Below are 576716 nucleotides of genomic sequence, written 5' to 3' on the forward strand. Positions count from 1 at the left end.
TCCATGTTGGTCAGGCTGGTCTCGAACTCCTGACCTCAGGTGGATCCGCCCGCCTTGGCCTCCCAAAGTGCTGGGATTATAGGCGTGAGCCACGGTGCCCAGCCTGTATCTTCTTTATAGATGTTCACACTAACGAGAGCCATATAACTCAGTGAGGTGTCTGTTTGTCAAAGGAAACTTAAGAGGAGAAATAAATATTTAACAGACACAATTCTGTTTATCACCGAGTTATAATTGGTGAGTTCCAGCTTTGAGACTCTAGGGTTGCCACCAGCCACATGTGGTGATTAAGCAATTAAAATGTGTCCAGTGTGAATGAAAAATGAAATTTTATTTTAAAAAACACTTCATTACTTTACATTTAAATCTAGAGCCAAGCACAGTGGCTCACACCTGTAATCCCAGCACTTTGGGAGGCTGAGGTGGGCAGATCACCTGAGGTCAGGAATTCGAGACCAGCCTAGCCAACATGGTGAAACCCAATCTCTACTAAAAATACAAAAATCATCCGGGTGTGGTTGCGTGTACCTGTAATCCCAGCTATTCAGGAGGCTGAGGTACGAGAATCGCTTGGACCCGGGAGGCAGAGGCTGCAGTGAGCCAAGATGGTGCCATTGTACTCCAGCCTGGGTGACAGAGCAAGACTCCGTTCTCAAAAAAATAAAAATAAAAATAATAGATAAATAAAAACATTTAAATTTAAATAGCCACACATGGCTAGTGGCGACCATATTGGACAGCAGAGCTCTAGAGTCTCACAGAAATTTTCCTTTTTTTCATTTCATAGCATTTTCTGTAACATGAGGGGAATTAAACATTTGAGCTTGCTTTCACTGAAGCTATGCACTCATGTGTCATCTTAGTCCACTAGTGTTGCTATAAAGAAATACTTGAGGCAGGGTAGACTGAGTGCAGTGGCTCACACCTGTAATCCCAGCACTTTGGGAGGCCAAGGCAGGCGGATCACCTGAGCTCAGGAGTTCAAAACCAGCCTGGGCAACATGGCGAAATCCCATCTCTACTAAAAATACAGAAAATTAGCTGGGTGTGGTGGCGGGCACCTGTAATCCCAGCTACTCGGGAGGCTGAGGCAGGAGAATCGCTTGAACCTGGGAGGTGGAGGTTGCAGCGAGCTGAGATCATGCCACCGCACTCCAGCCTGGACGACAGAGCGAGACTCTGTCTCAAAAAAACAAAGAAAAAAGAAAAAAAGAAAAGAAATACTTGAGGCAGGGTAATTTATAAGGCAAAGAGGTTTATTTGGCTCACAGTTCTGCAGGCTGTACAGGAAGCACAGCACCAGCATCCGCTTCTGGTGAGGCCTCAGGAAGCTTCCACTCATGGCAGAAGGCAAAGAGGGAGCTGGCGTGTCACATGGTGAAGGGGAAAGAGAGAGAGGAGGAAGTGCCAGCTCTTTTTTACAATCAGATCTTGTGGGAACTACTAGAGTAAGAATTCACTCATTACCATGAGGACAGCACCAAGGCATTCATGAGGGATCTGCCTTCATGACCCAAACACCTCCCACTTGGCCCCACCTCCAACACTAGGGATCATATTGTTACTGAGAAATCAATAGGCTCACTGCCCAATATGCATTGAGGCCAATACCATGGCACTAGCTTCTGAGAAAAGAAAAGCTCTGGCTGGGTGCAATGGCTCATGCCTGTAATCCCAGCACTTTGGGAGGCTGAGGTGTATGGATTGCCTGAGTTCAGGAGTTTGAGACCAGCCTGAACAACATGGTGAAACACCATTTCTACTAAAAATATGAAAAAAATCAGCAGGGCATGGTGGCACACGCCTGTAATCCCAGCAACTTGGGAGGCTGAGGCAGGAGAATTGCTTGAACCAGGGAGGTGGACGTTGCAGTGAGCTGAGATTGTGCCACTGCACTCCAGTCTGGGCGACAGAATGAGACTCTGTATGGGGAAAAAAAAAAAAAAACTTTATTGCAATTCAACTGGCAAGGAAACAGGAGAAATGCTCAAATCTGTCTTGCCAAGCGGGGGTTTGGGTTGAGTTTTATTTTTATTATTTATTTATTTTGAGATAGAGTCTTGCTCTATCACCCAGGCTGGAATGCAGTGGCGCCATCTCAGCTCACTGCAACCTCTGCCTCCCATATTCAAGTGATTCTCCTGCTTCAGCCTCCTGAGTAGCTGGGATTACAGGGGCACACTACCACGCTCAGCTCATTTTTGTATTTTTAGTAGAGATGGGGGTTTCACCATGTTGGTCAGGCTGGTCTCGAACTCCTGACCTTGTGATCCGCCCGCCTCGGCCTCCCAAAGTGCTGGGATTACAGGTGTGAGCCACCGCGCCTGGCCTGGGTTGGGTCTTATAAGTATAGGGTAATGAAGTGTGATCTGATTAGATCTTGCAATGAGATGATGCCGGGAGGCATGATCTAACTGGATCCTGCCATGGGGTGATGCCAGAGCTCAATCTGATTGGATCCTGGATTCTGCCAGGCAGCATGGCTTCTTAATTTAGTCCCTGTTCCTTTGAGCATTTAGGTTCCCCCTGGGGTTGCAAAGCTTGGTTCCTTTGAGCGTGCTCAGGTTACCTGACCTTTAACCTGGGCGTCCATGGCAACCAATAAACAACTCACAACTTTATTACATGATAATTGAACCAGATTGCTCGGATGTGGTTACAAAATTTCAACCTGAGATTTGGAGGAGAACAGTATCCCAACTATATCATGTCCATAGACTACATATGTTATAACATAATTGGGACATGAATAGTTTTACACAGATTTCGGTAATTAGGGGGTAGATTAAATAATACGGTAATCAACACATACTTAAAATCTAGAAGAAAAAATATGTTAACATCAATAGGTGTGATGAAGTGAAAGAGGAAAGGACGCAGTATAGTCTGGTGAATAACAATCGGAAATCAGACAGGATAAGAGGATGCCCTGCTCTTACTGGTTCAGTGATGGCTGAACATGCAAAGAAAACATTTTTAGGTCAAATCCTGGGTTCTCAGAATGAACAGTGTAATTTGTACCTTGGGAAGATTCCAGTTTATGAAGGTCCTTTTAATCGATCAAAATTCTTTTCTTTCTGCTTAGGAGCTTATGATTGAAATAGAATGCAGATTCTGTATCAGCTGAAGATTAGTAATCTTTCAGAGCTAATTAGAGAACATTGCAAGGTTTTGTCCTTTGATTTAATACTATTATGGTGTAGGGGTTCTTAATATAGGTTCTCTGACTTATTAACAAATGAAACAAACTGGTTGTAAAATCGGGAAAGAATCTGGAATAGGACAGGGCCATTTGTACATTCCCTACTGTAATTTTCCTTGGCACATGTGCAGACTCACAATCATTGCCATTTGTTATGATTCTTCTATTCTAATGTGTGTGTGTGTGTGTGTGTTTTGAGATGCAAAAAGAGCTAAAAAGGAAACCTAAGATTTGCTTTTCCCTGCCTAGTTCTGCTCCCTCATCTCTTTTGGCCTCTCCTTGTCCTTGTTTCTCCAGAGAGGAGTGCCTGGCCTGGGTGCAGGCTGGAAAGTCTTGGGAGGGTACTCTGAGGAGCTGGATGCTAGCTAGACTTTTGTTGGAGCCTTTCAAATATGTTGACATAATATAAGTACAGAGATAGGGAAATGCAAGCAGAGGTTGGGTGAACTGCCCTAGATGACAGATGGATGAGTGCACTGTCCCTATGAAAGGGGATGCCAGGGGACCCTTCTCCTCACCAACCCCTGAAGCAAGTGCTTTCTAAGGCTGACTTGGGTAGGGAAGAGGGCGGTGGTTGTGTTGGCTGTAATTTGCTTTAAAATATGTTAGCACAGGCCATCAAATGACATATATGTGCATGCTCACTGGTTTCAATCCACATGCCAGAGACAGCAGCATATACCCTCATCCCAATAACAAATGCACACTCCAGGAGCGGTAGAGCACCTGTAATTAAATGCCTACACTTTTAGCCGGGGGGTGGTGGTGGTGTGTGCCTGTAATCCCAACTACTCAGGAGGCTGAGGCAGGAAAATCACTTGAACCCTGGAGGCAGAGGTTGCAGTGACCCAAGATCCCGCCACTGCACTCCAGCCTGGGCGACAGAGCAGACCCTATTTCAAAAAAAGCAAAAATGCCTGCACTCCAGCTGTCTTTCTCTCCAATCAACGGCAAGGATTTTGTTAATTATCCCAAGGGATGTTAGAAGAGTAATTTTATTGGTGAAATTCATTGCATTCAAGAAGGTAGGTTGGCTAAAATTGGTTTGTAGGCCGGGCTTGGTGGCTCACGCCTGCAATCCCAGCACTTTGGGAGGCTGAGGTGGGTGGATCACCTGAGGTCAGGAGTTTGAGATCAGCCTGGCCAACGTGTAATCTCTACTAAAAATACAAAAATGAGCTGGGTGTGGTGGCAGACTCCTGTAATCCCAGCTACTTGGGAGGCTGAGGCAGGAGAATCACTTGAACCTAGGAGGTGGAGGTTGTAGTGAGCTGAGATCCCACCACTGTACTCCATCCTGGGCAACAGAGCAAGACTCTGTCTCAGAAAAAAACAAACAAACAAACAAACAAACAAAACAAAACAGACCAGGTACAGTGGGTCACGCCTGTAATCCCAGCACTTTGGGAGGCAGAGGTGGGTGGATCATGAGGTCAGGAGTTCAAGACCAGCCTGACCAAGATGGTGAAACCCCGTCTCTACTAAAAATACAAAAATCAGCCAGGCATGGTGGTGGGCACCTATAATTCCAGCTACTCGGGAGGCTGAGGCAGAGAATTGCTTGAACTCGGGAGGCAGAGTTTGCAGTGAGCCGAGATCATGCCACTGCACTCCAGGCTGGGTGACAGAGCGAGACTCCGTCTCATTTAAAACAAACAAACAAACAAACAAAACAAAACAAAAACCCAAAACATTGGTTGGTAGCAAGGCGTTTGTCCCTCCCCCTCCTAGAATGGCATTTGAGGCTTGACCTAAATGGGCCCATGTCCAGCTTCTGACTCAAAGCATTCTGGTTGCCTGGTGCCAACTATGAAGTTACTTCTAGGATATAGTCACATTTTTACTTTGAGTAAACATTTAATGCAAGTTGTGGTCAAAGACTTGAGACTTCAGGAGCTTACAGAACAGGATATAGGGTGATCTTGGGCTCTCTAATAAATGAGTTTTAATTTTTTTTAATTTTTATAGGTACATAGTAGGTGTATATATTATGGGGTACATTTTTTTGGGACAGGGACTTGCTCTGTCACCCTGGCTAGAATACAGTGGCATGAACATGTATCACTGAAGCCTTGACTTCCTATGCTCAAATGACCCTCTGGCCTCAGTCTCCTGAGTAGCTGGGACTACAGGTACATGCCACCATGCCAAGCTAATTAAAAAAAAATTTTTTTTTTAAGAGAAAGGGTCTTGCCATGTTGCCCAGGCTGGCCTCAAACTCTTGGGCTCACATAATCCTCCTGCCTCGACTTCCCAAAGTGCTGGGATTACAGGTGTGAGCCACTGTTCCCGGTCTCTAATAAATGTTTAATACATGCTTGAGTGTGCTGCAAAATTTAAGAGACTTGCTTCCATTTTAACAAATTAACTCTTTTGAGTACACGGTGGTGATGAAAGGCATATCTACACCCTCGCTTATTTCAAACCACTAGTAGCTACTGACATTTAGCAAAAAGAATCTAGTGGTTACACATAACCAAACTAACTAATGTTTGTTTGCAATAGAGATTCAATGTGGAGAGGTCATTATTTCTGAGTTGCTATCATCTTTTCCTGGGGTGCTTGCCTCTCACTGTGCTTGGAAGAATGCTGGGGAAGGTCCTTCAGTCTGCAGGATACAAAAGCAATTTCAGAATTGCAGACAGAGGTGAGATATGTCACAGTTATACCCAGGGCCAGGGTTAGAATAACCCAGAGGTGATTATAACAGTTGCTATTTAGAAGACATGCCCAGGACAAGCCTGAGGTAGGTGTATGACTTAGGTCACTTCACTTAAGCCTTATAATATCTTAGAGAGACATAGGTATCCCTGTGAAGAAACTGAAATTGTAAGAGATTAAGGAACTTGCCTGTGGTTGCAAAGCTAGGAGCTAGGGAAAGATTTCTGAATCCATATCTGCCTCCTTCGAAGCGCATGTTATTTGGATGATGGCTCTAATCTTTATTGAAAGTAATGCTAAGGAAAAAAATAGATGCCACTCTCCTTCCATTAATAAGACTGAAACCAACTTAAACTGTTCATTAATGGAAAGAGCATTGGGCTGAGATTCAGAAAAGCCTGGGAGCAAATCCTGGTTCTGCCATGTAGCAGGTATGTGACATTGGCAAGTTTCTAAACTTTTCTGTGGGCTGAGTTTTCTCATCTGTAAAATGGGACTAATTTTAATTTTCTTTTAGATTTATTGTGAGAAATAAGTGAGATACCTGTTGAAAGTACAAGCACAGAGCTTAGTATATAGTAGTCCTCCAACAGTGTTCTTTTCCCTTGGAGGAAACTCCTCCTACCATGATATAAAGCCAGGAACCAGCATTTATTTATTTATTTTGAGACAGTCTCGTTCTGTTGCCCAGGCTGGAGAGCAATGGTGTGATCTCAGCTCACTGCAACCTCCACCTCCTGAGTTCAAGCAATTCTCATGCCTCAGCCTCTCGAGTAGCTGGGATTACAGGCGCCTGCCACCATGCCCGGCTAATTTTTGTATTTTCAGTAGAGACAGGGTTTCACTGTGTTGGCCAGGCTGGTCTCAAATTCATGACCTCAGGTGATCCGCCCCATTCGGCCTTCTAAAGTGCTGGGTTTACAGGCATGAGCAACTGCACCGGGCCTACAATTTTTTTTGAATCCCAGGAATTTCTCACAGTGCTAGTCTGTTGAACATATTCAATGGCTGTTTCTTGACTTTGCAAATCCCTTGAAACTTGTTAGCTTATTTCTGGGCTTCTTGTGACTGATTTTGAGCGTGCTTTGCGCCCATTGGGTGGAAGGCACTGTGGCAAAAGGTGTGAGCACACACAGAGGGCTCCTTCATTGCCTGTTACCTTACAACTGAGCTGTCAGAAGTGGGAGAGAAACTGCAGCCTGGGCCAATGATCTGTCCTTCACAGCATTCATGTTATAAGAGGAAATACAAAATCATGCTTCAGACAAGGAATCGAGCTAGAAATGTGAGCCAAAAGTCAACGAGGAAAATGTGATAGCAGTTTTCAAAAGGAAATCAATAATATCAAAAGCATACATTTTAAAAATTATTTTAAAGATTAAAAAAACTAAATCAATGAAAAACCAAAAAACAACTACATTTAGTAGGTATCTGGACACTAACAGAAGCTTGTAGGTAACATAAGTGACAATTCTATTAAGAACTAAAGAGTATTATGAGCCGGGTGTGGTGGCTCACGCCTGTAATCTCAGCACTTTGGAAGGTCGAGGCAGGAGATCACCTGAGGTCAGGAGTTTTGAGACCAGCCTGGCCAACATGGTGAAACCCTATCTCTACTAAAAATACAAAAATTAGCTGGGTGTGGTGGTGCATGCCTGTGGTCCCAGCTACTTGGGAGGCTGAGTGGGGAGAATCACTTGAACCCGGGAGGCAGAGGTTGCAGTGAGCTGACATGGTGCCACTGTACTACAGCCTGGGCAACAGAGCAACAGAGTCTCAAGAAAATAAAAATAAAATAAAATAAAAAGTATTAATTATGAAGGAAAACCAGAAATGCCTTACCGTTGCTTTTTTATATTGGGTCTAACATCTCAGAATATTTAGTTTTTCTTCCCCATTTCTCTCTCCTTTTCCTTCTTCCTCCTCTGCATGTATGAAGGGAAGGGCAAGGGGCTGGTGATTGCTGTCTGGAACGGCTGACATGGGCAGGCTGGGCTGCTAGGACAGAGACATAGGAGCCAGGTCCTGGATCCAGGAAAAGAGGTCCCGGCCCGGCACCACCTCTCACCCCCAAGTGGAAGTCATCGTCACATGGATAGGCTTTGTGTGTGCAGTTTCCTTCACCTGTACAACAAGGGATTTTTGGTACTTCTCGCCAAACCAATGATGAGTTGGGCCAGTCACCTGCCAGCTGAGTTCAGATTAACTACAAGCAAATGCTGGCAGTGAAGTGTTGAATGAGTGGTGTGCTTTCATCTCTGAATGCTTGCCATCCCACGGCAGGACATGCGGTGTGCTCGTCTTTCTATGACCTTTCTCAGACTGCCAGTCAGCACGTGAGGGGGACCACATCAGGGAGATGTCACTGCGGTTTGGGTGCTCTCAGAGGAGAGAGGTGTCCTAGAGGTTGGGTCTACTTCTCAAGGTTTTGCCAAGGTCTAAGAGCCTAGTATCTTTTCTTGGGGCCAGAGAGTATGTTTAGTGGGGTATTTGTATCCGGGATAGGAGAGCAAAAGTATCTTTGAAGGTCATTTTCTCTTTATTTTATTTATTTATTTTTTGAGATGGAGTCTCACTCTGTTGCCTGGGCTGGAGTGCAGTGGCGTGATCTCGGCTCACTGCAAGCTCCGCCTCCCCAGGTTTAAGCGATTCTCCCGCTTCAGCCTCCCTAGTAGCTGGGACTACAGACGTGCGCCACCATGCCCAGCTTATTTTTGTATTTTTGTAGAGACGAGGTATCACTATGTTGGCCAGGCTTGTCTCGAACTCCTGACTTCATGATCTGCCTGCTGTCCTCCCAAAGTGCTGGAATTACAGGCGTGAGTCACCACACCCCGCCTTGAGGGTCCTTTTCTCTTATCTCTCCTTTTTTTTTTTTTGGTTTGGTAGAGATGGGGTCTCACTATGTTGCCCAGGCTGGTCTCAAACTCCTGGCCTCAAGTGATCCTCCTGTCTCAGCCTCCCAAAGTGCTGGGGTTGCAGGTGTGAGCCACTGTCCCTGGCTTCTCTTTTTTCCATCTTTCAACTACAACAAAATATTTATTTTATTTTTATTTTTTTGAGATGGAGTCTTGCTCCATCGCCCAGGCTGGAGTGCAGTGGCGCGAACTCGGCTCACTGCAAGCTCCGCCTCCCGGGTTCACGCCATTCTCCTGTCTCAGCCTCCCGTGTAGCTGGGACTACAGGCGTCTACCACCACGCACGGCTAATTTTTGTATTTTTAGTAGAGACAGGGTTTCACTGTGTTAGCCAGGATGGTCTTGATCTCCTGACCTCGTGATCTGCCTGCCTTGGCCTCCCAAAGTGCTGGGATTACAGGCGTGAGCCACCGTGCCTGGCTAACAAAATATTTTCAACACCCTACCAGTCCTGTTCCCTGTCTTCTACTGCTAAAGAATAATTTCCAAAAAGTTAAAAGCATGATTCTCATTGTAAATATAAAATGAACATGGATCAAAGATTTTATTCGACTCATTCATTAATGAGGGAATCAGTAAGACGTTAAGATTAGTTCAAAGGAGAATTCAAAGAACAGATATATAGGTATAGACATGGATATTAGTGAGGAATGCCCAGTAAATTTGCTAGTGGATGCAAAACTAATTAATATTCTATAGGATGTCTTTATGGACCAAAGTTTATCTGCATTGCTTTGGACAAGAGTCATGTGCATTATGATCCGTTTTCCACAAATTACCTTTTAAACTATTCAGCGTGGGGCGGGTGCGGTGGCTCAAGCCTGTAATCCCAGCGCTTTGGGAGGCCAAGGTGGGCAGATCACCTGAGGTCAGGAGTTCAAGACCAGCCTGGTCAACATCGCAAAACCCCATCTCTACTAAAAATACAAAAATTAGCCGGGCATGGTGGCATATGCCTGTAATCCCAGCTACTCAGGAGGCTGAGACAGGAGAATCACTTGAACCCGGGAGGTGGAGGTTGCAGTGAGCTGAGATCGCGCCACTGCACTCCAGCCTGGGCGACAAGAGCGAGACTCCGTCTCACAAAAAATAAATAAATAAAAAATAAAGTATTCAGCGTTTTCTGTATATTCATAGTATATTAAGAAACATCGCTGGGTGCAGTGGCTCACACCTGTAATCCCAGAACTTTGGGAGGCGGAGGCAGGTGGATCACCTGAGGTTAGGAGTTTGAGACCATTCTCACCAACATGGCAAAACTCCATCTCTACTAAAAATACAAAAAAATTAGCCGGGCGTGGTGCAGTGCGCCTGTAGTCTCAGCTACTCAGGAGGCTGAGGCACGAGAACCTGGGAGGTGGAAGTTGCAGTGAGCAGAGATCATGCCACTGCACTCCAGCCTGGGCAACAGAACGAGACTCCATTGCAATTAAAAAAAAAAAAGAAAAGAAACATCACCACGTTGTCTAAAACATTTTAATCACTCCAATATATAACACACTAAATCATAAATCCCAGGGGAATGTATGCATATTCATAAATTTTGCTGAATCTTACTTTATATTTTATTCGAGACAGGGTCTTGCTCTGTCACCAGGCTGAAGCGCAATGGTGCCATTATAGGTCTCTGCAGCCTTGACCTCCTAGGTTCAAATGATCCTCCCACCTCAGCCTTTGAGCAGCTGGGACCAGAGGCACGCGTGCACCATCACACGTGGCTAATTTTTACATTTTTTGTAGAGATGGTGTCTCACCGTGTTGCCGAGGCTGGTCCTGAACTCCTGGCCTCAAGCTATCCTCCTGTCTCTGCCTTCCAAAGTGCTGGGAATATAGGTGTGAGCCACCATGCCTGGCCTAACCTAGTATTTCAACCTCCTTAGTCTTAACACTTTAGAATCCATTCCCATACACAGTTCTCAGCTTCTCTGCAACACATATTGGCAAGATTTTCCAGCTTTCGTGGTATATAATCTATTTCCATCCTCCTCTTCTCTGGCTGACCTTGCATTTCTCCTTCTGGGCTCTGTAGAGAGTTTATTCTTGTTATGCTCCTGGAGTCAATGAGGTGCATCAGGGGCAAGTTTGGAGAACAGGCATCCATGTGGGAGGCAGAGGCCCCAGTGAAGTCTTGAAAGCTCTTAGTGTATGTGAAGGCTAATTTCCTTGCACAGGGGAGGCGGGGCTGCTTCTGTATACAAGGGAGCCTTGAGATTTGGGAATTCGGCTTTGTCTGTGTCTGTCCAAATGTTCCTATCACAAGTCTGTGGTCCTACTCCTTCCCAATCAGTGTCCTAATCTTAGCAAGAGAACTTGCTGAGGTTGAGCACTTAACCTTTGCCACAATTCTGTAATCTGTACAATTATATTTAGTATCTGAAGATGAACTTAGTCTGTCCTGTGCCTATCCCAGATAAATGGTTCTTTGGATTTCAGCATATCTGTACCTTAAAATAAGAATTTAATACTTCATGCTTATCTTTTCCATTGTTTAAAAACTCTCCAGGGCAGTCAGAAACACCCATTTCACTCTACAATCTTTATAATTATTACTGTTGCCATAGCAATCAAGTGCAACAGCAGCAAAAGCCCCCAAAGCTTTGTGGTCCATCTGCCCCTCACACTATTCCCAGTGCTAACTGGAGTAATCCTGCTGCCCCTCCATGCCACGGGTTACTAGCATCCCTTTTGTTCGCTATGCACGCACGAATCTGTGGGTAACCCAGCCAGAATCCCACAATTGAGGAACTGTGTTTCCTGGGGTCACTCTGCTATCAGCCAGGGTCTTGGTAGGAAATGCAGTCCATCTCCGAAAGGTTGAAGAGACTTGCTGCTCAACAGCTGTGGGCAGGATTACAGAGGCAACTGGATTAATTTGCTAGGACAGCAGTAACAAAGTACGAGAAGCGAGGTAGCTTAAACAACAGAAATGTATTATCTCCCAGTTCTGGGAGCTAGACATCTGAGATCAAGGTTGTCGGCAGGGAAGGATCTGTTTCAGGCCCCTCTCCCGGCTTCTGGCAGTTCTTTGGCTTGTAGCAGCACAACTCTAATCTTCTCATGGTGTTCTCCCTGTGGATTTGTCTTCCCAAATTTCCTCTTTTTATAAGGACACCAGTCATTATGGATTAGGGGCCACCCTAATAACCTGATCTTAACTAATTACATCTGTAATCATCCTTTTTTCAGATAAGGTCACATTCTGAGTTGCTGGGAGTTAGGACCTCAACATATGAATTTGGGGAGACATAAGTCAACCTGTAACACCATCAAGGGCGATGAGAACGTAGAGATGAGCAACAGCGGGAAGTGGCTAGGGCTCTGCCGGATTTTCTCCACCCGCTCCTCCAGATCCCCTCTTCACCCTCCTCCACCTTGTTGTGTGTCTGGGAGGCTGACTGCCGCAGACTGCAGCCTGTGCCCCCTTGCCTCCTACTGGCTTCTGTTTGACTTGGGTAATGGCACAGGCAGGAGCTTCGGAGGTGGGAGAGAGATAATAGAAACACAGTACCTCATAGTACCCTCCCATGCCTTCCCAATGACTTTCATATCCCTCTCTGTGCTTCTTTCATATTTAATATTTGGCAGATCAGAGCTGAATAATGTTTAAAACATGGGTGAGCGTGTGTGAACCCTTTCAGAAGTTTTTGAACATTTAATAATAATGGCTGATGTTCACTGAGTACTTACTTTGTGTTCTAAGTACTTACTACAGTATGCTCTTGATAGTTCCTACAAGGGAGGCACTACGATTATCCTAATTTTATAGTTGAGTAAACTGAGGCTCATTGAGATTGGTATCTTGCCCAAGGTCAAGATCACACAGCTAATTAGCAGCAGTTGCAGGATTCGATTTGGGGCTGTCAGCCACCAGAGGCTGCTCTAAACCACAAGGTCATCTGTGCTGATCCATTTACCAGACATGACCTCCCTTACTTGACCTCCTGTCAAACTCATATTCAAGTACTGATCTAGCAACAGCTGTTCTGTGGGACTTTCTCAATTCCCTCCCCCCAAGAACTGACCACGCGGTCTGCGCATTGCTCTCTGCTCACTGCCCCCCTGCGTGGGCTCCTGTTAGGAAGCCTACGGCTCTTTTCTGCCTCATTTTCCTACCTGTGAGTTCTCCAGGGCAGACAAGTCTCCCAGTTCATCTCTGCCATTCCCGGGCCTGGCAGTGTGTCTGCGCGGGAGGTGCCAGTGAATGTCTCTGGAAGGAATGTTTTCTTACCGTCCCTGACTGTTCTATATGCCCTGGTGCACCCTAATGGTCCCGATTACCATTGACTTCCTTCCTCAGTTTCATTCAGAGGCTGTTAGTGGCTGCCAGTCCTGGACCATGCTCTCCCGGCCTCTGGGTGGGCGTTCCTGTCCCCCGCCCACACGGTTCTTGTCCGCCAGGTCTGGTCAGGGTTTCTGAGCTGTTCCCTTCTGGGGGCGCTTCCCTCAGTTCCCAGGCGTCCTGGGGGGGTCGGGATTGACTTTACTTCCACTTTTCAGTTCTGTCCTAGTTATCAGTCACGTTTTGTCAGGGATTCCTTTGTTAAAACCCCAGGGATGTTTTGATGGGGTTGTTCTTTTCTTCTTTTGCTAGGTAGGGTGTTGAATGTAACTGCCTCCCTGTGGAGATCCTTGGAGGTCCTCCAGCCTGCTCCAGGCCAGCCACCTTGTCTCTGCTTCCACAACATCCTTGAGGAAATACGCATTTAAAACCCGACCTCTACATTCCCTGTAGTTTCTCTTCACATCGCCTACTCCATATTTTCCAGCTTTTCAATTTCTCTCAGAACAAAGGTTTTATTTCTGGGCAGGGCACTGACGGCGGCGACACTAATATCGGTACCTCCGTGCCACTTGAGGGACATCCAGACCTGAGTCTGGTCTGATGCTTTCTTTAGGATCCCAAACATCGCTGCCGCCTCCGCAGCGCCGTCGGATCCCTGGGGAGAGCATCCAAAATGTGAACCAAGTATTAAAAACATTGGAATATAACTGTTTTTAATTCTTATGCTGTTTTTTGGTTATTTGTAATTTTTGTTGTTGTTGCTATTTTAAACCCAGCGCACTTAGGTTTTCTGGCGTGCATTCTGCCCCCGGCCCCCTCGGTGCGGAAAAATGCCCTCGGTGGGGCAACCTGCAGCTGCGAGAAGAAGGCTTTTTCCCTGTCCCTCCTCCACGTCTCAGGTCGAGATCAGGGACGGCGGCTCTCCCGAGTTCCCCCTGGGAGCGCGGAGGGGCGGGAGGGAGGGAGCCTGGCGCAGGATTGGACTTCCTCCCTCCACTCCGGAACTGCGCGCCGGAGCGCCTGGGACGCGGAAACCCGGGAGGCGCCGCGGGAGCCGCGGGGTAGGGGCGGTCGGGGGCGGGGCCGGCGGCTGGGGCGGGGCCGGGGGCGGGTGCGGGGCGGGGCCACGTGAGGGCTGCGCTGGGTGCGCGGGGCGAGCTGCGCCTGCTGCGCTCCGCGGGCTCTCAGAGCGCTGGGCACCGGCCGGGCTGTGGTCCCCGCGCGCCGCCGTCGCCTCTCGAGCGGGCTCGGCTCACAGCGACCGGCGGCCGGGGAAATGTGAGCTGGGGCCGGCGGGCGCGGCCGGACCGCCGCGATGTGGCTCAAGCCCGAGGAGGTGCTGCTGAAGAACGCGCTGAAGCTCTGGGTGACCCAGAAGAGCAGCTGCTACTTCATCCTGCAGCGGCGCCGCGGGCACGGCGAGGGGGGCGGCCGCCTCACCGGTAAGGGGCGCGCCGGGGCGGGCGCGGCGGCCGGGCCCGGGGTCTCGCACCCCGCCGGGCCCGCGGCCCCCAGTCCCGGGCTGCGTCGCCAGAGGCGATTTCTTGGGAGACGCGGGGCCCGGACGGCCCTGCCGCGGGCTTGTTTTCCTTTTTTCTGCGTTTCTCCCGCGGGCTCCCGTCGAGGTGGTGGTAGAGGGGGCTCCCGGGCGCGTGCGTTTTCCGGGCGAGGCAGGTGTTTTCGCCGCCTGGCCCGGTGAGCTGGAGGCCGGACTCGGCTTGGGAATCGAAGGAGAAACGCCGGGTGGAGCGGGGCCGGAGGGAGCGGGGCCGCCCTGGAGCAGCGAGGCTGCTGTGCGGGGCCAGGTGACAGCGGGGTGCGCCGGGCCAGCCCGGACTCGGCCATCTGGAGGCGCCGGAGGCTCCAGGTGGTGTCGTGGCTGGGGGCGCGCGGCGATGCGCGCGGGGCGCAGCTCTTGGAGGCCGCGGTGAGCGGAAACTGTCTCCACGCCCGGAGGGGAAACTGAGGGTGGGCGAATCCCAAGCTCGTGATCTCAGTAGAGAAATTGAACAGATCAGTTTTTTCCTCTCTTTCAGTGTCTTACAAGGAATGATAGGAAAAAAAACCCAGGCTCGTAAAGTTGATGAAAAAACAAAGCATTTTTTTTTTCTAAAAGTTTTGTTCTAAAGCTCTTTGAAATTGACGCCAACTTGCAGTAGCTAGGACACCTGTTTAAAGGTCAGTGAAGGAACAATTAGACTTTTTCATTTGTATCTAGGGGACCTATACTTTTCTTTCCAATTTTGGAATCGGAATAAAAGAGAGCTTAGATCTCCTGTCTCGTTCCTGTTCTACTGAGGAGAAGACAGAGGCCAGAGAGAGGTCAAAGGACCTAGGTTAGGTCCCCGGGTTAGTGGTTGGCGGCTCTTTCTGCTCTCAGACCAGTCTAGGGAAGGCCTTTTTGAGGTTGAGTCTGGTAGGAGATGTACTAACAAGCCTGGAAACCGCAGAACCAAGTGCAAAGGAACTGGATTTTGCTGGACTTTTGCTTCTGAGAAAGCTGGCGGTTGGGTTTGTTAGAGGAGTGCAGACTTACACTGAGACCGGGTGAGTGGGTGGGAGTTGGCAGGTTGCTGCATGGAGGGAGCTGTAGGCAGCTGAGGGTTCCCCATGGAAGGGGCAGAGGGTAGTTAGGATTCTGGATGGAGGCGGTGCTTTGGTAACCAGTGGTCCTGTTGAGTGGCAACAAGGACTCAACTTGGGCAACTTGGGCAGCACGTGGGCCTGCTCCAGGAGCTGTTTTGAGCTTTGGGGGAGGGAGTTGTGCAGGAGGCAGGGGCCACAGTGGCCTTGTTGGGCCCCGTGACGCACCCTGGTGCTTAGTGCCCAGGCTCTCAGGAAATGGAGGTGGGTGGTGCCCTGGGAAGAGGCGAAGAGGCAGGAATTTGTCGTCCCTCCCTTTCTTTGAGGGCAGTGTATCTTTATTTATGGTGCATTTAGCAGGGTTCCTGGTCTATAAATGTTTCATTTAGTAGAGAGTGAGGACAAGGCCTGAAGATCTGTGAAGTGAGAAACATAAGGACAGTTTGTCCCGTAAACGCTCATTCATTCACTGAGTTCCGTGCACATATGTAGGATACTCTCTGCTCGCTGCTCTGGAAAGAGGCCCGAGAGCAGGCGGTGAGGGCCGGCTACCTTCAGCCGATTCACCATCTAGTTAGTGGGTGAGATGGTTCCAGACACGGAGGGCAGAGCTGGCCATAGGATGCCTGGTCGGGCTTCAAGCCCGCTTCCTGTCCAGAGGGTTTCTGACTCTGTTGTCCAGAGTCTCTCTGTGATGAACTCAGTGAATTCCCTCCCTGTTTCATTCCAAAATCAAGCAGGTCCCATATTATTATTATACCTGTGGCTCTGGCATTCCTTGATATTTACTTCGGTTTGGACTTACTGTGAATGTGCAGAATTTTCTTATGCTTAAAGGCAACAAGATCGACCATAAAGAGGGAAAAGTCTACAAAAAGAGGACACTTGATGTATTTCTTGGAGACCCTGTTGATTGTGAAAAGGATGACATGTGCAGCCAGACACTTTACCTTTGAGCATTTAGCTGGGAAGCCAATGCCGATGAAGCAGCGCCGAACTGCCACGTGTGCTGTTGGGGGCTGGTCTTCATGGGGCCACTTAGGATTGTGGTAAAGTCAAGACCCATGGGACACAGGGCAGCTCTGTGGTGGTGGCGGTTTTTGAAAAATGTGCAATTCTAATGTGGCAGATTGTTAGCAATTTAAGAGTTTAAAACCTAGATTGAGTTTATGAAAAGAATGAGGGCTACAGTGATACACATTCTGGCAGGTTGTAGACTTCTGTTTGGAGGGAAGCAAGCAGTGGTGGCCTAAGGGGGATTGGAAGTAAAATGTAAGAGAGCAGTAATCAATAAACATCTCTTTTCCTTTATTGTGATGCTGAATTTGTATTAGTAGGAGTTTAAACAGAGGAGATCTCGTGGTTGAAGTAATCTTAATTGCCTAACTTCAGAAATACTATCAGCTTTTGTTTCCTTGAGGATTAAAATCGGCCCTCCTGCTTACATACGTGCATATACATGCTCTCTCTTCTCTCCCTCTCTTCACATCTCCAGGTTTATTTTTCTCCATAGTTCCTTCTCACTTTCTCTTACAATGTACCAATTTATTTTTTTCATTGCTAAATTGCCTGTTCTATGAGGGCAGGTATTTACCTGTGATAGTACCCAGCATATTTGTTCAGGAAACATTTGTAGGATGAATGGATGGGTGACTGTATGCATGGATGATGGATCCCACTTTTTTCTTAAAAGTTGGGTGGGAGTAGAGGCCCAGCGTTTGGGACTGATTGCCTGGAACAGGAACAACCCCTGTCTCTTCTCAGCTTCCTGTTTACCTGGCAGTCTGACCATTATGGAAAGCTGGAGGGGTGTGGGTGGGAAACACAATTGTTTCCTCCAGTCTTTTTTTGTAGCTCCCTCTTTTGAGGGGGATGGATCATCACACTAACTTCTCTGGTGGCCAGAAAGGGCGGGCACAGATGTGGCTGCCATTGTTACCTCCTGGGCTCTGAGCACTACTAGGGAGGTGCCCATCTTTTCCTCAGGTTAGAGCATAGCATGGCAGAATTCAGGATTATGAGATGTTTCCAAACTTCTGCTTGCGGAAGTGATATTGCTACTCTGGAAAGGAAATAAAGTTATACAGTGTTCACTTTGATACAGTCTCCAACCTCTTGCAACAAGTTCAGCCAGCTCTGGGAGAACAAAGAGCCCGGAGATGTTAGCATGTGGGAAAGAGACAGTGCAGAGAAAGAACACACAACATTGCTGCCCTCTCTCCCAGGGTCTCTGAAGCACTTCAAGTGAGTGGGATAATAAGGAACTTAAATAGCTCAAGAGCAAAAAAATCTAATAACTGGATTGAAAAATGAGCAAAAGATGTTAATAGGCATTTTTCAGAAGAAGACATACAGATGGCTAACAGGTACATCAAACATGCCCAGCATCACTAATCATCAGGGAAAGGCACATCTAAACCACAAGGAAATATCGCACTCCAGTTAGAATGGCTATTACTTGTTTATTTAATTAATGTTTTTCTTAGAATGGCTATTATTGAAAAGACAAAGGAAAAACGTGTTGGTGAGGATATGCAGAAAAGGGAACACTCACACACTTGGTAGGATTGTAAGTTAATATTGCCACTATGGAGGACAGTATGGAAGGTTTTCAAAAAACTGAAAATGTAGCTGCTGCATGATCCTGCCGTCCCGCTACTGGGTATATATTCGAAGGAAATGAAATCAGTATGTTGAAGAGATACCTGCGTTCCTGTATTTATTGCATCACTATTTACAATAGCCAAGATACGGAATCGACCTAAGTGTCCAACAAGAGATAAATAAAGAAAATGTGAGATATATACAACAGAACACTATTCAACTATACGAAAGAATGAAATCCTATCATTTGCGACAACATGGTCTTGAACTCTTGACCTCAGGCCATCCTCCTGCCTCGGCCTCGGCCTCTCAAAGCACTGGGATTACAGGTGTGAGCCACCGTGCCTGGCGCATTTGCAACAACATGGATGAACCTGGAAGAGGACATCGTGTTAAGTGAAATAAGCCAGGCACAGAAAGACAAATACTGCATGATCCCACTTATATGTGTAATCTTAAAAAGTTGGTATTATCAAAGCAGAGAGTAGAACAGTGGTTACCAGGATGGGAGAAGATGGATAGGGAGAGGTTGGTCAACAGGTACAGAGTTACAGTTAGATAGGAGAAGTAAGTTCTGCTGTTTTCTTGCACAGTAGGGTGACTGTGGTGGTACCGTATATTACAGAATAGCTATGAGAATGAGAAGCTTTTGAATGTTCTCACCACAAAGAAATGATAATTGCATGAGGTGATGGATATGCTAACTACCCGAATTGGATAATTATGTAACATATATGAGTATTGAAACATCAAATTGTATCCCATAAATATGTACAATTACAGTGTGATAATTAAAAAATAGTGAGTGGAATAAACATTACTCTAAATAACAGATATCACCACCCAGCTGTGTCCTCTGAAGGATTTGATTTTTCAGGGTTTTATTGCGTGTATTCCTGTATAATCTTGCAATTCTTCTCTTAAATTGGCTGACAATTTAAAAGTTGTAATTTGAAAAAATATTGATGTTTTCTGCTTTGCAACATGGTTACCTTAAGTCCCTGTTCCTGTCATTGCATTTGTAGTAGTGATGGGCTGATTAGCTAAACAGTTAGGGTGAAGGGAGGGAAGTATGGTATAGTGAAAAATAGTGTAAAATACAACCTTTGGAGTCAAGGTAAGTAAGTCTGTTCATTAAGAATCTGGACTGAGAGGCTTTGAGTTAGTTTATCCAGTTTCTTTGAGCCTTAGTTATAACTCAGCCTTAAGAAAGGGACAATAATGAATCTTACTTCGGAGGGTTAGAAACTGTTTTCTACAGCAGCGGTACCATTTTTCATTCCCATCAGCAATGCATAATGGTTATGATTAAAATAAGGCTTAGAATTAAAATAAACAGTATACATCAAGGGCTTAATTGTGCTTGGCACCTGGTAGGTTTGACAGAAGAAAAGCAAAGTACAATTTAAAAAAACTGAATAATGGCTTCTGAGAATAAAGGTGTAAAAACATTTGCATTGTAGTGAAGGACATAAGACACATTCACTTATCTATTAGTGCAGTATTTAATATGTGTCATTAAAAGATGAAATATTTAAACAACAGCTTGGGTTAAGAATTGCTCAGGAGAAAGGTGTTTTTATAGGATTTGGGCACACGGCTCCTCTCACCACATTAAATCGTAGTGAGTAAAGGGAGCTTCACCTTGTTTCAAATGTTGAGTGTGAGTGCTCATGCTGTGCCTCCAGTGAATCACCTACTGCCTTTGGAAGAGTGTCCTAATGACTGGGGGAGGTGAAACTGACAGGCTAAGGATTCATGTGGGGTTACAAGGCTTGCTCAGAAGGACTCTTATCAGAAGGTTGGAAACTGATGAAGTCCAGCATGGATGTTGCATTTCTTGGCTAGTCTGTCTGAGGTTGGCTGGAGTCCTGCTCATATAGCTGAGTTTGTTGGTGAATTTTGTCTCCTCCAACAGTGAAAGTCTTTGACTCAACAGGGCAGCCTGTTGCATTCTATAGAAGTCCCAGATGTTGGCTCCAGAGTCTTACATGCTTTGGTATTTTTTCTTAAAAGCATAATAGGGAAGAAACCACAAGTAAAGGAAGTAGTTTGATTTTAGGATCATACATCTGAAAAATTAAGTTAAATAACTGATATATCTTTAGGGGCTGATAATCTATTAATAAAAGCCTTGAGGTTTCCAAGAATTGCATTTAGTGAGAGCATAATAAGGGCAATGTATTTGTAATGAGATAATCAAACAAGGCACGGACTGTGTCACTCCAGGAGATAATATAAGGTACAAATTGTGCAGGCGGTGGGATACTGGAGGGTGGCCTTTTCCACCTAATTGGAACTCCTTAGGAAGAGCTGACAATTATTGAGAGGCTGGTAGCTTGTAAAGAATTTATTTACTAGAAGTGAAGGCAGAAGGATTTTATGATCTTGACTCCACATTCTAGGTGGCACTGGATAAAGGAGGAATTTATTTATTTTTATTTTTATTTTTGGAGACAGAGTCTCGCTCTGTTGCCCAGGCTGGAGTGCAGTGGCGTGATCTTGGCTCACTGCAACCTCCACCTCCTGGGTTCAAGCGATTCTTCTGCCTCAGCCTCCTGAGTAGCTGGGACTACAGGCACGCACCACCACGCCCGGCTAATTTTTTGTATTTTAGTAGAGACAGGGTTTCACCATTGTTGCCCAGGCTTGTCTCGAACTCCTGAGCTCAGGCAATCTGCCTGCCTAGGCCTTCCAAAGTGCTAGGATTACAGGCGTGAGCCATCGCGCCCGGCCAAGAGGAATTTATTTAAAATGAAAGTAAATCTGGTAATTCTTTCAGCATGGATTTTTTCCCCCTATTTTAAAAACTTACATCAATGGTATTAAAAAGCAGCCGTGAGCCTATTTTAATCACTGCTGGGGGTTGCAGGCGCTGCCCCTGAACCACCTCTTGGGTTGCCTCTCTTCCCCCTTCTGCTCTTAAGCACAGACCCTGCAGCATGTTGGCACTTTTCTCTCCCAGGCCCCTCATGGCTGTCTCCTCCCCCACCCCCAAGCATCTGGCTAATTCTTGTGAACCTTTGGGGCTCCGCCTGAGCTCCACTTCCTGGAGATGTACCTGACCCTTCCCCTACTCCCACCACTGTAGTCATGAAGAGGCTCTTTGAGGGTTTGTCTGTTTAGGGTGAACCAGATCCTGAGCTCCAGGAGGGAGGTCATAGGTCTGTGCCCCTCTCTCCTGTGCCTTTAGTGCTGATGGTTCTTGTCACCAGAGCACTCTTGATAAATATTTGTGAAATACATGGATGTAGACATCAAGTAGTACAATCTTGAGGGGATCAAGTACAAACTTCATGTAGATGTCATGTAGGAGATATCAAGTTGTACATATCAAGTAAAATGGATAGATGTGAGCCTGTGCAGTTGAGAAGTGTTTTGTGTGTATCATCCTGCAAATGGAAATTATGTAGAATGCAGGAATAAATAATAGAGTGGTGTTCTTAACTGTCTTATACCAGCACTGTGTGCTGTAAGGACTAGCAGTAGTTTGTGGCTGAACCAGCCCAGCTGTTAGGACTACCTATTGATGCCGGGCAAGGGGGCTCACGCCTGTAGTCCTAGCACTTTGGGAGCCAAGGTGGGTGGATTGCTTGAGCCCAGGAGTTTAAGACCAGCCTGGGCAACATAGGAAAATCCTGACTCTACAAAAAAATACAGAAAATTAGCCGAGCATGGTGGCATGTGCCTGTAGTCCTAGCTACTTGGGAGGCTGAGGTGAAAGAATCACCTGAGCCCTGGAGGTTGAGGCTGCAGTGAACTGTGATCGTACCACTGCACTCCCGCCTGGACATTGGAGTGAGACCCTCTCAAGGGGTAGGGGCGGCAGGGGAAGAACTACTTATTGGTAACCTTGTTGTAAATGATTCCGTACAGAACCAGACTTATTCCTCTAGTGTATCACCAGCCAACAAACATATGTGTATGAATTTGAGTCATCCATATTCTTTAACATTTGGTGAGTCTTTCATTCTACTGGATTTTATTATTTTCCTGCTTCCTGCTTTTTACTTTTAAAAAAAGGAAAGGTGTCTGTGCGTGGTGGCTCATGTCTGTAATCCCAGCACTTTCGGAGGCCGAGGTGGGCAGATCACGAGGTCAGCAGTTCGAGACCAGCCTGGCCATCATGGTGAAACCCCATCTCTACTAAAAATACAAAACTAAGCTGGGTGTGGTGGCGGGCACCTGTAATCCCAGCCACTTGGGAGGCTGAGGCAGGGGAACCGTTTGAACCCGGGAGGCGGAGGTTGCAGTGAGCCGAGATCTCGCCATTGCACTCCACTCTGGGTGACAGGGTAAGACTCCGTCTCAAGGAAAAAAAAAAAAAGGAAAGGAAAGAAAAATCAACAATAAAATAAACAGTGCCTTAGTAAGATATCCTTATGAAAAGGTACTGCATTTTATGGTTTGTTTTTTAGTTAGGAACTTTTCGGTGTGCATAAGAGTATTTAAGGTAAGTTGTAGTTAATGGAGCAAACACTATATATCTACCACCTGTAAGTAAAAAAATAAGAGTATATCCTATGCCTGAGAGACCCCTTCTGTGTTTTCCTGATTACATTTCCCTCCCTTCCTTGCAGGCACCACTACCCTGGATTATGTGTTAATACTGACTTGCTTTTCTTTATAGTTTTAACACATTTATATGTATTCGTAATCAATACATAGTTTAGTTTTGTGTGTTTTTGTAACTTTATTACAAAATATACTTTTATTCATACTTTATGTATTTTTCTGTCACTTGATCACCCCACCCCCTGCATTATGTTTTTCTCACTTTGACCCATGGTAGCTGCCATGGTTCATTAATCATTTTCATGGATGTGTAGTAATCCATTGAGTGAATGTATTATTATTTATTCATTCTCCTGTCCTTGGATATTTGGGTTGTAGTTGTTTTAGTAGATAAAGCTGCTGTGAACATTTTCCTATAGTGTTCACACAGGTATACATTTCTCTAGAGAATATTTCTATGAGTGACCTTGTTGGGTGTATCCATCAGGATGAGTTAGGTTATGCTGCAGTAACAAACACCCCGACACATAAATTTATTTCTCTGTCATGCTGTATATTCAATGTGGGTCAGCAAGGGTCTCTTCTGACGGAGAACTGGGACTTTTGTGAACAGCCCTAATACTGGGTCATAGCTATGTGTATTTTCAACCTTTCTAGATAATTCCAAATTGTTTCCAAGCAGAGCATGGTGGTGCATGCCTATAATCCCCTCTACTTGGGAGGCTGAGGCAAGTGGATTGCTTGAACCTAGGAGTTTAAGTCCAGCCTGGGCAACATAGTGACACCCCTGTCTCTAAGAAAAAACTTCCCACAGCGGTACATCCTTGCTAATGCTTGATATTGTCAGAGATGTTACTTTTTGCCAATCTGGTAGGTATTTACATAGTATCTTAGAACCACTAAGATACTATTTCTCATTGTTACTAATAGGGATGAGAATATTTTTATGTGTTCATTAAGTATTTGTTTTTCCTTCTGAGAAATACTTGAGTCTTTTGCTCATTTTTTTTGTTGGCTTATCTTTTTTTTAGTTTTTTTTATGAGCCGTGTGTGTGTGTGTGTGTGCGCGTGCCTTCATGTGTGGTTTTTCTGTATTCTTTTTCAATTGTATGTATTTTTTTTAAAGTCAGGCTTTTTATTTTCATTGTAGGTTTTTTGAAGAACTCACATTGTTAATTTTCATGCAGTCAGATGTATCAGTCTTTTCCCTTTTGTTTTAATTAATTAATTTACCTAGACCTCTTCTGGCAAGATCTTTTTCCTTCAGAGTTTGTTCTTTTTGTTACTTGTTTAAGAAGAGCTGCTTGGAGGGGAATCTCTAAGATGATGGTGAAGGGAAATCCTGAGATGTCAGTGAGAACCTCTCTTCTTCCCTCCCCCAACCCAGCGTTCGGTCTAGATTGGAGCCTGGCAGGAGGCTGCAGGACAACTTCTAGGAGAAGAGAAAATGATAGACTGTAAAGTGTGTTTGCACATATTGAATGAAGATCTGCACATCAGGGGAGAATTTGTGGATAGATTATCCATAGATGGAAAGCTGAGTAAGTCAGAAATTCTGGGATAGTTGTTAATTCCGGGGGAAATAAAAAGTTGTATAGGGTGGAAAAAGTACTGTAGTTTTGCTGCAAAACTCAGCTCTTGTTAATGGTTTTGTAGTTATAATAATGTAAATATTGACTCACGATCTAACTGAAATTATTGCATAACTGGGGTGGGAGTGTTGGGTCGCGGGTGGTAGTCAGTGAAAGGGAGCTAAAGCCTCCACTTCTGAAAGTTGACAGCTAATGCCTACACTAAATATCCAAGAAGTAGGCTGGGCACGGTGGCTCACGCCTGTAATCCTAGCACTTCAGGAGGCTGAGGTGGGTGGATCACCGGAGGTCAGAGGTTTGAGACCAGCCTGGCCAATGTGGTGAAACCCCGTCTTTACTAAAAATACAAAAATTAGCCAGGCATGGTGGCGCATCCCTGTAATCCCAGCTACTCTGGAGGCTGAGACAGGAGAATGGCTTGAACCCGGAGACGGAGGTTGCAGTGAGCTGAGATTGTGCCATTGCACTCCAGCCCGAGCGACAAGAGTGAAACTCTGTCTCAAAAAAAAAAAAAAAAAAAGTAGTAATATAGATGTGTTATTTGGAGATGCAAAGGTGGATACAAAAATAATCCATTAAGAGTTGGAAGAGGTTGCCTTTGGGGAGTTGGTAAGTGGGAGCAGCAAGGAATAAGGGGACTGTTTGTGTTTCTCATGAGCCTTGCAGAATTATATGCTGATTGACACGTACCTGTAACATTGATATAATGCAGACAGCATCTAAACTCAGGGAGAGCTTGGCATTTTTTCTGGTGGGCAGCTCTGTTTGGGTAGTGGCGATCAGGAAGACATTGAAGCTGTGTCCCCTCATTGCCCAGGGGCCGTGATTTTCCCTGGACGCCTTTGTGTCAGCTATTTGTCCTCTCAGTGTGCTATGTTTAGCCTTCAAAATGTCTAGCATGCGTGGGGTGTGTCATTTTACAGAAGCTTTTAAAACTATTTTCAGAAATGTTTTAAATTTCAGAAATCTAATTTAGTCAGGTACTTTTATTTGAAATTAAAGATATCTATTCTGGATTTTATTCCCTCTCTCAATAGAGGAAATAGGTTTAGAGTTGCAAGCTCATGATCTTTGTCTTCTTTCTCAACTTTAAAGAGGGGTTCTGTGACCATAACCCACTCTTTGTAGGGTCTCAGTTTATTAACCTGCAAAACAGTAGCAACGATTGCATAAAAATAATGAAAGTTTTTGCTGTGGGGGAGGTTTTATGCTTCAAACTGTAATGTTTTCTAGATATGTTGGTTAAATCAATGAAATTACTTGTAGATAAAGCAGCAGAAAGAAACCCAAAGAGCATTTTATTCAGCAGTGCCAGGCCCTGTGCTGTTGTGCAGCTTATAGTCTGGAGAGGTGGACTTTGTAGTTGTGATTGTGGGGTGATACTAAGCCATGAAACACTGAGTTATCAATGGTGGTGAGTGCCAGGGGATGCGAGAGAGAATAAGAAGGAAATGAATTTGGGTTGGAACATCAGGGAGCTGTCTCTGAGGAGCTGTGATCTCCACTGAGACCTGCATGGTGTGCAGGAGGGTGGTAGCTGGTGAGAAGTTGGGAAAAGAGCCGTCTGAGCAGAGGAAATGGCATGTGCAAAGGTCCTGAGGCCTCCGAGAGTCTGTTTTGGACAAGTTAAGTGTGGGATACCTGGGAGTTGTCTAGAAAGGCCTGTAGAGGAGGAAAGGGCAGAGGGGACTGAGGCATGGGCAAGGGGCAGGAGGACCTCAGCAGTGTATTTTCCCTGAAGCCAGGAGGAAGTGTATGTGAGAAGGAGGGAGGGGTCTGCTCTGCATTGCAGTGTGGAAAAGGCTAGGAAGACCTTGGAGACCTCAGCCACAGCAGCTTGGATGCAGGCAGATGTGGCGTGGGAGCGGGCTGGAGACTGGAGGGTGGCGAGGAAGTAGGGATGGCGGATGAAGGCAGCTCTCTCAAGGTGGGATGTGGTGGTGTTTTTTTTTGTTTGTTTTTTGTTTTTGGATACATATTTATTATTTGTCAATGAATGGAGTCTCTGTTGAATGCTGGATCCACAAGTGTTGTAGATTTGGGGCCGAGCTGTTGGGTCTTGAGACGGGCTGGGGAAAGATTTGAATAGGTCGAGGGAGTAGTTCACCTCATCCAGGTGAGGGAACCTCAGGAGCCAGTTCCGGAGGAATGTTGTTTTAGAAATGGGGTTAGTACTCACTACTGAAAAAAAAAAATGTGTGGAAGAATTTGTCTCTGACTACCTGTGACATATTAAGAAATGTATTTCTTGTTTGGCCTCTGCTTCTTGTTCCTGGCACAGAGCTCCTAATCCTTTGGAATTTCCTGGGTGATGGGAGCATCTTTTGTTCTAATGAGGTGACTCTTGGTGGGCTCCTGGGTGGAGACTGGTCACCAGCAAGAACAGATTTGAAGCTTGGGGATTTCAGCCCCACCTCCATTCTCTGGGAAGGAGCAGGGGCTGGAGATTAATGATCAGTCATGCTCAGGTGGTGGTGGTGAAGCCACCTTAAGAATCCCTGGACTCTAGGGTTTGGGGAGCTCCAGGGCTGTTGAACACATGGAGGGTAGCCCACCCAGAGAGGGCACAGAAGTGCCACGTCCCCTCCAATACACCCCGCCCTGTGTATCTCTTCATCTGGCTGTCTTCTGTATCCTTGATCATATTCTTTATTACATAATAAGCTGGGAAATGTGTTTCTGTGAGCCATCCCAGCAAATTATCAAACCTGAGGATGGGGTTATGGGAACCCCTGACTTGTAGCTGGTTGGTCGGAAGTGCAGGTGACAGCCTTGGGCTTGTGACTGGCGTCTGAAATGGGGCCAGTCTCGTGGGACCGAGCCTTTAACCCGCACTAATTCCAGGTAGTTAGTGTCAGAATTGAATGGAATTGTAGAACACCCAGGTGGCGTCTGGAGAGTTGGAGAATTGGTTGGTATGGGAAAGCTCCCCATACATTTAGTGTCACAGATGTGAATAGTAAAGGATAATGTTTTTTTCTTTTACCACCAAAACAATTAACTAATTTAAATGGAACCTGATATGGTTTGGATCTGTGTCCCCACCCAATTTTCATGTCAAATTGTAATCCCCAGTGTTGGAGGTGGGGCCTGGTGGGAGGTGATTGGATCATGAGGGTGGATTTCCCCTTTGGTGCTGTTCTTGTGATAGAGATCTCCCAAGGTCTGGTTCTTTAAAAGTGTGTAGCACCTTCCCCCTCTCCCTCTTCCTCCTGCTCCGGTCATATGAAGATGCCTGCTCTCACTTTGCCTTCTGCCATGAGTGAAAACTCCCTGAGGCCTCTCCAGCCATGCTTCCTGTACAGCCTGTGGAACTGTGAGCCAATTAAACCTCTTTTCTTTAGAAATTACCCAGTCGCGGGTATTTCTTTATAGCAGTAAGAGAATGAACTCATACAGAACCCAAGTCTGTTGGCGTAGCACTATACAGTGATGTTTTCAGCTGGCAAAAAGAGTTCTTTGAGGAGACTGTGGCAGCTTAAAAATGTAATGTTACTGGTTTGGCATTTCACGTCACATGGAGCCTGCATGTAGGACGCCCCTGTACTGTCTTGTCTGGGGTAAATGCTGGTAGGAAACTGACTCCACTCAGTATGTTTCTCAGCTTAGATGTATTTAGTATTTTGTTAGAAATAATACGGTCAGGATTCAAAAAATATCTATTTCCAGAAGGACTATACAGATTAAAAGTCATTTCAAATCCCAGCACTTTGGGAGGCCAAGGTGGGCGGATCACATGGTCAGGAGATCGAGACCATCCTGGCTAACACGGTGAAACCCCGTCTCTGCTAAAAATACAAAAAATTTGCGGGGTGTGGTGGTGGGCGCCTGTAGTCCCAGCTACTCGAGAGGCTGAGGCAGGAGAATGGCGTGAACCCGGGAGGCGGAGCTTGCAGTGAGCCGAGATCACGCCACTGCAGTCCAGCCTGGGCGAGAGTGCGAGACTCCGTCTCAAAAACGTGGTGGCTCACGCCTGTAATCCCAGCACTTTGGGAGGCTGGGGTGGGCGGATCACTGGAGGTCAGGAGTTGGACTCCGGCCTGACCAACATGGTGAAACTCCGTCTCTACTAAAAATACAAAAATTAGCTGGGCGTGGTGGCACACGCCTGTAATGCCAGCTACTTGGGAGGCTGAGGCAGTAGAATCACTTGAACCTGGGAGGCGGAGGTTGTGATGAGCCGAGATCGCGCCATTGCACTCCAGCCTGGGCGACAAAAGCCAAACTGTCTCAAAAAAAAAAAAAAAAAAAAAAAAAGAATTAGCCTAGTGATGAATGGTTTAGAAAGCTTCTGGGCTTTCTCGCTTGAAAAACAGTGTTTGCTTGACAGAAACACTTTAAAAAGGCGTAAAGAGCATTGCGCAGCCTCATATGGAGATGTAGGTATTTTACCCACCATGGGAGCATAGAGAGTTAAATGGGTTCTGAGTATCTGTTATATTGCTGTTTTGTTATTATAATTAAAAATAAATGTGAAACGTAAGCAAGGCATTAAGATTGCTTACAGAATGTATAGCTCGTGATCATTCATCATCAAGGATTCAGCCATGGCAAGGGTTTGGCTGGAGTGAAGGGTCAGACTAGATCTTCGTAAATCCAGTGTCCCAAAATTGTATGTATGCACAAGTGTGCATACTCTTGTGTTTTTATTTTAACCTGTAGCTTCCTTTAGATTTTTGAGGTAAAGGAAGGCTTTGATGCTCACTTAGGCTCCAAATTGGACCATGTTTAATCCCAGTATTATGTAGCTGTCTGTTAATGTGGGGATTCGGTTATCTTTCAGTCCTTTAGAATACCTGAGGCTGGGAATTTATAAAGAAAAGAATTTTATTTGGCTTGCAGGTCTGCAGGCTGTACAAGAATCATGGTCCTGGCGTCTGCTTCTGGTGAGGCCTCAGGAAGCTTCCACTCATGATGGAAGGTGAAGGGGAGCCCCTGTGTACACAGATCACATGGTGAGGGTAGGGGTAGGTGCCAGGTTCGTTTTAACAATCAGTTCTTATAGGCACTAATAGAGTGAAAACTCACTCATTGCCACCAAGACAGCATCAAGCCTTTTATGAAGGATCCACCCCCATGGCCCAAACACCTCCCACCAGGCTCCACCTCCAATACTGGAGATCAAATTTCAACGTGAGGCCAGGCCAGTGGCTCATGCTGTAATCCCAGCACTTTGGGAGGCAGAGGCTGCCGGATCACTTGAGTCTAGGAGACCAGCCTAGGCAACATGGTGAAACCCTTTCTCTACAAAAAAATACCAAAATTAGCCAGGCGTGGTGGTGCCTGCCTGTAGTCCCAGCTACTTGGGAGGCTGAGGTTGGAGGATCACTTGAGCCCTGAGGCAGAGGTTGCAGTGAACCAAGCCAGGGTGACAGTAAGACCCTTCCCAAAAACACAAAAACCAAAAAACCAAATTTCAACATGAGACCTGTATGAGACAAACATCCAAACAAAATCAGGTTCCAAAATCACCATGAAGAACAAACATCGCTTGAGGGAAAAACGACTGCAGAAATCAGCAAGCTACCTGTCTTTTTGCAATCTGCTCATGTTATCAGGAGGGCCTGGGAAGTGAGGACCCCTAGAGACCTGAGGAATTCCAGCCCTTCCACGAACTCAGGCCAGGGCCTGTGCTCCCTGATGGTGGGCAGTTGGTTTGAATTGTTGTTCCCTGCTCTGTGTTTGGACAGTGCATATCGCTGAATGTGATGAATTCACGTGACCTGCTCCATAACGCCAACTGCGCCTCCACGTAGAACATCTGAGGTGGCTTCACAGTCAGGTGAGGCCAGCAGTGATCACGCCTACATTTGGTATATTACATGGGGGATTGCTGTTAGGTGAGGTTGGTGGTGGCATTTTTTTTTTTTTTTTGATTAGTTGAGCTACAATTCTGTTTTCTGCTGTTCAGATGGCTTATAACAAAAAGGTCTGTACTAAGAAGATGTTGTTTCGTCTTTCAGCCTTTTGGTTGTCTTCATTTAGCCAAATAAAACATTTAGATTTGAGGAGAAAAGGGGTTGGAGAGCCTCTTGTAGAACTGGAAGGTTCTCTTTGACAAGACGTGTATCTCACTGTAAAAACGGCTTTTTCTTTTTTCTTGTTTCTTTTTTCTTTTTTTGAGACGGAGTCTCGCTCTGTCGCCCAGGCTGGAGTGCAGTGGCGCGATCTCGGCTCACTGCAAGCTCTGCCTCCCGGGTTCATGCCATTCTCCTGCCTCAGCCTCCAGAATAGCTGGGACTACAGGCGCCCGCCACCACGCCCGGCTAATTATTGTATTTTTAGTAGAGACGGGGTTTCACTATGTTGGCCAGGCCAGTCTTGAACTCCTGACCTTGTGATCCACCTGCCTCGGCCTCCCAAAGTGCTGAGATTACAGGCGTGAGCCACCGTGCCCGGCCAAAAATGGCTTTTTCTGTTTGGTTTTAACTTCATGTGCAACCTGGAAAGCCAGATTTCAACATTCTGTATTAATACCAAAAGTTAAGTTATGTTGTGGATTGAATGTGTCCCCCTGCCCCCTAAATTACTGTGTTGAAGCTGTGACCTCCAGTGTGACTGTATTTGAAGATAGTGCCTGCAGGGAGGTAACTAAGGTTAACTGAAGCCATAAGGGCAGGGCCCTGATCCTATAGGGCTGTTCCCTTTATAAGAAGAGGGACAGTCACCAGAGAGCTTACCCTCTCTGCCATGTGAGGACACTATGAGAAGGTGGCTGTCTGCAAGCCAAGAAGAGAGCCCTCACTAGACATCACATTTGCTAGCCCCTTGATTTTGGACTTCCAGCCTCCAGAGCCATGAGAAAATAAACTTCTGCAGTTTAAGCCACTCAGTCTGTGGTATTTTGTTATAGCAGCCTGAGCTAAGACAAGTTAGAATCATATAATGTAATGTAAATTGGTTTACTTTCTTTGAATTAAAATTTATAAAGACTCTAACTTAGGCAAAGCCAGAGATCTGATTAGTATTGATGGTGCCTGAACATACTAAGACCCAAGACGAGACAGAGGCCCCAGAGGTTAGCATCCATTTATACCAGAAAGATCATTAGAAAGTCTGTGTGTGTGTGTGTGTGTGTGTGTGTGTGAGAGAGAGAGAGAGAGAGAGAGAGAGAAAGAGAAGAGAGGGAGTGCTAAAGTGTGAATATTTATGTCCCCCCTCCAAATTCATTGTTGAAATTCTAACCCTGATAGGGTTTGGCTCTGTGTCCCCACACAAATCTCATCTCAAATTGTAATCCCCACATGTCGAGGGAGGGAGGTGATTGGATCATGGGGGTGGTTTTCCTCCATGCTGTTCTCACGATAGTGAGTGAGTTCTCACAAGATCTGATGGTTTTATAAGTGTTAGATAGTTCCACTTTCACACACTCTCTCTGTCCTGCTGACTTGTGAAGACGGTGCCTGCTTCCCCTTAGCCTTCCACCGTGATTGTAAGTTTCCTGCAGCCTCCCCAGCCATGCAGAGCTGTGAGTCAGTTAAACCTCTATCCTTTATTAATTGCCCAGTCTCAGGGAAGTTCTTTATATTAATAGCAGAGTGAAAATGGACTAATACAACCCCCTAAGGTCATAGTACTGGAGGTAGATTCCTTGGAGGTGATCAGGTTATGAGGGTGGAGCCTTCCTGATTGTGATTAGTGCTCTTAGAAAGAGACCCCAGAGAGCTCCCTCTCCCTACCCACCTTGTGAAGACACAGCATGAAGCCACCATCTGTGAACCCCCCTCACCAGACACCAAATCTGCTGGTGCCTTGATCTTGGATTTCCCAGCTTCCAGAACCATGGGAAGTAAATTTGTGTTATTTATAAGCTATTCAGGTAGTGGAGATTTTGTTATAGCATCCCAAATGGACTAAGACAGGGAGAGAGGGAAGATGGAAAGAGAGGAGAGAGGGAGAGGGGAAGGGAGCGAATATCTCAGAGAGAGACTTGAATGGCAAATGGACTCACACAAAAAGAGATCATGATCCCAGAAGCATTTGGCAGTGCTCATTCTAATATGCTATGTGATTAATATTTCTATATGCATTTCTGAAAAGTTTTATTTAGAATCAGAATTGTCTAAGTTAGGTAATTTTCTTATTGCTTACATGTTCAGAGAGATATACTTTTTTTTTTTTTTTTGAGATGGAGTCTCGCACTGTTACCCTGGCTGGAGTGCAGTGGCTCGATCTCAGCTCACTGCAACCTCTGCCTCCCGGGTTCAAGCAATTCTCCTGCCTCAGCCTCCCGAGTAGCTGGGATTACAGGCGCCCGCCACCACGCCCAGCTAATTTGAGATGTACATTTTAAGTAAAACCAAACTTAAAAATTTATAGAAACATCTATAAATTTGAATAAGATAATCGTATTGCAGATATAAGAATATTTTTATTGCAAAGTAAAAACAGAAACAGTGGCTCATGCCTGTAATCCCAGTACTTTGGGAGGCTGAGGCAGGAGGATCACTTGGGCCCAGGAGTTCAAGACCAGCCTGGGCAACATAGGGAGACTCCATCTCTACAAAAAATTGAAAAACAAAAAATAAATTAGCCGGGCATGGTGGCATATCCCTGTAGTCCTAGTTACTTGTGAGGCCAAGGCGGGAAGATTGCTTGAGCCAAAGAGGTCGAGGCTGCAGTGAACTGTGTTTATGCCACTGCACTCCAGCCTGGGCTGCGGAGTGAGATCCTATCTCAAACAAAACAACTTGATCAAAATTGTCAAACACAAAACAGGGATGTGATGTGGATTTATGTCTTCAAAAATGTCAGTCATAGAAAGACAGGCTGTGTTTGGAAAAGTTCTTTATGAAAGGAGACTAAAAAGACATGGTAGCTCAATGTAATACGAACCACAGAATACATACTGTACTGGAGGGAGCAGGTGCTATAAAAGACATCATGGGGTCACCTGGCAGCTTGGGGATATGAAGGGTAGATACAGATATACACGTGTAAAATTCACTGGAGGTGATGACTGCTCTTTTGTGTAGGACAGTGTCCCCATTCATAGGAATAGGCTTCCCCTCAAATGATTTAGAAAAGGTGTGTGTGTGTGTGTGTGTGTGTAATTATATCATATATCATATTGTATCATTATATTTAGAGGAAGAAATAGAAAAAGAAAAATAGCAAATGATATAGTGAATGGGATAAGCTGCTCACAGTAGATGAATCTGAGTCTTGGCAGAGAGGGGATGAGTGTTCTCTGTCTTATTTTAGTTCTAGTTTTCCTTTAAGTTTGACTTTATTTCCAAATAAAAAGTGAAATGAACATGCAAATCCAGTTTATGTGTGAATCTGGAAGCACCCGTCTACTTTGATTGAAGTATTTTTAGTCTGTGTTAACAAGATGTAAAATATACCTATAACAATTTTTAAAAAACCTTTTATTTAGGAAATTTCTGCAGAAAAATAACTTTATTGTAAGTCTGAAACTAACCACTCCCAGCTTTTCTTGTTGAACAACTATATTTGGAACCTTGCTTTTTTTCTTTTTTTTTGAGACAGAGACTCGCTCTGTCGCCCAGGCTGGAGTGTCGTGTCACGATCTTGGCTCGCCGCAAGCTCCTCCTCCTGGGTTCACGCCATTCTCCTGCCTTAGCCTCCCGAGTAGCTGGGACTACAGGCGCCCACCACCACGCCCAGCTAATTTTTTCGTATTTTTAGTAGAGACAGGGTTTCACCATATTAGCCAGGATGGTCTCAATCTCCTGACCTCGTGATCCAACTGCCTCAGCCTCCCAAAGTGCTGGGATTATAGGTGTGAGCCACTGTACCCGGCCAGAACCTTGTTTTTTTTTTGAAACGGAGTTTCGCTCTTGTTGCCCAGGCTGAACTGCAATAGCGCACTGGGCTCACTGCAACCTCTGCCTCCCGGGTTCAAGCGATTCTCCTGCCTCAGCCTCCCGAGTAGCTGGGATTACAGGCATGCACCACCATGCCCGGCTAATGTTGTATTTTTAGTAGAGATGGGGTTTCTCCCTGTTGGTCAGGCTGGTCACAAACTCCCGGCCTCAGGTGATCCACCCACCTTTGCCTCCCAAAGTGCTGGGATTACAGGCGTGAGCCACCGTGCCCAGCCTGCAACCTTGTTTTTAAAGAGGTAAGGGAGCCGGGCTCAGTGACTTGTGCCCATAGTCTCAGCTACTTGGGAGGCTGAGGTGGGAGGATGACTTAAGCCAAGGAGTTCAAGACCAGCCTGGACAACATAGCAAGACCCCATCTTTCTAAAAATAAATAAATAAAATAAAGAGGTGAGGTTTCCCAGGGGTCCTGGGTGCCACACCCAGCAGGGCAGGTTGTGTATTATTTGATGTGTATGAGGGTATCTTATCTAATCCCTTCCTAAAATTAAATGACTTCAACACAGAAGTTTTTGATATAGTGTATATGCATTATTGCAGTGTTAGGTTGGGGCTTGATTGTGGTCAATAACAGTTAGATATTAAGAGAATGAAGACCTTGGAAAAGAAGGCCATTCAACAGGTATTTACTGTGTGCTGCTAGGAGCCTGGCTCTTTCCCAGGCACCTGGATGTAGCAGTGAACAAAACTAGATCCTATCCTCATAGAGCTTGAAGATTACTCTAGTGATTAATCTGGGGTTGGAATTCTCAAATATGCACTGCCAATCCTTCTAAATATGTCAGCCCAGGCATCATTTTAAACTTATTTCATTAAAACAGTTAGTGCTGTTTTCACTGAACCACAAAAAATTGACTTTTTGTAGCTCTTGCCCTTGAAAATGGAAATATCTAGTCAAGGGGGTTAGGGCCTTTGAGCCCTGTCTTTTAGGTTCCTGCCTGTGTTGGCTGTGTCATCTGCAAGCTCTGTGACAGGATTAAAAGCACTGGGGCGAGGAACTTCTGCCCCTGGAAGTCTTTCTGGCCCCTTCTCACTAGGGTCCGACTTGGTGAGGGGAAGCACAGCTTAGCTTAGCCCTCTGCGACCCTGCAGTGGGCCTCAGGGCGCGGGCACCTGTCTTGCAGGCCAGCCCTGCTAAGCCACTGAAGTGTCAGCACAGCTGGCCCGTTCGACGCTTCCAGGCCTCCCCGGCTCTCACTCCCTTTTGGGAGGCAGCTCAGCAGCCTTCCGGAGGTGACTTGAATGAAGTGGACTCATTTTCTTAGTTAAAAATAACCCCAGCAGCTGTGGGTTCAAGTACCCCAATGGCAAGACTGGCCCTCGACTCATTGTTGCGACTCCTGGTCATTGTGGCTCTGAGGGTCATGGCTGGATGAACGTCGTTGCTGGGATCTTGGAGCCCACCAGCTCGTACCCCTTTTTACAGATGAACAAGCTGGGGCCCAGGAAAAGGTCCAGTGACTGATCTGAGGGAGGATGCTGTTACTTGATTTGACTCGGGCTAGCCCTTTCTTTTTCTTTCTTTTTTTTTTTTTTTTTTGAGACAGAGTCTCGCCCTGTTGCCCAGGCTGGAGTGCAGTGGCACTATCCCGGCTCACTGCTAGCTCCGCCTCCTGGGTTCACACCATTCTCCTGCCTCAGTCTCCTGAGTAGCTGGGACTACAGGCGCCTGCTGCCACGCTCAGCTAATTGTTTGTATTTTTAGTAGAGATGGGGTTTCACCGTGTTAGCCAGGATGGTCTCGATCTCCTGACCTCGTGATCTGCCTGCCTCGGCCTCCCAAAGTGCTGGGATTACAGGCGTGAGCCACCACGGACTTGGGCCAGCCCTTTCTAGCAAAACTAGAAACCCCTGAAATGTGGGTGCTCCTGGCTGCCTTCTTCCAGCCCACCTTGGCTCCTCCAGATCTCTCCAGCTACTTTTGTTCTGGGCTGGCGACTGTTGAGATGCTTGTTTGTTTGTTTAATGGTTTAAGTAACAGATATTTTAAAAAACTGTGGTCAGGGCCAGATGCCATGGCTCATGCCCGTAATCCCAACACTGGGAGGCCGAGGCAGGCAGATTACCCGAGGTCAGGAGTTCGAGAACAGCCTGGCCAACATGGCGAAACCCCGTCTCTACTAAAAATACAAAAACATTAGCCAGGTGTGGTGGTGTGTGCCTGGAGTCCCAGCTACTCGGGAGGCTGAGGCATGAGAATTTCCTGAATCTGGGCAGCAGAGGTTGGCAGTGAGCCAAAATCGTGCCACTGTACTCCAACCTGGGCGACAGAACAAGACTCTATCTCAATTTAAAAAAAACAAAACAAAATAAAAAACACACACAAAAACTGTGGTAAATATACATAACATAAAATTTACCATCTTAACCATTTTTAAGTGGCATTACATACATTCGCAGTGTTGTGCACCCATCACTACCATCTAATTTCCAGAACTTTTTCATCTTCTCTAAATGAAAGTCAGAGCCCATTAAATAAATAACTCCCCCTGCTCCCTCCCTCTATGGTAACCACTGCTCCCTCCCTCTATGGTAACCATCATTCTACTTTCTGTCTCTGAATTTGACTATCCCAAGTTCCTCATATAATTAGAATCACACGGTATTTGTCTTTCTGTGTCTGGCTTATTTCACTTAGCATAATGTTATCAAGGTTCTCAAGATTCTCAGGGAATATTATTTGAGGCTAATGATATTCTATTGTATGTATATGCCACATTTAAAGAATTCATTCATTTATTCATTGAGGGACCCCTGGGTTACTTCCGCCTTTTGGCTATTGCAAATAATGCTGCCGTGAAAACAGGTGTACAAATATTTGTTTGAGATCCTGCTCTCACTTTTGGGTATAGACCCAGAAGTGGAATTGCTGGATCACATGGTGATCCTGTGCTTAAGTTTTTTGAGACAATCCTAGACTTTTGCACCTGATTCTTTGTCTCTCCTGGCCTCTGAGGACTTGACTGCCCAGCTAGCATTGTACTGAATTTGCTGGGGCTGAGGCCCCAGTCATGGGCCCCTGGCTTCCTGAGTATCCTAAGCCTGGCCCTGAGACCCTCATTACTCTTCCCAGGAAGCTTGAGTGGAGAATTGAAAGAGAGCTGAAGCTTGTTTAGAGGTGCATTGCAATTGACTTAAAAACAAAGAATGAGAATTAGAATTTGATTTGGGGCATTTTCAGGTTTACTGTTCAGTCATTTGTTTTGGATTTCATGTAGTTTTGTTTTTCATAACTAAGATATGGAGTGGAATGCTTAATCTGTATTTGGTAGTTTTTCTAACATGTTCTCAGTTACATCTATACCTAAGGTTATTGGGGGGAAAGAATAGGACTATTAGGAGGGGGAAAAGAAAAGAAATCTTGTCCTTATTAACCTGAATGACCTTGGACCTTGGTTTCTTATTTTGTAAAAGGGAGTTAATAATGTAACTAATAAGAATGTTATGAGTAATTGGGGAAAAAATGGATCTGAAGTATCTGGGACAGGCTTAACAGCCATTGTGCTTAGTTAACATCAGCCTATCCTTACCTGTTTGTGGTTCTGGATTCATTAAGTAAGCTGTGTGTGTGGTCCTAGGCTCCCGAAGGGTAGAGCAGCAACAATGGGAAGAGCTCCGAGCAGGACTCAGGAGCTGCGACCCTCACATCCTCCACCAACTTCCTCCAGGCTCAGGTTCCTCACCTATCCAATGAGGAGGTTGGACTCATCTCTCTGATTTCTCATGGCGCTAAAAGGTCAACAAGGCTGGGTGTGGTTGCTAAGTTTGTAATCCCAGCACTTTGGGAGGCTGAGGTGGGAGGATTGCTTGAGCCCAAGAGTTTGAGTCTGTAGTGAGCTGTGATTGTGCTGCTGCACTCCAGCCTGGGCAACAGAGTGATACCCTGTCTCAAAAAAAGTGTTAGGTTTGTGGGTAGCCTTCTTGTGATTGCAGAGTGCTTTCTTTTCTCCATACTGACGTCTGTTCTCTACACGTGGTAGACCCATCTCCTCAGCGGTGTATGAAGTGAGTTGAGAGATTGAAAAGCCCAGACTGGAGTTTTTGTCATTCTAAGATCTTTAGGGCCATATGGGACCTGAATTTCCTTCTTTCTCTTTTTTTTTTTTTTTTTTTGAGATGGAGTCTTGCACTGTTGCCCGGGCTGGAGTGCAGTGGTGGGATCTTGGCTCACTGCAAACTCTGCCTCACAGGTTCAAGCCATTCTCCTGCCTCAGCCTCCCGAGTAGCTGGGATTACAGGCGCCTGCCACCACGCCCAGCTAATTTTTTGAATTTTTAGTAGAGTTGGGGTTTCACTGTGTTGGCCAGGCTGGTCTCGAACGCCTGACCTCATGATCCACCTGCCTCGGCCTCCCAGAGTGCTGGAATTACAGGTATCAACCACTGTGCCCGGCCAGGGGCCTCAATTTCTTAACAGCTTGTTCTCTGGCTCTAGCCCAGAATTCCAATACCTATGAGGAGTCAACCCCCAAGCCCTTGTGACCTGGGGCCATCCACATCTGCGAAGGAGATGAGAAGGTGGAAGAGGCATTGGATGTGATTTTTGATTGCTCAGAAATAGAATTAAACTGTCTTCAAAGAATTGGACAGAGAAACTCTCTTGCTCCACTGACTTCAAGACTTGGCCGTTTTCTACAATTGACCTTGTCTGTCTTTATTACTTAGTTACCAATCTTCATTTTCTCCAAGGAAGAACAGCCAGCTTAGCTTGTAATGCTTCCTTCTTCCAGTCTTCCTATTTTTGAGAAACATTTATTGCTTATTAGCATTGTAGTAATAATACCATACATTTTCATATTGCATTACATTTTTCATAGGGCTTTCACTACTTTACCTCTCTCTGTATATCTATCAAGATTTATCTAGGCCACCTGGTTACCCCCATTTTGTAAATTGAGATCCAGTGTGGTCATCTATTTGCCAGGCTGTTGGTAACAGGGCCCTGGTATCTGTCTTTTCTTTCTGTGATGCTGGTTAGTCACCAGTGCTCGCTCAAGATTTGCTTATGGGCAGGACATATGTACCCAGCAGAGAAGCTTGTGGTAGAGACTTCTTACCCTCAAGACATTTGCTATGGTTCGGATATGGTTTGTGTGGCCCCACCAAGTTTCATGTTGGAATTTGATGCCCACCTAGTATTGGAGGTAGGGCCTGGTGGGAGCTGTTTGGGTTGTGGGAGTGGATCGTTTATGAATGTCTTGGTGCCATACTCATGAGAGTGAATTCTTGCAAGAACTGGTTGCTGAAAAGAGCCTGGCACCATCTCCTCTCTCTCTTGCCTTTCTCTCCTACCATGTGCTCTCTGTATATGCCAGCTCCCTTCACCTTCCACCACGAGTGGAAGCTTCCTGAGGCTTCATCAGACACAGATACTGGTGCCATGCTTCTTGTACAGCCTGCAGACCTGTGAGCCAAATAAAGCTCTTTTCCTTATAAGTGACTCAGCCTCAGGTATTCCTTTATAGCAACACAAATGGACTAAGACAGCATTATAACCTAATAGGGACTCAAGGGGAAGGAGAATGGAGTTCAAGTGTGTTACTCTCTGGTAATGCTAATAATTAAAATGTCTGGTGGATGGAGGAAGAGCTAAGAACTCAAATGAAGTTTGGGAATGTTTCTGAATTTAATGCGTGGATATTGGTTACCCTGCCTCACTCTGGCATTAAGGAAAGGTAATGGTTTTTAAACAATACATTTAGATATCCTTAAGTCTCTGGGCTCTACATTGTATTGCTGCACCATAAAGGTGCGTCTATACCTCATCTCTGCAAGCTATTTCACACTATTGTTAAGTGTAAAAAGACAGGAAACATTGCCTAACATGCGTTATTTCTGATCTTGAATGCTTGTGGTTTGTGGCTTAGTTTTTCAGAGGATCATTGATAGTAAGGGCACGGGGCTGACCCAGGACTTTCTTTGGAACAGAAATAAGGATTTTTAAAATAAGTGACATTCTAATAGATTACACTATACTGTGCTTTGTGGAAATAAAATTTCTGGAAGGAGGCCTGTGTGTGTCTGTGTGTGAGTGAATGTCTGTGTGTATAATTTTCTCAGATTCCTGACTTTGCAAGTGTTTCATAAATCTGTAAGTATTTTATTCATATCTGCCTGCACCAGACCTGGAAAATGTGATTTTTTTTAAAACTATTTTTCTTGTGTACTCTTAGAAGGGAGTGGTTGTGAATAGCAGGTTCAGGAATGTGGGATTGTGTTGTCAGAATCTGAACCCTGGCCCCGGGTGCCCCCTGGGCTCTGTAGGTGCTGCTTTGCCAGATTGCTCTTGTTGGCTGGAAGTGATGTTGGCCGGAGGAGTGGCCGGAGGCTGCTTGATTGTTTGGATGATGAATGCATTTGTCATGGGAGGCTGCTTGTTTTTCAAACAGGCATAAAAATATCATTTGCTCAGAGGAAATGGATTCACACACAAATGTCACGAACCTTGGTGATCTTAGATTGTTTATCCGTGGGATAGTTTGGTTATTGAAGAGCTTGTTTCTAAGGCACATGGGAAGGTAAGGGCTCTGACTCACTTGGTGGGTACTTGGCCTTCTGTCCTGTTGTTGTAGGAAGCCCTATCACGTCTCCAGATGCTTCGAAAGAGGATTCCTGGCCACCCAGCCTCTTCATCACTCTCTGATTGTAGTATTTTTTCCACAGCTTCCTAAGTAATGAACTGCAAGTACTTCTGGCAGCTGATAGACCTGGGCTGTGTACCAACCCAGGGACCATGTCCCTAAGCAAGCTGGGGAAAAAGTCACATTTGATCTGGTCCCTGAGTTCAGGGTTGGCTTATGGTGGGCTCTGCTGCCATGTGCAGAAGTTCTCTTCTCTTGGGAGATAACCCTAACTGACCTCATCATTTCAGCCGGGGGTTTACTTAGATTCCTTGCCACATCTCCTCAGCCAGCGGAGCGTACTGTATTAACAGCAGGTTTTTTTCCTTAAATTGGAAGAGTTGTTTTTTAGTGTTAGTATTTTTGGATTTGGAGACTAGAAATGTGGTAGTTTTCATCTTGGTTAGCCTGCAAGCAACCCTTATAGCGCTCTCCAGAAATTATTTTTAGGAAATTTGAAGCATTTATTATAGAGCCTTGAGATAGGAAATGAGCTTGTCTTAGTCACCCACTGCTTAGATGCCCTATGTAATGATAACAATTCTTTTATACATGTGTGTACAGAAAGAGAGAAGGTTTAAATTCTTTTTCTGTTGGAGATTGTAATGCATCCTCTACCTCCTCTCTCCTGCTGTTTCTGGTGGCCTCTGATCTTGTGTTTGTGTGGTGTCGGAGATCCAGTGGCAGTGGGAGGGAAGTGCTCACTGGTTGACAGAGGGTTTATGGCTTCAGTTCTTACTCCAGGAGCCTCTTGCCGAATCTAAACAACCAGCTGTCTATCGAAGTAATGAATCCAGGGACAGGACAACAGGGGCTGGAGATTGAGTCCAAGCACCAAGTCCATGGCCGATGTTTTAATCACTCCTGCCTACATAATAAAACTCTGGTGAGTTTCATTACTCTAAACACAGAGGTTTGGTGTAGCTTCCTGGTTGGTGAGTATGCTGATGTGCCAGGAGGGGGATGCCCCCTGACCCACAGGGAGAGGCCATGGAAGCTCCCTGTCGGGGACTCTGCAGGACCTTCCTTTATGTGTTTTCTCCATGTGACTGTTCCTTTATCATAAGACTGTAGCTGTAAGTATAGCCCCAACAAAACAAAGCGAACAACTGACTCCTCTCTTTTTGTAAGGTAGACCTATATCTGTGACAGTATACTGGTCCTTAAGGTGATTTGTTCCAGTGTGTGGGAAGCATGTTCTGTCTTTGGAGTAGTGGTGAGACTCAATCACAGGGTAAAGCAGCCCAAGAACACAGCTTCCACAGATTGTCACGGGGGCAGGTGAGATCAGGTACATGACTTAGCCGTGTACACTGGTTTGGAGCGTGCTTGAGAAGTTGCATCTTGGGGCAGTGGCTCCACAATATTTTTGTGGTTGTGGCCTACTCTGAATGCTGCTAGAACTGTCGCCAAGCAAATTAGCCACAGTGCTAATTTGCACTATGTACAACGGCTGAATACTGCTGGAAGTCCTAGCCAGAGCAATCGGGCAAGAGAAAGAAATAAAAGGCATCCGCATTGGGAAGGAGCAAGTCCAATTATCCCTGTTGGCTGACAATATGATCTTCTATCTAGGAAAGCCTAAAGACTCCCCCAGGCTGGTCACGATGACTGTTGCCCAGGCTGGAGTGCAGTGGTGACCATAGCTCACTGTGGACTGGAATTCCTGGGCTCAAGTGATCTTCCTGCTTCAGCCTCCTGAGTGGCTTGGACTACAGGTGCGCACCACTATGCCCAGTTTCCTGCTCTGTTTTAGGTACATATTCCTAAGACTTTTACCTGTGTGTTTTGGTAGACACAGGTGCTGGCTTGACACTGTGCTGTGCCTTTTGCCTTTGATTGGCAGCTGCTTACACACCCACATCACATCGCTGTACCACATGCTGGGCCTGATGTTTTTCTCCAACAAGTACCACCATACAAGTCTATATTCCTGGCTGTGGCAAAGCACATTTTACACCTTGATCAGTGTTTGACACCAATGTGAAGGGCTCGCGGTGGTGCTGCTCTGAACTGCACACTGTTGAAAAACGCAAGCGGATCTGTCTTCAAAATTTGGGGGGACTGTTTTGTTTAAAAATTTATTTTAAATCCTTTAATTGAAAACTCAAATAGTCTAAGAGTTTTCAATTCATTTGGGTTTCATGTACAGTATTATATTTATGCAACCAAGCTATCAGAAGGACTGGCTGTCCTTGGGAATGAAACGTAACAAAATCGTCAGTAGAGTATTACTTGAAAAGATTGTTTTCAGTCATGAACTAGCTATTTAAATGAGAAAACAAATGTAATGACGCTTTCTGTCATGATTTTATAAATAAATGTCAATTGTAGGAAATTGGAAAAATAAATGAAAAACTCATAATCCCATAGTTAACCTTTTTGTATTGATTTCCTGGCATTATCCATGCTTTTTTTTTTTTTTTTTGAAATGGAGTCTTGGCCGGGCGTGGTGGCTCACGCCTGTAATCCTAGCACTTTGGGAGGCCAGGGCAGGTGGATCATGAGGTCAGGAGTGCGAGACCAGCCTGGCCAATATGGTGAAACCCCGTTTCTACTAAAAAATACAAAAATTAGCTGGGCATGGTGGCGCACACCTGTAGTCCCAGCTGCTTGGGAGGCTGAGGCAGGAGAATCACTTGAACCCAGGAGGCAGAGGTTGTAGTGAGCTGAGATTGTGCCACTGCACTCCAGCCTCGCGGCAGAGCAAGACTCCATCTCAGAAAAAAAAAAAAAAAGAAAAAGAAATGGAGTCTCACTGCGATGCCCAGGCTGGAGTGCAGTGGCGTGATCTCAGCTCACTGCAACCTCTGCCTACCAGGTTCAAGCAGTTCTCTTGCCCCAGCCTTCCAAGTAGCTGGGACTATAAGCGCCTGCCACCATGCCTGGCTGATTTTTGTATTTTTAGTAGAGACAGGGTTTCACCATATTGGCCAGGCTGGTCTCGAACTCTTGACCTCAGGTGATCCGCCTGCCTTGGCCTCCCAAAGTGCTGGGATTACAGGCGTGAGCCACTGTGCCTGGCCGCATTTCGTTTATATAATTGAACTCTGTATATCAGTCCTGTGTCTTTTCACTTACTGGAATAATAGCATTGTGCTATGGTCTAAATGTTTGTGTCCCTCCCAAATCCATATGTTGAAACAGAAACACCAGCAGGATGGTATTAGCAGCTGGGGCCTTTTCTTGAAGGTGGAGCACTTAAGATGGGAGTAGTGCCCTTACAAATGAGACCTCAGAGAGCTCTCTCACTCCTTTCACCGTCCTGGGACCCAGCTCTAGAAGGCACCATCTTTAAATCAGGAAATGGGCCGTCACCAGACACTGAATCTGGGATGCGAGTGCCAGTCCCTCTCCCACTCTTTGCTGTGTGACCTTGTAGCAGCCACAGAGCCTCCCTGAGCCCCGGGGATAGGACTGTGTCCGCCTCTAGTGTGGCAAGGCTTAAACAGAGGTGATGAGTGGGTGGAGCTTGTCGCAGTCCCTGGCACGTGTCATATGTCTGATATGTGTTAGTTAATGATGGGAGGGACCGGAATGACACGTTCAAACAGGCACAGCTGATAACAACCTTATAAAGGATGGAATAGAATATTACTTTATATTTTTGTCAACAAAGTCCTTTGGAATTCTTTTTCTCTTATTTTTTTCTTTTCCTCAAAAGAGCGCCTTAGTGATATGAGATACTTTAATATATTTTCTTAGAAAAGAGGGAGGTTTGCCCGTTCATAGGATCTGTTAGGTTAGGCTCTTCAACGTTATCATGCTACTTGTGAGTTCAATATTTCTAGGCAGCTGAATTTAATAGGGCTAAGGAGTTTTTAAAAAAAGGAACATAAAGACACCCTGTAATGATTGCTACACATCCAGCTGTAGTGTAGGGATCAGCTTTCAGCTTTCAGGTGTCATTGTCCCACTCAGGCTTGCTTCTGGGCGTGGGAGTGTGCATGTGTACATGTGCTGTGCCCTCTGAGTACTTTCTAATGGCCTTATGTCCCTAGCCCGTGGTTGTGAGCCAGCTCTTGTTAAGGTCAGACATGAGTCACTGCCCATGGGGCCCTTGGCTCTGTTCAGAGCTTCCTGGGACTTTGTGTCCTACCCAGTGTTTCTGCCACGAGGTTGAACCTGAGATCAACATCTTTGCATGGGCCTTGTATCCTTTTGCATTTAGCTTTTTGATGAATGACACTGACAGGTAGTTTCTTCCTAAACGTAGGCTGGCTTTTTCCTGCCTGTACTTTATGTTCTCCTAGGCAGATTTTAGCTGGCAGATGCATCAGATAACAAAGGTCCCTGCTTCGTTGTGCAAATAATAGGATAGACACAGTGGTTCATACCCTTGGCCACACAGGTGAGAGCCTGGAGAAATGTCAGTAGCCCAGGCCGGACCACAGACCACTAGCATCTCTAACATTGGGATTTCAAAAGCTCCCCAGGGGATTCCAGAGCTCAGGCAGGATTGAGAACCAGTGGAGCAACCCACAGCTCAGCCTAAGATGTTTTGGGCACCAGGAAGGGTGGGCACCGGGAAGGCCGGGCACATGAGAGATGGTTTGAGTTGGGAGCAGCGGCCAAAGAGGCAGAAGGATCAGGATGACTCTCCAGTGTGTTGTGGGCAAGATGTGAAGGGGGTCTTCATGCTGCTCTCTGTCCTGGTCTGAGGAGCTGGCTTTTGGATGATGGAGCGTCCTTGTTGCCACCCCCACCTCGGTGTTGGTGGTGGTGGAGTCAGGGACCCTCTCTGCACTGTGGGGATGGACATGGAGTGAAGGCATGAGGGAGATCTAGCTCTCTTGGGCTCCTGGCTCACTTGGGTTATTTTGCCTGTTCTGTGGAGGGAGCATCTTCAAATTCATCACCTTCATCAGCAGGAGAGACTATTATCTTCATGTTGCAGATAAGAGAGCTAAGGCTGGAATATTTGATTGGTGTCATTTCAAGGACCTGCTGTAGAAGAACTGTCTGGATGGAGGCTAGATGCAATGGATAAAGAAGAAAGGGGCAGCAGGTGCCTTCTGCTTCTCTGTAATTTTCAAGGTGAAAGTAACTACAGAAGTGAAATTGCAGCTTAAGGGCAGACATAGTGGCAGAGTCAAGAGCCTTAGGGAAGAGGGAACAAGAGAAGATCCTAGAACAGTGGTCCTGGTCTTGGCTGCACAGTGAGTCATGGAGGATCCTGTGACAATGCCCGCGCCCAGGCAGCACCCCAAACCAATGACATTAGACTCTGGAGTGGGGCCCAGGCCGGCTCTGCACTGCAGCCAAAGGTTGAGAACCCCTGCTCTAGAAGGAAATCCAGGGAGTTAATGCAACCACATCTAGAAGGAAAGGAGTCAGAGGGGTTCTCATTTCTTCTGAACCTGGTGGGAGGGGAAGCAAAGGAGTAGAGATGGGACACTTAGGGTGGAAGAGGAGGCACAGGCTCCTGAGTCAGCAGGGAGGTGGGTACCAGGTAAAGTGTGGAGCCATCCGTAAGTAGGGTGGTTTGTATCTCACTGATACTGTTCCCCTGTTGGCTGGAGGGGGCTTCATGTTGGGGAGACATGGAGGGCCAGGGGGACTTAGTTGAAGGTTTATGTGGAATAGCTACTGGCAAACATGCATTGCCCATGGTTATCCATATGGGAACTGCTTGAGGAGCCTTAAAAATTCTGAGGCCTTCTTGATTTCATTCTCAGCTAGATTGTTATTGGTGTGTAGAAATGCTATGATTTTTGTATGATGACTTTGTAGCCTGAAACTTTACTGAATTCATTTATCAAATCTGAGAGTCTTTTGGTGGAGTCTTTTTTTTGGGGGGGCAGAGACAGGGTCTCAGTCTGTCATCCAGGCTGGAGTGTAGTGGTGTCGTCACAGCTCTGTGCAACCTCTGCCTCCCAGGCTTAAGTGACCCTCCCACCTCAGCCTCCCAGGTAGCTGGGACCATAGGCTGTGTGCCACCACACCCAGCTAATTTTTGTATTTTCTTCATAGAGATGGGGTTTCAACATGTTGCCCGGGCTGGTCTCGAACTCGTGGGGACTCAAGCCAATCTGATGGCCTTGGCCTCCCAGAGTGCTGCGATTACAGGCGTGAGCCACTGTGCCCAGCCTGATGGAGTTTTTTGTTTTGTTTTTTTTTTTTTTTGAGATGGAGTTTCACTCTGTCGCCCAGACTGGAGTGCAGTGGTGCCATCTCGGCTCACTGCAAGCTCCGCCTCCTGGGTTCACACCATTCTCCTGCCTCAACCTCCCTAGTAGTTGGGACTACAGGTGCCTGCCACCATGCCTGGCTAATTTTTTTGTATTTTTAGTAGAGACAGGGTTTCACCGTGTTAGCCAGGATGGTCTCGATCTCCTGACCTCGTGATCTGCCCGCCTTGGCCTCCCAAAGTGCTGGGATTACAGGCATGAGCCACTGTGCCCGGCTACCTGGTGGAGTCTTTAGGCTTTTCTAGATAGAAGATCATATTGTCAGCCAACAGGGATAATTGGAGTTGCTCTTTTCCAATGTGGATGCCTTTTATTCCTTTCTGTTGCCCAGTGGCTCCGGCTAGGACTTCCAGCACTATGTACAATTGCATTTGGACCCCCAAAATTTATACAAATGAAAAAAAAAAGTACTGAAAGCCAGGCCCCAACCTGGCCCATTAGAACCCAGGGCTCTGGAGGTAGGACCTAGGGTACATGGCGGTCTGGGTGTGTTGCCAAGCAGTCCCCTCCCCATGTTGAAGGGAGCTCAGTCCTCACTCATTCGTGACTTTATGGTTGATGATGAGTGTGATAAGAGTGACATTTGCTATTTCAGGAACTTCAGCAAAGCAGCATTGTGTTCATGTCAAGGAGGAGGAAGTTACTGAGAGATGACTTTCCAGTGTCCCTGCAAGACGCCATCCTCCCACCCCCTTCTGTATGGAGAAATTAGAAGGAGGTCACTCTTCTTAAAGGTTAAAAAAAAAAAAAAAAAAAAGGCCGGGTGCGGTGGCTCACGCCTGTAATCCCAGCACTTTGGGAGGCCGAGGCGGGCGGATCACAAGATCAGGAGATCGAGACCATCCTGCCTGACACAGTGAAACCCCGTCTCTACTAAAAATACAAAAAAAATTAGCCGGGCATGGTGGCGGGCGCCTGCAGTCCCAGCTACTCGGGAGGCTGAGGCAGGAGAATGGCGTGAACCCGGGAGGCGGAGCTTGCAGTGAACCGAGATGGCGCCACTGCACTCCGGCCTGGGTGACAGAGCGAGACTCCGTCTCAAAAAAAAAAAAAAAAAAAAAAAGTTCTGCCTCCTAACCAACTGTCATAGGCCTTGAACATGTGGGCGCCTCCCCGCTGAATCTGCCCTTTACTGGACTTAGATTATTGACAGGTCAGGGGAATAGGTAAAGTAAATAGCAACGTTAATGACTAGTAAATAGAAATTGGTTATGAAATCCACTTTGGGTCCAGAAAGATTGGCTGGGTGAGATGGTCAGTCTATTGTGGGAGGCTTTGGAGAGCCATCTCTTTGTATATTTAAAGCTCTCTCACTCTGTGTGTGGAAAAGAGCCAGGGCCTGAGTTGGGCGTTGTCTCAGTTTCTAAGGGCTGATCCCCAACTAGGTGGCTGAAAACAAAACCACAGTTCTGGTGTCCAGAAGTCCAAAGTCAGCTTGTCCACCATGCTCCCTCTGAAACCTATAGGGGAGTTCTTCCTTGCCTTGCCTGGGGTTCTGGGGGTTGGCTGGCATGCTTTGGGGCTCCTCACAGCTGCATGGCTCAGTCCCTGCCTCGGTCATCACACAGTGCTCTCCCTGTGTGTCTGTGTCTTCAGTGGCCGTCTGCTCGTGATGACACCAATCACATTGGATTAAGGGCCTACCACATCCAGTATGACCTCATCTTAAATAACATTAAATTTCACTTCTTGGCTGGGCGTGGTGGTGCACACCTGTAATCTCAGCACTTTGGGAGGCTGAGGCGGCAGATCACTTGAGACCAGGAGTTCGAGACCAGCCTAGCCAACGTGGCAAAACTCCATCTCTACTAAAAATACAAAAATTAGTTGGGCATGGTGGTGTGCGCCTGTAATCTCAGCCCCTGGGGAGGCTGAAGCAGGGGGAATTGCTTGAGCCCAGGAGGCAGAAGCTGCAGTGAGCTGAGATTGCACCACTGCACTCTAGCCTGGGGGACAGAGGGAGACTCTGTCTCAAAAAAAAAAAAAAAAAATTCACTACTTTTAATTAATATTAACTGACATCACACCTGCACTGTGGCCCTGTTTTAAAATAAGGTAACATTCTGAGGTATGGGGGACTAGGATTTCAATGTATCTTCTTTGGAAGGGGTGAGTTGGCCCCTTCCAAAATTCAGCCTGTAAGAGGCAAGTGGGCCAGGGACTTTGCACCTGCTTGTTTAATCTCCACGCAGACCAGTGTGGTGGGGATGATCCCCGTTGGACACATGAGGAAGCTGAGCCTGAGAGAGGTGAGGCTACTTACCCAAGCCACACAGCTGATACAGAGCAGAGTGAGGATCGTGACTCTAGAGCAGTGTACAACTTGCGTAGGTTAGACCAAACATAGGTTCTTTTTTTTTTTTTTTCCCGGGTTCACGCCATTCTCCTGCCTCAGCCTCCCGAGTAGCTGGGACTACAGGCGCCCGCTACCACGCCCAGCTAATTTTTTGTATTTTTAGTAGAGACGGGGTTTCACCGTGTTAGCCAGGATGGTCTCGATCTCCTGACCTCGTGATCCGCCCGCCTCGGCCTCCCAAAGTGCTGGGATTACAGGCGTGAGCCACCGCGCCCGGCCACATAGGTTCTTTTGTGACTTCCTTGGACTGGAGTCCATATGTCTTTTGGGCATTCTCAGGGCCCTTGTGGACATTATGCATCTGTGGGCAACCAGTCAAATACTAAGATAGTACTTCCCTGCCTCCTCACCCATTACCAGAAGGAAACTTGGAAACATGAAGTTGGTTTGATTTGTTGAGGGGGTAAGATTGGTGGAGATTTTTCTTATATTTATTTTTGTTTCCGTTCTTATAGCTATAACAACTTAAGCATATTTTAAATGGAATTAAGAGGAGGTTTTTAGAGCTTTGGTAATAATCAGCACCCTGCTGAATGCTGCTGGTCTCCTGGAATCCTTTTATGTTGTCAGCCTTACCTGATGAAGACTTGCCCCATTTCTCCTGGTGGCTGGCCTTGCTGGCATGTGCATTAACAGATCCAGGTCATGGGATGTCTGGGGCCCTGGTGCTGATGGCCGGGTTCCATCACTACCACTGCCAGAGCATTTTTGCAAACAAGTACTGTGTACTAGTTTGTCTCAAGGATCCAGAATCTCTTTTTTTTTTTTTTTTTTTTTTTTGAATCAAGGTCTTGCTTTGTCACCCAGGCTGGGGTGCAGTGGTACAATCTCGGCTCATTGCACCCTCTGCCTCCTGGGTTCAAGCAGTTCTTGTGCCTCGGCCTCCCAAGTAGCTGGAATTATAGGCATGGACCACCAACCCCAGCTAATTTCTACATTTTTAGTAGAGATGGGGTTTCACTGTGTTGGCCAGGCTGGTCTTGAACTCCTGGCCTCAAGTGATCCACCTGCCTTGGCCTCCCAAAGTGCTGGGATTACAGGCATGAGCCACTGCTCCTGGCCGAGATTCAGAATCTTGAAGCCTGCAACTTCCCCTAAATGGAAGGCATTGAACAATCAGATTTCAAGATCAGAATTCCCAGTAGAAAACTCCTGCTAATAAAGAGACGTCCATCAGTCTGAGGAAGTAAATTGCTCCTGCTAAGTCTCCTCCACTCCATCTTATTAAATTTTAATTTCATTTGATTTTTTTTCTAATTACTGGCTCCACGTCTGTTCTTCCCACAGGTTGTCTGTTTGTGGATGTTGGTGGAGATGCATCTTGGGTCAAAAGGACAGATTTTCTAAAGATAGATTGGGTGACCGCTGTCTGTCATAATGTGTGATAGCCTTAGAGAGAGAATGAGCTGTCATTTTATCCTTACTCCCTTTCTTCCTTGTCTCTATCTTGGACACTGTTGGGATCCACACGTGACTGAGTCCCGATCCAAAGCTTTCTTGGTAGCTGGAGAAAGCGACAGGTTCTGTGAAACACACCAGTTGGCAGTGTTTTACAGACTAGCTCTATGTATTGTCACTTTATGGGGAAGTCAGACCAGGGACCATGGGGCCAACTGCACTTCCTTATTTCCGTGGGGTGGCACCCCTGTTCTGGGTGTTTGCCTTCCTTACCTCTAGCTTGCCCTACTCTCCTACTTTCTCTGCTTTTTAGAATTAATGGTTAAATTCCCATGTGAATGACCCTACAGAAGAGAAGACAGTGTCTGAGAGTACACTTTTAGTGCCTGCTGAAATGTCTGCACTGTGTGCTTCTTTCTAAAACCAGAACAAAGTAAAAACAAAAAGAAACTCTGTTTAGTCTGTGATATAAATTTAATTACTGACACAGTATCTTCTGCCCAGTCCAGGATGAGATTAGTAGGGTACTGTAACAGAACCATGTAACTGTTGTGTTGCAAATTACTGAAGGACATATGGCAGGCTTTGAGTAATCGGATTTCAAGATCAGAATCCACAGTGAACAAAACTCCAGGTACTTGGAGCATACGGAAAAAGTTTCCTGTAAGTGAGTTTAAACAACTGGGTTCTTTGAATTTATTTTACTGAAAGGGCTAATTAAACAAATATTTATTGAGGGCACAGCAGGAACCAGGTATTTATGCCAGGTGTTGCGAACTGATAAAGGATCCCAGCCCTTACCCTTGCACCCCCTTATATGTGCACTTAAGAAAGCTTCTGTAGTTTGTAAACATCTGACATTTAGTTTTAGCAAACTGGATATAATTTTATGCCTCTGTTATCAAAGATAGAAATGTTGACATAAAAATCAAGTAAATATGAGCTTTACAGCAAAGGTTGTAAAGGGTGTTGGAAACACTTGTGTGCTAAGCCTGACTGTTTTTAATATACCTGCACATTTTCAAGATGAATGGAACCCACTGTGGCCTCACTGGCTGCAGTTTGCAAATGATTCATCCTTCCCCTAGGGGAAGATTAATCAACTAGAGTGTCCTGAGCACATAGTGGGTGTTCAATAGATAGTTGTTTGTTTTAGGAATTGCACAAGAGTTGCTGTCTTGAAATGCATGTAGCTTGGAGAGCCTGATGAAACAGGCAGACTCATTCCTTTTCAAGATTTGTTTGCAGTTTTACAGGCTCCCTGGGGAGCTCTTCCCGCGTGAGGAGCCGGAATCCACCGCAGAGCAACCGTTTTTTTATTTTGAACTTGAGCCTATGGAGTTGTCTTCCTTCACTGACCCCTTTGCCTCTCATATTGATTTCCATTTTGCAAAGGAGGCACTCTTGCCTTGTCTTATTTATATGTTTTTCTCTGATCCAGGAGTGCCTCCAAACTCCATTTCCTGCCTTTTATTATGTACAGGGCCATTAAACAAGAGTGTGGTTTGCAAGGTGGAGGTAGAATTGTGTCTGTAACAGTAGCATACAGGGCTGTCAGGCTGCAGGCGGTATTTGTGATTAAATCTGGCTGGGAAACTGATTTGTGCATCATGGGCTGTGAGTCTCGCTGAACAAGTTTAACAGCCTTTCTGCAGCTGTCTCTGATCATGAAACAAGAAATCTTAGTATTTCATGTTCAGTCTTGTTTTTGTTTTGTTGATTTTTTTTTTTTTTAACTTCCAATTCTCAGTATCCTGTGTGGGAACTGAATTGTCTAAATCTATGGCCAGTAAGCAAAGAGGCTAGAAGGACATATACCAATTAGTTATTGCTGAGTGGCAAGATGAGTGATTAAGCTTAGTTTTCTTCTTTGTGGTTTTATATGTTTTCCAAAATTCTATAATAAAAATGGATTAATTTTGGAATCAACAGGAAAAATTGCTTTTAAGAGGACAAATTGAGATTAGACCTTATTAGGGAAGGTTTTTGGAAAAGATATTCTTTATAACTGGTTCTCTTGATGTGATTTTGGGAGTACAGGTAATACCTGTTGGGCTTGTTAAAATGGGATGTCAAAAGTGATACGTTATTCAGACTCAGATGGGAAGTCTTGTGTTACAGCCTGCACGGGTATCAGAGTGCACTGGGCTGTTAAAGTACTTGACCCAAGGCAGATACTGTCTCAATGAAATGGAGAAGTAGTCAGAAATGTTTCAGCAAGGGTTCTTTTGACGTAGCAGAAACTGGCAAAAGAGTGCTGCCTGTGCCGTTACGTTTGATTACAACATAGTGTCATATTGTTCTAGTCTTCATGAGTTAGGGGCTACTGGTCTCTAAGGGAGGAAGGTTTGGGATTAAAATGGGCATGTCTGGAAAGAGCCCAAAAGAAAGGTAAGGGCGGGTTACACAAACTTGGAACCATCAGGACCGTGAATGGCCAATACCCTGAGCAGTCAGGCCTCCATTCATGGCCTTTGGGAGACTGAGAATGGCACCTCAACGTCCAGGGAAGAGCTGTGGATAGTCCTGGATTGTCCTGCGTTTGGCAGCGGAGGTGGAACAGGCTGTTCCAGTCTAACCCTGATGTCTCTGGCACCTGGCATTTCATTTGAAGACTGTATCAGATCTTAAAGCCAAGCTTTTTGTGACATCTTGGTTTTCCTTCTCCCATTATGGCCCTGGCCTTTCATTTTATAGACTTGAGTCATCTGTTCACGACGAGAAATGAAATCTAATTGCTCTTCATAACCATCATGGCAGGAGACCACCTTAGATCAATGGATGGCCAAGTGGATAGATTCGCTGGGGAGTTTCCACAGAACTGTATTCTTTAAAGCCACAGCAACAAGTGTGAGAAAGACACAGCAGTGACTGGGTTTGGAACTGGCTGCTGTGATGCTAAGGGTTCTTGCTGTCATGTGTTTGAGCATGATATCACCCTGCTTGGAGGCTCAATACAACAGGACCCCTACGTTTGGTCTGAGGCAAAGCAGATTACTTGGTCCCCATCCAGGGGTTATTTATGGAGCAGCTAGAGGACTGTGTCAGGGGTGAGCAATGTGGACCCAGAGCACATCTATGTTCAGATGGATTTATGATTCGTTGCTTGGGGGATGAGGTTAGGAAAAGTTGTTTTTCTATTTACATTAGGAGCCCAACTGCAGAAATCTCTGACCACTAGAATTTCACAGGTTTTTTTTTTTTTTTTTTAAACTATGGTCAAGTACACAACATTTGACCATTGTAACCACTGTTAAATGTACAGTTTGGTGGCATTATGTACATTTGCATTGCTGTGCCAGCATCACCACCAGACATCTTCAGGATTCTTTTCATCCTGCAAAACTGAATCTCTGCACCCAATAAAGAATTTTCAGGTTTTGAGTGAAGACTCAAACCAATTTCTCCCTCCTGTAATTCAGTGTGAATCAGACAGTCAGTCCAGGTAGCGTAACTCGCTCCAGACACCTGAGGCTAGCAGCCACACCCATTGTCCTCTCTTGGTTTCCTGAGAAAGCAAAGGACCATTGTGTGGATGTCATCATTCCCATGTATCTGGGGCACCACGTGCAGGTGACTGCTCATTCTGTTCTTGAGAATGAGGGCCAGCATCCCTCCCTTGCAATGCCCTTGAAATGCTCCTCCGGACCTGCCCTCGCGCACACACTCAGGCATTCGTGTTGTGGATTCGGCAGGCTCGTTCCACCAGCCATGATGGGCACAGGACCGCCCATGTTGTCTGCTTAGTTAAAACGGTGAGCTTGTCAGGTTGCTGCCGCCGGAGCATCCTGCGTGATATGGTCGCCCTGCAGCTTTGTCCGCTGCTCTGCTGCACGCCCTGAAAAATAGCAGTCATCTCTTGGTTTAGTGGGAATTCGTGGGGATCATAAGAGTTCTCATTAAGAGTGATATTGAATTATGAAATGCTTTGTAAAAACAATATTCAAAAGTTGGATAATTTGGATTATGAATTTTACTTTGAATAGGTAGATTTCTCATGTTGCCAATGCAAATTTCCCCAACATTTTCTTTTCTTTTTACTAGTCATTAGAAAGGACTTCATGTGGTCTTTTTCGGTTATTTGTGACTTTTCGTGAATAAAAGTTTTTCTCTTTGTTCTGGTTCTTTTTTTTTTTTTTTTTTTTTTTTGCGATGGAGTTTTGCCTTTGTTGCCCAGGCTTGTGTGCAGTGGCGCAATCTCAGCTCACTGTAACTTCCACCTCCCGGGTTCAAGTTCAAGTGATTCTCCAGCCTCAGCTTCCCAAGTAGCCAGGATTACAGGTGTGTGCCACCATGCCTGGCTAATTTTTTTGGTATTTTTAGTAGAGATGGGGTTTCACCATATTGGCCAGGCTGGTCTTGAATTTCTGACCTCGGGTGATCCACCCGCCTCCGAAAGTGCTGGGATTACAGATGTGAGCCACCGCGCCTGGCCTGTTCTGGTTCTTTATTTGCTTTTCTCTCTAACCCTCAAAAACAGTGACAGCAGCCAAAGCAAACAGCCCTAGCATGAAGACAGCTATCTAGTGCAGCTGGTTTCCCCACAGTGGCTTGTGGTGCACCGTGAAGGTGCCATCACTGTTTAATGGCTTGTGTATAGTGAGAAGTCCTTCTATTACTCCAGTAATAACGTTTTCCATCATTGAGCTGCTCAGATGTACTTCTGGGCCCAAAGCTGTTAGGGAAGGCATACTTTCTTTAATGTGGGTGGGAGTGGGGCGGGGAAGAGGGATGGGTGTTACTGTTTCTTAAAAACGGGTTTTACTATGCTATGGTGCTATTATTGGTAAGAGCAGAGCACTCTGCCACCACGGCCTGTGGTTAGCACAAGGCCCAATACAGTGGTTATAAAAACCATTAAGCCATGGGAAGGCTTCTCTGAGTACCCCTGTTTGCCCTGAATCAGTAGCTGTCGTTTTGTCTCAGACTTAGTACCATCACTGTGCATCAGATCCAGCCAGAATGAAAGAATTGCCGTACTATTGCTTAGAAGCAAATTATTAGTAGGCCTCTATTTGGGCCCTAATTATAAAACTTGTCACTCGACATCTATCTCAGCCAGAGTTGTTATTCTAAGAGCCTAAAAATAGGAGTGTTGTGCTCGCTGAGACGCCAGGAGGATTTTCCTGTAGCGCCAGACAAGCCATATGGAACTGCTGCGGAAGGGAAAGCAGGATGCACGAGGTGGCGGCCCTGCAGCCCTTGAGTGGGGCCTCATTCCTGGAGATGCCCCAAAGAGTTTGCCGGTTTGGGCTTGTGGAGGGAAAGTCAGTCTGAATGTAGATGGAACTGTAGGTTTGTAAATGATGTAGTATTTTTAAAAATAAGTGTTTGCCTGTCTCTAACCAGTCCTCACCCAGTGGAAGAGAACGTGGGCTCTAGAGCCAGGGCTGGGGAGGCCCAGCATCATCTCTCAGTGCTCAGGGCCTCAGCTGCTTCATCCCATCTGCGGAAAGGTGGTGGGAGGATCAGATGAGAAAACATGCACGTGGGTAGGAAGAACAGCAGTATTTTTTTTTTTTATGACCCTGCTCATAAGTATTGCCCAAAGGCCTCCTTGTGAGTTATCTTCAGCTTCCTTATAAAAGGACAGACTAAGTAGGGCTGCACCGTGTTGTGGGAGCATGCATGAACATTTTGCCGTATAGTTGCTTTCTCTATGTGTATATATGTATATATTTTTGTCTTTGACCCGTTTGAAATTTGCAGACATGTTATCCAATTTTCTGATAATGTTGAAGGCATTCTTTGCCATGTTAAATTTTTTGTTTGCCCATTCAACAAAAACTGATGGGTAGTTCTTTCTTCCTGAGTTTTCTTTTCTCACCCGTATCTTCCCCTTGTCTGCAGAGTTGTGCCAGGGACACTCACTGCCCTGCCTGCCAGCTTTGCATCTCCTCTGCGGTGCTGGTCCTTTGTACCGTGGGTGGTTCCACCCTGAATGCTCTAGTTTACCCTCTGGTTTCATGCGACTCCCCCACCCCAACCTTGGGTTCCTATGGGGGCAGTTTGCATTTGCACAGATGTGTCACTCTCCCCTGCTTCTCTGCAGGTGGGCACTGATTGGCTTGATTTTCCTTGACACTTCTTAAAAAAATAAACTTTATTTTTTAGAACAGTTTTAGATTTACAGAAAAATTGTGAGGATGGTACAGAGGGTTCTGGTATACCCCATACCTGGTTTTGGTTTCTTGTGCTACTGACAACTTGTACTGGTATGGCGTATTTGTTACAATTAATGAACTGATATTGTTACATTATTGTGGTAGGCTGAATAAAGGCTCCATCCTGTGAATGTTAGGTCCCCGTGACAAAGGAGCATTAAGGTAGTAGATGGAAGTAAGGTTGCTAATCAGCTGACCTTAAAATAGGGAGATTATCCTGGAGTAATGGTGGGTGGGGAGGGTGGGGTGCCAATGTGATCACAAGGGTTCTTATAACTGGACAAGGGGATCTGAAGAGAGGACCAGAGAGTTGGTAGTGTGGGAAGAACTTGGCCTGATGTTGCTGGTCTTGGAGATGGAGCAAGGGGCCCCGAGCCAAGTAAAGTTGTTGGTCTCAGAAGCTGGAAAGGGCAAGCAGACCTCGGAGACGCGCACCTGTCACCACCTCGATCCTAGTGCAGTGCGTTCTGTATCAGACTCATACGTTTGTTTTGTTTTAAGCTATTATGGTTGTGGTAGCTTGTTATGGCAGCAGTAACAAATGAATACAATTATTATTAACCAGAGTCCAGGTCTTATTCAGATTTCCCTAGTCTTGTGTTCCAGGATTCCATTCAGGACAACACATTACATTTAGTTGTCAATGTGGCTGGGACAGTTTCTCAGACTTTCCCTGTTTTGGATGACCTTCACAGTTTTGAGAAAATGCTGGTCCTGTATTTTATAGAATGTCACTCAGTTGGGATTTATCTGATGTTTTTCTTATGATAGATTAGGGTGATTGGCTTTGGGAGAGGAAGACCACAGGGATAAAGTGCCATTCTCATCAGTTCATATCAAGGGTACATTCTCCCCTTCCCTCCCCTCCCTCCCCCACTCCCCTCTTTTTCTTTCTCTTATTTTTTGAGACAGAACCTTGCTCTCTTGCCCAGGCTCGAATGCAGTGGTGATCATAGCTCACTGCAACCTCAAACTCTTGGCTCAGGTGATCCTCCTACCTCAGCCTCCTGAGTAGCTGGGACTACAGGCACCTGCTACCATGCCTGGCTCAAGGGTACCTTCTGTCAACATGACTTACCTTTATTGATGCTGTCCTCAATCACCTGGCTGAGGTAGTATTTGTCAGTTTCTTCAATGTAAAGTTACTTCCCCCCACCTTTCATACTGTGGGTTGTGTATGGTTAGCATTCCTTACTTTTTGACACTGTAAATGGTTCCAGGCTCATCTTGTATATTTCCTGTTCCGGTTCCAGAAGCAGCCATTTCTCCAAGGAGCCCTGGTTCCTTTCATTGGAGCATGGTAGTAGAAACCAAATCTGCGCTCTATGTGTGCTCATTGCTTCTAGGCCCTCTCAGAGGGCAAGGAATTTTTTCCTAATAGAGCAAGGAAATACATCTGTGTGAATTTACTCTTGTGTATATGCATGTCTATAAATATTTCTTCATGCAACTGTATTAGGATTCTCCAGGGAGACAGAACCTCTAGGATATATATCCTCATCTGCCTTTTTTTTTTTCTGTCTGGGCCCTCAGCCAATTGGATAGTGCCTGCCCACAGAGAGATTGGATCTTCCATACTTAGTCCACTGATTCAAATGCTTATCTCTTTTGGAAACACCCTCACAGATATCACCAGAAATAATGCTTTACCAGCGATTGGGGTATCTCTTAGCCCAGTCAAGTTGACACCTACAATTAACCATTGCAGTAACCCTTTGTATCTATAGTAAGCTGAACCTGAGTTCACACCTGTCTCTGACTCTAGTTCATTACCATCTGGATCATTCTTGCCTCTTTCCCTTGCCTGTCTATAAGCTCCTACTGCAGAAGTGAGAAACCTGGCTCTCACGCTCTGCCATCCTTTTTCTTAATGGTTCATTTACAATATACTGATGCTCCTTAGCTTACGATGGGGTTACATCCCAATAAACTCATCCTAAGTTGAAAATATCATCGTCAAAAATGCATTGAATACTACCTGACCCTCTAAACATTATAGCTTAGCCTCACCCACCTTAAACGTTCTCAGAACACTTACATTAGCCTACAGTTAGGCAAAGTCTTCTAACACAAAGCATATTTTATAACAAAGTGTGAATATCTCATGTAATGTATTGAATACGGTGCACTGTAGGGCACAGTACCGGTTGTTTATCTTTGTGATCACGTGGCTGACTGGGACCTGCAGCTCACAGCTGCTGCCCAGCATCACGAGAGAGTGCTGTGCCTTGCACCACTAGCCTGGGAAAAGGTGAAAGTTCAAAATTCAAAGGATGGTTTCTACCGAATGTGTGTTGCTTTCATACCACTGTAAAGCCAAAAAACCGTTAAGTGGAACCATTGTTAGTCGAGGACCATCTGTGCATGTGTAGTAGTTTCAGAGTTGTTAACCTGTGGCTCATGGAGTCCTGTACTTGTGTATGGTTCTTTGCCGTCCTTTCCACAGACTCCACTTATTTCCAAAATTACTTAGGGCTGTCCCCTATTTCCCTCACTCCTCGCACTGAGGCTGTTTCAAACATGTGTAGTACAGTCAGGTTGCTGGGTCACATCCTGCATTAAATCCAGGGGTCCCTGATCTCCTAAAGGATTTATTTTTAAAACTTGCAAACATTAAGGTTTACTCTTTGTCCTGTAAAGTTCTGTGGGTTTTGACAAACACACAGTGTCATGCATCCACAATCACAATATTATACAGAATAGTTTTCACTGCCCTAAAATTCCCCTATGTTTGACTAATTTAACCTTTTCCCTCTAGCAGCCACCTGTCTTTCTACCCTTGCTATAGTTTTCCCTTTTCCTTTTTCTGGAATAATTGGAATCATACAGTATGTAGCTTTCTTAGGAGGGTTTCTTTTCCTTAGCAATATGCTTTTAAGTTTCCTGTTTGTGAAAAGTCATGGCTCGATAGATTTTTTTTTTTAAATCACAGAATAATACTCTACTGAATGGATCTAACCACAGTTTGGTTATCCATTCACCTATTGAAGGACATCTTGGCTGCATCCAGTTTTAGATAATTATGAATAAAGCTGCCATAAACATTCATTTGCAGGTTTTTCTGTAGACATATGTTTTTATGTCAGTTGGGTAAATACCTAGGTGTGCGATTGCAGGGATCATACGATAAGGCTGTGTTTAGTTTTGTACAGAACTATCAAGTTATCTTCTAGGTGGCTGTGCATTTTGTATTACCATCGGCAATGAATGAGTCCCTGCTGCTACACATCCTCACAATTGGTATCGTCAGTTTTTTGGATTTTAGCCATTCTATTAAGTATATAATGGTATCTTTTTTTAATTTACAATTTCCTAGTGACAAAAGATGTTGGACAACTATATATATATATATATTTTTTTTTTTTTAAATTTGAGACAGAGTCTGGTCTGTCACCCAGGCTGGAGTGTAGTGGCATGATCTTGGCTCACTGCAACCTCCGCCTCCCGGGTTCAAGTGATTCTCCTGCTTCAGCCTCCGGAGTAACTGGGATTACAGGCACGCGCCACCATGCCAAGCTGATTTTTGTATTTTTAGTAGAGACAGGGTTTCGCCATGTTGACCAGGGTGGTTGCAAAACATTTCATATGTTATTTGTCATCTGTATATCTTCTGTGGTGAGATATCTATTCAGATTTTTTGCCTATTTTTGATTGGGTCATTTGTTTTCTTATTGTTGAGTTTTAAGAATTCTTTGTATATTTTGGATATAAGTCCTTTATCAGACGTGTTTTGCAAGTACTTTCTCTCAGTCAGTGGCTTGTCTTTTGGTACTCAAGTGTCCTTTGCAGAGCAAAAATTTTAAAATAAAGTCTAACATCAATTTTTTCCCCATGGATCATGCTTCTGGTGTTATCTCTACAGAGTCATCACCACACTTAGTCATCTAGGCCTTCTCCTATGTTACGTTGTAGAAGTTTTTTTTTTTTTTTTTGAGATAGAGTTTTGCTCTTGTTGCCCAGGCTGGAGTGCAATGGTGTGATCTCGGCTCACTGCAACCTCCACCTCCCGGGTTCAAGCGATTCTCCTCCTGAGCCTCCTATTCAGCCTCCTGAATAGCTGGGATTACAGGCGCATGCCACCATGCCCGGCTAATTTTTGTATTTTTAGTAGAGACGGTTTCATCATATTGGTCAGGCAGGTCTTGAATGCCTCACTTCAGGTTATCTGCCCGCCTCGGCCTTCCAAAGTGCTGGGATTACAGGCATGAGCCACTGCGCCTGGCCTATGTTGTAGAAGTTTTATAGTTTTCTGTTTTACACGTAGGTTTATGAGCCATTTTGAATTACTTTTTGTGAAAGATGTAAGGTCTGTGTCTGGGTTCATTTCTTTGCATACGGATGTCTAGTGATTTAGCACCATTTGTTGAAAAGACTATCCTTCTCCACTGAACTACCTTTGCTTTTTAGTCAACGATAAGTATTTACTAAGTATTGACTTACATATCTAATCTATTACCAGTACCACCACACTGTCTTGATTACTGTAACTTTGTAGCAAGTCTTGAAATTGCGTAGTGTGAGTCCTCCATCTTTGTTGTTCTTCTCCAGTATTGTGTTGGCTTCTCTATATCTTGACATTTTTATATCAACTTTAGAATCAGTTGTCAATATTTACAAAATAGTGTGTGGGATTTTTATTGGGATTGTGTTGAATCTGTAGATAAAATTGGGAGGAATTACATCTTAACAGTATTAAATCTTCTAAACCATGAACGTGGAATATCTATCTATTTAGATCTTCTTTGATTTCTTTCATCAGAGTTTTGTAGTTTGATACAAATAAACCCTATGCATATTTATTTAGGCTTATGCCTAACAAAAATACCTTTTACTGTTGTCAATGGTAATTTTTTTTTCTTCAAATTCTAGTTGTTCAAATTCCAGTTGTTCCAGTTCCAGTTGTTCCAATTGCTGGTATGTAGGAGAGATGTTGTCATGTTAACCTTGAATCCTGCAGCCTTGTTCTACTTGCTTATTAGTTCCTGGAGATTTTCTTGCTGATTCTCTGAGATATTTCTACAAAGACAAGCATATCATCTGTGAACAAAGTTTTGTTTTTTTCTTCTCTCTCTCTCTCTATATATATCTTTTATTTTCACTTTTTATCTTACTGCATTAACTCTGATGTTGAATAGGAGTGATGTAAGAAGACATTCTTGTCTTGTTCCTGATTTTAGTGGGAAAATGTCCAGTTTCTCATCATTAAGTATGATGTTAACTGTGGGGAGTTTTTCTGGAGATGTTCTTTATCAAGTTAAAGAGTTCTGGCCATGCGTGGTGGCTCATGCCTGTAATCCCAGCACTTTGGGAGGCCGAGGCGGGCGGATCATGAGGTCAGGAGATCGAGACCATCCTGGCTAACACGGTGAAACCCTGTCTCTACTAAAAATACAAAAAAATTAGCCGGGCGTGGTGGCGGTTGCCTGTAATCCCAGCTACTCGGGAGGCTGAAGCAGGAGAATGGCATGAACCTGGGAGGCGGAGCTTGCAGTGAGCCGAGATAGTGCCACTGCATTCCAGCCTGGGCAGCAGAGTGAGACTCTGTCTCAAAAAAAGAAAAAAAAAAAAAGAAGTTCTTGATCCTTAGTTTTTTTTTTTTGTTTCCTGCTTCCCCCTTCCAAGTTTTTTTTTTTTTTTTTTTTTTAAATCATGAATGGATGTTGGATTTTGTCAACATTTTTTGTGTATCAATTGATGTGATCATATGGTTTTTTCTTCTTTAGCCTGTGGATGTCATGTATTATATTGATCGATATTTCCAATGTTGAACCATCCTTGCATACCTGGAGTAAGTCCCATTTGATCATGGTATCATTCATTTTATGCATTGTTGGTTTCTATTTGCTCATATTTTGTTGAAAAATTTTGCGTGAGAGCTATTAGTCTGTAGTTTCCTTTATTTTAATATCTTTATTTGATTTTACTATATTACAGGAACGTTGGCCTCCTTACTGTAATAGAATGAATTTGCGTGTTCCCTCTGCTCTGTTTTCTGGAATAGATTGTGGAAACTTGTTATCATTTCTTTCTTAAGGTTTAGTAGTATTCACCAGTGAAACTATCTCAGCTTGGTATTTTTTTATTTATTTTTATTTTTTTTTGCTATGTTGCCCAGGCTGGTCTGGAACTCCTGGCCTCAAGCAGTCTTCCCACCTTGGCCTCCCAAAGTGCTGGGATTACAGGTGTGAGCCATTGTGCCTGGCCTGTAATACCCCTCTTTATTCCTGATAATATTTCCTGTTTTGAAGTCTATTTGTCTAAAATTAATACAGCTACTCCTGCTTTCTTTTGACTAATGTTAACGTAGTATACTTTTTCCATATCCCTTTACTTTTTTTCATTCCTTTACTTTTAACCTATGTGAGTCTTAAATGAGTTTCTTCCGGACAACATACAGTTGAGCCATGTTTTTTGTTTTTTTTTTTTGGTTTTTAATCCACTCTGAAAATCTCGTTTAGTTGGTGTACTTAGACCTTTCATACTTGAAGAGATTTTTTTTTTTTTTAACTTTTTATGGAATCTCGCTCTGTCACCTAAGCTGGAGTGCAGCAGCGTGGTTTCAGCTCACTGCTATGTCTGCCTCCCAGGTTCAAGCAATTCTTCTGCCTCCTGAGTAACTGGGATTACAGGCACCCGCCACAACGCCTTGCTAATTTTTGTATTCTTAGTAGAGATGGGGTTTCACCATGTTGGCCAGGCTGGTCTTGAACTCCTGACCTCAGGTCATCTGCCTGCCTCAGCCTCCCAAAGTACTGGGATTACAGGCGTGAGCCACTGCACCCGGCCCTTGAAGGGATTATTGATGTAGTTGGATTAATATCTACTATGTTTGTAAGTGTTTTCTATTCATTGCATCTTTCTTTTTCTCTTTCTGTCTCTCCCCTCCCCTCCTCTTCCCTCCCCTCCCCTCCCCTTCCCTCCCCTCCTCTCCACTCCCCTCCTCTTTCTCTTCTAAAAAAAAAAACCAACAAAACAGGATACATGTGCAGAATGTGCAGGTTTGTTACATAGGTATATGTGTGCCATGGTGGTTTGCTGTACCTATTGACCCATCCTCTAAATTCCTTCCCCTCACCCCCTACCCCCCAACAGGCTCTGGTGTGTGTTGTTCCCCTCTCTGTGTCCATGTGTTCTCATTGTTCAACTCCGACTTATGAGTGAGAACATGAGGTGTTTGGTTTTCTGTTCCTGCATTAGTTTGCTGAGGATCATGGCTTCCAGCTTCATCTATCCCTGCAAAGGACATGATCTCATTCCTTTTTATGGCTGCATAGTATTCTGTAGTGTATATGTACCACATTTTCTTTATGCAGTCTATCATTGATGGGCATTTGGGTTGTTTCCATGTCTTTGCTGTTGTAAATAGTGCTGCAATAAACATACATGTGTATGTATCTTTATAGTAGAATGATTGATACTCCTTTGGGTATATACCCAGTAATAGGATTTCTGGGTCAAATGGTATTTCTGATTCTAGATCCTTGAGGAATTGCCATACTGTCTTCCACAATGGTTGAAGTAATTTACATTCCCACCAACAGTGTAAAAGCATTCCTATTTCTCCACGGCCTCGCCAGCATCTATTGTTTCCTGACTTTTTAATAATTGCCATTCTGACTGGCGTGAGATGGTATCTCATTGTGATTTTGATTTGCATTTCTCTGATGATCAGTGATGTTGAGCTTTTTTTCATACGTTTGTTGGCTGCGTAAATATCTTCTTTTGAGAAGTATCTGTTTATATCCTTTACCCAGTTTTTGATGGAGTTATTTAGCTTTTTCTTGTAAATATGTTTAAGTTCCTTGTAACTTCTGGATATTAGATCTTTGTCAGATGAGTAGATTGCAAAAATTTTCTCCCATTCTGTAGGTTGCCTCTTCACTCTGATACTAATTTCTTTTGCTGTGCAGAAGATCTTTAGTTTAATTAGATCACATCTGTCAATTTTGGCTTTTGTTGCAGTTGCTTTTGGTGTTTTAGTCATGAAGTCTGTGCTCATGTCTATGTCCTGGATGGTATTGCCTAGGTTTTCTTCTAGGGTTTTTATGGTTTTGGGTTTTACATTTTAGTCTTTAATCCACCTTGAGTTAATAGTTAATTTTTGTATAAGGTGTAAGGAAGGGGTCCAGTTTCAGTTTTCTGCATGTGGCTAGCCAGTTTTCCCAGTACCATTTACTGAGTAGGAGATCCTTTCCCGATTGCTTGTTTTTGTCAGGTTTGTTGAAGATCAGATGGTTGTAGACGTGTGGTGTTATTTCTGAGGTCTCTGTTCTGCTGCATTGGTCTGTGTGCCTGTTTTGGTACCAGTACCATGCTGTTTTGGTTACTGTAGCCTTGTAGTATAGTTTGAGATCAGGTAGTGTGTACTAAAAATAAATAAATTTTTAGTAGTATTTTCAGCTTTGTTCTTTTTGTTTAGGATTGTCTTGGCTATATGGGGTCTTCTTTGATTCCATATGAAATTTAAAATAGTTTTTTCTAATTCTGTGAAGAATGTCAATGGTAGTTTGATGGGAATAGCATTGAATCTATGAATTTCTTGGAGCAGTATGGCCATTTTCACAATATTGATTCTTCCTATCCATGAGGATGGAATGTTTTTCCATTTGTTTGTGTCCTCTCTTGTTTCCTTGAGCAGTGGTTTGTAGTTCTCTTTGAAGAGACCCTTCACATCGCTTGTTAGCTGTATTCCTAGGTATTTTATTCTGTTTGTAGTGATAGTGAGTGGGAGTTCATTGATGATTTGGCTCTCTGCTTGTCTGTTGTTGGTGTATAGGAATGCTTGTCATTTTTGCACATTGATTTTTGTATCCTGAGACTTTGCTGATGTTACCTCTCAGTTCAATAAGGTTTTGGGCTGAGATGATGGGGTTTTCTAAATATAAAATTGTGTCATCTGTAAACAGAGACAACTTGATTTCCTCTCTTCTATTTGAATACCCTTTATTTCTTTCTCTTGTCTGATTGCCCTGGCCAGAACTTCCAATACTATGTTGAATAGGAGTGGTGAGAGAGGGCATCCTTGTCTTATACTGGTTTTCAATGGAAATGCTTCCAGCTTTTGCCCATTCAGTGCAATATTGGCTGTGGGTTTGTCATAAATAGCTCTTATTATTTTGAGTTATGTTCCATCAATACCTAGTTTATTGAGAGTTTTTAACATGAAGGGATGTTGAATTTTATCAAAGGCCTTTTCTGCATCCATTGAGATAATCATGTGGTTTTTGTCTTTAGTTCTGTTCATGTGATAGATTATGTTTATTGATTTGCATATGTTGAACCAGCCTTGGATCCCAGGGATGAACCTGACTTGATCATGGTGGATATGTTTTTTGCTGTGCTGCTGGATTTGATTTGCCAGTATGTTATTGAGGATTTTCACATCGATGCTCATCAGGGATATTGGTCTGAAGTTTTCTTTCTTTTGTTGTGTCTCTTCCTGGTTTTGGTATCAGGATGATGCTGGCTTCGTAAAATGAGTTAGGGAGGAGTCCCTCCTTTTCAATTGTTTGGAATAGTTTCAGAAGGAATGGTACAAGCTCCTCTTTGTATTTCTGATAGAATTCAGCTGTGAATCCATCTGGTCCTGGGCTTTTTTTGGTTGGTGGGCTATTAATTACTGCCTCAATTTCAGAGCTTGTTATTGGTCTATTCAGGGATTTGACTTCTTCCTGGTTTAGTCTTGGTAGATGGTATGTGTCCAGAAATTTATCCATTTTGTCTAGATTTTCTAGTTTATTTGTGTAGAACTATTTATAGTATTCTCTGATGGCAGTTTGTATTTTTGTGGGATCAGTGGTGATATCCCCTTTATCATTTTTTATTGTGTCTATTTGATTCTTCTCTCTCTTCTTTATTAGTCTAGCTAGTGGTCTTGTTAATTTTTTCAAAAAACCATCTTCTGGATTCATAGATTTTTTTTTTTGGATGGTTTTTCGTGTCTCTATCTCCTCCACTTCTTCTCTGATCTTAGTTATTTCTTGTCTTCTGCTAGCTTTTGGAACAGTTTTCCCTTGCTTCTCTAGCTCTTTTAATTGTGATGTTAGGGTATTGATTTGAGATCTTTCTAGCTTTCTGATGTGAGGATTAAGTGCTATAAATTTCCCTCTTAACACTGCTTTAGCTGTGTCTCAGAGATTCTGGTACGTTGTCTTTTTGTTCTCATTGGTTTCAAAGAACTTGATTTCTGCTGTAATTTCGTAATTTACCCAGGAGTCTTTCAGGAACAGATTGTTCAATTTCCATGAAATTGTGTGGTTTTGGTTGAGTTTCTTAATCCTGAGTTCTGGTTTGATTGCACTGTGGCCTGAGAGACTGTGTGTTATGATTTTAGTTCTTTTGTATTTGCTGAGGAGTGTTTTACTTCCAATTATGTGGTCAATTTTAGAATAAGTGCCGTGTGGCACTGAGAAGAATGTATACACTGTTGATTTGGGGTAGAGAGTTCTGTAGATGTCTAGTAGGTCCACTTGGTTCAGACCTGAGTTCAAGTCCTGAATATCCTTGTTAATTTTCTGTCTTGTTGATCTAATACTGACAGTGGGGTGTTATAATCTCCCACTATTGTTTGGCAGTCTAAGTCTCTCTTTTTTTTTTTGAGATGGAGTTTTGCTCTTGTTGCCCAGGCTGGAAAGCAATGGTGTGATCTCAGCTCACTGCAACATCCACCCTATGGTTTCAAGCGATTCTCCTGCCTCAGCCTCCTGAGTAGCCCCCGCCACCACACCTGGCTAATTTTGTATTTTTAGTAGAAACGGGGTTTCACCATGTTGGTCAAGCTGGTCTTGAACTCCTGACCTCAGGTACTCCGCCCGCTTCAGCCTCCCAAAGTGTTGGGATTACAGGTGCGAGCAACCATCTCTTTTTTATTCATCGCTTTGTTCTTTCTTTTTTTAAAACCTTTCTTTTTCTGCCTTCTCTGGTTTTAATTGATTTAATTAAGTAAATGATTCTATTTGCTGTCTTTAGCATGTCAACTATACTTCCTTAAAAAAATCTGTAGTAGTTGTCTTAAGGTTTACAATATAAATTCTAAATTAATCTACATCAACCTTCAAACAATACTATACTGTTTCACATTGAATGCAGGCTTTATTTATTTTTTTGAGACAAGGTCTCACTGTGTCATCCAGGCTGGAGTACAGCAGTGTGATCAGTCATAGCTCACTGTGGCCTCAAACTCTTGGGCTAATGCAGTCTTTTCACCTCAACCTTTTAAGTAGCTGGGACTGCAGGTGCATGCAATTATGCCTGGCTAATTTTTACATTTTTTGTGAAAAATGTAAAAAGTGAGATGGGATTTCACTTTGTTGCCCAGGGTGGTCTCAAATTCTTGGCCTCAAGTGATATTCCCAAAGTGCTGGGATTACAGGTTTGTGCCACTGGGCCCAGTCTAAATGCAGGTGTATTTTTTTTTTTTTTTAATAACAGAGTATTTCCAAGTCTTCTCTGCCATTTTTATGACTTTACTATTATTCATGTCACTTATCCATGTGCTGTAATCACCCAGTACATTCTTACTATTATTACTTTAGACGATTATCTTTTTGATCTATGGAGAATAAGAAAAATAAAATATTTTATTTTACCTTTATTCTCAGACACATTTCCTTTATATAAATTTCAGTTGCTGACCTATGTCATTTTCTTTCTCTCTGAATAATTTCATTTAACATTTTTTGCTAATTAGGTCTGCTGGAAATTATTTTCTCAGTTTTTGTTTAAGGAAGCCGTTATTTCTTCAATTTTGAAGGATAATTTCACTGGATATAGAATTCTAGGTTTTTTTTTCCTTTAAACATTTGAAATATTTTACCCCACTCTCTTGTTCGCATGCTTTTTAAAATGAGAAGTCTGCAGTAATTCTTATCTTTGTTCCTCAAGCTGTTTTTTCCCCCTATGGCTTCTTTTAGAACATTCTCTTCATCTTTCATTTCTGCAATTTGAATATGATTTACCAATTTTTTTTGACATTTATTTTGCTTAGTGTTCTCTGTTCTTTTTCGATCTGTGGTTTGGTGTCTGTCATTAATTTTGGAAAATCCCTGACCATTATCTCTTCAAATGATTACTATCTCTTCTCCTATTATTCCAATTACATACATCTTGTACCTTTTGGAATTGTTCCACAGTTGCTGGATGTTCTATTCCTTGTGCTCTCTCTCTCTCTCTCCCTCCCTCCCTCCCTCCCTCTCTCTCCCTCTCTCTCCCTCTCTCTCACTTTGCTTTTCAGTTTGGGAAGTTTCTATTGACTTATCTTCTAGCTCACTGATTTTTTTCCTTGACTGTGTCCAGGCTGCTGATGAGCCCATCAAAGGCAGTCTTCATTTTTCCTTGATTTTCTTTTCACGTCTAGGATTTCTTATTAATTCTTCCTCAGAGTTTCCATCTCTCTGTTTACCCATCTGTTCTTGCATATTGTTTACCTTCTTCATTAGAGCCTTTATTTATTGCAGTTATTTTAAATTCTGTCTGATAATTCCAAGGTTGTGTCATATGAGTTTCATTCCAATGCTTACTTTACCTCGTCAGACTTTGTTTTAGCGTGCATTATAGTTGTTTTTTTTTTTTTTTGTCAAAAGCCAGACATAATATTTTGGGTAATAGGAACTGCGAAAATAGTCCTGAAGTATGAGTTTTGTGTTATTCTGGCTCAGACTTGGGCTGTGTTTCATCTTCACTGTAGTTGTAGGTGACAGAGCGTTCAGATTCCTCAGGTGTCCTTGTTATGGTCTCTCCATTTGTCTTTGGGCTTCTTTAAGAACTCCTTGGCTGAGCACTGTGGCTCACGCCTGTGATCTCAGCACTATGAGATGTCAAGGTGGGAGAATTGTCTGAGCCTAGGAGTTCGAGACTAGCCTGGGCAACATAGAGGGATCCCCATCTCTACAAAAAACTAAAAACATAAAAAAATTTAAAACAACAAAAAAAGAACTCTTTCTCAAATAGAGTCTGAGTCTTGCCATACTTCCAGCTGTCATTACTGTCATTATACTGGAGCCTGTTGGTGTGGTGGTCAGGTATGGGGGAGGGGAAGAGTTCTATAATAGTAGCATAAATCTCAGTCTTCCATGGGCCTGTGTCCCTCGGTGTGACCTTCACAAGTGATTTCTGTTCCTCCTACCCTTACATCCCTAATGAGACAAGAAAGCTAGATGGAGTTAGCTTTCTTACTGACTAGAGAAGACTTTCTCTAGTTAATGAGAAATGCCCTTTTTGCATGGGCCAGGGAGGGTGGAAAAGGCTCTAGAAAATACTTCTCTGGCTGGGTCAAATGGTATTTCTAGTTCTAGATCCCTGAGGAATCACCACACTGCCTTCCACAACCCCAATGTCCAACAATGATAGACTGGATTAAGAAAATGTGGCACATATACACCATGGAATACCATGCAGCCATAAAAAATGATGAGTTCATGTCCTTTGTAGGGACATGGATGAAACTGGAAACCATCATTCTCAGCAAACTATCGCAAGGACAAAAAACCAAACACCGCATGTTTTCACTCATAGGTGGGAATTGAACAATGAGAACACATGGACACAGGAAGGAGAACATCACACACCGGGGACTGTTGTGGGGTGGGGGGAGGGGGGGGAGATAGAATTAGGAGATATACCTAATGCTAAATGACGAGTTAATGGGTGCAGCACACCAGCATGGCACATGTATACATATGTAACAAACCTGCACATTGTGCACATGTACCCTAAAACTTAAAGTATAATAATAATAATAATAATAATAATAATAATAATAATAAAGAAAATACTTCTCTGGTGCGTTGGCCTTTATTAATGGAGAACGGCCTGAGGATATTGAACAATGATTACTTTTCCCTTTGCCCTGAAAGGGCCAAAGAGGATCTTCCCTGGCTCTTCACGGTGAGAACCTGGTGGGGTTCCTGGTGTTAAAACCTATGCAAGTTGTGGGGTACCCTAGAGACTGTGGCTTTCAAGAGTTTCTTACTCTTCTTACACACTCAGCCTCCAGTAAGTTGCCAAAAATCACCATTTAAATATTCCTACGATTTATGGCTCCAGCAGAAGCTATAAACTGCTCCAGGGAAGCTGATCTTGGCTGTCTCTGGATTCTTCCATCTCTCTCTACATTTCGAGGTTGTGGTTTAACCTATGCCCTTCGTTCTCTGAATAGTCTGAGAAAAATCATGGCTTTTCCATTTGTTCACCTTGTCCTTGTCATATATATGGGAGTGATAACTTCCAAGCTCTTTGCATGTTGGAGCTGAAACCGGAAGCACCCCTGTGGCTTTCTGATGGCTGCTCTGTCCACTTTCCCACCAGTTGAAGGGGCTGGGTTGGTCTTGACATAAAATGTCTTGACCTTTGCAAAAGCACCTGAGTCTTGTAGAGAAAAATTTCTACTCTTTCCAGTTAAAAAGTCACTACTTCCATATTGTGGCTGCACACCCTCCCTGCTGCTTTCATTTGATGTTGTCCAAAGTCCCTCCGGTTTTTATCAAACTAGATATGAGTTCTACAGCAGATCTCTTAATGTAGTTGAAAGTGCCAAGCATGTGGGGGTGTGGGATGAGTGGGGTCTTTAGCCCCTTTCTGATCTTCATCAGCTTCCTTATCACCACCTGCTGTCCCAGTCCTTGACAGGCAAAGGTTGTTTTATCAATCCCCTGCAACTGCAGCTTTAACCCTGTCCCCAACCTGATGTTCCTAATCACTGAGCTCCCCTGAGGTATGGCTAAGATTCTGTATTAAAGTGGCAGCCCCTTTATCCAGCAGACAGGTTTCCAGCCTCCTTTGTCATCTGGAACTTAGGAGCAAACTAGGAAGGGGGCAGGAATTCTGAGCAGCCTAAGGAGTATTTGCTAGAAAAGCTCAGTGCTCTTCCTTCTTTTCTGAGGGTTATTAAGTGGGCAGATTAAGGAGATTGCAGGGGTGGGGTGTGTTATAGCCTGGATGGGGTGAAGAGGGCCTCTGCTGGGGAGGGGATATTGGTAGCAACAGGAGGACTGATCAGATAAGTAAGTATTTTGAGAATCAGCCAGGCATGGTGGCTCACGCCTGTAATCCCAGCACTTTGGGAGGCCACATAGGCGAATTGCCTGAGGTCAAGAGTTCAAGACCAGCGTGACTAACATGGTGTACTAAAATACAAAAATTAGCTAGGCGTGGTGGCAGGTGCCTGTAATCTCAGCTACTTGGGTTGCTGAGGCAGGAGGATCGCTTGAACCTGGGAGGCGGAGGTTGCAGTGAGCCGAAATTGTGCCACCGCACTCCAACCTGGGCGATAGAGTGACCCTCCGTCTCTTTTTTTTTTTCCCTGAGATGGAGTCTTGCTCTGTTGCCCAGGCTGAAGTGCAGTGGTGTGATCTTGGCTCACTGCAACCTCTGCCACCTGGGTTCAAGTGATTCTCCTGCCTCAGCCTCCTAGTAGCTAGGATTACAGGCGTGTACCACCACACCTGGCTAAAATTTTTTTTTTGAGAATAATGGAAGCCAGTTTACTTGGTGTTGGAAAAGGAGTTATAAATATGGAAAGAAATGAGAACTCTGTGGTATTGGATTGCAGTTGGAGGTTTTGGTGTGAACTCGTTTTTCTCTGTGTAGATATATATGAAAATGCAAATACATGTAAATGTGCCAACAAATACGTGTATGTGTGTGTGTATGTAAGTATGTATGTAAGTGTGTAAATGCGTATGCAGTTGGCCTTGGAACAGTGCTGGGGCTAGGGTTGCCAACCCCCGTGCAGTCAAAAGTCCTCACATATAACTTTTGATCCCTAAAAATGTAACTACTAATAACCTACTGTTAACTAGAAGCCTTACTGATAAAACAGTTGGTTAACACATTTTTGTGTGCTATGTGTATTGTATACTGTGTTCTTACAATAAAGAAAATAGAGAAAAAGTTAAGAAAATTATAATGAAGAGAAAATATATTTACTATTCATTAAGTGGAAGGGATCATCATAAAGGTCTTCATCCTCATCATCATCTTCATGTTGAGTAGTCTGAAGAGGAGGAGGGGTTGACCTTGCTGTCTTGGGGTGCAGAGGCAGAAGAGACTCCACATGTTAGTGGATCCATGCAGTTCAAACCCGTATTGTTCAAGGGTCAGCTGTACACACATACACATGTACAGACATATATTTCCTGGCTCTGTACACTGAGGGGACCTGGAGGCACCCCATTAGCAATGAGCACACCTGGCTTCCCCGTACTGGCTTTTAAATACCATTAGTCACTAAAGAAACCAGAGTTTCTTGAAGAAATGGTGGCTGGTTCCAGGGCCAGAGTAGTGAAAGTACAAGATGAAGTTGGAATATTTTGTTGTCCCAGAAAATATGAAGAATGATGGGGACACATCCGAAGGACACAAAAGCCTGCTTGAAGGGGTTCCCACTGGCCAAACCTGGGACAATCAGGGCATCAAAATATATGATAGTAATAGATTGTAACCCTTTGAAAAAAGGAGAAAAACATGAGGCCATACTGATATAAGTAAGAGAATAATGAAATATTTGGTGAGGAACAGGAAATTTGCATGGCTTCAGAATACTTCTCCACAGAATACTTGTTAATTACAAAGAACAAGGAATAATTTTATAGTGCAGGAGCCTGGCAGCCCCAATTTGAGTCAAGTGATGAAAGCGAACGTTAGCAAGAATGGGACAAGTAGAGGTCATCTGCCACCTGATAAGATGTGGTGAAAAGAACACAGCATCACTTCTGTGATTCTTGCCGAAAATATATAACCTGAATCTAATCATGACCAGGCCTCAGACAAACCCAGACTTTGGGACATGCTACAAGAAAAACTGGCCTATAAAGCTTCAAAAGTGTCAAGGTCATGAAAGTCAGTGAAAGACTTCTCCAGACCCACGTAGTCCAAAGAGACTTGACAACTGAATGTGATTCTGAACTGGATCCATTGTAGCAAAAGGACAGTATTGGGACATTTGGCAATATTTGAATGGGTCTTATGATTAGATGGCAGGGCCATATCAGTATTAATGTTCTGAATTTGATGGTTGTACTGTGGTTATATAGGAGGATACTGTGTTCGTACTAAATATATGACGGGGTGTTATGTAAATAACTTGCCCCCAGTGATTCAGTTTTTCTTTACACTTGAGGTGGTTAAACTGTATAAAAATAGACATAGTAATTGCTCAGGCAGCTGTGGCCCTTATTCAGGGCCTATTAGTTAAGGGTAATATGTGAAGTAAATTGAAGACCTAACCTTCTCAGCCATCTTAGCCATCTAGATTCCCAGGCAATCAAGGATCAGGATGCCTTTTTTTTTTGAAACTGAGGTCCTGCTCTGTCTCCCAGGGTAGGGCACAGTGGCATCATCACTGCTCACTGCAGCTTCGAACTGCTAAACTGAAGCCATCCTCCCGCCTCAGCCTCCTGAGTAGCTGGGAATACAGGCACTCGCCACCATGCCCAGCTAATTCTTTAATTTTCTGTAGAGATGAGATCTCACTGTATTGCCCAGCCTGGTCTCAAACTCCTAGGCTGAAGCGATCATCTGCCTCGGACTCTCAAAGTGCTGGGATTACAGGCATGAGCCACCACACCCAGCTTGGGATGCCTTTTTTGTTTGTTTTATTGTTGTTGTTTTGCCTGCCATTGATTTCTGATGCCACTCATTACAGGAAAATGCTAATCCTGCACTCACATTTCGTGCTTTATGGTCTGTAAAAGACTTTGATAGGTTTTCTTTTCTTTTCTTTTTCTTTTTTTGAGATGGAGTTTCGCTCTTGTTGCCCAGGCTGGAGTGCAATGGTGCGATCTCAGCTTGCTGCAACCTCCACCTGCTGGAATCAAGCGATTCTCTTGCCTCGGCCTCCCGAGTAGCTGGGATTACAGGTGCCTGCCACCACGCCCAGCTAATTTTTTTGTAATTTTAGTAGAGATGGGGTTTCACCATGTTGGCCAGGCTGGTCTCGAACTCCTGACCTCAAGTGATCCTCCCGCTGTGGCCTCCCAAAGTGCTGGGATTACAGGCATGAGCCACCACTCCTGGCCGGTTTTCTTATTTACATCTCACAGTACCCTGGAGCAGGCAGGGATTATTCTACCATATTGGAGAGGAGGATAATGATGACAAAATAATAATAATGGGTGACATAGAGTACTTTTTATGGGCTTGCAATAGTTTAAGCACTTTGAATATTGGATACTTTAACTCATTTAATTATCCCAATTACCCTATGAAGTAGGTAGACTGTGCTTATTTTATTTCACCAACAAGGAATCCAGGGCACAGACAAGTTAAGTGATTTGCCTAAGGCCCCACAGATTGAAAGTGGTGGAGCCAGGGTTTGTATCAGGCAGTCTTGAGTCCAGAGCCCCTGCTTATTTATGTACTGGGACTTAGTGCCTTAGCTAGGCTGGGTGACTGGTTCAGCACCCTTTGTTCACCTCTTCATTGATTGAGCAAATGAGTACTGAGTGCCTGTCAGGGGCAGGTCCTGCTGCAGATGCAGACAGAGCCCTTGACTCCATGGAGCTCAGGCTTTGTGAGGTGAGTTGAAGAACTGGATGTAAAACTGTCTCTGCTACCCCAGCATGGAGTCCAGACAGCGACCACATGCCTCACACGCATGAGGAGCTGGCCAGCCCCATGCTCACAGGTGCACTTTCTTCTCTTTTCTTTTGAAGGTCGCCTGGTCGGCGCTCTGGATGCAGTGTTGGATTCCAATGCACGGGTCACTCCATTTCGAATTCTGCTTCAAGTTCCCGGCTCCCAGGTTTATTCTCCCATAGCATGTGGTGAGTTACTGAATGGATCAGACGTTTACTGGGCCATAGCCACTGGTGAGTTTTGTTCCAGTTGGAATGTTCCAAACCTTAAGGTGTAAGCATGCTGAGTATCTGCATGTTGGTGAAGCTTGAAGGTAACCCCTTTGGATAACTCCCTCATCTGCTTTCAGGAACTTAACTCCCCTCCCCTCCACTCCCCTTCCCTCCCCTTCCCTCTCCTTCCCTCCTCTCCCCTGCCCTCCTCTTCCTTCCTCTCCCCTTGTTCTCCTCTCCTCTCCTTTCTGCCCCTCCCTCTCAACCCTTGCTTTCCCCTCCCATCTTTTTTTTTTTTTTTTAAACCATCGAAAGCACATAAAGGCTGTAATCTTGGGCAGCATAGCTTGGGCATGCCAGGCTTTCATTGGTGTGTTTCATGGTGCTCGTATATTGTCGATAACGAATCGAGCCATTTTCTTCTTAATCTTGTTTCTGACTTACCAAATGTGCTCCTGGATGCATACACATAATGGTGTGGGCAGATTCTGAGGGCTGTGTCTGACTCAGGGCAGTCTTCTCCTATTGTGATGATGTGGGCAGATTCTGAGAGCTGTGTCTGACCTAGGGCAGTCTTGACCCCATGTTCCACCTTTGCACTGAGAGAATGAGTCACTGGACAGCTGGGGGCTGAGAGAAGGTGGAAACCACCTGCTCATCTTCTCCTTCTGGGGTTTCTGTTCCTATCACAGGCATTACCTGGTGCTCTGTCTAACCACTCAGGTTCCTCTTGGGCCAGGAGTCACCACTTCTTGAGAAGACCCTTTTATTAAAAAACAAAACCAAAACATCTTTTTTTTTTTAAACACAAGTAATAAATGCTCGTCTTCCAGAAATGAAAAAGTGGATAAGAAAGAAGGAAAAAATAATCACCTGCAACCCTTTATCCACAGCTAATCTTCTTTCTGCATATATACGTGGTGGTTTTTTAGTTTTCTATCTTCTCATAGCACCTTATTAGTTAACTTAAACTTTCAAAATCACCTCTACATGTTCTCTAGCAACATTTAAATAAAAAAAAATTAAATTTTATTTTATTGAGATGGAGTTTCACTATGTTGGCCAGGGTGGTGGTCTTGAACTCCTGGCCTTCAGTGATCAGCCTGCCTTGGCCTTCCAGAGTTGCTGGGATTACAGGCATGAGCCACCACGCCTGGCCAACATTGGAATTCTTTTTCCTCAAAAATACAAGAAGTGTGAAGAGAATTCACATTCATATCCCATGGATCCAATACTAATCACTGTTAACATCTTGGCATTTTTTTTTCAGTTTGTTTTGTTTTTTAATTAAGACAGATCATTCTGTATTTGCATAAAATGACAAAGATGATGCATGCTCGGTAGAAAGAAATCAGGCTGGGAATGGTGGCTCATGCCTGTAATCACAGCACTTTGGGAGGCTGAGGAGGGAGGATCACTGGAAGCCAGGAGTTCAAGGCCAGCCTGGGTGACAAAGTGAGACACGCATCTCTGCAAAAAATTTTAAAATTAGCTGGGCGTGGTGGTGTGTACCTGTAGTCTCAATTACTAGGAAGGCTGAGGATCACTTGAACCCGAGTTCGAGGCTGCAGTGAGGTATGATGGTGCCACTGCCCTCCAGCCTGAGTGATAGAGGGAGAGCCCATTTCTTAAAAAAGAGAGGCTGGGTGTGGTGGCTCACGCCTGTAATCCCAACACTTTGAGAGGCCCAGGCGGGTGGATCACGAGGTCAGGAGTTCAAGACCAGCCTGGCCAAGATGGTGAAACCCCGTCTCTACTAAAAATACAAAAATTAGCTGGGCATGTTGGTGGGTGCCTATAATCCCAGCTACTCGGGAGGCTGAGGCAGAATTGCGGTGAGGAGGAGGTTGTAGTGAGCTGAGATTATGCCACTGCACTCCAGCCTGGGCGACAGAGTGAGATTCCGTCTCAAAAGAAAAAAAAAGAAAAGAGAGAGAGAGTGTGTGTCAAATGAATCAGCTAACTGAAAAATACAAAGAAGGTATCTATCTCCCCAAATCCCAGCCACCCAAAGTAACCTCTAGTTTCATGAGGTGAGCATCAGCCCAGATAACTTTCTAAGACATTTAGACACACAGGGATAGTTGAGAAGATGGACAGAAGGACTTTTATAAAAATGCAACTTGTGTGTCAGTGGTTTTATAACAAAAGTATTACACTTACTTGATTTCAATAAAAGGAAATAAACTGAAATGAAACCAAAGAAATGTTAAACTTCAAATAAATGTTTCTTTAGTACAAGAGAGATTATTTTCTAAAAGGTTCAAGTAAGGTTAAGGGAAGAGATTTTTGAAAGCATTAAAAGGTTAGAATTGTGGCTTTTGAAAAACAATGTTTGAAGTCTGATAGTGTTCACTGGCTCTCCACCCTCTGAGTCAAGGGTGCCAGCATTCTTATTCTCCTCCCTGCTTTCCAATCTCTCATTTAAAAAAGTTTTATTATTAGTTTTACATTGTACTTTCCATTCTGTCATGTAACCTTACTTTATTGTTTAGCTCAGTTCTCACTTATACATTGATTTAATGCTTTTACTCAGGTATAGATTTCCCAATCTGGAATTCTTTTTTTTTTTTTTTGACACAGTCTTGCTTTTGTTGCCCAGGCTGGAGTGCAGTGCTATAATCTCAGCTCACTGCAACCTCCACCTCTTGGGTTCAAGTGATTCTCCTGCCTCAGCCTCCCAAGTAGCTGGGATTGCAAGCATGCGCCACCACGCTCGGCTAATATTTTGTATTTTTAGTAGAGACAGGGTTTTTTTTTTACCTATTGGTCAGGCTGGTCTGAAACTCCTGACCTCAGGTGATCTGCCTGCCTTGGCCTCCCAGAGTGCTGGGATTACAGGTGTGAGCCACTGCATCCGGCCCCAATCCAGAGTATTTTATCTCTTATTTGGCTGGACTCCTGTTTTCTTCCCTCAATAATGTCAGTGTCCTATTTTCTGAATGTTTTTTCCCATTTGCCAGTGTTTGCCCTTGTTTCTGGACTTGAGTGACACTTTGGCTGGGTGATAGTTTGAGGCTATGCTCTAGAGCAAGCTTGTCCAACCTGCGGCCTGCTGGTTGCATGCGGCCCAGGAGGGCTTTGAATGCAGCCCAATACAAATTAGTAAACTTTCTTAAAACATGATGAAATTCAGCCGGGCGCGGTGGCTCACTCCTGTAATCCCAGCACTTTGGGAGGCTGAGGTGGGCGGATCACCTGAGGTCAGGAGTTCAAGACCAACTTGGCCAACATGGGGAAACCCCGTCTCTACTAAAAGTACAGAAATTAGCCAGGAGTGGTTGTGGGTGCCTGTAATCTCAGCTACTCAGGAAGCTGAGGCAGGAGAATCGCTTGAGCCCAGGAGGGAGGTTGTAGTGAGCCGAGATCATGCCATTACACTCCAGCCTGGACAACAGAGTCAGACTCCTTGTCAAGAAAAAAGAAAAAAAGAAGTTTTTTTGCGATTTTTTTTAAGCTTATCAGCTATTGTTAATGTTAGTGTATTTTATGTGTGGCCCAAAATAACTCTTCTTCTTCCAATGTGGCCTAGGGAAGCCAAAAGATTGGACATCCTTGTCTAGAGGTTGGTGGCTGTTGTTCTAGGGCCTTCCTGTATTTGATAGGCCAATAGGAGAAATCTCAGCCAGCACCGATTGTTTTTTTTTTGCTTTGCATATGATGAGTTTTTTTTGTGCACACAGCTCTGTCTTTATCATTGAAGTTTAGTAACTTGATTAGCATCTGTAACTACTGTGAGCATAGTGTGTTACATTTTTTGGAACATAGTATAATGTTGCAGTCTGCAGATTGGTTTCTTTAATCACTTTAGGAAATTTTCTTGCATCATTCTGTGTATGTATTATATTTTTTGATGCATTTTACATTTCATTTAACTTTTCCACTTCAAGGATACTTTATGTTGAATAGCCGTTATCTGCTTTTCATTTCTGTTTTTTGTTATCTTTTTCATCTGTGTTCTCCATTCAGCTCATAACTCTTTTGAGTTAATAATTTGGTTTGCAGCAGTATATTCTATACCTTGCTGCTTTTAACTTATCTACTAATTTTGTTGTCAAGTTTTTTTTTTTTTTGAGACAGAGTCTCGCTCTGTTGCACAGGCTAGAGTGCAGTGGTACAATCCCAGCTCACTGAAACCTCTGCCTCCCAGGTTCATGCCATTCTCCTGCCTCAGCCTCCCAAGTAGCTGGGACTACAGGCACCCGCCACCATGCCCAACTAATTTTTTTGTATTTTTAGTAGAGACGAGGTTTCACCCTGTTAGCCAGGATGGTCTCGATCTCCTGACCTCGTGATCAACCTGCCTCAGCCTCCCAAAGTGCTGGGGTTACAGGGTTGAGCCGCCGCGCCTGGCCTGTTGTCAAGTTGTTTTGATCCTCCTTTCATTTTGTTAGATTTCCAACATCCTTTTAATCTGTTATCCATTAGCTCATCTGTGAGCGCTTGTTTTATTGAACCCGTGTTCTTCAGTTGTTTGGGAGCATGAAACATTCGTGAGAATTTTCTTTTCTTCCTTGAGTGTTCCATTCTCTTCTGGCACAGAATCTCTTCTTTGGAACCTTGTGTTCTCATCCATTCATTTTCTTTAGCAGTCGAGTGTTTGCTTGTTTGCAGTGCTGTTTCTCCTTGTCTTGCTCACGCTTGGGCATCGTTATCCCGGACGTTATATTGGCGCTAACGTAGTGTGACTTTAATCGTGTTATGGAAACAGGGCAAGGAGGACTGGCATCTCGCTGGACGAGATGTGGTGGCTGAGAGAGTAGGATCCTCTTTTTCACATTTCTTGCAGATTTGGAGCTTTTGATATGAGTATTTTTTTTCTCCCCCCTAGGTTGGCTTCTGGGGAGTTGTCAGGGTGGGGAGTTGCCCACATTTCTGTTCTGTTCCTGAATCCATGCCCTTTGTAACCACAGCCATACCACGTTCTTAATGGCCACACAGCATTCAACTCTGTGGCCGTAGCTCAATTTACTCATCCAATCCTTTATTGGATACTTAATTGGCCTGGATTTTTTAATAGTTTAAAAGTGTTTAAACTGTTATAGTTTAATAGTGAATACCCTGGCTGGGCGCGGTGGCTCACACCTGTAATCCCAGCACTTTGGGAGGCTGAGGTGGGCAGATCACGAGGTCAGGAGATCGCGACCATCCTGGCTAACACGGTGAAACCCCGACTCTACTAAAAAAATACAAAAAAATTAGCTGGGCCTGGTGGCAGGTGCCTGTAGTCCCAGCTACTCAGGTGGCTGAGGCAGGAATGGCGTGAACCCAGGAGGCGGAGCTTGCAGTGAGCGGAGATCGAGCCACTGCACTCCAGCCTGGGTGACTGAGCGAGACTCTGTCTCAAAAAGAAAAAAAAAAAAAATAGCAAATACCCATTAATATCAACTTTTCAGGACACTTCACAATCCCTTAAGTCCATTTATTTGAAATGTTTGTTGCCTGCCATGTACCAGACACATGCTTGATGTCGGGGATTCTGCGCTGTGTGTGTGAGGGGCAGTCTCCCTGCACCTAGCTTTTCAGGACCTGGGGGAAGGTAGATAGCAACATGAATAACAGGTGCAGGTGGGCAGAGGGCTAGGGAGGCCCTAGAGAAAAGCACCCTTGCAGAGCACATCCTGAGGAATGGCTGCATGGAAGGGATGTGTGTTTCTTTTTTTTGAGACAGAGTCTCACTTTGTTGCCCAGGCTAGGGTGCGGTCATGCGATCTCGGCTTACTGCAACCTCCACCTCCCGGGTTCAAGCAGTTCTTCTGCCTCAGCCTCCTGAATAGCTGGGATTACACGTGCACGCACCACTGTGCCTGGCAAATTTTTTGATTTTTAGTGGAGACGGGTTTTCGCCATGTTGGCCAGGCTGGCCTTGAACTTCTGACCTCAGGTGATCCTCCCACCTTTGCCTCCCAAAGTGCTGGGATTACAGGCGTGAGCCACTGCACCCGGCGGGATGTGTGTTCCTAATGCATTTTGTGTTTATTGCCAAATTGCCTACCATGACGTTTGTGCCAGCTTCCCTGGGTCCTCCCCTTCCAGCAGTGCAGGAGTCCTGAGCAGGTTAACTCCTAGACCCTCTTTCTGTTGAGCTGAGATCAGCTTCCTTTAGTTCCCACTGGGCGCAATTTCTGCCTCAGGCCTGACCCGAGCCAGGTCTGTAGATGCATCACTTTCTGCTGCCTTCTTGCCCACAGAACATCCCTTGAGTAAGAATTTGTTCTTTCAGTGCACTTTTCTTGGGTTAAGGAAGAGAGAATTGTTGAGTGTATTTCTGTCATGGACCCAGGGTATCAATTTAGATCCTTAGGCCTCTTCTGGGAGTGCCTTGGGCATCTTGCACTGTGTTATTGACTCACCGTAGTTAATATTTTATTGTGTCTTAAGCATTGAGCAAAGGCCCCTGCCCAGGGTTTCAAGTCTCAGATAAAGCCCAAACAAGAAGTGTAGGAAGGGCCTGGGAAGCCCCAGGACAAGGTGGGAACAGGAAGAGTGGCCTGCACGAATGATTTATATCTTCACTTGAGTTTGGCTGCTTGCACAGCAGGATGGGGAGACATAGGAGGGCCTTTGAGGTTAAGTTTTTTTCCTTTTTTTCTAAGTAGAGATAGGTAGATAACTTCATGGGTGAACTACATTATTATTTGGCAGAAGATATCTATGGCTGACTGTGTTTGGAAGGAGAAATGAATTGCTATTATTTTTAACTTAACATGGACCAGAGAATCCCAAGGCTTTATAAAGATTACTGGCTTCAGTGGGTGGAGACATCCTAGGAGAGAGTGGTTGTGAGTTGTTTGGGAAGTTGTGGGTGGTGTGATTTGGGTGAGAGCTGAGATGTCACCTCCCCTGACTCCCTGTCACCCGCGTCCTCCATCCCGGCACTCACTTGTCACCAACTCTCCTTTGACTTGATTTTTGTCTGCCTTTTACTTCATGGAATTAAAAGTTCTCTGAGAGTCATACTTGTGACCTTCTGATGCCTAGGACAGAGCTTGACGTGTCATCAATGCTCAGTAAACCATGAGTGGGTGAATAAGTGGGGAAGTATGGGAGAGAAGGAGAGGAGTCTCAGCAGTTAAGACTTCTGTATATAAAGAGAGTGAAGGTAAGGCACGCAGTTACAGATGAAACTCCTTGGGCGCTTTCTGCCGAGCCAGGCCAGGGATATTCCAGGCAAGGCATGGGCCTGCTCACCACCAACATGCAACAGAAGAACTTGAAAAACAGGGATGTTTCTTAATTTCTTTAAAAAAACAAATGTTTGTATTGTTGTAAAATATATATAACATAAAATTGACCGTCTTAACCATTTTTAAGTGTACAGGTTGGTGGCATGAAGTACATTCGCAGAATGGTACAACCATCACCACCATCCATCTCCAGAACTTTTTTCATCTTCCCAAACTGAAACTCTACCTGTTAAAAACTCACTCCTCACTCTCCTCTCCCCAAGTCCCAGGCAACCCAGATGGGATCCACGTTCTGTCTGTAGGAATTTGCCTACTCGGGCACCTTGTGTTAGTGGGCTCGATCAGTGTTGGTCTTTTGGTGACCGCTTATTACAGTCAGCATCCTATTTTCAAGTGTCCCGCATGTTGCAGTGGGTGTCAGAAAGTCCTTCGTTTTTACAGCTGAATGATATTCCATTGTAAGTCAGCTTTCTTTTTGAAATCATATCTCTGAATGATTGGGCATAAGTCGAAACAAGGATGTGGTGTGTGGAACCAGGAGAGCAAAATCCTAGGAGCTAATTCCTAGTCAGGTCATGGGGAGCAGGAATGCTGGGAGGGCCAGGGTGCCCAGCCTGCAGGAGGGCCGGTTTTTGGCTGAATTGATGCCTATCTCTTGCAGAGCCCTCTGGGTCTCTGGATGAACAAGGAGACTTCATTGCCATTTCTATGTATCTGATGGTCTTAGTCATGACTCTGTCCTGTGCTTGGAAAGTCCAGGCTGTTGTAGGCTGAGAGTTACCTATCATGTTCCTATGTGAGATGTCGATGTCTCATGTTCTTTTTGGTAGGTAATTCCCAAGGTTACCAACTGCATTATTCACACATATATTTTATTCTTTTTCGTTTTCTGAGACAGAGTCTCACTCTGTTGCCCAGGCTAGAGTGCAATGGTGTGATACTGGTTCACTGCAACCTCCGCCTCCCAGGCTCGAGCGATTCTCTTGCCTCAGCCTCCTGAGTAGCTGGGATTACCGGCGCCTGCCACCACGCCTGGCTAATTTTTGTATTTTTAGTAGAGACAGAGTTTTATCATGTTGGTCAGGCTGGTCTTGAACTTCTGACCTCAAATGATCCACCTGCCCCGGCCTCCCAAAGTGCTGGGATTGCAGGCATGAGCCACCACACCTGGGTACACATTTTATTTTTTACCGTGGCCCTGTGCATTGAGTGCATTGTTCTTGCCCAGTTTTCAGGAAGCAGAAAGAAAATACAGGCAAGAACTGCAGGACTTTGAATTATCTGCCTAGATCATTCTAAGAATTGAATTGATTATGCAATAATTGGACTCCTTTTCCTGTAGATTAATTGAGGCATGAGGTGGACTGTCTCCTCTGGTTACTGGAAGAGGACTTCCTGATTGCCTTACTTTGAGGCAGCCAGGGTGGGGGTCCTCCCAAGAGCATGGGGAGGGTCCCGGGGGCCCACTTCAGGGTTGCCTTTCATGAAAAACTTGTCAAACCTTTGTACAGATGGCTTTTTAATAACACTCACTGCTTTGCAGATCCAAGTTTGGACTCTGGGCTGCTCCAGTAGTTTGTTGGCTCTGTTTATGGTAGCTTAAGTGCAAGGTTTTTATGTAGCCAGTAAGGTCTGTCCCATGGTCTTGAGTGAAACGGGGAGCAGGAAAACAGAAAGAAAGGAAAGTGCCACGTTGTAGCAGGGGAGGGTCAGGAGACCACCTTACCTGGGCATTGTGGGGTGCAGGGGTGCCAGCAGAGCAGGAGCTTACCTGGTGGGCAGGGGCACTGCCACATCTTGGGAGGGAGTATGTGTGTAGTTTGAAAAAGCTTACTTAATAGTTTAGATTTGGAAAATGGAAAAAAACATCCTTTTGAAATGTTAAAGATCGTTAAAGAAGTTTGTGATATTTTCATAAATCAAAATGTGGCATATGTTTTAAAAAATTGAGAATAGCTAGACACAGTGGCTTGCTCCCATAATCCCAGTACTTTGGGAGGCTAAGGTGGGAGGGTTGCTTCAGGCTGGGAATTCAAGACCAGCCTGGGCAACATAGCGAGACCCCATCTGTACAACAAAATTTTAAAAATTAGCTGGGCCTGGTAGTGCTCCTGTGGTGCCAGCTGCTCAGGAGGCTGAGGTGGGACGGGACCTGGAAAGTTGAGACTGCAGTGAACTGGGATCGTGCTACTGTACTCCTGCCTGGGCAACAGAGCAAGACCCTGTCTCCAAAAAAAAAAAAAAAAAAAAAAAAATTGAGAGTACAAGAGTTGGGCTTTCCAGTTTAAACAATCCTTCCCTTTCCCATACTTTCTTTATTTGTTCCTCTCAATATTATATTGGGAAGTGTGATGCTTTGGCTCTGGAGAGGGAAGGAGCAAGCCACAGGGAGCTCAGGGACTTGCCAGGGCTGCTTCAGGCATCGGTAACACTGCGGGTGTGTCAGGTGCTATCCCTGACAGAATGTTCTTTCAGAGCGTTCTTTCTGACGCACATTCTCTTATCCCTGCCCTTGACCACGAGTGGCATCTTGGTTTTCTTGCAGTCTGCATCACTGTTTGCTTTGTCTTTGGAGAGAGAATTTTGTTGAGGGAGGAAATGTTCCAGGGTGGATCAGATTAGCATCTCTGTGAACTTTGTACCAGGGTAGCGAAGGAAGTGCCAACCCCATCTTTTTTTCAAGAACAGAACACCCTGGGTGCTTCAAGGAAAGTCTGGGAAGCAACCCAGTGGGAGGGAAGACAGTGCTTTTCTCTGGGTCCCCATGCTGAGGTCAGGCGATGCGAGTTGTTACACTTGTTTTCGGTCATGCTCGGGGTGCTGCGGTTCATGTTTCTTTTCTATTATGGAGTTACTGTCACCAGGCTCTTACTGTTTTAAATAAAGTCATTTTGCTTACGCTCAAATAATTACACTCATCCAAGGCATTCTTCCCTTAGGGTTGTTGTTTATAGTTATTTAAAAAGCAGGGACATACTGAGTCTAACTTGTAGATCTAGTAAATGCTGATATCAAAAGTGATGTTAAAAACTATTCTTAAGACTGGACCTGGTTGGGGCTGGGCACGGTGGCTCACACCTGTAATCCCAGCACTTTGGGAGGCCTAGGCAGGCGGATCATGAGGTCAGGAGATCGAGACCATCCTAGCTAACACGGTGAAACCCCGTCTCTACTAAAAATACAAAAAAATTAGCCAGGCGTGGTGGCGGGCGCCTGTAGTCCCAGCTACTCAGGAGGCTGAGGCAGGAGAATGGCGTGAACCCGGGAGGCGGAGCTTGTAGTGAGCCGAGATCGCGCCACTGCACTCCAGCCTGGGCGACAGAGCAAGACTCCGTCACAAAAAAAAAAAAAAAACCAGACTGGACCCAGTGACTCAAAGGCCTTTAATTCCAGCACTTCGAGAGCCTGAGGTGGAAGGGTCACTTGAGGCCAAGAGTTTCAGACCAACTTGGGTGGCATAGCAAGACCCTGTTTCTACAGAAAAAAAAAAAAAAAATTAGCCGGGCGTGGTGGAGCGCACCTGTAGTCCTAACTACTCAAGAGGCTAAGGCGGGAGGATTGCTCGAGCCTGGGAGTTCAAGGCTGCGGTGAGCTATGATGGCACTCCAGCCTGAGTGACAGATGAAACCGTGTCTTTAAATAAATACATGAATAAAACCCTCCAAAACAAAAAACCAATTTTTAAGCCTGGAATCAGACTTTTCTCTAGTGTCTTATAGGTTACAGAACCAGTTGGTAACTTCTGCATAGAGCAGGACTTGATTAACAAGGAAACCGTCTGGAGAGGATCTTAGCAGGCATCTAGTTTAATCCCTTTCATTTTTAGTAGATGAAGAGACATTGACTGGGGCTGTGGGTTTCAAAAGGAGATGACTGGCAAATGACTTTTTATTAAATGATTCCTTAATGATAAAAAAATAACATTGGGAATGAGCATGGAGGCACCATGACTTTGTGCTGCCTGGAGCTCTCCTTCTTGGCCAGTTTTGCTGGTCTGACCCCAGTGGGTGTGTCTGCCTGCCTACTCTGGTCTCTCCCATTCCGTGAGGTCCCCGGGGGCCCACTTCAGGGTTGCCTTTCACTGACTTCTGTGACATATGCTAGAGCCTTGTATATCTGAATTACCTGGGGCTGGTAGTGATCCTGATCAAAAAAATAATAAGGACATTCAGGGAGTAAGCACTTCTGCCCATTTTCTTGCCCCACATTTTCACTTCTGATTATATTTTCCTCATAGGTAGGAGTTAGTTATCCATATTTGTTCCTTTTTTTTTTTTTTTTTGCTAAGAAAGGTTTTTCTTTTCTTTCCTTTTTTTTTTGTTATGAAGATTTTCAAACATGTCCCAAAGTAGGGAGGAGAGTGTAAGGAAACCTGCAGAAACCTCATTGTGTACATGCGTGAGGACTGAAGTTTTGCCCTTCTTGAGTTATTTCTTCCTCTCTAAGCCTTTCCCCTACCCCAAAGCATTTTAAAGCAAATTCTAGAAATTATAATATTTCACTTCTACATATTTTAGGAAACATCTCTGAAAAATATGGCCAGTCTTATCACTGTAATGCCCTCACTAAACCGATAAAGTTAACTTTGATTCCTTGTTGTCCCTGGACTCAGTCCATTCTTAGGCTTCCTGCTTGCTTCAGGAATCTTCATAGATCTGGGTTTTAATCCATAGCTAACTAGAACTGCACACCCATTTGGTTGTGTTTCTAAAGTCTCTTTGAGTCAAGAAAACTGTGACTGTCCAATGTGTTCATTTTGCCCACTGCCCATTTAGAACCAATTTCTCAAGATGGGAATTGCAATAAAGAGTTTAATATGTACAGAGCTGTCTGAACGAAGACTGGAGTTGTGTTACTCAAATCAGTCTCCCTGAAAATTCGGAGGCTAGGGTTTTTCAAGGATAGTGTGGTGGGCCAGGGAATGGAAGCTGCTCGTTGGTTGGGGATACAATCTTAGCAGTGTGGGAAATGGTCTTTGTGTGTGCTGAGCCCACTTCTGCGGGGGATGACTGGGCCAGTTGGTGGGTCCGGGTGGAGCCATCTGTGATCAGAAATGCAAAAATCTGAACAGACATCTCAAAAGGCCAATTTTAGGTTCGGTAAGAGTGTTATCTGCAGGAGTAATTGGGGAAGTTGCCAATCTTGTGACCTCCTGGAATAAAGGCTGGTAATTGTTTAAGTCTACACCTTAGCATAATTCAAGCTCCCCTCATCCTCCTAACCTGGTGGTCTTTCATTAGCTTTCCAAGGGTGCTTTAGTTTTGGGGAAGGGCTATTATCATTTGATATGGTTTGGATCTGTGTTCCTAACCAAATCTCATATTGAAATGTAATGTCCAGTGTTGGAGATGGGGCCTGGTGGGAGGTGATTGGATCATGGGGGTAGATTTCTCTTGAATGGCTTAGCACCATCCCCTTGATACTGTCCTCAGGATAGATAGTGAGTGAATTCTTACGAGATCTAGTTGTTTAAAAGGATGTAGCACCGGCCGGACACGGTGGCTCACGCCTGTGATCCCAGCATTTTGGGAGGCCGAGGCGGGTGGATCACGAGGTGAGGAGATCAAGACCATCCTGGCTAACACAGTGAAACCCCGTCTCTACTAAAAATGCAAAAAATTAGCTGGGTGTGGTGGTGGGCACCTGTAGTCCCAGCTACCCGGGAGGCTGAGGCAGGAGAATGGCGTGAACCTGGGAGGCGGAGGTTGCAGTGAGCCGAGATCATGCCACTGCACTCCAGCCTGGCACTTTGGGAGGCCGAGGTGGGTCGATCACGAGGTCAGGAGATCAAGACCATCCTGGCTAACACAGTGAAACCCCGTCTCTACTAAAAATGCAAAAAATTAGCTGGGCGTGGTGGTGGGCACCTGTAGTCCCATCTACCCGGGAGGCTGAGGCAGGAGAATGGCGTGAACCCGGGAGGCGGAGGTTGCAGTGAGCCGAGATCATGCCACTGCACTCCAGTCTGGACGACAGAGCGAGACTCCGTCTCAAAAAAATAAAAATAAAAATAAAAAGTATGTAGCACCTACCCCCTCTCTCTCTTGCTCCTGCTCCCACCATGTGAAATGTCCCCCTTTGCCTTCCAGCATGATTGGAAGCTTCCTGAGGCTCCCCAGAAGCAGAAGTTGCCATGCTTCTGCAGCACCGTGAGTCTCGGGTATTTCTTTATAGCAATGTGGGAACAGACTAATACATCATTTATACTATCACCTAAATGTCTTCCAAAGTTAGGTTGGCCCAAGCCCAGGAATGACTAAGGGCAGTTTGAAGGTTAAAGGCAAGATAAGGATTGGTTAGAGCAGATCTCTTTCATAATTTCTCAGTTATAATTTTTGCAAAGGCAGTTTCACAGTTTCAGCCCTCTTCCTCCCCATCCCTCTTTTCATGCCACTGACCTGTTGAAGAAGTTGGGCCAATTTTTATGTGGAATATCCTGCTGGCTGCACAGTCTGTTTTCTCCCTCAGGGCATCATTTAACTTAGTGCACTTTTCTTCATGTTTCCTGGAAACTGGAAGTTACTAATAAAGGTTTAATTGAATGTAGGTTCAGCTGTTTTTAGGAAGAATACTCTATAGGCTGCGCCATGTATTTTATTTTGCTTTCTCTCAGGAGGCACGTATCATCTGGATGTCTCACTCCTATTGATGCTAAGATTAGTTCATGAGTTCAGGTGACAGCTTCCATTGCATTCTCCCCCATCAAGCTTTCGTCAAAGGTTTTTTTCCATTATGATCATTGCCTGAATTCACTTTTTCTCTATGGATCATGAAATGGTGGTTTTCTAATTTGATCATTCCTTTTACAACTGTCAGCTTGAGTTATCTGTAAAGAAGAACTTTGTCTCTTCAACTAGTGCTATTTGGTCACCCTGAGACATAATATATTTAGAAAACATGGGGTAAAATGCCTCCTTTTGCTCTGTAGTTGCCTACTGTTAATGTAAGGAGTTGGTGCCCTGGTCATCTGCAGTGATGACAAGTGAATTATTATTTTTCTATTTTAGCTTCCTTTTCTTTTTCTCTCTCCCTTCTCCCCTTTTTAGTATCATTTTAAAGTTAAGAATCCCTGCTCCTAGCATTTCATTATGAAAATTTTCAAACATACAGAAACGTTGAAAGAATTATACAGTGAACACTACAAGCCAGGAGTTTAAAAATATATTCACTGTGTTTCAATTAATTGCTGGATTTTTTTGGTATGTAGATTGAACCATCTTCTGCCCATTAGAGCCCATTTGTAGTCCGTTTTATACTGCTATAAAGAACTGCCTGAGACCGGACAATTTATAAAGGAAAGAGGATTAATTGACTCACAGCTCAGCATGGCTGGGGAGGCCTCAGGAAACTTACAATCATGGTAGAAGGTGCAAAGGAGAAGCAAGGCACTTTCTTCACAAGGCAGCAGGAAGGAGAAGTGCTGAGCAAAGAGGGAAGAGCCCCTTATAAGACCATTTTGTGAGAACTCACCATCATGAGAACAGCATGTGGGAAGCTGCCCTCCTGATTCAATTACCTCCACCTGGTCTCTCCCTTGACACGTGGGAATTATGGGAATTACAATTCAAGATGAGATTTGAGTGGGGACACAAAGTCTAACTATATCACCCTTCCTGTGACTTCTATGACTTTTTTTTTTTTTTTTTTTTTGAGATGGAGTCTCACTCTGTCGCCTAGGCTGGAGTGCAGTGGCGCAGTCTTGGCTCACTGAACTCCCAGGTTCAAGCAATTCTTGTGCCTCAGCCTCCCCAGTAGCTAGGACTACAGGTGCGTGCCACCACGCCTGGCTAATTTTTTGTATTTTTAGTAGAGATGGGATTTCTCCCTGTTGGCCAGGCTGGTCTCAAACTCCTGACCTCAGGTGATCTGCCCGCCTTGGCCTCCCAAAGTGCTGGGATTACAGGTGTAGCCACTGAGCCCGGCCGACTTCTATGACTAAACTGTAACATTTGTCTCAAGTGCTTCCTGGCTTTCTGGCCAACAAGCTGTGAAATGCTCATCTTGTACCTTTCCTACCTTTTATTTGGAATCAGTCATTCCTCAAGTAGCTATGGCTCCTTTTTTAATGAGTATTTAACTGATATATGATGCGTATTTAATGGTATTTAGGGACCACAGTTTAGGCTGTAGGGGTGCTCATTGTTACTGGGTTGTCATTGCCTCTAATGCTTTTCAAGTAAGTGTGAACCTAAAAAGTGTGTGTGATGATAAAGAAAAAATAAATAATGAGTTCATACTGACTTTTCCAATTCAACTGTAAAACTACATAGTTATAACTTAACTTTGATTTTATATTTCTTCTCTTATACTGAAAATCTTGATTTCTAACAATGTTCCCATAATTGTTTGTCTGTTTATCTAGTATGTGTACACGCACACCATTTCTAAATAATGTCAATATTGCTGTTAAGAATAGTTGAATGAGATTTTAAGGTTTTGAAGCTCTATATGGTGTTAGAATACATTTAACTACAGGTGTACCTCCTTTTATTGTGTTTCACTTTATTGTACTTTGAAGATACTGCATGTTTTACAAATTGAAGGTTTATAGTAACCCAGAACTGAGCAAATCTGTTAGCACTATTTTTCCAACCGCGTTGGAATGTGTTCACTTTGTGTCTCTGTCATATTTTGGTAATATTTTCAGTAGTTCAGACTTTTTCATTATTATTATGTCTGTTGATGGTGATCTGTTATCAGTGATCTTAGTTGTTACTGTTGTAATTGTTTTGGGGTGCTATGAACCATGTAAGACGATGAACTTAATTGATAAATGTTGTATGTATTCTGACTGCTCCACCCACTGGGCCACCTTCTTCTTGGGCATCCCTATTTCCTGAGACACAAAAATACTGAAATTAGGCTAATTAATAACTCTACAATGGCCTCTAGAGCTGAAGTAAAAGAAAATGTCATATGTCTTTCACTTTATATCAAAAGCTAAAAATGATTAAGCTTAATGAGAAAGGCATATCAAAAATTGAGATAGGCTGAAAGCTAGGCCTCTTGGGCCAAACAGTTAAAGTTGTGAATGCAAAGGTAAAGTTCTTGAAAGAAATTAAAATTGCTACTCCAGTGAGCACATGAATGATAAGAAAGCAAAACAGACTTATTGCTTCTATGGAGAAAGTTTTTGTGGTCTGTATAGAAGACCAAATAAGCCACAACATCTTTTTTAGCCAAAGCCTAATCCATGCAAGACTCTCACTTTCTTAAATTCTGTGAAGGTTGAGAGATATGAGGAAGCTGCAGAAGAAAAGTTTGAAGCTAGCAGATGTTGGTTAATCAGGTTTACGGAAAGCAGCCATCTCCATAACATAAAAGTACAAGGTGAAGCAGCAAGTACTGATGGAGAAGCTGCAGTGAGTTATAATATCCAGAAGGTCCAGCAGAGCTCGTTGATGAAGGTTGCCACACTACACAACTGACTTTAAAACAATGTAGATGGCCGGGTGTGGTGGCTCACGCCTGTAAATCCCAGCACTTTGGGAGGCCGAGGCGGGCGGATCACGAGGTCAGGAGATCGAGACCATCCTGGCTAACACGGTGAAACCCCATCTGTATTAAAAATACAAAAAATTAGCTGGGCGTGGTGGTGGGTGCCTGTATTCCGAGCTACTAGGGAGGCTGAACCAGGAGAATGGCATGAACCCGGGAGGCGGAGGTTGCAGTGAGCTGAGATCGTGGCACTGCACTCCAGCCTGGGCGACAGAGCAAGACTCCGTCTCCAAAAAATAAAAATAAAAAAATAAATAAAACAATGTAGATGAAAGAGCCTTCTGTTGGAAGAAGATGCTATCTAGAAATTGTATAGCTGGAGAGGAAAAGTTAGTGCCTGTCTTCAAAGCTCCTCTTGATAGGGGCTAACATGCCTGGTGACTTCAAGTTGAAGCCAGTACTCATTGACCGTTCTGAAAATCCTAGGGCCCTTAAGAACTATGGTAAATGTATTCTGCCTGTGTTTTATAAATGGAACAACAAAGCCTGCATGACAGCACATCTGTTTATAGCATAGTTTACTGAATATCTGAAGCCCACTGATATGATTTGGGTGTTTTGTCCCCTTCGAATCTCATATTGAAATGTGACCTCCAACGTTGGAGAGGTGGGCCTAGTGGGAAGTGTTTGGGTCAGGGGGGCAGATCCCTCTTGAATGGCTTAGTGCATAGGTCCCCAACCCACGGGCCGCAGATTAGTACCAATTTGGTACCAATTTGTGGCCTGTTAGGAACTGGACCACACAGGGCAAGGTGAGCGGCAGGCAAGCGCACATTACTGCCTGAGCTTGGCCTCCTGTCAGATCAGTGGTGGCATTAGACTCTCATAGGAGTGTGACCCCCTATTGTGAACTGTGCATGCGAGGCATCTGGGTCAAGTACTCCTTATGGGAATCTAACCAATGCCTGATGATGATCTGAGGTGGAACAGTTTCATCCCAAAACCATCCCCCATGGTCCATGGAAAAACTGTCTCCCACAAAATTGGTCTCTGGTGCCAAAAGGTTTGGGGACTGCTGGCTTAGTGCCATCCCCTTGGTGATGAGTGAGTTCTTGCTCAGTTCACACGAGATTTGGTTGGTTAAGAGAGCCTGGGGCCTCTCCCTTCTCTCTTTTGTGTTCTCTTTTTCTCTCTCTCTCCTTCTCTCTCTCTCCTGCCCCCCTCCTTTTGACACACCTGCTCCCTTGCCTTCTGCCATGATTGTAAGCTTCCCGAGGCCTCACGAGGAGCAGATGCTGGTGCAGTGTTTTCCATATAGCCTGCAGAACTGTGAGCCAATTAAACCTCTTTCCTTTATAAATTACCCAGCCTCAGGTATTCCTTTATAGCAGTGCAAACAGATTAACATACCTATTGTTGAGACCTAATGCTCAGAAAAAAAGATTCCTTTCAAAGTATTACTGCTTATTGACAATGCACCTGGTTGCCCAAGAGCTTGATGAAGATGTACAAGGAGATTAATGTTGCTTTCATGCCTGCTAATACAACATCCATTCTGCAGCCCATGGGTCAAGGAGTAATTTTGACTTTCAAGTCTTATTATTTAAGAAATACATTTCATAAGGCTATAGTTGCATAGATGAATTGTGATTCCTCTGATTCATCTGGGCAAAGTAAATTGAAAACGTTCTGGAAAGCACCATTTTATTTTTTGATTTTTTAAATTTGTAGTACCTTTATTTTAGATCTTTAAAAACACTTTTAAATTTCACACAGCAAATTTTAAATCATATAAGGATGCATATTTGAACTTAGTGAATTTAATTTGTGTTCCTTGAAAACTTTTTTTTTCCCTGCAAACTTTTAAAATGAGAGTACAATAGTAAATTATTTAAAATTAAACTGGGGAAAAACACAGGCACACTTTTCTCCATTGTTTACTACTCTGATCTAGACCTGAGTTAAATTTCTAAAATATATAAAACCTTTCATCATTCTTAAGTTCTATTATCAAATAATGGTTAGTGTTATAGAAAGTTATTCTCCAAATACCCAAAGCTTTACATTTACTTAATATCTGAGAAAATATCACCTACCAATCAATAACAATTAACTAAAGAATGATCACATTTCTAGCCTCCCCACAGGGCCTAATAACCAGGCCTTAAGGCCGATGCTTATTTATTTATATTTATTTATTTGTTTTTGAGACGGAGTCTCGCTGTGTCGCCCAGGCTGGAGTGCAGTGGCGTGATCTCGGCTCACTGCAAGCTCCACCTCCCGGGTTCATGCCATTCTCCTGCCTCAGCCTCCCGAGTAGCTGGGACTACAGGCGCCCGCCACCACACCCGGCTAATTTTTAAAAATATTTTTAGTAGAGACGGGGTTTCACCGTGTTAGCCAGGTTGGTCTCCATCTCCTGACCTCGTGATCCGCCCGCCTCAGCCTCCCAAAGTGCTGGGATTACAGGCCTGAGCCATCGCGCCTGGCCTGGCCGATGCTAATTTAAATTGCCCATTATTGACTGAGACAAACCCCCAAGAATTATATTCAGAATTTACAAAGATACTCTTAGCAATGTATCTGTTAGAGGCTTAGGTACAATGTTTTAGAATTAAAAATCCAAGTTTAATATGTATATTGACCTCCTGGGGTCTTTCAAGTCCATATTATTTAGGCTTATGTAGATAATTACAGTAACCATTTTTAGGTTTGTAATTGTTTGATACGTGGATGATAAAGGCAGAAATGTAATTCTCAAGTCCTTGAAATTAATGTAATTAGAAGCTTAGCTGACTACAGAATAGGTGAGGGTTTCTTAAAAATCAGATTTGTTGGCTGGGCGCGATGGCTCATGCCTGTAATCCCAGCACTTTGGGAGGCTGATGCAGGCAGATCACCTGAGGTCAGGAGTTTGAGACTAGCCTGGCCAACATGGTGAAACCCCGTCTGTACTAAAAATACAAAAATTAGCAGGGCATGGTGGTGGGCACCTGTAATCCTAGCTCCTAGGGAGGCTGAGGCAGGAGAATTGCTTGAACCTGAGAGGCGGAGGTTGCAGTGAGCTGATATTGTGCCACTGCACTCCAGCCTGGGCAACAGAGTGAGACTCTATCTCAAAAAACAAAAAATCAGATTTGTTTTAAGACACAGTTTTGTCTTTACTGGTAGGATCGGTTGGTCACACAAGATATTTAATAGTATTTAACATAACATGGCACAGAAAATTGGTTAAAAAAGGTTTTTTCTAATTAGGTAATGTAAAAACCCAACATGAACTTTATGTAAGATTGGAATGTATCTTCAAATTCAGGTTTTTAATAAAAATGTAGGCCGGGAGCAGTGGCTTACGTGTGTAATCCCAGCACTTTGGGAGGTCGAGGCGGGTAGATCACCTGAGGTCAGGAGTTCAAGACCAGCCTGACCAGTGTGATGAAACCACGTCTCTACTGAAAATACTAAAAATTAGCTGGGCGTGGTCGTGGGTGCCTGTAATCCCAGCTACTCGGGAGACTGAGGCAGGAGAATCGCCTCAACCCAGGAGGCGGAGGTTGCAGTGAGCCGAGATCATGCTATTGCACTCCAGCCTGGGCAACAAGAGCAAAACTCCGTGTAAAAAAAAAAAAAAGTAAACATGCTCTGTATATAAATGTTGTATTTAGTTCCTTGTGTCCAAGAATGTTATCTATAAAACTGAAAGCGATAAGAATAGTGAATAATTTAATTTGCAATTCTAAAAACATGACTTGAGAAAAAAAATCCCATAAAATTTGGTTCAAAGTTTAACTGCTATGTTTAATACAAACCAGAGTGTTTAAATTCACAATACAAGTTCTATCAATCTTGGGCATTTTTATATTATTTATATGAATATTATCAATTTTATTATTATTAACAAATACTTTCATTGCACCTTATTTTCTAGTTATTGGTTTGTTTTGTTTTGTTTTGTTTTGTTTTTGAGATGGAGTTTCACTCTTGTTGCCCAGGCCGGAGTGCAATGGCACGATCTCGGCTCACTGCAACCTCCGCCTCCCAGGTTCAAGCAATTCTCCTGCTTCAGCCTCCAGAGTAGCTGGGATTACAGGCAAGCACCACCACGCCCGGCAAATTTTGTATTTTTAGTAGAGACGGGGTTTCTCCATGTTGGTCAGGCTGGTCTCAAACTCCCAACCTTAGGTGATCCGCCCCCCTCAGCCTCCCAAAGTGCTGGGATTACAGGCGTAAGCCACTGTGCCCGGCCTTTTTTTTTTTTGAGACGTAATCTCACTCTGTTGCCCAGGCTGGAGTGCAGTGGCATGATCTTGGGTCACTGCAAGCTCCGCCTTCCGGATTCAAGGGATTCTTCTGCCTCAGCCTCCCAAGTAGACTACAGGTGCCTGCCACCACGCCCAGCTAATTTTTGTATTTTTAGTAGAGATGGGGTTTCACCATATTGGCCAGGCTGGTTCCGAACTCCTGCTCTCGTGATCCACCCGCCTCGGCCTCCCAAAGTGCTGGGATTACAGGTGTGAGCCACCGTGCCTGGCCTTTTTTTTTTTTTTTCTTGAAACGGAGTCTTGCTCTTGTCGCCCAGGCTGGAGTGCAGTGGGGCGATCTCTGCTGACTGCGGCCTCCGCCTCTGAGGTTCAAGCGATTCTTGAGCCTCAGCCTCCTGAGTATCTGGGATTACAGGCGCCCCACCACCACGCTCAGCTAATTTTTGTATTTTTAGTTGAGACAGGGTTTCACCATGTTGGCCAGGCTGGTCTCGAACTCCTGACCTCAGGTGATCTGCCTGCGTTGGCCTCCCAAAGTGCTGGGATTACAGGCATGAGCCACCACATACAGCCAAGTTATTGTTAAATAGTAGATAAGGCAGATTGTTCCCTAAAGTGCTAAGGTATCATCCAGTGGGTTATTTGCCATTTTTCCTTTTCTGCCATTTCTTGTTGGCGAATTGTATCCTGTGCTGCTTAGTGCATTTTCTCTAATTTTACCAGAGTCAGAGATTTTAAGGGTCAAAGTTTGGGTTTACATACCACCACTGTGGTTCCATCTTCCAGAGACAACTACCTTTGTTTTGGAAGAACTTCCTGGAACACTGACTTCACTCTCGCCGTATCTGAATTGCTGGATACAGTAAGTTTTTTCCTGAACGTTCTGGTCTTTTTTCTGCAACTTTTGACATCCAACCCGGTATTACCAAGAAGACTGAGAGTTCTTGACTCAAGCCTACAGAAGAAAAGATGCATCCCTTCGCAGGTGTCTCAGCTGCTGCCGCAGGTCATAGTCAGGATTTGCCATCTTAGATGCCTGAGGCACATTTGTGATTCTTGGAAGGAGGTCAAAATACCAACATTAATAGGAGTTTGGAAGAAGTTGATTCTAATCCTCGTGGATGACTTTGAGGGCTTCGGGGGTTCAAGGCTTCAGTGGAGGGAGTCACTGCAGATGTGGTGGAAACAGCAGGAGAACTAGAATTAGAAGTGGAGCCTGAAGATGGGACTGAATTGCTGCAATCTCATTAAACTTGAACAAATGAGGAGTTGCTTCTTATTGATGAGCAAAGAAAGTGGCTTCTTGAGAGGGCATCTACTCCTGGTGAAGAGGCTGTTGAAACATTGTTGAACGCTTCACACATTGTTAAAATGACAACAAAGGATTTAGAGTATTTCATAAACCTTAGTTCATAAAGCAGCAGTTTGAGAGAATTGACTCCAAATTTGAAAAGTTTTACTGTGGGCAAAATGCTCCCAACAGCATCTTCGTGAAAGAGAGAGTCAATCATGCCAGAAACTTCATTGTCATTTTATGTTGAGAAATTGTCACAGCCATCCCAACTTTCAGCAGCCAGCACACTGACAGTCAGCAGCCATCAACATTAAGGCAAGACCCTCCAGCAGCAAAAAGATTATGACTTGCTGAAGGCTCAGATAATCATGAATGTTTTTTTAAGCCATAAAGTATTCTCTAGGTAAGACATGTACTTTTTAGAAGACGTAATGCTTTCGCACACTTAATAGACTAACAGCATACTGTGAACGTAATTTTTATATGCATTGGGAAATTTAAAAACCTGTGAGTGACTCACTTAATTGTGATACTTGCTTTATCGTGGTGGTCTAGAACCAAACCCACACTATCTCCAAGGTATGCCTGTCCCTAATCTCAACGTCCCCCACGACAGTCTGTGAAAACTGTGTTCTTCAAGCTTGGTCATCTGTGATTGTCACCACTGCTCTTGAAGAGAGAACATTTTACTCTTCCCATGCAGTATTTGGAACAAAATGCCTTAAAGGCCAGTATAGTACCTTGTCATGGCTGTAAGTCTACCTTATAAGAGAGGAGGATTCATTATTTTAATAGACAGCTGGTTGTTTTAGATTTAGCAAGGCGCATTTGGTGTAAGAACTGAAGTCGTAAACACTCTGCCAGCCAGAAAGCACCTTCCTCCCATAGCCACTGGCTGTATCTCCAACACCATACAAATACATGGTCAGAGGCCACCAGAAACAGCAGGAGAGAGGAGATGGGAGGATTCGTAATAATGCAATCGCACACTTAATAGACTACAGTATAGTGTCAGTATAACTTTGATTTTTTTTTTTTTTTTTTTTTGGGGTACTCTTGCTCTGTCGCCCAGGCTGGAGTGTAGTGGCACTCGATCTCCGCTCACTGCAACTTCTGCCTCCCGAATTCAAGAAATTCTCCTGCCTCAGCCTCTCGAGTAGCTGAGATTACAAGTGCATGCCACCACATCTGGCTAATTTTTGTATTTTTAATAGAGACGGGGTTTCGCCACGTTGGCCAGGCTGGTCTCAAACTCCTGACCTTGTGATCCGCCCGCCTCAGCCTCCCAGTGTGCTGGGATTACAGGCATGAGCCACTGTGCCAGGCCAGTATATGCACTGGGAAGGCAAAACATTTGTGTGACTTACTTTATTGTGATATTTCCTTAATTTCATGGGTCTGGAACTGAACCCATAATATTTTTGAGGTATGTCTGTACATATGTGTAATCAAAACACTATTTAATTAGTTATTTTTTCTGTGTAATTATTTTAATAACCCAATAGTTAACTTTATCCATTTTTTAAGAATTGATTTTTCCCCCATATTGATTTAATCTTATGTAAATACCATATTTTTCATTCCTAAAGGTTTGAGTTGGGTCTTTTTAAATGTCTTCCATTTGGCTTCTTAACAGGCCTGTGCCTTCTTCTACCATTTGAACATATGGAGTATATTTATATTTATTTTATTTTATTTTATTTTTTTGAGATGTACTCTTGCTCTTTCGCCCAGGCTGGAGTGCAGTGGCATGATCTCGGCTCACTGCAACCTCCATCTCCCGGGTTCAAGCAATTCTTTTGCCTCAGCCTCCTGAGTAGCTGGGACTACCAGCACCCGCCACCACACCCAACTAATTTTTGTATTTTTAGTAAAAACCGGGTTTCACCATGTTGGCCAGGCTGGTCTCAAACTCCTGATCAGGTGATCTGCCTGCCTTGGCCTCCCAAAGTGTTGAGATTACAGGCATGAGCCACTGTGCCTGCCTTAGAGTATATTTATAATAGCTGTTTTATGTCTTGGTCTACTGATTCTATTTTTTGTGTCATTTCTGACTCTGTTTCTACTTACTGATTTTTCATTTGATCACAGATCATGTTTTTCCTGTGTCTTCTATTCCTGCTTTTATTTCTGAAAAGTGTGTCTAATGGTACTAATACAAGGACATTTTAATGACCACTTCAATTATAAATTAAAAGGCTATTTTAATTTTACTGTTGAAGAGATTAAGTTTGTCTGTTTTTCACTTTTAGGACTCTTTAATTTCACTTGAAGGCAAAAAAAGCCAAGGAAATTCTGTAAAAAGAAACATTTAAAGCTTATTTTCTTAAACTCTATAGTGAGAAATATACCCGACTGAAAATCTTGTAAATCATGATGATGGGATGATCATTGAACTTTTTCATGTTCTTGTAAAGATACTGCTTTCGACTTACAGATTAGATGTTACAGTATCCACTTGAAGAATGTCAGCTCTCTGAAAATCAAAGGCTTTTTGTTCCAACGCTTTCCCTCCTTCATTTGTAATTTTTGCTTGAATTCTTTGATCCTGAGTTACCCTGCACAGGGTGAGTGTTGAGTGAGATTTGGGAATGACATTGCCATGACAGTTAACTTTTAACTAGCTCCTTTGTAGTCTATATGGCTTTTAGCCCAGGCATTTAGACAGTAGATGGTTAGTGTTTGGCCTGTAGAGAAATGTCTTGTCATTTCAGAGGAACAGATCTGAACTATACACACAGAATGCCCGTTTCATTGTTGATTAGGACTTAGGTGGCTGGAGAAGGCAGTTAATTCAGTTGGATATTTACTGTGCAGAGAGAAGCAGCTGCTTTTGAAAACAAACTTGGATCAAGTTCTTTGTGGCAGTGTCCATGCAGGAGCTGTGGGCATAGACAATGAGATGCTTGTTTTATTTCCTGAAAACACCTCTGGGAAAAACCTAAGAGAATAAATATTGTGTGTGCATTTCAGTGTGACTCAGCCACTGGGAGCTTCCATCCATGACGATGTCATGGGCAGAGCCAGACCCGAGTCAGATGAATTGGCTTTCGGGTTGGTTATTTTTTTCACTTTGCTCTTCCCACCTAGAAAATTAAAATACTGGCAGTTACCTTGTTTTTTATGTATTTTATGGAGATAAGTGATATTATGTGTATGGTATATGGAACAAAATTCCTGACACATGTCAGGCATCCAGAAGATGTCCTCTGTTGACCACCTCTGGTTGTTCTCAGAACATGGATTTGGTTACTCCTAAGTCATCAGTGTTGTTCGTTTTGTGGTCTTACCTGAGGTTTCTAATACTGAATTTTAGTTTTGCAAGGCATTTATAACTCTGACTTTTGACTTCTTATGTGGGTGAAGTTTAAGATTCACTGGACTTTCATTTTCTTAGAAAATGAAAAAGTCTTTTTTTGAAAAATTGGATGTCTTAATAAGACAGGCGTAGTTTCGCTAATTGTACTTCCATGATGGTCCACAATATTGCTATACATGTTGGTTTTAGACAGCTGCATTAGTTTGCTAGTGCTGCTCCCCACCTCTACCTCACCTCCATCCCCCTCCACACACTGAGTAGCTTAAATAACAAGCATTGATTTCTCACAGTTCTGGAGACTGGGAAGTCCAGGATCAAGGTGCCAGCAGGGTTGGTTTCTGGTGAGGTCTCCTCTCTCCTTGGATTGCAGACAGCAGCCTTCTCTCTGTGTCCTCACATGGCCTTTTCTCCATGGGTGCACTTCCCTGGTGTCTCTTCTTATAAGGACACCAGTCATGCCAAACTAGAGCCCTGCTTTAATGACCTTATTTAACCGTATACCTCCTTAAAAGTGCTATCTCCAAACACACTCCCACTGGGAGCAGGGGCTTCAACATGAATTTTGGGGAGACAAAATTCAGGCCATAATAGCAGCTCTCCTCTGTCTTGGCTTTGGAAAGTCAGCAGAAGCAGCAGTGAGAACATTGCTGTGGTACTGAGTTAATTTGTAGGCTTTTTATCATCCTGCGTCTTCAATGGATGACACATTCTCACTTTCTTGTTTTCTCTTCTCTACCCTTCCCACTGCTGGTATGTCTATAATGCAGTGGCTTTCAGTTTTTTTTTTGGCCATGACCTACAGACAGAAATATATTCACGTGTGTGTGCATAACTCTAACAAATATTTTACAAATCAGTAGCTATCCTTAGGAGTTTGCATGTATTCTGTTTTCTATTTTTTTTTTTTTGAAAAAAGGTATTTTCAGATGTGCTACTTTATGTAATTTGAAAAACTGCTGTAGTGTAGTTTGAGAACTGTGATATGTGACATATATTAAAGGACTTTCCCTTTTAATCTTTTGCAGTCACGGACATGCAGTTGGCTTGCATTGATTTGTGGAATTTGTGGAACCCATCATAAGACTTTTCTGCAGAGGAAATTACAGTCTGGAAAATTTCCCTGCCATTTGGCAACTTGTGTAGGAAATAGAAGCCAGTAGGGTGGAAAAGTTTCATCATATTGATTGTCTTTGCTGGGAGAAGCATACAATTATGTCTTATATTCAGGAGCAGGGTAGATTGGAACAAAAGCTTACTATAGCTCAGTGATAGTTTTTTTTATGTGTGGTTTATTTTCTCTTTTAAGGTGTGGGTTTGTTTTTGTTTTAGAATTATCTTTCTCTATGATAAGCTGCTTCCTAATAGGTTAGAATGAATTTTTTAAAGAATAAAAGTCTAGTTTTTTGATGACTTTGTCTCAAATCTTAATTCCATAGGGATATATTGTGTTGGGGCTTGATGATAATTTATTCACGTTATCTAAAGTTATCAGTTGAGGAAGACGCATGCGGTTAGCTGGTATCAGTTAACGGTGTTAGCCCCTGTGAGCTTAATAGCAGGATAAATGAAAACCTGTATCAGGTCGTCCGAAAGTATGCATTTGGGAGGATGGGAGTGGAGGGAGAGAGCTTGCTGTAAGTGGAAGCACAAAGTATCTTTTTTAATGCCCAGCCATAGCAAGAACTGGGCCTGAGGATGATGTAAATGATACTTAAAAATTCAAATTAGCAGGGCTGGGCGCGGTGGCTCACTCCTGTAATCCCAGCACTTTGGGAGGCCAAGGCGAGCGGATCACGAGGTCAGGAGTTCGATACCAGCCTGACAAACATGGTGAAACCCCGTCTCTACTAACAATACAAAAGTTAGCCAGGCGTGGTGGTGTGCGCCTGTGGTCCCAGCTATTTGGGAGGCTGAGGTGGGAGAATCACTTGAACCCAGGAGGCAGAGTTACAGTGAGCCAAGATCATACCATTGAACTTCAGCCTGGGTGACAGAGACTCCATCTCCAAAAAAATAATAAATAATAATAATTCAAATATAGCTTTTTATGGAAGGACCCTAGAGTACTTCGAAGTTGTAGAGAGTCATTTCATGCCCTGGTTTGCCCTTCATTTGATATGATTTTGGACAAATACTTGAGCCTCCATTTCCTCATTCAGTCTTCATCACAGATCTGTGAGATAGCATCTGGAACAGACTAGCACCACAAAGGTGAGTCTTCTCCCTGCTTTAGTTCTTCTTCATTCCTGCAACTCTTAGTTCTCTCTTCTTCTGGATCAATGAGTCCATGAAAACAAATAGCAAAAGATCGAGGTCCCATAAAATGCTCCCTTTTTAGCTTATTCTTCACTTGTTTTTTTTTTCTTTATTCTGAGTGACAGGTTTTATTGTAATGGATAATAAAGGATAAAGACCTAGAAAGAAAAGGTCTTAAAGTACCCAGGAAAAGCAGAGCCCTGGGCTACCCCAGGTGCTTGTGCAAGATTATCAGCTTGGGTGGAACCCGACTTAGTGATGTGATAGAGAGACACCATTGCTGACCCACTGGATTTAGACGAGGGTGTTCTTGTGGCTGACACCTACACACCTGCCACCTGGGAGCACTGAACAGGGCAGGGAGACTTAAGCCAGAGGCAGGTAAACCAGATGTACCCCTAAGTCGGGCCAGCATGGCGTGTGTTATGACCAGCTGAGGAACCAAGCAGACGCTCTGGGCCTCAGTGCAGGTAGGGAAAGGTCGGAAGCTTCAAGAGAGTCATGCTGGGGAGCCTAGAGTAGCTGGGTTTGATTTTGTTTTAAAATAAGCTTTCCTGATTGTAAGAGGGATGGGGAGCCTGAAGGGCCAGGGGCTTTGTGACACCGCAGGAGTCCTCCCAGACGGCAGGAAGTGGAGAGCAAGAGGACCGGGACCCCTCACCTCAGAGGAAGCTTCTGCTACACCTGAGTGGGCTGCTGCTTGGGCTTCTGTGATCCATGGAGAGCATGACACGGGAGGTGGGACCGAGGGGCAGCAGGGCAGGGTCACTGACTAAGTGCTCTTGGTGTAGGGACCGGGGAAGTCATGGCCTGTGAATAGAGACCTCAGGCAGAGAGAAGCCTGGGCTGGCCCTCCCAGCTCTGATGAGAACACTGGCTTTAGTGATGACTGAAGGATACTGCTTTGGCCAATGCCTTGCCCAAGAAATACAAAATAGGCACCACTGTTTTAAACTTTCATTATTCCTTATGAAATATTCTATTAGATACTTCTTTTTATTCCTTCCCTAAGTGTCCGCTCAGAACGACAGTCCTACTACAGATAGATGTTTTTCATTCTCATGGACTCCAAAGCAGCCACAAGTCCAGAGCCGGTCCCCTGGCACCTTCTTGTGTGGGGTGTTTATATTTACATTCCAGGCAGAGGAAGGCTGCACATAACATGCGGAGAGAAAGATGACTGAGCAAAATGCATGCCTGGCTTTTTTTTTTTTTTTTTTTTTTTTTGAGACAGAGTCTTGCTCTGTCACCCAGGCTGGATTGCAATGGCGTGATCTCGGCTCACTGCAATCTCCGCCTCCCAGGTTCGACAGATTCTCCTGACCCAGCCTCCCAAGAAGCTGGGATTAGGGGGGCCCACCACCGTGACTGGCTAATTTTTGTATGTTTAGTAGAGATGGAGTTTTATCATGTAGGCCAGGCTGGTCTCAAACTCCTGACCTCAAGTGATCCATTCACCTCGGCCTCCCAAAGTGCTGCGATTACAGGCGTGAGCCACTGCACCCGGTCCATATCTGGCTTTTGAGTAAGTGGTGTGTGGCTCTGGGCACCATATCCCTCTCACACTGGCTGGATGATTCAGCTCTGTTGTTGTCTAATTTCTTTGAGGTTAGAATATCTCCTGCTTCCCATTTTGGAAACCTGCCTACAGTAGAAACACCTGATGCCCACGTGCCTTTTGTTGTCCAGGACCGTGTGTGCTTCTAGTCGTGTGCTTACTGAGCATCTGCTGTGTGCCAGGCCCTTCATGAGGAGCTGGAAGTAGTCCCTGTGTTAAAGTGCCCATTGTCCAGTAGAGATGATGAGAATAGAGAGGAAATACAGACAACTAAAATGACTAAGCTTTTTGCTTAATGCTTTAATAATGTGGTGATTTAAAAAAATTGTCATTGAAAGAAATGAATTTACGCCTTTGATTTAATGCTTTTGTGTTTCTATTTTAACATGTACCGTGAGACCTCTTTTTATGTATGTTTTTAACGGCCATTGCTATAAATGATAGGAAGTACGCATTTGTAAGCTGTAAATTTCCTAGGCCCTTGCTTGTTGTGTTGCAGCAATGTTGGGTGCAAGTGGCAGTCCCTGGCCCTGGCAAGAGGCTCATTCCTCCGTGGACCTGGGCTTTAGTACTTCTTGAAGGCACCCTTGTTTTCATGGGAGAACTTTGCAAGGCTGCTCAGGATTGGTCTGCTACTCAGGGCTTGTTCCGTGCCGGAGTAGCTGAATCATTAGAAATGTTTCTGTCATTTGAGTGGAGATGGTCAGAGTTCTTTGCGTTAGTAGGGTGGGTGGGATGGTCATAGAACAGTCCCAGCGGTAACTCACTTGGCCACCTGGCCCATCTTTGTGGCAGTAGGAGTGACGCTTGCACATCCCAGTGCTGCAGGGAGGAGCACCACGGCCCCTATGGGGGTGCCTTCCTTTTCATCTGGCAAACTGTGGCCCAGGGTATGAGAGGCAAGATTTTTTTTTTTTTTTGAGACGGAGTCTCGCTCTGTCGCCCAGGCTGGAATGCAGTGATGCCATCTCGGCTCACTGCAAGCTCCGCCTCCTGGGTTCACGCCATTCTCCTGCCTCAGCCTCCCGAGTAGCTGGGACTACAGGTGCCCATCACCACGCCCGGCTAATTTTTTGCATTTTTAGTAGAGACAGCGTTTCACCGTGTTAGCCAGGATGGCTCAATCTCCTGACCTTGTGATCCGCCTGCCTTGGTCTCCCAAAGTCCTGGGATTACAGGCGTGAGCCACCGCACCTGGCCAAGGCCAGATGTTTTAACATCAACATGGGGATACACAATATTTGGAAAATGAGTTAATGTTCTAGGAATTACTTCTATTGCATTTTTAAATCTCTGTATCTTTTTCTGTTTGAATCCAGGTGCAACATTAGAGGAAATCAATCAGCACTGGGACTGGCTGGAACAAAATCTCCTCCACACCTTGTCCGTCTTTGATAATAAAGATGACATTGCCAGTTTTGTCAAAGGGAAGGTAAAGGTAGGTCCCCTGAGTTTAATGTTTCTCCCCATCTTTCCATCTTTCTTCCTTAAGACATTCCGAACACTGTAGCATACTAACAGTTTTTCCTACTAACTGAACTTTTTGGCTCAATACGTAATGCCAAATAAGTTTCATTTATCACCTGTCTTAACTTTGTAGTCAGTCTAGCAAAATACACCTGACATGTTAAAAAAAAAAGACTTGGCTGGGCACAGTGGCTCACGCCTGTAATCCCAGCACTTTGGGAGGCCGAGGCAGGCAGATCACGAGGTCAGGAGGTCGAGACCATCCTGGCTAACACGGTAAAACCCCATCTGTACTAAAAAATACAAAAAAATTAGCTGGGCATGGTGGCGGGCACCTGTAGTCCAGCTACTCGGGAGGCTGAGGCAAGAGAATGGCGTGAACCCGGGAGGTGGTGCTTGCAGTGAGCCGAGACAGAGCCACTGCACTCCCGCCTGGGCGACAAAGCGAGACTCTGTCTCAAAAAAAAAATAAAAAATAAAAAAGACTTTATTCTCAGACTTAGTTTTTGTTATCCTTTACAGGAGTGAAGGCCTTTTTTTATCCCAGGAAAAAAAAATAATGTTAAGATTTATGTTTCCGCAGAGCAACACATTATTTGACTTCTTAAATCACCTTTTTTTTTTTTTTTTTTTGCAGTTGTGACATCTTGTCACACTGTTCTGTTGGATCTACCACTTTCCTCCTGCTAGAAGTGGATGTTTATTCTTAAAATATGTAAATTAAATGTAATGAAAGCCAATTAAGTTTTGAGTTGGCAAGAGAGGAATATTTTGGGAGGTATCTGTGATACCTCCTGTGAGTTACAGTCTTATATAACTGGCCTCACTGCAATAACATGATGGGTAATCAGTGCTTTAAAAGCCCCATCGGGTTGGGAGAGATGGTTTCTCATTCTAAATTTAACTCTGTCATTAAATACTTTAACACATTAGCGTATGATACAGTTTTCCTTCCTTAGGGTAAAACCTCCTAGCCCTTCGATTTTGTTTGTTTTCTGCAAAAAGCTTGGCTTTCTAATACGTCAAGTGCTATGGCTTTTAGTAAAGGGTGTCAAAGCAGATTTTTGATTTTGGAGGAACAAAATTTTTTCCTTTGGGGACTGGGGGTTACTTGTGGGATTTGGTGAAAGGGAAGGCATCCCAAGTCCAGCCAGCTTGACAATGTCTTCTTGGAGTTATACCTGGCCTGTGGGGTTAGGGGGTGGGCTAGGCGTTGGTGGGCTCGGGTCAGCCCTCATCCTGGCCCAGCCAACTGTGGCTCTCACTTCCCTGGGTCAGATCATACTGGGGTAGCTACAGAAAGGCCCCATTCAGCACTATTTTTCACACTTACCCTGCATTTCTTGGTCTAATGCAAGTTGTAGTGGTTATTTGATTTAGGTGTTGCTCTTCTTAATTTGGAGGAAGAAAATTAACTTTCGCTACAGTGATTTTAAAACGGCTTCTGTAGAATAAGAAAACTTGTCCTTGACTCTCCTAGATTTCATGGCTGGGGCCCTGGAAATTACACTGACAAAAGATTAACAAGAGAAAAACAGAGTTTATTTTTGTTGGTTGTTTTTTTGAGACAGGGTCTTGCTCTGTCACTCAGGCTGGAGTGCAGTGGTGCAATCGTGGCTCACATCAGCCTTGACCTCCCAGGCTCAAGTGATCCTCCTGCCTCAGCCTCCCATGTAGCTGGGGCTGCAAGCACACACCACCACACCTGGCTAATGTTTTATTTTTTGTAGAGACGAGGTCTCATTACGTTGCCCAAGCTGATCGAACTCCTGGGCTCAAGGAATCCTCCTGCCTTGGCTTCCCAAAGTGCTGGGATTATAGATGTGAGCCACCACGCCCAGCCAAACAGACTTTATTTGAACACAAAAGCATGCATATATGTAACAGAAACTCAGTGATGAGTAACTCACAGGGGTGGTTAGCACTTGGGCTTACATAGCATCTCAGCAAAGAACAGTGCATTTGTAGAAAGGTGACAAGACTAGGGAAAAGGCCTTTAGGTTTTTGGGGGCAGTGTACTGTGTGGGAAACTCATAGAAGCTAAGGATTATTTTAGCGAGGTTTGTTATGTAGATTCCTCTCAGGGCTGTTTCTGGACTTGGGAGGGTCAAGAGCTGTTTCTGGTGATTGAGAGTCAAAGTCCTCTTTCTGGTACAGGAGCAGGACACACCTCGACAAATGGACCTTTAAAAACAGGTCCTGTTTTTAGGCAAATGCCAGGGGAAGACAGAGAGCCTTTTTGGTGTTTGTGGTTTCTCAGTTTTCTTCAGCTCAAAATAATCCTTATGCCAAAGTGGCATATTTTGGGGTGACATATTCTAGTCCCTGACACTTTGAAGCTAAAATGCTTTGAAAAATAATTCCTGAGGAGGCAGGGCTGGGGAGTGAGGGGCCTGCCTGGCCTGAGCCTGGGAGCACAGCGTGACATTTGATCTCCCTTTCCTCTGGCCAAATCCTAAGGATCTGGGAATAGAGGCTTTCCTACTCATATCCTGAACCTTTGATGACTCTACAAAACTTTAAAAAAATCCCTGTTTCAAGCTGTGCCTATAACCAGAAACCACACTTCAAGGAAAGCAGGGGTCAGCACGGCCACCTCATGCCTGCATCAGGAGCCACTGGGTACCACCCTGCAGCCGTGCCTGCTGCCTGTCTGCTCCGGAGCCTTCATAAAGACCCCTCCACGCCTCACTTCCAGGGCAAGGGGAGAGCTCAGCACTCATTATATATTAGATATGCTTTTCAAAAATACTCATCTCTCTTAACTAGAACTTCATTAATGTATAATGTCTTGTTAAATGAAATGTGGGAAATAGAGAAAAACATAATGAAGAAAATAAAAATCACTTGAAATTTCATCAGCCTCCAGATTTCTTTTAAAAATAATTTTAGGCCGGGCGCGGTGGCTCACGCCTATAATCCCAGCACTTTGGGAGGCGGGTGGATCATGAGGTCAGGAAATCGAGACCATCCTGGCTAACACGGTGAAACCCCGTCTCTACTAAAAATACAAGAAATTAGCCAGGCATGGTGGCAGGCACCTGTAGTCCCAGCTACTCGGGAGTTGAGGCAGGAGAATGGCATGAACCCGGGAGGCAGAGCTTGCGGTGAGCCGAGATCACGCCACTGCACTCCAGCCTGGGCGACAGAGCGAGACTCTGTCTCAAAAAAAAAGAAAATAATAATAATAATAATTTTACATTACATTGTTATTTTAATGTCAGTGCTCAGGTTTAATTTTGAAAATAGCTTATAAAGTAGTGCAGGGTTTCATAACAATACCCAAAAAGTAGTCTTGAGGGACATAGCTTTTCATGAGACATACCTACAAAAAAAAAAAAAGGGAAATGTTAATAAAAATAAATGATAGAAGTATTTATATGTATGTGTGTATTTTTAGAGATGGGGTCTTGCTGTGTTGCCCAGGCTGGAGTGCAGTGGCTGTTCACAGTTGCCATCATAGTGCACTGTAACCTCAAACTTTTGGGCTTACATGATTCTCCTGCCTCAGCCTCCTGAGTAGCTGGGATTTGAATTATAAATGTATTTTTATAATCAGGTAGCACATGTGAGGCTTGGGGCCCAGGAGTTCCTAAACAGCTGCTCACATGAAGGTACCAAGAAGATATTCTCAGGGAAGGATTTTGTGGTGAGCTCCCAGGGATGGGAAATCAGATTTCTGATGTAAGCAATGAGTTGTCAATTAGGAACAAATAGGCCACAAGCTTGAATTCTAGGCCCTTCTACCACCACCCCAGATTATGAAGGACACTACTTGTTACTCAGTTTTGGCAAAAAATTATAGATTTAGATGTTTTGTTTTCCCATAGACCTGAGTGCTTTGGAGGTTATTTATGACCTTGGGAACCTTGGCCAATATCCATTTAAGGCTACAAAGTGAGCCACACAGGCAGGTGGTAGCCTTAAATACCAACATTTTTTAACCTAATGAGGAAGATCTTCATGAGTTTTTCTCAAAAGACTTTTTTTTTTTTGTGAGGACTCTGTCATCCAGGTTGGAGTGCAGTGGCACAATCTTGGCTCACTGCAACCTCTGCCTCCGGGGTTCAAGGGATTCTTGTGCCTCAGCCTCCCAAGTAGCTGGGATTGCAGGTGCACCACCACACCTGGCTAATTTTTGTATTTTTAGTAGAGATGGGGTTTCACCATGTTGGCCAGGCTGGTCTCGAACTCCTGGCCTAAAGTGATCTGCCCACCTCCGTCTCCCAAAGTGCTGGGATTACAGGTGTGAGCCACCACACCTGGACGCTCAAAGGACTAACTTTTATCTTAAAGTTGGGTAGTTCTTTGGGATTGATGCTGAGTTCACAGGCCTGACCCAGTCCTTTTACCCTCATATGCCTATCGGGAAGATTTAGAAAATGATCATTTGTGGCCGGGCGTGGTGGCTCATGCCTGTAATCCCAGCACTTTGGGAGGCTGAGGCAGGTGGATCACCTGAGGTTGGGAGTTCGAGACCAGCCTGACCAACATGGAGAAACCCGGTCTCTACTAAAAATACAAAATTAGCCCAGCGTGGTGGTGCGTGCCTGTGATCCCAGCTATTTGGGAGGCTGAGGCAGGAGAATCACTTGAACCCAGGAGGTGGAGGTTGCGGTGAGTTGAGATCGTGCCACTGCACTCCAGCCTGGGCAACAAGAACAAAACTCCGTCTCCAAAAAAAAGAAAAAAGAAAAAAGAAAAGAAAATGATTGTTTGTTTGAGAACCGGGCTTAGAAGTCAAATGATTTGCCCAGAGCCTCATGATCGGTAAGTGGCCGAGTGAGAGACTGGTTCTTGGGTTTTCTGACCCCGACTGCCATTCCTTTTTTTTCTGCAGCAGCCGTGTGTCTGGGTGGCTGACGGATGACACGGCTGAGCCATTCTCCTCGTCAGGTGTGTCTGTCGTTGAAGCAGCGCACACTTCTCGGGGACCTGTGCGCCTCAGTCCCTCCTGCTTCCTGTCCCTTGCACCCCCTGCCTTCCCATTGCTGGCTCACTGAGCAAGGACTGTCATCTCTGTGTGTCAGGCTCTGATAGCCGAGGAGACCAGCAGCAGGCTCGCCGAGCAGGAGGAGGAACCCGAGAAATTCCGAGAAGCCCTGGTGAAGTTCGAGGCCAGGTTCAACTTCCCCGAGGCGGAGAAGCTGGTCACCTACTACTCCTGCTGCTGTTGGAAGGGCAGGGTGCCCCGCCAGGGCTGGCTGTACCTCAGCATCAACCACCTCTGCTTCTACTCCTTCTTCCTGGGCAAGGAACGTAAGTGAGGCCTGGCAGGCTCTTCCAAGATAAAGTTGGCCCCAGGGACTCAGCGCTGCTCCCAGGAAGGGCCGTTAACAGGAAGAGTTGGACAGATTTAAATAAATGGTGGAGATGACACCAGGTGACACTTGATTACTTATATATGCTACTGCTAGCAGGGGATTAGATCTGGAGAATTCACTTTTTCTACTGCTTCAAGAAACATCCTGTATAGTTCACTTTATATAGCCACTAAAGGGTTTTTACTACTGCAAGTTGTTTAGAAAACATAGTGTTATCACTGATGGCTTAATATTTCTCAAAGTGGAGAACATGTTCCTGCTTCTTAACAAAGCAGGCCATTAAAAAAATTCCTGGCGCTGAAGGTCAGGACTGCCCCTTGGAAGACTGGCTGGATATGCAGTCGCTTCCAGAAGGGGAATTCTTCACTATTTCCTTGAGATTCATGCACTGATTCACTGCTCACCTATTTATCCAGTGGCAGGAATTGTCCTAGGCAATGGGATTCCAAGGTGAAAAAGAGAAGCCACAAGTGTCAATTGTGTATTGAGTGTTTAAAAAGTCATTCCCACGGACACTTCTTCCAGAACCAAATATTGTTTCAAGTGCTCATGTTGGGTAGTATGGATGCTGCATATGTGAGTGTGTGATTTTGTTTTCTTTCTTCATTTATATTTCAAGTTGAACCAGTGAGAGGAGCTTCTCTTGAGTGTCTGCTGTGGCTGGCTTCTGGCACGTGGTGTTCCTTTTCCAGCTCGCCAGCCTTGGTTCTGATGCTCTAGGATATACACCCTATCTGCACAGCCCTTCCACACCCTCGGAGTGTGCCCTGACCTAACCTTGGCCACCTTCCTTCTTTTTGAAATGCTTTTCAAAGTACACCTGGCCTTCTTTCCTTTCTCTGTACTTAGCCTATTGGAAACTCCTATTCATCCGTCATCCTTCAAAATTCAGTTCAGATTTTGTCACATCCAAAAGCCTTCCCTGATCCCTGTATTATTTGTACTGTATTTGCATTTTTATGCTGGGTCCCAGCAAGTCAGTGGTCACTTACTAACATGCATGTCTGTTTTCTCTGTGTGAACAAGCTCCTTCAATGCAGGGCAGGCGCTTCGCAAAGGAGATACTTAATGAATGAAAGTTGGTGGTGTAGGTGGAGCATATACCTGTGTATAAAAGAGTTTTTATGAAAGCAGCTAGAAGTAGCTGGAGAAGTTTATTGTTGAGCCTGATGCAGAAATTTGGCCTTTAAAATTATTAAAGCACTGAAAGTGGTATTGCAAGATAAGTGGAAAGAAATGGTAAAAATAAAAGCAGTCATTCTCTATTTGAAAAGGCAAATGAATTGTTTTCTGACACTTATTAGTGATTATCACTAAACCTTATTGTGTTAGGAGGATAAGATTTGGAAAAAATAGGTCAGGCACAGTGGAAACCCCGCCTCTACTAAAAATACAAAAATTAGCCAGGCACGGTGGTGCACGCCTATGGTCCCAGTTACTCGGGAGGCTGAAGCACGAGAATCGCTTGAACCCTGGAGGCGGAGGTTGCAGTGAGCCGAGATTGCACCAGTGCACTCCAGCCTGGGTGACAAAGCAAGACTCCGCCTCAAAAAAAAAAAAAAAAAAGATTTAGGAAAAATAAATGATTCCTAATATGTAGTGACATTTCTGATTTTCAGGTGTTCTGCATGCCTCTCTGATGACAGCAAGCCGTCAGATGTTTAGACTTTCTGTTCTCCTTGCTGGCTCTGTATTGCCAGCCCTGGCTACTGCTGTTAGAAACCTTTCTGAGACTAGACCAGGTGTTTCTAAAATGTACTGTTTGTACTATGTTACTTTTTAAAAGTTTCATAAAAACTGCTTATACTCTATCTTCTAAGACTCTAACAACTGTTATTGACACAGGCTAAATGTTAAGTCCATTTCTCTGAACGAGATCATGAATGATCCTCATTTACACACCTCTTTTTCCCATAGCTTACACCGTGAATGCTGTTTTTGAAACCAGAATTTATGTAGATTCAGAAACTTTTGCATAACTGTTGAAGTTTAAATATTCTTGAGAAAGGTATATGTTGTTAACTTGGTATTTCAGAATAGTGTTCCTTTGCAACATGCAGTAGCCAGCAGCTTGGGAAGTTTTACTGAGATCTTTAAGAAAACCATTAGAACATGAGTTGGGTTTTGACCAACAGCTGGCAAGTGGTCTGTGCTCTTCTTTCCTGCTCTGGTTTAAAGGTATTTATACCAGCAGCATATAAATGTTTCCTTTTCTCCACAACCTCGCCAGCATCTGTTATTTTTTGACTTTTTAGTAATAGCCATTCTGACTGGTATGAGGTAGCATCTCATTATGGGTTTAATTTGCATTTCTCTAATGATCAGTGATGTTGAGCTTTTTTTTTCCATATGCTTGTTGGCCGCATGTATGTCTTCTTTTGAAAAGTGTCTGTTCGTGTCCTTTGGCCACTTTTTAACAGGGTGGTTTGTTTTTCTCTTGTAAATGTGTTTAAGTTCCTTATAGATGCTGGATATTAGACCTTTGTGAGATATCTAGTTTGCAAAAAACTTCCCCTATTCTGTAGGCTTCTGTTTACTCTGTTGATAGTTTCTTTCGCTGTGCAGAAGCTCTTTCACTTAATTAGATCCCATTTGTCAGTTTTTGCTTCTGTTGCAATTGCTTTTTGGCATCTTCATCATAAAATCTTTGCCTGTTCCCATGTCCAGAATGGTATTGCTGGTGTAAATTAGCTCAATCATTGTGGAAAACAGTGTGGCAATTCTTCAAAGAACTAAAAGTAGAACTACCATTCAATTCAGCGATACCATTACTAGGCGTATATCCAAAGGAATATAAATCGTCTACCATAAAGACACATACGTGCGTATGTTCATTGCAGCACTATTCACAATAGCAAAGACATGGAATCAACCTAAATGCCCATCATTGGTAGACTGGATAAAGAAAATGTGGCACATGTACACCATGGAATACTATGCAGCCATAAAAAAGAATGAGCTCATGTCCTTTGCAGGAACATGGATGGAGCTGGAGGCCATTATGCTTTGCAAATTAACACGCAAGAAAACCAAATACCGCATGTTTCCACTTAGAAGTGGGAGCTAAATGATGAGAACCCATGGACACATACAGGGGAAGAACTGACATAGGCACCCATTTGAGGGTGGAGGGTGGGAGGAGGGAGAAGATCAGAAAAAATTACTAATGGGTACCAGGCTTAACACCTGGGTGATGAAATAATCTGTACAGCAAACCCGCATGACATGAGTTTACCTATATTGCAAACCTGCACGTGTATCCCTGTATCCCTGAACTTAAGAGATTTTTTAAAAAGGCATTTACACATTGGCCTAAGGAGAGCTTTGGATAGTTGCTTGCTGACACACTCAAGTTTGGCTCAAATTTCATGGCATAATATGTATTTCACCCTTTTCTCTTACAGTTAAACTTGTAGTTCCGTGGGTTGATATCCAGAAATTAGAAAGAACGTCTAATGTCTTTCTGACGGATACCATCCGAATCACCACGCAGAATAAGGAGCGTGACTTCTCCATGTTCCTGAACCTGGATGAGGTGTTTAAGGTCATGGAGCAGCTGGCCGACGTGACGCTGCGAAGGCTGCTGGATAATGAGGTCTTTGACCTCGACCCCGATCTGCAGGAGCCGAGCCAGATCACCAAGAGGTGAGAGCGACTGTTCTAGAGTGTCTCCCACCCGCACGGGGGACCCATAAGCTGTGCCCATCCCTTATGTACAAGTGCTTTTGTTAGCCTTGGTTATGTTAGATTTAAATTTCCCTTGTGGCATAATCCAGATTTTCGTATGTCGTTAATCTCGACAGAGATATGACAGAAATGATGATTACTCATTTCATTTATGCAGTGGACTTCAAGTTTTCAGATATTATTTCAAAATTGATTTTCATAAAGAATGCTTTTAGAAATGTAGTAAGGGTAGGGCCGGGTGCGGTGGCTCACGCCTGTAATCCCAGCACTTTGGGAGGCTGAGGCGGGTGGATCACGAGGTCAGGAGATCAAGACCATCCTGCCTAACATGGTGAAACCCCGTCTCTACTAAAAATACAAAAAAATTGGCTGGGTGTGGTGGCGGGCGCCTGCAGTCCCAGCTACTCAGGAGGCTGAGGCAGGAGAATGGCGTGAACCCGGGAGGTGGAGCTTGCAGTGAGCTGAGATGCCGTCACTGCACTCCAGCCTGGGCGACAGAACAAGACTCCGTCTCAAAAAAAAAAAGAAATGTAGCATGGGCAGCTGCATAATAGAAATCTGTGGAGCACTGTGCTTTGCTAGTGAACATTAAGACATTTTGTCTTTTCTTTTTCTTTTTTTATTGTTTTTTGAGATGGAGAATCTCTCTGTCCCCCAGGCTGGAGTACAATGGTGCTATCTCGGCTCACTGCAACCTCTGCCTCTCAGGTTCAAACGATTCTCCTGCCTCAGCCTCCCGAGTAGCTGGGACTACAGGTGCCCACCACCACGCCCAGCTAATTTTTGTATTTTTAGTAGAGACGGGGTTTCAACCATGTTGGCCAGGCTGGTCTTGAACTCCTGACCGCATGTTCCACCCGCCTCAGCCTCCCAAAGTGCTGGGATTACAGATGTGAGCCACTGTGCCTGGCTGACATTTTGTCTTTTCACAGGAAATTAGTTTGTAGAAAACATTTTCAGGACAGCTGGACCTATTTTTGGTACCACTTTGTCATCAGAAATATGCCTCACTAACAGTGTAAGTCAGTATGCTACGTGGTTTGTTTGCCACAAATTGATACTAATCCTAGAGACTTGTGAGATAGTTGTTTGAATTGTTTGTTGCTTTAAGGAAGTTCAACTTTATTATCCAAAGTTTTTATTTTTAATTTTTAAAGAACCACTAGTTATTTTTTATTATCTTGGTGCAAAAGTAATTAAAAGCAGAATTATCCTAGTGTCCAGCAATTCCATTTCTGGGTATATACACTAAAGAATTGAAAGCAGGGGCTCGGAGCTATTTGTATGCCCGTGTTTGCAGCAGCATTATTCATAGTCACCAAAAGGTAGAAGCAATCTGAGTGTCCAGCAAGAGATGAAGTCATCAGCAAAATGTGAGCTGCACAATGGAATATTACTCAGCCTTGAAAAGGAAGGAAATTCTGACCCACGCTACCACATGGATGAACCTTGAGGACATTATGTTGAGTGAAATAAGTTGTGAAAAGACAAATACTGATATTCAAATGTGATTTTTCTGAGATTTAGTCTGCCATACTTGGGCTGGATGACATGCCAAGTTCCTTCAAAGCTCTAAAGTTAGTGTTCAGTAATAATATAGTGGTTTTTTTTTTAAAAAAAAAAAAGACTTATTATTCTTGAAATCCGTGCACTGTCCTCTGTCTTTTCTCAATGTGTTGGGGAGAGAGTGTCCCTTCATTCATGGCCTGTGAACGGCAGCATGCTGAGGTTTTGATGTGTTCAGAAAGAATTCAAAGCCCCTTCCTACTGTGTCCATTTGTTTTAAAATGGATCATGTGTAGTCATGAGTTAGGTGAAATCAAACACAAATGCTCTTGATTTTTTTGGTTAAGATTCCAAGGAATTTCACATGGTCTTGTGCCACCTCTGATAATCTGAGATGGAGGGTGAGGGGGTGCTCGTTGCCCCCTGTGAAAGGACACGCTTGGGGCAGTGTCCTTTGGGATTTGGACCTGCACCTCTCAGCCCCAGGCTCCCCATCATGGTCTCTCAGCCTCCATCTTAGGAGCACCTGTTTTAAAAGCAAGACAGTCCAGTACAGTGGGTGCCATGCCCTCCTGTATTTCTTCAAATGCCTCTACAGTAGTTGGTATCTGAGTCCTTTTAGTGCAGCTTACAAAGATATCTTAAAAATGGGAAAGTCGCAGGAAGCCCCGAAGCAACAAGCCTGGCTTGTGTGAGTTGCTAGAGGGCTCACAGGAGCACCATTTGAAGCTTCTCCCCCTCTCCCTGTGTGTGTGGGGCGCATGGGCGTGTGAGTGCAACCGTGTAGTTGCAGGAGTCGGAGGCCTGCTAGCAGCTGTTCTGGCCAGCCCCACAGCGCTGGGATTTCCGGTGATTCCTCACAAATCTACTGATATCCCGGCACAGCTTCACTTCCAGATGTGGTGTTTTTTGGTTTTGGGTGGAAGGGAGGAAAGAATACATTGAAGGTCTGTAGCACCAAATCCCTTGTGGTAAGAGAACTGGTTTTGGAGAAAAGCCATCAGTTGGCAGCCTTCATTTACATTCCAGAATTCAAGGAGATTCTACAAGACATTCCCCCTCTGTCTTCTACCCTGGGAATTATCAGAAAGAAGAGGGGAGAGGAAAGGCTAAAAAGGGCCTGGTGTTGACCAGGGCTGAGCTGCCAGGGTGCCTGCAGGTGCGTGGGCCTGGCCCTGTGATGGGGCTGCAGGCCTCTGGGCCAAGCTGTTGACTGCAGGTTCAGCAGCTTTCTCAGAAAGTGAAAGGCATGTACCTTGCCTCCCAATTCCTGGCCAGTTCTCATTTGTAGCATTTGTCTTGGAGACGTGGGCCTGTGGGTATAAACAGGTAATGACTCAGTCTTCTTGAAGCCTTGCCAGGAGAGCCCAGGTTTGAAAGCTGAGGAAAACAGTCTCTTCATGCTCGCTCCCTGGCTCTCTTTGGTTGGTCCCTTTTCCCTTCCCTTCCCAGATAATGGCTGCAGAAAGGTGCCCTTGGGGTCACGAGCCGGGTGAGCCTCAGATTGCCAATTAGTCATGATTGCCATGTGTGGCCACTCCAGCAGGACTTATGGCCACAGTGCGAAGCCGCTCGCAGCTCCCCTGGGAGCAGGGAGGGTAGGGGGTGCATTGTCACCCTCGGTTGATTGGGCTGGTTGGAGTTGCCAGGCGTGGGAGTCACCTGGCTCAGCCCTCACAGGGCGCAGGGGAGGCCCTGGGCCAGGGATCCCTGCATCATAGCCACAGAGTCCAAGAGGGCAGAGTGACTGAGGAGCTTCCCACAGAGGGAACAGAGGGAGGGAAGCGGAAAGGAAAAAAGACCATCCTGAAATCTCAAAACAGAAAAGATATATCCCAAAGTTGGGAATGGTGGGGTGAAAAAAAGTGTATTCGGCTATTTTTTGGGGGGAGGGTAGTTGGAGAGTGATGGGCTTCATTAAATCAAATTACAATCTGTTTTGACTGGCTGAAGATGCTGGAGGAGAGCTGAATTAAAGCGGTGCAGTAAATGGAAACTCTGTTTCCCACGAGGCAGGCTCTTTCTGCCGGTTTATAAAGATGAATAGCGGCTGCCCAGAGGCAGGTGTCCTCAGCAGGGAAACCTGGTCCCTCATGGCCTGGCAGATTCTGAACTCTCGGGTCTGGCTGGCTTTGCAGACCCTCTTTGGCCTTCCCCTTTCCTCCCCTCCCCCCACTCTCCCTTTTCCTGCTCTTCTTTCTCGGCTCCCACTAGGACCGCTTTTGTGTAATTTATTTGACTTTTCATCCCTCTAATTCTCGCTCGAGTCCTCCTCTGCCTCAGAGTCCTCTTGGCCCACTTAAGACATCTCCCAGGGGCTCCTGCAGCCTGACAGGCCCCACCTGGCAAGAGAAGGCCCATGTCTCACCCTCCACAACCCCAGTCCCCAAGCTGCTCGGTGATTGTCAGCAGGTTGGCTTAGGTGGTTCTCTCTAGGACAGGACAGGAGGAAGAGGATGGAGGGATGAGCCTTTTTCTGAGTGTCAGAGAGCCTTACGGATGCCCTGTGTTGTCAGGGTCCTGGTCTCTTAGGTGCTCAGTGCAGACGGATTTCCAAAGGAATGAGGGGCCCTTCGTGCCGACCGCCTGTGCTGGCGCGGGACAGCCAGGTGAGCCTAGTGGCCGTGGGCTGCAGTGTGTCTTACTTAGCAGCTGCATGGCAGCTTCATCCACATTTCCTTAGGACTCCTCGGGGGGGTCACAGAAGAAAGGTATTCTGAGTAAACACACATTTGAGAAATGAAATATTTTATATACAGACTTGGGCTTTGAGGAAAAGCACGTGGATCTGGCCTTGTTTTTAGATTCAGAAAGCTTGATATTTCCCTGATTTTATTTGATTTAGTTAATTAATTAATTAGAGGCAGAATGTTGCTCTGTTGCCTAGACTGGAGTGCGGTGGCGTGATCTCAGCTCACTGTAGTCTCCACATCCTGGGTTCAAGTGATTCTCCTGCCTCAGCCTCCTTTGTAGCTGGGATTATAGGTGTGCACCACCATGCTGGCTAATTTTTGTATTTTTAGTAGAGATGGGGTTTTGCCATGTTGGCCAGGCTGGTCTTGAACTCCTGGTCTCAAGTGATCCTCTCGCCTCGGCCTCCCAAAGCACTGGGATGACAGGCGGGAGCCACCTCCTGGCCATGGGTCTCTCGGAGGGGGGCACATCACGTAGAGCCACTGGAAATCCTTGTGTGCTCCTTTATGAGGCAAACTCACCGCAGAGGACTGCGTTTGCCCTCCCTTATCCAAGAGGGCAGGAGCCATGGCTCCAGGCTTTCTGTCTAGTGCACACATGGGAAGTCCCTGCATGCTGAGCATGGGAGAGCCAAGCTGCCCTGGCCTGTCACGCAGCCTGAGTTTGGGGACGCATTAAGCCTGGAAGCAACGTTAAGCCTGCCGACACACAGTAGGCTCTTGGATGCGGGCCGAATGACCAGAGGGAGCGAGAGTTGGCGTGTAGCTCAGACAGGGTTCTTCCCAAAGCATTCTAGTGGGTGGATGGGGAGAGAGAGAGAGAAAGGGAAACCTGTTTTGATACATCTTTACCGAAAGTAGGAGAGACAAATATAACTCTGGATTTGCAGAGAAATAAAAGAAATACATACCTTCTTGGGTCCTCTTGGGATTAAGCTGAATTTTTTAAAGAATGTGTAACTTTTCTAGAATCTTCTGCATAGTTGTCATGGATTATCGCACATATTAATTTCAGCTTCAGCAACAAATCTGATGTTTGTTGTTCCAGAGTCGGGTTGACCCACATTTATTCCCTCCTTACTTACAGTCTCATCAATGGCATGTGTTAAGATAGGGTGGTTGGGCTGGGCGCGGTAATCCCAGCACTTTGGGAGGCCGAGGTGGGCGGATCATGAGGTCAGGAGTTTGAGACCAGCCTGGCCAACATGGCGAAACCCCATCTCTACTAAAAATACAAAAATTAGCTGGGCATGGTGGTGGGCACCTGTAATCCCAGCTACTCAGGAGGCTGAGACAAGAGAATCCCATGAACCCAGGATGCGGAACTTTCAGTGAGCCGAGATTGCACCACAGCACTCCAGCCTGGGCAACAGAGTGCAACTGTGTCTCAAAAACAAAAACAAAAAGGTGATTGGTGGCGCTTTCTCCCACTAGTCTTAGCTGTAGCTCTCTCTTAGAGTGATTGCTTTGGCCTGTGTGTGCAGCACTGGAGGGTAGGTGTAGCTGGGGTAGCTGGGATGGTCTCCATCCTCATAGGGGTGCTTCTGCGGTGACCTACAGGCTTGTGTGGCCACGTTCTGAATGTCAGGTCATCACCAATGTCTGTTCTTCTCTACGGAGGAAAAGTGAAGGCACTTAGGAAGTACTGGAAAGTCTGAGAAGTGGGCTGTGAGCAGTGGCTTTGTTGTTGATGGTGTTCAGTAAAAGGAGTTGATATACTTAGCATCAAAACTAACATCTGCTTTGAAACAGACCTAAAGGATAGGATGGTCATAAACTTCATAAAGAGCTGATTTCTCGAGGATTTCTCATCTTTTCAAAGTCACGATATCTTCATCTCAGTTATGCTGGAAATTTAACTATCTTGTATATAATACATATTTAATGAATGGTGAAATTGGAAGACAACTTTCTAGTAGGGAGGAAGGAAACTAACTCAGATCTTAGGAAAGTCCCCCCTGTTGCTTATTTGTTTATAACTTGAGGTTTCTGGTCTCTGGCTACCCAAACGTGCAAAAGACAGATGTCTACAGGGAAAGCGAGGACAGCCCTGAAAGGGGAATGGAGACTGTGTGCAGCTTGCCCAGGCTGCTCTGAAGCCACTGAGAGAGAAGCCGATTGAACTCAGGCAGCAGGTGCACTGGGTAGAACAAAATGGTTTAGTTGCCTCAGATACGGGAACACCTTATTCTTTTTTTTTTTTTTTTTTTTTTTTTTTGAGACAGACTTTTGCTCTTGTTGCCCAGGCTGGAGTGCAATGGCGCGATCTCAGCTCACTGCAACCTCTGCCTCCCGGGTTCAAGCGATTCTCCTGCCTCAGCCTCCTGAGCAGCTGGGTTTACAGGCACCCGTCACCATGCCCAGTTAATTTTTGTATTTTTAGTAGAGGCAGGGTTTCACCATGTTGGCCAGGCTGGTCTCAAACTCCTGGCCTCGTGATCTGCCCAGCTCGGCCTCCCAAAGTGCTGGGATTACAGGTGTGAGCCACCATGCTCAGCCTGGAACACCTTATTCTTAATTTGAGGGATTCGGTGCAAAATAAATGTAAATACAAGTACTCCCATCCTTCTGGTGGCTCAGTGCAAGCTTCTGTGATTTGAATACTCACCATGTATTCACTTTGGCTTCAGCCATGTCCTAAGGGGAAAGAGATGCCCAGCTAGGAAGGAAGGCTGACATGACAGGTGAACTCACTGGCGACTAGAACCACGTTTGTGAGATACGTGCAGGGAGTAAGGGTTGATTTTACTTTCGTCAAAGCTAACATAGCCAGCACGCTCTGCGGACAAGGATGGAAGTTTTCCAATTTAAATGCACCAGACATAGTCAGCTTGGGGAACTTGGGGTCCTCTTGAGGGGCCTTGCCTTCCATTCTTGCGGTGTATGAACTGGTAGAGCGTTTATGGTGCTTTTCCTGTGTTCTCCCAGCTCCTCTCTGGAGGCAGCTCAGGTGCCCATGGAAACAGTAGTCCACGTTGTATCAGGCATTTAAGGAACTGCAGCTTTGGCCCCCAGGAACTGGACCCATTGTGATCTGTAGAATTTAATTTCTGTATGTGTCCAGAGGACTTTCTCTGTGTTTTCTCTTTTTGAGGGCTTGATAGCAAATTCCACGGATTGTGCCATCTCTGTATGATGGCTGCTGCTTGTAAGTCAGTTGTGTGATGGTGGACATGAGACCAGAAGGGGCTGCAGAAAAGGCGTGTGTCTGGGAGCCCAGCCTGGCATGGTTGAGGTGAGGTCTTATCTCCGGGGCCTCACAACCAGATCGTGCCTGAAAAGCTCACTTGAGCTGTGTGCAGCCGATTCCAGAGTTGAGAGTTTACTATCTTGCATTTATGGCATTTATGTAACATTTCAAAAAGTTGTACTTTTCCCTAAAGAAAATAGCTAAGGTTTTTTTTTTTTTTTAAAGCTAATATGTAGTCATGTAGAAAATGTAAGCAAAATAAAATTGGAAAGTGGAAGTCCCACTATGCAAAGACAATCACTGTTAACACTTAAGATAAAGCCCTTGTACACATCTCTGTCTGGAAATTTTAAGGAATTTATGTAAAGGGATCATACTGTAGGTACTATGCCTAATTTCTGTTTTACCATATTGTGGGGATCATTTTAGATTCACAGGGATCCCTTGAAGCAGAGCATTCAGACATTATTCCCATTTTGTAGCAATCAAAATGAGATACAGAGAGTCTCATTCGGGGTTACAGTGTACATAAGCAAGCCAAGAATTCATATTCCTGACTTTAAGCAAGTGCTAATTTCATCCTTATATTTATAAGGAACTTTATAAAGTGCAAGAGAAAAATCTTTCCCTCTGTATGTTGGAATTTCCCCCTTACTAGAATTTTGGAATATGACATAAATTGATCAGTATTTTCAAACACTGTGATTTGGCTGCTTTCTTTACTGGTTTTAGAGCCAAAAATCAGGATATGTAGGGTTGCCTGGGGGTTAGGATCCTTCTTTCCTCCTCATCAACATTCTCTCTTGTCATTACTGATGTGATGCATGAGCCACTGCACCCGACCTGGATTCTTAAAATATATATTTTTAAAAAGATAATAATAATAACTAATGTTTATTGATTACTTACTGTGTGTCAGATATGCATCTCAACTTTTTTTTTTTTGAGTCAGGGTCTCACTGTGTCGCCCAGGCTAGAGTGCAGTGGCACGATCTCGACTCACTGCAACCTCTATCTCCTGGGCTCAAGTGATCCTTTTATCTCAGCCGGTGGAGTAGCTGGGACTACAGGTGTGAACCAACACACCCAGCTGATGTTTGTATTTTTTTGTAGAGATGGGGTTTTGCCATGTTGTCCAGGCTGGTCTCAAACTCCTGAGCTCAAGTGATCCACCTGCACGGCCTCCCAAAGTGCTGAGATTACAGGCATGAGCCACCGTGCCTGGCCGCATTAAATTTTTTAATTTTTTTTTTGAGATTTAATTTACATACCATGTAATTATTATACATCCTTTAAAAGTGTACCATTCAGTGGTTTTTACCATATTCACAGAGTTGTGCAACCATCACCACGATCAATTTTAGAACATTTCATCACCCCAAAAAGAAAAAGAAACCATGTACCCATGAGCAGTCACTTCCCATTTCTCTCTCTTCCCCCAAGCCCTGAGCAATCAGTAATCTATTTTCTGTCTCTAGAGATTTGCTTATTCTGGATATTTCATATTAATGGAATCAGGCAGTATGTCGTCTTTTTGTGTCTGGTTTACTTCACTCAGTATAATATTTTCAAGGTTCATCTCTGTTGTGGCACTCATCAGTACTTCATTCCTTTTTTATGGCTGAACAATATTTGATTGTATGGATACACTACATTTTGTTTATCCACTTATCAGTTAATGGACACTTGGGTTATTTCTGCCTTTAGGTTATCATAAATAATGCTGCTAAGAACATTGGTGTGCAAGACACACGTTTTCAATTCTCTTGGGTATATCTACCTAGGAGTGGAATTTCTTGGTCAAGTGTTAAGTCTGTTTTTAGCCTTTTGTGGAGCTTCCAGACTGTTTACCAACATGACCACACCATGTTAATTCCCATCAGCAGTGTGGTAGGGTTCCAGTTTCCCCACATCCTCCTCACCACTTGTTATCAAACTTTTTGAAACTTGGATTCTTAAGCAATTGTTTTTCTGGTAATTCTCAGTGTTACTCAAACCAGGAAGGAATGCTTATTTGGCCTGTGAGTTTATTAAATTACTTCTGTGCAGAGGCAGCGCGTCTGCTCTGCGTCCTTGTTCTGAAGGTTGGCCATGCAGTTAGAACGTGGGATGCCCACGTGCACCAGCACAGGACATGCATGGTGCCTTTTTGTACTCACTTAAATACAAATTGTGCCAGTGGCTTTAAAAGTATTTTCTTGGCTGGGCGCGGTGGCTCACGCCTGTAATCCCAGCATTTTGGGAGGCCGAGGTGGGTGGATCACCTGAGGTCAGGAGTTTGAGACAAAACCCCATCTCTAATATAAATACAAAAATTAGCCGGGCGCGGTGGCGCGTCCCTGTAATCCCAGCTACTTGGGAGGCTGAGGCAGGACAGTCACTTGAACCTGGGAGGTGGAGGTTGCAGTGAGCTGAGCTCGCACCACTGCACTCCATCCTGGGCGACAGAGCGAGACTCTGTCTCAAAAATAAAATGAAACAAAAAAGGAAAAGTATTTTCCTTTGTAATCTTGGCTGTCCATTCACCTTTCCTATCTCTTCTTCTTCTCTCCCTGTCCTTCCCCAGGGACCTGGAAGCCAGAGCACAGAATGAGTTCTTCCGGGCTTTCTTCAGGTTGCCGAGGAAGGAGAAGCTGCACGCAGTTGTGGACTGTTCGCTCTGGACGCCGTTCAGTCGCTGTCACACCGCGGGGCGGATGTTCGCCTCTGACAGCTACATCTGCTTTGCCAGCAGAGAAGATGGCTGCTGTAAGATCATCCTGCCACTCAGAGAGGTAGACTGGCCCTACTGTCTGCTTCCCGCAGCAGCCTTTTGTTGTTTGAACACAAGGTTGCTGGCTGTGAGATGGAGTGTGGGAGGGGAAGTTCAGACGGCTGGTTTTGCCATCTAGAGATGGATGACTCCAAGGCTGGGCTTCTTGAGGGAGGCATGGCCTGAATTGGACCATTACCCATTCGGCCATTGCTTTTCCTGCTGTTGCTATGGCATCCTGAAATTTGCCAACAAGTGACTGCTGAAAACAGGGGACTCTAACCTCCACATTATTGATAAAGCTGTTATTAAAAACTACATACCTAGCAATGAAAGATTTTTCCAGCAGCTCCTAGGAATGAATCCTCCCCTTTCACTCACCAAAAAAAAGAAAGGAAAAAAAAAGCAACCTACAAAAAGCATCACCTTTTAAAAATAAATGGTAAATTGCCTGGCTTTTGTATGCTCTTGGAACTTCAGTTAAAAATTTTAAAATGCTTCCTTTGACAGGGATCAGGTCCCTTCTTCCTATAAAATTCTGCAATTCTCTTCTTGGAAATGGGGGCTCGGATTACTTCCAGATCTGAGCAGCTCAGTCCTTTGGCTTCAGGGCAGCAATTCTGGTGAGATGGTGCCCACAACTCTGTGTACATGTCAGGACCTCCAGATTCTTCTTTCTGATAACAAACGTACTGAGCATTCTTCTTTGGAAAAACTCAAAACTCTTATTTTTTTCTTCTTTTTAGAGAGGAGGGTTTCACTGTGTTGCCCAGGCTGGTCTCGAACTCCTGGGCTCAATCGATCCTCCCACTTGGCCTCTGACAATGCTGAGATTACTCCTTGTGGTCTCCTAACTCCATGTTATTATTCTGTAGTAGATGTCTTCATTTTACAAATATTTTTACTTATTAGTGGAGCAAGAAATCTAGGAGCCAACTTACATGCTTTAAAAATTTTTTTTGGTAATGTGTACCTAACCAGAAATGACATTTTAACCATTTTAAGTGTGTGGCTCAGTAGCATTAAGTACATTCACATTGCTGTGCAACCATCAGCACCATCCATCTCCAGAACTCTTTCATCACTGACAATGGAAACACGGTCCCCATAAATCAACTTCCCTCTTCCCCTTCCCCCAGCCCCTAGCAACCATCCTTCTACTTCCTGTATCTATGAATTTCACTCCTCCAGGTACCTCATATGAGTGGATTCATGCAATATTTGTGACTGGCCTTGTTCACTTAGCATAATGCCCTCGGGGCTCATCCATGCCGGAGCCTCTGTCCAAATTCCCCTCCTCTTCAAGGCTGGGTCATACGCCAATGTATGGATAGACCACACTTTGCTATCCAGTCGCCCCTTGATGCAGCCTTGCACAGCCTCCCCTTGTGGTGGTGGTGAGCAGTGCCACTTTCTCTCCGTTGCATCATCTCCTTTCTGCAGTGATTGTGCCTTGCCCTCTGTTTCGGGACATCTTCTGCATATGTAATAACATGCCTACCTTCCTCCCGCCCTTCTGTCCCTGCATGTTGCCTCTCGCGCAGGTGGTGAGCATCGAGAAGATGGAGGACACGAGCCTGCTGCCGCATCCCATCATTGTCAGTATCAGAAGCAAGGTGGCCTTCCAGTTCATTGAGCTCCGGGACCGAGACAGCCTGGTGGAGGCGCTGCTTGCGAGGTTGAAGCAGGTCCACGCCAACCACCCCGTGCACTACGACACCTCTGCGGATGATGACATGGTATGGTCCCTCCAGACCCTGATGATCCCCTTCTTCATGTCTCAGGCCGTGGTCTCCAAAGGGGAGTACACATGAGGAGAGCCATGTGGGGCCTGTGTGTGGTCTGCTGTCATTTCTGATGTGCCGGCTGTGCTGAGAGGGTGTGGGGAATTGCCCCACAGCTTGGAGGGGGTGACGGGGTCACCCCTCACAGGTGAGAAGGGTTGCTATCCCTGCTCCTGAGGTTTGAGGATGGCCTGATTGGAGGCACGTGTAACCTGCTAAAAGAGGAGCTTTGTCGGCCCTGAGGTTGGGCAGCTGCAGAGGTGGCCCCGGGGTGGCTGGGGCCTGGTCTCCTTTTTTCATGTCTCTTCTCTTTCTCAACCTCTTTTCACCCAAAATAGTGATGGGGAGAAAAGGAGGTGCAGCCTCTCTCAGCCCCAGGGCTGCTTTCTCAGGGTGGCCATCCTCCTGTCCATAAGCTGAGAGGAGGCTGGGGCTGCCCATGAGGAACTGCATATGGACCCAGATACGGACCCAGGTTCTGGGGACCGGGACAGCTTCACCCGGAGCATGCAGTGGGACTGTGTCTTCCTAGGAGCCCTGTCTGGTCTGGCGTCAGTCTGTCTTCCCCCTGAGTCATTGAAGTCTGCTATGCCCGTGCATCCAAAGGCAAAACAAAGACTGTCCCCTCGACTAAAGCCATGATTTTCTCCTCTCCTCTCTCTCTCTGTCTCTCTGTCTCTCTTGCTGTGCAGGCTTCACTCGTGTTTCATTCAACAAGCATGTGCAGTGACCACAGATTTGGGGATCTTGAAATGATGTCTTCTCAAAATAGTGAGGAGAGTGAGAAAGAGAAGAGCCCGCTGATGCACCCCGATGCCCTGGTCACCGCCTTCCAGCAGTCAGGCAGCCAGAGCCCTGACTCCCGAATGGTGGGTGACACCTGGTGCCCAAGCTGGACCACAAAGCTGAGCCGTGGGCTTGGGGGGGTTGCCCAGCTGTCTGAGTCACCATGGAACGTGGCACCTGACTTTGGGAAGCTAACGCTCCTCCTCCCTCTTGTTCTCATGGGTGAAAAGTGACCACTGAGGTGGTCAGAGGACTGAGGGGCTGCTCTCCCACCCACCCTTCGGTAACCCTCGCGCAGCTCTCAGCTGTGGGGCCTGCGGAGCTGGCCGCGCTGCCCCTTGGGGGTCTCCAGGCACAGAATGGTTTCCTCTCCTTCCAGCCAGTGCTGTCTGTGTGCCCCTCGTTATAGCTTTCCTTTTTCCTTTTTTTTTGTCTTCTGGGAGAAGGGGTCACCAGTCTTCTAGTTTTACTAAACTGGAAATATTTTTGCTATATTTACTTACAGATTTCCTCTTTGTAGGGAGAACTTGAGGGAAATGTCACGTATAGTCTGGTAAAGATACTGGAAGTTGTGCTTTGAAATGGGGCCATGGCAGGCAGGGTGCTGCGTTGGACCATGAGCACTGGGCAGTGGCCGTGAACCTGTTAACCCGAGCTTATTTTTGGTCACTTTAATGGCTCCTGTAAAATCTATTGTTGGTTTTATTTATCCAAAACTGAGCCTTCTCATAGGCTTTACACCCGGATCCTTAATTAACTTTTGTTGACAAAATGTATGAGAATGTTAAGTATATGTATTTATTTCTGCCATTACTGGAGAATACAGATAATTAAAAGCAAATGTAAATACCTAGTTTAAAAGGCACTAAACATTCCTGCCACCTAGGGGTAATTTCAAGTATTTTCAGTTGCCTAGAGAAATGGTATCTTTCTCATTTCTGGTAATGAGAACAATGCATTTTTTTTCAGGTTTCAGTTTTCCCTCTGGCTGTCAGGAAGCTCAGGGGAAATTGTGATGCCCCTGTACTCCCCTTTGCCCTCTGAGCTGACCAGTGTCTTTTTGGCAGATGCAACATCCAGAGAAAGCTTCCCCCAGCGTCCCCCTTACCCACCCCTCCCTCCCATCTGATTTGGGCTACTTTAATACTTGGATTCACATATCCTTGTTATCAGCCTTGCTAAGGAAATCGTATTTTATTTGTATAAATGCTCCCACTGGGCTCTGAGCTCCTGCAGGGCCTTACTCTGTGTTATTCATCTTTGCATCCTCTGTGCCCCCGGTAAAGGTTCAGAAATATTTGCGGCTTGCATACAGGTGTCCTTGCCCGTTGCTGTTGGCCCCTCGGAGAGCAGGGGCAGTACTTCCTCCATTACCAGTGGTGCATCGGTGGGTGGGGGGTGGTGAGGACAGACTTCTTTGTACATTAAGAATATTCCCATTTCCAGTCCAGAGAACAGATAAAAATAAGCCTGTGGAATGACCACTTTGTGGAATATGGCAGAACCGTGTGTATGTTTCGCACAGAGAAGATTCGGAAGCTCGTAGCCATGGGCATCCCTGAATCTTTGCGAGGGAGACTCTGGCTTCTCTTCTCAGGTAAGCGCTCTTGGTGTCTCGAAGCTAATTGTTCTTTTTGTCATGGACACAGGAACAGCCCGGACCCGAGCAGCGCGTGTGTTTATGTGCAGATGAAATGGTTCTGTCTTTGAGTCATTCCTGTGATTTCCCAGCTGAGGACTTCCACTCCCTGTTGTGTCAGCTGTGGGACCAGGGTCAGGCTGCCTGGGCCTCTGGGCTGTGGCTTCCAACTGGGTAAATGCGAGGTCTGGGCACAGTGACGGCCACTCTTTTAAAAATGCCTTCACGAGGCTCTACATAGTGCTGAGAATTCTATTCAGAACCCCCTGGAAGTGAAGTGTCTATAGTGTGTGAGCTCTGAAGTAGATGAAACAAAAAGTCCTCATCCATTGTCAACTGGCTGGGCTGCTGAAACACATCCCTCAGAGTGTGGCTGCCATGGGTCCCTCCTCCAGTGAAGACACATGGTGGGCACCAGAGGCAAAAGTGCAGATTTCTTTTCTGTTCCGTTTCCTCTTTTCTGCTGGACCCATTCAGGGATGGCCTCTTTTAGCTTCAGAGCCCTGTGGCCTCTCCCTGCACCCATTGGGGAATGCCTGGGAACCCTCATCAGGACATTTAATGATGGATGGGCTGAGCCTGGGACCAAACTTCCCCAGGGACATACTGGGTAGGCATTTGTCTGTCCCTCCATATCAACTGTGAGTGACTTGCTCCTTGGAGCAAAGGAGCTTGGGCCCGAGGGTAGGAAGGGAAGGCCCTGCCATTGGAGTGTGCCTTTGCTGCTCCTCAGGGTGCTGTGGGAGGCCAGGTGAGAGGGTCCCTTCCCCAGATGACCCCATGGCGCTTTTGTCAGCAGGGAGGCGCCTGGAGGCTGGGCTGGGTACCTGTGCCCTGCTCCGTTACTCTTCCTGGGACTGGAAGCATCTCTTGTCCTACTTCACTATCAGCCTCTTTCTGGTTCCTTGTCTATCCCCCAACTTTGTCCCTCACTTTCCTCTTCCCTGTCTCCCCCCCAGCCCCCAACCTCCTGCCCAAGATGCCCAGACACAGCCCTCATGCTTCCTGGCACACTCACTGTGTTGGGTGTGGTCAGTGGTCACTGATGCTGCCTGCACCACTGCGCCCCTCATCTCCTTCCTGCCTCCTGGCTTCTGCAGCTAACTTCCAGAGGCGCAGTGTTGAAACACCTCCTTTTAAAAGTGAAAAATGTCTTCTGTATTTTTGTATATAAAAATGACAACATAAATTCATAGTTGAAAAATAAAGGCATGGAGGAGTGAGCAAAGACAGTGACCTTCCTCAGAATCCCACCACCTGATGGTGAGGCGTGTCACTGCCCAAGGTCTGCATTCCTCTAGGTCTCTCTAACGCATATGCACACACACGTGCACACACACATGCCTGCACAGACATGTGCACACACTTGCACACACTTTTCATAAGGGACGCATTCATCCCTTCATCTTGCCCGCCCGCTGAGGCCTGGGCTGTAGCTCTGGCTGTGGGTGGCTGGCACAGGAGTTTTCTGGGCTGGGCACTTCTGCTGCAGTTTGTGCATCTCAGACCTGACTTCAGAGTTGCATGTGGGCGCCGTGCTGCTGGCCCCTTCGCTTTGTCATAGCTGCGCCCCCTTGATGTGCCTCATGCATCAGTGCTTGGTGTCATTTCTTGTTGAATTAATGCATGAAATATGCGTGTGTGTATGTGCATGCTTGCACATTGCTGCTACTAGGGAATACAGTGTGTTAAAAGCATATTAATACAGTTATTTCTATTATGAGTTTTCTCCCCTTCGCTCTATAAGGTTATTCTTAGAAAAGCCATACTATTTCTTTTATTTCTGTTTTTTTGACTAGGCTACATGGCAGAAATGAAGTCCTTACTCTGTCGCCCAGGCTGGAGTGCAGTGGTGTGATCTCAGCTCACTGCAACCTCTGCCTCCTGGGCTCAAGGGATTCTTGTGCCTCAGCCTCCTGAGTAGCTAGGTTTACAGGCACCCGCCACCATGCCTGGCTAATTTTTGTATTTTTAGTAGAGACAGGGTTTCACCATTTTGGCCAGGCTGGTCTCGAACTCCTGACCTCAAGTGATCCACCCACCTCGGCCTCCCCAAATGCTGGGATTACAGGCGTGAGCCACCGCACCCGGCCAATATTTTGTCCCTCAGTAAGTAACGAGACCCCACTGGGGTCCCCTGATGGGACCAGCGTCTTCTTCATCATGACACTATCCTAGTAATCATTCCCCCTTGAAACATTGCTTTTAAAACTCAGATGCGGTGACGGATCTTGCCTCACACCCTGGTTACTACGGGAATCTGGTGGAGGAGTCCCTGGGGAAATGCTGCCTGGTAACCGAGGAGATAGAACGAGACCTGCACCGCTCCCTGCCAGAGCACCCCGCCTTCCAGAACGAAACGGGAATTGCTGCTTTGAGGAGAGTCTTGACGGCCTATGCCCACCGGAACCCCAAGATTGGATACTGCCAGGTGAAAGGGGTGTGCTCTGGGGCGCAGAGAGTCTTTAGTTGGTGTCTCATGTTGTCCTTCCCAGGGTTTCATTTGCATTCCCAGTCATCTGGTCCTGAGTGTTGTCGTGTGAAGGCGCTGTACTCGGTCCCTTTCCGGAAAGAAAGTATCAAATGAGGGCCAAAGGGACTCATCTTCTTATAATCAGCGGATCATGAGGTCAGGAGATCGAGACCATCCTGGCCAACATGGTGAAACCCCATCTACTAAAAATACAAAAATTAGCTGGGCATGGTGGCGCGTGCCTGTAATCCCAGCTACTCAGGAGGCTGAGGCAGGAGAATCACTTGAACCAGGGAGTCGCAGGTTGCGGTGAGCCGAGATCATGCCACTGCATTCCAGCCTGGCAACAGAGCGAGACTCTGTCTCAAAAAAAAAAAAATTTACGAGTGCCTGAAAAGAGAAACGTGCATGTGTAGTGGTTGTTGGTGGCAGGGCAGATTCAGTCTTCAACACCCCTCTTGAGCTCAGACGTAGGAGGGCATTAATAGAATTTCTAGACCTCTACAGAAATTACAGGAATTATTTAAAATGGCAGCGCTATTTGGGGAGGAAGATGATGATCAGGGCCAATCCCCTTCCTTTAGGACACATGAGTGGAGGTGAGATGTCTGCTGAGCTTTCCCGAGCTGAGGGTGTGGTCAGCAGGCACAAAAGGAAAATTAGTCCATTAAAGCAGCAGCCAAACCCAGCACAAGCCGGGATTAGTGAAGCTCCTGACATTTAAAAATTTAAGATTTCAAACTTTGTTTCCTGTGAATAAGCAAAGTCAGTGAGCGAATTAAGTTTGTGTGTGCACGTGTGTGCATGTGTGTGTCTGCTTGAACAAACAGCGAATAGCTGGATTTAAACCAACCTTAAGACTTGCACCACAGCTAAATTCCACATTGCTAGATGGGGACCGGAGCTGAGTGGTGGCCGATCGCTCAGCTGGGCGTGTCCTGTGAGGACTGTGTTGCTGTCACGGTCATTCCACTGTACAGTGTCAGTGTGGTTGGTGTATGCTGGATCTCTCACCTATGAAATCTTTGCTTTTGTGGGTTGTTTGGGCTTGGATGCTTGTAACATCTCTGTGGCATCACATGGGCCGGCCAGTAACTGCCCTCCTTGACCCCCGAGCAGTCCATGAACATCCTGACCTCCGTGCTGCTGCTGTACGCCAAGGAGGAGGAAGCCTTCTGGCTGTTGGTTGCTGTGTGTGAGCGGATGCTGCCCGATTACTTCAACCACCGAGTGATCGGTAAACAGACCCCCTTCCTCCTCCTGTGTATCTGGGGAAGAGTGACAGAGCCTGGGCAGGATGTTTCTCATCAGTCCTGTTTATAAAATCTCTCAGTGCCACTCAGCTAGTCTGTTTGCAAACACAGTTTGACTCCTGAATTTGCAAAACTAACTCGGGACATTCTCTGCACAGTTCTGACAATGTAGTGGAATAAAGAAACTCAAACACATTCCTGCTATAAAGACCTACAGAGTCGGGATTAAAACAAACACATAATTTTAGATGGATAGCTGAGCTTACAAGAAGGGAAGAAAGATCCAAGGCCCAAGAAACAAGTCAGAAAGTGAAAACCAGGGTGGTTTTATATGGATGCCATGGCCTGGAAAGGGAGGGTGGGGGCCTGGGAGGATGCCTCTCGGTAGCTCAGGGAGCTTGTTCAGACAGGAGGCCCTCGGTTGCCCTAGAGAGAGGAGGTAGGTGGGATGGAATTAGAGACCCTCAAGGCCCATGTGGTCAGTTAAAGGGCAGACTTGGAAAAGTCCTCCACTTCCATAAGGACATCTTAAGAAAGCTCGTTGGCTGCTGTCTGGACTCTGGGTAACCTGTGGCCTTGCAACGCTCCTGCACTGGGTACCTGACTTTCATGTGGTTCAGATTTAAATGTGTGCTGTCTCTGTAGTCCAGCAACCTCCTAGTAAACAATACAAAAATGGTTCTGGGCTGGTGATGCTCTTAAGAACTCTTCTTAGTAATTCAGATGAGAGATGGAGCTGGCCTAAAATTAGGGTGGCAGCCCTGGGAACAGAACCAACTTCAGACAGAATTTAGCAACCGAGTGGATATAGGAGCAAGGCGGGAAGAAGGTGCCCTTGAAGACTGTGTCCTAAGGACTGAAGGGTGGCCTCTAGGAATAAGGAGGGGCAGGTGGGTGGTGTGGTCAGCTGGGAAGGCAGTGATGGCTCTGTGCCTGCTGGCCCAGGTGTACCCTTCCCTGAGCCTTCAGCCCTGCACACCGGCTCCTTCGTGTGCCTGAGTGGCCAGCTGGCTTGCTTCCCTTTTTACTTTGTGTTGTGGGAAGTGGTGTAAGGAACAGAGTAGCAAGGAGTAATTAAAACCTCGGCGTCATTGAGGGACATGCTGTCAAAGCCACTGTTGATGATTGTTGCTATGTGACAGCTCATATGCAACAGTGCCAGCTAGACCCTCTGTGAGAGTGCCCGTGCCTGTGTGGACACTGCCCCAAGACAGGAGGGGACCATTGGAACACATGCATCACCCCAGCAAGTTCTCTTCTGCCCCCTTCCTGCCATAGGCAACACCTGGTACTGAGTTCTATCACCATGGGTTAATTTGGCCTACTCTTGAACCTTGTATAAATGTAATCATGGAGGACAGGGTCTTTTGTGTCTGGCTTCCATCACACAGCAGAGCATCTGTAAGAGGCAGCCACATTGTTGGTGCATTTGTAGAGCTTGCTCCTCTTTGTTGCTGAGTAGGATTTCACTGGTGTGCTTGTCCAGTCACCTGCTGATGCGCATTTGAGTTGTTTCCAGTCTTGGAATATGATAAAGTAGCAATGAGCAGTCATATAAGTCTTTTTATGAATATATACTGTCATTTTTCTTGGGTATTTACCTAGGAGAATTGTGGGGTCATAGGTTAGATGTATGACTTAATAAGAAACTCACAGTGTTCCAGAGTGGATGTAACGTGTTCATTTGTCTCATACCAGCATTGTAGGAGAATTCAGCTTGCTCCACATCCTTGCTAAAACTTGGTAATGTTCATCTTTTTAATTTTAGGCATCTAGTGGGTAAGAAGTGGTATAATTATGGTGGTTTTAATTTGCATTTCTCTGATGATTAATGATGTCTTTTTGCTTACTGACCATTTGTTTATTGGCTCTTCTGAGTGTTTAAATCTTTAGCCTCTTTAAAAAAGGTTGGTTGTTACCTTCTTACTAAGTTGCAAGAGTTCTTTCTTTTGAATATAAGACCTCTGTCAGGCATACGGATTGCAAATATTTTCTCCAAGTTTAAAGCTTGCATTTTCATTTTATTAATGGTGTATTTTAGAGAACGGCAGTTTTAATTTTGATGAAGTCCAGTTTACAATTTTTTCTATGGTTAGTACTTTTTATGTCATAAGAAATGTTGTATTTTTCTTAAATCTCTTCTAAAAATTTTACAGTATTAACTTTTATATGTAGGTCTATGGTCTATTTCAGATATATTTTTCTGTATGGTGTGAGGTAGGGGCTAGTGTTCCTTTTTTATTTCCCCCATGCCACTTTCCAGCTGATCAAGCAGTATTTTTTTTTAAAAGGCTATCTTTTACCCATTGAATTACCTTGGTCTAAAAGTCAGAATCAATGAACTAAGCATGGACGCTTTTCTGGACTCAAATTCCATCTCTTTGTTCTGGTTACCTCAGAGTGATTTTAATTTCAGACTGACCTTAGAGAGTGAGTCCTACCCCAGCCAGAGCCCTGTGGCCTTTCTTTTCCAGGGGCACAAGTTGACCAGTCTGTCTTCGAGGAGCTCATCAAGGGTCATCTCCCAGAGCTAGCAGAGCACATGAACGACCTCTCAGCCCTGGCGTCCGTCTCTCTCTCGTGGTTCCTGACCCTGTTCCTCAGCATCATGCCTCTAGAGAGTGCGGTGAATGTGGTAGACTGCTTCTTCTACGATGGCATCAAAGCCATCTTCCAGCTGGGACTGGCTGTGCTTGAGGCCAATGCTGAAGACCTGTGCAGCAGCAAGGATGATGGCCAGGCCTTGATGATCCTCAGCAGGTGGGCCCCGCTGCACCTCTGTGGCCAACCAGAGATGGAGGAGGCAGCAGCACGTGCCCAGCAGGGCTATCGGTGGGGAAGTTTTTTTTTTTTAATTGAGACAGAGTCTCACTCTGTTGCCCAGGCTGGAGTGCAGTGGCACCCCACAATCTGCTCACTACAACCTCCGCCTCCCAGCTTCAAATGATTCTCCTGCCTCAGTCTCCCGAGTAGCTGGGACTACAGGAACCCACCACCATGCTCGGCTAATTTTTGTATTTTTAGTAGAGACAGGGTTTCACCATGTTGGCTAGGTTGGTCTCGAACTCCTGGCCTCAAGTGATCCACCCTCCTCGGCCTCCCAGAGTGCTGGGATTACAAGTGTGAGCCACTGCCTGGCCCCTGTGGAAGTTTTCTGTTCGACTCAGCCTCTTGACATTCTGTGGCCTCCCAAGCCAGTTCGCCATGTGGCACTGTCCCAGGCATGGGGTGAAGGGTGCCATTGTCCCTCACTCCTTTCCACAGTGAGAAACTCCAGGAAGAGCAGGGCCATAAATGCTTCTCTTTAAGAAGATTAAATGTCTTGCATTTAGATGGACTCACAGTGGCCTTGAACAGGGCTCGGGGGACACCAGACGTCATGGGCATCAGGCAGCCAGCTAGAGGTTGCAGACATTTTCTGCATAAGGCTAGTGAGCAGCAGTGAGGGAAAAGGCCCACTAGGTTGAGCGCCAGAGCTGGGCTTTCTAGGAGCTGAGGGCAAGTCAGATGACACTGAAAGAGGGGGTTCTCTTTCAGAGCATGATGGAAGCTTAACCTTGCATGTATGCGCAGAATGTTAGGCTTACTTCACTGGAGAGTTTCAGGCCTGGAAAGCCACCTGTGGAGCCCAATCCACAAGCCGGGCTTCATGACTGCCTCTCGCTTCTCTAAAATAAGCCGAGCAGCTGCAGCCTTGCCCTCCTCCCAGGTGTTGGTGTTTGGAAGTGCCCTGGCATGTCTGACACTGTGAAGGCAGCCCGTGTTGTGGTACCCGAATGAGGATGGACTTGGGTGTTGACGGGGCGGTGTGTTCAGGTTTCTAGATCACATTAAGAATGAGGACAGCCCAGGGCCCCCAGTTGGCAGCCACCATGCCTTTTTCTCCGACGACCAGGAGCCCTACCCTGTGACTGATATTTCGGACCTGATCCGGGATTCCTATGAGGTAACGGGAACCCCCGCCCCATGCCCCGTTGCAGCCCCTAACCCCCCGGGAATTGTGACTGGGGGATGGATGTGGAAGGAGGTTCCTGGGCCACTTCCTGTTTCCACACTTTTGATGAGCAGGGGACTGAGCAAGTGGTCCCTTTTTTCCCTGCAGAAATTTGGAGACCAGTCTGTGGAGCAGATCGAGCACCTACGTTACAAGCACAGGATCAGGGTCCTCCAAGGCCACGAGGACACCACAAAGCAGAACGTGGTGGGTAGCAGACGCCTCACCCCCGGTGATCACGGTATTGGGGAGCCAACCTGGGAGTGCGCGTCCTTTTTGGTCATAAGAATGCCAGCTTTGAAAAATGTATATATATATTTTGGATTACATTAACAACTTAAGGGTGAAGTAGTGTAGAAACAATGTGAGCTTTGGAGCCAGGTGATGAGTGTACTCAACACTGGAGCCTGTTTCCCCCGTGTAAAATGGGGATAACAGTGCCTGCTGCGCAGTTAAATGAGGTTGGGGTCTATGATGCCTAGCACAGGGGGCCCGCAGGGGCATTAGCTGGCGCTCAGAAGGCTCCTCCTGCTCATGCTGTTTCTCTGCTAGCTTCCTGGCTTCCATTAGAGCTCGGTAGGTTTGTCCTTAGGCACTGATGTGTGAACTGGAAAGAGGCTAAGGATGAAACACCTGGGAAAGATACCTGGAAGTGATCTTTATGTCAGAAAAGAGCCTTTGTGGGAGAGAAGCTGGTGCATGGGCTCCTTGTGTCCCCTTCAGGAGGAAGAGTCCCCTCCTGCCCTGACCCCTGGGGGTGCAGGCCTAGATTTCATGACATTGCTGTTTATTCTTTCCTCAAGCTTCGAGTCGTTATCCCGGAAGTCTCAATTCTTCCTGAAGACCTAGAGGAGCTCTACGACTTATTCAAGGTACGCAGCTCTGGGAAGATGAGGGGTTCCAGGCCCTGAGCTGGCCTGAGCCGCGGTGCCCAGCCTGCCCAGGGGACAGCATGCAGCTGCCTGCAGGGCTCCGTGGAGCAGAGGCTGGAGCTGCCCCCCTTGAAGCTGTCTTAGCCTGCCTACCTGCTTCTACCCAGAAACCTCTCTCCCCACCCTCCACCCTAGAACATGGGAGGAGGGAGCTGGGGTGCTCTTTGGGCAGCCCAGCAGGCCTGGCCTCGCGCTGAAGCTGCTGCACTCTGCTGGGAGGGCTTCGGTGCTGTAATCTACTCTGCTCACCACTGCTCTAGTGAGTGCGGGCTCTGGGTCCTGCGGTGACCCTTTTTGAAATCATCACCTGATAATACTTTTTAATTACTTGTGATCCCACACCACAGTACATGCATGAATATTTTCCTATTTGTGTGGCAGATATGCATTCAAGTTCATATTCTATTTTTCCTTAACATTCTTCCATGTTGCCGTATAGTCTTAATCATTTTTAATAACTCTGTGATCTATCATATAGCTAAAACTTAATATAGTTAATGAGATTTTTAATATTTGGATATTTACCTGGAATCATCCTGCAAAGAACATCTTCAGGCACATTACTAGAGTTTTCTTGCTCAAAACAGTAAATGGAAATTAGGAACAGAGGCAGGCACGTTGTGGACTCCTGCTACCCTGGCAGAGACGGGGAGGAAGCGCAGTTGCAGAAAGCAAGCCTGGCAGGGAAGGGAGTGTGGCTGCCCCAGCTCGTCTTGGTGGGGGCTCCAAGCCCCTTTCCCTCCTGAGCCCAGGTTCCCAGCATGATTGAAATGATAGTCAGCACAGTCCAGGGCTTTGGAAGCCATGGAGCAGGCCTTTCCCCGCAGTCAGTGACTGCAGGGTTGTTGGGTTAGTTAGTAGGTTCCTCACTCCTCATTCCTAATGAGCAGGATGTATGGTGAGAATTAGCAGGCCGCTTTCTCCCGTACACATCATGTTTGCAAGTTTTATTGTTTCCTTTGTTGTGTGAAGGCAAACTATGAAGTCAAAGGTTACTTGGTATCCCAACCCCTGCCTCATTTTGGCTTTCAAGGAAGGAAAACAGGGAATACCAGGAACATAAAAGTAGGCAAACAAATTATGTGAGTTTTGGTTTGTGTTTTTTACCTTAAAAAGACTTTGATTTATTTAGGGCTAATTGTTCTCAGGTTGAGAGAATAGGAACTATCGCATGTCGGAATTTATGTAATTTAAAGGATGGCTTTAAATTCACAATAAAAACAAATTTTGTTAAGTACCAGCCACATCGTTCATGTTTCATAGGAAAGATTAAAAAAGGCCTTCAAAGCCAACCATGTTTGTTTCCTGTTTTTATCCTTCCTATGAAGGACCAACAGTGTTGGTTGGTACTTGAGGAAATTTATTTTTATTGTTAGTTTAAAGCCATTCTTTAAATCACATAAATTCAGGTCTGTGATATCTCCTTTTCTGTCAAATTGAGAACAGCTTCATTACTTTATCTCTGCAAGAAGGATGTGAACAGTATAAATACAGACTTGGTGCGTAAGCTACTCCTGGAGGCATCGGGGCCTGAAACGGCGCCTTGTGTATTCCACAAACGCGTTCCTACTGCTAAGCAGTGAAATTCACCCAGTGTTGCTGGGTTATTGTGCTCTAGAGAGCATTTGGTCTCTTCAGTGTTATTTTGCTTCCTTTCATGTTCTGCGTAAGACTTATTTTCAAAGTTTAATTGAAAGACACAAAGCTAAATAAAATTATACCTTACCATTAAAAAAAGAAAAAACCATTTTTTTCTCTTACCATTGAAAAAAGAAAAACAAAGCTTCTAAGCAAGAAAGGAAAGTAGCTGGGTGCAGTGGCTCACGCCTGTAATCCCAGCACTTTGGGAGGCCGAATCACTTGAGGTCAGCAGTTCAAGACCAGCTTGGCCAACATCATGAAAACCTGTCTCTACTAAAAATACAAAAATTAGCTGGGCGTGGTGACGCACTCCTGTAATCCCAGCTACGCGGGTGGCTGAGGCGGGAGAATTGTTTGAACTTGGGAGATGGAGGTTGCAATGAGCCAAGATCATAGCCACTGCACTCCAGCCCTGGCAACACAGTGAAACTCCGTCTCAAAATAAATAAATAAAAAATTTTTTAAAAAAGGGCCTATCGTGCCCGTATTACCCTCCCTGTACAGATAATTGCGGTTAACAATGTGCGTATCTTTCCGGAATTTTCCCTCTTGTATCTATCTATAAATACACACATGCCTACAATACATACACACACACTTACTTTTCTTTCCCACATAGAAGTGAGATTATGGTATATATAATACCTGCAGGTTTTTTTGTTTGTTTGTTTCAGTTGACCACGTATGATGAACTTTGTTCTAGATGAGAATCTATAGATCTTTTCTCATACTTTTTTAGTGATTGCAGTTTCCTTGTAGGGCCGAACTCTGATATACTTAATTATTCATCTCTTGAGTGACATTTGTGTTGCTTCCGGTTGTTGCTGCTTGACACTGAGCACCTGTGCATTTCCTGGACCCCAGTGCTGCTGATTCTGTAGAATGGGTTCCTTGAGGTGGAACTGTTGGGTCATGGGTGACGTATATATTCAACTTTAGTCAATACTGCTAAAGCTTTTTTAATTTTTTCAAATTACAGTTCTGGCCGGGCACGGTGGCTTATGTCTGTAATCCCAGCACTGTGGGAGGCCAGTGCGGGTGGATCACTTGAGGTCCAGAGTTTGAGACCAGCCTGACCAACATGGTGAAATCCCGTCTCTACTAAAAATACAAAAATTAGCCGGGTGTGGTGGCATGCACCTGTAATCCCAGCTACTTGGGAGGCTGAGGCAGGAGAATTGCTTGAACCTGGGAGGCAGAGGTTGCAGTGAGCCAAGATCGTGCCACTGCACTCCAGCCTGGGCAACAAGAGTGAGACTCTGTCTCAAAAAAAAAAAAAAAAAATTACAGTCCCACTGATGGTGTCTAAGAGGACTCATTTCCCCACACTCCACACCCACCCAGCATTTAATATCATGGATCTTTTAAAATTTTGCTAGTCCAGTGGAAAATTGCATTTCATTTTAATTTAAACTTGTTTTCTCATTAATGAGGTTGAGTGCCAGTTCATGTTTATTGGCTAGTTCTCTACTCTTTTGAATCACCTGTTCATGTCCTTTGCCTATTTTTATAGTGGTTTGTTTTCCTGTGGCATTCTATGTAAACTAATATTTGTCCTTGGCATATGCATTACAACCATTTTCTTCTGCATTTTATGGGATGTTGATGTGACAGTCTACATGAATATACATAGAAATTCATGGTGTGCCTTGGGTTTTAAGGAACAGAAATTTATGAGACCTTTATTTCACACTTAAAAGTTCTTGTGGTTATTTTCATGATTCTGTAATGACTATTTAAATAACATGGCTGCAGTGAATATGACAGTAAAATTATAAATGGCATTTTGGTCTCTTTGAGGATATGAGCTTGCAGACTACAGCATCTGCCCTTGTTTTTGTCCCATCCTGTGGACAGAGGACATTGAAATGGTCAAGAACCCTGCAGTTACTGGGAACTACTTCAGACTTTTGTGAATTGGGATGTCCAAAGAGATGACGTAGTCATTTAGTATGGGTGGAAATGATGCATTCTGAAGAGGCTCACCTGGTCCTCAGCGATGGGGCCAGTTTTGTTAGTTTTCAGTCTATTCCCAAGACTTCAACTCACCTTAAAAAAAAAACTTGGCCGGGCGCGGTGGCTTACGCCTGTAATCCCAGCACTTTGGGAGGCCGAGGCGGGCGGATCACGAGGTCAGGAGATCGAGACCATCCTGGCTAACACGGTGAAACCCCGTCTCTACTAAAAATACAAAAAATTAGCCGGGCGTGGTAGCGGGCGCCTGTAGTCCCAGCTACTCGGGAGGCTGAGGCAGGAGAATGGCGTGAACCCGGGAGGCGGAGTTTGCAGTGAGCCGAGATCGCGCCACTGCACTCCAGCCTGGGCGACAGAGCGAGACTCCGTCTCAAAAAAAAAAAAAAAAAAAAAAAAACTTAAAAAAAATTGTTAATGTATTCATGTGGTTCAGAATTGAGAAAGTATTAAAAATATGCAATAAAAAGTCTCACTTCCGCCTCTGGGGCCCTCCCCACAGGTAGCCAGGGTTATTAGTTCCTTCTGTATCCTACAGATCTGGCTAGTCCTTTTTGATTTTTAAATAATATGATTTTGGGCCAGTCGCAGTGGCTCATGCCTATAATCCCAGCACTTTGGGAGGCCAAGGCGAGTGGATCACCCGAGGTCAAGAGTTCGAGACCAGCCTGGCTGACACGGTGAAACCCCATCTCTACTAAAAATACAAAAAGTTAGCTGGGTGTGGTGGCGGGCACCTGTAATCCCAGCTACTCGGGAGGCTGAGGCATGAGACTGGTTTGAACCTTGGAGGCGGAGGTTGCAGTGAGCTGAGATCGCGCCACTGCACTCCAGCCTGGGTGACCGAGCGAGACTCCGTCTCGAAAAAAGGAAAACAAACAAAAAAAACGCTCTGTTGCCCAGGTTGGAGTGCAGTGGCGCGATCTCGGCTCACTGCAACCTCCGCCTCCGGAGTTCAAGCGATTCTCCTGTCTCAGCCTCCTGAGTAGCTGGGATCACAGGTGCACACCACTACACCCAGCTAATGTTTTGTATTTTTTAGTAGAGACGGGGTTTCACTGTGTTGCCCAGGCTGGTCACGAAATCTTGAGCGCAGACGATCCACCCACCTCGGTCTCCCAAAGTGATAGGATTACAGGCGTGAGCCACCACGCCCGGCCAAAAAAGTAGGATTTTAAGTGAAAATATCAGAATAAAAATTGTGTGTCTTCTATAATGAAAACTATGTTAGCTGAACTGTACATTTAAAAATAGTTAGTGGTACATTTTACGTTATGTATATTTTACCACAATGAGAAAGAAAAAAAACCTTAATAAAAAAACCAACGTGAAAATTACATGTTCATGTGGGTAAGGATGTCAGGGTAACAAGGGAACACTTTTACGTATCCAGTTAGAGTGGTGAGATTGTGAGTAATTTATTATTGTATTTGTTTGTGTTAATAACGTGGCTTGTTCAATAAGTGGTAAGAGCTCCCTTTCCCCCTCTTATTTGAAGAGAGAACATATGATGAGCTGTTACTGGGAGCAGCCCAGGCCCATGGCCTCACGCCACGACCCCAGCCGGCCCTATGCCGAGCAGTACCGCATAGACGCCCGGCAGTTTGCACACCTGTTTCAGCTAGTCTCACCCTGGACCTGCGGGGCCCACACGGAGATCCTCGCCGAAAGGACGTTCAGGCTCTTGGATGACAACATGGACCAGCTCATCGAGTTCAAAGCGTTTGTGAGCTGCCTCGGTATGCCTCTGTGGGATTTCGCAGTGAGGTGCTTTGGGGTGTGGGTCTGTGAACAGAACACAAAGTGGATCTTCGGAGCAGGCAGATGCACATGGTGTAACACTTTTGTGACTGGCCTGACATGAACTTATGATTTTGAAATATCACTCTGCAGGCCCCTCTCAGGATCTACTTTCTGAAGGGGGATGGGAGAGGGGCCCACGCTCTCAACATACGAGGCTGTTCACCTTGCTTTCCTTGGCATCCACGATGTGGTGGTGGCTTGTTGGAAGCTATGTTCCTAACTTTTGTCCATAAAATTAAAATGTTTTGGAAGGTATGAGGCCAGACAACATTCACAAAGTTCCGTGGAGCTCACATAGTCAGCCCAGTCTTTAACACTTTCATTGCTACCATGGTGTGTGTCTGGGGCAGGAGAGTTGGGGGTGGCAGGTATTGACCTTCCCCAGTGTTCTCTCCACAGTGAGTTTGTGTCCTGACAAGTGGACTTTCAGCATTGGCATCAACTCACTCTTTTTAAACTTTTTGCAGATATTATGTATAATGGAGAAATGAATGAGAAGATTAAACTATTATACAGGCTTCATATCCCTCCAGGTAAGAAAGTCCAAGTAGCAAAATCAGACTGTGCTCTGCTTCAACACAGTATCAGCTTTGTGCATGACTCTGAAGCTCTTCTCTTTTTAAAGTTCACTTATGCTTGAGGCAACAGGTGTTTCTGGCTTGGGGTTTCAGGTCACAGGTTTGAAGTTCTGTGCTGCACAGCTCTGGCAGGACCTCCCAAACTGGAGTGTGCACCAGAATTGCCTGGAGGGCCTGTTAAACCAAGTTCCTGGGCCCCCACCCTGGTTTCCAACACCCTGGGTCTGAGGACACCTTCAGAACCTCTGGCCTGTGGAATGTGTGTGAGAGCCATATCCTCATTACCTTAAGAGTTATTTTAGGCTACTGAATCTGAAGAACCATGTCATGTTTCTAGTGCATCAGACCATGTTTTCTCCAAATTTCAGCACTAGTAACCAGGAAAAGGAAGCCATTTGGGTATCTATGAGATCAGACTTGACGTTGACGGGAACAAGACCAAGGAAACCTAAAAGGTGTTCCTTGGGTCTTAAAAACTAATAGAGATGAATCAGAAATCCCAGAGGGCTCTGTCCCCCCAGTGCTGTGGTTGTGGTTCTGGTGTTGGATGGTGCCTGGGGAGGCTGGTAGGCACTGAGGGGGCTTCTAGAGCCATGATGTCCTGGTGGCTTTTACAACTATTGGTGCACTTACACATTCTCCTTTATCCACTGGGCATATGTCCCAAGAACCCCCCCAACTCCCCGTGGATGCCTGCAACTGTGGATAGTACCAAACCCTATATACACTCGATTTTTTCAATCTGATCACCAAGATGGCTAATGAGGGACTAACAGGCAGGTAGTGTAGACCTTGTGCAGATACTGGACAAAGGGAGGATTCACGTCTGGCCTGGGATGGAGTGGAACGGTGCAAGATTTCAAAATGTTACTCACAGCAGCATGCAGTTTAACACTTCGGATGAGGGGGACTACTGTACAAACATTGAAGATGCACCTGGACATTACTTGTGGGCTTTCTGGGTCTACTTCCCAGATGCAGCCATTACTGAACTGGCATCTTATACGTTAGGCATGCTCTCCCCAGTGAGCATTCTGTGCTGGCCACACAGTCCCGCCTTGACCTTCTCATTGACAATGTGCACTATTATGACTTGAGTGCAAATTGTTTATTATTTATTTATTTTTGGTTTCCCTTTCTCTGTCAACTGATCATAAATGCAAATTGTTTAGCATCACTGAAGTTTTCTGCTCTTTATGCCAATATAAATTGAGTTTTAATTTATCCTTATTTTTCACAAATGTTTTTCTATTAACATAGAAGGCATGCATAATTGTTTATCTTCATCATATCATCATCATCATCATCATCTTTCCATAGTTGTCATTATCTATATCTGGCATTCTTAAATAGAACATGATTGTTTTTATTTTACTCTATTATTTTATCTTGGTTTTAAAACAAACATTATTTTGGAATAATTTTAGATTTATAGAAAAGTTGCGTAGATTAGTACAGATGGAATTTCACCATGGTATATTTTTAAATTTATAATTGGCTTTTGAATTATCATCTAAGATTGATTTTTGATTCTTCATCTGTCTTTTTTTTTTTTTTTTTGAGACGGAGTTTCACTCTGTGGCCCAGGCTGGAATGCAGTGGCGCAATCTCAGCTCACTGCAGGCTCCGCCTCCCGGGTTCCACGCCATTCTCCTGCCTCAGCCTCCCGAGTAGCTGGGACTACAGGTGCCCGCCACCACGCCCGGCTAATTTTTTGTATTTTTTTTTTTTTAGCAGAGATAGGGTTTCACTGTGTTAGCCAGGATGGTCTCGATCTCCTGACCTCGTGATCCACCTGCCTCAGCCCCCCAAAGTGCTGGGATTATAGGCATGAGCCACCGCGCCCAGCCTCTTCATCTAACTTTCTAATGAATTACTACTTGTTTCCAAATAAGTTTATTTCTAAAAGACATTTTAATTACATTGATTTATTAGAAGCATTTGTAGTCCTTCATGGTTTCAGAAAATCAATTGTTCAGACCTTTTTGAACATATCTGATTGTGATATTCATACTGTGTAACTCTGAATTTAAATCAAGTTCAGTGGAAATTAAGATATGATGTATTATTTTTTAGTGTATGTTTCGTATCTGAATTTTTGATGCAGTTAAAAAAGCCTTAAGAAAACGACAAAAAAGCTAGAGTGCAGACAACCTAAAATCTCTATTTTAAAACATCATTTTCCTGAGGCCATGCAGACTCATATCTAAGTTTTTTTCATTTAAATAGACTTAATTCTAACAAATACTTACTTTCATAATGAAAAACTTTTTAAAGGTGGGACAGACATACTAGTTACGAAATGAAAGTTTTCAATCACAGATCAGGAAGTATAATGAGATTACATCAAATGTGAATTTGTGTGCCTAAAGAATTCTCTTCACTTAAGTCTTATTACTTGCCTGTCGAAGAGGCAAGGGCAGAAAACATCAGTACCTTGCTGAAACCCCGGCCGTGTAGAACAGGCCTGGCCCTCTGCCAGGGTAATATGGGAGACAGACGTCCTCGGTGAGCTTGGTTGTAAAGGCATCTGCTGCAGCTCAGGAAGCAATGAAGAGCCGAGACCCAAGGCCTCATCCACTTCCAGGAGGGCTCCCTTTATGGGCTCTTGGTGACTGTAACACTGTTTAGCACAGGAACTAGCACAGAAATATTACAGATGATTTGGTACCATGTCAGGTAACACACAGATGAAGAGCATTCCAGAAGATTAGGACATCAGCAGTTTTCACTGCAGATTGATAAACCTACGGATATTGGCCATTTTGCTTAGTTAATTATACTAATTGGACTTTCAGAGGAGAACTTCCTGGGAGAACTTTATTTTCCTTGGAAAGAAACATAACAAACTGCTGAGAAAGTTATACTGAAAATGGACACACACAAATGAGACAATTTGGAGGTTTTTCTGTAAGTTTGTATACTGAGCAAACCTATGAGGACCCCTCACATCATGAGTTCCTTCTGCGAACTCTGAGATTCAGGGAATATGCTATTTTATTCACAGATAGGCTCTCTGAAATGTTTGCCTGCCAGCCTGAATCCACATTAAAGGATGTCCTTAAAATGTTGATTAATAAAATTGGAGCTGCTCCAGTCTTTGTGTTCAGCTTTCTGTGAAGGAATAGAAGTTTCCTTCTGAGGTCTTATACATAACCAAGTACATCTGCTGTCTAAAGGATGAGTTCTGTCAAGAAGTTGAGTTAAAAGGAGAAACCTTTTGAATAATTCCAATTTGCAGTTGGTTAAGGGTAATTATTGGCTTTAAAAAAAAAGCACTTAAAACGTTGAAAACCTGAATGAACTTAATTGATAACTGAAAGAGCACATGACATTATATTAACACATACTGACAAAATATGAATTCAAAGCAAAAATTCAACTTCGGAAAAAAGGAGGTCACAAATGTTTCATTAGTGATGTTTAGTCAGTGTTATAATTTGAATTCTAAAACATAATTATAGATTAGTACAGCAATATCTGTATGAATGAGGGAAAGCTTTGTTATTCTGAAAACTTTATATGAAAAAGTGTTGATTGGATTCAAAATCTAGTCCCATTAGCCAAAAAATTGTCAACATTACATTTGTCAGTGAAAAAGGGGTTGATATGTAGAATGAGCACATGCTTGAAGTAGAATTGCGAGCATTGGAACTGTTCAAATCCTCTATAATGACTTTTCACCAAGTAGAGAAGAAAATGCCATTTGCTTTCCCCTTCTTGTTCGGTTTCTCACTGATGGTGACAATCTGTTTTGAAGAGATCATCGTTTTGAAGACCTAATTGGGAATTGCATGTAGCTGCTTCACTGTTAGTATTAGTATGAAAACTAATATTAAAAAGTCCTGAGCGTGCCAAGATTTTGGTAACATCTTATCCTTTTTGTCACTTGACCCTATCTTGCCTGTGATAAAGTGATGTACCATGGATATCTGTTAGAATGATCTGCTTTCCAAACCTGTGTAGTACAATTGGAAATACACAAGATCTTTGCACAGCATGGTCTGCTTTGCCAAGGGTATCTGCAGATTAGATGGTAGGTACTGATAAATATATACTGTTGTGTGCCACATAGGGACGTTCTGGGCAAGGATAGACAGCATGTATGATGGTGGTCCCATAGGATTACGAGACTGAAAAATGCCTATCTTAGCCATTGTAAACACCATAGCAAAACACATTACTCATGTTTTTGTGATGATGCTGGTGTAAACAACTCTATTGCCGTTGTATAAAAGTCTAGCATATAAAATTACATGTAACACCTAATACTGCGTAATGATAATGAATGTTATTGGTTTATGTAATTACTATACTATTTATCATTATTTTAGCATGCGTTCCTTCTACTTATTAAAAAAAATAAACTGTAAAACAGCCTCAGGCAGGTCCTTCAAGCGCTATTCCAGAAGGCACAGGAGAGGACAGCTTTGTGTGTGTTATTGCCCATGAAGATCTTCAGTTGGGACAAGATGTGGATGTGGAAGACACTGATATTGACGATCCTGACCCTGTGTAGGCCTAGGCTAATGTGCGTGTTTGTCTTGTGTTTTTTTTTTTTTTAATACTTTTAAGTTTTAGGGTACATGTGCACAATGTGCAGGTTAGTTACATATGTATACATGTGCCATGCTGGCGTGCTGCACCCATTAACTCGTCATTTAGCATTAAGTATATCTCCTAATGCTATCCCTCCCCCCTCCCCCCACCCCACAACAGTCCCCAGAGTGTGATGTTCCCCTTCCTGTGTCCATGTGTTCTCATTGTTCAATTCCCATCTATGAGTGAGAACATGTGGTGTTTGGTTTTTTGTCCTTGCGATAGTTTACTGAGAATGATGATTTCCAATTTCATCCATGTCCCTACAAAGGACATGAACTCATCATTTTTTATGGCTGCATAGTATTCCATGGTGTATATGTGTCACATTTTCTTAATCCAGGCTATCCTTGTTGGACATTTGGGTTGGTTCCAAGTCTTTGCTATTGTGAATAGTGCCGCAATAAACATACGTGTGCATGTGTCTTTATAGCAGCATGATTTATAGTCCTTTGGGTATATACCCAGTAATGGGATGGCTGGGTCAAATGGTATTTCTAGTTCTAGATCCCTGAGGAATCGCCACACTGACTTCCACAAGGGTTGAACTAGTTTACAGTCCCACCAACAGTGTAAAAGTGTTCCTTTTTCTCCACATCCTCTCCAGCATCTGTTGTTTCCTGACTTTTTAATGATTGCCATTCTAATTAGTGTGAGATGGTATCTCATTGTGGTTTTGATTTGCATTTCTCTGATGGCCAGTGATGATGAGCATTTTTTCATGTGTCTTTTGGCTGCATAAATGTCTTCTTTTGAGAAGTGTCTGTTCATATCCTTTGCCCACTTTTTGATGGGGTTGTTTTGTTTTTTTTCTTGTGATAGTTCACTGTAGATTCTGGATATTAGCCCTTTGTCAGATGAGTAGGTTGCGAAAATTTTCTCCCATTTTGAAGATTGCCTGTTCACTCTGATGGTAGTTTCTTTTGCTGTGCAGAAGCTCTTTAGTTTAATTAGATCCCATTTGTCAATTTTGGCTTTTGTTGCCATTGCTTTTGGTGTTTTAGACATGAAGTCCTTGCCCATGCCTATGTCCTGAATGGTAATGCCTAGGTTTTCTTCTAGGGTTTTTACGGTTTTAGGTCTAACGTTTAAGTCTTTAATCCATCTTGAATTAATTTTTGTATAAGGTGTAAGGAAGGGATCCAGTTTCAGCTTTCTACACATGGCTAGCCAGTTTTCCCAACACCATTTATTAAGTAGGGAATCCTTTCCCCATTGCTTGTTTTTCTCAGGTTTGTCAAAGATCACATAGTTGTAGATATGCGGCGTTATTTCTGAGGGCTCTGTTCTGTTCCATTGATCTATATCTCTGTTTTGGTACCAGTACCATGCTGTTTTGGTTACTGTAGCCTTGTAGTATAGTTTGAAGTCAGGTAGCGTGATGCCTCTGGCTTTGTTCTTTTGGCTTAGGTGTCTTGGTTTTTAACAGAAAAGTTAAAAAGATTTTTTTGATAGAGAAATGTTTATAGAATAAGAATATAAAGAAAATATTTTTCACAGCTGTACAATGTGTTTGTGTTTTAAGGCAAGTGTTATTACAAAAGAGTCAAAAAGTTTATAAAGTAAAAAGTTACAGTAAGCTGAGGTTAATTTATTATTGAAGATCAAGAATATTTTAAAAATGAACTCAGTACAGTTAAGTGTTTATAAAGTCTATGCCAGTGTGCAGTAATGTCCTAGGCCTTCATATTCACTCACTACTCACTGATTTGCCCAGAACAGCTTCCACAGCCCTGCAACCTCCATTCATAGTAAGTGGTCTATACAGGTATACCATTTTTTTTCTTTTATACCATATTTTTATAGCACCTTTTCTACATTTAGATAGTTTAGATACACAGCTACCATTGTGTTCCAGCTGCCTACAGTATTCAGGACAGTAACATGCTGTACAGGTTTGTAGCCTAGGAACAACGGACTTTATAGGCGAGGTGTGTAGTAGGCTACACCATCTAGGTTCGTGTAAGTCCACTGTATGATGTTTGCACAATGACAAAATCACCTAATGATGCATTTCTCAGAATGTATTCCTCTCATTAAGTGACACATGACTCTATAAAATAATAGATTTCACAGAATATTTGCTGTGGAGAAAAACCTTACAAGCATTATGGAATGGGAGGTGTTTAAAATTAACATCAGTAGGACCAAAGATAGAGAGCATGTGACTACTGGTTGTCTAAGAGAGAAGTTTGGCACTCAAGTTATACCCACTATCTTGATTCTTCACTTTTTGGTTAGGCTTTTCTTATGGCTATGGTAAGAAACAATACTGAAGATAACTCTGTACGCTCCTGCTTTTAAGAACGTGCCAATATGTCAAGGTATCTGCTGGAACCCAAGAAACTGAGGGATGCTTACACTGCTCTAAGGACCAAAATAATAATGGGAATGGCACAAATGGCATAGAGGAAGAAGGCTCACCAGGTGAAATGGAAGCAGATTGGCTAAATGATGAATCCAGCCAGGATTAAGAGCCTCCCTCAGAGAAAAAACAGTCATTCTAAAGATTTAGCTGGAGGAAACAATGACTTTGAAAAGGGATGATGTGTTGATGAAATTTGCAAAGGTCAGCATCTCACAGGGCACAAAAAATGGTAGTTTAGATTCCAGTTTAACACGCAGTCCTGATATCAGCTCCAGTTTAACAGTTAAGCAGTCCTGATACCAGCTACATCAGAAATGATACCAGACATGTTTGATTCGATGATGGGCAGCTTGGGCTAGATGAAAGATCTATTCTGGCCTTAGATTGGGATCCTGAGTTAAAATGCCACAGAAGATTTTGAAAAATATGGAAACATAGAATATAAACTTCCTTGAAAAAAAAAAACTTTTGCGAAATTATAAGACTGCCTCAGACCCTTTTCAACAAAAGAAAACTAAGTGATAAAGATTCCTGGTATCCAAATCGTCAAGAAGCCACCACTAAGAAATTGGATGTATGATCCCTGCCTCCAGTAGCTGTTGCATCTCAAGTGATTTTTCTTACAGTAGATCCTTGAGAAACAAGTTAGATAACTTAGTTGATTTTCCTATCAATGACTTGGCTGTATTGGAATTTCTGATTAATCCAAGTGCAGGGCCTCGCTGCTATAATTTGATTGCTGTTTCCAACCACTATGGAGGGATGAGAGGAAGGCCCTATACTGCTTTTGCAAAATAAGCATGGTGGAGATGGGATTATTTTGATGATTACTGTAATGTCTCAACTGCATCTGAAGGCCAGATTGTGTTCAAAGCCATATGTGAATTCTACTACAGAGAAGACACTTATGGTGGAACTGGCTTGTCGCCTCCACAGGCATCCCATTTAGAAAGTGAGGAAGATGGCAGTGGCAATGACAATGATATAGAAAATAGAAACCATGTACAGTGTGTAATGAAGGTCCCTAAGGCTATAAAGGAGAGACCTTCCTGCTGGTGGTATCTGTTGGAGCAATGAAGTTACCTACTACCTTTAAACAGAAGTCTGAGATGAGGGTTTCAGATGACCAAATGTAAACCCTTTATCTTATTTTAACTTGGGTAGTACTTGAAGTGAGACACAATGAACACTTTAATAGAAATTGTCTGTCAATCCATTTAGACGCTTGAATTACAGGCTACATATAGATAGGAATGAAAAATAAGATCATGTTTAAACAGCCCAAATATCTCATGTAAAAAGATTGAAAGGATTTTTAAAGACTGTATGCATTCTTAGTAGTTACTATTTCCCATAATGCATAATATCCTATCCTTCTGATCATCAATAGATCGTGGAATGAGTATTTTCAGTGAGTTCCATGTCCAGGTGACGTTCTCTTCATATGCTGTGACGGCAGAGGTTGGGAGGCTCTGCTCTGAGAGTTGTTTGGCCCCTCAGCTCCTTGTCACTGTTAATACTTTACCTGCCTCCTTTCTGGACACTTGCCCACCCCCTGGATTAATTGCTGCCTTTCTATGGCTCCCATCACATTTTGTTGGTGACTTGTATACACATTTCTACTTTGTGGTACACCAAGTTCTTTGGCATCCCAGCACTATTCTGGGAAATCCGTTTCCATCCTGACTGCCCCAGGTACCATTCACGGTTTGCAGTTTTCCTCCTGTTCAGTTTGAGTGGATTCTTACATGTGCCAATGCACAAAATTCGTTTTGGGCAAAGTTGGAAAAAGTAAGGGTAGCTTTCCAAAGCTTTGCTGCCATCTTGTGGAAGCTTGTTGAATCACAGCTGAATTTTGCCTTTGATTTATTTTCAGTGAAATGGTTTACGAATAAGTTCCAAACTTTTTAAAATATGGGGAACCTTCCCTGTCATCCCCGATAATTGTTATTTTATAGCAGCTTTATTGAGATATATTTCACGCACCATGCAAGTCACCCGTTTAAAGCGTACAATTCAATGGGGTTTTTTTTTGTATATTCAGAGTTGTGCAGCGATCACCACAATCAATTTTAGACCATTTCATCACCCTGAAAATAAATGTCATATCTTTAGCTCTCACTCCCAGTGTATCCATTTTCCCCAGCCGTAGGCAGCTTTCTGTTTCTGTAGATTTGCCTGTCCTGGACATTTGATATAAATGGAGTTGCTGTATCATGTTCGACTTCTCTCACCTAGCATGATGTTTTCAAGACACATCCATGCTGTAGCATGCGCCAGTGCTTCATTCCTTTTAATGGCCAAATATTCCATTGCATGGGTATGCCATGATTTGTTTATTCAGCAATTTATTCAACATTTGGGTGTTTTTTTGGCTACTATGAACAATACTACTGTGAACAATCTGTGTACAAGTTTGCATGTGAACACTTTCAGTTCTCTTGGGTGTATATGTAGAAGTGAGATTTCTGAGTCAAATGGTAACTTTAACTTTTTAAAAAACTGCCAGACTGTTTACTAAAGTGGCTGAGCCAGTTTATATTCCCATCGTCAATATATGAGGGTTCTGACAGTTTTATTTTTAACATCCTTAAGAACACTCCTAATACTAAGATGCTGCTTTGAATTCACTAAGGCTTTTCTTCAACTTTTAAAAGAAATTGTGTAAGTACAGCAGTATGTGCTCATTGTAGAGAAATACTATCCTGAAAAGTTTAAAATCATTACCAATTATTCCACCACCCAGAGATTTAGTGTATTTATTTCTAGAGTACTTTATGTGTGCATGGATATATTTTAGTTTTACAAAATGGGATTTCACTACATACATTTTTTCCAAATCAGTATTAGCAGTGTCCTTCTATGAATGTGTATGTTGTTAATTACAACAGTCTCCGCATACCTCTGGGAAAAGGCACACTTGGTGTGGGGGACATTTTATTTTCTCTGGGTATCCAGATAGTGCTTGGTGTGCATTTGGGTTCGTGGACCCTGCAAAAACTACAGTCCACAGGCTGGGAGCTGCTGGCTTAGCCTTTAGTTGCCTAGAAAGCTACATTACTGTCAGTTTTGGTAAGGCAGAAAATTTGTTTAATTTAAACCTCTCATCTTTTTTAAAGCACTCACTGAAAATGACCGAGACAGCCAGTCGCCGTTGAAGAATCCTCTGTTGTCAACATCGAGACCCCTGGTTTTCGGGAAACCCAATGGCACGTACCTCTTTTCATTGTTGCTTTCCCCTGGGCATACCACTGCAGTGGCGGGAGGCACCCGGGTTGCCCTCATCCCTCTTCTTGTAGCAGCCTTGTCTTTTCCCTTCGTCCAATGAATTATCACCGAACTCATTGCCTTTAGAGGACAGAAGTGCTCCTAGTGGGGGTGTTGCTGGGTGGCTGCCCCTTGCCCCCACCACCAAGTTCCTTCCTCCTGTTTGCTGTTTCTCAGGTCCTCCTAGAGCAGAAGTCCCCCAGTTACCACCCACTGGCTCTCCAGGGGAATCTCTTGCTTTCCAGTTTTGTATGGAATTTGCTTAGTGGAATTCCTCACCCCCTTGCTCCTCTCTCCTACATAGTTTCCTTTTTGCTGTCACTGAATTTATTTAAATTAAACCACATATTGTTTTCCTTTGTTTCAAGGTGATGCAGTTGATTATCAGAAACAGCTGAAGCAGATGATTAAGGATTTAGCCAAAGAAAAAGATAAAACTGAGAAAGAATTGCCCAAAATGAGCCAGGTATGGACTTTCTTCAGTGCAGAGAATTAACTTTTTTTTTTTGAGATGGAGTCTCGCTCTGTCGCCCAGGCTGCAGTACAGTGGCGTGATCTCAGCCCACTGCAACCTCCACCTCCCAGGTTCAAGCAGTTCTCCTGCCTCAGCCTCCTGAGTAGCTGGGACTACCGGCGTGTGCCACCACGTCTGGCTAATTTTTGTATTTTTAGTAGAGGTGGGGTTTCACCATGTTGGTCAGGCTGGTCTTGAACTTCTCACCTTGTGATCCGCCTGCCTCAGCCTCCTAAAGTGCTGGGATTACAGGTGTGAGCCACCGCGCCCAACCGAGAATTAACTGTTTTTTCAGATGATTAATCTGAGAATCAAGCTTGGGCCCCTTACCTGCAGAGTCCAGGTAGTGGAACATCATAGTGATTAAAACAGGAGGCTGCCACACACTTCACATCTTTGAGGAGTTTTTGTATAAAATTCATTTATCCAGGTTGTGATACAGATTTATTCCTCTGGGAGGTAGAAGTATTTGGGGCCACTGTGGATACAGCATTCTTCCCTTCAAATACTGTGTTTGCTCCATTTCCTGGGAAATCACTGGCTGCATGATACACAGTACTGATAGAGGAGTCTCTAAAACTTCTGAGCATCTTCCAGAAAAGGGTTGTGCCATATTCAGGTTCCATATGGTTTGTTTCATTTTGAAAATGGTTCCTCCCAATGTTTAGGAAATGTAGGCTTAAAGTTAAAAATGCTCCTTTTTGGCCAGGCGCGGTGGCTCACGTCTGTAATCCCAGCACTTTGGGAGGCCGAGGCGGGCGGATTACGAAGTCAGGAGATTGAGACCATCCTGGCTAACATGGTGAAACCCCGTCTCTACTAAAAATACAAAAAAAAAAAAAATTAGCTGGACGTGGTGGCGGGCGCCTGTAGTCCCAGCTACTCGGGAGGCTGAGGCAGGAGAATGGCGTGAACCCGGGAGGCGGAGCTTGCAGTGAGCCGAGATCGCGCCACTGCACTCCAGCCTGGGCGACAGAGCGAGACTCCATCTCAAAAAAAAAAAAAAAAAAAAAGCTCCTTTTTTATAGGACTTAAGTCATTTTGGTGCTGTGGACTACGACCCTTCAAGAGTAGAATTTAGCATGCAGTTTCTCAGTCTTTTTTTTCTTTTGACCACAAAACATCTTGTGGGATTAGTGTTTCATAGCATGTTTGAGAAATGCTGCTTGTCTGCTGTGCTGGGAATTGCTCTCAGATGCTCATTCTACTCTCTGGATATATGATCAAAATGAGTTAAACTTCATCACTCAGAGCTATCAGTATTAACATTCTGATACACATAACCTTTTTTTTTCTATAGGTGATGTTTCAAACAAAACGGGCCATGTTCATATTCAGGTTTCCTTTCAGAATAACCATGGATCTTTTCCCCCAAATAAATATTTGTTATATTAGTACCCAAGCATTTTTCATTTTTGTTTTTTGTTTTTTTTTTTGAGACAGAGTCTCACTCTGTCGCCCAGGCTAGAGTGCAGTGGCACGATCTCGGCTCACTGCAAGCTCCGCCTCCCAAGTTCATGCCATTCTCCTGCCTCAGCTTCCCGAGTAGCTGGGACTACAGGCGCCCACCACCAAGCCCGGCTAATTTTTTTGTATTTTTAATAGAGACGGGGTCTCACCATGTTAGCCAGGTGTTAGCCAGGATGGTCTCGATCTCCTGACCTCGTGATCCGCCCGCCTCGGCCTCCCAAAGTGCTGGGATTACAGGCATGAGCCACCGCACCCGGCCATACCCAACCGTTTTTCTATTCTTGGAGTAATTGTGTAGCTAGATTCCACCTAAAGCACCTGTCCTCACATTACGTATTCTCAATTTCAGCAGCAGTGTCTCAGATTACACTGAGAAAACAACAGGCATCACTCTTCCATTTCATTTTACATTTAGGTCCTGCATGGCCTTCCCACCACAGGAACATGCCCTAACTTTATAGCGTTTCAGCTGTTTCCAGCATTTTCCTATTATAAACTCTAGCTTAAAGATCCCTACAGATAAATCTGTACATTGCTGTGGTTTCATTTTTTTTTTTTTAAAGACAAAGTTTCACTCTTGTTGCCCAGGATGGAGCGCAATGGTGTGATCTTGACTACCACAACCTTTGCCTCCTGGGTTTAAGCGATTCTCCTGCCTCAGCCTCCCAAGTAGCTGGGATTGCAGGCATGGGCCACCACGCCTGGCTAATTTTGTATTTTTAGTAGAGATGGGGTTTCTCCATGTTGATTGGGCTGGTCTGACTCCCAGCCTCAGGTGATCCGCCTGCCTCGGCCTCCCACAGTGCTGGGATTACAGGCGGGAGCCACTGTGCCCAGCCTGCTGTGGTTTCTTGAATTGCTTTGTTAAAGGGTGTGCACATCCTCTAGGAAGGTCTACCCATTTCCAAGTCTGTGCTGAAATTCCCAGGAATCACCACTGTTAATAGTTTAGAGTGGAAAGGCAGAGACTACCTTTTCTTATATTCTGTGTCTTCAAAAATACTGTGTCGTTTTCTCAAAGCTCACAGGTATGTTTAAAAAAAAAAATGACACTTCCACCCTGGTTCTGCTGCTACCTAAGACTTATTTCAATTTCAGAGAGAATTTATCCAGTTCTGTAAAACTCTGTACAGTATGTTCCATGAAGATCCAGAAGAAAATGATTTGTATCAAGCCATCGCCACAGTCACCACACTGCTGCTGCAGATCGGGGAGGTGGGGCAGCGAAGCAGCAGCTCTGGAAGCTGCTCCCAGGAGTGTGGGGAGGAGCTGCGGGCTTCAGCTCCTTCTCCTGAGGACTCGGTTTTTGCAGACACTGGGAAGACGCCCCAGGACTCCCAGGCATTTCCAGAGGCGGCAGAAGGGGACTGGACTGTCTCCCTTGAACATATTTTAGCTTCACTTCTGACTGAACAGTCATTAGTCAACTTTTTTGAAAAGCCACTGGACATGAAATCCAAACTTGAAAATGCCAAGATCAATCAGTACAATCTCAAAACTTTTGAAATGAGCCACCAATCACAATCTGAACTTAAGCTGAGTAACTTGTAGCAAGATAGCAGCTGCTATGCACACTGGAGTCCACCATACCAAAGCACGAACCAGACTGTTTCTTGGGATCAGCCCTAAACCGAGATTTCAGTCTACCTTACCAATGGGGCATCTGGCTAAACAACCTGACAAACTGTGGCCAGGGGAACCGACACAACCCTCAAGCATTTCTATGTATTGAGAATTGTCTGTCAGTGCCCTAAGGTATCCATTGGTTCCCTTGATGCCGACTTACAATTTTTACCGGATTCGCTGAAATGGGCACTTCTGCTGTGATGCTAGTGTTGATTTTGCTCTCAGATGAACACACTGTGCCATACTAACCAAGAAGCAAGAAAAGCCCCATGCTTTCATTTTTCACTTGGAGTGACAATGGGAGAGGTCAGGAATCAAGTTCACTTTCAAGATCTAAGGGAGTCCACTATCTGTGCAATTGTATTTGGCTTTTTTTTGCACTGTTTCAATGCTGGTAATTGAAACCATTTTAATATATTTGGTTGTATTCACTTTATATGTCCTTCCAAAAATGTTGTGTACAAACCATGCTTTCAATGTTGGCTTCCAAGTTTTTTAATAAGAAACTTTTTGTATTTACTTGGTCCTTTTCTTTTACCTTGTAGTTAAGTGTCTTAAGCTGTAGACTGTGGCAGTGAATGGGTAAGCTGGAGATGCTGCTGCCCATCCATGGTTTCTGGGTGGTGCAACACTACTAGGTACTTCTCAGCCCTGCCTTGGGTGTGCCCTATGGCTTCAGAGACCTCTTTATGGCAGCATTTAACATACAGCTTGTAAATGCTGGTGAAACATAATCTCAGCAACACTGCTTTAGGACTGAACTATTAATACAAATTTTTGTTATTGATACCTTAAGGAACTTTTTACTTCTGAACCTTGACTCCAGGTACCACGGGGCCATTACAAAAGGCTTAAAATATGAATCTGATTATCTCACCAAAAATCAATTATTTTAGAAGACAACAACTATACTCAATATGGATGTAGGCAGAAGCTTAAAAGACCTACTGCCACATTAATTTCATTACCTTTAAGATGCTACAGATAGATAGATAGCTAGTATATCATTTTAAAGTTGTTTCCTAAAATGTTAAGATGTCAATGGCAACTGGATTCTACATCCTGGTTTCTGGAAAAATGCTTATCTTAGAATTAGCAAAACATACAAGTAGAATAATTAACAATATGCCTTCAGTATCCCAACTACCCAGAACAGTGGTTCTAAAACTAGGTTGCAGTTTGAAATCACTTTAAAAACCTGCCTAGACCCTGTCCACAAATTCAACCCCAGGGGATGGGGAGAAGGCAGCACAGGCCATCAATTTGGGAAAAGCTCTTCAAATGATCCCATAATTAGGATAGGGATATACAAGTACATTATGTTGCAACTAAAAAGAACAAAAACAAGGCAATTTTATAACTTTATTTGATCTGACGATCAGCAATTAGTTCTCATCCACATTGACTGTCTGTAGATCTGTAAAGGAAATAACAGTCAATTTCCATACCCACATCACATTTCATATTTCAACTCTAAAAACCTTTTGTAGACGGGTCTGGGCATTCTATTTTCCACAACCTTTTTACATCCCAGATATGGATCAGTTTTGCATTCTTTAGCATCTTCCCACACCAACAATTAAAAAAGGGTACAATGACGTGTGTCACCCCTAGCTTAACAGATGAATTCACATTTTAAGAGGTAAGGACATTTTTCTAATGAATTTAAATGGCTTTATGGGATGGAGAACTTACTTTTGAAAGTGGTAACAGGTACATAGGTAACCAAAGTATATAGCTTATTTGGTGAATCTTCATCCTCATTACGTTTTCTGGACAGCCGCACACGGATTCGGTATGGCACATTCCTAATAAAAACATAATTGTGTTGCTAAAGTCAATGCCTCCTTTCAACCAAGCAGCCACTAGCTGTATTCACATATCTCATATGCCTGCTTCTAATGCTGTCCTTTGCTCTACTCTGACCAACCTAGAACTTACAGTTCCCTGGAAAATGAAACATAACCCCCAGGTGAACATTAAATGCTGTTACCACAGGAGGGATGCTTGTTTGAAGACATGTTAAGGTAGCCACCATTGATACCCAACCGGTTAATCCTAAGCAGATATCTGGGTCCAAATGGTCCAAATGTGTTAGTCTTTTGTCTATCACCAGAAACTTGTTACGTGATTTTTCTGTTACATTAAAATATGAAGAAACGGCATGGTGGCTCGCCCCTGTAACCCCAGCACTTTGGGAGGCTGAGGTGGGTGCATCATCTGAGGTCAGGAGTTCGAGATCACCCTGGCCAACATGGTAAAACCCCTCTCTACTAAAAATGCAAAAACTAAGAGCCAGGCGTGGTGGCGGCTGCCTGTAATCCCAGCTACTTGGGAGGCTGAGGCAGGAAAATAGCTTGAACCCAGGAGGTGGAGGTTGCAGTGAGCTGAGACTACGCCATTGCGCTCCAGCCTGGGCAACATTAACTCCATCTCAAAACGGACAAAAAACAGTGTTAAAAACTCTGCCACAGGCGCATACTCTTTTCTCTGTCTTCCACATGCAATCCCCTTGTCCTGTCTTACCCTCTCCGTAGCATCACAGCTGATTCTCTTTCCTCTATCGATGCTGGGTATTGTTCTAGGCCCCGGATTCCTGTAAACTCAGGACTTCTCTTGGCTCCTGTAATCCCATTCCTCTTATCCCAAGGCAGGCATCGGAGGACACTTCTCCTGCTGCACCCTTAAATGTCCACCCACAGAAGAGCTAGGTCTCAGGTCCCTGTCTTGTTCATCTCACTTAATCCTAAGGTTTAAATACGACACAGATGCCGACAGTCCTCCCCCAACCCGTTTCCAGAATCAACTAGTCCACACTGCCATCATTCCTCTAGCTGCCCCTCACTCCACTTCTGTTCTGGCACCTCATGACGTCCTTTACAGCACAAGCCTCCCCTGCTTTCTGGTTCCACTTTACAGCAGGGTCCCCCAACATCAGAACTAACATCTGAGCTAGGCAATTTTTTGTTGAGGGAGCAGCCCCATGAGTTGTAGGATGTTTAGTAGTCCCTGGCCCACAGTATCCCTCAGTAGTGACAAAAAACACTGCCCCCCACCCCTGCCACAACCCCGGGAAGGACAGGTAAAACTGCCGCAGGCCAAGAACCACTTCTCTCATGGTGGACTTGCCATGATGTCTAGAGCGACCCTACAGGGTCGGCCCTCACCCCTCCCTCCCTCCTCCACTGGGCTCGCAGTGATTTATTCCACTTTACCTGCGTTCACCACCCCGCTCCCAGATCCTGCCAAGCTTCCTCTCTCTGCAGTGCTCTTTCCCACCCTACACTGCTGGCTCCTTCCCTTGGGTCTCAGTTCAGAAGCCACTAAATTAAGGGGCTTCCCTGCAGATACTACGCACCCTAAGTCACGGTCACAGTATTTTTTTTTTATACTTCCACATGCATTAACCAAATTACTGAACTGATACGGGCTCTTGCAGGGTTAAGTGAAGCTGGTATCATTGCAAAAGTTCACCTTCGAATACAGATAACTTTAGCACCTTATTCCTTTGGCCCAGACAGCTTTGTTGAGCCTGGTGTCAATGCGCACATCTGGAGTTCCCATCTCCTTCATGGCAAATTTCCGAATCTCTTTGAGTGCCCGAGGTGCACGCTTCTTGAAGCCCCTACGATTCAAACATAAGTGAACAAATTAAAGGAGCACAAAACTAAATTAGGTACATGTGAGAAATCCTCAATGTCGTTGATAGGCTCCTGGAAACTGACTTTAAGCAACGTCTTATGTAACAAAACCAAGTTTTTACAGCATGCAGTAGGCCAGTGTGCTTAAAGCTCAGTGAAGACTTACTGTAGATGGTATGTCCTCCTAAAACCAGCCTAAACCAAACCTTAAACTAGGCAGTAACAATCCTTTTTTCCCACCAGTGTGCAATGCCCAGCAATTAGCATAATACTTAGGACAAGAAAATGCATAATCCACTTTCTGAAGTCCTCAATCAAAATACTAAATTTGATTAAATGTCATGTCTTAAGACAGGACATGTTTTTGGAACAGATCATTCAATGCTATTGACTTCATCTATGCTTAAAGAGCAGGGGCCTGAAATGTGCAGACATGTTGCTTCTTGAGTATGATGAATGGCAGTAGTTAACGCTATGAACCCATCAAGCAAGCTCACTTCACTTAAATACTTAAAACATCCAGAAGTAAACGGTACTAGAAATAACAGCAGCTGGCAATCCCTTGTTCTTCACACAGCTTATGTAAGCAACCTATTGAGTACATCAGATGGTATCTAGTACTACAGAGAAAGACAAACCAGGGAAAATAAAGCATTAGGGAAGGGGACTGCAAGTTTCTATAAGACGGCCAAGGTGGGCCAGGTGTGGTGGCGGGGTCCTGTAATCCCAGCTACTCGGGAGGCTAAGGCACGGAGGCGGAGGTTGCAGTGAGCCGAGATCGCGCCACTGCATTCCAGGCTGGAGACAGAGCAAGACTCCGTCTCAAACAAAACAGAACAAAACAGATGGCCAGGGTGATATTGGACTCAAAGTCTGAAGGCAACGAAGCATTTATTTGTGGAAAAAACATTCAGGCATAGGGAAAAAAAGAGTAAAAATTCAACAAAGTAGCTACTTTGAAACAGAAGCATGCCCGGTATGATTAAGCGGGTCAGCCAATGTGGGATCATGGCAAGAACTCTTGATTTCTAACCTAAGATAGAAGGCCGATGGAGGATCTGAGAATAGACCACGCATGTTTGGGTAGGGAAGGGAACAGGGGTAGGGAGCTGCTGCTGTCCGCATTCGGGTAAGAAAGAATAATGGGGGCGGTCAGAAAGACCAATGCAGCTGGTCAGACTGTGAATGTATTCGGAGGGTAGAGCCCACAGGATTTGTTAAATTGCCAATGAATGAAACAGGGAAGGCCACAAAAGGAAAAGATTGGGGTGGAGGTGATTCGGCACATCTCTCAGTGACAACCAGACGCGTGAGTTCGAGACCCAGGGCAGCTACAGGGATACTCACACTCCATGGATGCGCTTGTGAATGTTGATGGTGTATTCTCGGGTTACCACTTCGTTGATGGCAGAACGGCCCTTTTTCTTCTCGCCACCCTTCTTTGCGGGAGCCATCTAAATGCAGGCGACAAGGAGGCTCAGAGCAGAGTTTAACAAGCTCAAGCCAAGTCCTCCCTCCCAGCCTCACGCTGTCACTCTAGGGGCGCTTCCAGGTGCTGAGAGTCTGGCCAGGCTAAGTCGGTCACCCAGTGGCCCACGCACCCGCGCCCCTGCGCCCCTCAGATGCCTCCGACCCGGAAATCCCTGCCGCTCCGGCTCCCCTAAGCCTGGTCACTTTCCTCCTCAGGCCCTGGGAGCCTTTAAAAGCAGGGTGTATTCCCATCTCCCCACAACCGGAGCCCCGGGCTGGCTCGGGAGAGATTTTGCGGTCCCAGTTAGCACAATCCCAAAGGAGGATGGCGCTGGATTCCAGGAGCCCAGACTCCGCCACCCATACTCACTCTGCAGCGTCCAAGTTGGAAAGGAAGAGCGCGAAGGATTGTGGGAGAAGGAAAGCCGCAGTTGCAAGTACAACTTCCGGGTCGCCAGGCAAGGGGGTGTGGCTAGGGAAGGGGAGAGGCGAGCTATGATGTAAGCGGCGCGCGCCGAAGTGGGGCCAGCTAGCAGGCGTCGTGGCGGGGCCGCGCTTTTGGGCCGCGAGCTTGAGGTCCCGCTTCTCGACGGATTCCTTCTGGCTCCGGGAAGGAACTTGCGTCCCTTCTCTAAGTCTTCGGATAAAACCAAGACCTAGGCCTACAGATGTATGGGAGCAGGGCCAGGGAGAGAGACTTCGTTTTTCCCATTCATTCATGCATCCGACCAACACTGACTGAGCCTGCGTCGGGCGCGGTGCCTGGCTGGCGGCCCCAGGGTCACTAAGACGCAACCCGGCGCTGGAGGTGCTTGCGTCGAGCAGGGCCGGCACAGGATTGCCAGTCGTGGCTGTCCTGTGCGGTGGAGCCACAGGGCTGTCGCGTCGTCCCTGTGCGTGGGTGGCCCAGTGTGTTGGATATGACCCGAGAGATGACAGATGTGAGATGACACGACAGGGAGATCTGAGGAGGTCCCCAGAGAACTGGGAACTGCGTGTCACCAGTCTAGAGATTCGGAGACAGTTGAATCTATGGACCCATGTCTTCCTTTTTCTTGTCAAACTCCCTTCTTTCACAGGAGCACACCATTTTTAGTGGTTTCTTAAGATGAGTACACTAGCTAAAAAGTTTATGAGCCCTCAAATACCTGAGTATTTATTCAACCCTCAAATTTAAATTCTGGCTTGTATGGAATTCTAGATTGAAAATAATTTCTCCCCAGCATTTTGAAGGCAGGCTTCATTGTCTTCCGTTTTTCAGTGTGGTGAGAAGTGATGGGTCATTTTTTCCTCTCTGTAAGATTTTAGGATCTTCTCTTTAAAGTTCAGAAATTTCATGACGATGGTACCTTGAATTTAAGGAAATTTCCCAGAACGAAGGAGCTTGATGTTCCAAGTTGAAAGGGCCCACTTAATGCCTGGCACTTTGGTGAATGGGAAAATGCCCGGACCAAGTCACCCCTAACCTACTAACAGGGTTTTCAGCAATGGACATGTTTCAAGACCTCACAGACAAGACTGGAGGCAGGCAATTTCAGGGCTGGAACAGGGACTCTGATCTCATGAGGAATCTTTGCATCCTGTATCAGGGTAGATGTTGCACTTCTAGGTATCCCAGCAGTCCTCAAAGGCAAGAGATGGTGGTGGACAAGCAAGCCTCCCCCCATGTCTCTTATCAGACTCCAAAGGCCTTTCCAGAAACCTCCAGTAGATTTCTGCCTGTCATTGGTTAGGACTAGGGACTCCAGTTAGGCTGGGAGAGCACATGCCTGCCAAAAGCAAATGGGATTGTCATGATTACCTTGGCCTAATGATGGGTTGTGTATTTTGTGGCCTGGGCTAAACACATTGCTTTTGTTGTTGTTGTTGTTGTTTGAGACGGAGTCTGGCTCTGTCGCCCAGGCTGGAGTGCAGTGGCGCGATCTCGGCTCACTGCAAGCTCCGCCTGCCGAGTTCACGCCATTCTTCTGCCTCAGCCTCCTGAGTAACTGGGACTTCAGGCGCCCGCCACTACACCCGGCTAATTTTTTGTATTTTTAGTAGAGACAGGGTTTCACCGCGTTAGCCAGGATAGTCTTGATCTCCTGACCTCGTGATCCGCCCGCCTCGGCCTCCCAAAGTGCTAGGATTACAAGATAGACACATTGCTTTTAATGCACAGAAGTGGGGTTCTGTTAACAAAGAAGAAGAGGGGCTGGCACAATTTGTTTCAACCAAATGATGCTTGCTCTCATCTCCTTTCTGCCTCCTCTGCCTCATGCTCAGGCACCCTAAAGCCTGCCTCAGGCCTTTCATACCCCATGGCCCTTTCCTGACTCCCTGCAATCACACTCTGAAGATGTGATCTTGCCCCTTCTATCTGGCTCCCAGCACCTAGAGAGGGATTAAGGGACAGCTTTCTAGGGTACCATCCATTAGAGGTAGTAAAAGTGTTACTGTAATAAATCAGAAAGAAGTCTGGTGCCAGCTGACTCAAGTTTCCGTATAACTGACGAAATGTGAGTAGATCCTACCACTTGTTGAAATAAATAGATCCTTCCAGTGGGAATCTACAAAACATCCCCCTAAGATGTCAACTCTCCTGCCTTACATAAAGGTTGAACAGACATATAATAAAGACTGTTAGGTTTGAGGACTGAAAATCATTTGCCTGCCTGGGGCTCTGCAGACTCTTCCAGCTTCTGTTTCCCTCCCAAGCCCCAGGGACCAGGCCAGTGACTACTGGGCCTGGAAGAGACCAGAACCATATAATAGGAACTTTGTAACTCTCCGGTGTTTGTTAGCTGGGCTAATCACTCACGTCTTTTTACTTTTACTGATGAGCAGAGAATCCTTAAAATGAAACAAGATCTGAATGTTTCCCTGTCGGGGCAGCAAGAAAGTAGACAGGTTGCATTCCCGTCCACCAGCTTTAGGGGCGACAAACCTAAGGGGCTAAAGGAGTCCTCCTTGGCAGTTTCATCCTGGACTGAGCTCCAGGAAGGTCCAATGGGACTTCCCAAGAAGCGCCACCGAAAGATTTTTACAAGGAAAGAGGCGTGGTGCTGAAGAGGTGCTAAAGAGGTAGTGTGGGGAGACCAGGCCTGGGAGGTCAGCATGGAGGCTGTTTCTGTGACCCAGCCTAAATGGGGCCCAAATGAGGCAGCAACTAATGTGACAGAAAGGAGAGGAATGGCACAAGAAGTATTTGAAATTAAAATCAACAGTTCATAACTGACTTCATATGGAATGTCAGTTTAGGAGAAAGTGCTGAACAAAATCACATTAGAAAAGTAGACTACGGTATAATATATATTACATTGCAGAAATCAATGTGATTTCATGACTGAAAATGTTTTCAGCTCCATCACAACAGGATGACCCAGTAACAGCAACAGAGGCAGCGCTTGACCCAATACCAGCTCTTAGTCTTACTCTAGGTGTCCAGATTTTAATCTCTTTTTTTTAATTAAAAGGAATCAGGACTCCTTGGAGGGTAGTCGCCTGCATGCTTTGAGAGAGGAAAAATAAAATAAATAAATAAATCAGTATGGGCCTCGATTGTGTTGTTCCCAGAAGGAAATCTGGAATCTGATTTCTGATGGGCAATGCTAAAAAGAGAAAAGAGCCAAACACAGGAGCTGGCTCTCACTGGCCGGGTTGTACCAATTTGAGCATGAAATAAATAACAATGGTCAATTAGAAAAGTTGAGTCCATAAAAGGCCATGAGTTCCTAACTTCATGCTTAAAATAAAACACGAAATATAAAAAAGATAATTGTAATTTAAAAAAGGAATCAATATCATAGATGTGCCTAAGTGTGGTTAGGCAAAAATCCTACGAGAGTTGTTTTGTGTTTCCAGTGAGCTTTTTTTGCCAGAAAAATAAAGCTGTTTGTATGCATAGTGTGAAATTAATGCATGTCTGCCCAAAAAGCTGCTAACAGGTATCTCTAGAGGATCCAAATTAGTTATTTATCTGGGACATTAATGGCAGACTTGGAGACCTTCAGGCTGTGCCTACACTAAGTAAAGAGAGAAACCAAAGCAGTCTTGTACCAAAACAAATTTTACCAGATAATTTAGACAAGAGTGTAAAATGTCATGGCTTAGAACAGTTGGCTAGTTCCCCATGTCGCATGCACAAACAACATTTTAAAATTAATGTAATGAATTTTAGTTGAATTAGAGACAGTAAACTGAGTTAGTTGAAAAGATCATAAACTTAGTGTACTTGAGTTCGCGTTTCAGTCATTTCACGAGCCAAGACTTTATAGTTTTACAAATAGAAAGGTCATGGTTTTTCTGGAAATAGGACAGGGTTGCAAAATAGCCTTTTAATGAGCAAACTTTAATGAATCAAAAGTTTAGGGATTAAACTTCCCATGATGCATGTGGGTTTAAAGAAATATTACACGAGTTTTCCGAGTTTATCCAAATTCTGAACAAGTGTAAGATTTAAGCAAAGCTAAATCAAATTAGTAGCAAGGCACACTCTGCCCTTTTTTAATGACTTCCAGCTAGAAAATCCTAGGACAATAAATATGCTGTCCATTAAAAATCTTGTTCTGCTTAAAAAAATGCTGACAGCAAATTAAATTACAAATTCTATTACAAGCAAATCAGATCTAGAAACCTTTGAATTTATAAAACATTTAAAAATAGTTAATCCAGTTTCACAAAGCATTTTTAAGAAGGGGGTTCATTTCTGGTTCCTTTAAAGAGTTAGTGTTTTAGTACGTGCAAAATATTTTCACTTACCTTTTTCTCAGGAATAGAACAATTGTGTGAGTAATGAAACTTTTTGGATGTATTTATACGGCACCCTCTCACGCCATCCAAAACTGATCCTAGTCATAGAACTGGGAAGAGCCATCCCCATTCTACATGGGAGGAGTAGGAGCAGAGAGCCATAGCAATGCAGCAGGGAAAGGAACTTTGCTCTCTTGGGCCAATGCTTTTGGAAGGGGCATTGCCATTGCAGTGGTTCTCAACCACAGTACTCCAGGGTACCCTCCTTCAGCCCATGAAACCTCATGATGGGGTGGCTGTCTGTAGTTGGCAGAAATCTTCTAGATGCTGCGGCTATGCCCCCACCCTCAACGTGGCATATGTGCACACATGTTATATGGAGAAACACATACGCTGCCCACATCACTGATATCTAAGTGTTGGTGGCGAAACCCCATGTAATTCCAGGCTGAGTTTAATGATGGGCTATAAATGAATGCTTTGGTGGAGAATGTCTTGGTCACCTCCATGGATTTTACCTGTGTCAAGACTGAGATGTTGGCTGGGTGTGGTGGCTCACACCTGTAATCCTAGCACTTTGGTAGGCCGAGGTGGGCTGATCACTTGAGGTCAGGAGTTCGAGACCAGCCTGGCCAATATGGCGAAACTCCGTCTCTACTAAAAACACAAAAATTAGTGGGGTATGGTGGTGGGTGCCTGTAATCCCAGTTACTCGGGAGGCTGAGGCAGGAGAATCACTTGAACCAGGAGGCACAGTTTACATTGAGCCGAGATTGTGCCACTGCACTCCAGGCTGGGCAAGAGAGAGAGAGACGCTGTCTCGAAACAAACAAAAAAAAGATTGAGATGTTTCCAGAAACTTTTTCTGTTTTGCTGTCACTTCTACAGTAAACCATTTGTTTTTCGGGCACAAACTTTAACACAAAGATCAGAACCTGATAGGCCGATGCACATATTGCAGCTCAAAAAGCTGATGGCTTGCTTTCATCTTTTCCGTATCTTTGATTATCCTTCAAACATCTTGAAATTAGAAAAAAAGAATTACTGGTGAAAACATGTATGCAGGGATGTATAACAAGGGACAGAGGAAATTGTACAAATTTGTTAATTTATTACAAAATTTTCACTCACAGAAAAACACAAGAAAACTTTTATACTTTTATATTTGGGAAAAGGAACTGGTATCTCAGATACAAAATAATTTACACATAAGCCATACAATTTTATTTTATATAGAAATAGGTCATTATTACAACAGCTGTACAATTCACTACGCTTCATCTTATAATTACATAAAATCTTTTCTTTAGAAACATCTCAACATAACAAAACATACAAAAAAAGCAAAGTGCATTTTGAAAAGGAAAATCCAATTCTCAGTATTCTCATGAAGATATGTAGAAAGATGCAGCATTCTCACTCAAAGGGCCAGCACGTGGCAGGGTCTCCTTGGGGACTGCAGTCCCCCAGGCCTGTCTGGCTTGTGAAACCTCTCCCCTCACAGACTTGGAGTTCTCAGCAGAATTCTGGAATGTTGGCTGGCATGATTGTGCTTTGCTTTGAGTCCACCTTTGTAGTTGCAATCAATGAAGTAAACAGGAAATAGTCCAGTGTTTTATTTAGGGGCTAAAAAATCACCACCAGCATGGCCTGGGGTGAAAAGCCTCATCCCATTAGGGTTTAGGCCAGAAAGTGTGAATCTGTAGCTTGGTTAATAACAACCAGCTTCTCTGATTGGTGGGCTGCTGTTGTTACTGTGGTCTCTGAATGAAGCCATGAGACCTTATTATTTTTTTAAAAAAAACAGAAAGTGCCTAAGTTATTTCCTCTGTGTAGCTGTGCAAATTAAAACAAAAACAACCATTTAAAAATAATGAAAAATAATCTCTTTATTCTCTCTCTCCAACAGATCTCTGACCCAGTCCTTCTCCAATACAAAGGAAAGACGATCAAGAGCGTGAAGGCCAGCTAGCGCAGATGGGCGAGCCGCAGGTGGCTAGAGCAACCGGTGTACTCTCGGGGGATGCAGCGAGATGCGCCATCTCTGACGGCAAACCGACCGACGATGCCTACACGGGGCACCTGGTTCCTGTCCAGTATGGCTATAGAGTGTGCCCAAGAACCTCGGAGGCAAGAGAAACACGGTCAGTATTCCTGATCATTTCCACTGCAGCAAGCGCTGCACTCCAGAGATGGTTACCATCCAGGAGTTCTGAAACGTATGCAGTGTGCACAAAAGCCAGGGGTTTAGTTCAGACTCCTCTCCCCATCTCCTGTGGCCACCCCCCTCATCCATTGGTTAAAGCTGATTGTGTCCCGACTTCAGTGCCGGGGCATTATCGGGGCGGCTGCTGGAGGCCTGACGACTCAGACAGACTGCTGACCCTTCGGGGAGGACGTAGGGGCTGGGGCTGTGCTGGGGGTGGTTGGGGGTAGCCCAGGGTCCCTGGCTGTTGTGAGTAGGTGGAGAGAAGTAGCGAGTCCTGCTGCTCACTGTGCAAAGAGGTTGGTGCCTGTACCTAGAAAAAAAAAGAACAAAGGGCTTCAGAGGTGGTTCTGATGTCCGCTCCTCAACTGTCTTACAAGGCAGTGCGGGGCATGCTGCAGGTTGAGTTAGACTATAGGGCTGTCTTTCTTGGGGGGTCATGTGGGGAGAGGTGGCTCTGGCAAGACCTGGGGGTGTGGTGGGGATGGGGACTAAGGGAACCTTAGGGTGAATTCTGAGGCTAAGTTCTCCGCCAATAGTGGGGGCACCTTCTGGCCCAATCGACCTAGGCCTGTGGCTATGGCTATGGCGAACGGTTTCGTAAACACGTGCACATGATCTACATGTAGCCACAATGTTTTTGGATGATGGAACCTGAGGCCACATGCAGGTAGTTGACAGGGCAGAATCCAAACACACATACAGTTTGCACACTTTTCACTGCTGGTCCCTGATCCCGTAGCTACCTCCAGATTCACCAGCACCTACTAGGAGCATCTTGATTGGAAGTTTAGAAGCTTTGACTGACCAAAGCCTGACTTTGGAGACTTCAGTCTTATCACCCACTATTTCCTTCCATGAAATCTCCTCCTGCAAGTAACCCAGCACCCCCCTGCTCTCAAAGCTGCCCAGGCACAGCTGCCCTGAACTTTTGCTCAGGCTGTCTGGCTGGAACACTGTCCCTTTATCTTCACCCTCACCCACATTTCGGGCATTTCCTGGACATCAGACTCTGCAGTGGGTGCCTTCTGAGCCCTCCCTCTTCTCAAGTCCCTTCCTCCACAAAGGCTTCCCCACCACAGCACTCCCACTGTTCCCAAATCCGAGCCTGACTGCATTCTGTGCTAACCCACCTCTCTGCACCCCACCCCAAGCCCCTAAGGGCAGTGAGTGGGCCGAAGCGCTCTCTGTATTCATAGCCTACATCTTGTCTGCAACAGGTGCATGCAAACTTGTCTGTTGCTCATTTCCCATCCAAAATCACTTCTGGGTCTCGAGAACTGACAAGATCTGCAAAGCCAAAGTCTGAGTTGACTCCCACTATGTGTGGGGTCAGGGAGATCTGAAAATTATAGCACAGATGGCTTAGCAGCACTGGAATTAAATTACATTCTAGAACTGCAAGGACAGCTATCTTCATCACTATCTACAGTACTCAAGAGGTCTCAGCTACTGCTCATTCTCCATGGCTTTGCAGGTGCAGGTGGGGCTGCAGGCCAGGGAGGAAGCCCCCCCAGGACAGGGAAGGGCTGGGGTGAAGAGGGGCACCCTGCACATGGGTGAGGGAAGGCCAGGCCCTTCTGGAGCTGGGGAGACGCAGACGTGTGGCTCCCACGTGAACCTGCGGACCAGTGGCTCTCACCCTCCCTGCTTTTGACATACTTGGCACTTGCTTGAAGTAATTTTTGCCTTCGAAGTAGTGACCACATGTAAATGAGCTCCAAATTTTCCTGGCAAGCCCAATTTCACACATCACTGTATTTATGAAGGCAGGTTAATGGATCTTTAACTAAATGTGATTTAACTTTATGTTTATATAGGACTTTATAAACACACTGAAAAGTCCAACATAGTCATCAATGTTTTTTGACTTTTACTCTAAAAACTATGAACATATCAAGATGCAAATCCTTGAGTAAAAACTACTTTTTTAAAAAAGAACCTTTTTAGCACATAACCACATAAGGCATAATAGCCGACTCGTAATTTCACGTACTCTGTAGACATAGACTTCATAAACTTTAAGCATGAAAAACAATCAAATAACAATCTTTCTGGGGCTTACTTCTATACTAGGGATAGAACAACCTTGAAAGCAAGGGAATAAAATATCTCTGAGACTTGGGGTGTGGAGCGTGGCCCGGCTCCCAGGCCTGCACGGGGGCCCCCTGGGCCGTGGCACCCACCTGCAGGTAGTGCTGCGGTGGCTGCTGCCGGGCCTGTGCAGGCTGCAGGGGCGATGGTTGGGAGGCGGGGAAGCTGGGGTGGAGCACCGCCTGCCCCATCAGCAGGACGGGCATCGGGGCGCTGCTGCTGTTGGCGGGGTGTGCGTCTGGATTTTGAAACACGGTCTGGCTCTGTGCGTACCTGTTTCACGTGGGAAGGAGAAAACAGGTCCTTTAAGAAAGCAGTATTGATACGACACCAAAAGCACGAGCAACAAAGAAAAAACAAATAAGTTGGACTTCATAAGAAACTTTTGGCCAGGCGCGGTGGCTCATGCCTGTAATCCCAGCACTTTGGGAGGCCGAGGCAAGCGGATCACAAGGTCAGGAGATCGAGATCAGCCTGGCCAATATGGTGAAACCCCTGTCTCTACTAAAAATATAAAAATTAGCCAGGTGTCATGTTGGGCACCTGTAGTCCCAGCTACTTGGGAGGCTGAGGCAGGAGAATAGCTTGAACCCGGGAGGTGGAGACTGTAGTGAGCCGAGATCACACCACTGCACTCCAGCCTGGGCGACAGAGTGAGACTCCGTCTCAAAGAAAAAAAAAAAAGAAACTTTTGTCCATCAAAAGACACTATCAACACTATCAACAGAGGGAAAAGGCAGCCCACAGAGTAGGGGAAGATATTTGCACGTCACATATCTAATAAGAGACCGATACCAGAATATATAAAGAATGCCTACAACTCCACAACAAGACACCCACACAACCCAATCAAAAAATGGGCATTGGGGCTGACATTTCTCCAAAGAGAAGCTAGAAATGGCCAACACACACATGAAAACATACTCAGCATCACGAGCCATTCCATTAGGGCAAAGCAGATCAAAACCAAAATGAGATGTCCCTTCACACTCATTACAATGGTGATTATCAAAAAACCAGGAAGTAACTTCACATGGCCGGGAGGAGAGCGAGAACGAGGGGGAGGGGCTACACACTTTTAAACAAACAGATCTAGGGAGAACTCTATCACAAGAACAGCAAGGGGGAAGTCCCCACCCATGATCAATCACCTCCCACCAGGCCACACCTCCAACACTAGGGATTACAATTCAACAAGAGATTTTGGTGGGGACACAGAGCCGACATTTAACACAGTGGCTGCAGCACTGGACAGTTCCCACCAACAGAGCACTGAAGTTCAAGTGATTCTCCTGCCTCAGCCTCCTGAGTAGCTGGGATTACAGGCACGTGCCACCACACCCGGCTAATTTTTGTATTTTTAGTAGAGATGGGGGTTTCACCATGTTGGCCAGACTGGTCTTGAACTTCTGACCTCAGGTGATCTGCCCGCCTTGGCCTCCCAAAGTGTTGGGATTACAGGCATGAGCCACTGCGCCCAGCCTATTTCCACTTATTTGGATCATTTAGGAAGAATAGGTAAAATCCAGAAGCAAAACCAGCCCACTTCCTCCCACCTAATGATAGACATGAATGGAACTTTACAGATGGCTCCCCACAACCTGCAGGTCCCTCCTTACCCTCCTGTGACCAAAGGGAGGGCCAGAAAGTCTCAGGGGCAGAGGCTGCCTAGAAAGTTATCCTGAGGCATAGGGAGACCCCAGACAGGGCCAACAAGGTGGACTTTGAAGATTCAGGGAGCCCAAGGGGCCTGTGGCCTGGAGTTAGCTGGCCTCCAGCCCTACCATCTGCACTGTGTGGCCTTCAAGAATGTAATCTAACCCCTTTAAAGCCCAGCCTCTTCACTGGTTTAAAAAACAAACAAAAAACAAAACAAACAAACAAACAAACAAAACCGAGCATGTGCCTACACCCTAGGGTTTTTATCAGGATAAAATTAAATAATGAACATACAGACCCTGACCCTCAGAAAGGCAGTAACCATCTGCTGTTACTCTCTGTCCTGGCTGAAGGAGGGCACAGAAGAAGGACTTCTAGGGAGAGGGGCCTGGGGGTGCCTGCGAGGCTTCTACATGAGGGCATCCCAGGCCTGATCGGCTAGCACTGCCCTGGTTAGCTCTGGACACAAAGTCAACCAGTGTTAATATGAAGGAGATGTCTGTGTGATAGCTCTATTTCTGCCTCATTCCCAAGGGCTAGAAACTGTTTTCCAGCAGCTTTTAAACTATTTCCCCTGTGTCTCCAGTAACCGTTGTCCCTAGTAATTAAGTAGCTGAGTAAAGCTGCTTCTGGTCCTACAGGTGCTAGTGGAGAGGAGGCTGGGGAAGGCAGAGAGGGGGCTGCTTGTCTGGGAGAGAAGGGCCCGAGCACAGTGCCAGAAGCACGGAGCACCAAGTGTGCCTGCGGCATGTCAGCTGGAGCCTGGGGGAGGGTCCTTGGGAAGGGGGATGTCTCCAGGGGTGAGGGCTTTAGAGGGCTTTACAGGTGTAAAGAAGTCGGAAGATGATGGCAAACGGTGGGGTGTGAATTGTTTCATTCAGTGCTGCTCTAAGCATGGAGCGCTGAGTTTTTTCTGCTTAATTGGGACACGGTAGAAGAAAAGCTGAGGGGCAGCGTCCCCTTCACAGCTGTGGGCACACTCAGACCCTGCCTTTAGCGCAAGGCTCATGTGAGTGCTGCTGGCCCAGGCGGGTGAGTCTGGCCAGCCTGGAACCATTCCACCAGCGCTTGCCTCCTGCCTCCCGCCAGGGTCCACGTACTTGACTTGCCGTCCCGTCCTGCTGACTTCCGAGGGCTGCCTTGCGTCACAGGACCCGGGCATCATGGGCTGGATGGGCTGGCTCAGCAACAGCCTTTAAGCAGAGGTGGGGAAATAGGAAACTGATCAGCACCTGAACCACAGACCCACTGGTCGTGGCAGCACTTGCTCAGCCTGGCTGGACCCTTTATGGTTGACTCTAATCTCCACTCTCCTGGCTTCATTCTCTGAGGATGATGGACGCAGCGGGTAACCTCCCCTGGACCTCAGGATCCCAAGCCCTGTCCTCTGCTTCCTTAGCTGAGATCAACTGTGGACACTTTAGAATCTGTCTGAACTTTGCCTCCGTCTAAAGCAGAAAGTAGAGCTGAAATGAATGGGGTAAAATGATGCCTGGGTTATCCTTTAAACAAGGGCAGTCTCGTACCTCAGCTGCCGATCATGGCTGAAGTCTGGGCTGGGCTGGCACTGGCTGGCATCCTGGGAGGTGGAAGCAGGTGTGGTCAGATTCAGACTTGGCGGGAGCACAGCTGTGGCGCTGCTGAACGGGGACACTAGGCTGCTTCCAGAGCGGCCGCTGCTCTGCATTAGCTGTGAGCTTCTCATTGGCTTTGGACCCTGGAGCATCATTTCAATGAGAAAGGTAAGACTTGGACTCAACCCTGGGCCATCTCTCCAGGAAACCTCCCAGTGTCTCCTCCTTCTACCTACCCTTGCCTTTCCTCTAAATCAGAACCTCCCAACTACTGAATTACTTTGATCTTGTGACTGTCTTCCCCATTGGATTGTATTTGAATCCCTTGGGCCTAGGACAGTGCCGGACTCCAGGCAGGCAAGTAGCAAATGTGCCTTGAACTGAACTACTTTCTGCTTCAAATTCTACTGCAGACACATGGCCCTCCTGGCTGTTTCTCCAACTCACCAGGCCTACTCCTGCCCTAGGGCCTTTGCATGAGCTGACTGCTCTGTAGAATGCTCTTCCCCTGACATTGACATGGCTCATTCTTTCACCCCCTCAGGTCTTGACTCAAATATTATCTTCTTCAAAAGGCCTTACCTGGCTACCTCTTTACACCTCCAGCCATTCCTGGCCCTCACCAGCATTCCTGTACCATTGCACATACTATAATTTTCACATGTTCGTCTCTCTCCTCACTTGGAACAGAAATTCTTTTTTCTTTTTTGTTCACTGCTTTCCCTCAGTGCTCAGAATTTAGTGCCTGGCACGCAGTGAGCTGAGTGAAATAATAAATGAGTGAGGAAGTGGGCTTGCACCTGCTTTGGGTTTTCTGTCTATTTCACTGATTGTCCATTCATCCGATAACACAGTGCTCTCATTCTTAGTTTTTACAAAATTTTCCAATATCAGATAGTATAAATCCTTCCTCAGTTTTCTCTTTTCCAAAATTTTCTTAGCTCTTCTCACCTATTTTTCTGATGACCTTTTAAATCAAAAGGCTGTATTTTCAAGCAAAACCCTTACATTTGAAGAAAGATGGCCTAAACACTTCCATATGTGTTTATCTGTATTGTACTGCAGGTTATCTAAGTTCCCAGATTCTCTACTGGACTACAAGCTCCTCGAGGCCCAGGACAACTCTTGCTCATCATTGTTCCCCTGGGTCTTGGTGAATTCAGGAGCTCAGCTGACTTTACCAAAGCCACGAGGGCCTGGGAATGTGAGGCTGGAGGAAAGGCTGCCTTCCCATCTGTTATCCTCCAGAAGCCCTGCTCCAGACTTCTGAATTCCATTCCATTTGAGTGCCATTTATCTGCTGGCGATTTTGTCCAATTGCAAGGTCACTGGTGGCTTGGAATAGGTGGAAATGGCTACAAGGGTTTGGCAAAGAGTCTGGGGGGCCTGGAGGAGCAGGGGGGCCTGGAGGAGCAGGGGGCACCTGGAGGGGCAGGGAGGCCTGGAGGAGCAGGGGGGCCTGGAGGAGCAGGGGGCGCCTGGAGGAGCAGGGGGACCTGGAGGAACAGTGGGGGCCTGAAGGGGCAGGGGGCACCTGGAGGAGCAGAGAGGCCTGGAGGAGCAGTGGGGGCCTGGAGGAGCAGGGGGACCTGGAGGAGCAGTGGGGGCCTGGAGGAGCAGGGAGACCTGGAGGAGCAGTGGGGGCCTGGAGGAGCAGGGGGTGCCTGGAGGAGCAGGGAGGCCTGGAGGAGCAGTGGGAGCCTGGAGGAGCAGGGGGCGCCTGGAGGAGCAGGGGGCACCTGGGGCAAGGGACAGTGAACAGCAGTGGCTGCTCATGTGGGTAATGGTTAAAACCAGAGTAGATGACAGGGACCGTGGATTTTGAGTATTGGGACATTCAGCTGCCAGTGGGTCTCTGGGATGGCCATACCTGCCTCTAACCCTAAGTCAGCATCAAAGGTGAACATTTCAGCTGAGTGGTATCTTTTAAGCACGAGAGCAAGGGACTGAGGTGGACATTTATAAAACACAGAAGGAAGCCAATACAACTTGGGGTTTCAAAGTGACTTTAACAGAAGAAGGAAAAGAAGGCTCACTCCCAAATCTACCCCCAGTCCATAACGGAACAGGGCAGTAGGCCTCAGTTCACGTAGGCTGCAGGAATCAAGTATGTCCCAAACTGCAAGAGGGTGTCTGCTCTAGAGGCAAGGAGTGAAGCTGGCAAGGAGCACATTTACCTGGGTTGATATCACACTTGATTCTCTGAGCAGGTGCTGGCTTGTGACCTGGGCAGAGGAGATCTGCCCTGGAAGTTGGGGGCCCGCCCCGAGCTGGGGCTGAGTCACTGCAGCTGACCTTTGCTGTAGCTGCTGCTGAGCCTCAGGTCGCTGGGTGCTGCTGAAGCTCAGGGATACAGCTGGCTGCTGCAGGAACATCTGGGAGCAGAACAGAAATGCCTGTGAAGTTGGGGTCATGGGTACCTCACCAGTGTGCACCTCCTTTGCATTCCCTGTGCCAGTAAGAACTTTCTTGCTCTGAGCTGCCTAGAAATAGTTCATTTACTCCACTGGTGGACATGGAGCACCTGTGATGCCCCAAGCTCAGTGTAAGGCACTGGCCACAGAGCCATGGGCTGGAGAGACACTCTCTCTGCCTTCATGAAGGTTACAGGCAAGTGACTGAGGCCTAACAATGTGAAAGCTGTTTAGACCCAGATGTTCTGTAAATAATGTGATGTACTTGTTTAGAGTCGAGGTTGGCTTACCAGCTTCTTCCTAGAAGGGAGAAATACCTGGTGAGTGGAATGCATGATGCAGTCATGATAATATTGCCTAATGATATAGGGGCAGAGGGATGGCTCACCTGTGGCATGGGCCACATTGCCCTCGCAGTAGGACCAGACTCTGTGTTTGCCCTTGAATCTCTGACCAGTGACTCGTGTCTGTACCCACATTACTGTTGAGAATCTTCAATCCAGTGCTCTCAGGTGAGATGGCAGATCTCTCATTAATTAAGGAACCACATACCCAGGCAGGCCAATAAAATGGATATGATCGCATAACATTAAGTCCATGCACTTTAAAATTATGTTCAAGTTTTGTAATCATCATGATCATCTCTGTGTTTTGTTACCTAAGGTGTCTCAGAGACATTTAAAAGGCCACGGGATATTAGCTTGGTGGTTTTAATTTGAAAGATTTAAGAGAATTTGAGGTATTCTTGAGAATCCTGATTTAGTTCAAATAAGTTTGGTGTATTTGATTTAAAACAGTTGTTTACGCTGGGCGCTGTGGCTAATACCTGTATTACAGCACTTTGGGAGGCCAAGGCAGGCAGATCGCTTGAGGCCAGGAGCTTGAGACCAGTCTAACCAATATGGTGAAACCCTGTCTCTACTAAAAATACAAAAATTAGCTGGGCATGGTGGCGCACGCCTGTAATCCCAGTTATTTGGGAGGCTGAGGCAGGGGAATTGCTTGAACCTGGGAGGCGGCGGTTGCAGTGAGCCAAGATCGTGCCACTGCGCTCCAGCCTGGGCAACAGGGTGAGACTCTGTCTCAAAAATGAATAAATAAACAGTTGTTTAGGTGCTTAGAAAGATTTTACTTCTTAGCTTTGTAAGTCTGCCTTGTTAGGTACATAAAATGCTTGAAAGATTCAGATAAATTAAATGTGTAAATGAATAGTTTTGGTAGATAATGTTGATTATTCACAATCAACCTATCAACTAATTGAACATAAATAAAAATCTAGTTAGAGCATTGCTCTTTTTAGACCAAATTAGTAGATTCATAAATAAAACGGAATCTGTCAGTTGACTCTAAAGTTTTAAGAAAGACAACTTTTGTAATTTTAATAATAATTTAATGACAGACCTGAAACTGGCTTTTTAAACAAAAGTACCTCTTGGGTATTAAAAACATCAGATGGCACTGTGTCTATCATGATTCTCAACATACACTGTTCCAGTCCATCAGGCCCTTAGCTTGGAGTTCTTTAGGGGGAAGGCTCTCTGGCTCCCAGCATCTGACGTTTTTCACCCCATTCCTGTACTCAGTGCAGTCCCACCTCATATGCAGTACAGGACCGACAGGCTGACATCTGTTGAGTGTCAGCGCAGGTTTGGAGAGGCAGGCGCGCTGGGGAGACTTACGGATCGGTTCGCTCAAGCATCTGTTTCATGGGTGGGGTCAAGCCACTTACCAGAGGCCCGAGATGGGCAGGTGGCTGAGCTGGGGCTGGGTTCTGATCTTTCTACCATCCCACGGGACCTCCCCAAACTCCTCTCATGCCCCACCCACCACAGAGAAGCCTGCAGTTTTGAAATGAGGACTCCTTGTCACTTTAGAAATTAAGAAGAATTTTCTGGGTATCCATCATTTTACACATTTTGAGGATTCATGTTTCATGCAATCCCAGCTCCCTATTAAAATACGACTCATTTATAGCACATAGGGCAACCTATACTTCATCACTTCAGCAAAAACCTAGTTAGTCAAACCCAATTACCATGCGTTTTTCTGGTAGGACACAATTTACCTTTTGATTAGAGTTCGAATAAATCCAACCTTTATTGATGAGAGGCAGTATAATTTACCTTAAAGCAGACCTATCTTAGCTCAAATTCCCACCCTACCATTTACTAGCAGTATGGCCTTCGGCAATTTTAATAACTTTTCAAAGCCTTAGTTTCCTCATTAGTAAAAAGTAGTGACATTAAAAAAAATAGTGACATTAAGAGCATATATCTTATTAAGGACTAAATGAAGTTAATGCATATAAATGACCTGAAACATAGTAAGTACTGAATGAATGTCAGATAATAACATTCAAAATGAAAAAAGGAGCTTTTTCCTCCTTCGCCTCTTTGGGCATATAAAAACTGTTTGATAAATGAATGAATGGAATAAATGCATGTATGAATGAATAAACATATGAATGGTGCTTTCACTCAGAGAAGGGCAAACTATGTCTGCTGGTGTTATTTATGTAACAGACTGTAACAGCAAGGTGTGCTACTCTGTCCCATCGATGTATATCCTCTGACAGTAGAAACCCTGTCCTGTTTATCTTTCTGTATCCTCACAGTGCTTAACCACGTACCTGGTAAATAAAGGGTGTCTGTCGGATGGATGGACTAAAGGATGGATGGAAGGAAGAAAGGACGGGCAGAAGGATGTATAGAAGGGAGGGTGGCTAGAAGAAAGGATGGACAGATGGCGGCTGGATGGAAGGAAGGATGGATGGAAGGATGGATAGATGGTGGCTGGATGGAAGGACGGATGGAAGGATGGACAGATGATGGCTGGATGGAAGGATGGATAGATGATGGCTGGATGGAAGGAAGGATGGATAGATGGATGGATGAACCAGTTGAGGAACACGTCATTTGCCATTGCTACAGGTGTCCTTCTAGGCATTCCTTTGAGCAGCCAGCAGAGGGCGCGCATGCTCTCAAAAAGAGCAAGAGGCAGCCTTGGAGGGGGCGATGATGGGCCTTTCAGCACAACAGCTCTTGTCCAGGTAGCCCCATTTTCATGACCCCATCCAGGTGCAAACACCAACAGCCCTTCAGGACTTCTTCCTCATAACCCAACGTTTTTTTGAAAAAAAAAAAAAAAAATAGTAAGCATCACAGGCACATATAGCCTCGACGAAAGTTTTGAAGCAATGAAGTAAAGCATCACAAGTCCACTGAGGTTGGGATAAAGGCCACGGGGTGGGGGACTGGTTCCTGGTTTGCTGCTGGGCACAGCCGTACTTCTGTTTATCAACAATAAAGTAGAATTTTGTGGCTTAAGGAGATGGTGACTTAAAAGGGCTCTGAGGTCAACTTTATAGAAAACATAAAAAAAAAAAAAGTTCTCCAAGTGGGAAAAGTTATCAGAGAAAACAAACCAACAACTTCTAATTTTCAAGAACAAACCAATCCTACACTCACAGATGATTTTTCATTAGTGTTATCTGCTTATTTCTACAAATACTTGTCATTACAGGACATTTTAGAAGTATACAAAATAGACAAGTAATATAATGAAACCTTGGCATCACCATTAGGCTTCAACAATCATCAGTGTTTTGTCATTCTTATTTTATCTATCCCTCTACTTTTGGGGGTGGGCTGGAGTCATTTCTACTTGCTTATTCTTCACACTTGAATCACACAGTTTAGTTTAAAAAAAACAAATATCACATTTTGGAACATATTTCTTTAAGTCTTACAAAAAAACAAGGCAGGCTCCTTGAGGAAATATCCTCTGTCTTGACTATCTGTGGATTTCCATGATCTCTGGAAAATTCCACTGCAAAGATAAAGCCTCAGGAATGAACACAGGGCAGGAAGGCACCGGAGGGTGCAATTCCCATGCCGGCCAGCTCAGAACGTCCCTCAGTGCACTGTGGCATAGGTACTTTGGGGTTAACCAAAGGCATGGGTCACAAGGAGGAAAAATACTTTGTTATAACAGGAGTGAAAGCGATAACCTTGCTGCCTGTTATTTTAAAATTCAGAAAAGGCAGGAAGTAGAAAAACTCCAGGCACTGAGGGGGATGTTCATACGCCTACCTCAATTTTAGCAGTTTCTGGCTCGATTTCCCCCTTCCTGTTAGTGTAAAAATTCCATTAAAGTAATTGGAGTCAGGCAAGCATTGGGCTCCCAGTCAGGCCCTGGATCAGTGAGAAAAATATTCCAGCTGGGAAGGCGTAAGTCAAAAGCCACTTTTTACCTATTCTAGTAAAAGGTGGAATGGCAGCTCGGTGACTCCATTTCTTTTCACGAGAAGGCCGAGCCTTTTTCTGGTCAATTTAAGGGTGCACTGAGGAGGTGGGGAGAGCAGCAGGGCTCTGGCATGGCCCAGGCTGTCTGAGTGAAGCCTGCTCAAGGCGCACACGCCGTGTCTTGAGGGGAGCAGGTGGGGAGGTGGCCTGTCCAGGGCGGGGCTCTTCTCTTTAAGGTGAGCAGCCACCTCTGAGAGGCCTGTGCAGGGGCAGGAAGGGGAGGGACAGTGAGCATCTAGAAAGCTACCACCAGGAGTGCCCCTGAGGGCCAGGCGGAGCTGCTGGGACCTCAGCGAGGCAGGATGGCCAAACGAGCAACTCCCTAAGCCCCCAGACACCTGCACCACTGTGTATTAATCTCAGCGTGCACCGGCTCACGGCGCTGTGCCCCGACAGAACCCGCCTGTCGCCTATGGTAGGTGTGGGTGCACTTCAGAAGCTGTGTGGCCAGGGGAGGGTCTGCGTAGATGGTGATGGGGGAAGCAGCAGGGACAGTGCTCTGGCAGAGATGTTATTTCTGCTTCTTTCTGTCCCTTCTAAGGGTCTCCAAATGCTTAGCGCTCCCAGGGCAGATGCCAAGGTTAGCTAGAGTTACATTTACAATCAAAGGCTGGGTCAGAATCAGGCACTTCTGAAGATACACAGTCCTGGACTAATATAAGTAAAACATCATGTATTATTAAGAGAGATCCAATACGTAAAGGTTTTCCTCCAAAACAAAACAAAAAACAAAACAAAACAACACCTCTCCAAACAATTCTAATATCTGGGGGTCACAGTGAGAGCTGCTGCTGCTAGGCCTTGCAGAGCTTCCCTGCTGGCACACCACAAATGGGGTGCCACCCAGCTCCCTCTGCAGTCCCCAGTAGGCTGTGATATGGATATCATCATTTCCCACATCTCCCTGGATGCCTGCGTTGGATGAGAAACAACAGAGCTGCTTCCATCTCCTCCTGATGGCAGCCTGGGCTGGGAGCTAGGAAAGCAAAGTTATAGAGGTGCAGGGAGGTACTACCCAGGACCGAGGCAGGCATCCATGCAGGGCAATCCAACGCCAAGTGCACAAGTGCAAACGGAGGTGGAGGCAGCGAGCAGATGTGTCTGCCAGAGTGAGGGGCGAGGGAAGAGGACATCAGGGGTGTGGCCTGGAGGCAGGGATGGGGGCCGGGATTTGTTCCTTGTCCTTTGCAGAGACTGCAATATGCTTTCATAAGCAAATGGGGCTTGGCAGGGCAGTGCACAGGGCTTGGGAGGAAGTCCTGGCTGCCCGGAAATGGCGGCAGGACCCCTTCCCACACAGCAGCAGGGACAGAGGCCAGCCCGGGAAGGGGATCACCTGGACATTGGAGTCCTGGACCAGGCAGAGCTGCTCCTGGATCTTGTGGAGCTCTTCCTGTTGCCACCGGATATTGGCCTGCAGGATCCGCGTCCGCTGCTCTAGCTGGTCTTTGATGGTCTGGAACATGCTGAACTGTGCCGAAAACTTCAAGGTGGAGCCGAAAAACATAACCAGATGAAAGAGTTATTTCAGCCTTGCAGGCAGATCTTCCTGCTGCTCGGTCTGTACACTTCATTTCCGTCCCTTAGCCGTCTTTCCCAGCGTCCCTAAGGAGCCCACGGCTGGGTCCTGGGCAGTGAACAGGGGCTGCAGATGAGGTCTGGGCATCCTGGGGGCCCCTGTGCCAGTCTTTCTCAAGCTGGCTATGACAGCAGGCCCGCCTGAATCTGCAGACCTGACTTACTGCCCTGCAGTCCGGGAGGGCCACAGAATTGGGACAGGATTTTGTAAGCAATGTTCACAAACTGATATTCCAAATTTAGAGAGATGAACAAATCGTTCTGGAGATGAATGTCAAAAGCAGGGCATCAGAGAGTCCCTTTTCCCCCTCATTTAGGGCATAGCAGTTTGTATGTGACAGCTTCACAGGCATTTTTGGGTCCGGTCATTATCCTAAATCTGATCCTGGCTCTCTCCAAAACAGCCTGGGATCACCAAGAACTTATCATTCCCCCTCACCCTCCCCTCTCCAGCCTTACTTGCTACTATGCACTTCTTGGAAATCTGTGCAAAAAACACACAAAACAATCACCCAGTCTTTGCCCGAGGGCCCCCTCTCCAGTGTGACTGACCTCGGGGTAAAGACACGGTGATTGTTTTGGGTCTCCCCTTCCTTTGGACCCTTAATCCTTTCTGGGGAAGGAGGCTGGCCTTAGGAAACTTGCAGGTAGTCTCTGCCTCCTGTCCCGTCTCCCTCAACACAGGCTCCTCCGCTTCCAGGAAACACTGTTTGGGAGGGATGGCAGGAGGGGCCTGCAGCCCCTGCTCTGGGCTCTTCGGGGCTATGACTCCCATATCTTGAGGCAAATGAGTTTGCTAGATTCATTCTGTTTTTCTCTTTCTCCCTTTTTACCATGACTTAACCCCCATTCCCTCAATCTCTAGCCCAACAATCTCCCTAGTCTGTTTCCTGCCCGCTGTCTTTTGCAAATGCCCCCAGGGCCTCTCTCTTTTCCTCTGCCCTTTGACCTCCCAGACACAGGGAGGCAAGGAGAGCAGGAGAGTTGAGAAACAGGATGAAATAACTGAAAGCATAGCTTTTGAAGCAGCAAAATAATAATAAAAAGAACCAGTAAGAGTAAGAATAGCAGGTGCTGACATGTGCAGAGACCCTCAGGTGCCAGCTGCTGCCCCAGGCAAGTAGAGGTACGTGTGTTGTGCTTCTTCACGACGAGCCCATGCCACCCCAAGAGGCTGCACCCTGCTGGAAGTCACACAGCGAGATGGTGGCAGCACCAACATGTAAATCCCAAGTCTTAGGAGCTGAGCAAGGCCAAGAAGTTTTGCCCACAAGACACTCCCATCTTGACCAGAGTGGCTTTGACCTCAGACTTCCTTTAAAAGGAAGGTTCTGTTGCTACCCATGCATTTAAAAATACCTGTGCTGGGCCTGGGGTGGTGACTCATGCCTGTAATCCCAGCACTTTGAGAGGCCGAGGTGGGCGAATCACCTGAGATCAAGAGTTTGAGACCAGCCTGGCCAACATGGCAAAACCCCATCTCCACTAAAAAATACAAAAATTAGCCAGGCGTGGTGGTAGGCACCCGTAATCCCAGCTACTCGGGAGGCTGAGGCAGGAGAATTGCTTGAATCCGGGAGGCAGAGGTTGCAGTGAGCCGAGATTGCACAACTGCACTCCAGCCTGGGCAACAGAGTGAGACTCCGTCTCAAAAAATATATATATAAACAAAAATAACAAAAATTAAAAAAAAACCTGCGCTATCCCAGACTCACAAAAATCCCAGTCAGATTGTGACTAATCAGACCACTCTGTGAGGATTTTGAAAGAGAATTCAACGGAGAAAGCAAACGAGCTATTCCAAGTATTTAACGAAACACAAAAGCTTCTCTGGCAGGTTCTACAAAGTCGGGAAACTCAGCGTTGCCCCTTCCACCTGCAGTGGAGGCGGCTCATGGGTGCCGAGTTGGCTTGGAAAGGGAGTGGCGATGGGCTGGGTTAGGAGGTGGTGGCTGCCTCTCACGTTATTCGGATTTTTTCAAGGCCTCCCAGACACCCCATCATTAGGCCCTCCTTACCTTCTTGATGGTGATGTTTTTGATAAAGAGAGCTACTCTAATTTAAAGACATTTTAGAACCATAGTATGAAGAAAGAGGCTTTTTGGAAAACCACCAGTTACCCAGATAACCGCTCCTCAGATTTTGGATTTCATTTTTCCCTTCTTTCCCTGAAGGGTGAGGGGAGTGAGAGAAAAATCCCAGAATCTCATTGTTTCACATGAAGTGGGTATTTCACATGAAGTGGGAAGAACTGTGTGACTTGGAAAGTCAGTATTATGCAGGGATGTCTTAAAGAATATAGTTATTGGCTGGGCGCGGTGGCTCACGCCTGTAATCCCAGCACTTTGGGAGGCTGAGGTGGGCGGATCACCTGAGGTCAGGAATTCAAGACCAGCCTGGCCAACACAGCGAAACCCCGTCTCTACAAAAAATACAAAATTAGCTGGGTGTAGTGGTGCATTCCTGTAATCCCAGCTACTTGGGAGGCTGAGGCAGAAGAATCGCTGGAACCCAGGAGGTGGAGGTTGCCATGAGCCAAGATGCTGCCATTGCACTCCAGCCTGGGCAAAAAGAGTGAAACTCCGTCTTGAAAAAAAAAAATATATATATATATATATATAATTAAATATAGTACACATGACAGACTAAGAAGTTCAATAAATGAAAAATCAGAATTCCAAAAGAGACTGCATCACACTGTTGTGTCTTATAAACACAGACATTCTTTATAATGCAAGACCCAGAAGTTAAAGACATTTTCATTTTATGCCCCTTTGGATTAAAAGGTTACTAATTTCTTACCAAATAGGCCTTGGAAATTTAAAGAGAAAAACAGTATTCAGGTTTTTTTTCTTTTGGCCTAATGAGGGTGAATATAGGCAGTTTTAATGAGTAGATTCCAGAAGGGTAGCTTTTTTACACCAATCTTCAAGCCTGACTCTGGCAAGCAGCACGCGTTAGCATGTGTCTTACTCCAGGAATGCATGAGAGACCCCCACTAAGAGGGCATATGTTCCGAAATAGTTTTCATCAGTGGTGACAGATGTGTGCCAAGACAGAGAGGGGCACCTGCTGCTGAACCGCCGTCTGGGACGCAGCTCTAGCTTGTGGCCATGGTCTGGGCAGAGCTAAGTCTCCTATGAGGGAACTGAAGTCAGAGCTCAGGCCTGGGCAGGGTTTGTCACTCCCCGTGTTCAGAACTCCCTGCTGAAGCACATCCCTGCTGTCCCCCTGCCGCACCATCTGGCAACCTCCTACCCACCTTTCCGGGGCCAACTCAAGCGTCACCTCCTCCAGGAAGCCACGTCAGACTTCCCTGGGCAGAATATTTCCTTCATGGTTCTATAAAAACGCATGCCCTGCCACGGCGGCGTCTCTGTTTACATGCCTGTCTCTCCCTTTAGTTCTGAGAACTAAAAGCAAGGGCTGACTTACATCTTTACATCCCTAACACCTCGCTCACTGACTGACCCAAATAGTAACTCACCGAATGTTGTTGAAACAAGGATGGAATTACTCAGCAAAGCCGTAATCCTTTTCTTTTCTTTCTTTCTTTCTTTTTTTTTAAACAAATGTGATATTTATAGTGCTGGACTCACGGCTTTTAGATCCTTTCAGTCTTTCTATGACATGCAGCCCAATTCAGACCTTTTCTAAAATACCATGGCCAATTTGGAGTCGTAAAGAACAAGAGGAATGTGGAAAAGTGGCAAAGAGGTGAACAGAGACTGTTAAAAGAATTAAAAAAACAGACTCTGGACTTTTGCAGCAACTTGGATGGAGCTGGAGGTCATTATTCTAAATGAAGTAACTCAGAAATGGAAAACCAAATATCGTATGTTTTCACTTCTAAGTGGGAGCTAAACTATGAGGTCACAAAGGCATAAGAATGAAATGATGGACTTTGGGACTGGTGGGGCAAGGGTGGGGGGTGGTGTGAGGCATTAAGGACTACATATTGGGTACAGTGTACACTGCTTGGGTGACAGGTACACAAAATCTCAGAAATCACCCCTAAAGAACTTATCCATACAACCAAACACCACCTGTTCCCTCAAAACTATTGAAATTTAAAAAAAGAAAACCCCAGACACTGGAAAAAAGAACTTGGAGATGAGAGGGTGGGTGTGGGGGGAACCTCATGGCTCGACACAGGCCACACACACATTGGGAGGGACATTCCCCCACGTCAGGGCCTTGGTTGGGACCTAAGTGTACAAGACCATCAGCGCAGCACACTGCGGGCTTCTGGCTTGAGAGGGGCTGCCCTTTCCTGGGTCCCAGACTCACCTGTGCCATGGGAGCGGGTGTGCTCTGCAGAACGGTCTGAGGCAGGAGCTGCTGTGTGAGGTCGCAGGACGATGGGGAAGGCAGAGGGGCCTGCGGGAGAGAAAGGGGCTTTGTTACCACTGCTTCTGCCATTCCAGGGGACAGGGATGTGGTCTCTTGGTCCGGTGGGTTCTCTGCGTTCTGCACTGGGGTGAACAGCTGCAAGTCAAGAGTTCTAGAAAGTATAGGTGTCTGTTCCCTGGCTGCACTGCTTCCTACGCAGGGCACACGGGCAGAGCCCCTGCACAACCGGTGCAGGCTTCCGCCCCACCACAGTGTGCTCTGCCAGGCTGCTGCTACCTGCCCAAGCCTGGTAGCTCAGCTCTACTTCCCTTCCCTTGCCTGCTGTCCTGGACTCCGCCCTGGGTGGATTTGGTTGCTCTCCTCCCAAACGGATTAATTCTTAGCGGTGTCATCAAGCAGGACGACGTGCGTGGACTGCTACCATGAGCTGCTGTGCGTCCGTATCTTTTCTGCTCAGCGCTAATGCAGATGGACAGACACGCCATGCATGTTTGTCCATGAACTCATCTAGGCAGTGAGGACTGGGGCAATTTCACCAGCCTCTGCCCAGAACCTTTTAAGAGACTCCTGGGAAGTGAGCTGAGTCACATCTGTGTTCCCTGATCACTCGGGTGGGTGGGGGAGACAATGTATAGTAACAAGAAATGAAACACTCTGCTTCACGGGCTAGTGGTTTTTTTTTTTTAAAGAACAGTGAAAGGACTCATCTGAAGTTATTCTGACACGGCCCCTAGTTGCTAGGGCCTATATAAAAAAGCAGCTCAAATGGAAAGTGTCACCCAGGACAGCACTGGGAGGAAATGACACCAGGAGACCTTGTTTCAGTGAGAAGTCTCAGGCACAGGGCTGATCCAGAAGCTGGTCTGGGTTCTGTTTCCCTGTGCAGCTGGGAGGAGACAGAAGCACTCTGGGCCTCCGTTGTTGGCAAAGTGAGTCACACTGGACAGGAGAGTCTGGAAGAATGGCAGGCACAGCTTGCAAGCGCATCTGGAGGTGGCTGGAGAGAAAGTAAGTGGTCTTTGCCACATTCTACTTGAAAATAAAACGCATCGCCCAAGCTTCTCAAGCAGGGTGCGCACAGCCTTTATGGAGACAGCAAGCAGGAAGGTGGCACGTTCACTCCATCTCCAAAGTGACAGTGAAGTGTGGGTGGGAGGGGTTTGGCAACTATCTGGAGGTGGCCCCTAAAATTCCTGGGTACTTCTCCCATCTAGAAGTGGAGGTCTATATCCCTCTTCATGGGTGAGCTCGGGGCTGCTTTGACCAAGAGGTATGGCAGTGGTGATACTATATGACTTCCGTGGCTAGGTCACAGAGGTCTGCATGGTTCCTGCCTGCGTCTCCAGGTGTCTCCTCTTGGAACCTGGAGTCCACCACCATGCCAGGAGAAGCCTAAGGCTTGAGAGGCCCATGCAAGTCAATGACGGATGGCCTCAGCTGAGCCCAGCCCTCAGCCACCCAGCCCGGCTGCTGGACATTCATGTGCAGACACCATCTGGTGGGTGCATTCCATAGCCTAGGCCCACGAGATCCCCGACACCAAGGAGCAGAGAAGTGCCATCCCCATGATGCCCTTTCTGAATTCCTGACCCAGACTCCATGAACTTCATACATGTGGTTGCTTTAGGCCACTAAGTTAGGTGTAGTTTGCTACCTGGCAATAGATGACCAGAGTGGTGCATGCCAGTGACTTTACATATAGCCAGGGCCATACATCCCGATGTTCTGGAAGGATCTGGCACATGTTGGGGACGCTACCTGATATGTGCAGAGGTACATTTTTGTTGACACTGAGCTGCTCAAATATTTTCACCAGCATGAAAGGGGATTCAAAACAGAAGAATCCTAATTGTGTAGCCCCAGGGGCTCTGGGGGTATGAGGGTATGACCCCGGGTTTGCAGTTTTGCCTTTAATCCTTAAAATTCACTTGGATTTTGTATTCTATGGATATGCATCCATGTTAATTTTGTCATGCAAATGTTTAAAATTAGTTGCCAATTAAATTACTTAACTTCCCACCCCCATCTGCCACCCTACACTCTCAATCCCTAAGTAAAACGGATTCTCTGGAGAGACGCAGCACATCGCCTGTGGCTCTGCAGCCCCCACCACATTGTAGCGTACCCCCGTGGAGGAGTTTGGGGTCACACACTTACCGGCATGGTGGCTGCCTGGCTGAGCCCGGGGACAGGTAACTCTTGGGGCAGGGTGGCTGATCTTGGCAAAGCCGGGGTGCTGGCCTCTGCCATCAGCTTGGTGGGAGTGGCTGTAAGAAAGCAACGAATGACCTTCTAACTTCCATGTACTTAGCATGTACTCATCTGAAGAGGGGACCCATGACCGTGGTGTGCCCAGCACAAGAGCTCGCTTGGGATCTCTGATAAAGGAAGTCCACCATGCAGGGTTGAGCTGAACCACAGAAGCCCAGCCTGGGAGCAGGTAGGAGACACCACAAACACTCCCTAAACTTCATTTCGGCTGCTTGGTCCAATGAGCTGCCTGATCAGACGCCTCCCCAAAATTACTAAAAGCAGTCAAGGGATCAGATCTGTGCACAACCCACTCAATGTCTTTGCTTGGCAATGAATGGATACCAGAGTGTGGAGAGGTGATCAGGAGGCGGGAAGTCTAGGAAAGGAAAGGGAGTATAAACTGCACGGCAACCTCTGTCAGAGGCACAGACTGCCCTGATTCCACTTGGGCCCGGGACCCTCTGTGGGGCTGTCCCTCTGGTCTGATGGGGACATCCCGCTCCCCATCCATGGACTCGCACTCACAGGTGGGTTCTGACATGGCTGTGTGCGAGGATTTGTGGGAACTTCTTGAGGACGCCGATGGCGAATGACTGGTATTAAGGCCCGAGGCACCCACGTCGAGTGCATTAAAGTGCTGCCGAGGTTCCAGGCTTGAGCCCTTGTCCTGAAACACACACATCAAACAGTCCTCATGTCAGCATCAAGAGGAAAGAATCAGTGGGCGTGACTTTAGTTCTAAATACGTCGACAACCTCAGAAGCTGCTGAGACAAATACCATAGTTGTTTGGGGACGATTCCAAAGATGCTTGGGTAGAGTATATACATATACGTAACCTAAAGCCTCAGAGAGGCTTGCAGCCGAAAAGCAGCGTTTATTACCCTTTCTCACCTTTTGTTTTTATTGTTTACATTTTCGTAACTGACTTTCCATTTTATTATTTCCTCAACATTGTCACCTCACCACCTAGCATCTTGACTTTCCAAGAAGGGGGAAAGAGGTTCTAGAAATAAGGTTGCTGCTGGCAGTGGACTGTAAACTCATCCACTGGGACAGGTGCCTTTGGACCTTCCTGGGTCCTTCCCAGGCTTTCTCCTGTTACTCAGTCTCTGCAGCCTCAGTGTCCCCTGGAGTGGAGAACCGGGGAGGGCAAGGGGTCTCCTGTCTTTCGACCTCTCGCTCCTGACTGACCCTGGCTCCCAGGATGTCTCTGCTTCAAATACAGTGTGACGAGAAAGCAGCTGTGACAGTCTGACTCCGAGGGACCGTTTTTCCATCCTCTGTGGCTTAGCTGTTATAGGCACATGAAAACAGGGGTTGGGTTGGGGCTGGGTGCGGTGGCTCACGCCTGTAATCCCAGCTCTTTGGGAGGCTGAGGCAGGCGGATCATTTGAGGTCAGGAGCTTGAGACCAGCCTGGCCAACATGGTGAAACATCGTCTTTACTAAAAATACAAAAATTAGCTGGACGTGGTGGCAGGCGCCTGTAATCACAGCTACTTGGGAGGCTGAGGCGGGAGAATGGTTTGAACTTCGGAGGCAGAGGTTGCAGTGAGCTGAGATCATGCCATTGCACTCCAGCCTGGGCAACATAGTGAGACTCCGTCTAAAAAAATAATAATAAACCAAACAAAGGTTGGGATAATTTTTAAGCTAAAGAAGAAAACAAAACAGTGATTACCCTCCTGAGCCGCATTCCTACCTAGTGTTAGAAGAATGGAAACTGCCAGCATCTCTGGGCTATGTCAATGGGCTGGTCTGTGTCCCATGGCCTTGGGTATGAAATCCCATGCGTGCGTCTGCGTGGCCGTTTTGTCTTTTGTGTCACGGCTGCAGTGGGGGGTGGATATTGTACACAGCAGGAATGAAGTGACTGACATGTGACCTACGGGCCTTTGTGCAAAACAGAAATACCAGATGTGGCTGGATGTGCTGAGGTAAATGGCAATTTGGGGACCTTGCTGCTTGGTTACAGTTTGCCTTTGACCAGGCTCCTTAGAGCGGGGTCCCTGGACCATGGCTGTTTGTGAATTATGTGTTCCTAGTCAGCAGAGAAGTCGGTCCAGGAAGTGAGAATAAGCCCAGAGGAACCTTGATGCCCATTTGACATCTCTGCACATCACATCCACACACGGGAATCTGCATTTTACAAATGCACTGCACAGTGACAGACAGCGAAGCTATAAAAACCAAACTGGTTCAATACCACGGATAGTTTGGGAGCTTTTACTTTAAAGGGATTTCTTAACCCAGTGCCCAAGATTGTGTTTGTATTTTTTTTTTTTTTTTGAGACGGAGTCTCGCTCTGTTGCCCAGGCTGGAGTGCAATGGCGCAATCTCGGCTCACTGCAACCTCTGCCTCCTGGGTTGAAGCGATTCTCCTGCCTCAGCCTCCTGAGTAGCTGGGATTACAGGTGCACGCCACCATGCCCGGCTAATTTTTGTATTTTTAGTGGAGACGGGGTTTCTCCATGTTGGTCAGGCTGGGCTGGAACTCCTGACCTTGTGATCTGCCTGCCTCAGCCTCCCAAAGTGCTGGGATTATAGGCGTGAGCCACCGTGCCCGGCGATTGCGTTTGTATTTATACATATATGCATTTTGATGAGAAGACATTCTTTCGCAGGGCTCCAGGACTCCCCAAGGATCAGAAACCTCAATGATAAATTTCCGACTGGATGATACACACTACATCTGTTCTTCAGCGATGATGTATGGTGTGTCTAACATCTGCCTATTAGCAGCTGAATTCCCTTCTATGACGTGATACATAATGTATGGTGTGACACAGCTGGGTAATAAACAATGTCAGCTGCGTCCTATCAGTGTGCTGGTGATGAATTGCCATGGAACACACCACCACATGGCACAGCAGCCGGGGAGGCTCTGCGAAGGCACCCACTGCTCTCTGATCTTGAAAGGTGATTTCTCCTTCCTCCCAACTTGGCCCTTCAGGGGTGAGAGATGCTTCTGTTGGACCACAGACAGCCTGAAAGACTGGACCATTGCTGTGGCACCAGCCTCTGGCCCAAGGCTCTGGATTCGCAGTCACTGGGCACCCTGGAAGTTGAGCTTCACCAGTTCTAAGAGGTACTCCCCTCTCCAGCACTCACATTTGAACACTTCTGAAATTAAGACGTGTCCTTCCGTTGATGAAAAGAAACACTTGTTTCAGAGATTGGTTGGCAGCAATTTTTCTCTTAGTGGGAGAAAAAATCATGTGGAGGCCAGGCACGGTGGCTCACACCCGTAATCCCAGCACTTTGAGAAGCTGAGGTGGGAGGATCACTTGAGGTCAGGAGTTCGAGACCAGCCTGGCTAACATGGTGAAACCCTGTCTCTCTGAAAGACACAAAAATTAGCTGGGTGTGGTGGCGGGCACCTGTAATCCCAGCTACTTGGGAGACTAAGGCAGGAAAATCGCTTGATCCTGGGAGGTGGAGTTTGCAGTGAGCCGAGATCGAGATTGCACCACTGCACTCCAGCTGGGGCAACAAAGCGAGACTTTGTCTCAAAAAAAAAAAAAAAAAAGAAAAATTCATATGGATCTTCCAGTTGACACCTTCCTTAACTTTGATGAAATACAACACGCCCTCCCTTTCTTGCTTTTTTTTTTCTCCCAACATTTGTGTCTGCTTTAAGAATGGACTCCGAGGAACAGGGCTCTGGTCTACTTGCAGATGGTCCCCAAGGTTCCCTGAAGCTGTGTGATGGACCAGGACCAGGGACAAAGAGACGTCTGGCTAGGCAGAGGTAAGCAGAGGGCTCAGTGTGTGGAAGGAAAGATGGAAGGGACTCTGTGGAGGGAAGGCCTTTCTACAGCAGGGCTCGCTGACCCAGAGCTGGCTCCAGCATGATGTTCACTAACACCCCTGGACACAGAAATAGAAAGCACAGGTGACAGGGAGAGTGGCGTGAGGGCAGTCTCCCCATAGGGTGCCTGGGTCCCGGAGGCAGTGCCATGGCCCTCAAGCAAAGGAAGACCAGGGACTCTGGAATTCCTCCACAACCCAGCCGGGGAGGGAGGAACTCCCCCAGTGTCTTATCTGTGGAGGAAATGCCGAGTGGACTCACTGGAGTCATGCTTGTAAGGCTGGAAAGTCGCCGAGCCGTGCTTTGAGTCCAGGGGCTGTGTCTAGCCCAGCTCTGCAGGCTCTTTTTTTTCTTTTTTTTTCTTTTTGAGATAGAGTCTTACTCTGTCATCCGGGCTGGAGTATGGTGGCACAATCATAGCTCACCACAGCCTCAATGTGACGGTCTCAAGGGATCCTCCCACCTCAGCCTCCTGAATAGCTTGGAGGTACCCTTCCATTGATGAAAAGAAACCCTTGTTTCAGAGACTGGTTGGCCGCATTTTCTTCCTAGCCAACCTTTGCCGTATCCATCTGGCAGGGATGGGCGTACCTTTAGTGCTGAGGAGTGGAGGGCCTCGGATGGCGGGTCTTCCAGAGCCAGCTCCTGCCTCCTTTCCACCCGGACATCTGCGTAACTGCACAGGAAATTAAGAGACCACAGTGGAGATGGGGCATTCCAGGAAGGGAGGACACCACCTGAACAGACAGCAAGGTACATCGAGGTTCTCTACATAACCCCTGCCCCCCACAACAGTCAACACAGAGGAGCCTAGCCTGTGACTTGTTGGAAGGAATGAGCGTCGTTCTCTGCCTTAAATTCTACCTGAGTGACTTATAATATTACATTCAAAATCTTTTTATTTCCAGGATGTCTTTATTCCCCTCTCATTTACTATTCTTTTTGCTTCCCTGAAATCTCCAATTGTAATTGTCTTTAAAAAACACATTTTCGTCTATGGGATAAGCTTCTGCCTTTAAATAATTAGAAGCCTTTCTTAAAACCTGCTCAGTCTGGACCGTGCATATGGAAGAGTGACACAAAACTTTTTTAGTAGTTACATTTCTCAGAAAGTTTCCTCTCAAACCAACCCGGACTAGCCAAATCCAGACTGTAGATGAGCCCACGGGCCCACTTTTCAGCAGTGTGGGTAAATCAACTCAACACAGGGAGGCCCAACTGACCCTGCAGTGCCTCTGCCCCGAGTGTGGAGACCCTGGGGCAAGAGGCCTTGGAAAGCAACGTGGCTCCTGGGCCTCCGGAACGCCTGCCACCTGATTCATTCACTCTGTTCTCTTCCTCCTTTCTCTGAGAGTTTCTTCCAAGGATTTGGGAGGTGGAGGATGGAGAAGAAGAGCTGGTAGAGGGCACAGCCTGAAGGGCGAGGGGTGAGTGCTGCCCAGCCTTCCCTGGGGGTAGGGGGCCCTCGGGCAGAGGACCAGGCTGGGTGGCAACAGGCGGCTGCCATGGAGTCAGAGACCACTGCTGCTGCACGCCCAGTGGCGGGCTGGGAATCCAAGATCAAGTCCCTGAGCGAAGGCATGAAGTGTGGTCAAGTAGAATCAGGGTCATTTGCTGCTGAAAACTAGTGTTTCTCCCCTCTTCTGCATGTTAAGGAAGAATGGCTGATTTGGTGACCTGATACATGTATGGTGTGCATGTATGTAGTGTCTGTCTGTCTACATCTGTCTGTTACATATATATAGTCATGTGCTTATGGGACATATTGGTGGTTCCCTAAGATTGGAACACTGTATTTTTACCGTACCTTTTCTGTGTTCAGATACGTTTAGGTGCACACTTACACCTGTGCTATGACTACCTGTAGTGTTCAGTGCAATAGCATGCTGTACAGGTGTGTAGCCTAGGAACAATACACTATACGGTATAGCCAAGGTGTATGGTAGGCCACACCATCTAGGTGTGTCCAGTACACTCTATGGTGTTTGCATGATGACAACATCACCTAATGACACATTTCTCGAAACATATCCATCATCAAGCAGCAAGTGGCTGTATATAAGAAATGCATATGAAATTTCAAGTAGGTTTTTCTAATTTTATGGAATACTATGCAGCCATAAAACAGAATAAGTTCATTTCCTTTGCGGGAACATAGATGAAGCTGGAAGCCATCATCCTCAGCAAACTAACACAGGAACAGAAAACCAAACACCGCATGTTCTCACTCATAAATGGGAGTTGAACAATGAGAACACATGGACACAGGGAGGGGAACATCACACACCAGGGCCTGACAGGGGTGGTGGTAGGGGACAAGTGGAGGGAGAGCATTAGGACAAATACCTAATGCATGTAGGGCTTAAAACCTAAATGATGGGTTGATAGGTGCATGGCACCATGCACCATGGCACATATATACCTATGTAACAAACCTGCACATTCTGTACACGAGTCCCAGAACTTAAAGTTTAAAAAAAAAAAAAAGAAAGGCATGCTGTCCTTCCAACTTTTCTTTCTTTGCCCTTCTCCAAGGCTCTTCTGTAGGCCAGCTTAAAACTAATTTACGTTCTTAAAATTTCTGTAGTCGGGGAGAGACCATTTTCCCCTTCATCCTTGGGAGCAGTGACCCCACAAAGGCAGCATCTATGAAACCCTGGGCATGCCGCGTCTCTTTAAAGTCCTGCTCACCGGCCCTGGGTGCAGGGCTCCCTGAGGCCAGCAGGGACCTCCCAGGAACCCGCGCCCACTGGCAGCCAGGCTGTTTTCCCAACACTGCCTCAGTTGCCAGCAGGGGTTTTTAAAGCATTAAAAATAAAGGGGAATATGTGTTTGAGTTATTTAGAGGTAAAATTTAAATTTTCTACTCAAAGCAGGAACAAGGGAAGGCTGTGGGTTGGATAGAGATGGGAAAATATGTAAGTAGGTCAGTGAAGCAGTCACTTACTAAGTAATATCCTGGCAGCCTGCGAGAGTCCATGAGGCGTTCAAAGGGGCCTGACTGAGAGCTTGAAAGGAGTCTCAGCCCTGGGAGGGCAGAGCCAGTGGTGCCTGGAAGCGAGCTGAGCTCTGGGAATTGTGCTGTTAACAGCAGGGGATGGCCTGGGCTTCATCTTCGAAATGGGGAACACCTGAGTGACTGCTGATCTGACTTGGCCATCAGGGGCCACGCCACCCTGCACCCCTCCCCCAGGTGCGACAAGGACGCAGCCGCACCCCTGCCCGTGCGCGGTACCTGACCACCGAGTGTGTGCACACGATGAACTCGGGCTTGGAGTTCCACTGATGGTAGGTGATGTAGTAGTGAGTCTGCAGCCAGATCCACTGCTGACCTTTGGTCAGAAACCGGTAGCAACACGACTTCCCTTTGCCAAACTGCATCACTGTCAGTAGAAAATGGATTCCGCATATAACCAATGTTAATATGAAAATGATCTTTTCCCCAAGAGTTATTGTAAAGATAAGCTTTCAAAAAAGACAATACCAAACATGGCTTGTTTCCCTGGTTGCCCTGTATTTTAAGTGACTGTCAGGATCACGGTACACTGTCGTGAATTCTTAAACAGTGGAAGAGTGATCCATATACTTTCCCAAATGCTCAGAAGCTTAAAGAGATCCTCAGATAAGGGCAGATGCAGACGGATTTTCAAACTGCAGGTTTAATGAAAGAGAGGCCCAGGTTTGCCTGGTGCTCATCTTCCCGCTGCAGGCAGAGCTGTCTTTGGAGCTGCAGGAGCCCAGGAGAGAGCATCCAGAATTGGCCCGAAAACAGACCTGCCAGCCAGCAACCTCTGGACGGATTCTGTGGCTGCCAGTCAGCAGTTCATGCCCAGTCGACACAGTTCTCAAATAAAGAGTCGGGGACAGATGCCTCCACCCCAGGCTTCCCCCTTCCCCAGAGCTGCTTGCAGCACCCCCATAGTGATGTCTGCTGGTGGCTTTTCTAGGGGTGTCCAGAGCAGAATGGATGCTGATGGTGTATCAAGCCTGGGCAGGGCAGAAAGATGGACTACGGATCCAAGGAAGAAGAATGATTTGGGTTTTATTGCCATAGTGCCTGGAACTTAGCACCTCTTTAGGTAAATGGTTAAGAGAAATCTCAACTAGGAAACTAACGCTACAAAAGGACACTGACGGCTGGGCACAGGGGCTCATGCCTGTAATCCCAGCACTTTGGGAGGCCGAGGCAGGCGGATCATGAGGTCAGGAGATCGAGACCATCCTGGCGAATATGGTGAAACCCCATCTCTACTAAAAATACAAAAAATTAGCCGGGTGTGGTGGCGGGCGTCTGTTGTCCCAGCTACTCACGAGGCTGAGGCAGGAGAATGGCGTGAACCCGGGAGGCGGAGCTTGCAGCGAGCCGAGACTGGGTGACAGAGTGAGACTCTGTCTCAAAAAAAAAAAAAGGACACTGACTTGGAGAATGTGATTATCTGAAGAGGAGATAAGCCCAGCAGATTGAGGGTGTGGGCTCCACAGGGCAAGGAGGTCTTGCCCAAGCCATGGAGAAGCCTTTCAAATGCTGAATGTAATTCTTCACTTCGGGATCTTGTTAAAATAGACACTCTGATTGAGTAGGCCTGATTCTACAAGTGAAGCAAACTTCCCGTGATGCCTATGCAGTGTGGTCCTAGACCACGCTTTGAGGAGCAATGAGTTACAGTTTTAATGATTAGTTTTAAATTCTAACAGCCGATCCAGATGGAACTCAAGCCTATTCTTCCTTCCCTCTCCACAGAAGATAAAGTTCTAGCCAGGCACAGTGGCTTATGCCTGTAATCCAAGCATTTTGGGAGGCCGAGGTGAGCAGATCATTTGAAGTCAGGAGTTTGAGACCATCCTGGCCAACATGGTGAAACCCTGTCTGTACTAAAAATACAAAAAATTAGCTGGGCGTGGTGGCACACACGCCTGTAATCCCAACTACTCTAGAGGCTGAGGTGGGAGAATTGCTTGAACCCAGAAGGTGAAGCTTGCAGTGAGCCGAGATTGCGCCACTGCACTCCAGCCTGGGTGACAGAGCGAGAATCTGTCTGTCTCAAAAAAAAAAAAAAAAAAAAAAAAAAAAAAAAAAAAGTTCTAATGGGTACTACAGGTGAGACATCTTTTAAAGCACAATATTAGTGGTCGATTCATGCATCAGGATCAATAGGTCAGTGTTCCTGTTTAAAGTTAAGAGTTGGCACTGAAAATACAGCTGTAAGTGGTTAATTCTTGAAGCCACTTGCTAAGTGAGAACTTGGACAAGCTTGTAATTCTCACTCCCCCACATCATAAGTCCCATCCCCCATACATTTGCTAATGTGTTCGCCTCGTATGTGGCAAAGAGCCTTCCCCGAACCCCAGCTGTGAGGGTCCTCTTGAGTCCCCCAGTATGCTGTGTACATCCCCTTCAATGCACCGACCACATCCCACAAAGTCACCCATTTCTGGCTTTCCCAGAAGACCTGCCCTGCGGGACAGCAAGTAGGTACTGATCATCCCCATATGCCAGCCTACTCAGTATCTGGCCTATGGTTAGTGACCAATACATATCTGCTGATGAAAGAACAGTTATGAGAATTCGGTATTTTATCTCTGAAATGTATTGCATAACTTAAAAAAAAAATCCCTGCATCACCTTAATTTCTTAATTAGGTTTAAACAGGGCACCTATCTGGATGACAGTGGGAAGGTGCTAGGGTTTGGGGCCAAGTGAATTCCAGTGACATGGGGGTAGACGCAGATAAGGGGCCTCCACCATGCCCCCAGATCATCTCAGAGAAAACCAAGTTCCTCACCTTAAAAAGAAACCAGGTAACGAGCAGAGGCTTCTGGAGTCCCAGAGCCCTGCTGCTGGGCCCCAGTGGAGTGAACGCAAGGCCCCCATGCCTGGGCTGGGCAGTGGTACTCACGGTGCTGGTGACACCTGGCCAGGAGCTCCAGGTCATCAATGTGGTAGTAGTCATAGCCTGAGGTTCCCAGCACTTCAAAAGGCAGGTATCCTATGATTGGAGGTGCTCTGCACAAGGACAAGGAGGACTTGTCATCAGGGAGGAGACACACTGCAGGGCTCACCCTGGTGGCCATGCCTTTCCATAATGATCAACATGGAGGCCTCATTTCTCAAGAACGAGGGGAGAAAAATAACTTCGCAATGGTCAAAACCAGAGAGGCTGTGTTTTCCAAAGGGCTCAACTTTTTTTTTTGGCATATAGATACTCCTTTCCCTTGGTATAACTTGGCCCAAATAACAATAAGCTTTATCACTACTGCGTAATTAAAAACAGCTACAAATTGGATCAGCCCAACACCAAAGTGTAATATAAATTAAAGGGTGGGGAAGGGAGATTTGGAGTTCTTCAACTGCAAATAATGTTACAAAAGAAACAGTAAAGATTGGGCTAAAGGATCAAAGGATGTTGAAAAAAATGAGATGAGAGATTTCTCTCACACTTGCTGCTGCCTTACTGGGAGCCGGGAAGGGCCTCAAGTGAGGATCATCCCAAAGATGGCCCGGGGCTGAGCCATCAGACCCAAACACAGAACATATTCACGATGGGGCAGATGAAGTTGGAGGGAAACCACCCACCCTTGGCAGGGACGACTTTTCCTAGCGCCAGAGAGTCCTTCTCCTTCAATGGACCAGGGCCGACTCTTCTCTCCCAAGGAGAGCCTGGCTCACGCAAACAAGACTTGAGAAGGGCCCAACCCAAATATGTTTTTCTTTTCTCAAACCTGTGATCCAGAAATAAAAATTTCCATTCCAAGCTATGCCTTGAAGTGAATTCCTCTAAAGGTTCGTCAACTATGCACATTTCCTGTATTGGAAGCAGAAAAAAAAAAAAAAGTTGCTTGGGTGCCAGATGCTCACCCTAGGTTTGTTCAAGAGGAACGCATGGTGGGTAACAGAAGTTAAAATCATTTCGAGCAAGTCTCCAAGTCGTGTTGGACTGAAACTCATCATCTGTAGCTAATTTCGGTATTAGCTGATACTAAATTTATTTCACAAGCTGGGGAAAGATACCTAGGAGCCAGAATGTCACACCATCCCTTCCCATTATCGAGAAGTGGCAAACATGTGGAAAATGGCTTTTCATCGGAATCTGAATTACTCATTTAACTCAACATTCATGCCATCGATGTTGAAGCAATCACAGATGAGAGAAGGCAGACAAACCCCCAGCGCTCCAACACTCGGTTCTCACCCAGGCCTGCCCTGCATGGTATTAACGCCGGTGTGAAAGGTGGGAAGATTTACAGTTATCAAACAGCACTTCTGCGGGCTGAACAGCAAGTGATGCTGCCTTCAAACAGAACCACTTGCAGGAAACGGGACAGGGGAAAGGGCGTGTGTGCAGGCACAGAAGCCAGACACTTCGATTTTCAAAGCCAGTGACAACTTCACTGCAATTTATTCCCTCCCAAAAGACCATTAATTACATATAACAAAATGTGAGTCAATCATAACAGCTCCGCACAATGAACTGCCTCTCAGGTACTTGCCTTTAAGAATTGTGGTGTTGCCAGACGAACGGTGGCAATGAAGCAAACCTCCTTTCCTAGTGGCACCCGGCAAGGTCTTGAAAGGGTGTTGTCAAAACCATTACAGGAGGGGCTAGGCACTGGGGGGTTGGGAAGAAGAGGACACATAGGTTAGCCCTGTCTGGTGACAGCAGCCAATCCCTAGTTGGCACTTAACTGTAAGCCAAGCGCTGCCCCCAGGGTTTATGTAGAGTATATTAACTCATTTCATTCTTACAACAACTGGATGAGGTAGGTCAACTATTATTCCCATTGCAAAAAGAGGAAACCGAGGCACAGAGGGAAGTAACTTGTGCAAGACCAAAAAGCTTGCTAGAGCTGGGATTTGAGCCCATGCTGGTCACCAGCATTCAGCACTGCCTCTCACTTCCACTAGCCCTATGGCTTATAATGCTGGGAAAAATAGTCTACAAAATGAGAACACAGGCCGGGCACAGTGGCTCATGCCTGTAATCCCAGCACTTTGGGAGGCTGAGGCGGGAAGATCACTTGAGGCCAGAAGTTCGAGACCACCATGGCCAACACTGTGAAACCCCATCTCTACTAAAAAACAAACAAACAAAAAAACAAAAATTAGCTGGGCATGGTGGTGTGTGCCTGTAATCCCAACTGCTTGGGAGGCTGAGAATCACTTGAACCTGGGAGGCGGAGGTTGCAATGAGCCAAGATGGCACCACTGCACTCCAGCCTGGGTGACAGAGTAAGACTCTGTCTCCAAACAAAACAAAACAAAACAAAACAAAACAAAACAAAACAAACAAAAAAACAAAATGAGAAGACAGCCTCATTCTACAGTAACGGTTTGAATACTCCAGCCAGTGTTTTAAGGTGAATTCTATAATCAGTGTTCCTGATACTGATGGTCCCAGGGAAAGTAGGGGTGTCTCGGCATCATTGACACCCCCTTCCCTGCCCCTGTCTTGGCTGGCATACATGGGGTTCACGGGCCTCTGTCCTGAAACTCCCCCTTGGGAGCCCAGGCTGATGCAGGGGTTGGGTCTGGGCCATTGAGGAGACAGAGCTCAGGATTTAGGGTCATCCCCAGAGGAACACAACACCTACAACAAAACTTGCTAGTTCCCTAGCGTGGCCCAGGTGACAAAATCTGCTCTCACGCATCTTATGTCTTCTCAAACATCTAGGAGGGCATTACTGTCCTAGGCCCAGAATGGTTCTATAATTAACCACGGTCACTCAGAAATAACAGCAGGGATGCCATCAAGTTTTTGGGCTCTAGGCCCAGGGTTCTAACAGGGCAGAGGGGGGACTGTCCTAGGCCCACAGCCATGGGCCCACATCATGATGCCGTCTCACACCTCCAGTAGCCTCGGCAGAGTCTTCTCTGTGTGACTTGGTCCCTGCCTCCAGGGCAACTGTGGAGAACGGACTGACCTTCTGGGCCAGAGAAAAAGTTAGTTACTTTTAGATGGAGTTTTCTAGGTGGGATAAAGAACCCTGTTAAATAGGAGAAAAGCCAATTTACTATGTACGTGGAACTCTCAAAGTCGTCCACGGGTGGGGTTCCCTTGGGACCCTGGGCACCGCTGCCTGGGCCCTAAACAGATCAGCTAATTCACAAACTCTGGGGTGAAGCCCAGGCACTGGCCTTCTCAAAGGCTCTGCAGGTTCACCAGTGTGCAGCCAGGCTGAGGATCCCAGGGCTGATAATCTGTGCTGCGTTTTTCACAATTATATCCTGCACATTCTGAACTGGAATATCATGATGTTCTCCAAGTTAATGAGGAACATATCGAGCATCAGAAAGCTAAATCATTATAAAATGAAATCTGCAAGATTTTCTTTGGATTTTAGCTTTCCAATCATTTTTTAAAATATATATATTTATAGGTTTCTAAAAGATTCTATAATGTGGTCTTCTCTCCACTAACATGAATAAATTCATTTTACCAAACATATTCTCTGAATTCATTCGCATAAATACTAATGTTTCCAAACATGAATATAAAGTGGGCAAAATAAAAAACAGTGGTCTCTGGAGAGCTTACATCTGTCACAAGTTGGCTTAGGCTATTGCGAATGAATTTGTAAGATGAGCCAAGAAACTTATCAAAGGGAAGGAAAACAATTCCACATAAGGGACGGTTCTACAGATGTGAACATCCGCATAATTAAAAAAAAGAGACATTTGAAAACTTCCCAGATGTGAAATACTCTCTCTGCTAGAATCTAAGACATATTACCCAGCCAGATAATGACTAATACAATTCTGACTCTTTCAGAATACCAAGACCTTCCAAACAAACTTCTGAGGGCCTCCCAGGAATTTAAGAGGAGGCCTCCCCCTTAATCTATCTCTAAACGATGCAACATCTTTGAACGATCTTTCAGCTGTTACATTCCTGTGCTCTGTCAGAAATGCCTTCCCCTGATTCACTGTGACGAGGAGAAGGGGACAGAAAAAGATTGTGAAGTGGGAGGCCCTGGTTGCTTCTTCGAGGGCAGCAGCGACCTGGACCATGGACATTAGGTGGATGTTTTGCAGAGCTTACTGTTGGCCTGGCTGCCCCCACAGTGCAGTTTTATCTGCCCTTTTATAGCATCTAAGTCTTTAAAGATAAAAATGCACCCCCCAAAAGGAAGTTTCATTATTGTTTGTAGCCTGCATTTGATGAGCTAGATATTTTACAGATGTCCAGAACGGGGCAACTTCTCTCTTCAATATGCCTTTCCCACCAAAAAACTTAAAAACACTGAGGGCATGATCAAGGGTGATAATAAATCAAGGATGAATGCTTTAATAGAGTCCAAGGAGAAAACCTTGGGGAAAACTAAGGCAAAGAAGATACTTTGAACATTTTGCCAGTTGCATTTGAAATAACTTTTTCCTGCAGCACGAGTCTTCTTGCATATTCTAGAGGCAACACAGGTGCAAACTGCTCCCTGGGACTTCCTAGTCATATTTAGCACTTAGAATAACTTCTCTGGCACTTTGTATCTCAAGGTAGTTTAAAGACATTAATTAAGGATTCAATTAGTTGTTTCAATTTAAGTAATAGAAAGAATATATCTAATTACAACTGGCTTCCTGAGACTCTCAGGATTACCCACTAACTGCAGGAGCAGCCCTGTTTGCTCAGATCTCTGACCACTCACAATATAGAGAAAAGCAACTCATTCTTGCTACATTTTCCCTCCTAGGGTCATCTTACTCAAAATTGACCTTACTCTTGCCGAAAGCTAAATATATAGCCTTCCCCATGGCAGGAACTGGGGCTCATTCTCTGTCTCCACCTCTGAGCAGGTGTCCTGCACACAACAAGTGCTCAACATGTGTTTATCAGATGACTCTCCCATGAGATGGCCTGGCTCATCTCCAAATCCCAGCTTAAGGTCCAGTTCGGGAAGACACCATCTCATCCTTGCCAGCAACTAGCACACAGACCTTGGGACCCCAAGGTGGCTTCCCCTCTGCAGTGTGACCCACCTTGGTGCTGCTGGTGGCCCGTTCACTCTGCCAGCTGTGGGAGGTGCCCATAGCACATGGCCTGGGTTCCACTGGCAGGCAGGTGAGCTCACTGCCCGACTGATACATTAACGCTGATCAGCAGGAGGCCTGGTCAGGGCAACTGCTGCAAATCAGCATACGGCAATCACCACTCTGTGATGGAAAACAGAGCAGGTGCGTGGCGTGGACTTCTGCTTGCGGAGATGCAGGGCTAGCTTGCTTTTTGAGACAGAGTCTTGCTCTGTGCCCCAGGCATGTGCCACAATGCAGGGCTAATTTTTGTATTTTTAGTAGAGACGGGGTTTCACCATGTTGGCCAGGCTGGTCTCGAACTCCTGACCTCAGGTGATCCACCTGCCTCAGCCTCCCAAAGTGCTGGGATTACAGGCGTGAGCCACCGCGCCCGGCCTCGTGCTTTCATGATCGTCTTTCTATTAAAACAGTCCACAGGTTATCACGTCCTGAAACTGTCATTACACTGTAACTTCAGAGACCTTGAGAAAGTTTTGTCTTGGGCTGGTATTCTTGGGATTCCAAAACCAGGAGAGGCCCTGGGACTCAGAATGAATCATGTCTGCCTCATTTGGAAGCACCCAAGGTTGGCTTCCAAGTCTGTCTGATGGCAAAGGTGAGCTCCCAAATCAGCCATGATGAGGAGAAAAAGATGACTATGAGGGCAGGAAGATCTCAGGTGGTAGAGAACTTTTTTCAAAAGGGCTCAGGAAGGAGCAAGGAAGATGCAGAAATGGTAATAGCATTAGTTAACAGCAAAAGAATACAAAGAGCTAGAGAAAGATGTCTGGCTCTGTTCCACTGAATTACCAGCTCAGTCATCAGAACAATTAAGTATTCTCATCAGAGATGACCTGCTTATGATAAATTAGTTGCAATGGCTGGAGGAAAACATACTAATAGTCCACAAGGAAGTGACAAATAGCTTTCTCGGCACTTCTCGAAACAAATGAAAAACAAGTCTGACAGGTGTCTGAGAAGATATGAAACTATCAGTGATGAGGTTTCGCTCCAGGAAGAATAAAGTTGTTAAGTCCCAATCGTGATAAACATCCAAAACATTCAGGCTATGGCTTTGGAATGTTGAGGGGAAAATAACTTTCTGCACATTCATGAGGAATCATCTCCCACTAATTAAGCACTATTTTCAGACTCTTATTTTTCTCTCTTCACAATGTGCTTGACCCAATGTGTTCTGAATAGCCCGGTGGCCGGGTTCCTAGGAGAGCACCGTGATAATCCTGCCCACTTCTTGGCAGGGGCACTGCCTACCTTACCCAGGGCATATTTGATCCTTTCCTTTCTGTTTCCTTTCTTTCAGCTGTGTTTTGCATAGAGAAGAGCAATGCTGGAGAAAAGGCAGGAGCCACAAGAGAGAGCTGGGGCTTTGCAAATTTTTTTTTTTTTTTTGAGACAGGGTCTCCCTCTTTGCCCAGGCTGGAACGCAGTGGTGCGATCTTGGCTCACTGCAGCCTGGACCTCCTGGGCCCAACTGATCCTCCCACCTCAGCCTCCTAAGCAGCTGGGACCACAGGAGTAAGCCACCATGCCTGGCTAATTTCAGTTTTTTTTTTTTTTTTTTTTTGAAGAGACGGGGTTTCACCATGTTGCCCAGGCTGGTCTCAAACTCCTGAGCTCAAATTATCTAACTTCTCAAAGTGCTGGGATTACAGGTGTCAGCCACCGTGCCTGGCCTGGCTTTGCAATTTGCTGGATTAAAAAATGACTCTAAAGGGAAACGACATGTCTTACTCAAATATTTCTTCTTTCCTCTGGCAATTATTAATTAAAATGAGTATTTTTAGGGGCCAGAAGAGTGTAATGGCGTTGAGAAGATATCCACGAGACGGTTGGTGTGGATGGGCCAAATTATTTGTATGTTCAGGAAAGTGAACTTCCCTCGCCCCTGTCTTCAAAGTGGATATCTCACACACATTTTTATCACGATTATGGGACAACTTGTATGAAAGGTCCCCCCACTCCCAGACTGAAACGAGCAGAAAGATGAGGTTGCTTAAAAGCCTGACCATTCCTCATTGTTCCATTTTAATATGAACCCCAGGTGTCTGTGCAGGATGACGCTCCTGGGGCACGATTTTTTTACAGTGATTTTAACTCCCCTGCGGTCTCTCTGGCAGCACTGACCCCTACAGGGGAAGGACGGCCTGATTCTTTGCTGGGTGGAGGGGACACTCTGCTTCCCACTCTTAGGGTCCTGAGTAGATGAGACACTCCTTCCACGAAGCCGTCCACACTCGCGTCTCCATTCCCAGTGAGGTCTGGCGTGCATGCGCTTTGTTCCCTTTTACTGAGGCATCTCAATTAAGCTCAGCAAGGAAAAAATTCAAACCACCCCAAAGCCATAAAATGAGGCAACCTCCAGAAATCCCACGGAACATACAAAATCGAGTGTTGTAAGCTGAAAAGCCTCCACTTCTGCCAGTATTTCAAATCTGGTTGTGCGGTTAGAGGCGAGTAGGTAAAACGAGGGCAGGGAAACTTTTATACTCTGGTGTGTGGTTTCTGGAAAGCCCAGGGTGGAATGTTTGCCGAGGGTGACCTATTTGGAACCACACCAGCAACTTTTGAAATACTGCTTTCTGGATTTGTCAGACACACATCTACATCCAAGTCTGGAGGAGGAGCAAAAAGGCTCAGAGAAAGGATTGCCTTCTTGCATGAAGTTATCTTTCAGGATCTGGAAGCCTGCATATTAGGACCCCGTAAAGCAAAGACCTTTTTTTTTTTTTTTTGAGACGGAGTCTAGCTCTGTCGCCCAGGCTGGAGTGCAGTGGCGCGATCTCAGCTCACTGCAAGCTCCGCCTCCCGGGTTCACGCCATTCTCCTGCCTCAGTCTCCCAAGTAGCTGGGACTACAGGCACCTGCCATCATGCCCGGCTAATTTTTTCTGTATTTTTAGCAGAGACGGGGTTTCACTGTGTTAGCCAGGATGGTCTCGATCTCCTGACCTCGTGATCCGCCCGCCTCGGCCTCCCAAAGTGCTGGGATTACAGGCGTGAGCCACCGCACCCGGCAGGACCTTTCCCCATGCCTCTGAAAATCACCCGGCCAGTTTCTTTCCACTAAGAGTGGTCAGGTGGGGCTACAGGACTTGGGCACCTGGGGTTTGAGAAAGGAGGCACTATTTCGCTGGAGAAGCAAGAGATGGAAATTGTGTATTTGTCTGAAAGCATCTCTCTTTTGTTGTTGTAGTTGTTTAAAGTATCTGTTACAAGCAAACATAGCCCTAAATAAAATCATCTTGTTAAGCTCTATTCTGGAAACAGTCGATTAGAGGAAGAAAAGGGCTGCTCCTACCAGTGGTCCATGCCAGTGCTGCTGGCTGGCCAGGTCCAGCGTGGGCTTTTCAGGGGAAGAGAATAGGACACGGGGTTACATATCCCAGCTCAGAGCCCTCCAAGAGGCTTTGCACAGACTGGGTTAGAAACTGTCCTCAAGTGAAACTCTTCTAAAAAAGACTACTTTCTTGTCCCATTTCCTGACACATATTTCTTCACATTTATTAAAAATCTAGGTTAAAGATGTGAAGTCCCGTCTTCCCTCCCCTGCCCCCAGAACATCTGTGGCAAATGATGAAGTCCTAAGGAGTGACCAAAATGTGCAAACATTGAAGTAGGGGAAAATTCCACTTGGCTGAAGGACCTGAGCAATGGCTGGTGTGTTCACACTGCCAAAGTGAATGGGGGCAGAGGAGAGGGGGGCATCCTCCACTGGGGAACCTGGACATGTCCAGTTGGAGAGAGTAATGTCACCTAGTTCACCAGAGCAAAGGGGCTTTGTTCCTCCCTTCCCCTCAAATTCCTACGAACTCAGCCCCATCACGTTGCGTACAGAGCCTGACAAATCCCGGGTAGCCATGTGGGCGAGCAGACAACAAGATGGGATCCTCGTCTGTGTGCTTCAAGGCTCACACAGAGCCCTCTCCAGCTCAGCCTCACCCTCTCTCCTCTGCCCTGGAACCTACACATCTCTCTTTGGTTTGGGGCCTGAGGCTTCCTGTTGATGTGATTTTTGAGTGGTGGCCCAGGGACTCTCTCAGTCTTGGGCCAACTCAGTTGATCAGAGGAGCAAGAAGAGAGCGCGTTAGCCGTGGAATACTATACAGCTATGAAAAGAATGAAAACATGTCCTTTGTGGCAACATGGATACAGCTAGAGGCCATTATCCTAAGTGAATTAACACAGCAACAGAAAACAAAATACCACATGCACTCACTGGTAAGTGGGAGCTAAATATTGAGTACACATGGACATAAAGATGGGAGCAGTGGACACCGGGGGCTGCTGGAGGCTGGAGGGAGGAAGGAAGGAGGGGGTGAAGGCTGAGGGGCTGCCTGTCAGGTGCTGTGCTCACTGCTTGGGTGACAGGATTATTGGTACTGCAAACCTCAGCGTCAGGCAGGGTTCCCATGTGACAGACCTGCACATGTACCCCCTGAATCTGAAATAAAAGTTAAGCCGGGTGCGTGGCTTGTGCCTGTAATCCCAGCACTTTGGGAGGCCAAGGCGGGAGGATTGCTTAGGCTCAGAAGTTTCAGACCAGCCTGAAAAACACAGTGAGACCTCATCTCTACAAAACATAAAAGAATTAGCCAGGTTGTTATAGCATGCGCCTGTAGTCCCAGCTACCCGGGAGGCTGAGGTGGGAGGCTCTCTCGAGCCCAGGAGGTGGTGGCTACAGCGAACCATGATGGTGCTACTGCACTCCAGTCTGTGTGACAGAGTGAGATCCTGTCTCAAACAAACAAACAAACAAACAAAAAACTGAAAATATTTTCAAAAGAGAGAGAGGGTGTCAGGAGCATGGGGTGGGGAGTCCTGGGTAGGGACATCAGGTAATGGGGCTACTGGCCTCCAAACACCCAAGCAGCTGAGGTGAGGAGGCGGCTTGATGTGGTGGGAGGCACAGAGTGGGTGGGGAGTGCACAGAGCCCACAGACGAACTTCCCCAGCCACTCACTGCTGCTTCAGAGGCCCTCAGTGTGGACAAATCACAAGGCACCAGGAGTGACACAATCCAGTTTACCCAGTGCGTACCCACCTGTGTTCAATCTCCACTTTGGATTTAAGGCCAAAGAAGTGACTGCAGCTCTTCTGCATATAAGTGCACTCATTCCCCAGAGTGTATTGTGGAGCTGGTCGAGGAGAGAGCTCTGTTAGCTCCTAGGGAAGCTCTCTAAGCCTCAAGTCTGGTCTGAACCCTGCTCTGCCCTCCACCAGCTGTGTCCCGGGGCCAAGATCAAGCCTCACTTTAGGTCAACCTATTTTTATCCGCTGCTTATTTATGTGCTGGGTAAGGACCATGCTAGGCCCAGGAAGCGGGTACAGTAAGGGTCGCTGTCCTTCCCATTCCATTATTTATACATATATATAAAAAGGACAGGCATCAAATAAGAATGTACCATGTAACACTCCACCAACTAAACTGCCCAGCAGAAATGCTAAGACTTTTCACAGTAATGGACCAAGGTGAGTTTCCTAAATAGTTCATTAAGGTGTGAGCAAGTGTCCTATAAAAATACAACAGATAGGCCAAGGTGGGATCACCTGAGGTCAGGAGTTTGAGACCACCCTGGCAAACATGACGAAACCCCGTCTCTACTAAAAATACAAAAATTAGCCAGGCATCGTGGCACATGCCTGTGATACCAGCTACTTGGGATGCTGAGGCAGGAGAATCGCTTGAACCCTGGAGGCAGAGGTTCCAGTGAGCCAAGATCACGCCACTACACTCCAACCTGGGTGACAGAGCGAGACTCCGTCTCAAAAAAAACTAAAAAAAAAAAAAACCAACAAAAAAATGATGTTAGTGGTCATTTTTCTTCTACACATATTACATATTATTACTAATATTACATCTTATTTTTTCAACTGTCACCACACCTGGGAACTTGGAGTTGGAGAAGTCGTATGGGGAGCCTTGTGTAATAGCTATGTTTTCTAGTTTCTTTCTTTTTTCTTTTCTTTTTTTTTTTTTTTGAGACACACTTTTACTATGTCACCCAGGCTGGAGTGCAGTGGACAATCTCCACTCACTGCAACCTCCGCCTCCCAGACTCAAGCAATTCATATGCCTCAGCCTCCCGAGTAGCTGGGATTACAGGCATGTGCCAACACACCCAGCTAATTTTTGTATTATTAGTAGAGACACAGTTTTGCCATGTTGGCCAGGCTGGTCTCAAACTCCTGACCTCAGGCAATCTGCCCGCCTCTGCCTCCCAAATTGCTGAGATTACAGGTGTGAGCCACCGTGCCTGGCCCACATTTTCTGGTTTCTGTTTTCGATGCTTTGACATCTGGGGCCTTGCTGGTGCTGGAGGGACTGCCTCTCCCAGGGTTAGCCAGTTCCTAGGGAGGACAAACAACTCATCTTCCAGGTAGCTTTCATATGCAAAGCAACCCACCTAAAGCCCACACCCCAACCAGGTCCTTCAGGCTCTCATGTCCTGGGCCCTGTCCCCTGACTTAACCAATCCCCGGGCAGGCACCAGATAATTAGGGACAGCTCCTCCCTCCCAGATCCCACTACACTTATTCATACTACTCTCTCTCACCCATTCTTTCTCTTGGAATCTACAATAAAGGTTCCCTCGGACTCCTGACCAACCCCGATGCTTCTCCGTGTGGCCCTGCATGGTGGGCCATGTGTGCCTCCTGTTCCCAGGGACCTGAGAGCATGAACCTTTCCCTTCATGACAGTCCATGACTGTGTGTCTTTGTGTTTGATTAAAACACATCTTGGGTGCCCTTCACACAGCCTGGCGTGTGGGTGCAGGGCATCTGACATGCACAGGCATTGTAGGCATCATGGATCAGCAGAATGCCAGGAGGCCGGAGCGGGCCTGTGTCTGTGTGTTTCATTCCGACACTGATGTGTGAAAGGCAGCGGGCACTGGGGTGAAGAGTGTGGGCTCCGGGTTAGAGGGTCTGGCTGTGAATGTGGGCCCCTGACTTCCCACTCACACATCATAGATGCAACCCTTCTACGTGTCCATTTCCTCCTCTGTGAAGATGGGATGATGCCATAAACCACCTCAAAAGGCTGTGGCGAGGATTACATGATCAATGCAAAGCCTGAACTCTGGGCCGGGTGCTTAGAAAGCACTCCTAGGGTGAGCTTTTTGTTACCTCATTGTTCAATGTTTATTCAGAAGTAAACCTATGAAGTCAAATTTGAGTTCTTATATTAAAGCATATCTCATAGGTCACGGTGGTTAAATGTTGGCAATTTTATAGGGTGTTTTTTTTTTTTTTTTTTGAGATGGAGTTTCACTCTGTCACCCAGGCTGGAGTGCTGTGGCGTGATCTCGACTCACTGTAACCTCCGCCTCCCGGGTTCAAGCCATTCTCCTGCCTCACCCTCCTGATAGCTGGGATTACAGGCTAATGCCACCACACTCGGCTAATTCTTGTATTTTTAGTAGAGATGGGGTTTCGCCATGTTGGCCAGGCTGGTCTCAAACTCCTGACCTCAGGTGATCTCCCGCCTTGGCCTCCCAAAGGGCTGGGATTACAGGTGTGAGCTACTGCATCTGGCTTTATAGGGTTTAATCTGAGAAATTCATTTGTCTCTGACAATTTTTGCTATTTTAATCCCAGTTAGAATGATATTTCATGTACTCCACAGTTACACGGGAACTCTTGTCTCAAGAAAGCCTCTTTAATGCTGGTTTGTAGAACAGACCCTGAAAAGACACTCCGCACTCTTTCTTTTAAATTTGCCACATTCAGTGCTGTGTGTTTACAGCAGTAATAGTTTCAAAAAAAAAAAAAAAAACCTCACACATAATTTCCACACATTCTTTCAGGCAAACAAACACTATCTCAACCCACAGTGAAAGTAGAGCCCTGCTAGTTAAAAAAAAAAAGTCCCAGGTATTCAGAATGAAGCCTGCCTATTTCCTTGAAATCCTCCAAGATGTGGTAAATGACAGGATGCTTCAAAGGGATATTCAGCAGCATCTTAATGAGATCGTGGAAATGTAAATTCACAAAGGATACAACTGCTGCTCGCCAGCCAATCACAGGCTGGTTTTTTGTTGTTTTGTTTTCTTTTTTGAGACAGAGTTTTGCTCTTGTTGCCCAGGCGGAGTGCAAATGGTGCAATCTCGGCTTACTGCAACTTCCACCTCCCAGGTTCAAGTAATTCTCCTGCCTCAGCCTCCCGAGTAGCTGGGATTACAGGCACCCGCCATCATGCCCGGCTAATTTTGTATTTTTAGTAGAGACGGGGTTTCTCCATGTTGGTCAGGCTGGTCTCGAATTCCCGACCTCAGGTGATCTGCCCGAAGTGTGTGCACTGTTGTCATGGGGCAAGAGGGAGCAGCATCCTATGATTCCCACAGTCTTGGTGCCCTGAGGGCCAGGGTGCCTTTGCCCTTTGCCCTCTGTGCACGTGGCCACTGGGGTATGTTGCTATCACAGTAGCTGCCATTATGGCCAATGCACATCTTTTTTTTTTTTTTTTTTTTTTTGAGACAGAGTCTTGCTCTGTCGACCAGGCTGGAGTGCAGTGGCACGATCTCGGCTCACTGCAAGCTCAGCCTCCCGGGTTCACGCCATTCTTCTGCCTCAGCCTCCCTAGTAGCCGGGACTACAGGCGCCCGCCACCACCACGCCCAGCTAATTTTTTGTATTTTTAGTAGAGATGGGGTTTCACCATGTTAGCCAGGATGGTCTCGATCTCCTGACCTCGTGATCCGCCCGCCTCGGCCTCCCAAAGTGCTGGGATTACAGGTGTGAGCCACCGCGCCTGGCCATCATTTTTTAAAAATTGTGGTAAAACACATATAACAAAGTTTGCCATCGTAACCATTTTGAAGTGCACAGTTCAGTAGGGCTGAGTATATTCACACTGCTGTGCAACCATCCCACCATCCACCTCAAGGACTCCTTTCATCCTGCAAAACTGAAACTCTGTCCCCATTTAGCAACTCCCATTTCCCCCTCCCTCCAGCCCCTGGCACTCACCATTCTACTTTCTGTTTCTATGAATTTGGCTATGGTACCTCATATAAGTAAAATCATACAATATTTGTCCTTTGCTGGTTGGCTTATTTCACTCAGCATAATGTCATCAAAGTTCTTCCATGTTGTAGAATGTCAGAATTTCCTTTCTTTTTAAGGCTGAATAATATTCCAGGGCATGTATATACCACACTTTCTTTATCCATTCATCCACTGATGGACACGTGGGTTGCTTCCACCTTTTGGCTATTGTGAATAATGCTGCTATGAACACAGGTGTGCAAATATCTCTCAAGTCCCTGTCTTCCCTTCTTTTGCGTGCATACCCATAAGCAGAATTGCTGGATCATATGCTAGTTCTATGTTTAATCTTTTGAGGAACGAGTGCACACGTAAAGCAAATTCCAAATCACTGTTTACATTAACTCAATGATAAAGTTGTCTGGGAGGAAGGCCATTGCATTCTCCACAGAATGGCACTGGTATCACACTAGGACAGTGCTTTTCAAAGTCCATGGCCCCTGGAACCAGAACCCCACAGTACTCCCCAACGGCACATTCCTGGGTCCTACCCTCCCATCTCCTGAGCTAGACTCTTTAGGGCAAAGGCTGAGAGTCTGCATTTTAACAAGTTGCCTCACCCAAAGAACCACTGCGCTAGGGTTAGTACGATGCTGGGTTCTCTACAAGGTGCCTCTTAGGTCAGTTTCTTTAACTGAGCAGCCCAACGAGAGCTTCCATTTACCTCTTTGTGTGGTTCATTAAACATTCATTTCATGAAGTTTAGACAAGCCTTTCAGATGAGTAGGATGAGGCATGGTTAGGCCTTGGCCTCATCTGACTTTGCCCAGATGTAGGGGCCCACCTGGGAGGATGGACTTCCCACCACTTCCGACCATCTTAAGCCCTGGATGGGTCTGTTCCCAGAAAGGCCTCCCAGTCGGCCAAGGAGCCCACCATCCAGGCATAAGCCCTGCACCCTGGACCTGAAAATCATGCTGGCAGGATCACACTAAAGGTTTAGCATCTAGTTGGAGCCTTTTAAACAAAGCATGTATATTTATGCAAATAACATACAACAAAGGACCATCTGAGGTAGAAGGAAAAATCCTGGTTAGATGTGAGGACTTGGTGCCATTACTTTGGCTGTTTCTAATAGAAACCCTGGGACAAATTTGACTGAGGGAATAGACCCACCACGTCCAGAGTGAAACAGCGGTCAAGAACGCAGCAGAAGTTAATGCTGTCATCATCTGCTCTCTGCATCTCCCCCTCATTTCTGCAGCTCATCTTTCTGTTTTTGTTTCCTTTGGTATTTTTCTCATTTCCTCTTTTTTCCCCCATTCCCTGTCAACGCTTTATTTTATTTTTTTTCCGTCTTTGCTGCTTTATGAAATGTTAGCTGTTTCAAAGTTATTTGTTTTGTGTTGAGTTTGGAGGAGCCCAGAAAACAAAATGCAGGCCATGCTGAGCTCAGCCCATAACCAAGTTGGCTTAGGACTTGGTTTCTGAATTCCTGGCCTCAGGCCTGCATTTCCATTTTGCATGGTTCAAAAGTAAAAATAAGTGTTTTAGTCTAGTTCAGAGTTGTTGTCTCTGTAGCCAGAGTTTGGTTAATCAGGTAACCGGGTAATTTCAGAAAATAAGACTTTGCTACTTGGCTTATCCTGCTTGATAATTCATCCAATGCAGATTCCTGGCTCATTGTAAAATGACCCCCTTGCTGTGCATGAGGGCCACAGTGAGCAGAAGAGCTACGGACCAGGTCTACTAAAACACGCTCACAACAGTACTGCAGGGGGAGGGAAACAGTGTGGAAGGCAAGGTTATGGATCATCAAGTCACCACGAAGGCCTGTTCGGCAGAGCCTGTTCTTTATTCCCCGTACGTTGTTTCTCACAGTACAGAATTATTTCATCAGCCCGAAGATAAATAAACGAATAATGTGTGTTTCAGTGGGACTGTGTGCACTGGCACAAACAGGTGTGGGAGTGTGTTCCTCTTGAATGGGAGAGAACATCGATAAGCACAAAAACACATCCTGGGAACTCGAAAATTCAAATGCAAATGTGAAAAGCACGCGTTCTCCCTCCTCCTCCCTGGGCGATTCTTAATGCCCCCATGTGCACGTTTGCATGAGAAAAGACACTGTCACAATTACATGACAATTAAAGCTTACCATTGTTGTAAGAGCGAAAATTTCCTACAAATTTTATGTATTCATAAGTTGGAAATTCCTTTGGGTTCAAGCTGCCTCTGAGAAGATGGCAATAAAACTCTAAATCGCTGTCAGCTGGGCCGTTAAAGGAAGAAGAGGAGAGAAAGGGGTCGTGAGCATTGCACAGACTCTAAACAAGTAGCGTCTCTGTGAAAACTCTTATGGGATTTAGTCTACACATGGCCAGGCTAGTTCTCTCACTACGACTGACTTCTGGACCTGGTTTGTAATGCTGCTGCACAGGGGTTTCCTTCCATAGTGCACAGATATTTTGCATTCCATACATGGACCCAATTAGTCTTAATTTGCTCCCAGATGTCTGTGGTTGGTAATGTCGGCATTGATTAGTTCCGGCTGTTTTCATATGGTATGTTAAAATAAAGCGGCTCATATAGAGCTGCTCCCTTTAATTTAATCTTTTTGCTTTGCTTTGAAGTAAAATCAGATGTACGACAGGACAGATTATTCATGGAAAATGGACTCAGGCTTGCACTGATGCAAGCAGCTTTGCTACCTCATGCAATTGTGTATGCTTCATTAAGTGACACGCGGTTCACGAGGCATCAAGGTTAGCCTTCTACCTAGGTTGCCAAATATTTTGATAAAAACTTCTGAATTCCACAGAACACAAAAATGTATATAAATAACCAGGTGAGAACCTCAGGAGGACAGAATTTGGATTTTTGACCTAATTATTCCGTTTTCAGTTGGTTTCTTGATATTATATGAATTTAGTATCTTAGTATCCTCCACGATGAGCTGATTGTTCACTGATGTTTGCACTGTTTCTTACTAAAAGACTCTCATGCAAAAAAAGAGAGAAATCTTATCATATACACAAAATAAATTATTATTCTTGAGTTCTCTGCTTTCAAATTTTCCACATAAAAGCCAAATGTCTTACATATTCCAAATTCCAGTTTTAGCTTTAAACCTAAAATATACCTCTAAGGATCTTGGAAATGTTCTGAGTCATGAGGAAAATTATTCTTAAAATTAGTTCTCCCTTCTTAATTCATTCTAACCTCCTTTCAAAAGCAAAATTCTTATCTTTCTAGCTTGTAAAACCAGAAAAATTAAACTTACATTTTAAGTATTCTGGGGAGGGGGAATCCGTCACAAGCATATGGGAAGAAAGGATTTTATAAACTTCTGAATGTTCTTGTTCTGGGAGGAAATTTAACAAATTCTGATCCATGACATCCGACTGAAAAAGAAAATAAAGGACAAAGGTACACCCTCAACGAAGATGAAAAACAGAAGCAAAAACAAAAACTGAACATTCACAGCAACGCAGAACTGGTTTCTGAAATGGAAAGTTCAATATCTGATTTTCTGTGGACACTCTCAGTTTATCACTCCACTGTTTTAAATAGTAACCTAAAGGGCTGTATTTGTTCAAATGCATATGTGCTGTTGTCTGTGGGCCAAGGAGGGAACTAAGAGTGAAGTCAGACAAATGTAGGAAGGACTGAGTCCTCCTGTTGCTTGAGAAGTGCTGTTTGCTGACACTCCTGCGTTTTGGCTGGGGTAGCAAGGCCCCTGTGCACGCCCAGTGCGAGGCCAATCATTGATTTAAATGGCTCCAAAGAGCCCACAGGGTTCCTTTCCTGACCCTTAGGGCAGCAAAGGGCTGCCAGTCTACTTCGTAAAGGTCTTTAAGTTATGGAACTGCACGTTTTCTTCTGAGTGCCTTGGCACTGTGGTTACAAAATAAATACAAGGTAGAGTTCAGATTGAGTGCTGTCCAATAGAACTGTCTGTGATGATGGAAATGGTCTGTAATCTGTGCTGCCCGTAACAGGAGCCACTAGCCACATGGTTACTGAGCACTTGAAACGTGGCTAGTGTGAACAAGGAACTGAATTTTAAATTTCTTTTTTTTTTTTTTTTTTTGAGACAGCGTGTTGCTCTTGATGCCCAGGCTGGAGTGCAATGGTGTGATCTCGGCTCACTGCCAGCCTCCACCTTCCGGGTTCAAGCGATTCTCCTGCCTCAGCCTCCCAAGTAGCTGAAACTACAGGTGTTTGCCACCATGGCCAGCTAATTTTTTGTATTTTTAGTAGAGATGGGTTTCACCGTGTTGGCCAGGCTGGTCTTGAACTCCTGACCTCAGGTGATCCGCCCACCTCGGCCTCCCAAAGTGCTGGGATTACAGGCATGAGCCATCAAGCCTGGCCCATTTAATTTGAATTGAAATTTAAACAGCCACATGTAGCTAGTGGCTACCATATTGGATATGCAGGTAGGAGCTCACAGTGGACCGAGGAGACAGGCACCTCTCTCTTCCTCAGTTTCCCTCAATAAACCCATCCACTCTCACAGCTTCAAACACAATCTGTATACACTTTCAGGTTTGAATATCCAGCCAACTCTCTCATGTTCCAGCCTCAGCCTTCCAACTGCCACTCAGATGCTCCCTGGGGACCACAGATGAACACATGTCCTGAACATCGGCATTCTTTCCCACCCATATCATCTCCAACCCTTGTGTTTGCATCTCCATCAACAGTATCATCAGTTGGTCACCTGCCTCTCCCAGACCCTCTGGTGGCGCCTTTGTCTTCTCTCCTTCTCGTCCTTACCCTCAAACCAAACAGTGTCCATAGTACTGCCCATTTTTCTCCCTCAAATTCTCTGCTCCATTCACTTCTATTTCTCCAGCTTCCACCCTAGTCCAGACCCCCATCCTCTCTTGCCTGGGAATGATTTGGCCAAACTGGTCTTCCCACAATCCACTTTAATGCCTGTGCAATTTGTTCTCCATCAGCAGTCAGAGGAGCCTCATATCAGATCAAGTCACAACTGTCCCTTGGCTTCCGACTGCTCCAGGAACAAAGCCTCAACTGCTCAACACAATTTCACGGCTCTTCACAGCTCAGCCTCTGCCTCTCCCAGCTCCCAGCATTTCTCTAATCCTTCTGAGCCTTTTTTCCTCCAGTTTGCCTTCTGTTCTCCCCGAGCCTCACCTGGGCTGTTCCCTCAGGCAGGAACATGCTGCACCCTCCCCTTGTGTTTAACGAAGCCCTGTGCAACCTTCAAGCCCCTGCTTTGAAGTCACTTCCTCTGAGAAAGCCCCAGGTGACACCCTCCACCCCCACTGATGATTTAAGGGGCTCTGAGGGGACAATGACCCCCTTGATGGGACATCAGGTGACATGGCAAGGCGTGAGAGCTCAGAGCCCAGGCTTGAAAGCAGGTTCTACCCCTCCATGCTGCATTTTCCTCAGTTGCAAGGTGAGGAAACCATGAAGGTTCCATGAGCTCACCTGCCTCCACTGCTGATAAAACAGCACGTGGCAGACATTCAATAAATGCCAAGTGCGATTAGGCACTGAATGACCAGTTAAGAATGACTGCAAGGGCACCTGCACCACAGTAACGTTTTCCTGTACAGCTATGTGCTGACTTGAGCATTCCGCCTCCCTCTCTCCAACAGGAGCTTCAGGAGAGCAGGGCCCAGTGCCTTGTTCACCACCACATCCCTGATGTCCAGGATGGTGACTGAACTGACCAGCTGAAAGAATGGCGTGGCCAGCACTATGACAGGCATTAAAACAAGGTGCCCGGAGAACACTGTGGATGGTGTGCCGCCTCCACAATGAAAGGGTAGAGGAGACTCCTGGGGAACAATTTCCAGAGGAAGGAGTCTTGAGTGGGAACCAGGGGACAAGACAGTGTCTGCCAGACAGGGTGGGAAGGTGCTCCAGCATGCACAGAGGCATAAGGTGGGTACCCTGACAGCACTGCAGGAAGGTGGGAACAACAGGGAGGGCGAGAAGCCATGAGAGAGGAGGTTGCACAGGGAAGCAGGGCCCAGATGAGAGAGGCCTCGGAGGAGTCAGGGCTCGACCCTGTGCCAGGAGGAGCCATGAAGAACCTGAAGGAAGGGGGTGGCAGAACTGCTCGTGCATTTTAAAGAGATCCTGCTTGTAGTCTGGAAGGAGAGAGCACTGGAAGTCAGGCTGGCAATGGCCAGGGTCCCAACAGAGACAGGGGAAGGAGTGGAGAGGAGCAGACAGAGTCCCAGGCAACTCATCAATATCATAGTCCAAACAATACTTGCTGAGGGCCGCCATGTGCCAGCCACTGTTGGGCATGGGGAAGACACGTTGGGAAGCAGGCAGAGCCCCTCCCTGCCTGCAGTCAGTGTTCCGGTGGGTGTGAGGACAGTGGACACAGCTTGGTGGCTGATCGGAGGACAGGAGGAGGGAAAGGAAGGACTCAGCATGGCTTCCAGGCTCTGGCTCGGACGCACCGGTCTTTATCTTTATGGACGAAACTCTACCAGGATCCTCTCTCGTCTATGCTACCATTTCTCATTCTGGCTTTCTCCAAGTTTCTTCGGATGTTCCTGGTTTTATTTTAAGCCCATTCTCTCTAGTTTTTTTAGAAGATGACTCATGTTCACAGATGACAGTAGTCTTTCTTCATAAAGATATTTCAAATACTTGAAAATGAAAACTAAGTGACTCCATGGCCTCTTCTTGGAGGGCTCCATCTGAACCCACTTCCCCTGACGGTGGGTGTGGCAGAGAGCAAGGCTGAGTGGCTGCCTGGCCGGGTCACCTGTGTGAGAGAACTTTACTGATACAGGTCCGAGGGCCAATATCAGGACACGGGTTCTGCACAGAATAAAGACGAACGCTGGATGCAAGTAGGGGCAGGTATGATATGTGGGAGGTTGCGAGGATGGTGAATTAACACACAGAAAGGGCCCCAGACTGTGCTTGGCTCTTGCATGTATTTGCTAGTACATTGCTATTATGCTACTTCCACATGCTGAAAACCAACACAAACAATGATAACTTGAAATTTTTAACCCTAGTGCTTACAGGGGAGAAAATTACATCTGCAGTTGAACGGTCCCTTGAATGAGCTGAGTTCTGTTTATTAAAATAATAGCAATTATGGAGACAAGGGAGGGAATGTGCCATCCACAGCCGTCTTCACAGCCGAGTCCCACGATTGGGAAGGTCACCTGCCTGTGGAGGTGGGCGGTCCTCTCTCCCAACTGCCTGACGGGCCTTGAACCAGCAGCACCAGTGCAGGGACACCCAGCTACGTTAAATGAGCCTGTACTAAAAGCACACTGAGGCTGAGCTGGAAGTGGGCTGGATGGACACTTCCTCCCAGAGTGTCCCTGAGGCGCTCTGGCAGTTTTGGCTTAAGATCTGTGCTGGCTGCAGTGAGAAGAGGCAATGGTGAGCAGCCCTGGAGAAACTTCACCTTGAGAAAAGAACGGCTTAAGAGAAGTCACTGGGGCCTTGGTCTCCCTGAAGGTCCAGGAAGTTGGAGGCATATTTGATCCACTTAGATTCAGTTTAGATTCAAAGTCAAACTAACGGCCATATGGTTAAGCTTTCAGAAGGTAGTGTAGAGAACGGCTTTGACTTTGTAATAGTAAGAATTCATTGAGATATAAAAGGTACCAATTATACAGAAAGAATCTCTGTTCATCAAAATGCCCTAAAAAAGGGGGAAAGGTAAGCCACAAAGTGAGAGAGGATATTTGCAACACATACGTCTGTGGTATGGCCCAAAATTAAGGTTCTAAATTATATGCTGCCTCGGCATCTGGTAAAATCGGAAGGGCCTCAAATGGCCTAACTGCAGGTTCCCTCCCCACAAAGACCCATGGATGAGGTCCCCCAGCCAAGCCCCCTGCTCTTATCACGGGGACAGGTACAGTTTCTGCTCATCCCTGAGTAGCAGGTTGTGGAATTATTCAAACATGTCAATCATGTCCTCCTGTGGGGACCAGGGGCCACCTCACCCTCTTCTTACTGCATAGCCTGCTTCCCATAGCCCCTGCTGGTTCACTCTTTTCCCACGTGCAGCCCCCTGTGGCCCTGTGTGGTCCTCATCTGGGCTGTGAGTATCTGTGACTAATTAACTGCTGTTGGCCTCATCCAGTGTCAGCTGTGGAGTGTTCAGACATCCGCATTACCCCAGGGTGGGGTGAATGAGAGGCAATTAAAACAATACCTGCCCACAACTTGTGTCCAGATCGTGGAAAGAAAGCCTACTCACAATTGCAAGAAAAAACCCAATCAAAGAGGATGTCCAAACACCTGAGCAAGTAATTCGGAAAAGATGAAATCTAAATGGTTGACAAACATATAAAGAGACACTCAATCTCATTGGTAATCGAGAGAAAAGCAAAGTACAACTCCATGAGACACCTTCATGTACCAGACTGACAAAAACAAGAAGTCTGACAATGCCAAGTTCTGATGCCACAGCACTGCGACGTCTCCACCTTGCTGGTGCAGGGCAAACTGGTGCCACCGCTATGGCATCATTCTGGTGTTACTTAGTAAAGGTGGAGGCAGAACTTCCCTCAACCCAGCCATTCTACATCTAGTCAGTTCTCCAGGGATGCTTGCAAACGTTCATCAGGAAACACTACAGGATGTTCATGGAAGCACCTTCCAAGAATCCCTAACTAGGATGAATGCAGGAATTGCAGCACATTCCTACGATGGAACACACCCAGCAATAAGAAGAGCCCACAGCAGCTACATCTGCCAGTGTGAGGCAGATGCGAAGCACAAACGATGTTGAGCAAAAGGAGAAGTCACAAGAGTCCATTTTCAATGATTCCATTTACACACAGTGAAACAAAAGGCGATACTAAAGAGTTTAGCAGTGAAGTCAAAGTTGGTGAAACTACAAAGGAAAACAAGCAAACAATGACCTTAAAAGTCAGGAAAATGGTTGCCTCCAAGTGGAAGGTGGGGGTGTGATGAAAAAGGGGCAGACAGGAGCTTCTGTGGTCCCAGCCGTGTTCTATTTGCTCACCTCAGTGACAGCTGCATGTATGTTCACTTGGTCAATTTAATACTGAACATATGTTTTATACACACATCTGTATTTATGGTATATAAAAATCAAAAGGCATTAAAAAAATCTAACTAGAGGCCTGGAATCTTTTAATCCATGATCAACTCTAAGCTGCAGCTGCACCTGTCAGGGCTCTGCTCCGACCCGGAGACACCTCTGACAAAATGATGTGGATCAATCAGGTGGGAGCTTCCAGCAGGTGAGGGCAGGGTGGGGTGGGAAGGGCAGAGGGATGCTTCCTGAAAAGGTGTCTCATGGCCTTGGCCTTGCTGCTGTGTTTTGTGTTAACACAGGCCAGGGGCTTTGGCTTTCCTTTCCTGGGATCTCCTCCTGCTGTGCCCCTGCCACAGGAACTTGGCTCCATATCCCATTCTGGTCTTGTATTTTCTTCTCGCTGGGGCTTGTACCTGGCGAGCCAGCATGATACAGAAGTATTTTCTGGCCTGCAGATTTCTCCAGTTTTATGAACACTTGTGCCTTGTTTTCTTTGGGGAAGGTAGGGTTATCCATGCACATAGTTCTCACATCCAAGGCACTCCCCACCCGTGCCAAGCTGCTTGCAGTTGCTCATAACCCCAGTTATGAATTCAGTCCCTCGTTCAATGAACACTTAGGCACATGGCAAATGTTCAGGGCTGGGGATATGATGTCTGCCTTAAGAGCTTAGCACGATCCAGCTCATTAGGCAACACTGCATCTAGGAACAAATCAGAAAGTAACCCAGGAAGCTAACTTTCAAAACGTCAAATAAAAGCCCAAACAGGAAACACAGATTATGCCTACTTTTGGTCTCTCATTTGGTTCTGCCTCAGCCGTACTCTTTCCCCATTCTGTCCAAGGCACGTGACTCATGCCCCTTGGATCTCTCCCGCAAGGTTTTCATTCCAGAGGCTCCCGTGAGCCCTTGGCCTCCATTGTATGCACGTCTGTCTTGCTCATGTTCCTTGCCTGTGTCAATTCTAGACACCAAAATGTGCTGGTGCTGCCACTGCTGAACAATTCTCATTATTATTGTTATTTTTTTTTGAGCCAGGTCTCACTCTGTCACCCTGGCTGAGGTGCAGTGGCGTGATCTTGGCTCACTGCAACCTCCTCCTCCCAGGCTCAAGCGATTCTCCCACCTCAGCCTCTCAAGTAGCTAAGACTACAGGCATGCGCCACCACACCTGACCAATTTTTGGATTTTTTGTAGAGACGGGTGTTGCTGAGTTACCTAGGCTAGTCTTGGACTCCTGACCTCAAGTGATCCACCCAGCTCAGTCTCCCAAAGTGCAGAGATTACAGGCGTGAGCCACCGCGCCTGCCAGTTCTCATCTTAAAATCACTTTCACTTTCAGCTATTTTATTCTCTTTTTTCTCTGCCAATTTGGTAAAGAAAGTTCTAGGCTATTTCATCAGAAATTGCTGTACGAAAATCTATCACATGAGCTTCTGTTACATCTGAGATGTTGGCAGTGTGAAGGAAACAGAGAGAGACTTGAAGCCCCACAGCCTGAGAAGTGGGAAGGAATTCTGGCTGCTCTCATCCCCCTTACAATGGCTCTCCAATCCCCAGTCACACAGGGGGCATGGGAGGGGACCCCAGCAGGCCAGCCTGTGCTTGGCCTGACACCAAGAGGGGCGTTGCTGCTGGGGCCCACAGCCTCCTGCCCCCTGGCTACCCTGTGTCCCGACCTCCACCTCAAGAGCCGCCTCTTCCTCGAGGACCGACCACCACCTCTCAGCTCCTCATTCTCCCTTTCTGAGCCCCACACCCTGAGAACATTCAGCTTTACTGTGTCCCGTATAGGATTCTGAGGAGTGGTTAAGCACCAAGCTCTGGAGCCAAAGTGCCTGAGTTCAAATCCCAGCTCTTCACTGTCTGGCTGTGGAACCTTGGGTAAATTATTCAATCTCTCTGTGCCTCAGTTTCATCATCTGTGAACTGGGTAACTATGTACTTCATAGGATCCATAAGGATAAGGAGAGCAAATACAAAACAGCCTCGCTCTGGGCCAGGCACGGTTCTATGCGCCTACACATATTAACGCATGTGAGTGACTCTCAACGGTGCCTGCTACATTGTAAGTGCTCAGTGTTAGTCACCCAAGGTTTAATGGGTAAAATCTCTCAACAAAATTGCAAAAGGAAAGACAACCTCACAAGTTTTGAAATGTTGCATCATCTGTGGAAAGGACCTGGGCTCACAAGGAGTGATATTTAATAGTTAAGTATGCATCTAAGTAAACCAAACCAAAATCAGAATTCCTAAATTATGACCCAAATCCTGGGCATCAGAAAGACACCAGAGCAGACTGGTGACCAGCCTGGGTTCTGCAGTCAGCTACCCCTGGGGTAAGCCCCGCTGTGCCTCTCACTGCCTGGGCCACTGGGGCTTCTTCCCCATAGTGGAAGTCATAGAGGTCTGACTCCCAGATCCGCTCCTCTGCCCAACCAGCTGTATGCTGATTGCACCAGGGAAGTTTCCATCCTCAGCAGCCTTTGCCTACCCACTTGCAAAGGAAGATCCTGGTGAAAACTGGATAATGAAAGCTGAAAGTAAATTGCAGTTAAATTTGGGGACTGCCTGGCCCAGGCTCACCTGCACCAGGGAGTTGAGGGCTGACTCACTGTATGTGTCTGGGCATGGGTATATATACAGAGTCTTAGTTTGCATTCAAGTGGGTCCAACATTGATAAATTAGAGTCGGGTCATTTCTGGCCCTTGTAGAGTTAGAAAATAATTTATGAAAGTGGTCCTAAATTGCTCCATAATTTCAAGTCAGATGAATTTCCCTCTTACTTTCTAAGTCCCGTCTGCCACGTACAGCAACTGGGTCATCAGATAATTACAAGAGCATAAAGCAGAACAGTGCAAATCCTGTTTACCCAAACAGTTCTGGCTCCTGTCTCTCATTCCCAGGTCAATAAGCAGGCCACGTGTGGTTGCTTTCGGTCAGTGCCTACCACTGCCGAGCCCTTGCCATTCAATACAAAACACAAGCACCCTCCAAAGAATACCCCAGCTCCTCTTCTGTCCTCAGACACCCTCAGATCAGCCCAGCTTCTCTGGGGTGATGATGGGGATCACTTCTGTATTCATGGTGTCAGCCCCATCACTAGCTTCCTGGCCAGAGATGAAAATCAAGGTGCAGCTGCACCCTCAGCTTCCTCCTTCAGGCCGAGTGAGGATGAGCCACTTCTGATGGCTATCAAGAGGAGAGAGCCCCCCAGCTCCCCACCACCAGCCTGATGCACCCTCGTTTTAGGAAATGGGCTGGAACACAAAGGGGAGACAGATTAGGTTAGTTTAGGGCCTATTGGGAAGGCATCCGCTTAGCAACATAAAAAATGCTTTTGTGGGCCACGGCTCAGTGAATGCAAAGAAAAATGTAGGCAGCGGCTTCGATCTGCACACAGCATCATTTGCACTAATGGTGGGATAAGGGAGTGGCTTCCAGGGAAAGGTATGACCCAGGATGATGTGGAGCCCTGGGCCGTCAGCAGAGCTGGGCTCATCACCCCAAGGCAGATGGAAGCTGCCCATGGAACAAGGCCACGGTGTTCCCTGGGCAGGGGCAGCTAAGGAGAGGGAACCGCGGTCCTCCAGCATCATCCTGGCCCAAGCTTTCCTATGTGTGAACCCAGGGCAAGCCTTCCTCTTTCGTCACATAAACTGGCCGCCCATCCATGGATAAGCAGGGGTGGGGGGTGGTGGGGAAGGTTTTGGCTGGGCTCATCGGGAGAAGAGCGGAGAGAGGACATTTTTTTCTTGTCCATCACACGTGCTGCTCCTGGTACAGCTGTCATTCACAATGATGCTGTGTGCAGATCGAAGCTGCCGCCTAGGAACAGGAACAGGCAATGGTGTGGCAGGAGATGGAAGCCTGGCCAGATGCCCATGAGGGAGCCTCAACGGTGGGTCCTCCACCAGCCAGGTGCAGACCCGTGAGTCACTTCATCCTGTGTTGGGGGTTACCAGAGAGCCAGCAAGGCTTATGCAGAGAGGAGGGAGGGAGGGAGGGAGGGAGGAAGGAAATGGGGGAGGGAGGGAAGGAGGGAGGGAGGGAGGAGGGAATAAGAAGGGAAGGAAAGGAGGGAAAGAGTGGGGAGGGACATCTGTCAGGGCCTGTGACCATACCACAGCCCCTTCTGCCACCTTGGAGCTTCCATCGTGCACTTCTGGAATGCAAAGCCGACCCTCTCCTGGTCCACCCAGATACTCCTCACTCCCCAAGGTCTTCCAAGACATCAGTCTTCCCAGAGCAGTTCAACCCCCAGGAACCGGCCCTGCTGCCAAACCCTTACCACCACTAAGTGTTGCTACCCACTTGCAACCTCAGACATGTCCCAAGTAAGCCCCAAACCATGTTTCAACCCAAGCCATCTGTTGTCCTCTCCCTTGATCAGCTGTCAGGTGACCCTGGATGTCTGTCAGCCTCCATGATGGCTCTGAGCTCCACTAACAGTGCTGTGACTCTCTCATCAGTCCCCATTTCTGACCCAGAAAAAGAATCTGTAGCCACAGCTCCCGCTCCAGGCCTTGCCTGTTCCAGGATAGCACACGCCTGCATCTGCCCTTTTCCTGGAAGGCTCCTGGGACCTTGACCTCGGCCTGTCCCCAAAACTCAGCAGTCCTTTACTCTCCACCCCCTTCTCACCTGCAGCCCCCTGACACCTGCACCACCTTCCATCTGAGATCTAATGATTCTCAACAGAAACATGATAACGTGAACCGGTAAAGGCCATTGGAGTGGAAACTCACCGGTAAATGCCCAAGGAGAGGCGTGATACTGTCAGAGACATAGATGATGCTGCCGTCTGTTGTCACTGCGATAATGAAGCCATCTAATGCCTGTGGAAAATGCAACATTTGAAAGCTCCTTAGCAATGAGTTTATGGAGGAGCATGTCACTGAAGCAGAGGACACTATTTTAGGACACTGGCTTTGTTTTATAATCCTCAGAATATTTCCTTGAATAACCTCACGGCACTTCTTGGCCTTCCACAGAGGACAGCTTCTTACAGAGAATGTGTCTGGCCCAGAAAAAGCGTTTGCAAAAGCACTACAGGATCGGTGAAAAATGTGACCTAGTGGCATAATCAAATAACATTTAGCCATGGAAATTCCCTAAGTAGGTTTAATGATAAGCATATTATTAGCCTGATTCAGAAATACCACCCTTGCCATTAGAAAACATCAGCCATAGTTTATGGTTCCCATCTCCCTACCCCTGCCATCACTTTGAGTTCAATGGTAAACATTTGCCCTGATAAAGATATCAGACCTGACAGATGCATTAAAAACAGAAAGTGTGCCTGTTGGCCAAGGCAGGCCTCTGCTCACATTCATTGCCACAAGAGAAATGCCCACTGAAGGGACTGTTTGTAAAGAACATTCACATTACTCTACAGGGCTGGGTGGGTGTGGGGGTTGCGTAACTCAACTGGATCCATAAGCATTTCAGAATGTCTGAAAAATCCATGCATTTGACAGTCTCTACTGAGTGCCTACTCTATGCTGGGCACACTGTCCTGGGTGCTTGTGATATAACAGGTTGAAGGTGGGCAATGCTTTCTCATAAAGCAGACACTTTTGCTCATGGTTTTTTTGTTTTTTTGTTTTTTTTTTTGAGATGGATTATCACTGTCACCCAGGCTGGAGTGCAGTGGCATGATCTCGGCTCACTGCCACCTCTGCTTCCCAGGTTCAAGCGATTCTCCTGCCTCAGTGTCCCGAGTAGCTGGGATTACAGGCACATGCCACCAGGCCCAGCTAATTTTTGTATTTTTAGTAGAGACAGGGTTTCACCATATTGGCCAGGCTGGTCTTGAACTCCTGTCCTCAAGTGATCCATCTGCCTCAGCCTCCCAATGTGCTGGGATTACAGGTGTGAGCCACTGCACCCGGCCACTTTTGCTGGTTTTAGATTGTTTATTGGGATTTATTTTTGTGTGGATGCTTGCAATGCTTTCACAATATGTATCTGATAGTTGATTTCTAAAATAAAGACAACATAATTCAGCAGAGAATAGGATCACAGTGGCAACTGGCTGTCTAGGGTGTGCCAGTGAGGGGGAGGAGACTAGAAATGAAGCCTACCTCTCCAGAAAGCAAGTCTTTAAGGGAATAATAGCTCAGGGAGACTTTTACTGGAAACCTGTCACTGTCGGTTCACTGACTTTTTCTTTGACTATCTTCCCCGAATCTGGACATTTTTCTGCTTAGGAAAAAAAGTGAAATATGTGCTTAGAAAGCTCTGGAAACATGTTGCATGCTCGCAACTAGATAGTCACGTGATGTCTGAGAATCTGTGTGGACAATTCATTCCTTCACGTTAGGAGGGTGTGGCTGACGTGCATGGCAGCGGGAACCCGGAAGAGGCCACGAGCAGTGCATGAAGGGCACCTTTATACCATGCCGAAAGGGGAAGGAGTTCTTTTCACCAGGAAAATTAACACTAGACTCATTTATTATTTTACACTGACAGCTGGTAGGATTTAGACTGAAAAACAGATTCAAGTACGTTTCTTAAATGGGCCTCAACCTCTTGGATGACATCAGTGGTTCTCAACTGGGGGCAATTTTGGTAATGTCTGGAGGCATTTTTGATTGTCACCACTGGAGTGGGTGACTTTGGCATCTAGTGCTGCCAAACATCCTGTAATATGCAGGAGAGTCCCCACGACGAAGAACTACCAGGTCCAAAATGACCACAGTGCAAGATTGAGAAATGCTGGGTTAGATTTGAGTTACAGTAAACGAAGAGGTACATCCCAGTAACTTTTCCTTCCCAGGTATTTTTCTAAAAATGTTTTAAAGTCATCTATGAAGCCCTCTAGGAGGTGAACTTTTTTAAGGGGTAAGGGCACTGTTGATGACATCAGTGAGACTTTTCTGGAAAAAGCAGATTGGAAAGCTGGGAAAAGCAAGGGCAGTGCAAATCGTCTTGCACAGTGAGCCCATGTCCCTCCTGAATGTCTAAAGCAAGCGGGTGTTAAAAAGCTGAAGGTATTTATAGACGGGAGATAACTTTCATCAGCTCATTGGCATTTCCATCAACTCTATGAGAACTGCACTGAGTCATTGCTTTAAGAAAGCTCGCTGTGGTTCTGGAAGTCCCATCAGTAGCATCCGAAAGGGATTCAACAGCAAGTGATTGCAAAGTGCTGTGCCCCTATCCATGGAAGAGTGATTTTGACTGGGGTGTTTCCAAAGGTGCCATAATGGCCCAGAATTTTCTAACCGCCACACATTAGAGGGAAATGAAACCTTCCCTTTCTGCGAATTCCTGAATCAGATGGAACATTTCTTGTGTTCTTTGGGACAACCTCTGGGCTAAGAGAAGAGATTGCTTTTCTGATTAAAATTCAGAAATTCCACAAGCTCCCTATTCCGCAGGCCACAGGCACTTTGGCTCCTTTTGAGTGCAACTGCTCCAATGCTGGTAGCCACAGTCTTTGCCAGCTGATACTTTACCAGCTTGGCTGGTCTGCAGCCAGGTCAATTTTGTTTTTTCAAACTTCACAGCTATGTGAGTCCTCCTGGAGTCTGGTTTTGTGCCTCTTAGAGAGAAGAGGGAAGAAGACGGGAGTCACATCTGGAGGGCATTAGCAGTTCCCTAGGGACATGATGGGTTATCTCCTGGGCTCTGTCCTCATTTTAGAAAGGGAACATCCTGGCCACTAAGACATGGCACCTGGATTCTTCACAGTCTCTGAAATGGCTCTGAAAAAAACAGAGAGATGGGCAGCTGGAGAGAGACCCATGCTATGGGAAGGTTGCACTGGACAATGGTGACATCACCGTGGGAGCTCCCCATCTCCCCCAACCACAGCTGGGGCTCAGGCCACCAGGGAGGAGATGCTAGAAGGCTCCAGTCACTCAGCACTAGGTCTGTGTCTACTGAAGAGCAACAGGTTGGAAGAGAAGCCTGACACAGTCAGGGTCAACAGTACTAGTTGGTGGACTTTCCAGACCACTCACAGCTGCCATTCACCCAGAAGGCCTGCTGGTTGTGCAGGCTTAATTTCAGATCCAATTCATTCATCTAGCATGATTTCCTTTCCACCGGCTTCTAGGAGTCTACACCGGGAGCAAGGGAAAGTGCATGAAGACTATACAAATATCAATCTTCCTTGTCTAGAAATTCCAGTCTCCTGAATCTCAGTCCCGTCTTCTAGCCCCGAAATTTATTCATTTTTAACTTTACAAAAGCCCTATTTCCTCAAATACTTTTGATAGTTTGAAACTCACTGGGAAAAAAAAAAAGGTTGTGCTACAGGCTCTTAAAAAAAGGCTGCTGCTATAGGGTTATGTGTTTTAACTACTTTTCCATAAGAATTAAAAGATAAATCGATTTATGTAAATTAGCATAATGATACATTAATTCAACATTTCACAAGCTGCTTTAAATTTAACATACTTAAAAATGCATTGCTTCTGCAGAAAGTTCTGTATTTTCTTTAAATATAGTTCACATGTAGATTTAAGTATCTTTCATCTTATGCAAATGTTCATTAATGCGTTTACATTTCATAATATTTGGACATCTTCATTCTGGCATTTTCTTACTCCAGTACTTTCTGTTTTCTGCAAGTTAATCTATGTAAATTGAAGTTTACATCAGTCTTATATAGGCACATAAGATATGAGAGAGAAAGATTTATCCCCAGAAACCACTCTCCAAACACCCTGCCAGGAACCACTGGTCACAGCCAGCGTCTAACTTCCTTTTGCTGAGCTCATCTGTCCCAGTTTGCCTCCTCTTGGTTGTGGGCGTGGATATGTCATGCCTGGCGCTTTCTCTGACCCACTGCCATATCCATATACTCCAAAACTTATCCCCAGGTGAGAAGCCACAGCACGTTGGCAGTTGTTTCTGTAGAGGCTTATGCTTATCTGCATTGAGGAGTTTCACCCATATACAAATACATGATGTTGAGGAAGGGGACTCATTCAGATCAGCCAGGTTTTCACAAATACGGCCCTATAGATGAGTATGGGGCCTCTGACCCAGAGGGAGGAACATGAGCATCTCACTCAGCACAGAAAGGGCATGAGCTGGATGGGGAGGCACGGGATCCCTGGGTCTGATATCCGTATGCCATGTGGATGTAACATGAGTTCAAGTTCAAAGCATATCTTAAAAAGACAACTTTTAATTTCAAAACGTGTTTCTACTAAGGCAAAAAATGTATAATCATAGCAGTCTAAAGAGAAGACTCTCTGAGTCAAATGACAGTGCAAGCTGATTCATCTTCCCTCTGTCCTTCTCCTCTCTCTACCTACCTCGAACCCACCCTTCCTGGCTCCCCAGCAAGGTGTCCTCTGGTTGTGACACCATCAAGGGGCTCATCCTGTGGTCACTGTAGTGAAAACACGTGACCACATTCAATTTTGGGATTCTTGTTGACACGGCCCATAGGCAACAGCAGGCAGAGAGCCTCAGGGAGGTATCTGTTTCAAAGTCAAGTCTTCCCAGGATCAAGAACAGTAGTTTCCTTTGGGTACAGGGACTTATCTGCAACAAGTAGCGACATTTTAACTGGCAACTGTTTAAGCTATTTTGAAAGTGCATTTCACCTCCAACATCAGCTGGGTGAATTCTTCATTACTGAGGAATGAAGGCTTCCAGTCTTGCTGAATGTCACAGATTTCCGTTTGCGCTGAGACTTCTAGAAAAGAGACACAAATAAGCCTTTATATTCAATGGCACCTAGAAATTGGAATTAACAAATGAAGCACATGTTACTTCTATGTAATTTTGTGTAAACTTCTGTGTAGTTTAATTTAAGAAGCCAGCAGAAGGAAATATGTTACCCTGATTTCCAAGGACTGGGAGCTTCGGATGTTCTCACCTCCCTTAATGAGGCTTTAGGGAGGTGCATCCCCCACCTTCTCTATGGCTGTGGTGCCTGCCCTTGCAGGTGGTACCATGGCCCTGAATGTCTACATGACGAACTCCATCGTCAACAGTTGGAATTAGGTAGTTACCACCTATGAAGGCAACAGGAACAAACACTGGGATGGTGTGACACCTTCATAAGTGGCTTCTTCATGGCCCAGGTGAAGCAAAACACTTCACAGACGTGGGATTTTAAAAATTCCAGAAACACCTTAGGCGTGTGGAAAATAACCCACTGTGTTATACAGAATGTACCATATTTTTCAGCATTTCCATTACTGAAATACAGCGTGCTATATACATACACAGAATGTACTCTTCTCAAAACTTTTTGGGGTTAATCTATAGTTTATCCATTTCACAGAACTGCCTTGTACTGAAGACATTATGCGGATTTGTAAATTCAAATAGTCATTGGCCTACAAGGGGCTCCTTAAATATTTTAGTTCTTCTGCATTTTTAAAGAATGTTTTGTTCTATTATTGAATTATTTCTGATAAGATAATTATAGGTGGCTCAAATGTAATATCAAATATGTTTGTTTTTCCTTCAGTTTATCCTCCATCTTAAGCCAACATTTTGCTCCATTTCACGTAGTAAGAGGTTTCTTCAGAGATTATTTCCTTGGTGCTAGGAAAAATGTAAGAACATAAGACTCATAGCTCAGAGAATAAAACTAACCTGTTTAACAACTTCCTGGAGAATGCATATGGTCCAGGCAGATAATCCATCAACTTTAAGCCAGGAGAAAGATTTCAAGGCTCTCTCCTTTGTGCCTGTGTTTTTGATAATCTCTCTTACGTGGCGCATGAGGAATGCATTCTGCCATTTGAATGAATGAATCTGAGTGAATGCAGCAGCTACTCATGAACAAAAGATGTAAAGAGCTGAGTTATGGCCGGGCGCGGTGGCTCACGCCTGTAATCCCAGCACTTTGGGAGGCCGAGATGGGCAGATCACGAGGTCAGGAGATCGAGACCATCCTGGCTAATGGTGAAACCCCGTCTCTATAAAAATACAAAATATTAGCTGGGAGTGGTGGCGGGCTCCTGTAGTCCCAGCTCCTCGGGAGGCTGAGGCAGGAGAATGGCATGAATCCAGGAGGCAGAGCTTGCAGCGAGCCAAGATCGCGCCACCACACTCCAGCCTGGGTGACAGAGCAAGACTCCGTGTCAAAAAAAAAAAAAAAAAAAAAGAGCTGAGTTATGCGCGTCACCCTGTAAACCTCCACTTGTTCCAAAACCCAATGTTCCCAGCAGTGCTCGTCTCCACCAGGAAGATTCCTTCCTTCGAGATGTCAGAAAGAACGAGTTGCTGCTGCTGTTATACAGAATTGGATTTTTGTCTTTGTGAGTTTAAAGGGGCAGAAAAGAGCTGCTATGAGCCTTTGGTAATAGAACACTGAAGAAACCCAGGAGAAGAAACCCAGGAGAGGAAACCGTGCTGGTGGTCAGGCAGCCAACGACACTGAGAGGGCCCCTGGAGGGAGGGCCGCGCTGTGGGGAAACGTCCAGTGTCGGGCCTCATATGCACATGGTGGAATGCAGCATGGGAAGCAGAGGCAGGTGCTACATGCACATCGTGGGTCAGAATCCATTCTGTGGTGCTGGCTGAGGCAAGGAAGAGAGGGTGCAACTCCCAGTTCTTCAAACAGATGGTTGCCACAGTTCGACCACTTAGAAAAGAGAGGGACTGAAGATGTGCTATAATATTTAACCCCATAAATGCCTTTCCTCTTCTCCCCAATATGCACACTCATCTGTGAGACTCTTTTGACCACTAGGATCAAACTATAGACTAACTGTTTTTCTAGCAGAAGAGTCTTTATGGCAGCCCAAATTTCATTTAAATAGAGATCCATTCAACTTAATGGTGAAGGAAAATGAAATACCCATTTCTTTAACTTAAGTAAATTTTTAGATCATTCTGTATGACTGGGTATTTTGTCAACGCTAGCATAATAACACTGAAAGCAGCCATCTCATTCACTTTGTATTTCAACAACTGAATTAGACTCCTCGGAAGTTAAGGTTCATTTCATAGCATATTAAAAAAATATGTTAGATACGATGTCTCGAATCGAAAAAATGTTACACTGGGAAGTAAAATTCAGTGTTATGGTCAAAGTGGTTTCCAAATTTCAAGGGAAACAAAACCACCTGAGAGCCATTTTTGTAGGAAAACATTGTGATTAAGAGCCAACCCCCAAAATTCTATTCTGATATCACTTGTACCCATTTCCTAGAGTGCTCAACTCCCGACTGCTCCTGGTATATCTGAATAATAAGCAGTATATGTTTGGGATGTATGTGGTCAAATAAAAGCCTGGAAAATGGAGCAGAAATTCCACAGCTGTCCTGGGTAAATATTACCCTGTTCAATAGGGAAATTTCTCCTTGTTCTACAGCTCTCCCCACCTCACCTTCCATCCATGAAGACAGACACATTAAAGAAGTGTGAATGAGGAATGGGATTTAATGTTAGGAGAAAATTTCATTAAGTCAGCTTGAGACTCATTCAGGAAGAGGATAATGTGTAGGCCAGCCTGACCCACTAGAACATCTAGATGGATGTAGATAAGGATGTCCAATATGTCCTGCTATTTACAGACTTCAGGGATTTCTCTCTTATAATAGCTACTGTTACAAAATTTTGCTACAAAGAATCATGATCAGATTCTCATTTTGATTTGGATTACTTCAGAAAGAATAAGTGTACAGTTCAGGATTAAAATTCATTGCCGAAGCTGAGAAAATAGCAATGCTGAAAGATTATTAGGGAAAGAGCTAAATAATAACTACTTGGACCTAATCATCTTTCCTTACTTATCATGTGGTCTCCCTTTAGCATGACGGCAGGAAGCATGTTGAAATTCATAGTTCTTAACCCTCACTGCACACCGGAATCACCTGGGGGCCTTAATGATGCCTGGGCCTTACCTAGCCATCTGCTGGTGAAAGGCTCTCCACCCTCTACAACAAACAGCCCTGATTTGCAGTGTTTGCCCCTTTCTGTGGTGTAAATACGCCTACCATGGCTGATTTCAAGCTACCAACTTGATGTCAACTGGCTTGCAAAACTCCTGAAAAGTGAACAATCTTCTCTTGCAAGCTGGTATCCCATTGTGGTCCCACCCCTAGAGATCATGACATACTGGTCTGTGGGGGGTTACCTGGTAATATGTATTTTTCAAAAGCTCTTCAGGTGATTCAAATGTGCACACAAGGTTGAGAACCAGCAGTCTAAATGGACACACTCATGAACAGCTGGAGTGCAGCTGTGATATAAATAGCCACAAGAAGCCCTGTAGATCACCCCTTGTGGAGCAGCCATAGAGTGTAGTGCTAAAAGGTTGGGCTCTGGAGACAGGCTGCTGGGCTTAGATTCCACATTTTCCTGGCTGTCTGACTTGGATGAGTGACTTGACCTTGTGTGTCTCATCTGTGCAATGGAACTAACTCAAAGTGCTGCCATGGGCCGGGTGCAGTGGCTCACGTCTGTGATCCCAGCACTTTGGGAGGCCAAGGTGGGCAGATCACTTGAGGCCAGGAGTTCGAGACCAGGCTGGCCAAAGTGGCAAAACCCCGTCTTCACTAAAAATACAAAACATTAGCCAGGTGTGGTGGCACGTGTCTGTAATCCCAGCTACTTGGGAAGCTAAGGCAGGAGAATCGCTTGAACCTGGGAGGTGGAGGCTGCAGTAAGCTGAAATTGCACCACTGCACTCTAGCCTGGGTGACAGACCAAGACTCTGTCTCCCAAAAGAAAGTGCTGCCATGAAGAGGAGCTGTATGTAGAGGAGTTCCTGTAGGTAGAGCTCTTAGAATATTGCCCAGCTCATAGCAAGCCCTGAATAGATGCTTACGGTCAGTATTCTCTACTCTGTTGCAGGTGCCTGCAGAGTTCATGTCCATTTGGACTGCAAGTAAAGGAAAGTGATTGCTTTGTTTTTTGCTTTAATCCAAGTTTTGCTCCAACAACTCTACTTCCCCAAAAAACGTACCATGAATTTTTTGCTTTATTTTGAATATGAAATCACAGAGATGAGTGAGATCCTGGCATGATCCTCATTGTGTTTAAGCGGGTTGTGCGGAGTAGGCCTTCATCTTATGAAAAAGGCGAGCTGAAGCAGGCTCTCCCGGTATTTGGAGGCTGCATTTCTGCTGACTTATCCTTTCCAGGGCCCAGATTTGACAATTCTGTAATTCCACAGTGGACAGAGCCCGGCATAAATGTCAGGCTGATGAACTTGATCCCAGCTGTCCTATTTAACAGCTGTCCTGCTTCTCGGTGGCAATGACCTAGTTTGAGTAATTTGCACAAAATATCTTGGCAATCAAACCAACCTGCTATTTCACTTGGCTAAATCATTATTTAGGAAATATAACCATTTGATTAAATTATCAGGGCAATCAAATACTGCTGTAACACCTCGTTCCAATCCTGCTTGATTGGTCTTTCCTGACTTTAAACAAAAGCAATTAACATGTTCTTTACTCTCTCCTGGGCAGCTTTGGAAAAAAGAATATGAGGATATATCATCACTGTCACATTTTTAATAGGTATATATGATCATCAAAGAAATAATAAAAGAATAAGAAGTATAATGAAACTTTCTGATGTCCCAGCCGCACCCTCTTTTATGAAATCATCTTGTCTAGGAAAATGTTCAGTGGAAGAGACACATCACTGCCTGCATGGAAGAACTGTAATTATTTCCTCACTAATTCTGACATTTCTGACTTATTATGTTTGGTGTCATGATTAAAGAAAAATGAATTCTGCTCTTCCTGCTTGCTAATAGGTTCTGAGCCCTCTTAACTATTCTGTGACTTTTTGTAACATCCTGGGTGACTGGCAGGGTAGGTGTGACCACACACTAACAGGTAAAAGTGTTTGAAGGAGAGGAAAAGGGAGAGAGAATGATTTGAGAAAGATGTGAGCTCAAGGATGAGTTCAAGTGGCATATGCAGGTGATCGTGTGATGGAATACTATACACTAATGAAAGGGAACTAGCAATAGCATGGGAAGGATGGGAGGAATCTCATAAACATCATGTGTATAATTCATGGTTCCATCTGAATAAGGTTCCAACAGGCAAAAGCAACCTATGGGGTTAGAAGTCAGCACAGAGGTTCCTTCTTTTGGGAAAGCAGAGGAAGACAGGAAGGAGCTTCTATTTCTTGACCTGGGTCGTTGGTTCCCTGGCTGTGTCTGCTTTGTGATAATTAATTCAACTGTACAGTTATGATTTGTATATTCTCTGTATGTGTTACTTTTATAAAGTATTACAAAGTTAGAAAAAGAATGGAGTGCCAGGATAACTGGAAATCCACATGCAAAAGGATGAATTTTCATAGCCTACCTTACGACATCTACAAAAACGAACACAAAATGGATCAAATATCTACGCTTAACCTACAGTTTAAAATTATAAACCTTTTAGGCTGGGCGTGGTGGCTCACATCTGCAATCCCAGCACTTTGGGAGGCCGGGGCGGGTGAATCACGAGGTCAGGAGATTGAGACTATCCTGGCTAACATGGTGAAACCCCTTCTCTACTAAAAATACAAAAAATTAGCCGGGTGTGGTGGCGGGCGCCTCTAGTCCCAGCTACTCAGGAGGCTGAGGCAGGAGAATGGTGTGAACCCTGGAGGCGGGGCTTGCAGTGAGCCGAGATCACGCCGCTGCACTCCAGTCTTGGTGAAAGAGCAAGACTCTGTCTCAAAAAAAAAAAAAAAAAAAGAAAAGAAAAAAAGAAAAAAGGTTATAAACCTTTTAGAAGAAAACATAGATATAAATCTTCATTACCTTAGATTAGGCAATGATTTCTTAGATAGAATGCCTCAAGCACAAGTAATCAAAAGAAAAAAATAAATTTGACATTAACTGATTAAAATTTAAAACCTTCGTGTGTCAAAGAGTATCACTTGAAAAGTAAAAAGACAATCCACAGAATGGGGGAAGATATTTTCAAATTCTATACCAGATAAGGGTCTAGTATCTAGAATACATGGAGAACTCTTACCACTCCAGCATAAAAAAGAAAAATCAATGATTTTAAAAGGGGCCATGGATTTGGACATCTCTCCAAAGAAGATACACAAATAGCCAATAAGTACATGAAAAGATCATGAAAAGGAAAACATGATCAGTTATTGGGAAATTCAAATCAAAGTCACATAAGATATCACTTCATACCCATTAGGGAGATTATATTAATAATAGTCATAATAAAAGAAGACAGTAATAAGTGTTGACAAGGATGTGGAGAAATTGGAACCCTCATACATTGCTGCTGGGAATATAAATAGGTACAAGCCACCTTGGAAAACAGTTTGGCAGTTCCTCAAAAAGCTAAACACTACCATTGAATGCAGCAATTCCCCTCCTAGGAATACAAACAAAAGAAGTGAAAACATATATCAACTGAAAAATTTGTACATGAATGTTCACAGCAGCATCATTCATAATTTCCAAAAATTGTAAACAACCCAAATATCCATCAACTGATGAATGGTTAATCAAAATATGATATTAATATATCCATACAATGGAATATTGTTGGTCCATGAAACGGAATGAAGTACTCACACATGCTAAAACACAGATGCTATGTGAAAGAAGCCAGATACAAAAGACCACATACCGTATGATTCTACTTGTATAAAATGTCTAGAATAGGGGAATTGATGGAGACAGAAAACAGATTCGTGGTTGCCAGCATCTGGAGGGAGGGGGAAGAATGGGAAATGATGGCTAATGGATACAGGGTTTCTTTTTTGGCGTGATGAAATTAGATAGTGGTGATGGTTACACCACCTTGTGAATATACTGAAGACCACTGCACTCTACACTTTAAAATGGTGAATTTTATGGTATGAACATTATATCTCAATAAAAACAGAATGAATGTGACATTAAGAAAATAAATTCTTTTCAATGTATCTTTTCATGATGTAGCTCAAAAGACCAAAGAGTTCGAGGGCAGTGGCAGAGAGGGATGAAAAGGCCCACATAGTCTGATCCCACAGGAAGTGAGTATTCAGCCACTGCATCTGTTCAGCATTGAATAAAAGACACTTGGTTCCAGGGATTTTTGATCAAGATGTTGTCACTGTGAATGCCACGCTGCTTCGGCTGGGTGCTACCTGTGAGGTTGTTTTGGATTCTCTCGTCTGGCTTATAATGCAATTGGGAGGTGTGTGCCCTCTCCCCACCCAGCCAGAGACGGGCTGATAGAGGGTGGAGTGCCTTTAAAATGAGAAGCCCTCGACCGGTAAGGCTGGGCCTGGCTGGGGAGACAAAACCAACCAGGCAGCCCAGATTGGTGAAGTCATCACCACATGGACAGGGCAGGGTGGAAGAAAAACAGAGAGAAGGGTGACCTTTACCATTGTGTTTCTGCAAAAATCCGATGACCTTTTCCAACACGGTGGTTTTGTCCATTTTCCGCGTGTTGCCAGGGAGCATGGAACTGAGCTCTTTGATGAGAACATTGAACTGGTCCCGACGCTTCTTCTCAGACTTGTTTCGAGAAGCTCTGTAAACACAAAACGAGCAGGTTACTGGAACATTCCACGTCACAAAGGCTTTGTGATGAAACAAAAGCACTTTCTATTAGAGCACATTCTATTGTGATCATCTATCTTATCAAAAAACTCTTTCAGGAAGGTCACGCTGGCCACATTTCCAAGGCAGGAGGATAGAAAATGTTTTGCTAGACTCTTGGCCACAAAGACAGACAGCATTAATAACCAGTAAGTTCTGACTCAGACGCAAAATCTTACAGATTAGCTCTGAGGCCGGATGCTGCTCATTCGGATTTCATAGAGCTTTCACTTTCAGAGAGCAAAGGACACATTGCTGACTGAGATGGCTGTGCTCGGAGAGCCCTTCCTAAGACTCAAACCAAGTCCCCTTCAATCCAGAACACCCAGCCTGGTTCCAGGGCCCACGGGGTGGCCAGGTATCCCGTGTGCCACCAGTGCATATGTCCTGGCCCCTGCTCCAAAGAGCTCATCGCCCTGTTGGGGGAGGCAAGACACACCCTGCCTACAACAGCCAGGGCTGTACAGACCCAGGGCAGACGTATGACAGGTACTGCACCATGGCTGTCAAGCTGCTAAGAGCAGACGAACACTTTTTAAAATGATATGGAGGAAAGTTAAACACATATTACTAAGTTGGAGAAGCCAGTCTGAAAAAGCTACACACTGTATGATAGCAAGTATATGACATTCTGGAAAATGCAAAACTACAGAGACAGCACAAAGATCAGTGGTTGCTAGGGGTTAGGAGGGATGAACAGAGGATTTTTAGGGCAGTGAATCCACTCTATATGACACCATACTGGTGGATGTGTGTCAACACATTTGTCTAGACTTGGAGAATGTACAACACAAGAGTGTGCCTTGATGTTAACTCTGAATGGTAACAATGTATCAGTGTAAGCTTATCAGCTATAACTAATGCACCACTCTGGTGGGGGATGCTGATAATGGGGGAGGCTGAGTGTGTCTAGGGAGGGCTCAGGGGGATATGGGAATGCTCTGTGTCTTTCACTCAGTTTGTCTGTAAGCCTAAAAATGCTTCAAAAAATAAAGTCTATTTTAAATAAGTGACACCCTGTGCTGCACACTTATAGGAGAGATCAAAGGGAAGCTGCTTGGTTAGAGAGGAAGGGCCTCCCCCAAGCCACCCAAGCACCTCTGAGGACCCTGAGATCCTCAGGAACTTGAGTAGGGAATCGTGGCTCTCAGGGATGCTCTAATTAACAACGAACAAGGAACACGTGATGCAAAAAGCCCTCCTGAAAAGTCCGGAAGCAGTGCTACTCGAGGGGCCTCCATCTTCAATGACACGCCACAGGCCCTTCATCAACAATCCACGTATTTGAAGGTGATCCAGGGCTGAGAAAGCTGGCTCACTCCTCCCCAGTTCACTGAAGACAGACTTGTTCCAGAAGTCAACTCTCTGAGAGAGAACAGGGGCCCCAGAGGCCAGGCCCATAAAACATTGCTGCTTTTCCAGGCACCTTGGGCCCGGGGTCATGGTTCTCAGGGGAGCAAATCCTTCACCAGGAGGCTCCTGGCCAATGTGTGGTCAGGACAGAGTGTGCACCTGGATTCTGATTCACCTCCCTTGGAGCAGGTGTAAGTATCTATAGGTAACAGTATCAATAAACAGCCCTTGGACACAAAAGGACGTATTTCCAAAACCCTTTCCCTAGACACCACGAGGACCATAACCACTCAGTTTGCCCCTGCCTAATTGCACACAACCTGCCTTTATTTCAACACACATGTTCACAACCCATCTTTTACCGGTCCTATCTCAGTTTAGGCTGTTTCCTGATAACATTTGGGCAATTCTTCAAAGCTCAGCTAACGTGCGTGGTCACTACCCTTTACTTAGGGGTCTTTTCCTGCCTCTCCCCTCCTCCCTGTCTGTTCTTGGCCTTCTACAAAGGCCCTGTCCCTCGCCGAGCCACTCTCTTTACCTGCGCTCTCTCACATCACACACTAACTGCAGGCGTGGCAGCAAGATGTTGCGGAGTCTTGTTGCTAGTCCAGGCTAAAAGACCATGTTCAAACACATGGGAGAGAAGAAAGGAATCCTTTAACTTTCAGAGTGAGTGTCTATGCATTATAAATAATTTTTTGGCCTAGATTTTAAAGAGTGACATGCAACCTCCTTAGCCAAAAAAAGCTCTGTTCCTGTCCTAGTTTGCCCATTATAAATTATTTGTGAGCTGATAACACCCAGCTCATTACTGCTCTGTTCTCGTCTTCAATGGGTGTAATGACGACCAACATGGCCTGGTAGCAACTCCGACGAAGGCTCCTATCGTTAGTGACAGAGACACAAGCTTGTTTCCATCCGCCTCCGGCTGGGACACACTGTGGTGTCCACTGGAAACTGGTCGCTGTCAGCTGGTTCCACTGCTATCAGGCAAGAGAAAGAAAATGAGCCTGGAATGACCTTATTTCCAAAAAGAAGGTCCTCTTGGCAGGCCCCGAGACCACCACACACAGACACTGGGACGAAGGTTTTGAAAGACACTCCAACAACCCCAACAACCAGGCTTTGGGTTTTTGTTTTTGAGACGGAGTCTCACTCTTGTTGCCCAGGCTGGAGTGCAGTGACGCGATCTCAGCTCACTACAACCTCCACCTCCCGGGTTCAAGAGATTCTCCTGCCTCAGCGTCCCGAGTAGCTGGGATTACAGGCATGCACCACCACACCCGGCTAATTTTTGTATTTTTTAGGAGAGACAGGGTTTCACCATGTTGACCAGGCTGGTCTCGAACTCCTGACCTCAGGTGATCCACCAGCCTCGGCCTCCAAATGTGCTGGGATTACAGGCATGAGCCACCATGCCTGGCCAGGCTTTGGAGTTTTAAGGCATTTTTTAAATTCAATAAAATTCATCCATTTTAGTGCATAGTTTGGTGTATTAGTTGGGTAACTACCACCAAAATCAAGATAAACAACAGTTCCTTCATCCTAAAGAGGTTTCTCCTGTGTCTTTGTGATTGATCCGCCCACCCCCAGCCATAGCCACAGGCAACCAACCACTGATCTGCTGTTCGTGTGGTTTCACCTGGTCTAGAATTTAACAGACCTGGAATCAGAGTACACAGTCTTTTTGATTTAGCATGACATTTTTGAGTTGCATCATGTTGCTGCACATATTAACACCCCATTCCTTTTTCCTGATGACTAGCATTCCTGTGTATGAATATGCCACAACATCTGGTTCATTTCTAGTTCAGGGGTAATAAGAATAATGCCGTTCTGAATACTCATGTACAAATCTGTGTGTAGATAGAGGCATTCATTTCTCTTGGGTGAATACAGAGGCATGGAATTGCTGGGTCATCTGCTAAGCGTATGTTTAACCTGATAAGACACGGCTGCACTGACATACGGTGCACTGAAATGTTTAGCCATTGAAATGTTACCTTACTGTGGCTTGGATTTGCATTTTTCTAGTGACTAGTAATGTCGAACATCTTTTTACATGCTTAATAGCCATTTATGTATCTTATTTTGTGAAGCATTTGTTCAAATCTTCTGCCTATTTTCCAGTTGGGCTGTTTGTCATCATCTTATTGAGTTTAAGAAAGAGAGAGTAAGAGAGAGACCAAGGGAGGGAGGAAGGGAAGGTATGTGTGTGTTTTAAATATACAAGGATATTGATTTTTGAATGTGGGGCTCAAAAAGCCCCAAGTTATCTGTTCTGAAGCGTCCATCATCGGGCATCTTGGGGAGTTTGGGTCTGGTTACACAAGGAATATTTGCTGGGCACTTACTATGTATGTAACGGGCACCATGTTAAGAGCTTTACATCCATTCATTCCTTCAATTCTCATGGCAACCCTTTAAGGCAGGTACTATTGCATTTCCATTCCAAGGGGAAGGAGCGAGGCACTGAGAGACTGTGTAACTCACCACCATCACAGGTCTGGGAAGCGGTGCCACAGGCTGGCTCCAGTGCCCACACTGTGAGGCCGTGCACCCTTCTGCCACTTCCTACAGCTCCCTCCAAATCACTGTGGTGGGATCTGTTATGGACCTACGGACCCAGTGTTCTGGGAACACAGAACTGAGAGTGACTAATTCTGGCTGCTTGAGTTTATAGCACAAAAACTAAGCACACCGTGCAGAGAAACAGTGCCACACACTAACAGGAGGCTGGTGTTTGCGTTCCCTGTTGGGGAAGGGTACTGCAGGAAATCAAGGGAAGACTGCGACCTTCGCTTCAGTTCCTAGGAGGAGTGGCCTTTCCCACTGTCGTGGTCACCTGTGGTGTTAGGATTGGTGTTCACCAAATACTTCCAGTTTGTCTTCTGGAGAGAGCAGGATTGTGCTTCCCTGCCCCTTCGCTTGGCCAAGAACACGTACGCACAAGTGCCATGTGTCAGTTCCCAGGGAGAAGCATGAAGAGTCAGTGCAAAATCTGGTTCATTCCTTTTTCCATTCACCTCCCTTGGCAATGGGAGGTGAAGCCTCTGTCAGCCTGGGTCTTTGGGTGAGGACACTTTATAGTAAGGGGCCAGCAGCTCTGTGATGAGCACGTCAGCTTTACTGAGATATGGGAATTGTGTGCCACATAGCCCAACTAGCCTATCTGGATACACATAGTAGGGGATTGAGCAGAAAGGCACTCATGGGTGGAACTCAAACATCCAGTTATTAAATGCAATACAGACAGACCTCCAGGGAAGTGGGGCACAGGTTACCTTCCAGTACCCTTAAAAACTGTACATGTTTATGGGGTACAATGTGATGTTTTGATATATATATATACAACATGGAATGATTAAATTAAGCTAATTACCATATCAGTCACTTCACTTATTTGTGGTGAGACATTTGACATTTACTCTCCTTGCAATTTTGAAATATACAACACTGTACGTTATTATTAACTACAGTCACCCTGCTGTGCGATAGATCTCAAAACCTGATTCCTCCTGTCTAACTGAAGCTTTCTACCCTTTGACTAACATCTCCCCACTCCCTCCCCCTTTGACAGGAGGACCCTCTTCCACTTCTGACTTGAGGGTTCTCTGGACAAGGGCAATTAGAGACAGGAAGAGTATTTGTTCTACATTCTCTGATTAGCACTTTCTGTGCACAAGGCGCTCCATCAAGCGATATGGAGGAGGCGGCAATGAAGAGGTCTCGGCCCTCAACTGAAAGCAGCTCAGTGTCTAGAGGAAGAGATGGAACTCATTCCTCAGAAGCTGGTACAGGGGGTGCAATACAATAGTGCCCGGTGAGAAGTTCCAACGAATCGCCAAGGGTGCGCGCCAAGGAGGGAGCCCAGCCACGGAGCCCCTAGAGGCAAGAACATGAGGTGGCTTTGAGGGGTGCATAGTCAGGGGTGGAGAGGACAGCCCAGGGGAAAGCTGGGTGGTCAAGTTTGGCAGCAGAGTTGGGCTCAATTGGAGAAGGAAAGGATAGGGTGGGGAGGCAGGGGGAGACCGACGGCACAGTCGTGAATGGTAGGCCAACCAACCTGGTCTGAGCTTTTGGATGAGTGGGGACAGGGAAAGGAAATGAAATGGGTCCTTAGAAAAGGATGAGGAACCCAACTTAAAGGGGAAGTGAGTAGAGACAGGAAGGGTCCGTGAGGCTCCTCCACCCCAAAGCACAGCACGGCGCTGCTGCTCCCTACCGCCCCCAGCGGGGGATGTAGGGAAAGAGCCAAGCAAGGCTCAGTCAAACTTCATTAGCCTCGAAAGAGTGACGCTGATGGTGGATGCTTTAAAACGTTTGTTTTTGTTTTTGTTTTTTTTCCCCTTAAAATTAACACACAGTGAGCCTGACTTTTTCTTCGGGGACACGGTTCTATACGTTTTAGCACATGTATAAAGGTATGCAACTGTCATCACCATCAAGACAAGAGACAGCTCTCTACAAAACTCTCATGCCCTCCACTCCCCCAAAACTCTGGCCAGCTCGGTTCTGTTCTCCATCCCTATGCTCTTTTCAAGAATGTCGTAAAAGTATAATCCTATAGCATGTAACCTTTTGAGGATGGCTGCTTCTACCCAGCATAATGCCTTTGAGATTTATTCAACTTGTGTCTGTCAATAGCGTGTGCCTTCTCATTGGTGAGTAGTTTTCTACTGTATGGGTGTTCCACAGCCGGTTTATGCATTCACTCATTGAGGAAATGTGGGTTGTTTCCAGTTTGGGTAATTATGAATAGAGCTACTATGCCCATTGGTGTACAGGTTTTTCAGTGAACGTGTTTGTATTTTTCTGAAGTAAAGAACCCAGGACTAGAACGTCTGGGTCATATGGAAACTATATGTTTATAAGAAACTACCAAACTGTTTTCCAGAGTGGCCATGCCATTTTACCTCCCTACCAGCAATGTATGAGTGATCCAGTGTTCTACAACCTTAAAGGGAATTAATATTGTCAGTACTTTAAATTTTAGCTAATCTAAGAAAGTTGCGGTGGTACATTATTAGAGGTTTAATTTGCATGTATCTAATGGCTAATGGCAGTGGACATCTTTTCACTTTTTTTGACATCTGTAGACCCTCTTTGAGGAAGCATCTGTTCATATCTTTTGCCCATTTTAAAATTGGGTTGTCTATTTCCTTACTATTGAGTTTTGACAGTTGCTTGTATTTTCTGGATACAAGTCTTTTGTCAGAAATGTGATTTGTCAGTATTTTCTACCCGACTATAGCTTGCCTTTTCAATCTCTTAATAGCAACTTACAGAGTGAGTTTTTAATTTTGATGAGGTCCAGGTTTAACAATTTTTTCTCTTACGAGTTGTACTTTTGGTGTTAGGTCTAGGAACTCTTTGCCTAACCTTATAGACTACAAAGACTTTCTATTTTTTCTTCTTATGGTTTTACAGTTTTACGTATTTTACATTTAGATTTACAATCTCAGTATTGATTTTTATTTCATGAATAGATGTTGCATTTTGCCAAAGTCTTTTTCTGCATCAATTGATATAATCATGTGGTTTTTCTTTTGTAACTTCATAACATAACGGATTACATTGATTTTTGAATTCTGAATAGCCTTGCATTCCCTGGATAAGCTCCACTTGATTGTAATTTAAAAAAAAATATAAATATATATAGTTGGATATAATTTGCTAATGCTTTGTTGAGAAATTTTGTATCTACATTTATGAAAAATGCTGTTCTGTAGATTTCCTTTCTCACACTGTCTTTGGGTAATGCTGGTCTCATAAAATAAACTGGAAAGTACTTCCTTATCTTCAACTTTCTGGAAGAGTGTGAACAGAATTGGTGATATTTCTTCTTTTAATGTTTGGCAGAATTCACCAGTGAAATCATCTGGGTCTGGAGATTTCCTGTTCAGGTTTTCAAATACAAATTCAATTTCTTAGTTATAGGACTCTAGGTTTTCTCGTTCATCTTTTGCGAGTTTGGTAGTCGTGCTTTTTTAAGTAATTGGCCCATTTCATCTAAGTGGTTGGATTTTATGCGGATCTAATTGTTCATAGTATTTCCTTATGGCCCTTTGAATTTCTCAGGAATATCTAATGATAGGCCTTCTTATTCCTGCTATTGATAAATCGTGTCTTTTTCAGTCCCTTGATAGACTTATCAATTTTATTGATCTTTTATTATTTTTATTATTTTTTTAGATGGAGTTTCGCTCTTGTCACCCAGGCTGAAGTGCAATGGCACGATCTCGGCTCACTGCAACCTCCACCTCCCAGGTTCAAGTGATTCTCCTGCCTCAGCCTCCCAAGTAGCTGGAATTACAGGTGCCCGCCACCATGCCTGGCTAATTTTTGTATTTTTAGTAGAGACGGGGGTTTCACTATGTTGATCACGCTGGTCTTGAACTCCTGACCTCAAATGATCCCCTCACCTTGGCCTCTCAACCTGCTGGGATTACAGGCATGAGCCACCATGCCTTGCCAATCTTTTAAAAAATCACCTTTTAGTTTAGTTGATTTTTCTATATTGTTTTTCTGTTTCTAATTTTATTACTTTCTGTGTTTATATCTAATTTCCATCTTTCTTGCTGTGAGTTTATTTTGCTTTTCTGTTTCTAGTTTCTTAAGGTAGAGGTTAGTTGTTGATTTGAGACCTTTCCTTTTTTTCTAATAAGAGCATTTAATGTTGCAAGTTTCCCTCTAAGCATTGCTGTAGCGGCAACCCACTAATTTTGAAATGTATGTTCATTTTTATTTAGCTAAAATATTTTCTAATATCCTTGAGACTTTCTCTTTGACCCATGGATTACTACACAGTTTGTGGTTTAATTTCCAAGATGTGGAGATATTTTTCCCGCTATCTTTCTGTTTCTAATTTTTTCATTTGAATTTATTTACATTTGTTTTATGAAGCAGGGTTTGGTCTAGCTTGGTAAATATTCAATATGTACTTGAAAATATGTGTATTCTGTTATTGCTGAGTGGAATGTTGTATAAATACCAATCAGATTCTGTTGGTTGATGGCATTTTTCAGTTCTTCTATATCCTTGCTGAAGTTTACTAGTTCTATTACTAAGAGGAGCATGTTAAAGACTCATCTAACTTCTTCAGGTTGTGCCTCCTGTACTTTGAAGCTTTGTTTTTAGGTGTATACATATTAGAACTATTATCTGTTCTTGGTGAATTGATCCTGTATCATACGTAATGTCACTCTTTATTCCTAGTAAATTTCTTTGCTCTGAAATCTATTTCATTTGATATTAATAGAACCATTTTGGCTTTCTTTTAATTAGTGTTTGTGTGGTATATCATTTTCCATAGTTTTACTTTTACCCTCTACCTATAGCATCATATTTGAGTTGAATGTCTTGTAGACAGCATATATTTAGGTATTTAGGTTACCGAAAAAAAATCATTGCAACAAAATCTGTTTTTTAGTTGGCATATTTAGACAATTTACATTTAATGTAATCACTTATATGTTTGGATTTACATTTTCTATTTTAACATGTTTTCTGTTTGTACATTCTTTGTTTTGGGTTATTGTTTATTTCCCCTTTCCTGCTTTCTTTTGTATTATTTAAACATTTTTTAGTATTCCATTTTAATTTATCTATTGTTTTCCCCTCCATATTTCTTTGTATGACTTTTAGTAATAATTCTAGGGACTGTAATATACAAACTTGTCTTTTCAAAGTCCACTTAGAATATTTTATCATTTCAAATGGAATCTTTTCTCTATATAGCCCCCTCTACCTTCTCCCCTCTTTTATGCTGCAATTGTCTTATGTACTGTCTATACATACACTAAATATACCCTATCAGATTATGCTGTTTTTGTCAAATATTTACCATTTCTGTTATTCTTCCTTTATTCTTCCTATTCCAAGTTTCTATCTAGTGTCATTTCCTTTCTGCTGAAAAAACTTCCTCTAGTAATTCTCTCAGAGCAGGTCTCTTGACAGGAAGTTTTCGTTCATTTGAGAGTAATCTTCATTTTACCTTCATTCCTGAAGGATATTTTCACTGCATGTCGAATTCTGGGTTAATAGCTCTTTTCTTTTAACATTTAAAAAATATTTTACCCCTATCGGAAGGCTTCCCTGGTTTCTGATGAGAAATCCATAGTGCTACTAAAATATGTTCCACATGGCCAGTCTTAGACCTTGGGTGGTGGTCTATTCTGAAGTGCAGACCTGAGGGTCTATGGTATGCTGCTCAAGATGAGATCCATGCAGATTCAGCTCAGGGGTGAGCTCAGAAACTCACAACCAGCTTTACAGAGTCACTTTCCTGAGCACCTCCCTCTCTGAAATCTGCCCAGTACCTTCTGGTTCCCAGGCTCCCTTTCTGTTCCGTTGGCCAGAAAGCTGGCTCTATTTATCCTGCCCTTCCTCATACTACCTACATCTGCGCTTTCATCTGGGGCCAAGCAGTAGGAAGATAGAGAGCAAGGGGGAAGAAAGCAGCAGGGTTTCATCCCACCCTCTTGGAAGTGTAGCTGCTCTGTCTGGAGAGAGGTTCCCCTTCCTCTGCATAAAAGGTTTCATGTGGATTCTGATGGCCACTGTTGCTCCTGCTATGCTGCTGTTGGAGGATTGCTTCCGGGATGCAAGGAAATAAAGAAAAAACAAAAAAGGGCAGATTTAACCTTGCACAATCTGAGCATTAGGAGACCTAGTTCCTGCTCCTTAAGCCAGTGCTAGAGCTCCTGGTCCTCTCTCTGTCAGCAGAGGCCCACTTCTGGGTGTGGGGCTGCATTGAGTCTAGGCTAGGAGATATTACAGGGGAAAAAATGGTGAACTCGCTGCTGGTTTGGTAGTGCTTCCCCAATCTGCACCCTACTATTTACTCTTCAGGGTCCTCAAATGGCTGTTTCATGCATTCTGCTCACGCTTTACAGCTGCATTCAGTGTGATGGACAGGACGGAGTAGGCTAACTCCATCTTACCAAGATCCAAAACTCTCATATATCTTTTCATATATTTTTTAATGAGTTTGTAAAAAACCCATAGAAATCAAAGGGTGGGAACAGAGAATATAAAAGCCTGGTGGCAGGGGCTGTTAATAAGATCCTTTTGCAGAAAAGCGTATGGGGTGAGCTGGACTGTAATTATAAGAGACTCTTGAAGAAACATATTTCTGGGTAGCTCTTGCAGAACAAAGAGAATGACAGACGAACTGGGCAGGCCCTTCTTCCCTTGGTATTAGCGTATCACTCTGGAATGAGCTAACATTAAAAAAGCATCAAAAGGAATCCGCCATTGCACATCAACATGGAGTTTTACTAACCCAATAAAACTACTGTCCTATGCTTCCCTCCCCTCTGAGAGTAGATGTGCACCTCAGGCGTAGCTCTCTAGAACTCTGGAATCCAGAGGAGGGTTGTACTTGCAGCTCAGGATCCAAGCGAGTCCTAGCACAGTAGCCCCATACTCTTACGAAGGGGCTGTGTCTGTGGTATTTCAGGAGGGCTGGAGGAAGGAGAGTCACCACATAATGCAAGGCAGGAGAGGGCCACGGTTCCAAGGCAAAGTGTCACACACACACCCACACCCAAACCCCTTGGGTTTCTCCCACAGGTGGAATCTTGGAGGCCCTTCTCTGAGAGGATTTCATAAGACAGATGCATATTATTTACACCATACTCAACGCTTCTCTCCCCTCCTTCTTGGTGAAGAGATGACACAGGTGTGCACACTTAGTGTGCAAGACTGGACTTCACACCCAGCTGCCCAAGATGCATGGCTGTGGCTGGGATGGGGATCAGGTCCTTCTGAGGGGCCTGTGGCACAGAGGAGGAAGGAAGATGCTCATTTCCCATCCTGCTGGGAGAGACCCTGTGCCAAGAATACTTTGAGCATGCAGGTGAATGACATCGAGCACCCCCAAGTTTGTGTCCTTGGCCCTCTGTCTTCCTTAAATTCACAAGAACGCATGCATAGTGGTGCAGGTGCATTTTATACATCACCAAAAGTCCTATGTTTCCCTTGGGAAAAAATTAAAAACCATTGAATCGGAACTCCTCATCTGTGAGCTGGATCAGGAATGAGGATAAAAAGCAGTAAAAAGAGAAAAGAGGGGGGGAAAACTATCATTCCTAGGAGGCTCTTCCTTTTAATCCATTTCATATGTGGACTGCTCTGGCTGGCAATGTCTTCAGCTTATGCATCTCTGGTATCCATTGGGAAACTATCCATAACGTCTATCAGGCTTCCCTGCTATTAAGATGCTTTTCCTGGTGCCTCTTCCCAAGGGTGCCATCTTTTAAACTGGCTCCACTAAGTCTAGTTCTGTTAACTGAGTAAATAGGGCATCCTGATGGGGGAATATAGAAGATGCTCTCTGAATCAAAGAGAGTTGATCAAATGGAGTGAAAGCTCATAAATTAAATGCTTTCCAATCAAGTTGGAAAGCTATGTTCGGAACTGGTGAAGGGAGCACTAGCAGGCTCCCTTGCTGCCAAGAAGAGCTGGTATTTGAACAAGAGGTACAAATAGGTATGCAGATAGATGTGCAGCTCTCTGAAGAGTGACTTCTTGCCCTTGGAGGGTCTCTATGGTGAGGAGCTAAAGGCATTCTATGAGGCATCCTATTTTCATGTTCCCAATTCCCACCGGGAGCTGAAGAGAGGTGGAGGGAAGAAGAGAATCCAGACAATTTGGCTTGGCTGAGATGAGCACTAGACAGACTTCAGAAGATGTGAGTTCTCATCCTCGTTCTGCACCTAAGCCAGGAGAGAGTAAGCAAGGCACTCCCAACCACACATTCCTCAGTTTCCTCTTAAAAAACAGTGAGGACATTGATATGGTGATTCTGACACACAGCATTTAAATTCTCTGAAGCTCTCCCATCAAAAGATGGGTTCTAATTCTCCTTCCCTTGAATAAAGGCTGGCCTTGGAGGCTGGCTCCTGGTGAATAGATAGCAGCAGCAATGACAATGTTTGGCTTCCAAAGCCAGGTACTAAGAGGAGATAGAGCTTCCCCATGACATTCGCCCTTGAATGCAACCACGTGTTGTGAGGAAGCCATATCTCCATAGGGAAAGCTACTTCCAGTGGACATGCTGGTTGAAAGCCAACATCAACCAAAGGTGTGGGAGTGAGCGTGTCTTCAGGGGGTTCTACCCACAGTCTTTGAGCTACTCTGGCTGATACCACCTGGAACGAAACAGGCACTCCCTGCCAAGCCCTACCCTAGTCAAAGATCCATGAGCAAAATGAATGCCATTGGTTAATCCCTCACATTTTGGGGTGGTTTGTTACATAGCAACAGAAACCCAAAATAGTTAATGCCTAAACCAAAGACACACTGATACCCAAGTTCCTTCCAGATGGGGAATTCTGGCATATCTTACCTGGGGTCACTAGTTCTGCATTATAGGATGGGACAGGAACCGAAAAGGGTGCAGCACTAGGCTTCTCAAATCTGAGTTTTATAAACTGAGCAAAATAATAATAAATAAATAAATAAATAAATAAAGCAAACTGAACCTTTCTAGAAGGCATATCAGGACTAGGCCTTATTCTTCTTTTGTAGTCTCCACAGTGCCTACGACTGAGGTTGTAGAAGGAACACACATTTCTGGTAGAACTGAAATATACCAAATAGGTGCTCACAGTTTTAAGAGGCAACTGCAGCACGCGATGCTCAGTGAAGACAGTGCTGTCCATAAAAGGTGAACTTTCCTAAAGAATACGTTAGAGCTGGTCATCCACATTAACAAAGAGCATCTATGAGCATTCCTATTAAAACTGACTGGAAGCCGGGCACCATTGCTCACACCTGTAATCCCAGCACTTTGGGAGGCCAAGGCTGGCGGATCACTTGAGGCCAGGAGTTTGAGACCAGCCTGGCTAACACGGTGAAACCCCGTCTCCACTAAAAATACAAAAATTAGCCTGGCGTGGTGGTACATGCATGTAATCCCAGCTACTCAGAAGGCTGAGACAGGAGGATGGCTTGAACCCGGGAGGTGGAGGTTGCAGTGAGCCGACATTGTGCCGCTGCACTCCAGCCTGGGCAACAGAGCTAGACTCTGTCTCAAAAAAAAAAAATTGAATGGAAATGTATAAAAAAGGCTGACAGGGAATATGCTATAATATTAACAGTGGCTATCTCCAGGTGGTATGATTATAAATGATCTTTGTGGCCGGGCAGGAGAATTGCTTGAACCTGGGAAGCGGAGGTTGCAGTGAGCCATGATTGCGCCACTGCACTCTAGTCTGGGCAATAAGAGCAAAACTCCATCTCAATAAATAAATAAATAATCTTTGCTCACATCTTCAAACATTTCAGAATTTTTCAAATGCTGTTTTGGAATTTTTTACACATAAGAAAATGTATAATTATAATGGGAATACAGATGGCATATCTATTGCCTAAGATAGTGTTGGTCAATGGGTCTTCTGTGGAAAATCATGAAGAATTACTTGAAGAAAGGGGAATGACCATGGCCAGAGGAGGTTATTTTCTTGCTACTATGTTTTTATTTTTCAGGATAATTTTTTAAATGCAGGATTGTATGATTTTTGTTTATTTGCTAATTGCAGTCTTAGCATCTTTAATGTGCTGAGAAGCCCTAAAATTCTCCACAAGGGAGAAACAGTAAACATACAGTCCACAATTATTTTGGGGGCATTTCCTGGGATTAATATTCTCCATAATACATTTTGGGTAACTTCAGCATAAATCAAGGTCCATATAAGGTCAGTGCAGTCCCCTCCTGTGCCCAGGCTTAGAGCCTGGAGACAGGTGCACAACCCCTCACTTCCGTAGCCCAGGCAGCATCCCTGCATGCTGAGGCCATGGGGTTTGGGGGCATCGCTGGGCTCAGAGTCTCAAGAAGTTTGGTGTAAGAAGAAGACATCAGGCTGGGCATGGTGGCTCATGCCTGTAATCCCAACATTTTGGGAGGCTGAGACAGGTGGATCACTTGTGGTCAGGAGTTCAAGACCAGCCTGGCCAACATGGTGAAACCCCAACTCTACTAAAAATACAAAATTAGCCAGACATGGTGGTGGACGCCTGTAATCCCAGCTACTTGGGAGGCTGTGGCAGGAGAATCACTTGAACCCAGGAGGCAGAGGTTGCAGTGAGCCAAGATCACGCCATTGCACTCCAGCCTGGGTAGCAGAGTGAGACAGAGTCTCTGTCTTAAAAAAAAAAAAAAAAGATGTCATCTGGCTGTGTGGGGAGAAAAGTTGCCCCAGCAGGGCAGGCTGATGCCATCCTCACCTCATGGAGAACTTAGGGAACTATTGCAGAGACTTAGCAAAGCGTCTGGTGGTGACTGAGAGCAGCTGAGGCTGTCTATTCTCCCGAGAAGCAACAGAACAGCTTTACTCTTAACCACAGTTAGCAGAAAGTGTCTGGGCCCAAATGGGAAGCTGGCCTAATTTCATAGTGACTCTTAGTTAACAGTAACACAGGCACCATTTAATTGGAACATGATAGTTAGGAACTTGTCACCAAAATTCTAAAAAGAAACGTTTAGCCTTTTCTAAAGAAAGGCAGCATTTTCAAGTGGTGCATTCCTGATCATCTCTTTTCAATTTAAAATTTACTGAAATTATTGAAAAGGCTTTAGTAAACTGCCTTTTGCCTCAGATGCCCCCAGAGAGGTTCTGAATCTCCTTGAACGAAGACATTCCCAAGTTTCTAAGGCTGCCAGACACCACGCTTCTCTGACAACTCCTCTGAGCCAATCAAAGAATGCTAGCAGGGTAAAAGCCAAAAGCCCCCCCAGCAGAGGGAGGCCCCTTTTCCATTCCATCGTTTACTGGGCTACAGGAAGAATTAGCATTCTGCCTGCAAGTACAGTTCTACTTTCCCCTTTGTTTTGAGAACAGAATCACTCATCTGGAAATTACAAGGTAATATACACGAATCGCATGTCCTATTACCTCCTGCGTTCTCGCGATGCCTGCTGCTGCCTTAACCATAAAAAAAAAAAAAAAAAACAAAGAGGAAGCCTCAGAGATGTTTTACTGCCATTTTTTTTTTTCCCCGTGTGGGAGCTTATGATGATGTAAGTAAAACCCAATCCAAAGCCTATGAAAGGAAATCACAGCAAAATTAGCACGACAGGCTCCAGCTGGGAGCATCAGCCCACTGTCCAATGCTGAGGGCCCGGGGTTCTCACTGCACTGTGCCTGCACGCAGGGGCACTCTGCAAGTGTGCATGGGGCTGGAGTCCTCCAAAAGGGCTACAGCCTTTCTGGGCAGACCTTTGCTTTCAGACCTACAGAATTTATATCCAAAGAAATGGTACGAATGAAACGAGAACAGTCTCTCTTCTTTGCCATATTACTCTCCCTGAAAGAGCAATTGGCTGAAAGGGTTGAGTTTACAAATTTCGATCTCCATCCTGTCTTGGCCTAAAACAGACTCTGCAGAAAGTGTTTTCTTTTCCTTCTTTATGCTTATTTTCATGAATGCATCTCTAACTTGCCTGAAAGCGCTCTGAGGGCAGGATAATGCTATGTATCCTCATCTGTAGCATCCACTTGCTCACCACATCACTTAGTCAACAAATACAGATGGGATGGTCTCAGCCATTCATCGGTCCATGTCATTAAACTACCCTATCCTTTTCCTCTACCCGGGGGGACCAGAAGAAATAACCAAATGGCTAAACCTTTTCCTTCTGAAATATCTGCTTCTGCAAAATGGCATGCGTAGGCTTCTTGTTTGCTTATGTTTGAACTCTTCCCTCTCATCTGAACCACTTTATTGACATTGAGACTAAGAATTAGGGTCAAAGAATCATAAAATTGTTTAGCTGATGTTTCAGAACCAGCATCCACTCCATTAAGAGCCCCAAGAATCAGCGAATCTGACCTGACACTTTTGATTCTCATGAACAAAGGCAGCAGAGCCATAAACTCACCTTCTCCTCTCCCTCTCTCAACCAAAGGTATGGGACTATGGAAACAACCTCACAGCTGACTGGAGAGAGGAGGTCATGGACTCATTTAACACTGGATTAAAGGAAGAGATGAATATGAAGCAGTTTCTTCTTAGCCAACAGGTGCTCATTTCTGTCAAGAAATGGAGTAAGCTGGATTTTGCAATACGGCAAAGTTAGATCATTGCTTTCTTTGGAAAGCAAGAATTCCTATCAGAACTTATTTTCTCTACCCCTTGGGAAGGTGGTGACTCAAAAGGAGCGGCTTCCATTTACTGAATGTCACAGACGCTGTTAGGAGCCCAGACTTCAGAAACAGATGTGTGCATTTGAATCCCTGCCTGCCGCCAACTGGCTGTGCAATCCCTGAGCCTCAGGTTTCTCAACTCTAAAATGGGGCTAAGAATAACCTGTTTTATGAGGAGGTGTTGTAAGGCTTGGAGAATTACTGCATGTAAAATGCTCCAGGCAGGCTGTGAGCGCTCTGCAAATTTTAGCTTTCCCTATCAGCACTGCATACTGCACTGTGCCAGGGGATCAGACACAGCTACGTTTAATTTCTGCAATAAGTAGCGACTATTATCACCCCACTTGACAGAAGAAGAAACTGAGGCTAAGAGAGATTTAGTGACTTGCCCAAGGACAGACAATAAACATTGGCAAGAATCAAAGCCAGGCCTGTCTGATTCTAACCCTGCGCACTTCCTGCTACCCCACACTGCTTCCTGGATGACCACAAATGCACGCGCATGCACGTGCACACACACACACCCTACAATACTGTTTCACATCAGAATTAGAAAGACGTGCTTATAACTGGAATACAGAAAAAGCTGTGAACTTCATTATCTAGGGATTACAAATATCTCTCAATCAAGCTGTTTCCTTCTTGAGTACAAGGACTATATTTTTGCATCTTCCCTAAAGAATAGAGCACTCAGTTCTGAACACACAATAGACACTCAATTAATACTCCCTGGATTTACATGGAAATTCACGGAAGAAAGTGGAACCGTGCCCTTGTTCGGAATACTTGATCAAACAACCCAAATACACCATGAATTCCCTAAAGCATCGAAAGCCTTGCCTAACACAAAGCAAGTTTTCTGGAGACAATGAGAGTTTTGATCTCAAGTTAAACATTTCTAATCTCATCAAAAATAATGGGTGTGTAAAAACAATTCATGCCAGGCCTCCAGGTGGGATTAGGGGAAGGGCCTCCCATGTTACTGCTATAAAAACTACTTTGAAAAGAATACGATCTTAGGGGAGTGTGTGTGTGTGTGTGTGTGTGTGTGTGTGTTCCCAAGTGTTAGGAGGGGTACTGCGTCCTTGCTATTTCTGGGTACCACCAAACGTTCTAAACTCCTTTTTCCATCTGAGGACAAGGGAGGAGTGTGGGCCCCAGCCTCACTACACAGGTCTCTGTGCAAAGATTTCCAAGCAGAGAAGTTTTTGGGTGGGGGAGGTATGCTTATGGCCCAAAGCAAATGGGGAGGGGAATGAATGAAAAGAAACTGCATACAAACTGATTTATTTCTAGGAACTTTTAGCCCAGATTTTTTTTGGCATGTCTATATTTGCTGATTTCTGCGTATGGTAGAGCCTAAACATGCATTTTTATCTCTTCCTGATTTAGAGGTAAGCGGTGCAGGAGAGAGGCAGGGATGGGACTAGAAGGGGTTTGGAGGGTGATATTAAAGATGACGACAGCAAAAGTAAAACTCCTATGAACTCCTTAGTCATGCCAGAATGCAGCTCTTTGTCTAGTCGGCCAGGTAGATTGAGTTTGGTCTTATATGAAGAGCCTCTTGTGGTCTGGGGATAAGAATAGAGTCTAAGATTAAAGAAGTCTGTATTGAAGTTCTCATTCTGCCACTTCCTAGAGCTTTCTGATCTCTGACAATGTACTCAACCTTGTTGAACTTTAGTCTTCTCACCTGTAAAATGGGAATAAGAATGATACACACTTCAAAGGAATGTTGAGAAGATAATATGAGATGATGTACATAAAAGGACTTAGCTCAGTACTGTGGGCACCCAGCGAATGCTGGCTACCACTGCTGTTCTTTCCATCATTTCTAATAAGAATGGCCTGCGCTTGAACCCGGGAGAGGGAGGTTGCAGTGAGCCAAGATCGCGCCACTACACTCCAGCCTGGGCAACAGGGTGAGACTCCATCACACACAAAAAAGATTGCCCTGTAAATGTATTACTGTAAAGTGTGCTGCATATTCATACACATGTAATGATGAATATTTAAAAAGCACTACTCAGTGTATTTTGTAGCTAATTTCCAAAATAACCAGTGAGGAAAGCAGGACAGACACTACAACCCTTATGTTGCAGGTGAGAAAACAGAGGCTTTGAGAGATGAGGGGTCAGTTGGAATTCATCAGCTAGCACAGGGCAGGCCAGGAATGCAGCTCACATCCGTCTCCAGCGCTCCATCCGTAGCTATGCTGGAGGAAACCAAAACATCCCAGAGGAAGGAACTCTAGTCTGGTCTAATCCAGTCTATTCATTTGTTGCTTGGGACCCAAGTGGATTTTGCAACCCTTGTAGGTTGTGACCTACAGTTTGCAAAGCACCTGGGTCCCAATGCCAAGTAAAGGGCCTGTCACTTCCGGATAAGCTGGGGAGTTCTTTGCACTGATGCCTGTTTGAATTTTTATTGCAGAAATTTGCAAACATATGCAAAAGTAAAGAGTACTAAGAGTCCCCAGTGCTGATCTCCCAGATCCTGGGATGAAGGCTGTTCTGTCTACACTTCTGGCCATTTCCTCTGCTCCCTGGTTTTTTTAAAGTAAATATTGGGGGAGTTTAAAACAACCCAGACTCCTCTTATGCCTTGCAGACTCAGGTATGGCAGGTCTGGGGGTGGCCAGGGATTTGTGGTTCTCATGGCTGCCTCTCCAGGTGACATGGAAGGACAGCTACCCTGCAGCCACAGAGCTAGGTGGTACCTGAGGGCACTACCATTTACAGGTGACAAGCAAGCAGTGGGTTCTGTGAAGGGAGGTGGGCAAACCCTTTAGCTCTGCAGGTTCACGAGGCTGTCACAGAGGACGGAGAGCCCTGCCACACACAAGCAGTGGCAGAGGCAGAAAGGGGTGAGATCACAGCGAGGAGGCTGGTCCAGTGGGGTTGCAATGAAGGGTGTCTCCAGAGAGGATGCCCCCTGCTGCCAAGGCTCTGTGGCTGGGCCTCCACCCGAATGACCTGCAGTGAGCCACTGAGGAGGTTCCTGCTCACGTTTTTTTCCCCAGAGCATGGCACAGTAACTGCCGACTGGGGTGAATCGTGTGAAACCGATGACATTCAACTGTTCCTGACCCTCTCAATGTCACTGTTATGATTCCACTGCATATCTAGTAGGCATTCAATACATGTCCAATGAAGGAATCAACATAGACAGGTTATTAGGGCTCTCACATGCCAGCTGCCAAGTTAGTATTTCTAGTTGACCCACCCACAGTGCAAGGTGTCTATGACATCTCCAATCTACAGCCGAGGAAACTGAGCTAATCTATGTATACAAAAGTGCTTAGCACAGTGCTGGGTGATGACTGCATGCTCACTGTGTGGCAATGATCATTATTATTATCCAAAGCCAGACAGAGCCCCAGCAACTGAGTTAGGACTTGAATCCAGGCCTGCTGGGCTCCAGTCAGCCTGCCTTGTCAAGCAGTGTCTGTCCTGGAAAAGCAGTAACCAGAAACCCTGAAAGATGACCAGTGTCAACAGGGGTACACAGGAGCATGACAAAAACCCAGACCACTCAGCCAGTCCTAGACAATGTGTCATTTCACAGCGAGGGGCAGGGCTGAGTGAGCTCTCTAGGTTTCTCATGGAGCACTGCAATATGTCACAGACAGTGTGTCCTACAGCTGCCTATCTTGCTGGTGGCCTCACCTGCACAGAGTGAAAGCCAGCGAGATTCTGCCAGGCAGACCCCCGGGGGCCAGAGAGCTCTGCTGAGGAGGGGGAGAGCTGCATCTTACCTCTTGGCTCTGTCTTTCTCATCTTCATCCATTAGATTTTCTATGCAGTTTTTCCTGCAAAAATAAATAAATAAATAAATAAATAAAAAGAATGGATAATTACTGTCTGCTTCTACATCTTTCTTAAAAGTCTTTCAGGTTGTTGTCATTTCGGTCTTAGCCCAGTGGTTCTCAAACTTGTTGGTCCTGGCACCCCTTTACACTCTCAAAATGGACTGAGGTCTCCAAAGCACTTCTGTGTATGTGGGTTAAGGCTGAGATATGTTTAAATGCACAGGCACTCATTTCATTGGGCATCGGAGCAACGAAGTCATCAGATGTCAAGTAACTTTTGGAAAAGTCAGAATAATTATGTCGTGTACACTCATGAGACAAGGAGACCTCTTTTAAAAGGAACAAATAACGAGTTAATTATATTTTGAAAAAATGTCTTGACCTCAAGGACCCCAAGGGTCTTCAGATCACACTTTGAGAACTGCTGTCCAGACCAGCTCAGTGAAGCAGCATCTGTTCATCTCAAGCCTTAGGTCACACGCACCTCCCAGTGCCTGCCTGGGATCCGTTAGCGACGCCACAGCGGGCCTTGTTCACTCCTGCTTGCAGGACCCCAGTGGCCTATGACATCCTAAAGGAGAGTGTTTATCTGTCCATTCAAACCACACAAGCTCCTCTGACAAGTGGCCTGGAAGAATCAGCCCCAAAGTAGTGTAATCCGCAGTTCCTCCCTTAGGGCGTTTACTCTCCTTGAGACAGCGAAGGTGCACAGATGTGAAAGATTACGTAACAATCCAGGAATGTTCTTCCTCAACACCGGAGCCTCTACTCTCCCAAGGCCACTGGCTTGATGCTTCTCAGGCCCACAGATCCAGCTTCCTCTCCTACCACACGCAGGCCTGGGTTCCCTCCACCCCTCAGAGCTGCGCAGCCCTGGTTCCTTTCTTCATTCACACATTTCCCAGAGCCCCACCTGTCTGGGGTGCGCCCCCCAAGTCAGCACATCAAGCAGAACCATTCTCAGGGCGCTCATGAGGCCAATGCCAGCTGTGGGAGTGGGAGGCTGAAGGCTGCGGTGGCTGGGAGGGCAAAGTGTGATCGAGGTAAAGGTGGGGACCATGGAGAAGCTGAATCACCACTGCCCACCCGCTTCTACGCTCAACACACAGGGTCTTCAGTCGGAACTCCCAAACCAGCACTTTGCAAATGCACCACCAATTACTCTTGAAATATGAAGTTTCAGATAAAAATTTTCAATGGAGCCAATCAATCTTTCTCTGAGCTCATTTAGTTTTGTGATTTTGGTCACCTATGTACACAAACATGGGTCTGAGCCAAAGCAAAGATGAATTCTGCAGCCATAGCCCTTGTTTACATAATGCCCATGCAGTCAACAGCAGGCATATTCCACAATGGACTAGCAAGAAATGCCGCTTAGAAGTTAAAGCCTGTATTACAACTGAGTCAGCATTAACACATCTGCAAACAGGCCTGTGCTTAATGTTTTCCAGATGGAATCTGTTCAAAGTTTTATGTCAATTCATTGAATGATGCCCTACCCCAAGCCTGTGCTTCCAAGGAGAATGGTGGCTGACCAAAGCCCCAGGGCATGAGCAAGGACCTGGCCACGCTGTGTTCTTTACCAGGGGCCCCTGGACAGAGCTTGTCCACAGGAGGGCTGGCTGCTGCTCCTCAGTCCACTCTCCTGAGCTCCTGGGATCCTGTTTGGATGACCAGAGTTGCTGAGTCATAAACTAAACATCTAAAAATGACTAATAGCTCTTCTTTATCAACCACATCTTCTGTGATTTGTATGTTTATCACGCAGACATTTCCTGAATCTATAAAACCTGGATGCTCTACACCCATTTCCTCTTCTTCAGCATCCCTCTCATTTCCCTGCCCCGTTCCTCTCACTTGACCCCTGACTAAGCTATTCAGCTGAGCTGCACCCAGTGTGAGGAGAAGGCCTCTAAGCTGAGTTCCCATTGCACCTGCCACAGAAGCTCCGTGCTGATATTTGTACTATTTTATCACCTCTGTTGTCTACCATGTTATTTTTTCACTTAAAAAATTGTGATAAAATACACTTCAGAAATTTACCATCTTAACCACTGCTGAGTGCCCAGCTCAGTGGCATTAAGCACATTCATACTGTTAGGCAACCACCACCACCATCCATTCCAGATCTCTTTGCCCTTGCAAAGCATAAACTATTCATTCAACAAGAAGTCCTCATTCCCCACTCACTCCAGGCTTCGCAACTGCCCTTCTACTTTCTGTCTCTATAAATTTGACTATTCCAGGTCTGTCATGTAAGTGCAACCAGACAGTATTTGGCTTATTTCACACAGCGTAATGTCCTCAGGGTTCATCCATGTTGCTGCATGGGTCAGAATCTCCTTCCTTTTTAAGGCCGAGTGATATCCCATTGCTTGGAAACGCAGTGTTTTGCTTGCCCATTCATCTATCCATGGACACGGGCTACTTCCACCTCGGCAGCTGTTGAGTGTGGGTGTCCATCCCCCCTTGCGTTTTAGAGTCACCCTTTTACTTAATAATAGGATCTGGAACCAGCTTGAAGGCAAACAAGGAACAGGATGGAAGGGAAGAAAAGCAGTCCTCTGAGGTCAGGTTAAAGGAATCACAGAGAAGTTTAGGGGGTGACAATGACTCTTCTCAACCGTATAAAGTTTTCAGTGAGAAGGATTTTGAGCATCTATTTTTTTTTATTTTATTTTGATCACAGAGTGCCAGAAAACAGAAAAGGAGCTTAAATGGAAGCAGAGGAGATTTTGTTTGGAGCTGAGACATAATGGTTGAGGTGATGAACCCCCCAGAGTGAACAATGGAGGGATGCCATACAGCCTTTACCCCAGATAACCATGTGTCCTACGTGGCGTAGACAGTCACGAGGTGTGTGAATCAGGGTCCCAACAGGTAAGCAGAAGGCGGGTGGGATCCTCTGAGGAGTGCTGATTTACAGGGGGGCTCTTTGTAAAGGTGTGGGTGGGGAGTAGGGAACCAAGAGGGACAGTGTGGTTACCTGAGGTGGGGAACGGCAGAGCTGTGAACACCTGTAAGGGGAAGGGACAAGAGGGAAATTACTTCCCAACCCTGGAAGGAGTGTGTCCCATAGGAGGCGGCCTTCAGTGAAGGGACAAGAAGGGAGCCAAGGGAATAAACACTCTCATTCTCCACCCACCCTCTGATCTCCTGCTGCGTCTCCTTTAGCCATGTCTGCAGGATCCTCTGCACAGGGGAGCCTCAGGGAAGAGAGAAGGGAACACGCCCGGTAACATTCATCTCTCTGGGGCTCTTCCAGTTCTGGGTTTCTTGGGTTTTCCTAGAACACAAACTCTCCGGAGTCTTTTTAAGCTTTCTAACATCCCCCCCAATTTGAAATCCAGGCATCTGCACCTAGCAACTGACCACACAACAAATCATGATCAACAGTAACCATAATTATGGGAGCCTGATGAAAAGAGAGGCTGAGAGGGGTTCCCACAACAACCTGAGCAACAAAATGAGTGACAACCGTATTGATTATAGCCTGTGCCACAAACTAAATACTCATGAGTCTTATTTATTTGTTTTATCGTTCCCCACCTCAGGTAACCACACTGTCCCTCTTGGTTCCCTACTCTCCACCCACACCTTTACCAAGAGCCCCCAAATAAATAAACAAATGGGGAGGTAGAAGGAGGGAGGGAGACAGCTTCCTCTTACAGAAGATTCCAATTAATAAATGTAGAAGGAACAACGGCAATAGAAAATCACCTTCATGCTTCATGCCTGTAATCCCAGCCCTTAGGGAGGGAGAGTGGGGAGGATAGCTTGAACCCAGGAGTTTGAGACCTGCCTGGGGAATATAGTGAGGCACTGTTCTCCACTAAAAGGAAAAAGAAGAGAAGAGAAGAGGAGAAGGGAGGGGAGGGAAGGGGAGGGGAAAAGAAAAGAAAAGAAAATCACCATCGGCATACCATAGTAATCATTGTTGCAGGCAAGATCCACCGATGGATGCTAAAATTAATGTGAAAAAGCTTGGGGAGAAACAGGGTATTTGCAGAGTTTCAAAGTATCTCTCTCAAAATATTTATTAATTACAAAAGAAAAACATTTTACAGGGAAGAAGGTTGGCAGACACCACTTTCACCTACTGGTCAACATTAACATCACCAGTGTTACGTCATATAGAAGTCTCTGTGGAAATAAGCACTCGTTCCTCTTGGGTGTATATATTTAGGAGTGTCATTCTTGGAACATGGGGTAGCTATATGCTTACTTTATTAAAAACTGCCAGGCTGTTTTCCAAAGTGAATGTACAATTTCAGATTTGCACCAGTAGTGTACAAGGAGTTCCAGTGGCTCCATTCTAACATGTAATATTTCTTAATTTTAGTAATTTACGTGGGTGTGTAATGATATCTCATTGGGATTTGCATTTCCCTGATGACTAATGATGCAGAGCACTTTTCACTGGCTATTTAGATATCTTCTTTTGTAAGATGTCTAATTCTTTTGCCTGCTTACAAAAATTGGACTGTTAGTCTTCATCATACTGATCATAGAAGTTTATCTCTTCCAGGTACAAGTACTTTGTCAGAAAATATGAATGGTGAACATTTTCTCCCAGTCTGTGGGTGGCCTTGGTGCTTTCTGGATGGTGTCTTGTGATGAGCAGTTTTAAATTTTGATAAAGTCTAATTTATCAACTTTTTATTTTATGGTTAGCGATTTTTGTATTCTAAAATGTATTTGCCACCTCAATGTTGTGAAGAATTATCTTATGTTTTCCTCTAGAAGCTTCATCACTTAGCTTTCACATTTTGATCCACAGTCCATTGCAACTTAAATTTTATGTGTAGTGTTGGATAGGGCTCAGACATTATTCACCACCACCCCCACCACGCCCCCAATATGGACATCCCTCCAGAATAGTTAGTTTAAAAGGCATTTATTTCCCTGTTGAATTGCATTAGCACTTTCATCAAATAGTGTGTGATCTTACATGCATTATTTATGGACTGTATTTAGCTTCATTTATCCTATGTGTCTCAATTCTGCAGGACAGAATCAGGATGTCTGTGGAGTGAAGACACATAAGATAAACTTATTAAAAAATAAACCGCATTTTTAAGAACAACTTTAGATTTACAGAAAATGCAAAGAGAGTAGAGAAAGTTCCCTTATCCCCACACCCAGTTTCCTGTTATTAACATTTTACATTAGTATGGTGCATTTGTCGCAACACTGATACCTTCTTATTAAGAAAAGTCCAGGCCAGGTGCCAGTGGCTCATACCTGTAATCCCAGCACTTTGGGAAGCCAAGGTAGGTGGATCAACTGAGGTCAGGAGTTCGAGACCAGCCTGGGAAACACGGTGAAACCCCATCTCTACTAAAAATACAAAAATTAGCCCATGTGATGGTGCACGCCTGTAATCCCAGCTACTTGGGAGGGTGAGGCAGGAGAATCGCTTGAGCCTGAGAGGCAGAGGTTGCAGTGAACCGTGATCACGCCACTGCACTCCAGCTTGGGCGACAGAGCCAGACTCTTGTCTCAAAAAAAAAAAAAAAAAAAGAAGTCCATAATTTTCAGACAAACTTGCTCAGATTTCCTCAGTTTTTATGTAACGTCCTTTTTCCACTCTAGCACTCTATCCAGGACACCACAGCACGCTTTGTCAGCACGTCTCCTTAGACCCCCCCTTGGCTCTGCGAATTTCTCAGGCCTTGACAATTTTGAGGAGTATCTGTAGAATGTTCTTCAGTTTGGGTTTGTCTGATGTTTTTCTCAAAGTCAGGCTCAGAATACGGGTTTTTGAGAGGAAGACCCAGGAAATAAAGTGTCCTTCTTATCACATCATGCTGTCAACGTGGCTTGTCACTGTGGATGCCAGCCTTGGCCACCCGACTGAAGTGGCGATAAACTCACTCATAAGAGGTATGTTAGTTACATTTACATGTAATATGTACAATGTGTTTTCCTTCAACTTTCAGGTTTTTTTTTTTTTAGGTGAAAGACGTCTGTCTAAATTTAAAGTGGTAGATCCAATTATTACGCTGAAAAAAATTATATGATTTTTGCCTGTACTTTTGGACTTAGATATATAATGAGTGAACCTGTATCAGATTAACAATTGGAACCATTGCTTTACATTTAGAGGCCCTTCATCTGGAAATATATTGAGCATTTCACTTGAAAATATAACTCCTCTGTTGTTTAAACAAACTCCATGTTTCCCAATTCCACCACACCCTTTGTCTATTGTTATGTCGGTACCACACTATCTTAACTCCTAAAGTTGTGCAGTAATTACTGACATAAATGTAGGGTGGGCCAAGGTACCTTGGCCATTCTAAGTCGTTGCACAGCCACATAAATTTTAGAATTAGCTTGTCAATTTCTATAGAAATGCCTGATGCAGCTGGGTGCAGTGGCTCATGCCCATAATATCATTGCTTTGGGAGGTTGGGGCATGAGGATTGCTTGAGGCCACAAGTCGTCTGGGCAACACAGCAAGATTCCGTCTCTACAAAAAAGTAAAAATTAGCTCGTCATGGTGGTGCATACCTACTGCACTTGGGTGCATACCTACTTACTGCACTTGGTGGTCCTAGCTACTTGGGAGGATGAGGCAAGAGCACTGCTTGAGCCCGGAGTTCAAGGTTACAGTGAGCACCAGCCTAAACAACAGCGTGAAACCCTGTGCCTCAAAAAAAAAAAAAAAAAAGTGATAGCTTGATGTGATTTTGATTGAGAATGAATTGAATTTGGGGATCAATTTTAGGAAAACTAACAATGTGCAGGTCTCTGATCCATGCACCGTGTGTACTATCTCCTTCTATTTGCCTCTCCTCTTGGGCTCTGTGATGAGGCAGGAGAATGTATATGCCAAAGCACAAATGTGCCAACTGCATGTGATATACGGTGATTCAACAGATACTCCCTGAGTGCCTGGGCAAGGGGGAACCCACTGTGAGCAAAGCCGCTACTCTCATGGTGCTTACATGAGGCGGGGGATGCATGTGTCAGGGGAGTTGGGGAAAACTGCAGGCAAGCAAATAAGTAAACACAGAGCCTGTTCTTTGGTTATCACTGCAGTGCAGGAAAAGGTGAATCCTGGGTGGGACGGGGTTCGGGGAGTCTTGTTCTGATGTTTTAGGGAGTCTTGGAAGACCTCCTTGATGAGATGCTATGTGAGCTGTGACCTGAAGGGAGTGTGGGAGTGAGCAGTGAGGGTGCCTCCCCCAGACAGCAAGGAAAGCGAGGAACAGCCCAGAGGCCAGCCCGGTGATTGCTTTGGTGAGGGGGAGGTGGAGCCAGGGGCAGAGGGGCATTGTGGCTTTTGCTTTATGTGAGACGGGAAGGCACTGGAGGTTTTGAACATGAGTGACAGACACCTATCTCAGAGGACAGCGGTGAAACTTAAACGAACTTAAGTTTGCAAAGTCTGGCCTGCAGCAGACACTCAAAAACAGGTTCTCTACTTTGATGGCAAGGATTAGGCAAATTGCATCTTCACCCATTTCACGATGGCTCGCCCAGCTATGATATGGTTTGGCTGTGTCCCCACCGAAATCTCATCTTGAATTTAGTTCCCATAATCCCCATGTGTCCTGGGAGGGACCAGGTGGGAGGTAATTGAATCATGGGGGCAGTTACCCTCATGCTATTCTCATGATAGGAGTGGGTGCTCATGAGATCTGATGGTTTTATAAGGGGCTTTTCCCCATTTTGCTCAGCAATTCTCCTTCCTGCCATCATGTGAAGAAGGACGTGTTTGCTTCCCCTTCCGCCATGATTGTAAGTTTCCTGCGGCCTCCTCAGCCATGCGAACTGTGGATCAATTAAACCTCTTTTTTTTATAAAGTACCCAGTCTCAGGCAGTCCTTTATAGCAGCATGAGAATGGACTAATACAAGCTCCTTACCCATATTAGGTGCTCAATAAATGCATGAGGAATGAAGAAGAAAAGGAAGGGAGGAAGGGAGGGAGGGAGGAAAGGAAGGACAAAGCCAGGGCCAAAGCCCCATCTGAATTCCTGTGCCACTACCTGACATTCACTCCCACAAACCTCCCCATGATCGTGGTGGCTCCAAGGTAATAGTGCTTACAAAGTACATTTGAAGGGACAGTTATATCCTGGTGACTAAAATTAAAACAAAAACTTCTGCATGTGCAGGAGCTACTGACTAGAGGGAAAATCCACTCAGACAGCACTGGCAGCCAGGGCTCTTCAGGAAGGCCCAATGGGTCCCTCACCAACCCCTGGCAGCTGCCAAGTTCTGAAAAAACATAATCTCATTTTGTCTCCATCAGTTCTGTGGGTGGAATGGGCTGGCTATAGTTATCCTCCACTCATAAATCAGGCAGCACCACCCCCCAGCAAGGCTAAGTGGCCTGCCCACAGACACAGGCTTGGGGACAGAGCAGACCCTGGGCTCTGCCTCCTGGCACTGACTCAGGAGGCCTTTCTCCAGCCACTGCTGCTCAGAATAGGGGGTTTCCGACTTCAGAGTCAGTCTGATTTAAATCTCCATTCCAACCTACTTGCTCTATGATCTTGAGTAGGCCCCTTAAACCTCATGAGCCCCTGTTCCCCTCATTCCTAACACAATGCAGCTAACACCCACCAGGCAGCAATTGTGCAAGGTGCAAACAGGAAGCAGGTCACAGGTATGTGTGCAATAAAGGACCCAGCATGATGCCTGGGGCACAGAAAGCTCTAGGTGAGTTCCATTCATTGCACACCTGCCTCACCTAACTGTCCTACCCCTTCTGTTCACACTGTGGCCACTGAGCCCCTGCTAAGGGAGGTGACACTAAGCTTCAGCCTTTCTTATCTACTTTGAATTTCAACGAACACATTCTCTGCACAGTAAGGAGGTCACCAGGGGTGAAACAGAAATGGACTCTGGGGTCACACAGACCTAAGGTTTCAGAGAGGGGCTCCTAAACAGAGACAGAAAAGGCCATATTGGTAGGAAGAGTGCCTTACAGCCAAGAGGCACCCGCAGGCAGGGGCTCCAGCTGAAGCCTGAGTCTGCCCCACCCCTAGGGACTACCTGTGGCTGCTGCAAACAGGACCGTGAGGACCACTGAGTGGGGGCATGGGGGTAAGGAGCTCTGCCAGGCCCAGTAAACAGACCAGCTGGGGAATCTAATCAAGCAAGGCCAGTGGAGCACTGAGTATGGAGGGGCGGGGAGGAGGGCTGGAACTCCTAAGGGAATTGGCAGACAGCCACCCCTGCTGCTGGCAGGCAGAGCTACTGGGGCACACTGGGTGTCAGAGTTCCTGGGTCTAGCATCCACATCTGTGAAGGGGAGAAAGGCAGTGGTGGCCTGGGGTCAGGCGACCCAAACTGAGACCGACCCAGGCTTTGCCCTTCAGTATCTCTGTATAACCTTGGACAAGTGTGATGCTCCCAGCCCTAGCTCCCCAACTGCAAAGTGAGAGAACAGAAGAGCTTTTCTCACTGTTTGGCTGTGAGACAGCATAAGAGAGTCCAAGGGAAGCCCCCAGCACAGTCCCCGGCACAAATAAGTCATCACAAAATTGTAGCTGCAGAATTTTAATCACACTATCACTAATGATCATGAATTAAAGGGCTCACAGTAGAAACTGGTACTTAAGCCCAACAAGTGTCTTTGGGAGAAACAGGATAATCATTCCCTTCTACCAGTGTTGAAAATGTGTATGTGTGTGTGTACGCATGATGGACAGACAGACACACATACGCTGTCTAGAATACTGGACTAGCTAGTGATAACTGTATACAGTACCCTTGACACAGTAAACTCCATCTTAGAGAAAGACTCCATCTTACATTTTAAAAGGCACCTTGCCAACAAGACTGGATGTTTTGCCTAATCAATGAAGACTGCTTCCAACAAGGACATAACCAAGTACATTCCTCCACTCAGTCCTCACCAGAGGACTCTGCGGCCATAAGAGCAGTACTTCACCAGCTAGAAATGGCTGTCCCCACAGACTCCATCTTGCTGTCGCTTGTGATCAGCACCCAGCATCCACTGCCCAATGCTCTGCCCACATCAAAGACTCTTCCTTGTGAGACCAATGGACTGCCCAGACCAGGCCAGGACATTCTTTTTTTTTTTCATGTTGCTCTCCCTGGACTGGTCCATTAACCCTTTTCTTTTGATGTTAAATGTTACTTCATTTATTGTGAAATGATTAATCATTTATTTATTGATAAGTGTACTATTATGCATGGTTTGCAACACTGACTGACCTGTGGAGTGGCTTGAGCCTGTGTGCCCGCGGCTCTGACTCCTGAGTGAACGGGAAGTAGTAAGGGGAAGTTCCTCCTTGGGAACTCAATGGAGCTTCCAGCTTTTGTGATTGAAATCACGTCAATAAAAGTCTGACCTTGTGGAGAGACACAAACATGCATGGACCTGGTTATCACTGACCCTGAGCCGCTCATAACTAAACAGGAAAGCAACCGGCCATTGTGAGGTTGTGAGGAAGGAGAGAAGGGAATGGAATGACTATCAGGTGAAATGACTGGGGTTTTCCTTCACACAGCAGACCCTCAAAAAATCTGTTGACTCTAACTGAAGCAAAGGACAAAAGTGAAGCCTGCAAATGACATTCACACACCCAGGTGAAATTTCTGCCCCAAAGGCTTTAGAACATTCTTTCTCACAGCCACCTACTACACAACTGATTAGAATTCTGGCCCCTGGCAAATGGGGACCTGGAAATGGCAGCAGGATTATTTTGTCACGGCATATCCGCCCTGGGTCCCAAGTGCGTCAGCAGTGAGACAGAAGACTAATGAGTCATACAAGTGACAGGCTCCCCCAGGGACTAGCAGCTCACCCAGGTCTCCAGAGAGGGCCTCATGCAGCACGCACGGAAAGGCGTGTTACTCCACTCATGCAGGAGGTAGCAACCCTTTTCTCCAAAGGGCCACCTGGTAACTATTTTAGGTGCAGAGCATCCAGTCTTTGTTGCAACCACTCAACTCTGCCATTATAGTGCAATGCAGCCATAGACAACATGTAAATGAGTGGGCATGGCTGTGTTTCAATAAAACTTTATTTACGAAAACAGGTTGTGGGCCAGATTTGGTCCCCAGACAGCAGTTTGCCAAACCATGTTAAAGAATCACTGGAATCATGACTCAACTTTCCTCTTCAGTGTCTTTTAATTTAGAATTTTTTGTAAAGTCTTTATAGGCCCAGTGGGTCACTTTGTATCATCATGAATTTTCCCTGAAATGACTACCCCAAGCCTGTTGTGTTGCAAGGCCTATGTTTTCACAAACATAAAATCATGATGTATTGAAATTGGCTGAGAACTGGTTTGAATTACAGGTCCCAAGTTAGCTGGAAAATCCTAACACTCTTCCCCACCATACCAACCAAGCCTGATAGAATTTAATCAAAAGAAAAAAATACAGAAAACAAGAACAAGTTGGAATCATAAAAGGCAAAACCGAGCACACACATCTCCCCAATTGATGGGGGTTTATTTATTGCTGACAGAGTGTGTACCTTCTGTCCTCCCAGCCAGTCCCTGGTGAGGGGACCTCATGTCGTTTTGGATTAACGTCTGTATCTCACACATGGGAGCTTGGTAATGATTTTTCCTCATTATGTTAAGGAATAAAAAGCCTTTGAGCAACAGTTGCTGATGAACTGCGACGCTCACTTATCTTCCTTTGTCATTTGGGGAAGCTAGGAAATAACTTCCATATTTTGATTCTTCCTCTCCAGGGAATGGCTTTTGGTGTTGCAATGATTCATTCAGTGAGAAAAGATAAATTTCTAAGGCCAAGCGCAGTGGCTCACGCCTGTAATCCCAGCACTTTGGGAGGCTGAGGTGGGAGGATCACTTGAGGTCAGGAGTTCTAGACCAGCTGGCCAACATGGCGAAACCCTGTCTCTACTGAAAATACAAAAAATTAGCCAGGTGTGTTGGTGCACGCCTGTAATCCCAGCTACTCAAGAGGCTGAGGCAGGAGAATTACTCGAACCTCAGCCAAAGGCCGCAACGAGCTGAGATCACGCCACTGCATTCCAGCCTGGGCGACAGAGCGAGACTCTGTCTCAAAAATAAATAAATAAAATAAAAAATAAATTTCTAAAGGAGATGGACAGTGAAAGCCTGAGAGCCGGCAGCTCCTGCAATCCCAATTCCCCTCCAACTAGGGAGTTCTCATCGCATTCTGGCACATTCTCTGACCTGGAAACGGCAAGGCGGACAGATCCAATCCTAACACTAGCCCTCTCCAGCCTTGTCCCAAGGAGCCGGGTCTCACGGTGCTTGCTGGAGCCTCATAGAGCCAGATGGCTAGAAGAAACCAAGACAAGACTCTCATGAGCGTCGTGACCATACGCAAACACTACCACGAGTGTCTAAAAAGCCAAGCTGAAGCTTTATCTGCCTGTTACAACCATGGTTCCTCCTTCATGATTTCCTTTTTCCAAGAATCTGATGATTCATTATTCAGAGAGACGGTGACATATGCAGTGAAGGAATGGATAAAGAAAGTTGAAAAATTTGTTATTAAGTAAATGTACCATAACATCGTTTGGTCAGCAAATAATTCTCAAGATAGAAACGGCCATGATATCTGGATGGAAGGGCCATCCTAACACAACATATTATTCTTGCAACCTTTGACATTTATGTTGCAATCACCTCAGGTTCCTTTTAGGGGGACTCTCTATCAAGAGTTCGGATGGCACAGTGTAAACCTGAGTCAACTGGAGACTCTGATGGGCGACAGTGTGTGGTCAGGGTGTGGACAATAGATGCCTAGAAAAATCAGCAAGAGGGGAAAAGGAGATTTATGAGTCATGCTTGGAGCTGAGTCAGTGAAAGCCTTTGTTGGAAACCGCTGTTCGGCTGCCACAGACAAGCCGAAATGAATCCACAAAATACTGCTCCAGCAAGCATCTCCCTCCATGGAACTGTTCCCCAAATGCTCCTTCAGGTCAGAAATGCTCATCTTCACTGCGCTCAAGTTTGCAAGGAGAGAAAAAGTAGGTGCCCTTGAAACAGGAAGTCAAATTAGTTTTGGACACCTAGACTGTGGAATCTTGGGTTTAATATCAAGAGTTTCAAATAACATTTAATCAAAACGTAGGAGGTTTGATGTGAATTGCTAATTGAGGCAGCAGAATTAGTTTGGGAACTAGCCAGATCTAGGTTGAAATGTCCTCAGTGCTCTTGCCTTCACTTGTGTGGTGGCCTTGGAGCCTGGGCATGATGACCTCATCTGTAAGCTGAAGTGGATAGACCCACTTTTCACAATCGATAGGAGAATCTATTGGGACGCCTCATCTGGTTAATTGCCTCCCCTTCCACAGCACAGCGGTCAGAAATGGTGACTTTAGAACGAGAACAGGTGGGACCTTCAGAGCCGCAGGTCACGTGGTCAAGTATGTCCAATGCTGCACACCTTGTTGGTAGGACGCACCCTCATGTTGCACCATCTTCCTTCTCCTGTTATCCTCACTTCTTTTTTTTTTTTTTTTTGAGATGGAGTCTCATTCTGTTGCCCAGGCTGGAGTGCAGTGGCGCGATCTTGGCTCACTGCAAGCTCCGCCCCCCGGGTTCACGCCATTCTCCTGCCTCAGCCTCTCGAGTAGCTGGGACTACAGGCACCCGCCACCACGCCCGGCTAATTTTTTGTATTTTTAGTAGAGACGGGGTTTCACCGTGTTAGCCAGGATGGTCTCGATCTCCTGACCTCATGATCCACCCGCCTTGGCCTCCCAACATGCTGGGATTACAGGCGTGAGCCACCGCGCCTGGACCATCCTCACTTCTTTTACTTACAGTTTAAGCAGACAGCGCACTGCTGGCCCTCCCTGTGCAGCCAGGGGTCTCCTGCCCACCACCCCTGCTGACTCAGCCAAGGCCAAGTCAAGCTCACGGGCTGCAAGGGGCCCCACAGGGAGCAGATGGGACAGCACCAGCAGCAAGGAGTGCTCTTCCTTCACATCCGGGACTCTCTCATGATGTATTAGATTTAACATATTCACTGTTAAAGTATCTGTGATGTTGGATCCTCCTCCATTCCTTCCACTGTCACTGTATCATGCGATTCAGCTGAGCCTGGAAGAGGCATGCAAGCAGAAGGAATGGTTTGCTCAAAGGCCCTGGGGCATGAGAAAATGGGGCATTTGGAGCCCCTCAAGTGGCTCTGAGTGGCTGGCTCCTCACTGTATTTGGGCCTGATGACCTGAGGGTACAGGGACACCTGTGGTACTGCCCAGAGCACCTGCACCTCTCCCTGCCCCGAGATTCCCCGTAGGCTAGGGTCCCTGGGAAGGCCTGCACAATTTTGTGTGGAGGTGCATTCAGGGGTAGAAACTATCAAGGAGATCAACGTTACTAAGTTTGCCACCCCTTCCCTGCACCCACCTGTCCCTATAGTCAGAGATGATGAGGGACCTTGGCTGGGCCCTGAGGCCAGCTGAGAGCTCGCACTACCTCTGAGCCCGGCCTGCTCCCTGGACACAGCCGGCCCACTGTAGGGGACCAACATGCCTTGCAGAGGTATTATACCAGGGCTGGGGCCTAACAACCCTCAGAGACATGACCTTGCTAGCTGTCATCCTGGTGTGTCACACTAAGATCTGGCAAAGCTACATACCTCATACAGTATGCACGCAGAAGCAGGAGGGTGCCCATTTCACTCCCAATGAACCAGGAACTCACCACTGCACGCTGCCAGGAGGAGGGTGTGCACGCAAGGAAAACCTCAATCCTTCTAGTTGTTCTACATATCCCTCCCCGCCCCCGAACATGCCCACCCCACGCTCTCAACCTCAGGGGACGTCTCCACGGCATCTACACAAATCTACACAATGATGCATTCATACGGAAAATGGCATTAATTCACCATTTTTAAAAAGTCAACTAAAAAGTAAAAAGCATTGAGATGTATCTGCTAGGTCACCAAACTGACAGGTTGCTGCTTTTCTTTTTAAAATCTGAGTTGTCTGAAAACCCTGGTTGGTTGGGTTGGATGCAGGCCCAGCTGGGAATTTGGGATCCATTGGTGATTGCTGCCTGGTGAGGCCTTTCTCCCACCACCTTGATAAAACTAGATCCTAATCCACAGAGTGAACCAACCCTAGACATGCCTCTCCCAAAACCCCAACCAGCCCAGCTTCAGGATATCCGGTGTGGTAAAAATGTGTGCATGGATCAAATACACAGGAACAAAACTAATGTCAGGAAGACCAACCAGTAGGCAGAGAAGCTGGGATGTGGGGATCATAGGTCAGTAGGGAAAAAAACTGGTCGGGACAACTGGTCTCCTCGAATGTCACACGGCGAAGGGCATGTCTCTGCCTGTGCTAGAAGAGCCACTGGATACAGGGTGAACCTCAACAAACAGAAAGCCCCGTGGCAAGCCCTTCCCAAGAGCTTACAGCTCTCCCTAGTGAGGGGCTTAGGCAATGTAGGGCCGAGTATTTCCATTTTCCCTCTTCGAACACCAAGACTCAGAGTCCCATACAGGTATTCAACAAATGTTTGCTGAATGTCTAAAGAAGAGCTACTGCCTTAATTGAGTGACACACATTACCATCACCAGTAATGGGACAGGTAGAAATGACTGACTTTTATGCCATCTCTAGGTCATCTGGGTTTTGCCTCAGCAGGACTAGAAATCTCCAGTTTCTCAATGTCCATTAGATATTCACGTTGTAAATTAAAGATGTTTTAGATCCCTCTCCTTAACATCTGTCACTCTGCCTCTGAATAATGCTGGGGAAACTGCAAGAGAAATCAGAAGTACATATTTTTCTTTTTAAAAAGAGACTGAGTTCCTCCTTCTGCAAACATCTAAAGAAGTGGCCCCAGTTAAGGCACAATTCACCCACTGGCCCGATTCCTCCTCCAAAGCTCTGGGTGGTGGTAGCTTCGGGGTGTCAAGGAGAGTCCAAGACATGTCCCCCTGAGTCAGAAGTCATGGCATCAGAATTAGAAGGCACAGGCCCAGGACCCAAGGCATGTTGCTACACACAAAATCCATGAGCTTGAGAGATAAACTACACATGAAGCTCTGGCTAGTGGTTTTCTTGTACATTAGCTTATTTAATCATGACAGTCTGGGTCTGATCTTAACTATTTTCCCCTGAACAACTCTAACAGATACTATCCTATGTTCACAGGCAGCAATATAGCAATATTTCAGCAAAGAATAAAGGTAGTAACTATGGGGTGGGGGGATAACATGTACATCTACTAGCACTTCACATGGTTCCATATCGTAGCATTCAAACCCTCAGATGACAAGCTGCCAGTCTGTGACTTTAGCCCCATCCTCATCACATTGTCCCCCTCTCCAACACTTTCTACCCTACTAGCGCATCTTCCTCCGCCCCCACGGCTCATCCCTATCCTCTTCTGTTTCTGCTTCTCCTTGGCTTTAGCTGTTCACAACCCTCCCCCACTGGATGGTAAACCCCTCAAGCACAGGCATGGGTCCCACCCTCCTGGCATCTCTGCAAGTGGCTGATGTTCTTCGGGCTTAGTATAGAATATGAAGAGCTTCCATTTAGGAATCTGTGTTTAAAGTTTGGAAAGAAGCCTGGCATTGGTTCCCGCAATAATTCATCCTAATGCAGGATCTCTTCGGGAGAGGCTGAATATGGGTTGCAGGATGCCCCTGTGCTTGGACCTGGGCTCAAGCCATCCTGGGTGCTGGGCTCTAACTCTGCAGACTAAGGGCAAAAAGGGCAAACAGATTCAACCACACTCACTCAGAAGACTGCCATCTGTATGACTCGGAAAGCAACTTGCTCTGCCCAGCCCCTCTGGACGAGGCTAAACAGGCTTAGCCTGCTGTGGGCAAACAAGAAAAGTAGGTCAGCTTGACAGCCCAGTTCTTCCATGGTGATGAACTAATGATGCGAATGCAGGGCCCGTTCGCGGAGAGGGGCGGTGCCGGCACCAGCCCAGGCCCTCGGCTGGTCCCAGACCCAGCCTGGGTGGCTCATGCCAGCCTGTGGATGGCAGACAGGGGACCCGGGTAAGAGGAAAACCCAGAGAACACTTGGGAAGATGGCTCAAAAAAAAAAAAAAAAAAAGAAAAAGAAAAAACTGCAGAAAAACAACTGTGTAAATTGACACATTGCCATTTCCCTGTTATTAAAGACACATGAATTCATGTCTGTATGGTGCTGTGATACTTGCACAGGCTGCTGGGCCTGCACGGGTGCATTATAGTGATAATTTGCACGAACACTGCTGAGAAACCGTGGTGCTACCTCCCAGCTCGCCTGCATGACGTCCTCTCCCCTCACCTCTCCGTCAGCCACTGGCAATAACTAGAGGCTCACTGGAGCTGAGGAAGGACTTGAGTCAGTGGTTCAGTGGTGCCAGGATTGGTGGGCACAAGGCCCCATGCCACGGAGGAGGCCACTGCTCTGTTCCTGCTGTTCCTGCATCCAGTCTGGGCTGTAGCTGTCCGACAGAAAGGCTTCCACTTCTGGCCTCTCTGGCTCAGAAGCTGGAACGCTTTGAGGGAATTCCCCTGAGTCTCAGGTGATCTACTTATAGGAGCTAGTGTCTGGATTGGGGTTGTCTCGGGAGGGCCCAGCACAAACCTGGAGGCTAATGCTGGGGTCCTCAGGAGGCCAGTCCTGCTTCCTAGGGCTCATAAGAGGACAGTGGCCTTGCAGCCCAGGCCAATGAGGAAGCAAAGGAATCTGTTCAAATGCAGTTATGTATAATATTTAGAGCCCTTTCTTCCTCAAAATGCTGGACATTTTTCCCCTTTATGTCACGTTTATAACAAATGTATTAGAAGGTTCCGTCAATCAACATTTTAGAAACATTCAAATCTAAAAACTCATGACTCTGGGAATGTTTACCCCACCTCTTCCAGGAAATGACCTTGTCTGAAAGTTTTGTCTTTGGCATTTTTAAGAACTGAAGGAAAGAGCTGACATCATTTCTTCCTCCTTTCTCTCTTTCTCCTGTCCCTTGGCCTTTGTTCATGAATTCATCTAGAGGATATTAAAGGAGATGGGAAATCTACCATTTATGAAGAAAGGCAAGGACTCTCGCATAACGTGGGGACAGTCCTGAAAGATCCTGGCTTCTAATCGTGACTGTTGCTTAACTAGCTTAGGCAAGTTCCTAACCCTCTCTGCCTCAGTTTCTCCCCTTCACAGGCCATCTGTGAGACCTGAGAACACAATCCCTTAAAGCAGCTAGAATGTGGGACAGCATAAAACTCAATGAATTGTTAGCTCAGGTGGTGGCTACTATCACAATGCAAAAAAACAACTCCAAAGGCATATTTAAATGCTTCTACATTTAAATAACAGATCCTAGCCATGGACATCAACTATCTTCATATTTAAATTCCCAAGATATTCACCAGCTACCAGGGAGCCTGCAGAGCAAGTCCTTTTATGTGCAGACCTCGGGATCCAAAAGGTTGCTGGATAGGAGACCTTGGCTTGTGTAACAGTGTTTTCCTGAAGAGCTGAAGACAAACAAACTTGGGTAAAGTGAATCATACTTGAAATGTGCGAGTGGCTTGGGGGCCCGCTAATTGGAGGAGTGTGGATTCCCACCCACCCTCACTAACGAGCCTTCTGCAATGCAAAACTCCAAGCTGCCAATTAGTGTGCTTAACAAAGTATCATACACCTGGTTTCCAGGCGACCACAACTCACTGCAATTTTGAAATTCTGGACAAAATAGGGAGAAGTTTGGATTTTTAAATTTTAAATAAATGATTTTACATGTCTAGCCAAATTTAACAAAATTGAAAGTGAAATGCTGTTAAAATAAATTGGCTAGCCGGGTTCGGTGGCTCATGCCTGTAATCCCAGTACTTTGAGAGGCTGAGGCAGGCAGATCACCTGAGGTCGGGAGTTTGAGGCCAGCCTGGCCAACATGGCTAGGCTGTCTCTACTAAAAATAGAAAAATTAGCCAGCTGCCTGTAATCCCAGCTACTCAGGAGGCTGAGGCAGGAGAATCACTTGAACCTGGCTGGGGGAGGTTGCAGTGAGCTAAGATCACACCATTGCATGCCAGTCTGGGTGACAGAGCAAGACTCCATCTCATAAATAAATAAATAAATAAATAGGCTATACATTAGTCCTACCTATGATTCAAAGCATTTCTTATAATGCAACAGCATTATCACAAAGAACGCTCCATTTACTTGACTTACTTAAGTAAGCAATTCAGGATATCTTTACCTAAATAAAGCACGAAGTTTTCAATTCCCAGAGTACCCTAAATTATAGAGTTCATTTAAAAACTATCAGATTCTTTGGGACAAAACTAAATAATCATTCCAAGGCCACATACACATATACTCTTGCATGTTATAAATTTAAACAGAAATTTCATTTTTGCAACCTATTTGGAAGAAAAAGAAACCAACAAGGAAATAAATAAAAAAGTATATGTCTGGTTTAAATAAAAACATTAAAAATTTTTCTGTTTTCTGGAGAAGCAGTACATATTCATTGCAATTCATTCCCTCTTTCATTAAGAATACAAAGGATCGGCTGGGCGCGGTGGCTCACGCCTGTAATCCCAGCACTTTGGGAGGCCGAGGCAGGCGGATCATGAGGTCAGGAGGCAGGCGGATCATGAGGTCAGGAGGCAGGCAGATCATGAGGTCAGGAGACAGAGACCATCCTGGCTAACAGGGTGAAACCCCATCTCTACTAAAAATACAAAAAAAATTAGCCGGGCGTGCTGGTGGGCACCTGTAGTCCCAGCTACGCGGGAGGCTGAGGCAGGAGAATGGCGTGAACCCGGAAGGTGAAGCTTGCAGTGAGCCAAGACTGTGCCACTGCACTTTTAGCCTGGGTGACAGAGTGAGACTCCGTCTCAAAAAAAAAAAATTATATATATATATATATATATGATCTTAGGCCATTTTCGTTAGGGAGAGCCAAGATGTCTCTTTATATATTAAAAAAATATATTTTAAAACAAAACGGCAGAAGTACTAAGTCCTTCTAACTCTCCTAGAAATACTAATATTTTCTCCCTTCTTTACCTATACTCTTACTAAATCACTCCTTTGAGTCTTTCCTCCTTCCCATGGTTTAAACTGTGTATTCTGCCTTGCTCTGGAGGAACTATGTTCATGTCTATGTAAGAAGGACCCCAGGCTGACTCCCTCTGAGGAATGCTCCATCTCTGACCCCAAGCTTGCAAACATTTTGAGGTCATAAATCTTATATTAACAATAACACCACCACAATCTTTCTCAGCCTTGATCACAAGGAGTGAAGTCTTAATAATGTGTGTGCGAGAGCATGTATGTCACATGGCATCACAGCAGGATGTAAACTATGATAAGACAAGGGATACTTATTCAAGGGGCAGGAAGAACTGGTCCGTATCAGAGATGGTGGGGCTAGTGAGCTGTACAAGACATACACATTCCTTTATCTACTGTCTCTTATCTTGGTTGTAGAAAAATGCAATAATTTTTTTTTAATCTTCTGAAGGTACTGTTTGCTTTCTGCTAAGTTCCTCAGTGCCCTTGAGACCTCTTATATGGTCAACGGGAGGAGATGAGGGTGTGGCTTGCATTTAGGCAAAGAGAAAGGAACTGAATTCAAGAACAGTCTCACAGAAACTTAAAATACTGACAAATATAGGGGTTTCACACAAAAGCAAGCAGCTTGCAAAATGCCCCACAGATCTCAGCCACAGTACTGAGTTTAGAAAACCCGATAATCCGGAATCAGGGTCAAGTTCTCTCGAGCACCTGCCCCCGGTTTTGGAGGGCATTTAAGGGACAGGACATGAAGACAGGAGTCTGGCTGTGCTCCCCACGGAAGCAAGAGCTGCTCCTCTTCTCTTTCCACAAACTCACAAGATGCTTCAGGGCCCTCTCCAGGGGTGAAACAGAAACACTTCTCTGTGTGGGCTGGGGCCTAACCAATAGGGAGGTGTAATGAGAAGATGGGAACTGTGGTGCTGATCCATCACTGACCAGGTAGGTGGCCTCGGGGGAGGCACCAAACTTTTCTGGACTGTGGTTTCTTCATTAGGTGGAATAAGAAGTAACTTTTGTAAACTATGAAACCTCATATAAATATGAGGTTTTATAACCACCTGAAGATGGCTGTTTAGCTCATGTACTATTCTGGGCAAGAATGACCTGCACAGGTGGCTGTACAGGTAAACATGGATGGGGAAGGGTGCTAAGAACCCATGGAGACTGGGAGCGCTGGTTATGACAGAGCATTCTCCATCTGTGACTGTGCCATGGTGACAAATCAGAGCCATTCATGCTGGTCCTCTCAGCTGCAAGCAGTGGGCACATAAATCTGCAGCATCCCATGGCGTGTGGTTACCTGAAGTTCAGGTTTATGCTGCTACCGTGTGTGGCTCTGACACACCACTCTGCAAATGAGTCAGCAGGTCGGGAACCTCATTCCCACCCTCTAGTCAGGTGCTGATGTTCTTGGTTAGGAATGACTGGGCTGTGAACCTGCCCTGACCCAGCAACCTTGCCTGCACCATCTCTGACCCAGTTCACCGATAGCCTGGCATAAACCCAGTCACTGATGACAACATCTGGCCTTGGTGGATCTCAGCCAGGCATTTGTACTTTGGACTGGGGTCAGTTCAAAGATAATCATCCTTTTATTTGGAATTTAACATGAAAGAAGTAAAATAGCTACACTTGTGGGTCATCTGCTCCTGTGGTTTCTGGATGCAAATTCTTCCTCTAGCTGTGTAGGTTCCAATCCATCATAGACGCTGCTGTGGAGCTGTTTCCAGCACGGGACACAAGTGATTTCAAGTGATTACCTGCTGGTTAGGTCAGTTTCCTTTTCTTCCAGATGAGAGCAACTTCCATCCCCAAGACTATCTGACTTTGTGTCAGTTTCTCCTCTAAAAAGAAACACAGGTAAAAGGAGTGGGCCCCTCCCCTAGCCCAGCCGAGGAGGAACAGGTCTCAGAACAGCCACCAAACACTTTGAAGTCTTCCACAGAGAAAGTGCATGGCATGTGTGTGCATGCATGTGTGTGTGTGAGAGAGAGACAGAGACAGAGAGAGAGACACTTCACCCAGGCAAGGCAGAGGTCGCTGACCATACCACTCTAGTGGGCCGCCTTGCTTTGTGATGTACAGCAGCTCTCTCTCCTGCCAGCAGGAAATCAGTCTTTATAAAGTGTGTTTTCAGGGACCCCACCGTTTTTTGTTTGTTTGTTTGTTTGTTTTGAGACGGAGTCTCGCTCTGTCTCCCAGGCTGGAGTGCAGTGGTGCGATCTCGGCTCACTGCAACCTCCGCCTCCCGGGTTTTACGCCATTCTCCTGCCTCAGCCTCCCGAGTAGCTGGGACTACAGGCATGCACCACCTACGCCCGGCTAATTTTTTTTATATTTTTAGTAGAGATGGGGTTTCACTGTGTTAGCCAGGATGGTCTCGAACTCCTGACCTTGTGATCCGCCCACCTTGGCCTCCCAAAGTGCTGGGATTACAGGCATGAGCCACTGCGCCCGGCTGTTTGTTTGTTTTTTTAAGTCAAGGAAAGAAATGGGTGGTGGTTACGCAAATCCACAAATGTGGCAAATGACACAGAATTCTACAGGCCCCTGTGGCAGTGCCGCCTTCCTGGGGGTGATATTGTGCTATAGTGACGTTAAGATGTTGCCACTGGGGGAAACCAGGTGGTGGGTACACTGAACTTGAACCTCTTGGTGACTTCCTTTGAATCTATAATTATTTCAAAACAAAGAATGAAAAAAGAAAGGGAAAAGCTAATGACAAGCTGAGCCATGCATTGAGGATTCCCATGGCATCAGGCTCCAAGCTGAGGCATGGGGTCTCCCCAGCCCCAGCAGTTTCAGCATACCCAATAATTACCCAGCCTGGGCTCCGGGCAGGGCACTGCGAGCACATGAGGGAGGTGGTGGGTGTCACAGAGAGCTGAAGCAGGCCCTGGACCTGGGGGAGAAGGCCCTGAATGGGGCACGTGGGAGACCAGCACTGTCCGTGGCATGTGGAGTGAGTGAAGCCCTCTGCGCCTGGACTTCCTCCCCTGTCAAACAGCTGAACAAACCAGCGATTGTTCAGAAGATAAAATGAGGAAAAGCACCTCGAAGTGTCTTGTAAATAAAGATCGACAGCAGCATTTTTTTTTTTTTTTTGAGATGAAGTCTCACTCTGTGGCCCAGGCTGGAGTGCAGTGCTGTGATCTCAGCTCACTGCAACCTCCGCCTCCTGGGTTCAAGTGATTCTCATGCCTCAGCCTTCCGAGTAGCTGGGATTCCAGGCACCTGCCACCACGCCTGACTAATTTCTGTATTTTTACTAGAGACGGGGTTTCGCCACGTTGGCCAGCCTGGTCTCAAACTCCTGGCCTCAAGTGATCTGCCTGCCTTGGCCTCCCAAAGTGCTGGGAGCACAGGGGTGAGCCCCCATGCCCCGGCCCAGCAGCACTTCTGAAACTCAGATGGGCACACAGGTCCCCTGGGATCTTGCTAATGTATGGATTCTGACTGGGCGGGCGTGGGGAGGGGAGACGCTGCATTCCCAGCCAGCTTCCAGGTGAGGCGGATGCTGTGGGTGCACCACTCACACTGAACAGTGATGATCCTAGGCTCGCAGGCACCACAGTCATTAAAACAGAAATCCCTGTTGGGGCCGAGGTAGGATGGGAGGGACACAAAAGGTCATCTGTTTCCACCTAAAGCTAAGACACCAGGGGCCTTTGTCCAGATGCCCAGTCCACACCTTAGGCCAACAGCGTCAGCATCCCTGGGGTGGGGCCCAAGTGTGGCTTTCTTGTGCCACCAAGTGAATCCCACGTGTCCTCGGGGTGAGAACTGCTGCTCTCGGGGTTGAGTGCAGCACCCGACAGGCACTCTACAGTCCCCTGCACTTGCTGCTTTCTTGGGCGGCCTCTTCAATTTCCTACTAGTTGTATTTATGAGTCAGTTTTTCCTGCTGAGCAAAAATACTGCTCTCCCTCCTCCCTGCTGTGCTCCTGGAGCTTCTACTCATTTCCTCTTGCCATATGTCCAGGGGTCACACAGAATGACAGCCCTCAGATTATTGTTTAAATTGAGGTAAAATTCACATAACATAGAATTAACCATTTAAAAATGTACAATTCAGTGGTGTTCACTGCATTCATAATGTTGTGCAACTACCACCTTTCTCCGGATTCAAAACCTTCTTATTTCCTCCGAGAAACAGCCCGTACCCACTGAGCTATGCTCTCACTCCCACCTCTCCCAATTCCCTGTCTCAAGGGATTTTCTTTTTCTGGATATTCACAGAGAGGGACTATACAACCTTTTGCCATGGCGTCTTTCATTTAGCATAATGCTTTCGAGGTTCCTCCACATTCGGGCATGTTTCAGAATTTGCTTCCTCTTTAAGACTGAATAATATTCCTATATATATACATATGGTACCACATTTTCTTCATTCATCCACTGATGGGTGCTTGGGTCGCTTCCATATTTTGGCTATTATGAATAACGCTGCTGTGAACATTGTTCATAAGTTAACATACGTTTCTGCAGGGACATATGTTTTCATTTCTCTTGGGTATAGACCAAGGAGTGGAACTGCTGGGTCATATGGTAATTCTATGTTTTAACGGTTTGAGGAGCCACCAAACTGTTTTCCACAGCGGCTGCACCAGTTTACATTCCTACCAGCCATGTATGAGTGTTCCAATTTCTCCATATGCTCACCAACACTTGTTATTTTCTATTTCAAAAAAATTCTTTTAAATTAAAGCCATCCGAGGGATGCAGTTGGCCTTCAGATATTGGAGCAGAGTGATCTTGCCCCCCCCCAGAGGTCCCCCATTTCAGGCCAAATATCTTCAGTTGCTCCCCACTTCTTGACTGTCAAAGACACCCTGAAATGTGGTTTTCAGAAGTGGGCCCGGTGTCCCTGTGTGGAGGGACCAGCCCTCAGCCGTGCAGGCCACTAGTGGCCAACCCCAGAGCTGACTCTCCTGGCCACTGATTCGGAGCCTCTCTCCTTGAGTGGCTGCTAGGACACATCTTGTCCCTTGTTGATGGTTGTTTTTTAACCTAAAAAAGTGAAATCCTTTTGCAAAGAACACAGCCCCATATCCAGTGTGAAGCACGATATTAAGAAAGGCCTGGCCACAGTGAGCACTCTCTCTAAAAAGGGAATCAGGAGGTCCTGCCATTTCCCACAACATGGTCGGGCCTGGAGGACATTATGCTAAGCAAAGTAAGTCAGACACAGAAAGAAAAATACTGCATGATCTCACTTACATGCGGAATAAAAAAAATAGAGATAAGAGAAGAAAATAGTGGTTACCAGGGGTTTGGGATGGATGGAAGGGAGGGAGAGAGAAAAGGAGGAAGTAGAGTTCAAAGGATACAAAGTAGCAGGTGAGGGGGGGTCAGCAAGGCTAGAGGAACATGAGGATTGTAGTTAATAACATTGTAGTGCATTAGGAACTGTTGTTAAATAAGTATATTTTTAGCTCCTCTTGTCACACAAAAAAGTAACTGTAACATGATGGATATGTTAATTTGCTTCACTATAGTAACCCGTTTCCTGTCTATACATATCCCGTAATATCTTGTAAACCCTAAATACAATAACATTTATCTTAAAATATAATTATCAATGAAGCAAATGATTCATGTTTAGCAACATGTGCCCTGGAGATCTATTGCACCTTCATGAAAATATTTAGAAGGCTTTTTTTTTTTCTTTTTTTTTGAGACAGAGTCTCGCTCTGTCGCCCAGGCTGGAACACAGTGGTGCAATCTCCGCTCACTGCAACCTCCCAGGTTCAAGTGATTCTCCTGCCTCAGCCTACCAAGTAGCTGAGATTACATTGTATGCCACCATGCCTGGCTAATTTTTGTATTTTTAGTAGAGATGGGGGTTTCACCATGTTGGCGAGGCTGGTCTTGAACTCCTGACCTTAAGTGATCCACCCGCCTCAGCCTCCCAAAGTGCTGGGATTACAGGCATGAACCACCGTGCCTGGCCAGAAGGCATTTTCTTTTAAATAATTTACAGTGCCTTTAAAAAAATTAGCGGTGAACATTTAAAACCCAGGTTATATTATTTGGACTCAGATGAATTTCAAACAAGTAAACATCTCTCCCTTATAGTTGGGTATCAGTGAGAATCTACAAAATCAATGCCACCAAAATTAGAAAACTTTTTTTGAAACAAAACCGCAAAGTTACCTTGATTCTGTTAGCAGATAGCTGAAAGTGTATATTCTTACTGAACTTAATGTACCACACACGGCCATTTCAGTTGACGGTTAAAACCAGGTGTTCCTTTAGAAGAACAAACAAAGTAGCCAGATCTCTCCATGCCTTTTCTTCTTGCTTCAATGTCACAGAGGGAGCTATTCTCCAGCTTGTTGCTGTGGGTCTTTCTCATGTCCTTGTCCAACGCTGGAAAGAGGAACTGCTGGTTTTCCAGGTCCTCAGCTGCTTCCAAAGGACATTCCGTTGTGGGTGACAGTCTCCTCCTGGCCTGCAGAGCCCTTGCTTAGGCAGAAATGTCAGGGAATGCTGCTTGCCTCACTCCTGGCTCCCTCCCGAGCTCCTCAGACAGTCCTCTATATTTTTTTGCCTTCTGCCCAGCTTTCCCTAGCATCTGGAGCCAGGGCCACTGCTCCTTGCATGGCCACACGCACTGACCTGGTCCCTGGAGGCTGTCCTCTGTCACAGGCAGCTTGTCTCAGCTGCTGCCAAACAACCTTCCGTGGACATAGGGGAATGCTGACTCGTCACCACTTTTTGCAATCACGGCAGGTCCACGGGGCCTACAAAGAACAGCACTCTGGTCTTAGCTATATCACACATAACTGATAAATTCTGCAGGCCCCAGACTGTAAGTTTCCAGCACTTTTTATGTAGTGTTTCAGCCATGTTTACTGTTTGATAATTTCATTTTACTTGGTCCCTGGTATTGTACAAGAGAAGGTCCTTGGCATTCTTACAAGGCAGTATGTGAAATGAAATAAAAAGGATGCACCGGCTGAAGACACGGCTGCACTTGAGCCAAATGATGGGGTTCCCTAAGAGGGATGCCAAGCCAAGCTGCTTGGGTGATGAGTCACGCCATATTCAATTGACCAATGAAGGTTGGAACAGTAATCACAGGGTGCAAACATATCAGAAAATGCGCATGGTGCTGTGTAAAATGGGTGCTATGACACTCACAGGATACTCTCAAGTGACAAGGTCCCCCGTGAAAACCCTTGGGGCTGTGAGCCCACCTGAGGGGAGGGGAGGCTGAAGGCTGCTTGGCCAATGCTTGCATGGCTCCAACTGTAAAGAAAAACAATCTTTAGAAGCAACTCTTCCAGAAAGCTCTCTTATTTCAACCATTTCTTTTTTTTTTTTTTTTGAGACGGAGTCTCACTCTGTTGCCCAGGCTAGAGTGCAGTGGCGCGATCTCGGCTCACTGCAAGCTCCGCCTCCCAGGTTCATGCCATTCTTCTGCCTCAGCCTCCAGAGTAGCTGGGACTACAGGCACCTGCCACCATGCCTGGCTAATTTTTTTGTATTTTTAGTAGAGGCAGGGTTTCACTGCGTTAGCCAGGATGGTCTTGATCTCCTGACCTCGTGATCTGCCTGCCTCGGCCTCCCAAGTGCTGGGATTACAGGCATAAGCCACTGCGCCCAGCCTATTTCAATCATTTCAAATACAGCAATTCCCAGGAGGAGATCACACTGCCCTGACTGCCTCAGCAGAGTCAACTGAACATAACCATCAGCTCTCTTGGGTGGCTTGGTCATCAGGAGGAACTTGATCCATGACGTTGATGGAGAGGGCCCCGAGGAGGGTGACTGTGGGCTCCAGAGTCAGGTGCCCTGTGAAATACCAAACCTCTTTGGTTCTTCTACCAGTTTTCTGTCATGTTTCTGTCCTTTTTCTGGTCCATGGGAGTCACCTGCATCTCCTGGTGGCTGCAGCTCTTGTTCTTTGCAGCATTTCTTGAACCCTGAGTGCTTAAGGGCAGACGTCCACCTCCACATGTCTTTGTTAAGAGTCGGGGAGTGCTCTCTGCCTTCCCTAGGAGCTTGGTGTGCATGGCTCTGGGACCTGTTTTCCAGACAGGCGAGATGCCCAAACAGATGGGATTAGGCCTGAGCCACCATAACATGCACGCCCCTGCCACCAACAGCAACAAGAAGGGATCTGAAAGACTCTCCTTGCCACCAACCACACAGCAGGCCCACATCTAAGCTCTTCATGAGTCACCACTGATGGGGAATCACTGATTTAAGGCTATAGTCTCCAAATACAGCTGGGCAGCAGAATTACTTGGAAAGCAACTAAAATACAGATTCCTGGGCCCCTAGGGCAGCTGGAAATTCTGACATATGGCCAAATGGAAAGGCCAGGTCCGAAAGGAAGAGACAGATACCTCGTTCTGCGTTCTCCTGAAGCCCTCTTAGGAGACGTGGGAAGCAGCACCACTGACAGTCACGAGGGTGATGGGGCCCTGAGCAGCAGGCGTGGGGACCAGGTCATCACTGAATTTCTCCACGCAATGCGTTCTGGCCCCACAAAATGATACCAGCCACATGCCTTGGTTCAGGAGTTGTGAATACCCTGTTCACCCTGGAGAAAGGTTGCTAAGCGAATCTGTGGCTCCCAGGTGTCACTACAAATACCAGATATGGGGAAGAGAGGAACAGAACCAGAGAGGCCGCAAAGGAAGTCTCTGTCTGATGTCAGCTGCCTCTGAGAAGGCCTGCTCTCATTTACTCAAACAAAAAAAAATTAGAGTGGTAAAGGTAGAGAAAAGCAAATAATTCGATCCACTGGAGTGTAATGGGATAACAGGATTTATAGCATTTTTGAGGCTAAAAATAGCTTAAGAGCCCTCACTTCAGAACTCTGAGCACTTCACACGGTTTTAACCCATCCTCCCATTTCCCTTCTGTGCTAATATCACGTGGCTTGAAGTTTGCTTTCTGCGGTATTTGATTCCATGTGGGTGTTTTTTCCTCATCCATCTCCCCTTTTGTTACTTCAAGGGAAAAATAACCCTGGGAAAGCTTTCATGCCGTCTGCCATTGTTCTGCGTTTAAGGAAAAAAGTGCATGCTGCTTAATCTGGGCCTCGGGACCAAGCAGGCTGGCAAATTCCAGAAACTTTAAATCTTTGTTAAAAATGCCAAAGTAAACGACCTTCGGTCTACAAAGCTAAGGGGAGGCAGCCCTGCCCGCGCCTTTCAAGCCTCGACAAGCTGCGCGTCCAGGAGCCGCGCTGTGTAGGAACCAGCTAAGGAAAGCGACTGTCTCATCCCTCCGAGAGGCCAACACTGGGGCATCATGCTCACATCTGTGTGATCCCTACATGCTGTGTGTGTGTGTGTGTGTGTGTGTGTGTGTGTGTGTGTGTGTCTGTAAGCTTTTAATTTTTAAAAATTTTATTTTTAAAAATTGTGGTAAAATACATATAATTAAAAATTTACCATTTTAACTGTCTTTAAATGTACAGTTCAATGGCATTAAGTCCATTTGCACTATCGTGCAACCATCAGACAGAAACTGCACCCACTAAACACTAACTCCCCATTGCCTGCTTTCCCCAGCGTTTGGCAACCACCATTCTGCTTTTTGTCTCTAGGAATCTGACAACTCTAAGTGACTCAGGTAGGTGGAATCATGCAGCATTTGTCCTTCTGTGACTGGCTTATGTCACTTAGCATAACGCCCATAAGGTTCATCCATGTTGTAGCATGTGTCAGAATTTCCTTCCTTTTTAAGGCTGAGTAATATTCCACTGTATTGTATGGATAGAGTACATGGGCTTAAGCTTTTCATCCTAAAAATGATAAAAATATCAACCTGTTGTATGTCTTGGATTCCACATTCATTTTCAATAAATAGAAACTTAATAGACAAATGATCCAGCATGAGGCCCACCACAGTCATCGGGGCCCATCTGTCTCCTTGGGTCCTTGGTGTGGGGCCTGGCATGAGAGCCCCTGGAATTCTAGGATAGGAGACAGCCTGGAGGAAACGGCCCCGGGTTCTGGGCATTCTCTGCCTTGGCCACATTTTGCAGGGCTGTGAGAACGCTTGCAGAAAACTGATGTTTACTTCATTTTTATCTTTTTTTTTGAGATGGAGTTTCACTCCTGTCCCCCAGGCTGGAGTGCAATGGTGTGATCTCAGCTCACTGCAACCTCCGCCTCCCGGGTACAAGTGGTTCTCCTGCCCCAGCCTCCTGAGTAGCTGGGATTACAGGCGTGCGCCACCACACCTGGCTAATTTTTGTATTTTTAGTAGAGACAGGGTTTCACCATGCTGGTCAGGCTGGTCTCGAACTCCTGACCTCAAGTGATCTGTCCTCCTCAGCCTCCCAAAGTGCTAGGATTACAGGCATGAGCCACCGTGCCCAGCCCATTTTTATCTTTTTAAGTGGTAGTTGCTATATGAGAATTCTCAGCTTCTTGGGTAAAGCAGAGACTATGCCTCCACCTTGTACAAGGCAATGTGGGGTGCTCCGCATATGGCAAAATCAAACATGACCAATCGTTGTTCTGCTCCATCATGTGGGTTGTACTCCATTACTTTCCTCTACTTGCTCAACAATTAAGAGTTGGTTATATATACTTTGGGAGGCCGAGGCAGGCGGATTGCTTGAGGTCATGAGTTTGAGACCAGCCTGGCCAACATGGTAAAACCCTGTCTTTACTAAAGATAAAAAAATTAGCCAGGTGTGGTGGCATGCACCTGTAGTCCCAACTACTCAGAAGGCTGAGGCAGCTACACAGAAGGCTCGAACCCAGGTGGTGAAGGCTGCAGTGAGCCGAGATCACGCCACTGCACTCCAGCCTGGGCAACAAGAGCAAGACTCCATCTCAAAAAAAAACAAAAAACAAAAAAAAGAGTTGGTTATATATAAAACTGCCAGCTGAACAAAGGCTTCTAGAAGCCCCTCTTATTTTTCAGGTTGACCAAAATGGGAAGACATTTCTGTCTTTAAGCCTTTAAAGCTACAGACAGTTATGATGGGGCGGAACAGGGCAGGTATGATGCTCAGGTATGATAGCGGTTGGGATTTTGGAGCTTACTTATGCATCCATTACACCCGTGCAGCAGCCCTGCTCAAACTGCAATCCTAATCCACTCACAAATGAATCCCCGCTCCATTACTATGAAAGTAAGCACTTTATAATATCGTAGTTACAAAATATTTTTACAGAGAGCATAAGAAAATGAAATGGTGTTTCAACAAAATGTAAACGAGAAAATACAGAGGTTTAAAGGACTATCTATGTAGCTGAGTTGGCATATACTTTGGGGGTTACTTTCTGGGCATATTTCCATTAACTGTGAAATTTGGAGACAGGTTAAAAAAAGGGATACAATATATAGTGCTCTTGTGAGATTCAGTATTGTTGTATTGAGAAAATGAATCATACTGCAAATTTCTTAAGGTAGCTTCCTTGTGTGTTTTCAAATATATATATATTTGAAAAAATATGTATATATACATATGTGTGTATGTATATATGTGTGTGTGTGTGTGTGTGTGTATATATATATATGTATTTTTTTTTTTTTTTTTTGAGATGAAGTCTCGCTCTGTCGCCCAGGCTGGAGTGCAGTGGCACAGTCTTGGCTCACTGCAACCTCCACCTCCTGGGTTCAAGCAATTTCTGGCTAATTTTTTTAATTTTAGTAGAGATGAGGTTTCACGATATTGGCCAGGCTGGTGTCAAACTTCTGACCTCAAGTGATCTGCCCACCCCAGCCTCCCAAAGTGCTAGGGTTACAGGCATGAGACACTGCGCCTGGCCAGTTTTCAAATAGATTTTAACTGGCATTCATTTATTCATTCATTGAACCAGGAAGTCTTGGGTACTTACTAGAACTTGGTCTGTTAGTCACAATAGATATGCAGATGAATGACACCAGTCTCTGCTCCAGAAGCCAAATAGGATCTCAGGATGCCACAGAAGCACCAAGGTGGTAGGGGGTTAGGGATCAGGGAGGACTTCCTGGAGGTGGATGCTGAGTCTTGGTAAACAGAGTTCGCAGACAAGAGACCAAACTTTTCTGGGCTTCTCATCCAGTGTTCAGCTCTAGAGTGAGGCAGTAAGAAGCTACCAAAGATCCACCATGCTGAGGATGGCCACTAGGTTCTAGATGTTTCTAGAAACCATTTCCTTTGAAAAAGGAATTTATAAATAGCCTCAGTAGGAAAAGGGAGATAGAGAACAAATATAAATGAAACTCCAGAAAATGGTATCTATCTACCATGTATTTGGCTCCTACAGTGTCCTCTGTTTTGGTGCTTTAAATCTGTCATGGTTACTCCTTAAAATAAAAGTTTGTTATTATGATTTCCATTTTACAGCAGGAAAGACAAAGTCAGAAAGATTAAATAATATATTATGATAATGAATTACATTTGACGGCTTCCTAGGTTGCAGGCATGGTTCTAAGTAGTTTAAAATATATTATCTCATTTTGTCATGTTTGCCTTTGTCCAGATGAGGAAACTGAGGCACAGTGAGAGTGACTTGCCAATGCCCACTGGTTAGTCAGTGCAGAGCAAGGATTCCCAACTAAGCAGTCTGATTCCAGGTTGCACACTTCTGACCACAAGGCCATCAACAGCCTGTGCTCTTGCAGCCACAGAAAGCATACTGGTGAACACTTACACAAAACACACTTGCTGGTGATGGTTTCCAGTACAAATTAATTCTTCACTGCTCAAGCTGATGACTCAAAAGGAGAACTCCTCTAGTGCCATTAAATGCTATTTAACTTGCTGTGTTACAAGTTTGTTGTTGCTGTTGCATTCCCAAGACTATCTGCTGCTTGAAATGTGTATTTGGACTGAATGTGTAAATGGATGGAGTCAAGATATCTGCCTTCCCCCAAAGGGTCTGCAACAGAAGACCCATGAAGAGTGGAATGAGGTCCCTGATGTGGAGTGGAGAGACTTTAAGCATCTAACTAAATTAAGTAAGGGTTTCCAAGGGCAAGCTACTACAATGTCTTTCAGCATGCAGAGATGAATTTCTAGTGTTTCAAAGGGCAAATCATGAGCAAGCTGAGGACAGCAGGAAAAGTTCAGTGGAGCAACGCTGGAGCTGAAGAGGTGACAAGTGTGGTTAATGAGGAGGGGAAGGCCTGGATACAGGATGCTCTAGGGAAGAGTTAAGAAGAGAGAGGTAGGCAGGCCAGGCGTGGTGGCTCACGTCCGTAATCCTAGCACTTTGGGAGGCTGAGGCGGGCAGATCACTTGAGGCCAGGAGTTCAAGACCAACCTGGCCAACACGGAGAAACCTTGTCTCTACCAAAAATACAAAAATTAGCCAGGCACAGCAGCATGTGCCTGTAATTCCAGCTACTCAGGAGGCTGGGGTGCAAGAATCGCTTGAATCTGGGAGGCAGAGGTTGCAGTGAGCAGAGATCACATCACTGCACTTCAGCCTGGGCGACAGAGTAAGACTGTCTTTAAAAAAAAAAAAAAAAAAACAAGGAAGAAGAAGAGGTGGGCAGCAAGCATCCTAGCTCAGGACCTTAAAGCCAGGCTGAAAACTCTTTGCAAAGTGAGATATGGTAAATATTTTCAGTTTGATGGGCTACCACAGTGGGAAAGTAGCCAAAGGTAATATGAACGGGTGTCGCTGTGTTCCAATAAAACTTTATTTACAAAAATAAGCTGTGGGTGAGTGGGTGAGATGTGGCCCACAGGCAGTGGTTGGCCAACCCCTGCCTTAGAGCATGGCATTGAAGAGGAGGCAACAGGTTGCCCAGGGCAGTGTGATGGGACACCCAGGCTAGCTGGCAGAAGGCTGTCAGAACAGCGTTAACAGGAAAGCACAAAAGTCATTGATCTTCTGAATGATAAAAGACTTGACTGGTCCAAAGTCCAAGGTGCCACTAGAGGGCACACAGCTGAATTCAGAGATGAGAGGAAGCACTGACTCCCCACAGGAATCTTCACCTAGATGGGACTGAAGCATCAGCGCTTGCCACAAGCATATCTGTTGGTACATGCACAGCCCCTCACACCATAGTGCTGGTTGGGGGTGTGTGCTCAACTACAGACAACATGGAAGAAGAAGGGACCTGCCTATATCACCCTTAGCTAGAGGAACTAAGCAGAGAAGGCTGGGAGTGGTGACTCACGCCTGTAATCCCAGTACTTTGGGAGGCCAAGGCAGGAGGATTGCCTGAGTTGAGTTTGAGACCAGCCTGGGCAACATGGCAAAACTCCATCTCTACAAAAACACAAAAATTCACCAGGTGTGGTGGCAGGCACCTATAGTCCCAGCTACTCGGGAGGTGGAGATAGGAGGATCACTTGAGCCTGGGAAGCAGAGGTTGCAGTGAGCCAAGATCGTGCCACTGCACTCCAGCCTGGGCAACAGAGCAAGACCCTGTCTCAAAAAAATGAGGGGTGGGGTGAGAACTAAGCAGAGAAGTTGGTCCCTGTAAGAAAAAAGATGGGGCCTCTTGGCCTTAACAATACAGAACACTTATTAACTGCATGTGGTTTCAGTGTATACCCTGGACAGCCTCCTACTGAAGTCAGCTAAAAAGAATAACAGAATAGGAAACTTCTGAATAACTGTTGAGCTAATATGAAAGTCAGGAGTCTGGGCCAGGAGCGGTGGCTCACGCCTGTAATCCCAGCACTTTGGGAGGCCAAGGCGGGCGGATCACTAGGTCAGGAGATTGAGACCATCCTGGCTAACACGGTGAAACCCCATCTCTAAAAACAAAAAATTAGCCTGGCGTGGTCGCAGACGCCTGTAGTCCCAGCTACTCAGAAGGCTGAGGCAGGAGAATGGCGTGAACCCGGGAGGCAGAGCTTGCAGTGAGCCAAGATCGTGCCACTGCACTCCAGCCTGGGCAACAGAGCGAGACTCCATCTCAAAAAAAAAAAAAAAAAAAAAAAGAAGTCAGGAGTCTGCTGGGGCCAAACACAGAGAGGAAGTGGGGTCCTGAGAGTAACAGGGTTGAACTAGCATGCTCACAGGAGGGGAGCACCGGCCCAAGCCTTTTTGATATTGTGTGGATAAGGCAGGAGGCCAGAGATGAAGCCCATCCTTGGAGGGGAGGGGTGTGCCTAAGAAGAGACCCTTGCTTGTAAAGCTCGACCTCAAAGGAAGGATGTGCTCAGTATTAATGGGCATGAGGAATAAACCCGCCCACACGGAAGGGACAGGAAGGGAACGTGCCTTTTTCAATGCCAAGGAGAAAGTTAGCCTCTCCCAAATAGTCCTAGCCCCAAACTGACCTTCACACAAGGTTCAGGCCCAAATTCCCACTGTGTGGTTTGAAAATCCTTAAGAGATCATTTCGAGTGGTTTCAGGTTGACAGCCTGCAGGTGTGTAGCAGAACAAACACAAATCCTCTGCAGAGGTAACTTTAACCCAGCCTTCAAAAAATTCTCACAGATCAAGTTCCAAGGATTAGGATCCTGGTCAAAATTCACCAAATGTACAAGGAAAAAGGTCACCCTGGATGGGATCCAGCAGAAACAACAAAGAACAAAATCAGATTCACAATGACCTCAAATACTTGAAGATCATATGTCAGTTATAAAATAAGCATGTTTAGACCAAGCATGGTGGCTCACGCCTGTAATCCCAAAACTTTAGGAGGCCAAGGCAGGTGGATCACTTGAGGTCAGGAGTTTGAGACCAGCCTGGCCAACAGGGTGAAACCCTGTCTCTGCAAAAAAAAAATACAAAAATTAGCCAGGTGTGATGGTGCATGCCTATAATCCTAGCTACTCAGGAGGCTGAGGCACGAGAATCGCTTGAACCTGGGAGAAGGTTGCAGTGAGCTGAGATTACACCACTGCACTCCAGCCTGGGTGCAGAATGAGATTCCATCTCAAAAAAATAAAATAAGTATGTTTAATATGTTTAAAGATATAAACATGAGGCTTAAAAATAAAAGCAAGGAAGAAGGGATTATTTTTAGAAAATGAAGACCAAGCAATTTGAAATTTGAGAAAAGAAGAAAAGATAATTTCTGGAATAAGAATTTATTAATTTTTTTTTAAAAACCCAATAGATTGGTTAAAAAGAAGCTGAGACACAGGTAGAGTGAGAATTACTAAAGTTTAACACAGATCTGAAGGAATTATCCAGATTGCAGAATGCAGAGACAAAAGACAGAAAATATAAAAGGGAGAGTAAAATCAACAGACAGTGACCTAACACATGCAAAACTCAAGTTCTAGCAAGAGATATTCGAGGGAATGGGGTCTAGGAAATATTCAAAAGAAAATTTTCCAAAATTTATGAAAACCACCAATTCTTAGATTCAGGAAGCCTAACAACCCCAAGCAGAATAATTTAAAATGTATCTATTCCTAGAGACAATCACCATGACACTGCAGATTACCAAAGTCAAGGGAATCATCTTAAATGCAGCCAGAGAAAACACTGATTATCTGATAAGGAACAGCAACTGGATGGGCAGCAGGACTTTCAAGAGCAACCATGGAAGCCAGACAACAGGAAAAGAATCCCTTCAATGTGCTGAGAGAACATCACCATCACCCTAGATTTGTATACCCTGCAAAACTATCTTTCAAGAATTGATAAAATAGAGATATTTTAGATTAAGAAAAAAGTTTGCTACTAACAAAATCTCACTAAAGTAAATCTAAATAATGCCCTTGAGGCAAAAGGAAATTGTCCCAGATGGGAATTTTGAGAGGCAAGACAAAAAAGTGAGGAAATATAGTGTGCTTCATAGAAAATAATACTGGATAACAGTAACATGTAAGTAATAAATCATTCTAAGGTCTTCATATTTGGGAGGAGAAAAATTAACTTAAAATTTTCATTAATTAAATTGAAATTTTAATTAATTAATTTGAACAAAAGTTCCAATTAGTAGAGGAAAAATGTAATAAAGGGAAAAAAAAGGCAGAAAAAAATGGGACAAATACCAACTATAATATAAAATAGTTAAAAATAAATAAGTACTTCAGCTGAGCACAGTGGCTCATGTCTGTAGTCCCAGCACTTTGGGAGACCTACGTGGGAGGATCACTTGAGCCCAGGAGTTTGTGAGACTGGCCTGAGCAACAAAGTGACACCTTGTCTACAAAACAAAAACAAAACAAAACAAAAAGTACTTTAGTAATCATAATAAACATATAATCTCTCCAGTTAAAAAGATTTAAGAGTCATCACACAGGATGTTTTAAAACCTAGCAAACATCGTTCTCAAGAAACACATCTGAAATCTAAAAACAGAAAACTTAAAGAGTAAAAGGAGAAAAAACAAATACCAGGTAAATACTAACAAAAGGAATCTACCATACATCTGTTAATATCAGACAGACTTTAAGGCAATAAACATAACTTAGTAGCATATAAGCATAACTTTGACATCAGAGAGGGTCACAAAACAAAGATAAAAGTTTCAACTTACTTGGAAGAGAAGATAATCCTAAACTTACATGCACCTAATAATATAGCCTCAAATTATATAAAGCAAAAAGCACCATACCTCAAAGAAAAACTGACAACTCTATCATAGTCATAAATTTCTGACATATCTCATAAGTGATATATCAGGCAACACAACAATTAGGATAAATAAAATTGAGCAGCACAGATCTAATGGACAAATATGGAATATTATACCCAATAATGGGAGAATAAACATTCTCTTCAAGCACGCAACAAACAAATATTGACCATTTAGGAGGACGCTGTTTTAGGTCACAGTAGACTATGTTTCAGTCCTCCTAACAGGGGATTTGGAGCATCCACTTCAAATTCAGCTATTTGTCAGGTGACCAAATATTACACTGGCTACAAAATAAATTAACTAACCTGTAAATGACTCTCTTTAAAATGGTGTACTTAATGTCACCCCAAAGAACAAGAATTGTTTTCCCCGCTCACACACCTCACTGGACTGAGCAAATAAACAGCAAATTAGAAAGAGTATAGAAGCTACAACTCCTAAAATGACCATTGAGAACCTAGATAAAAGATTCACTTCACCCCAAATCTTGGAGAATGTTGATTTGTTACTCGCTGGATAGAATGTCAGTAAAATGAGAGCAGGAATCTTTGTTTTGTTCACAGATGTATCATCTAGTGCATAACAGCATTTGATAAATACTTCTGAATGATTGGTTGAATAAATGAATGAAGATCCTACACTACTACTAGATGTTCTTTGCCTTTCCCTGTGGCACTGTAATAATTCTGAATATTTTGTGATGTATATGCTACTTGGCAAGTGAGTGACCTAATCATCCCACATTTAGGTTCAGACATGGTATTTTGGAAAGAAAGCACCCAACATCTGCGTTGCTTTTTTGTGCTCCTGATGCCAGGTTAACTCTGAGACTGCTGGACAAAGAAAAAGATGCCATGATGGACATATCTGGGCTTGCTCATGGCAGCAAAGCCTGCTGGGAAAAGCAGAAAGAGGGTAGATAAAACAAAAATGAACTTAGCTCTACTTCTCTAGTATTTTTCTTACAGGGAGGGGAATAAAATCACACAGTCAACAAATGACTCATGAGTCACCTGCTCTTGACAAACTGTGTCAGGAGTATCCAAGGAGAAATGCAGAAGATGAATAAGAATGCTTTGCCCTGATCAACTGTTCTCTCCCCATCACCCCCTCAACTCCTCTGCCACAGTGCTCACTCCACTTCCAATCTTTCAGGCCTCACTGATGGCACAGCTAGGGCCCTGCAGAGTGTGTGGCCAGACAGCTGCAGGGACCAGAGCAACAGAGAAACCATCCATTCATAAACAGAATTGCTGAGCATGAATATTGACTGAAGAGGGGCGGGTCACCCTGGGCTGTCAGGCTGAGGGTTGGGTCCAGGCTGGCGTCAAAATCAGTGAAGAGACAGGAATAAAGAGATATCAGGGCCAGGGTCTAGGCAAGCACTTGGGACTGGTAACAATTTTAGCGGGAGGTAGTTCAAGGTTTCCATCTATAGTACTGCCTCAGGTGTGACCTTCCAGAACTTAGAGAGTATGGTCCAAATAGGAGTCTCCTTGTTCCCAAAGTCAGCAGTTGTCCTTCCTGGACAGAGCTCCTTGAGTTTCCAAGTTAAATGGAAGCATGACTTCCTGCACGTGCATTGGAGATCCAGTCAGTAACACCAGGCACTTGGAATTGCCCCCTTTCCAAATTCTTCTCTGAAATGGGGTCAGAAGGTGGATTTTCAACAAGGGTTCTGAGTGTTTAAGAGCTTACCTTCTTATTTTAACTAGAAGTCATGGTGGTGATTGGTGTGGCCAGGTTACCCGACTTGAGCAAAGGTGTCCTACAAAGTAGACTATGTCAGCAGTCACCGGTCAGGGAACCAGGTGAATTGTGTGAGCTTCCGAAAGGTCAACAGTGCGGGCAGCAGTAGTCTAAGAACACATAGCAGGTAAGTGGGGCCTCAGCTCCACACAAGCAGACAGGAGTCCAGGCTACGTTCCCAGTATAGAGGGAAGGTTGAACATGCATCCAAAGGAGCATGCTGGCTCAGGCGGCAGCACGACCTGCTTCCTCCCACGGACTCCCAACTTCATGGACAGAGAACAGATTCGTAGTTGAGTTCAGGGTTCTTATGTTCAAGAATATTCCAGTTCAACTAATTACTCTGTATTAGCAGTTCTCAAAGTGTGGTCTGGTGACCCCTTGGGAGTTCATGACATTTTAAGGGGATCCATAAAGTCTAAACTATTTTCATAATAATGCCAAGACATTATCTGTCTTTCTCAATCTCATTTTCTCACAAATGTACAGTGGAGTTTCCCAGAGGACACTGGCACGTGATATTTGCCTTCTGTGAAGCTGGACATTGAAGAGATTTGCAAAAATTAAAACAATGCTACTCTTCTCACTAAATTATACTGTTTGGGGAAATGTAGTTATTATTTTTGTGTTAAAATGCAATGCACTTATTATTTTTAAATGAATTAATAAACATTTTTAAATGTTCTCAGTTTTCATTTATAAGGTGATAAATACTCATAGATAAACCCACATAAACAAAACCTCTTTGGGATTCTCAATAATTCTGAAGAATGTAAAAGAAGCCTGAAATCAACAAGTTTGGGAACTGCTGCTCTAAATTTTCAACATAAATCCTTGGTTACAAATGTTGACACTTACCAGAAATACTTAACAGTCACTTTAAAGACTAAGGGGGGTGTTGTGCCCCATTTTTTCTTTGTTATGTAGATGTTCAAGCAATATAAAAGACTTGTCAACCATTTTTCAATGCCATGTTCCTTGGTGCCTCAGAAATGGCTCCAGAGTTTCAAGGAAGACACTTCCCACGTGTCCCAAGGTAAGGTTCTCGTGGACTTTTTATTCCAAGGAGTTGTTGGCTAATCGTATGGAAACTTAATGCTGAACCCAGCACCATTAAATGCGGGAGAGGCTTTATTTATATCCGAATATTATTATATCACACAGTTTTGGAAGAGATCAGGGAAATTTGTGAGCAATTTAAATATACTAATATTTTATCCTGATGGACTACTCAGTCTAGAACTTAAGGTAATTTGGTAAACGACTAAAACAATAACCACAAAATGTTTTTCTGACATTCAGATGAGCACTCTTCCTCTACAAAACCAACATACAAATCAACAAGCCGAAAAGATAAAAGGTATCCCACATGGGCTCTGAATTATGAATAACTCACAAAGAAATAGGATGCTAATTCATAATCATGTAAGTCAACCAAATTCCCACCAAGCATCTAGCTACTGATAGCTCACTACACATCCCATCTTCATGACATCTCGGCATAATGCTTTCACAATTAGCCCAGTCTCGATATGATAGAAATATTTTCATTCACATTTCAGACAATTTCTAAGTGCTGAGTTGTGTTTGGCTTGGATTTGGCAGTGTGACAAATTAAGGTGTGCTTTAGGTCAAAAGCTTATACTGATGGAGGACACTGTCCATGAGAGAGAGAGAAGGAGATCTGCAGCAATCCTCACACTACAAAATGGAATGCAAGGAGGGCTATATAAATTATATACATATATACATTAGAGCTCACAGATGGAAGAAACTAAAATAAGAATGGTCAAAATGGCAAAGATATAAAATATTTGCACAAAAAAACATGTCTTCACCATTGCGTGAAAATGGTCCAACTGTATTCAAGGATGCAACTCGTTAGCATTTATTTCTCATTCCTGTGTTTAGACTAGCAGGAAGAAAGAAAGAAAAGCTATTTAGAGTCATTCTCCTGCCATTCTGACCCATTAGATATAATTCCCCATGAGAAGCTCAAGCTGGGCTTCACATCCCTCTAGGATGCTGAAAAAAGAAACCACTCCTCCAAACATGGGGCACAGATCTGTGGGCCCACGGACTGTGTGGCCACTGATATGGACATCTTTCTATCTGCCAGGATCTCTTTCTCTAACACACAAATAGCAACTCAGGAAAGGGCTCATAGGTAACTGCATGGGGTTCCCATCAAACCAACCAACCAACTAATCAACCAAGCAACCCACCATCAAAGCGGGGAAGAGGAAGCAGAGTCTGGCAGCCATGGCCCTCTTTTGCTTGAATGGAACCAGTGTGGCTGAGCATCCAACTCCTACACCTGCGTGAGATGCTCCAGCACTTGGGTCATTGTGCTAAGTGCTACTAGCGGTAGACTAGCCCCTTCTGCTCTCGCTCTTATTTTAGACAGTGAGAAGGTCGGGCTGTTGTTTCAAAGTAGGCTTTCAGAGGCATCAGATCAACCAAGAGGATAGGTGACTGCCTTGGTGGCACTGCTGTGCACGGGCTAAGGCTCTTGACACGGAAGTGAAGATACATCCTTCCTCATTAGAGAGAACACGACCTTATAGCAAGGCAGAGCTTACTCCTTCCTGACCCGACAACACCATTTCACTAACAGCTCCATACACAGCTGTTATTAATGCTGCCAAAAGGCAGGGTAAGAAGAGGGTCACTCACATACGTCCCCCTCACTGCCATGTCTAGTCTGGGGAGGACACAAAATGGGAGGCGTACAAGAGCAACTCCCGTAAAAGGAAGAGCTCATCAACAGGAAGTGGAGCACTGTCTGCCCCTTTCCACATAGAATCTAAAGCCAAACTATATGCAAAAGCCAGGCCCAATGCGTGTTTCAGGTGTGAAAAAGGAACGGCAGTGTGCTGACTTGCTGGAGAAACTATGCCATGGTACGTGTGGATAACCTGGGCAAACCTGAAAACCTTTTCTAGTCTACTGAGGAAGGTTATGGTAAGGGAAGCTCTGGGCAGTGACTGTCAGGCAGCCGCTGGATCACCATGCCCTGACCTCCAGACCTGACCACAGCCTTCTGCACTGCCAAGCTATGGTTAACACCAGCCCTTGATTTGAAATAAAAATTAAGCTACGAGGCAATGAAACCCTCCAACTTTGCTTTTCAGACAAAAGCAGAAGTTAAATACAGCCCGATGAATATCAGCTGTTTCTGATTTAGAGGCAAAAAAAACCCCAACCAACCCTCAAGTAAACATTACCAAAAATGCCAAAACAAACAACATCTATATCTACAGAAATGACTGAACCTACTACATAGAAGCCAGATCCCTTTCCGAGGTCTGATCAGACAACAAAACCACTGTGTTTGTGAACTACGCATCTACTTAGCAGCAGCTCTGACTACAGCTTTGAGATGTATTCTTTTTTTTCCTTTTACCCATCCAATAGGTTGTGAGAATGCTATGATTATAGTTTCCTCATCATAAATTCTTTATCCACAATCTATTTTTAATTACCCCTTATCAATTTTAATTTTGACATAATGTATTTTTTGACAGCAAAGATTTTAAATACTACATATAGACATACATATGTATACATACATATACACACATTCTTTTCTTAACACAGATCCCTTAATACAAAAAAAGTGACAATTCCTGTTGACATCTTCCCCAGTCCACCGGGTTGGTAGTCATAGGATGGTGCAGAGAGGTAATCTGTTTACATTTCTTTTTCTTGATACACATACCAACAGTCAGACCCAGAAAACATGCCCAAAGGCTTTCATATCTGTTGTGAAAATGCCAAGCATCTGCCAAGCATTGCGAAGTGAAAACAAGGCAGAATATGAGTTGAAGGACACACTCTTCTACCCAGGACAGCCTGATTCAATACCCGTAGAAGAGGCCCCCAGGTGTGTGGTCAAATCTCACCCTTCTCAGATATGCATCTCCAGCCCAGGCCTCCTTCCTGTGTCCCAGACCCCTGAGCCCACCTGCCCCTCACATGACTGCCTGGCTGACAAACAACTCTCAAGCTGCACAGGCCCGAATCAGAACCTTCCATCTTCCCTGTCCAAGGCGGCTCCCCTCCTCCCCTTGTGTTTCTTTTGTCAGAAAAGGACACCTCTGTTCTCCCCGATATCCCACCCATCACAATTCTGTCGGTTCCAGCTTCAAAATCTACCTTAAATCCATCCCATTCTCTGTCTGCACTATGAATATCAAGCCCAAGCCAGCAGACTGAACTACACCCTAAAGTTTTCCAAGTGTTCTCCCCGGTTTGTCTCCTGCTTCTCTTCAATGTGCTCCTCAAGGGTAGACACAGTAATATGTTAGAAATGCCAATCAGATCAGGCCACTGAGCAGCTCGGAACCCTTCAGTGCCTCACTCTTCTCGAAAAGAGCCAGGCTGGGCCAGGCATGGTGGCTCACAGCTATAATCCCAGTGCTTTGGGAGGCTGAGATGGGAGGATCCCTTGAGGCCAGGTGTTCGAGACCAGCCTGGGCAACAAAGTGAGACCTCGTCTTCAAAAAAAAAAAAAATTAGCTGGGGGTGGTGGTGTGTACCTGTAGGGAATCTGAGGTGAGAGGATCGCTTGAGCCCTGGAGTTCCAGGCTGCAATGAGCCACTGTACTCCAGCTTGGGCAAAAGAGCAAGACCCTGTCTCAAAACACAAAACAAAACAAACAAACAAACAACAACAACAAACAATAAAAAAACCATGCTAAGTCCAGTGGGGAGGAAGGAAAGTACAGAATGAGCCTGGAAAGTCAGAAGAGCTCAAAGAATGATGGGGACACGTCAGAAGCCAGCTGGAAAGAGCTCTCCCCAGCCAAATCTGGGACAATCTGAGAACCCAAACTGTAATTATAATCCACCAAATAAAAGAAATCTACAAACCCATACTGATATAGAGAATAAACAAAGAATGAATGGATGGAGAAGGAAAGCTCCTCCTTCAAGTAGACTGCCAACTAACACACGTAGAAGGGAGGATTGAATTAGAAACTTACCATTTGGCAACCACCATAGTAATGTTTCAAGCAAGAAAAATCAATGGATACTAAAACTAGTGGGTGAGGCTTGATGAGAAACAATATATTTACATAGTCTCAGGATATCTCCCACAACATAATAATTAAAAGGAAAAATAGTTCAGCGGAGAAACCTGGCAGATACCGCCTTAATCAAGCGATCAAAGTTAACATCACCAGTCATGGGACTAATCAACAGCATGGTCGTCTGATACACTGCATCACTCTGATATTCCTGCCAAAAGTACAGAATCTGAATCTAATCATTAGGACACATAAGACAAACCCCAACTGAGGGTCATTCTATGAAGGAAATGACCTGTAATCTTCCAAAACGTCTAGGTCACAAAAAACAAGTGAAGACTTAGAGAACCATCCCAGATGGAAGAAACTAAACACCAGAAGACAACGAAATGCAACGTGTGATCCTGTATTGGATCCTGAATCTGTAGAGGACATTATTGGGACAATCTGTGGAATTCCAAAGGGGACCAAGCATTAGAAAGAAATACTGTATCAGTGTTAATTGCCTTCTTTTGATGACTGAATCATGGATACATACACAGGAAAGTGTCCTTAAGCCTCATATCTGCAACTTACCTTCAAATGGTTTAGTAAAAAACAGTAATATAAATACAGAACATGATAGGCAACTGTGATCAAATGTTAACATTCTTAGCAAAGGCTATAAGGAAGCTAGTTGCCCTATTCTTACAACTTTTCTCTTAAGTTTGAAATGATTCTAAATAAAAAGTTAACACCAACCAACCAACCCACCCACCCTTACCACTTTCCCACTGCACTTCTGGCAAAACTACCAGGGCCTTGGTAATCTGCACCTATACCTCTAACCATCCCTCAAGGAACATTTCCCATCCTCTCCACCCAAGTTGTCCTTCTATGCTGTTCCCTCTACCCGAAAAGCTCTGCTCGCTCCCCTGGCGTCACTGGTTCCTACTCCCTTCCCACCATTCAGGTCTAAGTTCAAATCCATCCACTTCCTCCGAAGGGCCACCCCTGTCCCCTAGACTGGACCGAACTCCCCATCACAAGGTGATATTCTACACTGATTTAGGTGATTATCCATTTAATGCCCATCTATCCCACTATTCTATGAGCTCTGGGTTTGACTTGTTTTCCTCACTTTCAATTCCCAGGGCTGAAGCATATTTTCTGGAATAAAGGACTGAACAAAAGATCTCGACCACAGAGACTTGACCTGGCTTCCACTCTTGGAGGCAGTGGCCTTTCCATCACAAATGCATGCTATTTTTTTTGAGATGGAGTCTCGCTCTGTCACCCAGGCTGGAGCGCAGTAGCATGATCTCGGCTCACTGCAACCTCCGCCTCTCGGGTTCAGGCGATTCTCATGCCTTTCAGCCACCTGAGCTAGGATCACAGGCGCATGTTACCATGCCCGGCTAATTTTGTATTTTTTGTAGACACAGGGTTTCGCCATGTTGGCCAGGCTGGTCTTGAACTCCTGACCTCAAGTGATCCACCTGCCTTGGCCTCCCAAAGTGCTGGGATTACAGGCGTGAGCCACCGTGCCCAGACAAATGCATGTGTTTTTATTATTTTACTCCAACAACTTATATTCTTGAGGCGTTGATTATGCAACCTTACTTAGTTTTACTAAATATCTTATTGAGCAGGAAAATTACACTATGGAGGGCAAGGGCTGCTATATTTAAATCCAAATAAACAGGACGGGGCGTGCACACTGACGTGTAACATGATCACCCTTAATGACTTAAACAACTGATGTCAGTAATTAGGACTATTTTCAGAGTACGGAGAAGGTGATTAAAAAAATAAAGTAGGGAGTAATTAATTTCACATAATAGTCACACTGGGACCTATTGTGAGATCTGACGTTAATGATGTATTTCTTTTCTGTAATTAATTTTTATGTGCAGTCCTGGGAACTCCCCGCCACCTTCTGAATTGCTCCTTGCTCAGCACCCCTAACTCTTCCAGCCCCACCACATCAGGCCAGCCTTCCCTATAACGAAAGGGAACACAGAGACCACTGGAAACAGAGGCCCTCACAGCAAAAACTTTAGTGTGACAATGCTTTCTCTGCTCAGCGAGGAAATTAAAGTAACTAATAGAAGTGAGAGTGCACGCTGGAAGGAGTTTGTTTTTCTCTGCAGTTTTTTAAGCATTAAAGCAGATGACAAAGGGAGAGACAAGGGCAAGAGACTCGAATTCCAGTCTAACCATTATCACCACCTACCAGCCTGGCAAATCACTTTCTTTCTCTACGTCTCGCTGGTCACGGTTTTAAAATATGGATAGCATCCTCATCCCTGAAGACAGAGGCTGAGTCAGATGGCCTGTAGCTTTCACAGTGAGAAGGAACTAGAAATTACAGCAAAGTCCCTGATATGATGCAAAAGAGAGGCAACGAGACCTCTTTTCCATGACTTAACCCCTGGCCTCTTTGTCTAGGACTATCATGCAAACAAACTGGTTAATACTGAATCATGTTTTATAAAGAGCTGCATCATTTCCTTCTCTTGAGTACTGACTTTTTCTTCCAGATTCCTAAAGGATGTTTTACAACCAGTTTTCCAACTTGCCTACAGCTGATAATGGCCAAATACACAAAATTAAGGCAATGTGCTTCTTCTTCAATGCCAGGAGGCAGCTTGAGCTCTCCGAAGCAGACATAAGAGAGACCAAGTGTTACAGATCACAAAATATACACATGTGGTTGTTTCAGTGGGACAAAGAGTCATTTGGTGAGAACTGAAGGAAAGCGAAGTTCAAGAGTAAACTGTGGCCTGCCCTGTAGCAGACGCCGGGTGCACAGAAACACTTGCTGTGGTCATGCAGCCCAGGTTAACAGGAGCGTGTTTTCACGCCACCCATTTGCGGAGACTTGGCTAGGCTCCCACTCTTGGAGGCAGTGGCCTTTCACGATTAGAACCCTCCCTGAAACACATATCTAGTGACCTATCCAATGGTTACCAAGTCACTGCAGTGGCCTGCTCTGGCCTGTTCCTAAATATGGACCCAGGAAGCCCCATGGCCACATCTGAGGGCAGCCACCACACTGACTGACAATCCACTGGGCTGCTCTCTCATTAGCCAGCTCCTTGAGAGCGAGGACTGAGCTTTTTATTTCCATGTCCCTGCCATCTACTACATGGAAGGGCTCAGCAAATGTTTTCAACAAATGAAAGCTCAGGGGCCATCTCAGGGAATGATAACATCTTTTTTTTTTTTTTTTTTTTTTGAGAAGGAGTTTCACTCTTGTCACCCAGGCTGGAGTGCAATGGCGTGATCTTGGCTCACTGCAACCTCTGCCTCCTGGATTCAAGTGATTCTCCTGCCTCAGCCTCCCAAGTAGCTGGGATTATAGGCGCCCGCCTGGCTAATTTTTGTATTTTTAGTAGAGATGGGATTTCACCATATTGACCAGGCTGGTCTCGAACTCCTGCCCTCAGGTGATCCGCCCACCTCGGCCTCCCAAAGTGCTGGGATTATAGGCGTAAGCCACTGTGCCCGGCCAGGAATGACAACATCTTAAGCTTGTGCTTGGACAGCCTGTCCTATCCATGCTGCACCAGCCACTCCCAATTCTGGCAAAAATGCACGCCCTACCACTCTCCATCACCTGCCCTACTTCCTCACCCAGGTGCTGTCTTACTACCTGCTCTGAAATTTTTAAATGACTCATAGCTCATCTGAAAAGGTCAGGGTGCAAGCAGCGTGGACACCTCTCTCTCTTTTCATGTTTGGTCCTTCCCTGGCACCACAGGTGCTTCCTTTTGATTCACAGGGGTTATGATTCTGCTAAACACATGCCCCCGCCCCCGCCCCCACCCCGCCCATACACACATTCTCTCTACATTGCTTCCGAAGTCCGAGCTGCTAAAGCAGATGCAATGCACTCGGAGTGTGCCGCATGGCTTGAATTCTGTGAGCATTATTTCCACTTCTTTTCTTTATAAACATCAAATTTTGAAAAATCAATTTCAAAGTCTGAATGAAAAATATTTTCTTTTCTTTACCCTGAGTCTTTACTAATTTACTTCCAATTAGATCTAAATGAACATTTAAATACTTATCAAAGAATACTTCTTCCACACCCAACCAGCAGGTAACACAGGTCCCCTCTAACTGGATCTGCACCAAGGACCGGGGGCTTGTGAGAAAGCAGACAGCATTGGGAGCCTGTGCCCGGGAATGTGGACAGTCATGTAACGAAACAGTTCTCAACCAGAATTAACCACACGTTTAATTCAGGAAAAGAAAGGCTAGTAATTAGCAAGCAGAATTAAACACGTGACACTTAAATCCTAATGGATGGTCTTGTCTGATTTTTACTGGGCAGTTACATGCCACAGGGAGAGTTACCTGTAATTGCCAGAGAGAGCTGGATCCATTTTTCTGTTCTAGTTTTGGATGGGTTTCTCTCAATATGTCAATTTTAGACAAAGCTCCTTAATTTTGCTTAAGTAGGGCTCTTAGCTCCAATCCCTCTAATCAAAATGTATTACTGGAAGACGTGATAAGCAGAATGTGTTTGGAGGGAGGGGGGTTATTTCGAGGGGTTATTTCTCAGAGGAGTCCTTGGGAGAAGGCAGTATGGACTCCAACCCTTACCTTAACCTTCCCCATTCAAGCTGAGTGGGCTGAGACCCTCTGTACTAGGCATTGTGCACTTTTCCTCCAAGAGTTTTTGGGAAAGTTGGTCAAGAGCCAGTGATTCATCAGACATGCAGGAAAGCTGAAGCTGGTGCTACCATCTGCTAGCCCTGTGAGTTTGGGGAATGGGCCTGGTTGCCTCACTGCTGAATTCGGCCCTATGCCTGGCACATACTAGGGGCTGTCACAACTTGATAAAAGAATGGATGGAAGGACAGACAGAAGGCTGAATGGAGGGAGATAAACATGAGAGCAACAAGAGGGCAAAGAGTTGCCATTTTGATTAGGCTCTGAAGTGCTTTCTCACATCTGGATTGTGGAATAAATGCATGATGGGTCAACAATGAGGTAAAAACAAAATGTGTAAGAACACAGACAACTCGGAATGCTAGTGCTTTTCATGGAGACATGCAAACCTTCACAAATAGGATCCAAGAATGAGATTCCAAAAGTTGTGACATCTCTCACTCTTTTCCCCCTGAATCTCAGGTGGTTCCAGCTCTACCCACAGTTGAGGCCTTCGTGAGACAGGCTAAGCAAGTTAGGAGAATTGTCTAGGAATCGCGAAGGGCAAACAATGACTCACTGAAACCCCCAACACTCAAACAGGGGTGCACATTGAAGTCTGAGGAGATAATGTCAAGGAAAACAAAATTAATGACCCAGTGGATAGTGACTTAAGGATTAATACCCCCAAGGTAGAAATATGAACACAGTCTAGAACAGCGGTGTGAAGAGAAATATAATATAGCCACATATGTAATTTCAAATGCCTACAAGCCACATTTTTACAAGTAAAGCTATATGGGTGAGTATAATTTTGAAAATACACTTTATTTCACCTAACATACACAAAATGTTATTTCAACATATAATCAATATTAAAAAATAATAGCAGAGCTTGCATTCTTTTTTCCTACTAAATCTTTTAAATCCAGTATGCACTTTACACTGACAGCACATCTCACACAGCGTTTCAGGGTCCAGCACTCAACATTTCAGCGTCTCAATAGCCACACTGTGCACAGCTGTAGAGACAGGTGAATGCATGTACCAACAATGGGTATCACCAAACGAAGCAGCAGGTTTGGAGTGTACTCCCTTTGTGGGGCTTCGGTTATTTTGGCCTGCATTTATTTCCTGTGGATTCCTGCCATACAGTTTTAACAAGGTTGTCACTCACAGTACTTGTCACCTCACTCGCAGGGTGAGCACCTGACCCTGGCCTCCTAATCATAATTCAGGCTAATGCTGGAGTCCAAGAGAAGGGCCCTGTGACCAGGCAAGGCCAATTAGAATCTTTCCCTAGGACTGATGCATAAAAGCTGGGGGGAAAATGCTTTCTCTTTCCCCTGGGGTTGGTGGGGTAGAGTCTAGGTCTCTCCCTATCATAGAGATCTAGAGTCATAGTCTGTCTCAGGATGGGGTCATGAAAAGGCAAAGAAACACCCTAGTTCCATGCCCTGAGGCCCTGGTTCAGGTCTCTCTCTCTTGCTTGGATTCAGCCACCTACTCCACTTCCTTCCCAGTAGTTGCTCTCACTTCCTTAAGCCACTTAGGCTTGGGTTTCAGCCACTCCCACAACTCCGGCCCATGTCCATGTCCTCCCACCCCATGCCTAGGAGCCCGTCTCTAAGGCTACATGCCAGGCCACAGAGAGGTCACCAGCCAGACTCAAAGGCAGGACTCCATCTTTTTTTTTTTTTTTTGAGGCAGGCTATGTCCAAAAGCCTGTTGTCGAGGCTGGAGTGCAGTGGTGCAATCTCTGCTCACTGCAGCCTTGACCTCCCAGGCTCAACTGATCTCCCAACCTCAGCCTCCCGAGTAACTGAGACTAGAGGCACATGTCACCATGCCCTGCTAATTTTTTGTGTTTTTTTTTTTTTTTTGTCATGGGCTGAAGCCATCTGCCTGCCTCGGCCTCCCAAAGTGTTGGAATTACAGACGTGAGCCACCGTGCCCGGACCAGGACTTCATCTTTTAAGTTTCATCAATGCTGCACAGCGCTTGTTCCCTCCCTAGGTCACCGCTTGGTTTTCAGATCTGCGCCCTCATACCTCCACCCAGCCAACAGATGTGTGCCAGAAGGCTGAATGGCTCCACCTGGCTGCAGACGCCCCTGGGGCTCCCCTTTGTTCTCCTCCACGTGTCCACCGTCTTACCTCACTGCCCCTGCAGCATCCTGCCTTGAGAAGCAGAAGGGTGCCATGAGTTTGCCCTTTCACTACAGGATCTAACTGGCCTCCTGGTGAACCATGTGAAAAGCCTGTTCTAAAACACTGACCTTTTAGAATCAAGTGAACACAAAAGGAGACTGTTCCAGGCCCGAGGTTACAAACATAAAGATGATCATGTCCTCTGCCCATGCATGAGATTCTCACTGGTATTCCCAGCGTGACAGCAAATATGTACCATGTTCACCCAGGAAACAGCCACTTAGGACACTGGTGAGCTACTCCTTAGGGGGTTGTGGAAATAGAGCCCAATCTGGCCTTGACTCCATCGTAGAGCACGATTTACTGAGCAAATTCTAATAAATGTCAATTGAAATTTACATACGATGCTGTTCTTTTCAGAACCAAGATTCGTTCGCTTACTGCTTATCAACTCTTCCTCCTGTTTAGGTCTAGTTCTCTCCTGTGCAAGATTGCGACAGACGCTGAGAGGAGCCTTCTGGTGTTTGATCGATACACTCCCTTGACCACAATTTATTCACTGTAGTTACAATGGATAGTCTTATGAAATCTTAAATAGCTGCTTTGAAAGTCCACAGGGGTGTAGACAGGGCTCTTCACTCTACCTCACATGATAGAAGTTTATAAGATAAGTAATTAAAATCCAGAGTTCAAATTATTCTTGCTCCTCTTAGGAAGTTCAGCATGCTAATTTAATACTTAATGATGTTTTCAGGGCTATGGGAAGATAATGAGTGAAATTCATGTCGAGCCATTAGCAGGTTTTTTTGTCTTTTATTTATTTTATTTTATTTTTTTAAAGAAAGCACTGAACGCCCCTGCAGGAACTAGTGCTAACCTACCGAGTCTGGTGCCTGTGCAGGGGGCAGGCAGAAAGGGTCCATACTTGCGATTTTGCTCATTTTCCTCCTGTAGCTCTGAACAGTGCAGGACACCAGGGCAGGGATCAGTGCCTCCCATCTCTCTTGCAATGTAGAGGCGGTGACTCCACTGTGAGTGCATGAATCCCTTCCTGCAGTGCTCCATCACAAGTGGTCTCATTGTCTCCCTTCTTTCCACTCTAGCTAGACAAGGACAGGTTTGTGGGGCCAAATGGGGTATGCTGTGCTAGCCAGGGGTCCCTGCATTGACAGATGCAAACATCTGTAAAACAAGTCCTGTTCTTACGTGGATGGGCAGAGTTCCACGGGGGAAAATTCTTGCCTCAAAATGGCCAGACACCCATTCCTGGAGGCTTTCAAAACTTTTTTTATTTTTATTTTTATTTTTATTTTTTTTGAGATGGAGTCTCGCTCTGTCGCCCAGGCTGGAGCGCAGTGGTGCGATCTCAGCTCACTGCAAGCTCTGCCTCCCGGGTTCACGCCATTCTCCTGCCTCAGCCTCCCGATTAGCTGGGACTACAGGCACCCACCACCACGCCCGGCTAATTTTCTGTATTTTTTAGGAGAGACGGGGTTTCACCGTGTTAGCCAGGATGGTCTTGATCTCCTGACCTCGTGATCCGCCCGCCTTGACCTCCCAAAGTGCTGGGATTACAGGCAGGAGCCACCGCGCCTGGCCAAAAACTTTTATTTGCTAAACCCAAGGCAAGTTATCTAACCTGCTGGAACCTCACTTTTTCCTGTTCAAAATGGGAGCACAACACCAGCTGCCTGATTTGGTTATTGCAAGAACCATGTAGCTAACGTGAGACTCCCTGAACAGCCTCCTCCACCAGGGTCTACCTGTAGCAGGCAATTGCTTTCCTTTCTTTTCCTTCACTAAAGATCATTTTTGACTGTGTTTCCATCTACCATGCACCTTCCCAATAAGACTACTCACTCATTCAAAAACCCGGAAGACCCAGACAAGTGAAAAATAAAAATGTTAAATCTTCCATGGACTCATGACCCCAGACAACCACTATTAATATTTTGTGTTTTCATTCCTGGGCATGGGAGCATTTTGCATAGTTGAGATCATGCTGTAGATATAATTTGGCATATTCTCTTTTTCACTGAACATTATATGCATTTCCGCATGTCACTTTGTAGTCTCGAGAAACAACACTTTCCATAGCTGCATGTGTTTCCGGCCAGTGGGTGCTCAGGGTTTATTTAACCACACAAAGCTTTTCAAGAGTCTTGGCTTCCAACTTTTTGCTAACATGAACAACGCTGGTTAGTAAAGCCTTTCCTTGAGTTGGGCTTACTCCCTTGGGAGGAGTCCCCGAAGCAGAATGACGGCATTCAGGGTGTGAACTTGTCAAGGACCTTGATGTATACTGCAGAAGGCTTTCCCTGTGCTCATGCCATAAGCAATGCTGCGGAAAGCCCATTGCACATCCACAGGAAGTACCTTTCAGGATTTTTGATTTTTAAAAATTGTGGTAAAAGACATATAACACAGAATTTACCATGTTAACCATTTTTAAGTGTACAGCTCAGTACTGTTCACACTGTTGTGTAAACTACGTCCAGAACTTCTCAATCTTGCAAAACTTAAACTTTATTCCTATTAAATGGTATCTCTCCATTCCTCCCTCTCTCCAGCCCCCGCAACTCCCATTCTACTTCCCGTCTTTGGATTTGACTATTCTGGGTACCTCATCTAGGTGGAATCATGCAGTGTTTGTCCTTTGGGACTGGCTTATTTCACTTAGCATAGTGTCCTCAATATTCATCCATGTGGTAGCATGGGTCAGAATGTCCTTCCTTTTTTTTTTTTTTTGAGACAGAGTTTCACTCTTGTTGCGCAGGCTAGAGTACAACGGTGCGATCTTGGCTCACTGCAACCTCCACCTCCTGGGTTCAAGTGATTCTCCTGCCTCAGCCTCCTGAGTAGCTGGGATTACAGGCACCCACCACCATGCCTGGCTAATTTTTGTATTTTTTGTAGAGACGGGGTTTCACCATGTTGGCCAGGCTGGCCTCGAATGCCTGATCTCAAGTGATCCTCCCACCTCGGCCTCCCAAAGTGCTGGGATTACAGGCGTGAGCCACCGTACCTGGCCTGTCCTTCGTTTTTAAGGCTGAAGGATATTCCACTGTACCAATAAACCATATTTTATTTATCCATTCATCCAGTGACAGACACACGGGTTGCTTACACCTTTTAGTGACTGAGAATAATGTTGGTATGAACCTTGGATGTACAGCCCTGTAACATTTTTTTGGATACCTTGATACAAAATGATCTCGTCCTTTTTCTTTGCACATTCTTGACTTCCATTTTCCTGTTAACCATATACCATTCCTTCCTCTTTTGTACCCTCACATGAATGAATGCCTTCTGCCAGAGAAGAGAAAGGATCCCAACCTTTGGAGGCTGAAGACTTGGCAGAGAGTTTGACAGAGGACAGGAATCTACACTTGAAACTAAATCTGACGCAACCTATTCTTGGGCCAGAATATGAGAACTCGATTACAGTATCAGTTTTAAAATTTGTTTATTTTCCTTATACTGAAGATGTTAATTCTTTTCTGCAAATTCCTCTAAAGGTTAATGATCTTTACATTTTGATTACCTTTAATGAAGTATATGAGTTTAACTCAAATCTGTCAGTATGTTCTTTAGTGATTTCATTGAATCTTAGAAAATTCTATACACTCTGAATTTCACAAATTTTTTTTCTATTTTCTCTTGCTTTTTTTTTTTTTTACAAAAAGAGTTACTGTTAGATCTATCTGGAGTTTAAGTTGGCTATATAGGGTAAAGTGAAGATGTAAAATTTTATATTTTGTTTGTTTTTGAAAAAGTCTAACCACTTTCCCTGACCATTACAGCATAATTTCTCCCTCCCCAGTGACTTCTGATGCCTCTTTTAGCCAACATCAAATTCTTACAGACAACAGGACCTCTGTGGGACCAGAACCACGCTGCGTCCATTCCTCTCCTCCCCAACCTCTCTCCAGTTTTCCAGGATCTCTTTGTTACAGACTCTAGCCCTGAGAAACCTGCTGGCACCTGAAACCTTCCACAACCTTGCTTTAGAGCAAAGTAAAGAATGTAACAATTCAAATGTCTTCCTACAGAGAGTGAGGAAATACATTATGGCTTTTTGTAAATATAGAAGTCATGCCTATCATTTTATAATAATGTTGTGCTTAGAATATGGTTGAGGCAGAGATTTTTCAAGCTGAAGGAAGCCCAGGAATGATCTACCTGGAGTTCTGACCCTATGAAGAACCTGGAGACCTGGGAGGTGAAACCAACTGCGCAAACACTGCAGCTAATGGTGGCAGGGCTGGAACTCACAGCCCTTGTCTTTGCTCCAAGCCATGATCCTCCCACTGTGACCTGCTGCCACTGTCCTCCCCTTTCTTGGATTTATTGGTGTCACAATTAGGCAGGGAGGTGACCGTTTAGCTAAAGACCCTATTTAGGGTATCTTAATTACTTTCATTCACCCACTCAGCTACACAGAACCAAAGCACACAACTATCACCCTAAACCAGAGAAGAGAGAGCTGACTTTAGACTGATGCACTAGTCTGGTCTGAGAGATGCTTCCAGCGGAATGGTCTAGATGAAAGGCATCTTGCTTGTGGAGCAGCCTTTGAGAAAGGCAACCGACTGCCTTCCACTTCCCCGCAGGTCTGTAAACTTGGGTTACACGTAGATTTAAGTGTGCAGGGAAACCCGTATTCCTGAGATGAATGCACAGAAAAGGTAGCTGGATGACCTGCGGCATCTGCCCCGTGTGCTGGCTGTCCTCCTGGCCCATGCATGACAGGCTGCGCCCCACGGCAGGGATTTGGGGACTCAAGGCAGAGAACATGTCAGGGCGATTTGGGACAAACAACCACAAGATTTTCCCCAAATAGAATTATTTTAACCAGTGTACAGCCTAAAATTACGTAGAGAGAGTCTTATTGGACATAAAAGTTTCTTGACTACTTCAAAGTTAAAACTAATTTCCAGCTACAGATCTATGTATTCGTTGACTAGCAGGGAATGTCCTCTTTACGCATTTCCAGCTCTGTATTGTTGAATTGTGCAAGTAATGCTCTCAAACACCCACCAATTTATGCTGAAAAGATCACTTTTTCAACCTATGATGGCACGTATGTATTCCTCTCATTCAACGGGGTGCTTCAGAAAAATAATGTGTGCTCTAGATGCGGAAGTGACCATTTCATGCCAAACTGTGTGGGTCAATTCCAGGCTTTGGGAATTCTCTTTTCACTTCCCTTTCCTCCTCCTTTAAATCCTCCCTGTTTCATGAGTTTCCTTGGATTCCAGAAAGGCAAACATTCAAGGCTTCATCCAGATCTTACCTATAAGATTTGTGTCTATAAGAACTTTACATTCACATTACCTCCCAAGTATGATACAGGAATTTCTTCTAGAATACCATATGATCCTGGAAGATCACACCCTAAGAAAAACTGGGCCAATGGGAAAAGCAGGGCTGGGCAGACCACTGAGGACCCACCGGACTTTGTAACCAGGGTCTTTGCAAAATCGAAAACAGTCCCAATAAAAACATGAGTCCAGTCAAATCTCCCAGGCCCAGCCACAGCATCACAATGGCCCACCCAATGCAAGCTCCTTCCCTGGGCCTCTGCTTCCTCCTTTAAGGGGAAAGCCCTTGAAAACATCCACTTCTAAATGATACCAGATTTGTCAACACTAAAAATAAGGTCCAGGGGTCCCCCTCTGCATCAACTCTTTTCTTTCCTCTTCTTTTAAACACAGAAAGACATATATTCACAGTGTCTTTATCTGTACTTGTAGCTTCCCCAAACACAGTAGAAACCAAAGTGGTTCTTGAGGCCACGAAATCAGCCACTTCTTGTACCAAAAGAAGGCCCTTCTACACTATTCTTGGCTTTTTCCTAAAGGTCTTCATATATGGCGAAGGCGTTCTGATTACATGTGTCATCAACACAGAACATTAACGTGCTAGGAGAAAACCTCACTACAACCTTTGAGTCCTACAGACATCACACCTTGCCGAGTTCCCCATCAGCTCACTGGCTTTATAAAAAAAGTATTTATGGCCGGGCATGGTGGCTCACACCTGTAATCCCAGCACTTTGGGAGGCCAAGGTGGGCGGATCACGAGGTCAGGAGATTGAGACCATCCTGGCTAACATGGTGAAACCCCGTCTCTACTAAAAATACAAAAAAATTAGCCAGGCGCGGTGGTGGGTGCCTGTAGTCCCAGCTACTCCGGAGGCTGAGGCAGGAGAATGGTGTGAACCCGGGAGGCGGAGCTTGCAGTGAGCCGAGATCGCGCCACTACACTCCAGCCTGGGCAAAAGAGCGAGACTCCGTCTCAAAAAAAAACAAATTTATTTTTATTGTGGTAAAGTATACATAATCTAAAGTGCACAATTTTAACCATTTTAAGTGACAGTTCAGTGGCATTAAGTATTTTACCACAACGAAGAAATGTAACTCTGCTAAAAACTAAAAAAGAATTCCAAGATAAGAAGACAGTCACGTTATTTTTACTAACATCATCCTCCCTGTTTATTTTTAACCTGTCTTTTCTCAAATTTGGCTTTATAGATAGCAAATCAGTCCCAACAATATCACCAACAGCTGAGATCAAACTCCAGAAAAGAATGGAATGATTGTTATTATTTCTCATACTCCAAAAGCTTGAAGCGTTCTGAGCTAAAAGCATCTATAGAGTAAGTGGCTCTCTTCCATTCCAGGTTTATGTTTTTGGGAGACACAAGAGAGAAACTAAGCGCCTTGACAACATGCAATGGAATCTTCTAGGGTCAATGCAGGCTTTTGGTGGATGATTGATGGCTCAGGTCCAAACTGTGGCTGTGTGACCTCAGGCAGATGGCTGAACCTTTCTGGGCCTCAGTTTACAAGGTATAAAATGAGAGTAGCATGAGTAGATGAGTTAACATATGTAAGGCATTTTCAACACTTTATGGCACAAATAAGTCCTCATTAAATGATACCTAGTATTATTGAAAGGCCAAGATCCTGCAACCAAAATATTTTAGTTGAAGGACCAACTACTATGACATTTTTATTGTGTGCAGCTAAACATCAAAATGTTTTAGAATTCATAAAAATACTTTAACTTAAAGACATGAATAATTGTTCTTTCAGTGACAAAAAGAAATATTCTTTTTTAACTTAAAAAGAAGGCTTATTGTTATTCTTGGTAGTCAATGGTACAAGAGTTGTTATTAGGAGAAAAAAATACTCTTGACAGCTTTGACTTAACTCCTACACACAGTGGATATCATTTAATTTAAACGTACAAACACACACAAAGACAAGAGAAGAAGTGCCTTTTTAAAACCATCCCCTCTTCAAAAATTACAGATGTCTTTCAAAACCCAACATCACATTTTTAGAGCTTATTTATAAAACTTTAATACTTTAAGCGCATTTTATGTAAAACTTAATGCCTTAAACTCTGGAAACTTTTTATTCATATCTTCTAGCAAAATAAAAGATTCCAGTGTCTCCCTTGACTACCAATGATGTTACCACCCTAGAATTTTCCCTAAGTGTTGGAGAAAACACACAAGAAACATATAAGCAGAAAACCATGGGGGAGGGGCATGACCTTCAGAAAACCACATGTGGGCCTGCAGGTGCTGAAATCGTGGGCACCGAGGGCTGGCCCACATGGCCAAGCCATTTGGGCACTGTCTCCATTCACCTTGGGCCTGACACCGCACCCAGGGTGGGGAAGCCACAGCATTGAACTTGCAGGGGTGGCAAGAAACTGACTGAAGGAGGGGTCGGTTCCTACAGAAATTCCAGAGTGGTTTGGAATAATCCATTCCTGACCAGAAAACCCTCTGCCATGGTGAGGAACCAGGTGAGAGCTGAGAACAGGAGCATGATGACATGCAGGAGAATCTTTTACTGTCAGGGGATCCCTAGATGACAAAGACAGCTGGTCACTACCAAAAATGGGCTAAAATCTGAGCTAGAGCTGCCCTGCCCAATAAAACAGCATGCCTCTCAGAGAAGCAGTTCTCTGATGTGAATCCCAAATTGAAGGAAGGCAGTTAGGAGCTCACAGCACAAAGACACTGCACTGTCAACAAGCCCCATGGCCAAGTATGAAACTGCCCACCAGGGCTGACATTGGATGGCTGCAGTGTGGCCCCAGCTGGCATCCACCCAGAGCAGCGTGGGTGCCTGAGTGCATGTAGTCAGCTACCTGGCTGGGTGGCTTCCATGCTAGCCTATGCCAACTGGTGTGCTGGGTCTGTTGTTTGTTCTTAGCCAGTGCTACATTGGCACTGAGAGACTGGATGTACAAATGGACAATGGGCAGACCACATGTAAAAACAGAACCTGATCCCCAGCCTGCAGCAACCTGTACAGGAAGCCAGCCCCTCATCTACAATAATCAGCATGGAGCCAGCCTGCTCCACGTCAGACTTGGAAGAAGTCAGACCTCTATCTGCAGTCACCATCCACGAAGCCAAACTATAATGATCAGCCCCAAATGGCCAGGAGTTGATTAATAAATGACAGCTGCCCTAATTCCACCCCAATCCACTGCTTCAAACTTAGAACCAACCAGAGAGAGCCAAACATGCTCCCCTAACGGATCACACAGGAGGCCCCATTTCTAGTTAGTTACCAGCAGCTCCCCCATGCCAACAGCCTCCAATCAGGGCATGCTTGCAGCCTTCCCTTCTTTCCACTGTGAGGCTTTCCCACCCGCTGCCTGCCTCTAAGTCTCTGCCAAACACAAGTGCTGGTGGCCGACACCCTCACTAGTGCAAGCTCTGGATAAATGACCTCTGCTTGTTCTCATTTGGGTGGTCTTTGTTTATTCCCACAGTACAATGTCTCTCATCCCTTCCTCACCCTTGACTCTCTATCTCCTTCTCTAACGAAAGTGGCAAAGGAAAAGTAATTAATTTCAGTGAAAAAGTCAACTGTTGCTCTGGAAAGAGGCGCAACTATACACAACCCATTTGAATGATCACAAAACACTCTCATCTCACTTTCTAGTAGTAAGTATGACTCATCCGGACAGCATCAATATGAAATACTCACTGATCTAGATTTCAAACAACCAAACGTTCCCCTATATTCATCTGGTGACATAAGAGCTAAATGAAAAAGAAAAATTAATATTAAGGGTTTGTTTCAAAATGTACTCTGCAGTCGATGCATATCAGTGTGGTACCCTACACCTTTTATACCTGCAGAGCTGGTGGGGAATCATGCAGAAAACTGTTCAGAATCATGGGCCCCTCCTCCTCGGTACCACTGGAGGCTAACTGAGCAAAGAAAGGTGAACTTTTCTGTAACATTTATGTATACTTATTTCTTCTAATTCTCTGAAAATTGGTGTTCCAAGTATAAAATATATGGTTAAGGAGATTTATCAAAATACTTGCTGATCAGAACCCCTGACTCTCCCAACATCCTGGGTAAGGGTCCCTAGGGTCCTTCTGAGCCCCGAGCCTCCTCTTGACCCCATGGAGTCCCCCTTCAGTGGTACCCCACACCCAGCACAGAGCTGGGCATGGTGGTTGCTGGGTAGATAAATCACTTCACTAACTATGGGGACGATGACACAAACCCTATATTAATTGGGTCAGCATTGAAGGAGAAATTGGGTGGCCAGGCTGTGAGCCTGCAGACAGTGAGAGCTGACACGGCCCTGGCAGTCTGTGTACTATGGGCAGCCCGGCCCTATCAGGGCGGGCATCTTCACCACCGTTTCTCTTCTCATCTCTTCTTGGAGTATCTAATCATTGGAATCTTCCATTTCTGTCTCCTTCTGAGCAAACGGAGGACATGGGTGCTGGAATTCCTTAGTTCTGGAATGGCTTATCAGGACACCATCTTCTCATTTGCCAAACCATCTGAACAACTGATTGATGGGTGAGATAAAGGACACTCTGAAAAGGAATTATTCCTTCATGCCAGAGTCCTTTCTAAACCTCATCCATTTTCCTTTATAAAGAGATCCTTTGGATCTCTTTATAAATGTCATCTACTTCCTTAAGATAAATGGAAATTTTTCTTAATCAAGAAAATGTTAAAGTGAACACCGAAGTGTGGAAAGCATTTTATGTTTCTTCTGCTTAACATAAGTGTTAAATAACAGAAAACAAGGGTCAGAGCCATTTCAACAATGAACAAATATCAGTATATAGGACAAACTATCTCAAAACATACTGAAAACTTACAGTGAAAATTTTTCTAAGCAGACTTTTACCTGAGACTATCAAAACATCTTCCCATAATGGAGGTTCTGATTCCCTGTTTATCTAAAAATGTGCTTCTTACCTGCCCCCTCAACCCCCAAAACTATATTGCTGTTTGGCTGTAATCTGATTTTAATGTGTGTGCAATGTTGGGGGCAGGGGAGGCTTTATAGCCAATGATTAAAGTTCAAGCAAAGCAGAGACTTTGGACTTTGATCAGAAAATGTATGAAATTCCCAGGTGAGGCTGACCAAAAGTGGGGACACCAGGGAACAGATGCCAGCATTTTTTTTTTGAGACAGAGTGTCACTCTGTCACCAGGCTGCAGTGCAGTGGTGCGAACTCAGCTCACTGCAACCTCCGCCTCCCGGGTTCAAGCGATCCTCCTGCCTCAGCCTCCCGAGTAGCTGGGACTACAGGCATGCACCACCACACCCAGCTACTTTTTGTATTTTTAATAGAGATGGGGTTTCTCCATGTTGGCCAGGATGGTCTCAATCTCTTGACCTCATGATCTGCCTGCCTCAGACTCCCAAAGTGCTGGGATTACAGGCATGAGCCACCACACCTGGCCGATCCCAGCATTTCCTACTCCTCTCAGGAACAGCTTAGGACAGAATCACTTCATTATGATAGAACTGTACTTTTCTGTAAAAAGAATCCAGCTACAATGTGTAAAAACTGGCTGTTTGTTGAGGCACTGAATGTCTTTGCTAAAAGAAGCAACACTGGTGGGGCCACATGGAGCCTCTTGTTGTCAACAATGCACCTGTGGGCTGTGCTGACCTGTCATCCAGTTCCTCAAACACATCCCAGAGACAAGGACACAGGTTTCTCTAGGCCAGTGAAGTGCTCAGTTATATGGACCTGCTTTGTGAAACTGTGTAGGGTCTGAGATGCTGCCCACCTTGCACGACTAAGGACTTTATATAAGTGAATACTGCAGAAAGAGGAGGCAGCTGGGTCAGGGAAAAGGGCCCTTTCTTTACTGACACTCACACCCTGACTAACAGCCAGAGTAACTGCAGCAGCAGCCCCGACACCCAGACCACAAGCAAGATGATGACAGTCGAAGGAAACTTTCTATGTGGACGCAGACTAGCTCCCATTGACAAGGGATGGCGCACGATGCATTCTGTCTACGTGCAGGAGTAGCTGCCTCCCTCCCCAAGTAGAAAGAAGGGAGAGAAACCTTTAGCTCCTTGGAGATGGGATGGAAAGGATCCTGGGTTCTCACCCTAACCTTTTAAAGTATAAATAAAATATCTCCAGGGGTCAGAAAGCCTCATGAGTCTGGGCTTTTATGACCTCGAATTGTCTCTAAGATCTAGGCTTCATCCCTTTGGACATGTAAATACCTAGGAAGACAGTGCTCCAGTCTTCCTGGCACCTGGGGGCTTGTGTGTGTGTGTGTGTGCGTGCATGCACACGCATGCATGAACATGCACGTGCACATGTATATGGTGTGCATACATGCATGTGTGTATATGTGTACTGTGTGAATGCATATGTGGATGTGAATATGCTGTGCATGCTTGTGTATATGTACATGCACTTATGTATATGGTATACATACATGTGCAGTTATATGTGTGCACCTTTACATGTATTTGTGTACATGCACATATGTGCATGTGTATATGCTGTGCATGTATTTGCATATGTATGTGTCTTTCTGTGGGTATATACATGTATTTGTGCATGTGTGTGTGTATGCATATGTGTGCATGTATATACACATATGCAGGTATGTATGCATGTGGTACGTGTATATGCATGTTTGTATATGTGTATGTGTAAATGTATTTGTGTGTGTATGTATGTGTGTGTAGATGGAATTCTGGAGGGTCAGTCTGGTTATCGAATGTTCTAACCTTTAGTCACTGGTCACATCAACTAGTCACCAGCCCCTCTGGCCACTTTACACAGGCCCACAGCAAGATCTTAGGCACACAAATAGGGATTATGCTTGTTTTAACACTTTCTCCAAATTTTTCATAGGTATATTTGGCATGGGCATACACAGTCACCGTAGAAAATTCTTTTCTTCTCTTTTGAGACGGAGTTTTGCTCTTTCATCCAGGCTGGAGTGCAGTGGCGCAATCTCGGCTCACTGCAACCTCCACCCCCCGGGTTCATCAAGCAATTCTCCTGCCTCAGTCTCCAAAGTAGCTGGGATTATAGGCGCCTGCCACCATGCCTGGCTAATTTTTTTTGTATTTTTAGTAGAGAAAGAGTTTTGCCATGTTGGCCAGGCTGTTCTTGAACTCCTGACCTCAGGTGATCCACCTGCCTCGGCCTCCCAAAGTGCTAGGATTACAGGTGTGAGCTGTCGCGCCCAGTTTAGAAAATTGAACAGTAACAAGTAATAGGCACTGTTTGCTCACTACATGCCAGGCACAACTGTAGGGCTTTGCATATGTTGTCTCCGTGAATCCTCAGAACAACATCCTGAAGCAGATCCTACAATTATCCCCACTGTACAGAGGAGGAATGGAGACCCTGGACTGAAGCCACTTTCCTAAGTTGCACAGCCAATCAGAAGTGGAGCAGAGATGCAAACCCCAGCTGCCTGACTCCAAACTTGACTGGTAAGCACCGTGTTCTAGACTTCCTCGTGCTTATTTTTAGACAGATCATTCTTTTCACTTTTCCATTTTTTTAAACAAAAATGGAATCAAACTGCTGTTTGCCCCTTGCTCTTTCCCTTCGCACATGTGACTTTCTCTGATGGATATGGTTCTCAATGTTCCCTGCCCCACCACTGTGAAACTGATGACTTCACAGGCATCTGATGTTCTCTGACAGATCGACTCTGGAATTCCAGATTCTAAACCCCAAACAAAGCCTCAGGAACATCAGGTTGCTGTGGGGGTTAAGATTAAAAAAAAAATGGGGGCTGTGGAGAGAAGATTGTCCAGGGTATAAAGCGGCTACCAGAAGGTTGCATTAGAGGGTTGTGAGGAAGCCGGGTCTGTGAACACAGCGGATTTAACAAAATGGTGCGTCTCAAGGACCTAAAAATGAATAATTTTAAAAGATGGGTCTCCATTCAAATGAACAGAGGCTTCCTGTCCTTCAGTGCAGTTCAATAAACATGGATAGAGCAAGTCTACTCTACAGCAGCTCCTAAAAGACAGGAGAAAAAACACGTGGTCCCCACTCCCGGGAACCTACAGTCTTCGCTGTAGTTAAGTGAAGGAGAGCCACACCGGTAACCTTGGAACTGTAAAATTTAGATACTGCCATGTAACAGACATGCAGGAGTCTCTGTCAGAGCCCAGAGGACAGACATTCGACCCCTGTGGGCAGGATCTTAGAAGCCAGAGCTGTCCGAAAGGGTGAACAAGAATTGGCAAGCAACGACGGAAGGAAGGGTGTTCCAGGGCAGCAGTAACAGTATGAGCAAAGGCCCCGGGGCCTGGATAGGTGAACGGAGTAATGCCACTAACATCTGCTGTTCATGTAAAGCATAAAATTCCCTGAATATAGATGAGAAAAATCTGCCTTCACGCACTCTGCATCTACTAACCATGAGCAATTTTCAAGTTAATCCTAAATTCCATCAAAAAGAAAAAAATATTATTTAAACATAGAGTAGCTGTTTACGGTTCTAAGAGTATCTATAGAAGAAGATGGACTTCGAAAGTGAAGCACAAATATTCCTAACTGATATGAAACAAAAACTCAAGACATGCCTGGCAGCAATTTTTGATAAAAATAAAATGAAAGCATAAAAAATTCAAAGGATTACAAAAATAATCTGTATAGAAATATGGCTGACTCTTGAACAATGCAGGGGTCAGGGGCACCAACTCTCATGAAGTTGAAAATATGAGTATATAACCTTTGATTCCCCCAAAACTTAACTATGAATAACCTACTGTTGACCAGAAGCCTTACTGATAACAGTCAATTAACATGTATTTCATTTATATATATCATACCCCATATTCTTAAAATAAACTAAGCTAGAGAAAAAATGTTATTAAGAAAATCATAAGAAAGAGGAGATCTATCTACTCTTCACTAAATGGAAGTGCATCAAGATAAAGGTCTTCATTCTCAGGCCAGGCGCGGTGGCTCACACCTGTAATCCCAGCACTTTGGGAGGCTCAGGCAGGTGGATCACCTGAGGTCAGGAGTTTGAGAGCAACCTGGCCAACATGCTGAAACCCTGTCTCTACTAAAAATGCAAAAATTAGCTGGGTATGGTGCTAGGTACCTGTAGTCCCTGTTACTCAGGAGGCTGAGGCAGGAGAATCCCTTGAACCCAGGAGGTGGAGGTTGCAGTGAGCCAAGATCGTGCCACTGCACTCCAGCCTGGGCAACGGAGAGAGACTGTCTCAAAAACAACAACAACAATAACAACAAAACAAGTCTTCATCCTCATCATCTTCATGTAGAGTAGGCCAAGGAGGAGGAAGAGGAGGAAAAGGAGGGGTTTGTCTTGCTGTCTCAGGGGTGGGAGAGACGGAGGAAGGGAAGGGGAGGCAGGAGAGTCAGGCACACTCACTATAACTTTTATTGAAAGTAAAGCTGCATATAAGTGATTCCACACAGTTCAAACCTCTGTTGTTCAAGGGTCAACTGTAAATATATATTTAATATATATTTCTAAAATTTAATCTCTTCTCTGTATATTAAAAAATAACTGATCCAAAGCAATGGAGCAAAGCACCCCTTAAACTTTCTAAGCAGTACTAACAATTTTCAAAGCAAATTCACCCTCATTATCTCCTCCGATTATTATGAACACCGCTTTGAGAAGGCAGGCCTTGTTATCTCAATTTCTCAGAGGATGTAAAGTCAGTCACTTCTCTGCAGCTAAAAGGGCCTAGACCAGGGGTCCTGCTCTCTCCATCTCAGCGTACTGACTATGCAAATCAATCTTCAAGAGAAAGGCCAGGCATGGTGGCTCACATCTGTAATCCCAGTACTTTGGGAGGCCGAGGCAGGCAGATCACCTGAGGTCAGGAATTCGAGACCAGCCTGGGTAACATGATGAAACCCCTTCTCTACTAAAAATACAAAAATTAGCCAGGCGTGGTGGTGGGTGCCTGTAATCCCAGCTACTCAGGAGGTGGAGGCAGAAGAATCGTGTGAACCCAGGAGGTGGAGGTTGCAGTGAGCTGAGATTGCACCACTACACTCCAGCCTGGGCAACAAGAGCAAAACTCTGTCTCAAATAAAAAAGAAATAATCTTCAGGAAAAATTAAATCAGCACACATATTCATGAAAAGCAAATCTTAAATGTTTATTATAACCCATCTGACTTAGGGGAATTATTAAAAAAAAAAAAAAAAAAAGCTAACCCAGGGATGACAATTTCAGGGCTTGAAAGATAGTCATTTTCTGATGTCACAGCTACAATCACGTTCTTGCGTCTAAAATAATTAACACTGCCACTGAAAGACAGGTAGGGCAAGAAAGAAAGGGTGCTGCAGAGAATGAGGTGGAAAGGCAGATGGTGACCTCATGACAGAAGGCTGAAGACCTGTTCCCACCCTGGGTTCTGCCACTGATGAGCCTCAGCCTCAGTTTCCCCTTCTATAAAATGATGGTGCTGGCTTCCTGACCTCTAAGGTCTCGTCCAGCTCTGTCGTTCCCTGACCCTCCTCTCTAAAGGACACTTCCTGGATTAGAATCACAGTTGAGGACAACAGTGTCTCTCTTCCATATCTCCTCCTCCCAGCATACGCCCAACTGTTCTTTACTTCAGCTTGAAAAGGGCAAAAAGACCAATCTGAGGAAAATTCCATTTATCTTCAATCAGATTAGTAGCTAACCTCAAATATTTTCCAGGTAGTTATCAAAACAGGACAGTGCAAAATTAAAAGGTAAACTGTGTGTCTAAAAATGGCAATCCAGGCCAGGTGCGGTGGCTCATGCCTGTAATCGCAGCATTTTGGGAGGCCAAGGCGGGTGGATCACCTGAGGTCAGGAGTTCGAGATCAGCCTGGCCAACATGGAAAAACCTCGTCTCTACTAAAAATACAAAACCGTCTCTACTAAAAATACAAAAAAATTAGCTGGACGTGATGGCGCATGCCTGTAATCCCAGGAGAATAGCTGGAACCCAGAAGGCAGAGGTTGCAGTGAGCCAAGATCGCACCATTGCATTCCAGCCTGGGTGACAAGAGCAAAAATTCATCTCAAAAAAACAAAATAAATAAAAATGGCAATCCCTAGTTAGGTATAAGAAAGAGAATAAGATATTAGGATCAATACGGCCTTTTACAACCTAACTTTTAGACTGTCAGATCCATTTGGGGCCTCAAGTAATCTGGATGAATTATCTATTCTGCCCGAACTCAAGTGAATTCAGGCTTCTGCTTTAGCTGAAAGAAAATCTCCTTGGGATACTAGATTTGTCCTAGAACATTAATAACTCTGGAAGGATGGGGTCCCGCTGCTGTATGGCTCTAGTGTCTGTAAGCGATGTAATTTACTGGAAATAGCAATGTGAGTGTGGCCACCAGATGAGCCACACTAAAGTGTTCAAAGGTGTTCTTGGTTTTAGTTCTTGATCCTGAAAAATCTGCCCCAGAACTAAGAGGAGCACCATGTTTCACAATTCACAGACCTCATCTCATGTTCTTTTCAAAGTTCTTTCATATTTCTGACCACACATTTCCCTATCTGGGAAAATGGAGGAAAACCCCATTCCTCCCAAACCCTGTATACCTCTTTCCCCCAACATTATACATGTGGCCCGGGGACTTGCCTTCACGACGGGGCAAAGCTGCAATGCCGTAGAACCCAGGGAGGCATTGGAACCAAGATGCAAAACAGTTCCGTGCATACGGAAGAAAGAAGAAGGGCATTCACTCGGCAGAGCCACCCCTGACCTGCATCATGGGAACTCGGAGGCAGCCCTTGAATCGTGAACTCCTGACCCTGTTATTCCATGGTTGGTCCTACCACAGGTCATCCCAACCTCACCCTCCCCTACCACCACTGTCCCCAGGCGCTGGCGTTGAGTGGCCATGTCTTCCAGCTGAAAAGCCTTCTTAAATCAGTTTCAGTGTTGTTTCCTAGAACTCTCTGAAATGATACACAGCCCAGAATAATTCAAACAGATGTTATTCAAGGATTCCAGGTGGGGAGAAGAAAACAAAACAGAAATGGCTCGGGTCAGGGTAATATGCTTATTCGGAGAAGGCGCTGGGTGGCTGATCCCAACTCTCTGGGATGGGGGTGGTACACATCGAAGTAAGGTCGCTAGGGCAAATTTGATTTTGTGTGTGTATATGTATGTCAATCAAATTACTTTATTGATGTTTATGTTCAGATTTTGCTTCTGTTTTCATAAACGGTAGCAGCAGGAAGGTAGACAAAGCGGAAGTAACCTAACTGGGCTCCTCATTGCCATCCTGCAAAGAGAGCCTGGCATCTCTGCTTACAACCAAGGCTGGTGGCGGGAGTGGGGTTAGGATGCTCTGAACTGCCCTTAATCAGTTAAGTGGATCACTACGGAGATACTCCCCAGGAGTCAAACCGAGGAACAATGACTTAGAAAACCCTGTTACTCAAAAGTCGGTAATATCTTGCTTGCATGTATTTCCTTTATATTACATTGAGCGCTGAGGTCTGTGCTCAGCTGTGGAGGGGAAGAGGGGCAGGAGGATATGTTTTGGGGTGACCCTGAGTGACTTCTAGGAGGCTTCCCCATAAATTCAGTCCATCTCGGGTTTTCCAGGCCCGGGATGATGAGACCCAGGTGAAAAGCTGTTTGACAAATGTGGTCCAGGTGACCCCTACCTTTCCATGCTGGCTTCTAGCTTAAGCTCAGCTGAAGAAAGATGTACCTGACTCCAAAATGAGGAGAGACATAATGAGTGTCCTGATTTAACAATCCTTATTACAGCCAGAGAAACAATTTTGGAAAGCTGGTTCGCTACTAAAAGACAGCAAGGAACAGAATAATGATTTTGTCCTAAAAAAGATTTTCCTGCAAGCGTTCCTCTTTTGTACCCTTTCACACACAGCCTCCTCCTCCGAAGGGTGGAGTCGAGCACGGACACCAAACTGGAGTGGTTTCCTACTCCGGCATGCACCCAGCCGCCGCACAGTGACCTCCTGCTCAAGAAAAACCTGCTGAAGCTAAAGAAGGCAGGTTCAGATGCTGGACTTGATTTACACACATCCTATTTTCTTCAAAGCAACATTTCAGAAAAAGTAAATAAAAACGAGCTGTTCTATTTCTGGTTCTTCTCTAAACAGTGAAATTCAAGTTCCTGTTCTGACTGTCCTCATGCCAGTCATTTAACTTATCTGCGCCCCGGTGGCCTGTATGGAAAATGGGAAGAGCATAGTGCTTCCCTCCAAGTGACTGCTGTCAAAGCAAATGAGCAAACTCGTGTCTGTAACGATGACTGTCGAACACAGGGTCCCCCCTCCCAAATGATCCTTGGACCTGACGATATTTTTACCTTGCCTAAATTGTTATGGAAAAATGATAAAGGGGCCAGGCGCAGTGGCTCACGCCTGTAATCCCAGCACTTTGGGAGGCCAAGGCATGCAGATCACTTGAGGTCAGGAGTTTGAGACCAGCCTGGCCAACATGGTGAAACCCGGTCTCTACTAAAAATACAAAAATTAAAATAAAAAATAAAAAATTAGCTGGGCATGGTGGCGCATGCCTGTAATCCCAGCTACTTGGGAGGCTGAGGCAGGAGAATGGCTCGAACCTGGGACGTGGAAGTTGCAATGAGCCAATATCACATCACTGCACTCCTCCAGCCTGGGCAACGGAGTGAGACTCCATCTCAAAAAAAAAAAAAAAAGAAAGAAAGAAAAGAAAAGAAAAATGATAAAGGGATGGCCAAGCATGGCAATGTTATGGGGTTAAAAAGTCCGGGTGAGAAAATCCTGCAGCTGACCGTGACCCCGCCCGGCATACATGAGAAGCACTATTAAAAGCTGGTCAAGTAAGTAGGCAGTTTAGTCTCCTTCATAGGCATGAATGAGCTCTGTGCGTTCAGTCTATCTGAAAAAAGTCAGATGTCCGCGCCTAAGAGAGTCAGCTGGTTCCCACAAGTCAAGTGGACGGTCCGTGTCCATCCTTGTCCTTGTTTCTCCCTGTACCCAGCTGCCTCTAGCACCCAGCCTTCCTTATCTTATGCTACTCACGGCAGAGAGCGGATTGTGGAGAGCACACAGAGAGATAAGGCGATTCAGGCAGAGTGGGTAGTTGGCCTGTGGCGTGGCCCTCCCAAAACCTCTGGGTGGAGAGTGCGCCGGCTGAGCCCAGAAAGCCTCATTCTTATGGACTCTCTGGAAGCAGGGCCTGAGAAACCCCTGATTCTCCAGGTGAGGAAGCCTCTTCAGGACTCATCAGAGAAAGAGAAGCACTGAGCCACCAGGAAGGGGTCGGCTGGTCTGTTTGGTGCCGGGCAAGCGCCAGGACTCAGCAAAGGCCTCTTTGCTTTCTGAGCCTCTAGTTTTTACCTGGAAAAGGTGCACCACGTTGTACCAGATGATCACTAGGGTCCTTTCCTTCCACCTCAAAACCAGCTTATTAACCAGAATTGGGAGTGTGTCTCCAATCTGAAGAATAAACTCCTGGTTCCGTTGAAAACCAGGTGATCCTTATTCTTCAGGGGATGCTGACATAGGAGACAAACAATAGGATCCTTTAAGAACTGTGGGAGCTGAGCCTCCATTCCGCAAGCCAAGCCTCTTTAGAAAAAAAAGAAAGGCCACATGAAGTAGCACATGTCACATTCATCATGGCAAAACAGCCTCACACATCCCATAAAAATTTCAGAATCCATGGGATACACAGAGGCTACTTGATTTGGACTGAAATCCCAGACACAAAAGGTTATCAGGGTACTTTGCTCTTATAAATGGCAAAAGCTTTCAAAAGCACACTGTGCAGCCCCAAGCAACTGCCAAGACATTCCGAGTGTTTGGCTTCTAGAGTTGAAGTATTTCACTTCCCCCACTTCATGTTAGCTTTCAAGAGAACACTGGGATATGTTGGGGTTTTACTTGCTAGAATGTACCTTGTTTGAAAAAACCAAGTACTTCATTCAAGAAGAAAACACCTTGAGGCTGGCATTTACCCAGCTGGGTGTGCAAGAGTTTGAGTGAACTGGTCACAGCGCAAAATAAATCAATAGCACTACTTTTCATTTTTATGAAACTCTAACAAGCATTCTCTCCTCTTGATTCTCATCCTGAGTATCAATATCTCCCTTTCACAGATGAAGAAACTGAGTCATGGGGTTTATGCAACTTGCCAAGGTCACTTGGTCACAGTGACCATATCAGGGCGTCAAAGCTTTCTGCTATGGGCCATGCGCTGTCCTCGTTACACCATTTAAAAATGCCCTGGCCCATACGGCGATGGCCACTCACACACTGTGATTTAAAATCAGGTCATAGGGTGCTGCTGGCACACCCATGGTGCAGGCTGAATGTTTTTATAGGTGTCTCATATAAACAGGCTGCAATAGATGCAAGAGCTGCCAAAGTCTGAGCTGTTAGAAAACACAGACATCGCCTCAGGGAAGCACATCCGAATGATACCACCCAAAGAAGTACAAAATGGGCAAAGAGATGCCGTTGCTTCATAGAGATATGTGCTTAGACACATGGCACGAGGAAAACATAAGGAGATTTTGTACAGAGAGGTTAGATAGCTGACCACTTTGGACACCTAACTCACACAAACACAGCACAGCTTCCCAGAAACTGGGAGCCCAAGAAGAATTAACTATTCCTTTTAAAATTTAAGCATGGTGTCTCTGGCACTAGGCACCCCCATTGTTTCCTGGGTCATTGCCAGGCAGGGGCCCATCCAGGTCTCTTAAGCAGGCTAGCAGCAACGTTCTTCTGGTGAGAATGCTACTAGACCAGGCATGGCGAGAGGAGAAAAACCTACTGCACAGTTGGAAGGCTAACCAACTCCCACCGAGGGACTGTGTATATACCAAACAGTACAAGCCCAAACAGATGTGGCGCACACTGGAGCGCACCACCTTGCTGCCCAATAAATCCCCATTTTTCACAGAGCACCGGGAACATGACTCCCTGAACTGGTACAGCAACAGCAGCAGGCCCTGGCTGAGGAGGAGCCAACAATTGCCAGGGCAGGTACAACATGGCAACCGCCAGGTAAGTGCTTGGAGCAGGTTTCTACAGAAATCAGGGGACAAGGATGATGAATGACCTGCCCAGGGTGGGAAGGGAGATACAGGTGGCTCAGGGTGCTGTGAGTTTCCTGAGACTCTCTTTGAGGGGCTCATATCTGCTGTCTGGCAGTCAGGAACCAGCACAGTTCTTCTCTCATTCTCTCCATGGAATGTGATAGAATGCCGATGTGCCTACCCTACATGAGGGGCAGGGGATTCAGCGGGGATCGCAGGCCCAGGCAGAGCCCAGCTTGGTCATGAGAATCACACACACACACATCAGGACAAGAGCAATGATGCCAGCAGCTGGAGCCTTGCCAGGAAGCATCCCAGGAATAACTGGAGAGCAAGTTAAGGACTTGGGGCCCTGGCAGCTGAGAATCAGCATGCTAGGGGGTAAATGACAGCAAACGAAGGCAAAAAGAGTATGGGTTTGCAGGTTTGAGAGAATAGAAAAGCCAGGAAGGAGATATAAAATGCAGGATAGGGGTCTATTTTCATCAAGGCCACCTTGAACTCCAAATCCAGGGGTCCCGTGCTTCCCCTGGACAGTTTCCAAAAGTGGTACCTTTTCAGATCAAATGAAAGTAAAGAAGATTTTATTTTGCTTGAGAGATCATAAAACCTCTAAAAAATTGCCATGCAAATTGGTTGTGAATGAATCTCTCTCTCCCACAATGCTATGAAGGGGAAAGGGGGGAGGCCATAAAAGGAAAATTCTCTCTGACCATTAAGAAGGCCTTGGAGAGGTCACACAAAAACTTCCATCTGCTTTTGGTCATTAGATGAGCTGAGATGACAGAGCTGCACAGCAATCGTTCTCAGCAAGGTTCCAGCTGACACATCCGCCCCCACCTTACCACACACCCCACAACTTGGGGTTTAAAGTTTTCCTCGTATTTGTTATTAGATCTTGATCTCCAGGGAATTAGGCATCTTTTGCTGTAACTTATGATACTGTATGCCATGTCTTTCGTAGACAACACAAACTGAAGTGCTGACGTGGCAAACACACAATTTATTTTTATTTTTATTTATTTATTTTTTGAGACAGAGTCTTGCTTTGTCACCCAGGCTGGAGTGCAGTGGTGCAATCTCAGCCCACCGCAACCTCCGCCTCCTGGGTTCAAGTGATTCTCCTGCCTCAGCCTCCCGAGTAGCTGGGATTACAGCCATCACCACACCCGGCTAATTTTTGTATTTTTAGTACAGAAGCGGTTTCACCATGTTGCTCAGGCTGGTCTTGAACTCCTGACCTCAGGTGATCCACCTGCCTCAGCCTCCCAAAGTGCTAGGATTACAGGCATGAGCCACTGTGCCCAGCCCAAACACAAGATTTGGTAGGTCAACGTAGCAGCCAGACTGGCTTCCCCTTGTCCTCACTCCAACCCACCTCCTCAAAAAACCTCTCTAGCTACAAGAAAATGTTTCCTCCCCTCCCTTACTGTCAACACTTTGTCAACAGGCAATGATCAGCACTGTTTGTCCCGTGACCTATGTGGACGTATGATGCTGTCTGCTTCTAAAAGGTCTTCACCCTCCATGATGGATAATGGAAAATTGAAGCCATCAAGTTCTGAGATTGAAAAAATAATGGATGGATGTTTCTATATAACACTAAAGACAGATCTGACTTCTACTGACGGGGAAGTCAGTACTATTTGTGAAAATACTCCAAAAGGACTCCAGCCCATGTCGGAGAACCATGACTAGCCGCTGGGTTGGATGAAGCTAGAAACCATCATTCTGAGCAAACTATCCAAGGACAGAAAACCAAACACCGCATGTTCTCACTCATAGGTGGGAACTGAACAATGAGAACACTTGGGACACAGGGCAGGGAACATCACACACCAGGGCCTGTTGTGGGGTCGGGGGAGGGGGAGGGGTAGCATTAGGAGAAATACCTAATGTAAATGACGAGTTAATGGGTGCAGCACACCAACATGGCACATGTATACATATGTAACAAACCTGCGCATTGTGCACATGTACCCTAGAACTTAGAGTATAAAAATAAAATAAAAAGAAATGGAGTTAACCCATCTGAATTAAGGAGAAAACAAATGTTTGAATTTGTATGCCAAAAAATATAGGCATTCATAAAAATTAATAAAAAATAGAGGCATTCTCATTTCTTCATGGTCTCAAAGTTTCTTCTACCACCTGTCATGTTATTGCATGTAGTTTGATGACTAACAATTCTATTCGCGTTAGGATACTTGGGATGCCTCAATGCATGCAACAAAGACCAAAGAGCTATGCTGGCTGCCTCATGATGTCCCCAGGAAGTCTACTGATAGGTTGTTTTTGCTTTCAAGGTATCTTTTTCTTGTGTGGTCTGTTGACTCTGAGAAGGTTTTTTCTTTTGTCATCTTGCCTTTTCCTTTCCTATTGGAGGGCAGCAGGTGGTGGGTGTTCCTGGGCTATGCACTATCACTTGGGAGTGAGGAAGTAGAAGGATGATCAGAGGTCCATGCCCAAGAGTGGTGCTTTTCAAATGTGCCCTTGCCTGAAGGGTGATTAACATTTCTTATGAGTTTTATCCATTTCATTTGCCTTCCTCTCTTCTCTAGCAGAATTGAAAATGTTTTAAGAGCATTCCCCTGGATAACTGGAACAAGATGAGGATGCCCACTCTCACCACTTCTATTCAACATAGCACTGGAAGTGCTAGTCAGAGTAATCAGGCAACAGAAAGAAAGTAAAGGCATCCAAATAGGAAACGAAGAAGTCAGACTCTCTCTCTTTGCTGCTGATATGATTCTATGGCTAGAAAACCCCGAAAAACTCCACCAAAAGGCCCCTAGAACTGACAAATGACTTCGATAAAGTTTCAGGATACAAAATCAATGTGCAAAAATTAGTAGCATTTCTACATTATTTCACACCAATAACGTCCAAACTGAGAAACAAATCAATAACACAGTTCCAAAGTGCTGGGATCAGGCGGGCAGATCACCTGAGGTCAGGAGTTCAAGACCAGCCTGGCCAACATGGCAAAACCTCATCTCTACTAAAAATACAAAAATTAGCCAGGCATGGTGGTGCGTGCCTGTAGTCCCAACTACTCAGGAGGCTGAGGTTGTAGTGAGCTGAGATTGCGCCACTGCAATCCAGCCTGGGCGACAGAATGAGACTCTGTCTCAAAAAAAAAAAAAAAAAAAAAACACACACACAGTTCCATTTGCAGCAGCCATTAAAATATAAAATACATAGGAATACAGCTAACCAAAGAGGTGAAAGATCTCTACAATGAGAACTATAAAACACTTCTAAAAGAAAACATAGATGACAGAAACAAATGGAGAAACATTCCATGCTCATGGATTGGAAGAATCAATATTATTAAAATGCCCATACTGCCCAAAGCAATCTACAGATTCAGTGCTATTCCTATCAAACAACCAATGTCATTTTTCACAGAACTAGAAAAAACTCTTCTAAAATTCATAGGGAACCAAAAAAGAGCTTGAATAGCCAAAGGAATCCTAAGCAGAAAGAACGAAGCTGGAGACATCATATTACCCAACTTCTAACTATACTATAAGGCTACAGTAACCAAAACAGCATGGTACTGGTACAAAAACAGGCACATATACCAATGGAATAGAAGAGAGGACTCAGAAATAAAGCCACACACCTACAGCCATCTGAGCATCAACAAAGTTGACAAAAATAAGCAATGGGGAAAGGACTCTCTCTTCAGTAAATGGGGCTAGGATATTTAGCTAGCCATACGCAGAAGAATGAAACTGGACCCCTACCTTTCACCATATACAAAAATTAACTGAAGATGAATTAAGGATTTAAATGTAAGACTTCAATCATAAGAATCCTAGAGAAAAGCCTAGGAAACATCAGTCTGGACACTGGCCTTGGGAAAGAAAGTCCTCAGAAGCCATTGCAACAAAAGCAAAAATTAACAAGTGGGACCTAATTAAACTAAAGAGCTTCTGCACAGAAAAAGAACCTATCAACAGAGTAAACAGACAACCTACATAAATGGGAGAACATATTTACAAACTATTCATTCAACAAAGGTCTAATATCCAGAATCTATAAGGAACTTAAACAACTGAACAAGCAAAAAAAAACAAAAACCATATTTAAAAATAGGCAAAATACATGAACAGACACTTCTCAAAAGAAGACATACAAACATGAAAAAATGCTCCATATCACTAATCATCAGATAAATGCAAATCAAAACCTCAATGAGGTACCATCTCACACCAGCCAGAATGGCTATTACTAAAAAGTCAAAAAACACATGCTGGAGAGACTGTGGAGACAAGAGAACACTAATGCACTGTTGATTGGAATGTAAATTAGTTCAGCCACTGTGGAATGCAGTTTGGAGCTTTCTCAAAGAACTTAAAACAGAGCTACTAATTTGACCCAGCCATCCCACTACTGATAGTAGTATCTATCCAAAAGAAAACAAATCATTTTACCAAAAAGATATATGCATTCACATGTTCATCACAGCACTATTCACAATAGCAATCGTGATTCCATGTCCATGTCTATTGGACATGGAATCAACCTAGATGCCCATCAACAGTGAACTGGATAAAGAAAATGTGTTACATATATACTATGGAATACTATGCAGCCATAAAAAGAATGAAGCCATGTCCTTTACAGCAACGTGGATGCAGCTGGAGGCCATTATCCTAAGTGAATTAATGCAGAAATAGAAAACCAAATACTGCATGTTCTCACTTATAAGTGGTAGCTAAACATTGGGTACTTGTGGACATAAAGATGGCAACAACAGGTACTGAAGACTACTGGAGGGAGCAGGGAGCCAGGGATAAGGACTGAAAACCTAACTATTGGGTACTACATCAGTACCTGGGTGATAGGATCATTCATACCCCACACCTCAGTATCATGCAATATACCCAGGTAACAAACCTGCACATGTATCCCCTGAATCTAACATAAAAGTCGAAAAAATTAAAAGAATACAGCAAATTTACTTTTCAGCTATGTCTCATGCAATGTACGAAGTGTTTACGTAACTACTGTACATTCAGAGAACTGAATTTAGAACCTGTCTGACTGTAAATCTGATGGATTCTAAAAGCAACAAAGCTTCTTAGAAATGCTTGGGGCAGCCTACCATCTGACTGGATTGAGAAAGGCCTGGAAGGTCATCTCCTCAGGGTTTTCTTGGAAACATATCACTGGAGGGGTGTGTGTCCCCCAACACCATTTCCAGAAAATCTTTCAGGTTTACTGCAAGGTCGATCATAGCCACTTAATTTTCATAGACAACCTCTATTTCAAATATTTCCCTTTGCGTCTTCATGTACCATTGATACACTCCCAAAACAAGTATAACTATTATGTAGCCAATAAAATTTAATTTAAATTGTTTATGTCATGGAAAAATGCTTATGTTCACGTGAAAACAATCAGAATAGAAAACTATAAATGGTACTACCTCAAACATGTGAAAATGCACAAAAAAGATTTAAAAGCTGGAAAATACCTTGTGTTAGTTAAGATATGGAGACAAGGCGGCCTTACACACTGTAGATGGGGAGGTTAACAGGCATAGCTTTTTTAGCCCCCAATTTGGCAGCATCTATCAATATTTCAAACAGGTGTGCCTTTACCCAGGAATCCTAATAATCCCTGACCTAGAAAATCTTGAAATGTACATAAAGATATACAGATAAGGAAGTTAATACAAAAACTGTAACAGTCAACTCAATAGATTATTTATTAATAGGGATGGGTTAAATAACGTCCTATTTGTACTTCTGAATAATACTCTGTAGCCTTTAAAAATAAAGAAAAAGATATGTCATTAAAAATCCATGCCATATTAAGTTGCTAAATAATATACATAAAATGAGTTCAGTTTTTGTTTTTATTTTTTAATTTAATTTTATTTTTTTGAGACAAAGTCTTGCTCTGTTGCCAGGCTGGAGTGCAGTGGCAGGATCTTGGCTCACTTCAACCTCCGACTTGCTGGTTCAAGTGATTCTCCTGCCTCAGCCTCCTGAGTAGCCAGGATTACAGACATGTGCCACCATGCCCAGCTAATTTTTATATTTTTAGTAGAGACAGGGTTTCACCATGTTGGCCAGGATTGTCTCGAACTCCTGACCTCGTGATCCGCCCGCCTCGGCCTCCCAAAGTGCTGGGATTACAGGTGTGAGTCAGTGCACCTGGCCTTAGTTTTTAAAAGTGTACATATGTGTGTGTATATGTAAATGTGCCAAAAATGACTAGCAGAACATGCCCCATGGTTATCAGTCATTACCTCCTGAGAAAGGTGGAGAGTTATGGGATGCTTTTGGCTACAACAGAAAAACTAGCTCAGTTTGCTTCATCTGGTAATGGTTTCACGATCTCACACATGTTCAAAAACAGACTCTTCTTTGTATAATTCAGAAAGTCAAGGGCACCACAGAGACCTCCCTGCCCCCTGCCCTTCTTCACCTTTGCATTCTTCCGCAGGTCAGCTGAGACCTGGCCCAGCCCCTCTGGTGGCTGATGGCTGCCCAGTTTGCAGGCATTATGGCCACATATCACAGTATCTAGTGGAAGGAAAGGACTGTTTCCTTCCTTGTCTCTTTTGAGAGCAGGGAAACTTTCCCAGAAGCCTCCCAGTGGCCCACCCTCACATTTTATTGGCTAGAACAGGGTCCACATGCTCACCCTGAGCCAGTCACTGGCAAGGGCAGCAGCCCCACCCTCACCAGGGTTGAGTGGCCAATCTGATAAACCTCCAGAGGCAGGTGTGGGTTGGCAGTCTACTGTACAAAATCCAGTTTCTGCTAGGCAAATAAAAGATAGGGCGATGATTATGGGTAGGCCACAAGGATGAAGGGAATTTTTTTTCTTTCTACTACAAATGGTTCTGTGCTATTTGAAAATTTTTACAAGATTATATCCATGTGCTTTTTAAGATAAACTAATATAAAAATATTTCAATGCATAGAAAAAACACTGAACGGAAAATATATCTTGAAATTGTGGGTTTTTTTCCTTCTTTTCTATCTTTTCCAAAAACTATGTACTTTTATAAACAAAAGCCAATAATTTTCAGATGACCTTGAGCTCTTAATATTTTATCACCAAGGGACACAAATATCATTCATAAAATTGTGCATGTCATTTTTGGCTCAGAAGAGGCTAGAAGAATCATGCCACTAGGTTCTGTCACCTCGTCACCTGTCTGTCTTTAGATGGGCCTGTGTTTTCTGGAAGCCTGGATGATTTTCAGTGGTCTGGGAACATTATCCGCCACGGCCTTCAGCAAAGCAACAAAGTCCACAAATTGGGTCCTAGGGCCCAACCTCTCAGCTTCAGCCCCCACCACTGCTCCCATTTCCGTCCTGGTACTCCCATGCCTGACGATGCCTTCCTTTCCCTCTTTCGTCTCCACCCTCACCCAGGCCTGCCTTGGCTCCAGGGGTTCCTCTGCTTTTCCTTCCCCCTAAACATCAAACTGCCATTGCCATTCTCTTAGAACTTGGTTTTCAAGATTTACTTTTAGGGAGCTGGAAGGCAAATGGTGGCAGAGAAATCGCCTTTGCAAATAATAAATGGAATCCCAAAATATATTTTAAAAAATCAGAGTGATGTTGGTTGAAGTGTTTTCAGGGCCACCCAGGTGACCCCTCCTAATATCAGGGTGAAGGACACCATTGCCTTGCAATATCCATCTCTCCTAGATGGCAGGAGGAAGCCACATCTTAGAGTGCAAAGCATAAAAGGCACCCCACCCCAGGTGAATTCCAACACGCCCGGCACTAGTTTCAAGTAACTCGTACTATGGTGGAAAGACAGATTGATGGCTTTGATCCTAGAAAGTGACCCACCACAGAATAGACCAATGCCCCTCAAAGAGGAGAGGTGTTTGTCCTCTCCACTACATTTTTAAAGAGCGCTTGATTGCCGCTAGCAGTCTTGATCAACAGAACCTACAGCTTAAGTACCAAGAAAAGCTTCAGATGAAAATATCCTAGGAAGGGCTATCAACAAAGCAAACCAGAAGCCAGGGACTGAAGGAGAGGGTGGAGATAAGCATGTTCCCAATAATTTTCCATTTTGCCTCTGATTAGCTTCCACAGCTGCCTGCCCTCCAGCCCTGGCCCGGTTCTCCACGGCCGGCCTTGGGTTTGCTGGTTAACCAAATTGAATAATTGGTGAACTACATGGAACATATTTTAGTAACCTCTTCGTCCTCCTTGCTTTCCAGCCTCCTCTCTCCTATCAACAGTAATAAAAGCAATCACTTTTGTTAGGCCTAACATGCGTCCTTTACTGGTAATTCTACAAACTTGGCAAGGTAAGCATCATTTGCACTGTTTTTCTGACAAGGACTCTGAGTCTCAGAGAGGTTAAAAGTTGCCATAGCTGAGCTGGGAGGCTACCCCAGGTCTGTCTGACTTCAAAATCTGCATTTTATTTCTTGCCAAGTCACAAGGCTCTCCATTCAAATATGACTACAGGTCAAGGTCAGCAATGTGGAAGCCCTACCAGCAACTCTCCTTTCCTGGGCCCCTTTCTGGCCACCACCCCAGAGAATGGCATCCCAGAACCTCAATTTCAGTTTACAATCCCTCTCTCTCTCCCTGACACCTCATCTTGTTAGCTCCTCAAGGGCAGGTACAACCCATCTTCTCATTTTTGTATCATCTGGGCTCTCTATGTGGTATATGCTCAGTAAACATGCTGAACTGGATTCAGTGCATCCCAAAACCTTGCCAGCGTGCAGCATCTGGTAGCTGTGAGAAATGCAGCTTGGGTCCTCTCCCAGGTGTCCTGAGTTAGAATCTGTGTTTGACAAGGGCCCCAGGTGATTCTCGGGCACTATGATATCCAGCATCCTCCATCTCCTTATACAGTTTTTTTCATACCAGTGTAGAGGATCAACACTCTCCTTTCTATTCTGAACCATCAAATGGAACCACCCATTGTTTTAAGACTTGCAAAAGTTCAAGTGGTCTCTGGGGGAACTTTACCTAAGAAATGACTTTGCTTAAAATGCCAAGGACTCCTTAATCTCAGTTAAAGAATTCAAGTGAGAAGCAGTTGTGCCTTAAAGACTGCATTAAAAATTCCCCCTTTAAACATATGCTCATATTTAATACATGTTTATTTAGTGCCCTGAGATACTATTAATCATCATCACCTTGAGATTTAAAATAGAATTACTCATAGTTAAGTACCCCATTAGCATTCAGAAATTTCTAACCTTTGGATAGTGATCACCAACAATTCAGCTCATTTCCCACACCTATTTACTGAGCATCTATTCTGAACAAGGCCCCATCGAGATGAGATGCTGTGGGGAATATGAAATGTGACAGTCCCTGACCTCCCATCTTTGCTACAAATAGAACGAGGATCAGGAACATGCTAATCAGACACTTCTGTAAGCAAATAATGCACCAAGTACCCTATCCACTATTTAAATGTGAAACTCAATTAGATGCTTGCTATGATGCAGCCAATTAAACCGTTGGCATAAAGCAGCCAAGAATACTGAGTCACTGGGCTATTTTCAACACCTCGAAATCTGACCTCTCTTGGGAAAGAGTTGCACCGTGCATGGAATCAGCATGGGACAGTGTCGTGATCACACTGGGAGAACCGACGATTCATGTAAAGAACAAAACACATGCTTGTTTTAAAAATTAAGAAAGAAGACTTAGCCCTTTGGGTTCTTAGGATTCAAAAGCAAGACTCTGAAAAAATGAACATATAAAGATGGTTAAATTAAAAAGTATACGCATGCCTTATTATTTTATTCTGAAGAAATTAACTTTCAGTTTTTAACCTAATAAGTTGCAGTGTTGAGTGAGCTATAAAGATTACCAAGAGTTAAGAAAGATTGTTCAAAAAAAATAAGGTGAATTCAACTTAAACATGGCACACATCAGGTTATATGTGTTATCTTTAACGATTTTCATCATTTGCATTATTAAACAGCCAGAAATTTTTTTAAAGGGCCCAAACTGTTTTAAGAGAACCAAATGAGCTTAAAAACAATTGTTGTTTTCTACATAAAGATCAATTCTTTAGTCATCATCTGAACACTCTCTCATCAGACCACTAATTAGTAAAGCCTCACTTGGTTCTTTTTGGCGTGGTTAACTCTTTGGGGGTAACGTTTTATTAATAACATATTTCCTCTAGAACGTATTTCCTTCTTTCACCTCCACAGGAGCCCCTCTGGGAAGCAGTGAGAATAAAACCGATTCTACATTTACGCACAGTGGGACAGATCAGCAAATAAATAGAGGCATCGATTTCCAAGAAGAAAACGGCTAAAAGCAGCGCATTTACAATTCTTCTAAGCCATACTCCACATCTCTCTGTGAGACGGAAGATAATTACTGAACGTCTTTACTTTGCACACTTTATTTTTAACTAAATATTTAAGTAGACTGCTGAGAGATACCAATACTTCTACTGGTCCTGGTTTAGCGCTGTAATGAAACACTGAATTTTTGCTTTTATAAAATAGTGGCGCAGGTCAGGATAACTCTTTTAAACATTACACTATTTATTTGGGGGTTATTTTTGGCTAACTTTTTCCTTTAAGGACATCTTAGTGGCAGGAAGATGGAGCTAGTGTGTGCGCTTGAATGTGAACAGTGCCTCCCAAGGAGGGCAGCTCTGTGTTTAATGCAAGCCATAATTAGTTGGTCAATTCACTGATGGGGACCAAGTTACAGTGAGAGAGAGATGCTGGCAGAGATGTCTTGCTGGGAACTACTTTAGAACTAATTACCTGGGAAGTTCAAACAGGAAAAACCTTTCTATTAAGGAAAATAAGGTTTGGGTTCTAAATGATCAAGACGGTTTAGCTCGTCTCTGCTGATTAAGTTAATTTAATAAGTGCTCAATGTTTTGCCTGTAGGAAAACAGGCTAACCACCTTAATGAAGTTGAGGTGGATGCCAAAGCAACGCGTAAAGACGAAACTCCTCTCCGGGACCCTCCTGAACACCTGTTGAACTCCAGGGCTTCTAACTTTCCGTACTAAAGCCTCCCGGACACAAGCTCGGGAGTGTTTAGACTTCGTGGAAGTGCGTGCGTATATTCAAGGTTTCCATCTTGCTTAATCAACAAAACTAGTTACTAATTATTTATGAATCACAGGGCTGAAACAAACTTTCTTACCTTGAGCAATTAAGGAGTGGCAAGCAGAGGAGCGGGACTGGTTCTGAATTTAGCCGGGTGGTGCCTGTCCCTTCCCTGGTTACCGACCTGCCCAGCTCTTTAGAAAGGTCAAAGGTGCGTCCCTCCTCGGCTGGGAAAGGGGCACATCTCCCAACAAAACCATACGCATACATCCAACCTGGGGAGCTCCGGAGTTGGGGTGGGGGGGCGGCAGCGACGTGAGGAGCCAGGCTGCACGCTGTCTGCGCGCACGGGGGTTGGGGGCACCGACTCCGCACCCAATCCGGCCCGGAACCAATTCCGACCCAGGGACTCCGAGAGACCGCGGGCCCAGGGCGCGCACGCCGCACTCTCCGGGGGTCCAGGACGCCCGACGTTTCGGAGGGTAGCGCGATGGGTCTCGAAGACAACCACGGGCAATCCCCAAAGCTGTTGCCCTGGGGCACGATCCTTCTCCACCCTGTCGGACACCCCGAGGACCCCCAAATTCCGAGGCTCGGATGCCCAGTCCTCTGTCTTCTGCGTCGAGACGCGCCCGGAGCCCACCGGCCCAGCGATTGCTACCTCCTGCAGGACGCGAAGCCCCCAGCGGCCTGACTGTGGAGGGGAACCCACCTCTCCGCGCCCCCGCGTCCGGGGTCCCCGGTGCCGCGCAGCCTCGCGCCTGAGCGCCCCTCCGCCCCCGCGCGTCCTCCACGCTGGCGAGCAGGTGACCGAGTCCTGCGACCCCGCGCGCACGTACTACCCACCCTGGGTCCCCCGCGCCCCTAGGCGCGGCCCCTTACCTCGGAGCGGGCCGGAGCGGCCCCGCGGGGCCGGGCGCGGACTGGGCCGGGGAGACGCGCCTCCCGCCGCCGCTGGGAGACGAGGCGGCGAGCGGGCGCGGCGAGCTCCTCCCGGGCGGCGGCGGGAGGCGCTGCTCTAGCTGCTGCCGCCGCCGCCGCCGCCGCGGCTGCGGGTCTCCGGGCTCCGCGGCCGCCGCTCCTGGGCCGCAGCCGCGCGGGTCCCTCGGCTCCTGCGAGAGGCCGGCTGCTCGCGCGGCAAACTCTTCCGCACGCAGAGCCGGCGGGGAGAGCCGCCTCCGCCTCTGCCTCCTCCCCTGCCTCCTCCCTCCACCCTCCTCCCTCTCCACCTCCCCCTCCTACCCCCACCCTCCTCCTCCTCCCCTCGCCTGCCTCCGCCTGCGGGGTCTCTCCTGGCCCCGACCCAGCCTGGGACAAGCACCCCGCGCGCGCCGCAGGCAGACGGACCCCCGGACCCCTAGACCCCCGGCTTCCCTGGGCGGCGCAGACACCCGCGAGTCCCCAGGCCGCCGCCGCCTCTGCTGGGCTGCCAGGGACGCGCGGCGGGGTCGGGCCTGGGGCGCAGGGTCGGGGTTGGGCGCCGGGGCTGGGGGAGTGGGGGTTGTGCTTCCAGGTGAGCCGGCCCAGAGGAGAGGCAAGTGGACTAGAGGCTGCCAGCCGAGGTCCCATTAAAGTTGTCACTCGGGGGGAATAAGGAATCTGCCGCCCCCGCCTAGTGTAGACCCTCGCAGTGCGGGCCGCCACCCTGCTGTCCCGCGCAGGGGGTGAAGGGGGACGAGCACGCGACTGTCACCCCCTCCACACTGTCCTCCAGGGGCAGGGTTGCGCGCAGGTCTCGACCCAGGGCACAAAGCGCGTCTCTGCGGGGACCACTGCGATTTCTCAATGAGCGGCGGGGGTGCGGCCCGGGGGCAGGTGGGAGGCGGGGGTCGGGGAAGATGCGGGCGAGCGGTGGTCGGCGGAGGACAGCAGCGACTGCTGGGGAGGAATAACCAGTGCCTGTCCTAAGGCGAACGTAGCTGGTCCGGAAAATGGGTCAAGGATGGAAAGGAACCGGCTAATTGCCCCCCTCCCCGGCAGGGGCACGTGGGGTGTGGGGCTGCGGCCAGGAGCGGGCACTTGGAGCTCCACTCTGCCTCTCCCTCCCCTCCTCCGCTGCCCTCCTCTCCTTTTGCACCAGTGCAGGAAATGTTCCACTGACCTACATATTTTTCCAAACATACGTGACCTTTTTTTTTTTTTTCCTCTGTGGGAGGAGACAGGCGAGAATCCAAGAAAAAGAAGCTGGAGAGAGAGGCGCGCGCGAGAAACAGGGAGGATTTTACCAAGGTTCCCGCAAACGCCAAGCGGAGGGAGGCAGAGGTACAGGAATAGTCCCCGGGTGCCGGGGCTGCTGTCTGATGCCCTTCGGGGCTCCAAGACAGAGCCGGGTGAAAACCGGAGACCGTGTGCCCCGCCGAGGTCCGGAAACGTGGCCGGTTTCCCCTTCACCCGGGCGGCGGCGTTCACAGCGGGGAGGCGCCTGGGTGGAAGCCCGGGAGAGGGGAAAGGTCCCCCTGCCCGCTCCCACGAGGTCTCCGCTCCCCTGGCCTAGGTGCCTGGCCTGGCGCAGCGCTCCGAGCGTGGCAGCCTTTTCCGGACGTCTCTCCGTCCCTCTTACATTCCGGCAAGTGGCCCTGGAAGGAAAGCGCCCCCGCTGGCCCTTTTCTGTCATACTCGATTTTGTGGCCAGAAGGGGTCTCCTAGGGCCTTTGCCCCGAGCGCGCCAGGCCCCCGCGGTGGACTGGGGGTCGCCCCGGACGCTGTTCCTCTCGCTGTCTCGTCCTCTCCCTCGAGTTTGAGACGTGCCCTCTCCCTCGCAGATCCGACCAGCAGCGCCTTATTTGGGCATGCAACCCCACACCGTCAATTAGATCAAAACGCTCACACAGAGCTCCTTTTTCCCCCCCTGTAAAGTAGGTCATTCTCTTTATTTCCCACTTGTATTATTTGTGTCTAATTCTCCTCCTGAAAAATAATCAGCTGCAAGGAGCTTTGAGCATCCTAAGAGCAGCTGTTATTCTCAGGCTTGCTTCTGACTTGGAGGGCTTTTCAAGAAAGAGGAGGAGGCATTTGGCCTGTCATGATTTTGAAGTCCCTCCCTTTCCAAAAGAAGAAACTTTTGTTTAATGTATTTTATTTTGCTTTGTTTTTCTACCCCGTCCTTTTCCTCCAGGCAAGTAGGTTTCACCCCGCCTTTAGAGCGTGGCCATGACTAATATTACTAAAGGATGAAATTGTGTACTTCTAACCGGTTTTAAAGCATCATTTAAAGTCACCTCCCTTCCTTTTTTGCTTTGGAAGAGATTCCAACTCCCTTTTCCTACTCCCTTTTGGGAACTTGTTGAACAATCATTAAATTTTCTTTTAGGAAACCTGGAATGTCCTGTAGTAGTAACTCATCAAATAATTCTGCAGTACAAAAAGTGTTTTTGCTGTGGTCTCTTTTTCTCTGTTGTCCAGTAGATGCCCCTACTAAATGTGGTTTCTGCCTTTTTAGTCTTGGAGATGACGTGTATGTGGTTGTCGTATTTATTCCAAACTCCATCCCGTGTCCTAATGTTAATCTCACCCAGATGGGAAGGATACCTCTAAGATAGGCCACATATCCTATCTGACCGTAAGGCAGAGTGGATTCTGCATCACAGAAGCCAGTTAGACTAGGCCCTTTCCCCCACATGGGGAAGAGAGCTACGGAGGAGAGTTGACCCCATGTTCATTCTATGCATTTGACAGTTGAGTTCCTTTTACTGACATCTGTTGAAGGCTTGCCATGAGTCAGGCTGGGCTTGGCCTGTGAGGGATCAAGGGAACATTAAGGCAGTTTCTATACACAAAGGGTTTACTATGTTGAGGCAGGCATAAACACGAGCCAAATAGGGCTAGGGCCAGAAAAGCCCTCCAAGCCAAAAGCAGATGTCCCATGGGTGCCGAGGAAGGACTCAGGATGAGCTTCTTGGAAGAGGTGACATTGGTGCTTGGATTTTTCGTTAACCAAATAACAAAGCCAAGCTACAATAGATCATCTATGCATTGTTCAAAATGTGCAGCATGGAGCAAAAGAGCCATTTCAAAACTGCATTGCCAGTTTTGGGACATTCTCACTGAGTTCCAGTCATTGGGCCTTTAAAAGAACATGGCTTTACTGATTGAATGTTGCCTTGATGTATTCAGGAACTCCAGATATTTTTCAAAGAATCCAAATGTATGGAAGGGAGGATAAAAAAATTTTTGCAGTCAATTTTATCAGTCTTTAGAGGTATCGGTGAAATAATTCAAAGTTCTCACAGTCAAATTGGATATTCTTTTCCATCATAGAAGTTGAATCTGTGGCATATCCTAATTTTAAATATGCATACATTAAATTTTCAAAATATGTATTGGGTGACTATGGGTGTTCATTTGTGGTATTACACAAGGGCAAGAATGTGTGGGCTGCTATACGAATTACAGCACTAGCCCAGGGCTTGGGACTCTTGTTGGATGTATACATTCAATGACTTCAGCATAAGCTTTGGAACAGACAATAAGAACAGGGTTCCATGCCAGATGTTAGCACAGTTTTTCTAGTTAATCACAAGGTGGGAAGGCCCTCTTTCTTCATGTGAATGTCCAGAAGCCCATTTGTGGATTCTTACCTCTGATTATCAGTTTTCACTTCAAAACTCAAAAGAAAAAACAATACCACGCATCATTGGATAGAATAACATTATGCTAGAGAAGAAAATTGTAGCAACCAAGGCAAAGGGAAGTTGGGTCAGTATAAAGGTGAAGAAGAGGCTTTAGAACCCAATAATTGGAGACTGACTCAGAGGCCAGGGCTTATGAAGAGTACCTTTGAAAGCAAGACTGAGGAACGCCTATCATGTGTTTCAAATATCAAGATTAGGCCGTGGCAGTGGCTCATGTCTAATCCCCAGCACTTTGGGAGGCTGAGGTAGGCAAATTGCTTGAGCTCAGGAGTTCGAGACCAGCCTGGGCAACATGGTGAAACTCCGTCTCTCAAAAAAAAAATTAATTAATTAATTAAAAAAAGAAACAATATCAAGGTTAGCACCTTGATGTGCTGGTTCTGCATGAGCTTCATGGAATAGAAGAGTACAGGAGGCAGCAGGCTCTCGCCCTCCCGCCTGGGCCAGAGGATGCTACCAGGAGACAATCAAGGCCTTGTACAGCCTGCCTGGTAGGGTTAAGACTTAACTTGGCTTTTGTGCCTATTAGATCATGTGGTTGGCAAACTAAAGAATGAAGTAAGATTTCCTTACAAAGACTGTGTGGAGGAGCCAGGGAGGAAAACAGGACTAGAGGAGTCTGGAGGTGACAAAGCCCTAAAGCCTTTGCACAAACATATACACAAATCTGAAAAAGAGGTGAGATTATTGCCAATGCGGGCACTTGAGAATAATATTTCCTTATGCTTAAGCCCCGCTGAGGAAGTTCTTTCATGTACATTTTCTCTAACAATAAAGTGTGATTTTAGATCCTATCTACTTCTAAGAGGATTTTCATAAATAGACATTATTGTTTTGAGCAGCTTTTGACTCTAAATAACTGAGAGGAAATACAGAAAGGTCCCATACACCCCCCCTCCCATGTACAGCCTCCCCCACTATCAGCATCCCCTCCCTCAGTGCTAAGTTTGTTATATATACTGACACATCATAATCACCTAGAGTCCATAGTTGACATGAGGGTTCACTCTTGGTGTGTTTGGTCAAATGTGTAATGACACAAATCCACCATTATAGTATAATAGTATAATACAGAATAGTTCCACTGCCCTAAAAATCCTCTATTCTGTGCCTATTCATCCCTTCCTCCCCCCAACTACTGGCAGCCAGTGATCTTTTTATTGTCTCCATAGTTTTACCTTCTCTGGAATGTCATAGAGTTGGAATCATATGGTGCGTACCTTTTCAAATTGGCTCCTTTCAGTTAGTAGTATGCATTTAAGGTTCCTTCATGTCTTTTGTGGCTTGATAGCACTTTTTTTTAAAAGCATTGAATACTATTCCATCATCTGGATAAGAGAATTTTTAAATGATATTTTATTTAATAATGTTTTCAGGAATAAAAGGTGACATTTATCTAATACTTATATGCCAAGGTATTTACATTACCTCATTTCATCTTCATAAGGTCCTGTACAAAAAAGTGTTTAATTATTTCCAGTTGGCAGATAAGGAATCTGACTTAGAGGCTCAAGGTGCCCTCAGTCCCTTGGCAAATGCAAGACAGAGCAGGACTTGAAACTGACCCTGATGACTGCCAAGCCCGGGCTTTCTCCCACCCAGCCCAGCACATCGCCACATCCAATGCCAACACAAAGATATTCACGGCATCATTCACTCCCCATGAGATCTTGCTGGGTAATGAACTGATACCAAAGCAGTGTTACACACTTCTTGTCTCTGTTTTCTCTCATCCTCCCATCAGTGCATCAGTTATTAATATCTTTACTCCATTCTTAAAGCAGCTGTCTTCCAAGTGCTTGAAATAGAATTCCAGGATAAAGGATTGGATTGGCAAAAGAGCAATACTAGGTCCTGATCATTCATATAAGGAAATGAAGTCAGTGGGTCGATACATGGGTTATTGGCCTACTGGCATCTCACCAAGGGCACTGTTTGGACTTTGGCAACAGACTGGATGGGAGTGTTCTTTTGTAAACGTATGCAATCTTCAAACCAGCTCTGGGCTTCAGGTTGGGAAAGGATGCAAGTTCCTCTCATTAAATGGAAAGTTTGGGTGCAGGTCAGGCATGCTCATCTTGGCCCAAGAATATGGGACCAGTGCAGGTCAGCCCAAGGCAGGGGCTTTGCTCAGCTGTTACCTCTGGTCATCCTGCTGGTTAAGGTAGTGGCCGGGGATGGAGCCTTTCTCACTGGAACAGGAACATTTTTCAATGGTCAGCTCAAATTCTGAGTGCTCCAGGGAGGCATTTAAATGACCCCATCCTAGCCAAACAGCCATCACGAGGGAACCTGTGGAATGCAGAAGGGACACTGATTTCAGAGCATGTGGAAAATAGAATGAAGAAAAGTCTTTTGTGTAGCAGGGTGCTGGGAGTTGTGGTGGGGAGGAAGGTGCGAGGGCAGCAAATGTGGGGGAACTGTAAATGTACCAGAAGAATGGGAGGTGTTGTTTAGCTCCTGCAATTAGCTGAGAGGATTTCAGAAGTCACTGTGGAATTGGAACTAAAGTGCATTGAATGTAGAAAAATCCATTTCAGCTCTTTCAGGTGTTTGCCCCGGCCCTCCTTCGTGGAGACTCAAACAAATTTGAGATTTGCACTTTTCTAACAAGTGCAAGGAACGCCCTTTAAGAATAGAGCCAAGAAACAGCTATATGGAGGCTCAAGCAGCCATTGTCTTTAGTTGCTCTCAGCACCTGCCTGTTTAACTCAACTATGAAGAGGTAATTTAATGTGTTTGCACACGTCTGTTTGTAAGAGCACACACACCCCAAATGGGCACTTCCAGTCAATTTCATAGTGTGGTTTCCATCTCTGTCTCATTTAAAAATTCTCTGACTTCCGTGCAATGCCGTTTGTTCAGTTTCAACATTAACAGATGCATAATCTGCCATATACTTTGCCCAGGAAGAACATCTAGTGATATGAAATTCATTACACATAGTTCACTTGAAGTGAAAGCTAATTATAGAACAATGTTCTCCAAGGAGCTATTTATAGCCCCTCCCAAGTAGACAGCAGACAACGCATTTCCTGTATGGGTAAGCATTGTTTTATTAGTATGTTTTGTTGCAAGATTTTGGTGAGAAAAAGCTTTTCTCAATGGCCCCAGTTGAGCACTTGTGTGGACAGTGAACACGATTCCATGGTAAAGATAACCTCATTTGATGTTGTTAATGCACATGTGCTATTACATGTTGCTTCAGATTTCTTCCTTTCCAGTCAAATAAAGGCTTTAAAGGACACTTTTATCGTGGCAACTAGGCTTGATTGTATTTTTTTTTTATTTTTTATTTTATTATACTTTAAGTTTTAGGGTACATGTGCACATTGTGCAGGTTAGTTACATATGTATACATGTGCCATGCTGGTGCGCTGCACCCACTAACTCGTCATCTAGCATTAGGTATATCTCCCAATGCTATCCCTCCCCCCTCCCCCCTCCCCACCACAGTCCCCAGAGTATGATATTCCCCTTCCTGTGTCCATGTGATCTCATTGTTCAATTCCCACCTATGAGTGAGAATATGCGGTGTTTGGTTTTTTGTTCTTGCGATAGTTTACTGAGAATGATGGTTTCCAATTTCATCCATGTCCCTACAAAGGATATGAACTCATCATTTTTTATGGCTGCATAGTATTCCATGGTGTATATGTGCCACATTTTCTTAATCCAGTCTATCATTGTTGGACATTTGGGTTGGTTCCAAGTCTTTGCTATTGTGAATAATGCCACAATAAACATACGTGTGCATGTGTCTTTATAGCAGCATGATTTATAGTCATTTGGGTATATACCCAGTAATGGGATGGCTGGGTCAAATGGTATTTCTAGTTCTAGATCCCTGAGGAATCGCCACACTGACTTCCACAATGGTTGAACTAGTTTACAGTCCCACCAACAGTGTAAAAGTGTTCCTATTTCTCCACATCCTCTCCAGCACCTGTTGTTTCCTGACTTTTTAATGATTGCCATTCTAACTGGTGTGAGATGATATCTCATAGTGGTTTTGATTTGCATTTCTCTGATGGCCAGTGATGATGAGTTGATTGTATTTTTACATTCCAGAAATTGGTAATTAAAGTCACCTTTCCTTTCTATTAGTGAGTTCCAGATGGTTCAGGGTGCCTATATCCGGGATCAGTTATTAGGGCTTTTATTTAAAGACTTTTCACTTGAGAATTTAAAATGCCAATAAGTGGCATTTTGTTTTCCTGACCCTTCATAATTCAGAGTAGTGGTTTTCAAAGTATGTTCTTTGGAAGAACAGCATCAGTGTCACCTGTGAACTTGTTAGAAATGCAAATTTAGAAGCACTACCCCAGACCTGCGGAAGCTGAAACCCTGGGGAGCCAGCCCAGCAATCTCTGTCAAACAACCTTTCCGGAGATTCCAATGCATGTGAAGTTCATTCGAGGTCCACTGGTTTATACAGTTGGTGATGAGGCTAGTAGGGGGTTATTCAGCTCTCCTGTGGTTTGCACTAATTGTATTGATCTTCCTGTGCCAGGCCCTGGGCTAAGAGCATTAACTTATTTAATCTTCACGCCTACCCCCTGAGGGCAATTTTCTTATTATCCGATTTGACAGATGATGGAATGGAGGCCTAGAGATGTGGAGTTACTTGCATAAGGCAACATGGCTGGCAGGGAGCAGAGCCAGGTTGGACACGTGGGCCTCTCTGCCACCCACACCTGTGCTTTGAGCAGCCTACAGTTATGCTATCTTGAGGGGATACTTAGTCAAGTGATTGATAAGAATTTTAAATAAGCCTTCCTCAATTCTTCTCCCCGTTTCTCAATTCCTTGGTCCCTTCCCTTTCTCTCAGTGTCTCCTGGTCATTTCTTCTCTCTCTTGCTCTCACTGTCTCTCCCTCCCTCCCTGCTCCATGGACATGAGTACTTTAAGGTATGATCATCCTATCGTTGATCTCTTTCTCATTAGCTCCTCATCAGAGTACAGTTTGGTGAAGTCTAAAACATAGTGTTGAGCCACAACCTTCTGACTTCAGGGTGTGTGATGAACCAGTTGGCTTGATGTGGCTGTCAGATAAGGGGAAGCCGGCAGGGTGGGACACTGAGTTACAGGCATCCTGTAACTCCCTGTAATGTAACTCCCCCTGTAATGTACAGCAGATTTATGAACTGCAGTGGCTGTGCCTGCCACAGTGCAAAGCAAGTTCTGTAGGCATTGTTTGAACTTACTGGAGCTGGTAGTCTAAGGGAAATGACACTAACTTGGGTCACCAAGTCAAGAAGTAGATGTCTGTACTGTAACATAAAAATAAAAAATTGGCATAGGACATGGATGACAAGTGTAAAACATTAAGGTAATAGAATGAGAGCACAGAAATACACCCTTACATTTATGGTCAATTGATTTTGACAAAAGTACCAAGACAATTCAATGGGGAAGGAGTAGTCTTGTCTTGTCTTGTCTTGTCTTTTTTTCTTTTCTTTTTCTTTTTTTTTTGAGACAGAGTCATGCCATGTTGTCCAGGCTGGAGTGCAATGGTGTGATCTCAGCTCGCTGCAACCTCCACTTCCTAGGTTCAAGCAATTCTCCTGCCTCAGCCTCCCTAATAGCTGGAATTACAGGCACACGCCACTATGCACGGCTAATTTTTGTAGTTTTAGTAGAGATGGGGTTTCACCTTGTTGGTCAGGCTGGTTTTGAACTCCCGACCTCAGGTGATCTGCCTGCCTCGGCCTCCCAGAGTACTGGGATTACAGGCGTGAGCCTCCACGCCCAGCCAAGAGTAGTCTTTCTAACAAACAAATAGTACTGGGACTGGATATCAAGACACAAATGAAGTTGGATCTCTACCTTGCATCATGTTCAAAAATTAACTCAAATGGATCAACTGCATAAATATAAGAGTTAAAATGATAAAATCGCCAGGAAGAAAATGTAGGTGGTAAAGCATCATGACCTTGAATTTGGCAAAGGATTCTAAAATTGGCAAAGGACTCTTGTATAACACCAAAAGCACAAGCAACCAAAGAAAAAGATACATTAGACTTCATCAGAAGTGACAACTTGTGATGATACTATCTAGAAAGTGAAAAGACAACCCATAAAGTGGGAGAAAATATTTGCAAAGCATGTATCCGATAAGGGACTTGTATCTGCAATTGTAAAACTCTTATAACTCAGTAATGAAAGACAAATAATCTAATTTTAAAATAGGCAAAAGATCTGAATAGACTTATCTATAGTGTATAGAAAGTATACACTTGGCCAAAAAGCACATGGAAAGATGCTCAACATTATGAGTCATGAAGGAAATGTGAATTAAAATCAACATGAGATACCACTTCACATTCATTAGGTTAATACATTTTAAAAAATTGAAAATGACAAGTGTTGACGAGGATGTGGAGAAATTGAAACCCTTATACACTGCTGGTAGGAGTGTAAAATGGTGCAGTCCCTTGGAAAACCAGAGGACAGCTGTTCAAAAAGTTAAACATAGTTACCATGTGATTAGGCCATTCCAGTCCTAGATATGTACCCAAAAGAAATGAAAACAAATGTCCACACAAAAACTTGGACAAGTGTTCATAACAGCATTATTTGTAATAGCCAAAAACTGGAAACAGCCCAAATGTCTGTCAGTTGATGAACAGATAAGCAAAATGTGGTATATCTATACATTAGAATATTATTTGGCCATAAAAAGGAATGAAGTACAGATAACGTGCCACCACACGAATGGGTCTTGAAAACATTAAGTGAAAGAAGGCAGTCACAAAAGAAGACAAATTCAATAACTGGGGATTCCTTTTATATGAAAGTCTAGAGTAGGCAAATCTATAAAACAGAACGTAGATTTTCGTTGCCTATTTCTGGGGACATGGGAACTTGGAATGTAATGGATAAAGGGTATGGGGCTTTAGGGGGTAATGAAAATGTCCCAAAATTGATTGCGGTGAAGTTTGCATGACCGTGAACACGCTGAAAACCATTGGGTTGTACACTTGACACGGGTTAATTGTATGGTATGTGAGTTATGTCTGAATAAAGTTATTAACAGAAAAATGGAAAATATAACCAACTCTTCCTTCTTGAAGCCTTGTTCATCCTTCCAACGTCATGCTTCCTTCACGCCCAGGCCTGACCTATCCTTCTCCTCCTCCTCATGCCGCTCCCCTTCTTCTTTTGCTTCTTCCTGCTGCCCCATAAGTGAGCACGTCTCCAAGGTTCTATCTTTAGTCTCTTGCTCTTCTCTTTCTCTCTGGGGAGAGCCCAGCCCTGTGGTTCTTTTCCAAAGTCTCTCTCATCTGTACCTCTGATCCTGACAGCTTCTCTCAGCTCTCCTCCCACACTCCCAACTGCCTGCTGATATTTCCATTTGGACGTCTCCAACTTAGCTTGTCTAACACTACATCGATTCCTTTTTCCCTCTTCTCCCTACCCCAGCTCTTTCTCCCAGCCTCGCTAGTCCTATTCATGAGGTTACTTTTCTCCCAGTTATCTGAGCTTGAAGCTGAACTCTGCCTTTAAACTCTGTCTCCCTCGTCTTCTCCCATTGTTCAGTCACTGAATCCCAGGAGATTCTTGCTTCCACCTCTTGCTTTCACTCAGCTCTTCCTTCCCATTCCCACTGTCTCTGTCGTCTGCAGTTTAGCCCTAATAAGGTATATTCACTAACCTTCTTACTGGCCATAGTAGCTACAGAACATGAATTGTAGAGAAAAAGGATGTAAATTTGCAGCTGAAGGGAGGGCTTCAAAATTCCTGCTGTGACCTCTGTGCTGGAGGTTTTGCAAGAGAGTTGCACAAAAGAAGATAAAACCCAAGGGCCTGGAGAGAAGCCTGTTCAAGAAGCAGGTTGTCTTGGGAAAATGGAAAGATACCCAAGGGAGTGGGTTCAGAGAGCCCCATTAACAGGCCTGATAACTGAGCCAGTGTACACTGGCACCGCCATACTGGTGGTTAACATGCTAAAATATTTTGTGCTGGTTGCTAAACAGCCACCATCCTGAGCCCCCAATGATCTCCCGCCTTCCTGCTGATCCTGTAGGACTCCCTGAAACTCCCCACCACATGGCGATCAGGGGCCCAGGGCCCTGTGGATGTCTGTGCTGTGGTACAGCTCTGACCCTGGAACCCCTGGCTTCTCCAGCGGCTGTCAAATCAAGTCCACTCTCCTTGGCATTCTTGGGGTCCATCTTTTTTTTTTTTGGAGATGGAGTCTCACTCTGTCGTCCAGGCTAGAGTAGTGCAGTGGTGCGATCTCGGCTCACTGCAACCTCCACCTCCCAGGTTCAGGTGATTCTCCTGCCTCAGCCTCCCTAGTAGCTGGGACTACAGGCATGCACCACTATGCCTGGCTAATATTTCTTTGTATTTTGAGTAAAGATGGGGTTTCACCATGTTGGCCAGGCTGCTCTCGAACCCCTGACCTCAAGTGATCTGCCTGCCTCAGCCTCCCAAAGTGCTGGGATTACAGGCATAAGCCACCACGCCCGGCCCTTGGGGTCCATCTTAATCTAGCCATAATCCAGCTTTCTGGTCTGTCTTCCACTCCTCCCTACAGTGAGGTCCCTGGACAGTATGGGCTTTTGCTCTCCCAGCACCACATCTTTGCATTTGCCTTTCTTCCCTTCTCGGTCTGCTGAAACTCCTTCTGTCCCTTGAGGTCTTGATCACGTGCTACCACTTCCAAGAAGTTGTCTCTGAGTCCTGTCAGAAGTAGCCTTTCTTCCTCATGGCACACATATGTACACATATATACATATGTACATATTCTTGTATGTATTTTTATGTCCATGTTTATGGTCAAGTGCATAAAAATGGTTCTATCAGTTAAGATTGTTTTTCATATAGAAAAAGAACTCTGCTTCCAGGGTGTGGGCTTCAGATGCCCTCTCTACCTACCATACTTACGAATCTGGTCAGTTCATCCAGCCTCATGGCTGGAAGTTCTGTCCAATCCATGGGCCATCGGCTCCCAGATGAGTAGCTCCAGCCTTAAATACCCCATTGCCTACTTGGCAAAGTAAACTTCCTAAGTCCTAACTTAGGCAGTGGGAGAATGGCGTCCAACATATGCAGAATTCACAGCTTTTCCCTGCTACACTTCATACTTAAATGTCTCTCTTAAATTAAACCTCATGCGCTTTGAGTTGTAAGCTCTAGTGTGTCTGTGAGCAAAATATTTTAACAGCTTCCATTTTTAATTTTTATTTTATTTATTCATTTTAAAAATTTTTATAGATTTATGGAGTACAAGTACAGATTCCTTGCAAGCGTGTATTGCGTAGTGGTGAAATCTGTTTTTCTGGTAAAAAAAAAAAAAAAGTAGTGACAGTTCTAGCTTTCCTGAACTGGTGAGCAGAAAGGACATTTCACATACAAAGTCAATGTCCAGTTGAAATAAGAGAGAATAAAATTGCAGTGCCCTATCAGGGACTTGCAAGTGGATGAGAGCTTGCATTTTATATCCTAGATCCCAGCCGAGGGCTTCAGAGTTGGTTCCGTTCCAATGACCTCTCCTGGCATTCTCAGGGTCAGAGAGTGTTCCTGGCTGCCCTTCCTCCCCTCTGTGGCACAGCCTCATGGCCTTAAGTCCTGCACACAGGGATATTTGGTTGCATGATGGAGACGTGGAGGCAGTTTTAGGAAGCTTTGAGTTCTTGCTGTGTGCCGGGTGCTGTACATGTTGACACTTAATGCTCACAACCACCTGCTCAGGCCAGTGCTTCCCTCTTTAGCTGATGAGGAAACTGCGGCTCATAGAGATTCCGTGATGTTCCAGATGCCATCCCCCAGTAAGCAGTAGGCCTGGAATGGATGGAGAGTTGTGCATGGTGATTATGCACGCAGCCTCCTGTTGAGGTCCTGTCCCTGATTCCCTTGGAGAAGCTTTCCACCCCCTGGCTCCCCACTGACCACATTCCTCTCTCCCTCCTGAGCCTCTGGGAGTGCAGGGTCTCGACGCATCCAGCCACCTGACCACCTTCTCTCCTCCTCAGCATCTATCCCCTCATTGTTCTCCAGGGAGGCCCATTTCGCTCATCGGTCTCCAAGGAACTGTGGTCCAGCTATGCCTCCTCCATGTTCAGTTCCACACCGGTCAGCACCAGAATCACCTGGGGCCATCCGGGATGTCCAGGTTCAGATACACTCATGCCAAGATTCTAGCAGAGGCAGATTGCAAATGGTTAGAATTCCTGATGAGTTCAAAGGAATGAATTGAGAAGTCCCAGAAGCAGCACTTAAATCCTGCCTTAATCACTGAGTGAAAGGACAGCAAGTTGGATGGGAATGTGGCAAAGGGGGATGAGGCCACTCAGGGCTTCCATGTCAGATCTAAAAGCAGCTGCAGATGCCTCGGAGTGTCCCATTGCTGTGCAGCAAGTCTGTGCAGATGTCCATGGTGGCACTGCTTTTTTTTTTTAATGTCACCTTATGCCTCCTCCTGGCCCTTGTCATCCAGGCTTGCCTGTCCTGTGTCCTGGGCCTTTAAGGCAGTCTTTGTTTCCTACCAGAGGAGAATGCGTTGTGGAAAGTTAACCATGGTGAAGGAATCCTGTTCACATGTTGGTGAACTTGTGTATGACCTCTGTTAAGTAACATAATGGGTTAACCAGGGCTCTAGCATTCAGCTGTGCAGGTCGTGCACTGCACAACTCAGGGGATTAGTCACATAGACTCCTGATCCATTCAAAATACCCTAGAACTCAGGAAGCCCTTAGGGTGATTGGTACCTTAGGGAGGATGGTACCTTTGCATGGGGACTCTGGAAGGGGTGATATATTTTGCAGGAGGAGACAGCATAACCTGTTGCAGGATCAAGAGCTTTAGAAATAGGCCCACCTGGTCTTGGATTTCATTGTCACCATATCACCACTGAGGGCCTGGATCACCCAGGCAGTTTACTTGACTTCTCTGAGTCTGTAAAAGGGAGGATGGGAAAGAGTTTTCAAGTTTGGGGTGGGGGTGGTGAGGGCTAAATGAGATGATATGAGTGAGGCACCCTGCAAAGAGGACACTGACACATGCAACTCTCTTTTTGAAGATGGGCCTCTGGCAGCACTCCCTATCCCATCATGCAGGCAAGCTCTTCTTTCACTCTCGGTGCTGGGGCAGCCCCTTTGGCTCTGGTCGGCAGGCCTCTGCTTCCTGCATTATTTCAGTCCTTCCTCTACTGGGAAAGGGAAAAAATTATTTCGGTCCTTCCTCTGCTGGGAAAGAGACCCATCTGAAGGATTCCTCATCACCTGAATCCAGATACAGAGAGCTTCGGGCAGTTGCGCGTGTATGTACACACCGCCCCCCCAAACACACACACACCCCTTTATTATGATAAAATAGACACAATAAAAATTTACCGTTTAAATCATTTTTTGTGTGTACAATTCAGTGGATTAAGTATATCACATTGTGCAACCATCACCCCATCCATCTCCAGAAGTCTTTTCATCTTGCAAAACTTGAATTCTGTCCTCATTAACACTAACTCCCCATTTCCCCTCAGCTCCTGGCAACCCCCATTCTACTTTCTGTCTCTATGAATCTGACTACTCTAGCGGCCTCCTGTAAGTGGAATCATACAGTGTTTGTTCTTTTGTGATTGACTGACTTCACTAGGATGTTGTCAAGGTTCATCTATGTTGTAGCATGTGTCAGAATTCCCTTCCTTTATAAGGCTGAATACTATCTCATTGAATGTATAGACCACACTCTGTTTATCCACTCATCCACTGATAGATGCTTGCGTTGCTTTCCTCTCTTGGCTGCTGTGAGTAGTGCTGCTATGTACATGAGTGTACAGAGATCGGTTCAAGTCCTTGCTTTCAAGTCTTTTGAGTATATACCCAGAAGAGGAATGGCTTGATCACATAATTCTATTTTTAAATTTTTGAGGACCTGCCATACTGTTTTTCATAGTGGCTGCACCATTTCATATTCCCACAACAGTGTATGAAAGGTCCTGTTGTTCTACATCCTCTCCAACATTTGGTATTTTTCTGTTTTTCTTAAATAGTAGCCATCCTAATGGGTATTATACATATATTTTAGAAATTAATAATGCACACCTTCTTGTAGTTTTCTTGATTTCTTCATGGCTACCTCCTTAGATTGCTGAGGGCAGAGAGGTGGAAATTCCTGCATCTTCTCAGAAGTGATGGGACAGAGGAGTCCCCAGAAGTGTGCACACCTGACTCAGTCTGTCCTGAAGACAGGGGGACAGTGGGGTGAGAGGAAGCACAAACTAGGTTCAGTTGTTCCTCCTGAGTGAGGTTTCAGGAAGAGCTCTGAGAAGGGGATAGCTCCAGAAGACAATGATTTTGTCTTGCACACGTGTCTTTAGTATCCCCATGAGGGCAATGTATGTTTGTATTTTTTTTTATTTGGGCACAATTTTGGCACTCCACTAACTCCAAGTAATAGAATTGCTCTTTCATTCAGAGCAATCATTGGCAATCTAGTGCTGGTCTTTTCTTCTTTTCTCTCTCCTCTCCCCTCCCCTTCCCACTCTCTTTTTATTTTTTTCATAAAATGGATGCTGAATTATCAGCAGAAAGAAATAAAGGGGCCAAGAGCAGCCTGTCCCCAGTTTGAAGAATCCTCATGCACTGCCATTAAGGAATTACCATCCCAAACACCAGAGGTTTGTGTGGGCCATGCGGCCTGAGGAAGTTGCCTTCTCAGATGAGTGTGGCCCAGGCTCTGCCCTGGGCTCCAAGCACAGCATCCCCTGAGATGGTGCCTGGAACTGGCTCTTGTGGCGGGACTTGGCCATCTGACAGCAATCACCTGCAATCTGTCCCGAGCTAACTGCTGAAGAACTCTGCCACTTGGAACCCCAGTGTGGCCTTTCCTGCCCCTGTTCCTGATACCATCTGGCTCTGTGTTCCCACCCAAATCTCATCTTCAATTGTAATCTGAATTGTAATTCCCATGTGTTGGGGGAGGGACCTGGTGGGAGATGATTGGATCATGGGGGTAGTTACCCCATGTTTGGTATAACCCCCCATGGTTACATAAGGGGCTCTTGCCCCTTGACTTGGCACTTCTCTCTCCTGCTGCCTTGTGAAGAAGTACGTATTTGCTTCCCTTTCTGCCATGATTGTAAGTTTCCTGAGGCTTCCCCATTCATGTGGAACTGTGAGTCAATGAAACCTCTTTCCTTTATAAATACCCAGTCTTGGGTATTTCTTTATAGCAGTGTGAAAACAGACTAATACAGTTCCCCAGACTTTCCAAGTAGCCACTCTCTCCCAGCTGCACTGGTAGCCCTCTGGAGAAAGAACAGGAGAATTCTGCACACTTCCATTTCACTAGAAATGACATGAAGAATAATGCATGAACCAAGAGGATGAGAGAAGACTGTTCACTCAGTAACCCCTGGCTTTCCTGGCCTGAATCACCCTGAAAGCCCTGGAACCCCACCCTTCCCTCTGCTGTCCATAGATGGAGGATTTGGGATGTGCACCTTCACTGCATGCCCACTCCAGTGAGCATCTCTCTTCTGGTCGCTGTGCCATTCAGCAATTATTAAGGATCACACCTTGACTTTTCACCCATGATAGTTAAAAAGATAGATCAAAGCAATTGAGAATGTGCGATAGCCATAGAGAGAAGATAACAGCAGGCAATTTTTTAAAATGAATTTTGATTTAAATCCTGACATACACCCCCACAACTGCCTGCACTTCCCACTTCCTAACAGTTGGATCCAGGAGAAGGTTACAAGGACCGCTGGGAAATAATAGTTCTCCAGCCCCTTCATGCGCAGGGCCTGAGCTACCCAGTAGGGCTTCTGTAATAAAGAAGTGGTGTTTCCATCTGAGTGCTGGAACCAATGGGAACAAGCCCCTGTGTGGGTGTGGGAGTCATAGCTGGGCTCTTGGGCTGAATTTACATCTTTGTCTGCAATTAGCCAGTCGCTCCTTCTGAGAACACGAATAGTTCACTCTGTCATAAATGGGAATGCTGTTCTCATCCCAATGGGAGGGAAGATGCCCAGAAACATGTTTAATGGGTTTTATTTGATACTTAGAAACATTGCAGTGATTTTCGGTTTCCAAAAAGGACATGTTGATAACTTTTCCATATGGTAGTTTTCTGCTATGACTGCTAGTGGCTTGGCAATTTTTAATATTAAATTCCTAATGGTAAGCAGAATTCCATCCAGTTTTAAATCCATAAGACCAGTTATATTTTTAGAGAAGTCATTACTTTTGTTTTTATTCATATTGAAAAAGTATCTCTGTCACTGCTGTGGTCCAAATGATGTGTCCCCTCTGCTTCCAAAATTCATAGTTCGAAATCTTTACCCCCAGGGTGGTGGTGTTAGGAGGTGGAGACTTTGGAAGGTGATTCAGTCATGGGAGTGGAGTCTGCATGAATGAAATTCATGCCCTTATAAAAGAGGCCTGAGAGAGATCCCTGGCCCCTTCCATCCTATAAGGACGCAGTGAGAAGGTGCCGTCTATGAGCCAGGAAGTGGGCCCTCATCAGAAAACCCTACTGGCACCCTGATCTTGGACTTCTAGCCTCCAGAACTGTGAGAAATAAACATTTCTGTTTGGGTTTTTTTATTCTAAGAGACAGGGTCTTGCTCTGTCACCCAGGCTGGTGTGCAGTAGCATGGTCATGACTCACTGCAGCCTCGACCTCCTGGGCTCAAGTGATCCTTTCACCTCAGCAACTGCGATCCCCCCACCCCTCTGTCCCCCCTCCTCAAGTAGCTGGGACTGCAGGTGCACCACCACACCCGACTAATTTTTTTGTTTTTTTGGTAGAAATGAGGTCTTGCTATGTTGCCCAGGCTGATCTCGAACTCCTAGGCTCAAGTGGTCTTCCCACGTCAGCCTCCCAAGCAGCTGGGAATACAGGTAAGTGCCACCATGCCTGGCTAATTAATTTCTGTTGTTTATAAGCCATCAGTCCATGGTATTTTGTTATAGTAGTCTGAACAGACTAAGTCCCCAATCCCACAGTTATCCCATCTTGTCAGATGTGGCTCCAGGCTCACGAAAGCCCTGGGGGATGGACTCAAAGGCACCCTCAGAGGCCTGTGGTTCTCGTGGTTCAGAGTCTCCGGCATTGCATTTCCCCGAGTTACCTTTTCCAATTCCAATAACATTCTGTGCGTCAGCGTTGCCAGGGCAGATGCAGCCAGGCCCAGGATAGAAACCTTTTTTTCCAGGCAGAGATGACTCTCATGCAAGCAGGCCGGCTTCCCTGCCCAGCAACAGGCTGTCTCACACAACTGAAAGATTCAAAATGCCTTTTCCTAAAAATATCCAAGAAGACTCTTACAAAAATTGTTTAGTATTGCTTGTTTTTCTCTCTTACGGGTGGTATTCGTAGTAGAAGAAATTACATTTATGCACTTAATAGAGATAATGAAGATGATCTTAAGAATGGTATTAGCTCTGGAAATAACCCAAGTATGGGTGATGTCTGATATGAAAGCTGATCTTCAGCCTGAGATTTCTAGAACTTTTGAATTGATTTGCAACTCTCCCATTAGAATTGTGATTTTCATTTGTAAAAGGCAGGAAATTCACACATGTCAAGCCTGAATGACTACTTAGTGTAAAAGATAAATGAAAACCAGCCTTTTCAGATGCAACTTCAGTACAACCCTTCACTTTTGTGACTTTTTTCTTTCTTACTTGCCTCTGTAAATTAAACCATTTTCAGCTCAAGGGCTGAGGCAAAGTGATGCTTTTAAAAATCTTGTTTATATTTATTTATGCCGGACACTAGGCATGCCATAACATACCAACCTGCTGATGCCAGGTTATAACTTTAAGCAAATCACTTCACAAAAACATTCCTAGAATGGTTCTCTAGGGAAGGGCTTCCCTGGTACATTTTATCTCAGGGATCTGTAAAATGTAACAGACTATATTGGTCTGGGTTCTTAGTTGTAGGTAAAAGAACCGTCTCTGTTTAAGCAGAGATTTATGAGGGATGGAGCCAGCCTTCAGAATTGCTGGCAAGGATGAAAAAAGACTCTACAATAAACTCACAGGAACAAGGTCCAAAATCACCCCACAGAGCTGGGTACCAAGGAGGCTGCTGTCACAGCAGCCCAGGACCATGCTGCCTAGGCCTGAACTGGTACTTGCAAGTTGATATGCCCTCTCTCCATGCAAATAATTTCAGAATCCAAGTTGCCTGTGCTTGCATCTGATCTGTAGTTCCTAAGTCTCACCCTGATCCCTAGTTGCCAAGAAATCTGGAAAATGTAAACTTGAGCTTTCCAGCTCCTTCTGTGCAGGAAAGTGCATTAGAGTGGGAGAGGAATGGAGGTTGAAAAAGTCAACTCACAGTAGCTACCACATGTGAAACAGAAACAGAGCGGCACGTGGTGGAGAGGGTGGCTGGGAGAGATGGGGAAGGAACAGACAACACAGCCTGGGCAAATGAAACCCATCTTTCAGCTGCATTGGACAAGGTTTAGCCCCCAGAGAATACAGTTTGAACCAGTTGGTGGAGAGGCTGGGATTGGTCAGTGATCAGAGTATCCTGGAGAAGTTTAACCAGCACAGTGCCTAACTGGCCAGCTGATGCCCCTTGAGGTCCACCTTACAAGCCATGCTGCAGGCAGGTCAGAGAATGTCATTACCAGTTGGGTCTCCTGTCCCGGGAGGGCTGATGGCCTCTTCTCTCCCTACCAGGCATCCAGAGGCCTCTGGAGTTCCCCATCCCTACCTCACCCACTCCTCCCCTGTGTCCAGGTTTTCTCCTGGGTGGCCCTGGCTCTTGGAAGGTGGCAGGTGCTTCTCCTCCAAGCTGGGGCCCAGTCTGTGCCTCCTCATCATCTGAAGTGGAATGTACAAGATCAGACATTTATTTCCATGTGTAGCTTGAGAAAGCCATCTCGTGACAGTACAGTTATTCCTTTTATGTTTGCTTGTCTCTTTTCAGTTGGCTTTCATAAAAATCACCAGATTTTAAGAGAATTGTGGATATATTTGAAAGAGGCAGTAATAGCAATGGCAATGGCCTCATTGTATTTTTACTACGCTTTTGCCTCTGCCTATACAACCATCTTGTGAGCTAGGTTCAACTATCTTCAATTTATAGGTGAGGAAACTGACCTTCAGAAACATTAAGTGACTTGTATAAAGTAACACAGCAGCTCCAGTCTGACCACTATCCTGTGACCCTCAAGTAGGAGGTTCTTTCCTCAAATACTTTACTCTCTTGATGTAAAGACATGAACAACAATAGAAGAAAATGGGAGGCGTGGTATTGGTGAGGGATGTGTGTGTGAGTGTTTGTGTGTCTGTGTGAAAGGCTCATGCAGATTTTTATGAATTTTACTTAAATGTACAGACTGTATATTAATCTAACCACAGTGCACGGCAGGTAGGATGTTGCATTTTCAATTGAGATCTTACAACGCGGCAAGTTATCTGTCATTATTCTGTTGCTCTACCTTAACAAAGCAAGGGTGGTGGCAGGAATCAGGCCAGGACTGTACACATGCTTTCTATGTGCCACATGGGGCCCATTGGCAAGATGCCTGCAGAGAGCTGATGCTCCAGAGAGCTAGAAAACACTGATCAGCGCATGATGAGGTCAGAGGCTAAGAAGCATCTGTCTGGAAGAATGAATATTGCCTGACTTTGCCTACTAACCCTCACCCTAGACTGGCATTTCCATTTGTCATCTCATGTCACTGGTGAATTAAATGATGAAGGGGACTGTGTGTCTTAACCAAGGTCCTTTAGTGAGTGAGTAGCCTGAGGGACCCAGTAGATAAGGTGGCTGTCTCTGGACGAACCCTGTGGGCACCGGGAGCATCTACCTGTGTTACTCCCTGGAGGGAAGGGCCCTTCGGCCAGGGGCAGAGGTTCCTAAGAATGGCTAATCCCCAAGGAAAAGGGCTGAGAGTCAGAAGGGAGCCTGGCAGGCATGGTGAGAAGCTGTAGAGGGGGAGTTGGGGAATCAGAGATGGTGCCAAGTTCATTCATCTATGCAGCATCCTTCCCTATGGAGTCCACATGACACAGAGGACACTGAGCTGCCCTTTACCAAAGGACCCTTGCTTTTGAGAGGCTTCTACTAATTATGATATGGACTATGACAATGATAATCAATAACACATAACACGTGGAGAGTCATATTAGTCAAGGCCTACTCTCATCCAGAAGGGCTTTATCTTATTCTACCACCTACAGAGCATATTCAACTGCGGGACCTCGTTTGGTCTGCATGACAGTTTCTGGAGGCAGAAAGATGAGGCTGCTGCTGATTTTTTAGTGAGAATCTCTAAGGCTCAGAGAAGTGAGACTCAACCTTCCTGCTCTGCCCCCCAGCACTCTTTATTTCCATAACACCAATGGTTTTGAGCCAGAGGCACATTATATTAATGCAAGGGGAAGGAAAACAGTGAAAACAGGGTGGGGGAGATATAGGGTTCCCCACCCCCCAGCCCAACCATCCAGAGCCAAGAGCTCACTCTCTCACCCTCCTGCAATCAGACACAGCATGCAGCACATCTTCCTGGCCCAACTCTCGGGAGGCTGTTGGCTCTCCCAAGTCTTCTGCCCAGCAGCAGGTGGCTTCCTGGGTTATGTCTTCCCCACCTAATCGTGCAGAGTCTCCACTGGCCTTCTGCTACCGTAGTGCCTTGTGAGGAAGCCACCTCACCGTGCCGTGGTGGGTGACAGACCACTTGCCCACAGGCTCCCAGTGCAGCTAGAAAGCAGTTCGGAAGGTCAGCCACCCGACAGCCCCACACTTTGTGCAAAACACTGTTTCCTGGCCCCTGCACATGGTCCTGATCCCCACTCCATCCTCCTGTACACACACCAAGAAAAGGTAGCTCCAAAGTTGAGATCATTGCTCTCATCCAGGCTTTAGGTATTCAGGGAATTAGGGAGATCACAAGTCCCTGATGCTCCAGGACACAAGGCAAAATGCAACAATTGTCGGAGAAAGGGCAGACACTGTGCTGAGCCTGGAAAGTCTGGTGGGATTTGGAGAGGCGTGGTGGGAAATGTCCAAGTATTTTTGAAACTCTTCATGTTATATTACAGGTTTAGAGGCTATCAGAAAACAGCATCAACTCTATTAGTTTTCTAGGGCTGCTGAAGTAATTATTAAAAACTGAGTGTCTTAAAACAACAGAAATTGATTTCCTCACAGCTCTGGGAGCTGGAAGCCTAAAGCTACACTGCAGGCAGGGCCAAGCTCCCTGTGAGGGCTCTAGGGGAGGGTCCTTCCTTGCTTGAAGTTTTGGGCTTTTCGAAGCATCTCTCCGATCTCTGCCTCTCTTGTTGCACGGCCTTCTCTATGTTTGGCTCTGTGTCCAAATCTCCCTCTCCTTTTTTTCATAAGAACACCGGCCATATTAGTCAAGTTCCACTCTCATCCAGGAGGCCTTTATCTTAATTTGGGTGTATTTGCAAAGATCCTATTTCTTTTTTTTTTTTTTTTGAGACGGAGTCTTGCTCTGTCACCCAGCCTGGAGTGCAGTGGCGCGATCTCGGCTCATTGCAAGCTCTGCCTCCTGGGTTCATGCCATTCTCCTGCCTCAGCCTCCCGAGTAGCTGGGATTACAGGTGCCCACCACCACGCCCAGCTAATTTTTTGTATTTTTCATAGAGACGGGGTTTCACCGTGTTAGCCAGGATGGTCTCGATCTCCTGACCTCATGATCCGCCCACCTCGGCCTCCCAAAGTGCTGGGATTACAAGTGTGAGCCACCGCACCCGGCCTGCAAAGACCCTATTTCTAAATAAAGTCACATTCACCGGTACCAGAGGTTACCACCTACTGGTTCAGATGATTCTCCTGCCTCAGCCTCCCTAGTAGCTGGGATTACAGGTGCCCACCACCACACCTGGCTAATTTTTGTATTTTTAGTAGAGACAGGGTTTCACCATGCTGGCCAGGCTGGTCTTGAACTCCTGACCTCAGGTGCTCAACCCTCCTTGGCATCCCAAAGTGCTGGGATTACGGCGTGAGCCACCGCACCCAGCCAGCAATAGGATTATTAATTCAGGGGTGACTGGAGGTAAACATAGTCTTGAATAAAAAACAATTTCCTCATAAGAAAGTCCTTATCATTTGACATTGAAAGGAAAAGAAAAAACAACAGAGAAAACCCTGTCATTGTTGATAGTGAACAGAGCATTTAATCTGATTTAAGGTCCTATGTTTCTACCTGCCTACTTGGCTAAACAAAGCTCTTTAATGCATTAGGTTATATATTCAGTAGCCTTAAAAGTAAGATAAAGAAACTGTACAGCACAGCATCCAAATACATAGTGCTTTTTCAGTTTAAGCGATTTCATAATTTCCCTTTAATTTAAAGTTAATTCTTTAATGGAGACTCATATTTCTGATTTCAGATTTTCTTTTTTGGAAGGAGGGAGCCTAAATTATTCTGTTTGCACAAGTGGACAACATTCCTTTTAAAAGACCAGAATTGCCAAAGACTAGAAGGCGTATTCTGAAAACAATGGCTAGATTCAGCAGGACTTGCAACAGACCAGCCATGAGGATGGGAGAGGGAACAAGGTGGGGCGATTCTTTGGGCTCATGGAATGCAGTACCCCATTGATAATTTGATGAATAAATGAACCACAGCAGACAGAAGGTAGGTGCCGTTGTCTGAAATGAAGAAGACAGAAGGCGCGGACTGGAGCAGGAGTGGGACAGAAGACATGAGCTTTATTTTGGAGATACTGATCTCGAGTCTCTAGAAAGATGACACTGGGAGGTGGAAATGCAAAACTGAGATTTAGCAGTGAGGTCGGGGGTGAGGGTACCAGTGCAGAAGGCATCTATGGGAAATAACAGTTGAAATCATGGGAGCTGATGCAATGTTTGATAGAGACTGTACACAGAAGAGAAGTTGGCTGAGCATAGATATACACTGGAAATTGTCCACCTTTAAGGGTTAGTGGGTGCGATGGTCTGAATGTATGTGTCCCCTCAAAATTCCAGTGTTGAAGCCCAGTGTGATAGGAGATAGGCCCTTTGGGAGATTACATCATAAGGGTGGAGCCCTCATGAATGGGATTTGTGCTTTTCTTTTTTTTTGAGATGGAGTCTTGCTCTGTCGTCCAGGCTGGAGTGCAGTGGCGCGATCTCGGCTCACTGCAAGCTCCACCTCCTGGGTTCACGCCATTCTCCTGCCTCAGCCTCCCAAGTAGCTGGGACTACAGGCACCCACCACCACGCCTGGCTAATTTTTTATATTTTTTTAGTAGAGACGGGGTTTCACCATGTTAGCCAGGATGGTCTCGATCTCCTGACCTCGTGATCCACCTGCCTCGGCCTCCCAAAGTGCTGGGATTACAGGAGTGAGCCACTGCACCCGGCCGGATTTGTGCATTTGAGACTGTAGAGCTAGGTAGCTCCTTCTGCCACTTGAGGACACAGCAAGAAATTGGCTGTTTGCAACCTGCAGGAGGGCCCTCACCAGACCGTGACCATGCCAACACCTTGATCTCAGATTTTCAGCCTGAGATCAGGCTAGAATAGATTTCTGTTGCTTATAAGTTGCCCAGACTATGGTAATGTATTATAGCAGCTCAAAGAGATGAGGACAGTGGGGCAAGGAGGGCCAGAGGAGACGAATGAGATGATGGATGCAGCATAAAGGTTAGTGTCTGAGCTAGACTTTAAGGGTCAGTGGTAGGATGACCTAGCTAAGGCTGTCCAAGTCCAAGACCAGACACAGCTGCAGTGAAGCACAAGGGCTTGAGGATGGATGCTGTCGGAATGGCAGGGAGGACAGGGCTGGCAGAGCAGAAGGTACTCAGTATCCTGAAGTTCTGCAAGGGTAGAGCTGGAGCTGCAGTTGGTGCCTGAGGCGTGGCTGCCCTGGGAGGCATGAATTGCATGTCTTGGGGTGATGGTGGCAGGTGGCATGCTGGAAACCAGTGAAAGAAAGGCATCTTGTCAGTCTTGAAAGAAATTTGAGCAGCACAGCTTCCTGGTTTTAAGAGCCTAAGCTCTAGAATCAGATCCGTGTTCCAATCCCAGCTCTGCTATGTTGGTGACCTTGGGCAATTTACTGAAGTTAGTTGATGTTCATTTCCCCACCTACAAAATGGTAAGAAGCTATGAACTGGCACAGATCATGCGACTTCATATAAAGTGCCTAGTCCAGTGTCCCAGGCACAGTAGCTGTCCAATGAATGTTGGTTATTCACAACAGCAATAGTAATGGAACAGTTGTGAAGGCAGGGACACAGATTTAGAAGACTGGTCAGGCTAGAACAGGACGAGTTCAGGAACCTCTTCTTTGGCTGAATGTTGTTGAGATTACATGTGTTGCCTGGAACCATGGCAGCTATCTTGGGTCCATGAGGTGACAAGCCTGAAATCCAAGTCAGTGTTCAGAGAGTGGCAGGGCCAGGAGACAGAGGGGGGCCTGCGTGTTTGAAGATGAGTTGAGCTGCCGAACCAAGCCACCTTCTGTCTGGGACCTCCTCATTAAGTGAGATAACAAACCCCTATGCGTGAGCATCCTAACCAATACAACACGTGAGAGATGCTCTTCATGGTGGTTCCCACAGCGGGCTTCTCTGAAGAAAAAAATGGCATGACATATAGACTCCTCCCTGCCTTTTATATTACTGTGCTATCATCTCTCTTAGTAGAGAGAGATGGTGAGGGTGGAATATGTTGGTTGTTCACTGGATCAGAATTATGTGGTCACCACTATGAAGCAATTAAATGCAGGTAGCAGGCTACTCTCGCTCTGTAATGAGGACATGGGGCTGGAGGTTAGGATTTGAAACATGTGGCCAGTGAGCTCCACTGCATCGAGTCCCTCTCCAGTTTCTCTTGATTTTACCACCTAAATACCCCTCTCACCTGCCTGTTTCTCTCCCACTCCGCTGTCACCACTGCAGTCTTTTACCAGGGCAACAGCGATAGCCTCCGTTGTCATTGCTAACTCGGGTCTAGCCTTGGCCTCTCTGGTTTCTTTCTCCCACCGCAGCCAGAGTGAGCTGTTAAAAACATAAACCTGATCATTGATTCCCTGCTGAAAATCCTTGCCTGTCTTCTCCCCTTCAGACTCCAAAATTGCTCAGGATACGGGTTTAACCCCTTTGTGGGGGGACTGCCCCCGGCTGCCCACCTGCCTCTCTGCTCCTCTTCCAGCACGTCCAGAACGCTCAGCCACACGGCCCTTCCCTTAGCTCATGGTGGCCGTCTGGGCTCAGACTGTTTGCACATGCTGTTCCTCCCTTCCAGAAACCTGTTCCCGCTGGTTCTGCCTGGGTAACCAGCCCTCGGAACTCAGGCCTCACTTCCGGGGAGGAGCCTTCCCCGGCCGCTCCAGCAGGCTCCTCACACTGGACACAGCTGTGACTCCTGCTGGCTCCTATTTAATCACTGTTTCTCCCACAGAACCTTAAGCTTCATGAGAGCTGGGTCTCTGTGTATTCTGTTCATGTCATCTCCTCGGAGGCAGCACGGAACAATTTTGGAATGGATGATTGACATTGCTTTTTTAGTTGTTTTCATTTTTTTCCCCTCATGGTTACCTGATCTTACTAGGTTCTCCTCTCCTCTTGAGTACAGAGAAATCAGGGAGGGTGTTGTGGTGTCAGATGGATTTGTAAGGATGGGGCTGGGGAGGTCGATAGAAAGGAGACAGCCCATGGTGGGGAGGATGGATGAGCAAAACTTCCAGTGGAGACTGTATTTACAGACGGGCCCCAGCAGTGGACAGAAACCTGCCGCAGTCACGGGGATAGTGGGTCCTTCAATTATTAGTTCAACAAACAGGTACTGTTTGTTGCATTTACTCTGGGACCGGTGTAAAGAAGACATGCAGACAGATGAGTAGGTGGCTGATGGACAGCTGTAGTCGCTGACGCTCTGGGGACTTAGGGAGGTACACCTCACCCAGGCAGGAGGCTGTGGGGAGTCCCCAGGCTCCCCTAGGAGGCATCATGTTCAAGGATGTGGGAGGGGAATGCTGGAGAAGGCACAGAGCCTGTGAGAGCCGGAGCACTCTGCACTGTCTGGGGCTTGCCAGGTTGGAGCAGAGAGCTGGTGCGGAGCCAGAGCCGGGAGACCTGGTGCGGAGGTGAGCTCTATCCTGACAGTCATCAGGAGGCCCTGGATAAGCCCAAGGCAGGGAGGGCCATGGTCCCATTTGCAGTTTATTTCTCAGTGTTGCTGCTTGAGTAGTTGTAGGGGGTTGAAGGGTGGCCTCCCCAAGCAAGGTGTCCATGCCCCAGAACCTGCGCTAGCTTATTTGGGAAAAAGGGTCTTTGCAGGTGTGATGAAATTAGGGATCTTGAGATGAGATTGTCCTGGGTTATCGTGGCCCTAAATCCAATGACAATTGTCCTAATAAGATAAGGGGAGAGGAGGCCAGGCGCAGTGGCTCACGCCTGTAATCCCAGCACTTTGGGAGGCCAAGGCAGGTGGATCACTGGAGGTCAGCAGTTCGAGTCCAGCCTGGCCAACATGGGGAAACCTCGTCTCTACTAAAAATACAAAAATTAGTCAGGCGTGGTGGCGGGTGCCTATAATCCCAGTTACTTGGGAGGCTGAGGCACGAAAATTGGTTGAACCCTGGAGGCAGAGGTTGCAGTGAGCCGAGATTGCACCACTGCACTCCAGCCTGGGTGACAGAGCAAGACTCTGTGCCCCCCACCTCCCCCCACCCAAAAAAGAAAAGAGAAGCGGAGAAGAGACATAGAGGGGCAGAGGCCATGTGAAGTTGGAGGCCAAGATGGAGCTGTGCAACCACAAGCCAAGGGACGCCTGGAGCCACCAGAAACCGGAAGCGGCAAGGAAGGATTGCTGTCCCTCTCCTGCCACCACCCTGAGCCTTCAGAGGGATTATGGCCCTGCAGACACCTTGGTTTTGGACTTTTGGCCTCCAGACCTGTTAGAGAATAAATTTCTGTTGTTTTAAAGTCACTTAGCTTGTGATACTTCGTTACTGCAGTCCTAGAAAATGAGCATGATGATCTTTCCAAAATAAAAATCTACAGGCACCACCCCTCTGCGGTCTCACAGGGCTCAGGCATTCTCCATTTGTGCAAAATCAAACCATGGGCCCAGGCCCACACGGCCCTTCCTGTCCTGCCCTCCCCTGGCCTCCTCTCATACCCATGCTCCGTGCTGTGGCTCCAGCCCTGGTGGCTCTGTCAGACTCTGCGCTGCCCCTGGGCCTTTGCCTTGGCAGTTTCATCAGTCTGGAACATTCTTCCCCACCTGGCTCCCAACCTGCCCTCCCCCAAACCTCGCTCTGCCAGAGAACTAATGATCCCTGTGATCTCAGCTTGGCTGTCACCTCCACCAGGAAATCCTCCGCCACCTCCCGAGCCAGTGAGAAGTGCCTCCCGCAGGCTGTCAGGGCAGTTGTCACAGGGTATTGAAATGTCCTCTTTCGAAGTCAGTTCTCAGAGACCGTCCTGCCTTGTTCCAGTGTAATCCTGGGGATGTAGCCCAGTATCAGCTGTGCAGTGCACTCAGTTATTATTTATTGAAAGAATGGCTCAGATGTGGGCATGACCTGAGTTAAAGATAACAGTGCTAGGGCTGGGGAAGAGGGCTGCAGCAAGAGACGTGGGGAAGGAGGATGAACGGTGCGTGGTGACCGGCTGAGAGAGGGCGTGAGTGACAGTGGAGGCCACCCTCTGTTGTCTGGCTCATAGCCACGGGAGAGTGATGTCATTGAAACAGGGAAGATAAGAATGGCAACAGATTATTGATTTGGGCATATCAACCAAAAATACACAGAACGCTCAATTTCTGCACAGTGGGGAAAATGACTTTTTTCCTTGGGGCATGAGGGGAGCCACTGCCCTCAAGTAGATCTCTTCCTGTTATAATGCCAGGACCACATGCATCTCACACTACAAGATGAGACTCAGAGGCAGCTGGTAGCACAGGTCAGGAAATGCACATGCAGAGGTACCATTCCTGGCCTGCAGGCAGTGACCACTAGCGTTCCAGGTCATAATGGGTCCATACAGATGTTCTCAAGTTTTGGCAAGCTGGGAATCTTTAAACTTTGAGTAAATGAGAGCCATCCAAGGATGGACAAAAGATGAAGATTCATAAGTGTCCTGGGTTGCAGAAAGCCCCCGGCTCATCTTAAATGTAGTCACAGCCTCACCCAGATGGCCCCAGAGTCTGCTGCAGGCTTTGGTTGACTTGTCTCCTAGTCTGGACCATGCCCTGCCTGTGCCTGGCAGGTTGGATGGATGCATGAAGAAGTAGGGAGAGATCTCTGACATGTTCTTATGCCCATATCATCTACTAATCCATTAATGTTTAATTAAAAAAAATTGAAAAATGTACATACAATGGAATATTATTCAGCTTTAAAAGGGAAGGAAATTCTGCCACAGGTTAGAACATGGGTGAACCCTGAGGACATTATGCTAAGCGAAAGAAGCCAGTCACAAAAATACAAATATCCCATGATTCCATTTGTACAAGGAGCCTAGAGTTGTCAAATTCATATACAGAGAATAGAACGGTGGTTGCCAGGGACTGGGAGGCGGGGAATGGGGAGTTAGTGTTTAATGGGCACAGAATTTCAGAGCAGGAGTGCGAGAAAGTTCTGGAAAAGGAGTATAATGATGGCTGCTTGACCTTATAGTTCACTGAATTATACACTTGAAAATGGTTAAAATGGTGAATTTCATGTTTACCACATATTTCACCACAATAACAAAATTGGAAAAAATATATGAAACTTTTTTCGAGGAGCTAGAATGTACATGCTTCTACCCAACATTTGCCAGATTTCTTTAGCAAGCTAAGGAGAGGGAAAAAAAATCACTTTGAGCATTGCAAAAAGAAAGCCTGAGAACTCCCTACACTGTGTATAGAAAACATTTCAATGTAGACAGGGAGAAATGAAAGGAGCAGTTGCATCTGGGAGCACGACAAGGGAGACATGGATGTACCCAGATGAGCACCACTCTTTGCCCCACAGCATGCTGCAGAGATGGGAAGTTAATACCAATTGACTTATCTTTATTTAGTATTCATATCTATGCTTAGTTGACATCTTTAATATTATAATTATTTATTTTTAGAGCTATTGAATAGGCTGCATATAGTTCTCATCCCATGCTGTGGGCTTGCACATTCTCAAGTATTCCCTCTGTGGATTCAACGAAGTCTGAAGCAAGGATGTCCTCTTGGTGTAGTTCTGGGCTCACCTCACAATCATAGTCTACCAGGGCCCTCCAATAAAACTGTTGGTGGTTGGCCGGGTGCAGTGGCTCACGCCTGTAATCCCAGCACTTTGGGAGGCCTAGGTGGGCGGATTACCTGAGGTCGGGAGTTCGAGACCAGCCTGACCAACATGGAGAAACCCCATCCCCACTAAAAATACAAAATTAGTTGGGCATGGTGGTGCATGCCTGTAATCCCAGCTACTAGGGAGACTGGGGCAGGAGAATCACTTGAACCCAGGCAGCGGAGGTTGCGGTGAGCCGAGATTGCGCCATCGCACTCCAGTCTGAGCAACAAGAGTGAAAAACTCCATCTCAAAAACAAAAAACAAACAAACAAACAAAAACTGTCGGTGGAGATGGAAGCTATTGAATATGGTGGCTATCAAACATTTGAGATGTGGTTAGTGAGACCAGGGAACTAAATCTGAAACTGTATTTAAATTTAAGTCTAAATAGCTATATGGCTAGTGGCTACCATTTTGAACTGCCCAGACTAGATTTTAAGTCTAGAGTGAACATGCCAGGTAGTACCCACCTTCTGGAGCGGGGCTAGAACTCTCAGATGGCTCTGGCCTGGCTGTTATCTTTTACAGGGGCCATAGTGTGTCCTGGCTCCTTCTTAGAAGTAGATGTTTGACCATGTAGGGTGGGGCCCTACATAAAACACTGGGCAGGCGCAGCAGAGTCTAGGCCAGCCTTTTAAAAAGGCTCTGCGAGAGAATTAAGCCCTGCAGAACCTAATGGGAGTGACTTTTTTTTCTCAATGTTCCAAGAGCAGTACTTAGCAAGGATCATTCCAGGAGTGCAGGGGAAAAGTGAATTGATTCTATTCCATGGATGTCTCAGGACCTCAGGGCTTATTTTCTCCTGGACCTGGGGTTGAGAAGGACTGCTGTAAAGACAGGGCTCTGTAAAGTAAAAATGATGCACTGAATCCAACCTTCTTTTTCCTTCCAAGGATATCTTTCTTGAACCTACAAAAGCGTAGCAGGGGTTAGATGTAGTAACAGTCTATGGTAGACCAAGTCCTCTGATACAGGTCTTGCTCGATGACTGTTGGTATATAAGAAAAAGCCTCTATTTCATCATCTGAGAAAGCAGTTCTAGCCAGTGTACACGCCATGACCAACTTTGTTTTCTTCACCATTACCCACATCACCATCACCCCCTCCTCATCACTGTCTCCACAACACTAGGAGGGACCTGATTTCCTGGCCAACCATGCCAGGCCCCACATGTGTGGGTTGAAACAAACAACCTTTAAGAGCCTACCAATACACACAGGTACACAGAATGTAGGTCATGCTTGGCACACAAAACCTATTCTGAGAACTGATGTGTAAATCAACTCATATTTTTAAGGCAGTACATAGCTTACATTTTTAATAGGATGCAGAAAAGTATAAGCAAGAAAAGAAATATATATGATTCAGAAAATATAGAAATAGAAATTCAATAAAGCACAGATGAAAAGTTCATCTCTTTCCCTTCTTCTACAATTTCCTCTTCAAAAGGCTATTTTGTTTTCTTGATTTCCTTCAGAACTTAAAGAAACACACCTGTATGTATGTATATATGTTCATGTTCATGCACACACACCCACACACATAATTTACAGGGGGTTCAAAATATACAGGCATGAGGACTGGCTTTTTCACATGCTTTGTAAGGAGATTTTTACTCTCAGCACACTCAACACCTCTCCCTCTTTGTCCTGGCTGTATAGTATTTCATTCTATAATGTTAAGGGTTAAATTGTGTCCTCCACAAAAAGATATGTAACTCCAGTACCTCAAAACGTAACCTTATATGTAGATTGTATTTACAGATTAATTAAGTAAAAACGAAGTCATTAAGTGGGCCCTCATCCAAAATGACTGGTGTTCCTATTGTGAACAAAAGTTCTTTGAAAAAGAATTTAGAAGAAAGAGACTTTATTCTAGTAAACAGTTTGCAAACTAGGAAAACACAGCCTTTGTTATGAAACAAAAATTTGTTCCAGAGAACGAAAGGAAGACAGGTTTTATAGCAAAAGTTCTTGCCCAGGTTCCCAATCAGGTCCATTTATGCAAATGAAGGATTGAGATTCATTTAGTTCTTACTGGTTGACACAACTGAGTTCTTATTGGTCAGTGCAGCTGAGTGCCCATTGCTAGATACAGCTGAGCCCTGATTGGCTAAGGCAGGTGAGCGCTGATTGGTTGGTTATGGTGAGCTCTGAAAGTCCCAAAGGTTAAAAAGTGTGGGTTTTTGGGAGAACATAGAGTACATGCGTGACCTCTAGGCAGCAAATGGCTGCTTGGCTCTATTTTAAATTTAGGCCCAGTTAGCCACTTAAAGGGTTGGCTTTTTCAGGTTCACATTTGTTCACATGATTAAAAGGGGAACTTTAGACACATAGAGCGGGAAGTTGATCTGAAGAGCACAGGGAGAAGATGGCTGTCTACAGGCCAAGTAGAAAGGCCTCAGGAGAAACCAACTCTGCCAACACCTTGGTCTTGGACTTCCAGCCTCCAGTACTGTGAGACAATAAATCTCTGTTTTTAAGCCACCCAGTCTGTGGTACTTCGTTAGGGTAGCCTGAACAGACTAACACATATGGTGCATCATAATTTATTTTACTAATCTCTTTGATAAACACTTTGAATTCAAAAGAATACTTTTCACGCATTAGGAAAATGCATTACGTAATTGGAAAAAAACCCATGTAGTAAGTTCTTTTTTTGTAGAACAAAAAATTCTTTAGGGGGTGTTAATACTTATCCATCATTCTTCAGGCTGGATTATTTGCATTTCAACATATCAAGCTTTCTTAAAGTAAGTCCACCTATAAACCAGATGCCTGTGCAAATAGACAAAGTACAATTACAGAGATTTCATATGTAATAGTGAGATCATGAGTGAAAGAGAGTCAGGTGACATTATTAGGAATCTTTTGGTTGCAAGTGACAGACACTGCACTTGAACCAGCCTGAGAGAACAACGAAACTAATTTTAAGGCTCAGTGTCTTGCAGGATCTAGGAATAGCTGGATGTCAGGGCAAACAGACCAGGGACTCAAACACCCTCAGAACACTCTATTGCTAAATTTAGTCCTGCCCCTCTCTGGACATTTGATCAATTGTCCTTCTCTTCTAGAGATCAGCTTCCTCCACTTTTGTGGTCTGGCTTTGAAAGGTCTCTGATGGGCTCAGCTTGGGTCAGGTGGTCACGCCAGGACATACCCTGGTTCATCTTGAGAGAAGAGTCACTATACTAATCTGACAGCAACCTTGGGCACAATTTGGATGATGGGAGTAGAGCAGCATGAGGGTGGGAGCTGGGTACTGTCAGAGTAAAGGGGGTGATGTTTGAGTGGCCATCACCTAGGGTCTCCTCATTGTTTTTGACAAAAATTTCCTGGAAGAGGTAGAATTTCAGCAGTGCCACCATTTGGAGAAAACCTAAGGCTTTGTAATACCCAACCCAAGGACTCTGGTCATGCCATCTTCATGGGCCTTAGAGAAGACCCCCTAACTGAGTAGAGTCACCCTTGACAGGTAGAGGCCACCAAATGTGCCTATCCTCTGCAGCTGTGCCATCTTTCCAGGCAGAAGCAAAAAGCAGCAGGCATGACTGCCGAAACAAGACTGGGCTCTGCTTGCAGGAAAATCCGGGCTGTGGTGGCGGCTCAGCGCCTGCCAAGCAAAATACCAGTTAGGAGATGTCGCTGGCATGCAATTTAAAGACTCACTTGACTAGTACTTGAGGTTATTTAGAAAAATACCTTTGGTCACATGCTTTCCAGAATGTTATGTACTTGAAATGAATCATCCCTACCCAGCCCAGAGCGATTTAATTACAATCCCCTCCCGTGTTACTTCTTTTAAAACTTGACCTTCTTTTCTGGTTGCAATTCAAATTCGGCAAAATATCAACTTGGTTTTCTTTTTTGGAAGCCGAGGAGGAATCTTTCTATAGCTGAACAGTTTCAGACAGGAAGAAGGGACCGAGTTCCACGGTGAGAAGCCTTGCAATACAGCAGTGACTGCAGATGACCTTTAATAACTGGGAAAATATCATTCATCTGTGAGGGTTGTTAGATAATTTGTCTCAACATCATACCCGGCTTGTAAGCAAAAACAAACATCTGAGGTAATACAAACAGACCAGGTTCCTAGTAATCTGGTGAGATTATGCCAGCCACACGTGTGTGTCTCTAGGTGGGGGTCACTGTTCATACACAATGCTGGGGAGCTTTAGGGGTGATGCACTTGATGTGAGTTTTGCTTTTCTAAATCTGAGCATCCTCACTGGCTTGTGTTATTGTATCTGGAGAACCACCCGTGCCAAGGGTGTGTCCTCTTAAGTAAGCATCCATAGCAAGGCACCTCTTGCTTGCCTGAGCGCTGATGCATTGAGTGGGTAGAAATGCCTGCTTGCTCTCAGTCCTAAGGTTGTTTCTTCTGCTGCGACCCGGATCCTGGTGGCCCGACATGGGCTGTGGAGACAGACAAGCCTGCAGCCACGTCTTTCCTCTGCCATTCACCTAAGCTCTCCGAATCTTAGCTTCCTCATTGGTTAGATGGGGATAATAATAATAGTGCCTACATCACAGAGCTGTTGTGAGGATTAAATGAGATAATCTATGTGTCTGCCACAAATCAGGAGTTCAATAAATGGCAGTCTGTTCTGTAAAAACCACAATATCAGCTCAAATTGGAATCAAGTAAGTCTCCAATAAAATAAAAAGCAAAGGTTTCCAGTCATAAATCATAAGAAATACCATTTTAGACTGATAGAATGCTTTTCATTTTGCAGTGCGATCACTTCTATTAGCTCATTTTATTTTTCTGCAACTCCCATGCGAGAGGCAGGACAAGGATCATGAGCCCCGCCTGTGGATAAAGCAACTGAGGCTCAGACAGCCTTCATTTTTCCATGCCAAGTGCCGAGGGCAGACCCGGCCTGGGATGGTGCCCTATGAGTGTGTGACTGATGGCGCACAGGCCATTGCAGCAGTATCGGCCACAGAACAGGGTGGCCATCAGGGTGCAGGGTGAAGAAAGCATCCAAAACAGCAAGATATCAGGACTAGATTTTAAGCTCCTGAGGGCAGGCATTGCAACTTGAATTTTTTCACAAACATCACAGTTTGTAGCCTGGACTCTGCATATAGTAGACAATATATACCTTTTCTGTTCGTAATACCATTTCTGCTCATAAACCATGCCTAAGTTGCTCTGGTCAGCCATTATGACTGACTAGTCACACTTTAAAAGTTATAAATCAACCAAAGGGTTATTCATCTGAAGTACGAAAACGGGCTGTGCAGATGATTTAATAGAACGGCCTTTGACCCTGAAACTGCAGATGATATACAGCCAGGAGAACAGGCTCTGGGGTCAGACTCGGGCGAGCTCATGAACCCCCTGAGCCTCAGTTTTCTCATCTGTAATGCCGTGTCAGTAATACTCACCTTGCAAGGCTTTTTGTGCAATTGAGAGAAAGTGCATATGAAGTGACTGGCACATGATAGAAGCTTAACAATGTTGATTAGTGTTATTCCTTTTTAATCTGCTTTTTGGTTTCTGGTAGTCAGATTGTTTACAACTCTGAATCTGAAGCAAACAATGCATGATTCAATAACATGTTGGACAAGGGTTTCTCTCTCATTTTCTTTATGTTCCAAATTAGTTGTTACATCCGGGAGATGCTGACCCTAAATAACCACATTCGTAGATGTCAGTCAGGTGTTGATCAAAACCTATTGTTCTCGAATCAGCTCTCATAGGGTGAGAGTGGGAAAGTGGGAGAACTCAGCCAGGAATGGGACAATGTTCAACTTGGCCATCTTTCCAGAGAGCCACTGTGGGTTCCTTGGGATCCAGAACCTTCCATCCTTTCCTGGTGTCCGTCCCAGACCCCTTCTTCCCCAGGCCTCATTCTTGCTCACTCCCTCCTTTCCAAGAGTCATGCTTGGGAGGAGACATATACTCACCTGGGAGGGCACTTTCAGCTGCAGGACTTGACACTCTTGTTTTCTTAGGTATTTGAGATAGGAATGTTATTCACAACAGCCAAGAGGGGAGTCCCCTCTCAAGTGTCCATCAGCAAAAGAGTGGTTGAACAAAATGTGGTCTATGCAATGTGGCCCATACAGTGGAATATCATCCAAGATTTGAATACCATTTTTTTTTTTTTTTTGATGGAGTCTCACTCTGTCGCCCAGGCTGGAGTGCAGTGGCACGATCTCGGCCCGCTGCAAGCTCCGCCTCCTGGGTTCACGCCATTCTCCTGCCTCAGTCTCCTGAGTAGCTGGGACTACAGGCGACTGCCACCACGCCCGGCTAATTTTTTTGTATTTTCAGTAGAGACGGGGTTTCACCGTGTTAGCCAGGATGGTCTCGATCTCCTGACCTCATGATCCTCCCGCCTCGGCCTCCCAAAGTGCTGGGATTACAGGCTTGAGCCACTGCGCCTGGCCACCATTTTAACTATTCTTTTTTTTTGGGTGGGGGACAAGAGTCTCTCTGTCGCCCAGGCTGGAGTGCAGTGGCACGATCTCGGCTCACTGCAACCTCCACCTCCCGGGTTCAAGCGATTCTCCTACCTCAGCCTCCTGAGTAGCTGGAATTACAGGCATCCACCACCACGCCGATTAATTTTTGTATTTTTAGTGGAGATGGGATTTCACCATGTTAGCCAGGCTGGTCTCAAACTACTGGCCTCAAGTGATCTGCCCACCTTGGCTTCCCAAAGTGCTGGGATTACAGGCGCGAGCCACTGTGCCCAGCTAATTTTTGTATTTTTAGTAAAGATGGGTTTCGCCACGTTGGCCAGGCTGGTCTCAAACTCCTGACCTCAAGTGATCCACCCACCTCAGCCTCCCAAAGTGCTGGGATTACAGGCGTGAGCCACTGCACCTGGCTTCAGTTCTTTTGGCTGCCTACCCAGAAGTGAGATTGCTGGGTAATATGACAATTCCATTTTAATTTCGGGGGGAACCGCCGTACTGTTTTCCATAGCGGCAGCATCATTTTACACTTCCACCAACAATACACAAGGGTTCCCATTGCTCCACGCCTTTGCCAGTGCTTGTTATTGCCTTCTTTTTTTTTTTTTTTTTTTTTTTTTACTACTAGCCATCTTAATGGGCATGTTTTAGAGGATTCTGAGCAGGAGAATGGTGAGATCTGCTTTGTGTTTTTGAAGGCCACTGTGGGGAGAATGAGGTGTGGGGTAGGAAGTCCTCATAATTTACTATCCCACCCAGGATAATTTTGAGAATGAGGCCTCTATGTGTAAGTACGCAGGGACAGTGTGCCAGTTATATTGTTCTAGTCACACCAGACGTGTGGTCAGTTATGTTTGGGAGGCAAGAGCGGAGCAGCTCTGGAGGCCTGCGAGGAGGCTGTTGCAGGGAGGGGTGAGGGCGGTGGAGAAGGGGTGAGTAGGTGCCTCTACAACAGAGGGGTCGAATGCCGGGATTGATTACTCTGGTGAGAGGGGAGCCGGCATGGCAATCAGGGTGGGGAGGCAGGAAGCCACTCCCACCCCCCAACAAGGAGAGGAAGGAGAAGGTGGTGTTGATGACTCTGAGGCCCCCATGGGTCTATCCTATGGGAGCTGGAGCCAGGGAGAGGCCTCTCTGCAGCCACTGCCCCTGACTGTGCCCAAGGCTCCCCACTCTCCCCACCCCCATCTCTTACAACCTCCCATGGCTGAGCTGGGGGCTTGCAGGGCTCAGCCTCTTGCAACGGAAAGGACAGTGGGGAGAGACTGGGGCTGGCCCCATCCGGGCTCAGCACTTGGACGGGGAGAGCCTGGGTAGACAGAATCAACAGGTCTGGATGGCTGCGGGTTTGAAGGAGAAAGCGGAACTGAGAGGAGGCCAGTGATTCTAGACACAGCACTGGGTGAATAGAGTTGCTTTTCCTGAGGTGGGAGGTGGGCGGGGAGAGCAGGGAGAGTTGGTTACAGGGGTTCACCCTACCCTAATCCATTCAGCTGCATGTTCATTTTGCGCAGTTTTCTGTTTGAGTTTTATTTGCATAATAAAGTGGTAACTTAAAACAAGAAAGGAAAGAAAGAAGGAAAGAAGGAAGGAAGGAAGGGAGGAACGGAGGGAGGGGCAGGCTGTTTGGACACTGAGGGAGTCTAACATAACACTTTTCTCTGTGCCCCTGACAGACTGAGATAGATCAACACTGTAGTTCTCCCTTCTTGGGCAAGAGAGGCCCCAGGCTTTGCCTCAGTGGTGACTGGGAGCTGGGGATTGGGGAGGGAGAAGGAGAGAGGTGCTCCCCTACCCAGGCTGTGAGACACTCAAAGAAGGGTAAAGGGGGCAAAGACAGATCCAGGCAAAGGAGAAGCCAGAATCATTCAGTCCCACAGGAGAGGGGGAGGCAGCAGCTGCTGGAACCGTGGCGGCTGGGTGGAGACAGGCAAGTAGGTGAGGGCAGCTGGCCCTGGGGAGGCTGATGCAGCATCAGGCTGGGGCGGGGCAGCCTGCAGCGTATTGCCCATGGGCCGTAGAGCCGGCGGCTGCAGGCGCTCCTCATTTGGGAAAGCTTTACTTATTATTATTGTTATTCGGTTTTTAGTAGAGACCAGGTCTCACTATGTTGCCCAAGGGGGTCTCAAAATCCTGGGTTCAAGTGAACCTCCCACCTTGGCCTCCCAAAGTGTTGGGATTACAGGCATGAGCCACCGTGCCCGGTCTGCTTATTGTTTTAGAAAACGTTTTTCTTGACTTTACATTTTAAGCAGAATTTACCACTAAGTCCTCGTGTAAAGGACATTGAGTTACACATGGCACAAGGCCTTCGTCATCAGTTTTGCAGATTTCAAGAATATTCAGTTTTACATTGTTTATCGTTTTTTTCATATATCCCCAACTAAAGCTAAACTTGTATTTTGGACAGCCTATAACCCAGTGCTGAGTACGTGGCTGGCCTGTTGATAGATTGAAGATTTATTTTTACCTATTTTTTTAAAAATGTTTTACTTGGGATGATGACATTGGCACTTGAGAAAAATGAAGCTCCCAAGATATGCTTTGCTGGGGAAGCAGGTAAGCCTTTGTGGGAAGAGCTTTTCTAATCCCCTGAAAGCAATCTATTTATATTCTAAAATCCAAGTTTTTAAGGAAGTGTATCATTATTATAGCTTGCATAACTACAATTATGTCAGAGAACTATTTCTACTGCCCTAGAATCATCTAACCATGTTCCGAGGCCTCCATCCTGACAGGTGGAGTTTGCAAACCGAATTCTCTCTGCATTAGCTGTGCACCGACTTTCCTGTAATTCCTATCAATCAGTGGCCTCTTTGTTCTAGGATTGTGCAACCGGATAACACAGGGGAGTGATTCTTGCTTATTTTCCCTCTTAATGATTGTGAATGTGGCCTTTCAAACCTTGAAACTCATTTCCTCTCCTGGCTCTCATTGCTGGTGAGACAACCACAACCTGGACATCATCAGCTCAGCTCGAGGGGAGGCGGCAGAGAGAGGTGGAGGGGAGCACCTTCTCGTAGATCCACCCTGCCAGGCTGTGTGGGCAGAGGGCGTTGTAGAGACTGGGCAATGCCAGCCTCCCAGAAGGTAGGGTTTGGAACACAGGCAGAAATGCAGGAAAGGGCAAACTGGCCCAATGAAAGCACTGTCCAAGGAGGAAGGAGTTGATTGAGACGAGGCAGTTGAGAGGGAGAGATTGCTGTAGGCTGAGGCAACCAGGAAAGGACAGGGCTGGCCTAGGGGAAAGACGGGGTGAAAAGCCAAGAGACTCTGTCCATTGGCAGGAGCAGAGGGTAGGGGAGTGGTGAGAGAGGAGACTGGAAAGGTCAAGGCAGGTGCAGGCAAAACTGTAGAGAGCCTCATGCCAGAGGAAGGAGTTTGGACTCTGCCCCCAATTAAGTGGTCACCAGACCTCTGGATTTCACAAATCACTGATTTTTTTTTTTTTTTGACACAAGGTCTTGCTCTGTTGCCCAGGCTGGAGTACAGGGCGTGATCATAGCTCACTGCAGCCTTCATCTCCTGGGCTCCAGCGATCCTCCTGCCTCAGCCTCCTGAAGAGCTGGGACTACAGGCTCATGACACCACAGTCAGCTAATTTTTAATTTTTTGTAGAAATAGGGTCTTGCTATGTTGCCCAGGGTCATCTTGAACTTCTGGCCTCAAGCAATCCTCCCACCTGGACCTTCCAGTGTGCTGGGATTATGGGCGTGAACCACTGTGCATGGCATTATTTTTTTTTAGAGAAGTAGAGCTAAGGTGGAGAGGAACGAACATGGTTGCCAACTTAATTTTTCCATGAGACACACAGCGAACCCCCATCAACTATCAGCCTGCTGTCATAAATGAGGAGAAATCTTAACACCCTTCAGAAAAAACACACGAAGAACAAAATGTCAAACTAAAGGAGAATATCTCTGCAGAAGGACAGCTGGCAACCTTATATCCCGCGGGCGCCGGAGACTGAGAACATCATCTCAGGCTGGTGTGTTACACAGACAAGCTCCACCAGGGCCGTGGGAGCTGTAGGGCTGTGTCTCTAGGTGGGAGCCATAGCTTTGGGTTCCCAGGCAGACTAGGGGTCAAATGGGCTGAGCACTGGAAGGGGGCGGGGGGCAGGAGACAACTTGGAGGCTGCTGTCTGAACCTTTTTGCCCCTCAAATCCCATCCTCTAGTGCAGCTATCACCCATGTATAGCCTTGTGTACCCCTAGATTGTGAGTGGGCTCCGACTGCTCCCTGGCTTCCGCCTCTTTCCCTGTAATCCATCTTCCACATAGCAGCTAGAATGGGCCTTGAAAAAGGTGCATGGATCATGTTCCCTACATGCAAACACCTTCTATAGCTCTCCAGTGGGAGTAGCATAAAGTTCAACTCCTGGCCCTGGCCCGAGTCCCTTGGAGCAGCATCTGTCTGCAGCTCTGACATCAAAGGACCTCCCAGCTTGCAGGGATGTCACTGGCTGGAGGTAGTTCAGCTCTCTAGTGAGCCACGTACTGGGCCATCATGTTCTTGGTCATGCTTTTCCTCTGTCGGGAGCATGTGCCTCCTGCTCTTGTTCCCGTGAACTTCTCGTTATCGTTAGGACTGGCTGACATAGAACTCCCACAGAGGATTCTTCTGGACCCCCCATGCTAACGAGGCCCCTGCTGTCTTCCTTATATCACTCGTGCTCTTCCTTCATGGCATTTACCATGGTTGGAGTGTTGAGGGTCCCCAAGACCATCCCTACATTTGAGATCTGCTGGAAGGATGCACAGGACTTGGCGTATAGTTGTGTTAACAGCTAAGATTGATGACAGTGACGTAACAAAGATCTACAGCTGGATCACAAGGGAAAAGAAGCAGAGTCTGGAGAACACATGGATGGTTTCCCGATGCTCTCCCTCCCATGGCAGGGTCCCACAATGCACGCTCCTCCCCCAGCAGTGAAAATGCAGCAGCACATGTGTGAGGATTCTGCCCAGGGGAGCCCAGTAGAGACTCAGCACCAAAAGTTTTTCTTGGGGACTATTTATCTAGGCATCCTCTGCCTAGCACATGCCAAATTTCACACCCCTAGAAGAAAGGCAGTGTTCAGCCTAGACCATATTGTTTTCATAGCTAGGCATAAGGAGTCAGCTCATCAGCTAGCTGTTGACTGGGAGTGTGCTGGGAGCCAGGTTCCCAGATGCCAGTCAGGGGCCACCTTGCAAGCAGGTATGCTTGGTTCTCTTTCCTGTGCCATTTGTAATGAGACCTTTATCTCTCTGTCTCTTTGGGTATGGCCTGTTTTCTGTACTAGGCTGTCAGCGGTGGGAGAGCAGGACCCCTGTCTGCATTATCCATGATTCCTAGTATCAGGCACATAGCAGGGCTCTGAGAGCTTAAGAGCAGAGGAATATCTGCAGGGGTCTGAATCCTTGTCCACTACTTCTGATCCATGCGACTTAAAACAAGCCCCTTAGCTTCTCTTGGCCTCAGTTTTCTTATCTGTCACAAGGGGATAATAGTAGTTCTTCCTTACAGAATTGCTGTGATCGCTGTGTTGCTATTATTTGTTCAATGGATGCAACCTGAGATATGGGCCTGGACTCAGTTGACAGATACAGAAATGGAAACCTAGAGTGAATTCTAGAGCTATTTATTAGGGAGAATTGAAAAACAAACAAACCAAAATGTGATTAGTCTTGGAGGCCCAGGAAGGAAGAGAATGAGGAGAACTGAAGTTTTAGATCTGAGTGGTTAGAGAAAAGACATCAATAGAAATGTGGTTGTTGAGTTTGGGACAAGGACAGATGTTGATAAATTTTGACCAGTCCACTATAGTCCTCATTCCTAACCATCAGCTGTCTGGTCATCAATAGACCATGTAGGTTCTCAGTCACCACTTCTGCAGGAGCAGACTGGATTTGGGAGGAGGCCCTTAGGAGAAATGCTCTGCCCTGTTGGCGTGTGCTAGAGACCCTGGTCTTTGCCTTCTCTGGCCACTCATCCCTTCTCCTTCCAGGGACATCCACCCTTCCCTGGCCCCTGTTGCTACAGTGGCTATGTTCTGCTCCATGGGACCCACCTTGGTGTTGCTCACTGGATCAGGGCACCTTAGGGCTGGTTGGCCAGAGGACTCTGAACTATGATCCTGGCCTGAAAGGATGAGCTGGGCTGCGAAGGTTCTTTTCACAGGAATTTGGAATAGGGCTTATTAGCAGTAAGCTTCCAATTATAAGGGTGCAGTGGGGCTGATGTGGGGGCCAGGGCAAGCCTTTGTGAGTCAAAGTTATAAGGAAGCAGAAATGGCTGTGTACCGGGTGAGGACGTGAGGACAGTCATCAAAAGACCAAGAGAGAGACACCCCTTAGCTCTGCTTTGGGCTTGGATGGTTTCTTGAACCAGCTCCAGTGCACATGCATTTTAGAATCTGAGACAATTTAATCAAGCCACTTAGAGTTTGGCTTCCACACTTAGACTTGGATACAAACTCTGTCCCATGCAAGCTGTGTGACCCCAGGCAAGCCCCTTTAAGCTCTTTGAACTTCCGTTTCCTTAGTTGTGTAATAGGGGGAATAATATTGCCAACTTCATGAGGTTATGGTGAGGCCTAAATGAGACCTGGCTTGTAAATGGCTTAGCACAGCTTCTGACATATTATAAGTGTTTAAAAATGTTAGAAAGCATTACGATACAGTCATGCACGGGGATACGTTCTTAGAAATGGGTTGTTAGGTGATTTACCCTTGTGTGAACATCATAGAGTGTACTTGCAGAAACCTAGATTGTATAGCCAACTACACACCTAGACTATGTGGTATGGCCTATTGCTCCTAGGCTAACTTGTACAGCATGTCACTGTAATGAATATTGTAGGCAACAGTAACACAGTGGTAAGTACAGTCATACACTACATAATGATGCTTTGGTAGATGACCATATATGAAGGTGGTCCCATAAGATTATGCTGGAGCTGAAAAATTCCTATTGCCTAGTGATTTGTGTTATAATTGGCCTATGGTATTTGGTACAGTAACATGCTGTGCAGATTTGTAGCTTAGGGGCAATAGGCCATACCACATAGCCTAGGTATGTAGTATGCTGTACCATCTAGATTGTGTAAGTACACTCTGTGATATTCCCACAACAGAATTGCCTAATGGTGCATTTCTTGGGATGTATCACCTTTGTTAAGCAACACATAACTGTATTTGCATATCTAAATATATCTATACATATCAGGTACTATGTTTAGCACCTGGGTGATGAGTAATCTATACACCAAACCCCTGTTACATGAGTTTACCTATATGACAAACCTGCATATGTACCCCTGAACATAAAAGTTAAAAAAGGCCAGGCGCGGTGGCTCATGCCTATAATCCCAGCACTTTGGGAGGCCGAGGCAGGTGGATCATGAGGTCAGGAGTTCAAGACCAGCCTGTCCAAGATGGTGAAACCCCGTCTCTACTAAAACTACAAAAATTAGCTGGGCACAGTGGCAGGTGCCTGTAATCCTAGCTACTTGGGAGGCTGAGGCAGGAGAATCACTTGAACCTGGGCAGCAGAGGTTGCAGTGAGCCGAGATTGCACCACTACATTCTAGCCTGGGCGACAGAGTGAGACTCCATATCAAAAAGAAAAAAAAAAGTTAAAAAAAAAAGAGAAAACGGGACATAATGAAAGAAAATCATAGAAACAGAAAAAGCACAGCAAAAATACTGTATAAAAGATAAAAAGTGGTACATCTGTGTAGGGCAGCTTCACTATAATCTTATGGGACCACCGTTGTAATGTGTAGTTTGTCATTGGCTCACGTATCTATATGCAAGGCAGGGCTATATTTTCATAACTCTATTTCGTGATGTCATTCAGGTGGCTCTCTGTTTCTGACCACAACAAATCAAAACACAGGCATGACGGATGATTCTTTCCTTGTTAGAAGGATTCTTATAGGGAAACTATAGTTCTTAGTGCTTCAGCTTCCAGGGTTCTTCCACCTTACCTGTACAGAATGCATACTGGCATTTAGCAGTCTTTTTCTGACAGCTGACTCCCTTTCTCTCAAAGCATTCAGAATTCTATTTGCATGTTTTAACTGCAGTTAGAATGCTTCCATCAATTTCCACACAGTCCCTTTGGTGAATTTTACAGTTTCTCTCTGAGTCTGACTATACATAAAGGATGGTAACAGTCTGCTAAAGTCTCCCTGACACGAGATTTTTTGACCAATGGAAGTGTATTAATTCTCACAATACTACTTAATGTGTGTTACAAGTGTCCATGATCTATTTAGCATTTAGAAAAATGGAGGCCTTAAGAGAGGAAACAGTGCAAAAGGAATAGCACAGAGCAGAGCCTTCCAGAGCTAGCAGGTCTGCAAAATCCATATACTCCCTCCCACTGCACTGAGCCACCCTCCCCAGGTTAGAGATAGCAAGCCTCCTTCATCCATTTGTCAAAGTATCTTCCTGCCTCTAAGATGAACCGTTCCATTAAGTTGTGATGAAAATGACATTTCTTCCCATCACAGAATTTAAACTTATTTTAATGGTAGAGCTTTTAAATGCATCCAATGAAATAAGACTCGGGGGACTTGGAGAAGTGCATTTTCTCTCTGCATATTATGTTCTTATTACAGCTTCCTCTCTCAAATCTTCTTATCAGCAGAGTGATGCACTCTAGTTAATACAATTGAATATAACCTTTTGACAAAAACATAGTATTTTAGGTTGTGGATGAATGTCTATGTTAAAAGATTGATTTTTTTCTACCACCACCTTCTGATTAAAATGGACCAGCCACTTTCTCTCTCCTGGGCTGTTGCATCTGGCTTCCTGCAAGTCTTGGTTATTCCTTTCTCTCTCCCATTCCCATTTATCATCTACTCTGATGAGCTCTCAAAAACCGAATCTGATGCTTTTGTTAAGAGCTGTTGCTGGCTTCTCCCTGATCGGGTTAAAATCTAGCTTCTTTAGCACATCTTGGGAGGCCTTCAGGGCTCCTTCTCCCTCCAGCTACTTTCTCCCTGCCTTTGGCCATGCCTCCATCCTGCCAGCCACCTTCAATATGCTTCACTCCTGGTTAACTCCAGTCCTCAGTACAACTGTTTTCTTTGTATATAAAACCCTTCCTGTGGTTCTCTGCCTCTCAGGTCAAGGCATCCTTTAAATTGTTCCAACTCTGACACCAACTACTTCTTCCCCCTTTCTACTGGGTGTGTTGTTTACTCCTCTCTCTATAGCACTCGTCTTGCTGCGACTGTAGGTCTGGGGACAGAGACATAGTTGACATAGAATCCTGGGCAGGGCTGACCCAAAGCAAAATTGTGAAGAAAGACAAATATTGTCTTCAGCTTCTCCTCACCTTTCTTTATTATCACAGTGATTGCTGTTCTTTTTTTCCCTTTATTTTACCACTTTATTGAAACATAATTTACATGCCATAAATTCATCCCTTTAAAGTGTACAATTCAATGGATTTGATTATAGTAGACAGATAGTCCCTGACTTATCATGGTTCGACTTACCATTTTTTGACTTTACAATGGTGCAAAAAGTGATACATATTCAGTAGGAACTGTACTTCCAGTACCCATACCACCATGCTGTCTTTCATTTTCAGTACAGTATTCAGTAAATTAGGTGAGAGTTTTATAATGTGGCTCTTTGGCTCTAATAATGATTGTCTTAAGGTCTATTTTGTCTGATATTAGTATTGTCACTCTAGATTTCTCATCTCCCCTTTTACTGTTTGTATGTTTTCCATCCTTTTACTTCAACCTAATTGTGTCTCTCAATCTTAAGTGTGTCTCTTATCAACTTTAGCTCAGTGGGTTAGAGCGTGGTGCTAAAAAGGTATGTCTCTCTATGTTGCTCAGACTGGTCTCAAACCCCTGGCCTCAAGTGATCCCCATGCCTCAGCCTTCCAGAGTGCTGCGATTACAAGCATGAGCCACTGCACCCAGCCCGAAGTTTATCTTTGATATGTCTCTCACTGGGGCTGCAGGAGGGATGGGGTGGATGTGGTGGTGGCAAAGGGCCTATACATCTATTGGTAATGGTAACTGTAAGTATTATGGAGTGCTGCCCAAACTTAGTTCAGGGTACTACCCTCCTGGCAGTATGTGAACTTCCCTTATGTCCATCATAGAACTTTATATAACTAATGGAATCTCAGAGATGATCTTGTGCTATGCACCCACTTTCAAATGAGAACCCAGGGTAACAGAAAATTTATGTGCTCAGAGTAACACAGTTTGACATAGAGGCTAACTTTCATACCCTGTAGTTTGTCATTCTCCCTGAATTTCCCACTGTTCTTTTTCATGATAGAAAAGGCATGGGAGACCAACATGTGGATCTCTATTTGTGGAGGAGAGCCAAGGATAGAGGTGGATAGGGCTTGGATTTAGAAAATAAGAGTTCAGGTCTGATTCTGCCACCAATAACTATGTGATTTTTTTTCAAATTTCTTCATATTTTTTGAACCTTGGTTCCTCTAGTCTAAACGTTAATGATATCACCTACCCAAGTGAGTTATTGGGAAGATTAAGTGAAATAATGTATGTGAACCCCACATGTATGCTCTTAACAGCCACAAGACTGAAAAAACTTATAAAAGGCTATGACTTCGGGGTTTCTTTTTCTTTCTTTTTTTTTTTGTAAAAGCTAAACTCATACAAGAAAATGTCTTTTAAGGCAACACGTGAAGAGAGAAAAAAAATTTCCTTAGATTAAGAAAAAAGGTAGTATGTTTTAGTTCACCCTAACTATGGACAAATGAGTCGCAGCTCATCTTCATGACTGAGGATAGAGTTAGGAGCTGAATTAGAGAATAATCCAATAGAATTTTAGCCTCCCTCCTCTTTTAGCTTTGGAAAGCCTGAGCAGATGGAGAAAGTTTGTTTGGTTTGTGCACTTAATTACCTCATTATTTTGCTTCTCTCTTTTGTTACATATTAAGCATCAAGCACTGTAGTGATATCTGAGCAGTCAAGAGTGACTGAAGACCCAGTCTCAGCTCTTAGCTGTTCTAGATCTGCAGTTGATATCACTGAAAGAATTTTCTGTCTGTATTAAACATAAACAAACTCATGGGTAGATTAGCATGACCTAACAGATCTTTGTTATGGACTTAATTGTCTCCCCTCTAAATTCATGTGGTGAAGTTCTAACCCCCTGTGCCTTAGAATGTGACTATTTTTGGAGACACATTCTTTACAGAGGTAATTAAGTTAAAATGAGGTCATGAGAATGGACCCTAATCCAATATGACTAGTGTCCTCATAAGAAGAGGAGATTAGGAGACAGACATGCACAGGGGGAAGACCATGTGAAGGCACAGCAAGAAGACAGCCATCTAAAAGCCAAGAAGATGATGCCTGTAATCCTAGCACTTTGGGAGGCTGAGGCAGGTGGATCACCTGAGGTTGGGAGTTCGAGACCAGCCTGACCAACATGGAGAAACCCCGTCTCTACTGCAAATATAAAATCAGCTGGGCGTGGTGGTGCATGCCTGTAATCCCAGCTACTCGGGAGGCTGAGTCAGGAGAATTGCTTGAACCCAGGAGGCGGAAGTTGCGGTGAGCCGAGATTACGCCATTGCACTCCAGCCTGGGCGACAAGAACAAAACTCTGTCCAAAACAAAGCCAAGAAGAAAGCCCTCAGTGGAAACCAACCCTACCAACGTCTTGATCTCAGGCTTCTAGCCTCAAGAATGGAGAGAAAATAAATTTACATTGTTTAAGCCACTTAGTCTGTGGTAATTGGCAGCCCAAGCCAATCGATACAATTCTCCCTCAGGACTGACCACTTGGGAGATTAGTTACTGCCATGGTAGGTTAATACAGCATTGAGCCTGCAGAGTTTAACTCATATTGAAATGTTAATAAATGTCTTTGTGTTAGTCAGGGTTCTCCAGAGAAACAGAGCCAGTAGGATATGTATAGATACACAGAGAGAAGACTGATTATGGTAATCAGCTCACACAATTATGGAGGCTGAGAAGTCCCATGACCTGCCGTCTGCCAGCTGGAGACCCAGGAAAGCTGGTGGGATCATTCAGTTTGAGTCTGAAGGCCCAAGAACCAGGGGGGCCAATGGTATAAATCTTGGAGTCTGCCAAAGGCCTGAGAACCAGGAGAACCAAAGCCTGAGGACAGGAGAAGATGGATACCCAACTCAAAGAAAAAGAGAATTCTCTCTTCCTCCACTTTATTGTTCTATCCATGCCTCAAAGGATTGGCTGATGCCTGCCTACTCTGGTGAGGGAGGTCTTCTTTACTCCGCTTATTGATTCAAATGCTCATCTCTTCCAGAAACACCCTCACAGACACACCCAGAAACAACACTTTACCAGCTATCTGGGCATCTCTTAGCCCTGCCAAGTTGACACGTGAAACTAACCATCCCAGTATTATGGTGCTGGGAACTGTAAAAACAACATTTTATTAATCTAGCTTTATTGTACACAAGCCTGCATGTCCCTCCCACCGCCTCGCACATGTGAAGGATGGAACAGGGCTTCCTGCTCCTCTCTAAAGGAAAGACGAAGTCTTGGTGCAGGAATAGAACAGACACTCACCATCAAACCCTGAGTTATGACACAGGGTTTGAAACCTGGCGCGTGCACACACACACACACACACACACACACACACTACTTATGCTACAAGGTTAAAGGAAAAGAGATAATTCTTATATTTAATATAATTATTGTTATATAGAAACAATAAAGGTTATAAATTCTATGTATGGAGAAAAGAGTGGAAGGAAATATAGTATTTCACACCTTTTTTTTTTTTTTTTTTTTTTTTTGAGATGGAGTCTTGCTCTATTGCCCAGGCTGGAGTGCAGTGGCACAATCTTGGCTCACCACCACCTCTGCCTCCTGGATTCAAGTGATTCTGCTGCCTTAGCCTCCCGAGTAGCTGGGATCACAGGCGCCCACCACCAAACCAGGCTAATTTTTTGTATTTTTAGTAGAGCTGGGGTTTTGTCATGTTGGCCAGGCTGGTCTCCAACTCTTGACGTCAGGTGATCCACCCACCTCGGCCTCCCAAAGTGCTGGGATTACAGGTGTGAGTCACCACGCCTGGCCCACACCATTTTTGGTAATTGTTTTGGAAGGTGGTGTTACAGCTTATCTTTTTTTTTCTTTTCTATTACCTGCTTTTCTGAATTTCGCCTATTTTCTATAGTAGGTATATTCACTGTTCTAATAGAAATAAAATCAATAAACTGTGTCTTTTTTAAAGATCTCAAGTTTGACAACAATTTCTTGGGTGTACAGCTGTCTGTTCCCACTTCAGCATCTTTTCTCAGATATAAATCAAGTAAAATAGGAACCTAAAAATTTTCCATTATTCAGATCTGGATGATTTGAATCTTATGATGATTCTTTATACTTTCTAAGAAAAGAAAGCATTTACAAAGTAAATTTGTACTCAAACCGGTTCAGTGACTAGTCTACTTTAAAATTCTAGTTGTTTCTAAATACTTAAAGAAACAACAAAGCCCCTCTACTTTAGCTGTGTCACTTCTGCATACAAAAAATGACCTCTTGGCCGGGCGCGGTGGCTCACATCTGTAATCCCAGCACTTTGAGAGGCCAAGGTGGGCAGATCACCTGAGGTCAGGAGTTCAAGACCAGCCTGGCCAACATGGCGAAACCCTGTCTCTACTAAAAGTACAAAAATTAGCCAGGTGTGGTGGCGGGTGCCTGTAATCCCAGCTACTCAGGGAGGCTGAGATAGGAGAATTGCATGAGCCCAGGAGGGGGAGGTTGCAGTGAGCCGAGATTGTGCCACTGCACTCCAGCCTGGGAGACAGAGCGAGACTCAATCTCTAAAAAACACAGAAAAACAACAAACAAAAAAACACTCTCTCTGACATGTTCGTTAAAGGGATGCTCAGAGGACTCCTTCTTAGCAAGACTTGATCTTCTGTTCTGTTACTGTATGCCTAGAATATTAGCAAACATGCATAGTACAGTTTACAGGCACTGTTCTAATAAATAGCTTCACATACATTAACTCAATGTGACCCACCCAACTCCTATGAGAGAAAAACCATTATTACCCTCATTTTTCCATGGAGGAAACTGAGGCGCAGAGAGGTGAAATAACTTAGTAAGTGATGGAGCTAGGATTTGAACCCTGCCAGTCTGGGTCCCAAGCCCTCTCTCTCAAACACTTTCCACTGAGGAGGGGGGACTTGGGATAACAAACTCTCAAAGCTTTGACAACGTGGCTTGGTGTCGATTCAGCCAGCACCTTACCTCTTCTCCTTTTCTCCTTGCCTGTGAGTTAGTGAACCTTACTCTTTGCCAGGTAGGAGTGTATGGAGGTAGAATGAGATTGCTGATTGCATGTCCCTGAAGATGGAAAAACTGCTCTGTTGGTGGCAGTATCAGCTCATGCCCCACCTCCATTGTTCTTTTATTGGTATTTCTAAAATTCTGCAGGACTCAGTTTAAAGTTTCCATCAGTTCAAGTGAACTCCGATCACATGCCTCTCTCTTCTATTCATTTTCTAACAACTTTCTCAGGTTAGAGCCGCCCAATTTAACAGAGAAAAAGTTGGTAGCCCTATAATAAATCTTGGGAAAGTGTAGAGAAAACACTCCCTTGCTGCCTTTGGCAAATCGAATAAGCAAATAAGCTCATGTTCTTAGAAGAAACTCAATTCTTAGAAACTCTTCTCCTTCACACAGCTGCGAGGACAATTGCAGATTAATTAATTGAAGTGCATTGGAAGAGATATATACTAGAAAACATTTTCCAAAGATGGCTTTCTCAGGGTTTTAATTTGAAACTGTTGATGGAAAAGCCTATTTCAGTGACTAGTCCATTGAGCAGGCTTCTTATTTGTATGCATGGGAAATCCCAGTGACCCATCCGCCGGGCTGGTCAAGAGGCTGCTGAGATGTTCATTACCACTCACTTTCTCCTCCAGTGGAGGCCTGAGACACAGAGACAAGACTAGGAGTTTCTTTGTTATTTATCTTTGATGAAGTTCTTTTCCACAGCCAGGGAAGTGTCCCAGTTTATGTGTGGGGTCAGCCAAGGTTAGTCCAGATGGCTGGCCGGGGAGCTGATTCTAGTGCCTCCAGTCTTGGGTGGCTGTGGCTGGGGTAGGGAGGGCAGGGTGTCAGGGTCCTCCCTGAGCATTGTGATGGAGGATCCTCTACCCTGTGCAAAGAAGTCAGCCAGAGATTAGATTCTGGAGCAGTGTATTCAATTTGGGTAACGTCAGAAGCCAAAGAACAGACTGCCATTTGGGAGAGAAGGACCAGGAAGCCAGGTGCAGGGTTATTGGCCTCTGCTTTGCCTGTGGCTGGCTTACTGGGGGAGCTGCCTGAATTGTCCCTTGAGTTTGTGGTCTGAGATATCAGCTGAAAGGCCGCCTGCCCATTTCTCTGCCACCAGGAAGTTCTGGGGCCCAGACTTTGGCCCCTTCTGAAGCTCTCTCCTCTAAAGGAACCCAGCTGAAGCTTTGATTGCTACTTCACTGTTTAATATTTCCTTTTCATTCTCCCCTGGCTTCTAGCACCCAGTGACTAGCAATGGAGAAGGGAGGTGCTATGGAATTATAAGGGCTCATTTTGTTTATCTTTTAAAGTATTGCTTTCAAACTTTAAAAAGAAGAGAGAAAACATCCACTGTATAGCAACCTGGCAAGCAGCTTGCGCCCAGGACAATGGTTATGGCACCTCAGCCCAATCATGAGCCCTGAGGCTCCCGGTGAATTCAGAAGGCCATGTTTACTGACACACAGGAAGGGAGTTTAGGCTCCATTGCCTCACCTACTACTCACTGTCTATTTAAACTTTCTGAGTCTTAGTTTCTTCAGCTACAAAACGAAAATCAAAACACATAGCCCACAGCTTTATCAGGTAGAATATGACATTTTAAAGTGCTATGAAACTACAAATAATCATTCAAATGCAAACAAGAGCTTGTTCTTATAACAAAGATCATAAAGCCCTTGTATTTGGCTATACAAAGATCATATAGTCCTTCTTCTTATAACAAAGATCATACAGCCCTTGTATGTGGAGATCTGATACTAAAATCCATGTGTTGAATACTGACCATCCTCTGCCAAGGCTCAGAATTCTATTGAGCCTATACTAAGGAAATTCTACAGAGCTTGTCATCCAACTGGCATTTAAAGGGTCACCTTCTTCCCTCTGTAATTGTTGGGAAGTCATATCCAGGGACCGTCATGCTACATTCATTTATTCCACAAATATTATGACTCACTTGCTCTGCAGTCCCATGGATTTGATTTTATAGGGTAAGCAGAGCTCATTAACCCCTTTGTAAAACTTCCAGGAAGGAGGTGCAGTGAGGCTCTGCAGAGTCTTATTTATTCCAGCATCTCTAGCACCCAGCACACATGTCTGACAAATAGCAGATGCCTAGGAATCTGATGGATGAAAGGATAAGTCAAAGTACTGGAATGCACTGGCTTCTTCCATTGTCTCTGTAGGATGTTTTCCAAGAGTCTACAACTGCCTTTCATTTCTTTAAAATAGGAAGACAGATTATACCCTGTCACCAGTGGAAATCAGTGAAAGTTAAACCATGGGGCATGCAGGCTTTCAAAGGACAGGGTAGCTAGTTATTATGGGAAAGGTTTAAGACAACAACAACAGCAACCATGAAAAGTCTTGGCTTGCTTTCTATTCCCAGGATCAAGTCAGTGATGAATGACCATATTCTAAACGAAGGCTGCTGCCTGTATGGTAATTCTTGCATCTGAGCAGAGGTGCTTTCCACAATATGCAGGAGTATCTGGGACTGCCCAGGGGAAGCAGAGACCTTCTGGAGGACCTGCAGCTTTGAGTCCCCAGGGAGTAGGTTGTGATGAGGAGTGAGGGGACCCAGACATTTCTATTCTAGGGACAGCAAAGGCCAGTGCCCAGTCCTACTGTGAGGATAGGATTCCCTGCAGTAATAATTATGTGGTAATGATTCACTGATGGAATCAATGTGGAGTCAGTCCAATCTCAAAACATTTTTGCACCTAACCTGTTAAGGACTTGGAAATCTATTCTTGTACTTGCAGGATATCCAAGGTCTTTCTCTCCCTTGTGTCTTCCTTTCCTTCTTTAACCAGGATTCCTTTTTCTCAGGGTTTCAATGTCGCTCATTGGTGGCCCTTATTCTGAGCCAGGTGCTGAGCAAACAGAGATGTAGGAAGCAGAGTCCTGTTCTCGATGGGCCTCCAGTGCAGTCAGGGAGGAACTCTTCATGGATAAGTACTCTCCAAGCATGAGAGGGTAGGCATCCTAAAGCTGATTTGCACAATGCGTTGGGCAGGGAGTGGTTTATGTATGCTAGACTCAAGGGAAAGAGGGTGGCCTCCCAAAGACGACAGCCCCTGAGCAGGGCTTAGCAATCCGCCATGGAGATAGAGGCTGGGCATTCCAGGTTGAGGAAGGTCATGAGCAAATGCGGAGGGGGAAAAATTGAGAAGCCCAGACTACAGCCAATGGGTGAATGCGAATAGCACAGGGAGAGGCAAGGCTTCTTGTGTCCAGAAGAGCAGATATTCCTTACCTGTTCTGCTCAGGACCTCAAATTTTATTCTGTAGGCAATGGGGACTCACCAAAGGTTTTTAAGAAGGAGAAAATTATAACCAGGTCTATATTTTGCAAGATCATGGTGGCTACCTCAAGGACGATAGATTGGGGGTAGGATGAGTAACAGGGAGCTGGGGACGTAGAAACCTGTTAGGGTGAGGTTGCAATTGTCCACGTGAGAAATAGTGAAGGGAAGAGAAACCAACACTTATTAAAGCTCTATTATGTGTCAGGCTGGGCATACTAGGTACCTTGACTGGCTACCTCATTTAATTCCCAGGAAAGCCCTGCAAAGAAGCTATTATTGTTGCTACTCTACCTATGAGGGACTGAGAGGTGCAACTGTGCCAAGGTCATGTGACAAGAAATGCCCTCCCTGCCTCTACGGGGGCCACTGGCTGGAGCATGGGCTGGCAGGGGCCGAGTGAGAGTGAGCTGCGTGAGAGCTGCTGGAAGGAGAGGGAGGCATAGGGCAGGACTAGGGATGAAAGGCAGGGGTGGAAGGGCAACAAAGACTTGTAGCTTAAGGAGGTGCTTGGCAGTGGTTCAGCCAGTAAAAGGGGCCAAGAGCAGATTACTGTCCAGACAGCAAGAGCTTATTCTGCCATACATACTTAGGCACACATCTTTATTACTACCAAACAGCATTATTTCTGATGAAGTATTTTTTTTACATAAATACTTTGAAATCTAACATCTAAAGCAAAACATAATATGCTAAGTCGATAATACAAGTGTCGATATTTGGAAAAATATTTTAAATAGGCTTTGCTATGATTTGACATTAGCAAAATAATCAATAAGTCTTTAACTTCCTCTTCTTTTTAAAAATCTGCTTGAGTTTGTGTGCTCAGCACTAACTCCTTTAGAAGCTGTTGCACTATGGTTGCTCTTAAATAATATTAAATTAGTCTTAATTTTTAAAAAAGTTCTGTTCAGGGAAAATAATGAGAATTGTTAAAAATAAATAACAATCTCACTTAAACTTACTCTTGTTTTAGAATTTTATAATAACTCTCAATGAATTCATAGATTTAAAAAATATTTTCAATTTCACTTTCTAACATTATACAAAGAAGTAATCACACCAGTAATGATTCTGCTTGGTTTTGTGAACGTTTATTTTGCGTATCCTATGTTATTGATTATGATAACGAACTTTTCATCCACTTGAATTGATTGGGTTGAGGTAAGAAATGCACCTGTCAGCAACTCAGCTTAACCCTTGGAAATTTGGGTCTAGCTGTGTATTTACTCTATTAGTTTGTCTGTGCTCCTTATACCTTGTATTCATCTGGGTTCTCCAGATAAATGGAACCAATAGGACATATGTCTATATATAATATTTACTATAAGAAATTGGCTCCCTTGGGCAAGGAGGTTGAGAAGTCCCAAGACCCCCAGTCAGCAAGCTGGAGACCCAGGAGAGCCAATGGTTTAGTTTCAGCCTGAGTCCAAAAGCTTGAGAACCAGGAGAGCTGATGGTGTAGGTTCCAGTCTGAGTTTGAGTCTGAAGGTAGGAGAAGACCTCCGCCCTAGCTTGCAGACAGCTGAACAGAGAGGAGTTCCTTGTTGTTAGCAGGAGGGTCAGGCTCTTCATTCTTTAGGCCTTCAACTGATTGGATGAGCACCACCCTCATTAGGGAGTGGTAGACTGCTTTGCTCAGCCCACCAATTCCAATGTTAATCTCATTCAAAAACACTCTTACAAACGTACACCGAATGTTTGACCAAATTTCTGGGCACCTTTGGCCCAGTCAAGCTGATGCATAAAATTAACTATCACAAAGGCATGGCCCACACGTGGGCCTAAAAAATGTTATGAATCAAAGACAAGTAATATTGATTCCTGGGTTTTGACAAGTTGAAGTTGATAAAGCAGCAATATTAAATTTCACTTAGATGATAAGACGATCATATTTTCTACTATATGTTAATGCTAATTCTGAAAAACATTTTAGACTGCTTATGACTAAAAGTACCCAGATATCAAAGGGCTAGCAACTGTTGCTCTTTGTCATTGCCAATGCTTGTAAATTTTCTGAATCCTGTTTGCTGAAATCGCTGGCAAAGTTCAAAGAACTTTTACAGGAGAATCCCAGCATTGCCAGTGAGACCTTGGAATGTCTACTTGATACTTTTGCAGAAGTTAATAGATCAAATAATTGATATTCTGCTCCAATAACCTAAGAAGTAATAAATTGAGAGGGCTACTCTTTGGGGGAAGTAGAAAGAGTCTCAATTATACAACAAACTTGACTGTGTTATTGTTTACATTTTGGTTCCTATATTTTCTTCAGTAACATATAATTCAGTCTTGCAGCTACTTACACAATTAGAAATTAGGAAGGTAGCATTTACATGTTAAATTGACAGAAGGATTGATTGCTCTTTGGGTCGATAGAGAGAACGGAGTCTCATCTTTATGAAATTTCTCCTCCTTTATTGTCATGGAGATAAGGCACCATGCTACAGTAAGTATGCCAGGGCTGTGATTTAGAGCCAGATTTTAAAGAAAAAGGAGCTGAATTCAAAAATTTGAGTGCAGATTTTTTTTATTTACTAATGTCATATTGATTTTTTAGACGTAAAGCCAGATCAATGTCCATGATTGATATCATTGAAGCTCTGAACTTGGGAGTCTATATTAGTCTGTTCTCACACTGCTGTATAACAACTGCCTGAGACTGGGTAATTTATAAAGAAAAGAGGCTTAATTGACTTATAGTTCTGCATGGCTGTGGAGGTCTCAGGAAACTTATAATCAAGGTGGAAGGGGAAGCAAACACATTCTTTTTTGCATGGCAGCAGGAGAGAGAAGTGCAAGGAGGGGAAATGCCAGATACTTATAAAACCATCAGATCTCATGAGACCCACTCATTATCACGAAAACAGCGTGGGAGAATTGCCCCCATGATTCAATTATATCCACCTGGTCCCACCCTTGACACTTGGGGATTATGGGAATTTCAATTCAAGATGAGATTTGGGTGGGGGCACAGAGCCAAACCATATGAGGGCCTTTCATAGCTCCATGGTCCTGATGTCATAAATTGACTGCAAATGTTCAGTTGTACCACAGGTAGGTCATGGATGAAGCCATTGATTGAAACAGGACAAATGAGCAGAAACAGATTTGGGGAGGAAGATAGTTTGGGACTTGGATTGGAGATGCTAGTGGAAACCCCACTGAATTGTCTAGCTGACCCTTACAATCTGGGTCTGGAATGCATGAATGAACACCAGCTAGCTAGTGGATTTGGAAATTGCTAGTTATGATTCTAAGATGGCCAGGCATGGTAGCTTACGCCTGTAATCCCAGCTACTCAGGAGGCTGAGGCGGGAGGATCGCTTGATTCCAGGAGTTCGAGACCAGCCTTGGCAACATGATGAGACTTCGTCTCTACAAAAAATTTTAAAAAGTTAGCCGGGGTAGTGGCTCATGCCTGTAGTCCCAGCTACTGAGACTGAGGTGGGTGGAGGCTGAGGTGGGAGGATTGCTTGAGCCTGGGAGGTCAAGGCTGCAGTGAGCAGTGATCACACCGCTGCACTCCAGCCTGGGCAGCAGAGTGAGACCCTGTCTCAAAAAAAAAAAAAAAAAAAGAGGGCATAGGTTGGCAAGATTTTTCTGCAAAGCGCCAGATAGTAAACATTTTAGGCTTTGTGGGCCAGAGAGTCACTACAGCAGTTCTTCCATTGTAGTGCAAAAGCAGCCACAGGTAATATGCAAATGAATTGTGTGTTACTGTGTTCCAACAAAACTTTTTATTTTAAAAACTGAGGCTGGAATAGGAATAAGGGAGAGGACAGTGAGGGTGGAATTTGGTCAGAGGTCTACTGTAGACCATGGGAATGAATGAAATTATGAAAAGAGCATGTAGGGTGGACAGTGTCCAGATGAGAACGTGAGAAATGCCTATGTCTAAGGCAAAGGCACAGAAAAAGCCAGGGGAGAGAGATGCATTTTGAGAGGAAGAAGGGAACTCAAAACCTCAAGTGCCCTAGAGACTAGAAGTTGGTGTTTTAAGAAGGAGGTGTGTGCCACGATGTTAAAATACCTCCCGGAATTTCAGTGGGACAGGCATTGAGAAGAGACTGTTGGAATTAGTGATTAGGATGGCATTTCTGATTTTGAGAATGCAGTTTTAGGGGTAGTATGGACACTTAAGCTCATGAATGCAGGTGGTTGTCAAGGTGATGGATGGCGGGGTATACACGACAGCAGTGGGGGCAAGGCAGGCTCAGGGGGAGGGTGGGAAGAGAAAGTGTTTCAGGCTTGGAAAGATTAGTAAGTTGGGAATACTGAAGGGAAGAAGCCAGCACATTAGGAGATTTTCAAGACGCCAGAGAGAACAAATTCTAAATGCAGCAGTTCCTGGAGGGGATGCAGTCAAGACCTTGTGGCAGGTGATACGCTGGGCATGGTGCCCATGAAGCCTCATTGAGTGCCATTACAACAGCATAAACAGACATTTGTATCAGACACTGCTAGAAGTGACCCAACATCCTTTCCTCCCTGCTTCCTTACTAATAACCCCTCAAGTTTGCTCAGGGTAGCAATGTGCCCAGCTAGAATACTCACCTTGTCACACTCTTGAGCTGCCAGGGGTGTCCTGTGGCCCAGATCTGACCAATGTGTTGTTCACAGATGTCTATAGGGTGGGGCTTTGGAGTCAATTGTTATTCATCCTATTTTTTTTTTAAATACAGTCAGCTGGCACTACTTTTTGTCCTTTGCTCTTCCTTCTTTCTGCCTAGAATGCAGATGCCTAGAGGTGGGGCAGCCATCTGGTGGCCTTGAGGATAAATCTCCACTTGCTACGGATAGTAGAGCAGGAAGAGTCAAGGGGCCTGAATCCTTGAACAGCAGCACCAGCCCTGACCTCTCCGTCCCTGGACCCCTTCTGAAGTGAGAAAAATGAACCTCAAACTTGTTTACCATCGTTTGTCTGGTTCCTATTACGTGGAGCCAAATGCAAACCTGAACTCCTATTCTGTACCCTCCTGTTTTTCCCCAGTGGAGGAAATGGGCTCAGACAGTTCATCATCAAGATCATCAAGATCACTTAGGCCCTTGAGACTTGCTATGCAAAGTGTGGTCCACGGACCATCAGCGTCAGCAGCACCTGGGAGCCTTTTAGAAATGCAAAGTCTCGGGCTCCACTGCAGACCTACTAAATCAAAATTGGTTTAAACAAGACCCCCAGCTGATTCATGTGAAGTCTGAGAAGTGTTGGCCTGAATAATAAATAACAGAGCTAGGATTAGATCCCAGGTCTCTAAGACTACAAGGTTCACACTCTTCTTCAGAAATAGGAGGAAATGGGCCGGGTGTGGTGGTTCACGCCTGTAATCCCAGCACTTTGGGAGGCCAAGGCAGGAGGATCACGAGGTCAGGAGATCGTAGACCATCCTGGCTAACACGGTGAAACCCCGTCTCTACTAAAAACACACACACACACACACACACACACACACACACACACACACACACACACACAATTAGCCGGGCATGGTGGCGGCTCCTGTAGTCTCAGCTAATCGGGAGGCTGGGGCAGGAGAATGGCGTGAACCAGGGAGGCGGAGCTTGCAGTGAGCCGAGATCGCACCACTGCACTCCATCCAGCAGCCCGGGCGACAGAGCGAGACTCGGTCTCAAAAAAAAAAAAAAAAAAAAAAAAGAAATAGGAGGAAATGACAAGATACTGATGTTTTCTGTACAAATATGAATGTCTGTTGAGGTAGAAAGAAAGGACGCTGAGAGAGTCTGTGGCAGAGGGCCTCAGTCTTCTCAGGATGAGGGAGTGCTAGAATGTTCATTCACCAAGCAGAACTGCTCATCTACTCTGTTCACCTGGTGCTAGGAGTAAAAGACCATCTCTGTCTTGAAGGAATTCAAAGGTAGTGGGTAACAATGTAACCCACTGGTTACAATTGGTCATTATAACAGTAGCCAATAATCATAATATTATGATAAATGCAGTAGTAGAGTCTTGAAAATGCTGGAACAATACCCTGTTTCCTAACGCCACATCTCAGCCCTTAAATTTCTTAAATTAAATGGAATTGTATTGCATCAGTGGCTGTGACCACAACGCCCCGAGTTAAAGGAAGCACAATTGTTAGCAGATTGATTTGATCAGTACTGAGACACAGCCTGGGCTGAAGTCGGCCCTGAATTGCAGAAATTACACTGAGCTTTTAAATTTACCTTTATTTTTATATGGAGCAGACACTACTCAGTACAAGTGGTTATTTCAACGTAGAGAAGAAAGGCAAGTTGCAGAGGGCTGAGAAGGGGATAGGTTAAGAGGAGCTGAACCAAAGGCTGCAGTTTCTTGTGATCAAGAAATTTTATTTTGCAATTGGCTAAGGGAACTGCAAAGAAACAAGTGCTGCCAAGGCAAAGTCTCAGAATGGTGACTACTAAGCTGATAAAGCTTATTTTATCGATGCTGCACAGAAGACAGCTTCATGCAGCTTAAACAGCATGCTACTTGATGCCTAAAGACTAGGTTTGAAGGTTGGGTTTGTGTACCAGCTCTGCCATTTATCTTGAGCCTTGTCTTAGGTTGGCTTTCCCATAAAGCAGGCACCAGTGCCAGATTTGTGCACAAAAATTCACTTGGGAAGTGAGATAGGCTAGGGAAGGAAGCAAATACAAGGTTTCTTTTTCTTTTCCAAATTTTTTATTGTGGTAAAATATGCGTAACATAAAATTTACCATTTTATCCCTTTTTGAGTGTACAATTCAGTGGCAGTAAGTAAATTCACATTGTTGTATAAGTATTATTATTATCATTTTTTTTCTCTGTCGCCCAGGCTGGAGTGCAGCAGCACGATTTTGGCTCACTGCAACCTCCGCCTCCCAGGTTCAAGCAATTCTCTACCTCAGCCTCCCGAGTAGCTGGGATTATAGGTGCCCGCCACCATGCCCGGCTAATTTTTTTATTTTTAGTAGAGATGGGGTTTCACCATCTTGGCCAGGCTGGTCTCGAACTCCTGACCTCAGGTGATCCGCCTGCCTAGGCCTCCCAAAGTGCTGGGATTACAGGCATGAGCCACCATGCCTGGCCATTGTTGTACAATTATTACCACTATCTATCTCCACAGTTTCCCATCATCCCAAACTAAAACCCTGTACTCATTAAACAACTCCCATTCTTCCTCCTCAAGCCCCTACTTTCTGTTTCTATAAACTTGACTACTCTCCCAGGTCTGGCAATAATATGTACCTCATATGAGTGGACTCATGTGGTATCTGTTTGTGTCTAATTGATTTTACTTAGCACAATATTGTCAAGGATCGTCCATCCAAGGTACACTGTGGCATGTGTCAGAATGTGCTTCTTTTTTAAGGCTGAGTAATATTCCTGTATTAGTTTGCTTGGGATACTGTAACAAAATATCATAACCTGGGTAGATTTTAAACAATAGGGATTTATTTGTCATAGTTCTAGAGGCTGGGAAGTCCAGGATCAAGGCCTTGAGTGCTGAGAAGAAGATAGCCATGGAAAGATCTGGAGGGAGAATGTCCTGAGCTTTTGAGCACAGCAACTGATAAGCACAACGCCCCTGAAATTAAAGTGCAGAGAGAAGGTCAGTGTGGCTACAGCATAGTGACTGAGGGGAAGAGTAGCTGGAAATGAGGTCAGAGCATGGTCAGGGGCCACATAAACCTTGAAGTCTATCTCAAGAGGGTTGGCTTTTTTTATGCTTACAATGGAAAGTTATTGGTTGGCACAGGGCTCTCTCTGACTGCTGGATGAAGAATTTACTACAAGGATGACAATATAAGCAGAGACCTGTTAGGAGCTTCTTGTGGTTTTCCAGGTGACAGATTGTGATGGGCTAGGTGAGTAACAATGTTGTTTCTCTTTAGTTCAAACAGTAGGTAATTTACTAGGCCAAATTCCTGCTTTTGGTCTTCCCAGCCCAACCTCCAATGTTAAGGCTGCAGAGATTAGTTTTCTGGTGTTAGTCAAAGTCTCTACTCAACCAGGTGGGTCAGGAAGAAGGCTCTTTTCCATGGAACTGAAGCAGGGTGTCTGAGGCACAAAGAGCAGTGGCATGTCATGGATGTCATCAATCTTGGCTTTAGCAAGATATTAGACACTGTTTCCCATGACTCCTTTTGAAAAAAAAAAAAAAGGTTGAAATATAGTCTGAATCCAGGACAGTGCAGTGAATTCACTGCTGGTGGGACAGCTCCACCTGAGAGTGCTGATTCTGATTCTGTGAAGTCCTAAGGAGTCTCACTGCCTGTTTGTCCTCGTCAACACTCTCATCAGGGACTTGAGAGAAACTCTGGAAGTTTGTTTATCCTCTTTGCAAATGCCGTAGGCCAGGAAAGATGAGTCATGGGTTGGAGGACAGATTCACTATTCAAAGGTCCCAGAGCTTTATATCCATGTTTGTGTCTCTCCGCTCCATCTCTTGATAGGTAGCCAACATAACATGCATAAGAATCAACCAGAATGCTGTTTTAAGTGCTTAATATGGTCTGGCTCTGCGTCCCCATCCAAATCTCATCTTGAATTGTAATCTGAATTATAATCTCCACGTGTTGGGGGAGGGACCCTGTGAGAGGTGATGAGATCATGGGGGCAGTTCCCCCATGTTATTCTCATGATAGTGAGTGAGTTCTCATGAGATCTGATGGCTTTATGAGGGGCTTTTCCCCCTTCACTAGGCACTTCTCTCTCCTGCCGCCATGTGAAGAAGGACATATTTGCTTCCCCTTCTGCCATAATTGTAAGTTTCCTGAGGCCTCCCCAGCCATGTGGAACCGTGAGCCAATTAAACCTCTTTCCTTTATAAATTACCGAGTCTCAGGTATTTCTTCATAGCAGTATGAAAATGGACTAATACAGTGCTGGTGGTTTCCACTCCTGGTGGGCTTTGGGGAGGTCAGGAACATGTGCTTTTAATGAGTGCCAATCAGATTCTCAGGTAGGTGGTCTGGAGTCCACACGTTGGTTAACCCTACTTGATGCCACAGCATCGTCACACAAGGTTTGTAACTGCTTGTCCATGTGTTCGCCACCCCACTAGTCTGTGAGCTTCTTCTTTACCTATTGTCAGTGCCTAGGACCTAGTGCCTAGTACCGATACACAACAGAGCTAATCAACGTTGTTGAAAGATCAGGCTGGAATATTGTACTAAAACCATCAAAACTACATTTTAAGAGGATACAAGTAAAGACCATTTAAGATGAAAAACTCAGTTGGATAAATACAAAATGGGGAATTCGTGGCTTGGAAACATTTCCTGTGGAAAAGAGCCAGGGCTTTTGGCTTAATACCAAAGGCTGTTAAATAATAGCATATGGTAGCATCAGGAAGTTGAGAGCCCTTCATCATTAAAGATAATCAAGCAGAGAATATAATGAACCCAGGCATCCTATGTCATATAAGAAAAATTTCCCTTTCCATTTCTGTAAAAGTGACCTCAGTTAGGTAGCCATTATTTCTTAGCTAGAATGATGCCATTTCCTTCTGGGTCATGTTTTTGCTTCAAATTCCTCCCTCATGGAACATATGTAGGCCCCATTTATTGACTCCTCAGCACCTGTTTCTTCCTTCTTCCTTATTTGCAGAATTCTACTTTTGTTGGGGAGTCCAGCCTTCCTCCCAATTTCTCAGGTGTAAATAAAAATCAGGTGAAGCCAGTTGTGGTGGTCCCATTCTCTTTATCCATGAATGGTTTAGGCCAGGACATCTGACTCAACTCTGGCCAGTGAGTTGTAAGGGGAAGTCTCCTGGAAGCTTCCGTGAATGATTCCCTCATTCCTGAGAGAGATAGCAGGAAGAGATCTTTTCTTCTTCCTCTGGATATTGTTACATATGATTACCAGATCTGGGAACTGAGGCAGCCCCTTTCTCAGAGGGAGCTACACCGAGTAGAATGCTGACATTCTGAGAATGGCAGAGCAGAAAGATGGAAGGCTACTACTGAAAGAACCAACACTGGGACACCTCAACTTCTCAACCATCTTTTGAATGAGTTAGTAAATGCCTTCGTTGGTCAAGTCATACTGAGTTGGGTTTTCCGTTCTTTGCAGCCTAAACATCACAGCAGATGCACAGAACACCCTACTACATACAGTGTTGCCAGACTAACCTTTATAAAAGCCAATTTCGATCACGCCACACCTCATCAAAAACCTCAAATTTCTCCCTCAGTTTCCAATGTGTTTAAAATCAACCGCTCAAGCCTTGCTTTCCAAGGTGATTTGTCTTCTGCACTGAAATCAAATTTAACTTCCTGATATTTCGTCCATACGGTTGTTCCTGCATGGGGTTCCCATCCTGGGATCCACTTCCCTTCCACCCTTCTTTGTTTGTTGAAATGTTACCTCTAAGGCACCTTGCCAAATCCTACCTTTTCCATGACAACCTTTTATGGTTAGCATTCCTTTTTTTCTGAACACTGCTCCCTGCCCTAGTGCTTTTGGGTACCTCTCTTAGGACTTAATATATTCTTCCATGTTGTATTATTACTTATATAGCTTTCTCATTCTGCCTACTAGTTGGTGAGCCCTGGGCATAGGGACCACATCTTGCTTGTCTTGGCAGGTTCAGCAACTTCCAATTTGGTGCTTCACAAGGTGGACGCTCAGTAACCACTTGTTTAAATGTTGTATTGGGTGAGACATCAAAGGTCCTTCCCAATTCTTAAGCTCTGTGGTTTCTGTGCCTTCAGCTTTCTAATTTTGACTTAATTATTAAAACAGAGAAGCACTGTAACCTCTAAGTAAGAATGTGAAATGGCTCCAGTCGAGTTTGAATTCATTAGGAAGACAATTCTTGAAACTTGGTCCTGTTATATTTATGTGTGGATAATCATGCAAAGGATTTAAAATTCCTAGGCTTCAGTTTCCCCTCTATCAAATGGGTATAATAGTGGTTACCTCATAAGGTTGTTGTGGGGACTAAGTGAAATGAATTATATGTAGCAATCCCTTCTGAACATTCACTCGCATCCATGTCTCTTCCTTCTGGTTTAGCTCTTCCTTCTGGTTTAGCTCTTCCTTCTGGTTTAACTCAGCTTTGTGCAGCCAGGAACATCTCCAAGGGAATTAGCTAGTCCAATTCCTTTGTCGGTGGTGAGTTGAGGTTTGGAGGGAATTGTGGCTGATATGATATGAGGAAACATCTGCTTGGGACATTCTTGGAGAGGTTTCCTCATTCATAGAAAGAGACCCAGTGGAAGAGTCAGCCTCTTCTACTGAGCATTATCATCTTGAGAATGACAGCTATATTGTGACTGCAAGCGGAGCCCCAGGATGGCAAAATGGGATGGTGGCTTTGATGGCACTGAGTCACTGAATTAGCCAACTAGGAATGATCCTACTTTGGGACTTCTGTGATGTGAGGTAGTAAACCTTCTTTATTGTTCATGCTATTATTCAGAGCTAAGTTTTCTATGACTGCAATTGAAAGCAGTGCCTTACACGTGGTATGTATTCCACAAATGTAAAGTTGTGCATCATTTAGTCCTTTCCTATCGTCTCATATGAGAACATCTGAGAAAACTGCAAAGAAAAATACTTAACTAAATTAAAATAGTCTTGAATAAAACAACTTTTATAACTTGACAGTTCTTTTTTGTTTGTTTTTGCAGAGCTTGCTGATTATGAAATAAAAAAAATCAGTCAGGGCAAAGGCTAGAATAGGTGATAAATGCAACCCATCTGGTACTATAAGAAATATTGAACATACCAGGAAAAAATACAAATAAATGTAAAGGTTAACTTCATGCCAATATTATCTACTGGAAACTGATGTCTTGTTAAAACTCTAACATGTTTTATTTTCATAAGACACAGTGAAAATAGAAAAATCATAAACCAGTGCAAGAAAAATAAATGGAGGTTACTCCTGGGACTGAAGATTTAGGATTGTTGAATGTTAACAAACTAGGTTTTGCTTTTTGTTTGTTGCTTTGTTTGTCTTAAAAATCAATGGACAGCCTTTGAGTAAAAGAATCTGCCAAAATATTTCTGGAGAGATTCCTAGGGTCAGTAGAAGAGACTTTCTTCCTCTTTCAGCTTCTTAAGGGACAAAAAATAGAAGCATATAAGATAGCATCTCTAAGCAAATCTACCCATATACCAACTATCTGAAAGAAAGGCTGACATTTCATTGCAAAGAATGTGGAAAGTTAGTTGCTTAAAAGCTAGGTGTAAGCAGGTTCTTCTCCAACTCAAGCTTCTCCCTGTTCTGGCCTTAGACGAATCTTGGAAGCTTTGTCCTTTGTGGACTGTGTAAGACTTGGACATTAAAACTCACTAGTGTGTCCAATGGACTTGAAAAATAGAAATCCATGGGCTATTGTGGCTTCATGTAGGAGGAAATGAATGCTCGTTTAGAATTCTTTACCTAAAGATTAGCAGATAATGCCTGAAGGACTGAGAAAGAGGATCCAGAAGCCTAGCAAAGACCCTCTGTGCGTAGTTGGAACAACGAATACAACTTTATTTCGAGCATCCCCCTGGTTCAAGCCTGAGATGCCTGTCACTGGTTCCTGAATTCCTGACTCCCAGCAGGCAGGACTCCCTCCTTCTGTGCTCAGTCTCAGGGCTGCTCCTCTTACCAGCAAGCCAGGCAGTTTACCCATATGCAACAAGGCCCGCCCATCAGCTCAGGATGCATCAGTGACTTGGCCTCCAGCTCTCTAAGTCTGCTTCCAGAAGCTTCCCAAGTGTCTTGCTATGAGGCCACTGAAGGTTGAGAGCCTCCACGTTTCCCTCCCTGGGTAATGAGGTGAACTTACCATCCTCTCATTTGGAATTTCAGTGAGCTGAAGGCAGATCTCTGCTGCTGGAGAGAGCTTGGTGGGAGATTAACTCTTGAGGTAGTGCCTGCCCTTCATATCCCCGCTCCCTGATAGACACACTTGGAACTGGGAGAGGAGTATGGTGGTTTCAGGTAGTCATTATAGAGTTGGGGACCACTGAGGATCCTAAAGAGCAAAACTTTTCTGTTGTACCAAGACTATTTGTAGTTGGTTTGAGAACAGAGTGTTTTGATCTAATACTCCCCAAAGAGCAGTGGGCCCTGTCTCAGTTCCTTTGGTACCATGCCCATGTTTCTGTACCATGTCATGACTGTTGAAAGGAGCTTAGGCTTTGGAGATATGCCAATCTGTGTTTGCATGCTGGTTCTGCCACTTACCACCTGGGTAACCTTAAGTTAGTTACTTAGCTTCTCTGAGCCTCAGTTCCTTCAGGTCTAATACTGAGATTATAACTCCCAATTAATAAGGCTGTGGTGGGTTGAAATGAGATAAAGTGTATAAAATGGCTTGCATAGAGTTGGTGCATGGCAAATGCTAGAGAAATGGGTGAATATTATTCCTTCCCATTTATCACATTGCCTTTGACGTGGTTTCATACCATCTGCAGTGTTTGATGACAAGCTTTTGAGAACAGGAACTATTTGTCTTCTATTTTGAGTATCTAACCCTGTACTTGACTCATAGGTATTGCACAATAAATACTTTTTGAATGAATGGAGAAAAGACATTCATGAATCTGAAATTTCCACTCTTCTAAACGTAGAATAATTGAGAAACTGTGTTTCTGTATACTTTTCTTGTTGTTGTCTTTTATGAGATGTATAGATTCATTTTCAGTTTTCTCATTCAGGCAATAGTTTGAAATGATATGCCACCTTCATACTGTATAATAATCATATAGTGAAGTGAAATAGCTACACTACTATCTTAGTCTGTCTCTATATTTGTTTTTTGTTTCCATATTGGTCAGGTCAAGCAAGATGACACTATGGTAATGACCCCCACATCTCAGCGACATGGCAGGTTGCTTTCTCACTCATGCTATATGTTCAATGTGGGGCAGCAGTGAGGGTCAGAATGATAAAGATTCTGTCAGAGCATGTAGAGGAAAGGGACGCTGGTGAAGGACGCACCAGCTCTTAAAGCTTCTCAGAAGGAGCATACATCTGGCAGGGCACGGTGGCTCATGCCTGTAATTCCAGCACTTTGGGAGGCTGAGGTGGGTGGATCATGAGGTCAGGAGTTCAAGACCAGCCTGGCCAAGATGGTGAAACCCCATCTCTACTAAAGATACAAAACTCAGCCGGGCGTGGTGGCACATGCCTGTAATCCCAGCTACTTGGGAGGCTGAAGCACAGAATTGCTTAAACCCAGGAGGCAGAGGTTGCAGTGAGCTGAGATCACACCACTGCACTCCAGCCTGGGTGACAGAGAGAGACTATGTCTCAAAAAAAAAAAAATCGTTGGGGGCATACATCCTTTGCCCTTGAATTTTAGGGGCTGACACAACTTGTATAGCCAGGCAATCCTTTCTTGAGCCCAGAAGGAAGAAAGACAGAAATACTTGGTAAATGGTCTGAGTGGCTCCGCAGTTCAGGAAAGCAGAAGTCACAGCTACAAAATGGAGAGTGGAGGTAAGAGAAGGCAGTCCCCAAAATCTCAGCCTGCAGCAGTACAGCCAGGGAAAAGGAGCTCACTTGGAAGCCCCTACAAGTCCCAAGAAACCCCAAGAAGCTTCTGAAGACCATCTAAGCCTGCAGCATCTTAAGAAGCTGCCACCCAGCCGGGTGCGATGGCTCACGCCTGTAATCCCAACTTTTTGGGGGGCTGAGGTGGGCGGATCACGAGGTCAGGAGATCGAGACCATCCTGGCTAACACGGTGAAACCCTGTCTCTACTAAAATTACAAAAAATTAGCTGGGTGTGGTGGTGGGCGCCTGTAATCCCAGCTACTTGGGAGGCTGAGGCAGGAGAATGGCATGAACCTGGGAGGCAGAGCTTGCAGTGAGCCGAGATCATGCCACTGCAGTCCAGCCTGGGCGACAGAGGGAGACTCCATCTCAAAAAAAAAAAAAAAAAAAAGAAGCTGCCACCTACTAGGTCCACTGCCTACATTTTCAGGAAGGGGATGCTTACCTGGAAGCTGCCATGAACCTCCTACCTGCTGGCTGCCCACACATCTGCCTGTAACTTCCTCCTGGAATAACTCCTTCTCCACCTCCTGCTCCTCTCAGTGGCAGACTCTACCCTGCAACTGCATAGGGAAAGTGATTCTGGGAAATGCAGTTTTGCATCTCCCCTGCCACAGAGGCCACAACATGTCAACATCAGACAATGCAGCAGTTTTAGTTGTCAGAAGGATGATTAGCTGCTTCAAGTTCCAGCCTGTCACCTAGGGACTGTCACCTCTGAAATAATCTGAGAGATTATAGGGGCAGAGTCAGGGGATGAGGGAGGGTGCACATCCAACACAGCAATATGATACTAGCAAGAAAAATTCTGCTAGACAGGAATACTCCAGGGTGATGAAAAGGAGGTACAGCCAGGTTGCTCATGTGAGATATTTCTCTATTTCAATTCTCATTAAAGGTAAAGGACCACCTCCTACATCCTCACTCCTGCTACATGCAAGGGGAAATGAACCTCCAGAGTATAGACAACGGGGACAGTACAGTGAAATGGGTTGGAGGGGGCACAGTCTGTGTTTGGGCTTGGTGTGTGGGCAGAAGAGACCCGGATCCTAGTCCATGCCCTGCTAACTGGTCATGTGACTTGAAGTGGGTCCCTTCCATTTTCAGGGCTTTCTTTCCTACATTGAATTTAAAGTGTGTTTCTTGTCAACAGCATATAGTCGGGTCATGATGTTTTAGCCTCTTTATCAATCTGTCTTCATATTGGTACATTTAGGTTATTTACATTTAAGGTAATTATTGACAAGTTAGCACTTATGTCTCCCATGTTATTATTGTTTTTAATTTGTTTCCTATGGTTCTTATTCGTCTATATCTTGCCTTCCTGTGGTTACTTGAATATTTTTAGGATTCTGTTCTGATTTATTTATAGCTTATTTTGAGTGTATCTGTAGGGTTTAGTGGTTGCTCTGGTTATTATCTTAGCCTACTGTATCAATGTTTCCACTGCAAGTGAAGTGTGGAAACCTTATTTCCTTTGAGGTCCCTTTACCTTTCCCACATTCAAATATCATTGGCCTGAGTATTAGCTGTTGTCATAATTTTTGTTTCAGTTATCAAATTATTATTTCTAAAACTCAAGAAAAGAATTATCTATAGTATGTACCCATATTTCTTCTATTTCTGTTGTCCTTTTGTTTTCCCAATGTTCCAAGCTTCCTTCTTCTATCGTTTTGTTTGAAGAGCTTTCTTTAGTCAATCTCTGAAGATAGGTCTGCTACTGACAAATTCTCTTAGTTTCCTTTGTCTGAGAATGTCTTTATCTTCCCCTTTCATTACGTAAGGACAGTTTCGCCACATATCATGGTTGTCAGTTCCTTTCTTTCAGCCCTTGAAAAATGTTGTGCCACTGCCTTCTGGCCTCCATAGTTTCTGATGAAAAATTCAAACTGATGCTCCTCTGTAGGTAATGTATCATTTTTCTCTAGTTGCTCTAAAGATTTTTTTCCTTTATCTTCAGCTTTCAGAAATCAAATTGTGATGTATCTTGGCACGGATTTCTTTGGTTTGTCCTATTTGGGGTTTTCTCAGTTTCTTGATTCTGTAGGTTAATATCTTTCACCAAATTTGGGAAGTTTTCAGCTATTATTCCTTCAAACATTCTCTTATCCCAAGTCTCTTTCTTTTCTTCTTCTGAAGATCCAATGATGCAACTAAGTTTCATTTTTTCATGAGGCTCTTTTCACTTTTTTGCCTTTGCTATTTTCTCTCTGTTATTCATTGGGTAAATTCTATTGATTTGCCATCTAGTTCACTGATTCTAACCTTTGTCTTCTCCACTCTACTACTGAGATTGTCAGGCAACTTTTTCATATCTGTTATTGTATTTTTCTGTAGTATAATTTCCATTTGGGTTTCCCCTTTCCTCCCTCCCTCCCTCCCTCCCTCCCTTCCTTCCTTCCTTCCTTCCTTCCTTCCTTCCTTCCTTCCTTCCTTCCTTCTTATATGGCAAATGAAACTTTATATATATATATGTGTGTATATATATATTTACTGTGTACAAGATGACATTTTAAAATATGTATACATTGTAGAATGGCTAACTCAAGCTAATGAACACATGCATTACCTCATATATCATCTTTTATAGTGAGAACACTTAAAATCTACTTTCATAGCAATTTTCAGGAATATAATACATTGTTATTAGCTACAGTCACAATGTTGTACAATAGATCTCTTGGACTCTTTCCTCCTATCTAGCTGAAATTTTGTATCTTTTGACCAATATTTCTCCAACCCCCTGAGTTTCTTTTTTTATAGCATCTATTTCTTTGCTGAGATTTTTATTTTTTCATTCACTTTAAGAGAGTTTGTAGTTGATTACTGAAGCATTTTTATGAAGGTGGCTTTAAATTTCTTGTCAGAAAATTCCAACATCTGATTCATCCTGGGGTTGGAATCAGTTCATTGTCTTTTCTTACTCAAGTTGAAATTTTTCTGGTTCTTGGTACAGTGGGTGACATTGATTGTGTCCTGGACCTTTTGTCTATTATGTTAGAAGACTCTGGTTATATTTAACTCTTATATTTTAGTAGGCAGTCACCCTGTTTAGATTTAGCATGGGAGTACTGACCTACTTCTAAGGGCTGTGCTTCCAATGAGAGTTAAATTTTCTGGGCATTTTAGCTTTGTTTAGCTGGTGCTGCTGAGGCTCCCCCAGGTCCCTGCTGAGGTCCAGCCTGAGGGGCTGGAGGGTCTCTTGGTTGCAGAGGGGAGTTGCAGGCTTGCAGGGACCAAGAGGCTTCCCAGGCCAGGTGCTTATTGTAGGGTCCCATCTACTGATCCCCTCTAGCTCCCCTGGTGCCTCCACAAAGAGGCTTCCTGAGCCAGACCACTTGTTATGTTGTGGTTTTCCCTTCGCGGTCCCCCTAACATCCATCTCTCAGTAGGTAAAGGGAGTGTTGGACCTGTGCAGAGAGACTATTTCCCCTTGCTGCTTAGTTATTGTGGCTCCTGACCACCCTACCTGCCAGCAGTTTGGGGCTCATCTGATATTGGAGAAACTCCCACTTGATCTGGGGGAGGAGTGATTACCTTCTGTTGTTAGGTTGGGCCGCCTCAGACATGATTTCTCTAGGAAGCCTTTCAGATCCACTTCCCCACATGACTCCTGCTTCCCCAGCACCCTCTCCTCCCCCTGCCTGGCACAGGACTGCAATCATTATTTCCTCACCTCTTCCTCCCATCATGCTGCAAATTCCCTGAATCAGAGGCTGCACCTCAGAGGCTCTGTGGCTCCAGTGCCTTGCAAAGTGGCCACCACTCAGGGGGCCAGGATAAATATGACCAGATAAGTACAGAGTAAAGTCAATCATGGAAAAAATATCTGAGTTTTAATACAGCTTCTTGCAGATAATGTCTTCCCAACGGACTGAGAGCACAGGGATTGAAGACACCTGAGAAGTTGCTAGAAGGGATATTTTTCAGAAACTAGGCCTCTTGTGGCTCCTCTAATCTCACCAAGGAGGTAATCACTACCTTCAGGACACTTAGACTAGGGTGGCCTGGCTTATTATAGGCCTTAATGTATGACTAATAGGGTTCGGAATTGGCCTTTATGAGGAAACTGGCTTCCATTTAATTTACTTCATGTAAAGATAATTTTTTTTCAGCTTACCCTCTATTCTATCTCTCTAGCAAGCATCTAACATGTCCCTACATCTGAACCACATGCTTCAGAGGCACTCAGAGCTAGAGGGAACGTAGACAGGCTTGCTTCTAGCCCATGCCTTCATTCCCCATGCGTGAGGAAAGGACATGCCTGAATTTCCACCCAGGGGGAGATGGGCACTAGTACCTAGGTCCCCTTCCTGAACCAAGTTTTCCTGCAGGTCGTCCCACCACCACCTTACCATTTTGGTATAAATGTGGCCATAAACTATTTTTAAAATTTATTTTTAAATTTTTTATTTTTATCTTTGTTTTATTTTATTTTATTTTATTTTATTTTTGTGGAGACAGGGTCTCATTATGTTGCCCAGGCTGGTCTTCATCTCCTGGTCTCAAGCAATCCTCTTGCCTCGGCCTCCCAAAGTCCTGGGATTACAGGTGAGATCCACCACACCAAGCCGCAAGAAACTATTCATCACAGGAAATAAGAACACAGAAAATTAGCAAATGAAAAGAAAAAGCCACTTGTAACTCTATTACCCAGAGGTAACCATTGTTGATTACAATACATATTCCTCTATTTCTTTTTTTTTTTTTTGAGATGGGGTCTTGCTCAATTGCCAGGCTGGAGTGCAGTGGCATGATCTCGGCTCACTGCAACCTGCGCCTCCCAGGTTCAAGCAATTCCCCTGCCTCAGCCTCCTGAGTAGCTGGGACTACAGGTGTGTGCCACCATGCCTGGCTAATTTTCGGTATTTTAGTAGAGACAGGGTTTCACCATGTTGGCCAGGCTGGTCTCGAACTCCTGACCTTATGATCCACCTGCCTCGGCCTCCCAAAGGGCTGGGATTACAGGCATGAGCCACTGCACCCAGCCCATATTCCTCTGTTTCTAAAAGCTACATTTTAGAATTTAAATTAGAGTTATGCTAATCATCCACTTTTGTATCCATTTTAGAAAAATTGATAATATATTTGTGAAAACATCTCATATCATTCACCTTCTACAATAGAACTGTTAATAGTAGGAAAATAATCCTAGTAGCTAATTCATATCGAAGGCCTCATACATATCAGCGAATTTTCTAAGGCCTGTGCTTCTCATCTTAGCCCCGCTTTGTGGATGAGGATGTAGAGGCACAGAAATGCTAAATACTTGCCCAGGGTGCACCGCTGGCAAGGCCCAGGCAGCCTGGCTTGAAAATCTGGGTTCTCAGCCTGTCCGCACCTCTTACCTAGGCATGTCATCCAACCACTATGTATAGTTAGGATGCTTATAATTCTCACTCCAATTAACAACACTGTTCCCAGTGACTTTGTATGGACATGTTTGTATAAATTTCTGACTATTTTTGTAGCACAAATTCCTAGAAGTGCAATTGCCAAATTGACCATGTTGAAGAGTTTTGTTACGCATGTGCCAAATTCTCCACTCTGAGACGTGAAGAGCTTGAGAATGTCTTTGCCACTCACCCCTCTGGGCTGGGAAAGCACAACTTGTCACTTTTGCAGTTGTCCCTAAGATTAATGAAAAGATGCTGTGATGGTTAATAATTAGGTGTCAACTTGATTGGATTGAGGGTTGCCTAGATGGCTGGTGAAGTATTGTTTCTGGGTGTGTCTGGGAGGGTTTTGTCAGAGGAGATTGACATTTGAGTGGGTGAACTGGGAGCAGAAGACCCTCCCTCAATGTGGGTTGGCACCACCCAATCGGCTGCCAGCATGGCTGGCACAAAGCAAGCAGAAGAAAGTGGCATGGTTTTGCTTGCTGAATCTTCCAGCTTCCTTCTTCTTCCAGTGCCGGACACTTGCTTCTGCTCCTCTTGCCTTTGGACATCAGATTCCAGGTTCTTTGTCCTTTGGACTCTGGGGCTTGCACCAGTGGCTTGCCAGGGGCTCCTGGGCATTTGGCCACAGACTGAAGGCTGCATTGTCAGCTTCCCTGGTTTCGAGGCTTTGGTACTCAGACTAAGCCACTATTGGCTCCTCTTTCCCCAGCTTGCAGATGGCCTATCGTGGGACTTTGCCTTGTAATCATGTGAGCCAATTCTCCCTAATAAACTCCTTCTCATATATACATATATCCTATTTGTTCTGCCCCTCTGGAGAATCCTGATTAATACAGATGTTCTCACTAACCAGTTCTACAAGAAGCTGGATCCTCATCTTTTCAGCAAACCTCCTTCATTCAATAGATAGCTCAGGCCAGGCACTAGGAACATGAAGACCAAAGCATAAACCTTGTAAACAAATGGATGCACTGGACTAGAGTGTTTCCATCAGTTGAGGGTTTTCCTGTGTCACTCTTCATGCAGGTATATCATCTTACCGTTAGGTAGATATTCTCATTTTCCAGATGAGGAAACTGAGGCTTGAAGAGTGTGACTTGCCAGGGTGCCCACTGGAAAGAAGCAATATCCAGACCCCAGGTATCTGACTCCCACACTTCCTGGGCTCTTAACTATTGCTCCTACTGCCAGGGACAGCAGACACAGGATGGAAGCAGGGACAGGGGCCGAGGCAGAGGCAGAAATGAAGTGAGTATCTGTGAGTTGCTGGTAGGACAGGCAGAGGGAACCATTTAGGCAATTGTCTGGGGCCCAGCATGAACTGGCAGGCTCTGGGCCTGAAATGTGGGGGTGAGTGTTGAGGGAGAGTAGCCACAAGTGAAGAATCTGGAGGGGAGATCAGGTCACCAGTGGTTGGGTTATAGCTGTCTCTCTGGATGTCAGTCTAGTGAAAAGCTCATTTTACTAGACTGTGGCCTCTGCAATTCCCCTCAGTCACATTTGTGTGTGAACACAGGTATGCCAGGGAAAGTGGTGGTTGTTCAAGTTGCATGGATCTATTGCAGTAGTCTGGGTGAGAAACTGCTTCTGGTTTCTCCACTTTCACTTTCCTTCCTGATGAGGTCATCTCTCACTTGGAGGTAAGGTGACCAACTCAGCCCGGGTTGCCTGGGACATTCTGCTTTTAGCACTAAATGTTCTGCATCCCGGGAGACCCCTCCGTTCAAAGCTATCTGGGGGACAATCATTTTGGGGGCCGGGAAGCAGAGCAGCCAGTTTCAGAGGGGCATGGGTCTGGGTCGGTGCAGTTGCAGCCAAGAACAAAGGGACTGGTCTCAAGTCAGTCAAATCTGGATGGAATCCGGTGACGGGGGTAGGCGTTGAATGTGAAATCCGTGCGTCAAGCTTCAAGAGGGCAGGCTTGGGTCTGCTTGTCCTCAGCTGCCTCAGCAGTGCTCCGCGAAGTGTAACACATCGGAGCTGCCTAACTCAGGGCTGAAAGGGACCAAAAGAGATTGTTGCGTTCAGATCGACTTAGATCTTCACAGCTGCTTCATGTCTGCTCACTGGGTCCACATGATTCCTAGTAAAGCCTTTCTCAGTTTTCCATGGTTGCTGTGACACCTCAAGTGACCTCCCCTTTAGCCCTGAGTTCTATGAAGGTGTAATGTATCTTGCAGCAGGTAAACACCCTCAAGTGGCAAGTGCACAGAAAAATAAATTTTGCCATGGGCCGGAAAATGGAGCCTCAGTCTACTCTTGTGTGTGTCTGGTCCCCTGCTCACAGTAGATAGGAACACACATATTTTGGTTTGAATTAAACTCTGGGAAAATTTGCAGCATTTATGAAAAATGTGGGAAATGTGAGTGGATGCAGCGTGGCTGTTTGCCTGGGCCAATTCTGCCCCAGCCAACGATCTGAGGAAGGAAGAAGGGTTACTTAGCACAGCGGCAACGCTTGTTCCATGGCCTTCACATCCTCCCTGGGTACCCCCAAAGCGGTCCCTTCCTTGGTTGTGCTCTAGAAATACAGAATAAGTAAACATCCAGGTGTCCTTGATGGAAAGATGAATAACTTTCCACTCTGAATGGGGAAGGGGCCAAGCTGGCCCTGTGGTGCTGCTGCCCAGAGAACAGTGGAGGAGACAGGGATCTCTTAACTGTTTCAAACACAGGCAGGATTGATACTCCATTTTTTTTGAAAAAAAAATTTTTTTTTTTTGAGACACAGTCCCACTCTGTTGCCCAGGCTGGAGTGCAGTGGCGCAATCTCGGCTCACTGCAACCTCTGCCTCCTGGGTTCAAGCAATTCTCATGCCTCAGCCTCCTGAGTAGCTGGAACTACAGGTGCCCGCCACCATGCCTGGCTAATTTTTGTATTTTTCGTAGAGACAGTTTCACTGTGTTGGCCAGGACGATCTCAGTCTCCTGAACTCAGGTGATCCGCCCACCTCAGCCTCCCAAAATGCTGGGATTACAGGTGTGAGCCACCGTGCCCAGCCCGATATTTAATTTTGAACTTCCATGTTGTATTGGAAATAAAGCATTAAATTGTTAATTCTTGCTTCTCTATTCACCCGTGACCTTAAGGTGTTAGGGTCTGTGGATGAATCAACCATCTGGACTCTTACATCTGCTCCTTTATGTGCAGAAACACAGGGAGAGAGTCAAGCCAAGTGCGGCTCCCCTACTTGGCCAATGTGAATAGTAAAGTGCTGTGTGAGTGGAAAAGCAGTTAGATTTCCTAACTTTACTACACTGGGATTTCCCAGGAAAGCACAGGCTGGAAGAATGATGTAATGGGTATATTTTACATATGTTTTCGATAAGCATGCCTGTGTGGGCCATTCATGGAAAAACCCTTCCCATCAAGTCACACCACGTGGGACAGAGTCTGGCGGTACCAGCAGTGCCCCAGTCCCCATAGTCTCCTGTTTCAGTTGTTAAAAGGCGATTTTGACTCTCCCTTTGTAGAAATCATACAGCTTGTGTATCTGATCAGAAGGTCAACAACACAATCATCTGATGTTAGGCTAGAGGTAAGAACAGCGGGCTCTGGGGTTCCCGGAGGAAGGAATTGCCAATCTCACCTGAAAGAACTGGTAAGAACCCTCCTCCATTCCCTGACACTGAAACATGGGAAGAAGCTCAGTCCAGCTGTTCTTGATCAAGGCTGGGACTTGTCAAGTGTCATGAGTAGCCTGCCCAGACAGAAATGAGCGGGGGAGATGGTTTTCTTAGTTTGGACCAATTCTGGCATCATAGTTTTGATCACAGTTGTCTGTTGGAGTGAACTTGGCAGAGAAATACAGTAAGTCTGTAGAAACTCAGTCAGGATGGAATGCACAGTCTTCAATGGGGAATTTTATAAAGACCACAAAATAGCTCAGTTAAGACTGACGAACCCCACACAATGGCAGAAGAACGACATAGTTTCATTTATTCCACAAATATTTGCTGAGTGTCTGCCCCAGGCCAGGCACTGTCGGCACTGAGGAGATAATAGTGTACAGTGTGGCTGCAGCCCCTGGGTTCAAAGGGCTTGTATTTTAGACGGAAAGACCCACGACTAAACAGTCCATGACACAAATGTGTAAAAAGTGTGGTGGAAAGGGAAACTCAGGGTTGCACAGCCAACACACACCTACCTGGTCTAGGTGCAGCAGAAGATAGCCCTTGAGCAAATGGCTATTGGAAGATTTATTTGTAAAAATTGTGGTGGAAAGGGAAACTCAGGGTTGCACAGCCAACACACACCTACCTGGTCTAGGTGCAGCAGAAGATAGCCCTTGAGCAAATGGCTATTGGAAGATTTATTTTTAAAAATTACTTGTGGTAAGATCATGTAACATTGGATCTACCCTCTTAATAAATTTTTGAGTGTATGCTACAGTATAGTGAACCACAGGCAGAATGCTGTACAGCAAATCTCTAGAACTTACTCATCTTGCCTAACTGAAACTTTATACCCATCAAGTCACAACTTCCTATGTCCCTCTTCCCCCAGCTCCTGGCAACCACCAATCTACTTTCTGCTTATAAGAGTTTGACTATTTTAGATACCTTTTTAAGTGACATCATGCAGTATTTGTCCTATATATGTCACTTGCTATAATGTCCTTGCTTTCATCCAAGTTGTTGCATATGGCAGGATTTCCTTCTTTTTAAGGCTTAATAATATTCCATTGTCCATATGTACCCTATTGTCTTTATCCATTCACCTGTTGATGGATATTTAGTTTGTTTCCACATGTTGGCTGTTGCGAATAGCCAACAGTAAACATGGGAGTGCAAATATCTCTTTGAGATCCTAATTTTACTTCTTTTGGATAAATACCCAGAAGTGAGATTGCTGTACCATAAACTAATTCTATTTCTAATTTTGTGAGGAATTAAGATACCGTTTTCCATAGTGGCTTCATCATTTTATATTCTCACTAACAGTGTAAAAGGGCTCTAATTTCTCCAATGCTTACCTTTTGTGTTTTTTTGGGGGGATAGGGGTGGGGGTGGGGGCGGGTAATAGCCCTCCTAACTAGTGTAATGTGACATTTCATTGTGGTTTTCATTTGCATTTTCCTGATGATTAGTGATGTTGAGCATCTTTTCATGTACTGTTTGGCCATTCGTATGCCTTCTTTAAAGAAATGACTACTCAAGTGCTTAGCCCATTTTTAAATTGGGTTATTTCACTTTTTTACTATTGAGTTATATGAGTTCCTTATAAATTTTGAATATTAACCCCTTGTCAGATATATAGTTTGCAAATATATTTTCCCGTTCCATAGGTTACCTTTTCACTCTGCCAATTGTTCCGTTGCTATGCAGAACAGCATTCCCATTTTCCCATTCCACAGGTTACTTTTTCACTCTGTTAATTGTTCCGTTGCTGTATTCTGTTTTTGTTTTTGTGTACTGTGCTTTTGGCATCATATCCAATAAATCACTGCCAATACCAATATAATGAAGGCTCCTCTGTATGTTTTCTCCTGGGAGTTTTACAGTTTAAGTCTTTAATCCACCTTGAGATCATTTAAAAAAACTTTATCAAGGAAAAATTTACATAAAATATAATTTACCAACTTTAAGTGAACAGCTCCATGAGTTTTGACAGTTGATTGTAAATACTGTCACAATCAAGATGTAGAACTTGCCCACCACCCCCAAAAGTCAGGCTTGTGAGCCTTTGCTGTCAATCCTGACCTCACACCCCCAGTTTTAGATGACCACAGATCTATTTTCTATCATCAAAGATTAGATTTGTGCTTTCTAGAGTTTAATATAAATGGACTAATATATAATATATTCTTTTATGTCTGGGGTCTTTTCCTCAACATGATGTTTTTGACATTCATCGATGTTGTTGAATGTGTTAGTGGCTCATTCCTCTTGATTGCTGAGTAGTATTTTACTGTATGACTATTCCATACTTTAGTTATTTGTCTTTGGATGGACATTTGAGTTGTTTCTACTTGTAGGCTATTATGTATAAAACTGCTATAAATATTCATGTATAAGTCTTTGTATAAACACGTTTTATTTTTCTTAGGTAAATACCTAGAGCACAATGCTGGGTGTTAGGATAAGTGTCTGTTTAATTTTATAAGAAACTGCCCAACTGTTTTCCAAAATGCTTGTGTCATTTTATGCCCCACCGTTAACTGTAGGGCAGTTCCAATTGTTCCATCTCTTGGTTATCTAAAGCTGCATAACAAATTACTACACATGTAGAGACTTGAAAGAACATGCTTGATGACCCACAGTTTCTGCGGGTCAGGAATCTTGGCATGGGTTACCTGGGCCCAAGGTTTCAGAGTCTTTCATGAGGCTGCAATTAAGGGCAAGACTTATCTGAGGCTGGAGTGGAGAAGGATTCACTCCTAAGCTCTTGGGATTGTTGTCAGGATTCACTTCCTTGTGCACTGTTGGAACTCAGCTCCTTGCCAGATGTTGCCTGGTGGTCACACTCAATTCTTTGTTTCATGGGGTGCTGCATAATGTAGCCTACTTCATCACATCCAGCGAGGGAGACAGTCATTAGAGAGAATGGGCTGGCAAGACGGAAGTTACGGTCTTCTGTGATGTAAACACGGAAGTGACGTCCAATCCCCTTCACCATATTCTATTGGTTAGAAGCAAGTCATAGGTCCCACCCATACTCAAGGGGAGGGACGCCACAAGGACAGGAGTACCAGGAAGGGGGGTCAGTGGGGACCATGCATCATCCACCTTTTTTAAATTTTAGCCTTTCTGGTGGTCGTGTGCTGCCATGCTGCACCTTTAATTTGCATTTTCCTGATTATTAATATGTTGAGCATCTTTTCACAAGCTTATTTGCCATTTGTATATCTTTTTCTGCAAAGTGTGTGTTCATATCTTTTGCTCTCATCTCTTTTATTTTTTTATTTTTTTTAGATGGAGTCTTGCTCTGTCGTCCAGGCTGGAGTGCAATGGCGTCATCTGGGCTCACTGCAACCTCCACCTCCTAGGTTCAAGCACTTCTCGTGCCTCAGCTTCCCAAGTAACTGGGATTACAGGCGCACACCACCACACCTGGCTAATTTTTTTGTATTTTTGGTAGAGATGGGGTTTCACCATGTTGGCCAGGCTGGTCTTGAACTCCTGACCTCAGGTGATCTGCACACCTCAGCCTCTCAAAGTGCTGGGATTACAGGTGTGAGCCACCACCCAGCCTCATCTCTTTTAAAATTGAGTTCTTTTTATTTTATTTCTGAGTTACAGAAGCTTTTTATTTCTTTTGGATATAAGCCCTTTGTCAGATAATGTTTTTGCTAACATTTTATCACAATCTGTAGTTTTCCTCTTCATTTTCTTAGTGGTGTCTTTTTATGGGCAGAATTTTAAATTTCGATTAAGGGTAATATATCAATTTTTCCTTTTGTGGTTATTGCTCTCTGTGTCCTGTCTATGAAATTGTCGTCTAATCCCAAATCAGTAAGATAGTCTCCTATGTTTCCTTCTAAAATATATACGATTTTAGCTTTTACATTTAGGTCTGTGATCCACTTTGAGTTTTACTCTGAGTGTTCTTTGTTTATGCTGAGACGGCACCGAGCTTCATTTTCTTCCCTCAGTATGAATACACAGTTGTTCTAGCACCATATGTTCAAAGGACTCTCTTTTTCCTGTTCAATTATCTTAGCCCCTGTGTTAAAAATCAATTAATGTGTGGATCCACATCCCTGTGTTAAAAATCAATTAATGTGTGGATCCACATTTGGCATTTTTTAATGTTCTGTTGGTCTCACATTGTCTTCATCACTGTAGGTTTCAGTGAGTCTTTAAATCAGGCAATGCGAAGACTCTAATATTTGTCTTCCTTTTCAAAGGAATATCTTGGGATATTCTAGGTTCTTTGCATTTCCATACACATTTGAGAATTATCTAATATTTATAAAAGAAGCCTGTTAAGAACTTGATTAGGATTGTATTGAGACTATAGATTCATTTGAGGAGAATTGCCATCTTAATAATATTAAGTCTTTTTTCCCATTTATGTGGTATAGTTATTTATTTAGGTGTCCTTTAATTTATATCAGCAATGTTTTATAGTGTACGGGGTATAGATCCTTAATATATTTTGTCTAAACATATTGCTATGTGTGTCATTTGGTGATATTGTAAATAGTGTTGTTTTTAAATTTCAATTTATTTTTTGAGACAGGGTCTCCCTGTGTCACCCAGGCTGGAGTGCAGTGGTATGATCATAGCTCACCACGGCCTCCAATTCCTGGGCTCAAATGACCCTCCTGCCTCAGCCTCCAGAGTAGCTGGGACTACAAATGCATGCCACCATATCCAGCCAGATTTCAATCTTCAATTGTTTGTTGCTAGTAAATGGAAATACAGTTCATTTTGTTTACTGGCCTGTGATTTTTACCCCATGACCCTGTTACACTTCAGTTTGTCAGTCCTAGCAGCTTTTTTGCAGATTCTAAAAATCTTCTTTGTATATAAATATATTGTTTCTCAATAATGACAATTATACTTCCTCCTTTCCAATCTGTATGCCTTTTATATCTTTTATTCTTTGTCTTCATACACTGACTATGACATCTAGTATGATGTTACATAAACCCCTAAAAGTAGACATACTGCCTGGTTGCTGCACTTAGGAGGGAATTCATCATTCCTCTTGCTATGATGGTGGTTGTAGGTTTTTCAGAGATGCCTTTTATCGTGTTGAGAAAGTTGTCTTCTATTCCTAGTTTCCTGAGAGTTTTTTCTTAATTGGATTTTTAATTTTGTCAAATAATTTTCTTGCATCTATTGGTTTTGCTTTATTTTTTAATATGGTGAATTTACATTGATAATTTTCCAATGTTAAACATTGAATTCCTGAGATGAAACCCAAGTATTATTATTTTCATATATTACTGGAATTAATTTTCTAAAATTCTCTTAGAATTTTTGAATCTATGTTCATGAGGGGTATTTGTCTGTAATTTCCTTTTCTTAGAATGTCTTTGTCTCGTTTTGGTATCAAAGTAAGAAGGCTGATTCCATGAATTAATTGGGACATGTTCCTTCCCCCAATTTCTGAAAGGGTTTGAGTAGGAATGGTGTTTCTTCTTTAAGTCTTTCAGAAAATCTGCCAGTAAAGTCATCTGTGCTTGTGATTTTCTTTGTGAGAATGTTGTAATTATGAATTCAATTGCTTACATAGACATAGAATTATTCGACTGTCTATTTTTTTTCTTGAGACAATTTTGGTACTTGTGTTTTTCAAGGAATTTTTCCATTTTATTTATGGTTGTTGAATTTATTGGCATAAAGTTGTTCATGTATTTTCTTATCTTTTGGCTTTATTGAGCTATAATGACACCATAAATTGTGCATATTTAAGTGTATACTGATACATTTTGACATATGTCCAGCCCTGTGAAACCATTTTAGGGCTAGTTTTTACCCACTCTATAGGCAAGACCCTTCCAAGTGTTCTCTCCATCACCTCTCTCATATGAGGTTTTCACGTCCGGCTGGTTAGAATAAACACCATTTCTGTCCTGGTGTGAGCTCTAGGTAATGTTCCCCCTCATCTTTTTGGGCGGTTCCTTCTCTAGCCTCACCCATTTCACTGACCAGTGCTCTATCAGTAGTTGATGAGGAGCCTGCAGACCTCCAGAGTCCTCTCTGCAGCTCTCTCCTCTCTGGCAGTCTGCCCTGTAATCTCTCGCCTCTGTCCTCTCCCTGGGCCATCAGCTCCATCTCTTCCACTCAGGGAATCCACTAGGTTCTAGCTGTGTGCCCCATCCCTGCACCAGGGCCTGGAGACCCTCTTCAGGCAATAAGACAGGCAATTATAGGCCTCACCTCATTGGTTTCCTGTCTCTCAGGGATTGTTGTCCTTTGTTGCCTGATCCGATGTCTCAAAAGCCATTGTTTCACGTATTTTGTCTAGTGTTTTATGTTGTTTCATGCAGGAAGGAAAATCCTGTGCAGTGTTTCATGGGTTTTGAATCTCTGCTATTGGGTACAAACATTTTTAGTGTTGTTAAGTATTCTTGCTAAATTGATCTGTTTATCGTTTTTGAAATATTCCTCTTCGTCTTTGGTTTATGCCTTGTTTGGAAGTCTGAAGAATGTCTTTGTCTGACATGAATAGAACTACTCCAGCTTTCTTATGAATAGTGTTGGCATGGTATAGCTTTTCTATATTCTTTAACTTTTGATCTCTCTCTGTGTGTGTGTGTGTGTGTTCCCTTGAATAATAGTTCTTGCTTTTTCACTCAGTCTTATAATCTTTGCTTTTAATTGGAGTGCTTAGACTAACCCTTTTCAATAGACCTTTCTGTGATAATGAAAATGTTATAAATGTTCCGTCTAATATGCTACCCACTAACCAGATGGCTACTGAGCACTTGAAATATGGCCACAGTGACTGAGGAACTAAATTGATTTTATTAAAGTTTAAGTTAATTTCTTTTCTTTCTTTTTTTTTTTTTTGACAGAGTCTCACTCTGTCACACAGGCTGCAATGCAGTGGTGCGATCTTGACTCATTGCAGCCTCACCAACCCAGGCTCAAGCGTAGCTGGGATTACAGGCGCACGCCACCGTGCCCAGCTAATATTTTAATTTTTTTTGTAGAGCCTGGGTTCCACCATTGTGCCCAGGCTGGTCTTGAACTCCTGGGCTCAAGCCATCTGTCTGCTTTGGCCTCCCAAAATGCTGGGATTACAGACATGAGCCATTGCACCCAGCCTTAACTTAATTTCAATAGCCCCACGTGGCTAGTGGTTTGTGTACTAGACAGAATAGGTTGACTATATTTAATGTAATTATTGATGTGATTTGGGATTAATTTTACCATCTTGTTATTTGTTTTTAATTTTTAAAAATATTTTTCATCTCTTCTTTATCCGTTTTTTCTCTTTCCCTCCTGATTTTGTATTGAATTAATTTCATTATTTTACCATTGGCTTATTAGCTATATCTTTCATTTTGTTTTGTGGTTGTTCTAGGATTTATCATATTCTTCTTTAATTATAAAGTCTACCTTTAATTAATATCATATCGGCCAGGCATGGTGGCTTACACCTGTAAGTGCTTTGGGAGGCCAAGGTGGGAGGATCTCTTGAGCTCCAGAGTTTGAGGCTGCAGTGAGCTGTCATTGCGCCATTGCCCTCCAGCCTGGGTGACATAGCGAGAGCCTGTCTCAAAAAAAAAAAAAAAAAAAGGAGATATCATACCTCCTCACATATAAGGACCTTATAATATACTTCCCTTCCCGACATCTTTTGTGTTATTATTATGTATTTAATTCCACTTATGTTATAAACCTCACAATATATTGTTATTTTTACTTTAAACAATTACCTTTTAAGGAATTTTTAAAAATTATAATAAGAAAAAAGTATTTTTATTTTTATTTTTTATGGAGATTGGATCTCCCTATGTTGCCCAGACTGGTCTTGAACCCCTGGGCTAGAGGAATCCTCCTTCCTTGGCCTCCCAAAGTGCTGGGATTGCAGGCATGAGCCATGGTGTCCAGTCTAGAGTATTTTTATTTATCACATATTTCAATTTTCTGTTGCTTCTCGCTTCTTTGTGTAGATCCAAGTTCCCATCTGGTATCATTTTCCTTCACCTTGAAGGACTTTATTTACCACTTCTCATGGTGCAGGGCTGCTGATGAAGAATTAGCTTTTTTTTTTTTTTGTCTGAAAGTCTCCAATTTTTTTTTTTCATTTAGAAGATATTTACCGGGTATATAATTCTAGGGTGACTCTTTTTTGTCATCTTAAAATACTTTGTTCCAGTCTCTTGTGTTCTTAATAATTTCTTACTAGGCATTTACTGTGATTCCTGTCTTTGTTTCTTTGTGTGTAGTGTCATTTTTGCCTGGTTGTCCGGAAGATAATCTTTCCAGGACTCGGTTTCAGGAATTTGATTATGACGTTCACCTGGTGTCGTGTTCTTTGTATTTATCCTCCTGGGCTTGGTGATCTTCATGGATCTCAAGATTTATAGTTTTTGCAAAATTTGGAAAAAATTATTTCTTCATGTATTTTCCCCTCTACATTTTCCCCTTTTTTTGGAATTCCAATTGTGAATATATTAGACTGCCTGATTTGTCTCACAAGTCACTGATATTTTGTTCATTTTTAAAAGTTTTTTTTCTCTTTCTATTCTACATTTTGGATAGTTTTTTGTTTTGTCTTGTTTCTTTTTTTGCTACGTCTTCACCTTTGGGTTCACACCTCTTTTCTTCTGCAGTGTCTAATCCGCTGTTGGTCCCATCCAGGGCAGGGGGAGAGACTCTGCAAAGGTACAGAGATAGGCAGCAGCCGGGGGGCTCTGGGAACTGCAGCGTCCCCTGTGATCTCACCATGCTCAGCTTCAGCTCAGCCTCAGCTCAGCGGCAGGGAAGAGAAGTTCTGTATTTTGACCTGCTGCAGGGAGTCCTTTCAGGCAACTGAGTGGAAATGCAGCCATTTCTCAACTGCGAACTCTCCCTAGAGAGTCAAATTCTCTTCCCTTTTGTAGTGCAAGGGAGTAGTCATCTTCCTATCTCTCATGAGGCAACCTCCCACTCTCGCCTAATTGGAAATATCTCCTGGTCCACACAATGCCACAGCTGGCAGCTCCCCCCGCCTCACCCCCACCCCGTTCCCTCCTTGCAACAGAGCTGCTTCTCTAACTGCTGTGAATGATGAGGAAATCTGAGCCACGTGAAAGAAGCATAGGAACCTATGCCAAGCCCTATTGTGCCACTGACCTTCGGATTTGAATGAAATTAACAATTGCCTAATTAATTGAGTTCTGATAATTTCTATCAAGGCACTTTAAAGTGATGGGCCCCAAGAATTCATCCTGGGGATGAGGTAAAGGCAGTGTCTTTTTATTCAATGTGCAAATTATTTGAAAGTCTCTTCCACGTGATTCAGTGTCTTCGATGACTCATTTATAATTTTTCTGCAAGGGAATGTTAAAGTGACGGGGCCAGTGACCTTCCAGAGAAAGTGCTTTGCTGCTCTTCTGAGACCTTTTAGCACCTATACTAAATGAATGCCAGTGCAGGAGCTTATGTGTGGAAAGACTCAATTCCATGAAGGGCCCTGTTAAAAATATGACAGTACCCAAACCCTCGTGACCCCAAACCCTCACAATCCTGTGCTTGCAGCAAAGCAACCGGGAAAGGTCAGCTCACCCTGGCTCATGTTGTTGTCAACTCTCTGAATTTAGGATTTCGAACTAAAGTTAGAAAAGTGTGCATTGCTTTGTGTAGTCAGTCTCTTTTCCAGAAAATACGTTTTGATTTTTTTTTGGTAGATAACATCATTTTCAGCTGACACTAGGTGAATAATTTATATTTAATAAATTCATTTAAATGGGTACTATAATGAACGAATTAACACGATGAGCGACAGAAGAGGCAAACAATGTGATTTTTGTGATCGAGCATTTAGAAAGGTTAAACTGACAATCTTGACGCTTATGGAAGTTAAATGGTCAGGTGCTGGGACACTTCGTAAGAGAACTGGCCAGGTTGGGGAGAAATTGAGAACACTTTGGAAAATGGAGACGTAGGTCCCAGACCTGCCAGTTATGGGCTAAGGAGGCTTTGTGAATCACTTAGTATTCTAAAGTTGTGGCCTCTCCCTTTGTAAAATAATTTTATCTGTTTAATAGGGTGCTTGGAAAGTTAAATGCCAAAATAAATGCCATGGTACTTTATAAGCTGGAAAGTCCTGTTACTATTAAGAGGGGCCAGATTTCAAAGAAAGCAGAGGCTTTGTGGGCTGCTATTGCCCCAGAAGAGGATTTGGATGTAGAGAGACTGAAGATTGGTTGAACCTTGGAGAGGCCACGGAGAGGAGGAAGAACGCTCACTAGAAAGACGGCATGACTGAGGAAGTCGGTGGGAACAAGCCTGCTTCTCCCATGGGAATGTTTCTAATCCTTTACTGTGGCCACCCTTCTCCAAACTCTGCGGAGGGAGATTGCAAGCTGACCCTACCATGGTGCAGCATTTGGACCATGACTGTCTGGGGGCATGAAGTGCTTTGTGATTTGGTTTAAGGGTGAAATCAGTGGTTCCAAACATTGAGCGCACATTTAAATCACCTTGGAACATTGCATTGCAAGAATGCCCAGTTTCCATCCCTGAGCTGCACTAATCAGACTTTCTGGGATGTGACGGTTTGGGTGATGTCATTTTCATAGATTTAAAAGTGATTCTGAAGAAAAGCAGGGATGAGAACTGCTGTTGAGTTCTTGATGTATGGATTGAGAAATTCGTTCTGAATCGAAACACCCTGTCATCCACTAGTTAAGAAAAATTAACTCTGTTTGCTACTGGTCCCCAAATGGGGCCAGTTGGGCTCTTATGGGAGGGCCCAGGAAATCTGAAACCTTGTTAGTGTACTCCAGACTTCTGCCTCATGCCTGTGTCCTTGGAAACCTAGGCTCCTCCTCTTGCCCTGTGATCCCAGGGGTCCGGCAGGTGAAGGTTTCAGCCATGTTTCACAGTGGGACACCTGCCATGGCTCACAAAGTTGTTCACTGTACGAATTCTGTGTAGTGTCCACTCATGTCCTCACTGCCCACACCAGCCCTGCCCAGCTGTCTACATGAACCCTGGCAGGACTGAGGGAGGCAACTGAATCCAACCATCCTCACACAGGACAAAGCTATTGTTATGACTAACAATAAGTCACTCTCTATCCATCTTAATTGCATCAGATCTACTGTTATTTAAACATTGTGTTTATTGTCCTCCTCCTCAAGTAGAAAGTAAGATTCATGAGAGCAAAGATCTTTATTGTGTCACTCACTGCTATGTTGCCATTGCCTAGAAAGGTGCCAGGCATATAGTAGACACTTAATTTACACATGATGCATGAATGGATGATGCAATAGCACCCATTTATGGAGTACGTATTATGTGCCAGGCTCTATATCACTTCACATGTATCATCATGTTTAATTCTCACAACAAGCTTAAGAGGGAGGTGCTACTATCTGTTCTCATTTTAGAGAAGCGGAAATTGAAATTCAGACAAGTTTACACACCTGCCCAAGGTTACACAGGTAGGAAGAAGCAAAGCTAGGACTTGAACCCATGACTTTTCAACTGCAAAGACCACGATCCTAACTATTATATTATACTCATTCCTCTTGCCGGGTATGGTGCAGGGACATGTATTTAGCAAGGACTGGCTGCTTATCTGTCAGCCAGTCAGAATCTGGTTGACTCTGGCACTGAGTAGTCATGTTAGTGGCACAATCTCCAGGGAGAGTTATTGCAATCTAAGGGCTGAAAATGAAATAGATTCCTATACCTTACTCCCCAAATCCAAGGTTCTTCAGGACATCTACTGCAATGCTAGATAAGCTTATTGACTTTTTTTTTTTTTTTGAGACAGAGTTTCACTCTTGTTGCCCAGGTTGGAGTGCAATGGCGCAATCTCGGCTCACTGCAACCTCCGCCTCTCGGGTTCAAGTGATTCTCCTGTCTCAGCCTTCCGAGTAGCTGGGATTACAGGCATGCACCACCACGCCTGGCTAATTTTTGTATTTTTGTAGAGATGGGGTTTCTCCACGTTGGTCTGGCTGGCCTCGAACTCCCAACCTCAGGTGATCCATCCGCCTCGGCCTCCCAAAGTGCTGGGATTACAGGTGTGAGCCACCGTGCCCAGCCAACTTTTTTTTTTTTTGAAGTTTACCCTAGCAGCATATTGAAAGGGCCAAGGTGAGATCAAAGTATGTCTCTCTTGGGTAGTGAGACCCTGAATGACTTTTATTTTACCCTTTATATTTTTCTGCAATGCATATGTATATTCATTATAACAAAAAGATCCCCAAGTGCATTAGCCTACGTGAGTTCAAAGATTATTTTTGCCTCAGGTAAACAGTCCAGGGCAGAAAGGTGAGCTCTGCTTCATAAGGTCATCAAGGTTTCCAACTGGCCCAGCATGTCTGCCTTCAACATGTGGCTGTTCTTTGGGTTAAGGCTCCTGCTCCAGTTGTCCTCAACCTCGTGGTTGAAAGTAGCTCGCCAGCACCACCTCCAGGAGAGGGGCTGGAGGATTAGGAGAATCTCAACAGCTTCATCTTGAAGTAATTACTTATATCCCACTGCCCAAAACCTAGTTACGTGGTTACAACTAGCTGCAGGGTTGAGGTTCATGTTTTTGTGTGTATAAATGCCAACACAATTTGTTGAAAACACTATCATTTCTTCATTGAATTTCCTTTGCACATTTGACAAACAAGATTGATTTGTGTCTATTTCCGTACTTTCTATTCTGTTCTGTTGATCTACGTGTCTCTCCCTCTGCCAATACCACACTGTCTTGATTCTTATAAGTCTTAAAATTAGATAGTGGGATTCTTCCAAAGCCAATTTTCTTTTGGCTATGCTAGTTTCATTGCCTTTTATATGAATTTCAAAATCAGCTTGTCAGATATCTGCAAAAAAATTCTGCTAGAGTTTTGATTGACATTACATCAAAAGCATAGATTGATTTGGGGAAAATTGGCCTTTTTCTTGTTGAGTCTACCAATCCATGAACATAGTATGTTTCTCCATATATTGAGGTCTTCTTTGAGTTATTTCATCAGCATTTTAGTGTTTTCAGCACATAGATTCTATGTATGTTTTGTTAAAATTATTTATACATATCTCTTTTTGGGGGGGAGCTCTTATCATTTTTTGTTTGTTTCTGATTGTTTATTACTATCTTTATAAATATACATGATTTTTTGTATTGACCTTATATTCTAGAATGTGTTTAAACTCAGTATTATGTTTTCCCCAAAAATTTACATATTGAAGCCAGTTAACTGTATTTGGAGATAGGGGTTTTAAGGATGTAATTAAGGTTAAATGAGGTCATAATGGTGGGTCTCCAATCCAATAGGACTAGTGTCCTTATAAGAAGAGGAGAAGATACCAGGAATGCAAGTGTAGAGAAAACATCATGTAAGCAAGAAGGCAGTGATCTGCAAGCAAAGGAGAGAGGACTCACCAGAAATCAACTTGCTAGCACCTTGCTCTTGGACTTCTAGCTTATAGAAGTGTGAGAAAATAAATTTCTTCGGTTTAAGCCCCTCAGTCTGCAGTATTGTGTTATGTAGCGCTAGTGGACTAATACACTCACTGATTCCTTAAAGGAGCTTTTGGTAGACTTCTTGGGTTTTCTATATAGACAATTGTGTAAACTGCAAATAGAGAAAGTTTTATGTCTTCCTTCCAATCTGTGTGTATTTTATTTATTTTTCATGCGTTATTGCAGAGTCTAGAAGTTCTAGTGTTATGAGGTATACTGTGGTGATAGTGGACATCCTTCCCTGGCTTTGTTCCTGACCTTAGGGGCAAAGTATTCAGTTTTTCCCCATTAAGTATGATATTAGATGCAGGTTTTTGTTGATGCTCTTTATCAGGTTGAAGTGATTCCCTCTATTCCTAACTTGCAGATAATTTTTATCATGAGATAGTGTTGTAGTTTGTCAAATATTTTTTCTGTGTCAATTTACATTATCATATGATATTTCTCCTTAGCTTATTGACACAGTGGATAACTTTGAATGATTTTTTGAATGATGAAGCAATCTCGTGTAACTAGAATAAATCTTACTTGGTTGTGGTGTATAAGTTCTTTTATATATTGCTGGATTCCATTTGTTAATATTTTGTTGAATATTTTGACATTTAAATTCATGAGAAACAGCCTGGGCAACATGACAAAACCTCATCTCTACCAAAAAGACAAAAATTAGCCAGGGGTGGTGCATGCCTACAGTCCCAGCTACTTGGGAGGCTAAGGTGGGAGGATCACCTGAGCCTGGGAGGTGGAGGCTGCAGTGAGCTGTGATCATGACACTACATTCCAGGCTGGGTGACAGAGCGAGGCCTTGCCAAATAAATAAATAATAAATAAGTAAATAAATTGATGAGAGATATTAGTTTGTAGATTTAATTTTTATACTGTCTTTGTCTGGTTTTGATATCAGGGTAAAAATGGGCTCATAAAATTAGGCGGGATATATTCCCTCCTCTTTTCTGGAAGAGATTGTGCATATTTAGTGTTATTTCTTATATGTGTGGTAGAAGTTGCCAGTGAAACCATCTTGGCTTGGAGATTTCGTTTGTAAAATTTTTAAACTATAAATTAGTACTATTCAGGTTATCTGTCTCATTTTGAGTGAGTTTGGGTAGTTCGTGGTTTTTAAGGAATTGATCCATTCCATCTAAGTTGTTGAACTTATGTATGTGGAGTTATTCACAGTATTTCTTTATTGTCATTTCAGTGGCTGTGGGATCTATGCTTAGTTTAATTTTTTTAATATTTCTTGTTACATTTCACAAGAAAGCATGCTGCATTGGTTTTTATGACTTCTCAACTGTGTAATAATATCATTTTATGGTCTTTGGATTTTGTATATCTTGAATTATACATGAATTTGCAACAAGCATGGCATCTTTAGCCTTAGTCTGTTCCTGCTGCTATAATGAAATACCTTAGATTGGGTGATTTAATACATAATAAAAACTTATTTCTCACAGTTCTGCAGGCTGGGAAATCCAGGATCAAAGTGTGAGCACACCCAGTGTCTGGCGAAGGCTCTCCCTCTGCTTCATATTAATAGATGGCACTTTCATGCTGTGTCCTCAAAAGGCAGAAAGCAAAAGGGCAAAAGGAATGAACTCATTCCCTCAAGACCTTTTATAAGGGCACTAATTCCATCCATGAGGGTGAAGCCCTCATGGCCTAATCACCTCCTACAGGCCCCAACTCTTAATATGATTGCAATGGGGATTAAGTTTCAACATGAATTTGGGAGGGACACCAACATTTGAATCATAGCAAGCCTACATAGCAGATATAGAATGATGGTTGATTTCTCTGGTATGTGGGCTCTTTGCTACTTTCAGGCCTCCATTCCTTAGCCTGGAAGAGCTCCCACCACAAGTCACTTCTTGGAAAAGATTGATACCAGCTCAAACACTGCTTTTATTCTTTTTTTTTTTTTTAATTTAGATTCAGGGGGTACATGTGCAGATTTGTTACATGGATATATTTTGTGATGCTGAGGTTTGGGCTCCTACTGATCACCCAAGTAGTAAGTCAACCACTGTTTTTTCAGTACTTCTTCAACCCTCTTTTCTTGAGCCTCTCCCTCTTATTACCAGAGGAAAGAGATAAAAAATATAGTATTTATCTCCTGGAAAACCTCCAACCCTGCCTTAGTATTGTTTTCAAATCCTCATTGAATATCTTGGAGGGAAGCTTGGAAGAAATTAACAACTTGGCTCTCTGCTATTTCTGAGAATTGATTATCAGAAGAGTTAAGCCTTTGGTAGTTTCCTGCGGTGAGGAAGGGCCTCAGGGATTGTCTGTCCCTTTAAGGTAGGTATCATTTACTGAATGTCTGTTTCCAATATAACTGGCGGTTAAAGTCATTGTGTCTATTACTAATAGAGACATCTGGCTGGGAATTATTGTTCTCATTCCGCAGACAAGAACTATGAAGCTAAGAGATGTTCAGTTTAAGATTATTTTTTCATGGTTCTGGCTGGCCATCTGATCCTAAGGTAACTACTTGATCAGAAATTGAGTCTCAGTTTTTCACTTGTACAATGGGGATAGTACCACAACTTAACACATAAGGCTGGTTGAGGACTAAATGTGTCTGGCACACAGTAAGCATTCAGTAAGTGTTGTCGTCATCCTCCCTGTTATTATTGTACTACATACTGTTTCTTTGAAACTTTTGTATAAGAAAGTCTGTTCTAGACGCTTCTCAAAAGAAGACATTCATGCAGCCAACCAACATATGAAAAAAAGCTCATCACTGATCATTAGAGAAATGCAAATCAAAACCACAATGAGATACCATTTCACACCAGTCAGAATGGGAATTATTAAAAAGTCAAGAAACAACAGATGCTGGCGAGGCTGTGGAGAAATAGGAATGCTTTTACATTATTGGTGGGAATGTAAATTAGTTCAACCATTGTGGAAGACGGTGTGGTGATTCCTCAAGGATCTAGAACAGAAATATCATTTGACCCAGCAATCACATTACTAGGTATATACCCAAAGGAATATAAATCATTCTATTATAAAAATACATGCATGTGTATGTTCATTGCAGCACTATTCACAATAACAAAGACGTGGAATTAACCCAAATGCTCATCAATGATAGACTGGATAAAGAAAATGTGGTACATATATACCACGGAATACTGTGCAACCATAAAAAGGAATGAGATCATGTCCTTTGCAGGGATATGAATGGAGCTGGAAGCCATCGTGCTCAGCAAACTCACACAGGAACAGAAAACTAAACACTGCATGTTCTCACTTATAAGTGGGAGGTGAACAATGAGAACACAGGTACACACTGGGGGGAACAACACACACTGGATCCTGTTGGGGGAGGGAGAGCATCAAGAAAGATAGCTAATGCATGCTGGACTTAACCCCTAGGTGATGGGCTGATAGGTGCAGCAAACAACAATGGCACATGTTTACCTGTGTAACAAACCTGCACATCCCGCACATGTATCCTAGAACTTAGAGTAAAAAAAGAAAGTCTGTTCTTAATTTGCACTAAATATTCTTTAAAATTTATAATTTTTGATTTTTTAAAATGAAAGCCTTTTGTATTCAGTCAAGAAAATCTTGACTAACCAGAACCACACAAATTAACCCCTAAGTTAATCGATATTTTGGCTGCCTTCAGAACCAGTTAATGAGAAATAAGCAGGGTGTATTGAGAGGGAGTGGCAGTCCTTTCTGCCAGCCACAGCCTGCCTTCATGGTTCTGGGCTGACTCCGGGGCAGTGAGAGCCTTCAGCATCCAGACAGCCTTACTTGGGTTCATTAGCATGAAAGTACAAGGAATCTACCTGTAGAGAGAGAAAAACAGAAATATTCTTCTTCCTTCTCATTCTTTATCCCTTCCTCCTCTCTTGTCATTCCATGTTCTTGAAGGGATGGAAAACATATTCTCAGGACTAAGCTGGGAGCCAGCAACTAATAAAATACATCAATTTAAGCTTAAGTATGAGATCCCCAGGCCAGCAGTTTTTAAGATGCTCTCCCCCACATTCCCATTATTTGAAATATTTCCACTTAACCTGTGTCTGAGTAAATTTAGACCAGTGTTTCTCAAATAAGGTTTCCAGGATCACCTGCATCATTCCTCCTGAGGTGCTTGTTATCATGTAGATTCCAGGGTCTTATCCTGGTCTTTATTGAATTAGATTGTCTGGGGCCATGAATCTGCATTTTAACGAGTGCCCCCAGGTGACTGCTAGTTTGAATGCTTTATTTTGACCTAATCATTCGTGTTTATATTATTCCACTCACTGAGATGATGAAACTCCAGTTCTAGTTCTAATAGAGCAGTGAACAATTGTCCACGCATAAGCCACCTTTTTAATTGTATTTTTATTTTACTTTAAGTTCTGGGATACATGTGCAGAATGTGCAGGTTTGTTACATAGGTATACATGTGCCATGGTGGTTTGCTGTACCTATCAACCTGTCATCTGAATTTTAAGCCCCACATGCATTAGCTGTTTGTCCTGATGCTCTCCTTCCTCTCACTCCACATCCCCTGACAGACTCCAGTGTGTGTTGTCCCCCTCCCTGTGTCCATGTGTTCTCATTGTTCAATTCGCATTTATGAGTGAGAATATGTGGTGTTTGGTTTTCTGTTCCTATGTTACTTTGCTGAGGATGATGGCTTCCAGGTTCATCCATATCCTTGCAAAGGACATGAACTCATCCTTTTTATGGCTGCATAGTATTCTGTGGTATATATGTACCACATTTTCTTTATCCAGTCTATCATTGATGGGTATTTGTGTTGGTTGCACGCCTTTGCTATTATAAATAGTGCTGCAATAAACATACATGTGCATGTGTCTTTATAGTAAAATGATTTATATTCCTTAGGGTATATATCCAGTTTATGGGATTGCTCGGTCAAAATAAGCCACCTTTTAAAAAAATTAAAATATAAATGCCTTTATTGAGTCCCGGGGAAAATTGTGTTTTAGGTCATTTACTCTTTGGAACAGAAGAATGTTGTGGTAGAGTGAATAGGAAATGTCTCAAATTTTTTCACTGTTCCATCCTTGCATCCATGTTTGCAATGTGACATTGCTGGGCCTGGCATCAGAAGGTAGTCTGTTCCTTTTCCTCTTGAATTTGATCTGCTTTGTGACCAGCTTTGGCCAATCAGATGCAGGAAAAGTGGAGGCCCACAGAGGTCCTGCAGTGCTCCACTGTCTTGGGCCCCTGGCACTGTCCTGTGAACAGGCCTGGGCTGGCCTGCTGTGGGTAAGAAGCTCCTGAGGGAGAACCCAGCTGGCCCAGTCACAAGCATTTTGGAAGTTTATAGCCATAGAGGAGCCAAACCCCCCCAAAACAAGGAAGCACAGCCCAGATCAACAGAGCCACCTGCAGCGCCACAGCTGGCGGCACAAGCCCCCACTGAGTCCAGAAGGACTTCCAGGCTGATCTGCAGACTGTGAGCGATGGGAAATGGAATTGTTTTAAGCAATTGAGCTTTGAGATGGTTGGTCATGCAGCAACAACTGATTCCTACAAATGTCAATGAGAATAATGACCATGAAAACATTGCCACTAAAATGTTAATATTATAACTGGCCATGTTTTCTCATTTTTCATCCTGAAATCAAAAGTCAGGCAGCAAGGAGAAATGGGTCAGGCTACAGTGGCCCACTGGCCATGGGGACACATCCCCTCCCCCTGCCATGTGTTCTAATATATCCATTTTGTTGCTGATTTTCCCAATTCCAGTGGTCCAGAAAGTTCTGGATGGTGCTGTCATGGCTACTTCCCCATGTTGAGCCTGGCCACCTCCCTGCCCTTGCAAGGAGATTTGCTCCCTGCAAAATGTGGAGGTGGTCTAGGCTTATTCATCTACCAACCTAACAATAAAACAGTAAGCACTTGAGCAGTGATCATCTAGCAGGTGGGGTCTACCCTTGGACTTCATCCCCAATCAGAGACACTTAAGAAGCCAAGTGTAGTGCAAACAGCATATTCAACATTATGTAGGCATTTACCATTACAAAGTTTTAAAAAAGCTATTAGTTTTTATAGTACAAACTACCCAAAGTAACATTCAACAGAAGTTTTTTTTGGGTAAAGGAAATATGCAAAATATATAGCGATTTTTAGCTGGGTGACTTTCAGAATTTGAGGGCGGGATGGGAACAGTACGAGATTTATACGTTAATAGTAAAGAAGAGGCCTCAGATACAAAAGTTTAGATGCTGTGGCTTAGAGCACTGAATTTAACATGTATCCCCCTTTTAGCAAGGCTTGAGTGGTCTCCCTATGACAGCACTGAGTGGGATTTTAATAATGGAAATAATAACTGCATCATCCATACAGTGTGGTTTCTGTAAACCATAGCTCTTGCTTTTAGTCTAATAATATCCCTGAAATGTGCTGAAATCCATTAAAAATCCCTTTTATAGATTCTGAACTAAGAACATTTTATTTTAAGGTGGTAGATTGAATGAGACTTCAAGCAAATACCAACTGGTCAACCTTCATCCAGTCCTCTGAGCATTACTGGCAGACCTCCCTGAAATGGGCACATCACAAAAAAATTGTAAATGCTTCCCACCCAGCTCCCAGACAAAACTCCAAGAATGCATTAACACCACTCCCAAGGGGTTGCACCAGCTATTGGAGTGGCTTGGGCAGGGAAAATGTTTGTCTCTGCTTTTTTTCACACCTGGATGGGAAACAACTTGTGGAGTTTCCCATTGTCTACCAAAGGTTTCAGCTGGACTCCATCCCATGGGCTGCTTCCACTCAAGTAGCAAGGAAGCAGTGAGGATGGTGTCAGGGAAGGAAGAGTAATTTGCTGGAAAAGTGCAAGTGATCCAAACTGTACTTCTAAGAGGGCAGAAGCAGGCAGGGCAGATGTCCAGTGCTCATGATTCCTGGTGGGCATTTCTACTGGCAAAAATGCAGGTACCCAAAGGAGGAAGCTGCCTTGCTCAGGGGAGTAATGTGGGAGCAGGGAGGGGGCTGCTGAGGACAGAAGCTACACAATATGTCCCTGGGTGTCCTTGGGTTAGTCAGATGGTCTCAGATTTCTTTGGGGCCTGACTGCATTGCTAAATTCAGGGGGGAAATCCAATTCCATGGCCATGCTTAGGAACAAGGAAATATGCTCTACACATATGGTCCTGGGAGCACCCCCTTCTTCCTTGCCTCTGTGTATGACAGTGCACAGTACCTCCCTTACCTGGGCTAAGTCAGTTCAGACCCTAGTTACCTACAGTGAAGCTGAAGTGGTCTATTTGGAGAAGCCATGAATGACAGTTTGGAGGTCATGAAACAAGTAACTCTATGGAAGTAAAAAACACATGGTGTGGTCCAGTCTCAATGACTTACCCCAGGGTTATGGGCAGACAACCTCCCTCCCTGGCAACTTTCTAACCAGCTCACCCTCTGAAATAAGTTCACCCTAAAAATTCCCAAATCTGCATTGCTCAGGCTGTTTCTAATACCTGCCAACATTCCTAGACTAAACTTGACACAGTTGTTTTTCTAGTAGAGGTAAAGATTTGGGGGTGTCATCCTAATGCTTCAATAAGCCCTTCCTAAGGTTGCTGGCAGCCCTCTGCTGGGCTGCATCTGTGGCTATATGGGAAATACATTAAACTATTTGGGGTCAGGTTTTCAAAGAGTCAATTACAGTTGAAATTAGGAGAGAGAGAGAAGTTAGACACATTGAGTGTCAACCATGAGCCAGGCAGTATTCTAGGTCTTCAAAATACGTAATCTAAATTTGAATTTAAAACTGGATTGAAATTTACATAAGAACGGGGTAACACAGATAATTGGTATAAGGACTGCAGATATTTCTGCAGACTTTGAAGACTCCACTGGAGTTGGGGGCAGATGTGGAGGTGGGCGGGGCGGTCCTTTACATGGATGGTGTCTTTGTTGCTAGGGGCACTGTAAGTGCCTTTATCCAGAAGAGCCCAGTGAAGACCTCTGCTCTGTTTTCAGACCACGAGGACATTTGGTAAGCTGCTCTGAGAAATTTCATCAGCTGTGGAAGCAGAGGGGCTGTTGATGGATTTCTGGAGGAGGGATGGTTGTCTGTTCTCTTCGCTTGCCCTACTCAGAAAAATGTTCAGATTTCTTTTTAAGGCGTTGCATGTAGAATCATTCTTGTTGCAAGATATGCATATGTATCTTTTTAATTTTAACTCAAGCTCTATACCAAAAGGCAAGTTCATTTACTCAGAGCCTAGACAGAAGGCTTTCCCAGTCCTGACACCTTGCTTATTTGCTACTTAAAGTCTTTTGGAAGAAAAGAACAGATTTTTGCATTTTGTTCCCTTTCCTATTTCAGGAAAAAAAAAAAGAATTTTTTTTAAATCTACACAACTGTCCTAATTGGAAGGGATTCTTGATCTGTTTCATTGCAGTCTGTTTATTTCTGGTAGGTGTCCAGACCGCTTGGCCCCCACCCCTGCCAGGCTGTTCTCCAACAACATCCCGACTCCATTCCAGAGCAGCTGGGAGCCTACAGCAGCCCAGGAATCTCCATGCAGCCCCAGGTGGCATGCAGGGCCATGTCTCCTCTTGAGGGCCTGTCTTCAGCGTCTCTTTTAGGCCCACTCTGGCTGTCCTGCCACATCAGCATCCCTCTGTCTCCTCCTTTCAGGTCACCCAGCTTGTCTTGTTCCAGGCAGGGCTGCCCTACCCTAATATCCCCACACTCTGTACTTAGGCATGGACCTGAGAAGTTACTGCGGCCAAAGTTTCACTCTGGAAGCAACTAGAGCCCCCGTAGTGTGGTGCATGAGCCCGGGCCAGCTCCCGCCTGCACAGAGCTGCTTCGGGTTAAGGGCTTGCGTGTTAAGAAGGAACCTGCCTAAGGCAAACAGCTCAGACTGGAACAGGGCCAAAGCTAGAGTTCTGGGGTTCAGGTGGAGAACAGCGTTGCTCTATAAACGCATGGTGATGCAGAGGAAATCAGCATCAAGGATAGCCTCAGGGCTGGTGGGGAGTGGAGAAGCCGCCAAGATAACATGCAGTCATGATAGGTGTTAAAAGGGCTTACTGGAGCAAAGGACAATTGACAAATCAGGCAGCACTCAGAACTAGAGGAGGTTCTGGGAGTTCTGCTGAGCAGTGTGGACACTGGGCCTTTATAGGCTGGAGCGGAAGGGATACAAAGAAAATAGATTCAATTCGCTAGAATGGAGAGTCCCTGGTTAGAGATTCATTGAGGGTTTCTGACTGGTAAAGTGCCCAGGTTCGTTTGCTGTTTACCTAGAGTTTGTGCTTGCTTATGAAGAAATTTAAAGAACAAAGCCACCATCACCTAATGGCCTCCCAATTAAGATGAAATTTTAACACGGACGGTGATGGTGGATCCTTAATACAAGATGGCAGAGAAGGACCCTAGAGATGATATAGACCAGAAGTGGTCTACCAGTGGCCTCCAGGTATGTTCTATTTGTCCTATGTAATGTGTGTGGGGGGGTGGATGGGTGTGTGTGTGTGTGTGTGTGTGTGTACATATTTTCCCCTTAGTTGATGCTGAATGCTTTTTGATGGCACATGAATTCTGTTCTTTCCTACAGCTCCTACATATGCTCACTGACCTCCTCTTCCCTCTTGTATATTACCACATTACTGTATATTACTGCATCACTACTGTGATGTGGTATATTGTATATTACCATTATTATATTGTATATTATATTATATTGTATGTGGTATATTGTATATTACCATTATTGTATATTACCACATTACCTGCTGGAGCAGCGATGCAGGGCCCAGAGAGAGGGAAGGAAAGTGGTGGAGGAAGAGTGCCTTGGCTGCACCTGGTCAAAAGCCTTGGAAAGGATGGCTTGGAACTCAGCATCAATTCCCCCGAATCATCAGACTTGGAAATGAGCATGGAAGTGGTGCTTCCTTTTCCTCATGGAAATCACATGCAGCTTCAGAGAGTTTCATTTGCATTGAAACTTAGAGACAGATATAATCTATAGACTCCAAAACATGGGTAAGGGCTGCAAAGAGCTGCAAGCTCACAGGAAGAGGAGCAGCATCTAGGGCGGCAGCGGAACTTTGAGAGCACAAGCAGAACTACACTTCCCAAGGATGAGGCACACACCGGCCCCTTGTTTGCATTTCCTGGGAAGGAGCTAGAAGTCCCTGCAGCAAAAGCCCTCAGGGACCCAGTATGATTCAGAGAAGCTGAGGAGGCAGAGCTCTATAAAGGATAATACCATATTTTCAGGAAGCAGTCTGTCTCTGTGAAAACAAAGAGAAAGAGGTCCTGTGAGATGAAGAATTCTGGAAGACTGTCCTTGCCCCACCCCTGGTTAGAACATCTTGCAAAAAGCTGATCTAGGGAAGTTCAACCAGTACACTCCATGAATAATTTAAAAGGAGATGGAATAACCTCGATACAAACATTCTATAAGACACAAAGAGCAGCAAATCACATCAACCGAAGAACATGCACCCGTAAAATGTGGGCTGGAAGAGGTGAAAATTATGATGAAACATTCCACCATGAATTAGAAACAAAGCACCTTGACAAGGCAATTTGATCTCTAACGGAAAACCACAAAGCACAAATGCAGGAACTCAAATAGAAGATGAAAAGCTGATGGGAAGTGATGAGATGGAGCTAGAAGACTCAGGAAAGACGCAGAGGATAATAAGGGGGCGAAGTCACTGCAAAAGGCTCTGTAAGAGAAGCACAGGATGGGAGTGTGGAATGCAAATCTGATGTCGTAGAGACAGGGAGTTAAGATTAGAGAGAAAGCGATCGCAATAACAGGGAGGTGAAGGAAAGCCACACGTGCAAAACTGGAGTCTCTGAAGAAGCCAAAACAATAGGATGTAAAAAACATTTTAAAATACGATTCAAAACATTTCCTAAAATAAAGCAAGACTTGAATCTGCATGTCGGATGTTCACGCTACTTCCCAGGGAAACCTGATTTAAAACAGTCTCCACCTGAGATGCAATCTAGTCAAGTTATTGGATTTAAAGAAAGTATCCTTTAGGCAGTAAAGCACAAAATACTAAGTCACATACAGGGAGAAAAAAAAGTCGGGTTGAACTCAGACTTCACCCAAACAGCATTTAACATTAGAAGAGGATAGAGAAACATTTAGAAGATATTTAAGGAAAGTGCAAACCAAGAATTTTATATCATCCAATCTGTTCAACAATTACAAAGGCTATAGCAGAATGTTTTGAACATACAAGAGCTTAGAAAGTGTAGTTCTTGTGAACCTTCTTAAGGAAATGACCAGAAAATGAACGTCAGCCAATTGAGAGTCTACTATGGAAGCTTTAAGCACAAGTCTGACTGTAAGTATTGATTATACTTAAGTTCAGATCTAAGACTAAATATAATGTGGGGATTAGTGTAACATAATGGGATGTAAATCTTATAAGCCCTGGCAATGTAGAAATAACACAACTAACACAAATTGGGATGGGAAAGGAGTAAAGATGGCAGGAAGTAAAGTAATTGCTTCTTGGATAAACTCAGGGAGACAAAAGAAATAATTTAAAGCCAAAGAAACAAACAGTATTTTTGTTAAAAATGTATTTAAGAGTCCAAAGTAAAAATTAACAAATATAATATTATTGAATTGAGTCAGGAAGTGGAGGGAGAGATAGGAGAAAGGGAAGAAAATACACACTTATTTTATTATGGCCTAATGCTGTTTATGAAGCAGATGACCAGGGTTTTATATGACAATATAATTACAAAGAAATAATGAAACAACATTAAAAATCCTTCTAAATACCAGAACTTAATTCTCTTCTCTTCTCCTGTGGCGTTTTCTCCTTTCATCGCCTCTCCTCTCTTCTCTCTTTTCTCTTTGCCCACTCCCAAAAAAGCACATTCACCTTATGTTGAAAGACTTTAAATAACTGTATTCAGAGAACAACAACAAAAACAACAACAACAGATCAAAGATCAACTCACCTGTCATATCAATAAATATAAATGACATTAACTCATTGTGATATGATGATATGTATATATCTATATACATTTTTATTAACTCACTGTGATATTATGATATCTATATAGGTTTTTATCCATGGTTCCTGGCTTATAACTCCCATAGCCCTTGTTATAATATTGGGGCCCCTGGGCCAGCCTCAGAAAACAGAATCTCTCTCTCTCTCTGGCCATCCCTTGCTCTCCTTTCACCTGCTCCTTTCTCTCCCCAAGGCAGGACTCTAATCTTCCCCTGCCTTTCTGTCTTGGAGCTGGCATAAAGCAATTCTCTGACCTACCTTATCTCATTGTAGGACATCAGATCTCCATTTCAGACATGATCCTGCCCTGCACCCTGAAGGAAGGAGTGTCACACAAAGAGGCCAAGAAAAATCTGAACAGACAGCCCTTGCCGGGTGTCCCCACTCAGTCTATTAGCATTAGATCATGCCCTTTTTGTCCTGTTACATTTCTACATGGTTATCAATCATGCTTATCCAATGAAGGCTCCATAAAAGGCCCAAGAGGACAAGGTTCAGAGAGCTTCCAGATAGCTAGATGCTTGGAGGTTCCTACAGGGTGGTACAGCATGGAAGGCAGGGAAACTCCACGCCCCTTCCCCCATACCTTGCCCTATGCATCTCTTCATCTGTATTCTTTGTGATATTCTTTATAATAAACTGGTAAACATAAGTGTTTCCCGGAGTTCTGAGAGCCGCTCTAGTAAATTAGTCAAATCCCCTATTTGTAGCCACTCAGTCAGAAGCACACGAAAAACCTGGGGCTTGCAATTGGCATTGGAAGTGGGGGTCAGTCTTGCGGACTGAGCCCTCAACCTGGGGGATCTGATGCTACCTCCAGGTAGATGGTGTTAGAATTGAATTTGAGGACACCCAGCTGGTGCCTGTGGCAGAATGGATTGCTTGCTTGGTTGTGGGGAAGCCCTCCCCTAACACATCTGGTCACAGAAGTCTTGTGTGTTGATTGTTGTAGGTGTAAGAGCAGGGGAAACACAGTTCGTGATTTTCCCCCTTGGATTCATTCATTAAGGTAAATGATTTTCACATTGTATCATAAAGCAAAATCCAATTCTATGCTGTTTAAAGGAAACATATCTAAAACAAGTGAACCATAAAAGATTGGAAATGATAAGAATGAACAAATGTGTACCAGGTGTATTAGTGTTATCTTAGAGAGACAGAACTAATAGGATATATATATATGTATGAGTTTATTAAGTATTGACTTACATGATCACAAGGTCCCACAATAAGCTGTCTGTAAGCTGAGGAGCAACAAGAGCCAGTCTGGGTCCCAAAGCTAAAGAACTTGGAGTCTGATATTTCAGGGCAGGAAGCATCCAGCACGAGGGAAAGACGTAGGCTGGAAGGCTAGGCCTGTCTCACCTCTTCATATTTTTCTGCCTGGTTTATATTCACTGGTGGCTGATTAGATGGTGTCCACCTGATTAAGAGTGGGTCTTCCTTCCCCAGCCCACTGACTTAAATGTTAATCTCCTTTAGCAACACCCTCACAGACATACCCAGGATCAATATTGCATCCTTCAATCCAATCAAGTTGACACTCAGTATTAACTATCACAAGTCCACCCCTTGTCAACTTGAACCCATACACATCTCCTGAGATCATACATAATCTTCAAATAAAGACAATAATAAGGTCATAATTATACCTAACATAATACAACTGTCCTTCATACAACTGGAAACACCAATCCCCAACCAAGTACTATTACATAAAGTTAACAATACTTAAATGCTGATATGAAGTCAATAAATCTTATGTCACATGATAAAGGAAAAGGAAATAAAACAAAGATATTTTCTTAGTACAAGTGTATACATGTACAAATATGTTTTTAATAAAAGAAGGAGGAAATACTCATGACAATTACAGTCTTTATTTCTGCAGCTGGTCACATGGTCATAGCTGGTATTGATGACTACCTCCTTCTACTACCCATTCTGTATTCCCTTTGCCTTCAGCAAGCATCTCAGCAGGACGTCTTTTTTTTCCTGGTGGAGTGACCCAAACCTTCATTCCTGAAGGATCTGAGTCATTTGTAGTCCTGCCTGGATTGGGATGTAGTAGTTTTCCATTGACCTTAATCATGGGGCATGGTAATACTAAGAGACTGCCTAATCGATCTCCTATATTCCATTTGCACTCTTCTTTACCTCCATTGTGGAGTAGTAGACTGATTTTGTCTTGATAGTCCAGGTCAATCACCCCAACCAACACTATAACTCCCTTCTTAGCCTGTTGACTTAAAGGTAGAAGGAGCCCAAAGTGGCCAGGTGTCAATCTTAACTTCCAGTTTAATGGGATTGTTGTTGTTTCTCCTGGTGGCAGCATTCCTCCCTCTGGAACTAAGACCTCTAGGCCAGTAGAATGTAATGTCGTGGGAACAAGAATGGGGGTGATAGTGAGTGGTGCCACTTCCAAGTCCACTCCTTGATTCCTGGACCCATGAATCCTGGCTATGGGAGAAACAGTACTATATTTTGGACGCTGATTCAGAGCATACGTGGCCTTCTGGAGAACTTTGCCCCAGGCCTGCAAAGTATTGTCACCTAGCTGGCGTTGTAATTGTGACTTCAGAAGGCCATTCCACCGTTCTATCAATCCAGCTGCTTCAGGATGATGGGGAACATGGTACAGTGAATTCCATGAGCATGAGCACACTGCCGCACTTCTTTAGCCATAAAGAGAGTGCTTTGGTCAGAGGCAATGCTGTGTGGAATACCATGACGGTGGATAAGGCATTCTGCGAGTCCACAGATGGTAGTCTTGGCAGAAAGATTGCGTGCAGGATAGGCAAACCCATGTCCAAGGTATATGTCTATTCCAGTAAGGACAAGCGTCTGCCCTTTCCATGATGGAATAAGTCCAGTGTAATCAACCTGCCACCAAGTAGCTGGCTGATCACCCTGAGGAATGGTGCCGTATCAAGGGCTCAGTGTTGGTCTCTGCTGCTGGCAAATTGGGCACTCAGCAGTGGCCATAGCCAGGTCAGCCTTGGTGAGTGAAAGTCCATGTTGCTGAGCCCATGCGTAACCTCCATCCCTGCCACCATGGCCACTTTGTTGATGGTCCCATTGGGTGATGACAGAAGTGGCTGGGGGAAGTGTCCACAGAACAGGTCATCCTATCCACTTGATTGTTAAAATCCCCCTCTGCTGAGGTCACCCATTGGTGAGCACTCACATGGGATACAAATATCTTCACAGTTTTTGACCTCTCAGAGAGGTCCATCCTCATACTTCTTCCCCAGATTTCTTTGTCACACATTTTCCAATCATGCTTCTTCCAAGTCCCTGACCATCCAGCCAAACCATTGGCTGCAGCCCATGAATCAGTATATAATCAGACATCTGGCCATTTCTCCTTCCATGCAAAGTGCATAACCAGGTGCACTGCTCGAAGTTCTGCCCACTGGGAAGTTCCCTCCACCGCTGTCCTTCAGGGATGTCCTAGAAAGGGCTGTAGTCCTGCAGCTGTCCACTTCCAGGTGGTGCCTGCATATCATGTAGAACCATCTCTGAACCAGGGCCTAGTCTTCCCTTCCTCTGTCAACTGATCACAGGGAACTCCCCATGAGGCCATCGGTGCAGGCTAGGGGAGAGAAGGCAGGTGGCAGGAGTAGAGACCATGGGCACTTGAGCCACTTCCTCATGTAACTTACTTGTGCCTTCAGGGCCGGCTCGAGCCCGATCACATATATACCACTTCCATTTGATGATGGAATGCTGCTGTGCATGACCCACTTTATGACCAGATGGGTCAGAAAACATCCAGTGCATGATAGACAGTTCAGGTCGCATGGTGACTTGATGACCCATAGTCAAACATTCAGTTTCCACCAAAGCCCAGTAACAGGCCAAGAGCTGTCTGTCAAAAGGAGAGTAGTTATTTTCAGAAGATGGTAGGGCCTTGCTCCAAAATCCTACAGGCCTCCACTGTGATTCACTTATGGGAGCCTGCCAAAGGCTCCAAAGGCCAAGTCAGTGGCTGCATACCAGGTACCAGATGTGTTAATTTCTTCAAGCAATGAAACCACATCTGGTACAGCAGCTGAAATTGGAGTCACCACTTGATTAAGCTTATGATAATCCACTGTCATTCTCCAAGATCTATCCCTATCTGCCACTGACATTTCAAGCACCTTTGGATCTGCTGGGTCATATGGCCCAAGTGGCAGAGCAGCTTGCACAAGAGCCTGGAACTGTTGCAGAGCCTTCTTCTGTTCTGGACCGCACTCAAAACTGGCAGGCTTTTGGGTCACTCAATAAATGCGCCAGAGTAAGGCACCAAAATGAGGAGCGTGTTGCCTCCAAAATCCAAATAGACCCACTAGGCATGTGCCTCTTTCTTGGTTGTAGGAGGGACCAAATGCAGCAACTTATCCTTTACCTTAGAAGGAATATCTCTACAGGCCCCACACCATTGGACCCCTAGAAATTTTCCTGAGGTAGAAGTTACTTTCATTTTAGTCAGATTTATTTCCCATGCTCTGTCATGCAAATGTCTCACCAATAAGTCCAGTGTATTTACTACTTCTTGCTCACTGGATCCAATCAGCATAATGTCATCAATGTAATGGACCAGTGTGATATCTCATGGAAGAGAGAAGCGACCAAAGTCTCTCAAATAAGATTATGACACAAAGCCGAAGAGTTGATATATCCCTAAAGTAGGACAGTAAAGGTATATTGCTGGTCTTGACAACTAAAGGCAAATTGCTTCTGGTGGGCCTTATGGACAGGAATGGAGAAAAAGGCATTTGCCAAGTCAATGACTGCATACCAGGTACCAGATATGTTAATTTGCTCAAGCAATGAAACCACATCTGGTACAGCAGCTGAAATAGGAGTCACCACTTGGTTAAGCTTATGATAATCCACTGTCATTCTATAAGATCCATCTGTCTTCTGCACAGGCCAAACGGGAGAGTTGAAAGGGGATGTGGTGGGAATCACCAGCCTGCATATTTCAATCCTTGATGGTGGCGCTAATCTCCGCAATCCCTCCAGGGATGTGATATTGTTTTTGATTTACTATTTTTTCTAGGTAGAGGCAGCTCTAATGGCTTCCATTTGACCTTTCACCATAATAGCCCTCATCCTACCAGTCACGGAGCCAATGTGGGGGCTCTGCCAGCTGCTAAGTATATCTATGCCAATTATGCATTCTGACACTGGGGAAATGACCACAGGATGAGTCCAGGGACCCACTGTAAGTTGGACCTGAGCTAAAATTCCGTTAATTACCTGACCTCTATAAGCCCTTCCTTTAACTGGAGGATCACAATTATGTTTTGGGTCCCCTGGAATCAACGTCAGCTCAGAGCCTGTGTCCAGTAGTCCCCCAAATGTCTGATCATTTCCCTTTCCCCAACGCAGTTACCTAGAAGCAAAAAGGGGTGTTGGGGGTGGCTCCTGATGAGAATCAACATTATTTTTCCTGGCCACTGCCTCAGGGGAGGCTGTCACTATTGCCTCAGGCAGCTCAGGGTTTATCTCCTCAGACAAAAGTGGAAAGGCTGATGGCAGCATGGGTTGGGGAGGGGATGTTGCTACTACTGGGGATAGGGAAGCTGTTCCTTCTGGCAAAAAAGGTTCATCAGAGTTTACAAACATCAGGGTCCTCCCACATGCCCCTATTTCAAGTTGCAGGGTCCCATTCTTTTCCAATCAATGCCCTCACTTTAACAGTAGACAGCTGGCGAGGCTGTGCATGAACCTTTTGTTGCAGGTCAGCCACTCGCATGATAAGAGCTTGTGTCTGTTTTTCCACAATTTCAGCTCTTTCTCTACAGGAGACAAGACTCTCACTCAGGGCAATCTTAGCAGATTTGAGGGTCAGTATCTGCTTCTGAAGCCAGGAGACAGAATCCCTGAGTTCACCATTTTCTGTCATCACTTTGTCCACTGAACTTAGGAGCAATCAACCAGCTTCATTATGTTCCTTGGGTCTCCACACATGGCCGAAGGTATTATGTGAAGTGTCACTAAACTCTCATGAGCGGTGAATCAGGAGTGTCAAATGCATTTATTTTGTGTAATTCTCTAAACAGTTTCCACCAAGGACTATCAGTGTTCTGCATACTATTAGAAGTAGAGTCCTTAGCATTTTTGCGTTTAATCATATTAAGCAGCCAACTCCAGAAACCCCAAAACCAATGAAAGAACTCCACCCTTAATATTCTGTTTCTCTAGAACCACTACCTGGTACCAAAATCTTTATTAGTCAGGGTTCTCCTGGAGGGACAGAACTAATAGGATATATATATATATTATATATATATTTTTTGTTATATATATTATATATATTTATTATGTATATATAATATATAATATATATTATATATATGTTTATTAAATATTAACTTATACAATCACAAGGCCACAATAGGCTGTCTGCAAGCTGAGGAGCAAGAGGAGCCAGTCCGAGTCCCAAAACTGAAGAACTTGGAATCCAATCTTCAAGGGCAGGAAGCATCCAGCATGGGAAAAAGATGTAGGCTGAAAGGCTAGGCCCGTCTCTCTTCTTCACGTTTTTCTGTCTGGTTTATACTCTCTAGCAGCTGATTAGATGGTGCCCACCTGATTAAGGGTGGGCCTGCCTTCCCAGCCCACTGACTCAAATGTTAATCTCCTTTGACAGCACCCTCACAGACACACCTAGGATCAATATTGCATCCTTCAATCCAGTCAAGTTGACACTATTTACCATCGCACCAGGCAAGCGCAAACCAAAAGCTAGCAAGTGTTGCCAGTTTGCCTTCAAAGAGGAAGAAATTCAGGACCAAAGAACATTAAATGAGACAAACAAGGGAGCATTCTAATGCTAAAAGACACAACGCACAGAAAAGATGAAATAGCTAATGAGCGTCTGTGTGCAAAAGCACATAGCATCAATATTCATAAGGCAGAAATTACAGAGGATATGAGGAGAAATAGAAACACACTTGTAGTAGAAAACTTTTCAAAGCTATTAATTCATGTCAGATCAAATAACAGAAATAAGTAGAAAGTAAGAACATTGATCTGGCTGATATATGTCAAAAATCTGTATCCTGAAAATGGAAAGTTTCCCTTCTTTAGGAAGGTCAGTGAAACATTCATGAACTCTGACTACATAAATGTACATAACAAAATTTCAACAAATTATCAAAAGTAGAAATAGTACAAGCAAATCCCCTGATCATAATAGGATTAAACTAGACATTGATAACAAAGAAATAGAAAAAGATGCTTCCATCTGAAATGTTTTTAAAAGAAAAAACTCTTAACTTTACGTTAACGAAGACATTTTAGAAAACAGCAATTGCAAAACTGTGTAACAGAACCTGTGGGTATAGCTGCAGCAGTGCTCAAAGGAAAAGGCATATCCTTAAATATTTATGTTAATGAGGACAGAAAGAAAAAACAAATTATTTTAAACATCTAACTCAAGTTTTTAAAGCCCTGGTTGTTTTTAAACCCAATCTTCAGGCCGGGCATGGTGGCTCACTCCTGTGATCCCAGCACTTTGGGAGGCCGAGGTGGGCGGATCACCCGAGGTCAGGCATTTGAGACCAGCCTGGCTAACATGGTGCAACCCCCGTCTCTACCAAAACAAACAAACAAACACATTAGCCAGGTGTGGTTGCTGCACCTGTAGTTCCAGCTGCTTGGGAGGCTGAGGCAGGAGGATTGTTTTTTATTTTTTGTTTTTTTTTTGAGACGAAATCTTGCACTGTCGCCCAGGCTGGAGTGCAGTGCGGTGCAGTGCAGAGGCGCGATCTTGGCTCACTGCAACCTCTGCCTCCTGAGTTCACGCCATAGGAGAATCGTTTGAACCTGGCAGGTGGAGGTTGCAGTAAGCCAAGAAATGAAGCAACCTGGGCGAAAAGGGCAAAAGTCTGTCTCAAAAAATAAAAAATAAATTAATTAATTAACCCAATCTTCAACCATAGTGTGTTATTTTAAAATAAATCCATGGTGGTATAATTGGTGTACAACTAACTGCTCGTACTTAAAATGCACGGTTTTGTGAGTTGCGACTTGTGTAGCCACCTGTGAAACCATCACCACAGTCAAGATAACGGACGTATCCATCACCCTCTCCAAAAGTTTTCTCAGGTGCTTTTGTAATCCTTTCCTCTTGCCTCTCCCAGTCCTGTCCCCAGTCATTGATCAGCTTCTTGTCAATATAGATTGGTTTGCATGTTCTATAATTCTAAACAAATAATAAAATATATATTGTTTTTGTCCAGCTTCTTTCACTCAGCGCAATGACTTTGAGATTCACTGAAATTTTTACAGTTGTAATAATATGATGTCTGGGATGTACATCGAAATTATTAGGAGGAGGGAATGCATGAGTGGAAGTCAAGATGAACTAAGGTTGGCTGTAAATTGATGAATATTGAAGCTAGACCACGGGCAGAAGAGATTCATTATACTATTCTGTCTACTTACATAAGTGTTTCGAATTTTCCATTAAGGAAATGTTTTAAAAAATACTTCTGCTACACCTTGCCACTTTTATGCTATTTTATGTCACACTGCTATATGGTTTGTCTTGAATTTTTATTTCTTGCTGTTATTCAAAATAATCGTCCTTGATTTTCCTCTTTGAGGCTTTAAAATCCACTTTTTTTTTCCTTGCAGGACCTCAGAAAAGTGGATCAATGTTACTAAAAACAAAACAAAACCAGTCCTCTATTTCAATGTCCCAAACCCTTCTGGCACCAGGGACTGGTTTCATGGAAGACAATTGTTCCATTATATATATATAAAGTTTAACCTAAGCAAAATTTCTAAAACAAGAGTTTTTTCATTTTAAAAATGAAACTGTTCCATCTCACATCATCAGGCACTGATTAGATTCTAATAAGGAGCGCACAACCTAGATTCCTTGAATGCACAGTTCACAATACAGTTTGTGCCCCTATGAGAATCTAATGCCACTGCTGATCTGACACGAGACAGAGCTCAGGAGGTAATGTGAGCTCACCCACTCGTCACCTCCTGCTGTGCGGCTCAGTTCCTAGCAGGCCATAGACCTATACTGGTCCACGGTCTGGGAATTGGGAACCCCTGCTCTATTGAAGTTTTTTAAGCACCAGGTGCTAGAAATCATGAGTACCTCTGCCCAAGGGAGGAAATGTTTCAGCAGACTGGATGTTTTCTGTCCTATAGACAATGGCATGTAAGATCTGCACCTGATGGCAAAGGCTTCTCTGAAGTGGACGTATTTGCAGGGAACTGAGGCACCTCCTTCCAAACTTGGTAGTCTTGTTTCTCAGGTGAGGGAAGCACGAGAGAAGCCTGTGGGCCAGAGGTCAGGTAAATAGTTACTGTCAATCAAATCTAGTTATTTAAAGGAGGTAAATAGTGAACTATGAGTTACTATTTACAAGTGTTATTTTTCAATTAAAATGTTATTAAGGCTGGGTATGATGGTCCACACTTGTAATCCTGGCACCTTGGGAGGCCAAGGCAGGCAGATCACCTGAGCTCAGGAGTTTGAGACCTGCCTGGTCAACATGGTGAAACCCTGTCTCTAAAAAAATACAAAAATTAGCCGGGCGTGATGGCGGGTGCCTGTAATCCCAGCTACTCAGGAGGCTGAGGGAGGAGAATCGCTTGAACCCAGGAGGCAGAGGTTGCAGTAAGCAAAGATCATGCCACTGCACTCCAGCCTGGGCAATAGAGCAAGACTCCATCTCAAAAAAATAAAAAGTTATTAAAAATAGTAAAATAAGACAACAAAAAGAAACAAACCAAAAATGTGCTCAAACTTCCTTTGGTGCTAATGAGAATTTGCCTGGTAAGGAGAGCTGGCTGGCTCTTTCTTTCACACTGAGTGGCTCTATGTGTGTTGTAGCTTCCTCCCTGAGAAAGGGAGACCTGAAATTTGCTTACAGGATTTCATGTGTGCCAGACTCGGTTATCCCTAAGTAGGCTGCATTTATGGAATGATGGGTATGGCAGACTGTAATATCTGTAGCTCTCAAGGAAGCCTTCTGGTGCTGTCCACAGTGTCTCTGAGCTTGGCCACATGACTGGCTGAGGGTATTAGCAGGAGGGATGCAAACAGAGGCTTGGTAAGTTCTCAAGCGCAATGGGGCTTATTAACCTCTTGGACTGCTTGCTCCTGGAGCCAGCCGCCCTGCTATAAGGAAACCCAAGCTAGTAGCCACATGGAAAGATCAGGTGAATTGAACAAGAGGGCCCAGCCTTCCAGCCAGCTCCAGCAAGACCCCAGTCATGGGAGGGGAGCCGTCCAGGATGTCCCAGCCATCTGACTGCAGACCCCATACAAGGGACACCCCATACAAGGTCAACAGAAGAAATTTCCAGCTGAGGCCTAGTCAACTCATTGAATCGAGAGAAATAATAAAATGGTTGTTTTAAGACATATGCAATCACATATATATCAACTCTTTTAGTTGTCTACTACCATGCTAGAAACCACTCCAATCAATGGTAGTGGACAACTAAAAGAGTTAATATATATGTGATCATATATGTCTTGAAAGTGAAAATCTGCACATGAGAGCTACAGGTTAGGAGAATTCGTCCTGAAAACAAAATTCCTACGACAACTAAGATAATTATTTTCATTCCACACAAGTCTAGATTTTAAAAATCCCTGTCATGCATAACTTTCCTGGAACACATCTATTGTGTAGTGGCGGCTACCCAAGAGATGGCGTGTGCCCAGGGATGCCCAGAGGAGAGGATGCTGGAAAGACATGTGGATGACAGGCATTGGTTCGGGTTGATATGTCTGACTGTGGCTTCTCAGGATAATAAAACGCCATGGTGGAGTTGACCGTATCCTGTTGAGCCTATTTTGCCGTGGCCTGGTGTGAGTGGTTCTGGGCCATTCGGCAGAGAGGAGGGGACTAGGTCCAGACAGGAGTGGCTGTTGGCGTCACTGGCCCTGGAGCAAGCCTATGGCAGGTCTGGGACATGTGATCTCTAGACACTGGCTTAGGGAATGAGCTAAGGAGTTGATGGGGGATGGGAGAAGCTTTACTTTAGTTGAGGTTGGAACTCCCACCTGGTGGGCTGGGTGCACGGCAGATGCCATAGTCACAGCAGTGCCCCAGCTACAAAAGGAAAAGCCAAAGCGAATGGAATAATTCCATGACAACTCTGCCTTTCTCTGCTTTGCAATCATTTCCTGTCTATATTCTTTTCCAAAGTGAGTGAAATTGTTCTAGCTCACCGCAGTGGGTGCAAACAGACCGCACCCACCATTTCCTGGGTGTGGGTGCCGTGGGCAGATGCCAGGAGGGATTTTAAAAGAAGCCGTGCTATTTCAGGCCTTAGGATTTGCCATAATGCCAAGGCAGCAACATGTCTGCCCCTGCGAAAGTCCCATCATCCTGTCGCTGAGCTTCTGCCCACATTCCTCTTAATCCGCCTTTCCAGCACATCCCTTCATGAAGTCACTCTGTGGTCTTTCCCTTACGATTCCCATCACGGTGCGGGGGCTCCTGCCTCAGTCTAGGTATGGAGCTCTGACCCCCGTCCTGCCTGGCTGATCCTGTTCAAATCTCTAGTGTTTTTGTCTCACGGGCTAATGTCAAAGGTAGGCAGGGCAGGGATGCCATCGTCACATCTGCAGGCAAGTCTGACGTTTGCCAAGAAGGTTCCAGATCTGCTCTGTCCCCAGAGATGACTGACTCACAAGTCGCAATAGAAAACCCAGGAAGAATAGTCGAGGCAGGCAGGCCAGCACCCTCCCCTGCCCAGCGCTCGGAGCTGGTGCACATCAGGAAAATGAGGTCATTCTGAAAAGAATGGAAGGCTATTTTGGGGAAAGTAAAGGCAAAACGGATGTCAGTAGACAAGCCAGGAAGACCTCCAGTTATGTATATATTTTCTCATTTTGGAGAGTTTTGCGGAGCTTGGAAGCAGGGCCCTATTTTTAGTGTCTATTGTGTGAGGCTATGGCAGGGATGTGTGAAGCTGCAGTTTTCTTCTGACAATGATTCCATTTTAAATAGGGAAAGAAGGTAATGAGGGCAAAAATAATAACCATTTTCAGGGCTCAAAATTCAGGGTGTTTGAAACAGAGTTTTCTAAAATGCCAGCCTAGTGGAAGAACCATTTTTCCTTCCTGCCTTTCATCTGAGAGCCTCCTAACAGATGCCTTGCTCTGGGGGAGGCGATGTGGCCTCCCCGCCTTTCTCCCTGTGCCCGCTTAGGGCCCAGCTGTCTGGTTTCCACTATTTAGCACGGAAGGAGAGAGAGGAAGCAGCCTCCCACCATGGAGATTCTCAAATATTGGTGTGCCTTGGATTCAGCAGGGCTGAATCAAATGCAGATTCCCTGGCCCCGGCTCCAGAGTGTCTGGTTTCATTGGTCTAAGAGAGGCCTAGGAATCTGTATCTGGCTTTTTGTTTTTCAAACCTACTCTTTCCAAGGCATTGGGTTGTGGATGGTTCCTGCACCCTGTTTTGAGAAACCTACCTTGCAGCCAGTGCCCCTATAAACTGTACTCATGAGTTAATGAGCTTGAAGGAGTCTGAGATGTTTGGAATGAAAAGGCACTGATGTTTGGGTTGGATAAGGCTAAGAGGTGACCTGTGGCAAGGCCATGGCCTCCAGAGTCAGGCTGACTTGGTGAGAAGTTGAGTCCCGCGGACCATTCGCTGGATGTCTGTGGCCGCTCTCAGAGCCCCAGCTAGTTAAAATGGCCCTAACTCAAAGAGCTCACCTGCCTCTTCCTCATCCTACACTGCATGATAGCAGAAAGGATTTTATTTCTCCTTTAAACATGAAGAAAAAGATGCAGTTGCGGAGTGCCCTCCAGGGAGAAGAGAAGTCTCACTGGGGTTTGGAGAAAGGCCTCCCTGAATGCAGAAAGGCACAGACACACCGTGGCTCCACAGGGTCGGCCCATCTGCCGGTGCTGGTCAAGGGGACAGTGCACACAAGAGCTGCCTGCACATAAGTGATATTTGTGGAGGTGGCGATGCCAGCGGAAGGAAGGAAACACTGTCAGACTCAGAGTGAACCTGAATTAAGGAATGATGGAAATGGCTTCTTAGTATTAATATGCTACGGTTGCATCTCTGGCTACATCAAATGGAAGATCGTGATTATTATCAGAAACAGGCCATTTCTTACCAAGTAAAACAAAGGTGATGATATTTTGGCCTTTCTTTGAGTGAGTGATGTGGCGTGTTCTGATTTCAGCCTGACAGCACCAAGCCTCCTTCTCCCCACAGTAACTGGGATGCCTTGGGTTTCCTGGGGGGTGCCTGGTTTCCCATCCTTTATGGACTAAAATAGAAGGATGGCCAGATGCTCTCCAGTTGTACCGAATCAGAATCTTTGGGGATAGGACCTAGACTGTCCTTTTAAGAGGCCTGCAGGTGATTTGGGTACATAGCAGGGTTGACTATCACCCATTGTCATTGGTGCACACCCTTATTCGTGGTCTCCACTCTGTGTTGAGGGATGGTATGCATTAGACAGGGCTTTCTGGAGGTCAGAGACAAAAATCTAACTTAAGGTAACTTTAGCTGAAAAGAGGACCTATTGGCTCCCATAATGAGAATGTGTCAGGGGGTGGTGCTGGCTTCTCACATAGCTGGAACCTGGGGCTCTAGGGGGCCTTCCAGATCTCTCCTTCCATCTCTCAGTTCTGACTTCCCTTCATCGACTTCATTCTTAGGCAGAATCCTTCTAGGGAGGAGACAGAGATAATCCCGCAACATCACCAGACAGAGAGTAATTCCAGAGACAGGAGCATTGCTGAAGGGGGTCACGTGCCCTCCAACCCACAGCTACACTGGGGGGGAAGGATGTGTTAATAATTGTCCAGGTTCGTCAGGTGCCCATTCCTGGGGTGGGCAAGACAGGACCACTCACGTGGAGGAACGGATCTGCAAAAGAAAAGAAGCCGAGACCAAAGAGTCGGCATCTCCGGTGGAGGCCAGAAAGCTCATGTTAATAGCCAACTTTTCCCTGAGCACTTGGTGCCTGTGTATGTATCAGGGACTTTAAAATAAGCAGTTGATACACACTGCCTTTTGAAATTCTTCTAACAATCTTACAAGATGTGCCCCTTGTCACCTTCTTTTCCTAGAGGAGTGCAGAAGGCCTGGAGAGATGCAGTGCTTACTCAGGCTTGCCAGCCAGTTGCTGGTGGAGCTGGGGATTGAACCCAGGACTCTGATGCTAGAATTGAGTGGTGCCTGCAGGACCGGTGTGAGCACGAGGCTCCCTCCTCCCCCGGCGCACCATGGGCCTCACTTTGGCTCCAGGGTGGCTGACCGCTACCCCTTTCTTATTCTTTTGACTTAGGGGAGGATACCCTTCCCCCATTTTGAACCCCCAGAAGAGCATTATTGTGCTGGGGGCACTTCCCAACAGTTTATGAACACTGGCCCCCACTCCAGCAGGTCCCCGGGTTAGCTGGCTGTGGGTCCGGCATTGGCTTTGCTCACAAAGTGGAGCATAGCACCAACAGCTGGGCCGTGGGCACCCTGACATCCACACACAAAAGAAATTCCTACGGAAGTAGCGCTACAGAGGTTTTAAAATTTGTATTTTATTTTCCATTACAAACACTATTCACAGGGTGAATTCCTCCTGGCCGCATCCTTGTTCTTCACAGTCATGAGGGTTAAGACTGTGTTCTTCACAGTCATGGAGGCAGTGGCAAGGCGTCAGGTGTCTTGTCCTGACTCTTCAGGAATCACATGCAGCAGGGTCCTCAGGAGCCTGAGCCAGCACCTCACCATCCTCTTGTCTCCTTTCTTCCCATGGACCTGCACCTCCCTTGCAGGTCCATGGGAAGACCTGCAAGGTCTTATCTTCCCTTCCTGCTGCCCTCCAGTGGTTCCCATCCCTCCTTCACTCAGAGGCAGCTCTATGATTTCTAAAGTGCAGTATGTACTTTTAAGATTTTGCCTTCCTGCAGTGGTGTCAGGACTGAACTTTAATAAGACTGTAAACACCCTTTTAAATCCTTTTTTGGGCTTTCACTTTTTATATTATACGGCATGCTTGTCTCTCTATGAATAAACAAATCTTGCACCAAGTAGGGTGAGAAAACGAATTTCCTTTGTTGTTGCAGTGGTTCTTGCTGGAGGCACCGTGACTTGTAACACAGGCATATTTCAACCTTCTTTCCTTCTCTCGCAAGAAAAAGAAAACAAGTGCAAAATCCAAACCACAACCTTACTCCACAAGGATGCAGAATGAAAATATCACCCATGCGATGGCTCACCAGTAATCTATCTGTGCCTGACATCTGCTCCATAAACTCTAAAATGAGTAACTGGGTGCTCCTGGGTGCTGTCCATAACTATGTCAGGCAGGGAGGCAATAAATATGCAGAGAGGTTTTAAATGGGAAAATTGTTGATGAATGTGGAGGAAGAGATGAGGATTGTGTAACACATGGCGGGCATGAAACCAAGACAACATTTTATCCTAGCAATGCATCATTTTTATGATTGGGAAGATATTTAATAGTAATATAAAACCTTTAGGGAAAAGAACAGAATAATATTAAAACCTGTCTCTCTGTGTCTTAATCTGTTTAGTGTTGCTATAAAGCAATACCCAAATCCGAGTAATTCATAAAGAAAAGTGGTTTATTTGGCTCATGGTTCTGCAGGCTGTACAGGAAGCATGGTGCAGCATCTGTTTCTGGGGAGGGCCTCAGGCCGCTTCCATTCCTGCTGGAAGCTGAAGAGGCACTGTGTGCAGAGATCACACGGTGAGAGAGGAAGCATGAGAGAAGGGGAAGATAGCAGGCCCTTTTTAACAACCAGGTCACCCTGGATTGAATAGAGTGAGAAGTTATTCACCCTCCCCCAAGGAGGTCATTAATGTATTCACAAGGGCTCCACCCCTCCATGACCCAAACACCTCCCACGAGGCTCCACCTCCAACAATGGGGATCAAATTTCAACATGATTTGGAGGGGACAAACATCTCGACTATAGCATCATGGGATTTTTTTTTCCCAGAAAAGTGACAATCAGAAATTTAGTTCTCTATGGGGCTGATCTGCCACTGTGGTACAACTCACCTCTGGTTAGAAACTACATTGGTGACATCATCACTAACAGCTCCCATAGCCTTAAACAGTGCAGTCATTTTGGGCCAGGAGAGAGGGATGTATGAGCTTCCTTCTACTGTATCAAAACATTTCATTGGAGGAGCGTATCAAAAAAGTTCCATTTTGAACAGATTGATTTTAAAGTACCCAAAAGTTTTGCAGCCTCCAGGAAGAAATGTCTGGTGGGCAGTTTGAAATCTGGGGTCCAGACACCACTGCATTTGAGAATCGGAAATTCTGATCATACTACAAGCTGTAAGAGAGAGGAAGCGCTTTCTTCTAGAGGCTCTAGAAAGAGGAGATGTGTGGAATTTGGGGAGGATGGTGTCATTGCAGAGCAGTTGGAGGAAGAGGAAAAAGCAGTTAGAGAAAGAGAACCACGAGAGAGTTGCCTTGCAGAATACAGGAGGCCAGAGTTGCAAAAAGAAGTGCTCAGTCAGATGCTGCTGAGGATTTGAATATAATAAAAACCAAGGAGAGAACCCTGAACCTAGGAGCTTGGAGTGATTTTGCCGAGGGTGTTTGGCAGAGGCACCATCTGGGGTCAGAATCCATACTGCACTGGCTGAAGATGAGGAGGAGACCAAGAAGTGCCAAGGGTCCTTACAAGAAATGTGTGGATGAAAAGAAGGAGTGGGATGGCTGATAGTTCACTGGAAAGAAAATACTGACAGACGATGGTGCAGGAATGGGAGTGCCCAGATTCCAAGGGTAGGGAAGGCAACACAGCCAAGGGGTGGGAGCTTCTGCGGTTGCAAGAAGAGGGTGATAATTGATGGAGGTGGAGAAGGTGTCTGTTTCTGTTCAACTGTTCCTGTTTCTTGTGAAGGTTTCAGGTTCTTAGGCCACATTTCTAAGTCTGGGTTTATGCCCAAGGCTACTTGTTCTTCCCCTCCCTGCAGCAGGTTCTGTGAAGCGGCTCTCAAGGCCATGGCCTGGAGATGGAAACTCCTGCTGGAAATGGGCATCAGAGGGTCCCTTCTTCTCTCCCACACTGATGCCTTTTGCCTGCTCAGAAGTCTCTGTCACATACAGACAAGTGGTGTTCTCATGCTCAGAAAGGCAGGTATGGAGGCATCTGCCTGTCTCCCTCTAGATGAAGAAGAGGTGAGGTGTCTCCAATGAGAGGGGTGTGGCAAGGCTGAAAACAGCAGCGAGGTGAATGGGAAAGCCAGTCCATTGAGGAAGTATGAGGAGGAAATGAGAACCTGCTGAGGAGCCCAAAGATGGGAGGAGGATGAGGAGGAGGAGGAGGAGGAGAAGGAGAAGGAGGAGGAGGTGGTCAAGAGTTTGGGGTCTGTGGGACACAGAAAAGTAGATTTTGCCTGATCCCACCCTTTAGGGGAGGCCAGTGTAGACTGACAGGAGTGAGCCAGGGCCAAGTAGGGTAGCTGGTTAATGAGTGGGGAGAGGGCGATACAGCCTGAGGGAGAAACCCAATGAAGAGAAGGATCAAGGTTGAGCCACAAGAACCTGACTCTGTGTTCTTATTCAAGGGTGAAGGGTGTCCAAGACAGAGGTCAGACACCAACCGGAATTAGAAACAGTGGTGGTTGAGAAGCCATGTCTGACTAGAGATATAGAGCCCAGATGTTGAAAGTGGACCTCAGCCTCTTAGAGATCCCTCTTCTAAAATGATGCTTTAATAGTGTGGAGGGGGAATAGCATTGAGGTGGACAGGTTCAGTGGGACTGGGGAGGCGGGAGGCTAAGAGGTCATGATAAGAGAGGAAATGTCAGATGAGGAGTAGTTCCTGCTGACAACGAGGTCCAGGAGGGAGCTGAGGTGGAGGGAACAGACCTTGGAATGGGAAACCCAGGCATGGTTAAGGCTGGGGTGTTGGAGGGACATCTGGTGTGGACATTAGTGTGAAAAGAGGAAGCCTTGGAATCAGTGACCTAAAACCTAAAGGAATGTGAATCAGAGGCTTAGAAATTGTCCAATGCTGGGAGTAAAACTGGGAAAGGATTAGATGCCACAAAGGGGTTGGTTTGGAGAAGAGGCCATTGAAAAATGGTGGTGGAGAGGAAAGAGCTTCAGCTGGGTCAGGGTCTTAGCCATCCCCTCTCCAGCAAAGTATCTGGCCATTGGTCTGGGTACCCCACACCTAGGCTTTAGAGTCTTTCAATGTGGTCAGGAACCCAGTTCATAAATCACCCTTAGTCTTCAGGAGTCTTGCCAAGGAAAGACTCTGTAAAGGCCTTGCTGAGGGTGCCAGGCACAGCCAGAGAAGATTCGGCTTTTGGGGGAATGTGCCTGGATCAGGCATTCGCTATCCTTTCAGGACTCTAGATGTAAATTGGAATCCCCTGTATTAGTTTGCTAGGGCTGCCATAATAACATACCACAAACTAGAAGGCTTAAGGAATAGAGATTTAGCCTCTCACAGCTCTGGAGGCTGGAAGTCCAAGATCAAGGTGTCGGCAGAGTTGGTTCCTTCTGATGTCTTTGAGGGAAAGATCTGTTTCAGGCTTCTCTACTTGGCTTGTAGATGGGTGTTGTCCCTGTATATGTGTTTCTGTGTCCAAATTTCCCCCTTTGATAAGAACTCCAGTATTGCTGGTTTAGGGGTCACCCTAATCACCTTGTTTTAGCTTGATTACCTCTATAAAGACCCTATCTCCAAATTAGGTCCCATTCTGAGATACTGGGTGTTAGAACTTCACCATACGAATGGAAAAGTGGCACAATTCAACCCATAACATTGCCCTCCATGGCAAGATTTCATCACATTTCATCTTCCTAGGGTTGTCTGTTTTATAAAAATGAGTTTTCACAGTTGTCTGATTTATACCCCTGCTTGTTTGGAAGGTAAAAGCAAGAGTCACTTTCCAAAAGAAATATGATCAAACTGCACACTCTTTATAGATCAGGAGAATGGAGGCTCCTGAGGCTCCCAGCTCCATTTTCAGGACCTGAGCCACCCCCAGCCATCAGAGCGACCCCAGGAGCAGATAGATGCATGAAGAGCATGAATAACTCTCTCTCGTCTGCATCCCTCCACCCCCAGGTTGTCTGAGACTCAAATATCTGAAGGGCCTGGCATATTGGAGCCAGCTCAGGCTGTCCATCTCAGGGATCAGACAAGGCCAATGAGGTTCCAGGCAGGACACTTCAGTCTCATTGGGACCATCTCATTCAGAGCATTTCAGTAACATCTGAGGAAGTCAGGAGATTGTAACTGAAAACTGACCCAGTCAAATTCCCTGGTTCTGGAGTCTGGGACGGGAGGCCCCTCGGTGCCAGGCTTGTTTCAGGACCAACAAACTGCCCAGGCCACGAACTGGGCAGCCTCCTGAGCCAGAGTAAGCTCTGAGACTCCAGCATAGCCATGTGGCAGAAGATTTATGGACAGAAAAAGGCAAATGACCTACAGAAAACAGAAGCGAGTACCGAAATGGCTGGATTGGCTACAGGTTGGCATTTGCCTTATTTGAACACAGTTTGAACAGTTGGCTACATTTGATTGGCTAAAACTCGGTGATTGGCACAAGTGTAGGCTATGGTCTGTTTACACCTCTGCTTGTTACAGTTCATGATGTACAGAGAAACCTTTAGGCCAAACTTAAACTATGTAAGGGGGCAGCTTTTGGCTAAACTTGATTTAACAGATCTTTCTTCTGTTTTAATGTAGGCATTTATAGCTATTAGTTTTACTACCTTAGTTGCAGTTCATAAATTTTGTTGTTTTGTATTTTTGTTTTCATTCATCTCAAAGTATTTTCTAATTATGCTTGTGATTTCTTCTTTGACTCATTGGTTATTTCAGCAGGGTGTTGTTTAATTTCCACATATTTAGGTATTTCTCTAATGTCTTGTGGTTAATTTCTAACTTAATTCCATTGTGGTCTGAGATCATAATTTGTATGATTTCAATTAGTTTAAGTTTATTGAGGCTGGTTTTATGGCCTAGTTCATGATCTATCTTGGAGAATGTTCCATGTGCACTTGAGAAAAATGTACATTCTGCTGTTGTTGGGTAGTGTTTTCTACAGATATCTGTTAGGTTTGCTTGGTTAATAGTGCTGTTGGAGCTTTCTAGTTCCTTATCATCCATGTACCATAGAACATCCATGGTGTTCTATCCATTACGGAAAGTGGGCTGTGGAAGTCTGCAGCTGTTGAGTTGTCTATTTCTCCCTTTAATTCTGTCTAACGTGTTTTGTGTATTTTGGGGCTCTGTTGTTAAGTACGAAATGTTACATTTTTTATTTTCCTGATAAATTGACCCTTTTATTGTTAAAAAAAGTCTTTTTTTTTTTTTTAGCCCTGGTAACATTTTTTTTTTATGTTTTAGAGTCTATTTTATCTGATATCAGCATAGCAACTCCTACTATCTTATGACTGCTATTTAGATGGTATATCTTTTTCCCCTGGTTTTATTTTCAATCTCTTTATATATATTACCTTATATATAACACCTGCCTTTTAAAGAGGCTGAGAAAAGAATGGAGAAAAAGTATATATTTAGCAACTTTCTTATTTACCACTTTTGTGTCTCTTCATGTCTTCCTGTGGATTTGAATTACCATCTTGTGTCATTTCTTTAATATAATTTTGTATCCCCCCTAACTTCCTTTGCGTTGTTATTGGTAAACATATTACATTTCTGTAAGTTATAAATTCAACAATACAATAATATATGTTGTTTTATACAATTGCTTAATCAGTATAGAGAAGAAACATGCAATTATCTTATCTTTTAGAATTACTGACGTAATTACTACATAATTACTCGATGCTACACAAACCTTCACTGGTGCACTCTGTTTCCTTGTGTGGATTAGAATTATTCTTATCCCTCACCTGTTTTCAGTCTGAGGGACCTCCTTTAGTATTTCTTGAAAGGTAGGTCTGCTAGCAATGAATTTTTTGTTTCTGTTTATCTGGGAATGCCTTTGTTTTGCCTTCAATTTTGAAAGATAGTTTGGCTGGATATAAGATACTTAGTCAACAGAATTTTTGTTTTATTTTGTTTTTCTTTCATACCCTACCTTCTGGCCTTAATGTTTCTCATGAGAATTCAGATGTTAATCTTATTGAGGGTCCCTTGTATGTGATGAATCATTTTTCTCCTGCTGCTTTCAATTCGTATCTTTGGCTTTCAATATTTTAACTGTGTGTCTGTATGTACGTTTCTTTGTGTTTATTCTACTTGGGCTTTATTGAGATTTACATACATATAAATTAATAATTTTAATCAAACTTGAGACAATTTTAGCCATTAATTTTTTGAATATATTTTCTTTCTTTCTTCCTTCTCGGTCTTCTTCTTCTTTTTTTTTTTTTCTGAGATGGAGTCTCGCTCTTTGCCCAGGCTGGAGTGCAGTGGCGTGATCTCAGCTCACTGCAACTTCCACCTCCCAGATTCAAGTGATTCTCCTGCCTCAGCCTCCCAAGTAGCTGGGATTACAAGCACGTACCACCACGCCCAGCTAATTTTCATATTTTTAGTAGAGATGGGTTTTCACCATGTTGGCCAGGCTGGTCTCGAACTCCTGACCTCAAGTGATCCACCCACCTCAGCCTCCCAAAATGCTAGGATTACTGGCATGAGCCACTGCACCTGGCCTATTTTCTGTCTCTTTTTATGTCCTCTACTTCAGAGACTCTCCTTGCACATATATGTTAACACTTAATTGCGTCCTACTTTTTCCTGAGGCTCTGTTCATGTTTCTTCACTGTTTTTTCTATCTGTTCTTCACACTGCATAATCTCAGTTGGTCTATTTCATATTTATTGAATTTTTCTTGTATCAGCACAAATATTATTGAGCCCCTCTAGTGAAATTTTCATTTTTGTCATAGTACTTTTCAACTCTAGAATTTCCTTTTCCTTTTTTTCTTAAATTGCCCCTATTAGGATGGTGACTCCTCTTCCTGCCTGTAAACTAAAAATAAAATCCTAAGCCTCCCAAATAACTGAATGAAGCTCGTCTTGGCCTAGGGGACCCCAGAAAAACCTTCAAAACTGAATTCCTAGCCATGACAGGAAGGGAGGTTGGACACACCTCATTATGCCCCACTCCCTTTTGGAGTTTAGGCAAAGATGACCTGGTATATATGTTAAAATAGAGACCATAAGACTGACAGAACAGACTCTTTGTGGCTATACGATACCAAATCATAAACAAGACCTAAGGCCATACAAGGGAAAAGTTAAGCCTACAATGAGATTTTATAATCTCATTAAATGTTGAAATTTTTTTGAGAAGGAGTCTCACTCTATTGCCCAGGCTGGAGTGCAATGTCACAATCTCAGCTCACTGCAACCTCCGCCTCCCAGGTTCAAGCGATTCTCCTGCCTCAGCCTCCTGACTAGCTGGGACTACAGGTGTGTGCCACCATGCCTGGCTAATTTTTGTATTTTTAGTAGAGAAGGGTTTTGCCATGTTGGCCAGACTGGTCTCGAACTCCTGACCTCAGATGTTCTGCTTTGGCCTCCCAAAGTGCTGGGATTACAGGTATGAGCCACTGCACCCAGTCTAAATGTTGTTTTGTTTTTTTTTTAATTAACCTGATACAATGTGGCTTACTTTCCAACCTGACTGTGGTATAGCATCACATGACCTACAGAAGACCTCCTTGTCGTAATGCAAGCATTCCTTTGTACTGACTTCAAGTCTTTAGAGAAAGCTTAACTCTTTCAACCAATTGTCAATAAGATCTAAGGCTCGCCCATGACTTATAATCCCCTGCTTTGAGATGTCCTGCTTTCTCGGGCCAAACCAATGTATATCTTCCATAAACTTACCTATGATTCCTGCCTCCCTAGAATGTGTAAAACCAAATGGTAAACCAACAGCCTCAGGACCACTTACTCAAGGCTTGTTAGGTGTATGTTTTCTCCAGGCTGTGGTCACTCATATTGACTCAGAATAAACCTCTTTAAAATATTTTACAGAGTTTGGTTTTTCCATTAACATGCCTGATGATCCCTTGGTACAAGAAGCCAATATGCCGTGGAAAGAGCCATAACTTATAATTCAATGAGCCTCTCTATGTATTCCCTTGAAAGTATTATTTTTTGGAAACCAAGACCAGTAAACACCCACAATTCAGATATGCCAGGATGGGATGCACACATTTTTCATATGAGGATGCTCCCATTGCTACCCATTTGGTTACCAATCCATGTATCTACCAACTGAGCACACGTGACACTGAATTAGAGTATCCCCTGCTTCTTGGAGGTGACACACCATCCTCACACCAGTGCCTAAGCTGTGCCTACAACAGGCCATTTAAATAGTTTGGATGTTTGTCCTGCATGTTCTCACTCATAGGTGGGAATTGAACAATGAGAACACTTGGACGCGGGATGGGGAACATCACACACCAGGGCCTGTCGTGGGGTCGGGGGAGTAGGGAGGGATAGCCTTAGGAGATATACCTAATGTAAATGACGAGTTAATGGGTGCAGCACACCAACATGGCACATGTATACATATGTAACAAACCTGCATGTTGTGCACATGTACCCTAGAACTTAAAGTATAATTAAAAAAAAAATAGTTTGGATGTTTGTCCCTTCCAGAACTCATGTTGAAATGTGATCCCCAATGTTGGAGGTGGGGCCTAGTGGGAGGTATTTGGGTCATGGGGGCTGGCCTTATGAATGGCTTGGTGACCTCCCAATGGTAGTGAGTGAGTTCTCGCCAACATGAAAGCCGGTTATTTAAAACAGCCTGGCATCTTTCTTGCTCCCTCTCCTGCCATGTGATACACTGGTTCTCCCTGCCTTCCGCAGTGAGTAAAAGCTTTCTGAGGCCTCGCCAGAAGCAGATGCTGGCACTGTGCTTCTTGTACAGTCTGCAGAACAATGAGCCAAAGAAACTTCTTTTCTTTATAAACTACCCAGTCTCGGGTATTCCTCTATAGCAATGCAAAATGGACTAACACAGAAACCACTCCATCACTTCATCAGTTGGGCAGTTTTTGGATGGAGTTTAAATATTATATAATAGAATGCCCATTGAAAATAATTTCTGTCTCTTTATTGAAATTCTCTTTTTAGTGAGGCATTGTTATTATACTCTCCTTTAATACTTTAGACAAAATGTCCTTTATTTCATTGGACATATTTATAATAGCTGATTTGAAATCTTTGTTTAGGAAGTTCAACATCTGGACCTCCTCACAGACAATTTTGTTGATTGCTTTTATTCCTGAACTGGGACCATATTATCCTGTTTGGGAAGTCCTATAACTTTCACATGCCTCATAGTTATTTTGTTGAAAACTTTATATTTTAGATAATATATTATAGTGATCTGGATACTAACTCTCTTCCCTCTCCCACTCTGCACCATTGCCACCTGAATTGATGTCATTCTTGCTTTCTTGGTCATTTATTCATTTGTTTAGTGACTTGGTTAAACTAACTCTGTGATGTCTGTTTTCTATGCATTGCGCAGCCTCTAATGTCCTTGCTCCAGTTGTTTTGCTTTATTTTATCTTTTAGCCTAGCTATTTAGGGGTTGCTCGAGGTCATGATAACATAGTTATTGGTGAGAGGTTGTGCTTAAGTCCTCTTAATCTGTTAGATTTTTAACCCTTTACTACGTGTGTGACTGGGAGGCTGCTATCAGTTTAAGGAGTGTATGCTTTGCCCCATGTTCAGCCAAGGAGTAGTAGCTTGGATGTCCCTTCTGATTACTGCTGAGAAGGCCTAATCTTGGGTATGCATACAGTCATCCAGACTGGCAGACGTGCATGTGATTTTATTTCTAATCCTAGCTTCCTAGGAGTTTCCCCTGGATAGAGAAATTTGTTCAGCCAGTGTTTGGTCAGGGTTTGTGATTAGGTTTGTTGTGAGGCTTCTGCACATTGGATGATGGGTTTCTGTGCAGCCTTGAGTGGTTTTAGTCTGCCTCACACATTGCTCTGATTACTCCTGAATGGGATAGTCCATGCCCACAGCCTTCCCAACCCCCAGGGTTGGCTGTGATCTGAGGAGGGCTCTTTTTGGTTGTTTCTTTCGTGGGTTCTCATGATTAGATTTCTGGTTGTTTTGCTGTTTTGCTTATTGCAACCAGTATCACAGATCTGGAGGGGCCTTTTAATTGTTCTCCACCAAGATCCCCATTGTTTTTGGTAAAGCTCTGGCATGGTATCCTCCATGATCTGCTCCAAATAAAGTCAGTCTTTTCAGGCAGAGCTGCAGAGCTCTTTGTCCTTAAGGCACCCCTTGAGCAGAACCTCAGCACCACTGCACAGGAGTTGGGGGGTGAGGAATGTCTAGCTCCCTATTTTTCCTAGAGAGACACCTCTGCCCTGCCAGTGGTCACTGGAGGAATGGTAGTGGCCCCTGATATTCTTGGATTGCCCCTCCAGGTGTACAACTTCCAGCCTTGGAGAAAGCTGTGGCTGCACCTGGTGTAAGAGCTTCTACCCCATGAGTAGGGGCTGGACAGAGGGGAAGGAGCCTCAGACTCTTGGCCACACCCACCAGGAGCTGGAGTTGAGCTCTTGCAACATGGGGACAGCAGTGGTGGGGAGTGGGTTAGAAATGCCAGTGGCTGCCCTTCCTGGGGTCAAAATGTAGCCCTGTTAGGTACTTGGGACAAAGGGAGCCCTCATCTTCTTGTCTGTGCTGGCTTGGACAGAGCACCTGGAGTAGAGCTTTCCTAAGAGGGAGCTTGCAGGGAGAGTGGGGAGGGAGCAGGTCATGGCTCCAATACCACAGCCTTACACTGTTCTTACTGGGATTTAGTTGATTTCTTGAAAATATATACATATTTTTTAAATTTTCTGTGTGCCTTTGTGGCAGTTTTCAGAGACTTAAATAATTGTTGTTCTTGTTGTTTTTAAATCTTCTCCTGTTCACTGGTTGTTTGGTTGGGAAGAGGGGCATTGATCTCCTTATCCTTCCCGGGAAGTTTCCAGGTTCTGCCTTTTGCATTATTTTCAGTCTATTCCCCCTCCCCCAGTTGGACATCACCCTGTTTTTATTTAAAGGGCCTTCACTAGTGTCAAGGCTGGGACAAGTCAAGGTGAAGGTCACAGTGAGTCACATCCTGGGGCTGCACCTTTCTTGTCCAGCCTCTTTAGACTTGCTTTGCAGATAAGGCAAGAGAAACACATGTGTGGCTCAGGTTTTACAGCCAAGCTTCTTGCTTGCTTTTTAATGCTTAGCATGGCGAGGTGGTTAAGAGCAGCAACTCAAGCTGGTTTGACAGGGTTCAACTCCGATTTGATCACGGGTTTGCTGTAGGGCCTTGAGCAAGCCACTTCCAACTCCCTGGGCTTCCATGTCCTTGCCACAGACAGGCGAGGAGGGCGGATATGATGGTGACTCTCCCTATTTTATTAATGGAACAGAGGCTCAAAATGTCACTTGTGCTGCCCCAGAGTCACAAAGTTATAGATGGAGTAGCAGAAATTAAATCTAGCCTTGCTGAGCCTGAGCTATTCTGGCTGGCATTCTGAAGAATGCCCCGAGAAGGTCTTGGTCTTGCATGGAAGATGAGGACCCTGAAAAGTCAAGTCGTTGGCCTGAGGTCACAATGGCAGCTGGTGGTGGAGCTAGGCCAAGCTCAGGTCCCATGGCAACCAGTGTGGTGTTCTTTATGAAAAGGACATTGTCTCCCCAAGGGGCTCTGGGTCTGGAGAGGTTGCTGGATTGTGAGTTTATTAGGGGAAAGGTTGGCATGGGGGAGAGTTGAGGATTCTAGTGAGCCCACGCCCCAGGAGGGTAGACGCCCAAGGGGTCTAGGAGGCTTCTAGTGTCATGGTCCAGCACTTGGGCTCTGGTGTCAGATAACTGAGTCCAAATCCTCCTTGCACTTCTGCTTCCCAGCTGTGTGACTTTGAACAAATTACTAGAATTTTCTGACCCTCACACTACCCACCTGTGAAGTGGATATATACAAAGTACTTAATACAGAGCTCAGCATCTGGTTAGCTCTTCTGTTTAGTTGAAGTCAATCCACAATCACGTACTGGGGACCTGCTGTGTATTAGAGCCCTTGTTAGGTAACAAAGACTCAGTGGACAGGACAGACATGGTCACTGCTCTCATGGAAAGTGGCTAGGAAGCTGGGTGGGGAACACTGGCAGTAAGTAGGTAGCTATGAGCATGGTGAGCATTACAACAGAGAAAGTGGTAGATGCTGTGGATTTTATGGGACTGGACCTTCCTCCAAGTCTGGGGGTCAGGGCAGTCTTCCCTGAGGCAGTCAGAGGGGAGAGTTGAAGGAAGAGTTACACTTGGTATTGGGAGGGGGCCTGGACCTTGAGTAGCAGCAGCAGCCCCTCCAGGCAGAACCAGGCACCAGGGGCTACATTTAGCAGAGGCCATGGAGGATGGTGGTCCCCAGCAGCAGTGATTGGTGCAGCAGTGGTTTCTGTCCTCAGTCTCCTGACAGCCCCCATCAATGAGGTGCATATTCCACTCCTGGCAAAGCTCCCAATTTGCAAGTTTTCTGTCATTGTCCACAAAGCAAAGGATTTTTCATTTATTTGAGATAAATAGCTGCTCCAAGTGACGTAACAGACCCAGTTGGCACTACCCTGAGTGGAAAATGTAGCTCAAGACTTCCCTTGTTTGTGTGTTTCTTGGAGGCAGGTTGACTGCTCTCTTGTCTTTAAAAAGACTCTTTAGAGAGCTTATTGTCTAAGAGAGGGGCATGTAGGCAACCACCCAGGAAGTTCTGTGGGGGCATTCCAGGGATATGTGTGTGTGTCTGTGTGTGTGTGTGTGTGTGTGAGAGAGAGAGAGAGAGAGAGAGACAGAGAAAGAGACAGAGAAAGAGAGAGAGAGAAACCAATGTAACATCCCTACATCCTTGCCCCCGGCCCCCATCATGCCTGGTCACAGGGATGACCTACTTTAATTATTGGAGGGTATGGAACCAAAAGGGATCCCAGAGGCAAATAGCTCTTTAATGGTAGTTGCAGCTAAAAATGAAAGCAACCCTCAGTTCTGGCAAGGACAGACACCCAGTTATTTACAAGACACTCCATTGAACCTGGTCCACCTCCCCTCTAGACCTGGCACAGAGATTGCCTGATGGCTCTAGACTGCAGTCTGATGAAAGAGAAGGAGGCCCCAAAGACCCAGGCTTTGAAGGGGATTCAAGAATTAAGAGAGGACTCCCTCTCTCTGTGCCTCAGTTTTATCATCTGTAAAAAATAGAACAGTATCTATCACAATGAGTTGGTATGAAGATGAAATGAGTCAATAAAACTAAAGTGCTTAGAAGAGTGTGTGGCACATAGTGAGCGCTTGATAAATGCTATTGTTAGTTTGTTGTTGTCATTATCATTTTGCTGTAGTCGTTATGCCAACCTTTACCCTCTCCCCTCTTTGCCATTAACACTATCAAGCTTACAGGCATAAGGAGGGGGGTCAGTGGCTTTCATCTGAGCAAGTGCAGCCCGAAAAGTCCAAACCAGGTGGAAGGATCCCACAGACTGAGCCTCCTTGGAGCCTGTAATGACAACACCTTGTAGCCTGTAACTAGCTCTAAGCCCAGAAGAGAAGCTAAGACATTTGCACCCTCAAAACACATCCTTGAGCTCAGAGCTCAGAGACCCTACTGGGTCTGGGTAGGGATGTGTGAAGCACCACAGTGGCCATCCACAGGGAAACAGAGAGAGAGTAACACTGGAGGCCGGGAGCCACAAGAGCAAGCGCCTTGCTATTGGAGGAAACAGGAGATAAACTGAGTTCACACTTGAATCTCTAAACTCCTGATAGTAAATTTTGTTTTGATTTATACCATGCAGTTCTTAGCATCAGACTTAGCTCTCCTGCCTGACTCAGAACATTTTGATTTACAAATTGGAAAATAAATGGGTTTGCACATCCTGTGCCTGTCTTGCAAACCACTCCAATAAATTCTTTATCAGTGATTTCAGCTCTTAGCCACTTCACCTGCATTTGGGCTGCTCTGTGCATTAGAGGCGAATAAATCATATTTGAAAGAGCTCCATTCTTACCGCTACATTCTGTTCCTTTGTCTCTCCTGGATGTGCGGACTGTGTATTTTGTTAAAATTACTTGGGGAGGATGTAGTCTGTTTGACAGGTCAGGCTTTCTTGCTGGAATCCACTCCTTACCCAGAATGCTGAGCCTCTTCTCACACACTACCTACTGCCTGAACTCTGGACCTTGTTCCCTCTTGAGCTCCTCTCAGCCCTGTTCTTCTTTCTTTTGCAGCTGACCACCCTCCCTGCTGTTCCAGCAGAGGCCTACTTTGTAATATTCTTGGGGAGCAAATCTCAGCTTCAACAGACTTTGCCTCCCAGCTTTTGAGATCAGCAGGCTTCATGGATGGCTGCCTGGGTATAGATCTTCTCCTAAATAACTCTCAAGACTCAAGCTTTCCAGCATTTAGTGACTTTATTTATTTTTAAATTTTTTTCTCTTTTTTTCGATGTATTCAAAATTTTATTTTACTTATTTTTTATTTTCCATAGGTTTTGGGGGGAATGGGTGGTATTTGGTTACATGAGTAAGTTCTTTAGTGGTAATTTTTGAGATTTTGATGCACCCATCACCTGAGCAGTATACACTGAACCCAATTTGTAGTCTTTTATCTCTAACCCCCTTTCCATCCTTTGCCTCTGAGTCCCCAAAGTCCATTGCCCAAATACTTTGGCATAAATTTAACAAAAGATGCACAAGAGCTCCACACTGAAAGCCTCAAAACATTACTGAGAGAAATTAAAGAATATCTAAATAAATGGAGATAATATGTTCATGGATTGGAAAGTTCAAGATTATTGAGATGTCATTTCTCCCTAACCTAGCAATTTTTTGGTTTTGTTTTTGTTTGGTAGAAATTGATGAACCAAGTCTATAATTCATATGGAAATCAAAAGGACCTAAAATAGCGAGAACAATTTTAAAAATAAGTTGGAGGGTATATATTACTTGATTTGAAGACTTACTATAAAGCTACAGAATTGAAATGGTATGATAGTAACATATAAATTGACAAATAGACAAATGAAGCAAAATATAATCCAGATATAGACAAACGCATGTATGGTCAACTGACTTTTAACAACAGAAAAGCAATGTAATAGGGAAAGGAAGTTTTTTATTAAATGGTGCTAAAACTGAACATTTATGTGGTGGGGATAAGCTGGATCCCTACCACACATCATATACAAAACCTATTAAAAGTGGATTGCAGATCTGAATATAAGTGATAAAACTATAAGACTTCTAGAATAAAGCATAGAAAAATATCACGACCTGGGGGTAGGCAAAGATATGTTGAAATTGAGCGTCATCAAAACAAAAAACTTCTGTTCCAAAAAAAGCACCATAGACTGGAAAAAATAGTCCCAATCCATATATCTGACAAAAGTACTGTTTCTAGTATATATAAAGAACTCCTATGACTCAATATTAAAAAAACAAACTCCATTTTTTCAAAAGAAGCAAAAGTCTTGAACAGATACTTTACAAAGAAAGATATACAGATGGTCAATAAACATGTGAAAACTGTTCAACATCTTTAGTCATCAGGGAAGTGCAAATTAAACCATAGTGACATACCACTACTTACCCACTATAATGGCTATAATTACCAAGTCTTACAACACTGGTGACTGGAAAGAAGGCAGAGCAACTGGGACTTTCATTCATGACTGATGGGAGTGTAAGATGATTGAACTACTTTGGGAAACTCTTTGACAGTTTCTTATAAAAGTTAAACATATATTTCTCTTATGCTCCAGCAAATGCCATTTCTAGGTATTATAACAAGAGAAATAAAAAACATATGTCCACACACAAAAAAAGACAAGCACAGAATGTTCATACCAGTTTTATCCATTATAGTCAAAAACTAGAAACAATTGAAATGTCCATCAAATGAATGAATGATATCTACAATATTCATACAAAGCAATAGTACTCAGTGATAAAAGGAATAAGCTACAAGTAGACTCAACAAAATGCATAAATCTCAAAGCATTATGGTGAACAAAAGAAGCCAGATACAAAAGAGTATATTCTATGTGATTTCATTTATATGAAGTTCTAGAACAGGCACAACCAATCTATGGTGATTGTCAATCAGTGATTGTCTTAGTCTGTTATGATTGTTATATAACAGAATGCCACACATTGGTTGGCTTACAAACAGAAACTTATTTCTCATAGTTCTAGAGGCTGGGAAGTCCAAAATCAAAGTGCTGGCAGATTCTGTGTCTGACGAGATCCTGCTTCCTGGTGCATAGCTGGCACCTTCTCCCTGTGTCCTCACATGGAGGAAGGGATGAAGGACCTCATGACTTTATCACCTCCCAAAGGCCTCACCTCCTCCATCACATTGGGAATTAGGTTTTAATACATAAATGTTGGGGAGGACATAGATATTCAGTCTACAGCCTTGATGCTTTTTGTGGGCAGAATAGATGGGAGTTTGACTGAAAGGGAGATACAAGGTTACTTTCTTGTAAACTTCTACTCCTGCTCTGAAACTTACCTTGGTCTCTTCTGTCTAATATTTTCCTTTTTTGTAGTATACTTATATGACTTTGGTATCCAGGTAAATTGAGTTAGAGAATATTTACCCTTTTATTTTCTTAAAAAACTTTGTGTAAAATCTTATTTATACATGTAAATGATGTGTTATTTCATCCTTAGATTCTTGGTATAATTGAACCATGAAGCCATGTGAGTGTGGAGTTTTCTTTGAAGGAAAGCTTTTAGTTACAAGTTCAATGTCTTTAGAAAATAAGGGGAAACTCGATTCTTCTATTTCTTTTTAGTTCAGTTTAATTGTATGTCTTTCAAGGAATTGATTAATTTTATATATTTAAAATATCAATGTATTTATATTGAATTTGTTGGTATAAATTTCCTCCATTTTTTTAATGCCTGTAGGGCTTATAGTGATGGCTCCTCTTAAATTCCTGAGATTGGCAATTTTTCTCTCTCTCTTTTAAAATGAGTCTTGTTATGGAGTTACCAATATTATTAATATTTTTTTAAAAAGCAACTTTTTATGTTATTGATTTTCCTATTGGTTTTCCTTTCATTATGTTCTTTTCCTATTTTTATTAATTTTTTCTATTTTTTTCTGTTAAATCTTTTTTTCCCCCAACTTCTTGATGTAGCATCTTATACTGTCAGTTTTAAATCCTTTTTTCTCATGTAATTATTTAATATTATATATTTCCCTCTAAGCATTCCTTTAGCTGCATGCCACAAATTTTAATATTCAAGATTTTATTATTTATTTTAAAATATTTCTAATTTCCCTTGTGACTTCTTCTTTGACATATAGAATATTTAGAAATATGTAGCTTCACTTCCAAATATTTGGAGATTTAGGACATTATTTTAATATTACTCTTCAATTTCATTCTGTTGTGGTCAAGGAAGATGATCCTTACGATTTCAACACTTTAAAACGTATCAAGACTTTTTAAAATGGCCCCATATATCATCCATCTTAGTGAATGTTTCATGTATGCCTGAAATGAATGTGTATGGAGTCAGACATTGTGTTCTATAAATGCCAATTAAATGTTGACATTGTTATTTTAATTTTTTGTCTTTTTTCTATTAATTATTCACAGATGAGTATAAACATATATAACTATGATTTTGAATTTGTCTGTTTCTCTCTTTAGTGCTGTCCATGTTTTTCTGAAGGTATTCTGATGCTCTTTTATTAAGAGTATACACAAATAGGATTTTTATGTCTCGATGAATTGACCTTTTTTTCATTTTATCTCTTTATCTCTAGCAACAGTTTTTGAAGTTTGCCTTGACATATTATATTGACTTATAAGTGACTTAAATTGAAGGGGTGGCCTGCCCCTCCACAGCTGTAGGTGTTTCTTGTCGGGTGGGACGAGAGACTGAGAAAAGAAAGAGACACAGAGACAAAGTATAGAGAAAGAAAAGTGGACCCAGGGGACTGGCGCTCAGCATACGGAGGACCCGCGCCAGCACCGGTCTCTGAGTTCCCTCAGTATTTATTGATCATTATCTCTACCATCTTGGAAAGGGGGATGTGGCAGGACGATAGGGTAATAGTGGGGAGAGGGTAAGCAGGAAAACAGGTGAACAAATGTCTCTGTGTCATAAACAAGGTTAAGAAAAAGGTGCTGTGCTTTGATGTGCACATTCATAAACATCTTGGTGCATTAAAGAGCAGTATTGCCACCAGCATGTCTCACCTTCAGCCCTAAGCCAGTTTTCTCCTATCTCAGTAGATGGAATATACAATTGGGTTTTACACCGAGACATTCCATTGCCCAGGGACAAGCAGGAGACAGATGCCTTCCTCTTATCTCAACTGCAAAGAGGCCTTCCTCTTTTACTAATCCTCCTCAGCACAGACCCTTTACGGGTGTCGGGCTGGGGGACGGTCAGGTCTTTCCCTTCCCACTAGGCCATATTTCAGACTCACATGGGGAGAAACCTTGGACAATACCTGGCTTTCCTAGGCAGAGGTCCCTGCGGCCTTCCACAGTGTTTTGTGTCCTTGGGTAATTGAGATTAGGGAGTGGTGATGACTCTTAACAAGCATGCTGCCTTCAAGCATTTGTTTAACAAAGCACATCCTGCGTAGCCCTAAATCCACTAAACCTTGAGTCGACACAGCACATGTTTCTGGGAGCACAGGGTTGGGGGTAGGGTTACAGATTAACAGCATCTCAAGGCAGAAGAATTTTTCTTAGTACAGAACAAAATGGCATCTCTTATGTCTACTTCTTTCTACACAGACACAGTAACAATCTGATCTCTCTTTTCCCCACATTATACTAATAACTACTCATGTTTTCTTATAATTGGTGATTGAAAGATATATTTTTCTCTATCTTTTACTTTTAATTCCTCTGTACCTTTGGTTTTAAAGTGTGTGTCTAGTAAATAGCATATGATCAAATCTCTTCTTTTTATCCAGTCTGACAAGCTCCACTTTTTAATTGAAACGTTTAACCAACTTTCCTACTTGTTTTCTATCTATCCCATCCATTCTTTGGTTGTTCCATCCCCTTTCCTCCCTTCTTTTGAATTAATTGAATAAATTTTAGTATTTCATTATATCTACTCTTTGGGTTGACTTTGGGTTTTATAGTGGTTTCACTAGAGATTAAAATATATATCCTTAACTTATCCCAGTCAATCTTTACTTAGTATTATACTTCCTGTAAAATGTAAAAATTCAATAATAATATTCTTCCATTTTTATCCTTCCCATCTTTGTGCTATTTTTCCTACATTTTAATTCTAAACATTCTACCAACTGCATTGTATATTTTTATTTTTTTTCATTTCTCTTAAGTCAAATGAATTTTCTTCAACATTTCTGGTAGTACAGTGTATCAACAAATTTTTTCAGCTTCTGTTTAGTTTGAAAATCTCTTTCACTTTATTTCTTAAAGTTATATTTGCTGGAAGAATTCTAGATTGCTTTTTTTTTCTTTAGCACTTTAAATACGTCTTTCCATTTTCAGTTACTCTTATTGTTCTCCTCTATACATTTTGTCTCATTTCTCTGACTGATTTAAAAATTTTCTCTGTCTTTGGTGTTCAGACATTTTACTGAGATATCCCAAGATGTAGTCTATTTTTGTTTATAATACTCAGGATTTGTTGAATCCGTTGAATCTGAACTTGTTAGTTTGACATATTCCATCAAATCTGGAAAAAATTCTGTCAGTATATTTTCAACACTTTTTGCTGTAAAATCTCTTACCTTTCCTTGTGAGACTGTAATTACATACAATGAAAATATTAACTTATCTGTTGAGAGTTCTGTTTCTTATATCCACATTTTCTTTATAAATCCTTGAATAAATATGTAACAGCCCTTTAAGATTTCTTGTCTGTTAATTCCATTATCTGTGTCATCTCAGTATCTGTTTCTATCAATTGTTTTCTCCAGTATTAGATCATATTTCCTACTTCTTTATTTTTGTAGTGAATTTCTATTGTTTGCTCTACATTGTGAATGCAATATTGTTGAGGGCCTAAATTAAATTTTCTTCCTTGAAAGAATGTTGAGTTTTATTTTGGCAGGAAGTTAATTTACTGGCAAAACAGGTTGGTTTTAGGCTTTGGTAGCTCAGGCTGCAGTAGCCCCTACTTTGGAGCATAGCTTTTCTGCAATCTTAACTGAATACCTAGAATTCTTCCATCTGTAGCAAGGTTTCTTCCCTCGGGCTGATCAGACCTCCAAAGTTTCCAAGCACTATGCCTTCTCTGGAATCTTCATGCATTTCTCAGTTCCCAGAAGTTGTTCTGTCTCAGGCCTTGTGGAATTTCATGTTTACACGTGTAGTTTAGTATTTGTCCGTAGACTCAAGAGGTCATTATACAAATTTCTGGATAACAGGTTTCTTGCATGCTTCCTCTTCTTTGGTATCGTCTCTCTCAAATTCCAGCTGCCTCATCAGCACTGAACTAATATTTTTTCTCCACTCAGGCAGAATGCTGCTGTCTAGTTCGGTTCCACTTTCATGTCACAATTTAGAATATGCTCTCAGGCAGGAATCTGGCATAAATGTGACATCAGTCCATGTGTTCTTCTTTCAAGGGCCACAGCCCCACACTATCTGTTGTACAATGGCTGAAAAGAGTTGCTTCCATATTTCTCTCAGTTTTGTAGTTGTTTATGGCGAGACTGTAAGTCTGATACCCAACATTGCATCATGGACTGACTGGAAGCCTCCAGTGGCCCCCCCATTTTACAGATGGGAATGTGGAGGCTTAGCAACCTCTTCTGTTTTGCCCAGTCAAGATCACTCAAGCGATAGGTGTCAGAATGCTGACCAGAGCCCTGATTTTTACCTCTCCTTTTAGTTCTCTCTCTGCCACATTTCGTGTTACATCAGAGCATGGGAGCCCCGGAAGTGAGAGTCTCCTGTTCTCGTCCCTGCTGTGTCCTGTGCTCATGCTTCAATATTTCGGAGACTTTTAGATAGCAAAGTGCACCAGCTGGGGTTCTGGGTCTGCCAGGCCTCGGTGGGAATCAGATCCTCCACTTAGCAGCTGATTGACCTTAGATGAGTTTCTTCATATTCTTACCCCCATTTGTTATCTTTAACAGGCGGGTAAAAACACTAACTGTTGGAGGGGTTTGCAATGATAAAATGTTCCATACTCAGAATGTGCCTGCTGTAGAGGTTTGCTCCATAGAGGTGAGCACATCACAGTGTGACTCTGGGAACTGAGGGTGGGTGACTGACAAATGCTGTGCTTTCTCTCTCCATGCACATGGTGAGCTTGAGTTATTTTGTTTATTAAAGCATTTTGTGGCAATGGCACTTGATGAGTCCCAGGTGTTATTAATATCTCTGAATCACTATGCAGTTCTATAAATACCTTTCCCTCCTCTAGCTATGTTGTTTTTTCCCCTTACCTTATGAAAATGTAAGTCAGCAACGAAATTATGAATCACTGGCTCCCTTATCCTCTGTTCTGTAATTAAGGAAGCGCTAGGTAAGAAAGCACCTGTTGAGGAAGGTGGATGGCAGGCAGAGCCCATGCTGGAGGCTGCCTGCCTGCCTGCCCACCTCCAAGGTGCCAACAAGGTAGTTAGCTGTGGAAGCTCTGCAGGAGCAGAGCCAGGTACCCAAAGGCTGAAGGTCATAATCAGTCTCTGTCCCTGAGGATTTCTCTTTTTGTGCTTTAGTCTTGTCACAAGCTAGTTTTTCCAAGCTGGCAAGCATTTTGTTTCAGTCTTGAACATTTTACCTGCATCTCTTTTTTGCTTATCCATAAACTATTACAGTCAACCAGCCACCCATTTCAGTCATCCACCATATCTATTTTTTAAGTGAGTATGTGGGCCTTCAGCAGAATTTGGCCCTTTACACAGATCTAACCATTTAGAACCAAGAGAAAGATCTTCACTGGGAAAATCTGTCTCCAATCCCATTGGTTTTTAAAAGATTCTGTATATTGGAGGGGGGAAATGCTATTAGGAAGGGAAAAACCATAGTTTCTAATAAAGAAACATGGCACTGTTTTCTTCAATCCACATAACGACTTCTGATTTAGTTACCTTGGGAGCCATCACAGGAGACTGTGAAGAGAAGTTGTAAAGCAGCCTGCTTCAGGGGCTGACTTTAAACATGGAATGTTTTAGAATTAAACAGTAGTTTAGATATAACTCTGCCTGCACTAGCTCTGAACATAAGCAAATGAATTTAGTCTTCTAATCCCCAGTTTTCTTATCTGCAAAATGGGAATAAGAACGGCTGTCTGATAGGGGCCATTAAATGACAAAGCATGGTTGATGCAGATGCCTAATAAGTGATTGTTATAATAATTATTGTTTTGTTTTTGTTTTTGTTTTTTGAGACACAGTCTCAGTCTGTTGCCCAGGCTGGAGTGCAGTGGCATGACCTCAGCTCACTGCAACCTCTGCCTCCTGGGTTCAAATGATTCTCCTGCCTCAGCCTCCTGAGTAGCTGGGATTACAGGCATGCACCACTACACCTGGCTAATTCTTGCATTTTTAGTAGAGATGGGGTTTCACCATGTTGGCCAGGCTGGTCTCAAATCCTGGCCTCAAGGGATCCACCCGCCTTGGCCTCCCAAAGTGCTGGGATTACAGGTGTGAGCCACCACATCCGACCTATGATAATGATGGTTACCATGAGGAGGCTTGACCTGCAGAGAGTCTGAGTGAAGTCTGTTTTACGTTAGGTTTGGGGAGGTTGCACTTTCACTTTTTTGGACCACTTCAAATGTTATTCCCCTCCCTGCTTGACATTTGAGGCAGTGAATAGCAGTGTTCCTTGAGACTGCTGGATAGTGCTAACAGAATCTGTCTCTCCCTGTGAATCTGTTCCTTGGAGCAAACAAGGAACCCTGACACTCAGCCGCCTGGTCACTGCCAGAGAAAGCTCTATTCTATTTTCCTTTCCTTTTTTTAGATTAGAAACCTAGGAATCCTCTGTTTGTCTTGATCATTTTCCTTTTCCCCATCTAAGCTGCCATTAGTCCTATCCCTTCTCCAAAGATTTAGAAGCTCCCTTTGCATCCCCTGTGGTCACCCTACTTTGGGCCTCAGCACATCTCACCTGGACAGCTGCAGGAGCCTCTGGTTGGCTTCCTCTGCCTCTAGTTAGGGTTGCCTCTTGCCGTCCACTGGCTTCTGGATTCTTCATGATGGAGACCTTGCAATGCCTCCTTAGTGCAGCAACTGTCACAGTGACATTGCCAGGCCACCTGCTCCAGAGTCACCTGGGTGCTACTTAAGCAGGTAGATACCCAGACCCCACTTCTTCCCTACTGAATCAGAATATTTGTGGCAAGGGCCCAAGTGTGTGCATTTTAATCAACTTTCTCAGATGATCCCTATATTCATTTTTGTTTTGTTTTGTTTTGTTTTGTTTTGTTTTTTGACAGAGTCTTGCTCCGTAGCCCAGGCTGGAGTACAGTGGTGCAATTTTGGCTCACTGCAACCTCCGCCTCCCAGGTCCTGGTTCAAGCAATTCTCCTGCCTCAGCTTCCCGAGTAGCTGGGATTACAGGAATGCACCACCATGCCCAGCTAATTTTTGTATTTTTAGTAGAGAAGGGGTTTCACCATGTCAGCCAGGCTGGTCTTGAACTCCTGACCTCGTGATCTGCCCGCCTCGGCCTCCCAAAGTGCTGGGAATACAGGCATGACTATATTCTTATATTATATACTGAGTTTGAGAGTGACTGGCCTACTGCTGAACATCTAGTCTGGCTTTCAAGGCATTGCAAGACCTGACTCCCTCTTCAAACCCTGCTTATTTCCCCCTGAACCCTCTGAGCAGATGCTCTGGTTGGCCTATCCAATAGTCTTCCCCAGCTCCAATCCTTTTCTTCCTACTGGCAGAGTGTGAATTCCCACAGTTAAGGCTAAAAATGCCAGATACACACTTTTCCAGCCTTCTTTGCAGGTAGGGGTGGGCAGGGCCCCCATTTCTGGCCAATGAGGGGAGGCCTTCTGGTAAGGGGGGGTTCTGATACCCCCCCAATCAAAAGAGAGACACCTATTCCTGTCTTAGCATCTGCCACTCCCTTGCTTCCTGCAATTGGATGTGGTTGAGCGGTTGTTTCTGGAGCTGCACTGGCCGTCCTGTGGCCTGAGGTGACAAATCTGTGGATTAGAAGCCACCATGCTGGCAGATGATGGGATGGAAGATGACTGGACCTGCGGCCCTCGAAGGGACTGCTGAGCTGTTGCACCAGCGGAGCCCAGCTGCCCCAGGCCTCCCATTACAGGCTGTCACAGGACACCAATGGGGGCAGGCCATGGCTGGCCTGGTTCACTCTTTCTCATGACTGATTCATTCATCATGGTCAGGATGGACTCCCCCCTGGCCGCCACGTATTCCAGGTTTCTGCAGACCTCAGGCTTCGGCTTCTCATATCCAGCTCCTGATCCCCATTCATTTTTCTCTGGGCTTTTCCAACTTGTGTACACTCTTTAAGGACTAGTTTGAGTATCGACTTTCCTCTTCCATGAATCTTTGCATACAGCAATAGGCTACATTAACTTCTACTTTAAGTACTGATTTGTTTTCTATTTTGTGACAATTCATCTTCCTTCCCATCTAGATTTTAAGCACCTTATACCACCTTTGTTTCATTGCATCTCCCAGGATAGTGATGGGATAAATAAGTGCTCAATAAATCACTGACAATTGATGGTGTGATTGATCGCCGATCTAGGACAACTACAACTGAAGCAACATTTTAGGTCTTCATTGATTTGCTTTGCAATTTCCTTCATAGATGACTGGAACATAAATCTTCAGTTAGGGCCAGTTCAAAGTTTTCATGACTCAAAATATTGCATTCAAGATTGGTATTTTATTAACCAGAGTTGATCAATTCTGTCCTTAGATCTGTGTAGATCTCCAGAGAGATAGAAAGGAAAATACTATCGGATGGAGAAAAATTACTGAAATAGGAACAAGAACAATAAAACAACATGAACACTAGCTGATAAAGACCCTGAATGAAAAGGACCGAAATGAAATCAGTTGAAGTAAGACCGGAGACGGGGGGTCTTCTGTCCTCCGCTCCCTTCTCCAACCATCCCCTCTGCAATCTCCCACACTGCAGGCAAAGTTCACGGAAGTCTGTTTAAAAGACTTGTGAACTTTATAGGGTAAATGCATTCTACTTATATATTTAAGTCGTGGGAGTTTCAAGATAGCTCAAAATACTTGCTAATTTTCTAACTGGGGTCTGAATTTTCTGGTTCTTACTGAGTGAACTTTTCGTGCCTACTTATATTCTGTTACCTGAGGCAAGGGTCATCTTGCTATGCTTTTATATCTTTTTCTTAATTCTCGCCACATGTTGTGTCTCTTAGATCCAGATTTCAGTTTTAAATTTGGAACCGGGGGAAGGGAGCTCACATTTATTGTGGGCCTACCATTTGCCAGCACTTTATATAAGAATCACATTTCATCCTTCCAGCAGCCGTGTGAGGTGGATAATATTGTTCTCATTTTATGGATGAGAAAACTGAGGCTCCAAGAGGTTAAATACCCAGCACGAAGCAACGCTGGGGTTAATCCCCAAGGCAGAAACTTTTCAGTTCTATGTGTCAGAAATTCAGCTCACACGGGCTCAGCAAAAGAGTGGTTTCCTGATTCCCATAACTGAGAAATGTCGGTACTTCCAACCCAGCAGGACCTAGAGGCTGAGATGCTTTCCTCAGGACTCGGCCTGGCTCTGTTTCACGCATCCTCTGTCCCCAGGTGGGCCCTTCCTTACCTCGTAGGGTCCAGAAGGCTCCCAGCACTCCCAGTTGACATCTCACATTCTCAGCTGTCCCAGCAGGAAGAGGACTTCTCTCAATGTTCCACCAAAGGTCCAGAACAGAAGCTCACTGGCCTGGCTTAGACACCATGTGCTGTGGTCTGAGTGTTTGTGCCCCCGTCCAAATGTATATGTCAAAACTTCACCCCCTGTGTGAGAGTATTTAGGGGCAGGGCCTCTTGAAAGGTGACAGTGTCATAAGGGTTGAGGGTTGAGCACTCATGAATGGGATCAGTGCCCTTATAAAAGAGGCGGCAGTGAACTCTTTTCCCTATGTGAGAACACAGTGGAAGGACAGCCGTCTATGAACCAGGAATCAGGCCCTCACCAGACACCAAATCTGCTGGCACCTTGATCCTTAGGCTTCCCAGCCTCCGGAATTGTGAGAAATCACTTTCTGTAGTTTCTAAGCTGGCCGGTGTATGGATTCTGACATAGCAGCCCAAGCAACTCAGACACCCTGCTTACCCCCAGAACGCTCACTCCCCCAGTCGGGGAGCGGGGTAGAGAGTGCTCCTGAGCCTCAGGGCCCGAATAGGGGTGGCGTCGTCTCTGAAGTCAAGTCCGAGGGGGTGTTTCTGGTAGGAGGGGAAGGGATGGTGGGAAGGCAGAATGATGCTCAGCCCTGAGCGGGGATGCACAGGACCAGCCCGGCCGTCCCTTGACCCAGGAGCAGGTTCTAACCACACAGCCCTTCTCTGTCCTAACCCTGCACCATCTCCAAGTTGTCAGGTGGGGAGAATGGAAAGCAGATCTTTATTCCCCTTGTACAGAGGCCTCATAGCTCGTGGCATATGTATGTGGATTTGTGCTAGAGAACACAGAACAGAAATCAGAGGGACTCAGAAAGTAGGTGGGGAGGAAATGCACACCATAGGATGCTTCTTCTGCGCCTCCTCCTGTGTTAGAATTGAGGCTCCAAGATGTCTCCCCATGCTAGGGCCGCTCCCAAGCCCTCATCCGGGCCCACTCTTCTCCCCTGACCCGAGCTCTGACCCAGGGACATGCTCCTCCTTCAGGAAGCGCATTGCAGGCAGACCCATCAGACCTACCGTCAGCTCTGAGGTGCCTTCTCTTAGTCCTTCGTCTACACAGATTGTTGGCCACCATATTTCACCCAGGCTGCAGTGGAAGAGCCCTCGGGCTCTGGAGCCTATGACCTGGGTGAGTGTCTCCTCTTAATACCACCTCTCAACTCTTGACCTCAGGCAAGTTACTTAACCTCTCTGTGCCTCAGTTTGCCTTATCTGTAAATAAATTGAGGTAGGTGAAGCCCTTAGCACAGTGCCAGGGGCATATGCAGTGTGAAATAAATGTTAGCTATTATTATTATTACTTCCTCTGGGCATGGTGAAAATTTAATGAGCTAATGCACAGAAAGCACTCAGAACAGTGACCAGCATGGAAGTTCAGGCTTAGTCAATGTTTGTTGCTGTTATACCTTCGAAACCAGCAGGACATACAAATTGTCACTTCCTGGCCAGGCTCACAACCTTAGCTGTCTGTTCAATCAACCTGACGAATTTTTAAAATATACCCATCAATGGGCCTCATCCTAGCTCAGTGGGTCTCAGCTTTGGCAGCTCAATGCAATCACTTGAGGAGCTTTAATAGCTATGGATAGCTAAGCTACATTCCCAGAAACTCTCACAGAAATGGCCTGTAGTGTCCTGGCCAGTGAAATGTGTCAAAGCTTCCCAGGGGTGGCCAGAGCTGAGAACCCTGTCTTAGGAGGATCTAATTGGAAGAGAGGACATCATAGATAATATAATAGTGACATCATAGGTGACAGAGGAAATGCCCGGTGGCTCTGAGACTAGCAGAGAGGTGCAGGCAACTCTCTGGGGGTCCAAGACATGGTCCCACGAGGGCCTCCCGGTGGGTATTGAGCCAAGGAGCAGCCAGTGGTGATCACAGACTCCAACCAAGGGCTGGGCCCCTCCAGGGTGAGCAGAGCCCTGCTCAGCCAGCTCCTGCAAATATCAATCCTGCAGGAAGGGTTGTGGGGAGAAGACACTGTTCCAACCAACTGACCTGCTGGATTGGAGGATCTAGAAACCTACACGTGACTCTGGCCAAGATAAAATGCTTCAAGGTTCCTGGGTACGCTCCACATGGATGAGGGCTGTGTCTTTTTATTCACTGATTTGTGCCTATAGAAAAGACTTACTACAAGGCAGAAGCAGTGCCAGGCGAGCAACATAAATGCAGCCTCTGCCTTCGTGGGCCTGACCATCTAGAGAGGCATGTGGATGTGCACACTTGGAGTCCCACAAGGGTACCTGGTTTGGGGGGTGTAGATGCTGCTCACTGAGCTGGCAGCAGGGTGGGACCACTAGGTTTGGAGCAGGGTATGGGCTTGGGGGGCAGGGACTCTAAGTAGAGTCATTCGTTTTTGCATCTCTAACACAGTAGCTGCCTTCTTGGGCCACATGTTCGAATCTCCTAGGGAGCTCTTAAAAATGACTGAAGCCCAGTCCCCCACCCCTATGCATTCTGCATTCTTTGACCTGAAGGTGAGGTCTGAGAATGTGAATTTAAACTTTCTCCTATGAGTGGACATAGCTGGGCTCTGGACAAGTGCTCTAATGCTTAGCATAGAACCTGAATGACAGAAGGACTCCACATGGCATATGGAGCCTGAACAGGGAAGTCCTAGTTATGGCAGTTGGGGGTGCAGGCTGGCCCTCCAACCCCTGTAACCTTCTGGGATGCTTCCTGGAGGGGCACCAATCTGGCATTAAGAGTTGAGGGAGGAGAGAGAATAGCTGGGGGCCGGGGCAAGAGGCAGGGCTCCCATTCTTGTAGGCTTGCCGATTTTGAACAAATTTGCCAGGCAGGCCTCGCTTGAATTCTTGGATGCAGAAGGAAAGGAAGGCTCAGAATCAGATGATGTCCTTCCCCACTGAGCTCAGCCAGGGCTGGCCTTGCTAACCAAGGACGCTGCACCCAATGGCCTTGCTCCCCTGTAATCTATCCGAAGACCCTGACAGAACCCTCAGGCTTAGAAACAGGAGGTGGGTCTTGAGGGCCACTGGAGCTCCTGGAAGAACAAATGAATGAGCTCATTCTTCAAGGGAACGCAGGGCCGGGACAGAAGCTACCGTCTGCCAGATGCGGCTCTCTGTGCAGCGCCTTTCTGAAGATTCAGACTGTTCCCATGGTAATTTGAGTCAAATCGTGGGGGAAGCAGCTCATCACTGCATGGTCAGTTAGACATAAAATGTGTTTTAAAATAATTTTCTTTGACTACATCTGTTATCAAAAATCACACCCACCTCCAGAGTATACATTGCAATTTTTAAAAGTGAAAATTGAGGAAAAGTGCATTCTTATCAAAATAGCCCCCTCTTTTTTTCTCCCCTCTCTCTCTGCCTCGAAGCCATCAAATTGATTCAGCTTAAGGCTAAATATAGGGATGACTAACAATGATTTCCACAAGAGCTTTAGAAATCGCTTGTAAGCGAGCAAACGGAAAATAGATCGTCCCGCAACCACATCAACCAATGTCTGAGACAACGGCCTAAATCCAGCTGCTGAACTGAAATGCAAAGGAATGCTCTGTCCCTTGGCTGGCCCAGCAGTTGCAAGGCCCCAGCAGAAGGGGAGACATCGATGGCGCCCAGTGCCCTCAAGGCGGGTCTGGCTGGTTGCTGTTTGGAGATGTTCCCTGGGAGGGGCTGAGGGGTTGCCGTGAGAAGCCCATTCATTCCACTGTGGGTCCCAGGGTGGGTTTTCTGGAAATCAAGTACTTTGTGAGCCCTGGCTCTATGTATCATAGCAAATGAGACCCTTTGCATGTTTTGCATCTCTTAGGAGGCCTGGAGTATTGGCAATAGCAGGTCAGAGAGGAAAGGCGAGCTGCTGGCCCAGGATGCTACAGAAGGGGCCTGGTCAAGAATCACGACCAAAATAGCTCCTGTTGACAGGAGAGGCTCCTCTTCATCAATGCCCCTTATTAACCTTTGCAGAACACCGTGACTGCTCTGGCCTGGCAGGCGGTTTTAGTACCATCCTGATGCCTGGGCAAGACGGGATCCTCCCTCAGCCCTGTGCCCCTGAGGGCCCCACTCCCCACTCCACAGGGTAAGAGGTCCAGGGCCCACTGGGATGTGTCCACCTAGAGTTTTTGCCTCACCTTCTAGACCAGGGTTTGCAAATGACTCCTGGGCCACTAGTTTCCATTCAACTCATAAGCTAAGAATGGTTTTTATATTTTTAAATGGTTGTAAAAACATCAAAGGAAGAATGATATGCGAAAATTACATGGAATTTAAATTTTGGTGTCCATAAGTAAAGTTTTCCTGGAACATTGCCATGTTCATTTGTTTGCATAGCGTCTATGCTGTTTTCACCACAAAACGGCAGACTTGTGTAGTTACGACAGAGACCGTATGGCCTGCAAAGCCTGAAATATTTATCATGTGGTCATTTGTAGAAATACTTGCCAATCCGGGCCTAGACCATTCTTAGTGCACCTGGGACCCCAGCATTCCCTGCCCACAGGACTCCAAGCCCCTTCCATCACAGGACGGGTTTTTGTCTTGAGGATGGCCAAGGGGCAACTGTTTGTAGGGGACGTAGATGGAGCTTCCACAGTACTTGCCAGTCTCCTTGGTGTGTGAGAAATGGGGGTGAGAAGAGGAATGAGGTACACCTGGGCTGGAGCCTCAGAGCTGGCCATCTCTGACTACCTCGTTCTAGCACGGAGCCCTATGGAGTCCAAGAAGTCAATGTTAAAATCTGGCCTTCTGGGTTTGTCGGGAGAGGAAGGCAGACTATATTTTGTTAGAGTTAACTTGATTTATTTTTATTTTATTTATTTATTTATTTATTTATTTTTGAGACAGAGCCTCACTCTGTCACCCAGGCTGAAGTGCAGTGGCAGGATCTTGGCTCACTGCAACCTCTGCCTCTTGAGTTCAAGTGAGTCTCCTGCCTCAGCCTCCTGAGTAGCTGGGATTACAGGCACACGCCAGGTTAATTTTTGTATTTTTAGTAGAGATGGGGTTTCACCATGTTGACCAGGCAGGTCTCGAACTCCTGACCTCAAGTGATCCACCCGCCTCAGCCTCCCAAAGCACTGGGACCACAGGCATGAGCCACCGCACCTGGCCAAGTTAGCTTGATTTGTAATTTTCAAATGTTCAGCAGCATGGCATGTGGGCCTCCATTTGTGTTCTTGCCCTGGGGTTTCATGTGTTGGGGGATTCTCTAGACCACTCCCTTCTGGCCCCACCAGTTGAGGTGCTCTTCACCCAGAGTCACAGGGATTCCTCCCAAACCCACTCTGCCAGAGATATGTGCTATCACACTTACACAATTTAACTCAGCACTTACAAATTAATGAAACATGAATGTGAAAATGACAGCTTTTTTGTTGAAAAGACCCAAGAAAGATGAGTCTCTAGAAATCAGTGGCATTGACATAGGTGTGGGCAGGACAAGTTTACATGTTTGGGAGAAAAACTGACTATTCATAGGACTCTTGCATCGTATATTCCTTTAAACCTCTGCTCTATTTTTAGAATCAAAACTGCAGAGCATAGCCTGTTTATACACTTGCAGTTTGTATAAGGAAGAAGACATAAAGTTCCTGCAGAAAGACAAGGCACAAGCCAGGGCCTTGACCCTACATCAAAAGATAGGCAAATCAGTGTGCATTTTTGCTTTTTACATGAAATAATTTTAATATCTTTATCATTGTTTATAATTCCCTACTTAATATTTTTGATTAACTCTTCAGTTAATAATTCCATAAGGACAGTTCTATAGACAATGCCATCTTATGCCATCATGGCGAACACAATTAAGCCCTATAGGGAACATTGTCCTGAAAGGTACTGAAGCTCTACAGGCATTATTTCATTTAATTCTCAGAGGTCTCATGTGATAGATGCCCCTATAGCTCTCGAGCCATAGGTAATGCAACTATAAGTCAGGTGTGGTGGTGACGCACTTGTATTCCCAGCAATTCTGGAGGCTGAAGTGGGAGGATGGCTTGAGCCCAGGAGTCCGAGGCTGCAGTGAGCCATGATAGCACCAATGCACTCCAGCCTAGGTGACAGGAGTGGAACCCTCTCTCTTAAAAAAAAAAGAAAAAAATTAAAAGATAATACAACTAAAACTCAGAGAGGGCAAGCCACTTGCCCAAAATCACACAGCTAGTAAGTGAGCAGAGACTTGAATGCAAGTTAGCCCTTACTCTGAACTCGTGAGCTTAACATCTTTGCCATCCTCCACATGGCAGGCCCAATACGTGCAGAAGAAATGAACAAATGAATGATAACCCCTAAGCAGCAGGTCTTGCTAACTGGATTCTGGTTCTCTGCGGGAGTCAGTGTGCTGGGTGGGAACAGACAAAGCTATAGGCAAGACATGGCACAAGAGCGTTGATTCTACCTGAGAGCAATCAATAGAAAACTCTTAAAATGTTTAAGTGAGGCCAGGCCCAGTGGCCCACTCCTGTAATCCCACCACTTTGGGAGGCCAAGGCAGGCGGATCACCTGAGGTCAGGAGTTCGAGACTAGCTTGGCCAAAAACGCTGTCTCTACTAAAAATACAAAAATTAGCCAGACATGGTGGGGCACACCTGTAATCCCAGCTACTCGTGAGGCTGAGGCTGGAGAATCACTTGAACCTGGGAGGCGGAGGTTGCAGTGAGCCGAGATGGTGTCACTGCACTCCAGCAGGGCCACAGAGTGAGACTCTGTCTCAAAAAAAAAAAAAAAAGTTTAAGTAAACTTGTATATATCACGGAATGAGATGCAAAACATTGCATCACTTCTAAATAGAAACCAGAAGACTTCAAAGAAACTCTGAGGTTCTGCCCTGCTTTGACCTATATCCCCATACCCTGCGGAATTTGCCGTTGTTCTTGGCTCCTCGATGGAGATTTCGAGACACACAGTCCCACAGAGTACCAAACAGGATATCCTCAGGGTCAGGGAGGAGAAGGAAGGTGCAGGCAAGAAGGCTGAGTTTGAGCCTTAGACAGCATTGCTGGGTTGTATTTGGACACCAGGCAGAGGGTTTGTGGGACAGGGTGCTAGAAAAAGCTGTTGCCAGGCCCTGACATTGCCTCATAGTGCAATGCAGGAGGAGGGTGGAGAGGTGGGGAATTCATTCTGGGTATATGGGAGGGCACATACTCTGTGTGGCCAGAGCCCGTGGGGAGCTAGAAAGGACAGAAGGCTGCTGAGGTGCAAGCCTCTATTGAGGCTGCATCATGACTGTGCTGAATGGGAAGAAAAGTGTTCTCCTGGCAAAGACTGAATAACACCTCTGCTTAGGAAAGCGACCGAAGGATAGATCATTACCTCCAGAGGCCTGGGGCAGCCCTCTTCCCTAAGCCCTGGGCAGAGGGGCCGATGTCCCTGTGCTTCCCTAGAAAGCCCTGTGGTGGCTCATTTTACAAGTCCACTTGACTGACCATGGGGTGCATGGATTAAACATTACTTCCGAGTGTGTCTGTGAGGGTGTTTCTGGGGAGACTGGCATTCGAACTGAGGGACTGAGAAAGCAGATTGCCCTCCTCAATGTCGGTGGCCATCATCCAATCTGTTGAGGGCCTGAATAGAACAAAAAAGCAGAGGAAGGAGGAATTGGCCCCTTTTCCCCCTGCCTCATTGCTTGATCTTGGACATCTCATTTCATCTTCTCTTGTTCTCAGACTGGGAATCTCACCATCGGTTCCTCTGGTTCTCAGACCCTTGGGCATGAGCTGAATTGCACCATGGCTTTCTGTTTGTCTGGGGAACGCTGACTAATACAAGGCATCTCAACTTGGGCATTACTGAGGCTGTAGGGTCACGGTAAGCCCTGAAATTGCACATGTCTGTGCACTGTTATGGGGAGAAGATCCACAAGGTCACTTAATCCTCCAAAAGGTGAAGAGCTGTTGCCTTAAGGAGCCCCAGGGAGAAAAACCGGGCTTGAGGGTTTTAGGCAAACCAGCTGCAGAGCCCTGAACCCTATCTTCACAGAGCACTGATTCCAGCCTCTCCCACCGACAGAAACTGTTGGGTTTATGATTTATGTAAGTGTCCTAATCGCCACTGAATTGATCAAGGCCAAGGGGTATTTAAGGAATGAAACCTGAACTGCTCTGCAAGGTGAGGGTTAGGAATATCTTATACTTCCCTGCAGCTGGAGCACGCATGAAGTTAATTATTGCATACAACAACATTGTAAAGTTTGGAGAAAGAGCACAGGGCTCCAAGAAGTATTGTCCTCAAAGTCACAGAACTGGTGACCTAAGACAGAAGCCACCCATTAACCACCGGACCTTGGACAAGTTGCTGTCTTCAGGATTCAGAGTCCTCATCTATAAAATGGGATTAATAGGGTTGTTGTGGACGTTCAATCATATAATGTGGACATTCAATGTGTAAAGAGTTTACAGAGTGAAAGATGAAGTCACTGCTTGATAACTGTTAGTTTTTATTACACTACTGGTAATTACTTTATTAAATGTTTCTGTCAGTGATAGTTGGGGAAAGGAGAAATAATAGAAGATACTATTAGAACTAAGCCTACAATTGATATGTAACTTGTAGCTTGCCCTGCTGAGCAAAAAGGCATAAGGATAACAATTCTGCCAAGGGCTCCTTCTGCGCCCCTCCTCACATGCACTAACTGAATTGCTCCTCTCAACAACCCATCCTGTGATTGAGGAGGCTGAGACTCAAAGAGATAACTAATTTTCCCAACTCACTCCTCAGTTTGGAAAAGTGGAGGCAGGACATTAATTGGACTCTGTCGTAAACCGCTGGTCTCTGTCTCTGGAGCAGGGGTGTGTCTGGACCACAGAGCATGGGCAGAGAGGGCCTGCTCCTTCATCAGTGATGAGTTGTGTTGGGTGAGAGTACTCTTGGATGCACAGGTCACCAGACTCAATTCCCCTCCTTTCCTCATTAGAAGCTTCCTCTGAAATCTACACCTTGGCAGGATGCAGAGCTAGGAAGTTCATAAATCAGAGAATCGCTGAGTGACAAACTGCAAAAAAGGAAGTGACACTTCCCCAGGAGATGTGGAGATGCTGTTTGTGAACAAAAAAGCGAGAGGGACTTGGCCCCATGTCTGCAAAGAGACAGGTGTGCTTCTGCAGGGGGGCCTGCGCCGACCCAGGTCTGCAACCCTTGTGTTACCTATTCATTGCTGCACAAGCTCAGCTTTGGCCCCACAGTGCACGCCTATCCTGTCCCCCAACCTCATCACTCCCAGCTGTGTCTGCTCACTGCCTCCTGTCACCCCGAGTATGCAATTCAGACTCAGTGTCCATGAGGCCCTTTTATCTGGGATTGACCATTCTCCCTCCTCTTCCCAAACTACTTGCACCGGCCACATCGGCTTCCAGAGCTCTGCTGGGAAACACAGCGTGATCCTGCCTCAAGGGTCTGCTCAGGTGTTCCCTCTGCTGCAGGGCTCCTTCCCCAGTTCTTTAAAGGGCTGATTCCATCCCATGGTTCAGATTTCAGCTCAGCTCTTAGCTCTTCAGAGAGACCTTCCCTGACCTCCCAATTTAAATTATACTCTGAAGCCAATCACCGTGACATTGACCTTTGTAATTTTCTCCATGAAAGCCTTCAAAATCTTCACCTGCAACTATTTCATTATTTCTTCCTCCTCTGCCAGAAGGTAAACTCCCAGAGACAGAGGCCAGCCTGTCCTCATCACTAGGTGGTCCAGAGTTAGAACAGCAACTGGGTCGAGTGGGCCCTCTGAATCCTCACAAGTTGGCATCTGAATCCACAAAGGAACTCAAGCTCTGGCCGCTCAGCCTGTGCGCCTTGGTGGGTGCACAAGGCGGTGACTCTGGCTTCTGGGCAGCCGTCATCTCGCTCTGGTCCACGCTCAAGGCGTCTCCTCGGGTTGCTACTGTAGGTTGTTGCTTTACCAAGACAGTGGAGGGGGATGGGCAGGAGAGGCCGTTGATGTTTCTTGAGTTTTGATTTTTTTTTTTTTTAATTATGAGGAACTAGATACAGTCTTGCATTGTTGAATGATGGGAATATGTTCTAAGAAATGCATTGCTAGGTGATTTCGTCGTTGTGTGAACATCATAGCATACACTTGCACAATCCTAGATTGGACAGCCAACAACACACCTAGGCTATGTGCATGGTCTATTGCTCCTAGGTTACAAACCTGCACAGCATATTACTGGGCTGAATACCGTAGGCAATTGTAACACTATGGTAAGTATCTGTGTATTTAAACATAGCTAAACATAGAAAAAGTACAGCAAAAATATGGTATAAAAGATAAAAAATGGCCAGGCACGGTGGCTCACACTGTAATCCCAGCACTTTGGGAGCCTGAGGCAGGCGGATCACTTGAGGTCAGGAGTTCGATACCAGCCTGGCCAACATGGTGAAACCCCGTCTCTACTAAAAATACAAAAATATTAGCTGAGCATGGTGGCACATGCTTGTAATTCCAGCTACTTGGGAGGCTGAGGCAGGAGAATCTCTTGAACCCGGGAGGCAGAGGTTGCAGTGAGGACTGAACTCCAGCCTGGGTGACAGAGCAAGACTCCATCTCAAAAAAAAAAAAGAAGATAAAAAATGGTCCACCTGTATAGGGCACTTACCATAAATGGAGCTTGCAGGACTGGAAGTTGCTCTGGGTGAGTCAGTGAGTGAGTGGTGAGTGAATATGAAGGCCTAGGACATCAGTGTGCACTACCATAGATTTTATAAATACTGTACACAGAGGCTACACTACATTTAAAAATATTTTTCTCAAATTATAAATTAAACTTAGCTTACTGTAACTTTTTTACTTTATAAAATTTTTAATTTTTTTAACTTCTTGACTCTTTTGTAGTAACATTTAGCTTAAAACACAAACATGGCCAGGTGCGGTGGCTCACGCCTGTAATCCCAGCACTTTGGGAGGCCGAGGCGGGCGGATCACAAGGTCAGGAGATAAAGACCATCCTGGCTAACACGGTGAAACCCCATCTCTACTCAAAATACAAAAAATTAGCTGGGCATGGTGGCGGGTGCCTGTAGTCCCAGCTACTCGGGAGGCTGAGGCAGGAGAATGGCATGAACCCAGGAGGTGGAGCTTTCAGTGAGTGGAGATCGTGCCACTGCACTCCAGCCTGGGCAACAGAGCGAGACTCTGTCTCAAAAAAAAAAAAAAAAAAAAAAAACAACCCACAAACACATTGTACAGCTCACCAAAAATGTTTTCTATCCTTATTCTATAAACATTTTTCTATTTTGAAAACTTTTTTCTTTATACCTTTTAAGTTACTTTGCTAAAAGCTAGGACACAAACACATCCATTAACCTAGGCCTACATGGGGTCAGGGTCCTCAGTATCACCGCCACATCTTGTCCCACTGAAACATCTTCAGGGGCACGCATGGAACTGTCATCTCCTATGATAGCAGTGCCTTCTGCAAAACCTCCTAATGGACTTTCCGAGGCTCTTTTATAGTAACTTTTTTTTTCATAAGTAGAAGTACCCTCTAAAATAATGATAAATAGTGTAATATAGCCAATACATAAATCAGTAATAGTCATTTATTATCTTTATCAAGTATTATATACTGTGTGTAAGTGTATGTGCTAGACATTTATACAACTGGCCACACAGTGGGTTTGTTTACCCAGCATCCCTGCAAACGCATATTGCACTGGCGTGTTATGGTGGCTATGATGTGACTAGCCTATAGGAATTTTCCATCTCCATTATCTTACGGGATCACTGTTGTGTATGCAGCCCATCGTTGACCAAAACCTTGTTATGTGGCACACGACTCTATCACCATCTGTAATTAACCACATCTATGCCCAACCTTGACCTATTAGTTCATGTGAGATGGGAAATGATGCAGAATGGAAGGATGACTGGCTAATGAGCCAGGTCCCAACTCCACTTTTAGGTGCTGGGTGACCCCGAGTAACCACAGAGCATCTGAGCCTTGGTCTCTTATTTGTAAGATGGTTGAGTTTGTGAATTTCAGAGTCAGACAGGCCTGATTAGCCCACTTAGTGAGCTGGGCCACTTCCCTAGTTCTCTGTCCCGGTTTCCTGATGTATGACATGGAAATCTTAAAACCATCTCAGAGGGTGGTCATCAAAATAAAATGAGACTGAACTTGTAAGAGTCACACTTGTGTGCCAGGCACAGAACTCAGTCATTGTTGGGTGTTGATTGCCATTTGGTACTGCCGTTACTGCTATGACCACTGGCTACCAGGCAGAGGATGTGGCTGTCATCTCCTGACATAACAAGTAAACCCTCGTTATCAACATAATCCTTTAGCTGAGTGGTTCTCAAAGTGTGGTCCCCAGACCAGCACTATCAGCATCACCTGGAAACGTGTCAGAAATACACATTTTCAGGCCCCACTCTGGACCTACCAACTCAGAAAGCCTGGAGGTGGGTGGGGACCAGCCATCTTTAGCAATTCACTTCCAGGTGATTCTGCATAGAATTCTGCATTAGCCCAAGCAGGTGAGAACCACAGTGTTAGCCCCAATCTTCCTAACCCTAGTTTCACATTAGAGCCACCTGATGTGCTTTACCAGCATGCTAAATACCTGGCTCTACCTATGGGGATTGTGATTTAGGTGGTCTGGAAAGGGACTCCCAGTAAAATAGGACCAGCAGGGTGTGAGTGTGTGTGTGTGTGTGTGTAAACTAGGACAGAGAGAGAGAGAGAGAGAGAAACACACAGAGGTTTTAATCTAAAGAATTGGCTTATGTGATTGTGGGGCAAATCCCACATCTGCCAGGCAGGGCAGCAGCTGGAGACTCAGGGAAGAGCTGGCATTGCAGCTCGAGTTGGAGGGCAGTCTGGAGACAGAATTTCCTCTTTCTTGGGGAACGTTAGTCTTTTTCCCAAGGCCTTCAACTGATGAGATGAGGCCCACCCACATTATGGAGCGTCATCTGCCTTACTCAACATCTACTGATTTTAATGTTAATCTCATCTAAAATATACCTTCACAGCAGTATCTCAGTGGTGGTGAACCAAATGTCTGGGTGCTGTGGCCTGGCCAAGTTGACCCACTAAAGGAACCACCCGGGCTGGGCAGCAGGGAAGCAAGGCCGTGGAGGCCTCCCTCCTGGCGCACATTCTTTCTGAATGGGGTCAACAAAACAAAGAGGCCGCCCCTTCCCCGGCCACATCTCAGGCAGCCCCCGCTCCTCTCCTCACTGTCACTGCTGACAGGTGTTGCGTGGAGGGAGACAATCTGTGCAGCACCCTTGTTTGGGGGTTTTCACCCTGAAGGTGTCTTCCTAGCTTCTCCCTGGGAGCGCTCAGCCTTGTGTGACCCTCTACCCTCAACTCTGCGTTGAGGGTACTGCCGGCCCCCTGTTGGATCGTGTGCGGATGGATAGAGAAAAAGAAACAGGGCCACCCCGCACATGGAAGATGGGAGGGGGAATGGAGAGCTCCAGGAGTAGCACAGATGGAGCGCCCTGCATGGTGCCATAGGTAGGGCGCCCTGCGTGGTGCCGTAGGTGGAGTGTGCCCTGCGTGGTGCCGTAGGTGGAGTGTGCCCTGCGTGGTGCCGTAGGTGGAGTGTGCCCTGCGTGGTGCCGTAGGTGGAGTGTGCCCTGCGTGGTGCCGTAGGTGGGGCGCCCTGCGTGGTGCCGTAGGTGGAGTGTGCCCTGCGTGGTGCCGTAGGTGACGCGCCCTGACATGGCGCCACTAATAGAGCACCCACAGCAAAGCCACCCAGCCAGGCTCCTTAGACCCCCGCAGAACCTTCTTCACCAAGCCCTGCCCTTCTGTGTCTCCTTGCTCCTTAGCATATTGTTATGTATGTCAGGTTAGCCTCTTTCCCGGCTTCGGGGTGAGGGCAGGCGGGGGAAATTGGGCTGCTATTGTAGGATGCACAGAGGCAGCCTGAAGGAGATGGAAAATCTGGGAAACATTCCCAGAGGAAAGCTCTGGGTGAAGCAGGTGCTGAAACGGGGTGGCCCTGCCCCCCTGGGGCTGAGGCATCGCTTCTAGGACATCTGAGGTCACCAGGTGATGGTGACAAGATGGACAGGGACGGACTTCCACGCTTGCCTGGGTGCTGCTCTCACAGGTCCCCACTGGAATGAGCACCGAGAAGGAGCAATGTGCTTTGTTTTTCAAAATGTACATGGATTTCATTTAAAGGGCTGCCCTTGATGAGATGATGTCCTGCTAACTTTAGGAAAGGAGATGGTCATGAGAGTAATGGTAGCTGATGGGGTTCAGGGTTTTTTTTTTTCTTTAACGCCCTTATATGACATTAAAAAAATTGTCAGCCCTTTGCTGGTTCTCCAGTTTGGAGGGAAGAGCAGTGAACGTTAGGGTCCTTAACGATCCGAAAGCCAGGCAAACCACTGATCTAGGTTCTAGAACCTTCACCTGGAGTGATTTCATTGATTGCTGTTTTTAAAGAAGGATCTTAGGGTTTAATTCCTTTGCATCTTTTCTCAACCTTGGCCACTTGAGCTAGCCAACTCCTGAAGGCCAGGGTAAATGGAGGGCCTGCCTTCCCATCATGGCACCATCATACACAGCAATAGGAAGTGATGAAGAACCCGCAGCCTGGCAGGAGCTGGGCAGAGACTGTGAATAAGGCACCATGACACGCCACCCAAAGTTACCTCTGGGTAACTCATACGGCAAAAAAAAGCACACAGTGACCACTGCCCTACTCTGTTTTTTCTGCAATCTCCTCCCAGGCTCTTTTTATACAATTTAGGAATAGAAATATACAGGTTCCTGTCCTTATGAGGAAAGCATTCATGTAGTTTGGCGTCCTCAGCCTGATCATTAGGTTATCTCTGCTTCCCCTGTCCAGTGCAATGATCGGGTCAGGATGGGCACAGACCCAAGCTGGGCCAATCAGATCACACCGTGGGGCTTCTGTTTAAGCTTTGGGAATAAACGCGCTTTCTGTTTCATGGGATGCAGTAGCCCTGAGGACAGTGTAAGCCTAGAGCCACCAGTGGCTGCCTTTGCTACCCTGTGGCGTGAGCCTGCTGGATAGTAAAGACAGTGTAGACGAAAGGGCTGAGAGGTGGAGTGAGAGCTTTGATAGCATTGTTTGAATCTCTACTTTCCATCACGCCTGAAGCTACCTGCACTCTGGGACTTCTCAGTATATTTCCTTAAAGCAGTTTGAGTTTAGTTTTGATCATTTGTACTCCAAAATATTCCTGAAAAACGCTCCCTAACATTTTATGCTCTTTCTTTCTACCAAAACTCAGAAGCTCTTTGCATGAGTGTCATTGGAAATCCACTGACCCAAATGCCATAGGCTGAACTTAAGCCATTATCCTTAACACATTCAATTCCATATAAGAAATTCTTCCCTGAAATCAATCAGGGACCAACTTTAGGACCAGCTTAGGGTCATCCTGGCTGTGAAGAGAACAGCCTGACTTTATTAATTTGTTCTGATGAGGAAATTCCTGCTGAAGTAATTTGGACCTAGATGGGCAATTTAGTTAACTCCATGAGCTTCTGTTTCTACATCTGTAAGATGAGGGATAGAAGTACCAGTATTGCAGGATTATTCAATTTTGTTCAGTTCAGTTCAATCTCTTTCCAAACAGCTCAGGTCGACACAGCTCATCCAGTTCCACTCCCATGCAGGAAGGCCTCAAGTGACTTAAACTGTACTTAGACAATGTCCTTCCTCACCTAATCATGGCTCAGGCTGGGCCAATCACGCTCCCTTTCCAAGGAACTGGGCACTGTGTTGCAGGAGCTCTACTCTAGGGAAACCAGGATGCATCCGTGTGAGAGGCCCAGTGAATGGAGCAAAGGTGTAGAGAAAAGCAGAGAGAGACGTGTAAGGACAGGGTCCCACACCTGTGAGGCCCAGGAGATCTCCCACTTTGGGACTCAGGAGGTATCTCAATATATGTCCACTAAAGAGCCCTTTCAGCCTCTAGCTAGCTGGAGAGGTTTCTTTCTTTTCTTTTCTTTTCTTTTTTTTTTTTTTTTTTTTGAGATGGAGTCTCGCTTTGTCGCCCAGGCTGGAGTGCAGTGGCACGATCTCGGCTCACTGCGAGCTCCGTCTCCCGGGTTCATGCCATTCTCCCGCCTCAGCCTCCCAAGTAGCTGGGACTGCAGGCGCCCGCCACCACGCCCGGCTAATGTTTTGTATTTTTAGTAGAGATGGGGTTTCACCGTGTTAGCCAGGATGGTCTCATCTCCTGACCTCGTGATCCGCCCGCCTCGGCCTCCCAAAGTGCTGGGATTACAGGCATGAGCCACCGCGCACGGCAGAGAGGTTTCTTTTTATTACTCCTAAAAAGCAGCAGCCAATCCTTGAGGATAGTTCTTAGCTGAAAATCACTTCCTGTTTCCATGTGATCCTGTGGAAGCCCCAGTCCACTCCTCTGTGAAAAGGGCTATCAAAGTTGCTTCACCTCAGAGGATTAGAGCTCAGTTGGGATAATGGATGTGGAAAGGAATCTTAAACTTGGAAGACAATAATTTCCCGTAGGAACAGTTGCAATTTATTGGACCCGCTTACTCTTCTTTTGAGCTTTTGTACCGACAGGCGAGCATCACACGCCTCTCCTCATGATCTCTACACAGATCTTACATCTTGAGGTTACTCACAAGGAGCCAGCTCAGGAGACTGAGCCGGGTGTAGGATAACGAACGGTTCAAAGAGGTCCTTTTCTGATGCCGAATGTCCTTGCTACTAGCCTGAAATTCCATAATTACAGGTTGATTTCCTTATGACTTGAAAACACACTTGAATTAAAATGCAGACTAGGCAAAGAGTCCTTAGATTCGACACCAAAATCATGACCCACAAAAGGAAAGATGATATATTAGCCTGCTTAGGCTGCCATAACAAAATACCATAGACTAGGTGGCTTAAGCAACAGCAACGTATTTTCTCACAGTTCTGTAGGCTGGAAGTCCAAGATCAAGGTCTGATAGGGTTCAGTTTCTGGTGAGGGCTGCCTTCCTGGCTGGTAGACAGCTGCTTTCTCACAGTGTCCTTGTGTGTGAGAGAGAGAGCTCTAGTCTGTATTTTTTTTTTCTATTGATTTTTTTCTTAAATAAAATCAATTTTAACATCCATTATAAAAACTTTAAATCTACAATAGGGTCAAAATAAAATGTATAAAACCTCCTTTGCATGCCCCTCATTTAGTTCTACTCCACGGAATTAATGATTGTTAATATTTTCTTGTTTATCCTTTCGGAACTCCATTTATTGGTGAGAATGGTGTCATATAAAATGTCTTAGCCAGGTGTGATGGCTCATGCTTGGATTCACAGCATTTCTGGAAGCCAAGGTGGGAAGATTGCTTGAGGGCAGGAGTTCGAGACCAGCCTTGGCAATACAGAGAGACCCCATCTCATATGTGTTTTCTTACGCTTTCTCTTGGACATTTATTTGTTATATTTCTTCCTCTTTTTACAAAACCTTTGACATATCTGTTTGTGTGTCATGCCAAATTCAAATGAGAGTGATAGACTCTCTTGTATTGTGGGGCACCTGTTTAACTTAAACTTTGCCCAGAGATTGTCCATCAGGTATTTGCTGACTAATCTCTTCTTGGCATACTGTTTCTGTTTCTCATTTCCATTTTCCTCTTTTTTTTCCTGTTCATCTTCCAGCTCCTTTTCATTTTCCTCTTCTTTTTCTCACTTTCTCTTTCCGCCTGGTTCTCCTCCTCCTTCTCTCCATTTCTGCTTTCCCTTTTGTTCATCTTCACTGCAATTTCCATTCGATTGTTCTGGATGTTGATCCCAAGGCATAGCTCGTTGTTTCTGTATAAAAAGATTTGAATTATCAGGGGCTTCTGAAGTATCAGGATCTCTCTCCATATTGAAAAAGTTTCTTCTCCCACTTCCTGGACACTGTCCTTTCCTGAGCTTCCTCAAAGTCAATGGCTGCTCTTTCAAAGCTTTCTTTGTTGCTCCTCTTTCCCCTGTCTCTCTTCTTCTTGTAAAAGCACCAACCCTATGGAATTAAGGCCCTACCCTTATGACCTCATTTAACCTTTATCACCTCCCCTCAGGCCGAAACAGAGTCACACTGAGTCTCATTGGGAGCTAGAGCTTCAACATAGGAATTTTTGAAGGACACAATTCAGTTCATAGCAGATTGATATATTTGACCTTACCTAAATTTAAAACTTCTGCTCTGCAAAAGACCTGTAAGGAGGATGAAAATACATGCTATAGACTGGGAGAAAATATTTGCAACCTATATATCTAACAGAGAACTTGTATCTAGAATATATGAATCTCACAAAACTCAGCAGTAAAAGAAATTCCAATTAAAATATGGGCAAAAGTTCTGAACAAAATTTTAGCCAATTGAATCTAACAATGTATAAATCCCGTGACCACATGGCATTTATTCCACATATGTACAGCTAGCTCAATACTTGCTAGTCAATGTGATTCACCATATCAACAGGCCAAAGAAGAAAAATATGATCATATCCATTGACATAGAAAAACATTTGACAACTTCAACACCCATCAATGATTAAAGGCGCTCAGTACATTAGGAATAAAGGGGAACTTGCTTGATCTCATAAAGATCATCTGCAAAAACCTAAAGCTAACATTATACTCAATGGTGAAAGATTGAATGCTCTCCTTCTAAGATGGGAACAAGATAAGGATGCCTGCTCTCACCACTCTTATTCAACAATGTACTGGAAGTTTTAGTCATTGCAATAAGGGGAAAAAAAGAAATAAAAGTCATTTAGAGTAAAAAAGGAGAAGATAGAAGTGTCTTTATTTGCAGACAATATGATTGAAATCCCAAGGAATCTGCAAAACAAAACAAAACAAAAACCTCATAGGACTAATAATTGAGTTCAGTAAGATCACAGGATATGAGATCAACACACAAACATCAGTTGCGTTTCTATATACTGACAATGAACAAGTGGAAACCAAAATTAAAAATGCAACACAATTAATAATTGCCCAAAGAAAGGGAAATAGTTATCAAACAAATCAAACAAAACATACACAGCATCCTTATGCTGAAATTACAAAGTGCTGATGAAAGAAACCAAAGAAGACCTAAATACTTAGGGAGACGCCAGCTGTAGTGGCTCATGCCTGTAATCCCTGCACTTTGGGAGGCTAAGGCAGGAGGATCGCTTGAGCTTAGCAGTTTGAAACCAGCCTGGGCAACATAGAGAGACCTTTTCTCTACTAAAAATATATTTTTAAAAAATTAGCTAGTCATGGTGGCATGTGCTTATAGTCCCAGCTACTCGGGAGGGTGAGGTGGCAGGATTGCTTGAGCCTGGGAGGTCAAAGCTGCAGTGAGTCATGATCGTGCCACTGCAGCCTGGACAACAGAATGAGACCCTGTCTCAGAAAAAGAGAAGAAATTGATAAATTGAATCTTATCAAAATTAAAAGCTTTTCTTGTGAAAGCTTACAAGAAAGACAAGCTACAGATTGGGAAAAATTATTTGAAAATCACATATTAGACAAAGGACTTGTATCTAGAATACATAACAATTCTCAAAACTCAACAATCCAATTAAAAAATGGGAAAAAGACGTGTAACAGACATTTCACTGAAGAGGATGTGCAGATGGGAAACAAGCCTGTGAAAAGATATTCAACATCATTTGCCATTAGAAAAATACCAATTAAAAGTACAACGAGATAGCATCACACACCTACCAGAATGGGTAAAATAAAATATAGTGATAACACCAAATGCTGCTGAGGATGCAGAAAAATCAGACCACTTATACACTGCTGGTGGAAATGAAAAATAGTACAGCCATTCTGAAAAATAGTTTGTCAGTTTTTTGGTTTTTGTTTCATTTTGGCTTGGTGTTTTTGAGACAGATTCTCACTCTGTCCCCCAGACTGGAGTGCAGTGCCACCATCATGGCTCACTGCAGCCTCAACCTCCTGGGCTCAAGCAATCCTCCTGCCTCAGCCCCCCACGTAGCTGGGACTACAGGTGTGTGTTACCATGCCCAGCTAATTTTTGTATTTTGTTTGGGTCAGGACAGGATTTTGCCATGTTGCCCAGGATGGTCTTGAACTCCTGGGCTCAAGTGATCTGCCCGTCTCAGCCTCCCAAAGTGCTGGGATTACAGGCATGAGCCACCATGCCTGGTTATCAGTTTCTTTTAAAACTAAAAATGGACTTATCTAGCAATTACACTCTTGGGCCTTTATCCCAGAGAAATTTTCATTTCAAAATCTTGTGTTTTTACAAAAATTTATACACAATGTTCATAGCAACTTAATTTGTTATAGCCAGAAAAGCTGGAGACAATCAAAATGCCTTTTAATAATCTATTACACTGTGCTATGTCCATACCATGAAACACCATTCATCAATAAAAGGGAGAAGCTACTGATACATGCAGCAAGTCGGATGGATCTCAGTGGAGTTATGCTGAGTGAAAAGAGCCAATCTCCAAAAGTTACCTATCATACGATTCTGTGTATACAATATTTTTGAAATAATAAAATTGCAGAGCTGGAGAACAGATTTGCGGCTGTCAGGGGTTTGGCAAGATGAGAGGGGAGGAGGAGACCATGGCTAAAACAGGATAGCATAAGGGATCCTTATATTCTATATTCTGACTGTGGTGGTGGTCATACGAACTCACATTGCATAGAACTAAGTATACACACACACACACACACACACACACACACACACACAGCTGCATGCATGTAAAAGTGGTGAAATTCGAAGGTCAATGTACTGCATCAATGCCAGTTTCCTAATTCTGCTATTATACTATAGTAATGCAAGATGTTACCACTGGGGAAACCGGGTGAAGGGTGTGTTGCTTCTTTTTTTTTTCTTTTTTCTTTTTTTTTTTGAGATAGAGTCTCGCTCGCTCACCCAGGCTGGAGTGCAGTGGCGTGATTTTGGCTCACTGAAACCTTCCCCTCCTGGGTTCAAGTGATTCTCCTGCCTCAGCCTCCTGAGTAGCTGGGATTACAGGTGCGCGCCACCACATCTGGCTAATTTTTGTATTTTTAGTAGAAACGGGGTTTCACCATGTTGGCTAGGGTGGTCTCCAGCCCCCGACCTCATGATCCACCTGCCTTGGCCTCCGAAGTGCTGGGATTACAGGCGTGAACCACGGTGCCCGTCCGTGTTGCTTCTTATCACTGCATGTGGATCCACAATCATCTCAAAAATAAAAAGTTTTTTTTTAATGTGGTTACCCCCAGAAAAAAAAATTGCATATAAGTGTACAGATTCCTTTCCACATCCATTATCCCAACTGCTTCCATTCCTGGGAGGTCAAGCAGTCTTGTTAGCCCATTTTGCAAGAGAAACCTAGGACCAAAATGGTTAATATGGCCAAGGAAAGATCATATTCTTGGTCCTGTGACTGGCTGTCTTCAATAGCTGTAGATGGAGCATATTATCTCTATTTTACCTGTGAGAAAACTGAGTCTCAGAAATAGAACATGTCCCGGTTTATATACCTAGAGTATGAAACGGAGGTCTTTTGGTTGTAAACTATAGAAACTAAACCCAAGCTGGATTAAGGCAAAAAGGTGGCATTGGCTCAGGTAATGGAAAGTTTATGGGTTTCAGGCACAGCTTGACCCAAGTACTAAAACCATGTAACTGGGATTCCACCTCTCAATTTTAGCCCTGCTTTCTTTCACATTGTTTCTATTCCTAGGCAGGCTTTCCCCAAACAATGGCAAAGATATTTTACATTCCACCAACTTAGCAAACCATAAAAAGAGTCCCTCTTCCAATACCTCCAGAAAGGTCCTAAATTGATTCTGACTTTTCTGGCTTGAGTCACATACCCAGGAATACATACAATTGTAAGTGGCCTGATCCTGGTCATGTGCCCACCCTTGACCTGAATTATCTGGACCAAGAGTAGGGAGGACTGGTTCTACAAGGGAGGCTGGGCACACAGAAAACACACCTGCATGGGCTCCCACGAGAACCCACAGGTAAATCGGAGGGCATCCCACAAAGAGCCTGGATAGACAGCAGCTCTGAATAGTAGCTCAGCTTTCCTTTGATGTTGGCCACCTGTCCTGCCAACCGCTCCCTCAACACTCAACTCTTGCCACTTTGGCAGGAGCCAACGGGCCCCCTCTAAGTTGCACAGCAATCTGAGCATGGTACCAGGGGCTGGAATTCGAAGCTGCTCTAAGAAACCAGCCAGCATTTCTTTCCTGAAGACACCATAGACCCATCTGCTTCACAGAGTAATGAGAAGACACGTGCGTTAATAAAGGCGAACATTTGCAACTTGCCTACTAGAGACAGCTGAAAGTAAACACTGAGTGGGGATGCTCCCTTATTGTTATCTACACCTTGCCAGGCCACTTAGGAGGATGCCAAGAGCCCGCAGTATTTCATCTCCAGCTCCAACTTCATCAGAGCCAAGTCCTCATCACTCTATAGTCTTGCCAGCTGAGTGGGCAGTGCCAGCCCCTGCCGTGGGAGGGGGTGTCCAGTGCATGGTGCCCCTGTTCCAAGGGGCACCCTCCAGAGCTGCTGTCCCTGCAGAGCTAGTGAGGGTAGCTCTGTTTCTGCTGAGGGCCTACTGGGGACCCCATCCCCTTTCCTCGGTGTGCTTTCGTCTGTTCCCAGAAGCACCATTCATCAGTCGTCCTCACTTTAATCTCCTTCTCCAGTTGACATATTTAGAATTAATGAGGAATTTGTTTTTATCCAACTCTCTCGTTAGGGCAGTGAGCCTATTTCTCCCTCTCAAATGAATCTTCTAGGTAAAATTATGAAAAAATATGTTTTTCTCTCCTACCCTGGCCCTACTTTTAATGTTTTTGGCAGCTCTGAACAGAGCCACTGTATAAAAAATCAGACACTTTATTGCTCAGTAATTAGCCCAAACTAGCCCAGGCAGACAGTTTGCGGGTAGAGAGAAGAAGAGATGGATGAGGAAAGGGTGCCCAGGGATGCAGTAGGTGCTTGTGTGTAATGAGCTTTTGAACAATTTCCTTTGCTGGATTTCTGTGGGCAAAAGGTGTCCCTGAGTAGGCTGTGCCAAGTTATTTCCTGAAGATGTGAGCACTAAAAAGTATTTGTTTCCTCAATCTCATGGTGTTACGGTCTGAATGTGTGTGCCCTCCCCCGCAAATTCCTGTGTGGAAATCCTGTGGGGCTTTGGGCGGCAATTAGGTCATGAGGATGGAGCCCTCATGAATGGGATTAGTGCCCTTAGCAAAGAGACTGCAGAGCACTCTCTTGCTCTCTTTGCATCATGTAAAGGCACAAAGAAGCTGTGGCTGGATGTGGTGGTTCACACCTGTAATCCCAGCACTTTGAGAGGCCGAGATGGGCAGATCACCTGAGGTCGGGAGTTCAAGACCAGCCTGGCCAACATGGTGAAACCTCATCTCTACTAAAAATACAAAAATTAGCTGGGCATGGTGGCATGTGCCTGTAATCCCAGCTACTCTGGAGGCTGAGGCAGGAGAATCGCTTGAACCCAGGAGGCAGAGGTTGCAGTGAGCTGAGCTGGTGCCACTGCACTCCAGCCTGGGTGACAGAGCAAGACTCCCTCTCAAATAAAATTAAAAAAAAAAAAAAAGGGGGCCAGGCACGGTGGCTCACCCCTGTAATCCCAGCACTTTGGGAGGCCAAGGTGGGTGGATCACCTGAGGTCGGGAGTTCGAGATCAGCCTGACCAACATGGTGAAACTCTGTCTCTACTAAAAATACAAAATTAGCCGGGCGTCGTGGCGCATCTCTGTAATCCCAGCTACTCAGGAGGCTGAGGCAGGAGAATTGCTCGAACCTGGGAGGCGAAGGTTGCGGTGAGCCGAGATCGCACCATTGCACTCCAGCCAGGGCAACAAGAGCAAAACTCCCTCTCAAAAAAAAAAAAAAAAAAAAACCAGACAGAGAGAGAGAGAAGCTGTCAGTCTGCAACCCAGAAGAGGGACCCCACCAGAACCCAACCATCTGCCACCCTGATCTTGGACACCCAGCCTCCAGAACTGTGAGGAATAAATTTCTGTTGTTTATAAGCCACTGTGGTACTCTGTTATAGCAACCCAAACTAAGATACATGATTTGAAATGACAGGTATGACTGCTTCCTGGTGTCTGTGCGAGGGGAGATCTCACCACAGGCAGGCAGGAGGGCGCTGGTGCAGGTCCCTGGACCTGCAGTCTGGGCTTGCGTGGGGCCCTGCCCGTAGCATGCTCATAGCACCCAGCTCACAGACTGAAATGTTCTCTTTGTGGATCTCCCTCCCACAAGAGAACGTGGTTTCCTTGAAGAAAGGGACTGCATCTTTCTTTGTAATGTGAGCCTTGTACTGTGCTTAGCACATAGCAGGTGCTCAGAAATATGTGTTGAACTGAGCTGATGTAGGGTGAATACAGACACAGATCACACATGAAGCCAGGTGAGCCTTGGCCCAGGCATGCCCTCTGGGAGAGGCGGGGGATAAATGAGAGGATGCTGCCCCCTCTTTTTCTATCAAGAAAGGCTTCCTGGAGCAGATGCAGCTTGCCTCCGTTTGGGAGCGCTCTGGACACTTCTGTCCTTCTGCTGGACCACCACAGGACACCAAGCAGGCTTCCCTGTCCTCTGTCCTCCCTCCCATCTTCTTTTGTGCTAAGTCCTCCAATCGTCAAGGCCTGGTGTTCTATTGGTGACCACTCTCTCTGCTGGTTAAAAAGCCCATTCTCAAAAGGACCGTTCAGCGTGGCTGACCTTCACTCAGCAGGGTCTGTGACTCCCAGGTGTGAAGCCACTGGCGGAGTATCCAGGGGCTGAGGGCTGATGCGTTTCTCCTCATCCACCTCACTCTGACCCCGGATGCCAGTTAACCCAGGAGAGGTCCCTGAACACAACCCCGATGCAAGCAAAGGTAAGTTCATAAGTTCTCAATGCCTAAGGGATAGAACGTGGCAAATCTGGACTCAGAGCCTAAACCAAGCAGAAAAGTAACAGTAACAATTCTGAGGCTGGGAAGACCAGCTTGGGAAAGTTGCAAGCGCTGAAGCATTTTCAATTCTTAAAATGCACCAGCACCCCACTGCCCCACCCTGAGCAGAGGAAAAGACAATCAATTCTTCCATGGCAAAAACGAAATAAAGTGCTCAGCTGGTTAACACTGCTGTTGCAGGAAGAAGAAAGCCCTCTGAGAGGGGGTTGCCAGAAAAACACAGGATGCCCAGTTAAATGTGGATTGTAGATAAACAAGAAAACAATCTTTAGTATAAGTATGTCCCCTGAAATACTGGGGACATACTTATACTAAAAATTATTGCTTACTTAGCTGAAATTCAAATATAATTGGGCCTCCTCTACTTTGCCTGGCAACCCTGCTCTGACAGGTAGAGGCCACTGCTGAATCTCTGCTGTGTGTTCTGTTCACAGGTGGTGGACAATACGGAGGAGGATGAAGAGGCATGGTCCACCACAACAGGTTGCCCAGAGAGGCTGTAGAGAGTTTAAAAGGAAGGAGTGAGAGGGATCACCAGACCATGAAGTAGGTACAAAGGTATTCCTGTCCAAAATACCAAAGACTTGGGAACAGCATAAATGTTTCACATCAGGAAAATGGTTTGAAGTGATGGTATGTTTACATGATGGAATATCAGGCAGACACTAGATAGTATGTTTGGGAGGAAACTTCAACAACTTTGAAAACAAAATGCCCACCTTCTCTGTCTCTGAAGGGCCCTGAGCTCCCTGGACCCACACAGTTGGACGATGAGGGCTTTTATCCTGTAGTTAACTCCTGAAGATGAATCCAGGCCTTTAAAGTTGGCCCCTGCAGGTTCACATCTCAGTTCTGTGGCTTCCTAGCTGTGCCATCTTCGAAAAGTTATCTTTCTGTGCCTCAATTGTCCCATCTCTAAATGGGGCCAATATGGGCCAATCTCATAGGGTTCCTGTGAGGATCAGGATGTGATAAACACTCAGGACAATGCCCGGGACATGGTAATAGCTTGGTAAGCATCAGCTCGGTGTCCATTAGCTGTGATTTCTCCCATTTCCCACAAGAAGGCTGAAGGACAAAACCGTGGAGAAAGTACAAGCATACCTGGGAGATACCGAGGGTTCAGATCCAGACCACCATAATCAAGTGAGTCACACAAGTTTCTGTTTCCCAGTTACGTTAAACATATGAAAGTTATGTTTACACTATACTGTGGTTTATTGAGTATGCAATAGCATTATGTCTAGAAAACCAGTCTAAATTACTTAACTTTAAAAGATACTTTATTGCTAAAAAATGCTAATGATCATCTGAGCCTTCAGCCAGTCATAATCTTTTGGCTTGTGGAGGGTCTTCCCTCAATGTTGATGGCTGCTGATTGATCAGGGTGGTGGCTGATGAATTTGTGGGCCACTGTGGCAATTTCTTAACATAAAACAACAATGAACTTTGCTGTATCAATTGGCTCTTCCTGTTACAAAAAATTTATCTGTAGCTTGTGATGCTGTTTGAGAGCATTGTATCCACAGAATAACTTTTTTCAAAATTGGGCTCAATACTCTCAAACTCTGCTGCTGCCTTAGTAATTAATTTAGGAATATTCTGAATACTTTGTTGAGTAGATTCTATCTCAAGAAAGCACTTTCTTTGTTCAATAAGAAGCTACTACTCAGTCGTTCAAGTTTTATCAAGAGGTTGCAGCAATTCAGTCACATCTTCAGACTCCACTTCTAATTCTAGTTCTCTAGTGTTCTCTTGCTGTTCCTACCATACCTGCAGTTATTTCCTCCACTGAAGTCTTGAACCCCTCAAAGTCATCTATTGTTTCAAACTCTTATTAATATTGTGGGTTTGTTTGTTTGTTTATTTGTTTGTTTTTTGAGATGACAAGGTCTCTCTCTGTTGCCCAGGCTGGTCTCAAACTCCTGGGCTCAAGCAATCCTCTCACCTCAGTCTCCCAGAGTGTTAGGATCCACCGTGCCTGGCCAATGTTGATATTTTCACCTCCTCTCATGAATCACAAATGTTCTTAATGGTATCCAGAGTGATGAATGTTTTCCAAATTTTCAATTTACTTTGCCCAGATCCATCAGAGGAATCATTATTTATGGCAACTATAGCCTTATGAAATGAATTTATTAAATAAGATTTCGAAGTTGAAATTACTCCTTGATCTTATGAGTTGCAAAATGGATGTTGTGTTAGCAGACATGAAAACAAATTTAATCTCCTTTGACATCTCCATTGGAGCTCTTGGGGAACCAGGTCTATTGTCAATAAGCTGTAATGTGAAAAGAATCTCTTTTTCTAAGCAGTAAGTCTTAACAGTGGACTCAAAAAATTCAGTAAACCATGCTGTAAACAGATGTGCTGTCAGCCAGGCTTTGTTATTCCACTTATAAAACATTGAGTAGAGTTCACATAATTCTTTTCTTTTTTTTCTTTTTCTTTTTTATAGCAGAAAGTAAAGGCTAAGAGTTAACATAATTCTTAAGGCCCCTAGCATTTTTGGAATGGTAAATGTGCATTGACTTCAACTTAAAGTCACCAGCTGCATTAGCTTCTAACAAGAGAGTCATCCTGTCCTTTGAAGCTTTGAAGCCAGGCATTGACTTCTTTCTAGCTCTGAAAGACGTAGACAATGTCTTATTCCAACAGAAGGCCATTTCATCTACATCGAAAATCTGTTGTTGAGTGTAAACACCTTCATCAATATCTCAGTTTGATCTTCTGGATAACTTGCTACAGCTTTTACTCAGCACTTGCTGTTTCTGTACTTTTCTGTTAGAGAGAAAGCTTATTTCCTTAAACCTCATGAACCGACCTCTGCTAGCTTTCAACTTTTCTCCTGCAGCTTCCTCATCTCTCTCAGCCTTCATAGAACTGAAGAGAGTTAGGGCCTTGCCCTGGATTAGGCTTCAGCTTAAGGGAATATTGTGGCTGGTTTGATCCTTTATCCAGATCATTCATGCTTTCTCCATATCAGCAATAATGCTAATAATAAGGTTTCACTTTTCTTTTTTAATCTTCATGTGTTCTTTGGAGTGGTACTTTTCATTTTCTTCAAGAACTTATCTTTTGCACTCTCGACTGACTGTTTGGTGCAAGAGGCATAGCTTTCAGCCTGTCTTGGCTTTCAATATGCCTTCCTCATTAAACTTAAAAATTTCTAGCTTTTAATTTAAAGTGAGAGACATGCGACCCTTTCTTTAACTCAACCATTTAGAGGCCATCGTAGGGTTATTAACTAGCCTAATTTCAATATCATTGTGACTCAGGGAATAGGGAGGGACAAGAAGAGGGAGAGAGATGGGAGAAGAGCCAGTTAGTGGAGATTTTTCTTTTCTCTTTCTACCACGATGGCACAAACTCTTGTTAGGTTACTTTTCCAGCCCTAATCTACCAGGTTGGGAGCTGTGCAGGGCTGGGCTTTAAGGAGGTGGAATAGAGAGCTTTTCAATGCAGTGTGGTGGAAGGTCACTGGCTATGTCTTCTAGCCCCAAACACCACACATCACCCACCTTCCAGACACCTGCCAATTTCAACACCTGAAAGGTGATAATTTCTGATTTATTTCACAGGGTCTTGAAAGATGGGTCCTTTGTTGAACCACAAGTGGCCCAACTGGGGCTAACTGGCAGCTGGGTTGTGTATGGCACTTAGGTAAGAGTAGGGGAGTAGAAGTACCCAGAGGTTCATACGATAGGTATGTTAGTCTTAGGTTTTAAGAAACTGAGCTGTACTGTGGTTGCTTAAGTAAGCTGTGTTTATTATAAGGGCAGCTCTGGAGTAAGGGATGGAATATAGATGACATGCACAAGCTTCAAAGGGACCGCAGAAATATTTTTACAGCCAGGCCTCATGGGAATAGGAAAGTGGTCCAGGAAGGGTGGCCTTAGGGTGATCACCACCTCAGCAGCAGGAGCCCTCTGATGCCCTTAGCCTTTACCTTTACTCAGCTCTTAAGGGTCTGTCTTCCATTGTCCCTACTGAAGCAGGAAATTTTCCCTGACCCCTTCATGGGTGGGAACCGGAGTGTGGGCACTGGAGCTAGCCAGCTGCTTTGGTGCCAATGGGGGCAAACTCCACTCACTTGAACCCATTGTACTCAACCCCTCATGGGAGGTAGCATGCAGGTGAGTGGGTGTGGGAGCCAGGGTGATTGCTTTTGGGCACCAGCAGAAGCAAAACTCCATGTAGGCCTTGCGGCAGCATCTAGCAGGGAATACCCATGACTCCCGAAGCCTCAGAAGGAGTGTTACAGTCAGTGCTCTTTTAGCTTTGCTGTCCATGGACAGTTTAAGTGTTAACAGCTCAGTTAGCCCTCTGCCTTTTCACGTGAGATGGCTGCTTTCTGCCCGTGAGAGGGTCAGTGTGACAGTCTTCTGCATCTGCACTTGTGGTACCTGAGCTTTTGTTCACTGTCCAGGAAAGATCGGATCGTACAAATGAATTACAGGGTGATGAATGCAAAAGATTTTATTGCCAATGAAAGCGGCTCTCAGCAGGAAGGGGAGCTGGAAAGGGGATGGAGCAGGAAGGTGATCTTCCCCTGGAGTCCAGCCATCCCCAGCTAGACTCCTGTCCGAAGCAATGCCATCAAGCCATCCCTCTGAAGTCAAACTGCTTCTCCCTGACATCCAACTGTAGTCTCTGACGTCCTGCACTTCTCCTCTTCTCCTCTCTGACAGTGCAGCCTAGGGTTTTTATGGACAGAAGATGGGAGACAGGGCAGGCCATGGGTGGTTTTGGAAAGTGCAACATTTGAGCAGGAAAACAGGAATGCATGTTCTCACTTTGGGCTGTGGTTCCAGGCTTGAGGGTTGGACCCTCACTGGGGACTCACCCTCTTCTGCCCAGAATTTCCCTGCCTCCTGTCCCTATAACTATGACTGCTTGCAACCTACTCTTTCTCTTTCCTCTACCTCCTGGCCTCTGCTAGTTACAGCCTCTACCTATTCACAGATTCTCCAACTCGTAGTTTCTGAGTATTACTTCTCTCTGATGGAGGTTCAGTTTCTTTTCCCATGACCAACCACTCAGTTGCCTCTCTCTGTTTCATATTCATACTGCCCAAGGAGTGATTCTGCAGAATAGGCACTGGCCATGCTGTCTATCCACTGTCCAATCAGCTGTGGCCATGTGGTCACATGATCATGGTTCCAACATGGCAGCCCACAGTGGGAGGAACTCATGGGAAGAGGACTATGGGAGTGGCAGGCACCCCAAGACTTGTCCTGCCCACATCAGGGGGATGAAAAAGAGGGGGTATGACTCTGCCAATAACAAATTTTCTCTATTTTATAGATTGGTTGCTGGGGGAGGGTGTGGTAAAATGAAATGAGACACTGAGTTCTGTCATAGAACTTTATTTTCAGTAATTAGGCTTTATTTTCAAGAATCCTTAGAGTTCATCCCATGAACCCCAGAGAGCCAAGGGGCACTGTTTGAAAAAAAATAACACTAGGTCAAATCTGACCCCCTAAGCTTGTAGCCAGGCCGCTTTTTTCATTTTTCACAAGTCAGACACGTCTTTAGGGACAGTGGTAAGAACACATGGAAGTGATCCCAAGTCCCCTAGACACTTCAGCATCATCTGGCCAGTGAGGGCAGTATTTGCTGCTCTGACCCTCTAGGCACTGCTAAGTTAAAGATGTACAGGACATATCATGTAGCTGGCTTGTCTCTGAGGTAGTCTTCCAGCTACCTTGATCTTGTCTTGGGAATGTCTGCTGGGTTCTATAACTTAATAGGGTAAGTCGTTTTAACAGGTAAACAACAGTGGAGTTTTTTGGGTTTGGGGTTGGGGGATTGGAAGAGAAGGAGAATGTATGTACCAAAGACATCTAAGGGGAAAGAATCCAAAAGAGACAAGGGAATATTTATCCACTTAACATTTACGCTAAAAAAAAAAAAATGTAGTTTTCTTTAAAACACTTAGCTTAACTATCAAAATGGAAATGTGCTCATGAGGTAATTCGCATGAAAGAGGCAATGACTGATGGCTTAAAGATAATATATACTCATGTAGTAAGTGCCACACACTGTTCCGAGTGCTTTATCTATATCAAGTCATTGGTCTCCACGATCTTATGAGGGAGGTATAATTTTGATTCCATTTTACATATAAGAAAACTGAGGCACAGAACCATTAATTCACTTGCCCAAGGTCTTGCAGCTAGCAAGTGGCAGAGGTGGTGGCATTTAAATCCTGACAGTCTAACTCTCAGAGTTTAGGCTCTGAATTACAATGTTCTCAAAGGAAATTTAAAACTACATGGAATTGAATGAAAATGATAACACAACATATTAAATTGGATGGGATGCAGCCAGTATTTATCCAGCATGCATTATGCCTCAGTGGTTTTAAGTCCATTACCTCTGTGAGGCAGGATCACATGAGCACACCCATGCTCAGAGAGGTCAGGTACTCGTACAAGGTCACACAGGTAGGAGATGGAAGAGCCAGGATAAGAACACAGGTCTAGTTCCAGAATCTGCCATCTACCCATTAGTTCTCCCTGTGCACAAGTGATACCTTTCAAGGTACATTTGCACGTTGATGGGAGATAATCCATCTACCCAAGAAATAAACGTTGATGGTGGAAATTCTAGAAATAATTTAGCTTGAGGGAGGGCGTCTTCCAAGCATCCCTGAAATTATAGCTCACAATTCGCTGTTTCCTAAGTCAGCTCTGCTAGAAGGTGACAGAATCTGAGCCCTGCTTGAGCAGTTTTCTTTCTCCCTCTTCCCTCAGGCATCCCCTGTGGGAGGAAGGAGGAGCTCAAGGTCAGGAGAGCACTGTTCCCTGGGAGGTAAGTGCAGCACTCAGCCGCATTGACTCCAGCTGGCATCCTTCAGTGCGGGAGGCCTCACCGTCTATCCCTGCAGGGCTTTGTTCCCCGCAGGCCTCTGAATGTGAGATCCACCCTCTTTGGATTTCTGGGGCAATTTTTGCTTTACTTTTTCACCTGACCCTTTGGTTTAAAAACACAATAAGGAGTAGGAATTATTAGCACTGGAGTTAAAGAATGCCGGCTTTTAGGACCTGTTTTTTTCTGGTCAAGCTGAGAGAGGAAATCAAAGCTTCCATTCTTCTCCCTGGAAACAGAACTTACAGAAGTGTGTCTTATTACATCATTGTTGATAAAAAGCAAGTGGGAAATACTTGAAAATGTGAAAAATCACAGAGTAACTGTGTGTGCATTCTACAGTGTAAAATCAATGGATGACATCCTTCCTGAGACTTAAGAAAGTCCAGTCCAAGTTAAGAAGAGGGAGTTGGAGGGAGATGCCAGGAATTGATGAAACTCTGTGTGCAAAGCACAGCACAGTTAGTGCCAAGAGCAGGAGGTGGCCCTCTCACCTCTAAGGACTTCAGAAGGCTGGTTGGCCTGGGGAATGCCAAATACTCAGTAATGCCTCTGTTTCCTAACTGGCCAAAATGTGAAAAAGTAAATGGGCTCAAATAAATATTAATGAAGTGTCGACCATGTACTACATTGCAAAACGGCCTTTGTGGCCTTTGCAAAAATTATGACAGTAGGAAATCTGATATAGTTGACTTCATCTTGCTTCTGATCTCCAAGCTGTCCTTGGTCATTCCTGGGCATAGGACAAGCTAACTTTCGGAGGAATTCAGTTTATAGTTTACATTTAAAGCAAAGGTGATAATAGCCCTTCCCCAAACTAAACCACCTTTGTAAAACTACTGAAAGGTCACAAGGTTAAGATTATGAGAGGGGCCTGAATTCTGACAAGACAGGCATAGTTTCTAGAATCCCTTACTGCTCAGGGGTCATGTGGCCAGAGGTCACAAGATTTGTGACTTTTCCAATTGCTCCTATAAATAACATCGCTATTGTAGAACTGAAGATTGGTTTTTGAGATATCTTTCAGACTGACCCCACCAGGACTCATGACTCATGGCTCATGGCTCAACAGGTCTTGTGGCTCCCATGTAGAGGCAGACTCAGTGCGCGAGGACCATTTTCCACACCCTTGTGATTTCATCCCCAACCAATCAGCAGCAGCCATTCCCTAGCCCCCTGCCCACCAAATTATCCAAAACACCCTAATATCCAAGCTTTTGGAGAGACTAATTTGAGTAATAACTCCAGTTCTCCCACGTGGGTCAGCCTCACGTCATTTAAACTCTTTCTCTATTGCAATGCCGCGGCCTCAGTGAGCTGATTTTGTCTGTGCTGTGGACAGGAAGAACCAGTCAGGTGACTGCAGTTAGACAAACTGGAAGTTAATCTGTGGGTCTTTCACTGACCAAAAATGACTTCATCTCTCTGAGCCTCAGTTTCCTCATTTATAAAATGGTGCTCATAGCAACTATACCTGAATGTAACAAGCCCAATGCCTGAACTCTGATACCCCCCAAGGAAACACAAATAGGCAAGTCAGAAATCCTCTTTTATAACAAAGCAAGGAGGGGAATGCACCAGCCATCCCCAGCAAGGCTTTCTAAAACTCTCCTCAAAGTTGTATTCCACAGGATACCGGCTCTCTCTCCACTCCCCACCATCCCCCACCACACTCTCAAATATTTTCTTCTTCCTGAGCTCTCCATGCCCTTTGTTCTGTAGATCAACGTGACTTGTAGATCAATGTGTTCTATAGATTAATATTCAGACGTCTCTGGTACTGCGCCCTACCCTCTGCAGCACATCAGTGGGGTGGGGTTGTGTTGAGGGTTACACAGAATAATAACTTTTTTTTTTTCTGATACACAATCATGCCATAGGTTGACATGATGATTAAAGAAACCACAGATGCAAAAACCACTAACAATAAGCCTAAAATGTGGAGCAAGCTCAGTAAAAGTTCACTTCCTTCCTCCTCCCGCAGACACAAAGATCAAACGTGCAAAGATCAAACGTATCTGAGAGGGTTTTGGAAATGGAGCACACAGTAGGGCCCTATTCTGATGAAAGCGCTGATCTGATGCTGAGATAAGAGGTAGCAAAGTGATGGTCTAACCCCACTTCGGGGTGCGATCAGCTATCCTTACATGGGCCAACTCCCAGGGAGGGATGGGGTCTCTCCTCCTGAAGGGACAGAGGAGAGGAAGGGAGCAGGGGTGGTGGGTGGCCTAATGCTAGACCTATGAAAGGAATGGTGATCTCAGAGGGGGTGGGGTTAAGACACTGATCTGTGGGCCAAAAAAAAAAAAAAAAGATAACTCTAGGAGAGTCAGTTAGCAGGAACCTATCCTCATTTGTAGTTGGAAAACAGCCTGGTTGGGGCTATTTGGTCTCTTCTAAGTCAACTAAAAACACATTGAGACCAGGCACGGTGGTTCATGCCTGTAATCCCAGCACTTTGGGAAGCCGTGGCAGGAGTACCACTTGAGCACAGGAGCCTAGGCAACAGTGAGAGCTTCTCTCTCCTCCCACCACCCGCAAAAAAAAAAAAAAAAAAAAAAGAGCTGGGTGTGGTGGTACATGCCTGTGGTTCCAGCTGCTCAGGAGACTGAGAATGCAGTGAGCCATGATCACACCACTGCACTCCAGCCTGGGTGACAGAGCCAGAACCTCTCTCAAAAAATAAATAAATAAAATAAATAAATAAAAAATATTTTTATTGAATGAAAATGATAACACATGCGTGTATGTGTGTGTGTGTATATATACATATATATATATGTATATATATATGACTCCTTCCTTTTTTCTAGTATTTTCCCTAATTACACAACAGAACAAAACAAGAAGGAAAGAAACAAGGTCAAGCTTTCTAGAAGGCCTGGATTTTTTCTCTATGAGGAAAATAAAATCATGCAGCCCCTTAGGGTTTCAGTCAGTGATCCTGTTATGGGCTGAATGTTGTCCCCCAGCAAATTCACATGGTGAAGTCCTAACCCCCAGTACCCACAGATGGTGACGGTATTTGGAGATTGGGTCCTGAAAGAGGTGGTTAAGGTAAAATGGGGTCACAAGGGTGGGCCCTAATATAGTATGGCTGGTCTCCCTATTAGAACATGAAGATGGCCATCTACGAGCCAAGGAGAGGGACCTCAGAAGAAACCAGTCCTGCTGACACCTTGCTGTTGAACTTCCAGCCTCCAGAATTGTGGGAGAAATAAATGTTGTTTAAGCTGCCCAGCCTGGCACCCTGTCATGGCAGCCCTAGCAAACTAGTCCAGCTGCACTTGTCTGCGTGGAGACCTCTGGCCCCAGGGCAAATGTTCCAGCTCCTCTTCCCTCCTTTGCCCTGCTATTTCCCCTACCGGTTGGCTCCTCCTGCCTGCTGGCTCTGCAGTGGTACCAACACCGAAGCAGGGGTCAGCAGGGGGTGTGCTCTGGGGACTGGAAGCTGGCCCAGGAGGGTCAGGGATGGGCACAGCGGTGGGGAGAGGACAAAGCTAGAGTCAGTGCAGCCTTGGACCGACCACAGGAGCACCGTGGGCAGGCAGCCGGCAGGGGTAGTCTCGCTCTGTTTGAATGAGACCTGCTGTGTTTGCTGAGCCAGGAGACAGGCCCCGACTTCCCTGAGCTTCCAGGACGTTGAAGCATGGAAAGAGGTCATTTTCCTTGGCCCAGCTTGGGGAGCCCAGGTCGGCATATGCCTCACAGCCCTCTGGAGGAGGCAGGAGCCCTCGGGGGACTTAGCTCCCTCAGTCAGGAAGAGAACCTGGTTTCTCCCAGAGGTGAGCACAGGTGTGGGAATAAGCAAGTTGAATCTGACTTAGAGGCCTAATATTTACTTTCCATCCCTATTCAAACCCCCCAACCTCCATCCCCCAGGGTGGCACAAGAACCAGGCAGCTTTTGAAGTGGCAGGAAATAGGGGTGAAGCCACAGGCCTTCAGGTCCTGAAGTTGCCACTGAGGAGCTCATCCCCATGCACGGGGTCCTTTCCCCATGCACGGGGTCCTTTACAGGGGGGATTCTGCTGCTTCCAGGCCACAGGGGACCAGGGCCCTCAGATGATGCTGGCAGCCACAAGGGCTGGGGTCAAGCCCCCGAAGGACACACAGTGTTTCTCCTCTGAGGGTCTATCCTCATGAGAGCCTCTAACCTATTCTTTTCCAGAACTAGGTGCGCTTTCTCTCTCTCTCTCTCCTTTGAGAAGCTTAGGGTTCCAGACAAACAAAAGCCAGGGGGGCAGGGTAAAGTCAAGCAAGCTGCCTGCTGAAATATTGGGTATGAGAAATTGGAGCTGAAATGCAATCATTCCACCACACCTGCTACACACAGCTTTGCTTCCTGGTCCTAGGCATGGGCTGAGGAAACCTCAGGGTCCAGCTCAATCCCAGCAGGCTTGGAGTTGACCTCAAGGCCACCGAATTGCATCTTCCTCAATGCAGGGACCATGCCTTGCTTATCACCATAGCTACCGTTTATTGAGAGCATTCTCTGTGTGAAGTGGCTTCATATCAGTTATCATTAACCCTCACCATACTGAAGTCAGATGTTATGATCATCTTTTAACAGGCATGGAAATTAAGGCTCAAGAAGGTGACTTGCCCAAGACTTCATAGCCCACAACTGCTGGAGGTGGGATTTGAACTCGTCTGCGAGGTTCGAAATCACCCCAGCCCAGTGCCTGCTCCTGACAGAGACTCAGCAAGTGCAGCTCTGCGTGTTTCCTCCATCACAGAGGCCTGCTTAGGGGAAAAATCTTGCTGAAGAAAAGTGGCCGATGGTTTCGAGAGAAGAGACGCTTATTCATGTAATTCTCAAGAATCCCATCTCTGGCTTAGAAGGACACCTTTTCTGATTTCCCATTCAAAGGGACTGACGTACACTCAGGGGCTGAGGCAGCAGCTGTTTTTGCTGTGCACAGACTGGAGAGCGATGTGTGAGTGAAGTCTGTGGCCACTTCTCTCCTCCCCCGAGCCTTCTGGGGTTTGGGTTTATGACTCCAGAGGCGGAGAAGCGTGTTCCCTTTCTGTGCGGATCCCGTCATTGACAGAGTCTGTTTTAGAAGAGCATTTTTAGATGGCAGCGAACGTTCCAGACCCCAAAGCATTCTCTTTACAGCACCGTCTAGCTTGGGTGGGGATAGGCTGGGTTTGTGAACACGTGTGTGCGTGAGAGTGTGAGTGTGTGCAAGTGTGTGCACGTGTGTGTCAGTCCCTCTGTCTGGCTCCACTGCTAGCCACCTCTGTGATATCCTGACTATTTCGCCGGGGCATTGTCCAGCCATAGGAATCTTCAGCAAACCTACAGTTCAGACGAACGCCCTCGTTTCTGCCCTGAGAAGAAAGTCCGTTGAGTCTGAGGGCTCCCGAGTCATTCTCTCAAGGCATTCATTCAGTTTTGTTTCCCCTGGTGCTACCCTCTCTGAAGTCGTTATTACTCATTAGGTATATTGCACATAGAGAAAAAGTAGGTCAAGGATTAAAAAAAAAAGAAAAAAAACATCTCTGGGAGAAGCATAAGTATTGTGTAAAGCTATTTTGAACTTGCGTGAGATTTTTCAAGGGGGAAATGTTTTGTGCAGGGACGGCTGCTGCCACAGCTGACTTACCAATGAATGCCCGTGTCTGAGCCTTTCATACGCTAACCACGTGACCTTGGAATTCCATTTTGAAATGATAATTGTGCCCAGTGGGGTGAGCAGCCTCTCAATCCAGGTTCTATACAATATAGGCCACCTTGAGGATCCTCAGTGGAACAGGAAGAAGAGAATCCTGAGAAATCTCTGTAAAGAAACAGAAAGAATGAGAGAGAAAACTGTGTGTCTAACCACCGGGCCCCTGGGCCCTATGTGCCACCCAGGTTTGGAGCAAGGCTGCGGGGCAGATGATGTCCAGGAGAGCCTCAGAAAGTCCGGGCTCTAGAAAAAAACACGTTCCAGCTCACTCTGCTCTGACCTGCATCTGCTCTGTGCTGAAAGCTTTGTTGCTGCCATGAATATATTTAAGGGGAATAAAATGTGCAGTGTCAAAGCAACCGGCTTGAAGTGGGCTGGATGCATCCTAGGCTCCGCGGGGGAAAAGGCCTCTAGCTGGCAGTTGACAGAAGGGGGAAGGCAGTGAGGAGTGGGCCCACCCACGGGAGTCTGGGCATGAGGCGGGTCCTGGTTCCCAGGCTGCCCCGTGGGAATATGCTCCATGGGCTGGGGCTGCTGTGCTGGCTGCTCTTGCCCCCAGGGGGTCACTACGCTGGGCTTCTCCATCTGGGCTATCACGATATTGCCCAGGGTTTACAGGTTTACAGGCATTATCTCACACAGTGTTGTTTTGCTCCCTTTCACAAAGAAAGGAAGGAAAAGAGAGGCAGGGGGTGAGAGAGGAAGCCAGACTAGCATTCAGCTGTGCTAGTTGTTCCTCGCCTGGGTTAGGCTTCCCTGGAAAGTAGCCTGCATTGTCTTGCACCTCCTTCATCTGACAGCCAGGTGCTCCTACTGGAGCATAACTGTAGTAGGCCATTTCTGTGCCAGTTGACTGAGAAAGCAGTGTCCCTGCTTTTCTGGAAACTTCCACACAACACAATTCCCAATGGAAAGCATTTAACAATTATGGGTGGGGCTCTGATCAAAAAGTAAGCTTTAGAAAAGGTTAACAGCTAAGCTGGGCATGGTGGCTCACACCTGTAATCCCAGCACTTTAGGAGGCCGGGGCATGCAGATCACCTGAGGTCAGGAGTTCGAGACCAACCTGGCCAACGTGGCAAAACTCTGTCTCTACTAAAAATACAAACAACAACAACAACAAAAGAAAAAAAATAATTAGCCGATCATGGTGGCAGGCACAAGCCTGTAATCCCAGCTACTCGGAAGGCTGAGGCAGGAGAATCGTTTGAACCTGGGAGGTGGAGGTTGCAGTGAGCCAAGATTGTACTACAGCACTCCAGCCTGGGCAAAAGAGTGAGACGCTCTCTCAAATTAAAAAACAACAAAAAAAGGTAACAGCAAGTGGTTACAACCCATGAATCTTTAATCATTTTAAATAGTAAAAGTGTTTGGAAACTCTTATAATATTAGAGCTAAAACACACCTTAGGGATGATTTAAGGCACTTTTTCAAACGATAAACAAGATCCAGATAATTATGTCAAATATTTATAGTAACCCATCTTATTGGTGCCAGTTTGAGAATAGAACCCACATTTGCAAATAATCTCAACACCTTCCGTTTCACCTCACTTTTCAAAGGTCCTTGAGAAGGGTATTTGCACACTGCCTGCAAGGTAGCTGCAATGGCTATAAAGCTATTGCGTAGATAGAATTCCAATTGCGTAGATAGAATTCTACTCTATCTGTGTTAACCTAGCTAAAATTAATGTGCTGTGATAAAACTCACCAACTAAACATGTAAAAACAATCATTACTTTTCCTTCTTTGTGTTTTCTTAGTGCGTTTTGGGGGAAATGATTTAGATAGCCAGCGTCTCAGAATTGCTGTCCAGTCCAGGGAGACTAAATTGGTGATTTCTTTTTCTCTCAACGAATGTTCCTATAACAGGCAGTGACTTTTAAAATCATTCTAGAGATGATTCCCTTCTAAAAGTAGCTGTTATATTCTTTAAACATTTGCATTCATTGGTTGGTGAAATGGGAACCTTGACAGTGCTGGGGAAGAGCCAGAGAATGAAATAATCCGTGATGGCATGGTAACCCCTTGGCAGAGAGGGGAGGGCTGCAGGGATGCTGGATCTGTGTGGGCAGCAGTGAGCAGTGGTGGACCCTGAGAATTGGACAGTAGAATGGGGCAGAGCCTGGGAGGATGGTGCCGGTGACTCTGGGGTCCAGAGAAGCTCACGTCTGTTGATTTTAGTGCAAACGGTAGCAGCTTCCTCCTGCTCCTCTCCTATAGTTGCATTAGATCCTCCTTAGTTCATGCAGAGATGCCTTTGATTTCTAGGCATCATTCCCCTCTCACTTTCCATGCTGGAAGAAACTGAGGTAGCCTTAACTAGAGGGGGCATCTAAACTTTCAAACTGTTTCACTCTGGCCTCTACCCTTACTTCTCCGTCAAAATTGCTCTAGCGGATGACCGCTATGTAGCCCGATCCAGCGGAAACTTTTCAGTGTTCATCCTACGTGACTTTTCAACAGCCTTTGGCATGGCTGTCCATGCTCTCCTTCTTGAAATACTCTCTTCTCTTGCTTCTGAAATACTCACTCCCAGCACTTCTGTTATCCTGTCCCTCCTTTTCTATTGCCAGCAGCTCCTCCACTACAATGTTTAAATGTTGAGGTTCCTAAGGCTTGCTCCTAGATCATCTTCTCTTCTCACCACTTTCTTGCTCTTTAAGAGAATTGCGTTCCCTACCCAGAAATACCAAGGAAAGGAATAGGGGGAGTGCAGGTCAGGGGACACCACCCACTGAAAGAAACTGAATTTCCATGACAAGGGAAAGCCCTTCTACCCACTCAGGCAGCATCATCAGGGACCAATGGGATATCCAGAAGCACCAGAGAAACCTAGCAGACCAAAGGCTCTGAAAATCAAACTAACATTAGAACCAGAGTCCATAAGGTAAGGCAAGATGCATGTGCTAAACCTAAATAGGGTAACTGACTGCTAATATGAAATATTTATATAGGACCCAGACTCTCCTGACATAACAGACAAGATATCCAAGATATAATTAAAAACTCACCATTTATGCCAAGAACCAAAATAAAAAATCTCAACTCAAAGGAGCAAAGACAGGCAGCTGACACCAACACCAAGATGAATCAGATGTTGAGATTATCTGACAAGGATTTTAAAGTAGCATCATAAAATGCTTCAAGTTATAAATTCTCTTAAAATGAAAATTAAAAATCTGAGAAAAGATAGAAGTTATAAAAAAGTACCGGATGAAAATGGAGACCTGGAAAAATACAATAACAGAGATTTTTAAACTTACTGTATGAACTCAATAGTAGACTGAAGATGAGAGAGGATATACGTGAACTTGAAGACAAAAAAATGGAATTCACTCAATCTGAAAAACAATGAGAAAATTGACTGAAAAAAAGACCAGAGACTCAGAGACCTTTGAGACAATAAGAGAAGATCCAAGATTCCTATCATTGGAGTTCCAGACGTGAGCCACTGTGCCCAGCCCCTCAAATAATTTTAAAGAATTGAAATCATGTAGTGTGATACCCAGTCATAATGGAATCAAACAAGAAATCAATAATAGAAAAACAACAGGAAAATAACAAGCAAGGAGTAATTGAACAACATACTTGTAAATAATCTGTGGGTTGAAAGAAAGCCTACAAGGAAAATTTTAAAGATACACAGAACTGAATGAAATGAAAATACAACCTATGAAAATTTGTGGAATGCAGTTAAAGCAGTACTGTGAGGAAATTTTTGGCAATAATGTTATATTACACAAGAAGAATATCTGAAATTAATAATCTAAGTTCCTACTTCAAGAAACTAGAAAGAAAAGAGCAAAATAAAACCAATACAAGCAAAAGAAAGAAAATAAATATGAGTGGAAATCAATGAAATTGAGAATAGGAAAAGAAAATAATAGAGAAAATTGATAACAGAAACTGGTTCTTTAGAATCAATCAATAAAATTGATAAACCTCTAACAAGACTGACAAAAATATAATGAGAGGAGACACAAATCACCAATGTTGGGAATGAAATGGGATATATCACTATAGATTCTGCAATCATTTCAAACAAGGGACCACTATGACTAACATTAAACTCACATATTTGACAACTTAAAAGAAGTGGACTAATTCCTTGAAACGACAAACTACCAAGTCAACCAAGATGAAATTGACAGTCAGAATAACCCTATAACCATGAAGAAAATTAAATTAGTAAATGAAAAGCTCTTAAGATAGAAATCTCTAGGCTCACATGGTTTCACTGGAGAATTCTACCAAACATTTAAAGAAGAATTGACAGCAATTTTACACGATCTCCTCCAGTAAGTAAAACAGGAGAGAACGTTTAAAAACTCATTTTACGTGGTCAGTATTACCCTAATACAAACACCAGGAAAAGACAGTATAAAGAAGATTACAAACCGACAAGTCACAGGAAGTTAGATGTTGAATTCTCAACAAGATATCCACAAACTTCATCCAATAATGTATAAAAAGAATTATATACCATAAACAAGCGTGATTTCTATCAGATATGCAAGGCTATTTTGACATTCAAAAAATAATTGAAAGTTAGGCATCACATCAATAAGCTGAAGTAGAAATATCATATCATATCAATTGACACAAAGCAATTGACAAAAATCTAATTTTATTCATAATAAAAATTTCAGCAAGTTAGGAATGGAAGGGAATTTCCTCAACTGATAAAGGGTATCTACAAAAAAAAAAAATCCACAAAATCCTACTTAATGGGGAAAGACTGAATGCTTTCCTCCTAAGATCAAGAACAAGACAATGCCCATTCTTACCACCCTTATTCAACATAGTACTGGAAGTTATAACCAATGAAGTCTCAGTAAAGACAAGACATAAAATACATACACATAGAAAACAGAGCACTAAAACTATATTCATAGGTGATATGATTGTCTCTATAGAAAATCCCCAGGAATCTATGAAAAAATGTTTAGAACTAATAAGTGAGTTCAGCAATGTCACAAGATACAAGATTAACAAAAATGAATTCCATTTCTATATACTAACTATAAAAATGTGAGAACTGCAATAAAAAATACAATACTATTTACAGCCACTCCTAAGAAGATGAATAGTTAGGTGTCCTCTTAACAAAACATGTACAAGATGTTTATATTGGAAATTATAAAATGTTGATGAAAGAAATTTTAAAAAGCCTAAATAAATGGAGAGGCATACTTACTGTGTTCACAGATTGGAAAACTCAACATAATAAATATGTCAATTTTCCCTAAATTGATCTATAGGTTTAAAGCAATTGCTATCTAAATCCCAGGAAAGTTTTCTGTAGATATTGACAAACTTAGTCTAAAGTATGTATGGTAAAGTACAGGCTCTAGAATAGTTAAAATGATTCTGACAAATAAAACTAAAGTGAGAGGACTCATTCTGCCCATTATTAAGACCTCTATGTAACTATAGTAATCAAGATAGCATTGTATTACAGAGGGATGGACCATAGATCAATGGAATAATAAACTCAAAAACAAACCCACACAAATACATGCCCATCTGATTTTTAACAAGGTACAAAGGCAATTCAATAAAGGATGGATTGCCTTTTCAATAGATAATGCTGGAGCAATGGGACTCTTGTAGGCCAAACAAGTGAATTACGACCTAAACTTCACACTTTATACAAAATTAACTCAATTTGGATCATAGACTTAAATGTAAAATGTAAAACTATAAAACTGTTAGAAAAACATATGGGCGAAAGTCTTTAAAAAGTAGGACTATGCAAAAAGTTCTTAGACTTGACACCAAAAGCATGATCTATAAAAGGAAAAAATTGACGAATTGGACCTCACCAAAGCTAAAAACTTTTGCTCTGTGAAAGCTCATGTTGAGAGGATGAAAAGACAAGCTATAGACTGGGAGAAAATATTTGCAAACCACATATTCAACAAAGGACTAGTATCTAGAATATATAAAGAATGCTCAAAACTCAACAGTAAATACCAAACAATCCCATTTAAAAATGGGCAAAAGACATACACAGACATTTCACCAAGAAGATATACAGATGGCAAATAAGCACGTGGAAAGATATTCAACACTGTTAGCCGTTAAAGAATTTCAAATTAAAATCACAATGAAGCCGGGAGCAGTGGCTCATGTCTGTAATCCCAGCACTTTGGAAGGCCAAGGTGGGCGGATCACTTGAGGTCAGGAGTTCAAGACCAGCCTGGCCAACATGGTGAAATCTCGTCTCTACTAAAATACAAAAATTAGCTCAGCATGGTGGCATGTGCCTGTAATCCCAGCTACCCGGGTGGCTGAGGCATGAGAATCACTTGAACCCAGGAGTCGGAGGTTGCAGTGAGCCAAGATTGTGTCACTGCACTCCAGCCTGGGCAACAGGGTGAGACTGCCCCACCCGCGCCCCCCTCCAAAAAAAGAAAAAAACACAATGAGATATCACTACACACTTATCACAATGACTAAAATAAAAAACAGCAACAATACAAAAAGCTGGCAAGGATTAGGATAATCTGGATCGCTCATACACTGTTGGTAAGAATGTAAAATGGCACTCTGGAAAACAATTTGGAAGTCTCTTATAAAACTAAACCTGCAGGCCAGGCTTGGTGATTCATGCCTATAATCTCAACACTTTGGGAAGCTGACGTAGGAGGATCACTTGAGGCCAGGAGTTAAAGACCAGCCTGGGCAACATAACAAGACCCCGTCTCTGAAAAAAAAACAAAAATTAAAAATTAGATGGGCATGGTGGTGTATGTCTGAAGTCCTAGCTACTCAGGAGGACGAGGCAGGAGGATCACTTGAATCCATGAGTTCAATGCTGCAGTGCGCTGTGTTTGGACCACCGTACTCCAGCCTAGGTGACAGAGCAAGACACTGTCTCTAAAAAAACTAAAGTCAACATGCAACATGCAACTACTGTATGACTCAGCAACTGAACTCTCTTTTTTATCCCAGGGAAATGAAAACTTAACATCCACACAAAAACCTGTACATATTATACATGAATGTCCATGGCAGCTTTATTTGTTCTAGTCCAGGAATTTGCACAGATGTCCTTCAATAGGTGTATGGTTAAACAAACTGTTGTGCATGCATGCGATGGAACACTACTCATAATAAGAACAAACTCTTAATACACACAACTTAGTGAATCTCCAGCAATTTGTGCTGAGTGGAAAAAAAAAGCCAATCTCAAAAGCTTCTATACTGTGTGATTTTTTCTCTGTAACATTTTTGAAATGAAAAAATATTTAAAATGATGGACAAATTAGTGGCTGCCAGAGGTTAAGGATAGGGGTTAAGGAGAGTTAAGAGTTACATGAGGGGTTCTGAGGATGTTAAAGGGATTTAGTATCTTGACTATGGTGGAGACATGAACCCACTTAGGTGATAAAATTATGTAGAACCTAATATACACACAAACACACATGCACCAGTACAAGGGAAACTTGGGATATTTGAATAAATCAGTGAATTGTATCAATGTTGATGACATGGTTATGATGTTATACACAGTTTTACAAAATGTTACCACTGGGGGCAGGGCACGGTGGCTCACGCATGTAACCCCAGCACTTTGGAAGGCCGAGATAGGCAGATCACTTGATGTCAGGCATTCAAGACCAGCCTGGCTAACACGGTGAAACCCCGTCTCCCCGTCTCTACTAAAAATACAAAAATTAGCCGGACTTGGTGCCACATGCCTGTAATTCCAGCTACTCAGGAGGCTGAGGCAAGAGAATTGCTTGAACCTGGGAGTCGAAGGTTGCACTGAACCGAGATCATGCCACTGCACAACAGCCTGGGTGACAGAGCGAGACTCCATCTCAAAAAACAAAACCAAAAAAGCAAAATGTTACCACTGGGGAAGCTGGGCAAAGTGTATAGGGGATCGGAGTTCTCAAGAGGACTCATATTCTCTCAAGGTCCAAGACATCTGCTTTGGCTTCTGGTTTCTCACACAACACCTAGCACGGAGCTCCTCACATCAGAGATTCTCAATGAAGCCTGAGAATTCCCATCTGGGATTGATGATGTCACCTGATGGAGTAGGCATGAATGATGATCAGGGTCTTCATCAATGGATACCTGGGAGGGTTTGGTTGTCTGCTACTGAGCTTTCCCAAGGACAATCTTCCCTGAGAAGACCGTTGGCATATGCTGCCCACACATGCACGGCCGTTGTCACACACATACACATCACACACACAACTGCAAACACTGCATTCTTAAAACAGGAGTCCCGGGTGATGGTTCTCATGGCAACCACCAGAGAGCCACTTCCCATGTGTCCTCGAAAAATCACTGGGTGTGACACAGGCTCGCAATCCAACTTCTGCAGGGCGTGTGCTTCTTTCTCGTGTTCATCATTCAGCTTATCATTAAGCTCATTGTGGCTACAATGTGATAAATGATCAATGTTGTTTAGTCTTAAAGGGCCCTATATTGTGCTACTCTATAACTCTAGATGAAAAGTGAATGCATTCAATTCAGTTAACCTAATGTTGAGCATTTTCTATCTACAAGGCACTAAACAGGGGTTTCTAGGAGAAACAAAGATGAATCATGGTGCCTGTTCTCAGGCAGCTGACAATGGCACAGGGAAGGTCTTTGTGCCAATTCTATAGCAGAAGACTGGCTTTGGAATGAGCTGTTAGTGGGTACTGATATGGCATCTTAAGACCTTGGGAGAGTTGACTTCCTAGCTGGCACCCACCACCCAGGGGTGCCACTCAACTCTGTACAGAAGGTTCATAGAAAGAACTGTGGGCTACAATGGTTACAAGCCTGCTGGTGGGCCAGGTGGGGAGGCTCACGCCTGTAATCCCAGCAGTTTGGGAGGCCGAGGCAGGCGGATCACTTGAGGTCAGAAATTCAAGACCAGCCCAGCCAACATGGTGAAACTCTGTCTCTACTAAAAATACAAAAATTAGCCAGGCATGGTTGTGGTCACCTGTAATCCCAGCTACTTGGGAGGCTGAGGCAGGAGAATCACTTGAACCCGGGAGGCGGAGATTGCAGTGAGCTGAGATCACACCACTGCCCTCCTCCAGCCTGGGTGACAGAGCCAGACTCTGTCTCAAAAAAAAAAAAAAAAAAAAAAAAAAAAAAGGAAGAAAAGAGCCTCCTGGCCAAGTCAGCCTGTGTAATTCAAGTCCTGGCTTCTCTACTCACCAGCAGCTAAACTTGGGCTAATTCCTCATCTTTAACATTAGGAAAATAGTATCAACCACTCAAGTCTGGTGTAGGGAATAAAAGGCAATGCATGTGACCTACTTAGCACACAGCCTGGCATATAGTAAGTGCTTCATAAATACTGGCTACTATCATTTGAGCAGGTAGGATAAAAAAGATGAATAAGGCATGGAGCCTCTTCTTGAGCTGCTCTCAGTCCAACGGGGGTGATAGACACGCATGCAGAGGGATCGTTGGGCAGTGCAGAAGAGAAAATCCGGGCCTCCCTCAGGAGGCTGCAGACAGCGAGCCACGAACAGATGCCTGCTAGTCTTTGCAGTGCCTTTTACCCATGCCCGGGGCAGGTTTCATTCACAGCGTGACCAGCTTCTGCACTGGCCAGGGACACATGCAGTACAGGCTGAGCACGCTGAGGGCCTCTGTTCACCTCCCTCCATTCACCTCCCTGTGTTCATCTCGTCGCTGGTTCAGCATTGCACTTGGCTGTTTGCAAAGCTGCAGAAGGAGCTCTTCTCTAGGATGTTTTTCTGCCCTAGACCCCATGACAGATGTGGTCCCAGGAGAGGGAGATGTTGAGGAGCCATCATTATCACACTCCCCGCTTCGTGCACAATTGCATGGAGCTTGCTTATTGCTCACCATTGTTGGTGTGAGAACAATGTTACTTCGGTTGCTGTTTCTTATCTCAAGGAAGGATCCCCATTTCCTGCACCAGGGGGTGTCTGAGAGGCAGAGCAATTGAATCTTGCAGCTCAAAGTATCATTTTCCTGCTTGCTTTGAGTCAGCTTTGTGGGGTGCTGTGACACAGAAATGTGCCTTCCACAGACTCATTTGTCCTGTGGTCCAAGCTGCTTCTCAGATAAAAACTTCTCTGTGACCCTGAAACTTGGCAGAACCTGGTGTGTTTAGTGCTAGTGCCCAACAGCTATTCAGTGTGCTTTGCGCAGAGAGCTACATGGGGATAGAAAATAAATCACACCTTAAAATATGAGGTGAAAATTCTTAGAATTGTCTATTGGAAGTTCTAGGACATCTTGTCCATGTATAGTAATAGCGAGTTACTTTTCAGAAGGAGTAACAATGGAGTAGAAAGGCATGCCATTTGTTTGCTTTGTTGACTAATGTCATTTCTACAGGAAGCCTGGTTGGTGGTGGAGAGGGGAATCTGAGGCCTCCATGAAGCCCTCCCATCCCCAGGGCTATGGGCAGAAACTGCAGGGAAAACAGTCATGAGGAAATTGCAACTTATGTTTTGCAACCTGAAATCTAGAAAGGGGCTGAGAATAAGAATCAGGATAATTACCCAGCAAATCTGCAAGACATCTGCCAAAGAAACACAGAAGTCAAGACAGGAGGAGTCAGCTACTCTGGAGGCTGATTGGGGAGGATCACTTGAGCCCAGGAGCTCGAGGCCACAGTGAGCCAGGATTGCACCACTGCACTCCATCCTGGGTGACAGGGAGAGATCTTGTTCCAAAAAAGAAAGCAAAAGAAAGAAAAGAAAAAAAAGGAAGGAAGGAAGGAAAGAAGGAAGGAAGGAAGGAAAGAAGGAAGGAAGGAGGGAAGGAAGGAAGGGAGGGAAGGAGGGAGGGAGAGAGGGAAAGAAGGAAGGAAGGAATCAGAGGCTACTGCTGTGGGCCAGAGACCTGCCCAGAGCGCATGCCCTGCAGGCAAAGTTGGGGGTGTCCCTGCATGCCCAGAAGAGGCTTCAGTGCAGGGGGTGGGGTCGAGCGGGCTCAGAGCCAAGCCAGCTGTGACCCTTAGGGCTCTCCTCTCTGAGTCAGGAGCATGCAGGAGGTGGGCCTGGGTCCCCTCCTGCCCCAGGTGGAAATTCACCATCCCAGGGAGTGTACTCTTCTCCCAAGGCACTGGGTTGGAGGCCCGGATCATCTTCCACAGGTTTGCAAGGAGACTTCTGGTGGACAGCAGCTCCCTTTTTCCCTTTAGCCAAAGTCACCAGGTCTAGAGACTCCTCTGCTGATCAAAAAGTCATCCCGGCAGCATCAAAGTAGAGTTAGGGCGACAGCTCAGACTCAGGTAAGGCAGGGCCTCCCCACCCTGAACAGCTACCGGAGCCAAGTGTTGCCAGCCACCCTCCCCTCTCTGTTGGGGACTGAGCCCAGGAGACAACACTCCTCCAAGTGCCCCACTCTCTAACTCCTGGGACACTGTGAGTCTTCCTCAACCTGTCCTGGAAACATCACCAAAACTGCTTACCTTGTTTCAATCCAAACCCCATTCTTCCTTAAAATGTTCTTGGTTCATTTAAAATAAAATGTAAAAAATCCTCCTGCTGCACATGGCACAGTTGAGGAATTAAAAGGAGGCACCTGAAGTGGCTGGGATAGGGACAGTGCCAGAGACCATGCTACAGGAGAGATGGCTGGTGGAGCCAGGCAGTGAGAAGACTGAGGGCCTGGCATGTGGCTGGCGGCCTCAGAGCTGGTGGGTGCCTGCGTGCACCTCTAAAGGCCGGAGCAGGGCCCACAGGTGGCCGCTGAGGGGTGAGGAATAGATGTTGGCACCACCTAAGGGGGTCTCGAGCAGGTTCCCACAGCCTCGATGTGGGAAGGCTGTGCAGGCGTGATGCCAGGCTGGGAAGACTCGTGCAGGAAACGTGGGAATGGAAAGGGGTACAGCTCCATCCAGCAGCTGAGCCGAATCCACTCTGAGGGTGGACAGAACCTGCAGGCCCCGGCCTGCCTCGAAGCACCAGCACGATAGATGGGAAGGGACCCACCTGCACACCCCGAGGCACCCTTCACACCTTGAATTTGGTGGAGCTGGGCATTCAGGCTCTTGGTTGGGGATTCGGGGCAGGGATTCCTGCTCTGAGCAAGAGGTTGAGCTGAATAAGCCTCCCAGCTCCCTCCGTACTCTGAAAGACTGCATTAAGCAGTGTTTCACCTGCTTGTCCTTTAGTAAGCTCCACACAATGTGCATAGACCCTATGTCTTTCCTCCAAATGTGGGCACCCAAACACACATACACTCTTCTCTTGTTCCGTGCCAAAGGTGTCTGCAGCTGCATAACTCCAGAGGGACCCTTCCAGCCCCATCTTTCACTCTTCCTGCAGCCCCACTTTAAAGCCTGGCTTTCCTCAGGTGTGTACCAGGGCAATCCTGCCCCCTGGGATGCAGCTGCCTTGGCTCCAGCTTCCTCATCCAGGGTTTCCACCAGCCACTGCCCTGGCTGTGGGAGCCTTGGCCTCTCAGGGGTCAGGTACATGTCCTTTCTGTTCAGGTCCGCATGGTGACCCACTGACCTACTTTCAGAACTGCTTGGCATCACTCAGCATCCTCGCCTGTCCTCTGCAGATCTGTGATGTTTAGATTCTGTGACAGGAAACATGAGAGTAACGGCCCTGCAGATAAAAATATAACACACCAAGGTGCTCACAGCCGCCTGGCTGGCTGTTTAATTGCACACACATCTTTCATCATGAGAGATGTGACAAATTTATCTTTATTTTTCCCCAGCTTACGGCTCTGTGCTCTCTCATGCATGTTCATGAGGTATACTTCTCCTTATCCTATTTTCATATTTAAATGAAAACAAATTGGCTCATTTACCGGGAGACTCTCAGCTTGGTAGAGATTGAAAAAGTGTGTGTTTGTGCACGTGTGTGTGTGTGTGTGTGTAGTGTTGCATTTGTTTTCCCTCAGAGGGTTAGGAAAGTATGGATTGAATGGATTGTTCAGAAATAAAGAAATTTTCAGAATGTCTTCAATCATCTACACAAAACAGAGCCTGAAATAGCTCAGGGAAAAGCTCGTTGATAAAACATCAATCACGACAAAACCAAATCAACACGGCAGTTGGTTGCAAATGTCACAGCATCGCATATTATTTCTACCTGCACAGAGAACTGCAACCAATTCTGGAATTGCTTTCTCCTGCCTGTGTTCATGGATTTGAAGGAAGAACACATCTGCCAGGGAAGTAAGGATGTGCTAAAAGGATTGGAACATGGAGCGGGCCCCAGGTCGGGGAGGAGGGACAGGCAGGTGCCTGTGGATGGAAGGAAGCCATTTCTACAGGGTGGAAGGAGAAGGAGAGGTGGGTCACCCTGAGCACCTCCTGTAGGAGGATGTAAAAGGCATGAGCCCAAGTAGGGACAGACCTTCTCTGCACTGCAGATAATTCCCCCTTTAACATATTGTTCTTTTTTAATTCCCCAAGTAATGCACAGACCCCCGATACAGGAGTGCAAAGAGCATGCTTCCTTTACCCCTCGCTGTCCAATCCCAATCTGTAGCCCTTTGGGTGTATGGTCCTCCAGAACTCTCCATGCATCTCATGTCTGCTGCTGAGTCTGTCTGTCTCTGTCACCTATGTGGATATCTACTGCCTCCATGAGTGGTATCTGCAGCAGTTATTAGCAAGGATCACTCCCTCTTCCCCAAAACTCTCTCTGCCCTTGGGTTCCAGCTTCTACCTCTGCCTCTTCAGGCTCTCCTGCCTCACCCCATGGTCCTTCTCTGCCTGCCAAGCTGGGTCCTCCTCATATGAGTGACTTCTAAAGGAGGGGATAATCATGGCTCTCCCCTCATTGATTCCTCTAGCCCCACAGCTCTACATAATGTTTAGAAGAACATGGCTCTCTTCTCAGTTGTAAGAGGGAGCTAAGCATTGGGTACACATGGACATACAGACAGGAACAGTAGACACCAGGGACTCCTAGAGAGGGGAGGTGGGGAAGGGCTGAAAACCACCTCTTGGATACTATGCTCACCACCTGAGTGATGAGATCATTTGTACCCCAAACCTCAGCATCATGCAATAAACCCTTTTAGCAAACCTTCACACATACTCCCTGAATCTAAAATAAAAGCTGAAATTATTTTTTAAAAAAGAAGATGACTCTCAAATATGTTCCTCCAGCCTGAAGCTGGACCTCCAACCGCCCACCTGACACCTCAGTCTGAATTAGCCATGCAAACTGGTTCAAAGCAGAGCCCTTGACTTTGCCTCTGCCAAGCCTGCTCCTCTGCCAGTTCTGCTTAGTAAAGTCAGCACCATTTACTGGCCAAATACTGGGAATCCTCTTTGGTTCCTCTCTTTTGTTGCCGCCATCTGAAACACCAGCAAATCCTGGGGGCTCCGTCCTCAAAGTCCACCCAGAGCCTGCTGGCCTCTCACCACCCCACCCCTACTACAATGGTTCAAACACAACTCCACTTCCCCCGAAGCACTGCAGTGGCCACTGGACGGCTCTCCCTGCTTCAAACCACCCAGAAGCAATGCTTTTTGGAATAGACAGACTGAAATTTTAAAAATCAAAGCAGGGATGTCATGCCCCTGCCCTGCTCCAAGCCCTCCAACAGCTCCCTGTCTTCTCAGAATAAAACCCAGTGGTCCTGCATGGACCACCAATCCCATCCTTGGCCCTGTTTCCTGGCATGGCTCCAGCAGCACTGACTCCCAGGGAAGAGATTGTGTTTTATTCGTTGCTGTGTCCCCAGTGGGTAGCAGACTCATATTGTCTCTTTCTAATGCTGTCTTTACACACACACACACACACACACACACACGCAAACGCACATGCATGCACATTTGTTAGTTAAATGAATTAATTTTATTTTATTTTTCAAACTTAGCTGTAATTTAGATTTTATTTTGTTGTACAATAGCCATCTCTTTATAACTTTTGTGTAGTTTTCTGTGGATTTACTATAATTTATTTACTCTTTAATGATACAAAATTGTGTTGATCTGTTTTCATTAGGGTGATTAACAAATAAAGCAAAGGGATTGAAAAGTTCAGATCCTTATGTAGGGAGCCCAAGGAAGGGTTTCAGGGTGCCTGGAGTCCCCCAAAGTGTAAGCGAGACTGCCTAGGTGCTTGAATATGGAAATGCTTGGTTCTGGGGAACACTGGTTTTCACCCTTCTGAAAGTTATAGACCACTGGATCGGGATACTCACTTAAATTAACCCAGGCTAGCCGCTATGCTGGCCCTGCCAACCCCTAGCCAGGAAAACCATCTAATTAATGAGAAAGCTGCTGTCCGTTCACAGGCTTTGTGGCAGTGTGTTCTGGGTGAATGTGTCAGAGCCTGGATGGGGAGACCTGCTCCTACCTCCTGATGATCTACAGCAGCCTGCAGATCTCTGCAGGCCTCCGTGCCCCTTCTGACCACGGGCCCAAGGAGATCTGGCTACCTCCAGGTAGCACATGGGAAATGCCTTTATAACAGCAAATTGCCCTAAAGTGGAACTTGCTGTTTTGTTTTTCTGACTTCCCAATTGCTCTGTCTCTTAATCCCATACTAATGACGGGGTACAAAGGGATGAAGGAAAAATATAAAACGAGGCCACAATGAGATGAAGTTGATGACAGTAGCAATCAGCTCTTTAAGATGCAAAAAGTCTGTTAAAATTCTTCCGACCAGAGCAGATGCCTCCCAGCCCCTTGCCATTGCAGAAGGATGTGTGAACTATGATGTTTGGGCTGCTGTCTGGCTCTTCTGCATGCACCACAAGTTCTTGCTGTAGCCCTGGGGTCTCTCAAAGCAGCAGGAAGGAGTACGAGTGCCTGGAGTTGGGGGAAAAGGAGGCAATGTTCCATACAAAGCCTTGAGCCACAGATCCCCCAACTGGCCCTTGAGGAGCAGGTCATACCCACTGGCCAGTCTAGCAGGAGGCCCTGCCCATCCACTCAGGGGTCTGACCACAGCTGGGTCCTGGCTTTCACCCTGGACTTAAGAATATGGGTGGCACCTAATTCTCCAGCCCGCTGTCGAATATCTCAAGGAAATTTCTTGACAAATGAATGACTTTGAGGCTTTGGGGCAGAAAGATACAGCAGGCAGTCAAATGTGAAGATGTGTATTAATTATATGTTAAAGTTAATATTGTGTTATAAATCTAACGTAGCATAATGATCAAAGGCACGGACTTAAAGCCAGGTAGCCTGAGCAAGAATCCTATCTCCACTCCGATTATCTGTGCTCTCAGAGGAATTTTTTAATTGATCTGTGCTTGAGTTTCTTCACCTATAAAATGTCAATAAGATAATGGTATGATCTGAATGTTTCCATCCTCCCCAAATTCCTATATTGAAACCTAATCCCCAGTGTGATGGTGTTAGGAGGTGTGGTTTTTGGGAAGTGATAAGTCACGAGGACAGAGTCTTCATGAATGGGATCAGTGTCCTTATGAAAGAGACTCCAGAGAGGCCCCTGCCTTATCTATCTTGTGAGGATATGGCTAGAAGGCACTATCTCTGAACCAGGAAGTGGGCCCTCATGAGACACTGAATCTGCTGCCACCTTGATCTTGGACTTCCCACCTCCAGAACTGTGAGCAATAAATTTCTGATTTTTTTTTTTTTTTTTGAGACGAAGTCTTGCTCTTATTGCCCAGGCTGGAGTGCAATGGCACGATCTCAGCTCCCTGCAACCTCCATCTCCCGGGTTCAAGCAATTCTCCTGCCTCAGCCCCCCAAGTAGCTGGGATTACAGGCACCCGCCACCACGCCCAGCTAATTTTTGTATTTTTAGCAGAGATGGGGTTTCGTCATGTTGGCCAGGCTTGTCTTGAACTCCTGACCTCATGATCTGCCCACCTCGGCCTCCCAGAGTGCTGGGATTACAGGCGTGAGCCACCACGCCCAGCCAAATTTCTGATTTTTTAAGCTACCTAAGCTAAGACAGATAGCAACTCTCAGTGGTGGAGGATGCAAGCAGCTATCCCCTCTCTGTAACAGCAGAGTTCTGGCCTGGCAGGTGCTGGCTGGTTACGCCAGGTTTCCCAGCACCCCCTGAAGCATGGCCATGTGGCTATGTCCTCTCCCATGGAACATGAATGCAAGTGACTTGTGCCATGACCAGGCTGGGCCTCAAAAGAGCTGGCATGCTACCTCAACACCCTTGTTCTCTGTTTCTGATGGCTTGAGCAGCAGTGACCAGAGTGGCTTTGCTAGCCACCTATACACAATGGTCATCAGCCTAACCCTGTCGCCTTCCAACTTGGGACAATGAGATCACCATATAAAAGAAAAGTAATCTTCAATCTGCTTAGAGCCACTGCACTGTTGAGTCACTTTCTTAAAGTAGTTATTGTTATCCTCACTAAAACCCGACCTCACAGGAGGTGTTGAGAGCATTCGATGAGTGAGTGAACACAAAGGACATCGAGTCCACACTGTATATGTGGTCGCTAATAGCACTGATGCAGAAAATAATAAAACATCATCATGTAATTAGGAAGCAAATGCTTGTGTAAAAAATTACATGAAATATTTCAAAGCTATGTAGCAATAAGGTTTGCATGCTGTGGAGTTTTCTATAATCCAGCCCATCGTGCAGGGCCATCATCCAGGTAATCTGGAATTGACTGGCCATACAAAATGGAAAGCACCCTGTGTTAGCCCGTTCTTGCATTGCTATGAAGAAACACCTGAGGCTGGGTAATTGATAAAGAAAAGAGGTTTAATTGGCTCATGGCTCTGTAGGCTATACAGGAAGCATGGTGCTAACATCTGCTTAGCTTCTGGGAGGCCTCAGGAAGCTTCCAATCACAGCGGAAGGTGAAGGGGGAGTAGGTGTGTCACATGGCCGGAGCATGAGCAAGAGAGGTGGGAGAGGTGCTACACACTTTTAAATGACCAGATCTTGCGAGAACTCCCTCACTATCGCAAAGACAGCATCAATGGGATGGTGCTAAACCATTCATGAGAATTCCACCCCCATGATCCAATCACTTCCCACCAGGTCCCACTTCCAACACTGTGGCTTACACTTCAATATGAGATTTGAGTAGGGAAACAGAGCCAAACCATATCACATACGAAATCATAGATGGTATTGCTGGTTATAAGAATTCTTTATCATGACTAAAACAGTGTATATTGTTGGGAGAGTTCTCAAGAAGAGTGATTAGAATCTTGTGTCAAAAGGACAAGAATGGCCGGACCCGGTGTCTCACGCCTGTAATCCCAGCACTTTAAGAGGCCAAGGCCAGGAGTTTGAGACCAGCTGGGCAACATGGTGAAACCCCATCTCTACCAAAAATACAAAAATTAGCTGGGCATGGTGGCAGGCGCCTGTAATGCCAGCTACTCAGGAGGCTGAGGCAGGAGAATCGCTTGAACCTGGGAGGCAGAGGTTGCAGTGAGCCTAGATCACACCAATTGCACTCCAGCCTGGGCAACAGAGTGAGACCCTGTCTCAAAAAAAAAAAAAAAAAAAAAAGAAGAAGAAGAAGAAGAAGAACAGGAATGGAAATGACCATGACTATGACCACGCTGGTTGGCTTTTCCATATCCAGAAATACCTGTGTAGAAGACAGACACACCAACCCTTTCTAATTTGATGGTGGTGTTTCTTTGTGTCTTCTTTTCTGAGTTTTTCTGCTATTCCATTGACACTTTGATTCGTGCATTTCCAGAACATCTGGGAGTCTGTGGTCACTGTAGAGCACACAGCCTCCACAGCTGTCACCCTATGATGCACCCCTCCCCTCTGCCTGGTTACTGGAAAGAGGAGGAATGCCATAGGCAAAGGGCAGCTGGGAGAAGCCTGCCCCGGAGCGACAGCACGTGGACTGCAGAACGATGGAGTTGCCAGGAGCTTTTTGTTTTCATAGGTGCAAGGCATCGCTCCAGCTTAGCTGCATGACAGCCTATGGAGGGATAGTTGCCTCTGCTGTCAGTCAACATTCACACACACGTGGCGCCCACACAGGGCCACTGTGGTCAGCTGCATTGATCCTTGCTTTGGACAAGAATAAGAATTGCCTGAACTATTTCTAGCTCCCCTGGCTGGGAACACTGACAAGGAACTCCTACTCTCCAGCCATGGAACTGAGCTAGAGACAGACAGCTTGGGGACCGAACCTGAGGAGGCAGGAGGACGGCCGTGCTCATTCTTCCTAATTGCATGATGATGCTCAACATCCGGAAAGTGCTCTGACTCAGGGCAGCAACGTAACCCTCTCTGAGTATGAAGTGAGACAAAGTCCCCCACAGGCAGGTAGCTATGGCGGAGACAGGGTGGCCTTTGGGACTGTGAGTCCTGAGTATGAGCCTTTCTGGGCAGTTTGTTTCCTGTGTGTGAGAGACAGAGAGAGAGAGAGATTATGTGTGTGTGTGTGTGTGTGTGTGTGTGTGTGTGTGTGTGTGTGTGTCATGAACACTAAGTTCTATCAAAGGAAATCATAAAATGTGAAAATTAATTTTTCCCTCCAGGAGAGAAGCTTTGGGGTTTATGACTCGTAGGAATGGTGTAATATACAAGAAGGAGTCCATGCTAGCACTGGCCTTGGAGCTCAGGAAGGAGCTGTGAGAATCGCAGCATGCCCCACAGGTGTCTGAGAGGTGTCGGAGAGTCAGTGTGGTGTCAGGGCCATGGGCAAGGCCCTGATGCAGAGGTGTAGAAGTGGGTCTGGGTCCTGGGACCTGGGGCAGGAGGTACGGATGGGGGAGTTGGCAGCAATATGAGAACTTGGTGGGAGAAAGGGAGGAGCCCAGTTGCTTGACTGAGCCACAGGGCAGGGCAGGATTCGTGGGACACTGAGTCCCCAGCCTCTAAGCTAGGAGCTCCTCAAGTGTTCCCTGACTCAGGCCAGTGAGAGCCACAGGCTGCACTGCAGGTGCAGGTCAGCAGGAGGTGCGGGGACAGGGCTGGAGGGAGGGTGACCTGGCAGGTTCCACATGAGATCTACAGTGTCAATCTGGACACTTTGTGGGGATAAAACCCAGCCAAGCATCAGGTCATCATCGCTCATGCATGGGTTTTCTGATGGGGCCCCCCGGTGCCCAGCTTCCCATATGCTTCTGACAGCACATTGCATGAAGCCATTGAAAGCCGTGCCCTGGTTTGTGGTTCCAACAAGAACTGGTTCCCCAAAAGTAGGTCAAGAGCTCCTCAGAAACTTGTGGACTCTGACTTTGATTTTTCCATCTTCAAGTTGAAAATATAAGTTCTTTGCAAGAAAAAAAAACATTGATTTTTTTTCTTCTTTTTGTGAAATTTGAAACATAGTTGGCATGATGGGAAATAAAAACTGACAAAGTCAGGGAAACCCCAGTTGTGGCCTAGCAAGCTCCCAGCCATCGTTTGGCCAGACCCCATGGCCATGGCTGGTTCTTCAGCTGCAGTGGGGCAGAGGCCTCCCTGGATACAGAGAAGACCGTGAGACCTGATGAGCATGTGGGTGGCTCTGTGGGCTGCCACCCTGCTCCTAATCCCACTTATCATGGCCACAGTGAACTCTGTCATTGAAACGGACTTTCCATGCCAGTCACAAGAACAGTCTATTATCTCAGTGAATGTCAGACACCTCCTGGAAAATTGCGCAGGTTTCTTTATGTCTCTTTGCTAGAAGGAAATGAGGAAACTCCAGCAAGAAAGAAGGCATCATTTTTTCAACAATCACACATAACGTGAGTATGAGCCACCCAGAAAGCTGAGATCTTTAAGAACCAGGAACACATCTTACATCTTTTGCATCCTGGGCAATGTTTAGCCCAGGACCTTGTCCAGCGTTAGTTCTCAATGAATGGCTGTTGAATGAATGAGTGAGTGAACAAGGCTTGAGTCCTCCTACTCTGGCATCACAGTGTCCACCTGGGAGGCTCTGCAGGCTGAGGTTAGGAGTACGGCACAGGGAGCAACCCCAACCTGGCTCTCACCACCTTCCATGGGCACCTGCTCGTGTTGCCTGACCAGCATCGGCTCTTCCTTCTTTTCACAGTGGTACCTGGATTTTCACTGATGCGCTCTCTTTCCCTTCCTCAACTCATCTGATTCAGGTGGAGCTGATGACCCAGGCTCCAGTGGACATGCAGCCTAACCTGGAAAATTACAGAATCAAGTGAGTGACTTATCATGCTTTGGATTCTGGAGGCAACAATCCCATCAAAAAGTGGGCTAAGGACATGAATAGACAATTCTCAAAAGACGATATACAAATGGCCAAAAAACATATGAAAAAATGCTCAACATCACTAATGATCAGGGAAATGCAAATCAAACCCACAATGTGATACCACCTCCTCCTGCAAGAATGGCCATAATCAAAAAATCAAAAAACAGCAGATGTTGACATGGATGCGGCAGTCAGGGAACACTTCTGTACTGCTGGTGGGAATGTAAACTAGTACAGCCACTATGGAAAACAGTGTGGAGATTCCTTAAAGAACTAAAAGTAGAGCTACCATTTGATCCAGCAATCCCACCACTGGGTATCTACCCAGAGGAAAAGAAGTCATTATATGAAAAAGATACTTGCACATGCATGTTTATAGCAGCACAATTTACAATTGCAAAAATATGGAACAAATCAAATGTCCATCGATCAACGAGTGGATAAAGAAACTGTGGTATATATATATGATGGAATACTACACATCCATAAAAAGGAATGAATTAATGACATTTGCGGTGACCTGGATGAGATTGGAAACTATTATTCTAAGTGAAGTAACTCAGGAATAGAAAACCAAACATCGTATCTTCTCACTGATACATGGGAGCTAAGCTATGAGGACGCAAAGGCATAAGAATGATGGAATGGACTTTGGAGACTTGTGGGGAAGAGTGTGGGGGAGCGAGAGATAAAAGACTACAAGTAGGATGCAATGTATACTGCTCCGGTGATGGGTGCACCAAAATCTCACAAATCACCACTAAAGAACTTACTCATCTAGCCAAATACCATCTGTATCCCAACAACTTATGGAAAAATTAAAATAAAAAAAAAGAAGGTCAGGCACAGTGGCTCATGCCTGTAATCCCAGCACTTTGGGAGGCCAAGGCAGGTGGATCACCTGAGGTCAGGAGTTCAAGACCAGCCTGGCCAACATGGTGAAACCCCGCCTCCACTAAAAATACAAAAACTTAGATGGGTGTGGTGGCAGGAGCCTGTAATCCCAGCTACTCGGGAGGCTGAGGCATGAGAATCACTTGAACCTGCAAGACGGAGGTTTCAGTGAGCCAAGATCACACCATTGCACTCCAGCCTAGGAAACAAGAGCAAAAAAAAAGAGAAAGAAAAGTAAGCTAAGAGATGCCAAATAAATAAACATATAGCAGCTATAATCTCAACACCCTAAATAAATAGTTAACATTTTAGCAGATTCAGAAAGAAAAGAAAGGAAGGAAGGAAGGAAGGAAGGAAGGAAGGGAAAAAGAAAATGATTTTATCCAAGTAAGCCCAGCGGCAATATTCATAATAAACTGCCTTCAATGGCCTGGTCTCTCCTTGAAAATGCTGGCAGATGACTGTGGTCAGGTTAACTTGTCCTTGGGCATCAGAGAACATGGATACAGATGACTAATTGGAAAAAATTAGATTCCATCTTAGGCCAATAAAACTTCAACAGGCGGCCGGGCACTCTGGCTCACGCCTGTAATCCCAGCACTTTGGGAGGCCAAGGCTGGCGGACCACGAGGTCAGGAGATCGAGACCATCCTGGCTAACACGGTGAAACCTCATCTCTACTAAAATTACAAAAAAAAAAAAAAAAAAAAAATAGCCGGGCGGGCTGCCGGGCACCTGTAGTCCCAGCTACTCAGGAGGCTAAGGCAGGAGAATGGCATGAACCCGGCAGGCAGAGGTTGCAGTGAGCCGAGACCGCGCCACTGTACTCCAGCCTGGGCGACAGAGCGAGACTCCATCTCAAAAAAAAAAAAAAAAACTTCAACAGGAACAAGCACCCCTTTGATCTGATGGCTGGACCCAGCTCAGCTACAGTGAGATGCATTTCAAAGTTTGCAAAGAATCAGAGTGGAATTTATAATGCAACTTGAGATCTCATCTTTCAAACACCTATATTAATGCAAACAAAAGGAAAAAAGCCTCATCCACAGCTTGTCAATGTGCCAACTTTGGAATGAGGTTCTCAGAAAGTCTGTGAATTTTTTGCCTTGAGTCTCTTCATTTCTGACCAGGTCCTGAGCTTTTGGCTGGGGCAGTGTCAACAGTCAAGTTCAATTCCCTCCCAACTGGACTTGGTCTCTGTTGGCTCTGTGGTCTGAAAGACCCTCATAAATGACCATGCAGGGATGTGGTCATCCACATTTGTCTAGAAGAACTTGCCAAGGTTGACCACCCTCAGAGGCAGGACCAGGCACCAAGCCAGGCCCATCAGATTCTCAGCTCGGTCTATGAGAAGCTGCTTTTGTTCCAGGGCAATGTGAGGATCTGAGCAGCTTCTCCGCTAGGCTGCATGGAAGGGCAACAGGATCATCTTCTGAAACAAGCCCTGGTTTCAACAAGAACTTGTGTGATGCGTCGAAGCCACTTAAGGACCACATGAGCTTTTCATGTGACTATTACAGAAGGGCAACCTGATGCGGGGATGGGATGCTCTGCACCCCTGGGCTTGGGCATGGTGAGAAGGACCTTGTGACAGTCACCTCAGTGTGCGGTCTCCACAGAGGAGATTCCACCCTAAGGGGGCCTCAGATAGCAGAAAACAATAGAAACTATTCTCACTCCTAGGAAATGTTTCAAAAATGAACATGGATGCAGAATTGGGTTCCATCATTCTTGGTGGAGAGCCAAACTTTTGGATTTGCCAAACTCACGGGTAAAACGCTGCCAGTTTGGGTCTCACAGATATTCATGGAAACCAAAAGATGATACAGTTTGGGATTTTCCCCAGTAATTTCTTTCTTCTTTTATCTCTCAGGAAGTTCTCCCGTGTGTGTGTGTGTGTGTGTGTGTGTGTGTGTGTGTGTGTGTGTGTGTGTGTGTGTGACAGAGAGAGAGAAAGAGAGAGAGAGATCAAGTCTTACTCTGTCACCCAGGCTGGAGTGCAGTGGCGTGATCTTGGCTCACTGTAACCTCCACCTCCTGGGTTCAAGCAGTTCTCCTGCCTCAGCCTCCCGAGTAGCTGGGACTACAGGCATGTGTCACCACACCCAACTAATTTTTTTTTTTTTTGTATTCTTAGTAGAGATGGGGTTTCACCATGTTGGCCAGGCTGATCTCGAACTCCTGACTTCAAATGACCCACCCGCCTCGGCCTCCCAAAGTGCTGGAATTACAGGCGTGAGACACTGCACTGGGCCTGGGAAGTTCTCTTTATACCAATGTTAGTCTGCATCTGAAATGGGGTGGGGGTTGGGGGCGGCGAGGGTGCCAGAGTGTCACAGCTTAACCACTGACAAAGCAAGGAGCTCACCAGGATTCTGACTTCCAGGCTGTCCAGCTCCACCAGGGACATGGCCCCGTGCCCTGCACGCATCATTTGTGCTCAGAAGAGATGTGATGGGTAGGTGATGGCAGGCTCCTCCCCTGCCCAGGGAGAAAAGCCAGAACACGGCATGATTATGGCTGTAATTCTGGAGTACACAAAGTTGACACCTGCTTTTATTTCATTCCAAATGTCCGTTTCAAAAAGCAGTGTCTTCTCTAAGAACTAACCCTTCGATATAATCTTGTCCCCCAACCCCGCACCCTGCTTTATTCCAGAGGGTATTTAAAGCAGCTGTCACCCTTAGCTCCTTTCCATAATTGTGACTGGATCTCCATGACTGGTGCTGATAAGTGAGTCATGGCTTGTCACACGCTGCTTTTGAGAGCATCAGCAGAAGACGCAGGGCAGTGTTTGCTGCCCCAGCATGGGTGACTGCCTGAAGGACAGAGAGAGAGAGATGGAGTGATCACTCTCCAGGCAGAGGATAGAAACATGAACATACCATGCACAGGTTCCTGGGGAGGTGTGGGGGAGGTCTCAGGATACCTGCGTGTCTCTGTGCTTTCAGGTTGCCATTACGTACCCACACACATCCTGCAAAGCCTGCCTTTGCTTCCTCTGACTCTGTGCTCTGAGCCATAGGAGGTCTTCTGCTCGCCCTTCCACTTCCAGGGAAAAGTGATCCCCTCCATGAAGGGGCAGCTCTGAAGATGCTCAGAAGATGCCACTCCCAAGACCTCTGGAGGCACAGAGCCTGGGGACTACGGTGCTATGAGGGGCTCGCAGAAATGTTTTCATTTTAATTTGCTTCAATTAAGAATAAAAAATGAGCATCATGATAATGAATACAAAATAATAAATTGTATTTTATTAATAAAGATGATTATATTCATCTTTATACCAACTCTGTCATAGAGTGGAATTTTTAATCATGTTTTATAGAAGAAGGGCCCATAAAGGCAAAAGTTGCCAGGGGCTCCTGAAAGCCATCTGAGGCCGTGAGCACCCGGACTCTCCGGATGACAGGAAATCCTCGCGGACTAGAAAGCCAGAGCGTGGAAGTTCTTTGTTCCCTCTTCACTCCCTCTCACGTGCCCGAAGTACACAATGTGTACCTGAGACAGTGGCAGGACAGCCTGCTCCACTGAGGGCACATTGAGGGGAAGAGGCTCAGACCCCACATCAAATGGCCAGAGAAGCCTGTGGAACACCATAGGAGCCCCCGGCCGCACATGTGCCGAGGCACCCGGGACCAGGCTGGGAATGCATGGACCAACTCGCCCCTAGTCCTCATGCTCATCCCGCCCTCCTCTGGGTAACATTGTTGAGCACCTACTCTGCACACGACGAGAAGGACTCCTGCCCTCCAGGGCCTCCCTGCTGGGGTGGGACAGAGCAGCACGCAGCCCAGGACCAAGCCTTGTGATGCACGCAACCAGTGCAGGCCATTAGTGCTAAGTGCAGGGGCAGGCACTTTCCAGAGAACAGGCCCTGGGGCCCAAGGCCAAAAGGAGCATGAGCGTGATGTAATTGGGCTTGTACTTTAGAGCCATCACTGTGTGGCCTGCTAAGAATCTATTGCAAGGGGACAAAACTGGAAGCAGGAAGGCAATTAGAAAACCAGCAGTAGGCCAGGCTCAGTGGCTCACGCCTGTAATTCCAGCACTTTGGGAGACAGGGGTGGGCAGATCACCTGAGGTTAGAAGTTTGAGAACAGCCTGGCCAACATGGCAAAACCTCGTCTCTACTAAAAATACAAAAATTAGCTGGATGTGATGGTTCGTGCCTGTAGTCCCATCTACTCGGGAGGCTGAGGCAGGAGAATCGCTTGAACCTGGGAGGCAGAGATTGCAGTGAGCTGAGATTGCACCTCCACACTCCAGCCTGGGCAACAGAGTGAGACTCCATCAAAAGGAAGGAAGGAAGGAAGGACGGATGGGAGGGAGGGAGGGGAGAGAGAGAGGAAAGAAAGAAAGAAAAGAAAGAAAGAGAAAGAAAGAAAAGAAAGAGAGAAAGAAAGGAAGAAAGAAAGAGAGAAAGAAAGAACCAGCATTAAAGCGGGAAGAACTGAGGATGGAGTGGGTTTGGAGGTGTGGGGCTGGCGAGGAGCCAAGGACCCCAGGACAGGACTCAGACTCCTGGGCCATCAGGAGGATGTGGCCCCTCCTGGGAAGGCACAGAGAGGCAGAAGGGTGGGAAGGGGTGGGGAGTGATTGAGGGATGGGTTCCACCTGAGGAGTTTCTCACACGCGAAGGCTCTGGTTTGGGTGTGCTTACCTGGTCCCCTTGTTGCTGGAAGTGCTCAGAATGGATCTTCTGGGCTCTGATCATGTGCAACTTTTTTTGTTTTTTTTTTTTTTTGAGACGAAGTTTCACTCTTGTTGCCCAGGCTGGAGTGCATTGGTGAGATCTCGGCTCACTGCAACCTCCACCTCCTGGGTTCAAGCAATTATCCTGCCTTAACCTCTTAAATAGCTGGGATAACAGGCACCTGCCACCATGCCCAGCTAATTTTTGTATTTTTAGTAGAGATGGGGTTTCATCATGTTGGTCAGGCTGGTCTCGAACTCCTGACCTCAGGTGATTCTCCCAAAGTGCTGGGATTAGAGGCGTGAGCCACCATGCCCGGCCACGTATGGCTTTTTACTATGTGTTGAGAGGGAGTTTGCACAAAATGGCTTCCCAAGCCCCGCTATAGAAAGTTTGATTCTAAGACCACCAGGAGAAGCAGTGGGCTTCCTGCAGGAAGGCTGTCCCAGGATTTCCCCCAGGGCTGGCGGGCCCAGCACCACAGGCCTCAGCCCCCACACCCACTGCCTGCCTTGCAGCCATCTGGCCCCAGGCTAGAAAGTGCTGGGCTTCCAGTACAGTACCTACAGAGGCCATGGGGCATGAGGAGGGCAGGAAAAGGGGCAGGGTAGGGAGCAGTGGGCACCAAGCTATGGTAGAAAGGGGAGTGGCTGGGAAGGTGGTGAGGAGACTTGGTTTCCAGCACTGGTAACCCAGTGCAACCTTGGGCAAGCCACTGCACCTTTCTGGGCCTCTGTCCTCAACCTGTGCAGGCGGGAAGATTGTCCTGGTCCCCTGGGCCTGCAGCAGGCGGATATTCAGAGTCCAGGGGAGCCCGGGCCACAGCATTCACAGGCTCTTACATCTACATCTGTGTCCTCCCCCACAGAGCTTCCTGGCTGTGGGGTGAAGGCCTCCTCCTCAACCAGCCTCACCCCTTTCCCAACCATCTGGTGCACAGGACCCTGCAGCCTCAATGGGTCTTGGCTTCAGCCAGATCCTCTCCCATTGCCAGGTGGGGAACCCCGGCTTCCAGCCCCAGCCTCCCTCCCAGCACAGCCCTCATGAGGGCACAGGCCCAGAGGGGTGGCTCGGTGCCATCTAAATGCCTGCAGAATGGGCAGATCCCACGCCTCGGCCACCTTCCCTGCCTCATCAAGTGTTTCTGTCTTCTAGGAGCTGCTGTGGAGATGAAACGGGCATCCCCCAGGCCCTGTGTCCAAAGCCCATGGGCTTTTCTTTTTTCTTTTTCTTCTTCTCTTCTTCTTCTTCTTTTTTTTTTTTGAGACAGGATCTCACTCTGTCACTCAGGCTGGAGTGCAGTGGCACGATCTCGGCTCACTGCAACGTCCGCCTCCCAGGTTTAAGCGATTCTCCTGCCTCAGCCTCCCAGGTAGTTGGGATTACAGGTGTGAGCCACTACACCCAGCTAATTTTTATATTTTTAATAGAGACAGGGTTTCACCATATTGGCCAGACTGGTCTCGAACTCCTGATCTCAGGTGATCCATCTGCCTTGGCGTCCCAAAGTTCTGGGATTGCAGGCATGAGCCACCGGGCCTGGCCACTTTTCTTACCTTCTAAACAAGACCCCCACCTTGGCAGTGTGAACTTTCAGCCTGGGCTCCCCACCTTGGGGCAGAGGGGGCTGCCCTCCATACAGGGGGGCCTGTGCCTTCCTCCACGCATGGAGGTAACAAGACTCAGAATTAGCTGTCGTGGTCAAAAAAAGTCCTCCACACACGCGATGGCCCAGAGATGTTGCCATGGTAAAGGGGGCGTCCAGAGAACTGCGGCTGCTCCAGGAATCCCCGGCATTGAGACAGATGCTAGCGCTTGTGCTGGCGGGGCACACACAGTGCACCCAGCTTCATCCTGCCCTACCAGCACAGGGGAGCCAAGGCCCTCCGGACTCCCAAATATACTTTATGATACTCGAGGTTCCAAAGCCGCCATGAGGATTCTCAGGGCTGTTGCTTATTTGTGAACTTAGGAGACAGGAGAAGGAACAAACAAAACTTAGTGCTTGACAGCCGTCATCTGATACATGAAATTACATTGCCTAGCTCTAAGACAGCAGTGGTGAAAGGCAGAGGCCCTCGCACCTAGGAATGTATTGTCCGGTTGGGGAGGCAAGGGTAAAGAGGCTTTAATGCCAAGTGGCAGGTGAAGGCTTGAGCAGTGCGGTCCTTGGTCCTCGTGGGGTCAGCATATCACCTGGTAATTCTCTCCACCTGCTCCTGCCAGACTGCTCCAGCCACCCATGTGTCCCACAGGCTGACTGACAACTGCCTGTATAGTCACCAGCTGGTAACTATATTGAGATCGCCTTCCCGTAGGAAGGCATACCATCCCCATTTTCCATGAGGGGAGACCGAAGTTCAGGGAATCCGGGTAACCCCACACAGTCAGGGGGCAGGACCCAGATCCACACTCAGGCTCATCAGATTCCTAAGCCCAGGAGGCACGGGAGATAAGACTGGCATAAAGAACGTGGTCTCAGAGCAGTCAGGATTTAGTGGGCACATGGATGGTGAATATTCCAAGCAAGGAGATAAAGCAATGAAAAGGTTTAAAGAATTAAATTCCCCATGACAAACGTTTTGCCATTTGAGTCAAGTTGGGTAATCTCCGTTCTAGACTTATTTCTGCTGCTGAAATTCCCTGGATCGCTTAACTTCTCTGAAATTTAATTCCCTCCCTTGCAAAATGGGGCATGCTTACGCCACAGGGACATTGCCACGAAGGCATTTTCAGGGGGTTAAGACACCGCCTGAGTACAGGATGTCATTGTTGGAGAGATTAATTTTAAGGGTGACTAATGAGTTATGAGCAATTTGTGTGGGAGCTGACCCAGGGTATCCAGAGCTGCTCAGGAAGAGGGTGCACGGAAAAGCCTCTGGGGACGCTGCTCCCCTCCCTGGTGTATTGCAAGCTTGTCATCCACCCGCTTCTTCAAAGGGGTTTCTTCTGGCTGCAGAAGGAAGGATGCACAGACCCAGGCACGGATCCCTGGTAGATCACGCCCTCGCGTGGCCGCTTCCTTGCGTGACAGCTTGGCCTGTGGGTGCCGGGTTAGTGGAGGATGAGTTCCAGAGCTGGAGGCACGTTGCAGGCAAAGGGTGTGATGGGGGCATGGACTGAGTAGGCAATGTGCTCCCCAAGGCCGTGTCCACCTCAGCACCCGCCCTGTAGCTCCCTGTCCCCTCCTTCCACCGACCCCGGGACCTCACTGCCCCCAAACTCTTGCTGCATACAGCTCAGTGGAAGGGGAAAGAATTTTATTTCTCTTTCTCCCTCTGTGTTCACAGAATACAACTTTTGTTTCTGTAAAATTATCCAAATAATGAAAAGAATACAAAATAGAAAGTTCAGGAAAAATGTACCCAATAGGCCACCACCCAAAAATAATTTCTTAAAAAATAATATTTTGGGAGTATCATTCCAGAGGTTCTCCAAACCTATATGCAAAAGAATAGATTTAGGGAAATAATTATTAATATATAAAATGACATTTTTGTGCACAGTTTTTAAAAAGCAAAAGCATACAATTCGGTTGCATTGAACTTATAAGGAAAGGAAGCTGGGTGCAGCGGGATGTGCCTGTAATCCCAGATACTCCACAGGCTGAGATGGGAGGAACCTGAGCCTAGGAGTTTAAGAACAGCCTGGGCAACATAGTGAGACTCTCAAAAACAAATAGTATTAAAAAAAGAAAACAAAATTTAAAAGACTGGCAAATTTCAAATGAGTTCTTTTGTTTTAAGCTGATATCATTGTATTTCTTTTTTTTTTTTTCTTTGAGACAAGGTCTCACTCTGTCTCCCAGTCTGGATGGAGTGCAGTGACACAATCTCAGCTCACTGAAACCTGCGCCTCCCCAGCTCAAGCAATTCTTGTGCCTCAGCCTCCCGAGTAGCTGGGATTACAGGTGCGCACCACCACGCCAGTTAATTTTTTGTATCTTTAGTAGAGACAGGCTTTCATGATGTTGGCCAGCCTGCCTCAGCATCCCAAAGTGCTAGGATTACAGGCATGAGCCACCGCACACAGCCTGATATTATTGTATTTATTCTTACAAAACATTTCCAACATATGAAAAAGTAGAGTGAATAATGAAATGGCCTTACAACTACTTTCAACAAATCTGAACATGCCCTTGGGTTGAGAAGCTTTTCTTCTTTTTTTAATAAAAATGTTCACAGAAGACACTAATTAATGGAGGTATACTTGTAGGCAGGATTTCCCAACAGGCCGGATTCTGTTCCATGATGCTAGAACCTGGACACTCAACATCTATCCCCGCAGTTCAGCTGGGGCCAGCACTACCTGGGCACGGGGCTTCCAAGCACTTTCCATTCACTGTCTCTTGTGCTTTTGGGTACCTAGAAGGTGCATATTATTATTGTTCCCACTGTGGGGCAATGAAGGCCTGGAGAGCAAAAGCCGCTTGTTCAGGTTGGGATGTAAGTTCAGGTCTGTTGGGCATCAGAGCCTGGGCACTGGAGATCATTTCTGAAATGATGCAGGGGCTACATGTAAGATCCCAGGTACTTATGCTGACAAACAACAAAAAATCTGAGTGGAAGAAGATTTCAAGAGTTAGTGACCTCAAAGCCCCATTATCTCAAGCAAAATGAGAGGAAATTCTGTCCTATCTTCCTGACTTTCTTGAGAGAAGTTTGTTTGGGAAACATCCTCTGCCATCAGAAGTAAGATGGACAAAAACATCTTTCAGAAGATGACAGAAGCTGAGCCTGGCTGGGCCACCTGTGGGTGTCTCTAGAATTTAACCTTTTGTAGGTAATCATACCGTTACCATTCACTCAAGACCCACTGGGCCGTGAATCCTGGATATTAACTATGAATGAGGGTATTTTGTAATAGAAATTCAAAAATAATCACAGGAATAATTTAGTATTTTTGCAATAACTACTGAGGTTAAGAAGCAACAGTAAATATGTGCCTCTTGAGAGCTTGGTGCTCAAAGCCAGGTGGCGGGAGCTAAGGGTCAAGCTTAGGGTGGTCTGGCTGCCAGTCCTAATGGCACAAGGGCAGTGAGATGGGCCAGTCTGACACCATGTACACTGGGACCCCCATACCTGCCACCTCCAGCCACAGCCTGCCTCCCAAAGCTTTGCCCTGATCAACAGGGCCCCAAAGGACCTGTGTGAGAGTTCTATCAGTCAGGACACAGACCAGGCCCCTGGGTAAGTCTCACTCCCACTGGGGCTTATCTGGTCTCAGCTCCTGACCAGGACACTGGTCCAACCCAGTGCTGTCTTCCAGTCTCTACCTGAACAGGCCAACTGCATCCCTGCCTCAAACCTGCTCTTAGCCCACCTCCGCTGTTTCCTAACGGTGGCCAGGACAAACAAGGTAATTATTGTAGTCATACTGATAGTATGAACTTAGAAATCTGAACTTTAGGCTGGGCGTGGTGGCTCACACCTGTAATCCCAGCACTTTGGGACGCCAAGGCGGGTGGATCACTTGAGGTTAGGAGTTCGAGACCAGCTTGAGCAACATGGAGAAACCCTGTCTCTACTAAAAATACAAAATTAGCTGGGTGTGGTGGCGCATGCCTGTAATCCCAGCTACTCGGGAGGTTGAGGCAGGATAATCGCTTGAACCTGGGAGGCAGAGGTTGTGGTGAGCCGAGATCGTGCCATTGAACTCCAGCCTGGGCAACAAGAGCAAAACTTCATCTCAAAAAAATAAAAAGAAAAAGAAATCTGAACGTTAAACTGCAAAAAATATCCAGACGATAAAAAAAAAAAACATAGAGTCAGCACTAGCATTAATATTGTAGCACTGTAGGGAGAAGTCAAGGAAACTTAACGCAAATGAAATAAACGTCAGAAACTCAGGAAAATAAAATAAAACAAAAACAAGTTCAAAACAAAGATAAACGAAGGAAAAATAACAGTAAACACACAGCAAAGTGTTAAGTGTCTTTAATATGCAGGAATGCCTCAATTTTAAAAAACGGATAAAGAATAGGTAATTCTTCAAAAGACACACAAACCTCTGCCAAAGCCACTGGACAAAATGTAAAAGCTCTGTCCTCAACAAGAACAAAATCTGGGCCAGCCTTCAGGCTGCCATTCTGTGCTGAACTTCCTGGGAGAAAGTATAAACTGGGTTGGTTGGTTTGTTTGTTTTAGCTACCCTTACTCTTCAAAACTTACCTTAGAAGCCTCCTTGCTCTGGAAGCTGCTCCCGACTCCTCCAGGGTAAGCAGGCCCTACTCCTAGGTGCCTTCACTGGGCTTTTGCCGGTCGTCTCAGTACTCATTGTGGATTTCTCCCCACCAGGTCCAGAAGCTCAGCCAGGGCAGGATCTCCAGCACCAGAACGTGTGTGTTGTGCCGTAGACACTCAACAGATGCTTTTTAAAACATTGCATGTGTGCATGCACGAAGATGAATACAGTAAACGCATAATTTGTAACCATGAGCCAAAATGTTTCTTGACTCACCATGACACCTAGTGGTGACTAATCTCCATTGCAGACCCGACAAAATCAGCCATCACTGCTGTGGGTGCTTGTGTTTCCCTTTGTTCCAGCAAAGGCCTTCTGAGCACCAACTATGTGCCATGTGCAGGGACCATGTGCATGCAGAGGACCCTTGGGTGAGTTGGTCAGTCCCTGTCCTCCACTGTCCTCCAAGGGTTTATGGGCAAGATACACCCACTGCCGCTCACCACCACATAGCGTCAGCATTCAAGCTAATGTTACACCATCGTAGGGAGAAGTAAAGGAAACTTAGGCCAACCATGAAATCATTCGGAGAAACGAGAAAGGCAGCCTCTGAGGGAAGTGGAAACTCTTCCTATTACATGGAACTACCTCCTAACAACAGCCTGTTTGTCACCCCCTTTAACGCTAACTCAGGTTCCAAGAATCGGAATATTGTCTCAATTTCACTCCTGGCTTCAGCAAACATTGACAAAAGTCAACACCTAAAGCCACGATAGCTTCCGTGATTTCTCCACCTCTGCAGAGAAAGGAGGCTGGGGAGGGAGACACATCTAGTCCTGTCTTCAGCTTCTATTTCCTCCAGTCTCTTCTTCCCCCACCTCTCCAACCAAGTGGTAAAAAGTAAATCCCGATTGGACAGCCACTTCAGAAGCAAAATAGATTCCTGGATTTCTTATACAAAAATTATAACAGAACAAATGAAAACAGTATAAAGCCAGAATAAAACACAGGTGACTTTTTATTCTTCTGGGCTTAGGTAAATTCTAGTTACTACCAGAAGCTATAATGGAAAACATGGAAATATTTAACTTTGTAACCCTTCTATATGGCAAAAAACAAAAACAAAACAAAAACTAGTTCAAAACCAAGAAAAACTGAGGGAAAACAACAGTAAGCACACAACAAAGTGCTACTATTTTTAAGATGCAATGAACAGTTACAAGTCAATAAAAAATAAAGACCTCAATAAAAAGAACAGGTAATTCTTCAAGAGACATACACATAGCAAGCTATATGGCAATTAAAATAAAATTGTTTGCTGAATTAATGAGGATTTAAAAACATGTAATACCTAACTAATGCTGACAAAAGTATTTGTGGGAGTGTAAACTGGCACATTTCCAAAGAAAAATTTGGTAATAGATATCAAAATAGCAAATGCAGGCTGAGCATGGTGGCTCACGCCTGTAATCCCAACACTTTGGGAGGCTGAGAAGGGAGGATCACCTGAGGTCAGGAGTTCAAGACCAGCCTGGCCAACATGGTAAAACCCGTCCCTACCAAAAATACAAAAATTTGGCCGGGTGCAGTGGCTCACACCTGTAATCCCAGCACTTTGGGAGGCCAAGGCGGGTGGATCATGAGGTCAGGAGATCAAGACCATCCTGGTTAGCACGGTGAAACCCTATCTCTACTAAAAATACAAAAAATTAGCCGGGCGTGGTGGCAGGTGCCTGTGGTCCCAGCTGCTCAGGAGGCTGAGGCAGGAGAATGGCGTGAACCCGGGAGGCGGAGCTTGCAGTGAGCCGAGATTGCACCACTGCACTCCAGCCTGGGCGACAGAGTGAGACTCCATCTCAAAAAAAAAAAAAATGAAAATACAAAAATTAGCCGGGCGTGGTGGTGGGCACCTGTAATCTCAGCTACTCAGGAGGCTAAGCCAGGAGAATCACATGAACCTGGGGGGGTGGGGGGGTTTGCATGAGCCGAGATTGTGCCACTGCGCTCCACCTGGGCAACAGAGTAAGACTCCGTCTCATTAAAAAAAAAAAGTAGATGCAAATGTCTTTTACCCAGCAAGTCCATTTCTAGAAATATATATTCTAGAAATATATTCTAAGAAAATAATTTGCCAAGTGCATTCGGATACATGTTCATCAAAGCATGGTGTGTGTGTGTATATACATATGTATACATATATACACACACATATACATACACATGTATTTATATATAGAGATATTAGAAATAATTTGTCATTCATTAGAGAAAAAGAATAATTTTTAGATGTGAGCCAAAATGATACTTGATTAATCGTGTTATGATTAATAAATTCTGATAGGTTGATCCTACAGAATACCAGATAGTCATTAGACATAGTAATGTAACTCTACATTTATTATCATAAAAAGTAGGTTCAGAATATATTGCTGAGCTTTGACAACAGCAACAAAGAAGCACTATCTATAAATCCACATAAAGATTGTAGTTTGAAAGGATATTCACCGAAATGTTAGTAGTGCTTTATCTGTGGGTGGCTGGATTTAGACTAACGTTTACTTTCTTGGTACATTTTAAAAAAAATTATACGGCAAGAATGTGTTGTTTTAAAATTAGAAAAACACGAACTGTTTTCATTAAAAGAAAAAAATTAGCCCTGCCTTTCAGATATGTCCAACTCAGCTACTACATTTGACTATTGAGGCAAAAAATACAGAAACTGTATAATGTTCCTCATGAGAAATACAGGAAAGCTACATTCTGAGAATCAAGGTGAGCTACGTGGTTCTTATTTTCCTTTGGAAAGACACAGTTCTTTCAAGTACCCCTAATAAGGTGGATGGCTCCCAAGAACGATATGTAACAATATACAGTATAAACACTCAAAACCTGAAATGGGCCATCCACGGAGGCTTTGGGTTTTTCATGTCACAGGCTCTGACCAAGCTTCCCTGCCTGGGATAGACTCTTCCTGAGGCTCACATCTACAGTAAATGTAATTACACTTTAATGGTATTCATCGCATTCTGTCACTTTTTCCATTGCTCCTATTTTTAACCAGCACAATGGGAACATTTGTCCTCTGATTCACTGAGCGGTTTTAGGCCAGGAATCTGGCTTTTAAAATGACAGTACCCTTAATCCTATCGCTGACTTTTCAAATGAAATAACAGCCTGTAATTAAAACAATGGTGCGCAGGCAGCCTCCGTGGGATAAGAATAGCAACTCAGCATGGAATTCAGGTAATGGGATTTATCAGCGGCTGTGCCAGGAGGAAGGGATGGAGAAGCAGGCTCTGGTCCTGGCGGTGTGGCCTTTGCAAGTCACTTCAAAGTCCTGAGCTGCAGTCCCTATGAAAGAGGCATGGGTTCTTGGAGTCCTTTCAGTTAGGTCTACCCAGCAGAGTGAACAAAACCAACCTGAGACTTCTGCTCCTCTGGAAGAACCCTGGGGTCCTGCTCATTCAAGCAATGCACATGGGATGTCCAAAGCTATTGGGGCAGTTGGGACACCCCGTCCGAGCAAATGTCATGGAGAAGTGGGCTCTATGTCCTCTCCCCCCGAGTCTCAGCCAACTTGCGCCAGCTTCAACTTCTAGAATGTAGTGAGTGTGATGCTCTGTGATGTCCCAGGCTAGGTCACAAAAGGCCACATACCTTCTTGAGCTCTTCATTTGCTTGCTCTTGGGACACTTCCTCTTGGAACCTGGCTCCTGTGACATGCAGAGCCAGAGCCATGCGCAAGGGGTGCACCGGTGCTCCAGCCAACAGTCCCAGCTGAGCTCAACCTTCCAGCCACTTCAGCCTGGCCCCAGACATAGGCAGGATGACCCACCTGAGTATCTCCCAGTATTTTGTTTCTTTGTTTATGTTGGGTTTTGTTTTTTGGGGGTTTTTTGCTTTTTTTTTTTTTTTTTTTTTTTTTTTTTTGAGACAGGGTCTCCCTCTGTCATCCAGGCTGGAGTGCAGTGGCGTGATCTCGGCTCACTGCAACCTCTACCTCCCAGATTCAAGCGATTCTCCTGCTTTAGCCTCCTGAGAAGCTGGGATTACAGGCATGCACCACTATGTCCTGCAGATTTTTTTTTGTATTCTTAGTAGAGATGGGGTTTCACCATATTGGCCACACTGGTCTCCAACTCCTGGCCTCAGGTAATCCACCCACCTCAGCCTCCCAAAGTGTTGGGATTACAGGCGTGAACCAACCTGCCCAGCCCTCCCCCAGTGTTTTGAGCCTCTCTTGTCGAGGCCCCAGACATTGTGGAGCAAAGGCAAGCTCTGGCCACATGGGTCTTGATCCATGGAATTTGGGAGCATGTCCCAAAGGGTGGTTGTTCATGCCACTAGGTTTGTGATGGGTTGCTGGGTAGCAAAAGCAACTGGAACTCCAGGTCTGATGTAAGAGTTTACGTAGACCGGGCGCGGTGGCTCACGCCTGTAATCCCAGCACTTAGGGAGGCCGAGACCGGTGGATCACGAGGTCAGGAGACGGAGACCATCCTGGCTAACATGGTGAAACCCCATCTCTATTAAAAGTACAAAAAATTAGCTGGGCATGGTGGCGGGTGCCTGTAGTCCCAGCTACTAGGGAGGCTGAGGCAGGAGAATGGCGTGAACCCGGGAGGCGGAGCTTGCAGCGCGCCAAGGTCGTACTCCAGCCTGGGCACTCCAGCCTGGGCGACAGTGCAAGACCGTCTCAAAAAAAAAAAAAAAAAAAGAGCTTACGTAATAAACACTTATTTAGCTTGCAGTGTACAAGACCCTGTCCTAAGCAAAATGCAAATATTAGTTTGTGTTATAATTAAAATTCATCTCTATAACAGGTCTGTGAGGTCCATAGTATTACTGCCTATATTTTACAGGTGAAGACACTGAAACTCAGAAGAGTTATGTAACTTGCCCAAAGTCACACAGCTACCAAGTTGGAAAGGCAGCATTCCAACTGAGGCCACAGAATGCATGCTTTTTTTTTTTTTTTTTTCCACAGAGTATTGCTCTGTCCTCCAGGCTGGAGGGCGGTGGCGCAATCTCGGCACTGCAACCTCTGCTTCCTGGGTTCAAGCAATTCTCCGCCTCAGCCTCCTGAGTAGCTGGGACTACAGGTGCCCGCTACCACAGTGGGCTAAATTTTTTTTTTTTTTTTTTGGTATTTTTTAGTAGAGGGAGGGTCTCACCATGTTGGCCAGGCTGGTCTCAAACTCCTGACCCCAGGGGATCTGCCCGCCCTCAGCCTCCCAACGTGCTGGGATTACAGGCATGAGCCACCAAGCCGGGCCGAATGCAAGTATTTTGCTTCTGCTCAAATCTTTATGCATTGACTCCACCTACAACCTCTGGTAACCACCCAGCATTCTTTGTTTCTTCCTGCCTTGCCTTGATAGGAAGTGATTGGGGGCTCCAGGAAAACCCATCTATTTTGCATATCTTGAGAAAAAATCTAATAAAAAGGTACTATCTCCCTAGGAAAAGGCAAGTTCATTATGTGTCTTTCAGACCAGCCTTTTGATGACTTCTGGTCCTGACCTGATTTCTTGGAGGCCCCAGGCGGGGGCTAATTTACATCTTTGCAGCCACGCATGCAGCTAGAGATTGCTTCTTCAGCGGCAAGCTCCCATTTAGCAGTCATTTTCTTTGGGTACACATTGAGTTCCCCAGTTTTTGTGAGCTTACTCAGCAGGCCTGCTGTCTCCAAAAGAGGACACTGCATGATAGCGGCCTTCAAGAGCCTTCAGGAGCTCTTAGGGGCTGGATGTGTCTGCTTCCATAAACATTTATACACACCCACTAGCACATCCTAATCAATAAAGTATAATGCTTTGTGGCCTTCTAGCAGAAACTCTTTTTCCTAACTCTACTTCCACCATTTAAAAGTTTTTCCTGGAGCCATGGGGTCAGATCCTGCTTGGAGTGCCATTAGATCATGTATAAATCACTTACAAAAGTCTCCTCCACTCTATATACTTAAAAATCCTTCCCACTGGGTGCGCTGGCTGATGCCTGTAATTCTAACACTTTGGGAGGACAAGGTGGGCAGATCACGAGGTCAAGAGATTGAGACCATCCTGGATAACATGGTGAAACCCCGTCTCTACCAAAAATCAGAAAATTAGCTGGGCATGGTGGTGGACACCTGTAGTCCCAGCTACTCCAGAGGCTGAGGCAGGGGAATTGCTTGAATCCAGGAGGTAGAGGTTGCAGTGAGCCAAGATTGCACCACTGCACTCCAGCCTGGTGACGGAGGGAGACTTTGTCAAAAAAAAAAAAAAAAATCCTTCCCTTTGGTTGATATTTATTTATTTATTTATTTTTGAGACAGAGTCTCGCTCTGTCGCCCAGGCTGCAGTGCAGTGGCATGAACTCGGCTCATTGCAAGCTCTACCTCCCGGGTTCACACCATTCTCCTGCCTTAGCCTCCCAAGTAGCTGGGATTACAGGCGCCCGCCACCACGCCCAGCTAATTTTTTGTATTTTTGGTAGAGACGGGGTTTCACCATGTTAGCCAGGATGATCTCGATCTCCCAACCTCGTGATCCACCTGCCTCGGCCTCCCAAAGTTCTGGGATTACGGGTGTGAGCCATCACGCCTGGCCTGTTTGATCTTTATTTTATTTTTATTTATTTATTTATTTATTTTTGAGATGGGCTTTCACTCTATTGCCCAGGCTGAAGTGCAGTGGAGGGATCACAGCTCACTGCAGCCTCAACCTCCCCAGGCTCAGGTGATCCTCCCACCTCAGCCTCCTGAGTAGCAGGGACTATAGGCATGTACCACCATGCTGGCTAATTTTTGTATTTTTTTGTAGAGACAGGGTTTCACCATGTTGCCCAGGTTGGTCTCAAACTCTTGAGCTTAAGAAATCTGTCTGCCTCAGCCTCACAAAGTGCTGGGATTACAGGTATGAGCCATTATGCCAGGCCCAGTTGATCTTTTTTAAACAAATAAAAGTCTGAATAAAAATGATGTCGCTTTGGCCAGGCGCGGTGGCTCATGCCTGTAATCCCAGCACTTTGGAAGGCCGAGACGGGCGGATCACGAGGTCAGGAGATCGAGACCATCCTGGCTAACACAGTGAAACCCCGTCTCTAGTAAAAATACAAATTAGCTGGCCTGGTGGCGGGCGCCTGTAGTCCCAGCTACTCGGGAGGCTGAGGCAGGAAAATGGTGTGAACCCAGCAGGCGGAGCTTGCAGCGAGCCGAGATTGCGCCACTGCACTCCAGCCTGGGCAACAGAGCAAGACTCCGTCTCAAAAAAAAAAAAAGAAATGATGTCGCTTCTTACCCACCTACTGTTCTACTTGCAGAACAAAAGATACAAACATTAATTTAAACATAATTGCCAAGAGAGGGCTTTCAAACATCACCAATTCTTCCTTCCTTCCTTCCATCCCTCCCTTCCTTCCTTGCCCCTTTCTTTCTTTAAATTACGTGCTTACCAGTTTTAGGGTAAGAACTATGAGAAGTTACAAATACAGGAGATCACTGGGAAAGTTCTGGGAGGAAACTGCATCCATTTGATAGAAGCCACAGCTTTACAAATCATCTCAAGCCCATCCTGTATGACTCAGAATTCATTTTGAAGAGATTCCCTCCCCATGTATTGTTTGCCGATTGAAGCATAAAAACATATCCACTAACACAAAGTTAATTCTCTCAAAACTTCTCACTGTCCAGATTATGTTCGGTGGAATATAAGCCACTGGATCTGCTGAGGCAAGTTAGGGAAGGGGAAGCAAGGAGCGTGGGAGGGAGTCCTCAAGTTCAGAGACTTCCATTCGGCTTCACGGCCTGTACCTCTCTGGTTCTATTTTTCTCGTACTCATTCTAACACCACCAAAAGTGGAAAATGTACCTTGAACTCCAGTGACCTTCATCCACTCTCTTTGAATGTGGTCACATGCCTCTATGGGCTGGACATTATTCTAAAATAATTCACCTCTTGGAATCCCCGAGGATAGAAAGAACAACCCAGATGCAACAGAGCTCAGCACGTGGGCTAACATAGCTCCAACCGCCTCTTTCCATGCTGATGCTCTGCCTGTAACTTAGAGGGTGGGTCCATTACACGAGCTTATGAATACTCTGAGATAACCCAGTTGAGTGTGATGCAGTAGAGGTTGTAAATTTTAAAAAGTCAAAGGACCCAGAATGTAATGCAGGTGGAGGAGAGTTGTCTTGGAAAGTGATAAAAGTCCCACTGTGACAACACAAAGCCCTCCTCTGCTTTATACTGCAAGACCCACCTCTGGCTAAGAGACCAAAAAGGTAAAGGATGATCTAGAGGCAGAGATGGGTGTTTTTTAACATCCTAAGAAAAATGCGAGAGTATGATTAGAAAAAATAGATTATACAAGGAGGATGGTGTAATGGTGGAAACATAAAAGGGAAGAAAACTATATGAAATTCTCTAAATAAGAGCATTAAAAGATGTCATTTAAGAGTCTCCCCAAATTGTACTAAAAACCTACCTTAAGAGTTATGAGTCACATAAGGCCCTGGTTGTAACTGCAAGTACTAGACCGAACAATTAATCTCGAATTAGCAAATCTTTCATGATGTCAAAGCTTCAATGCTTTCAAATACTAAGACGCTGCTGCTGACGACAGTGATGATGACGATGGTCACTATTATTGCAAGAGCAACAACAATGAAACTCTTCTAAGTAAACAAAACCTCAGCTAAGTACTGAGAAATCTTAGCTCATTAAATCCCCGCACAATCATAGGAGTTGGATCCTTTTCACAGATGAGAAAATGGAGGCATAGGGAGATTAAACACGCTCGTTTGGCACCATGAGAGGCTGCCAAGCTCTGCTGTAGGTGATGATAAAGACAAAGATGAAGCCACCTGCTCCAGGAAGGTGGGTCCTTTCGGGGCAATTTGGAGTCACCCTGGGTTTCAGGGTCTAGTCCTTAGCCTGACATATTCAACAAGCTCCTTTGTTAATTCAGAGGTAATCGAGTCTTGAGAACTGTAGCAATTAACATAGGTTCAGATTTAATTATAAATCAGAATACCAAATTTTTAATTCAGAGGTTCCTAAACTTCCATTGGTTCATGGCTCAGTATTTTTTTCATTGTGCCCGTAAGTCAAAAGAAATACAGTTGACCCTTGAACAACACGGATTTGAACTGCCTGGATCCACTTACATGTGACTTTTCTTCAACCAAATGCCAATTGAAAATACAATATTTAGGCCAGGCGCGGTGGCTCACACCTGTAATCCCAGCACTTTGGGAGGCCAAGGAGGGCAGATCACAAACGAGGTCAGGAGATCAAGACCACCCTGGCTAACACGGTGAAACCCTGTCTCTACTAAAAAATACAAAAAATTAGCTGGGCGTGGTGGCGGGTGCCTGTAATCCCAGCTACTTGGGAGGCTGAGGCAGGAGAATGGCGTGAACCTGGGAGACAGAGCTTGTGGTGAGCCAAGATTGCGCCACTGCACTCCAGCCTAGGCGACAGAGCAAGACTCTGTCTCAAAAAAAAAAAAGAAAAGAAAAGAAAATACAGTATTCTCCGGATGTCAAACCTGCCTATAAGACCTTTTAGGGCCAGGTGCATTGACTCATGCTTGTACTCTCAGCACTTTGGGAGGCTAAGATGGGTGGATTACCTGAGGTCAGGAGTTTGAGACCAGCTTGGCCAACATGGCGAAATCCCATTTCTATTAAAAATACAAAAAATAGCCGAGTGTGGTGGTGCACACCTGTAATCCCAGCTACCTACAAGACTGAGGCAGGAAACCTGCTTGAACCCAGGAGAGGGAGGTTGCAGTGAGCCGAGATTACACCACTGCACTCCATCCTGGGCAACAGAGCGAGACTCTGTCTCAAAAAGACAAAAAACAAAACAAAACAAAACAAAACCTTTTTATTTATTTATTTATTTTTGAGATGGAGTCTTGTTCTGTTGCCCAGGCTGGAGTGCAGTGACATGACCTCAGCTCACTGCAACCTCCACCTCCCAGGTTCAAGCAATTTTCCTGCCTCAGCCTCCTGAGTAGCTGGGACTACAGGCCTGCACCACCACGGCTGGCTAATATTTGTATTTTTAGCAGAGATGGGATTTTCTCATGTTGGCCAAGCTGATCTTGAACTCCTGACCTCGAGTCATCTGCTCACGTTGGCCCCCCACAGTGCTGGGATTACAGGCGTGAGCCAACACACCCAGCCTAAAAACACCTTTTCGTATAGGCAGGTTCTGCAGGGCTGACTGCAGGATTGAGTACGCGGATTTGGTTATTTGCTGGTGGTCCTGGCACCAATCCCCCGCATACACTCAGCGAGACTGTAACGACTTTTATTAAGCAGTTAGCGCCAAACAATTTATTCTTATTTTTATTTTTGTCAAACAATTTATTAAGGTTTTATGTCTTAAACTTTTAGATGCTTGACCAAATATATATGAAAAGTGAAAGGAAAATTACCTATTAATGTGAGTAAGTACCTGTTGGATGCTGCATAAGTCCTCCAACCTTGAAAGTGGAGATACCTCTCCCTCATATCCTGCTCCACATTGATTTGAGCTCTACCTGCTTTTATCACAGCAACCGCTAAAAACGCAACTTCAGAAAGATCAAAGGAATGTAGCGCAAGCTAATATTGGAACTGCGAACTGTTTGGAGCTAGTGGTTCCTGAAGTATTCAATAAATGTTCAGTATTGCAGCGCTTCCCTTGAGAACTTATCTTGTGCCCACGAACTTGCTACTGGGGTCTGAGACACTTCAGCAAATGGTTTAGGAACGCATCATTAATTTATACTGAGAAATAGAACTGCTACTTAAGAAAGATAACTGCCGGCCCGGTGCGGTGGCTCACGCTTGTAATCCCAGCACTTTGGGAGGCCGAGGCAGGCGGATCACGAGGTCAGGAGATCGAGACCATCGTGGCTAACACGGTGAAACCCTGTCTCTACTAAAAATAGAAAAAATTAGCCGGGTTTGGTGGCGGGCGCCTGTAGTCCCAGCTACTCGGGAGGCTGAGGCAGGAGAATGGCGTGAACCCGGGAGGCGGAGCTTGCAGTGAGCTGAGATCGCACCACTGCACTCCAGCCTGGGTGACAGAGCGAGACTCCGTCTCAAAAAAACAAAAAAATGAAAGAAAAGATAACTGCCAAGGTACTGGACTTCTCACTTTTTTTTGTTCCCAATAAGATTGAGAAACCAAATCAGAGTCAGAAAGCCTTTGGTGCCCAGAGAGATAATGTGGGGATGATAGATCCACGCCGACATGGATCTAGTTATTGCAGTTACTCTGTGTGTGTGTGTGTGTGTGTGTGTGTGTGTGTGTGTGTGTGTGTGTGTCTGGGTGCAGGCATGTAATACATTGTTTCATTTAGGTATCTCAAATCTCAGATAGAACAAAAAGTTGCAAGTTTGTGATGCTTTTCTGTAACATTTGCTAAAAGACAAAGGATTGATTTGTTAATTATTCAACTTTTTATTAAGTATAATTTTCATGTAAAACATGTAGCTGTATTTTGCAAGGTTTCTTTAAATTTTTCTGATTGTCATCTCAGAGAGAGTTACTTACCAAAGAAAAGTACTGGTTTTTAATTTTTTAAAAAAAGTTGTATTTTATATATATTCCAGGGATATTAACAGCCTTTTTCTTCTCAGGAAGTTGGTATATTCAGTATTTTAAATGTCAATAAACAGATTCAGGGAGTTAAAGATCTGCCTTCAAAATTAAAAGCTAGAAGGGTCAGGTTAAAATAACCTAACACACCTTCATCTATTGTGGGATAAAACTACAACATTTCATGGGTTCTAAGCATCCTCCCCTCATTGTTAATATCTCTGAGGTCAGGGTGCATCTTATGGTTACTGTGGCAGGTGGCAGCTGTGATCAAGTTGTCACAGGCCGGACGCGGTGGCTCATGCCTGTAATCCCAGCACTTTGGGAGGCCAAGGCGGGTGGATCACGAGGTCAGGAGATCGAGACCATCCTGGCCAATATGGTGAAACTCTGTCTCTACTAAAAATACAAAAATTAGCCAGGCATGGCAGTGCATGCCTGTAATCCCAGCTACTCAGGAGGCTGAGGCAGGAGAATCGCTTGAACCACGAGTCGGAGGTTGCAGTGAGCTGAGATTGCACCACAGCACTCCAGCCTGGCGACAGAGTGAGACTCCGTCTCAAAAAAAGAAAAAAAGAAAAAAAAAGTTGTCACTGCATGCCACCTTCTGGTGGGATCAAGAAAGCACCAGCATCAAAACTAGCAGAAAAGACACTAGAGCTGGACTCTCAATGGAAGGACATTTTCAGGAATACCTTTACCAACTTACAGGAAGACCTCATGTTATTTCACGTTACATATACTGTGTTTTTTACAAATTGAAGGGTTGGAGCAAACCTGCATCAAGCAAGCCTATCAGCGCCATTTTTCCAACAGCATGTGCTCACTTCATGTCTCTGTCACATTTTGATAGTTCTTGCAATATTTCCAACTTTTTCATTATTATTATATCTGCTAGGATGATCTGATCAGTGATCTTTGATGTTACTGTTGCAATTGTTTGGGGCGCCACAAACCACACCTACACAAGATAAACAAACTTACTTGATACATGTTGTGTGTTCTGGCTGCATCACAGATGGGCTGTTTCCCTATCTCTCTCCCTCTCCTTCAGCCTCCCTATTGCCTGAGACACAGCAATATTGAAATTAGGCTAATTGGTAACTCTACAATGACCTGTAAGTGTTCAAGTGAAAGGAAGCATTGGACATCTCTCTTTAAATCACAATTTAGAAATGATTAAGCTTTGTGAGAAAGGCATGACAAAAGATGAGATAGGCTCAAAGCTAGGCCTCTTGCACCAAACAGTTAGCCAATTAGTAAATGCAAAGGATAAGTTATTGAAGGAAATTAAAAGTGCTACTCCAGTGAACACATGATGGATAAGAAAGCAAACAGTCTTATTGCTGATATGGAGAAAGTTTTAGTGGTCTGGATAGAAAATCAAACTAGCCACAACATTTCTTTAAATCAAAGCCTAATCCACAGGAAGGCTGTAACTGTCTTTAATTCTTTGAAGTCTGAGAGGTGAGAAAGCTGCAAAAGAAATGTTTGAAGGTAGCAGAAGTTGGTTCGTGAAGTTTAAGAAAAGAAGCCATCTCAGCTGGGCATGGTGGCTCGCACCTGTAATCCCAGCACTTTGGGAGGCCAGGTGAGTGGATCACTTGAGGTCAGGAGTTTGAGATCAGCCTGACCAACATGGAGAAACCCCGTCTCTACTAATAATACAAAATTAGCTGGGTGTGGTGGCGGGCACCTGTAATCCCAGCTACTCTGGAGGCTGAGGCAGGAGAATCACTTGAATCCAGGAAGCAGAGGTTGCAGTGAGCCGAGATCATACCACTGCACTCCAGCCTGGGACACAGAGTGAAACTCTGTCTTAAGTAAATAAATGAATAAATAAATAAATAAGCCATCTCCATAACACAAAAGTGCAAGGTAAAGCAGCAAGTGCTGATGTGGTAGCTACAGCGAGTTATCCAGAAGATCTAGCTAAGGTCATTGACGAAGGTGGTTACATTACACAACAGATTTTCAGTGTACATGAAACAGCCTTCTGTAGGAAGAAGACACTACCTAGGACTTGCATAGCTAAAGAGGGGAGGTCAACGCCTTGCTTCGAACTCCAAAGGACATACTCTTTTATTTGGAGACAAATTCTCTTGTTAGGAGCTAATGCAGCTACTGACTTTAAGTTGAAACCAATGCTCATTGACCATTCCAGAAATCCTGGGGCCCTTAAGAATTGGGTTAAATGTACTCTGCTTGTGCTCTATAAATGGAAAACCAAAGCCCGGATAATAGCATATCTGTTTACAGCATAGTTTACAAAATATTTGAAGGCCTACTGCTCAGGATAAAAAGATTCCTTTCTAAGTATTTCTGCTTGTTGACAATGCACTTGTTACCAAAGAGCTCTGAAGGAGATGCACAAGGAGATGAATGCTGTTTCATGCCTGCTAACACAACATCCATTCTGCAGCACAGGGGTCAAGGAGCAATTCTGATTTTCAAGTCTTATCATTTAAGACATTTATTTCATAAGGCTATAGTTGCCATAGATAGTGTTTCCTCTGATGCGTCTGGGCAAAGTAAATTGAAAACTTTCTGGAAAGGATTCGTCATTCTACATATATATATACACATATATATGTATACATATATATGTATATATGTATATATATGTGTGTGTGTGTGTATGTGTGTATATATATATATATATATATATATATATATATATATATATGGATACAGAGTCTCTCTTTGTCACCCAGGCTGGAGTGCAGTGGTGTGATCTCAGCTCACTGCAACCTCCACCTCCAGGGTTCAACCAATTTTCCTGCCTCAGCCTTGTGAGTAGCTGGGATTACAAGCTTACACCACCATGCCCGGCTAGTTTTTGTATTTTTAGTAGAGATGGGGTTTCACCACGTTGGCCAAGCTGGTCTCAAACTCCTGACCTCAAGTGATCTGCCTGCCTCGGCCTCCCAAAGTGCTGGGATTACAGACGTGAGCCACCATGCCTAGCCAGATTCATCATTCTAAATGCCATGAGGACATTCGTGATTGATGGGAGGAGGTCAAAACACCAACATCAACAGGAGTTTGAAAAAAGTTGATACCGATCCTCCTGGATGACTTTGAGGGATTCAAGAGTTCAGAAGAGGAAGTCACTGCAGATGTGGTGGAAACAGTAAGAGAGCTAGAGTTAGAAGTGGAGCCTGAAGATGGGACTGAATTGCTACAATCTCGTGATAAAACTTTAACAAACAGGAAGTTGCTTTTTATGGATGAGCCAAGAAAGTGGTTTCTTGTGAGATGGAGTGTACTCCTGGTGAAGATGCTGTGAGCATTGTTGAAATGACACATTCCACTGTTGAATATTCCATAAATGTACTTGATAAGCAGCAGCAGGGTTTGAGAGGATTGACTCCAATTTTGAACAAGTTCTACTGTGGATAAAATTCTATCAAACAGCCTTTCATGCTACAGAGAAATCTATCATGAAAGGAATCGATGAGGAAAACTTCACTGTTATCTATTTTAAGAAATTGCCGCAGCCACCACAACTTTCAGCAACCACCACCCTGATCAGTCAGCAGCCATTAACAGTGAGGCAAGGGCTGGGTGCAGTGGCTCATGCCTGTAATCCCAGCATTTTGAAAGGCCGAGGTGGGCAGATCGCCTGAGGCCAGGAGTTCAAGACCAGCCTGGCCAAAATGGCAAAACCCCATGACTACAAAAAATACATAAAAAAAAAAAAAATAGCCAGTCATGGTGGTGCACACCTGTAGTCCCAGCTACTCAGGAGGATAAGGTGGGAGAATCGCTTGAGCCTGGGAAGTTGAGGTTGCAGTGAGCTGAAATCGCGCCACTGAACTATAGCCTGGGTGACAGAGCAAGATTCTGTCCCCCCCCACCCTCCACCACTCCACACATACACACAAATTGAGGCAAGACCCTCTACCAGCAAAAATATTACAACTTGCTGAAGGCAAGATGTTTGTTAGCATTTTTTAATCAATAACGCGTTTTTAAATTAGGGTATGTACTTTCTTTACACACACTTAATAGTCTACAGTAATCATATAATGTAAACATATTTGTCATACATACTGAGAAAACTGAAACTTTGTGTGACTTGCTTTATTGCAATATTGAGTCTGGAACTGAGCCTGCAATATCTCTCTTATGCCTGTATTTTACCTTTTAAAAAATGTATGCACAAGAGGGATATGTAACAAAAATCTACATTCCATTTTGTCCAAGCAAGATCTTTTAAACATATAAAATAGAACCAAGGGAGCAGGGTGAAGAAGAAGAGGCGAGAACGACCCCCCGACCGACCAAGCCCACGGGCCGCCGCATCCCACGCCCAGCGCCTACGTCCTGCCACCGTCGCTGCCGATACCACCATGCCCAAGAGAAAGGCTGAAGGGGATGCTAAAGGAGACAAACCCAAGGTGAAGGATGAACCACAGAGAAGATCTGCGAGGTTGTTTGCTAAACCTGCTCCTCCAAAGCCAGAGCCCA

At 45.1% G+C, this 576716-nt stretch overlaps 3 protein-coding genes, 2 long non-coding RNA genes and 2 pseudogenes across 16 annotated transcripts; 3 read left to right on the forward strand and 4 right to left on the reverse strand.

The window, feature by feature from the left end:
* Nucleotides 1-10243: 10243 nt before the first annotated feature.
* LOC130541254 (uncharacterized) lies at nucleotides 10244-14081 on the reverse strand. Its single transcript, XR_008955301.1, has 2 exons — nucleotides 12895-14081; nucleotides 10244-11619 (listed from the first exon to the last, which is right to left on the reverse strand). It is a non-coding gene; the product is annotated as an uncharacterized LOC130541254 (long non-coding RNA).
* Nucleotides 14082-158865, forward strand: TBC1D8 (TBC1 domain family member 8). Of its 3 annotated transcripts, none has more exons than XM_063594757.1 (20): nucleotides 14082-14124; nucleotides 75584-75694; nucleotides 106349-106467; nucleotides 111527-111755; nucleotides 115225-115465; nucleotides 125463-125670; nucleotides 127193-127387; nucleotides 128125-128301; nucleotides 129665-129815; nucleotides 132074-132288; nucleotides 133450-133567; nucleotides 136058-136343; nucleotides 137400-137529; nucleotides 137686-137784; nucleotides 138381-138449; nucleotides 143620-143860; nucleotides 144392-144457; nucleotides 154589-154678; nucleotides 155105-155202; nucleotides 157819-158865. In XM_063594757.1, the coding sequence occupies exons 5-20, from the start codon at nucleotides 115335-115337 to the stop codon at nucleotides 158269-158271; spliced, it is 2727 nt and encodes a 908-aa protein (XP_063450827.1). In that variant the 5' UTR covers nucleotides 14082-14124; nucleotides 75584-75694; nucleotides 106349-106467; nucleotides 111527-111755; nucleotides 115225-115334; the 3' UTR covers nucleotides 158272-158865. The 3 variants fall into 3 exon arrangements, with proteins under 3 accessions (XP_063450827.1, XP_034807928.1, XP_034807929.1); XM_034952037.3 differs by lacking the exon at nucleotides 14082-14124 and adding an exon at nucleotides 14167-14505 and having other exon boundaries at nucleotides 75584-75739; XM_034952038.3 differs by lacking the exon at nucleotides 14082-14124 and adding an exon at nucleotides 14167-14505.
* LOC106634479 (BBSome-interacting protein 1-like) lies at nucleotides 96315-97676 on the reverse strand (annotated as a pseudogene).
* On the reverse strand, nucleotides 146394-166200 carry RPL31 (ribosomal protein L31). Of its 2 annotated transcripts, none has more exons than XM_003815773.6 (5): nucleotides 163828-166200; nucleotides 163335-163441; nucleotides 161846-161971; nucleotides 160042-160154; nucleotides 146394-147141 (listed from the first exon to the last, which is right to left on the reverse strand). In XM_003815773.6, the coding sequence occupies exons 2-5, from the start codon at nucleotides 163439-163441 to the stop codon at nucleotides 147101-147103; spliced, it is 387 nt and encodes a 128-aa protein (XP_003815821.1). In that variant the 5' UTR covers nucleotides 163828-166200; the 3' UTR covers nucleotides 146394-147100. The 2 variants fall into 2 exon arrangements, with proteins under 2 accessions (XP_003815821.1, XP_003815820.1); XM_003815772.5 differs by lacking the exon at nucleotides 146394-147141 and adding an exon at nucleotides 159695-159763.
* A 3076-nt stretch (nucleotides 166201-169276) lies between these two features.
* NPAS2 (neuronal PAS domain protein 2) lies at nucleotides 169277-345898 on the reverse strand. 9 transcript variants are annotated; one of them, XM_063594761.1, is made up of 21 exons: nucleotides 345614-345898; nucleotides 261253-261306; nucleotides 240774-240922; nucleotides 233057-233148; nucleotides 228236-228325; nucleotides 217732-217852; nucleotides 216607-216720; nucleotides 201924-202042; nucleotides 201156-201238; nucleotides 200333-200439; nucleotides 197671-197818; nucleotides 195027-195111; nucleotides 191149-191290; nucleotides 190528-190637; nucleotides 188308-188397; nucleotides 183776-183922; nucleotides 177899-178096; nucleotides 175674-175864; nucleotides 175248-175340; nucleotides 172581-172761; nucleotides 169277-170311 (listed from the first exon to the last, which is right to left on the reverse strand). In XM_063594761.1, exons 2-21 carry the CDS (start codon nucleotides 261282-261284, stop codon nucleotides 170291-170293), a joined length of 2313 nt encoding a protein of 770 aa, XP_063450831.1. In that variant the 5' UTR covers nucleotides 261285-261306; nucleotides 345614-345898; the 3' UTR covers nucleotides 169277-170290. The 9 variants fall into 9 exon arrangements, with proteins under 9 accessions (XP_063450831.1, XP_034807931.2, XP_063450829.1 ...); XM_034952040.4 differs by lacking the exon at nucleotides 345614-345898 and adding an exon at nucleotides 344829-345489; XM_034952041.4 differs by having other exon boundaries at nucleotides 169335-170707; nucleotides 345614-345894.
* Nucleotides 345899-511898: 166000 nt separating this feature from the next.
* LOC129397129 (uncharacterized) lies at nucleotides 511899-541824 on the forward strand. The gene is made up of 3 exons (XR_008624306.2): nucleotides 511899-515816; nucleotides 522029-522086; nucleotides 526716-541824. It is a non-coding gene; the product is annotated as an uncharacterized LOC129397129 (long non-coding RNA).
* Nucleotides 541825-575536: 33712 nt separating this feature from the next.
* The window catches only part of LOC129397130 (non-histone chromosomal protein HMG-17-like), a 2402-nt pseudogene continuing 1222 nt past the window's right edge, over nucleotides 575537-576716 (forward strand).

This window comes from Pan paniscus, chromosome 12, assembly GCF_029289425.2.
Source record: "Pan paniscus chromosome 12, NHGRI_mPanPan1-v2.0_pri, whole genome shotgun sequence".
In the NCBI taxonomy this organism is placed as follows: domain Eukaryota; kingdom Metazoa; phylum Chordata; class Mammalia; order Primates; family Hominidae; genus Pan; species Pan paniscus.

Bases quoted from the DNA above. Each gene is read 5' to 3' on its own strand.
- TBC1D8 (XM_034952037.3), top strand. From the start codon at position 14,379: ATGTGGCTCAAGCCCGAGGAGGTGCTGCTGAAGAACGCGCTGAAGCTC. The intron at 133,568-136,057 runs GTAAACAGACCC...TTTCTTTTCCAG, and splicing joins CTTCAACCACCGAGTGATCG to GGGCACAAGTTGACCAGTCT. The intron at 155,203-157,818 runs GTATGGACTTTC...TTTCAATTTCAG, and splicing joins AATTGCCCAAAATGAGCCAG to AGAGAATTTATCCAGTTCTG.
- RPL31 (XM_003815773.6), bottom strand. From the start codon at position 163,441: ATGGCTCCCGCAAAGAAGGGTGGCGAGAAGAAAAAGGGCCGTTCTGCC. The intron at 161,972-163,334 runs GTGAGTATCCCT...TTTGAATCGTAG, and splicing joins CACAAGCGCATCCATGGAGT to GGGCTTCAAGAAGCGTGCAC. The intron at 160,155-161,845 runs GTGCTAAAGTTA...TGTTTTTATTAG, and splicing joins GTCTGGGCCAAAGGAATAAG to GAATGTGCCATACCGAATCC.
- NPAS2 (XM_034952039.4), bottom strand. From the start codon at position 345,001: ATGTATGCGTATGGTTTTGTTGGGAGATGTGCCCCTTTCCCAGCCGAG. The intron at 261,307-344,828 runs GTAAGAAAGTTT...TTATTTTTGCAG, and splicing joins CCACTCCTTAATTGCTCAAG to GAAAAACTGCATAGAAAATC. The intron at 175,341-175,673 runs GTACGAGACTGC...CTCTGCTTAAAG, and splicing joins AGCCATGATCGGCAGCTGAG to GCTGTTGCTGAGCCAGCCCA.